The sequence below is a fragment of the Passer domesticus genome, chromosome 5 (genome assembly GCF_036417665.1).
Source record: "Passer domesticus isolate bPasDom1 chromosome 5, bPasDom1.hap1, whole genome shotgun sequence".
Lineage (NCBI taxonomy): Eukaryota > Metazoa > Chordata > Aves > Passeriformes > Passeridae > Passer > Passer domesticus.
In genome coordinates, this window is record NC_087478.1 from 31,427,691 (window position 1) to 31,988,009 (window position 560,319).

The 560,319-nt window shown below is 40.5% G+C and overlaps 10 protein-coding genes, 3 long non-coding RNA genes and 1 other non-coding gene across 34 annotated transcripts; 8 read left to right on the forward strand and 6 right to left on the reverse strand.

The window, feature by feature from the left end:
• The first annotated feature begins 2,930 nt into the window (after positions 1-2,930).
• On the forward strand, positions 2,931-141,465 carry SRGAP1 (SLIT-ROBO Rho GTPase activating protein 1). Of its 3 annotated transcripts, none has more exons than XM_064419370.1 (22): positions 2,931-3,619; positions 69,479-69,674; positions 72,076-72,238; positions 80,260-80,322; positions 90,304-90,486; positions 90,877-91,005; positions 97,907-98,128; positions 98,910-99,011; positions 100,688-100,885; positions 101,005-101,089; positions 104,872-104,899; positions 107,230-107,332; positions 110,950-111,010; positions 111,173-111,250; positions 112,747-112,881; positions 122,827-122,932; positions 126,158-126,382; positions 127,447-127,526; positions 135,303-135,483; positions 136,043-136,177; positions 136,304-136,649; positions 138,375-141,465. In XM_064419370.1, the coding sequence occupies exons 1-22, from the start codon at positions 3,553-3,555 to the stop codon at positions 138,750-138,752; spliced, it is 3,264 nt and encodes a 1,087-aa protein (XP_064275440.1). In that variant the 5' UTR covers positions 2,931-3,552; the 3' UTR covers positions 138,753-141,465. The 3 variants fall into 3 exon arrangements, 2 of the variants coding, with proteins under 2 accessions (XP_064275440.1, XP_064275441.1); XM_064419371.1 differs by lacking the exon at positions 107,230-107,332 and adding an exon at positions 107,841-107,874 and having other exon boundaries at positions 2,932-3,619; XR_010362067.1 differs by lacking the exons at positions 107,230-107,332; positions 122,827-122,932; positions 126,158-126,382; ... (3 more) ...; positions 136,304-136,649; positions 138,375-141,465 and having other exon boundaries at positions 112,747-112,807.
• LOC135300181 (uncharacterized) lies at positions 100,017-100,762 on the reverse strand. Its single transcript, XR_010362068.1, has 2 exons — positions 100,575-100,762; positions 100,017-100,298 (listed from the first exon to the last, which is right to left on the reverse strand). It is a non-coding gene; the product is annotated as an uncharacterized LOC135300181 (long non-coding RNA).
• A 19,960-nt stretch (positions 141,466-161,425) lies between the features above and the next one.
• On the reverse strand, positions 161,426-170,932 carry KICS2 (KICSTOR subunit 2). 3 transcript variants are annotated; one of them, XM_064419379.1, is made up of 4 exons: positions 170,636-170,932; positions 168,708-168,781; positions 168,493-168,611; positions 161,426-164,153 (listed from the first exon to the last, which is right to left on the reverse strand). In XM_064419379.1, the coding sequence occupies exons 1-4, from the start codon at positions 170,868-170,870 to the stop codon at positions 163,337-163,339; spliced, it is 1,245 nt and encodes a 414-aa protein (XP_064275449.1). In that variant the 5' UTR covers positions 170,871-170,932; the 3' UTR covers positions 161,426-163,336. The 3 variants fall into 3 exon arrangements, with proteins under 3 accessions (XP_064275449.1, XP_064275448.1, XP_064275447.1); XM_064419378.1 differs by having other exon boundaries at positions 168,493-168,629; XM_064419377.1 differs by having other exon boundaries at positions 168,493-168,781.
• A 1,333-nt stretch (positions 170,933-172,265) lies between these two features.
• RPL18A (ribosomal protein L18a) lies at positions 172,266-175,838 on the reverse strand. The gene is made up of 5 exons (XM_064419380.1): positions 175,708-175,838; positions 175,154-175,333; positions 174,449-174,578; positions 172,815-172,924; positions 172,266-172,415 (listed from the first exon to the last, which is right to left on the reverse strand). Exons 1-5 carry the CDS (start codon positions 175,723-175,725, stop codon positions 172,323-172,325), a joined length of 531 nt encoding a protein of 176 aa, XP_064275450.1. The 5' UTR covers positions 175,726-175,838; the 3' UTR covers positions 172,266-172,322.
• LOC135301959 (small nucleolar RNA SNORA68) lies at positions 173,705-173,836 on the reverse strand. The gene has a single exon (XR_010363694.1). It is a non-coding gene; the product is annotated as a small nucleolar RNA SNORA68 (small nucleolar RNA).
• A 1,407-nt stretch (positions 175,839-177,245) lies between the features above and the next one.
• XPOT (exportin for tRNA) lies at positions 177,246-203,566 on the forward strand. Of its 3 annotated transcripts, XM_064419372.1 has the most exons (26): positions 177,251-177,402; positions 179,751-179,859; positions 180,794-180,927; positions 182,724-182,806; positions 183,880-183,936; positions 185,390-185,459; positions 186,609-186,827; positions 187,415-187,599; positions 188,068-188,236; positions 189,519-189,755; positions 190,064-190,102; positions 192,664-192,726; positions 193,643-193,767; positions 194,655-194,799; positions 194,952-195,071; positions 195,252-195,346; positions 196,122-196,191; positions 196,490-196,728; positions 197,125-197,410; positions 198,612-198,801; positions 200,010-200,126; positions 200,211-200,326; positions 200,821-200,868; positions 201,782-201,853; positions 202,390-202,446; positions 202,931-203,566. In XM_064419372.1, exons 3-26 carry the CDS (start codon positions 180,868-180,870, stop codon positions 202,955-202,957), a joined length of 2,889 nt encoding a protein of 962 aa, XP_064275442.1. In that variant the 5' UTR covers positions 177,251-177,402; positions 179,751-179,859; positions 180,794-180,867; the 3' UTR covers positions 202,958-203,566. The 3 variants fall into 3 exon arrangements, with proteins under 3 accessions (XP_064275443.1, XP_064275442.1, XP_064275444.1); XM_064419373.1 differs by lacking the exon at positions 179,751-179,859 and having other exon boundaries at positions 177,246-177,402; XM_064419374.1 differs by lacking the exons at positions 200,010-200,126; positions 200,211-200,326; positions 200,821-200,868; ... (1 more) ...; positions 202,390-202,446; positions 202,931-203,566 and adding an exon at positions 199,853-199,959.
• Positions 203,567-206,891: 3,325 nt separating this feature from the next.
• On the forward strand, positions 206,892-234,564 carry TBK1 (TANK binding kinase 1). The gene is made up of 21 exons (XM_064419376.1): positions 206,892-207,065; positions 210,856-210,974; positions 212,759-212,899; positions 213,727-213,856; positions 214,411-214,592; positions 215,389-215,549; positions 217,413-217,523; positions 219,241-219,420; positions 220,733-220,929; positions 222,115-222,173; positions 223,298-223,389; positions 223,822-223,923; positions 225,934-226,012; positions 226,873-226,994; positions 227,120-227,196; positions 227,538-227,577; positions 229,859-229,960; positions 230,050-230,146; positions 230,746-230,852; positions 231,158-231,229; positions 232,069-234,564. Exons 2-21 carry the CDS (start codon positions 210,888-210,890, stop codon positions 232,118-232,120), a joined length of 2,190 nt encoding a protein of 729 aa, XP_064275446.1. The 5' UTR covers positions 206,892-207,065; positions 210,856-210,887; the 3' UTR covers positions 232,121-234,564.
• Positions 234,565-235,874: 1,310 nt separating this feature from the next.
• On the forward strand, positions 235,875-340,735 carry RASSF3 (Ras association domain family member 3). Of its 5 annotated transcripts, none has more exons than XM_064419381.1 (6): positions 235,875-236,160; positions 262,832-262,956; positions 334,435-334,542; positions 336,055-336,322; positions 337,378-337,493; positions 337,865-340,735. In XM_064419381.1, exons 1-6 carry the CDS (start codon positions 235,890-235,892, stop codon positions 338,012-338,014), a joined length of 1,038 nt encoding a protein of 345 aa, XP_064275451.1. In that variant the 5' UTR covers positions 235,875-235,889; the 3' UTR covers positions 338,015-340,735. The 5 variants fall into 5 exon arrangements, with proteins under 5 accessions (XP_064275451.1, XP_064275452.1, XP_064275455.1 ...); XM_064419382.1 differs by lacking the exon at positions 235,875-236,160 and adding an exon at positions 247,930-248,224; XM_064419385.1 differs by lacking the exon at positions 235,875-236,160 and adding an exon at positions 255,055-255,117.
• Positions 340,736-345,855: 5,120 nt separating this feature from the next.
• Positions 345,856-366,511, reverse strand: GNS (glucosamine (N-acetyl)-6-sulfatase). 3 transcript variants are annotated; one of them, XM_064419396.1, is made up of 14 exons: positions 366,476-366,511; positions 365,310-365,369; positions 364,451-364,657; positions 363,276-363,341; positions 362,767-362,865; positions 360,259-360,426; positions 356,890-356,972; positions 355,447-355,565; positions 354,692-354,795; positions 354,222-354,323; positions 352,908-353,015; positions 352,170-352,280; positions 350,164-350,324; positions 345,856-349,395 (listed from the first exon to the last, which is right to left on the reverse strand). In XM_064419396.1, the coding sequence occupies exons 1-14, from the start codon at positions 366,494-366,496 to the stop codon at positions 349,320-349,322; spliced, it is 1,485 nt and encodes a 494-aa protein (XP_064275466.1). In that variant the 5' UTR covers positions 366,497-366,511; the 3' UTR covers positions 345,856-349,319. The 3 variants fall into 3 exon arrangements, with proteins under 3 accessions (XP_064275466.1, XP_064275465.1, XP_064275463.1); XM_064419395.1 differs by lacking the exon at positions 366,476-366,511 and adding an exon at positions 365,841-366,075 and having other exon boundaries at positions 345,856-349,389; XM_064419393.1 differs by lacking the exon at positions 366,476-366,511 and adding an exon at positions 365,841-366,074.
• Positions 366,512-366,653: 142 nt separating this feature from the next.
• On the forward strand, positions 366,654-419,763 carry TBC1D30 (TBC1 domain family member 30). Of its 6 annotated transcripts, none has more exons than XM_064419387.1 (14): positions 366,654-367,228; positions 369,499-369,663; positions 395,421-395,482; positions 395,879-395,944; positions 398,986-399,111; positions 399,999-400,184; positions 403,584-403,752; positions 405,093-405,261; positions 408,024-408,129; positions 413,368-413,480; positions 413,637-413,776; positions 415,351-415,557; positions 415,778-415,834; positions 417,148-419,763. In XM_064419387.1, exons 1-14 carry the CDS (start codon positions 366,976-366,978, stop codon positions 417,927-417,929), a joined length of 2,601 nt encoding a protein of 866 aa, XP_064275457.1. In that variant the 5' UTR covers positions 366,654-366,975; the 3' UTR covers positions 417,930-419,763. The 6 variants fall into 6 exon arrangements, with proteins under 6 accessions (XP_064275457.1, XP_064275458.1, XP_064275459.1 ...); XM_064419388.1 differs by having other exon boundaries at positions 413,640-413,776; XM_064419389.1 differs by lacking the exon at positions 415,778-415,834.
• Positions 419,764-421,263: 1,500 nt separating this feature from the next.
• LOC135300189 (uncharacterized) lies at positions 421,264-440,570 on the forward strand. The gene is made up of 6 exons (XR_010362069.1): positions 421,264-421,876; positions 424,824-424,902; positions 426,487-426,731; positions 429,177-429,331; positions 436,577-436,676; positions 439,250-440,570. It is a non-coding gene; the product is annotated as an uncharacterized LOC135300189 (long non-coding RNA).
• Positions 440,571-440,713: 143 nt separating this feature from the next.
• Positions 440,714-452,668, forward strand: LOC135300190 (uncharacterized). Of its 3 annotated transcripts, XR_010362071.1 has the most exons (5): positions 440,714-442,064; positions 443,337-444,530; positions 444,718-445,063; positions 446,073-446,175; positions 452,395-452,668. It is a non-coding gene; the product is annotated as an uncharacterized LOC135300190 (long non-coding RNA). The 3 variants fall into 3 exon arrangements; XR_010362070.1 differs by having other exon boundaries at positions 443,337-445,063; XR_010362072.1 differs by having other exon boundaries at positions 443,337-444,975.
• An 8,874-nt stretch (positions 452,669-461,542) lies between these two features.
• Positions 461,543-498,207, reverse strand: WIF1 (WNT inhibitory factor 1). Its single transcript, XM_064419397.1, has 10 exons — positions 497,638-498,207; positions 497,411-497,550; positions 480,245-480,353; positions 475,479-475,619; positions 472,332-472,427; positions 470,648-470,743; positions 469,156-469,251; positions 465,247-465,342; positions 464,552-464,647; positions 461,543-462,371 (listed from the first exon to the last, which is right to left on the reverse strand). The coding sequence occupies exons 1-10, from the start codon at positions 497,771-497,773 to the stop codon at positions 462,250-462,252; spliced, it is 1,128 nt and encodes a 375-aa protein (XP_064275467.1). The 5' UTR covers positions 497,774-498,207; the 3' UTR covers positions 461,543-462,249.
• A 19,408-nt stretch (positions 498,208-517,615) lies between these two features.
• On the forward strand, positions 517,616-559,768 carry LEMD3 (LEM domain containing 3). 2 transcript variants are annotated; one of them, XR_010362073.1, is made up of 14 exons: positions 517,616-519,768; positions 533,650-533,687; positions 536,072-536,138; positions 543,283-543,350; positions 545,210-545,289; positions 545,370-545,518; positions 546,149-546,250; positions 547,263-547,365; positions 547,600-547,778; positions 552,570-552,694; positions 554,317-554,398; positions 557,088-557,193; positions 557,284-557,362; positions 557,588-559,768. XR_010362073.1 is itself a non-coding variant. In XM_064419398.1 (13 exons), exons 1-13 carry the CDS (start codon positions 518,256-518,258, stop codon positions 557,749-557,751), a joined length of 2,730 nt encoding a protein of 909 aa, XP_064275468.1. In that variant the 5' UTR covers positions 517,619-518,255; the 3' UTR covers positions 557,752-559,768. The 2 variants fall into 2 exon arrangements, 1 of the variants encoding a protein (XP_064275468.1); XM_064419398.1 differs by lacking the exon at positions 552,570-552,694 and having other exon boundaries at positions 517,619-519,768.
• Positions 559,769-560,319: the final 551 nt, after the last annotated feature.

Below are 560,319 nucleotides of genomic sequence, written 5' to 3' on the forward strand. Positions count from 1 at the left end.
GACGGGGGCTTGGTAAGCAGGGGGAGAACAGGGACAGGGGGCCGGAATCAGATTTCTCAGCCAGCTCAATCCTGGTTATCCTGGAGTCCAACCCTAACTCAGGGATCCAGAATCTGTGCAGCTCTAAGTCTGGCACACTCAAGCCTGCCGAGTCGCTGGCCCATCCTTCCTCAGTGGTCTTGCTACGGACACACAGCCCTGAGCTGAGTGGCTGAATACAGGGAGGTCAGTCTCCAGAGCCCAAAGGTGGTTTCTTCATCTTCTCAAGCAGTAACATAATCTGTCTGCAGCTTCTGTTTTGGCTCTGTGGAGCCAGGCTGATCCTCTGGATGTAGGATCTAGTGCAGAGGGAATGGATGGTGTTGGCATGGGCATTCAGCCTATCTCTGCACCATTCTCCTCAGTCTTTCCAGCACAGGCTCAGTGGGGGCTGCATCCTTCAGGACTCAGGAGAGGACACACAGAACGTTTCTACACCTTCAACCACAGCTGGGCATGGTTTGTATGACCAAGTCCTAGGTAAGGGAGAAAGGGACTGGCCTGGCAGGAGGTGCCAGCCTGCAAAACCTCGCAAAGGATACAAGGGGACTTGGGCACTGTTCCCTGTCCTGTTTGCAAAAACACAGTGCTCTGAAAGACCAGACAAGACTTACAGCTAATCTCCAGCTAGTGCCTCATGTTCCCAGGGAACACGGCCCACTGTCTTGTAAATCAGCCAGTCCCCAGCCAAACAGATGGACTACAACAGCCAGGAAGAAAGATGCTGGCATCAAAGGTTGAGATGAAAATCAAAGTGGTTGGGATTACAGAGATGACTGCTCTTTTGAGGCTGGGCTTCTTATTCAAGGGATGTAATTTGACTATCCAACCTAAATTTTTTAATTGGTTTTAGACAATAACCTCCTGTGCTAAGACAGTGTTAGGTGATCTGGATTGGGATCAGAGTGAAAAAAGATTGCACTGGGAGGGCAAGATGAAGACATGTAATAAAATTACAGAGAACAAAACATGAAGATGGAAAAGGGAACAGGAATCCTGTTACCCTGATCCTCTAGCAGGAAGAATATGGTACTTAATGAAAGATGAACTGCAAAGGACAGATGTACACTTACTGCTGAAATGCAGAGGTGTGGAAGTGAGCAACTATAACATCAAGGCAACCTGCTTATAAGAATATAAATGCAAGCAAGAATGTCTGCATGAGTACAGTTAACTGTGCCATTGCTCTCTGAGCACCAGGTGCCCCCAGCACTCAAGCTCAAATCCCTTGAACTTTTCCAATTGTAGATCATCCCACAATTCACTTGTTTGTCCCAAAGAGTCAGGTCCTGGCAGAATCAGAGCTAGCTGTCCAGGACAGGATCGCTGGGAACTTCCACCACAAAAATTATACAGCCACTATCTTTGGAAATTTGTAAATAGTGTGCATCTTTGCTTAATCACTCCTGGACATACCAGGCATCAATGGAGCCCTCTGTCTGGAGCCCTCTGTCTCCAGAATGTCCTCTGCCTGTTTTTAACCTCCTCAGAGCTGACCTCCCTGCAGCTCAAAGTCTGAAGCTGTGCCCTGGTTTGACTTTCAGCTTTGACCCACGAATGACAGCCACATTCTCTGTACATCACAAGGCAGCAGTGTCCATCACTTTGCTTTTTCAATGTGTTGTTTTTTGGTGGTTTTTTTGTGGTTTTTTGTTTTTTTTTGTTTTTTTTTTTTTTTGTGTTTTTTTTTTTTTCCCAGAAAGCTCTTCTCTGGCTAAAGTAAAGTTTCAGAGCACCTGGGGTAAAAAAAAAAAAAATGTGTTGTACAACCTGAGTCACACCTGAGCCCTTCTGCATCTCCAACCTTGCAGCCAGGGACCTTAGAGAAGTGTGGCTACCAGCTCTGTGAACCACTGTGCTTGACTCCTGCCAGGCATGGTCTCACTGCACCTGCACAGCTGGCAGCCAGCTCTCACCCTCCACAGTCTCCAAGGGCTGAACCACGTTCCAGCTCTTCAGGCAGAGGAGGCTGTCCCCACCGCAGCTGGAGGCACCCTGGACCAAGGGTATGCCAGGGTCACTTATGCCCTTTTGACAACGTGTCCCATGCTCCAAATTTCAGCTATTCCTGCCCTTCTGGATGATCTTCTTCCCATTTTCCCAGCCCCAGCTTTTTGCGGAGGGCCATGCACCACTGCTTGCTGGGCTGGAATCCATCCTTCCAAGGCTGACATTGAACGTGACGGTCAGACATCAGGGCCAGCCCCGATGTGTGCCCTGCACAGCAGCTCAAGGCAGCAGCATTTTGAGTGGCCTCCCGCCCAGCTTTGCTTGTTTCCCGCAGGAGATGTGGGGAATGTCCCACACAGGCGCTCCTGCCCTCGAGAACAGGCTGCATCCCCAGGGGATGCGGACAAGGGCAGTGGAAGGAAGACCTGCTGTGCTGAAGGTGCAGCTCTTCCCTTGGGTGTGCCAAGCTCTGGCCCCCTGGGTCCGAGCCCCTACGCACACCGGTGCAGCCGTGCCCTGTCTTCCGAGACACTGGGGAGGCACATGGTGTCCCCAAGGGCTACTTGTCCCCTCCGGGCTCCCCCTCCCCGGGCGGCTTGGCGCTGACGGCAGCACGGGGCTTTAACTTTCCCCGCCGGATCAAAGGCCTTCTGTAACCGTACCGCGGCCTCACACCCCCGTCGCCCGAGAGCATCCGGCCACCATGCTCGATGGGGGCGGCGGGGCGGGGGTCTCCTCCTCCCACCCGAGCCCCCAGGCCCGCTGGGCCTCCGGCTGCGGGCCGGCCGGGCAAGCGGGCGCTGCACCCACGGCTCCGGCCCCGGGCGGTGAGCGGCTGCCGGCGGGGCCACGGGGAGCCGGAGGGGGCGGACAAGGCGGGCGAGGACCGGAGGCGGGAGGGCAGGCAGGAAGGGAGGAGACAGCGGCGGGAGGGCGGGGAGAAGTTTATTCCCGGAGACACCTCTTCAGGGCGCGGCGGGGGAGCCGCCCCGAGCCGGCGACTGCTCGCCCCGCGAGGTTGGGACATGCGCCGCGGCGCTGCCGCCCGGGGTTAGTCACGGCGGGGCGCCGGCCCCGAGTTCTCAGCCAGGCGAGCGCGGCGGCAGCAGTAACCAGTGTCTCTGGCGTACGGGCCGAGCACGGCCGCCTGCCTCCCGCCCACCGCTCTCTCCCTGCTTCCCTTCCCCTCTCCCGGGTGCGTGCGGACAGATAACAATGGTGGGGCGCAGCCGCCGAGCCCCCGCCCTCGCCTAGTGGAAGCGAGTGCCCCGCGGCCGCTGCTCCGCCGCCCCGCCCTGCGGCGGCCCCGAGCCGCGGACCGCGTTGCTGCCGGCGGCGGTGCCGGGAGGCGATGGTGCCTGCGCCGGGGTTAGTCTGATCGCCGCTCCCCGCCTCGCCGCCTCCGGTGCCGGCGGCGCTCCCGCGGGGCCAGCGCCCGCCGCCTCCCCGGCTCGCTCGGGCTTGCGGCCGCCTGACACAACTTGGGAGCTCCTCCAGATAAACAAGAATAATTAGTGATAATAATTTAGAACAAGGCGGAGAAGCAGAAGAAGCGAGTGGATAATGTCAACCCCGAGCAGATTCAAAAAGGACAAAGAGATTATAGCGGAGTATGAAAGTCAAGTGAAAGGTAAGAGCGGGGAGGCAGCGGGAAAGCCGCCGCGGGGGCCGGGTGTGCTGCCGGCCCCTTTCCCCGGCTGCCGGCCGAGCCGCCACCGCCGGCGGGGCGGCCGGTCCCAGTTGCCCGAACTTCGGGGCGGGAGGGAGCGGCGAGAGGGCGGCAGAGGCTTTCCCCCCCTCAGCGCTCCGAGCGGCGCCGGTGGGTCCGAGGGGCCGGGCCGGACGGCAGCTGCGGCGGCTCTGCCACAGCCCGGCCCCGGCCGGGCACCTTCCCTTCCTCCACCGGCTTCGGTAACGCCCGGGGCGGGAGGGAAGGGGAAAGGGAGGACAAAAAAAAAAAAAAAAAGATTGTCAATTACTGGGGCGGGAGACAATGCTAAGCCATACCCCTTTCTTGAGGCACATGGCTGGTGTCTCCCACCCTCCCCTCAGGGCTGTAGTTTCTGTGCTGGGCTGTAGAAGATGGCTAATAAAGAATTACCCTTGACTACTGAATGAGCCCATTCAGCCATCCCAGGAAGTATTTCAGCCTCGCATCGCCCGGTTGTATCGCATCCAACTATTGTGCCAAGGACAGAGCCGGCAGATCCTGGCTGGAGCCACCGGCGCTTCCAGACCCTCGAGTTTCCTCGCCTAGCGATTTCCTTCTGGCAGTGTCTTGGGTGGAACAGAGATTGGGAAAGTAGCGACATGGCAGTGGGGTGTGGGTCTCTTGGTGCGCATCCTTCTGGGTGCTGTCGGGGAAAATATTGCATAATATATAAATTGCAATAAATCCAGGGATGGATGCGAACGTGAAACACGGCATTTATAAAGCTATGCAACATCTGAAATCTGCTTTTTAAAATTATGCTGTTGTGCTCTTCACATAGGTAGGGTGTTCCCTTCTTGATGCTGCCCAGAGTCTGCGATGTGCACAGATGGAGCATGTCCTCATGCAGGTCCGTGGGCTTCAGGAACAGCCTTCCTGCTCCATGCAGGCATGGGCTGGGGACCTTCTGTATGAGGCATGTGGAACAGGGTGGGAGGGACCACTCCTCAGCTGTTGAAAGATTTATTGACTTTGTGTACTTGCACAATATATTTGCCTCTCACTTCTATGATTCTATGACATCAATTTTTCAAGGCAATGCTTGTAGTTTTGTTGGGGTTTTTCCTCTTAAAAGTCAAGAGGTAGTTTTTGAGTTTTTTTCTTCTTAAGCTTAACTTTTTGTGAAAATACCTGTTACTATTGAAAGTCTTTTTGTGTCCAGAAAAGGATCTATGCTTAAAATAAGAGATCTGCCGAATGGGTGGGTAGTGAGGGGTCTGAGCTGGCAGGTGGGCCACGCTTCAGGTGTCTGTCTGACATGGGCAGGGCCAAGACAGTTCTCACATAGCTGGTGTTTTCGCTGCCATTGAGCCCTTGAAGGGCTGGCGCTTTTTCCTCTCTGTGGACAGGGTGCAGATTTGTCTTGGTCACCAAGCATAAAAAATGTTTGAGATCTTAAGCTCATTGCACAGTGTGCAGACTGTTCTTTGCCTCCTCCTAACTTGATTGTTAAAGGCTTAGCCTTTATTATCTGCAGCCAGTTGCTATATATGCCAGTCTTTTCTTTTGAATAATGAAGAAAAAATGCCATGCCCTTCAGCTACATCTATTGTATTGTTTCAAAAGACAATAAAGATGAAGGCATGAAGTTCTCTTGATAACCTAGCTCTCCTTTGGTGTCATGGTCCTCCACCATAATTGCAGAAGGAGCTGGCATTTGTAAATATAGCTTAATAGGAATTTTAACTTGCTTTGCTTCTTTGTCGTGGTCTGGGGTGTGTGCAGTCTGGTCCCACCCAATTGTCTTGCTGGAATTATTGATCAGCAGCTGTCTGAAAAGGTATGCTGGGCTAGATGCTTTTTCTTTAACCAGCAACATTACAATTGTATTGCAGATGGCAAGACTTGTCTATGCTAAGATATAATTCTTCTTGACACCAACTGTGATAGTATAAAAAAAGCAGTGATACCACTGTGTGATACCTTGAAAATCTTTTTGATATTGAGGGTTAAAGGCCTAAGAAATCAGCCCCAATTAGCCAGCAAGATGGCTTTAAGGGAATGTAAATTCAGGAAAGTCAGATCCCTATATACTGCTTGGAATTTCTTATATTAGATTAGGAGAAAGGGTGTGGCCAAATTGCTTTTGCTGCCTGTGATTTCTGGTGTTTGCAATGGCTAGCTGATTTCTCCCTGCCGATGTGTTTAGTTGCTGAAGGGTGTGGACAGCTGGGAGCAGACTGGCCCTTTGGGGTCCTCTAGACAGATGTGTGCACAGGAGTGCAGCAGCACGTCCCTCCCATACCTTGTCGTGAGATTGCACTGAGCACCAGCGTTAGTGCTTCAGAAACCGCGCCGCTGATGTGTGCAGTTGGAAACCCTGCCCTAAGATGTCTGAATACTGAAGGAAGAGTCATGTAGGGTATGCCCTGTATACATGCCCAGTAGGGTATGGATGTGGTGCCATATTTGGAATTGAGGATTTGGTAGTGCCATTCTTCACATAGCTTTTCTACTCTTAGCTCCTCAAATAGGAAGCAGTAACAGATGTTAATTGTAGTGTCTAGTTCCTGGGTGGTGTAAACTGACATCTTCTCCTTGGATTTTTAGCAGTATCACTAGATTGTCTATTGCTTTAGTAGAGGTCATGCAGGAACAGCACAAAGTCTGTAAATGCTACCTGTTTGTCAAGCTGAAGTAAACAAAGTACTTCTGACTTGTTGGGCAGAGCATTTTATTGCACATTTTTTTGCAACATCCTTGTTCTTCAGTCTACCTTCTGTCAAGAACTGTCCCAGTTGAATCACTAAGGTAAGTGCGCTTACTTCCCTGCACATTGTATAGAAAGCAGAAGAATATTTCTTAAGGATGTTTTAATACTGAAGTTAGATCTGTCTAGCTGGATACCTGTACATGTTGTTTTGGGGGATGTAAGAATATTATGATCACATAGGTACCTTACTTTGTAGACATAAAGGCACCTGGAAAGTAACATAACTAATAAAATATTCCTGGTCATCCACAGTATAACTTGTATCTTTCTTTTTCTGAAGAATGTGGTAATTTTATTTGCACTCTGAAGTCACTAGAGGTAGTTTTACCAACCTTGCAGCTGGGGTGGGGGATACAACTAGAGCTAGAAAGTGGAAGGAATACTTTTTAGATGAGCAACAGAGTAGTGGTATAGTTATGAGCCAAGTATTAACTTTCTGCTGTATGACCCTATTAGATTTATAGACAGCATGGCTTAACTCAAGGCTCAGTTGACTATAGTAGCCTGTCTTACTTTTTGTATGCCAAGGATCAGCTCTCCTTGGTACAGCTGATAATGTCAAGCAATGTCTATTGATAAAGTTACTGAGCGATTCATACTAGTGAAGAAATACTAGAGCATCCTCTGATGTCTGTGGGTGGGTGTCTTGTGTATGGTAAAGGGTGAGCTGGTGAGATCGTGAATACCTGACTCCCTTTGGAAATTTATCCTTCTGAAAAATAAGTGTCTTGTAGGAGCAAGAGGATTAGGGATATACTGCTCCAGAGCTTTTCAATCATAAACGTTACACTGGCATGTTTGCCTTCTTAGGGCTTGTTACTGGCCTTCCATGGACAGGAGAAAGGTGCTTTGACTAGGTGAGCATTTTACCGACTAATTATCAGGCCTGTTTCTTCAGAGAGATCCTCTCTGTGGTGTGAACTGTTGAGAATCATTGCAGGTTAAGTCTCAGCCTTCTTACGCAGCTGCATCTCCGACTGAAGTGGCTGAGGGAAGAGCTGCTTAGATCCTTCCTTTTTTCCACCTTAATTTTTCAGTTGGAATTGACCTAGAGGAAATGCAAGCCCAAAAGCAGTTTGCAGAGGAAGAGACTTCCCCAAGATCAATATTTGCATGGCCTTCTTCAGAACAAAATACTCCTATTTTTCATCAGAAAGAACTTGGTAGCAGGCTGTATTACATTGCCTAATTTTTATGGAAAATGAAAATTCTGAATTGTGGAGCTGAATTTCAACTTCATGTTAAAACAACAGCAGAAGCCTCTCTGAGAAAAGACTTGAGTTCTGAAGTACAAATTCGGCTGTTGTTTTAGTAAACTGATAGCTATTTTGAATAAAGTCTTTGTAATGAAACATTTGGTACCTTGGATCATGCCAGAATTCTTGAGGTTTGTTTTAAAAAAAGCTGATGAATAGATGCCAGTTTTCAAAGTTCAAGTTTATCAAGTGTGGTTTAGTAGAAATTTTTCTGGTCAAAGAACTTGACCACACACAGGACTTTGTCTGATACAGAAAGGATATTGTTCTCCGTGCTATTTTCCAGTTGGAGTTATGCTGTCTAATGAAGTTCCTTATCTTTTCCCCCACCATTTTCTCCCAGCTCTCTGATCCTTACTTTCAGAGTACAAACTCCAGTTGTCCAGGTAAATGTTAATGAGTTTGTCCAGGTAAATGTTGATGAGTTTATAGTTGACTATGCAGCTGAAAGGGGTATCTGCAAATTAAGACAGTTCAGTCATAAACTGAACAGTTTTTTGGTTGGTTTTGGGTTTGGTTGGTTTTGTCATGTTCTGGTTTTTTGGTTGTTTTTTTTTTTTTTTGTTAACCAGCATATTCAGTACTCTTACTCTTCCACAGCATTCTTGGAATGAAAACTAAGGAACTTGGTTTATTACTATGCTGTGTACCAAAGTATTTGTGTTATGGGGGAGCCCTACAAAATGCCTGCTTCCCAAAGGTCATGACTCAGGAACTTCAGAGGTTTTGGCTTCTTAGTCTTTTTATGTAATTAAAGAAAAAAAACCCCACCTTTTCTTCATGTCTTTTTGAAAATATGACAAGAGTCAGGAAAGTACACTTTTTTTTTCTTGGTTTGACTAGACACTGTAGCTGCTGTGTTCCTGCAGCACAGTGAAACTACATTATTTTACTTGAATTTAAAGGTGAATGAAGTCTTGACTACTATAGCACACATGAAGAGATAGGTAGTGAATGGATTGTCTGAACAGTATCTCTTTCTGGCAGTATGGCACTCGTAATGCATATTTAATGCATGTGTTTTGTAGATACACATTTTTGTTAGTCTCTAGCATGAAGTTTTAACTTGCCTCTGACTCTGAAGCAATTTGGAAACTTTATGATCACTTCTTTGAGGCTTTTTTTTTTCTTTGCCAAGCATACTTTCTGTGCAGTTTTGCTGTTGCAGAGCAATGCTCTAAATCATGCTAAGGTCACTTAATTTCCTGCAATTATCTTTTATTGGTCACTTTTTTATGAACAGGAGTTCTAGTTGCTAGTAAAATTAAACATAGCTTTGAAGTGGCTGCAGTAAGACAGAGTGGGATCCAAATTTCTTTCCATTTTCTGCTTCAGACTTTGCTTGTGTTAGGTTTTCCCTTTTGTTAAAACTGGACTCCTTGTCAGTCAGAGGTGATAGATGATAGTGCTGGAAGAAAGTGGGTCAGTGCTGTTGAGATTGGATAAAGAAATCCGCTCCTGACCATTACACAGCCTGTTAGAAATCACTGACCATGACTTGACAGTGCAGCCTGTCTCATCTCTGCTTTGGACAGGGATGGACACGAGGGAGAGCAAAAATAGAGCCAGGCAGGTGTCAACACAAGCTCCTGTGTTACTTGTTCTTCCCTTTACCTTTTCTTTTCCCAATGCTTCCTACATCTACCTGTCATGCTATCCCACGTCTAACCTTTCTGGTCTCCCTAGTGGAAATCACTGCTACCTTAACTTGTATTAATCCCTATTAGAGTCTAATCTACTCTTACTGCTTGGCTTTCACAGGGCAAAGTAGGCTTTGGAGTGTGGGGGTTTGTTTGTGTGTGAGTGATTAGGCTAAATGTGTAGCAGAGCTGCCTGTGCTTGGGGTGCTGCCGCCTCTGCTTCCTGCAGGGTTTAGTCTTAGGCAGCATTTCCTCTGTGGGTGCTTCTCCCAGCTTGCCATGTGGGGACCCGACCCTTCCAGGGCTGTGCCCCGAACTGTGCTGTGAGCTGTGTGGGCCGATGTGATCGAGTGCTGGCCATGTCTGAGGCAAGGCTGGCTGACCTTGCGCTGTGCTGCTCGGTCTGGGAGCTGCGAGTCATGAATGGCCTCTTGTTCCTGAAGTTACTTCGTCTTTTCTTTTCCCACTTTTTGTCTCTTGGGTGCTGTGCCACGCACCCTGAGGTTCAAGAGATTGTGGGAGTGTGTGTGTAGGTGCGTACATAGGGATGTGGAAGAAGAGCAACAGCTGAAAATTGGAGGCAGTGGTTGAAGTGCAATGGCTGGCATTGCTGCTTGTGTACCAGTAACAGAGATGAGGCTGGTGGGCTCTGCAGTAGCAGATACTTGGGATGAAGCACAGAAGGCCATTGCTGAGAGCATGGGTCCATGTCTTGGGTAAGAGACAGAGCTGTCTGCACAGGAAGACTGCTTGCTGTGTATCTTTTACATTACGAGAGCTATATCTGGCACCAAAAGTAAAGAAGTTGGTTATCACTGCTTTTTCCTTTGTTTCCAAGACTTAAACAACTGCAGGCTGTTCTGGCAGTTTGTGTGGTGGCTTGGTCCTGTGGGAGTGCTCTAAGACAAACAATTCACTTTGATCTGTTGTAATGGAGCCATAATCCTGAGGCACCACTTCCTCCGGAATCTGCTGTTTTCTGCAGCTTCTGGAAGTCATCTTCTCATAGACGTTGAAATGTGTCACAAGTGAGTTACAGCCACCTGGTAAGCTAAAGGTGTGTTACCTATGCTCTGCCCACTATTCCATCTTGGGCAGGCAAAGCACTCATATTCTCAAGCCATTTTCAATTAATCTCAGTTTTATAGCTAATCAAGAAAGATCTCTTTAAGAACTCCTTCCCTCTCATTTTTTCTCTTCTGTCACTATTTCTCAGGCATATACCTGTATGAATTTCAAGATGCAATATTCAGTCTTGCATTGTACAACCTGCTGGAAACCTGAATTTTACCTGAAGGTGACTGATAAGTCCTGAGATTGAGATGTAATGTCATTATGAAAAGTGAAGAGCATTCTGGAAATAACCCCAAGCAAATCTGATGTCCTATTTCCAAGAACTGTCTTGTATGTGGGCATGGCCATGACTTCATGTTATTCTCCTGTCTTCTCTGGAAGGTGTAAATGCTTGCTTTTGTTCATACTTGGCACAATAAAATAATCCCAGCTTTAGGTGCATCTTAATGACGTAGGTGTTGCAGGTAGGAAGGGAAAACCCACTAAATAAGAAAATGTTGTGGAGAAAATGTATACTTTATGATTTGACTCTTTAATAATCATATCTGTGAAATAAATTAAAGATGGTCTGTGTTATTTACTCTAAACTCTATCCAGTGCAAGACAGTGCTATTGATCTGTCTTTAATGAAGTCTCTCCTAAGGTATATGGGTTCTTTATCTGTGTTTACCTTGATCACAGCATCTGGGGAGGTTGCTTTTAATTAAGGTAGTGAGAAGAAAAAATACTTTCTCTTTGTCTATTTTTCTCAAAAAAGATTCAGTAAAACTTGCTTAGAAGTGTGATCATGGATTCACCAGTTAGACTATTTCTGTTAACTTTGTTATGTTATCTATTATTGACCAATAAAACATGCCTTAGTTTCAGTTGCAACCTCCTGAGATTTTCCTTTATAGATGCAGAATTGCTGACAAGCAGGCAAGGGAGTTGTATTAGCATATTAACCAAAACATTCTCAAAATATACTAGACCTAAGTGGGTTTTTTATTGTAAAATAGAAGTTACAAAAAGTATAATTAGAACACTTATGGTGCAGTATTTCTTGTTAGCTATATTGGGAATAAAAAGCAAGTGCAGCTGGCTAACTGGATGATGACTTCCAGGAAGTAATGATTGTAACCCTTTACATAATTAGCTGTTGTGGGAAACAAAACTGACTAGAGATTCATGTAAACTATCCAGACTCCTTAACTGACTCAGTGCTTACTCATCGGAATTACTCTGCATGTGAAATCTTCTAGCAGTTAGTTGGTGCTGTCTTTTGTGGGGAGTCTTTGAGTTGCTGCATGTTTCTTCCAGCGTGTCACAGAGTGGTGCGCACTTTGGATTTGTTCAGTGTGTAAAACTAAATAAGGAGACAGGCTGATCCCCTTTCACTTTGCAGTGTACGTTCTTTCATATGGGAAAAGAAAGCAGTCTCTGCTGTTTTAGCCAGTTCCAGAGTATCTGCTTCCTGAAAATCAGAGGAATCTGTTCATGTTTACAAAGTACAGAGTACACCAGAAGTCTAATAAGATTCAGTGATAGCTCTTGTATGACTCTGTTCTTTCGACAACGTGTCTTTTTTCAAACCTTGCTGTTCTCTGCTTTTCACCTCTGATTCTTTTTTAAGCAGAGAGAGGATAAACAATCTAAAGCATCAGGTCAGAGGCAAGATGAAATTAGTGTTCATTTTGTACCAAGATGAGCAGTATCTGAAACTTTTTAACTCGACAGTTAAGTTACTGTTTTACACAATAATGGACAAATTGAAACAATTGCAAGTTACTTAATTGAATTTTTAAAATGTAGATCAGGATGATCTGTTATTCTGCTTGTGCTGCTAAAACCAAGGAAAACCACTCCAAAAAAGGGGTGGTGGCTTTTGTCATACGCTTCAATACTGGTCTCTGTGACTAGTTGCTGTGACTAAGTTGCTAGGCATAAAGTTACTTTTATTTCTTTGAAAGTATTTCTGCAGGCATTCAAAAAGCATACTAAAAAGAAAAAGTTCTTAACCCTTATCATAGGATTCTTACTACAGCAAGGTTGCTATAGGTGGTTAGACAGTACAGCAAGCTCTACCTCTTGCAAATCACTGATTTGCCAATGAGTAGAAGTGAAAGTGTATAAGCTCTTGTCCATAGGTGCCTTGTGTATTTTGCAAATTGGTGTCTGCATTCTTGGCTTAAATAATACTAGTTTCCTGAGGAACCAGCTGTGTAGCAGAAAGCTAGCTTTTGTGTGTGTTGGCATATGGATAACTGGTATATTTAAGAACTTGACAGCTATGCTGTGCTTGCTGCCTAGCAGACTACTTGAGATAAGACCAATGTAATAGGGTTCTTTATACTGTGTACCTTTTTGGGGGGCTGTCTTTATTTTGCCTTTGTAATTTCTAAGTAACAGCACATAAAAGTAGTGAGATTCTTAATGTAATGACAGAAAATAGAATCCAAGTGTTAATCTGCTCAGGTACTTCAGCATTAAAATCACAACCATGTGCAGAGTGGGAGAAGGTTCCCCTGTGCAGAAGAGAGGAGGGAGCCGAGTGCAGGTAGCAAGTCCCCACCTGCTTAGGTGCTCCTCTCTTCCCAGAGTGACACGGAGGATCCTGGTGGCAGCGTGCACTGTTGTGCATCACTTCTTCCTGGCAGCCTGCGATGAGCAGTCTATGTGCAACTGCAGCCAAGCTCATCGGATTATTGTGGGCTGCACTGTAATCCTATAATTGCCAGCCACTTCTGATGCCATGGTATTGTAGTTGTGGGTCAAATTCTGTGCTTTGTAAGCAATAATCCCACTTTACCTGTGGGATGGTGCAACAGACTATGCCTTTTGAACTTGATGGTGTGGCTTTAATGAGAAAAAAAGCCTCATCACTCTTACAGTAAAGATTTTCTTCCTTATATCTAATCTAAAGCTACTTTCAGTTCAAAGCTGTTACCTGTTCTTCTATGACTATATGCCTTTGTAAAAATTCTCTATCCAGCTCTCATGTTCCCTCCCTTTAGGTACTGGCAGGCTGCTCTGACATCTCCCCTGAGCCTTCTCTTCTTCAGACCGACCAGAACAGCACCAACTCTCTCAGCCTGTCCTCATAGGAAAGGTGCTCCAGACTCCTGATCACATTCATAGCCCTGCTCTGGACTTGCTCCAGCAGGTCCCCATCCTTCTTATGTTGATGGCCCCAGAGCAGGATGCAGCCCTCCAAGTGAGGTCTCACCGGAGCAGAATAGAGGGGAAGCATCATCTTCCTGGGCACACTGGTCATGCTCCTTTTCACGCAGCCCAGGATGCGTTTGGTGTTCTGAGCTGCAAACACACTTTGCCAGATCATGTTGAGCTTCTTGTCAACCAGCGTGCCCAAGTCCTTCTCAGGGTTGCTCTCAGTCCATTTTCTGCTCAATCTGTATTTGTCTTTAGGATTATCCTGACCTACATGCAGGACCTTACATTTGGCCTTGTTGAACTGCATGAGGTTTGCAGGAGCCCACCTTTCAGGCCAATCTAGGTGGCTCTAGATGCCATCACTTCCTTCCACACATCAAGCACACCACACAGCTTGGTGTCATTTGCAAACTTGCTGAGTGCCTTCAATCCCATTTTCCGTGTCACCAGTAAAGATGTCAAAAAGCCCTGGTCCCAATACAAACCCCTGAGGAGCACCACTCAGCACCTCTGGTTTCCATCTGGATGTCGTGCTGTTGACCACAGCTCTTTGAGTGAGACTATCCAGCCAATTCCTTATTGACCAAGTGGTCCATATGTCATATCCATGTGGCTCCAGGTTAGAGACAAGCATCAAGTGGGATAGCATAAAGTGCTTTACACAAGCCAAGGTACATGACATATTGCACTTCCCTTATCCTCTAATGCATTACAGAAGACCACCAATTGATCTACTGCATGCTCTGGCTGCGCACTGAGGAGAGACTCACATCTCTGGGAAACCTTTCTGGACAATCGTAATGTTGAGGAAGAACCCTCTTTTGCATATCAAAAGGGAAAAAGTGGAAATAAGAACCAAAGTGTAATTCCTCCAATATATATTCCCTGACAAGCCAACTAGTGGGTTGCTGGTGAGAGGGTGTGGGTGTTAAGAGGGACTGTTCAATGAGATTGCAAGCACGTGTTTTGATAGTGGCCTGCTTGGCAGTTCAGTATAGCTCTGTGTTGTTCCCTGCTGGTTCCAAGATGGCCTCTGTAATTGTGGGTGGAGGGCTACTGGGGTCTCTGCTCAGGCCTAAGAGGGCAGACTTTCAGGCTACAGTAGCAGTTTTCAGTCTTCCATGGGAGCTCAAAGAGGCCTAGGGTGTAAAATATCCCATGGGATGAAATTCATAAAAGAGCTCTAGCTTGTGTTTGCCTTTCAGATGCCACATTTAGTTTGGTTGCTGCCTCGCTTCTGAGGCGTTGGTATGTTTGTGTGACTGCACATAGTGGCCTATATGTTTATTCTGTAGTATAGTTTGAAATGCAGCATCTCTAATATTTATAGACCAGAAACTGCGCTGCCTGCAGCTGGCAGAGACAAAGTGCCAGCCTCATCCATGCTGATGTCATCTGAGTTGCCACCAGAGTAGACCTAAAAATGTTGCTTTTTCTGCTGAGCTATGTGAGAATATATATGAAATTGCGGCATCAGGAATCTGATCAGTGCATGCTTCCTAGGGATCACAGCATTTGCATGAGGAGTTCAGTTCCATATTTTGCTACCTTTATCTTACTGAAAATTGAGTCTTGAGTACAGATCTCCCACCTTGCAAATGATTGCTCTGAGAACCAAGGAACTGAGTATTCTTGGACAAGTCTCCCTGGTTTCTTGTTTGTTGAAGCTCTCAAGCTCTTCCCAGACTTAATGAATATTTAATTATTTACAGGGTGATTATGAATCCATTGCCTGGTAGTTAGAGCAGGCACCAGAGAGATAGGGTTCTCTATGAATTCCAGTGAGAGTGTGTTCCTGCTCTGCTTTTTTAAAGAAATGGAAAAGGAGGAGGACTGTAGGATTGAGATAATTGTGACCATTCTAGATTAAGAATACTTACTTTATTAATCTGGAGGGGGAAGTGTTCAGAGGCTACCTTGTTTATTTATCAGAGTATACAGAAAAAAACCACAGCTCTTTCCTTTGTAATGATTTCTGATCTTAAAGCCCTTACAGGATTTTTACCAATTTTTGGTAGTTTGTCTCTAGTTTTGCAGATAATCTGTGAAAGAACTGTTTGCTCAGAGTTATTTTAAAGGTTCACAGATGAATGTCTGTTTGCCTGAACCTTTGCTTTCTGCAGCACTCCCTCCATACTTCAGTCAGTCCTCTGTCCCATGGCAATTCTGGACCCCAGGTGCCTGAGTTGCAGATTCACAAACAGCCTTTTTTTTTTTTTTTTTTTGCAGCCATCAGAAATTTGCTCAGCAAATAATCCTGATTTATTTCATATCTGTGAAGAGTAGGGTTTGGGATTTTTGTTTTGTGTGGGGTTTTGGGGTTTTTTTTGCGGGCAGAAAAATTACTTCAATTGATGTTTAAGGAGGAAAGAAGGGCAGTTGGTCTGCAAATATTACCAAGGCAAACCTGCAGGTTTTAGTCAAATAACAGTGAATGTTTTGGGGTTTAGTGACTAGAGATGAATGACTATTGTACATTAATATATCTGTAAGGAGGAAAAATGAAGAACTTTTTATCAGTCATGACAGCTGATCGGGTTATTTCCTTTGCAGAGCTGTTTTGTAAGGCAGCAGACAGTCCTTCAAGAAGCCAATCTACTTGTTATTGATTTGGGGCTTTACTTTGGTGTATCAACGGGGTTTTTCTTTATTTCTACTGCTGCAGCTATGTATGGTGAGGTCAGGTTGTTCAAACAGCTGTATGCAAAGTGCCATAGCTGAGAATTAGGCAAGAAGATGGAAATGTCTGATTTCTTTTTCCATTTAATTTAAAAGTGGATTTAAGACAACCCTTCAGGTACGCTTCTGAACTTGTGCACTGGCGTGTTTTGCGTTGGAAAGGTCACTTTGTTCTTAGTTCTGTTCTGCACTTCAGTTATCTGATAATTTATGTAACTATTCATGTGATGATAATTTTTTTTTAAATTGTAATTGACTGTTGAGTTACGTGAATAGCTATTGCATCATGAATTAGTAGCACTTCCTACTGAATAAGAGTATGTTTATAAGTGTATTGAAGATACTGTAAATAAGGAGATTGCATATATGTGAAGGCTTAATATAAATTTTAGTTCCCTAACTATTTACAGGTAATCTGTTGGTTTTTTAGTTGTAATATCTGACTTGGAAAGCACGTGCTGTTTACATTATGTGGCTTTGGTTTTGCTTAACATTGTGTTTAGATATTTGGAAATAGATTTAATTTAGTTGCCTTTTTTACTTCCGTCTCTGGAATTACTTTTTTTCTCAGTTTGTTAACTATCAGTAGTGTTAGGGAGATCATGGGATTAGCTATGATCACTGAAAACTCCATCTTACATGTAGGTCTGTAGCAAGATGCTCTGGAAAAGAGCTTCATTCTTAGGTTACAACTTAAATCGTGTGTAGTGCAGCGGGAATTCAGACCTGTTACTAGGATCATACAGGCCATTATTCCTATTACAGTGTGTTTATAACCTTGGAATTACCCCTTTGAATCTCATCAGAAGAGTCTGTGATTTTGGGAAGACATACCTCTTGTATAGTTGTTGTGCAAACAAACAACCTGACTTAGTGAAAAAAGCAAAAGCTTTCAGCCTCTCCTATGTCAAGGTTAAGACTCTGCTGTAACTTAAGGAAGAGGATTTAATTTAAAGTTAGAAGATAGCTTAATTTCAGGTGACTGAACAGACTGACAAGGGTCTCCTTAAGTGTAGTGAAGGTAGCTGTACTTGAACCAAAAACTGAGTACCAGGTTCCTTGTTCACAACATTAAATTAGTATTGATGAAACAAACTGGTGTTCTTCTTCAGGAATTTATTTTTCCCGTAATGGGTAATATTTTTGCCCAGGTCTGGTGTTTAGGTGGTTTCCTAAGCAATGAAGTGTGCTTTGCTGAAGCAGTGCTGCATGTGGATGGTGTGGAGCTGGCACTGGTAGGTGCTGAGGAAACTTCTCGGTTATGTAAAGACACATCAGTGCTTTCTAGTGTGTCTTGGCTACAGGAAGAGCTCGAGACCCACTGCAGTAAAATTTCAGTCAGTTAATGGAATAGGCTTTGAACGCATTCAGTGCACTGAATAGTTGCTAACTACGGCAGGGTTGGAGGGATGAATGAAGTGGTACTGCTTTTACAAGCAGAATAGTCGCTCTGTGTCCTGTTAGGACAGCCTTCCTTACTTCACACACATCAATTTGTTGATCTGACTGGAGCTCTTAACCTTCCTAGGGCTATTAATCTCCATAATGTCTGAAGAATTTGGCTTAATTTTGGCATGGGAATCTGCCAAATGAATCCAACTATGAGTCATCATTTTTGTAGTAGGGCATTCAGACCTAGTTGCACAGTCAATGTGTCTGGCTGATACTTGCCTGAGAACTTGTAGGATCTGATCCATGCTGTTGGAATCCTGACTTCTTAAGTAGGAGAGATTGTTCTGAAACAAAGGTAATGCAGAATATACTGAAGCAAAGCAATGACTGTCACTTGAATCAGATGCAATTCATAAAATAAAATTAGTGTAGGTTGTAGCTGGGATTATACATTACAGAATGTTTCAGTAGTACTCAAGATGCCTTGTGAAAATAGTAGTAGTGATATTTTCAAGTTACTGATGTTTACTTCCTTTTTTGCAAATGGCTAAACTAAAGCATGGCACAATAAAATAAAGTCACTTCTAAAATTTATTGGAGGCACTGAATTGTGGAGGTAATGGAGAATGATGTGAATGTCACTTTCATGTCTGCACTATAAAATGCAAAAGCACAAACATAGTAACCACAAGGCTCTTTTTGATGTTTTAATCTTTTAAACCTTTGAAATGGTGGTGTGCTTGAAAGGGCTTCTAAATCCATTGGTTAGGCTGTGCTGTCTTGTATTGTGTTCAAAATCATAGCAGATAAAGGAAGAGTGATCAGAAAGCTTAATGCAGTCAGAGCGTCACGACCTGTTATGTAAAGCAACATTTGGCAGGGCCTTCCCAGCTGCTGTAAATGAATGTTAACAGCATTTTATCATCTGCTTTCACTGTCTTTATTACATAATCTGAATATTTATGACCCTATTAATATGTTTAGCCTTGAAATTGCAATATTGAAGGAATGAATGTTCCATAGAATATTGGACAGCAAGAATGATTTTATTTTTGCCTCATGAACAAAAGTTGTGTTAATATTAAAAAGCTTTGAGTTCATATTTCAGATAAGTTTACTGAGTTTCTTTACAGGTATATATTATTTATTCCCTAAATTACATATTTCTCTGAACATTGTCATAAGAAAAGTATAAAGTATCTTGGTGATAGAATTGCATTGCTGACCATGATGGGTCTATGTGTATATGAAATACAGAGCACTAATGAGAAAGTGATGATTTTTGTTACCTGTAATGCAGGTCCTTGAATGCATTGTGATGATACTCTGTACCTGTAGCCTTGAGCAAACATAGCCAAGCTAGACCAGATCCAGGCTATCAGAATGATTTCTGCCAAGAGAGCTGCTCCAGGTGGGATTCTGGGGCAAGCTATGGGCCTAGTTATCATTACAAGGGTTTTTGTGGGTGGAGTTTTCTTTGTTGGTTGATTGGGGTTTTTTTATAACCCAAATCTTACTTTCTACTGCACTTTCTCACAAACATGCATGCCCTCCCTCTGTTGTGACTAGCTATTCTGTTGTCTTCTGACCTGAAATGCATATCACATAATTAGGGGGTGTGTGTACCACATTGCATGACTGGGGACTGGTTGCAGATGTTGTCCCACTACTGAATGCACACTTGCTTGTATCGTGATTGTACTTGAAATTACGAGTAGGAGTAGGATGGTAATATGTTTGGTAAGAAGATGAATGAGGAGCTGTAAATCATTTCCCTTGGGAGTCTCTTGGGTTATATTATGTCCCCAAACAGAACTGAACATCAGCATTTCAACAGTCATCTGCAAATTTCTAACAAGATGGTGTGTTCAGCAAGTGGCTCTCACTGATGGAGTTTACAAATGACATTAGTATTGTGATTCTTTACCATCCTGCAGGCTAAATAGCTCAGTTAGCTGCAGGCTCATATTTGCAGATTGTCTACAGCCATCCAAAATGGAAAACGAAATTTTGTGTCTGAGTGAAATTAAGTTCTTGGTCACTTTTATCTTTAAGTGCAAAATCTATAGCCTATGTGAAAGCTGCTGTCCTAAATGTCTTCTACTGAGTGCTAGGGCTAGAGTTGGAGAGATGCAGATGTTTGTGGAGGTAGGTCCCTTTTGTTTCTAAAGGTCTCATGAGTGTAGTGCAAATCCTGTGGTGTGTTGTGACACTATATCTAACTCTGAGTAACTTTAACTCGTAAAAAAGGTCTGTACTTCCACCCTCTCCACAGTCAAACCTCATGAACTGGTACAGGAGGCATCTGCACATGACTGTAAGTGTACAAATTCTTAAAAATGTAAAGATAAGTGGTTACAGGGTACGGAGTGTTAGAATCAGGAAGTAAGTTTAGATTAACACATATTTTTTAACAGTATTTCATCCCCAAGCAAGGTTGTTATAGTTACTGCAGAACTCCAAATGGGCTCTCTTCCCTTGTGGGGATTAGAGATTTAAATATGTGTTGTTCTTCTGGGCAATAGTATTGAGCAGTCAAGTAAGGTTCATAATAGAACAAGGAAGCCTTTAATTAGGACAGGAGTTTCAATTGCATTCTTTTTTGCTTTGTGTAAGAAAAACTTGCATTAAATCAGATAAATAAAACAATGTAGGGGTGAAGGAAGTTTGGAAGAAGCACATCTATTTACAAAGTCAAGTGCCGAGTTTACAATAAACCAGTAGTTTTTATTTGGGAAACTCTTAAAATATGATTTGCCTTCTCCCAATCCCTAAGCATCTGAGTCAAGATATTTTAAGGAGATGTTTTTCAGGTTATTCAGTGGTTTGGGGATTTCTTGCTGTCTTTAGTTTTTTTTTATCCAGGAGTGGGCATTGCAATGTAAATTTAATAGCAATGTTTACATGGTTCTAATATGCTGGGTTAGGTTGGTACATGCATTGTAATTGCATTCTTCCCTTACCCAACTTTGTACTTGCTTTGTGTGACCTAAATACAATGCAGTATTTCCTTTAAGCATTAGGAATGATAATTAATCTTTTGCATAAAATATCATAATTATTTTTTTCTGGTAGGTTCTGGGGTGTACATTGCTTTGTATTGTTGAGGTCTTGAAGTCAGTAACCTTCTCTACAGCCTCAACAAGTTGCCAGTGTGCAATAAATTATAACTGGCAATTTTAAGGAATAATATCTAGTAGCTCCAAGGGTTCCTTAATTTGTTTCTGAAATTACCTCTGGCAAAAAAACCCAAAAACTAGTCTCCTCTGTCCATCAGACACCGGTAAGAGGAAGCCTAGCAGGTTTGAGGCTGTCTTTCCTTTGCACTGGCTTATCTAATGTTTACTGGCTTATTATGTGTGATGAGGCAATGGAATAATCTGTCTTAAGTGAGTTTTTTAAAGGAAAAGCTCAAAAAGATGGTGGTGGTGAATTTGGTCATCTGTCTATGCCTGTCCTCTGCAGTTTAAATGCCAAATCCAACAATGACAAAAGACTGCCGTTGTCTGGGAAACGATTGATTCTACTCCTTGTTTGGATAGAAGACCTCTCAGGCATGGCTCAAGGTAGTATATTTCCCTAATTACCTATCACTTTGGGTATTTTACAGCCTTCTGCTCAGTCCTATCAGGAGAACACTTTTCAGAGCAAAATTCATGTCCTTTTAAAGAACCTAACCAAATTGCTAAATTTTGAAGAAAGCAGCTGTTGACTTCATTGGGCTTTGGGAAAGAAAGGGCAGAGCCCTTTATGTGATCTTCTTTGCTCAAAATCACTGATGTGATCTTCTTTGCTCAAAATTTTATTTTGTGGAATGCTCTAAAAAAAGCTCCAGTTTTACTGTGTGAGTGGTAAACTCCACTTTAAGTGCAGAACAGCATCTCAGTTGTGGAGGTGCAAAGAATATTTCATAGTACCAGTATACTTGAAACTCACTGAAATCTCCTGCCCTTACCCTCATTTTGCATCCCCTTGAGTGCATCCCATATGAGTAATTTATTTGCCAAGTGAAGGTATTGTACTCCCTCCCCTTGGAACAACCTCAGCTGTCATTTGGGATTCTTTACCAGGAAGGAGGGATAGGGACATTGTGTTGCATTTATAGAATGTGCTACTAAATGGCTCTTCCTGTTGCCTGACTTGATCATGACTGGTTCTTGTTTGTCACAAGGATCAGTACAGTAAATTTATGCGAGGGAGGTATTAGTAATCTGAGAGTGGAAATTCAAAAAGGTCTTTTTTTTTCCCGCTGAATATCAAATAGTGTCTTTTACCTCTTGTTCTTTCAGTGGGCATTGCTGAGAAGAGTCTGGCTCCATCTTCTCTCCTCCTTTCCCCTGTTCTCCATTGTTAAGATCCACCTTGAATCTTTTCTTCTTCAGGATGAAAATTGCTCTAGTGCTTTAATAATTTTTGTGGTTCTTTGCTGAAGTCACTCAAGTGCTCCTATTGGACTGGACAGCCCAGAACTGGACACAGCAGTGCAGATGAGATCTTAAGTCGAGACCGAAAATCTTCCTCTACCTGCTGGCAATGCCTTCCTAGTGCAACCTAGGAGGCTGCTGGCTTTCTTTGCCACAAGGACACGTTGTGGGCTCATGTTTAACTTGGTGTTCATTAAGACTTTTTTGAGCTGTTTGCAGCCTGTACTGTGTGCTGGTGCCTGCAGGTGCAGAACTTTGAACTTCCCTTTGGTAAATGTTATGGGGTTCACATCTGTCCATTTCTTCAGCCGATTGAGGTCCTTTTGAATGGAAGTTGATTCAACCATATGCTGTATCAACTTGCTCTTCTCAGTTTTGTATTATTTGTAGGCTTGCTGAGGGTGTCCTCTGACCAATCATCTAAGTCATTAATGTTGATGTTAAAAGAGTAGTGGCCCCAGTATCAGCCCTTGGGGTATGCCAGTAATGACTGGCTGCCAGCTGGACTTTGTTTTGCTGATTGTAAATCTTTGGGATTGACAGTTCAGTCAACTTTCAGTCCACCCCAATGTTTGTTCCTCTAGCTTATACTTATATCAGTTTTTCCATGAGGATGTTGTAGGGGAACAGTGCTGAAAGCCTTACTGAAATCAAGATAGACAATATTCTGTGTTCTTCTCTCCTCTGCAAGGGGAATCATCTAACTGTAGAAGGTTATCAGGTTAGTCAATCCCGATTTTCTTTAATTGCATACTGACTATTTGAAATCACCTTCTTGTCCTTAACATGTTTGGAAAGTATTTCCAGAATTACTTTCACCTTCCCTGGGGCCCTGGTGAAATTGGCTGAACGTTAGTTCCTGGATCTTTTTTCTTTTCTCTCTTGAGTATAAGAGTTGCCTTTACTTTTCTCTTGTCCTGAGGAACCTTTCCCAGTAGTTATGACCTTGTGAAGATATTCCAGAATTGCCTTGTAATGGCATTAACCAGCTCTCAGCATTCATGGATATATATGTTCCATCAGTTCTAGTGGACTTAAGTATCTCCAATTTGTATGTTTGCTAGACTAATTCACTTGTACCAAAGACAAGTTATGCTTGCTCCTGACTTTCAGGAGGTTTCAGGAACCTGAGAATGTCAAAGCCAAATCTTTGCCACTCACGTCCAAAGCGAAGGTGCCGTTGAACATCTCTGCATTTTCTCTGTCCTTAGTCATCGTGTTCCCTGCTCTGTTCAGCAGTGGTCCCACATTTTTCCCTCATCTTCCTTTTGTTGCTGATATACTTGCAGAAGCCCTTCTTGTTGTCCTTTGTGTCCCTAGCCAGATGCAATATCAGATAGGCTTTAGCTTTCCTAATTTTCTCCTTGCATTCTTGGATGGTGTCTTCCTGGACTACCTATCCCTGGTGCTTCCTCTCATATGCCTCCTTCTTATGTTTGAGTTTTGTCAAGAGCTCCTTGTTCATCTATTTAGCCTTCTTGCCACTCTTGCTTGATGTTCTGCTCACCAGGGTAGACCATTCTTGAACTTGTAGGAGGTGATCCTTGAGAACCAACCAGTTGTCCTGTTGATAGCAAGTGCCTGAACAGACCAGAGTCTGCTCTCCTGAGGTCCAGGGCTGTTGTCCTGCTATTTGTTTCATTCCTTCCTTATACCATCCTGAATTCCATCATCTCACGGTCATTGCAGCCATGGCTGCTCCAGCCTTCACATTCCTGGCCATTTTTTTCTGATTTGTAAGTATGAGATCGAACAGAGCATCCTCCTGTATTGTTTCCTTAATCACCCATGTCAGGAGGCTGTTATCAGGGTACTCCAGAGACCTCCTGGATTGCTTGTGCTTGCCCTTTCAGCAAGAGTGTTGTTTATGAAATTTCCTGTGACTACTCTTCAAGTAAAGGGTGCAGCTTAGCTTTTGTTTATTTGGCTGTTTTTCCCTAGCTCCAATATAAATCAGTTTCTCACCTTGATCCAAATGGTACAGATCACATGATGAAGTTGTACCAGCAGTGAATGTGTACTTACGATGGATGAATTTCTGGAGCTTATTAACAGAATTTCATACAACTTAGATTACATAATTAAATCAACAAGGAAAATATGAGTATATAGCTATTAAAGCTATATACTGCACTGATACTACGGGTCTTTGTGAATTATCTTTTTGGTTAAGCATTAACTTTATAAACTTTTTAAACCAGTCTTGCACTGAGTAATTTTAGAATAAATTCTGTAGGATGGATTTAGTTCAAGAATGTCCTAAGTTAGTGACGCATGCTGGCTATAGTATTTGCAAGAATATTTTCTGTGGACAACCGGAAGAAAAAAAAAGAGGTGCATCTTCCATCTTAATTGAACCCTTGAAATTTGTGCCTACAAATCAAATGAAAATTGAAACTAGATGTCTTATCAGCAAATTGCAAGCTATCAGTCACAGTTATAGATGAAAGCTAGCACGACCTACATCTGTCGTGTTGATACAATGGTGCTGGCATTACAGTTTCATTGTTTAGGTTCAGGGTCAAGCCTGTTGAGACCTCTTTTTATTCAGCTTTGAATGTATCCATTTTCATGAAGTTTTTCAAAGCTGTATGAAAGACTCAGCAGGGCAAGATGTGGCGATGCTGAACCTACGTTAGTCTTGCAGCTATCGAACTGTCTCATAGTCACAGATGGTCACTGTGATTGTCCACACCACTCTACTGCCAGAGCAGCTATTGAAAGGGCACAAAACTGATGGTACAAAGGGACGCCTTTTCTCCCGCCAGTAAATGAAGCTAGTGTTGCTGTGAGCTGGCATTGTTGGAGGTTTTGTGCAGGAGAAGAATGGTTGTTGACAAACCAGTTTCCATGCTGAAAAATGCTACTCTAATTTCTAAACTTAGAGATCTTTCCTTGGTTGAGCAACTGCTAATAGCAGAGTGGCATTTTGCAACTATTTTCATTGATTCTTTGGTTGATGGTTGTATTGGGAAGTCTAATACTGACAGCAGTAAATATGGGCTTCCTAAGGTAGACATGCTTCTGTTTTATAACTCCATTAGAAGAAAATCTCTTTGACAGTACACTGTTAAAAACATTGGAGGCCTTAATTGCTGCATTTCTGTGTTGAATCCTCCAATGTTAGTGTCCTTAAATAAATTGAAGGAGCTTGGACAGCTCTCTCTTTGAATTAGGTAACTTGGTTAACTGAGTACCGAGTACCAAGTACCTTGCTTCTCATGCTATCAAAATTGTGAGTTTTGGAGTTTGTAAATAAATCTTCTAATCTTCCAATCTTCCATTGGCAGTGTGAATGTGCTTCATTTTGTTTGTCTTTAAACACAACTGCTTTTCCCCTTTTTGTGCTACCATTTTCCAAGTACCTTTTCTTCCTTTCAGGGTGGGATGAAAGCCTCTGTACAATGACCTGCCTGTTTGTTAACTGAAGAAAGTTTTGGTGAGATTAAAACAGTTCTTGCCTGAAAGAACAATAAAAAGCAATAAAGCTGATTTCTGTTGTATGGGATCCTTTGTGCCCTCTGATAGATCCTTTTACTAGAGGTGAAGGAACCTTTAAAATTCAAGTGACCACAGCGATTAATGGATGCTTCCTGGAGGAGGAATATCAAGCTTCTGTGGAGACCAGTTGAATGATTCACCCCATAACAAAGTACAAAGTAATAACCAAGTACAGTTTAGAAATTGTACTTTAATTATTTTAGTATGGGGATTTTGGGGTGGTTTATTTCACTGAAGCTGTCCATTGGTCAGCCTCCTGTGCTACAGTGGAGTTTTTTAACCTGCTAAAGCCCTGAGTAATTTGAGTTGCCTTTTGCCCTTGGAATTTCATAGCTCTCTGAGTACATTAATGTTTGTTTGTTTGTTTTGTTTCTTCATCTGGCCCGTCAGTCTATAGCTATATGAAAGGTCTTAGACAGGTGTAAGTTACAGAAGAGTACATTTCTACATGTGAGGGGTAGGGAAGCTGGTAATGTACTTAAATTTGCAGTCACGAGAATGAAATACTTCTGTGTCAAAGATAGAACTGGAAAAAAAAAAGAGTATTTTCCCCATAAAACGAAAATCACTTGCAGAGGGATGGATTTGACTGTCACAGAAGGAAACTTCCAACTTCCTTCTGGCTTGGTAATTCTAAAGGGAATCTAAAGAATGAGACTTTCTGCCAGGAAAGTGATGAATATTGATGAATTTCAGATTTTGCAAGAACTGAAATGAATTTGACACTAACCTAAAGCTGAGTCACTTGTGTAACTAGTGCTTCTAATGACTTCAGTCAATGTGTGCTTCTGAGATCATGCTTTCTGCTGCCTTGCTTGGTCTCAGGTCTTGCATTATTTTCCCATTTCTGCCATACAGTATACTACATGAAAATAAGTTCTTAAACAAACATGGTGTAAATTATTAGAATTTCTCAATAGCGCTTTCCTGGAAGCTGTGTCCTGTTTGAGGGGTGGTTTCAAGGCTTGTGGTTTCCTTTCTCATAGGTAAGTCTGTGTTTGTTATGATGTCAGTGTAACTGATGCTGTGTATCTTCCAGGCAGAAGTCTTCCCCTCTTCTTTCTGATGTATCAGGTGCTTGGTAGAATAAGCAATAAATGTGCTTGAGCCAAGCAGTACAGGTTTCACAAATTGAAAGCCTTCTGCAAAAACAGCTGCCTTCTCCAGCCCACGGACTGTGGAGCTCTGAGGAATGGGAGCCTGGAGTGGTGGGGGTGACACTTGGATTATGTGATCCCATAGCCTGGCCCTTCCAGTGCAAGGTGCAGCCAGCCACAGCTGCTTCAGCAGCCTCTGTGCCAGCCAGTCCTGGCACCTCCTGCACCTGCATGACATGCAGAAGGGCTTTTCTGACTGTGGTTAGTTCTGGGACCCTACCAACTATGGACAAACAATTTGTCATTTAATTGGTCAGGTTTAATCAATTACTGGTTTGAGTAATACTGATAAAGGATAGTTTTGGATTTTCCATAGTCACTGTCAGAACAGAAATAACACTTCATCCTCCATTTTCAGCTTCAGTTTAACTTCACATCCAGAAAAATAAAGATCTTGTCCTGTCAAATGCAAGTAGTCTTGACTCTGGAGTCAAGCAGAGGATCTTAAAAACAGGTCCATGAGTTGTGCCAACACAAGTCCTTGCCATGCTTCGTTTCAAGACATTTTCTGGCTTTGCACAGAGTCAGATTTCTAAGAATAAAGGTAGAGGGAAAAAATTTTGAAGTGCAGTGTGCTCTGCTGAGGGAGTAGTTCATTGCAATTGAAGGAAAATCTATCCTATTAGTTATCCCACAGGTGTTAAGGTATTAAATAAATTGTACTGGCTTTATAAGTTATGTTGAGGTTTAAGATAACAGCAATATCCTGAAAAAAAAAAGGAGAAAATTAAGGTTTGGATGCTTGAAGAAAATTCTTCCTCCTTTGTGAGGAATTACTACTCTGCATTTCAGGGAAAAGCCAATGTTTACACTGCAAAATTCAACACATTTACATTGTCCCAGTGTCATAGAAATATTATACCAATTATATACTTAAATGCTCAAAACCACTCACTTTGTACTTCCTTACTAGTGGTTTAGAATGTTAATTTCTTATCTGATGCCATTTATTTTAGATGCTTGTAGAATCAAGTAAGCGATTCCACACGTAGCAGACTCTACTGTAACTATTTTGTAGATTGTAAAATTGCTTCTAGATGTTCATGAACCCCAGAACAGTACAGGATTTTTTACCTTACCTGATGATAGGGCTGAAAGCACCTGCATGACCTTTAGAGAGGTATTAAGTTATATGACAAAATTAAAACATCTGGCAAGTGTTCTATATGCTGGTTATTACAATTGCCATTTCCTTCAAGACACCAATTTCCAAAAACCTATCCTGCATTATGGCTTTTCTTAAGAAGAGAGGTTCTACCCCAGGTAATTGTAATCACCCAGACCATATTCATACTGCCTACAAGCCTGAGGGATGTTTTAGCATTCCAGCCTAGCCAGGAGCATACAAGATCCTAGACTTATTCAGCTCGGGGCAGTAGTTACATGAGAGCTTTCAGTGTGAGGACACTTGGGAACTCTGCAGCCAGAAAACTAGGGAGACAAACCTGTACATAACAGGTTTATATTATTGTTTAGGTCTCTCTTCTGGAAAATACTTGCAGAGTTGCTCAGCTCAAATGGGGTTGAAACGCAGTGCAGCCAGGGTACTGCGGGTCACTGTATGCCTCAGCCTACAATTTATTTTAACTGCTAGGACCATTTTTCACTGGTCTGTAATGCTTCCCTTCTTTTATGTTCTCCCCTCTTGCATTCTGTGTCTCAAAGGTGGCGGTTGCTACCCTTTTGCCTGAGGAATGTTGGCAGTCTCACCTCTGAACTCTTCCACCTAAATTCTTAATCAAAGAGTCTGCAGTGTGAGAATAACTGTATTGCCTCTGCATCTCCTCTGCCAAAAGCACTGAATTGATATCTGTGTCTTTCTGTGGTGGATGAACCTTGCCCACTGGCCACAGAGGGGTTAAGTGTCTCAGTTTTAAATGCCTTCCTGTGGTTTTGGGGTGTCTGCTATTTGGGGTAACTGGTGTTACCACCACTTAGACAAATTGCTGCTACTTTCAAAGCTCCTTTCCCTCCATCCCCTTAACTTCCTTTCAAAAATATGCAAAAAATAAATGCAAATATTTTGTGAACTGCTGTTGTTATCAATGCAAACCTTTCAAGACATTATCTTGAGGGAAATTAGCAGCACCTTATTCATCAGTGTACTTAACAGTAGTCTCACTGGTATGGGGAGGGGGAAACTGTTTGCATGTTTTGTAAGTTTGCATGTTTATATCAGGAAAAACTGGAATTTGCTTTGACTCTTTAAGCTTATAATTCCTGTATAAATTGCTTATTTAGTTAATTTTTTAATTACAGCTGGAGCTTTGTATAAAACTGAGGAGTTGCAGGGAGTAAAATACTTGAAATAATACCTTGAAGTAGTACATTGCACCTTGAAAGAGGTACATTGCAGAGGGAGCTGGAATTGGGCCCCTTCCTGAAGAGTCAGCCAAAACTGTGCTTTAATTTTGTCGGCCTTGCTGTGTGGTGCTGTCTGTTTAAAAGTAGTTGAAGTTTGATTTTTTTTTTAAGGTGGTTCTAACCTTACAGTTGCTCAGTACATTTAAAAAAATATTTTTTGAAAGTATGTGATATAAAAACCTCAAAATAAAAAAAGCACAAGGGAACTTTTAACTGCTTGAGCTGCATATGCTTAAAGTTTATGAAAAGAAGTATTCAGGGACAGGGTGCAGCGTTGTGTCTCGCATCCTCCACGCAGCTGCTTAGCAGTGATAAGGAAGCAATGCTCTATTCATGCTGACCTTGTTTCCAAAGAAGCCTTGTCCTGAGAACTACTGAAAATAAGGAAGAATTTCCTGTGACATGCTGCTCATGTTGGCTTTTTAAAGGGGGGTAGAATGAAATCTCTGAGCGCGACACATACTGTATCTAACCACACAGGATTTCCTGTGCTGGAATGGAAGCTTGGTGGAAGCCACGTTTTTCACTTCCTCTTAATTCATTCAGAAAAACAGAGGTCAGCGTCATGAATTATATGGCTATAGTCACTGTTAAGAGCTAAAATCAGCAGTTGCTAATGGATGCATTGTGATGCCAAGAGGACTGCAAAGCAATTTTTTTTTTTCCCTTTGTATCAATAAGGCCTGTACATATCCTGATTACACTTTTAAACTCTCATGAAAGAAGAGTTGTGCACTTAAAAATTCCATTTCAGTGAAGGTGAAAAAAATAATGCATGTCTTGCCTTAGACTTTTTGCTCTTTCACAATTAATTAAGCAATTGATGAATTGGGAAAGACACAGAACAACAGTTGGATTTTTCTCCGAAAACAGAGAAAATGTTTATTTTCCCTTAAATTAAACTTCATTTTATACTACTATAGTTAAATAAATTTCTGTGCTTTTCCTGTCTGTTGCTCATTTGCAGCATTATCTTCCTGGGAGGGTCTCACTGGGTTTGACTTGTAAAATCAGAGCTTTCTGCTACAACCACAGGGAAAGCTGGAGTTATGCAATGGGTTTTGATAGGATAGAGTGCATATATTTTTAATCCTATTTAAAATATAATCACCCTTTTGCAGTAGATCTTCAGAGAATGAGTTAACAAGCCTGTGCATAATGCCAAGTCATCTAAATGTGCTCACACATCGTGGCTCACTTTGCTCCAGAGCCAAGCTGACCAAGCTGCCTCCTAATTATCCTGTGTTAATGGTGAACCCAGAGCTTTCCTGGTACTTCTTGGCTTGGGTTCAGTGCTTTCAGGTTGCTCATATATTTTTATTCTTCCTTTAGTCCAAATAGTGGTCTGCTGCCATCATGGAGTGTGGGTAAGAGTGACTCAGTAATAGGTTTTACTTGGGCTGTAGGATAACACCTAGTGCATTTATACTGTATTTTCTGAACCTTTCTGTTTTACTAAAACTTAGCTGTGCTAAGAAGACATTAGTAGCCCATGTTTCAATTCATGGCGTCTTGACTCCTGTTTTGAAATTCTGTGAGCAATGCCAGGTACAACTTGGCATACTCTCATTTGAATTAGTTTGGCCTTAGTGTAAAGTTTTGTGACTCTGTACTAAGAAAGTGTGATAATTATCCTCTGTACCTGCCTTTAAGGAAGTAAAAGTAGCTTTGAAGTGATAATTTGCTATTAGCGGCAAATAATTGATAAAATGTAAAGGGAGATATCTGAAATTACACAGTGTGTGTAAACCAGTGTGTGTTGTACCAGCTTACAGGGAGATTTTGCTGCATATTACTTACCACATGCACTTAATGTATGCAGAATATCAGTCCTTATTACTCTGGTCAGTGGTCTTCCTTTCAGTGAATGAATGAGTTGTGAAGAGTGTCTTTGCATCTGCATATTGTGAATGAAACATTGGATTGGATATTACTATGGTGGCCTTCCTGTGTGGCATCTGGTTGCTCAGTGACACCATCCACAATTCCCTTTGATACTTAATTTAAATATGTGCATTCCTTTGTGTGTGGTATCAAATAGATAGATAGATGAGATTTGTAGTATGAGTGTGGTATTTTGAACATACCGTCATCTTTTATTATGTTTGTGGTAATCCAGAAAACCAGTTAAAAAAATAATCTAGTGCACTTGAGATTGATTTGGCAAGCCTGCTGTGTCAGCATTTTCTTAACATTATTTGTGTGCCTGCTGAGGACGTATGCCTGAAGGCTGTGAAGGGGAAGGTGGGACATGTGCTGACCTTTCTTGGTATCAGACAGACTGTTACTGAGTGAATATGATTAATGCTTGCTGTGAAGATACTGAAGGGCAGGTCTGAACTGAATATTATTCCAGCTCACCCTTATTTGTGTTTTTCTCCACTTGTTTGAGGACAAAATAAATTTTGGTTGAAGCCCAAGACACCAATCTGATAGTTGCTTGTCTTCTTGCTTGCTGAATAGTTTATCACTGTTGCCCATCTGGGAAAGGTACACTAGCACAGTTATCTGCACGGGAAAGAAACACTTATCAATGCTATGGAATAGACACAGAGGAAAGAAGACAGGAAATATTTTAAATTTAATTTTAAGCCTTTTCAGTTTGAAAATAAAAGAAAATCATTGCTTTTACTTTGTAGTAGCAGTGGTTGTTTCATGATGCTTGTAAACAGAAAGATTCAACAATAAGCATGTCAGTCTACTAGCAACTTCATCTGTGCAGCTACTTAGAGATGATTAATGGAAGACAGTAGCATATAGGGATTAGTAAGGACATATTGCCGAAATTAAAACTGGAGAATATTCTTTTGAATAATAGATGAAACGAGGAAACAGGAATCTCTTTGTATACCTACTGTGATGTATGTATTGTGCCCATGCAGAATAACAAAAATTCTGTTACTGAACAGGGAATCTTTGACGGAGGGGTGTTTGATAAAGATTTAATTACTTCTTTGAGCTAATACTTTATTGTATTTTCCTTGCATTTTTACTGAGTTGTTATTGGTGCTGTCAGTGAAAACAATTTCTAATCTGTCTATAGAGTCAATAATTTTGATTTGTTAAAATAGACCAGGATCACCATCTTATATGTGTTTCCATTTTCACCACTGGATGCCCCCATAAATTCTGCAAGGTCCTACACACACTTTGATAAATAACAAATGGCAGGTGCAGCTGGTCACAAATGTTACCAGATTTGGCTGTCTGGTCAGATTGATGATGTTATGTTGAAGCCATGACATGAAATGAAGTGTTCCTGCGCATCTTCTGGGAGCTGGTGCCTGTGAGGTGCCAAAACCTCTTTGGCAAGCTGGAGTCACAAAGTGCAGGTGGACTCACTGGAGAAGAGAAAATTTTAATTGCATTCAGGGAGGACAGCACCTTCTGGTAGATTGCTTATTTAAGAGATACAAAACTTCCTTCTAGAAATGCTCTGGTTTAGGAGTAGTTGTTTGACCAAAGCAATTCTCAGAGTCCACAGCCTGTGCCTTTCACCTTCTCTTTTGGACCAGGTAGGAGGGTAGGATGCAGACCACAATGAGTCATCACCAATTATGCTGTGGTTCCTTTTGTCCCAGAGGACTTGCTCCCCCTTGGCTGCCACCAGAATGCTGAAGCCCTCACATCATGCTGCACACGTCTTTCCACACAGGCAGATACATGTGCGAGACACCTGCATGTGCAGATGGTAATCACAGACAACTTCAGTTGTGTGCCCAGCTGTGCCTCCTGCCATGGCTGCTGCCTGTCTGGATGCAGGAATGTCTACAAGCTATGGAACTTAACACTTGTTTCTCCAGAATGTTTTCTCTACTGGCAGAGTGTCTAGATTATAGTATCTAGTATCTACAGTATCCGCTGTAGGCAGAAAGTTGGAGGTATCCTGGAAACATGTCAGAAAGAGCATGACCAGCAAGGGCTAGGGCAGTGATTGTCCCTCTCTACTTGGCACTGGTGATACTGCACCTTGAATCCTGTGTTTAGTTCTGGGCTCTTTGCTACAAGAAGGACATTTTGGTGTTGGAGCAAGTCCAGAGAAGGCCACAGAGGTGGTGAAGGGTCTGGAGCACAAGTTTTGTGAAGAGCAGCTGAGGGAGCTGGGGCTGTTTAGCCTGGAGAAAAGGATGTTCAGGGATACTGCTCTCTACAGCTACCCAAAAGGAGAATGTAGCAAAGTCAGGGTCAGTCTATTCTCTCAAGTTACAAGAAATAAGGACAAGAACAAACTGCTTCAAGTTGAACCAGGGGAGGTTTAAATTGGTTATCAGGAAAAAATTCTCCACATTTCTTCACCAAAAGGGTTTTTCAAGCATTGGAGCAGGCTTCCCAGGGAAGTGGTGAAATTTCCATCCTTGGAAGTGTTCCAACAAAAAATGTGTAGATGTGGCACTTGAGGACATGGTTTAGTTGTGAAGATGGCAATGCTGTGTTAATGGTTGGACTTGATGATATTGAGGTCTTTTCCAACCTTAATAGTGCTATGAAAAATAAATTGTTACTCGACTGTTTGTTTTCTTTCATTATACATTATTTTGAGCTACATCAATTTTTAGGAAACTGAAGAGCAGAAGTCACAATAGCTATTTCAATATCACTTTGAAATTTCATATATTTATATACTAATTTATATATATGCCATATATTGACCAATAGCTGGCTCTTAATGTCTTCTAGCCTTGAATTCTTTTATCTGTCATTTAGACTCTTGTCTAGTTTCTCATCTTTAAAATTATTAAGGTACCAATTACAATCTCTGGAGGAAACATAATCAGGATTAAGAGGGGGGGTGGAACTCAAAACAAGATAGCAGGTAGGTACTTCAACAGATCACAAAGATGAAGAGGATCTACTGAACTTTGAATTTTACCTGAATTCATGATAAGAAAATACCATTGCATACTATTGTATTTAACTTGTTAAAAATAGGGTGTGAACTGTGCTCTCTTTTTTGATGAGGACTAAAACCATAAAGACATTGTTCAAAATATCTGGGTTTGTTTTGTGAATCAGGTCATGGGATATCAATCCATGTTCTTTGCACTTGAGAAGGAACTTCTCTTTAGTATATTATTTTATTAGTTCTGTGTATTACCAGAGTTCATGAAAGTTCTCCAAGTTTTCTGGTTTGGTGGTTTTTTGTTGTTTGGTTTTTGGTTTTTGTTTTTTTTTTTTTTAGTTCTCAAGTGCAATAAGTGTTTAATTATGCATGTAGCAGATCTGTGCATAGTTACTGTTGCCTCCTGCTGAAGAGACACAGTCTCATATTGCCTTACCTGATGAGAATGTCCTCATCATCAGACAAAAGCCTGTTGGGGTGAGAGCTTCCTCTTTTCCTTCCTTCTGGCAGCATTTAGTTTTCCATGGATTCCTCATAATTGTTAGAGAGTCTGAGCTAAAGGGAGAACAGCTTCTTTTTAGTGATGGAAACTATCACTAATCATGGGAATTTTTTTACAAGCCCCTGAGTGATAAAGAGTGACCCTACCCGTGCATTTTTTTTGCTAAAGGCTAGGTGTGACCATCAGACTGTGATCATGGTGGGGCTTTTTCTCCTGATCTCTTGCGACAATGAATCTCTGAACTCAGGCAGCGTGAAGCGAGGCTTCTCAGTGCAAGTTGTGGGACAGACTATCTCAGTCCTCTTAGGTGGAAGAATTTGATACAGCCTAGGCTGTATGATACTTGGTGAATAGACTTCCCAACAGGCTTTTTAAATACTGTCTTGTTTTGTCTGCCTCTGTCAAGGAGGGGTTCAAAGTTTGAATCCTCTCTCAAAGAGAACACCTGCCCTGTTGTGTATCTCAATGCAGGGAGCTGTTTCAACGCCTCACATACAGCCTGCCAAGTACCTTGGTGGGCTACCATCCTACTGCAGTGCAAGGCAAAAATCTTCAGTCAGGAGTCTGGAAGAACCATATATGCATTTGCATGATACTGTGTTGGTACAAGTAACTCTTGCTTCTCTACCCAGTCTTCTCTTAACCGAAAGACTTGGAAACCTAAATGAATGCAAACATGGATGTTGTCTCTTCCATGGTAGAAAATGTCAAAAATTGTCTGGAAAGAACAGAAGTATTATCAGGTTTTATCAAGAAACAAGCTGACAGCCTTATTTAAACAGAGCACATAAAACCAGATAATCAAACCAACACACAGTCTGCAAGGACTTCTATACAGATGTCAAACCCCTACAAGCTAGCACAAATGGATTGGAGTGTCTGATTTTTTGTTAGAATACCTTAACAATGAATATTCCAGAGTTGAATATTGGTTTATATGTTAGAATAGCAGCAGGTTACACCTTTGGAATAATGGCTTTGTGCTTTAAGGATAGTGAAACTGGATAGCATTAATAAATCAAATGTATAAACAGGTTCCTCAGTCCACGTGGATAGAAAATGAGTGAATATATAGCCATTATCTTGGAAATATACCAGCAGTTATAGCACAGAATGGTGATAATGATGCAGAATATGGAGGAAAATGAGAATTGCTGTGATGTCAGAAAACAGTAATGTCTAAAAAACTTAGTTACTTCTCCATATGCAAGGGAGAAGTTGCAAAAGGTATGATGTAGAAATAATGGTCAAGAACAAATGAGTTTGTTGAAGCACCCACAAAAAAAATGCTGATTTTGTACTGGGTCTTCATTTATAAGTTATATGCTGAGGATTTGTAATCTATGATGTATTTTAATTCAGTTTTCTTATTAAATGAAAAGGCCTACCAAACCCCCCTTGCTTCCCATTATAATATTTCAGAAAGGAAGTAGATAAAAATGAGGAAACAATTCAAGGCATATTAAAAGGAGCAGCATAAAGGGTAAAATACATAATAGACTTTGGATTAAACCATGGATTAAGCTATTAAACTATGGCTCCAGTTTAATGTATTCTTTGTAAGTGTACTAGGTTAATAGTATGCTACTTATCAGAAAGAGTTTGCTATGTAAAACCATGGTGCAGAATTTATTAAACACTGTATATAATTACAGTCTCTCTATCTAATAACAAAGGTGACATACTTAAAAATGTACAGGATACATGGAACCACTTGGGTGCAGAGGGGATTCCAGATGATCTGGGAACAAATGGCTGGGGAGGGACATGGGAAATTAGGTGTTGCTGAAGGCAAAAAAATAATTAAGATAATGGAAAAGATGACTAGGAATGACTGAAGTGGCAGCACTCTGGAACACATTCTTCCTGGAGCATGCATAGGACGGGGAGGGAATTAGACAGTTATTAGCCTTTGTTAGAAGTGTCCAGTGTGAGAGGGCAGTGATCTTTAACCTGGAAAGCACCTGCCAACCTGAAAGATTTTTGGCTGCTAGTTGAAAAAAATGTGTGTGCCCAATGAATATAATTCTGACTTGCTGTGTTTAATTCCTTACTAAGAAGAGAATATTCAATTCAAGGATGAAACAAGTACTTAAGGCTGGAAAGCTTGTGAAAAATGTCACCTATTCAAAAGCTTTCTTCTTTTTTGAGAAAAGCATGTTTTCTCAGTCCTTCTGTAAGGTCACTTGCTGGACATGTTTCTTAAATTGACTCTTCTTGGTAGTTGTTAGCATTTCACCAAATTGCCTGCTTTATGATAGAGATGGAAAGGAGCTGCTTCTGGTCCTGTTTAGGACAGATCTTCAGGAAACAGCTGGGATTTCCTTTTAACATTTTTTTTCCTTAAACTGGCCTCCATTCAGTAATTTTGCTGCTATTGCAGTATATTGGTTGCATTTTTGAATAGTAAATTTTAGAACACAATTTTACTTATAAAAACAAATACATTCATATTTTTATTCCTGAAGAATTTTCTTCCTAAAGTCTGAAATTGTCTTACATTCCTGCACAGATATTTTTCTGGAACAGAGGTAAAGATTTTTACCCTGAGTATTGTTAGGCTGGTCTGATGATGCTTATGTTTTTGGATGACACCTCTTCCTAAAGGTAATGCACACAGCAGCATGAGTCCATGGCTGTGGACCTTGTCATATTAAAAATGTTTGAAAGAGCTTTTAATCTACCCCAGTGCACATCAAATAAGCATAGTTAACTATCACTGCCTTTAAAGAACTCTTTGTATTCTTTCAGGACATCTAGATGGCTTCCTGATACAGGGAAATTGTGTGCACGACAGCACTCAGTATTTTTATTTGGAGAATTATTTCTCTTATTTCCAAATGAGTTTAGTATATTATTCAATTGAAAAAAATCCTTTGTTTAGGGAACTGTCTACAGTCCAGGGAAGAGTTATCTGACTTTTCTTTAGCTGTACTTTTGAAGTAAAGTTATTTATTGAGAAGTAGGTGTATGTGAAGAAGCTGTATATTCACTTTGCTCATGAATGTGCATTTTATCTTTTCAGTCTCTGTATACAATCATGGTATAATTTAGGTTGGGAGGCATGTTTGGAGGCAGTCAGTCCAGCCTGTTCTGAGCAGCCCCTTAGATAAGGTTGCTCAAGGGTTTTTGCACTTGAGCTTTCCATACATCCAAGAATGGAGATTTCACTAACTCTCTCTAGGCAACCTGTTCCCTAGTTTGACTGCCATCACAGAGAAGGTCTTTTCCTTGCAGCTAATCAGAATTTTCTGTCATGCAGTTTGTGTCTACTGGTTCTCCTGCCATTGCTCTGCACCTCTGGGAATACCATGATCTGCTTCCTGTGTGTATGCCTTCCCATTAGGCAGCTGAGAACAGCACTGGTGTCTTCCCATATGTTTCAGTCCACAGTTAAAAGTGAAAAAACATTCAGGTTGCCATTTTGTTTTCCTGTGGGAATTGTAACATGAAAGTATTTTGCCTCAAAATACCTCTGTCAGCTGAATATTCTAATTATACTAAGCTCTTCCTCCCCTTTTTAAGGAAGTGTAGGCCAGTTGAAGTCAATTAGACAGTAGTGGAAAGTATAAAGCACTTGAATTACAACTCTCTGAGAATTACAGTTCCATTTTGAATCCAGATATTTTCAGCTCAAAGTGTGAGGATGTTTTTCAGGCTCTCTTCCAACAACATGTCAGAATCTCATGTGTCTAAAGCAGCCTCTTACAGGAAAAACTTGAGCTTTGCCATTCAATATAAAATTGGGTTTTTACTTAAGTTTGCCAGAGAGCTTTTAAGCAGATGTTTAATGCATCTTAATATAGCTGAATGTGTTTCTGCTGCTGCCAAAGGAATTGTACCGTAGTGTTTTTTGGAAATTACTGTCTTAACCATGGGTTCCCAAGCCTTCTGAAAGTCTATTTGTGTATTCTAAGTTGTGTCAGTTTTTGATGTTCCAACTAATTTTGATTAGGTTTCAGTTGTTGACTCTTTTTAATAACCAGATATTTTTTCTTTACTACTGCACCAGAAAGTATACATGAGTGTAGTTTTCCTGTGCTTTTCAAGTATTAAACTTGAACTTTCTTTGGAATATCCAGAAGATAAAGCAAAACAAAAAGGCAGGAGAAATTGTTTTATTGAACTGCAGTGTTTGGTTCTGTCAAATCAATTCAAACAGGTTTAACTGCTCAAAACTTACCATGCCTATGTACACACACTGCAGCACTTTCAACAACAGGACCTTACTGCCTTGGTGTTACAGAGCAAACTTTGCTCAAGATGGGTTTATCTTCAAAGGCTTATAAAGAAGCATTTTTTTTGTTGGTTGAAGGATTATGTGATTTAAAACATACAGAATGCTGGTATTTACAACTGAGTGGGAAGGAAAAAGAAATACAGTTTATTGTACCCTCTCAAACAGTGAAACTCAACTTGTTCATATTCATGAAATAAAATGAGATTCTTAGGGCCCAGTGTTTGAGGCTGATGAACATGACTCCATGGCTATAATTTACTTTCCATCATACCTAGATGTGTTTTACCTGAGCCTTTTAAAAGGACAAGACACCTTCATCTTCTCAAGTTCATTCCCTGGAGGGCAAGTTTAGAAAAAAAATCTTTTCATCTTGAAAGGTTTCAAAGTGGCGCATTGTGGTAGGAGGAGGCAAACCCTGCCCAGTGCTTGGATTCCCCGCAAGGAATGAAAAGAAAAATTAGATGAATTTTTGACTTATTTTTTTATTGGCAACAACACTGATAAAAGTTAATACAGCTAAGGTTAAAAGGACTGTGCGAAAGCAGTGAAAATTTATTTTCGAGTATTTCTCATGACACATACTGAAAGTGCTCATAGCAACTATCACCACGGAGACCAGTGAAATCCTGAAAAGCCCTAGGGTCAGATGTGAGCACCAGGAGACATTCCATTTTGATTAACTGGGCTTTGAAGCAAACAATCCCTTTCCCCCCATTTCAGTGGTTTTTAAAATAGTTGAAGAACACCATGCTTTAGAATAAAGTAATTCTCCATTGCTGAAAAACGTTGCACGGATACAGACAGTAATATATAAGGCAAGCATAGGGCTGGCATTATAATGATGGCAACCTCAGAGTAAGCTGTCAGGATACCAAATGGCTGTAAAAATTAGCTGTAATGGACATAGTTAATGCATATTAGGCTTGAGTCCACAGTCTAACAGCTTGAGGCTTCCTTACTTCTGTAATGTGTAATGACCACCTCCTGGAGGCACTGATTTTTTTTTTTTTAACTTAATGGAAATTTTAAGGTAATGTTGGCAAATTTCTGATTTGGGTACTATGAGCTGTTAAAAGCAAAGCCTGGAGATATGCCAAAGAATGTGTTGTTTGTGTTTGTTTTATTCTTAGCTTACAAATTGGGAGGAGGTATTTCACAATACTTTCATGAATATTAAGTAAAAAAATATATTAGAAATTCAAAATGTGTAATTGGTTAATCCTGGCACAGTTTTTCCAACGGATGATATTCTCAGGGGTAGTTGGGTATTTTATGTTTGGTTTTATTTTCTTTTGGTGCTTGCATGAGAGACAGTGCCTTTGCATCTACTTATACATATCTCTTAGCTGCCTTCTTTTTTTCCAAGTTCATGTTCCTTTGTCCAGGGCTTCATTCTATTTCATTGCAATAAGTCTTAATGTATATTGCTGGCTTGAGGTTTATCTGTAATTTCTGCCAGTTTTTTACTGGGTTCTGGGAAATGCGTAATGATGGACGTGACGCCCTGGCTCACTCTCCAGCCAGTCACTATGCTCCACTCATCTGACACATTTTCTGTTTTGTGGCCTTTTTATTGCTGCTTTTTAAACTGAGAGCATTAAATAGGCCAACTGGCATAAAAAGTGGGGATAGCTGTTTTCTGCTATTGATTAACTTACGCATGACCACACTTTTTAATTTGTGTGGATAAACAAAAGCAAAGCAGCCGGTCCAGCAGCTCATTTCTTACGTAACCTTGCCAAATGAGTCTCTTTGGGCTGCAGCCTGGATCAGTCGGTCTGGCGTGTATTGATGAAACTTAGCAGTAGTGGAAAGACGTGGCAGCTGTTAGTGCTGTCACTGGCTTCCCTTGTCTGTGGCCTGATGAGCTCTGTGTGAAACAAATGGGTAGAGAAATCACTGGGGTTTGTTCTGTGATGGGGGTATCCTTTACTTTCAGGAAGAAATCAGATCTCACTCTAGTGACTGCTGTATTTAAGTTTCTGCTAAGATAATCTTCAAGATTGCTTATGCCAATGTTGACAAGAAGTTGCAGATCATGCTGTTTGAATGTTTCATGCTGATGCTCTTCTGCTGCCGCAGTCTTCCTGATGTCCCCATAAATGGCCCATCAAGCTGACAGGACTTTACAGTTTCTGGGGAGCATTTACTAAGTGGCTCTGCTGGCTGCAGCCTTACTGAAGCCATGGCAGAGACTGAACATGAGGTTCTAGTGGGGACACGGTGCTTTGTACAGGGCTCATCTGTCCAGGTGAGGCCAGCCCAAGGCAGGAGCAGCACTGAGGTTGGCAAGAGAATATCAGAGGGGGTGAAGGTCTGTATATGAACAGGTGACAGCTAGTGCTATGTTCCTAGAGTGCTGGGATACATCTGCTTTATTTGGGATGGTGGTTGTAAGAAGAAAACAATGTAGGAAAGCAGAATGCATTCTTACAGAATGGACCGAGTCAAATGTCTGAATCTTGTATCAGTTCCCCAGTGTCAGGATGAGGTGTTGTGCTAGACACACTTTTATGCCCATGGTTGCAGGGTTAATACCAAAGAATTTATTTAGTTTTCCACTAGGTTTTTTTTTTTTTTATCACTTTATCTGAATTATGTAATTACGGTATATTAAAAAATCAGTGTAGTTCAGAGCCATTAATGTCTACAAGGAATGTCTTAGTTTTAAATTAGCAAACTATCCCTAATATTTTAAATTTTGCCTTAAAACATGTAATTAGGTTCCTTTCAAATGCTGCTGGCACCATCATATTTGTGTTGTATGATATCCCTAGCTGGCTTTGTGTTGATCTTGGTTTCAGCTTAGAACAAGGCTAAAACTTCTCACTGAAGTTAACTATGCTCTTAAATCTACACCCCCTTTATTTAAGCCTAATAAATTATTGGAAAATTTTCAAGGAAAGTATTTATTTTGTTCCAGAAATCTACGTGTTTTTAATGCTGATTGTCCGTGGTATGTGAAAGAACAAACTGATTTGACCTTAATTTTTAATTTATGTAAAACTGAAAAAAAAAGGTCAGAATTTTCCATACCTTCTATGTCATTTTAAGAACTTTGGGATTTGGCTGATAGGAATAGATTGTTTGGTTTGCCCTGGGCATTCATAGTACAACTGCAAAACACAAGAGTAGGAAATAGCTATTCATGAGACTTCTGTAAGTGCTTCTAATATGCCTTTAGTCTCAAGGAATTGCCAGTCTAAGCAAATAAATAGCAGGACATTCACTGAGAAATACATCTTGTAACATTTAATATTTTAGTTTTATAACAAAATGCTCATTAAAAGAATGCAGAGTTGCATAAGAATATGTTGTTTGCTCTCAATAATGGGAGGAAATGCTTGTGACTTAATAGACATATTTTATTTCAGCAGTAGTAATGATGGAAGTATGTTCTGTGAGATGACAGTCTTTTCATCCAACAGAAAAAAATAAATAATTCATTTCACAAACTTGCTTGTAGGACATCAATTTACTTGGCAGGGTTATAAGATTCAGGGAGTCTCAAGATGAAGAGAACTGGGTTGGATGGTTAACTCTGCCTTTTAAGTATTGGATTATTTTCTGCCTTGTTTCTTAATGAGGAGAACATGGTAATTCTGCAATTAAAAAGTACTGGGCTGTCAGTGTCACCTTATTGATTAATTTGTAAACATTAAAAATTACTTTACTGAATTAATTGCATAGATTATATGTTCCAGTTCTGATGGCAACAGGGGTAGTTTTGACTTTGGAAGATTGCTTTTGTTTGAATTTACAAGCTGTAGCTCAAGCATTCATCTTCACATTGGTTTACAGTGAAGTCTTGCTAGTGTAGTTTACCTCCACACTTATTTATAGCAGACTCATTCTGTCTGTATGCTCATTTTTCTGGATTCAAATGGTGCTGTTATGGTTCAGCGACTGCCACAAAATGCACATCCTGAAAAATCTTGATTGCTGGGTGGGCAGCAGCCTGCCTGTGCCTTCCTGGCATCTGCAGTTATGCTCTGTCTGAGCAGGAGATCTTGAATCCTCTCCATCTCCGGAAGGAAGCTTGAAACTCTCCCGCTCTTAGGTGGGACTCCGAGTTTGTCTTCCAATGATAGGTTGTGGTTTCCTCACCAAGCCTAATTTATTCCCTAGACAGTGTAATTTTGGTCTTTTTGGAGCAAAAACACTCTGGATTTAGAACAAAACCTGTACTATGTAAGCTTTGGCTTTGAAAACAGTAAAATTGTTTAAATGCAGTGCATGTTTACTAAAGGTTTAGCCAGCACTGGATGATCTCAGATCCCTCTTTGGAACTTCCCTCTTTGCTGCGTTTCTTGGAGTGCTGACAATTGGGAACCTCTGGCAGCTCCTCCACTCTCTGTAGCAATGCCCTGCTTATCCTGTCAGGTAAGCCTTTGGTCTGCTTGTGCCAGCTTGTGTAAGGCAACATTGCAGCCAATTGGAGATAGAGAAAATGAATTCCTTGAGACCAACAGCTTGGCCCATTGTGTTTCCATGTTTGCTCTTCCCACGGCCCCTCTGCATTTCAGCTTTAAGGCATACAATAACTGCTCTATTAGACCATGCAGAGTTAGGGAGTCTCAACAGCTGGCTTAGGTGCAATGCCTTGCCTATTTTTTTGCATAGCAGCCTTCTTATTATTCATAGCTTTATTGTGTATAATTTCTGTTTCACAGCTTTTATTATCCATCTTTTGAATTATGACTGATATATTAATGTTTGTTACTCCAGGGACAGAATACAATCCTATTATGGCATTTCTATTACCTGTGCTGGACTCAAACTATACAGTGTGGTTTTCTCTATAACTACTTTGCAAATTTGTGATACTTCTGTCTTTGTAGAAACAAAGAGTGATCTCTGCATCTACTGGAATTTTTTGAGACCTATGTCTGCTGATAAACTGCTTCCATCATCTCCAATAAAAGGGGCATTAATAACCATTGAAAGGAGCCACTCATAACAAAAGCTTAAACACTTGCAGTTAGAACAGAACGTGACAAAATCACAGTGAAATGTATGATATGCTAATGTTAAGTAGGGAAGAATTTAATGAGGCACTTGACTACTTTGGATTAAAGTGTTGATGATTCCAAAATGACAAATGGCTCATAAGTGAGCTACAATTAAAAAAATTTTAAGAGGAGAATGAAAGTGGGTTGGCAAGCTGACTACACAAGGGGAAAAGAGGCTAAGGAGATCATACCTTGCCAGAGTTAGTAGAGCACTCACTGAGGTAAGACTCAGTTTCATCCTGCCATGGCTGGCAGTTGTAGTTAAATCTGGTCTCTGCAGATATGGATTTCTTTCTGAGCTCAGCTGCACGGTTTGAACAGTGTAAAGTAGGGATGGTACTTTCTTTGTGATTCTGCTGAAGGTAAACTGGAGAATGTTGTGTGTTACTCTGTATTTGCACATCATTTAAAACAGTGGGGTTTCTTCTCAGTTGGGGTTTCTGGGAGCTTTTATGCTTAAGGAATAAAATATTTTTATACTAAATCTTGCACATCTTCAAAAAAATGAAGATGTCTGCTGTGTTTTCTTGTGCTGTGGAAATAAACTTCATGCACTTAGCTTTTGTATTTAAATATACACTTGGTACTGAAGAACATTGGCCTTGAATGGAAACATCCCACCAAATCTTTTACACTCAAAACCTGCTTTGATAGAAAAAGGATTTTTAGTCCTCTAATGTGGAAAGAGTTAGACTATTAAATTATATTAATTAATCTCATTGAAAAAATAACATCAAGTTTCTGTCAGTATCGGTGCACTCCCAGAGTATTCACATCAAAAATTTCTTTGCAGGGGGCACTGTCTAATCAGGTGTGCTATAGTTTTTGCAATTCACAGAGCTAGGCAAAACCTTCTAATTAGAGAGTGCAGTAGAAATTTTCCAGGGGATTTGAGTGAAATCAAGCTTCTCTTGTAAATATCAACATTCTCTAGAGAAAGTCTCTTGCTGATTTGCATCAAGAAACCCCAATTCTTCCTCTCTATAATAAGAGGATATCAAGCTGGTGTGTTGTACAATACAGCAGAGGTCATGTATCTCCTTTATGAGATCACTGTGGTGATCTCTACCTACTGTGGTGTTCCCTTCTATGTATTTTTCCAAAGTCATACTGGGAGCATAGTGCAGGTTAGATTAGCTGCTCTGATGAAAGCAATCAGCTCGTCTCCATCATGTTACAGAAATAAAGACAGTCCTTGTGAATAATTGCCATTTATAGAATCACAGAATATGCTGAATTGGAAGAGACCCTCTATTCCACACAGGGCAACCTAAAAGTTAAACCATATGTTATCCTAAGGGCATTGTCCAAATGCTTCTTGACTCTGACCAAATTGCATCCATGACCATTTCCTTAGAGAGTTTTTTACAGTGCTTGACCACCCTCTGAGTGCAGAACTTGTTCCTGATGCCCAACCTGAACATCCTCTAATGTCCTGATGGTACAGAAAGGAAAGAAGCCATGCCTCAGGAAAGAAGGTGAAGAGGAACACATTTCCTTGAAAACTGCTCATAACTGCGTAACTGCAGGACACTCAGGAAAAATAGTCACTGGGAGGCAGCTACACAAATTAACTGCCCTTTAACTCCCGTGCTCACAGGGAATGACCAAAAAGGATGCATGGTCCTTTGTGGACACATGAATGACCAAGTTGCCTGTACAGTGGAGACCACCAGTTCCCCTCTTTCCCTCTATTAAAGGCTGTGTGGCCTATCACAACGTTAGAATTGGGAACTACTGTGCTATTACCTAACACAGTACTTGGAGCTTCTGTGATGGGCTTCATGATTCTCCAATTATAGCTGAACCCTTTGAAATAGTGTGTTTCCTGTAGGAAATAATCTCCTAGCTGGTAAAAATCATCAAGAGATGTAGAAGCTATTTGAGTCTCTTTCTTCTTCGACTTTTAATGTCTGATTGTATTCAGCAGTTGTCCCTGAAGTGCCTGTGGCTGTTCTGCTTCCTCTGTTACTCATGTGGGAAATACATGTCTCTTCACGGGGTTGTGGCTGCATAAGAAATTTTTATATTGTGTGTGGAAGTTTTTGTTGGGGTAACTGAGAGTGGGATTTGATGGCACCACTGCTATGAGCATCAAAAATAAATTATGGTTTTGAAAGTGGGCATCACTTTCGTGTTGAAGTTCATGCTTGCTTTTCTGACTTCCTGAATATAGTGGAATTCTACAAACACAGTTATGCTACATAGTAAGAAGCTATCTTAAAATTTGAAGTTCTTAAATATACAAAGCTACCCATCAGCATTCCAGTTTGCCTTTCTTCAACCCACTTCCCATTTTCCTCCCAAAAGCTTCAGATGATGATTTGCTTTTTCTCAGGATAAAAGGAACTTCCATGTTTGTATTCCTTTATGCTTCAGATTTTTATCCTGTTTTCCCAAGTAAAGATGTACCACAGGATCCTGCTGTGTCCGTCTGTTCGACTGCCTGCCCTCCTCTCTCGAGCACCTTTTCAGCTGGAGGGCAGATCTCAGCCACACAGGTCAGGGGGTCAGCAGTCTGAGAGACAGGATGCCCCTGAGAGCCTTTGCAGTGTTCATAGTCTGTAGAAAGGAGGGTTTATTCCTGTTTCAGCTGAGGGGTGTGCTAATTAGCTCATCTTTCATTAGCTATCAGGAGACAGAAGCAAACAGGTTACATCACTTCTGCTTTTATTTTTCCCTTTCCTCTGCCCTTGCCTATACTTGTTGCCATTTGTTTCCCCTCTCTGAACAATGCCACTCTCTTGGGAGATCCTGTTGTTTGTCATCCTGTTATTTTGACCAATACTCTGTCTTTGCTCCACAGCTGCTTATCTTTTGAACTTTGCTGGTCTAAAAATTATTGAAGATGCTGCAGGGAAACCAGCTGGGAGTCAGAAAAGTCATTGAAGCTGTGAGGTCTGTCAGGAAACAGGAAACCCAGGTTGTATACTGTGGGGGTTCTCTCCTGCAAGGCTGCAACCAGTGGAAAGTCTAATCCTGCCATCCTATACTCAAGTAACTAATCCTAGTTTATATGCTCAGGCTCTCAGAAGCCAGTAGAAGCTGTGTTTGTGAAGATTGCTGGACCAAGTCCTTATTTTGAGAGAAAGATAAATTGTTTCTTGCCTTTGAAATTGCTGCCAGCAGAAGCAGACTGCATGCACTGAGAAAAAAGTTGTACTTTGGGGAACTAATCGCTTGAATGTTCAACACATGGCTAAGTGGTAAACTTTAAGCAGATTATGTTTCACTGAATTGTTTTCCATGTTTAGTTGTTTTGGTTTTTTCTTAAATGTCAAATATATCACAATGTAATTTATGAAGACATGCCTTCGAGTAGAACCACAAACACTTATATGGACACATGCTTCAGACAACATATGGCAAATCCTATGAATTATGCACAGCCAACATACGGAGAATGGAGACAGCCTAAGGAAATCATTAGACCTGTTACTGTAGCAGTGACTATACATTATTTTCACTTGACTGGGAAAAATGGAGTTTTATTCTAGGTTGGGGCTGAGATTGTTACTGCCAGGTGCAATATATTAACGTGCATATTAATATTTAATGGTTTCTAGGAAATGTGGTAGCTTAGTTCTCTTCTGTGCTAAACCATGTTTCTGATGTAGTTGCTACAGTCATGTTGCAAGAGTAGCAGCATAAAAATAGATCTCAATTTTTTAAAGTGTATTATTGTAAAATATATGTTACACACCAGCAAATATTCCACGCCAGATGGGTGGCCTTCAACAAGTTTGCATTTACCAATTCTTCTTTTCTTGTTCTGAAGAGTAGATTATGTTTTTACACTCAGGTTAATTGCATTGTTCCACCAACAGAATTTGTTCATCCTCCAGTGGAAATGCTATTAGTAAAATGCTGATAATGCGGAGTTTGGACTCTTCTGGAGTGGAAGACCCAAAGATTTTTAATTTAAATCCTGGCTCTGCTTCTGAGGGTTGTCAGATGTCTTCTGTAGCATCTACTTCCTGAAAAAAAAATACCTAAAACTGGCTTGTTGCACAACAACCTAGCCCACAGCACTGCACTGAAACTCTGAAAGTGCCCATGGGTGACTAGGCACCCAGGACATTTGGCTCAGCTGTAGAAGTCAGTAAAAGGTGGCCTTGCTGCTCCCAAAATTTCTAGTACAGTTAAAAAGAAATCTGGAGGTGACATTTTAATTTTCAATGGTTCCAGTTTGCATTACGGAAGTGAACACCCTCTGAAGTTTCATCTGTGTGATTGAAGGATTTCAAAACAAAAGAAACAGAATTCATAGAAAAAAATTACCTTCTTTTGCACCTCAGGGTTTCCAGCCAGACCTGCTGTACTCTGGGAAGGTGACAGAAGTTTAAGCACCAGACTACTTCTCTCAAGCCTATCCGGAAGGCACTTGGGCCATCCATTATCACATCTTTTCTGAAAGTGTTAGCCATTTAATTCTTCCCAGACGACTGATACTTATTTATGTTTTCTTCAGGCTCTTAGTTAGATACCTTTCTATCCTGCTTTCTCCTAGCTGGCCTCCTAGGAAGTGCTGTGTGATGATAATGAGCTAAATCAGAATCCTTACTCCGTGTTAACAGTCTTACCTCTTTCAGCACTCTTTGTAGTATTATATGAACATATATTGGCTAAAGATAATAAAGCATCTAGTTTTTTACTCTGTAAATCCATAAAACTCATATGATTCCATATCAAATGTTGATAATGCTTTCTGGCTTTAGTTTTTCTGAAGATATGTGTCAGAGCACAATATCTTTCACTATGGAGAATTCATTAGTGCTTCACAACATGTGTAAGCAAAAATTTACAGAAAAGCTTTTACCTCTTCTGTGGAGGAAGAGGAGTAAAGGGTAAGAAATGCCTCAGTCAAATGATGAACAACATTATTAGTTTCAGAAGGGGAAATTTATAGGTAAATCTTCGTAGCCTTGTGTCTAGGCCATATGGTATTTATCTGATTGTTTATCCTTCTGAAAATTCAGGTCAACTTCCTTTATGAGGAGTTGGAGTGAACATGTCTCTTCTCTATTTGAGGCTATCAAGATCTGGAGCAGCGCTGCCTTTCTCTGTCTAGGTTTATATTAAGGCATTTGTGCCCATAATGATGTGCAAGACTAATAGATTTGCACATGTCGCAATAGATTGCACATGCACTAATGTCACATCCAGCTGTAGGTGATGTAAGTCTTAAAAGATGTTGAATTTATTTAGCATGATGCCTCTAAGAATTGAGATCCTGGTTTTCCTACAAGTCTGGATGTTTTCAGAGTTTTATTACAAATCTGGAATCTGGATCTTAGATGGTTTTGCTTTCTTGTTCATCATATCAGCATCTGTATGAAATGAATATCCAGACTACAGGAAGATCAGGCAGCTCTGCCTTTTAGTGTATTGAACGAAATCCACATACAGTCAAAAGTCAGCATAACATTTGAAAGATCTAAAATCGGAATAGAATATCTTGATAATGTCTTTCAAAAAGCTCTGACTGAATCAGTCTTCCCCTGTGTTATATTTAGTGAGATCAAGATTTTCTAAGAGAAAATTTATTTCAATGTCTTTTCAACGACCTTCACTTTTGCTCTGCTGCTCCTACTGAGCTTTGACTAGCCTTAGTTCTGGATATCTTGAAATAGATAGGAGTTTCTAAAATGGAATTCTGCTTTTAATGATAATATTTAATATTAAATACCCTGATTATTTTAAAATATACATACCTCTTTTAGGATATAAAGATGCAGTGGACTTGGAACAGAAGTGAACAGAAAGCTTGTTTGTACGATGGCACAATGACCTGTGAGCTAACCCTGCAGCTCTGCTGACTGCTACAGTGCGAGTCACCAGACAGGCTTGTAATCACAAAAATGGCCTTTTACTTTTGAAGGCAATATGTTCTTCCTCTATGGGAGGCAATGAGAGTAGCACCCTATATTTTAAAGCACTTTTTAGTTGAGAGTCACAGCTTTATTTCTGAGGATTTTAACTTCAGTGTAGGGATTTTCCACAATGCTTTCTCCACTGTGAAAAATGCAATCACCTTGTTGAGTTTCTTCAGACAAGTTGAAAAGTTGAACTTCGACAATAAACTGCCAGTGACCAATGCAGATGTTTGGTTTGCACACTAAAGGCAGCATTGCACAGAATTTCCTCTCTTCATCCTACAGATATCTGCATATTTGAATTGTAGAAATGGGCTTCAGAACTAAACAGTTTGCTTAAGGAGCGGGAGGAAGTTATTAGTATGCAGACTCACAGCAGAGCTTTTAAATGAGATGTTTCAAAAGTACTACTAGTATGCAGGTAAACATGTCTCCATGTTTCTCAATAATCAAATTGTTCACTCCTCCTGGATTTCTTTTGCCATCAAAGCTGGGCATTGTCTGTTAGCATGCTATGGAGTCAAGCCTATACCTTGCAGGAGGAGCTGGTTTGGGTGTCAGAATCCCTCTGACAGCTCCTCATTCTGCTACTCAATCATTTCTTAAGTGCTGTGCTCTTGATTCCTCTGGTGGGACCTCAGACAAGTCCTCCTCCCCATGCCTGCCTTTGTTTCCCCAGGCACTGCACCAGCATACCAGCAGCTGCCTCACTTCATACAGTCTAGAAGTTCATTGTGGTAATAACTGTATGTGTTTTAATAAGAGCAGCCTCTGTGAGTCCCAGCAGACAGGCAGGAAGAGATGAGATGTGATGTATAACCCTTCTCCTCAGCTCTCACCATGTCCAGTGAGAAAGGCCAAGGAGGAAAAAATGAAAGGGAGGGTAAGGGATTGAAAAGTGAGATTCCAAGATAGACAGCCATGTGTCTTTGTAGCACAAAAAGGAGAGGACATGAGGGATAGGAAGAATAACACTGAGATAGGATTGGCAGTGTGACACCGCCTGGCACTTGGCTCTTTGGAATATGGTAGATCTGAGCTGTGGGTCCATCCCATGCTCCACTTTGATGACCAGCAGCCAGTGTGAGGCCATGACAATCACCTGGAAACAGCAGCAGTTGAGGAATACACTTTCAGGAATACACTTAGCTCAAAAGATTAGAGAAAAGATTGAGTTTCTTGGCTTTTGATCCCTGTGCATTTAATTCCTAGTTAGTTTTCTATTTTTGTTTACAGCATTGATTCCCCTGGAGTTTTTCATCTTTTGATGGGGAGTATGTTTTTAACATGTTAATAAAACCCTCTAAAACCCATAAAGTTCAAGTCGTATGGTGATTCCCTCTGATGGCTTGGAGATTGACTGAGTTGAAGTTGGTGGTGTTTCTTTAAGATTGAAAATGATAGGGGAAATCAAGCCAGGCCAACTGAGCTCTGTGGAGAGGCAATTCTGGGAAGATTATCACCCCATTAGAGCTTCTCATTCTGCCATAGTTATGGGCTTGTCATTACTGTGGTTTTCTAGCTATCATCTTACACCTGGAAGGCATTAACGCAGGATTCAGTTCATTGTAGAATCCCTTCAAATGCATTTGTTTGTGGAAGTAAGTTATCTATTGCATTTGATGTGACATAATAATTATAATTCCTTTCTCCTGAGACAACTCCTTGTTTTGTTCTTATGAATGCTTTTTTTGCCACAGCATTTCCTTTCTATATATTTGTTTTCTAGTTTTAAGTCCCTTTGAACTAAGGGAATATTTGGTTTTGTTCCTTATTTAATTGCCATATTTACAGTCTTTCCTGACTAGTATGTTTGTAGGCATTTATAACTTCTTTTGTGTCAGCATTCCAACATCTGCACTTGGCATTCCAGCATTGGCTAAGTGCCTCTGATCCATAGTAAGTGCTGGCTATCATCTGCTGTGGAGCTCTTAAGTAGTTGCCTTAGAACGTCAAATATATTGCATTCTATCCCCAACAGAATTTTAAAAACAGTTGGAAAGACCAGTAGCAATAAAAGAAGTGTTGCTGTAGTCAAAAAAGCTATCCTATTGGTACAGGAGAGGTTGTCTGAAGTCAGTCTGATTTGGTGCACAGCAAGGAGGCATGTTTCTGCTTCTTCAGAAAACAGCAGTATGTGTCCCTGTCTAGCATATCTGTAGTAGCCAGCTGGTGACCTGGCCAAGCTCCTGCTTGACAGATCCATCCATTTCACACATTGATGCATGGGCTAATGTTGTATCCAACCTTTCACTAGAGGGAGAAGCCCCGAGCAAGGCCATGGATCGATGTCCTACCTCCCTGGAACTAGCTGTTTCAGCTCATGTCATGGGAGTCTTTTCTCCCTCTCCAATAAAAATAGCCAGACCTACAGGATAAGGCATTTCCTTTTCCTCACACTGAATAACATCCTGACACCTCCATGCCTCAGGCTCAATGCACACATGAAGCAGCAATTATATGATCGTTTCCTCCCCAGCTTTCTCCATTATTCAGTTGCTTCACATTCTCATGTCACTGGCTGATCTGTCCCTTGTCACAGGTGTCCCAGGTCCCTCAGGACTGGCAACCTGCACAAAGATGGTGGACGAGATATTCACTCTGGGAGTTGTAGCTGCTCTGAGTTCCCTGCAGGAGGATTCATTTTGTGGCATGAGGAGTATTGGGTTCCTGAACTAGGTACTCTTAGTTACTTAGCATGGGTGCTTACCTTCCAGAGGCATAGAACCCTGTGGATTGCTCCTCTATACCACTGCAAATCCAATAGTGAGGTGGAACATGTTACATGGTGGTCCAATCCGCAAAACCAAAAGGAAATTCTTCCACAGGAAATATGGTGAAATGTGTGGTTGTTCTACTTCAGGCTTTAGGCAAGAGAGTCATTTATCAAGGAGGAGGCTGTATCACCCTTCTTGTTAATGCTTTACACATGCATTTTTGCTCAAGTGCTTGACACTATCCACTGTACTTTATGGCTGACAGTATTAGAAATTGCCCCTGTGCTGTAGGATTTGGACTGAAAGACACCAAACCCTTGGCATTAGTGCCATTACTCTTGCCAAGGCATCAGTGTCACTTCTAGGGACATGTATCTTTGCAAGTATTTCACCAGGGTGTCTAATGCAGAGCTGACAGATAAGACAGTGCTTGTGCCTGGTACTGTGAGAAATGGCTCAGCACATAATCAGATGACAGTGTATCATGCAGAGCAAACAGGACTTTTCCTACTCTTTTCCCATCCGTGTGTGACCGCATATCTGACTAACTTAGATGAATTTTTGTTTATATGCCATTGCACCTGAGTGCAGTTGTTCCTTCTGCCTCTCCCTGATTCCTGGTATGGGGGCTGCAGGTTCCTTTGTGAGGTGCTAGAGAGCTGTGTTGCAGTGTGAAAAATAGATTATACGGAAACTAATGGTTTGGAGTCATCACACCCTTTTGGCAAGGGAGTGGTTTCCTTGTTTCCCTCTGTCAGCAATGGAGAGTAGCAGCTCTCCCAGGGAGCAGACCAGAGTGCGGGGTACTTGGCTGCTGCTCTGAAGCAGTGGCTGAAAGAGAAACAGGGTGGAAGATGAACTCTCTTAGGCCAGAGTGATAATGTATCCCTACTACAAGGGAACCTGCATGGATGAAAAACAATCCTTACCCGCAATTCCTCACCTGATTTTTTTTTCTGGTTGGATTCAGACCTTGGTCTGATAGATCATGCAGCGTGCAGCCTCGTGTATCTTATCTGAGGAGGGGATGAGCAACCAGGGAGAGGAGGGGAGGTGGGCCCATTATTTCCTTAACAGCCCACAGTTTAATCAGCTAAGAGAGATCAGCCAAAGCTTCAGTCTTTCTGCTCTTCAGGTCCCATGACTATTCTGGTGTGCAAGTAGCCTTCTTATCCCCCATCATATGTTGCTTTCCCACTCTCATAGAGTGGCAGCAGTGTAGTTGCAGTGAGAGCTGATATGAGGGATAATCTTTTTTACCTTGTTAATTTTTAGTGAGATCAACACCCTAAGCATGCATAACACATGTTAGCACAGATGTGCTGCTCTCAATCCAGCTTAGGTCAGCTTAAGTTGCACCTCTGCAGGGTGCAAAGGGCAGTAAGATGGAAACTGTTTAACAGCAATTGCAGAGATAGACAGTAAGGTTTCTGCTCTCTTGTGATACCAAATTTGCTATAATATTAATAACAATTCTAATTTTTAACAGTTCCTGGAGTAAATAGGATGCCTGTTTGGTATTTGTTCTGCTGGATTTCCTTTTTCCTCAGAGAACCATGTAGATCTTGCTTCCAGAACACGAAGGTGCACTCATCCTCTCCCTTCTTTGCTTTATCTGAATGTCAGAGCTTGGGTTTGCCTCCCTGCTGTTGTCTGAGGTCAGCTGGGTTTTAGGCAGTGAGAAGTGGCCCATGATAGAGAAACCGCAGCCAAATACAGTCCTGTCAAACTGGAAGGTTCTGCTTTTATTCTCAGCAACCACTCTTAGACAGCTTCATATTGAGCTCTTCATTTAAAAGTGCTTTCTAAAAAAAGTACTTTAGGTCCTTGTAACAATCAAACTTACTGGAGTATCACTTACTAAAACACACCAAGCAACCCACTTCTTTGCTCTTCTTCTCTTCTAAGAAAGTTTAAAAAAATTATGGTACGAAAACATTTTGGGTGCATAAGGTACGGGGCCTTATTGCACTCCGTCACAGAAGAAAGCAAAACATCTTCTCAGATCACACAAGAATCTAGCAAAAACTGAGAATAAAATCTCTATTTCCCAGGTGTTACATTAGTACTGTCTTCATCCTCACCCAGGCAGCTCCTGTCTTTCTGTGTTAGTTATGGCATGGGATACTTAATGCCACACAGAACCCACATTGTTCCTGTGTGTGCAGCATTTGTCAGACAGAGGTTTGAGGTTTATGTGGACGTTTGATAGAAAGGTCCCCATTCTGTGCTGCACAACAATGAGCATGACTGCACATCCATTCATTTGATCAATACTGCTGCTGTTGGGAGCTGTAAATGGCTTTCTAGACCAGACCTTAACAATGGATGTCTCGTATTGAAGACCGTGCAATATTCTGTATTTTATGCAGAAAAGGTACAGTTTTCTGAGCTGACGTGGCCTTTATTATATTTCTTCTGAAGCAGCACACCTGTATTATGATGTTTGTCTACAGTCTTTAATAAGGAATGTCATTAATGTCACAAAATCTTATTCTGTGTTTCTACAAAAGAGTTTTTCAGACTTTCAATTCAAAATCTCATTCATTCATCAAAGCATATTCTTCTGTCCTCTGATGCTCATCCAAATGTTTGCCATGTAAGCTGCCTGCAATGGAGCAAATGATTCTGCTCCTCCAGTTTTGTTTTTTTTTTTTTTTTTTTTTAAACCCCAAAAACATATGGGGAATACAGAGGGAGCATATGCCTGCAAAGTAAAACATCCTGGTAAATAGAGAGGAACATAGGAACATCCTCAAAGCAGTGTGTTGTACATGGCTATCTGCTGCCTGTCTAAAAAGATACTGGAAGTGTTTTGTTTTACCCTCAAACAATTAAGGTTCTTGCTATCCTTCCCTCCCTGCATTCAGAGAACATCAGCTGAGGTTCTTGAGCTACAGCAGCATTTATCAGGATGTCCATATGGGGCAGTAGGAATGCAGTGAAGGCATCCAAAAACCCATTTTTGAAAGGAGACCTGAAACTTTAACCAAGGTAATTTTGGATTCATTTGCATGGGGGCACCATCCTGAAGTAACCCATGCACAGATGAATCCATAGGAAGGGTGCAGGTGGTGGTGAATCCAGCCCAGATCAGAGACAGGTTTATTTGGCATTATAGGAGCAGTGACTGGCCAGACAGTGTGTTCTCTTGCACAGCTAATGAATGCAGGTTTCCAGTGAGACTGTGTCTTGAGACGTGTCTGTGTGCTGAGCAGATGGAGTTTGCACTTGTGTGGCAACACAAGGAACAAGGACAGCACTTTTTCTTATTATATCTCACTGACCAAATGCATAGGTCTGAAGGTGCAAATTGGAAGAAGTCTGGTGCTCAGAAAATGCTGACAGTCTTGTCAAGTATTCCCCTGCCAGATGCAGTCTCTGCAAGGCTGCTTATTCTCCTGGATACACTATTGTTACGTCACTGAAAGCTTTTATTTCTTGCCTTAAATTTCCTTTGGCAGCAGTTGTTTAGATCCTTTTGCTTGGAGTTTAAATGATAAAATTTCTGTCTAAATCAAACCGACTAATGACATATTAAAAAAAGAATCAGAATTTCCTTAGTGCAGGAAATTGCAAGGTTTGGAACTTTCGTTTACATCTTAATTACAAGTTTTTTATAAATTAAAAGACTGAAACTTTGCAGAGGAAGGAAGTTTTAAATTAAAATCATTAGGTGTTTTAGAATTGGAATATGTGTATTCTCCTTTGTTAAATCAGAGTGCTTAAGGGCTTTCCTGATTTGTTTTGATTTTTTTTTTTATTTTAAATCACCTCTGCCTTCACAGTGCTTGCATCCTTGCAGGTAAAGATATGCTGTGAAACTATCTTTCCTTTTCCTGCAAAATGTGGGTGGATCTGCAGCGCTGGCAATGGTACTTCCTGCACGAAGTTTTGCCCAAAGTGCTCGGGAGAGGCAGGCTCTCCAGCTTGGTGTTCCCAGCAAAACACCTGAGGGACAGAGGCAGGTCAAGCTGAGTGACACCCTTGATACAGGACGGCACTGAGGAGGTGCTTTGAGAGGAAGGGTCTTTTCCGAAAGTTCTAAGTGTCCTACTCTGAAATGGAACTCTGGTGCAGTTTTATCAGAGTGCCGTTTTTATGTCTAGCCTTAGTGATGATTCAAGAAACAACTAATTATTCAGCAGAGTTAAAATGTTGCAGATGTGCTTCTCACTGAAAGGAGATGAGGTAGGTCTTCAGTTACCATCTAATCACGTTGCTTCCGTCAGACACTACACTAATTCTGGGTGGCTTTTCCGCCCACTCTGAGGAGCTCAAGCAGCTTGTTTGGCTTCAGTGTGAACTGCTTGTAGGTCTGCTGAAAACTTTTTCCAAGGAAGCTGGCTTACAACCAGTTTTTTCTGTTCAGGCTATTGGCTTTTCTGGTCTGAATCTTTCCTTACAGAATGCCATATACCTGTGTGGCTAGAGACCTCTCTCTATGGAAATGAGGAAAAGCTTGCTTGGCTCTTTGGGAGAAGGAGTCTGAGCTCAGCAGCCTGGCTGGGTACCATGTGCAGTGGTCTTCCAGACCAAGGGAGGCTTTTGCCTATTCCTGTACCTAAAGCAATTTTGTAAATAGAGCTCTAGAGGAGAAAAGTAAGTCTAGTTGTAACACCGTGGTAGATTTCTACATTTGCAAATAATTTCCACATGATTGACACAGTTTTGAGCAGGATTGTTTGCTCTCCAAGCAAATTCATTTTGTTTGGAAGTTGGAAGAGGGGGTTCCTGCTGAGGTTAGCTGGATTCATCTGGGTCTTGCAGTTCTATTGAGTCTTCTGACAAGCCTTTCTTCATGCCTGAAGTTCTTTATTTTCTCAATTTTTGACCTCATTGGTTAAAGCCAAGGCTAGTTTGCAATGAAACTGGGTTTTACAGACAGGGGAAGAACCATTACCTGGAACAGTGCATCAGAAAGGCTTAACTTGCAGAATGCTTAAATACTGAGCACTTAGTGTCTTAGCTTTCTGCTCTAGCTAAAGAGTTCTGGTTTTTCTCCTTCAAAGTAGACAGAAGTAAATGTTGCTCAAACCCCTTTCATAGCTGCTATCTTATTCTTGTTGAATATCTTATTCTTGTTCTTCATAATCTGAAAGTTTGTGTAAACAAGTAAAAATACATCTCCAGGTTTTGATGACACACTTTTTTAAAATTTGTAACTTGCCTTTGGACTCCCGTTAATTGGACCTTGCTGTTTGTACTAAGGGTGTGTTTAGAAATACAGTGTGGGGCACCAGGATCATACAGTTTGCAGCCCTGTGCGAAGGTGGAATGAAATTTATAGTAATAGTGTTGTACCTTTCTGAGCAGTATTTCTGAATATACCCACAAACAGGCCATGGCAGCTGTAGAGTGGGCAGTGAGCCACAGGCTGCCGTGGTTTCACCACTGGCGTTTGATGTGTCACTGCAGTCTCGCCTGAGCTTGGCACTGTGTTCAGCACGGAGCAGGTGTGTGGGGAGTTGGATGCTGGAGCTGGGCTATGTGTGACTGTCCTGAGGAGGGTGCATCTAGTTGTGAAATGATTGTTGTTCTGTAGAGAAGCCACAGATGGGGTCTTTTAGATAATGCCCAGCTTGGACATGAGTGATCTACAGTTTTAGACTGAGTCAACTGGGACAACTTGAATTTCATGCAAAGGTAGTCTTCTTTTCTTTGTGATTTTTACATGTCAAGGTTATGACAGATTATCACCAAAGTGACAAAACAGTAGATTAGCACTAAGATGTCTATCCAGGCAGAGAGGACAGGACTGATGCTTCAATAAGCACTGTCACTGTACTCGACAGATGAGGTCCAGAAAGGAGGTTGCAGTGAAAATGCACGTTTTGCAGAAACTGGAAAAAATAAATGCTTTTCAACTGGTTTATCTGTATTTTTGTGTTCTTTAAGGGTTTTTGATAGATTTAAAATGGAACAGGAATAGAATAATTTGAGGCAAAGGACTGCAGGTAACTTGAGGCGAAGGATTGCAGGTAACTTGAAACTGAAGGTCAGCTGGGTTTAAGTTATCCACTATCTGTTGATAAGCTTAGGTAACTCCAGTGGCTTGCTACCATAGTTTTCTTTTCCAGGAACTGACCTGGTTTCTCCTTATCTCTCTACCTGTCTTTGTTCTATAAATATTTCTGATGTGAACTTCAGTAACTTAGGCAGAAGTAGCAATTTGCTTGCCTAGAACACACTGGCATCTGTCTCTGCTCCCCCTGCCCATTCCTGGAGATGCTCTCAAGCCCTTTGGTCACAGCAGCCACTTTCAGGCAAAGGGGACAGATTCTTGTCAGCAGTTTGGCCATTGCAGTCCTGGGTTCATCTGGCCTACTAGGTGTGCACTGCCACAATTTATGACTTTTTGGTCTTTACTTTACCCTTCTGTTCTAATTATTTTCCCAGTGCTCCTGACTGACTCAAACTCATCTTTGGTTTAAAAAAAAAAAGTGGCCCTAAAGTAAACATTTGGAAATATAGCACCGTTGTAAAATCAGTATCTGGAGTATTCAGAGTATTCCAGATTAAGGAAACTTAACAAAGGATAAAGCCTCCTTTGGCAAATTGTCAGAAGTGTGTGAGATTCATATTGCTTGCTGGCATGTCTGGTTTGTCCTTCCCACTACCCTTGCTTTTTCCCCCAGTTGGTATCTGTGTTTATTGCATTTATTATTTCAAAAAAGTTCCCTAGTATTTTGCTAATGGTCAGATGATGATCTTCTTACAGGATGGAGATTTCTCCATTGCACATGTCACATCTTTAATTTCTTCACTAAGTCATGCACAGCCTTCTGTGAATTACCAAACAATGTTTTTTCCCAGAATAAAGAATAACTATTTTCACAGATTACCACTTTGCCATCCAGGTGCTATGGCTGCTGATCTGCTTCTCAGAGCTGGAACTTTATGCTTACAAAACATCAAAATTCAATTTCAGTTTAGCCAGGGAAAGGGCCTAGGAACTACTGCTACTGCCCTGCCCATTGCTGTTCTCCTTTACTCACTCCAGTGCAGCTTTTGCTACCAGAATGTCTATTTCCAAATGGAGATATGCTAAAAACATAGGTAATAATAGGGGTTTTATAGCCCTTTTTTATAAAGGAATTCTGAACTAAGCATGTGAGGCGTTAATCCCTTGGCCATTCGGTGAAGGTGCCCTAAGTGGCACATCTGTTTCCTACAGCTGTTTTTGGTGTCTTTGCTTCCATTCAGCAATCATCAAAGCCCTGCTGGAAACCCTAATCACCCATATATCTGTTGAAGAGAAACATTTGCAGAATACACAAAACAGTGAATTAATGCAGATACTGGGTTCTACAAATGATGAGCTTTAAGTTTTGTTCATTCTGATATTTCCTCTCATTAAAAAAATGGGACTGATATTTTTCTTTTCTTTTTTTTTAAACTTCTGACAGATTGAAGACTGTTTCCAGGGGACCTGGAAATATGCAAATTATTTTAGCCCAGAGTTCATTTACTAGCAGATACTATTCTTCATTTTACTGTTGAGTGAGTAAGCAACAGTTACCTACAGTCCCACAGGATATTTTTTTTCTATTCCCATTTGCAGGAAACTCTGGGGGGGGGGGGGGGGGGCGCCTTTCTTTTCCTGCTACTGTAACAACTGAAGATACATTTAATTAAATGTGGTGCACAATCCAATTTGTTCTTCCCTGTAGCAGAAAGAATCTGCTCTGTGACACTGAAGGATTTGTTTTTTCCCAGCTGCTGTTAGTGGACTTTGAGGCTCTGAGTAATTGGGTTCAAAACCATCCTTTGAGGTAGGCATTTTATTTTCTCACTTAGGTATTACACCTTCTACCAAATCAGAACAGTACATAGACAAATGTATTTGAAGTGTGGCAGAATTTGTATCTAGTCTTGTTAGGTGGCACATAAAAATACCTGTCTGTTACTTCTACTTGTATAATAGATATAATTATATAAACAGCATGGTGATTATCTGATTATCTATTTTACATTTATTAGTACTCCCGCCAACAGAATAATTCCATCATGATTGGGGTTATTCTTTTGTTTAATTAGTAAAAATACAAATTTTCTGTTCAGAGTTTGTTAAACAGAATTATTTTTTTCTCCAAAACATGATGCCCTGTGTTTTACATTCTCTACCGAGTTAAATTCATTATTATTTGCTATGTGAAAATGAGACAAGACACTGAAATTTACTTCTGGATAATATGATAGTCATGCTCAGAAGACCAGTAATCCCTCACCGGGGCTTTGGTTTTGCAGACTTAGACCAAGTCTCTACTAAAAAATGATGCAGATCAAGGTCCATCTGGTCTGACAGACATACTCCTGAGCCAGACTTGCACTTTTACAGTTAAATCTGCCCAAGAAGCATGAAGCAGGGTGATAGAATTTCATTCAAAGTTTGGCTGGGTGGTAGATGCCATCCTTCACTCAGCACTTGGGTGGGTAGTGAGGAGCTCTGATCCACCCCTGCTGCCTTTCTGGTGCAGGGCTGTCCCTGCTCTGTGCTGCTGTGAGCACAGTGCTCGTGGGCAGGGGCTGATGCTCTGCCCACAAGTGTGCCAGCATCCAAAGCAGGCTCTGCAGCTCTGGCATGTTGCCCAAGACAGTTTCTTTCCCCACTTGGTGGGCTGGGGTGCACAGGGCCCTAAGAACTACAGGGATGAACTCAGGTGAGTAATTAGTATGGAATATGTAAAAAAAGTTTTAAAACCGGTGTTGGAGGCATCTCAGTGGTGTAGCTGTTTGTCTCACTTAAGAAGAGGAGCATCATGGATCTGTTGCAGAAAAAAATACATATTCATTTTAGAAGAAAAATACAAAGGTGCTCAATGTATTAAGTTGGGGGGTTGGAGTTAAATGTATCAAAGCTAAATGAGCAATAGTGAAAGTATTTTACTGCATGTTAGGTTGGACTGAAAAGTGATGTGGGTAAAATGCTGGCACGCAGCACAGATTACTGTTTCCTTTTTGTGCTTAACTGCACTGTTACTTCACCTTGGGACTTAAAGAGCTGTCACTGAAAGTCATGGCTGGGTCAAATGCATGCTCTTATTTATGACATGCAGCAGGGTGTGTGTCATCCTAAAAATGTTTTATTGACCTCCTAAAAATGTGCCATACATGGAGAGTCATTTTCACAGGATGTAGGGAGGGAGTTTTCTCTAGTTATTAATTTCTGAGTCTTATCACATTGATAGTTACCAGTGTACAGGAGATGCTGTATCTCATTGATGTGCAGATTTCATGCTTTCTTGCTTATCCTGCTGCTCAGGAGTTCCTGGCCTGCACTTCTACCAGCGTAACTCTCATCTTAAGAGCTATGTCACCTGCCAGAGGTTCAGATTAATTAATTTTTTTGTTAAGAAAAGGCACCTCTCTCAACATCTCATTTCTAGAAGAAGCCTTGAGATGTTTTCACTTGTCAACTCTCCATCCAAGTTATTAAGAAGGAAGGAATTAAGGTTTTTATTGTGACAAATAAGTAGAACTTAACAAAGTGAAATGCTGCTGGTCTGGATGCAATCTGTACTCACATCTGTATGGTCAGGAGGTTTATGCTTCTCTGGAGGTAAAGGATATGTGCCCATACTAAGACTGGAGTCATTTGGGGGTAGTGTTGGTGGATAAGTGATGCAGTGTTTTTTGCAGAGTGGATACTGCTGCACTATTCAGAGGCAGCTCCATCCTTAGCCTTGCAGCAGCTGAAGCAGGAATTCTATCTGATTTCACCCAGTTTACAAGTAAGGAAGCTAATGAAGAGTATTAGGTTTTCATTACTGCTTGGATTGTGACAGTCTGGGTTTTCTTTCCTACCGGACCCCCTGGTTTGTGTGGATTTTTTGTCTCATGGAGTGCTAACGCCAATCAGGCCTCCCAGACATTGTGGAATGTTTCCGAGAAGACCCATGAGTCACTTTTCTGTTCTATTGGCAGATACGTCATTGGTGAGAAGATAAGAAAGATTTGGGCATACTGATTTCTTTTTAAATTTCTCATGTGCCCGAAACTTAAGACTGCAAGGAAGAGATCATGGTATCTTAAAGAAGCATAAAAAAAAGGATGATCGAAGCTCTTAAGAAGCATCAGAAAAATGCTTCCCTTAGTTTTAGCTTGACAGTTTTAACTTGACAGTTTAGATGTTCTAAATGGGTTTTTAGACATCTACTTTATGATCACCGTGTCTGCTTGGCAGACAGTTGCATGGACTCTTTTCTTCCTCTCTCTCTCTCATTCTCTCTGTCTTTCTGCAGAACTGATTTGCTCATCTGGGGGTGGGGCAGCTGCATTTTGGGAGAGTATCTGCTCCCACCACGGGAGATAAGAGCTGGTCACTCTGGGGAAAGACCTTGAATCAGACTGTTGACGCAGAGGAGGCATCTTGCCCTTTGTTCTCTGCTCTTCTGGTTGGCAGTGTTTTGAGATGAGCTGAGCTTTTACTGTTGAGCAAAATGAAGTTCCTTCTCCTCTGAGGGACAGAATTTTTTGTCCTCAGTCCCAGCTCCTGTGACTACAAGGACAGAGTATGCCAGACTCAAGGTTTGGTAGGACATAGTGCCAGCACTTAGTTATGCGTGCGAAGAAGCAGTTGCCACAAAAGCAGTGGCACTCAAAACGCGGTGCAGGCAGACTGCCTGCTTAAATTCATGGTCACTTGGCAGCAGCACTGTGGCAAAAGTGTCCTGCCAAGTCATGAGTTGGCATACTGCCCTCCATTTAGACTCAGACTGTAGGCAGCCAAGTGACCAGCAGCTGTGGCTGTGAATAGCAGGAGGGCGTTAGTCCAAGAACAACAAGAAGAAAAGCTTCTTCTTCTACATCTAGAGATTTTCTTGGCTCTTCCCGACGTGTCTTCTCATTTCAAAAGGATCTGGAAGGTGCCCTAATACAGCTGCCCTTTTTGAATTCTGTCCACTGGGATCCCCCAGTTACAGGTTTCTGCTTAGGCACATGTTGTTGCCCAGTCTGTGATTACAGTAGACAGAAGTGTGTTTGCTTGAATGTATAGAAATTAAATTTGCAGCTTCAAGGAGAGGATTCATTGTTTCTTTGTTCCCTTTGTTTGAGCAGGACAACTGAAGTGATCCATAAAAATATGTTTGCATCCTGCAAATGGCTTCTGCACCAGCTTTCCTCCTAATGGCTGCACGAGGATTGGTTTTTATCTTTAAGGATGCCAAAGTGCTTGAATGAATGCGGTTTACAGTTTTTAAAGAGGTTGACAGATGTCAACAGGGGCTTCAGATTGCTGACTCTTTGTACAGCCCTTCAGATAGCAGAAGTGATTCTCTCTCCCCATCCAATTCTATGCTACAGCCTGAAGACGTGATCTGTCACAGGCAACTTCAAGCACATCCCCCAGAATCCCCAAACAAACAAAAAATCTGAAGTGCTCTGGAAAATAGCACAAAGTCAAACTAAGTTTAATGCTGGGGTGTGCACAGCAGAGGTCATACTTGAAGTGGTGACGTGTATAAAGCTGTATGCTCAATATATTAAGTGAAATTGATGGGGGATCAGGGCAGAACAAAGTCCACAAAAGCCCTGCCTATGGAAGCTCAAAGGCAACGCTGTCTCTGCAGCCACACTTCTTATGTGCTGAACACAGGGAAGTGATCTCCCCTAGTCTGTCATAGAAGGTTAATGTTGTGGTACAGGCTCATGATCTATTTATAGGCATTTCTGCATCAGCCTCCAAGATCTTTACCCCAGCATCTCTCATTAGCTGTCAGTCTGGTGGAATTTCCTGGCTTTTGAAGTGGATTTTCCTGCTTGTGGTCAAAGAAAATGGCAACAAGGACTTGGGAGAGAGTGTGAGCCAGACTCCCTGCTGACCACAGAGCTTCCCTTGCCATTTGTCATAGAAATACTCAAATAGCTTTCTAGCCAAGTCTCTGAGAAATAAAAACTTTACAGCACTAGCGTCTTTAGGCTGTATATCTCAGAGACAAGTATTGGCAGCTGGGTCTGAGCACCCACCATGGATGTGATACCTCTCACTGTCTTTACCTTCTTGTCTGTTGAGAGGAACAATAATGTCCCTGGGAAGTATGGGAGCCCTGATGGCACATGGCGTTAAGGAACACTAGATGTGCACAGGGACACCTCCAGGCCCCTCTCAGTGATTCCTGCTGCAATTTCTCTGCTGGCAGCATCCTCAGTGGGCTGGAGATAAGCACTTTGCTCAAACAAAACCTAAACTGCAGATGTTGACCAGCTGCATGCAGCTGAATCAAAGCTCTACTCATCTTGACAAGCCAAAACCAAGTCCTTACAAAGGCAGAAGTTTGAATGAAACTGAAATAATCGGTCCCCTCATGCAGCACCCCAGCTTCTAGCAGCAGGGGTAGACATGAGCAATTTTTCATGCTAAATAACTAGGGCACAATGAGAGGCATATAAGACTCAAGTGTCTTCAAGGAGGAACTGCAAGATGATTAATGCTGCAATAGCTGCTTAATTACAAATGCATGTTGGTCGCCAGATGATATCTAGGCTGAATTTAAGGTCTGAATCTTTTCCTGTGAAGTATGATCTGGATATCATTGGCATGACAATGAAGGATACGTGTGTTGATAGCTCACTGGGGTAAAAAAAATGACTAAGCGTAATGGTTTAGAAATGCAAAGTCTAAGATACCATGTATAGGTTTTAGTGCATTTGATGAGACATTTTTGAAACATTTAAAATTAGCTGGTTTTGTGAAGGAGACATGGAGAAAAATGGGAGGTGATGCGGCTTTGTCTGGTTACCCAAGAGATAAAACCTGCAAACATAACTCTGTCTTGTGAGAGCCTCTGTACTCTCAGAGTTCTGTTGAGTTACTTGTTTTTGTGATCTTTTGAAGGGTGAGGCCTCAAGACTGTTGGTATGATTATCCAGTAATACCCCTGGATTAATGTCTGCATAGTTTGTGTATGGTAATCATGACTTAAATATAGCTCCTTGCCAGGCGGGTGAGGCAGCGGGTGGGAGGCTTGTGAGCCAAGGGGGGTGACTGGGGAGGCATGTCCTGCTCTGTGGCATTTTCCAGAGCTTTCAGCAAACACCAAAGCCCATGTCAGGGCTGCTCTGCAAGCGCAAAAGTTAAATGGGAGCTAAGAGTGGCAGGCTGCATCAGCTTTTGGAGTGGCTCAGGCAGGAAGCATCTTGAGGCAGGTGTGTTGGTAGCACCATGAAGCATTCTTCAGAGTTACTTTGCTTGAGTGTTGCTAAGAGTGTTTGTGATGGTCTGAAAGGTCTCCAAGGTGTGAAAGGCTAGGCATAGCCTAGTGCAGCATGGCTGGAGCACTGCAGTACTGCAGGGCAGGGATGGGGTGGGGAGTGCAGTAGCAGGGCTGTAGCAGGGCAGCACTGCTGCTCTGCCCATGGGTTAATCTGGTTAACCCCATGTGTTTACAAGCTGTGAGCTACTGAGGTCAGGAGGGGGTTTCCTTTGAGTTTTTGGGGATGTTTGGTGGAGCCTGGTGCTTTGTGTGCGGAAGCAAAGGTGAAGAACTTAGTTCCATGCTGGTGTGTGGCCAGGATTATGATTGTGTCACATTGTAGTGTATCTTCACAGGTTCCTTCATGGGGGACACTGGCCTGTCACTAGTTCCATCTGTGTTCCTCAGGGTAGTACAGGGTATTACAGCAGTGCTACGTAAGTCACTCTTTGTAATAATGTACTGTGTGCAAAGAGTTAGCCTTGATGAGTTATTTCTGATTATGATTTGGGTGATATCAGCAGTTTGGCTTCATCTACTCTGACTTTCAAAGTTAACTTTCAAAGCAACTATAATCTTGTCTCTTTTTACTTTTCATGTTGCACAGATCTAACCACTTGTCAAGGAAATAAAAATTTGTTGAAAGGTTGGAGTTATGTTTTCAAAACTGGCATAAACAAAATCTAATTTTATACTTAATGCAGTAATTCTAGTGGAGAGTGTTTGTGAGGGCATAGCATAAAAATCTTTAGAAATAAAACTTTATTCAGTTTATTGATTTAATTGCCATCTCATTAACTATTTCCTCACTTTGATTGTGTGTCCAGATATTGGACAAAGTGTAGGGTGGATTTATTTTTTTTTCCAGTTGATGTGATCTCAGTCTGTTCAAGCTGCAGTATAAATGGATGGGATTCTTTTTGAGCCTGCCCCTGGCCAGAAAACCAGTGAGCATTGACTCAAAGCTGCCAGGAGAAAGAAGGAGAAGGTGTTAACTCATCCAGTGTTTAAACAGGTCTTTTCCTGGCACAAAATAGCCTGGCAATTTGACATCAGCCACTCAGCAGTGCAGAATAGGACAATATCATTGCCCATTACAACTGGTACCAATTCAACTTTGAATTTAAATGTGCCAGCAAATAAGAGTAAAGACAGGCACCCTTCTCTTACTTGCTGCACCTGTTTCTGTATCTATGGAGTTTGGACTATACTGATTTTATTTCTTTGAATACAGTGCAGCAATTTTCCATGCCACTCTTTCTTGCCCTAGGGAAATCACACATGAAAACTGGCTAAAGAAAATAGCATTGCCTTGGTGCATTTTTCTGTAGCAGTAGGTAATGGGTAGTCTATTATAGTTAATAGTACCTGGACAGTTGTGATTTTGTCACACACAGCTGCTCAGGCTGCCTACCTGTTTTGCCAGTACTTGTTCTGGGGGTTTGTTGTTGTTTTATTGTTGTTTGTTTGTTTGGTTGCTCTTTTTTTTATCCACTGCTCTTGTCAGAAAATGGAAATCACAATATTTTCTGATCTGATTTCTTATTCATTGCCATCTCCTCAGCCTGCCAGTAGGGCATTACACATGTTATTAGTAAAAGTTTAAAAATGGAGGAGTGGAATGACATGAAAGTCTAGAAGGAGAACTGCTGTTGAAGTCGCTTCTGTACTGACTGTGGTCAGCTAGCACGAGTGGGATGTACATCTCCCCTTTTTCTCCTCCAGCAGGAGGCCACAGACTTAGCCTTTTGGAATCAACATGTTCTTTCCCTTTGCTGTGATTCAAATAACCAGAAATTAGAAATCTTCCCTTCATAAAGCTGCAGCCCCCTGAGCCCCTAATTTTACCAGCCTTACTCAGAGCTTGTATATCTCCATCAGCTTTCATAGATCATGCTTCAATTTTGTTCTCTAAAATACAAGTTTGAAGGAAGCCACTATTGTCCACTGAAAATCCAGACAGCATCAAAACGCTAAGGCAGTTTCTCATATTTTATCTGTTGTCTGTTGTTCATTGTTTCTTGCATTTCTATTCATATATTCCTGTTTCTAAAATTTCTCATTCTTGTTGCTATGGTAAAAGCCTGCCTAAAAATGAAGAATTATAGCAGCAAGGTACACTGACCTACAAAATAATCAGAACATAGTTGCTCTGTACAAAACGCTGCTTTCAAAGTAACTGCTAGAAAATCTTGAGTGGAAAAGGGAGACAGCTGAAGTATAGTGACCATGTACATGGATATGGATTTAGTGAAAACTCCAGCTTACAGACAGAATTGCTGCTTCTGACCAGTGGATCTCTACAGCTGGTTCCCCATACACAGGATTTTTCCATGACTGCAATATTAACCATAGTAGACACCTGAAAAAGTGGTCTTGAGTGTCTGTTTCTGTTGTTAACCTTCCAGCTCCAATGTGATTTTCTCCTCTGTGTACATGAATGTCATTGATACAGTGTTGTATTACAGTGGCTCATCCTTGCTGGAGGCATGGTTTCTTTTCCAACAAACTGATTTGAAATGAAGTGAAAACCAAACCATGAATTTTTTGGTTCACCTCCCAGACTATAAAAATGAATGGTCTCATTAATGATTAACACAGCAGCTGGTAGCTCACAGGAGATCTGGAAGAAAATACTGCAGTATCTCCGTCTCCAGCAAATATATTGGTTTAACAGTTTTCTGTGCTCGTACTACCTTATTTCAGTACACACATTTGAATCCCAGCAGAGTGGATCTCTGCCTTCATACCTGCTCTAAGATCAGTAAGGGTGCATTAGATCCTAGTTGCATCAGATAATTTTTTGCAATGTTATTACTGCTTAGTGCTTTACAGTTCCATGTGATGTTAGTATGACTTTTAGAATGCTCTTCTGTTTCAAACTATGCTGTGGGCTTTGAAGATTTCCAGGATCTTTTTGCCCACAGCATGGTTATGTCATTAAGAATCAAGTAAAATTTCACAACAATTTTGCATTTACATGAACATCACTTCTGGGTGTTTTGCTGTTGATAAATCCTTATTATAGCATTAAACTGTGTAATAAATATACACATATATTTTTGTCAGGAAGTGATACTCCTCATTTTACTCCACAGTATTGGAGTGCCTGGGCAGCTGACAAAAGTGAAATGAACTCTAAAGAACCAGAGGGATCTTTTTAGACTAAATGTTCTCAGAATGTATTTAAATGGTTAGCACTCAGGAAACAAAATTGCTAAAAAATTGCCAATCAAAATAAAAGAAAATCAAAAACCTCAGAAATCTCTAAAATACAAACCCTATTACATAGTAATTTTGCACATGGCAAGAAGTGGTGGGATATCTAGATGCTTTTCCTTTTTACTCTAGAAGAGAACTGTGAGCATATATTCTTTTCTAAACTGAGATTCTTCTAAAATTATATTTTTAAATACTAAAAAATATACTATAGTCTCTGGAACCTTGTACAAATTTTTGAATAGTTGTCTCTAAGTATAGGTACATGTTTTCCTCTATATTTGCAGTAAAACATTATTGGATGCATGTGTAGTACACCAGTTCCCTTCCTGGCAGAGATAGGGCAGACATGGGAGCTCACCTGTGCACAGTTACAATGGATAATGCCTCCAGGGTTTATCACAAGGTTGTTTCCATGGTGTACATGAAGATAGAGCACCTGACAGTCAGCAGGCTGATCCTGGCCCAAAGGGTGCTTGTTTATCCAGCCGTTCTTCAGGGCAGCACCACCTTCTGCAAGGAGATCACTCCAATGTTGTGCTAGTGCCAGAGGCCAAAATAGGGATGGGAGAGGAAGGTAGAGACTCACCTGAGCCCCTGTCACAGCTGTTTGTGAGACAGACAGCAGGTGGGAGGATGCTGGGCGTTAAGCGTGTGGTGGCAGAAGTGAGAGCTGCCACTGCTGTGTCCCACCACAGGACCTCAAATCCAGCTCCAGCTGGTGTAGCTGTGAGGATGAAGTACACTGGAGTGTTTGTAACTTTGTTGGTAAGACTCAATTAGTTTGCTCTCACTGACCTCAATGGATATTTGTTTCTCTCATTAGAGATCCGAGCTCAACTCGTTGAGCAGCAGAAATGCCTGGAGCAGCAGACTGAAATGAGAGTGCAGCTTCTTCAGGATCTGCAGGATTTCTTCCGCAAGAAGTCGGAAATAGAGATGGAGTATTCCCGAAACCTGGAAAAACTGGCAGAGAGGTTCATGGCAAAAACAAGGAGTACAAAGGATCATCAGCAGTACAAGTAAGAGAAACCTGCTTGCCCATCGCCCCCATGTTGTACCTGTTGCTGGTTCAAAGGCCTATTTTAAATTTCCACCCCTGCTTAGCAGCATAGCAGTTCTCATTGCAGTTCAAGGTAGATGTGTGCCTAAATACTAGTGTTGATGTGGCTCTATGCAGTTACTCATGTCAGCTTCTGACAAGTAGTTTCAGTTTCTTAAAAGGGAAATTGCACAAATGTTATCCCTAACCTACCATATGGACCCAAAATACAGCCAGTGTCTAGAAGAGATGCAGAGCTCCAAAAGCTTGAAAATCTGTGTGCTCATTTTTAGTGAAGTTGATAGGATTTTGAAGCATCTGCATGAAGGTCAGTCAACATTACAGCAACAACAAAAAAGACAATTTTGGCCAAGAGTGACATTAAGAAATAAAACTCTTGATTTGTAGTTGCATGTGAACTTTGCTGCATCTTCACCTCTCTGATTCCTGTGAATAAAGATGATGGGAACATTATGCATTGTTTACAATTTAATGTGTCCTTTTAATGCCATAGTTTTGTAACATGTACGGTATGTTTTCTGAAATGCTTCATGTGCATCACTTGCTAACATAGTCTCATGTGGTTGTTTTCCTGACTTGAGCTGATTAATGAATGCATGTGTCTGGCCCTGTTATGCTTAGGGATTTAGAAGAGTATCTTGCATTTGTAAAACTAAAAAATAATTTTCCCACTGTTCACTCAGTGCTGTGCTAGAGATACACAGATAAAACTGTTGTTTCAGTTCAAAAGTCTTTTCCAAATACATCTGGCAAAGGAAAGGTTAATCAAATACGGCTTGAACAGTTCAAAGAGCATTAATATATATTTCTTAAAATTTGTTTTAGTGACTCAATGATTCTCTGAAATAACCAACTTGTGCATATGTCATCACTTCACAGAGAGCCCTGGCTTTTGTTCTGCTTTTGGCAAAATCTTTTTTCCTTGTGTGTACAAACATCTTTCCTTGTTCTTGAACATGTTAAATCCAGACTGACAGTTGTTCATGGGTGTTATGACTTGAGTTCTACCTTTGGCTTTGTTCTTGCAGTTCTCTGCTTTGAGAACAGGTTACAGCAAAAGTGGCTTTAGTTGTTGGTCCCCTGAGCTGTTCCCACCATTGCTCCCAGAACAATCAGGAAGGTCTGTTGAATTGGTTTTGGGACATGCAGAAGCAGTGAAGACCAAGTAGTATCCGGCCCTTCAGGAGTGCTCATGTTGTCTGACCTGGCTGGTAAAACCCCTTGCTGTGAAGTAACACTGTCAAGATGTCTATCTGAAACAAATGGAGGAAGTTTTTTTAACTCCTGATTCATAGCAAAGCAAAGCACTGATTAAGAAAATCCTTTTGTCTGTTATCATTCCTTGTTGCTTTGTTTGTGAGGGTGAGATCTAAAAGTAGACAATTAGATGGGAATTATAGGCCATATTTCTAACAATGAGAATAGCTAATTATTAGAAGAGCTTACCAAGAATTGCAGGAGTTTCTCCCTGAATTCATCACCACTTCTGCCTGTTTTATCCTTATGTGCTTTATCCTTTTAACTAAAGGAGAATCCCTATAAAAGAGAAAAAAAAAGCAGCAAGTTTCTGGAGCAGTTAGTTGAAAGGCAAACTTTATACTAAAATGTCAATAAAATCATAAAACAAATTTTATAAATCTTTTGTTGTCTCTGAAATAGTTGCTGAACTACATGTATTTTTATTTTGCCTTGTGTAAAAGAAATGAGAAGTCATCTTTGATTTCACTTTTTGCTACATTAAAGCTGGGAGTGGGCCTGCATTGCAAAAAGTCTGTCATGGGAATTCAGAATGGGATCACTGGAAGAAGTCCAGTCCTGCTCTTTGTCTTGTAATTGACACATCTAGGACTAGCAGTAGCAGTGTATTTATGAATGCTGTGAATTTATGAGCATTGCTCACAGAATATGGATGCTTGAGACATTTTCTTCTACTTCATCAGTTATACAAATCCAATGCAGTGAAACAGCTAAATCTGCAGTTTTGCTTATGAAGAATTTGGGTTGTGCTTCCAGTACTTGTTTATTTCTGATGTCAAAAATTAATTACTGTTACTCTTCTAGGAGTGACCTTTACTGATTTTGAACATTTACATGTAGTCCATCTCTAAGTTTTGTGGCAGGATATTTTATATTTTATACTTTTAGGTGATTTGCAGAGTGTCCCTACCTCATGGGACTTGAATGTGTCTTAAAAGTCATCTGAGGCTTGCCTAACCTGAGTTATCCCAAGAATGGATAGACTGTTCAGAAGTGGCTATTTTTATGTAACATTATGACTGTAAATGTCAGTGAGATGTTTCAGTTAATAACATAACCTTTTCATTTCTATACATTATACGTGTATGTATCTCCTTCCTCAGGAAAGACCAGAACCTCTTGTCACCAGTGAATTGCTGGTACTTACTCCTGAACCAAGTGAGAAGAGAAAGCAAAGACCATGCAACACTGAGTGAGATCTACCTGAACAATGTGATCATGCGATTCATGCAGATAAGTGAAGACTCCACCAGAATGTTCAAGAAGGTAATGCCTCTCCTGCAGCCCTCTATCCAGGCTTATAAGATGCATAAGGGAGGCAAAAGTGTCCTAATAGATAGCATGTGAGGAGAAGATTCAGCATACACAGCATAAAATCTGTTTTAGCATACATATAAATTCTTCATGACTGGTCTCTTGAAGGAGATGCTTAGTGCTGAAATGCCTGCAATCCTGCTGTATATGCTGGTGACCTTAAGAGCTGAATCACAAATATCCAAAAAGCAGGGGAAAAAGCCTGTCCTTCTCTAAAAAGCACTCTTGTCTGCCGATGCAGAAAGGAAACTGTTTTCTCTTATGACTCCCAAAATAGTAACGCTGTATTAATTAATTATTTTAAAAAAGAATTTCATTGTGAATGAAACAGATTGAAGACAAAGCAAGAGTTTGCTTTTTAGTCTCTTCACATAAAGTTGGTAGCATATGCTGCAGTTCTCCTAAAAGTGTTTCCTTTTCTTCCTAATACTTATATGAACATAACACTTTTGAGAATATTTCTATTTGTTCCTTTAATGTTGTCTCTGTACATGTTTGTCCTTGTCCATGACTGTTACGTATTTTCATAACACATGCATGGTGTGTGACTCCCTCATGTACTAAGCAAGCACTCCAGGTAACCTTAGCTCAAGATCTACATAATGTGTTTGCAGTCATTGTTGTTAAAATGTTTCAAAAGAAAAATAAATTATAAATGCATATTTATTATTCACAATGAGATGCTGGTAGACAATCGGCATACAAAAGAGTTCAAGAACAGTAAAGGTTAAAAGATGTAAATCGTGTGATGAAATGATAACCGTGGTACCCAAGTTAATGTTTTCAAAATAGGGAACTGGTTTCACATATACCTGACCAGAATTCCAGATAGCACTGGCGTGGGGAGAGGAATCATTTAGGGAGCACATAGATTGTACTTGGAGGAAATAAAAGTAAAAACTTAAATCAAACTTCCTGGTATGCATTAAAATCTGTAGCAGGGACAGAGTGGAAGTTTATAGTTTCTCAATCAGTAATAGGTGCTTCATATAATATGTCTGATATGTAAAACTGTAATTTACTGACAACTCAATTTAATAAAATGGAAGATAGTTATAGAAATTGATCCACTAATGAGAAAAGTGATTTGAATGGGCTGCAGTACAGTCTATGTGCAGATATCTCAGAGTTGCAAACCAGGAGAATTTTTGTTTTTTAATCTGGAATAAGGTTTCCCTTTGTTTATGTCTCAGAAGTATCTTCTTCAATAGGTGTGCATTATTAGACAAACCTGTTTGCTTTCAGCATAGTTCAGTTTTTTGGCACCTCCTCTCTCAAAAGGAGGAAAATACATGGATATTTTCAGTATGTTAACAGGAGGCATATTGTCCCATCTCCCTGATAAACTTTTCTCTCATGTCCTGCATGTTGTTCCCATGCAGATGCAACATTTCAAATTGTCTCTTTCTAGCATAGGTTCTTGAAGGAGAGCAAGCAGCTGCTCTTGCTTTTATATGCCTAACTTGGATGTTCTAAAAGAGAAAGAAGAGCAGGGAGATAGACATGGTCCTGCCATGCACAACCTGCAGCTGACACTAGTAGAGCCCAGATCCTCAGCAGCTCTTTGCTACCTTTCATCAGGGTTTGCCAGCTGACATCAGCGTGAGAGCGTCGTGTCCAGCAGCTGTTAGCTGAGGTGAAGTGTGGGCAGAGCAAGCTAAGCAAAGGCTGTGTGCAGGGATCTGAGCCAGTCCCATAACATTAGGGCAAGGAAGACATGCAGCACCTCAGTATGGTATAAGTGAGCTTCATGGGCACGTGGGCTGAATGTGGCAGTGCTTGTTCACCAGTATCAATTCAGGGCACCCATTTTTAAGAGGTTTGGTCAGACTCAGTACTTGTTGCAGAAGGTTGGTATTTCCACTGAGCCCCAGTGTGCACAGTACTTGCTGTGGTGCTTGCTGCGCTGGTGATTTATTTGCTGTTAGTTCCCAGGTGCAGAACTGATGAGGAAGCTCTTTCAGCCCAAACCCTTCCATGATCCTGTGATAATTTGTGTGAGATGTGAATGAGCAGTCTAACTTAAGGTACTCACAGAACTGCATAATGGATGTTTACTGGGCAACAAAAAGATCAGATGCAAAACACGCTCTGCTACAATTCTCTTTCAGGAAAGAGGTCACAGGGGCAAAGAGAAGGTGCACTTGGAGTGAGAAAAGTGGCAGTCAACAGTGTCCTCCATCAAAATTATATTTTCCCTGAAGAAAATGGCATTGATTTTGTTGGAGATTTTCTAATCAAATAGCATATTTAAGCAATTGCTGTCAATTTCTATGATTCTGCAGATTACTTTCAAAAAAATAAGTATTTAGAATAAAATAGTGTCAGAGAAAAGTATAATCAGTCTCAATAGGTGTCATATCCCTGTGAAAGCATATGGAATTTGTTCACTGTTCACAGATTTTGGATTAAAGTAGAGATAAACCATGTCCTGCAGATACTTCTACTCTGGAATCTGATCATACTCTCTAATAAATATAAATAACAAGCAGGAATATGAAGATTTAAAAATAGACTAATAAGTGCATGCTTAGTGTCTTACTGCAGTCCATGGTCAAGAGCAGGAAATATCTGTACTTTGTTGGCTCTCCCAGTATGGCACACAAGAGCATGTAATATCTACAGTTCTGTGATTCTATAATTTACAAATACCAGTTAGTCAAGCTTCTCTGTATTCAATGCTTAGATTTTTCAGTTGTAAGATTACAGCTTATTAATCTAATGTGTTACACATCACTACTTTTACCTTGTTTTAGTTCTCCATCAGTCTTGTAGCAGCAAGGTGCTTTACTCCATTTCCAAGTGTGTAGAGTAAGTACATACACCAAGCCCATGATCAGAGCAGATCTTCATTGTGCTGCTCTGAAACCTGTCTTCCTGCTGCAGAAAGGAAAAGTGTCTCAGGGTGGATTGCCCCATTGCCCACAGGCAAGATAAGGAGAAACAATAGCAAAGTTGTAATCACCCTGAACATCTTGGCTCTTTCTATTCCCTCTTTTTTTCTCCCCCTTTCTCCTTCCAAGAGTATGGGACTTCCCATTCTGCTTCTCAATGGTAAACATTACTGACTTTTTCCATCTTGCTGGTGGGTGTGTTGGTTCTCAGGTGAAACTTTTCCATGAAGTGAGTCCAACATTTTCTAGAAGAGTGTGGCTTGAATTTGTATCTTAAGATTTACTCCAGCTTGAATTGTAGTAAAGATCCAGTAATTTCCTCTTTTCTCAGCCGTGCTTTCCACTGGAGTATGGTTTTGTTACCCCTCCTATGTGCAACATCACACAAGCCATAAGTTTGTAGCAGCCCCTTTCTCTACTTGTTCTGTATAAGGTGTGTGCAAAGCCAATGATGATCTGGTAAAATGTAGTGATGAGGATGTCCTCATTCCTTAGGCTTTGTACCTTGTCCTTGGCTCAGTCTCTGTTCTTCATCATTCTGCTTTTCCTTTTGTGTGCTTCTGTCTGGATATTTGGATTGTTGTAGGGAAATTATGCCCATTGACTCTATCTTACGTGGTCTGATGGGACTGGATGTGCTGTATTCAAGTACCTGATTTTTATATGGCTTTGCTGTCTAGTCTGGTCCTTAATGTGTTGATCTTAATTAATTTTGTTCTCCCATGAGCTATTTGTCATTCTTTTTTTTTCCAGGGGTCAGTAACTGGCATCTGTTTAAATGTTCTAAATGCAAGACAAAGATAGGATCTAGTAAAGAGATTTTGTAGCATTTGTTGGAAGACATTATGTCAGGCCTCATACTTTCAGATAGGCACCTAATATCTTCTTTTTAGTGGCTGGCATATAAAAGCAGTAAGATTGCTGTTGATGCTTGCCCTTCATGCTGCACATAAAATTACAAAAATAAAGTAGCGGAGTTCAAACCTTGTATGCTTGCCTGTTTCCTCAGGCAGATGGGGTAGCTGGCCTCATGGGGACAATTAAAGAATAAAGTAATAAGGAGAAATGTCAAGCAGAAGGGAAAAGTATTATGCAGAATATTTCATGCAGTGATTCTGGTTACCCCAGCAGTAATAATCAACTGTATAAACACATACTCACTAAATCCTTAAGCAGATTTGTATATTTATAATTTATAAACATGTATTTTCCTTGGACAGAAATCTACATAAGCCAAGATGAACATATCTTCCAATGTTTACAGTAAAAGATGCTGTAGATACCAAGCACAATAAATATTTTAGTTCCTTAATCTGGCTATTAACAAGAAATATGACCACCTACCGAATCTGTTTGGTGTTATACAGATTGTGGCATATAAATTTTTTGCATCATTTTCTTAAACATTTAAATGTTTAAAAGGATAGCAAAGCTGTTTGTTGCTATAGACTGGCAAATCTGGGACAAAATTTTACTGAGTTGGCTATGTTAGTGTCACGCAGCTCATGAAACTCCCATAAAGGAAGGGTTTGCACTTCACTTCCCATAGGGACCAGCAGCAAACTTATTTAAATGCAATAGGCACAGAATATTTTCCTTAAATGATGTTAATTGAGTAGTGTTGTGTAGGCTAAATACAGACACCAAAGAGTTCCAGGAAGAACTGGACCGACCCTTAAATTTCAGTTAACATAAACAAGAGTAAAGCTGGAGTGCCAAATTATGCTTTAACTGAAATGTATGGAAACAATTTTAACATACTTCAATGAAAAGATATTAATGTGGAATAAAATTTTAAGTTTCTCAGACTTTTATCCAGAAATACAAATCTTGATGACATCAGTAGGAGCACTGAGGTGTTGAAAGTTGAGCACATACTGAAAGGAGGGTTTAGGTACATTTGCTTGTCTGTTGCATGTGCAGGATCTATGCTGCTAGCAGGTGAAAAAAATACACTACTATCTCTTAATGTCTTGAACCAGATTAGTAAGATATATAATATTTTTAGCAGGAATTTCCATGTGCTCTAACATTTTTATTACATTCTTTGTTCCTTTGGTTAAAAGGTCCTAGTGCGTTTCTCAGGGGCACAGTGAATAAATAAGCACCTTCAGTGATTGTTTGTCAGGTTTTAATAGCCTGATTAGAGCTATCAACTCAGCTCTGGGAAAATGTGTGCTGCATCTTCTGTTGTTTGGGTATCCTGTGGACAGGCTCCTAGAGGGGCACACCATTCACACACGGCGAACCCTACTGCAGGGAATAGTAGCATAAACAACAAATAGGATAGCAATTAACCACTGAAAATAAATTCACTTCTTAACTGGTGCTCTAACATGCCATATATTACACAATAAAAGCCATATTGCTTGTCACTCAAGTCAGTGTTTCTTGATCCTAAATGGTAAAGAAAAATGTGTCAGTTCTTGAAAATTAAAACCCTTTTATACTGCTAAGTTTAACCAAATTTCTTGATTTTTTTGACAATTCCTACAAAATCTTTCATCAGAATTGAAATAATTTGAAATGTTATCCATCACTGCAGGCATCTTCTGCTAGTTGGAGTCCACAGATGAAGTGGTGGAGGGATGACTCTTTTGTGATTGTGTGGCATTGCTTGGTTGTCACTTCCCAATTTTCACTCTTTATGCTGATCACCTCCCTCCTTCTCTTTTTGCTTTCCATTTTAAAGCTTATTGTCCTTCTATAAAAGCATCTTTCTCTATTGTGATCTCTTCTATTCATTTTCAAATTTTCCACTGATCACTGTGTTGCCCTGGAAAAGACCATGTATGCATGGTAGCCAGTAAATCATGAGGGCTGGACTGCTTGTATTTCAGTGCTGGACAGAGCTTGAAAGGAGCAAAGGGAAAAAATGTCCTAGTAAATAGTGAACATTCACCAAATCCTCAGCTTATCTGGTGTCTACTTACATAGTAGACAAGGTGGGGCTGCATTAAGAGGAGAAAAGAAGGGTCCATCCTTCAATAAACTCTGTGTGCTTTGCTTACAGCGAAATCTCAAGTGGTAAAGAGAAAATCGATTTGGGCTTTTCTGTCTCACCTTCTCAAACAAACTTCTGCACTACCAGGTTAAGGCATCCTGCCTTAGAATTGCTGTTGCTGTATTTAGGGCTTGACTTCTCATCAGCCTCAAGATGGCTGTGAGCAGCAGTTGAAAGGGATAAATTACTTAAAGCTGGAATTCATCTAGAGTTTCCTCCCACATGGGTATGCTCTCATCTTAATGTCAAATATCTTATTTGTATGTTTTGCCCTTCTTTCTGCTAAAGTAATTTAAAAAACACACACATTCAGCACTATAGAAGCAGCTATCCAAGAATAAACAGGTGGCCTCTGCTTGGAGCCTTGAGGAGATGTGTAAGCTGTGTTAGAGCTGTACTGCTGACTTTTAAAGGCAGGGTGCCAATGTGAAGCAATGAAAATCAACTCAGAATTTTTGCTAAAGATTTTATGGCATTTCCCTACAGCAGCTTGCAAATCTGCAGTCCTTTTCAATTCTTCATAAACACTCTACTGTTACATATATGAAATGTTGTCCTTATTAGATGAAAATAATCTGATATTTGCAAAGAAATCGAAGTAGTAAGCCTTGTGTTCTACATACTTTGGAACTAATGCATACCTCATGAAAATACGTCTTTTAAAGTATGAGCAATAAGGAAAGTTTCACAGTAATTCTGGGTACCTCAGCTTCAGAGCAGCTGTCTTACTGTGCCTTAGCTACTACAGCTAATGCCCTTGGGAATACAAGAATTTCACTGAAGTGTGTTTTTAAATTATATTCCTAGCTTCTTGTCAGTGTAAAACCATCTTACTTATATTAATTGGAGTGAATACTGATAAGTGATATGATGGATGTTTTAAAATACTGCCCAGAGTTAAAGCAGGATAGTAGGAGCAGGATAAAAAAACACCCAACATTTTCTGTTTGAGCTACTGTATGTATCTGATTCATCCTCCTGGAAGACACAGTGGGTGGGATGTGTGATGTGGTTTCCCCTCATATGTGGACATTGTCATTCAGAAACCCATTATTCCTTCAGGTGTTTTAGTGATGGCCAAGCATGCACTAGCAGCTTTGGAGATGAGCTGTCCCTAAGGATTTTCCTTTGGCTTCCATACAAATACAAAGTGCTTCTCATAGCTAAGGCCATTATCTATCATGCTGTTGAAGTTTTTAGAAGCCAGACTAATTTTCAATTTATTCACAGGAAAAAAATCTCACGCTTCCAGCATGGATGTTAGAATGCTGAGCATCACAGCAGAAGTGTAGCCAGGCTGTGCCAAGTCCCGTAGCTCTATTCTGTAGCTGTTTTCCAAAGGCTGTGATACAAATGCCTTCAACTCTTGCACAGTTGCCACCATTTTCATCAGATTGAGCTGCTGTGGAAAACTAACAAAGGAATATATTTCAATGAGACTCCAATTAAATACTCGTGTTTTGACATATTTGCTTTGATAGTAACTGCTGCTAAGCATTTCTTTTTTTTTTCTGGGTCAGAATGAAAGTAAAGTCACAGTCCAGAAAAGCTACACAAAGCTGGTTCAGCAGCCCACTCTGTGGAATATTATGCAGTTGGGTATCTGTTTCAAAGAGGAGCCACAATTATTTCTTGCATAAATATTTAGATAGTTGTATGTGCTGAGAAACAAAGACTAGATGCAAAATTGGGCAGGATGTCCCTCTAGAATATCACATTCAGCATGGTTTAGTTTTTGTATATATCATAGCAATTACAAAACGGTACACAGTTTGTTCTATTAAAAACATTAATCTTGAACTTTCCCCTTTCTGTTGGCACCTAATTTCCTGATGCTTTATGGGAAAAATACCTTAAAATTACTTCTGGGTTTCTTTTTAGGAGTCTTCTGTCCACATGTTATCTGTCTGCCTCTACATCCCTGAATCACTCTTTTTAATGCACTGTAATTCAGAATGGTTTTGGGAGCAACATTGCATTCACTGTCTAGGATGAGCAATGAGTATAAATAACAAGAAACTAATGTATGATGCAGTTTTTACATGCCCTTTTCTAATGATTCTTTTTAATTACAGAGTAAAGAGATTTCATTTCAGCTTCATGAAGACTTAATGAAAGTACTTAACGAGCTTTACACAGTAAGTACAGTTACTTACTTAGCTTATCTTATACGAATTCCATATCAGACTGCTGCTGTAAGCTTTTTGTGGACTTTCATCAACTAAGTTATTCCCAGTGGAGTTACTTATTTTTATGTTATACACAAGCCTAACCTGTATTTTGAAAAGACTGCTCACTTGTTTAAAATACATATGCTAATGCTTTCAGGATTGCTCTTTACTTTCAACACTTTTTTTCCCCCAGACTCTGGTAAGCCAGTTTATTAGACGTTTTGTTGTTTATTAATGAGACATTTCTACTCAGAGCTTACCAGAGCAAACTTCTTTCTTTTCTGCTTTGTTTTTGTCCATGCCGCCATCTGCTTAGTTTGACTTGTGGACTACACTCCATAAACATCATCGGTGTTTGCAGATCCAGTGCTGTGCTGTCTAAATGTTACTTATGTGCCCTTCCCCATCCCTGACTGGGATAAGTAAATAACGAAAAGGAAAACAGAGGGTTTTATAGACTTCCCATACCATTTAGAGAGATCAAGAAAAAAAACACTGTGAACATTCTGGCAGGCTCCTGCTATTCCATAGGAAAATCTGAGAGAATTTAGGTCTGAATTTCTATTTTCTTGTTTGAAACCCAGTTATGCAACTTGGTACTGCAAAACAATGTCTCATCTACCTGATTACTATTTCCCCAGCTATTTTCTGAGGGTGTATGTTGTGAAAAAGAAAAGAAGCAATAATTACCCTTTTTTTGAAACACAGACGTAGAATTAAGATTGCATCTCTTATAAAAGCCTGTTGATTTCTGCTCATTCAAGAAGTTGTACATTTAAATTCTCTTTTTTTTTGTCTGGAAGACCTGAAACATATATGCTCCAGTACCCTGCATAACAATCTCTAGGTACCTCTGTTCCCCATCCTCAAGATTTGGAAGACCATAAAAAAACCTTACGGTATTGATATCAAGAAACATTTGTGAAGTTTAGGAAGTTTAGGAAGCTATCAGTGATCACTTCTCCACAGGCAGAGCCCAAACATTAGTTTTGTGCATCTTGGTAATTTTTCTTTTGACCTAGGGGAAACTCTGCAGCCATCAGTGGATGTGCTGAAAAGCATTTCAACTCAAGAACAACTTAGGTGGCAAAAAGGAGATCCAAAGAAAATTAGTCTTGTCTTTTTGCTTGGAGTGCTTTTTAATTGTTACGGACACAGATTCCCAAAGCCTTCCTCAACCACCACTTTTTTGTTTGGAATTTTCTTTGGGGTTTTTTTCATCTGAAACCACCAGGATTTTGTAGGGTGCTATACTGCAAAGCCTTCTTGGCTGAGGCGTGTAGTCAGTGAAGTGTTCTGGGATCAGCTTCTGCAAAGTAGTGATAGACACAGCCAGTTCACACAGCTGCAGGGATCAGCTGCTGCAGGAGCCGTGGCACAAGTGGGACTTCAGTTCTGGATAAGCCCTGAAGATACAGCCTTGTTTCAATTAAACAGTTGCATAACTCCAGTGTCTGGCGAGGCTTGGGATTAGTGCCAGTGCTCCCATGGTAGGGAAACAGTGAAGCATGTGCTGAAATACTTTTCTGAAGTACCACTGAAAATCTGCAGGACTGGACTTTGGTATTTTCATTCTTTTTCTTCACCGTAGTGCTATATACACACAGATAACCATCAGATGTAATCAGGTGTTAACTTCCATATTATGCCTTCCAGTGCATGCTAATTCGTTTCTCGGAATTTAAGATTTATTTTTTAAATGGGAATATTTTTTATGTTATAAAAATTCTGAATTTGTCCACAATTTGAGTCAAGCTACTGCTGCAAGGTGGTTTTTTTGGATGGAATTTACTTTACCTGATTTTCAGACATCTGCAGTGTAGATACAAATATCTTTGCATGCTATCTGTGTTCCACCTAAAGTCCCTGGAAATCTAATATGGGCAGATGAGATCCCTTTAATCAGATGCAAGAATCTGCTTCAGATTAAGTGATCTGTACTGTTAACTTCACTGTCCAGCTTTTCATTGATTGCAAAAGGCTTGGTCAGCTGTACATGTCCACATTTAGCTAAATAAAGCCCACACATAATAAAGTGACAATATGGTGCAGAGTAGTATATGTTTCACTGCTTAAATGTTTAGAATGGTCATCATCATATCTGTGTATTATATCTGCTCATGTACATAAAGATAGAACAGTATCTAGACAGATGGAAACATCATGCACAGGTTTTTAATTCTTTATGACATTTACTGTGTACAGAATAAGATCATAGTGGCCTTATTGGAACAAGTATCAACAGTTTTAATCTCCAGCAGTGACATTTCTCAGTCACAAAAAGGAGATGTCATCTACTTGTTTGCCCCATGATTTATAGAGGGGGAAAAAGTTTAAAAAAAAATCAGTCTTGCTATTGTGAGATAAATCATTGTGTCCAAAAAAAGCAAATTGATATGAAATCTGTGAGTAATGTACTAATACTGAAGTCTCTCCCTACTACTTAGTTCTGTTTGTTTGAAAGGAAAGGTACTTTCATGAAGAGTAACTTAGAATGTGATGTCATGTTGGAATTTGAATACCTCTACAGCTGTTGAGTAAGGGGCAAGTATCAGAGCTTTTAGTATCTATAAAGAAGGTTTAATAATCTGGTTATTTCTTATCATCATGCCTTATCTTACAGCAAAGATCTGTAAATTAAAGCCTTTAGCTTGTGCTGTCCTCATTAAAACTACACATCATGTACAGGATTGTTAAAAAAATAAGAATAGAAGCAGGTGAACCACAACTTCAGATGTTCTCTGAAGAACAGAACAAAGCAGGCTTATTTTGCTGGAATAATCAGAATTTTGTAAGGGAAACTTATTTTCTAATTTTCCATCTCTTCTATGTAAAGGTTTTTTTAAATGTTACATTATATAGGTTTTCAAAATGTTTTACAACTAATAAAAATGCATTTTATAACTGTATTTTCAATTTTCAGTATTTTATGTATACATTTTTAAATTATGACTGAAAACATCATTCTAAAACCAACTAAGTAGCTAAGCTTCATTTGTATTTTTGCGAGTTCAGTAAATAATGACTGACAAATATTTAAAACTGTGCCTGGTTTCTCTCTGGCTGTGCCAGACAGTATTTTCAGGTCCGCAGCATCCCAGCAGCTTATTCCTCTTATTCCTCTCCTTACCAAACTTTCAGCCAGTGCAGGCCAGGAATCAGTCCCATGTTTCAGATAAGAATATAAGCTATAGAAACTATAAGGAGATGTACCTTTTGTGTGAGAGGAGACAGGGAAAGGGGAGCTCAGTTAGTTGTGTGGGGTCACAAATAGGAGTTTTTCCTGACATTTGCAGGAAGAAAAATTGGTCAAACTGAAAGCTGGAAGATGTTTGGTTTATTCTTTTGTAAACTGATTGATTTAGAAATCCTCTTACACATTGACTTAAAGAGGCAAGATTATTGACTTGGCAATAAATCATCTTTGCAACATAGAAAAGTCCCCAGTCAAATTCTTCTTCTGTTTCTCTGGGAATCTAAAATACCTTGCTTTGTCAGATCAAGTGCTGGTATATAGCAATAGTATCTGAATGATGGGGAATGACAGGAAACACAAGCTAGGCAGACACTTTCCTTGTGTTGGAGAGAGGTCTTCGCTGGACTTATTTAGGGGTCAGGACATATTCATAAATGTCCTCTAAAGACGTCAGGAAGGTCAGAGGTTTGCTAAAAATACAGAGCTGTTCCAGTAATAAGGCTGAGGCAAATGGTGGAGAAAAGTGATGCACATCATAAAAGTGTATTTTCATGTCTCCCACTTGGCCTTCCAGATTAATCCTACTGATATCACACATTTCACAAGCAATGCAAATGTAAAGGACTCAGAAAAAAGAAAAAGTGAGGACAGTCCAAAGCAACTTGGATGTTAAAAAAGACAGGGCTGCCATGCCACTTGCATTTTCCATTGATTTATCTTGAAAAATCTTGGCTGTTTAATTTTTTAAGGTAGTTGCTGCCAGATTTTCTTTTTTTCTGTTGCTGAAATAACACAGAATCTGATTCCTCTTTAAAAAGTTAAGTTCAATTTACTGTGGCACATCAGAGATCTGAGAAGGTGAGATCAGTAATCCTGTATTGATAGTAAATACATAAGTGACAGTTCCTAAAACCACAGCAGAATTCAGCTTAGAATGAGCGAACAGGATGTTGACAACAGCTCATACTGAGCCTGCTTAACTGCTAAAGGCCACTGGTGTGGTAAAACTGGCATAAGATTTTACTTATTTCTTGTGCAGAGCACTAACTAACCCAATTTAATGAAACCCTTGTGACTCCACCTTCTGAGAAGAACTCACAGCTTAGCAGAGGCCATTCTAAAACAATTCAAACATGATAAATACACCAGGGATGAGCTAGGAAATTACTATTTCCTGAGAAACATGGTGAAAAGGCTCTTAATTATGCAGTTTTATTATAAAAATAAAGTACACATTAACACAGTTATTTCCATCTATTTTAACTCTGTAGCTTTCAGTCTTGCCTTGGTTTGAGTTTTCTAGAAAAGAAGGATGTGTGTAGAGAAGGAAAGCTAGTCCCCTGCTATGGGAACATTCTTCACTTATGGCCCATAGAAGTATAGCACTAATTACTGTCCTGTTGATGGATTTGCCTAGATAACAACTGTGGGGTTAAATAAAATAATTATCTAAGGATGTACTCTAGTGTGCCCTTCCTTATGATAAATTCTATCTTCTGCCTTAAGCCTATTTGCTGAGCTCTTACGAATGATGCTGAAACTTTGGCAGACAAATTGAGATGTTTATGCTACCAAGTGAACAGTCTGTCACCTACAAATGTGAGAGTACATAGTTAGGGTAGGATAATCTTTTTCGTCTGCTTGTAGTCTGACACAGTTGTCTGACATATATATTTTACATCACTGGATCAGCAGAATAAACCTGCTAAATTAATAGGAGATAAACTCAGTATTTAATTTTAGGAAGGTACTAATGCATTTAACAATGCTGGTTCACTGCAGTGGAGAAATATCATGATGACAGTTCAGCATCTGCAAAATTACAGCCTTGCTCTCTATATTTAGTGCATACTTGATGGCTCAGTAGTAAGCATTTTGGAGACTAAGTAAAGTCAGTTCAGTGATGGATATGCTTACAGGATGGACTGTTGTAACCACAGTTTGGTGGACATTTGAAAAGCATTGTTACTTCTTTCATAGTTTGAATAACAGATCTGTGAATCTGTTGCATGTTCACAGATCAGAGGCCTACAAATCTCAGAAATTTTCATACAATCATGACAATTATTGTACGAAATAGTGTTTAGGAAAGCCTGTTACTGTGTTTAACAATATCTAACAGTCTTAAAAACTCCAAGACAAAAAGATGACATAATGTTAAGGGAAAGAATCATATATGCAATTTAGCCAGCAAATTCTAAGCCAATTTGTTGAGGAAGTATGCACTGAAATATTTGGAAGCCAACTCCCTAGCTTGTTCCCATTTATTTTTCTGTACATGTCTCTCTAATGCTTTCTCAAATTAAGTTCAGCTGCTGCAATATCAGCTCTTTAAAAAGCATTGACACATCATGAAAAAGGCTGAGAAATCATTAAGACATTTTCCCCCAAGGCTTGCAAAATAATGATGTCACTAGTGCATGAGATAAGCATGCTATCAATATAGCAAACTGGACAGGAGTCACGTGCCCAGGCTGATCACTGCTCTTTACAGAGTCTATATTGATTCCTGAGTCACTGAGGCTTGGGTAGGACTGACTCTGATGTCCAGCCCTGTGAATCCAGAGAGAGGACTTCTTTTTGAATTTTAGTTATTTAGGAAACCATTTGTACCAAGAACTTGTGCAGAGTTTGTTGTGAGAACATGGATTTCAAGTAGACGTCTTGGTTCCCCATAAAGCTATGAGTTCCATGTAGTTCTCCCACAAATCTTGCCTATCAGTCAGTGTGGAATGAAACACTCTGGATTTGGTAGCATGTGCTGTAAGCAAGCAGTGAGAGGAAGAAGTACTCCTCGGTGATGTGAAGCTAGTGGAGTCAGTGTGGAGATACTGGTGAGAACAGAGATACACTTGTACTCCTTCAAGGAGTTCTTCTTTCAACAAGGAGGCAAGCTCAAGTGTCAGCCACTGCAGAAGGACATTTATGCCTAATCTGCTAGTTTAGGAACTCCAATGTTTGCTGCTTTTGACAAGCAGAACAAATCCACTTAGGTGCTTTGAGATGCAGATAGAAAACTTTGAGATATATTTGATGCAAAATGACAGAATATTCTGAGTTGGAATGGACCCTCAAGGATCAGAGAATCCAGCTCCTGGCTCTGCGTAACACCATCCCCAAGAGTGATGTCATGTGTCCAAGAGTGTTATCCAGACACTTCCTGAACTCAGGTATAGCTTGGTGCTGGACCACTTCCCTAGGGACTCTGCTGCAGTGCCCAGCCACCCTCAGGGTGAAGAACTTTTTTCTAATATTCAAATTAAACTTCCCATGACAATTTCAGGCCATTCCCTTGGGACCTGTCACTGGTCACCACGAGAAGAAATCAATGTCTGCCCCTCATGAGGAAGTTGCAGATGGCAATGAGCTCTCCCCTCAGTCTCCTGTTCTCTGGGTTGAAGAGACCAAATGACCTCAGCCAGTCCTCATACAGCTTCCCCTCAAGGTGCTTCACCATCTTTGTTGTCCTCCTATGGGCACTCTCCAATAACTTTATATCCCTCTTCTATTGTGGCTCCCAAAACTGAACACAGTACTTAAGGTGAGGCATCCCCTCCTTTGCCTAGCTGGCAGTGCTGTTCCTGATGCTTCCCAGGACATGGGTGACCCTCCTGGTGGCCAGGGCACTGCTGACCCATATCCAACTTTCCCTTGACCAGGACCCCATGGTCCCTTTCCATGGCACTGCCCTCCAGCCTTTCATTCCCCAGTCTGTCCATTCATCAGGGTTGCCCCATCTCAGGTGCAGAGTCCCAGCACCTTTCCTTTGATGGACTTCCTGATGTTGGTGATTGCCCAGTTCTCTTAATTTGTCATGGTCTCTCTGCAGGGCCTCCCTGCTTTGGAGGGGTTCTGCAGCTTCTCCCAGTTTTGTATCAGCTGTGAATATGTTTAGTATCCCTTCTAGTCATGCATCCAAGTCAGTAATGAAGATGTTGAAGAGCACAGGACCTAAGACAGCCCTGCAGAACCCCACTAGTGACAGGTCACCAGTCTGATGTCACCCCATTCACTATAACTCTGCCCAAACAGTGGGCCAGTTGCTCACCTATTGCATGAGGTGTTTATCCAGCAGTGTGCTGGACATTTTATCCAGAAGGATACTCTGAGAGACAGTATTGAAAGATCTCCTGAAATCCAAGATTACATCAACTGGCTTCCCTTGATGGGAGCTAGGTGGGTTACCTTGCCAAAAAAGGAAATCAAGTTTGATCAACAGGACTTCCCTCTCATGAAGCTGGGCTGGCTGTGACCAGTGACTGCATTGTCTTTCAGGTGTTTTTCAATACATCCTGGAATAATCTCCTTCATAGCTTTGCCAGGCACTGAAGTAAGATTGACAGACTTGCAGTTTCCAGGGAGGACCCTTCTTACCCTTCTTGAAAACTGGGGCAACACTTGCCAGCTTCCAGTCAGCCTGGACTTTGCCAATTCCCAAGACTGCTCAAAAACTGAGAGAGAGGTTTTGTGGTGCCATCAGCCAGCTCTTGAAGAATTCTTGGGTTAATTCTATCAGGACCCATAGTTCCCTCCACAGGCAGAGTACAAAAGAAAGTAACTTTTCTAGGTGGTAAGACACATGAGTTAGTTTTGTCCCACCAACTAAAAAGTCTCTAGAGATGACACAGAACAAAAGACAAAAAATAAAAGCAAACACCTCTAGCCTTATGCAAAGAAACACTTAAAAGATTTAATAAAAAGGTCAAAAGAAAAGGGCACAACCTTGCTTTTAATTTCCTTTCCCCATCATTTTTGATAAGAGCCATATCACTTTCTGTGCTTCTCTGTTTTGTTATATAAACCATTTCTTTAAAAAGTCCTTTTCTTCTCTTGGCAGTAATTCATTTGTTTCCATGTAGCTGTATGAGTTAAGCTCCCTGGGTACTGATCATCAACAACTGTAAGGGGGCCTTTGGAGCAGTGCATGATACAGGACACTGAACATGCTTTTTGGTTAACTGGGAACCTTGCAGACCTCACCCCTGTGGGCTTGCCTTCTCTTCCTAACCCAGCTTTGTCCGTCTCTGCAAGTTTTTTCTGCCTCATCCGTGCAGATGTGAACTGGTGGGGCAGCAGCTGTTCCCAGCAGCTGTAGGCAGTGTTTGGGCAGGGAGCTCTGCCCTCTGCTCAGGCCTTGGAGCACAGTGTGCTATAGAGGAGCAGCAGCAATAACACCAAGTCCTGCTCCAGGCAGTTTGGTTTTTTTCACCACAGCTGTAAGCATATGTTTCTTAAAATAAAAACAGGGCCACTTTTAGTGCTTGTCACCAACTGTTTTACCTTACTACAGGAAGCTGGTGAAGAGTTGTCCGTTTCATTTTTAGTATCAGTGGCATGAGTCTTAAGTTGTGGCATATACAGTTATGGTGTGTAACACACATTGTTATGCAAAGCTGCATTCCTCTGGAAGTGTGTTCTTCTGTTGCGCAAGACTTGGAATAAGCACCAGTTCAGCCACCCACTGGCATGGCGTGCAGTTGGTTTGTGTCAATCTGTGCTAAGATGTACTGTGGTGAATTGCAATATCTGGCTGTAGTGTTCCCTGTTTTGTCACTCTGTGGATACTCCTTAGGCTGGCCTAAATACTCAGTAACAAAAAATACACTCTCCCAAGGGAATATTTCAAGGCAGCTTCCCAAAACTGTCTCTTGCATGGGTCACACAAGTAGCTGGTTTGATTCCTCCCTGCCTGTGTGTCCTTTGATATGTGAATGGTCTGCATGGCCTCCACCCGAAGATATCTGCTGGTGAGAGCTCTGGCACCTGTCAGAAGAGAGGAGGCCTCTGGCTGCCTGAGGATGCCTTCCTGCTTTGTTCAGTGCTCTAAACTTAAGACAACAAAGAAGCAAACAACAGCAGCAAAAGACTGGGGAAGGCAGAAAGATGCTTCCTTTGGTGGAAGTGGGCAGAGTCAGCCCTACCCAGCAGAGGTGTGGTTTGTGACTGACTGCTGTCCACTATGCAGGACTCAGTCAGTCAGGAAAAACCTCAGGCTGAGGTTTTTCTTGCTTGAAGAAGAAAGGGAGGACTGGGGTAACCCAATCCCTTTTCCTCTTTGTGGCCTGTGCAAGCATGTATTTGCACACTGGCAACCCAAGCTCTCTCATCTGCAGACCCAGCAGGTGTGTAGAGGAAAGATGCCTTTGGGTCTATGGGGAAAACATTTCCACAACTTACATATCAGGCAGCTCCTTCTTCAGTTCTCATCTGGTTTTACATCAGGCCCAGTCTGCAGGCTGTGCTATGGGCAGACACTTCTTTCCAGCCACGGACAGCCATCCAGCTATCTGAGGATCTGCTTCCAGACCAAAGCTTCCCATTCCCTCTTCTTCCTTCCCCTTTTCTCAGTGTTGCAGGGATCCTTCTACTTTCAAACATTCAGTGTCCACAGCCAAGCTTTACTTAGCCCAGAAGATAGTTATAGATCAGATAGATTTGGTACTGACACAGATTTAATTTTATTGTTCATTATTTTAGATTTTCACTTGAAGATAAGAATACTGGCATTTATTAAGAATGGCTTTTGCTCTTTCCTATCAGAGAAATTAAAGAAAAAATCCCTATTTGGAATACTGTTAAATAAATCAAAATAGAAAAATGCAACCAAAAGTTCTCAGTCTCCACTGGCAAAGAAACCTTCACAAGATCTATGTTTATAAGTCAACATTTTGCTCAAAGACCCTGTGATTTTTCTGTATATACCTTTATATTTTCATTTTCTCCCATTCTCCTTTGACTCTTGCCTTTTGCAGGTCATGAAAACATACCACATGTATCATGCAGAGAGCATCAGTGCAGAAAGCAAACTGAAGGAGGCAGAGAAGCAAGAAGAAAAACAGATTGGGAGGTCAGGAGACCCTGTTTTTCATATTCGACTAGAAGAAAGGCACCAGAGACGGAGCTCTGTGAAAAAGATTGAAAAGATGAAGGAAAAAGTAAATAGTCCTTTTATTTAGTTTCACTTGAAATAAATTCAATGCATTTCTGACATTCTTTGGCATGATATTAGACAGAGAAATCCAGCTGGGAAATGAAATTAAGCCAGGTACACATAATAAACTAACAGTGGGTTATAGATAAATTGACAATCATTTCAGTTCAGAGAGGGGGATACTTCATTCCCAATATAATTCTTACTGTAAGGTTTGTCACATTTGGAACAAAATATTAAGTTTTCACTTTGTATTCCATCTGTTGTATGTATAACAGGCTGGAAATTAAGATTCTTTCTTGTTACTAGGAATGCCTGCTTGAATTGTTACCATTTCTGCCTCATACCAAAAGTGAAGTAATTAAAATACATTAATATGAAATGTCTTTCCTAGCGTCAAGCAAAATATTCTGAAAACAAGCTGAAATCTATTAAGGCCCGTAATGAATACCTGCTCACCCTGGAAGCAACAAATGCTTCTGTTTTCAAGTATTATATCCACGACCTTTCGGATTTAATCGATGTAAGTATTGGCATGTTGGTATTTATGTTTATTCTCTTCAGGAATAATACTTCTTTCAGTTTACAAGGGAATATATTAGTTGTATGGATTGCCTACAGTACGCTTGCTGTTTATATTATTGTATGATACAATCAGAAGTTTTTCCCTTATTTCCACAAAATAAAGTGCCAGTAAGATGCTGAACCCATTCCTTTAAAGTTTGAACCTTGTGTTTGCACACCATGTGTCAATAGAAAATATGACCTTCCCATTGTGTACAATCTCTTGGACCTAAATATTTTTTACAAGGTAAACTTCTTAAGTGGTCATCTAATGATATTTAATTAAAAAGAAACAATTTATTCCATGTTTTCAAAATTCTGTAGTTTCATTAATTTGGTCATTGAATCATACATACAGTGGCTTCTTACTCTGACTTCATGCAGTGTGAAGAACAGACACAATCAATCCTGTGCTCTACACTGTCAGCATACCTGTTACTTATTTTCAGTAAGTTGTTTTTATGAGAACATCCCAGAAGAATGAGGTTATACACTACTTACTGTTGGCTTGTGCCAGCATTTAGTCTCCTGTATTACTGACATTTTTACATGATGCAGGGAGAGCATCCTGCACCCTTATCACATTCCACCCTCTTAGTAAGCTGACTTCATATGTGATGGAGAAAATACAGAGACAGCAAACAAAAGCTCCAGAACATTCATTCACTAGCATTGTAGGGTTAAATGGCTTAGTGGATCCACCTCTGAAAAAGTGGCCCATTTGAAATTCTAGATATTTGAATATGCTTGCTACTGTAACAGTAACATATGGTGCTTTCAATAGTAAACAACATTGATACACGGCTCTGGTTTCTAATATAGAATAAATTAATACAGAATTTGACAAGAAGTCTCATTTCTACTGACTGGAGAAGCAAAGCTTCACAGAGAAAGGGAAAAATGGCTTCTTAAGATTAATGGACTAAAATAGCTCCATATATGTGTTTATTGTGTGTCATCTAAATACTGATAGTTTTCTTTATAATTTCTAGTTTTTTTATAATTTATAAAATCTTGTCTGATTTTGTTACAACTTTTCCCTTTCAAATGGTTTTGCTTCATTTCTTTCTTGCTTTCTTGTAAAAGACGGCAGTTAATATTTTTTGTGTTTTCAGTCTTTTTTTCTGTCTCTATTTCAACATATCTTTTATTCCTTTCCTAGTTGTTACTGCATATTTGGTCCTGATTTCTTCTGGTTTGTTGTGTGTCCTGTCCTTTTCTAATCTGTATCCATTGGCTTGCACAACCTGATCCACCCATCTAGGTTGCCCAGGCAATGAAAGCATTTACCAGGAGCTATAGGTGGAAGATCAGGGCAGAAAACAAAGGACAAGCTGTGTAGCTGCTGGGGTATCCCCCATGTGAGAAGTTGAGTCTACCTAGCGGATGATTTTCCTGCTACTGCTTAAAGGATGGCAGAGTTTTGGTCAGTAATTAGTGCGTGTCTCATAGATGTGAACTTCATAAATTCTTCATGGATTCTGGAAGGAAGGAAAGTCCTTTTCTTTTTGTTTCCAGCACCCTCACCCCTTCAGAAGCTGAATAGATGCTCATGAGGTCACTTCTCCTGCCTTCCCTTTCAGAGTTCAGATTTCTCAGAGAATGTCTCCAGTGTGTGTTTCTAAAACTTTATCAGGTTGGAAGATGCATGTGATTTTTATCCACTTCAGTGATATCTACAGAGGTTTCTGTAGCAGTGAAAACTGAGTGGAGGAACCACAAGCCAGGAGCTTTACAAAGAATTGTGAGGGGAGGAGAAGTGAAGCTTTCTGTCCATACACACACAGAGCTGACACTGGAAGTAGTGTGTATGGAAGGGTATTTACACAACCATGAAGACTAGGGCTTCCCAACTGCTAGTCTTTAATAAAAATATACATTCTATAATATTTAGTAGCACAGAAAAATTGTATCTGCTCTGCCTGTCTTTTTCAAAGCCATGGACCAATGTACACAATAACATTCTTTTGGCAAAAAGGCTTGAGAAATTACTCTTCCCTAAGGAATTTAAATGGAAAGTCTAGCTGCCCTTTGCATCACTGTTTTGTAAGAGGAGGCTGTAAACATGTGCAACCAGAATTTGCTTCAGAGCTAATTTAATCCAATTGTGAGCTTGTTTAAATGAAGTGTCTTTCAGACATTTGTATTTAATCAGAATATGCTGTGAAAGCACTGGTATTTAGACAGAGTATTTGCCACTTGACAAAGGAAACTCTTTTTGTCAATGCAAAAATCTTGGCAAGGGTTTGAGTTATATCGTTGGAATGTGAGACATGCTTCCCAGTGGCCATATGTTGCAACAGTCCAGACTACCTCATTCTGTAAATCTCTTAATGTCATGGTACAATTTGGAGTTTTCAGAGCAGTGGTGGCAATTTCATTCTTTGTCTTCTCTATTTTGTCCTGCTCTGCTAGCCTGACTTCCTGTGCTTCCCTGAGCTCTCTCTCATTGCCTGTACAGAAAGGGATTACCTCTGCTCTGTGTCTGAATTCCAGTTAACATGGAAGAATTTAGATCCCCAAGCTGTTGGTGTTGCCCATAAATGAAATGGAATGTCTTCCTATGTTAGTGAAAAATACGTCTAATGAAAATGGGATAAGTACATGCAATAATGTAGTAGAGTTCCATAATTTTTTTTTTCTAACAAGGTTGGGGAGGATAGTGGGGAAAAAAAAAACAAAAAAAACCAACCTATTTTTCATTTGGATTCCACTGCATTTTCCATATGTGAGGCTTATATGGAAAATCCGAAATTACTGTTCCCCACCTGAACTCAGTCTGAACTGTTCAACTCTGTCATTTCATTAACAGAGCTCAGCACTTCTGACTTAAAATTATGATGTGTTGCTCATTTTAAGCTCTTGTGATAAAAGCAATATAAAAATATTGCTGGAGTCTTAGCTGGATGATTTAATGCATTTAGTGAGCTGAGAGATGAGGCCAACATTTGCAAAGAAGCAGAGAGGTAAACAGGATTTGATATGCACAGTGTATTTCTGTCCTCTGCATATTGTACTAGAGGAATTTGAATTTTCTGTTAAATATTTCTTATCTGCTGTCTAGAGTGGGATCCAGTTCAAGTGCAGGACAGAATTAGTTATTTTCTTTATTTGTACCTATAAAAACCAGTAAAGATTAGCTGAATTAAAAAAGCTTTACCTAGTATGTAGAAATTTTTAAAAGATTCTGAGTTTCAGAGGAACAACAAACTATACACTGCTGCTAATCTGGCTGTTAGTGCCAGCATCTGTCCATATGGTACATACTTTTACTCATTTACATTCATTAAATTGGTCTAAGAGGAAGGTAAGGACCTTTTTTCAGACTTACCATGCATTTTTATGATCTGAAGATAAATACTAGGAAATAGTGAAAAAAACCAACTTTACTGTAGTTCTGCTGCTGAAATAAATAAAATATCAATGTGTTGGTCTTTCTTAAAATGTAGTTTCTGAATCTCTAATTGCAGTATGCATGTTTTGGACACTTAAGAAGTTAAGGAACATTTAGCTATTGTGTATTTAATTTATTCTGTAAAGGTTTTTTATTAATAATTCATAAAAACAAGTTTAAAACTAGGGTAAAGTGTGTGCAGCTCACAATCTTTATTACGTAAGTCCTCATAAATATGGTATGTACCCTTAGATCCCTTTTATTTGAATGTGGATGTCTGTATAACAAAATACTTAGAAAGTGTCTTATTCAGAGATTAAGGCTTTTTTTATTAATTCCTCTCTCCATTGACATTAACATTTTATTACTATTCTTGAAACAAAATTAAATTAAATAAGAGCAGCTTGGTTTGGTTGAAGCTGTGTGCTAAGCACTGCAGTTTGTTTTGTTCAAGCCTAAATATACTCTGGGGTACAATAAAGGCAGTAAATGCTCTTGAGATTGCTTCAGACTTAATTTCAAATAAGAATAAAATGCAAATTACAAAATTATTTTTTTCACACATGTCCCAAATGCATCCCTCCCTTCATTTTGCCCAACCAAAAGTCTTTAGGAATCCAGAAATGCAAACAAACCCGTAGTCTCTGACTTCATTCTGTTATTTTTCATCTTCATGTCTTGCTGCACCAAGTGACATCTCACCTGTAGCTCAGAGATGGGCAGCAGATCCGTAGCACCCTGGCTGTACCCTCGGTGAGCCTCTGACACTCGTATTTATTTTGGCTAGCAGTGTGGTTGCTCACTTGAACTGTAGAAGTCTTTCCACAAATCTGCAGATTTTTCCTGAAAATCATATAAATACACGTGCATATGTGTGTGTGTGTGTAGACAACTCTCTTTTGTAAACCATCTTTCCAGCAGATTAAAACAGAACATTTCTTTCTGTATAACCAAGATACTATGACAGTGCTGTTACCCTGTGTGTCCAGGTTTTGGGGAAAGTGGGCTATGGTCTGGCAGGAGTAAGCTTTATGATGTCTGAGTGTTTAGTTTTGCTTTTGAAAAATAACTTCCCTCATACAAATTCTATTTTTACATGAGTAATTTAAGCAAAATTTCAAATTCAGATGTTTTTAATTCCATTCAATGAGACACTTGTGATAAAGCATTAGTTCAGGATCTGAATTTAATTTTTGTTTTCTCTGCTGGAATTGGCATTGGAAGAAAATGCCTTAGCCTGGCAAGATACTCTGCTTCACTTGAAAATCCTCTTCTTGTCTGATTTGTTGCCTTGTTCAGCTGTCATCACTTGCCAAAGATGATCGTGGTCATAGTGACTGAGTAGATTAAGGGTTAAACAATGAAGTTGTGTTAGAGCATAAATGCTGCAGTTTTATATTCCAGCTTGCAAAAAAACTGCATCAGAAACCCACACAGCTCTAATTGTAAATCAATAAGCTTTCTAGTAATACTCGGATTAATCCACCAAAGCCAAAATTCAGGCTGTAGTTTTATAACACATGGGTAGTCGGCAATGCTAAACCTGGCACTGCCCTCTATTTCTAATTCCTTTTCAGCTTAATCTTCTATGAGGTCTTTCTGAAACTAATGCACATGAAATAAAACAGCTGTCCCAATTCACTTTCTTATCAGCACTTTTAGTCTGTCTTTTTCATCCAATATAGTGAATTAAATATGAGATCTGATTTGACATAGAACAAGAGAAAAACACCAAGAGACTTTTCCTTTTAGAAACAGTATTTTTGAGGCTGGTGTTCTTTGAAATATGGATGCACTTCAGTATAAAGGTTGAGTGGCTGTTTTAGTAAGTGTAACAAAAATTTCCATTTTATAAATGCAAAAGAGAGGTTAACGTATGTGTGTGTGATTGAACATGACATCTTTTTCATTTTGTTTGAATGGTTCAGCATCTGGTTTTTCAGAGAGTCGCTGTCCCAGCTGCAGTCACTCCCTGGAGTACTTGCTAGGAGTGAAAACTTAATCTTTCTGGAAGCTTTGTTGTGAATTAAACAGCTCTCTGTTAGATTTCAGAGAGCAGCTTCATCACTAGTCATTACCCTGCCTAGGTCAAGGTGTGAAGTATTTAATTCCCTTCTATTCATCAGTGAAGTGTTTAATCCCCTTCTAAAAGCAGGTTTTGGTATGGTAAATAGGTTGAAAGCTCTTTCCTTCTGTCTCACTCTGTTTCTCTCCTTTTTCAAATAAGTTAAGAGGAAAAGGAGGGGAATGGGATTCCATGAGTCCTGTGGGATTTGTAATAGCTGCGAGGGAGTAACTCATACAAACAGTGCATATATGTATATAAGGTACAGTGGACTGAATTCAAATTGCTTCTTTCCCCAGCTCCATAGGTGCCTTGGGAGTCCTGCAGGGATGGGGGACTTCAGGCTGTGGTGGGCATGAGGAGGAGTGGCTGGGGCTGAGGGATGCCCTGAAGCAGAGTGCTCTGACTGCGCTGGCCAGGCATTGGGGGCACATCTGGTTGGGGCACATCTCACCCGTTTGAATAAGGAGCACTGCTTTGTATGCAACTGTTAGCAAAGTGATGTGCCACTATTGAGGTGACATCGTCCCCCCTACCTGGCGGCTCACTGAGCAGAAACTCAGGGTATTTACTGTACAATGTAGGGAAAAAATCAGCTGATATGCTACTGCTGTGACATTTTAAAAATATATTCAGCTGTTTTCTAAAATATTAATGAAACATGAATAATGCAAATTGAGGATGTTTAAAATTCAAGAACAAACACAACTTTATGTTTTACCAATTAGGTTTCAATTACATTCCATTTCATAGGAAAAAATACATAAATGATGACTTTCTGCATTTAGTAGCATGATGTGTATTTCTGGCTCTGTATGAGCATGGGAAATAAGGTGTTTACATTAAATACATTTTCATGATCAGGGAAAAGATGTTAAACCTTTCCTGTTGTATGAAAAAGCATTTTAGATGGATTGCTTATGCTGAAAGTATTTGTGGAGGTTTTGGTTTGGGCACAGGCATGGAAGCAGGAATTGCTTCAAGTTCAATTTGCTGCTGTTATTAACTTAGATGATAGTTATGTTAGGGTGTGTTTAAATGGGTGATTCAGGGCTTACAGATGCTGTTGATGCTGAAAAGCCCGCTTGTGTGTGGAGTCCCAGATTTTGTTGATATACAGTGCCTGCACTTCTGTATCTGATAAGCAAACTGTCACATATGTACACTTGATCTCTTTTCTAAAACTGTCCATTAATCTTTGCAACAGATTGGGGATACAAAATACTTACTGTCTTGATCCCAGTAGTGTATTTCAATTTGGAAGATATAAAGATATAAAGATGCTTCAAAGATAGAAAAACTTCAGGACAGAAAATTTTAGTGACCGTTTCAGGATTGTGATATTGTAATGGCGTTTCTCCTTTTAAATTTGTTGTCTTCTTCCCTTTATTGTTTTTTTAGTGTTGTGATCTTGGATACCATGCTAGTCTGAACAGAGCCCTAAGAACATACCTTTCTGCAGAGTATAATCTTGAAACTTCCAGGCATGAGGGATTAGACATCATTGAAAATGCAGTTGACTGCTTGGAGCCTCGCAGTGACAAGCAAAGATTCATGGAAATGTACCCTACTGCTTTTTGTCCACCAATGAAATTTGAGTTCCAGTCTCATATGGGTGATGAGGTCTGTACACTGACAAGTATCCCCAAGTGACTGTTTCTGTACACCAGGACAGAGAATTTATTTGCCAAACACTTTTACAAAGAGTTTGGTAAAAGCTACCCGAAAGTCAGTGGATCAGCAAGAATATTTTGCAAAACTTGCAGCACTGTCTGCTGCTTCAAAGTTCTCATGTAAAATCTGTTAAGTGTTATTATATTCTGTATCATTTATAATGACATTACTATAAATTTGCTGGCCAACCTGTGCTCAGCCCAGCACTATTGTAAGCAGTGACTTTGCCTGTACTACCATCACTCAGAGTTTAAGGGTGCTATTGAGAGCAGCTACAGAGTCACTCCAAATTATTCATGCTGCAATGCAGCCTTTCCCCTTATTCTTCCCCCATTTTTTCATCTGGAGATTTCAAGCATACTGGGTACCCCAGCTGTGCCCTGTTCTGCTACACCAAAGTCCAGTAGCAAAGCAGAATTCAAAATTACCCATGTACCTATTTTTTTCTGAAGGTAACTCCAGGGTTTGCATTTCTGTGTGATACAAAAGTCACAAAAAGCACACATACAAAAATGCTGTGCTCTTTATTCATAAGCTGTAGTACATACTTCCACACCTTACAGCACATAAGTACTTTAAATTTAAATGGGCACGTTTTATTGTCTGGTTTAGTAGGTTTTAGCTTTAATAGCTTTGGTAGCTATTCACTTAGTTTTAAGAAAAACAACAGGACTATTGACTGGTTATTTTAATTACTTGCATCTTACAGCTCTTTTTGATTCTTTGTTAGGTTTGCCAGGTCTCTGCCCAGCAACCTGTGCAAGCAGAGCTTATGCTTAGGTATCAACAACTGCAGTCACGATTGGCTACACTCAAAATTGAAAATGAGGAGGTAAGACCTATGTCTACAAGGGCTGAGCATTGAACATGATTTTCAGGAAGGTGCAGTGTTTTCTACCTTGCCAAAAGCATGTAAATGACCCTGAGGTGGCTCCAATCTGTATAAGTGGTTTTAATTTTAAAAAACACATACTGGCACATATGCTAAGGTAGATCCTCACCTGCTTTACAGAGGTTTGGAGACATTGTCTTTTACCTGTCCATACATTCACATTACTGAGTTCTATGTTTTGCAGATGCTTCAGTGTAAACTTGTTAGAGCATATGTTTTTAAATTCTTGTGACAGAAAGCCACTGAGAACAGTTATTTCTCCTGTGACCATCCTCTTCCAGTCCTCAACTTGCTACTTCTGTAGTACAAAGGAATTTGAACTGTCTTTTGTGGTAGCTGAGTCAAGATCTCTTATGCTCTCAGCTACAGCTATTTATAAACATGACTAATGAATGCCTGTGATGGGAACAGCTCACCTAGCAAAATAAAATGCTTTTTTTTGGTAAAATATGGAAAAACTATGCTGTTCTCTTTCCCCTGCTCTGGCAGTGGAAATAAAATGCACTTTTATCACAGTTGAGGCAATATTGAAGTCCTTCAGTTTGCATGAGAATCTATTCCTAAAAGAAAATGTAAACATAATTTAATTTCTTCATAAGAAGATATTAGGTTTTCAGGATGCCAGTTTTTCTCATTCTAGTTTGTATGTTGAATGTCTAGAACAAACTATTAATGTCTATGAGACATGTACAGTAGCTGTAAAAAAAAACCAAAAAAAAACCCAAAACACTTGCATTCAGAAAGTCTCTCAAGGTAACAAAGATGAAAGAAGAAAGATAATTTCTTTCAGTGAAATGAAGTGCAAGAGCATAAAGGGAGAAATCATGTTTGACAGGCATGGAAGGGATATCTGACTACATTGGAGTTGTCTGTAGGCATGTCCATGATTTGGTTGACCCTTCTAGAGACTCCATCTGAAGCAAAACTGGGAAGTAAATCCCATCCTTGTGAATCTTACCAGTTACTTTATTGAACTGTGGAAACTGCATCCCTTGTCCTGTCCACAGCATCCATGCCCAGGTTTCCACTATGGGCAGTGGTGCTCTGTAGGTCATAGGAGGGCTGGGAGTCTGGTGTAAATTGTTCTTTCTCGAGCCCTCTCTGTCAACAATGTATTCCATTTCTGCAATCTGAACATCACTGTGCTCCTCACCACAGCACTGCACAGTACAGGGTCACAGATTTTTTTCCTTGGAAGATCATGTTGTTCTGGCTAGATCCAGATCCCTAGATGTAGATATTTGATATAACACACTGACCACATTCAGGAGAGCTGACCCTTCAGAGTGCTGTATCATCTCTATTGCCTCCCAGATAAGGGAACTTAATCAAATCATGTCACATTTTAATTCTAATTTCAAACAAATGCGTGAGTGCACTACAGAGCCAACACAAGGGTACATCTGTGTTTGTGGGTTAGACCATGGTAAAGCAGAGAACTAGACAGGATATCTGTTACATAGATATCTGTTATAGCACACCTGACTTTTCACATTTACACACCTGTTTGTTTGGGGGCGTGTGCCAGGGAGTTACTGTGAGTAATGAGCTTCCCTCCTAAGCTGTTCCTGTATATATTTATCTGCCATTTGGCAAACTCTGCTTTTTAATACCAGGTTAAGAAAACAACAGAGGCTACCCTGCAGACAATACAAGATATGGTCACCATTGAAGATTATGATGTGTCAGAGTGTTTCCAGCACAGTCGCTCAACAGAGTCTGTGAAGTCAACAGTCTCTGAGACATACCTGAGTAAGCCTAGCATTGCAAAAAGAAGAGCTAACCAGCAGGAAACAGAGCAGTTCTATTTCATGGTATGTTGGTTGCTTCCTCATTCATGTGATGCAGATCAAACACCTAAAGTAAACATTATCCAGAAGTTCCTGGGATTTATGTGTTATGCATAGTAATAGATTCATCTGCATCTCTACAGAAATTCAGAGAATATCTGGAAGGTAGCAATCTCATCACAAAACTTCAAGCAAAACATGACTTGCTGCAGAGGACACTCGGAGAAGGTAAATATCCCACAATAAACTGAAAAGTGCTTCCAAACTATACAGTGAACCTCCTGAAATGCCAAAGATATGCAGGAAAAAAAATACAAAACTTAAAACTTAATTGTCCAGTAAACATAGATTTGATTTTTACCAGTCACAGGTTTGATGCAGTGGTAAGAGTATACATAATAAATTGATTTTATTTCCTCAACACATACTTATTTCCACTGCACAGATGTTTAGATAAATGACTCTATTTGGCAACAGAACTACTGAATGAAAAATCTCATGCCTGAAAGGAGTAACACAGTCAGTGCAGGTTTATTTAAGAGCTGTGACAAATGTAGTATTTCTACATCCTAACAATTTCTGTTGACTTGAGGTTTTTAATGAATCACACACTATGCACAGCTCCAGCCTCTTACCAGGCCTCCCAACAGACACTTCCTCATGCACTGAAGGGAAAAGGGGAATTGCAGTACAAACCTTGAGGACTAGACACACAGAGTGGAACAGACTTGAGAGGAAGTGAGGCTACACCACAAAGAATAAAATATTCTCCTGGAAGTTAAAGACTGTGATTTAAAGTTTAGACTCAAGAAAGGAAAGCTGTTTGTTAAAAGAATTACTCTAAAAGATGTGTCAGCTTATTTTCTTTTTACTGCCAAGTATATGTTGTTAATCACATCTCTTCTTACTTTTAATACAAAAGCCCAGAACAGCTATTAGCAGTTCAGTGGTTATAACCCAAACAAAGCCCCTATCCAGGGAGTGACTGAGGTTGGGGGTAGGATATAAGCAGCATTTTCTTTCAAAATTGAACTGTAGAAGATGGTAGCTGTTTTTAGACAGCTACCTATGTTATCTTCTTTCTCGTGGAAGTTTTCATTTAATAGATTTTTATTTTGAATGTGTGTGATGAATGTTTTATTCACACAAAACAGTGTGCAGCTGACTGTAGGCCAAAAAAAGGATGTTTTTCTTCTGGAAGCTCATTGAAAATGTCTTTGGAAAAATACAGTGAAAGGGAGGGAGATAAAAGGCAACAGAATCTGCTGCATAAACCATGTTAGGAAAAAAGTAAGGAAAGAATTGTTTGAAAGGAAACATAAAGAAAAACTTCTCAGCAGGGTGACCCAAGTGATAAATTGCCATTAGGCTCTGGGCCAGTCTGCCATGCTGAGGCATGCTTGGACTATTTTGTTTGAAGAGTTCCCTTCTACACACCATCTGTAAGCCCCATGTAGTTAATCTGTGTTGCCCACAGTGGTTTTGCACATATTTGCTGTCCCAACACCACAGCATGGCACATACAAATAGTACCTCAAACATACACATTTACATTCAAAACTGATATTTGGAGCCATCATTTTTACAGGTTAAGAAGTTCTAGTACCTCCTTCAGTTGAGGCATGAACTGCATTAAAATGCCCATGCCTTGGATGGAGGACCTGGATTCTGAAAGTTTCTTGAATGGGGAGGATTGAAAGGATCTAATTACAGTGGTATTATGAATGTTATTGCTGTAGCTAATAAAGAAATGAATTTGTAGGACATGAACTGTTCCCCTGCTCCCCTCAAACTGCCTTTTCTGGAAACTTTAATATCAGCAAGACTGCAGACAAATAACACAATGTGCTGTGTTAAGTAAAGTGGGAGAAGGAAAGGATTGTCTCAACTGCAGGTTTTTCTTTGGCACCCTTTTTTGCTTTCATTCAAAACTATACAGTGTAAGGATGTAGGCTGAATAGATCCAGGTTCCCATCTGCTGCCCACAATGTTAATAGCATTTGGCTTCTATTCTGGTTCATCACCTGCCTACTACAGTCTTACTGTTTATGAACACAGCAGATACATATTCATGATCTGCACAGGGAAGATAGATGAAGTGCTCTGTGCTGAATCTGCTGCTACAGACTTGGAAAGTAAATAAGAAACGCTGAAATGAAATTGATACTAAACATAGGAAGCACACTGATGCTCACATTAGTGCTGATCCAAAGGCTCATCTATTGACAGAAGAAATCAACAAAGCAAAGGGAAATGCAGGAAAGAAAACAAGGAGTTGTAGAAGAAATTCCCTGAAGGCCCAGACACCTTTTACCCTAAACTGTTAAATAACAAAGATGTGTTTAACCCCCCCCCCCCCCCCCCCCAGGTACAGCATTTGTAACATCTTTTGTTTTACTAACATTTATTACTGGAATTCTTAGTCTCAGTGAGTTTCCTGTAGTAACCTGAGTAGGGAGAAGGCCCTGGCTTACTCTTTTTCTTTCATAGGTTATTTTGCATACTCTTCTTTGATCTCTCTCTTTTTCACCTATCTAACATCGATGCCAGCAAGATTCACGTGTCTTACTGTCAGGGTTGTTCCCAGAGCTTTTTCTTTGTGCCACTTTGAGGGGATCCACACACTTGTAGTATTGCAAAATATGTTTTCAGTGTAGGGTCTTCAGTACTGTGCAGTACTTTGCATGCATCTGAACACTGGCACATAGTAGCATGTTTTTCATATCACTGTTATTCATTCTTCCTGGCGTCTGAAAAGCTGGTTTGGTGTCACTTTCAAATTTGGACCTAGCCCAAGTGAAGCTCAGAATAATTTTCAGAGATCATATCCATGGATCTGTTCACTGGCATAGGTGTTTAATTCTTCACTAGTACCTTACTTGAACCTGTTAATAGTGAATTTTGTTTGCAGTGTGTGTCACTTAACCCCTTTAAAGGGCTTCACAGTTTTGTCATGATTTGATACAAAAGTATTTCAGTCATCTGCATAGTGCTCTGCCTCCTTAGCTGCTGTGATCTTGCAAGATATTAATAAATGCCTTCTGGATTGCATAAATGGTCCTAATAGGAAGGTTTGAGTAAATGGCTGTTACATTTTTTGCCATGATGAAAAAAAACCATTATAAGTCCACTGAGTTTCCTTTTCTTCACTAGTTTTTGATCAGTGAGAATATTTTGCCACTCTATCTGTGGCTGATTAGTTTCTTTTGTCACCTCCTGTGAAAAAAGTTATCAGTGGCCTTTGAAAGCTTAAGTAAATTAATTGAACTGATTCTTCATTATCCATTATTTTACTGACATTTTCAAAGATTTTTAATAAATTAATAGGGCACAATCTCCCTTTGGCAATGTTAGGCTCATTGGAACTTACCATACCATGATCTTTGTCCTGTTTCATTATTTTGCTTTTCATTATGATGAGTCAGTCATGCCTGATTTACTGGTCTGTTGATCTGCCAAGGAGCCTTTCTGGAGTATGATATTTGCTTCTTTACAGTTCCCTGCAGTTCTCTGTGGTGTTTCTCAGTGATAGTGTTACACTTTTTTCCTGTAATACGCAGAGAAAAGAGAGTAGGCAGTCTTTTAATAACTACTCATGTCTAGAGCCCCACATTTTCAGCACTGAACAGGTTTTGGCACAAGGCACAGGGGGAGGTGTAATCTAATCTTGGCACGGCTCTATTTCCATACTGATTTAGCCACTGAAACATATGAGCACCAACAATAGACATTGTTTGGAATTTTACTTGAAATTATTTACAGTATCAAGTGACTCTAAATCTTTGGGCAGGCTTCTTAAAAGTTGTTCTATAACATGGGTTGTATTTGTATTTTAAGTGGAACTGTGGAGATAGTAGGTAACTACTGTGCCCTGTTTGTTGTACAGTTGTGTATCTTTTGCTGGTAGTATGAAAGTTAGGGCTAAAAATAATTTGCTAAGTATCATTTAGATACAAAAATTTCAACCTAAAACCTATAAATCATTGTTTCCTGTTTATTTAACTTTCTAGGTCACAGGGCTGAATACATGACAACAAGGTAAGATATTGTTATCTGACTTGATTTAGAGTTAAAAAATAGGCAAAATCTTAGAATTAACAAATTTTAGAACAACTTTGAAAGGCTTGTTGCTGTTGTTACATAAATTATGTACAGACCCTGTGTGTTTTAACATTCAGTATTTCTGTTTCAGCATGCTGATGAGTAAAGTATCAGACCATTCATCTTCCTCATTTTTGTGAACTGCTTTGGCCAGTGTCAAAAGTATTTGTGAATCACATATCAAATTTGGAAGTTGCAGGGGGGACTTAAGTGCTCAAAAAGAAATATTTTTCAGTTGTCAGAAATACCTTGCCTCTCATCATTTGTAATTCAATTGGTCAGGATACACACTTTAAAAGAAGCTGGTAGGAAGATCAATTTGGGCAATGGGCTGTATCTTTGATAACCTAGCTTTGAACACAAAAACCTGCCTCCCCCAGCATCCATATGTTCCATACTGAAACGGCTCTATAGATGCGCAGAGGAGAAGGGATTCAGTGTTAGATCTCCCAGCTTTGTGCTGCATGTACTTTTTCAGTTGTGTAATGCACAGCTTTGAAGCTGCCTCCAGATATAAACCTGGATAAGCTCTGCAGCCCCCGGAGTCTAGGAGGGGGCAATGGCAACTGCTTGAATTTGCAGCTGCCACTTGTATGTATCACTGCTACAGGCAGTGTGCCCTGCTAAAGCAGGAACATCCAGCCCAGCTTGCTTGGTCTCACTCTTCCCTTCCCTTTCCATGCAATACATCCTTGCCCAATGCCTTCAAGAACTGTATTTCCTGGTCCTGATGTTTCCAGGACATTTCTACAGACTTTACACTGGATTTTCTCCCACCACTCCATGTTCTTTATTAGCTCTGTAAAGTTGGACTTACTCAACTTCTTTGCTTACATGACTTCAGTTGACCTCAGTTGAAAAGTGGTTACAAATCAGAGCATTCTTCCCAATTGCTGACATTAATTCTGACAACTGTACCTTTAACTCTGCCTCCAGGTGCTACCATTCCAGGAATGCATGGAAATCAACAAGTTTATGTCTAATGAGAAAATTCTTCTTTCTTGACTCCAGTGCAGGCGACTCATCAGGCTCACATCATCCTAAGTTCCCCGCTGTGTAAACAGCTGAAAGGAGATGGTGGATTTAGGCAATGATTTTACCTTAGCAAAGTGGGGGAGCAGTGAAGCCATCTTACCTCATATCTTGTTACAGCTGGTCACTTGAGAAAAATACTCGGAGGAGCAGGGCCTGCCTATCTGTTCCTCAGCAGCAGCTCCTGGGCTTTGGCTGGGCCCTGCCTGTTGCCCCAAAGTTCATTTATGCTTTTGGACTGTGAGACAATGTTCTTTAAGGTCAAAGTTAAATTGTAGAAGGGAAGAAGATATCTTTAAAGATGAGTTTAAAATAGCAGATAGTACTCAAACAAACTGAAGTCCCACTGCTGAATGTTCTATGCCTTATTATTTCTCACTGATCCCCCAAAAACATTTAATTTTTTGCTAAGTCCAAAAAAACCTCTAGAAACTGCTGGTGCATGGGAACTAAGGAAGCTGTTGGCATTTAACTGTTGGCGTGACATTCACAAAGTAGTTTGTGATCTAGAGCACAGTATTTATTTTCTGTAATCTCTTTCAGTCATGGTCACCACGTGAAACACACTAGGTAAAATTTTGCAGACCAAAGTTTTGTGTATTCTTCCTTTACTTCTTTATGTGTTATACTGGTTTTATTTATTTGTTCAAGTTGATATACTTTTAATTCCATTAGCCAATTAGCAAGATGTTTCTTTTCATGTGTGAAATTGTTGATGTGCAAGGCTAAAGCTGTTTAACCTTCTTGGCTGTAGTTGAAAATGCAGACAGTTTGGTTTTGAAGCATCTTAGGAGTGTGCTGAGCAGCTTTAATTTGCATTTGAATTTTCTCCAGCATGAAGCAACTTTTCTGCTTGATAAGAGGTGCTTCGAGTGGTCTGTGTTCTGCCATGGCTGGCAGGATGAATTCCAGTGGTTGCTGCACATTTTATGTATGACCACAACAAAAAAAGCCATTCCGATTGTGCAGTGTTTGGAATAAATTTATATGATAAAACTGCAAAACAGAGATTCATAAAGAATGTCATTATTTATCCATAAGTAATTTTTAATGGGGGGAGTTCTCCACTCTTTAATGTGGTACATTTAAATTTGATGGAAAGTCTTTATTTTATAAGTATTGTGTTTATTGCTCCCTTTACAATGTTCTGTTGTTTTGCCATGAGCTTGCAGACATTTCATTTTATTGCGTGACTTAATTCTATCTTGCTCAGTAATCATATTCCCTTCCCTTAGGCCTCCAAATCTTCCCCCTAAGCCCCAGAAACACAGGAAGCCCAGACCCCGATCACAGTATAGTGCTAAGTTGTTTAATGGTGATTTGGAGTCGTTCATCAAGGTACTGGCACCAGCCACCCCAGTGGCTGATCTCAACACTTCTTACTATAATGGTCACCACCTCACGAAAGCTGAGGCAGATCATTATGTTTAAGTCTGTCCTGGGGCTCTTCTTTCCCAGTTGATCAATATAATACTTCCTGAAGTCAAAGGGAAAGAGAGGGATTCATTTCTCACATTAGCCTCCCTACAGTTGAGTTAATCAAGTAAGAATACTATTGTCAGCCTGCTTTTAGTAGGAAACTTCGCTACGTGTAGTAGGTAGGATATAGTGGTACATCCCACAACTTAGCACAATTTCCTGCTTGCTATTTTCCTAACATCCAGTGTTCAAAGTCTGCGGAGAAGCAGCATTTCCCAGGGTTTGATATCCAGATTTTGATTTCCTATGACTTTAGGAATTTATTATATTGTGTGAAATTGTGATCAACGCTATTCTGGATCTTGTATCTTTGCTGTATTTACTATCTTCTTCTTTCTCATACTTTTATTTCTAATAATGCTTCTAGCCGAGGCCGAAGGAACTCTCACACGAGACATCAGGTATAGTTCTGGTGACAAGAGAACCAGCTCTGCCTCGCTCTCGGGTTGCATTCCTGCCTGGCTCAAAATGAGTTCTTTCAAAGACCTGGAGGGAGAAGTTTGCATTAAGAAATGAGTGTACAAATATAGCAGGCAAAACTAAACCAGAGCAGAACTCTAGAGGGATTGTAGTCTTAAATGATGGATATTCTCTTACTCATTTTCAAGGACTCAGCCACATAACAGTTTGTGCCTCTGGACACTAGCTGACACAGCTACAGGAAAGAAATCTTTTTAAAATTGTAGAAATACATTTATAAATGAAATTAATTAAATTCTTGACTGCAAGCTCTGTGAATTGGGTTTGCATATTACAGGTATAGCTAGTGGCAAACACTTTTCCGAGCAAATTCTGTGCTTGGTGGCACTGTACTGATTTAGCTGTCTTGGAATCAAACTTTCGGTCATCCTCAATACAGCTAAAGGGGAAATTATTATTATTTTTATTTTTATTGTTACACAGGAGGTGCTATGAAATGTAAAGACTTTGAGAAATCATTACATGAGAAATAGATGAGTATCACGAGCAGTTTCTTGCTTAAGGGCGAAAGTAAGCAAGGAAGCAGAAATTATCACAATGAAAGCCCCTAGACTAGAGAAGACAAAGCAAATCAGAGAAATGGTCCCCCATCATATTCCCTCACGAGGGAACATGGCAGTGTGGCTGACAGGGCATACTTGCAAGTGGGGAGCCCTAGATAACTAGTCTTTCAAAAGGAAAGGTCAAAAAAGCCAGTACCCTTATGACAGATATGCCAGTGTGGGAGCTATGTTAGGACAGCATCTCTGCCCAAAGACCATGTCATTCCTGGTAGGGATGAGTCATTTTGACAAGCACAGCTAGTAAAATACAGTATCATGCCAAACTGCTTTTTGTTTGAGTTTTACATCATAAGAAATTCTAAATAATCAGAAATATCCATTCACTGACTACACACATCAGATTAAATTCACAGTAGCAGTAGGGTCACTGTTCTTGACACTCACCAACATAGATTGTTACTTCAGATTATTTGCCTTTGATTAGATCCAAAAGGCAAAGCTGTTAGTTTAGATTATTTCAGGGTATTACTTAAGTACAAAGTACAGTGTGGTTCTGAACAGATTTGCCAAAAACAGGTATGAAAGTGATTTGGGTTTTGGGTTTTTTTAGAATTTCTTACTGCAAACACTACCTTTTCCTAGGCTGTACATTCTTTGCATGAACCATGAACTACTAACAAGAGATGTGGGTGCATGTTGTGCATTTTTGCTGATATTCTGCTTTTTGGGAGAGCCAGGCTGCTCAGTGTTGGTGAAGATTATGGTGTTCCTGGGTTTAACAGCTGACCTCATCCAAGGGGTTTTTTATTTAGCTCTTACTGGATCATGACACAAGTCAAAGAGGAAATGCTAATCGAGCCATTACTGGTTCTTGGCTAGCCAGTCTTTGCTAGGTTTTAAATTGAAAGACAAACAAGCCACTATTTAAATAGAATAGTTAGTGATAATAGTCTTTTTTAAGCCCCACTAAAACAGCACAGGGTACACGTAAGATTTGGGAGGGTAGGTTACCTCAGGAAGTGCAATTGCTTCACTGTGTGTTATTTTCCAAACTTTTTTAGTTGTATTTTCTACTTGAGCTTAAGTCATTAACTTCTCATTAGTGTAGTTTAGCATGAAAACAAAGTACTAATTTGTAAGAGGAAATGTGTATTCTGAGTTACAAGGTGCTTTTGAATTAATGATTTTATAATTCAGACTGATTTTATACTAAACTTCCAAATGAATTAGTCAATTCTCTGAGCACTTACATATTGGAAATTCATTTGGAAAGAAAAATTACAGCTTCCAAGACAAGAAATTCTAACATTATTTATGAAACAGTAATTTCTGCAGCATAAGCACCAACTTTTCCAAATAATTTTTCAATCATATCATTTATGTCTTTAATCTGTATTTGATAACTTCTGGTCACTAGTGTGCTTGGGCTAAAATATCCATGTTTTAAAGTGCCAAAACGAAAGGTTTCCAATGGTTATTTTGGAAAATAAGCAGTTTTTTTAAAAAAGACAAGTCACTAATATAATTAATGTATAGTCATCTTCTCCGCCTGCCATCACAAATGCTTCTTATCCTGTTTTAAAACACTTTTGTGTAACTGAAAAGGTAGCTACAGACCAACTGCTGTGTTATTGCTGGGATGAGGAGCTGTGATTCCTGAGCTCTGCTGGTGGGGAGGTTCAGGCTGTGACCTCCCTTTCCCAGTGACCTTGTGCACAGAGACAAAGCAGCTGAACCATATGCTCAACTCAGGGTAGCTGCAGTTCACCACCTGAGGACTGTCAGCCATTTAGAGCAGCCAGAAACAACATGCCAGCCCATCATCTGCCCCATGGCAGGGCACACAAACCAGCAGAGCCACAGCAGTGCCCTCAGTCAGCAGGGAGTCATCGTGGTACCCCGTGCAATGTCACTTGGTGGCTCTGCTCCAAGAATGTTTCTCATTGTCCAGCAAATCCACAAAAGCCTTGTAAATGATTTGTGATAAACTTCTAAGAAAAAGAAAACCCCACATTGAGGAATTGGGTCCTGTGTAAGTATGTCCATGTAGGATTTTCTTCACCAGGAAAAGAAAGGTCAGTTAAATAGGTACAGAGGAATCATTTCCATCGTTAATTATTATTCCTAATAATAATCTTTTAAAAGGCAGATTTACTGCTTTAACTCATTTTGCTTCAAAAATCTAAAATGCATGCATGAGCTTAGATGTCACATACAGTGTTAGCCAGATACGGCGACAGAGGTAGAGAAATGAATTTCCTGAATAAATTATTTTAAGAACCATAATCCTTTTCTTTACCTGTTCCTTTTCCTCCCTCCCTAAATGGGAAGAGACCTCTGTTTAAAGTGGTATTTTTATCTTGGGTGGTTTTTTTGCCAGCACTGTATGTCCATCTAGATTTTCCAAGAAAGTGCATTTTCACATTGAGGCCATAGCAGGGAGGTCTCCTCTTTCTGATCTGCAGCTCACTCATTCTGCTCTTGTTTTTGCAGGATTCAGGGCAAGTCATTCCTCTTATTGTGGAAAGCTGTATCAGATTTATAAATTTATATGGTAAGCTCTGAAAAAAAGATGTAATTTTATTATTGTTCTGACTTTTTTTGTGTATCTTTTACATTACTCATTTAGCAGCACACCATTGTTTTTAAAATACAGTTTTTGAGTATCTTAAAAAAGAAATTACTTTTTCGGCACTGTCTTCCATCTTTTCTGCAGGTCTTCAGCATCAGGGGATTTTTAGAGTGTCTGGTTCCCAGGTGGAAGTCAATGATATTAAAAATTCATTTGAGAGAGGTAATTGGATTTTCATTTATCTGAGCACTTTACTATCTGACAGTTAAAAATCTTTTAAATTCTAATCATTTTCTGTGTGTACTTCACCTAAAACTTTCCACCATCACATGCTTAAACATGAAGTATAATGATGACATGTGCATGTTTTCCCTCCATTATGTCCTAGAAGCTTGAGGGTTTTTCTCATTTTCTTTACATAAGGCATATGACTCTTCAATCAACTGTGAACGTTAGTTTTTTTGTTAACGGTAAACTGCAAATGATAGTTTTTGTGTATTTTATTCTAAAGATCCGCAGAAAATAAAGGTATTGACCTTAATTTGACTCAAGAAACTACTTAATAAAATTTGAAAGTCCTCTTGCTTGATCTCCTGGAATACAAGTGCTCAACTTTCTGGCCCCTCTGCCAAAGTTGCATCATGATCCAGGAAAATAGGGAGTAAAAAAAAGGGTCATTCCATTTTTCATTCCCAAAGGAAACTTCAGCCCCCAGAGGAGGAATTACCTGAAAAATGCCAGGAAGTACAGCCAGCTTTTTTAATATCAGTGGCTTGCAACACCCAGCCTTTGATTGCTCTGCTAGGGAAACCAGGATCCAGCCATCCTCCGTGTTAAAGCAATACTTGTTACAATCTTTTTTAAAATACTACATTCCTTTTTTCTAAAGCATTAAAAGCTGGGTTGTTTTAATTTCTAGGGAAAAATAAAATTTCTGCAGATCATCTGCAAATGACAAAAACCTTGAACCAATAAGTCTTGTGACTAAAAGCATAAAAAATATGCACAGTAATTTGCCCCCTAGTATTAGTTATATATATCTTGTTAAACCTGATCTTTTCTTTGACAAGATACATAAAGCAGCTGTTTTCACTTGCTAAGTGAAGCCACATCCCTCCATTCTGCAGCTTTTAAATCTGCTTATTCTTAACTCCTCCTCCTAGGTAGTGTTATCTTTGAAGCTCCATACATTTTAAAGTGTTTCAAAATAAAGATTATTTATGTAATCTAAAATGACATAAATAAAACGGTGCAGTCATGGCTGAGGTTTCAGTTAGATTTTCAACAAAGTGGTTGCACATATTCCTGATATTTTAACTTCTTGGAATGAAGACACATATTCAATTCAATGAGTGGTCTAACTCCATTTGTTTTATATAGGGCTCCAAAGAAAAGTCTGCAAAACTCTATTCAATTAAACTTTTTTGTTTTGCTAAGTGTAAATCACAACATGTCCATAAATACCTAGCTAGAAGTTCAGGACCTAAGAGATCACTAGGTTATGTAATTTTAAGGAAGCTTTATTTAGGCTGCCTTTTTTTAGTTTAATCATAGCCTGGGATTTCTAAATCAGTGTTTATTATCTTACTTGAATGCTTGCATTGCCACCTCCCACATACTAAAAACAAAAAACACCCAAAATGTCACTCACTCATAAAAATGTTCCATGCAAGAATGCTCCTGCATGTGTGTTTCATTCACTTTATTTACTTTTTAAGGTGAAAATCCTTTGGCAGATGACCAAAGTAACCATGACATTAACTCAGTTGCTGGAGTACTGAAGCTCTATTTCCGAGGGCTGGAAAATCCTGTCTTTCCTAAGGAAAGATTTAATGATCTTATTTCTTGTATCAGTAAGTATAATTTTCTGTTTTTTCTCAATAGAATTTTACTTTCAGATACACAGTAGCAGCCTCAAAAAACAGCTAACTTCACAGATTTTCGTGAGATTGTTTGCTGTGTGTAGCAGTCTGGCTCAGTTGTTAGTCATACTCACAGCTGGGGTTGTTCCCTTTTTCCATTGGGATTAATGTACAGTACAATTCTTTGTTTAACAGAGCAGGAAGAATATCTTTTGGTATACAAGGGATAGTTAAATTTAAACACATTATGATTTTCCTCTGTGCACTGAGGCAGACAGAAGTGAATGAAGTTGTGAACATGCAAACAGATTGTGTTACTTTCCAAGGTTTTCATGCCCCACAGCTTGGGGTCAGCACTGGTGAATAAGTAACTAACTGCTCAACACTGTGTGATTCTGGATCTTTATTGTGTTCTGCTGAAAACCACCAATCTAATCCAGAAATCTCTTGGGTCCAGGGGTGGAGGGGAACAGCTGAGTGTTGTCTGCAGGAGGGCCTGGTCTGCCTTCCCACCCACGAGTTGCAGTGGGATGCCTTGGAGGAGCATCGCATGATCTGTGCCCTGCTGGTGCTCGTGACCAGACATGGAGAGGTTGTAGTAATTTGGAAAGTTGTCAGCTTTGAGAAAGAATTTCCTTTATAAGTTGCCTCTTTCAATGAAATGGAGAAAGAGGCAGTTCCCCAGGTAATGAGAGCCAGTCCTTTGGGATATTAATTAGGTCAGGCTCTCCAAACTGTTATTTTGGCAGAGATGTCAGCTCAGCAAGCATGGCCACCAGTTGATGGGTGCACGGTGTTCCAGGCTGGCAGTAAGGTGTGGTTTTTGGCTCCCTACTTGGGGGACACAGTGTGTGTGGTTTGCTTCCCACACAGGGAGGATTGTGGTAACTCCTCCTGGGAGGTTAGATACGTGCATCACTGTGATCATGTCTATGTGCAGTAGTTTGTGTTTCATTGTTTTTGCAGGGTTTTGTGCAGCTGTTGCTGCTTACAGACTTGGTGGCACTGAGGAGTCCTAAAGACCTGAAAACCACAGTTTAGCAGTCTGATCCCTGATGCTGAGGGGGACAGGGTCTTTTTAGGAAGCATAATCCTGGTTCTGCTTCAGTTCAGCTTTAACTGACTGTGGTGGCACAGCCCAGAAAATATCTGCAAGTCATAGAAATGGAAATGTAAAAAAGGATCATTTTGGCTGAGTGATTTTCTGCATGACAGGGATGATAGAACTTTGCCTAATAATCCTGTGCTAGTTTCCATAACTTCTGAGTGAACTAAAGTGTATCTGCTGGAAAAATGTGTTGATATAGTGGCTTTGATTGATAGAAAATCTACCACATTCTTGGCTAAGCTGTTCAAATGAATAATCACTTTCATCATTAAACATTTGTACTAGGTTTTTTTCTCAAAGTTTCTCCTGTCAGATTCTGGCCATTTGATTGTTTTTATGTCTTCATTATTTTGACTAAGCATTAAGAGAAATATAAATGGTGGTTCTTACACATGAAGATGTTACCACAGTCTGCTGTGTTGAAGAGATTTAAATACAATTGTAAACTAAATTTTAAAATACCTTGAATGAGTGTTCAGTTTACAGAAATTATACAAGTGAATACTCAGAAAATGCAAAGATACTTGCCCAGGACAGCCTTATAAATGTGTTCCAAGAAGAGGAACCTGGATGATTTCAGAGTTCTCATTCACCATTGAAGGTGCTGAAGAAGGAATGGGGTATTTGGAAAGAGGGGTAGAAGTTCAATGGACTGAGCAGATAGATCTGTGTGGCACCTGCACAGGCAGGAGAGATTCACCAACCTTCCAAAGCATCACTGTCTGAGAGAGTTCCAGTTCAGTGACCCTGAAAAAAGTATTTCTTTTGTTGTTAAGAACTTCAAGAAAAATGGCTGTGAATACTAGATCCCTCATGCTAGATCTTGTTTTCCATAGAGAATGTCCAACTATTGCATGCTCCTAGTAGGCAATTAATTATTTTCTTGCAAAAGAGTTGACAACCTTTTATTTCAATAATAGTATCGTCCAGCAGAACTGAAATCAGTGACAACAATAGCCTGGAACAAAGTCACTGGTTTTCACAACAACATTTAAAAATGTTTGCTGAGAAAGAGGTGTTGCCATCTGATCCTGGTTTAGACTGAGTGTTCTCTGAGGATGTCATAAATCTGGATTGTCATCTCTATGACAGTTTGTCAAAACAAGGTGTAATGACTGAGTAGTTTTGCTAGCTTTGACTTCTGCTATTGCTGTTGTACAAGGAAGCAGGATAATAATATGCTGTAAGAGTCTGAGATCTGTTTTCTTACAGGTTTTGGGAGAAGCATGGGGGATGATTTTGTTGTTTGGTTTGATTTTCACGAGATTATCATTAGGGGCACGCTGAAATGGCATATCAATGCCTTCAGCACAGGGAGTAGACCAAGGTGAGACAAAGGGGGCTTTCTCTGTGAGCACACCGGGGTTAGTTTGTTTTGTGTTGACACAGTGGGGGAGTTTGAATGAAGTATGAGGACAAGAACAGCTCTTGTGCCTTGAACCCAGACCCAGCCCCAGAGCCATATGCTGAGAACAAGGGGCTGTGTGGCTGCATCCTCTGGTTAACTGAGAAGCCTGAGGTGGAGTATTTTTACAGCTGTGTACTATTCTATGTGCTTTGTTGAATGGTGCGCCACTTCTAAGGAATCAGAATGCTTTGTTGGGAAAAAACAAAACCAAAAACAAACAAAAAAAACCCCCAGCATTTTGAAATACTCTGTGTAGCACCTACATTGTACATACTGTCATAAACTGTGGGTCTAAAACACCATTTCTATTGCTATATTTTAACCTCAACACTGGATATCTTGCAAAAAGGAAAACTGTCTAGGCAAGATTTCTCCTTCGTTTCAGACTTTGAATCAGTCATAGTTGTATTAGGTTTTTTTCTGTGCTTATGTGGCCTCACATATTATGTATCTTGGTCTTCCTGCTAATGGGAGCAAGGCCAGACTCCCTTTTTCTCTGGGAACTTAGGTTAATGTAACTTCTTGAGATCACAGTTGATACATAAAATCCACAAAACTTTCACATGTTTTAATTATGCATTTTTAGATACTCTTAATTCATATTGCATTCATGATCTGAAAAACAGTCAGGAAAGGAATAAACATTCTTTTCAAATAGTTTTTCAAGACAAATGTCATGTGGCTTCTTAATTGTTGGCAGAAATTGTTATAGAAGGGTAGAGAGAGAAAGGAAATTTGTAAAGTTAATGTTCACATAAAACCGTAAAAGGGCAGAATGTCACACATTTTATATGGAAATGTAATGTTGCCAGTGAAAAAACCCTTGAAACTGAAGTACTTAGTTATGGATGTCAGGCATAATTGAGGCTACAGCTGCAAAATGAACCTTTCCTCAGTACAGCCACTGAGAAATTCCTTTACATTTATGCATATATTTCCAAATGAAATAGAGCATTGTGAGTTAATGCTTTCCATTTTATAAATACAGTGGAAACAATGTGAAATTACTGTGATTTTTATGGCAATTTGTATCAATTGCACTCATGAGAACAATGTTATTCTGTTTGGGTTTATGATCTAATTTAGATAAAATTTGGGCCAAGTTGTATGCGCTGGGCCAGAGCAAGCATGAAAGGTAGAACAGAACATAAAGAATCCATCTGATTATGGGCCATAATGGTTTCTTCTCATCTTAAGGAGTGGCTACTCTTGGTCCCAGCAGCATTCTGTTATCCAAAGGACAATCCAAGGTTTGGGTGGGAAGGTGGAGTGTCCCAGTGCACTTCTTTCTGCCCCTTTGTAGGAACAGATTGGGCCAAAGACAAGTATTTGTAACAGGAGCTACCTGGAGGCAGAAGGTGCAGAAGCTGAGCTCAGTGGGGCTGGCTGTAATTCACTTCACTGCTGGGGGACTGCAGTTTCTGCCCTGGTGTGAGCTCTTGCACACATGGCTTACTGAAGTCCCCATTTACCTAGATAGCTGTGCCCTGCAGCAGCAGACACACTTCAGCTATTCAGACTGCGTAACATCTGCACAGAGCATTGCAGTTCTTCATGGTTTCATCTCCCTTGCCTTAAATTTCATAGACAGAAAGGGCAAGATGAATGAAAACTTACATCTTTTTTTCTTCTGATTTTTTTGATTTTAGTCCCTTGCCACCAGAAGCGCCTGTTTACCTAATGACATAAATGTTATGAAAGAAAATTATTTTACTTCTTTTCCAGACTATTGCCCATTACTTAAAGAGTAAAAAACTACTCTGAATCATCAACTCTCCATGAAAAAGTTTCAACAAAATAGGAAGTGTTTTCTTCCCTAAGTGATGGTGGAGTCTGTTTGGTTTGTCCTGCTGTAATGCCTTCTTAAATAGATCTGAAACAGCTGTAAGTGGCATTGCTGAATTAATGTATATCCACCTTTGAGCTGGATTGGACTCATCGACCAGAATGAAAAGAGGCACAAATTTTTAACTTCAGCACTAATACATATTCATGTAGATAACTTGTCAGCTGCAAATTGACCATAAAAATTACATCTGCAAGTGTAACTCAGTCCCATTTGGCATTCACAGGGTGTGTAAAATATGCATTAGGCATTCACAGTGTTACTAGCAGGCACCACACGAAGTGGAAATAGCAAGTAACCCCCACAAAGAGATACTACATTGGATTTTATCCTTCAAAGCTGTGGTCCTAAAGTAGAGAGACTTACATTACAATTGTTTGCTTCCTGCTTTGTGCTACCATTGCTTGTGAAATATGCTTACCTTGCACAGCACTGGATGTTAATTGTAACACAATTCATTAGTTGCTGACACCAGGTTTCTCCTTCCATATGTTTTGATCAACAATATCTTCCCTTTGCCAAATGTTTGCAGTTCTGTTGTTCATACTGAGATTGGCCCATGGAGGCTGGCTGTTAAGAGAGGCTGGTTGAACATTCACAGTCCAGAACTGATGTTTCAGATGTTTCCAGATGTTTCTGAGCTCTGCCTGCTTTCAGGCTGAACCTTCTCAGTTGGATAACCATGAATTGCCTCCAGTGCAAGAGAGGCCGTGTGTACGACCAAGTACAGTGCTTCCTGTGCTTCTTTAAATTAAAAAAATAGAGTAGTATGCAGCTGTCCTGTTGGCCCAAAATACTTTGAAACCACCAGTAATTGCTCTCGTGCATCGCTGTATCGATATATTTGCATATATTGCCTTTTACATGCTCCACCACCTCAGGATTATTGTTTAATTAAAACTTAATTTACTTTTTCTTAATGTTATTTGGGATTAATATTTTCATTTCTAATTTAGTTTTTATTTATTTGTGTTTGGGGGCTTCCGTTAGTAACAGTGTTTTCTCCCCTCTCAGCTTTCCTTTACTCTTCTGTGGTAGATTGTTCACTTCTGATCTGTTTCACTTTAGTTACCTTTCAAAAACCTCATCATGAGTGACTAGGTGGTTAAAACTGTTATTTCTCAGGAAAGAGAAAAGTAGAAATTCATTGTTTCTGTGTGTCTCTAAAGTGAGTAAAGGTGACAGTGCCTCTACAGAAGAGGTTCCAGTGTTCTTGGAGACTGAAGATCACATTTTTCAAGGCTTGAGTGCCTAGGATTTATGTCTATCTCATGTGATTGAGAACCAGTCCTTAGTGTGTGGCTGACAGGGAGGCAGCTAGCTGATAAATATATGCAATGACATTAATTTCATCTGGATTCATTCATTCAGACATGGAACGTTTGAAGAGTAAGTCCCTGTGAGATCAGGAGATAAAGTCTTTTCCAAGAGCAATGCAGGATTGCACCTCAACAGATTTTCTTGTGGAGATTGTGATCTGCCTTTTTGGGGGAAAATATGAACATGTTGAACAGAAATCTCTCAGAGGGGATTAAAGTGAAGTCAGAGGCTAAGACTGTAGACTTAAATGACCTCTGAGCTCTCAGTTTTTCATTTTTTGTAGTAACTGGTGGAGGCTTCTTAGATCCAAAACACCTCAGAAACTTAGATGCCTAGATAATGTTATGGATAGACAGAAAATCAAATTCCTTATATTACTAGGATACTTTGTTCCACTCTTGTCTGATGAAAATACATTAGTAGTTCTGGGCTCAGGTGCCTGGCTCTTCCACAAAATGCTATAGTCATGAAACTCCAGAAGCTAGCTCCTTCCCTCTGATAACCACATATTCTCTGAACAGAGAGAGACATAGTTCTCCCAGGATTTTCCTAGGAACTGTGAGAAGCTGTAGGAAACTTAGAGAGAAGAATTCAAGCAATTATTATCTCTCTTTCTGTAACCATTGTTTATAGATACAGTTCTCCAGAGTGTGCTATTCATAGTTCACCAATAGTGTGAGAGGTTTTCACTTTGAGACCGATCAGGTCTCAGCTTAGCCAGTCAGACTAAAAGTCACACCTTTTTCTAATAAACGGTTCTATTTCGCCTTCTGATGACTGGAGTCTCTCATTCTATCCCTGACTCAACAGCGTTACTTCCCCTGCTCTTGTTTCACCCTACAAGCTTTGACAGAAGCACAGTGTTCCCACAAACAAACAGCTTCTCATTTTGCTGACAAGAAACTCTCCTGCTTGTGGGTTTGACCCCCATGGCAGTGATGGGTCTGGAAGGCAGATGTGTCAGACCAGAGATCCAAAAGTTTTGCTTTGCTCTGAGAATTGGGAAAATAATATAGAAAATAATAACCATTTCACTATGTGATATTTACTTGACATTAGTCTTGATTTGTAGTTGATATTCCTGTGTCCTTCATAGAGATCTCTCTTCCCTGTCTCTCTCCACAGTCAGAAAAAATACATTAATTCTCAGTGTGTTTGGCCTTGCCAGAGGCTTGTCCTCTTGCTTGTCTTTGGGAATATGAGTCTCATCATATCATTAGAGTAATGAACCAGTTTTCAAATCCCTTGATTTCTCTTTCAGCTCAGCAATTAAATTGCCTTACTAGGACAAATCATGTAATAGCAGGCACTTCTGTTTCCTTAGCTGAGATATGGGTAATATCTAGTTAGGCACTCAGGTAAAAAAAATCAGACTAATGAAAAGAGTGTCTCCAGCAGAAGTACTGTGAGAGGGGAGGCGTGTCCAGCTCTCTCCAGCACTGAGCTTGCCAGTATTTCCTTGCAGCAACCAGGTTATAGGTTGGATGGCCCTTCTGCCCTGAGGCTCTCTTTAGCAAAGCCATTGGAGGCAAAGCAATGTTTTAGCTTTCCTCTTCCTGGGAAGGAGCAGAGCTGCAAATTCTTTCTGCCTGCATGTAAAAAGATTGTTCTGTATTCATTCCGTCTTTCCTAAGTACCCAAACACTCATGTGCTGCATACACTCAAGCAATGAGGAAATTCAGCTCCACATTTAAAAGCAGGATGCAAATACATTGCATCATTACCTAGCTCCTTAAAACCAAATCAGTGCTGGGAAATAAAAGCCTCTTGAAATAATGAGGAAAGCACATAAACTTACTACTTGACAGTAGTTTGTATTTTCAGTAAAGGACTTCCATGGAAACTGAGTCCAGTGTTACCAGGAAAGTACTGGAAACACACACATCTCCTTTAAGCATGTATGGCTTGTAACTGCTTTGGTATGGAGTGCAGGTCACTTCTAATACTTAATACTGATCATGCTCCTGGTAGAACAGCTGGAATAGTTCAACACACTACACAGCCAGAATCTCAGTACCTACTCCACCATCTCTGTGCTGCCTGCTGGGACTGGTTCCTGACTCATGCAACTTGTCTAGGAATTGCTTGGAAGAATTGTAGTCAGCAGGGACCACAAGCACACCAGAGAGTGTGGTAACTACTGAGTAGTAATTGCCTGCCAGTGTGCCCCATCCTGGTTTAGCTCAGTAGTTTAGACAGAGCTATTGCAGCTATACAGGCAACACTCTGCTAGAAGGGGCTGCTGAACCCACCTTGTGTCCCAGCCCAGTGCATTTCTCAGGTCTGATTTTAATTCAGCAATGACTGAACCTGGCCCAGGGCCAGTCTCCAGAATTGTCTGGAGGAGGCAGGACTCTGGCACAAGGCATTAGCCAGGAAAGGCTGTAATGCAGAAGGCAAGTCCTGGTGTTGCATCAAAACTCCCCTCCAGCTTCCCACATGCAGCACACAGTGCTGCTGAAGCAGGAGTGTTGAAAGATGCATGGGAATGGGAAAGGAGAACTGTAGTTGCTCTCTGGATCTTCACTATGCAATCAGCTCCCAGACTTGGCATGTTCCTGCCATGGACACCAGTTCTTAACCAGGAATCAGAAATATTTCTTGACTCATGCAGTCCATGTTTACAAGAAACATAAAAATAAATTTTAGGTCCCATGCTCCACTTCAGATGGCTTGAACTGATTTCCAGCTAGTGTTTGGGTTCAGAGTGACTCATTAGGTTGTAAATTACACAGCTTGTCAGCAGTCCTTTTTCCTACCAGCTCTGCAGCAGCTCAGCAGGGACACTGTCCAGCCTTCAGGGTCTCTGCTGGGGAATACATTTTTACTTCCTGCCAGAGTTTTGCTATTCTGCCTCTGCAGTAGATACCATAAACCAAATGGACTTCCTTCACACAAGCAGTAGTAGGCTGTTGTGCTTCTACAGAAACTCTGATGGGGTCCAGTTTGATCCCATCCCAGAATCTTTTGTTCCAGCACTCCAGTGGTGCTGAGCCAGTGGAATCTCCTGTGAGTGCTGATGTGGGAGCAGATCTCACACCCTTTTGCTGCACTGGCATTTCTCAGTGAACTATAACACTTCTAGGTGGCAAACAAAAGTCCTGCTGCCAACATGCTCTTCTAATGCTTAGTTTCTAATACCAAAATAGCAACTACTAGATACCAGTTTTCTTCTAAGAAATGTAAGTCAACACACATTTTGCATCTACAAATAAATACTGAAATAGCCATACCAAAGAGAACATAAGTAATACACGCCAGTAATTCTGTTTACACTTACCACATTTTTACATAAGTAATTATTTTAATTGTGTGCTCCTAAATATCATATTTTGTGATACAATCTGCTTTTCAGCTATTGGAATCAGCTCCTGTTTCTGATTTCCAAATTCCTGAATGTCCACTTTAGAGCCACTGGACAGGATTTCTCATCTTAGTCTGCTAAGATTTTCCCTAGGTGGTGTTAATTGCAACATGCTTTCTTGGCTCTCATAAAAAGCATTACTGAAATCTGAGGTTGTTCTCACAGTGTCATTTACTGTGGACTCAGAAAACACACTGAGTTAAAAACTGAGATACTGCTTTTTCTGAAAAACAGTTCAAGCTTTTATCCCATCATTGCCCAATTTGCAGCCACATAGTCTTTCTGACCAGCAAAGAAGATAGTGCATCCTTGTTACAAGACATTAGGAACTAATGCTTTTATCAGATGATTTTTCCCACTTCAGAAGAATTTCCATGGACTGCCATAAAATCATTTGAGAAAAATGCAATCTTTGTGTTTCTTGGCCCCATACCAAAAAAAAAAAGGCCTTTCTCCTATTTTGCCACTAAGAGTCCAGTTATAGCTGAACATTTGATTAAGAAAATTTGCTAGAGAAGCTTGGTGATTGGATTATATATCTGATAGGAAAATTCTAATAAAGAGAATGTATCTGTATTTGAAAGGAATGGCCAGCATCTTTCCTTGGTTCCTTCAGGTTATTTATGTACTGATTTTGCAGTTTTGTGAGCTGACAAGCTCAGCAAGTGTCCAGCATTTGACTTAGACAGATTTGTATCTTTAAAAATTGTTACTTTTAAGCTGTGTGGTTTTAATGAGAGGGAGAAGAACTTCTAGATCTCATTTTTCTAATAGGCCAGAATTAAAGGCATGTGATGATAAAAAGTCAAAGTAAATTGAGTAAATTGACTGAATGCTCTTTTTGACAATCATATACAAGGGAACATAAAATACTTTCTTCTGTTTGCAGGAATAGACAATCTCTATGAGAGGGCTCTTCACATCCGCAAACTCGTCCTCACCTTGCCCAGGTCGGTCCTTATAGTGATGAGATACCTCTTCGCCTTCCTCAATCAGTAAGTACTTACCCCAGGGACTGCAGCTTTCTCTGCCTTCCTTTGCAGAAGGGAGCTGGAGTTCTTTGGGTTTACTCGTACTCTATGTAGAATTCACATTTGAGCTCCATTTAACGCAAAAGATGATCTTCTAATTGGCAGTGGAAATAGAATGAAAATGCTGGATTCCGTTCAAATTAAAATTCCATTTGTCCAGAATTGAACAAGACAGATTAAAGTGTTGTCTGAAATGGGGAGTGCAGTCTACAGCATTAAAGCTGGCAAGAAAATAAGCCGGTAAGAAAAATAACAAATACAAACTGTAGCTACATTAAAACTAGTTTATGCAATTTAAAAATGCATTTCTTTTTCCTTATCTCAAGCTGATTCCTCCTGATGGGAAAAAACCCCTGTATATTCAAGCAGCACAGGCACTACAAGCTACCTGTTTGATGCTAGGCACTGTCAGGGTGAGATTTTGTCTTGCTGCTTCTGTTTTCTGATAACAGGAGTATGAGCATAGAGAGCACACATCCCCTGTGTATGCTTTGATGTAGAGAAGCTTGTTTCTCACATTACAAAACACAGGCTGGAAGGAGGGTTGTGTGAGAGGGGAAAGTGGTGTTCATGTCTTCATCATCCCAGAAAAAAACTTCTTTCTGTAAGATAAAATAAAAGACAGGTTGGGCAATTGAACTGTGTTTCTTCTTCCTTCATGGCCCTCTCTGGTTTTGCTGACCCCAGTGGTTTCACAGAAAATTTTGCTTATGTGCACTTTGCCCTGATTCTAACTTTTCTCTTTCTACTGTCAGTTTGTCTGTTTCCTGTTCTATCTGTTTTCATATCACCTTTTTCCTCTTTTTTCCTAAATTTGCCCTTTGCTGATTCATTCTGTCTTTGTGACCTTCCCTATTTCATGCAGCCTGTCTGTTCCTATAGAAACAGGGTCTTTTGCAGCCAGGTTATTTGTTCATGCCTGTAGTCACAGCTGTTCCTGTTTCCTTTCTTCTAGCAATTTCTGAACCACTTTGAAGCAGTATGTAAGAGAGAGACGGAGATCTAAAGTTTTATGAAAATAACCATTCCTTTGAAACTGAATCCATCCCCCAAAAATTATACCATGTAAATGTCTTTAAAGCTTACATCACAGCTACTCCTCTGCAGAGACATACAGATCGACCAGAGCTGTATAGGGTTGTACTCGTTATGTGATCATGTTAGCTACATCTGTGCTCTCCACAGGAATGCAGTTTGGAAAGCAGATTAAATACCTTACTGCCTCCAAATTGCTCCTGGTGCATCCACAGGAATATTTGACTTCCTGCAAATCCCATTCTGCATTTTGCATATGCAGTTATGCCTGCTTGGCTGCATGATGTCATCAGGTCTCATGGCAGACCTAACCTGGCATAGCCTCTGACACAAAGCTCCAAAGTTAGATCAAGTTGCTCAAGGCTTTGGCCAGTCAGGAAACTCAAACAGCAGCAGCTCCACAGCCTCTCCAGGCAGTCAGTCCCAGTACTAGGTCACTCTTATAGTAAAGAATTGTTTTCCTGCTTTCATTGGAATATCCCTTGCTGTGTCTATTGCCTCTCATCTCTTTGCACCTATGTCTGTCTTGCTCTTGTTAATAATCGTACATATAGTAGGAGATTGCAGCTAAATTCTCCAGTAACCTTCTCTTCTAAAGGCTGAACAAATCCAGTTCTCTCTGCTTTAGATTATAATTCATCTGCTTCAGCTTTCCAGCCATCTCCGTAGTAGTCCTTTCCTGGGCTTGTACCAGTTTGTCAGTCTCTCAAAACTAGCCACAGAACCTCATGTGCAACTTCACAGTTGGAAAAGGAATAATTCACTCCCTTAACCTGCTGCCTTTTCTCTTCCTAGTATAGCCACAAATGCTGTGGAATGACTTCCCATGGGCAGGACTTTGCATTCATCCTTGTTGAATTTCATTGAATTCCCATTTCTCCATTCCTCCATCTTTTCAAGGTCCTTCTAAATGGTAGCCCTGTGTCTGACCTTTGGCATATTTACTGCTCCCTTCCCAGTGTGGCATCACCTGTAAGTTGGCTGAGCATGCCTTCCATCCCCTTGTGTAGGTCGTTCATGGAGATGCTAAACAGTACCTGCCTTGCTATTGAGCCCTGAGGAGCACTGCTTATTAACAGCCATCAGGAGAACTTCACATTTCATGATGATAGTTACAATCTTTTTTTACAGTGTTGCATGTATAAAGTCTGAACCACCTTCTGAATCAGAAGAACAAGATGTCTCCAATTAACACACAGGGGACAGGATAGTAAATCATGGCATAAGAAAGGGGTGAACATGATTAAGTTTAAAAGCTAGTTATGAGGATAGTCATGTAGTGATGTAGAAGGTTTGCCTCATGCATATGTATTGTTTAAACATGGAAAACACTCTCTAAAATTCCCTTTCTAGAGGGAACATGGTGTTGTATTTTAACCCAACCAGACATCAGAATTCATATGCTGCTTCAGAGTGCAGGACAACATGGTATAGGGCATCCCAGCACTTCAGATTCTACTTGATTGGCCCCACATAGAACAATACAAAAGCCAGCTTTTCCAGTTAAAATGCTTTTAAGGAAGAGAATAGATAGTAACTTCTCCTTCAAAATTGAAAATTAGTAGCATTGCATTTTCTGGAAGAAAGGAGAGCTGACAAAAGTTGATTAATAACAATGAAGGCTTTTCCTTTGGACACTTCCATAATGAAACTGTTGTGGGAGATTGTGGGCAGAAGACAAGGTGCTTAGGAATTTTAGTCTGTATGGTAAAAACAGAAACCAAAAGTCACAAGAGTCCTGGCAAGATCCAGGAACTTAGTTGCCTGCAGAAGAGAATTCTTTGTGCCTAAGCTGTGTAGCCAGCTGTTGAAAGATGCACCCAGGTCCAATGAGAAATGTATACCCACTTTACATGCAGTTCACTTGGAGCACTGCTGAGATAAAAGCAGCAGCAGGTGATATTAGCCCATTAAGTTGGCATACATTCAACATGGTAGCCTGGGAACACACACATATATATGTGGTATAAACTCACTTCATGGTGTATGTAACCTGTTGAAGAATTCCTGAGGTTTTTCCCATTTCTTTATGTAGGATGTCAATGACAACAGGAAATCTCCTAAGTTGTGATTTTAAAAAGTTTTCTACAGTTTTCAGAATAAGGTTAGTCACAGTGGAAAAGTCAATTTTTCTTGATTTTTCTGTTATAACAGCCTTTCACAGTACAGTGATGAAAACATGATGGATCCATACAACTTGGCCATTTGTTTTGGGCCAACCCTGATGCCTGTTCCAGACATACAAGACCAGGTGTCTTGTCAGGCACATGTGAACGAGATAATCAAAACTATCATCATCCATCATGAGGCTATTTTTCCAGATGTGAAAGAACTTGATGGACCAGTGTATGAAAAATGCATGGCTGGAGATGACTATTGGTAAGTCAGAATATTATCCTTCTGTCTCCTAAACAAAGTCATTAGGCTGGTTAGAAGTATGAAGATAAATGAGAAGAGCATTTAGGTCTACACAGTAAAGTGTTAAGTATGAAAAAGTGAAACAAAGGTAATTATGATGATGTTTCCTACAACATTTGGTGGAGGAAGCTGCTTTGTGTTCAGCCAGAGATAGAATTCCGGGTGTACAGAGCACATAGGCAGGTAGGAAATTGTTTCTTTGGCTGTTTCTTCAACCTTACAAAATTTCAGCTTATGATGCCTGCTCCTTTTCTTTGTTGTGCTTTAACAGGGCAGGTAGCTAAATACCACACAGGCTCTCACTCACTCTCCCCACAGTGAGATGGGGGACAGAATTGGGAAAAAAAAATTATAATTCATGTGTTAAAATGAAGACAGTTTAATAGGGCAGAAAAGAAAGGGCAAATAACAACAATAATTAGAATATGCAAAACAAGCGAAGCACAATGCAGTTGTTGATGCACAATAAACCCAATCACTGATGGGTGCCCAGCCAGTGCCTGAGCAGCAGCCCCTGACCAGCTTTGTCCCAAGTTTACATGCTGAGCATGACACCACATGGTCTGGAATATCCATTTGGTTGTTTGGGGTCAGATGTACTCGCTGTGTCTCCTTCCAGCTTCTTGTGCCTTCAAGTCCACTTGCAGGTGTGGTGGGGTGTTCAGTGTGAACACTGCTCAGGAGCAACTAAAACATCAGTGTGTTGTCAATATTATTCTGTTCCTAAATACAAAACACATCACTGTACCAGCTACGTGGAAGAAAATTATCCCAGCCAAAACCAGGACACTCCCTTGGCAGCAAACACACACTTTATATTTATGAAGGAATCAAATGTTCTGAGGGCTTCTTAATGTTGGAATTTTGTTTCAAGGAAATGCATATTGGCTTCTTCATTAGTTATGTATTCATAGCACACATAACACACTAGTTGCACATAACTTTGTAGCATTATAAGAATACTTTTAAATAATCTCATGCAAGTGGCATATTTTTGATGTATGTGGTTCCTCTCTTGCCTCCAGTGACAGCCCATACAGTGAGCATGGTACCTTGGAGGAGGGGGACCAGGATGCCAGTACAGAGCCCCACACCAGTGAAGATGGTGAGTTTGTTACTTTACTGTGCCTTTGATGGGGGTAAGTCCTACAGGTGTTCCAGGCAGGAGACCGTCTTCCTTTCCTAACTGTGTCTTATTTGAAAGAAGGAAATTTCAGTCCTGGTGTTCTGTAGCAGATCTTTAATCTCTATTTGTGTGCTTTTGCACTCTTGATTCATGTGTGTTTGACCAGCTGTTTCCTTGTTCTCTCCTGATTTGCCCAGTCACAGGAAGGGCAAGAGAGAAACTATTTCAGTCAGCACATATTATTTTCTGACATAATGTTACATTTTTAGTGACTCTTTTGTCTACAAAAACTAAACTTGTCAAAAGTGTGCCCTTAAATATTGCAGCTAGAGGATATTTGCCATTGAAGCTCTATTTTTATATTAATTAAAAGCTGCTCTCTCTAAAGTATTTATAACAACTTAAAAACATGTGTGTACCCCCCACAGTGAAACTTTTGAACAGTAATAATTTTTTTGTAAATATCAGTCACATATACTTCTGGGTATGAGAGGTATCAATGAAAAAATTGATGCAACTCTATTATATTAATTGTTTTTATCCGGGTCATAAATGTGTATTCAACTGTGACAGTTTGACCATCCTTCAGATGTCCCTCACAGCAACTTCTACCAAGTTTCAAGCAAATTTAAGAGCTAGAAAAGGATTCTCAAAGTTATATTGTTATATAACTACTATTTTTGTGAGAATTGGTAGCTCATGAGAGGTGAAGGATTCAGAATGACACTCGATGTAGAGAAGGGCAGCAGTGTGAGCTCTCTGCCTGTCTGGCCAGCAGGCAACCCAGACAGAGCAACCAGCACACGTGCACTTAGCAGCAGTAGAAACAAAAGCTTCCCCTTGTCCCTTGCAGAGGATGTGTGGAGGAAGGAAGAGGAAAAGACAGAGCAGAGGAGAGGGGAGGAAAAGAGCTACAGCAGAAAATGATTTTTTTTTTTTAAATAATGTCATAAGGGATACTGTTTGGAGCTGGGACAATGGCTGTAGGGAAGGGAAACCGGAAGGTGTATGTATAGGAAACCTGGCTACACTGGTCCCATTGCACACAGAGCAAAGTAAACAATAGTTCCACTCTGGCTGTACCCGTCTGCTTTGTCACGTACGCAGGCTGTCAGTGACAGATTGTCTGTCTCTTCCCCTTTGCCAAGGTGAGGAGGGGCAGGCAGAGTCTGTCAGAGCAGCTGTTTGGAGAGGAGGGACATTTGGGTGGGCAGACATTACAGAAATGGGGAAAACTGAGAGTAGGAGAGAAATCTTGGTCTTCTGCCTGGGTGTACAGCCATGCCTGTGCAGCAGGGAGTACCAACAGTTCTACAAGACAGGCTGTGCATGGGCTCCTCTTGACCAGCTCTGTACAACTAAACCCACCATCTTTCTACAACACATCTCTTCTGAGCAGTGTGAACAAACTCAAAAGTCACACCTTATTTTTCCAAGACAATATAGCTGTACTTTAGAAGAACTTCTTCCATTGGAGGTATGAAGCAAGAGTGGAAGCTGAGGGAGTTTGCCTGTCTCTCATTTAGAGCACGAGTAAAGTGTAGATGACACACCAGTTCAATGTACTGGGGCCAACTTCAGGGTCCCATGACCAAACTGACGGACAAAGGCACGAGTGGACATGGAGAAGAAGTACAGCTTTTCAGCAGCCATCAAAGCAGTTACTTCAAAGCCATGCCTGGGAAAGATGAAAACATCAGCAGGATACGGAGGAGCAGGACTGTGGCATTGCATGATGCATCATTTGTGCCTCAGTCATCACGGGCTATACCCCACCACTCTGTTGTTATACCAGTTTTACATTCCTGTCATAGTATTACTTGTGTTGTGTTGTGACAGTGTCACCGGGGAAGACAAACCCTGAAGAGAATACCTGTCAACAGGAAAAAATTCTGTTAAAAGATTTAGCTGCTCAAGACATGGGTTTTTGTTCACCAGATCACCCAGCAGTTTAATTCTAGTTGCCTCATCACACCTTTTTAATTAATGCAGTGCCAAAAGGAGCGGACATCTGTGTTTACAGAGAAATAATTGTTAGCACAAAAATATTTGTAAGCTCGATAAATACTGCTGCAAAGCTGAAGATTAACAAGCCTGGATCACGCACAGAAACTGTTCATTTTTATTCCAACCTGCAAGCTCTAACCCATTTTTTTCCATTAATATGGCTTTCTGTTGAAATAGCACATTTTTCTAATGTAGGTTACAGACTTTAAATTAAATGCACTCACTCTCTTTCTGTGCATACATTCATGTGTTTGTGCTCTGACAATTCCTTTTAAAAAGTATTATTTACACCAGATATGAGAATAGGTGAAAATTTTTCAGTTTGCTTACTGAACTTCATGAGAGTCACTGATAGACACGTGGCGGATAACAAAAGCCCTTCTACTAAAGGGTCTGGAGTATTTTGAAGGTTTAATGTGCTTGATTCATTGATTATAAGCTGGATGCATCACTGCCAGCTGAATGTGGAGAGAGAGAAAGGGAGGTGCCACATTGCTGCTGTATTGATCAGACACATGGTACTTAGCTGGCTCCCTCTGTGAGGACATGGAAGAATCAGATTCTATAAATGCTGAGGGGGTTTTTTTCATGTTGAAAATCTGATTAGTTTTATGCTAAAATGTTATATACATACGTAAGACCAAGCTGCCTACCCCACAGGAATTACAGGGTCATTGAAACATAATCCAGTGGTTACAATCAAAACCAAAAGGCTTTCTTTTACTTACTCTTGCTATAAAGTTAAACTGCAAGTGGCTCTGTCTCTCTCGCTCAAGTGCCTACTAGAAAAAACCATCTGTAGGGGCTGTGTCAGTAGTGCTAGAAATGTTCATTACAATTTAGAAAACACCAAGACTTTAAAAATTAAAAATTAAGTTATGTCTACAGAGGTAAAATGCAATAGGATTGGGAAAAAATATTAGCACATATAAATGAGCATAAAAATATTTCATAACTTCTTTATTTTAAGCATATAAATTGTTGTGGGTTTTTTCCCTAAGTTTACAGGTGTTCATGTATTTCAGTTGATTACTTGAAAGGGAAGCAGGAAAGAAAAGGAGCTGCATTTTTCTGTGGTGTTTTCAGGTTTTTTTAGATATACAGAAAGGATTCTGATAAGGGAAACATAGTAGTTTTTTCTTTCTTCTAAAACTGGAAATGAAATTAATTTCTGAAGTTCAGAACATTTGTACTCAAGCTGAAACACACACAAAAAAATCTACCTGTAATTTTGCTGCAGACAACCTTTACCTGAAAATGTCCCTGCAGTAAAGATTCAAAGGACATTGTTCATGTTTTACTGAAACAGCTGTTGGCATATTTCCTTTACCTACAAATTGATGGAGATTTTTTTATTCTTGTTGGAGTCATATGGTAAAGAGTGACTAGATCTGTTTGCAAAGGAAGTAAACATTTCCTGAGGAAGTTAGACAGATGGAGTTCTCCTAGGAAAACATACATAAAATTAATACTATGCTCTCCATAGATTTCTCATAAACTTAGGATAAAACTTTAGATGGTATTTCTGCTGAAAACAAAACTTACAGGGACATGTCAGGCTGTACATTGTTGTTCCCAGTGCATAGTAATTTTCTTGCTCTTTGCTGGTGCATGCTGTAATCGAGACTTAGCCAAATTCTGTTCTGTCGACACCTTGCAACAGTGCTTTGCTTTTGCTCTTCCCAGTCAGAGAGCTGCTGTCCTGAGGACATTTTGAAATTACAGAACCACTCTATTCTCTGATGGGATGCAGAAGATAAAGAAATAGGGAGATAGCACCTTCCTGAGGAGTTTGAGGACATACTTTATTCCCAACAGACAGGGTACACCTGGGAAAACTGAGGAAGTACAGAACAGAGCAACAGCAACTTCCCTAGAAAAAGTGCAGGGGATGGTGTCCCCTCCTTTCCTTAGCTCCTTGTGCCCTGAGGCATAGGGGGCAGCCCAGGTCCAATTCACTGCCATCACCTCTGTAGGGAGGTTAGGTCTACATCTGGCACTCCGGTCTCAAAACTAAAACTAGCATGTTTATTCTGCCCTTTCTGCTCTCCCAAGCAGCATGAGTTTTTCCCACAGTTCTTCAGTTTGTCCTGATTTCTCCTTTCCATAGCATTTCCTGATTCACTAGAGATGATAGCTGGTGAGATCCTGTATGCCATCAAAAACTTCTTGGTATTTTAGCTGAATGCCCACAGGTACAGACAGAGCAGTGCAATTACACTTCCCTCTGAGCTGTCAATTTTACTGTTAGACATTAGTACCAGACAGAATTTGAATTACAGATCCCAAATTTAGCTTTCATTGCCTTAGCTTTTTGGAAATACTCATCTGTCATTCAGTAACCTTGATATTAAATGGCTTAACTTTCCAAAATGCATTTATGTCTAGGAGTAACTGTCATGGTGCTTTGGTTTTCACTATTAAAGCTTGACCTGTAACAAGGTGAATTACTGTTTAAGTGCAGTCTCAGTACTGTTTGCTGTAGGAAAATTATCTCTGTGTATAAAGAAACAAAACCAGCCCTTTCACAATAGGAAAACCTGTCTGAACTCATTTTTCACAAAATCTGTATGAAATCTACGGGCACTCCTCCCTGAGGAGGTGGGATTTGTTACCCAGGCAATCTGATGTACATGTCTCAAAAGTCACATCCATTATGGGTACATTAACAATTCATACAGCTGGTTCCAGTGGGACAACATCATTCAGACCTCTGAGAAAGTATGTGAGTCTTGCAGGTGGTAGAAGGTTACAATAAACAGGATTCTCATTGCGCAGCACATTTATATGAGCATAATTCCACTGAGAAAGACAGAACTGTTTCTAGTTTAGTCCACTAATTTGTAAATAAAAAGACCTGTATACTCAGTTGTGGGGTACTGTATGGTTTGTTGATGTTAGCAGAGAAACAGGACATTCCATAGGCAATCAGTGTAGGGCTTTGTCCATCAATCCAGTTCTTGTGAGCATTACCAGTTAGCTGTGGAGAATGTCTAAGGAAAATATGTGCAGGAAATTTGGGATTTTATGACTTACTGCAAAACTTTTTTGTTTGGTTGACTTAATTTTTTTCTTTACATTTTAAAGCATTGCCTATTAGTGAGTGACTGGCTCTCCAAAGCCTGGGAGGTTTTATTTCTGAATTCTTGACCAGCTCTACCATAACCCATAAATTAGCTGTAATCTGAAAACAGAGTGCTCATACAAATGTCTGTTCCTTTTCAATCTTACCTGATTCCAGTATTTCCTTCTTATAATAAATTCCATGGGCAATACACGTGGTAGGAGAAGAACTGTGTTCTTTTGTCAGTGTTAAATTGTTGCCATTTCATATTGCCCTCTTAAAGACAATGCAAGATAAACAGGCATGTTTAGTTTTACCTCGTTTCATTTTCTGAGCCTTACAGTTGCTTTGTGGCATCTGCATTTTCTGTTAGGGAGAGACTGTAGGAATGACAACAGGGTAGCATATCATAATATCACACCACCATTAGAGGTCTCCTAGTTTTCCAGAATGTTTCTTTCTGTGTCAGCATTATAGTTTCTTTGCTTAAAAGCATAAACCAAGAAACCCTTCAGCCCCACCCACCAGGGAATGCCAGTGAGTGAGACATTCATAGGGGCCGTGATGTTTGTTACAAATTCTCATCAGGCTGAACAAAGACATTGGACACATACCAAGAATCTCCTAGGTTTTATTGTACAGTCACCATAACTTTGGCCACCAGCCCAATATTTAGAGTCAAAAGGTATTGGCTAACACACCCTTAAATTTCTTACAACACACTTCCACAAGAGTGGAGGTGAACGAGCCCTTAATTTTGTACAGTACACTTCAGTAAGTTCACAGCTCCCACAACACACAACCAAAGGTGCTGACTCACAAGTCACAGTACATTTGATATTCAGAGGTGCTGGCTCACAAGCTCTTCCTTCCCACAACAAACTTCACAGCAGAGCATGGGGCAGAATATGATAGTTGTGCTTTACCCATGCAAGGCAAGGGAAGAAAACAAAAAATAAAACCAGTGATTAGATTCTGCATTGTTGCTGCTGTGTCTGTGGTCCAGAGCAGAGGTTGTGAGACAAAGAAAGCAAAAGAGAGAGAGGAAAAAGACAAAGAACAAAAAAGATAATATAGTCCTCTACAGCCATCCAGTAGGAATGCATTTTCAGGAATGTATACTGTTATTGCTAGGTTCTTAATTGTATTTGTATAATTGAAATAATTTCTGCCACCGTACATTACTTTTGTGTTTGTAACAGTGAATTCCCCATATCACTGTATTCCATCTGTGTAAAGTTTCTGAGTTAGTAACTTCTAAACAGACTGCAGTTTGTCACTGACAGGAATGCTTAAAGTGACTGCAGAAGCAGCAAAGCACAAGACAGTCTTCTGCAGGCTGGGCAAGTTATTAAAAAAAATGAGCTGCAAAATATAACCTCAATAAAGGTGCTGTCATTATGTTTTCGCACTGTAGAACGAAGTTAATTTTAAAAATACATTCCTGTGCAAAATGTTGTCATAAAGGGACAGTGGCTTTCATTACCAGCCTGGTTCTTTAGGGAATTACAACCTCAGCAATTTTAATTCGCACCAGACAGAAAGTTGCTATGCTAGTCATTAGCCCAGATGTTAATTTCCATCTAAATATTGCTCTAATTATGTAAAGAAATTAGTCATTTCAGGGACTCTTGAGTTACTGGAATCATCAGAGTATGTGATTTTTAGACCTGTATTTTGCAGTTTTTTCTTTATGTTTTGAGACTTTGATGACAAAATTTAATCAGTTAGAGCTCAGGTGCTTTTGGTTTTATGCAAACAAAATGAGAGCTTGTTAAAATCACAGCTTTTTGCTGGATGCCTGGGCACAGCTCTGGCCATAGCTGCAGGGCCCCTTTGCTGACATCAGTAGGTCTCCATCCCAGCACAGGTTATGGGATGGAGCCCATTTCCAGCCTAAGGCTGAATTTACCCGCATTCTGACAAAGATTTAGCCAGGACTGCTGTAGCCAATGTTTGGCTTCAGAAAACACCAGCAGCCTCCCCTGCAGAAACCAGGGCAGCTCAAGATTTTGGAGCAGTCAGAGCTGCTTTAAGCAACTTGAGGCCACACAGGGACTGTCCCTGTGGTCTGGAGCTGCCTTGTCTCACTCCAAAAGGGCATTAAGGAAGTGAATTAAAGCATGAGGCTTTGGTGCTGTATAAAACACTAGGTTTCAGTAGGTCTGCATGCTCATCACGTAAAAGACAGGAATTCCATGGCCCAGTTCGGCAGGGTATCCCTGCTCATGCACAGGCTAATCTTGTCTTCCTTCCCTTGCCACTGCACATGGTAAAAGCACTCCTATTTACTTTTCCCTTATCACGCTGGTTCCTTGGGCCTTTGGTTATTCATCTGAGTTGGTTCTTTTTGTTTTCAGAAGTCTTTATTGCCTGGCCTCCATCCCAGTCTCCAGCACGCAGGAGCCCTTCCAGCAGGAGGCAGAGGCCTCTCTTTCAAAGGCAGTTGCAACATTTGAGTATGCTGTTGTTTTCTGCAGCTCCCAAAGCAGCCCAGATGTTTCACACCTGGAACACAGATTGATTATGTTTCTTTGTAAGGAGCACATTGTAACCATTGCCTGAAGTCTGCCTTCCTTCATATGATCTCTGTCAGAATGAGCACTGAGAAAATGCAAAAAATGGGGCTGATATTGCCCAAAAGAGCGATATGTAATCTGGTATTTGTTGTTCTTCCCACCCAGAGTGTGAGCCCATAGAAGCTATTGCCAAGTTTGACTATGTTGGAAGATCTGCACGAGAACTCTCTTTCAAGAAAGGAGCTTCCCTTCTGCTCTATCACCGAGCATCTGAGGACTGGTGGGAAGGAAGGCACAATGGAATTGATGGCCTTGTTCCTCACCAGTACATAGTGGTGCAGGATATGTAAGCAGTGTCTGGTGTGACTGGGTTCTTGGGGGGTGTAAAGTCTGCAGTGCTTAGCAGTATTTGCCAAATGGGTCAGCAGTTTGAAGGGTCAGATATGTTAAACATTTGCCTTCTTTGCAGGATACCTGTCTTTACACCCCCAAATTGAAAGCTCCATCAAAAACTACTACTAGGCAAAGCTACTTCTATGGATATGGTCATAGTACATTAAGAGACAGGTGCTGCTGCACTTATTTTAATTTGACTATCTCTGTGTAGCAGTTGCTGACTTTTAGCTTCAGAATAGCAAGAGCTGGGGAAATGCAGCCCTGACCTCTTGTTTTGCAGTATTAGGCGTGTGCTTTGCCAAGGATGACAAAGTTCTTTACAGAAAGGTTACATACACTCAAAGTGTAAAGAGCTCAGTAAACAGAGAGATTATAAACAATTCTGGGAGATGTGCAAGGACTGCAATGCATTTATAACACGCCTGCTTTTCTTATGGGAATTAAAATCTGAGCGTGCCAAGTTGCTCTCACTCACTGACTTCTCATCTCACCACCTGTGTTCTGTTCAGGGATGATACTTTCTCAGACACACTGAGCCAAAAAGCAGACAGTGAGGCCAGCAGCGGACCCATAACTGAGGATAAGTCATCATCAAAGGATATGAACTCTCCTACTGACCGTCACTCAGATGTGTATTCAGGAAGGTAAGCCTCAGCATAACATGTTTTCAGTAGTCCTGCTCACAGCTCAGCTAACACAGCAATTACTCCTCCACGCGCTTATGTTGGGTCACTACAGTTTGTTCTACCACCACTTCTCCACTGGTGCAGGCAAAGAAAGAGATCAGAACCTCCACCTCCCCTAAGACGCCCAGGCAGGAGCAGTGACGGCCACTGCCCGGTACACCCACCTCACCCTCTGTCCAACTCGGCCTTGGAGCTGGGCTCCCCCAGCCTGGCACCTCACTGCAGTCCCAGAGCCCTCCTGCAGAGCCGCAACCTCAACGCCGACAGCCCCGAGCGGCGGCGCCGGCCGGGCCACGGCAGCCTCACCAACATCAGCAGGCACGACTCGCTGAAGAAGATCGATAGCCCTCCCATCAGAAGGTCCACGTCCTCTGGGCAGTACACAGGCTTCAATGACCATAAACCACTGGACCCAGAGTCAATAGCTCAGGTTTGTGTCTTTTTTATTTATGGCACTGTGATTTTCTGGGCAGCAAATCCCATTGAATAGCACAGCACGGAGCACATGCACTAGTGGGAAGGTGTGTGCAGAGGAATATCCCACTTGGCTTTCCAAACAAAGTGTGTGTGAAAGAAGATGCATTAAACAATCCTGAATAGAAGAAGGACAAAGGGGAGTAAACATTGCAGAAGCAATAAAAAGAAATTATTTCCCATTACACTGTAATGGAATTGCCTCTGCCATACAGAACACTAGGACAGTGTTACAACAGATACATAGATCGCTGTGCTCTGTTGAAGGCTGGCCTATTCTGACTTGCATGTAATTAGTGTTCAATTATGTCTCAGTATTGTGGTAAGCAGAAAAGTTCTCTGATTGGCTAGTAGCAGCCATTACCATTCAAAGCAGAGGTTTGGCAGTCCAGGGTCTTGTGGATTTTATAGTTTTCATGCAGTTCATACTGTGTGTTGATTTAATGTGTGTAATAGAACCTGATGTGCAAGATGTTGCAGCTGCATAAATTGTGGGCCATCTTACTGTGTGAACAGTCACCAGTCTCATTCCTGGCAGTGAAGAGGTGAAGAGAGTTGAGTAGAAAGCACCCTGATCATCAAATTGGTCTGTGTACTGAGCTGGTAACAGCTCTTGAGTAAATAGATACCTCTGTCTTCAGAACTCACATTTTGTCTAGGAGGGATAATGTGATTACTAGGAGCACCTTGAGGGTGTTTTATGATTGCAAACACATTTTACAATAACGCTGGCACTCGTGTTTTAAAATTTAATGTACTGATAATGCTTGCTTTGAAACTCTGCTTCCAGTGAGGAGTAGAAGGTACTGGCATGCTTAGGTCAGAACCCATGTATTAGGGGTAGAAAGTGCAAGTGTTTTTACTGTTTTATTTTATTCTGAGCTATTACTTTACTTTCCTGGAACAGCACTGTTTGGCTTAAGATATCTCTTTTTTATGCCTAGACTAGAACCCAAACTTTGATTAAACTATGTGAAAGTCAGTGTAAGCAGGCAGGGAAACAAGATGTTTTAAGCTTAGTTGTATCTCAGTACCACTGAGAAGCAGTAAACTAATATCTTGGTGCATTCTTTAAGCCTTCAGGCCTGAAATCCTGATGAAGAAAATAGTTTTTCTTAGGTGTGCATACTGACCAATATCTTACAGATTTTTCTGTTTAAGATTTAACTTGATTAAACAAGAGGAGAGAAGAGCTGATAGGCACACAAACTTTATTTCCTTAGAAAACTAGGTTTTGTAATCCATGGGAGGGAATACAGACTCTGAACACCTGAGGCTTTAGATGAGCTGAGCAGTTAGCTAAGAGTGAGCAAATGGACTAAAATCTTTACAGTTGTCAGTACCCAAGAGATGACAGAAATCTTCAGCACTAAAACATTGCTAAGCAAACATCAGTTGTCGTGACAATCACTTCATAAATGGCTTGCAGATTTTGGTGTAACACTTTTCTTTGATTCTGTTATATGAAAAAGGTTAAATGTTTGTAGTGTCCACTCAAACCTGCCATGTTGTCAGTTGTAATGTCTTTCAAATAAATCTGGTGGAAATTGATTTTAGCACTATCATAACTGTTAGAGGATGGTTGGTGAATGAATTAATGTGTGTGCTTACCCCTCCCCTTGCTCCTCTGGCATTCAGTAGCAAGAGAAATGACATGCTGCTCTCTTGTGCTCTGTCCCAGGACATCGAGGAGACAATGAACACAGCACTGAATGAGCTCCGTGAGCTGGAGCGGCAGAGCTCGGCCAAGCACGCCCCTGATGTCGTGCTGGACACCTTGGAGCAAATGAAGAACACCCCCACCCCTGCCACCTCGACAGAGTCACTCAGCCCTCTGCACAGCGTTGTTCTAAGGAGCTCCGAGCCTCAGATCCGCCGTAGCACCAGTTCTTCCAGTGACACCATGAGTACTTTCAAGCCCATGGTGGCCCCTAGGATGGGAGTGCAGCTGAAACCTCCTGCTCTTAGGCCAAAACCTATTGTTCTTCCAAAAACAAATCCTAGCATAGGGCCTTCTCCTCCTTCCCAGGGTCCAGCCGACAAATCTTGCACAATGTAGGCAGCTCAGCCACCCACAGCGCCCAGCTGGAGTGTGCTAGGGAAAGAGATGGATTAACAATAGAAGTCAGGGCTCCGTAACATCATTTGTTCATGTTTGTAACTGGAGAGGCTTTGTTTTTCAGTGTTTTTGAATGTATTGTCTGAAAGTAGCTACATTAACATGGGCATTTGTATTTTGTATGGTTTCGATTAAACAAAAAACTGGACAATTGTGCATAGTTTTAAAAAACAAACATAGACTTACTTGAAAACTTGATGCTGCACCATTTGTAATAAAACCAACACAGATCACAAACAGCTTGCCACGTTGTACCATACTTCACAGTCTTACTGTAGCTATATAATAACAGATCCTGCACAAAACTAAGGGGCGGGAGGGGGTTCAGGGGACATGGAGCCTCTCATTTCTGGGTCACCAAACCAAATCTCAAGCAGGTTAGTAGGAACTGAAGTTTAGCATGTGAGGATTACGTGTCTGTGTGGAATGTCTAAGTCATCTCAGGCCACATTTCTTATTTAAGACACAAGAAAAAAAATCACCAAACCCTCACAAACTCATAATTGGCACCGAGTTTTAGCTTTCTTGTTGGCAGTCTCACTAGAGGCAAGCACTGGATGGAGCTGGAAATCACACTGCTCTCACTGACACAAAGCAGCATTCCAGGACATAGCTAAAGCACATCTCCAGGATAGTATCTAGAAACTCCTTTTGCTGCCTTCTGTAATAGTGTACCTTCTCCCATGAAGTTAGACCTTCATTCCCTGATACCACATTTCTTACAGAAGCTGAATTTGTTTGAAGTTCACAGAAGCCAGGCTCTGGGGAGTGTGTGAACCTGTTGGTCCATTAGGGAGGATGAGGGGCTATTAAAGGGATCAACTACACAGTAATTCAGAAAAGTATCCCATTGACTTTATTGCTCAGAGTCCAATTAAGGACGTGATTTGGGTTGCAATAGCCCGAGTTTCGAGCTGACCCAGCCGTGCTGACTGCCTTGCACAGCAAATGCTCTGCTGTGCTGACAGCAGCAAGACAGGGACTCTGAAGGGGGACTGCCCCCTGCCAGTGGTGCAGGGGTCACTCACAGGACAGGCAGCTGAGTTTCTACTACCTAGATGCAAGCTGACTAAAGTTTTCCGTAACCCTTTTCCCCTCCACTTTCCTTTTTTTTTTAATGACAGAAATCAGTACCTTTCTTATATCTGTGCGAGTGGCGACTGTCAACTTTGCTTAGTGCTCTGTTGTTAAACTTTGTTAGGCATGAGCTAAACCTACAGCTGTTTTGCACATTGCAACAGTAAGCCATAATACTTTTTCTGTGAACGTATTTTCAAGCATCCAATCCATAAAAGAAGTTTCAATGAATAAAATGGGGGAAAAAGTCACTTGTGGTCCACCTACAGAAGTATGACTGGCTGTAATTAAGATCTGTTTTTCCACATATTCTGTAAGATCTCACTTTTGGAAAGCTTGAAATTGTACAGCTCAGTATACATAAACAATTGAGTTTGGGAGGAGAAGAATAGGGACAAAATTTGATAGACATAATTTCTGAGGTGACAGGAGTAATTTCCTGTTGTTATTTAGGAGTAATTCATTCATGCTCTGGTTTACACCTTCTAGACAGGTGGTGCAATGTGAAGCTCCAAGTGTGAGAAGTACCCCATGAACTGCCTCTGAGCCCCAAACTATTGCTGGCATTTGCAAACACTTTTCAATCCAGTCAGAGACTTCACACGCATCTAGGTTAGAGACAAAGTCTTAATCCATCACAGTGGGCTGTGCAGCATGGGTCAGCAAACCTCCATCCTTGTCAACTCTACTGCCTGGCCCTAATGCCAGGGCCAGAGCCTAAGCCAGACCAGCCCCAGCTGCAGACCAGTGCTGGTCTGCTCTCTTGTTTGGGACCAGAGGTATTTTCAAGTAGTTCCCCAGTTTATTAGACTCAATGGAACAAAACTGGAATTTCAGCTTTCATTTACATACAGTTTTTGTCTAGCGTTTTTAAATTAACCCACCTGGCACAATTGAGATGGATACCTGTATCTTTAAATTGCATAGGGAATTTTGTATGTTTAAATAACTGTACTGGACTCCATAATGCTTTTATTAGAAATTGTTTAGCAAAAGAAAATATTAGAAACAGTGCATTTAGTGAATGCATCCACTTAGTGCATTCACACAGTTAATGTGTAGTTTGATGGTTATTATAGATACTTTAAAGCATAGTAAGTGGATATGTAACAGGAAAGACTGCTACATCTACAGGCGTACTTAAGGGTAACTCCTGCACACCTAATCCAATCAGTATTGTCCTTTACTGTCAAGTTTGATGAATTGCAGTACTGGTAGCTTCCTGCTTGTTGACTGTTACCTACTTGTGTCAATGTACATCTGTAGTATGTACATGTGAAAGTGCCTTTAAATTTTAGAGGAGCTTTAGCTTTGCTCTTGTACTGTTGCATTTCCATTGCATCCTTTCCTGTTTCGTGTATGGCTGCATTCCCATTGCATTCCTTCCACTCTTGAAGATCAAATAAAAACATGGAAAACCCACAGTTCTGGAAGAGAAATGTACTGTTAATCTGTTGTGACAATGCACTTTTATGTATAGTACTGTACATTTTTGGCATGTACCATTACAAGCTTCAGTATACATTCAAGTTTGTTCCTCATAGTGTATCTTTATAATAAAGAAGATAGTTCTGTCTGTGTGTGTAGTTTTGCTGGGGGAAGCACTGTATCTTCCAACATGGATTGACTATCTACTTCCCACATAAGGGAGCATCCAGCACACCAGCCTCCCCCAGCTGCCCGCACCCCACACTGCATCAAGAGCTATCACCCCTTGGCCTGAAGAAGCACTTGTTCTGGAAAGTTCCCTGCCTAACTTAAAAGTCCCTCTTTACCTGAAGACCCCTCACCAAGAGCCACCAACTTCACGTAGTTCTGCCTGAGGACCCATCAAGAGTAGTCAGTCGTGCTCACACTGGCTGAGGAAACCCCTCGCTGCCCACTTGGCCAAACACCCTGCCACCCCCACTCCTGCTCCCCACGGGAAAAATGGGGTGAGGAAAACACTCCAGCTTACATATTTTAAAAATAGAGTGAAAAGAATTTTAAAAGGGACATTTATTAAAATGGGGATATTTCTTGGAACAAAAGAAGAGAGAGATGCTGTCAGGCTGGGAGGGGATGGGGGGAGTGCCACAGTTAAAGGTCATCTTCAGTGACCTTATGTCAGAAATGGTGACAATGCACACCCTCCCAGCTGGCCCCAGGAGCCAGGGGGTCTGATTGTCAGGCTGGTAGCTGCAGAGAGATGTTCTGCCATACATGGATCAGATGCTGTCAAGGACAATTCCTGAGCTAGGACTACAGCTGCCCAAATAGGCTTGCCATGTTTCCCACCGTAGATGTTTAGAGGCAGAAGAGCTATTTGGAAATGCATTCTCAGTCCTTGCTAAGAAACCCAAACCAGTCATCCCTGGTTGTTGTTGAGGACCACTGTGTGCCTGAGGAAGACAAATGCCCCATTCCTGCAAGTGTTCCAGGCCAGGCTGGATGGAGCTTTAAGCAACCTGGTAAGGTGGAAGGTGTGCCTGCCTGTGGCAGGGGGAAGGAGCTGGATGATCTCTCAGGTGCCTTCCAGCCCAAACCATGCTATGATTCTGTCAGGCAGTGTGGGGTGGAGTGGGGGAAGGGCACAGCAGCCACCCTGGCTCAGAGCAGGGCTGTCACTGCTCTCACTGAGAAAGCTGTGGCTGCTCATCCTTCAGCCCAGGGCAGCAGCCTTTGCACCACAGTGTCCAGCGACCCACTTCAGGCATTTCTTCTTGTCCCCTACTGCACAAAAGCTGACTAAGACACACAGGAGGGGACAGCAAAGGTCATTCCTCATTCAAGGTCCTACACAGCCCAGAGGATGCATAACCCAATTTCCACAGTCAGATCATTCCACAGTCAGATCAGGGAGGGGCTTATGTGGTGGCTTTAAATCTGTTTTAAAATGAGTAAGAAAACACAAGAAGAAGAGTCTTCTCCTGTTTTATAATATGAAGTTTCAGTGTTGCACAGTGCTGACTTCCTAACTTCCTTCCAGTTTTTGTAGTGGAAAGAAGCCCATCTCTCACTGAGACAGCCAAAGCTTTTGGCAGGTGGTGGAGGAACTGCTGACTCTACTGATGCTCAAAAAGCAAAAGGGTGATGAGATGTTTTGCTGAGAAAAGTGTATTGGCTAAACAGAAAAAGAGTAGCAGTGGCAGCAGAGTGTTTAGCTCTCAGGCCACTGCTGCAAATCATTGTTCCAAGCCACATGCAGCTCCAGGATGTGGCACTGCCCCAGCTGGCACGAACAGCTCCTCAGACAGCATAAGGAAACCACAGAGGATCCACCCAGGTTTTAAGTTCTCCTTGGCAGAGAGGCACAGTTTGTTTCTTACTATGTGGCTCACATGGACTTACCCTGACCAGAAGGATCCATATTTGCTCTGTTCATTCACTGCTACCCTGTGGAACAAGCCTTGACATCAGTCTGGATGGAACTGATACATGGGGAGCAACTGAAACGGGAAATGTATTAATGGGAGATGGTACAAGATGAAGGTACCATTCTTGTACATAGGAATATTGCTTTTTCCATAAACTTGCCTCTTGAGGGGAAAAAACTCCCACTATAATGTATGAAATCTTAAACAGATCAGCAATTTAGCATCCTAAAACCCAGTTAGGTGAACCAGATCAGTTATTGTTTAAAAAGCAAACCAACCAACTGCTCATTCAGACATGCCACTGTACCTGCAGCTACTCCCTGTCTCTGCGTTTTGCACAAGGGCATTTGCAGATCACACAGCTGGCAGCACCAGTCTCTGCCAGCACTCTGGCTCCAGCAGACCCAGGCAGAGCAGTTTTTCCTGCCAGGGAGCCCTTATGGCTCAGAGGTGTCACTCACTCTGCGCCGCAGTGCTGCAGCTTACCTGGACTGCAGCAGCCTTGGCCCCAGCCCCAGGTCCTGCCTCCCCTCAGCCTTTGCTGGCAGTCAGGAAAGGACACCCAGCTCCTTCTGGCCCTAGCAGGGCTGTAGCCCTGGCATAGTGTTTTTGTTACTCTCACCCAGCCATCCCACTGACCAGCAAGACTAAAAGCAGTGGAAAGGAAAACAGAGGATGGGAGCAGCCTGCCTGATGCACCAGGTGTGAGAGCAGAACTCGTGCAGTGGCACTGAGCTGGAATCCAGGGAGAAGGGCTCTGTGTTCTCTTTCCTTCTCACACAGCAGGTACACTGAGAGCTGGCAGGCCCAGGGCTGGAAGGAGACATGCACAATTTGATGCTGGCTAAGGGATTAAATAGAGTTAAATGACATGATCTGGGTCTTTCCTCTTACCTTTCTCAATATCTATGTGCAAATGAAAAATGCAGGAATATACTTTTTCCTGTAATTCTACAGTCAGCTGAGCCTCTGCCCCACAAGTAGTGTGCCCCATGTCTGTCTCTTCTCCCGAGTAAGGAGAGATAAGCCATGAGGAAATGGTGAATCACAGGAGGTTTAGATTAGATGTTAGAAAAATTTCTTCACTGAAAATGTTGTGAAGCACGGGAACAGGCTGCCCAGGGAAGTGGCTGAGTCACCATCCCTGGAGGTATTTAAAAGCCATGGAGATGTGGCACTTGGAGACATGGTTTGGGGGTGGACGTGGCAGTGCTGGACTGGCAATTGGACTCAATGATGTCAAAGGTCTTTTCCAACTTAAATGGTTCTGTGCTTCTGCGATCCCCAGTTGTGTCACTGCCACCTCCCAACAGGTCAGGCCACACTGGTCACCACAAACACACGAGAGCAGCCTAATGATTCAGGGCTGGAGGTTGAGGAATTCCCCTTTTTTAATTAACAAGCTACATTGATTTACTTTTCAAGTAGCATACTAATGGAATATGAACATGAAGTATAAGGCAAAAAAAAAATTCAGCTGTGAAATATAGACAAGTTGTGCTGTACAAAGGAGGTCAAACACTTGTGGGATCAAAATCAATAACAGCTGCACTGACTGCAGCACTGTGGATAAACCAAAACCAACCCTTGCCTGTTCTGATCTCTGTGAAGCACATTGATTCCTCCCTTAATATCTGCCTTTTCAGTAGTGTACACTGACATCTATAAACCCTGACCAAACAACATAAAATAGTGATTTACATTTATTTTAATGAATTATGCTCCAGGAGGGACAAATCACTGAGCCCAGCACGCCTCTGGAGGTGAATGAGACACTCGTTGAAATGGTCAGGCTTCTGGCAGTGAGTTTTTGATTGCAAATAAATGGCATTAATATGGATGTTGGTACCAGAGTCATGAATAGAGAATTTAAATGTGTTAAAGGTGGAAAATGCCTAAAATACTTCATTACTTCAACCTAGAACTGCTGAGTACCTTAAAATATAATTTAATTGGGTTTTTACCTGTCTACAATCTTTTCTGAGACAGACATTACAGTAGCACTCCAGCACCCCAGCAAACAGCATCAAGGTGAATACAACAGGGTTGTCCACCAATACTCACAGGTTTAAGCTGAATTTCACCTGGACAGTTTTCTCAGCTATTTAATTTTTTTCCTGAAAGCTACTACAAGAATATGTCAAAAATTAATTTCAGACGTAGTGTGAAGATAATTTTTGAATTTGTAATACACGTCACAAGGCTTACTTTATGATTAGGTCAAAGATATTCTGAACAAATCAGTTTATACACAATGTTACAATCAGAGATAGAAATGTGGCTAATCTGGGACTGCTAAATCATATAGCAATTCTGAACTCTTCTCTGTACTTGTTCCAAAATTACAAACTAAAACCAAATAAATATATATGTATGCATATATCATTTCTTGAAAACATTGGACCAGGTACATTGCAAAATTCCTGCTGCATGTTTTTTTTCTGGTTAAGAAAGCACAGAAATGGGGTCTGTTTTGGAGGGGGAAAGTCCTGCATCCCTGTGCAGCATGTGGGGAACACCAGGAACCCTGACTGGAGGGCCCCCATTTTCACAGCCCCACAGGACCCCCCCTTCTCCTGCACCCCAGGCCCAGCTTTCTCCAGCCAGACCTCATGCTGTCACTACACCTCAGGCCTTCAGAATTCTCCCAGAGTTAAAAATTAACTTTGTCAAACCCTAGACATTCAGAACTAATATAATTTCTTACATACTGTAGGCCTAAATGCCATTTGTATCCATGTAAATCCTTGAGTTGTGCACATGAAAATGTGCACGTTCAGTGAAGCAGCAGCTGATTTACAAGCTTTTATGTAAAAACTGCAGTTTCTTCTGTACCTGTGTGGTAATATTGGGTCTCTGGTTTGGCCTCTATAGAAATAACTTGGTATTCTGTTTACCTGCCATCAGTTTGTGTGTTTTCCATTTCATTAAATTTTCCTGCTATATAGGCATACCAGCAGGCTCCAGCATCTCAATGCCATTTGTGTGTGCACTACAGTTCCATCTCCAGTACCAGGTGCATTTATTATTACCTCGAAGCAAATTCAATTTTTTTAGAGATCTATTAGTAACACTAGTCACAGAATAATTCAGTTATGCTTAATGTGCTTTTCATTCTTAGTTAATAAAATCAATGGGGAGGCAGTTCCTGAAGATAATTTAACTTTTCTCAATGTTTCCTTTTCCTGGTGAAAAAAAAAAAAAAGTTTTGCTCAGACTTACAAATTTAGCATCATCTGCCCCAGATATCAGCTGTGGAAGGGCCCCATTGGAATATGCCCATGCAGGGTGGCAGCACTACCCTGGTCCCTGCTCTGTGACCTCCAGGACTCACCCCTGGTCACCATGACATTAGTGGGACATTTTCCCCTCTGCTAACCTGAACGAGACTAAGTGTGAGAGCATTCAAGGCTGTCCAACTCCTCTAACACACTCTGAATCCCATGTGCCATGGTCAAAGTAAAGCAGCACTCAAATGTGGTAGGAGACAGTCCCCACTGTGCTCTCCTGGAGGAGGACTGGAGGTAAATGTGTCACCTGTGCCACCCCTACAAGGCCACTGAGTGTCACACATCATTCCTGAGGCTCCTCACCCTCTTTGCTAACGCCAACACAAACATCTCCAGTGCCTGCAGTGGCTCAGTGTGGGAGCTCAGTACATCACTCCGGATGTCCAGAGCTACCGAGACAACCCTTGGGGGGCTCGGAGGCCCTGGAATGTTGCCAAAAGTACCTGGTGGCTTGACTTTGATCCTTTTAAAGAAATGACACCTGAAGGTGAGGAGATGAGAGAATTTCAGGTCTGAATGGTGAGGGGATGTTATTCACTTGTTAGAACTTAAGTTAGAATGCACTGTACAGGGGGGTTTTGTGTGTTGTACAGGGGGGTCTGGAATTCTGTGCATGGATCAGGAGTCCCAAGATGGAGGAATTTGGGCGTGCCCTGTCCTTCTTCTTTCTTCTCCTTGGCATCCATGTTCAGGATGATGTTGGCATGTGTGGATTGGTTCATAGAAAGAGTACACTTGCCAACAAGGGCAGAAAGTATTGGGAATTAAAGGTAAATATCTAATACGTAGTTTTCATTATAAAAGAGACAACCGCCTCGTGGACGGGGGAGAGTGCCCTTGGCTGTCTTGCTGATCAGACCTCGGCTGGACAGACAGAAAATCTTTGTAGATAAGAAATAATAAACTCGACTGAAGACCTAAAAGCAAGAGTCCAGACTCCTTCTTCAAGAGCACGGCCTACCCAGAACCACCTTTTCCCGTGCTGGGGCAGAGACAAGCAACAGCCGACCCCGGCAGCTCAGTTTCCCCACTGCTTCCACTTCTCAAAGCACTGGCAGTAGTCATGTCTCATCTGACTAAAGGAAGGATTCCAGTATCCAATAAAACACACCAAGCGGGGAAAAGCCCCATTCATATGTGGCAGAACTGCTTGTAGAATTTGGTGCTGCAATTCTGCAAAAGGAAATACAAATCACTTTGAGGTTATGCTTACGTTCAGGAATGTTTTCCAGTGCTGCTTGCAGTAGTCTGAGTAAATAATCAGGTCTGTTCCTAACTTCTGTCGAGATAGCGCTGAAGTGGGAGCAGTGTTTTCTCTCCAGGGCTTTTGTAACTCACTCCTGTCTCTGGGAAATGCTGCCCAGCACCTCTGGTGTCCCACTCCAGCAGGGACAGACTTTGACAGGGGAAGGACCTGAGTGGGAGATGCTCTTAAACTGGGCAGAAGATGACTCTGTGTTAGAGTGCCAAAAATATGGGACAAAAGATTCAGCCAAAGAGGCAACGAGCTGGGTCCAACCTGCTCTCCCGTACCCTGCACTGCAGGGTGTCCTCACGCTGGGTCAGGGTGGGCAGGGAAAGGAAGCAGCAGGGCCTGGGGGAAGTTGCAGATGTTTCAACACTTAGAAAACCGGGGAGGAAAAGCAAAGGTCACTGTAATTCAGGTGAAAAGTGGCGCTTGAATTCCTGTCAAGCTTCCTACACACCACAGTGATTTTTTGTTCCCTGCCATAGTGCTGAGGGCAGGAGTGGCAGCTTGAGCTGGCCACCGAGCTGTGCAAGGAGCCTGCAGCATGCAGGAGCTGAGACATCAGACACGGACAGGCACCACCACATTCTGTGCCCACACACAGCTCTGGTACAATTCTGTCTCCAGAATGATTGTTTGTAAAACTGTCCTGTTCAACCCAGAGCAGAGTCTCCTTTGGAAACTTCATTTCCTTCATTTATTTTTGCATGCACTACTCAGAGTATGAAATATAAAACAATTTATTTTAAGCTCTAACTTGTACCGCAGGGTAACTGAATATTAAAAATTCATGGTTCAGTTCATAACAATTTCTCATAATTTGTGTGGGTTTTCCATGGGGTTTTCCATTCAGGGGAGCTGAATGCACATTTCATGGTGGGAGCACTGGCATTTGGCCTCGAGCAAAATCCCAGTCCCCAGCAAGTTCACCTATACAGGAACATAAGACTTACTCTATTGGCTTGTACTACAAAATATACTGTTTGAATTTTTTAAAGAAAAAATGCTCCAAAAGGCCTAAACCAAACTGTCCAACAGCCTCTGTTTAAATCTGACTATTTTACAAGTGACATGCTCTCTTCCAGATTCAATCACCAAACCAGAGAGTCCTGCCATCTTTTAAGAGACTCAAGAGTTAAATTCAACCGCATCTCTCATTCCATACATAGGATATTAACTCTGCATTGCATCTTTGTGAAGTATTGTATACCTAAGTTATAAATTACAAAAGCTTGGACTGTGAAGATATCATACAGCAAATAAGTTTAAGTAAACAAAAAGTCAACCACAAACTGGGAAAAACATTATTCCTAGCACAGCTGAACACCTCGTTAATACAAGACATAAACCAAAGCAAAGCAACACAGAGAGAAAACAAAGCTGGCTTTTATAGGATTTCCCCTTTCACAGCAAATTCTGCAAGCTTAAATATATTTTCCATAATAAAAATGGACAAAAGAACCTCTGTAACTTGTTCCTAAAGAAATATTTTATTAAAATGCTTTGCTGCATTTTTCATGCTTATAGGATAAATGCATTTCATTGTAAAATCTTATAAAACTCTGCTTTAACATAAGAAAAATGCCTTTTTGTTTGTTTGTTTTGCTCTTTCTAGAATGAAACATTGCTGTGAAGTATGTCTTTAGGAAACATCCTGAGCTACACAAAGTGGCATTTCCTGATGGCACAATGACTTACTGGAAAATTACAGGTCAGTTCTGGCAAACAGCTTTGGGATGTCTCAGCTCCCTCAGCAGAGAAAGCCCCAAGGGCACACAGAGAAAACCCAAAGTACAAGTCAGGGCACCGGAGACCAAATATTGCTATTAAAATAGTAATGCTTAAGAATGCAAAGGAAAAGCTGTCAGACTAAGAACTTCTATTTGAGAGAGACAGATGAAAAATTTAGCAGCCTTGTGTTTTATTTAAGGAGTTCAGCTCTGCAATCTGAGGACACTGCTCTTCCTCCCTCCAGCAGCGCGCTGCCCATGGCTTGGCAGGACCCCAAGGAGGAGTTCAGCTGTATTTTTAAGTCATATAATCTGAGGTTTTCCTAACACTCTTATAAGTGGCAAGTCTTTCCCCATACTCACAATTCTCAGCCCCTACCTACCTGAAGATCCTTCCTGTGCATTTCCTTCAGTTGTGAGCACCACAGGAAGGGATGGAAACTCGGTGCCTTTTAAACTCCATTTGTTAATCATTCATAGTTTGCAAATGTCCTGCAGCCACTGACCTTTCAGAAACATTATCACTTTGAGACTTCTTCCTTTTAAATGTATCTGATAACATCAAGTGTCCCTTGGTGAGACTTTAGAGTGTTTTATAGAAAAATAATCTCCTTTTTTTTTTTTTTATAAGCCACTTGATTATACTGCTACAGCATCATTTTTCATTTCTCCCATTTATTGTGCAACCAAATACTTCTGGGTCTCTGCAAGGACATCAATATCTCTTGGTTTCTGGTTCCAGTCTCCATTACACACACGTATGAACACATGCAAACAGGTTTCACACCCCTACCCCAAATCTTGAGGACAGGCGTTTCCCCTCCCAAGGCTCTTGCAAATATCCCTAACATCTTTCCTAAGCAAACAGACCCACCAAACAGAGATAACATTCCTCAAGTGTGTTATGAATATACATATATTTTCATATTTAGGAAGACTAAAGGGGACGATATCCAATGCTGAAATCATCTTTGATGCAGTGTGCGTTTTCCACCATCAAAATCCATTCATGATCCCTGTTTCCTTCATATGGATACCAACTTCTCCTCCCTCCTGGTCTTTGCATTTTGACAAGCAGAGTTCTGCAGTTCATTAATGGTAGAGCATTGAGAGTCTGTCATCTCTTGCTTGACTGTTCACAGATGGAAAAAGGGTGGGCTGATTTTTGTTTGGGCCAATTTTTTTGGTAGTTCCTTGTAGCATGCTGCAACAACTCATTAACACTCCTTGCCATGTAAAGAAGTAGTTGATGTGCATATCAGAGGAGTTTCACTTCTGTTTAAAAGTGTCTCTATGAACTTACTAACTGCAATAGTTTGTTGGACATCTTGGAAAAATCTCTAGGACAAACATTCCCTCATCAAAACTTCCTATCAAATTAATTTGCAGCAATATTCCTTCTAACAAGAAAACAAAATTCTGAACCAATGTTGTCCCTATAAATAAACACTTTCCCCAAAGACAAGGGGTTTAACAGTATCTAGTAGAGTTAGTTTAACATCACTGAAAACTTTCCTCAGAGGTCATAAACACTGAATTTACTCATTAGTGGACCTGCACATCCTCTAATCTTGCGAGCAGTCTCTGCTGTCAGAAGTTAGTTGTGTGACTTCCAACAGTATCTTTCATCTCATCAAGCTTCAAAGTTTTTCAGCAGCTGAACACAGTTAAATCCACCTCTCTCAAATACAGTGACAGAAACTCTCTTTTGCTTAGGAAGAAGAGTGGTGGGAGCACTCAACAAGTCTGGGCATAAATCTTCTTGTCTGTACCAAAGTACAGGGTACAGAGCAAGTGACAGTGATTATTTCAAAAGCCAGTTTTCTTTTATCATCACAAAGACTGATAAAGTAGAAAAAAAATCACCTTGGTATGAGATTTCTTGAGGTCATTTGCCAAAAATCATATACATAATATTATACCTGCAGAACAATAGCAGTTTACAGATCTTTATGCACTGGCGTCATCCGATCTGGGACACAGCTGCACTGACATCACAGTTTATGCCTGACTAGATAGCCAAATAAAGACCCTATGAAGTCTTTCATACTTCATTTATTTGTAATTGCCCCATGACCACAGACTTGCATTAACCCAAACAAAAGTAAACTGAGCAGATCCTAGCAGAGAGCAGTGACTCTCTGAAGTGGCTTTGAAAGGCTTCCAGGGCTGATGCAACATCAGAAGAATAAGATGGGCACTGCATAAGCCCCCCACTTTTTGATTGTTTTTTAGTGTCAATGAGACAACACAATGACACGCTGGATTTAAGTCCAGTACTTGAAAGATTCAAGTGAACAAAAGCTTGGAATATTCTGTATGAAAAGAAAACAAATGGTAGTACAATGAGATGATACAACAGAGCACACTTGCCAGATCTTTAATGAGATGGAACAACATTTTCCCAACATTTTACACAGCTCCTGGTAAAAGCCTAAGAAGTCAATCAAGGACGGCTGCACCAGGTTTGAGCACAGGTCCATGTAGCTCTGTACCTAATCACCAGCAGGGACTCTTACATATATCCAGGGCATTTTGGAAAACCAGAACCAGCATGCAGTGGTAGTTCAGTAATCTGTACCATAGAGTGTACCTCACCCAGATGCCTCACTTTCTTTCTTTTTTTTTTTCCCTTAAATTAGTACACGGAAACCACACAGCTCAGTGAATTTCGGAAAACTTAGTTCTTTGGGTTAAGGATTTATATCATTTAGTGGAGTAATTATAAAGCTCCAAACAAGAGGGAAAAAAAAACAAAAAAACCAACTGGCTTCTGTAGATGTCAACAGTGGTGCTGTAAGAGCTGGACTTGAGGAGCTAGAACAGGACTCCAGGACTAGTGCCAGTGGTGCTCCTCATGTCAGTAGAATGCTGAAGCACACAGTAATCAGAGCTTTTTAAAGAAAAAAGGACTTAAAACAGATCTGTGATTACTTTCCTAAATCCAAAGTGACGCAGCCTCTAGCATAGCCTAGATTCCTCTCCAGCACTACACAGGTCCAAATCCCAAGATGCTTCTGAGCCAATATTGCTCCTGTGCTCCCTGGCAGTCAATACAGTTCTGCTGGCATACCCAAAACTTACCTGCAAAAAAGCACAGGACAAAATGAAAGTAGAGACATTTAGGAAATATTGCTGCTATAGGCTGTACCCCAAATTCAGATTTTCCATTTCCTAGACTTTCTGGTGCCTGTAAATCAGTGTTTATGAAAGCAACATGTAAGCCCTGATGTGAAACACCACTACTGCCATTTATGAGGCTTCATTTTGAAGTGTATGGCTCAGCACAGAAACTAACACGTGGTGAAGGGTCTAGGGATTTTTAAAAGTAGCCGATGAACAAAATATTATGCTCTTTTAAAATAGCCATCACCCTGCATCAAGTTAAAGGGATATTTAACCTTACAAAACCAAATTGCTGGATGTGCTCTGCAGTCTAGGAGGTTGTTTTCTTGCACAACTACAGAAACATGGCTGATAAGTATGCTCTTGGTTCCTACAGGGGTAAAATAGGCATTGCACCTGGTCTCCTAAAGAACCATTGAAAGCAATATAATTTACATACAGAACCCTGGTCCTGTGGATCACCTATAAGAAAAAGGCCCTGACAAGGAGGAAATCGTGCCTAGCTCATGAGTAAGGGGGAAAGACAGTGTATTGTTCTTAAAGCCCAAGGAATAAGAGAAAGCAAAGGCAATTTAAACAAAACCGCAAAAAATATGCATTTCCAAGGCAGAAAATACTTTTTTTTCCTGTATTAAGTGGGAGCATTTGAAGCAAATCAGCTTAAAATTACTTTTTTCTAATGGGTACCTAATGTCCCATTGAGTTGTGTCATTGGCAGATACAGAGGTGAAGAGCACACACAAAGTGTTTGGGAACAGCCCCAGTGCCAGAATTACGTGGTTTTTTTTAACACACCTCATATGATAATAGTGCACATAATTAGGTTTGGCTTAGAAATTTATGGCCGATCAGTGTTCTTAATTTTATAAATGTGAAAGAAAAATTTAGCATGAGTACATGGAAAACCAGGTAATGACACTGGAAGGGCATGTTCACTGAGTGCAGCAGGTGCAAGTGTTTCTGTACATAGGAGGCAAATGGTTCAGAGCCTCCCAGAACAGCATCCATCACCCTCCTGAAGGAACGTGATGAAAAATTCTGCTCCATCACCATGACAACTCGTGCCACACCATTGCTATAGTAACTGGCTGAACATTATTAGTTTTTAACCACACACTCAATGGCCAGCGTGCAAATGAGGAGGAGCCACTTTGCTCTGCCCTGCTGCTGCTCCCACCCCAACGTGGTTTTTTGCAGCATAATCCAACTTCCTTCCATGTTCCCCCAGCCCCACACTGCCAGCCAAGCTCCCCACCACTGCCAGCTCTCCAATCCAAGTCTGTCTCATCATCAGAGCACTAATTGCACATATTTTGCTGCTGGATTTGTCGTTCCCCTCCCTTCAAGTGATTTATCAGGCTAAGATTAAATGCAAGGAGAAAATTTCATCGTGCCCATGATTCATTGAAAATCTGCTCTATTAATCCAGTGCACCACAGGGTGGCTTTGCATGCTGCATTTGCATCCTACGCACGCAGTCACAGCATCAGTTCAAAGGCACCGTCCTGTCCCCTGAAGAGCCAGGATTTCAACCTTGTCATGGTGCAGGAATGCATTTACTGCACCCCAGACCCCATGCGACCATCATTTTAACACTGCAGCTCAGGCTGCAACGCTGCCCCCCGGCAGTGTAGTTGTTGTGTGCAGTGATGTAAAACAGCAGCAGGAAGCACACACTAATGCTTCTCAGATCACATCAAACCCCAAAAGGCTGTGACTAGATAATGCCTTACATCCACCTACCTTCCAACACCAAAGAAGGGAAAATAAATACAATTATTACGGGGGTTTGACCCAGGCTGGGGGCAGAGGGGGAAGCACAAGCTTGGCTGTCATCATGAAAGGTTGCAACAGGCTGGGAGGAGTTTGTCACTGTCTGGGGACACCATCCCCCCCTGACTCCTGGGCACAGCAAGCCCACACTCCAGGTCCTGCAGGTTCATCAACCATGCTGGAAGTGCCATGAAATTGTCTTGCTCTCCTCTTGGAGGAGATGGGAAGAGAGAAGGTCCTCCTGACTCCTCCTTTGACTCATGTGTTCCTGCCACTTTCCTTCCTCCTCTGCCTCCTGCAGGTTCTCTCTGGGGCTGGTGCAGGCTGTAGGATTGCCAAAACCCCCCCATCTCTGTGCCAAGGGCAGCAGTAGGGTGGCACAGGCACCTGCCTGCAGCCCTCGTGCCCAAGCACGAAGCCAGCAGCATCTTGTGGGGCTTTTGAAAGGTCTCTCCCCGTGGAACGGGGCTGAACCAGATGATCTTTAATGTCCCTCCCAGCCCAAAACCCCAAACCATTCTGTGATTGTACCAGCACCCAGGGCAGCACAAGGACATCAGCCCCAGGCCCTGAGCCCCCCAGCCCCTGCACTGCCCTGTCCCCTCCCTGCCCTCAGCCCCACTGCCCAGTGCTCTGGCGGTGCTTTGTACAGTACAACCATTTATCAGAGGCACGTGGTTATGCCATACATGTACATATGATGGTACACACTCCATACACACACATATGCACACACTGTTATGCTAGATATATTTATTCTTATATACCACAGTAGCTCTTCCCACAGAAGACTTTCAAAATCCTATTATTACTTTGCATCACGCTTAAACCCTAGCCTCATGTTCCCTGTGAGGCCCTTAACAGGTCATACTGCACAGCCTTGGTAAACAATATTTTTTTCATTTTCTCACTGTTTAAGAAGAAAAAAAAAAGGAAAGAAAAAACTCACTCCATCTTTTCTAAACTGGAATGCAAGTTTAAGTGAATGGGTAGTTTTCAAGAGAAAAAAAATTCATAAAAGCTCTTTAAAAGATTTTTTTGGCAATCAATAAAAAAGTGTCTTGCAGAGAAGATGAAACAACATAATTTTAGTATTCATATATACATTAAGGTATGAAACTAGATACCTGCTATTGCTGTTTGCAGCTAAAACAGAACTACAAATCACCCTGTGGGGAAAAAAGCCAGCAAGACTCAAACAAATCTGACTAGAGCAGTAAAATCTATCCCATGTTTATAAATGTGTAGGAGAGTGTACATTGTTTTATTCTGGAAAGAGATTCCTAATTACTTTCTTCTTTTTGTAATAATACCACCCTCTAGTGGCACTTTTCCTGCCTTACTGAAGCAAAAATGTGGTTTAACATATCTATCGCATGCATTAAGAAATGGTACAAAAATTGCAAATAGGAATCTGTTGACCTGCACTGAATTTCAAGCCCACATTCTGCAGTCTCTGAATCTCTGCAGCTTTGGAAAAAGCTGTATCTGGCTGAATTCAAACATAACTTATACAAATAAATGCTCAAGAAAATGCTACCATGAAAAGCATAAAATATTACAGTCCCTTTAATGTACATTTGCAGAATAACATTCCAGATAGATTAATTCCTCAGTGTTTGGTGAGTAAATTACACTCTGAAGTATGAACCTTATACTTTCAATTTATTATCATCTTAGCCCCCTGAAGAAATTTTCCTTGACAGCTTTAAAGGTAAATGTAGCAAGAGCTTGTGGCTGCTCCATCTCTCGACTTGCACTTTCTTTTTGAACATACTAAAAATTCATCAGTAAGGTGGTGGGGGGGGTTTAACTGTTCTCTGACAATTTCAGACAGAAACAACTAGAACGAGCCTTTCCTAACTTACAAGCCATTATTTCAACAAATCAGTCATAAGCAGAGGCGAGCTTGAGGCACTCACAGCATATTTAGATATTGAGAGCCTTACATTTTCTGGGATAAGGATTTGGGATATAATTTCAGTCTACAGGGATAGCAAGAAAAATTAGATAGTGCCACAGATCCCACTAGGTTGGAGCAAGACTTATACCCATTTCTTTTTATACTTGAAAGAGAGTAACACAGAACTTCAGAAATTTGCCTCCTGCTTTTGTCGCTCCAAGGTACAGTCAGGTCAGCCAGCTTGAGGCAACTCCTATGCTGGGAAAATTCAGCCTACAAAACTTTGAAGTCCTCCAAGCAAAGCCAGCCTGGGCATACAGTGTAAGTTCATTGTGGAGATGGCTGATGGGCTACATCCAATTCTATTGAATTTGCAGGCAAAACTGTAGATAAATTGTGTAGGAGGGTGAGGTGGAGACTTGATTCATTGCACTCATTCCCTGCTTCTGTAACAATAAATGAGGATCAGGTTTTTCCCAAAAAGCTATTATCCAATGACACTTGAAAGTAACTTGCTCTTGCTTTTTCCAGACAGGAATGCATGATGAGAAAGGAAAGGCAGCTTTTATTTGGCTTACACATCTTGCTTTCAGCAGAGCTCCAGGCACTTTACTCAGAGACGAGCTCTACATCTAGAATGGGACTTAATCTGTCAATTTTTCAAAATGGTTTGGGCAGATTTGCATCATAGGATTAAAAGCAGAAAGCCAAACCTGCTAGTACTCCCAATCCCTCACCTCATCCCCCTGACAAATGCTGGCATCCCTCAGACTGAGGACAGGAGCCAGCTGTACTGCTGCAGGCAAAAGCACTTTCCCACTGCAAGTCTAAAGCAGAGCCCTCACATGAATGGTATTATAACCCAAGTTTTCACTCTTTAAGTGTTGTCTTCCTAGAGTTTTACCTCTAGGTGATATGGAGGTCTCAGGCAGTCATAGGCAGTCCTTGGTGGAGGAGCATCACTCCCAGCCCCTGAAGAAGCAGACCCAGCAACTGCACTGGGAGAACCTGTAGCTCCGGCTGCAGCAGCCACCATGGGTCCTGCTGAAAGCAGGGTGGGCCTTTGGCCACTGCTCACTGTGATGGCTGAGAGCCAGTTCAGGGCTGCACCCACCCAGAAAGCAGATGAGCTTCTCCTCTTCAGACAATTGAGCCTCTCCTCCCTTATTTGCCAAGAGAATTATCCAGGGGCAGGGAGAGGAAGCTCATACCTCACCTGAGAAAGCAGAACATCTGCTGAACATCTGCATAACCACATGGAAGAGGGAGAGGTTGACTTGGATTCCCCCAATCAAAGCCAACGTTGATATTTGGCATGACATTTTATTAAACAAATGTTTAAGAGACCATCAGGCTATTCCATGCTGCAGGAGGCAATTCCCTCTGCCTGGGTTTCCTGAGAGAACTACCTCCAAGACAAAATCAAAGGATGGGAATTCACTTTAATAGAGACACCCCCAACCTGAACTCAGCATCTCTCACTGGCCGTCATTTTGCCAGAGATCACATCATCCTTCCCACAGGAACCTGACAATTCAAGGTTGTGCATCCCAGTACAGGACCATAGTGACATTGGCTCCTCATGGCTCTGATCCGAGGAATTCAACTTGCACACACTAAAAAGCCTCTCAATACCTTTACAGCAAATGATGCATACATCAGAACCAAAAACTTAGTGCCACTAAATATTTTATCTTATCAGCAGTGAGCTGCACAAATGAAGCACAGCATTTCACTGCTCTGAAGCTTCAGATGTTAGCTTGTAGCATTGTAGCAGCGTATTTCAGCTAGTAACAGGATACCACAAAGCTTGTCTTAATCATCTGACCAAAACCAGGTGCTTTGCCAAGACTGCTGATACCTGAAGATGGAACACCACCCTAATAGAAAGAGTATAGTTATTTTAAAGTAGTCACATAAAACAAGCAGCTGCAACTACAGGTGGGGTCCAGCACGGCTTTTTCAGCACATAAAATTTGTATAGATTCCTGTGAAATTAGGCCAGTGATGCAGAGAGGCCAACAAAAATCTGCTGCTCACAGTCCCTCTGCAATGCAGCCCTACTGCACCTCTTTCCTCCCTGTCTTTCCCAGAGCTGCCATCTGCCCAAGCCCATCTTGTAGTGACTTGTCTCCCCTTCTCCTGCATTTTGCCCTTCTTGCCACTGCCCTGTGCAGGTGGGGCACAGCCAGGTCCCAGCTCCAAGTGGAGAACTCTGTTACTCTACCACAAACCCAGTGGCTGCAACACCAGGTTGAAAGTTAAGAGAGAACCGCACTGAAACAGGCAAATTCCCCCAGAAAGCTCCATAGCATCGATCAAAATAAAGTCGGCCATACGTTGAGTGCATGCATGAACCTGAGAGGAAAAGAAGCATTTCCTGGAGAAAATCATTGAGTACTTAAAGCAATTTCAGTACAAAAACCTGTTACCTCTATCCTCCAAAGGAGACTTCATGTTTAAATCAGTCCTTTGCTAACAAGAAAGCAGAGTCCAGTTCCATCTTGCAGTTGACCAGTATATTGCTTTTGCCAGGTTTGCAAAGCTTTGTTAGTATTCTCATTTCTAGAGCCTCTTCTGCTTTTCCCAATAAACAGCTCCCACCTTTGCACAGCTGCAAAGGCCATCCCTGCTGGGCCACTCAGTTGCTGTTCCCATGGGCACAACACCGACCTACTGCTCTTGAGGCTCAGGCAGAGCCCAAGAAAATACGCAGTGCTTGGCCTCTGCTGCATCCACCCAGGCATGGCTGGCTTACATCTCTGGGAGCTGAAAACAGGATTTCTGGAGCAAACAGGGCAGAAACACCAAACTTTTCAGCCAACTAAGTCACCTTAGTGTCAGCACTTCTGGGAGCAGCCACAGAGCTCACCAGGAGCCCAGGACCAGCCATGCTGTGTGATGTCCTGCTTTCTGCAAGATGAGCGGTTGTAGACAGAGGGCCAAAAAACAGGACTTGAGGAATGAGGTAGGCACACTGCTGATTTTCTCCAGAACAGCTTGGTTATGAGAAGCTTGGGACCCAGTGCAAAGGCAGCAGCAGGCTGAAGCACATACAGAAAGAAGCCTCAGAAAAATGCTGTGAAAGAACCACCACTAGAACAAATGTCTCAAAAGGATCACAGAAGAAGACAAGTGGACCAGAGCAGTGATTAACTGTGTGAGTGCCATAAAATTACTATCTGCTATAGTGCAATTTTTCTTTTTCAAGTAGATTAGATGAACACTAGGTGTTAGCATTCAAACAGATACCAGGAGCTTCCGTTGCTTTTAGATCATTAAAAGCCTGAATATTATATGCATAATGCATATGTTGCAGTCCTTCACAGCACAATAGAAAGTATATTAGTTTACATTCACTGCAAAGGGAGGAGAAATAAATGATGTCTTATTCAAGAAAAAAACCTGAACACCACGTGCAAAAGAAAACAGCTTACAAGACATAAATATAAAATATATCAGACTTCTTAGAATACATTTGCTGTCAAAACCACACTGCAGGCAAAGGATATTAAATTAAATATTCTTCCAATATCCTCATGGACTCAAGCAAGTGATGAGGTACATGAAATTTGCTACAAGATAAGCTTCAACACTGCTATTCTAAGCAATCTGAATGACACTAGGAATATCAAATCTCAGTACCTGTTCTAAAAAAAATATTTAAATATGTCTGAAAGTAATGGCTTTCAGTACGCTATCATAAGTATCTTTACATCTTGCATTTACAGCAGTCATTTATAAACGATTTTCAAAGTACATTAGCACATTTAATCTTAGCTAAATTGGTGCAGAGGAAAAGCTAGCAGAGGGGTATCACCCGGTTCAGCAAAAGTCTATTTGTTTTCCAGTTCTTATAGTAAAGACACTGATCAATCTTTCCAGTATTGGAGTTTGTAATGAATGCATTTTTTCCAGTTACTGAATTTCTGGTCATCTTTACTTACTCCACAGATATGTTCCTTCCCTTGCTTAATTATGCAGGTTTTCATTTCTGGCCTAGCCAGTTTTACATCACAGATACACAATCACAGAATGGTTGGGGCTGACAGGGATCTTAAAGACCATCTGCATTCAAGGCCCTGCCATGGCTGGAGACACATTCCACCAGACCAGGTTGCTCCAAGCCCCATCCAACCTGGCCAGGGATGGGGCAACCAGAGCTTCTCTGGATAGTCTGTTCCAATGTCTCACCATGCTCATAGCAAAGAATTTCTTCCACGTATCTCATCTTCCAGTTTGAACCTAATGCAGTCTCCCCTTTGCCTCATTAGTAATTTAAAACATAAACTCCATAAAGCATCAAATAAGAAACTGTACCAGGAGTGTTCACAGATCTGACAAATCCATAAATATTCATTCATTCCACATACTCACTCTCCCCACACTTTGTTTTTGGTCACAGCACACCTCAACTCTGCAACACTGTTTCATATTGATTGTATGTCACCTCTCTTCAGCATCACCCATCTTCATCCAAGCCACTTCCTATGGCCTGAGTTTTCTGCTTCCCATGTTATATTAATTTAAGGCTGAAATCTTGCAAGGAGAGCCACAGGGACAAGACTCAGAGACAGCCCCATAAGTTTCTCCAGAACCCAATTCTTTCTACCCTTTTCCTGCAAATCTCTCCCATTCCCTCCCTTCACACACCACAAGAGTAATGGTTACGGTTCCCTTTGGTTTTCCATCAACTGAAGTATTCAGAAACTTTTACCCACAAATCACAAGGCTCCTGTGATTGCTTCCCCAAAATCCTCTGAAGAAAAAAACTGCAGCAAACCACCTCCTCCTGCACAAAAACATCACCCAGCATACCCTGCCTTCTGACACACCCTTTGCCAAGAACAATGACAGGAGTGTGATGTGAGCTACCAAGTCTGCTGAACAGACACCTGCTTTTCCTCTCCCCATAAAAACCACTGGGAACAGCCTCTAGACATTTCAGAAACTGGTAAAAGCTGCTAGTCTGCTTCAAAGGGCAGCAGATTTCCCTTCCACCTCTTCCAACTCAGAAATGCACGTGTCTGTACCACGCAGTTTCTTCCTCCAGTTTTCTCTCCCCTTTCCCACAGATACTATGACAGGGAAGTACTGTACAGGCAGACAGATTTTGAACAATGCTTTATTCACACTGCTGAAGACTGGGAATCAGTTCTGGTGACAGTTTATTTTGTGTTACTCAGGCTGAGGAAGTCAAAACTACACATTATTACAAGGTCACTGTCCCACAGAGGGAAGCACACAAACTCTCCGAGTACTGTCATTTGCAACTTTGTCCTGTTAAAATGTAACTCAAGCTGCAAAGGGTAACACTCTTACAAAAAACAGGTGCCCTCCAACTGCTGGTATATTTGCAACCCATGTTATTTTTTAGTGGCAAAGATTAGGGCTTTTTCAAGTGGTGCTGCAGTCAGACCAAGCCTTCAGGTAAAGGGCAGTACCACAGATATTCAAAACAGGCTACACACAGTTAGAGCAAAGCACGGAAGGTTCCACTGGGCACAGAGTGGAAAATCAGAGCTTGTATTTCAAGAGCAGAACTTGCTTATGTGATTGTAAAATGTCAGCATTTGCAGAGAGGCAAGAAGTTACCTTCTGTGGGAGAGAAAGGGAATCATCAAAAGACACATTTGCAAAAGTATCTTTTATAGTTCAACCTTAACAGAAACCAACATTTTGAATTAAGCTCCCTTTTAAAACCAACCTGATGATGCTATTATACATTACACAGTGTCAAGTAATGACCTTACTTTACTACACTTATATACATCAGTTCCCCTGAACCCCTGTCAAAGTGCTTCCACAACTGCATAGCTAACAGTCAGAAGAATCCTGCAATGTAAGGCTAGAGGCACAGCCAAACTGACCCCTTTATTGTATTTGGAAACCCTCATTTCCAAATTAAAGCACTTTCAGGGTAACTAGAAAACATACTTATTCCAACCCTGCAGTCTAGAAGTGGTGAAAGAATGAGGTAAACATACTGCATAGGCTATATATTTAAATCCAAATCCCCAAAGTGTTTTGGCTTAATTATATAATTATTTAAAATTTGAACAGAGAGAAAAAATAGTTATAAAAATCTGAAAACAAATCTAGGTTGATACTAACAGCATTAGACAATAAATGATTTAGAAAGGGCATTTTCTATTGCCTTTTTTTTCTTTTCTTAAATTAGCCAGACAAAAAGCACAAATTGAAAAGCGCCTTGGTGCTTTTCCCATGGAGCTGCTCCTTCTAGAACACCTGCTCAAATTCAGCTTGTCTGCTTCAGTTAGCCTGAGCCAAGACTGAGCCCACACTGTCCCAGCACTCCAGGGAATAACAGCCGTCCAGGCCATGCTGCAGCTTTTCTTGCCCCAAGTCCTGGAGCAGTGACCAAGCTCTACGGCACAGGGCCTTCAGAGCAGATTACCAGTGCTTAACAGTGTCAGAGACCTCAATTACCATTTTAAACAATTTGGAAACTAAATTATAATTAACAATAGTGACTTTCTGATTCTCATCTTTTTATTTAAAATGTGTCTTTGCAGGTTCACTTTTCTTAATATTCCCTTGCATCAGTATTTAGTTCCCAGAAATTATTCCTGTCAGGCAATGCAGTTTTCTGAAAAGATAGTATCTTCCATCCTCACCACATTTTCAATAAACTCTGTAGAAGACAGTCAATGATCAGAGTACGATAAAGTGCATATATTCCTTTCTGATACAGGCAACAAAACTGTGGACTAAAAAAATAAATCATACTGGGAATTGAAAACCACACCAAAAAAACCCCACAGTGGCCCTTTACCACCCCACAATTAAGTTGCCCCACTGAGTACTGCCCAAAAATACTTTTCTTCAAGTGTCTGTTAGCTTAAAAAAAACAAACAAACAAACAAAAAAAAACTTATTTAAAAAATGGTTCCTTTTCAATTAGACTCTGAGAATCACAGATTTATTTATCTAACTTTGAAAGCTACAGCTTCCTCAAGGCTAGCATAGTGCCTTGACAACATTTAAGTAGTTTGTACTTCACCCTTTGGATCCAGGTTTCAAGCTTGCAAAAGCTTTGGAGTTCTTAAGGGAATGTGAAATTTCATTGAGAAAAGAAATAAAATGATAGTCCCTTTCTGACTTCTTGGACTCAAAAATAACTACAATGGTAAAGTGAGGTTCGGGGCGAGTCAGAAAGTAGGTGCTTTGGACTTTGTCATCGTAGAAGTGAACAACCTTCTCCAAACTGTTGAGGTCAGAGGTTCTGTCAGTCATAATCATGATCACATTGGGCCAGTGCATAACAGGCCTGTCACTGGGCAGAGACACCACTGCAGGATACTGATCCACTCCCTTGGGGGCTTCCCTGTACGAATGGGGATGATGATAACCATGTCCCTGAAAACTCTCTGATCCACGATTGTCAAAAATTAAGGAAACATTGACAGCATCATACTTCCGGATGAAGCTGGAAATTTTCCCAAAGTAATCAGGATTTGTTTTAGCAGTCAAAGTTTTCATTTCAGATGCTGTTGTCTGTCGACTAAGGGCCTCATGAAAGTAAAAGCTAAACTTGGCAAGGAGAATGTTTTTGAGCTTCATCAGCCAGAGGAAGAGGTGTGGAGGTTGCACAGCCTTCTGAGACTGCCCTCCAAACAGGTGCTTCTTGGTCTCCCGCTGTTTCTCAAAAATTTGGCCCCAAGTCTGTAGCTTTGTGTGAGCACTGTGCAAGTTGACCAGGGATGGAAGGAACTTCCACTCTGAGATCTGAGCCTGAGCCTTTAGGAGGTGTGCAAGCACATCTACCTCCAGCTGGAAACTGCTTTCAAGAGGACTGAGGATGGGATGATGAAATCTAGAAAACATAACATTAGTCAAGACATGAGAACTGCTGTACACAATGGTGAAATAATCAGACAGCATCTGCCAGTTAACAGACAAAAGATCAAACATCAAAGCAGAGCAAAGTGTGATTCAAAAAATAATATTCTTAATTTAAAGAACAGTTCTTTTTACATAATTAGGGTAAATATTTCCACAAACAAACAGCACTTTACATCTGACAAAAAAAAACACCTGTCAGACTTTTCTTTACCAAAGTAAGGGAGTTATATTTCATCAGTTCAACAATCACAGTTTATCTTAATCTGTGAACTACTATAACACCATTTATTTTTAAATTCAGATGATCTTGTTCCAATTTAAAATCTCTTCTAGCAGTAATACATGTCTTGATGGTTCTGGAGCAGCAGTAAGACATTAAGTTAAATCTAAGGAATTATGTTATAGATCTGTTCACATAGGGGAGCTGTGAGGAAGCCAAGCTGAGTTTGGTTTTGCTTTTTGGAACCATAATTAAGTCCTTCTCTTCTCACTTTTTTCCCTGACATTTAGAAAAAATACAGATACAGTCTACCCCTCTTCCCATGATACTCAAATTATTTGCAATTTATAACATCAGTAATAACATACTTAATTGAAACAATTAAAAACTGTAATGTAAAATATATAATTTTATAAACAAATGGCCTTTTTAGTACATGTGTTCTCTCACTGGCATTTAGGATTCAAAAAGGTCTCTAATAAAGAACAATGAACAGTTCAAAGACAAGACTTGATGAGGTTTCCATTTAAGTAAAGACAGATTTATCTTCTCACTTCAGAAAAATATCTCAGATCTTGTTACTGGTTTAAAACAATAAAGTTTATACAGAATTTTTCCAACTTTTAAAACTAAAACAATGTCATTCTTGTCAGCTTCTAGTACACAAAAAATACAACCTCTTTTGGAAATAGCTGGTTCAAGACCAAAACACTTCATTTTGTTGTAGACCAGAAGACAGAATAAGAATGTCAGGCTTTTCATCCCCTCACCACTACTTTTCCTTTGGTTTGTGGGAAACGTCGGACTATTTTATTACTGATCTATAAGCATCTCTTTTTTTGGAAGCCAAAATTTGTATATTGCAAGGATTTGTTATTAAGATGCAAGTTTAAATTGATCTGAAGAAAATGAAATTAAGAGTATCATAAACCAGCTGATGCACCACCTTGGGCAAGCCAGCCTGGCTGGGTGATCAGGCACGTTCTGCACACAGCACATGTCAGCAACCCTCAGGCTGACCTGCTGGAGCAGGGATCCAGTGTTTACTGGCCACTTTGGTGGGCTGAGAAGCCCAGAGCATATTTACATTTCTTTGTACAAACAAGAGCTTAAAGAAGAGTCAACAAAAAATAATTTCTAACAGTCAACATTAAATCTCTCTAATGGTTTTGGTATTCACCAGAAAAACAGTTGTGTTGCTGTGTATTTTAAGATGGTACAAAAAGCATTATGCAACATTATTTGTTGCAGTCCCATCAAATGACACACACCACAGTGATTTAAATACATTTGCAGTCAGATCAAGAAAGTTTTCTTCCATCTTAAAATCAATTTTAAAATCCTTGTTAAGGCAGCACTGCCAAAGTCTCCTGGATTAACATGCTGATGTACAGCTTCCCACTTCTACTTTGCTTCACAGCTTTCCTAATGTTGCACTGTCCAACAGGATTTGCTAAACTGTTTTAATCAAAAAATACACACCTCAGCCACAGCTGAGAAGCTTGATATTGCTACAGAGAAAACAGATGAGTTATGCACTAAGTATAACTGCTGTAATTGAGTTTTATAACGTAGAAGCATCCAACTGAGCTCAGTATCATGTGAAACAGACAAGGTTTTTCCAATATTTCATACACCAGACTGTCAAAAACTTAAGAACACACTGAAAATTTTACTTTGATCCTCCTAATCATTCCTGAAAGCAGAGGGATGATAGTTTTGTTTTGCAGACTGTGAAGAAGCCACATTTTCTTTCTATTTCCTTCCAGAGATCACACATTCATGTACATATTACACAATGCTGACTAGATGAAAAACATTAAACATTAAAAAATTATGACATCAGAATAGGTGCTATAGTTACTTATTAATTTTACACTAAGCTTTTAAAGGATCTTGCTTCCAATGCTGCTTTAATAATTTAAGATCCCACCTAAACCAATAGTCAAAAACTTCAGGAAAAGTTACTTCTCCAGATGTATTCTACAGAAAAATGGAAAGGAAAATGTCGAGTACTGGCCATGCCCAAATCAGCAATAAGTAGTGAAAAAATAGTAACAAAATAGCTTTAAACTGTTCAAGAATTAATGATATTTCAGATACAAGCAATATGTCTTGTTAACTATCAATTCTTTTGTTCCTTTACCAGCTGCCAGTTATTTCCTCTGCGTTATCTGCCCAGCTATTTTCACAAGTAAAGGAAAGAAACCAAGGCCAGAACCTATCTAAAATAAATGTCCTGCCTGGCCTTAGCACAGCTGGCTGAAATAATGGCACACATCCTCAACTACAAGTGGGGATACATTGACAGAGGGAAGAGGCTGGGTAAGGATGAATTTATTTGATCATTCACCTGTAAAGTAGAGATGCCTATCAGCCATTACATATCAACATAACACACCCCAGAAACTGATTTGAGAAACAAAGACACTAAAAGGAAGGCCTAAAGGAATATATCACTATACCCACTTTTTTCAGAAACATTCTGCATGTCACTGGGGAGGAGCACACTGCAGCTACTGAATTAGCTCTGACAGCATCTTAGATTGTCTCCATCTCAAAGACTGCTTGCTAACCCAAAGCAAGATCATCAGTATTTTTTCCAGGGAGACATTACTATTTTTTAAAGATGTTATGATATATATATAGTTATATAATACATATTATATAAACATATTATATAACAGATAATGCCTCAGAAGTACAAATGTACCTGTGAAATTTATTTAAATAGCATAGTAAAACATGTCATATGCAGGTATAGTCTTGCAGGTATAGTCACTCACTTCATCAAAGTAAGAATTTCGATTCTCAGATTTTTACACAGTGCTGTTGATTCAGCACATGCTCAGAACAGATGGCAGTTGTTAGTGTGCAAGAGAAATCAATTTTTCAAAAAAAAATCCCAAACAAAAAAAAAAAAGTCAACAACAAAAACACCCAAACCCCTAAACTTACTTCCCTTTACTCCTTAAAGTTTATCACACCAAGGAAAATACATTTAAGTTTCAGGTTTTTACTGGACTAATAGTCCTGATATTTTAAGTGATCACAAGCCAAGAATTGAAAAACATCACTACTAAGATCATATAGACCAGTTTTGATTTTCAAATTGCAAAACTACATAGCAATTTGCCAAATGTATCCCTAAAAAAATAAGGCAATCAGCTGCAGTGCTTCAATCTGGAATATCAGAAAGCAGCACTGAATTATTTTCTTTTTTCCTATGTGAACAGTATAAAAATCCTAACTGAAAAAAAGTAAGACCTATGTACTTCACTAACAATGACTTAAAGAAATTCAACCACATCTGACAGTTAACTTCCTACAATGGCTATCTTTTCTGGTTTAAAATGAAGAGGCAGAATTTCAGTGTGTTGCCAAGCATTCAAAAATTCTCTTTTAAATTGCCATCACTTTCAAGGCACCTAAGTTAGATGTGAAATACCCAACCGACCCTCATTTAAAACATCCCAGTATTTTTGTAACAGGAACTATTAAATCTTAACTTCAAGAAACCATACTGCCAAGGACCAAAGTCTCAGAGGTGCTCCTCCTAGTGGCTCCAAGACCTCTGAGAAAAGTGGTAACAGAGCACCAGAAAGCCCTGCCAGCTAGGCCAGACAGTTGTGGTGTAGCTTTTAGATCTAAGCAAACATATATTCTTAAAAAGTAAGATTGTCACAAAAGTATTTGCTTTATTTATATCACCCTTTACTGAAGCCCATATGAAATTAAGGCTCTTTCCTTTCCCCTACCAAAGAAAAAAGTTCAAGAAGCCTTGCACCTTATAAAAGGAAAATCACTCTTCATCTCTCCTGAAAATGAACATGCTGAGCATTAATTAAGGCACAGGGAGGAAGGCTCCTAGTACACCATGAGCAGACTCCCTTTGTAATTTCTCTTCTTTGGAAGAAACTTCATGCACCTGATGCTGCTGGCCAACACAGACTTCACACATGAATTTGTGAAGGGACTATGCTGTTCAGCAGTCAAAGGCCAGCAAAGTCTTTAGGTTTGCTTTGAACTTCAACATCAGGTATTACAGATCACATGTCTGAGTACATACTGCCAGCAAAGAAGCACTGACCTTGAACTGTATTTCTTTAAGATGGATTCCAAAATGTTTACCAGTTCCTCAGAGTTAATGAACTTTTGGGTGCTGAGCGTGTACATTTTTTCATAGAAGTCAGCAATTTCCATCCGAGCCTGAACAAAAAAACAGAGCTGTTCAGACAGGTGAGAAAGCAGCTCTTCCAAGTGAGGAGCTGTTCCTCCTAGTGCATTGTGACCCGTCGCCACCACCTTCTTCAGCTCATTATGCAGAGATGTGTAGATGGTTCGGATGGAGTCCTTTCGGCTGAAGAATGACTGACCACCTGTTCAGATAAATATGGAGGTATTACCAAATTCCAGGGACAGCAAAGACAGACAGCAACACTGGAAAATTCTTGTCATTACATATCTAGTTGTTTGCAAGTATTGTTTAATAACAGTACTTCTTTTAACAAAGCAAAAAATTCGGTATTTAATTCTGCAGGCAACTGAATTAGAGAGCATATGCTCAGAAGCGCTTTATGTAATTTCACACAAGCCACACTTGTCCCACTTCATGTCTCAGCAGTCAATGGCAGCTGCAAAACAGCAACTCCTTCACAGCTGCCTCGGTTACTACAGGACTTTTAAGAAACCCAGGGTTCAGTTAAATTTGCTACTATGATACATAATCTGGAAATACTGTTATCTGTGGAAGTCAGAAGAATTAAGTCATCATCACTTGACTGATCAAATTTTAATAGACTCCACTCCTGTTAATAACTCCAGATGTTTTCCAGAAAATTCCCTTAACAATCCCTCTTCAATCATGAAGCACTCAAATTCACAAAGCAACTTTTAAATGGGAATCATGCGACATCTGTGTGTACAAATCAAATGTTTCTAGTCCCTAAACAATCTAAATATAAATCAGAATTCAAAAGGAAAATAATCACACTTTATCCCAGTGAGACCACAGTGCAGGTTAATCCAAAACTAAAACTTGGAGGGCAGGAGGGAGAACAAGAAGTCATCTGTGCTTCTTTCTACCTGCTCAACACTACGAGGAATTTTAAAAAGAAAAGAAAGACAAGTAAAGGGTCAAAGTAAAAGATATTTAACTTTGACATTACAAAAAGACTGTACAAATGTACTAGCCTTATTTCACAGTTTCTATTTACAGAAGACCTAATGTGCTATTCTGACAGTCAACAGATGCAGCAGAGCAAAGACCACAGACTGAGTCTGAATATTTAAAGATTCCAAATTTAGCTGCCGCTTTGAAACAGCTTATAAATTTTGTAATGCTGTATAGCTTTTTCCACATTCCTTTTACACATATATAATGTTCAAAGGTGACCCTTGACATTTGAGGTAGAAAGGCAGAGAACTGGCTGTGATAGTGAAACAGCTCCCATTGTAACACAGGAGCAGCCCCCCAGCCACGGGCAGGAGGAAGAATCATCTATTGCAGTTGTTCATGAAGCAAATAAATAAACAAAACTTTGTCTCTTCTGCTGTCACCTTTATCCTTTCTGCAAGCACAAAATTCACTCTTTAAAATCAGCCTTAGAGTTTTGGCTGAAAAGATCTTATAAAAGTTCTAAGTCATCACTTAAATAACAAAGCTGAATTTTCTTGATGGTTTAATGTGCTATACATCAGACTCATATCCTTTGATCCATTTTCCATGCCCACCTGCACTTCAAAAAGAAAATAAGCAGCTTTGCCCAGAGGGCAGCATCATGAAAGCTCATCCTGTGCCAGTTTGGAATTTTTCTATTCATACTGATAAAAAATGAAGCAGCTTCTACCATGGCCAAAGCTTCCTGAGATCCTGCGGTATCTGCATGGGTAACAACTCCTAGGATGCTATCTCCAGCCCCGAGTACTTACACATACACGCCTCTAATACAAGGTGAGAAAGCTTTAACGCTTTGGTCACCACAGTAAGGTCATCCTTGGCTATATCTCAGCCAGAGCATCTCAGCACAGAACCACCTCTGGCTGGTTCTTGGGAAGGGCGGGTAGGCACGCTGCCGGCCAGCGAAGAGCTGCCTCGAGCGGCACACAGCCGCCTGCGCTGCACCCGGGCTCCCGTCCGTCCCTTAAGGGCAGCGCCCGCCTGCAGGGCCCGCAGCCCGGGCCGCTCGGCCGCCCGGGCCGGGAGAGCCGTCCCTCCCTCCCCGGAGCGGTACCTAGCTTCTGGCCCAGGAAGGTCATGCTGTGGTAGGCCTTCTCGGCCGCCGCCAGGTGCGCCAGCCCGGCCAGCAGCGCCAGCCAGCTGGACCCCGCGCTCTTGTTGGCCTCCCGCTCCTTCTCCACATTGTCCTTGGCCTTGTCGTAGGAGAAGATGCCCAGGTGGGAGAAGAAGGTCTCCAGCACGGCCTGCTCCACCGGCACCGGCGCTCCCAGCGGGATCGACTCCCCCATCCCGCCCGGCGCCTCCGCTCGGCCGCCACTTCCGGGTCCGGCGCGCGCCCGCCCGCGCGGGGGAACACGTGACCGGCGGGGCGGGGAGCGGCCGGCTCGGGGTCACGTGACGGGCCGGGCTGGCGGGCGGGGCAGCGGGAGCGCGCGGGAGCGCCGGGTGCGCGTGCCCGCGCGCGGGCTCCTGCCGGCCGCGCGCCCCGCGCGTCACGCTGTGCGCGGAACCGAAACCACGCTCCTGCCGAACTGCGCTGTCAGCCAAAAACGTTCCACACCTCGAGCTCCTTCTGACACCCCTATTGCCACCTCTTACTCCCAGAGGACCCTCCCGCTACTTCCGGTTTAGTTTCTCCCTCCCTTGCGAGCGGGGAGATTGCGATTGCCCACATTAATCCCAATTTCTACAGCTCATGTTTCAGACAGACGAGCTGCCCGAATTCATTCTCCATGCAGGCGATGAGGAGCACAAGGCTGAGCCACGGGCCAGGCCACAGAAGGGAGCTCTGTGGCCACACGGAGCAGTCCCAGTTCTACAGAAGTGCCCACCCTTGCAGTGGCGGGCAGCACCTCTCCAGACTGAGTGACGGCTCTCCAGTCAACCCAGGAAGGACACATTCCCGGTTTCCTTTCTGCACAGCACCTGCAGCTGTTTTTAAGCTGACATCAGGACAAAACACAGCATCAGTTCTTTAACACCGGTATGACCCATGTACTAATTTAAGTAGCTGCCTCTTGTCCAGGAAACACCATCACTAAAAATGGGCATCAGAAGCAAGCACCACCTCTAATTATGAAGCAGCCTTTTAAATATCAACTACAGTGTCTGCAAGCTGTGAACAAAGTAGCCTAAGGATTCAGGTTTGGATATAGAAATTGTCATCATTTTCATTCATTGGTCTAATAGAAAAGGGTAAGTTTGCCAAGCCCTTCATCACTTTTCTTTTCTAGGCACCTCCATACCCATCCTTGAGCTTATTCAGAGTGGTGTGTAACATCCCTGAAAAGGTTCTGGTTAGAACTAGAATTCTGGCTTCAAATGCTTAAAATTTGAAGCAGCTTAACCGAAGTTATGAGGTCTTTATTCTTACAGCTAAGTCTGAGCTCTGCACGCACCAGAAGCTGCCTTCCTCCTGAACCCAACTGTTCACTTAGTGTGCCAAAGGGACAAAATGGATTTTACAGCTGCTCAACAACAGATCTGTCTGATCTGGAAAGCTGGTTATTAAAATTTAATTTATTGATGGGCTAGTTCAGTAATTTAAGTCAGCACCTGAAACACTCACCTGTTCAAGGCAATCACAGCTGTGAATAGTAGGCTGCCAATGGTTTAGAGAAAATAAGAGTAGGAATGGGGACTCCTAGATAACCAGGACACAGTCTCCAAAAGACAACTGGGAGTGAAAGGTTCCAATAAGACCTTTATTGCAACACAAAGTTGACAACATGTTTTTGTATTTAATAGAAAGTATTTGGTCTCTTGGTGGTGAAACGTGGTTTGTGCTGGCGACGCAGAACTCTGTGTGGCAGCGGGAACTTGATTTTAGAATCCTGCAAGAAAAATGTTTCTATGTTAATTGAGGCATCAGATGAACAGAAAATAGTCTGGAATAAGCAGCCAAGCTGTATTCAGTGACTACCTTATGCTTAGAGAAAAAATCCATCCACAACTTAAAGATATACTTCACAGGACTTAAATTAATTAATTCTGCATTCTTTTTTTCAAAAGTAATGCCAGTCAGAGGCATGTTTTCTGTACCATAGCATGTATTCGCTTTATCGCGACTTTCTTCCAAATACTTGTAGCAGGAGAAGTCTTGATCATAACATACCATAATCATGAACATATGCACCCAAGTTTGGCTCCTGCCCTATTTCTGGCTGCAAAGCAAACCTGTACCACACAAGAGAGATCCCCTCTTCCAATGCAGCCAGTGCTGGCTCACTTACATGGAACTGCTTGACTGCTGGTCTGCGGCACTTGCTGGCAGCAATTTCCTCAACCTTCATGATCTGGATAGAGTGAGCACGGGCACGATGACGGGCTCCCATATCACGGTCTAGAACAACAGAACTCGTTAAAAATAAATTTTATGACCTTTTCAGTTCAAGAATTGTACAGCTCTTTGTTCAAAAATGTTCACAGTGCCATCTACAGCTTTTAAAATTTCTAATCAGCTGTAATTAAAATCACTGTTTCTATTATGTGAAGTGATGGCACAAGTATCACAAAAACAACAAACAGCAGCAATTCTTCCCATAAGTTCTAAGTAAGAACCATCTTCTAAGGAAGAACCATCTTATCTTCTTGTCCAATTTCAAGAAAGTACACATGTACACAAGTAACATACATAGAACTACTTACTCTCTTGCAAGAGGAAAAAAGTCCTGTGATTTAGAATCAACACTGAAATATTACTGGAAACTGGAAACATGAACTTCAAAACAGTTTCTGTTCCAAAAGGAAGGTGCAAGTAAAAGTAGGACCTGAGGATATCTTTACTTTTATTGAAATGGACCAGCAATAGAACCATGAATTGATGTTCATCCCACATAATCAGGTTTTTTGAATAGGAGGAAGCATCTGTACTTAGGCTACCTGAAAATTCCTCTATTCAGCAGTGCAAATCACTGGCCTCAAATCACATCCATAGCTAGTTCCACAAAGTAAGCCTGTTGAAACACTGCTGTGTTTCCCATGAAGATCTAACACACCTATGAAAAACTTACCTGTCATAACTACTCTTGAACATAAAAGTACCAGTCAATGTATCATGAAAAGTTTTCTGGGTCTCTTTAGCAATCCTTCAGTATGTTCATTAACAGAGATTATTGTACATTAATGTAGAACCTTCAATTTCACTTTCAACAGCACTTCAGCTTTTGAAAGGCGACAAGATACATTTAATATTTGCACACATGACAAGAATATCATTATTAAGAACAATATTCTTTGGGTTTTTATGTGCAATCTGTAGTGCTCATAACACTTTGGAGTCAAGTTTCAACAGCATCAGCCATACAAATGGTCTATCCCTCAAGTACTTCACAAAACAGTCTGAAATCAGGACAACCATTACTTCTCCATGAAATGAGGTGATGAGATCTTGGTGTAACAATAGGGGATTTTTCCCTGTTTTTTTTTTCCCTACTTGCTCAATAAAGTACAGATTCTAGTATATTCCCCGTGATCTCTGAGATTTTCTTTTCACAAGACTTGGGAAGATATATTCAGTTATCTTAAAACAGCACAGTGCAGGAAACACAGCACCTGAGAAGTCATTAAATTCTCCGTTTCTATGAGCAACACTCATTACCAGAATTGTAGAAAGACACACCAAAAAGAAGTGGGAGTATTTTCCAGTCAGAGAAACTGCATAAAAAGAGGTAACAAGTCACCTACCACATGTGTAATAGGTAAATATCTATGGAATAGATGGCAAGCCCCTCCTTTAACTTTTCTCAGTGTTTCAGTTATTTTACCATGGGTTAAGTCAGCATGCTTTATGCCCAATTTGAGATTTAATCTTCTGCTTGTAGACTGCTCCCACCATTTCACACCTCCAACAGTGACATATACTTACAGCACTGAGTGACAGCACCCGCAGTGGTCAGATCTCTGTACTCCCTGTACATGTTGTGGGTTCCACTACGAGAATCATAGCGCAACCAAATACCAAAATTTTTTACCCTCAGAGGGGACTTCTCATACACCTGGAATTACACAAGAACGTGGAAGTGGTTAGACATGATGTACTATCACCATTTTACAATTTTAAGAATAAATATTTCAGAGCTCTAGCGAAACCCCTGTTTAAAGTCTTACTGTCACAAAACAACTCTTTGCTCTCTTTCCCCTTACCAAGATAAGTGAATATGTCTTGGTTATTCAGAGTACAAAGATTTAGTAATTCAAAGAAAAATACAAAATTTCAGCTCTAAAGAGTGCTCTTGAAGTATCAAGGTAAAGGAGTGCAAGCACACAAACATCCACTTTCCCAGGGCTATGAATGTCCAAATGCCTCTTAAAACGTATATTGTACAATGAACCCAAGTCTAAGGTTCAACACACAGCTCACCATTTTTAACCAGTAAGTAAATTTCTATTTTGTTTACAAGACATTTACCACTACTTTCAAAAACCAAACTTGTCACTCCTTTTCACAGCAACTGAAAGACACGGATTTCAACCTCACACCCCGTAACTGCAATTCCTGTAAAATCCCTCCACATACACCAGCTAGAGCTCCGTAAGAACCTCCCACACTTTTAGGTTTTTAATCCTTCACCTGTCCACAGTACACAATCTCTCCGGAAGACTTCTTCATCTTCTTCAGCTGAGAGACGAAGTACCAGAATCGGGACTTGGCGACGACATGGTTCGGAGCGAAGATCCGCATGCGGTACAGAGGAGGGGTCGTGCATTTCGGCGTGGGCAGGCAGCGCCCGACCACCTTGTACTCCCGCAGCTGGAGGGACACGAAACACAGGCGGACGGCAGTGAGCGAGCCGCGCAGCCACCGCCCCGCACCCTTTGAGGCGGCTCCTCAAAGGAATACCGCGACGAAAGAAGCTCAATCCGTCAGGGGAGAGAGCGCCTTAGGCCGGGCGGGCCGATGTCGCCGCCGATGTCCCCGCGGCCCGCACGCCGAGCTGGGTCCGCACCTGGCGGGAGCGGCGCCGCCGCCATGTTGGCCGCTCGCCGCCCCACGGGCCCGGCGGCGCCGTTCGGGTACGCACGGGCCACTCTCGAGCCACAACCCGCCACCGCCGCCCTCCCGACGGCCACCCCGGCCGCACTCCCGGTTCCGGCCGCGCCCGCCGGGCCCCGATCCGTACTCACGGTGCCCGACGCCTTCATGGCGCTCCACCGCCGTCGCTCTCAGGAAAGGAAAGGGATGGGCACCGCGCGCCGCCGCCTGACGTCATCACGCAGCCCCGCCCCCGGCGGCCCGCGCGGCGATTGGCTGCGGGCGGAGCGCGATTGGATCCCGCGGCTGTCAGTCTCCGCGCGCGGGCCTGGCTTCCGGGCCGGCCGCACCGCGTGGCCCGGCCCGGCTCGCGCCCCCGCCGTGGCTGGAGCCCTCGGGGCGGGCGGCGCGGCCCGGCCGCAGCGCGCTGCTCCCGCCGCCGTGCGGGCCTGCAGGGCCCCGCGGAACACAGACCGGGCGTGCGCCTCTGCGTCTCAGCCCGCCCTGCCGGCGCTAGCGTGACGGACGTGGCAGGGAGGCCCCAGGCGGAGGCACCGAAATCCCCTCGGGGCGGTAGCCGGGAGCGAAGGGGTATCGGGGGAACCTTTCTCACTCGTCCTCCTCCGGGATAGCGGGTCACTGGCTACCGTGAGGTTGCCCCCGAAGCTCGCCCCCACGCACTCAGCTCCAAGGGATGCGTGTTGCGGCTCGTTCCCCGCGCCCTGTGAGCGGGCAGCGGCTCTGCAGGCACAACGAGCAAGTTTCTCTGCAGCTTGGGGCGCCTCACGCCTTTTGAGCGCTGCGCTGCCGCGGGACGGGAGTGGGGTTTGCCGCGGCAGATACTGTAACAGCAGCGCCGTGGCACGGGTTTGGAGCGCGTTTGGGCCGGCTTTCAGCCTGGCCACGGCAAAGCCCCGACCACGGCGCTGCGGAGCCCGGTGCCACATGTGCAGACACAGCTGTGTGAGAAACGACGCTCACTTTTAAAATGTCAAAGGTTTATTAAACCTTAACAAAATACAAGGCGTGACTGAATAAGGAAAAATTGCAGCGCTCAGGGCACGCCCCCAAACGGCCATGTGCTCGGCTACAAAATGGATACTCTGTTTTTTTATATCCTCGCCCCCTCCCAAAGCCTTGACAGTCAACTTCTCTGCCGTCTATTGGTGGAGATCACTTTCTTACAGCTTGATTGTTGCCATGCCGCGCCTCCTCGTAACAAGCCTGCCCTCCCCTAAATGCAATGACTAGTGAATACCGGGGGGACAGGGAAGAGGACTGTGCGGAGAACATAACAAAGTAACGTAACTATACATCTATAAAACTTCTCTTAACATACACATAATGCTCGTCTCTTAATTGTGAGAGCCAACCACCGCATTACGTATCTACAGCAGCTGGATCCCTCCTCACGGACGAGCCCGGGCCCTGCCCTGTGCGCGTCCCCAAGCAGGTCGCTCCAGCCGCCACTGCGGAACTCGCACCGGCGGCCCAGCCCCGCCCCGCCGCCGCTGACACAGCACGATTTCCAGGCACTGCAGGCAGTTCGGGGGCGGCCCGGGACAGCCCTGGTTTATTCTGCCGGCGCGGTCGGTTTTACAGCGGTGCTGGCTGCGCTGAGGCGGGGCTTGGGACTACGACTCCCAGGCTGCCCCGCGGCCGGGGCACATCCCGGCGTGCCTGGCGGCCGGCCGGCTCGGTGGAGAGGGGCGGTGCTGCTTCGCCTCCTCCTCCTCCTCCCGCCGCCAGCCGAGGCGGCGCGGCCCGGCCCGCTCCCTGTGCTCGTGGCGGCTGCGGAGCTGTGGGGGTGGGCGGGAGCCGGCGGCGATGGAGCACTGACCGGGAAGGTACCGGTGGGGGGGCGCGGGCAGGACGCGGCACGCGGAGCGGGTGACTCAGCCCGGGGGGAAGGGGCAGTGCGGGCTGAGCTGGCGGCGCCTGCGGGCTCCCGCGAGTCCCCCGGCCGGTTTCCTCGGCCCGGGGCCGCCTCCCAGCAGCCGAGAGGCTCCGGGAAAGCGGGGGGAGGAGGCACCGCCGCGTCCGCCTGGCCCCGCTGCTGGGAACAGCGGGGGCTGCAGCCGACCGGGCCCCGCCGGTCCCGCCCTGCGGGTGCCACGAAAAATATCTGTGGTTTTTTCTGCTAATACTCGCTGTAGTCTGTGGTGCGGTTCTGTTCGCGGGAGCTGCCGCCTCCGTGGCTGTCCATCCGCTATGGTTCTGGTGGGGGAAGGAAGAAATCGTAGGACGGCAGCGTGAGGGAGGGAGGGACCTGCCCGCAGTTCCAGATCCCGCTGGCCGCGGCGTGCTCGGAGCGGTGGTTCCCCGGGGCTGGGGCGCTCCCGGCGGCCCGCGACGGCGCTGGGGAGCTTTAAGGACAAGCCGAGGGCCGTGCCGCCGAGCCGAGCTGAGCGCGGCGGGCTCTGCACTGCTGAGCGCGGCGGAGCCGTGCTGGCTCTCCCCAGCCGCGGGAGAGCGGGCTCTGGCCGAGTCGGGGCGGGGGCAAGGAGGCCTTGCTCCTTACCGGGATTCCTGCTGGTAAAACTGTGCCCGAAACTAAGACCTAATGTCACTTCCAGAAAGAAAAAACTTTTCTAGTCCCGTTGAAAAGTTGTCGAAGTAGCAGTAGTTACACAGTTGTTGGCTTTAACCGCCTGTTAGGTCGGTGTAAAGCTCTAGAGCCCAAAGAGGCTGTGTAAATATGTCCGAGGTTTGCAGCAAGCGAAACCGCAAAAAAGGTGAATTTTAATGTCTTTGTTTTATTAGAGAGAAAACTTGAGGAAATTCAAATGAGGCACACCACTGGCTCCCCCTGTGTTACCACATCTTGTAAATACTTAAAGTGACTGCTGAGCATGAAGCTTTCTATAATTGCTCATTGTTGCCGTGGTTAGCATCTGTAGTTAAAATGCTTTGAATGCTTTCATGGTTGGGGTATATCTGGATCGAAGTTACACGCTTTGGCCACGTCTGTGTTGTTCATTGGGTAGTCTTGCCCAGTTGTAGTGGGTTAAATTTTTTTTTCCTACCTCTTTTACACTAGGAAACCAGTCTTTACTGTCAAAGGTACTTTTAAGTATTTAGTAGGGGAAAAGGAGTAAGTTATTTTGATGCAACATACCTGTATGACTTTGCTGGTAAGGAACTGCAGCCTTTAATTACTGTAAGATGAGTTTGCCACCTGATGTGATGTACTGCTTAACAAAAAATAATCTCGGAGTAAGAAAGACAATACTTTCTGCACAGCTATATATTAACTATTAATGTTATCTATTGTTTTTTATAAATAAAACTTGCTTTAATTGCATACTTGATGTTATAGCTAAGTGCATTTTGCAGTGGATTTTGTGAATCATTAGTACTATTAAAATCACTGTTCAGATTTGCTTTAGAAGTGTAACTGGCTGGTTAAGTAGATACGTGGCAGAAAAGATACCTGCTTAAGTAAAACCATGAGGCAAGAAAAGCTATTTTATTAGTTTTCTCAAGAGGCTCATTCAAATATTTTATCTCATTAATTGCCTTTTAGAGCTGGCTAGTCAAGATGAAACCTAGAAAAGGCTATATGATAGAAGTTGAAATTTTAAATATGCTCACGAGGCATTTAGAAAGTTAGTAGAACAGATTGGCATTGCTGCTAGCAATAACAAGGGAAGAGAATGCATGTTGGAGTCACGTTATTTTTATTAGCAAAATTTGTCACACAGGTATAAATCATCTGACCAAAAGATAAAAATGTACTGATACTAGCAGGTTAATATGCAAAAAAAAATAAATTCTCAATATATTAAGTAGTTGTGTAACTCTGGCCAGACTCTAATCAAAGGATGCAATTAAAAAAAACTTCCCTAGAGCATTTTACCTTTTTTTAGTCTGGCTCTTCTGGATGTTGATTATGGGGAAAACAGATTGGGGGCTGGGGACACAGAGGGAGAAGACTCAGCACAGCAGTTTAGTCCCTAAGGATTCTGCCCCTGAGGGGGATCACTGTGACTAAGGCAGTCTGTGAGGCTTCCTTTGCCAGGAGTCATCACTTTGTTCCAGACTTTCTGGTTTCTGTACTGCCAAAACCTGCAAATTTTTTTTGTATGAACTCAATTTTACTTATTAAATTGCTTTTCATTATGCATAGTGTATTCTGTCTTGACTTTTCTATAGAAGTCTGTTACCACGTTAAATTTTGGGCTCTCCTTTTCAGTTCTGCTTGCTGTTGCTTGTCACTGTGCCACCTTTCTTCCCGTGGGGGAGGGCAAACAGTAGAGCGTGCACGAGACACGATACTAAGAAATTAGAAGTTCTACCTATGGGTATGTAGGCAGCTTCAAACCACAGCTCCTTTGTATTTCATCTCTTCCTCTTGTCTCTTCCTTTCCCCTACCTCCTACATACTTACATAACAAGGCCTGATTTCAGGCCTAATTAACTATGTTACCATGGGGGGGGAGGTGGGGCAGAGAACTGAAGGATAGATGGATTTTTGTCCCCTCTTGTTATTTAACAGCATCCTAGTATATGACAGAGAAATTTTATTTTTTTTTTAAATTCTCTGTGTTTTAGTAGAGCATTGCAGAACAGCCTATAGTGGCAAGCCATCTTTAGAACATTTGTCTAGCTCACTTGTTAATTTTACACTGAATTTTCTAACTAAAAATCATTGCTAGTGAATCAGCACCCATTGGTAGGAACAGAAAACTTTTTTTAACAACTTAGTGTGGTGTATTTTGTGGTTAATTTCTAAGACACTTGTATGTGCTTGCTTTAGAAGAAAGACTTCCTAATGACTTTGCCCCCACCACGGGAAATACTTCTTAAGTGGGTGTATGAAGCATCTTATCTATACTGGAGTTAAGTAGAGATCTTTTTTTTTTTTTTCTAGTTAGGTTTGTGGTGGGGAAAAAGCCAACATCCTTTCATTTAAGGAGTGTATTGTTGTATCTTGCTGAGACTTCTGCATGCTTGAAATTTGAATTTAAGCCTTTCACCTGAATACTATACATAATGCCATTTTTCTGTTAACTGAGTTCTCTTTTCAAGAGAACTGAAATATATGGAGACTTTAAAGTTTCCTTATTCAGTAGAAAATACAGTACTGTGAAAAGTTGATTAAAGAATTCAGAATTCCGGTATTTGTACTGGAGCATTCATGTTTAGTTGGAGTATATTTTTTGAGGTTTGTGGGCCACCTTGTGTCATTGTTACTGTCCTGGTTCTGCTGAGCAAATAAAATTTCTCTATTTGCAGATGATCATATTTTGCCCTCTAGAAGCAGTGGGCAAAGCAGTTAGGAGCAAGAAACAACGAATATAGCAATAGACATGGATGAACAAGCCCTTTTAGGGCTCAACCCAAATGCTGATGCAGATTTCCGACAACGAGTATGTAATTAATTTCCTCTTCTCTCTAATAACTGGGGGTAGTATTGCAGTGCAAAAAAATCTAATGTTTTCATGAGCTGGGTGGGAGTTTCTTGAGTTTGTGTTGTAAGCCAAATGCGTAGGGTTTGCGGTGGCAAGTACAAAGCAAAGTCATGTTGCAAACATGTAAGCTGAGGGGATATGTAGTATCAGTTCTGTTACATTTCAGTTTGATTGCAGTTAACATGCATAGAATTTATTTTTCTGGACTCTTAACTGTTTAAGTTTTTTCAGTTCTTTGTACTTGTTGCTCAACTCCTTACATTGTTTTCTGTGGCTGATTTTCATTCGATGAGAATCTTTTTGCTTGAAATTAGCCTGTTGATTCTTAGGATGTTTTTAACTATAATTTTCATGGATTATATAGGTTTAGTGTATTTTTAATGAAATGTGTGGGTTTAATTGTAGTGAAGCTTGTGTTATTGTAAAGTAATCATGATATGTGGGTAACATTTACTGCATAAGAGATGATCCTATGAAAAGACATTATTTATATAATATTTATTGAGTAATTATCTCTGCTAACTGATTATCGTGTTGATTTAACTGTCTACAAGATAACTTCTAGTAAAATCTTCCAGGAATGAGGATGTTAATACCATGGTTTTGTGTTCGTAAAACAAATCCTAGAATGTTTAAAGCAGTTACAAATTTGGTTTGATTTGCTAAGTAGCCTGTTAAATATGTTGTTCTGGGTATTTGTCCTTATTAAAAGGATGGATATAGCTAATCTTTAGTGTCAATAAAATATCACTAAAATTGGAAGCTTTTAGATTTGACCTTTTAACTATGCAGTCTGCTGAGTTTTGAAATATTTCATAGCAGAAGGGGACCTACCTTTTCCACAATCATGTGAGGTGTAACATAAGGGAAGTATCAAACAATTTCTAGTAAAATAATACATTAAGAAAATCATCAGTACTAATTACAGGAAGTTAATTCTTATTTTAGGACTTAGTTTTGAATAATTACTTTGGGAGATGACTTTGGTGTAAATGGAAACCTTTATGAACTAATGCAAAAAGCAGCCCCTAAAATATCCAACAGCCAAACCTCCTCCTTGAAATACTTGCATTCATAGAATTGAAATAATGTTGTTAATCTAATTTCTGCTTCAAAACTTGCTTTACTGTTCTGTATTACAGACCACACTGAGCCTTAAAGCAATTAAGTCAAATTAACTGTTGTCAAAAGCTGTTGGAGTCCTGATAAGGATAATGTGATTATTTAAAATTTGGTAGAGGTTTTCTTGATTTCTGTAGAAGATTCATTTACTGACAGTTGTCCAGGTGATTAGTGTTTGAATGTTTTTTGATTTTGGGGTGTTGAATACAAGCAAAGTGGTGCAACAAAGTAGTGAATTGTTTTCAGTGAAAAATCTAAACTACCACTTCTTTACAATGTGTGGAAGGAATTGTAACTTGGATGTGAGCTTCCTCCCCAGTGGGAAGGCCCTGAGCAAGCTGCTCTAGTCTAACTGTGTTTCCAGAGGTTCCATCTAACCTCAACACTACTGATTCTATGACTTCCATATTCAAGTAACAAAAATCTTTGTATTGAATATGAAGTGGAAATGGGTACCTAAGATATTAGCATTTGGAAAGAAGCCTGCTCCGTGTTAATGTGATTAGGGAGTCACTGGAATGTATCCACATAGTGTTTTGAAGGAGAGCTGTTTAAATACAAGGGAAAGTGTGAATGAGGTGTTACTATGTGTTTTGTTCTTTTAAAAGTGAAACTTACTTTGATTTTTGCAGGCATTAGCCTACTTTGAGCAGCTCAAGATATCTCAGGATGCTTGGCAAGTCTGTGCAGAAGCATTAGCTCAGAGTATATACAGGTAATGTAACTAATAATTTCTTATTAGTAATATGTGTGGGTCTCATTTAGCTGTGCAGCATAACAGGCAAACTAAATTGTTGAAAGTTAATATAGTCTTTTTACTATTTTTAGTATCATAGTTGATCTGTGGCCTCTGTATAGTGCCTTTCAAGGAAGAACAATGTATAAATTAAACTCCATATTAATTTAGGAGCCTATAGACTGCTGGGTTTTGAAATTCTGGGGAAAGAAGTGCTGAGAATTGCTCCCTGTGAGACTATAAACTTTATATGTATAAAGTCTCATAAGTAGTTCCTTGCCCCAGTTCTATGGAGTAGGCCATCCCAATTTTCAAGATGCAAAGAGTGTGTAATCACCACTATTTTTGCACATAGTTGTGTTTTTACATCAAAAATACTAGGTTGTCACTGTTTTATGGAATAATTCCATTTAGAAGGAAATTGAGGGGTGCGTATCTCCTGAATACTAGCAGTAGTTTATAGTGAATGCTTTTTTGTAAGTGATTTATCAGAACTACTGGCTCCGTCAGAATGTGCAGTAATTATAACTATGTAAAATTAGAAATTACAATCTTTAAAATATACATTATGGTTGTTGCAAGTTTTAGATAATAAGATGAAAAAGCAGTGTGGATAACAGAGCGTGTGGAATGTCTGTGCTTAATCTACACCCCAGTTTGTCTTTACCTTTGATTTTTAAGATGCAGAGTACAACTTGCACTTAGTGTAGTAGTGGGCCTCAAACATACTATTGAAGCCTGCTAGATTTTTGTAAGGGCAGGATACAGTAGGTATTGTAGTTTTGTTTGTTCAATACTGAAATCAAACCATAACAAACAAGTGGCTATAGAAAAAAAGACTAGTATCAAACATAAATATTAGTTTAACAGTTGCTCATTTGTACCAGATTGACTGCTCCACTATTTGTCATTTTTGCTTTGAAGTAACAGTAGCAGCAGGTTTGGTTTTTTTCTAGTGCCAAAGGGGCAATCTGATTGTAATATTTGAGGATTTTTTTTCTTCACAGAAATGTATACCATATTGCTTCCAGTAACAGAATTTTCTTTTCTAGTGATGATCACATAAAGTTCTTCTGCTTTCAAGTTCTGGAACATCAAGTTAAGTTCAAGTGAGTAATTTTACTTGACACCATCCATATACATCCATTTAATTTTCCCTTTTTATTCTGCTTGAAGAATGAAATAGTATCTGTTTCCTAGTTGTGGCTGTTGAGGTGTCTATAGTCTGGTGCAGAGATTATATTTCTTTACCTTGGAGAGGTTTTGAGCAGCATGCTCTGCTTTCAGCTAGTCTAACACATCTATGGCCCAACGCAGACCCAGTTAGCAAGGACTGCTTAAAACTTGGCTATTCCTGTCTGGAGATTCAGGCCTTACTCTGTGCTCTCACTGATTTTTGCAGCTGTGCTCTGTACTGAGTCCTGGACTTCAGACAGAGCCCTATTCATTCAATAGCCATGGCAGAGATGTTGAGAAAGTAGTCTTTTCACTGAGTGGTGGTTTCACAGAACCATAATTCTAGGGAAAAATACTTTTTAATAATATGAGTGTCATTGCACAGAACTATATTTTTTTCTCACTTTGGGCTCCCTTGGTCTGGAATTGAGCATCATGGAATCTTTGAATATCATTGTGACTGCTTGTAATACACTGAACGGGTCAGGAATTTAGATAGGAATAAGATGTATTTTGTGACTGATTTTTACAGTTTGATATGAGTGCAAATGTTAAACACTTTTTTATTTACCCAATTTTACCTCGCTGTCCATTTTTCTCTGCTTGTTTCATTCCTGTCACTTGCTTCCTGCAGTATGTTTTCTCTTTTTTCCTGGTGCTTATTTTCTTTAAACATTTTTGGTGGGGTGTTTTTTTCTTTTTAATGAATAGTTGGCTGTGACAGGAACACTGGAGTTCCATTCAGCAGTCATTCCTATTAAGGACTTTACAAGTCTTTAGCTAACTCTCTTTGCAGTAAGTATTCTCAGCTTCACTAGTCCTTGCAGAGGTATGGCTGGTATTTGAGGTGGGCTGCATATAGTGTCACAATTTGCCAGGACTGTATGTACAACATGGAGTAGAATTGCTTCATTGGGTTTTTTGACATAAATCTGATAGTAAATGTAGTATAGATCAGATCAGTGAAGGACTTCTTGTACTCAATAGTAATAGTCTTCACTGTGTAGTGAACAAGTTCAGGCATATACAGATGTCTCTTCCTTCTCCCCTTGGTCTATGGTGAAATGTTTATTTTTATCAGGGTCATAAGTCCTGTCCCTGATAGAGCAGCCTTCCTGTAAAATTTCAAGCTTCTACTCCAATATAGGAGGCAGAAATACCTCAAAATGTGATCCATTACTATGGGTAAAATGTTTTTTAGTATCTTTGCCTTTGAGTCAGAATTTTAACATGCAAATAGCCTTGTAAATTGCTGTCCTAGAAACTTTTCATTTACGTTAATGTGGAGCATTACATACCACATAAAAGAGTTTTTGCTTTGCTGAGTGTTGGTGCTTGCCATGAAGCACAGTTGTATTTTGACCTCAATATTTTTTTGTGTTTCAGATACTCTGAACTTACTGAAGTCCAGCAGCAGCTAATTAGGGAAACACTCATAACATGGCTGCAAGCACAGGTATGTATGTTCTTCACTGCACTCTTACATGTTAGGCTTCAAGGCTAATATAGGGCGTTTAGTGTGGACTAAATGTTTAATCTGTTGTTTGAGTTTAAAGATGGTTTTCTGAAGATATTTGGTATCTTATTTTTAAGATTTGTGAGAAATTTTTTAAATCAAGTGTTGTAAGAAGTCCATGCCTGAACTTAGTATTAAATATATAACTCTTGACTCATGACTATGGTTTAATCAATTATGTATGAAATAAGGTGTATTAAACATTCCCCTTTAGAGAGGCATAATACAGATTCCTGATGTTCCTGAGTGTCTGGAGGAGGAGCAGGCCTGCTAGTTATTTTTCTAAGATCCTACTGAGTGAACTCTTGTCTACTTAAAGTGCTGGCAGATGTGTATCACTCCTCTGTGATAAACCATGTTAGTACCATGAGGCAGAGTATGAACTATTCTTTCTTGTGGATCAGTTACTGTAGCCAAACTTGTAGTATCAGCCCCACCCAGGAGTTTGCAGTCAGCAGAAGTATCCAGTGGTTTGCCCTTACCCGCCATTGTGTAGCTGTCATTCCACTTCTGCACTGAAGATACATAGTTGCCTGGAGAAAACTTAGCAGTAGGAAATGGAGTGTAATACAACTCAAAAGAACAGATCATTATGAAGTGGATTAAATTGCTCTTCTCTTTGCTGCAAACTGTTTTGTTTAGGAGTTTCTAAAAGGAAAAGGAGAGGAGATTAGTGGTGGGGTTTTTTTCCCCCGTTAGATTTAGGAACTTCCCTTACTATTCATAGCACTAAGATCTAACACAGGCACAAGCTAGCTACAGGAGGATTGTAACTTTGACCAAACTGACCTTCTAGTCTTTGAGTAGTTGTGGTGGTTGTGCATGGGAGGCATTTATGGAAGACACTTAATGTCTTGGTACTGAATGAATGAAAGGCTTAGGACTGTATCACCCGTAGAAAACATTTTCCCTGTTGCAGGAGACTTTAGCCATTTTTCCTTCAAATTCCTTGGAAATCTAAGGGTTTATTTGTTGATCTCAGCCAGGAAGAGAGGTATTACATTAACTGCTACAGAGAGATCAACAAACCCATATGATTCTTTTCTAATTTATTGAGAATATACAGATGAAATGTCTTGTTTCTACCAGATGCTGAATCCCCAGCCTGAGAAGACTTTTATTCGCAACAAAGCAGCACAAGTCTTTGCACTGCTTTTTGTTACTGAGTATCTCACAAAATGGCCCAAGTTTTTTTTTGACATTCTGTCAGTTGTTGACCTTAATCCACGAGGTGTGGATATGTACCTCAGAATCCTGATGGCTGTCGATGCTGAGCTGGTGGACCGGGATGTTGTTCATACATCAGAGGCAAGTTATTATTTTGCATTAACACTTGTTTTAAAATTTTAAGTTCTCTTACTTTAATTTGAGCAGAAGGTTTTTAGATATGCTTTTTTTCTTGTGGCAGCTCTGCCTTAGACACATCAGGTGGTTTAAATTCAAAATATTATGTTTAGCTTTTTTGTATAATGTGCTTTTTATGATTTCATACTTTTCAGATAATTTTTTTTTTGCTTGAAAGCTTGCAAACAAAAATTAATCAACTGAGTTTGCCAGTGTAATGCTAGATTGACTAATTTTAAAATGTTAATGTTTTCTAGTGCATATTTCAAGGGGTCCTAACCCCTTAAAAAAGTCTATTTAATGATTTAGAGAACTGCTCTTATTTTTTTGCCTTTTCTTTCAGTGTTTGGACACTGTGGATAATAAAAGGGAAAACTTAGGATATTTTGGTTTTATTTGTTGGAAAGGAAAAAACCATTCTCTTTGGGTTTCTGATTTGAGTTACTTTGTTATGACACATGATGTCTGGCATCTGGATACAAAAATGCTACTAATTTGACGAGATGCTAATCTGTGACAAGACTGATTTTATCCTTTTTCTGTATTGATAGGAGGCTCGTAGGAACACCTTATTAAAAGATACTATGAGGGAACAGTGCATTCCAAGTTTGGTGGAGTCGTGGTACCAAATCTTACAAAATTATCAATATAATAACTCAGAGTTGACATGCCAGTGCCTTGAAGTAGTTGGAGCTTATGTATCCTGGATAGATTTGAGCCTGATAGCCAATGAAAGGTAAGAAGGTTTTGATGGAAAGGGTTTGCAAAAATCACCTTGGCAGTGTGCTGACTGTAATTCTATATATTAAATATATTTATATAGTCTATATATAGATATATTTATTATATAAATATTAAAAGTCCTTCATAATATAACATATAGTTGTTTATGTTGTACATGTAAAATATATAAATATTTAAAATATATATAGAAGTCCTTCAAAGATGACTTTTAATTCTATCTTTGGAGTTTTGGGAATTTTAGGAGAGTGATTGTTTTTGCAAGCCAAGCTGATATAATGGCCAAACTAAACACTACTCAGTTTGCTGTGTTCTCTTTAAAACGCATAAAATGTTGAGTTTTGTCAGTACAATAGAAAAAGAATTGTAAAAAGAGTTCATTGTAAATATTCACACAAATAATATAAAGCTTCTGTACAATGTCACTTTGTATATATAAAACTGAACTATTTTTTCTCTGAAGGTTTATAAATATGCTGCTAGGTCACATGTCTGTGGAAGTTCTCCGGGAAGAAGCCTGTGATTGTTTGTTTGAAATTGTAAATAAGGGAATGGACCCAATTGATAAAACAAAACTGGTTGAGTCTTTATGTCAAGTATTGCAGTCTGCTGGCCTCTTCAGTATTGATCAGGTTTGTGTATTGATTTTTAACAATAGAAATGAGTCATAGGTTTCTGACAGTTCTTAAATAAGTTGAGGCACAGAAAATTATAAAACAGTCCATAAGTTAGAGGGAAGTACTTGTGCTTCTGCATTAAAGCTGAACGCTTCTTACAATTTTCTCATACTTCAATTTAAGAGCTTGTTATTAATGTTCATTATTAGTTTGAACACACAGGGTTTCATTCTAGAAGCAAGGTATTATGTAACTCCCCTGTTCCTCTCCTAAAGCATGTTGTGCTTGCTGTTAATTTGGCTTCTGTGTTTCCTTGTCTTCCCTGAATCTTCCTTCCTGAATGATTCTGAATCTTCCCTCTTGAATGATTCTGTAATAGGTATTGTAGGCAATATAGCTGATCTAATGTCTCACCCTAAAAAAGTCTGTGCATGATTAGGTAGGGCAAAGAGCTTTCTTAAGGACACGTATGCTGTTTTGCACGTGTGCACCATCAAACGTGAGGCTTGAAATGCTTATCTGTAAACTGGAAAAGTATATCTACTAACTAAATACCAATTTTCTGGCAGTTGCCTTGTTTAAGGAACAGCTGTTCACTCCTGCTGTGGAGAAAGAGCAACCACTCCTTATGAAGCTGAAGTTCTTAGATTGCAAGGCTTTTACTTCTTACTTTTGAAACCTTTGTCAAATTTTTATTCCTACTAATAAAAATCTTGCTTCAGTCTTTCTTAGGTAGACTTGTTATTCTTTTACTTTTGTGTAGTTGTGGCAGAGACCAAAACATCTTTTTGACGTGGCTGCTTTAGGGGTATTTCTGGATTCTGATCAATGTATTTGTGCAAAGCAAGCCAGAAATATTTAATATTAACTCACTCTAACAGGCAGTACTGAAAGGTACTTGTTAATCAGTATTTCTGAAGTGAGCTGCAGTTGGTAATTCTTTGAAGTTTTTCCATAGAAAGATTTTCCACTTATACAGCCTAGAATTTATGGTAGGCATGTGCTGCTGCTTTTATTTTGAACCTTATTGCTGTAAAGAGAGAAACAAATGAATCTGAAGAGGTGAAGCAAGCTACTGTTGTGTAATGGAGGACAGACAAATCTGGCATTGCTTTCACTTTTTTCTCTCTCCATTCCCAGGGGAAAAAGAACCAATTGTAGGCAATTGGTAGTTTCCAGCTAGGAGACAAGTGTTGGTTTAATTCTACATACTAGATGTGGGTAGTACAGTCTGTAGTCTCATATTATTTAAATATAAGCTCTGTTAGTATTTTTTATCAGGTGTCTTTTCTTGCAGGAAGATGATGTGGATTTTCTGGCCAGATTTTCTAAGCTGGTCAATGGGATGGGGCAAGCATTAATAGCTAGTTGGACTAAACTGATAAAAAATGGTGATATGAAGAGTGCTCAAGACACTCTACAAGCTATTGAAGCAAAAGTGGCCCTGATGTTGCAACTTCTAGTTCATGAAGATGACGACATCTCTTCGAACATCATTGGCTTTTGTTACGACTACCTTCACATCCTGAAACAAGTAAATACATCTGGCTTCAATTTAACACCAATTCTGGCATGGTTTCATTTGATTTTTGTGTGAATATCTCATACTTCGTGCAAACTGACTTGCAAAATAGGTTTTTTTACTAATTAGCATTCTGTTTCTCTAATGCCTGTGGTCATGCTGTTTCTGTAGTGTTGTTTAGAGATCTGAAGGAGTTGAGTTAAATCTTTTGTTAAAGGGGGAAAGGCAGATCACATGGCTGTTAAAAAGCAATTCTTTCACTTAGACAGTAATGAAGGAGTAAGAATACAAAAAAATAACACTTGAATTTTATTTTCCAGCTTTCTGCACTTTCAGACCAACAAAAAGCTAATGTAGAGGTAGGTATTTTTTACTACAGTTCTATACTTCAAGGACATATTAGATCAGAATACTTCATTTTTCTGGAATAAATCATATTTCATTTTTGTCTCAATGTGTATGTGACAGTAATTAAAAGTAAGGACAGTGTGTTCCATCTTTTGCTAAGTAACTACAGTTGTTTCTTTAAATAGTAAGCCTATATTGAATTGTGTATGAAGATGAAAGCTATTTTAGAGCTGGTCTTCCCAAACAAGCAAGCTCCTCTGCAGGCTGTACTGTTCAAAGAATATTCTTAAATCAGCTTGGAGGAGTTGTTTCTTGAAGTTTTTATTTTTATTAAAACCTGCCCTAATTCCAAAGGATTGGAATAAGTCAAGAAAGGATTGTCATAAATGTAACTCTTAATAATATAATTTAAACTTAAGAAAAGCAACAATTGAGAAATAACAATTGTAATTATGAGCAGTTATATTTTAAACATTACATCAAATATACATTAAGCTCAAGTAGATAATCTTAAGTTTTATATAAAACATGAAGTCCATGTCCAGTTTTGGAAGCAGTAAACTGATATGGATTTTTCAGTCTAGTCTGCACCAGTGTGATGTACTGACTTAGATGTTGAACTGGTTAGATTGGTGCAGTTATTTCATAAGTTCATGCAGCTAACAGGTTTGATTCCTTTTCCTTTACAAAGAAAACTGAATTCTGTACCTGTTCTAACATGCAAGTTGAATTTGGATAACTATGGTGTAGAGTATTTTGATTTCCTTTTGTCTAATGTCTGTTTAATCTGGATTAGGTAACACAAAAAGAGAACTTTGATAAGAACACTGAATCTTTTTATTTTTGTGATTCTTTTGCTGTTACAGCTAGATCAAATAATGTTACTACTGCAGTTTACTTAAGACACTAAAAGCTCGAATATGTTACTGCCCTGAAATATTTTGGTTTAGGTTGCTTTCATACTGGAGACTTTCATGTTGCAAATATCTCTTAATTTTACTGAGCACTTCTTGAGCATTTGTGTTAAACGGAGAAACAATCGTAACAAATTTTTTCTTTGATCCACCTTATAATAAGAAAGTAATGGGCAATAGTCTAAATCTTATTGTTGTTTGCCTTAAGCTTTAAATTTTGTGCTTAGCAGCATTCCTTTAAGGTTTTGCGTTTTAAAGTATACACTTTCAACTCTTTCATGATTTAAACAGGAAAAAAAAGGGAGCTTGTTTTTTCTGCCTCTGAAGTTCCAAAGTTTTTTCTCATCAGCAGCACCACATTTTTAGTTCTTAGAATGACAGGTCTTTCTAAACATTTTTGGCTACAAGTGTATTGCATTAATGTTTTGCAATTATTTTAATTCTTAAGTATCACTTCTTACAGAGAAGCAGATGCTTCTCACGGGTCATGGTGACACTTGGTATCAAAGTATCTATTTCTGCAAGTCAACCAAGAATTTCACCTTGGTAATCTAATCTAGGTTTAATCCATTGGTCCATTTTGGTGTTGATGAATTTCAGGTTTTGCAGTTAAAACGAAAAATAGTAATCATGGTTTATTTGTCAGAAGGTTTTTTGCTTCATTATGTTTCATTCAGATTTAAGTAGAGCTATGGTCAAGCCTTTATAGCTGCTTTAGAGTGTACTAACAGTCCCTACTAATGTTATATTGCACTTCATTGCTCTAATTGGTCTGACAACTTGCTGCTGCAAGTTATGGGCAAAGTGTAGAGAGACCTTCCCATTGAGTGACAAGGTGCAGAAGGGGCCCCCTTGCTTTCTAAACTCCTCTAGAGAGAAGTCTAGGTGCAGCTGGATCCAGTCTATCTCCCAGACTTAGTCAATGGTTTATGAATAAGGATTGTGTAGGTGAAGCTTTTTGCAACTTTGTTCCGCAGGATTAAGGATGGCAAACCAGATCTATAAATGATTCATTTTATTGATGTTGATGATAATGATCAGACTAAAAGACTCGAATCAGAAGTATTTACCATATGCAATGGAGAGTAGTTAGAGGTACTACAGTATAGTGCACTGTTTCTTGAAGCAGTGTTGAAACAGCAGTATTAAAAGATGGCAAAACAATTATTGAATAGAGATGAATTAATAGAGATGAATAACAATTATTGAATAGAGATGAATAACACACACCAATTACTATGAACTGTTAGAGAAGTTGATGTCATAGGTAAGCTGACTTATCCCTTTAAAATAGTGTCTTGGACGACCTGTTTAGTTTCCTCTGCCTAGTTCAATCATCTTGATTGTTTTCCTTGTGAACTGAACAGCACAAATTACAAGCAGGAACTAAAGCTAGATAATACTGTCAGACACTGAGAGCTTCAAAATGTCTATGCTGTCTGTCTGGAATAGCATCTGTGTATTGTTTGGATATAATCCATCTGTTTTGATTTGGACTGTTAACTTCTGCTAAACCTCTGAAAATAATAGTTTAAAAGGGATTAAAATATTTGTAATCACATAGCACTAGCTTCAATATTTTCTTTCCTGTAGTATTTATCATGGCTGTTTCTTATAACTTGTCTGCTTCTATGCTTATTGTTCTGTTTTTATCTTAGGCAATCATGTTGGCTGTCATGAAGAAGTTGACATATGATGAAGAATATAATTTTGAAAATGAGGTATTGTGTTGTAGGAATAAACAGACACATGCAACTTAATTATATGTAGCAAAACTTGCTCACACTTAAGATACATATTTTTCATAGACTAAAGATTTAAAGGTAGGAAGCAAGGGTCCATAGGCTGGGGTTTTTTCCTATATGGAAAGCTTCTAGGCATGTCTGCATAGGACAAAACAACATAGTAAAGGTATACAAGCCGACTGAGTTTACAGTGTTTGTGGCCGTGTTTGTGCAGAGCTATTCCAAGGCAAATAGAGCTGTGCTGATAAATAAACATAGCAGTTGAGGTGGCTTGTTCAGTGCAAATTTGCACGTTTCTGCATGTCACTTCTGTCTTGCAAAAATACTTGAGAAATACTGTGTAATGAAACTCTCAAAAGAAGTGCAGCTTGTGCTACTGGAGATGGTCATACCTCTGCAAAAATGAGCTAAGGGTGGGGTAAGGTCTTTGATTTCATTTTCCTTGCATGCTTAACATCTCTATCAGCCAGCAGTAATGTGAGAGAGCAATAGTCTTAAAAGGGTTAACTTAAACTGTATCCTGTCCATCATAAGTGTGTCAGTCCAATTTTAAAACTAAGTCTTTGAGGAGTGAGTCAGTTTTTAAAAATTGGGTCAATAAGGCTTTGCCAAGAGCATTTTCTTTCTTGTACTTTTGGCTGGTTTTCTTTTTGGAAAGCCTTTTTAGTATGTTTCTGGACTGAATGCAGTGGATCTCAACATGCTATATCCAACCATAAAAGGAGCCTGCTGTTATGTTGCAAGAGCACTGGATGAGCATTATTGAATTCTCAGTGTGCTGTACTGGTTTTGTATGTACATGTTTTTTCTTTAGGTGTAATTGTCTAAAATGGTTGTGGATGAATTTAAACATGAAAATAAGGACTTTACTGATGTGAATTTTTTTTGGTAGGGTGAAGATGAAGCCATGTTTGTAGAGTACAGAAAACAATTGAAACTGTTGCTGGACAGACTTGCTCAGGTTTCACCAGAATTACTGTTGGCATCTGTCCGCAGAGTTTTTAACACTACACTTCAGTAAGTTGGGGTTTATAACTTGATTTGTATAATGCCTTTTTGGGATTTGTTTTTTATTTTCCTTTTGTAAACCATCAGTCTGTAGAGAAATGTGTGATGCAGCAAGGTGAAGTCAGTTGACAGAATGAGCTCATTACAACTTAATGATAAATACAGCTTCGTGTCACCTGTCACTCAGCTCCTTAGAAGGAAAAAGCTTTCTTTTTATAACCTTAAATGGCAGCTTTTCTTTCCTAGAGATGTTTCTTGATCTTTGTCAGTTACCTACACAGCACCAGCTGTTTGGAGAGGTATTCACTTCACCACATCTCATGAGAGTGTCCTTGAGGTGTAAACATTATGTATTATTTTTATCAGAGAAACAAGGTTGGATGGGGGTGAAAAATCTAAGTGAAGTATTTTTGTAAAAAAAAAATCTCATCCTGGAAGCTGCACACAAGTAAAGAAACATTACTAGTTCCTTGGCTAGGAGGAAAGTTTTGTGTATACAAATAGATATCCAGTATTGTTTGTGGCTACCTTGTACCTTAACTGAGTCTCTTCTTATGTGAAGCTGAATGGCTTGTCCTCGTGTCATAGTAGGTATGTTTGTATCTAAATAAGCACAATAGAAATCTGTAGTTTTCAAGTGGAAACTGGCAAAAGAAAGAGGCCAGTTCTTTTGCCAGTTCCCACTAGAAAGCTAGTGATGAGAAGGTGGTATTTTACAGGATAAAGTCTCTCAGAAGCATCTTGAATAACCACCTGAGCCTTCCAGTGCTTTCTTTAGTTCTTTTTTCTTTTTATGCTGTGCATCTGAAGAAGGCTCAAAAAATATTAACATGGTATAATTGTGATTATTTCATGAAGTACTAAAGACTAACATGATGTTCATATTCTTTCTCCAGGAACTGGCAGACTACACGATTTATGGAAGTAGAAGTGGCAATAAGGCTGCTGTATATGTTGGCTGAGGCTCTTCCTGTATCTCATGGTGCTCATTTCTCTGGTGATGTTACTAAAGCTACAGCTTTACAAGACATGATGAGAACGGTAAGCATGTCTTGAGAGCTTTTAAAAAGTGCCACTAAAGCCTAGAATGTTTCAGTTAAAATGGCTCCTTGTAATGACCAGCATGTCACTTAGGCTTCAGTTAGGTTTTATAAACAGCTAAAATACTAACTTTCTAATGCTTTTATTTGTAGCTGGTGACTTCTGGTGTTAGTGCCTATCAACACACATCAGTGACCCTGGAATTTTTTGAAACAGTGGTTCGATATGAAAAATTCTTTGCTGTTGAACCTCAGCACATTCCAACTGTACTAGTAAGTTTCATCTCATTTATATTTTTGACTAGGTGAGACTAGTTAAGTTCTTTAGACTTAAGAAATTTTCCTATTCTCTGAAGTCCCTAAGGAAGCTGGGTTTTTTAACTTGTTGGATGATTAGATTTCCCCCCCTGCTTGTTTAGACACTCTAAGACTGAGATGCTTTATTGATTGCAGATGGCATTCTTAGATCACCGTGGTCTTCGTCATACAAGTCCCAAAGTACGGAGTCGAACAGCTTATCTCTTTTCCAGATTTGTCAAGTCTCTTAAGTGAGTAAAGAAATGTATCCAAATGGCGCTGAATTTACTACATACAACACTTCTGTATGTCCCAGTTGTCATTGGGACAGGCTGGGCTTCAGATGGACTGCAGTGAAGTAAAATACCAAAGCAGTGCTCTAGCAGTGTTGTTCTCCTGTGTAATACTAAGGTAGCAGTGGAAATATTTGTCACAGAACAAGAAGTGGAATACATATGCCTAGTTTATTTTGATCAGATGTTAAAGCTGATCAACAACATAAATGCCTTTTCTACTTTTTCTCAGTAAGCAGAGCTGAGTGTGAGTGGATCTAGAGACTTTCAAGAGTAACTAGTCCCTGTCCCTAACTAAATTTTGAATTATTTTGGAATTCGTACTGATGAAGTTTACTCAGTGTATGAGTCCTTTGAACAGTCCTGTCCTTTTGGTCTTATTTCAGGCATGCATTTCATTTAGAGGCAGAAGAAGCTCAGAGATGGTTCAGATTTCAGCATGCTTTTATTTTTCAACTGTTCAAAATACTTAACTTAAATGATGCATATTTTAAAAAAAATGAGGGAAAGAAAGAAATGCCTATTTCCTACTATGCCATGCATTTATTTGGCCTACCAGTAGCATCATACCCATAAGCCGGATTTTTCTGCAGCAGTGCTTTGATATTTAAAGGGGATTCCTATATGGAGAAGGCAATTTAGCATCTAACTTCACAGCTTACATGAAATATCTTGAAACCTGTAAAAATGAATGTGCTTCTAAGTAGTGTTATGTACTTGTATTTTACTTCAGTAAGCAAATGAATCCCTTTATTGAAGATGTTCTGAACAGAATACAAGACCTGATGGAACTCTCTCCTCCTGTGAGTATTTGCAGTAGGTTTTTGTAATGAGTGAGGCTTGCACTTATCTGTGTGCCTGAGTACTTGCTGAATTGTAAGCTTAGCATGCAGACATTTAAGCACAAATAATTATCCTGCTTTTTTTGGTGTGAGATCATTTGCACATCTTACTTTTGTACCTAATTGTAATAATCTTGCTTATGTGGGTTTCTGGGAGTACAGGGTAGAGATGGGTGTATCTATAGAAGGCTAGAAACTTTGAGAAGACAGCCTTGACAGAGGACACTTAGTGAATTATGCCTGTTATCTTCCATTTTAGGAAAATGGCTACCAGGCGCTGTTAAGCAGTGATGATCAACTTTTCATTTATGAAACAGCTGGAGTGTTAATAGTTAACAGTGAATACTCTGCAGAAAGAAAACAGGTTCTGATGAGGAATTTGTTGACTCCGCTGATGGAGAAGTTCAAAGTATTGTTAGAAAAACTGATGATGGCACAAGATGAGGACAGACAGATGGCCCTGGCTGACTGCCTCAATCATGCTGTTGGGTTTGCTAGGTAGGTACAGCACAGCAACACTATATGTTTCTGGTTTGAGTAAAAGGGAAATGCAAAGGATTTAGTGGGAAGAGGGACGGAGTTTTCTATTTTATTGATCTAGAAAATCAGCAGTGGTTGTGGAATTTCTTGTGATCTTTGCTCAAATAATCGTATGGAGCTAATCTAATCATATGTTGTTGGTAAATTGTTAGAATTTAATTCTCAGAAACTGCCAAAATGATGCTACTTCATATGAAAATATTCTGTTCATTACTTCCACTGTCTGGGTCCCAGTTCATGAAATGGAGTACTGTAGTTTAGTGCCTGGGTTGGAAAGCATTTGTTCTCAGTGTTACTGCTTCTTCATTGTACTGGAATGTGAGCTTATGTAAACCTTGATGTGTGTTTTTACAGCCGAACCAGCAAGGCTTTCAGCAATAAGCAAACTGTAAAGCAATGTGGATGCTCAGAGGTTTATCTGGACTGCTTACAAACATTTCTGCCAGCTCTCAGTTGTCCATTACAAAAGGAAGTTCTGAGAAGTGGTGTCCGCACTTTCCTTCACCGCATGATTATTTGCCTAGAGGAGGAAGTTCTTCCATTCATTCCTTCTGCCTCTGAACACATGCTTAAAGATTGTGAAGCAAAAGATCTTCAAGAATTCATTCCTCTTATAAACCAAATAACAGCTAAGTTTAAGGTATGATAGGCCATTAGCTTTTCAGGGTCAAAGTGTTGCTGAGAGATCTTGTTTCTATTTCCGGAACAGCAGTGTCAGAGCCCTCCTTAAAAATCAGTAAGTGTATTTTGAAGGCTGCTATTGGGAACAATGTTTTTGATCACAGTCATGTGTTCCTGGACTCACAGTGATTAAATGACTGATTTTTTTCTTTGATTAGTCTTAAATGCTTATATTGTGTTAATTTTTTTTATTTGATATTTTAAAATACTACTTGCATCACAAATTTTTCTTATTGACACAATTAACTTCATGCTCTCTACTGAAGTTTTAAGCTAATGTTAAAAATTAGTTTACAGATACACAAGGTTTGAAGTGAATTCTTATCTTTTATAATGAGATTTCCAGAAGATAGAGAAATATCGAATATGTGTATAAGGAGGAATATAGATTTATATTGGGGATAGCAGTAGATAATTAAAAATAGTCCATGAAAGATGAGGAAGGTAAAAGAAAAAAGTCACAGGAGCAAGGTGGGACAAATACTATGTTCAGGTGTAATGTTTTAAGTTTGTATGATACAGTACTATTCTTATTATAATAGGTGAAATAAAGATCCTACCTTCTATGGTCTCACCTTGAATACTTTAAAGGCATACTATAAAGAGAGGAAAAAAGATAAAATCTTGCTTAAGCATTAAGAAATTAACATATTGCTTCTTTGTGGAATTCTGATGTGACTGAATAGCACGCCTTCAGTTTTTCAATTCATAATTAATTTAGTGCCCTTACATATATTTTGCACTAAAAGTGTTGTGACAAGTTTATTCTGTAATGTTAGTAGGAAAACTTCAGTAATAGTAAAGTTCTATAAAAGCTGGCTGTTGCCAGTTTTAACATCTTAGAGATGGTATTTCAGGAAATTTGAAATTGTCTGTCTGAACAGAAGGATGAAAAATCCTGAAAAACCTTTTCCTACACAAAATGAGGCTAGACAGGACTAGTTACTTTTGTGCAAAAAGCTTAAAATAGGTGGTGTGTGAGTCAAGGTGCAGTAATGTTCATGGTGACCCTGATGCAACTTGCTGTGTTGTAAGTAATTGTATGAAATTACTAACATTGAAAGTGGATCCATGTTGAGAATTCTAACAAGCCTTTAAGTTTTAACTTCTTGATGTTCAATTTCTCTTTTTGAGCTGACACCCTTTTCTGATCTTCACAGACGCAGGTTTCACCTTTTCTGCAACAGATGTTCATGCCACTACTTCGTGCTATTTTTGAGGTGTTGCTCCTTCCAGCGGAAGAAAATGACCAGTCTGCTGCTTTAGAAAAACAAATGTTACGGAGGAGTTACTTTGCTTTTCTGCAGACAGTAACTGGCAGTGGAATGAGTGAAGTCATAGCTAATCAAGGTAAGGGATCCAGTTTCTCAAAGGATAGTGCTATGGTTATTCTCACCTACATTTTTGCTAACTAAATTATTAGTCCAGTTTCTGGCAAGTACTGTTAACTATCTTACAATAGAATAGATTAATGGAAATACTGTGTTTAGCTTGCCTGATTCAAATTACCTGTTGTACAGGAATTTGGGGTTGTGAGGTCCAGATATAATAGGCATATTCTTTCTATTGATCTTTCCAGCTTCATGTGATCACTCTGCCTGTTAGGACAAAAACAGTGTATCCAGTCTTCATGTATCATTGTACTTGTCTGGTGAATTGGAGATCATACAATACATACCAATGTATAGCAGTGCTCACACTGCTGGGCAAGACCACTCATAGCTGCCACTATTCATTGTGTCTGTTTTTGGAAGGACACATCAGTAAATCCTGTAAACTTCTATTACTGTTGCCTGATCTTGTTATCTATGGTAGAAGGCATCATGTGACTAAGTATATATGTAGTTACCAGGTTTTCCTCACCTTTACTGGTCAGATGCAAATTAGTTATTTTTCATGGTGGGAATTTGAAGTCAGACATCTAATTGCTTGATACCTTAAGTGATTCTTTCTGTTTAAATTCCATCAAAATGGATAGGGACTTCAGAAAGTTTAAAGTGACTTATCTGGTAAGTGAAGCTCAGAATTTCTTTCCCCTATCTTAAAATGGTGGTAATACTGCTGAGACAGGAAAAGGTAGTGAGAGCTTTCTTGAAAGAGGCACTTGGTAGTTGTGATGGGCCAAGAAATTTTTAAAGAGATCAAAAAAATCCGCATTGATGCAGCACAGAAATTTATATGTCTGAAAAATATCTCATCATATGCTGCAAGATAAGCTAACTGCTTCAGTGCTGCTGAGTTTTAATTAACACTTTCAAGTGTTAGAGAGGACAGAATTTTTATTTGTAAACAGGTCAAAGTACTGCCCTCACCTTTGTGTGTGTTAAAGGCCAGAAGAGCAATTTAAATCTCCAAACTTAAAAAAAAAATTAACCTAAATAAGAGTTGTCTTGCATCGTAGGGGAAACTTCCCAAAAATATTTGAGATTTGTGCAAAAAAGAGCTATTTTGACGTTGAAGCATATCTTCCAGGTCAGTATTTATATAAAATAGTGTATGAATACCAAAGCATTTTGGGCTGTGGTTTGAAGTGACAAGTTCATTTTAATGTGTTTAAGGTGCAGAGAACGTGGAACGTGTGTTGTTCACTGTCATTCAAGGAGCAGTGGATTACCCAGATCCTATTGCACAGAAGACTTGTTTTATTATTCTTTCTAAGCTGGTGGAGCTCTGGGGTAAGAATGTCTTTCTGGAATTCCTTTCCATCTGCTACTAGTCGTGAAGCAATAATAGGACTTGAATTTTCTTTTTCTTTTTAGGAGGTAAAGATGGACCAGTAGGTTTTGCAGACTTTGTCTACAAGCACATTGTTCCTGCATGTTTCTTAGCACCTTTGAAGCAAACGTTTGACTTAGCAGATGCCCAGACAGTACTGGTGTGTATTATGGATGGTTTTTTTTGCATTAAATCCTGTGAGGCAGATTGAAGCTAACAAACCTGCAATAGCCATGGGGTATTAAAGATTGTCATCTCAGAAATAAAATCCCTTAGGTTTTGCAGTATTTTTTAACATTTAGGTATCTGTAGGATTAATTATTGAATATTGTGGTAGTGTATCCTGTAGTTTTCCTAGGCTCAAAATCAATTGGAGCTCTAAGTATTTAACATTGACCTGCATTACCTATTAACTAATGCTCAGTGAAAGCAAATACACAAAGTTGGCTGTTCTCTAGTTCATTTTGGATTCAGCTATGCAGAAGTTTTTCTGATTTTCTGACCTGGAAGGTCAAGACTTGGCATTATGTGAGGGGAAAATGAAGGGATAATGACATGAGCTAGCCCTTGTTTTGGGTCTCATTAAGTTCTTTAGCTGTGAATAGTGAACCAATAGACCAGTGCAACAGTCTAATGTTCTGTATTACATTTCAGGCTTTATCAGAATGTGCAGTGACATTAAAAACAATTCATCTCAAAAGGGTAAGCTTCATCATACTTCATAGGGAAAAACTGTCACAGGTTTCTTTCTAGTGGCTTTATCAATTTCCAAAAGTTAGATACTTACTAGGATGAATTCCTACTATACTGTTATAAAATAATAGGATAATCATAATGCTGTGCATGGATACAGGGTCCAGTATGATAAATTGATAAATTAATGCAAAATACTGACTCTTCATTAAGGAGAAAAATCTGCTCACTTTGTTGTTGTTGTAGTTCCAGGGTAACTTATGTGAATTATGTTGATTCACTTTCTCTTGGTCGATCTATTGGATTATGTTTGTATTCTGCCAGTTTAGCAGTAATCCCTCCTTTGCTGAAACTTATCTGGTAAATATAGGTAAAGAAAACAAAAACTGAAGTGTTAATCAAAATGTTTGTTTCGCTCAAAGGTTTGAACTTTCCATTTTATTACTGCTTAGTTCACTGCAGATTACATAGTCAATGTTACAGGAGAAGTACTGTGTTCATCTTCTCTTGGCTACTGAATTTTGCAATGGGAGCAGTATGGTAAAGCAGTAGGCAGATGCTAACATCCAATTATTTTATTTATTCCAAATGTCAGATAGTTAATTATGGAGGCAACACTAATTTCACTATCTCTTACAGTTGACATGTAACAAACTGTTTGGCTGTATTGTAATTCTTACTTCAGTGTAATTTTTAGTGCATTTTTCTTCTGTGTAACAAAAGATACCAAATTGTAGTAGAACCTTTAAGGCCAAGGTTGAGAAATCTTTTTATTTGCTAACAGCTGAGAATAACTTAAACATTTGGAAAGCATTCATTTTCTGTGAAATGGTGATATAGATCACCATACAGTATAGGGCTATGGTTTTTCCATCTGTGAAAAAAAAAATGCATGAAAAAATTGTGTACTGCTTTTCTTTAGGGTCCTGAGTGCATTCAGTATCTTCAGCAAGAGTATTTGCCTTCTTTGCAAGTAGCTCCTGAGATAATCCAGGTAGGAGTTCCTAAAAGAATATTTGGAAAACTCTTTAACAATCATAAGTATAAAATGGGGAGAAATGGATATTTACCAAGTTAACTCCTTTAATCTCACAGTAAAATTTATTCAGTTATTGCATTTGAGACTAGGATTAATTTATCATAAGGAGTAAAGATACTGTGAGGATACCTTGCAAAAAAAAAAATTCCAGTGCATGTTACTGTCTAAAAATCTTCCTACTTTAATTCAAAGTTTAACTTGAAGATATCCTTGTAGATAGTCCTATTTCTGTCTCCTCAGCTAAAAGTGAATGAGATCCTGTAACTGGAAAAAAAAACCCACCAAAGAAATAGTTTTCCACCCTAGAATGCATTTTGACTGTCATAGTATTTTACAAGTTTTTATCCATGACATGCTTTTTTTCAATTGTACATTAGGGAAAATACAAATGAATATCAATGGCTTTAGTATGAATGTATCTCAGGTTGTTTTGTTGCTTCTTTTAGTTACTTCTTTATTTCTTTTAGTTATTTCTTTGCTCTCTCTTACAGGAATTCTGTCAAGCACTTCAGCAGCCTGATGCTAAAGTTTTTAAAAATTACTTAAAGGTATAAAGATATTTTTCTTTCAGTAGCTTTTAGTTCCATTTCAACTTTATCATACCGTTCAGTCATAGTAAGAACTTGAAGTAAAACCTAAATACTGAATTATTTAATAGTTTTTAGCTATTGGGAATCTCCAAGTAGCAAAGCAGTTAATTGGAAAGACAGAGCAAACAACAACAAACCTGCATCTATAAAATTGTCACTCATTCTTAGCACCTTGCCATCTCAGTAGTTTGATATTCTTGGGGCTTTTGTTTAATAGCTGAAAAAGCAATACTGTGATGCTATAATTGTAGAGAGTGTCAGAACAGGTAATTTTTGAGGCTTTGAGCATAAACAAATAGCACAAGTCACACCCTTACACTTAATGTGTTAACCAGTATGTTAAACACAAAAATGAGCTCTGTCAAACAAATCCTCTTATACCTCAAGCATTCCATGTCTTATGTTTCCTTTGTTTTAATTTTTTAAAAATAATTTTTCACAGGTTTTTTTCCAGCGAGCCAAGCCCTAAGGAAAGTACTGGAATCTCATGTACCTGTTTCCATAATGCAGAACTCTGGTTGTTAATTTATGAAAATGCTAACTCTTGTGCCATTCAAACTGGTTTTCTTTTTAAGAAATGTTGCTTTGTGCTCACATCAGTGCGTACTTTAACCTTCTGCAAAAAAGAAATGCAAATTCCCCACCTGTGTCTCAGACATGAAGGTATGTGACAACATGAAAAATTATCTGTATACACAAACTTTTATTATGTATAGGATGAGTTAAGCTTACATTGTAACACATACAGCAAGGAAATTACACTTATTTTTTAAATTAAATGAATAAAATGTAAAAATACCTTCAGACCATAGCAATGGTTATTAAAATGTGTACATTTTTGATACGGAGTAAAATGTTTTAATAAGACATAAAATTCATTTGTTCATGTATGGTGACATGAAAATAAAACAATCAAAGTCCTTCTTGTAGATAGTCATTTTATTGAAGTTGTCTTAATGATAAAATATATATATACCTCCTATAAAACAGATTGGTGTAATAAATGATTTCACTTAAAAGTAGCATCTGGTTCTATCTTTTTTTTATAAAACCAATAAAATTTGATGCAGTGAAATGACTTAAGTCTCTCTGAATCATTTCAGTGGAATTTTTAGAAGCTACAGCATTCTTTAATCTTCTGGCTGTTATATCTAAGTAGAACCTGGCAATTTTTCTGGTGCTTAGGTAATAAATTATATTGCTCCCTTGCATGTGGATGATGCTGGCAGAAGGAATTGCATTCACTGCAGAATTTCAGTAGCATCAATGGTCTATACAGTGATTTTTAGTAGAATGCTACTACTTTTATTTTTTTAATTCTCTAACATGACAGGTTTTTATAACTGTCTCATAGGGGCAGGGGAAAGTTTGAGTCTTGCCATGCATGGGATTTATAATACTTTCCTCATGAACTAATGTCCATAGTAAAAAGCTGACTTACTTCTAGTGTAATCAGATGAATTTTTAGACTCTGTGGTGCCATGTTCTTCTTTCACTTTAATTGAAAAATAGATGGGAAGGTGGGCCAGAAGCAGCATCCAGGATTAGAGTGTGGTGATGTTTTGAGCATACTGCCATTTTCATTTTTCACTGAGGGAAGAAAAGTACCTCAACTACCTTCAGTAGGACAGTATTACTTTTGTAACATTTTGTTCCTGATTTAAATGTGTTTAATCAAAAGTTTCTTGTTACTTGATTTGTTGTATCACAGAATGAGTGCTTGTTGTGCTTTTCATATTTCCTAGTTTCACATGTTTCCCTCCTATTGCTGCCATACCAATGCTCCGTTTCATCTTCTCCCATAGCACTAGAAGCCTTCCCTCTCTGGCTTGGTGCTTTCCAGGTGCTGCCGTTCTCCTGCACCTCCCCAGCATGAAGGCTGTCCCTGTGACACTGCAGCTATGGCTGGGGATTTGCTGTCAGTCTTCTGTGTCTGTCCTGGCCTCCTCCCCCACAGTTATGGAAGCTTTACCACACAGAGAGGAGAGCTTTCGGTAGGCAGATTATGAAGTGAACAATAAAGCGTTTTGGTTTGAGTCACTATTAGTTTTTATATGTGAATTAGGGTTTTGCTTCTCGAGTAAGAGCAGTGCTGCTAAGAGGATGCTTTAGCTGTTATCAAATTAGACCCTCAGAGGAAAGTCTTTAAGCTGGCATCTGCCAAGAGAGACTCTTTTCCTTCCTCAACCCCACCATCCTTCACTACTGCTGTAGGTCCCTTTGAGCTCCAAATCTGGAGCTCATCTGTGCCCATAATCAGCTCTCCAGGAAGCTGAAGCAGCAGAAACACTTCCCCCTCACAGTGTGTTGCCTGCTCTGGTGGTGGCAGGTGAGAATGGATAGAAAGCAGAGCGCACCAAGTGTAGGATAGAGCTGCATGTGACACCCATTATGTGGGTGTGCCTCTGTTATAAACTTGTAGCCTGCTCTCCCATCCATCACTGAGTATCCTGTAGGATGAGTAGTCTGGATCTTCAGGGAATGTAAGTTGGTTCAGTTTGAAGAATTAAAAAAGGATTGTTTACTTTGCTATGCTTTAACTGTTCAATCAGCATACTGTCCTATCAGGGCTTATGCAACATGAGGTGTAAAGCAGCACTGTGGGCTAGTTTTGTATCTTTAGCCTAACATGTAATTACTGATTCTGGCTACAAGCAGGTTATTTTCAAGAGTGTGAACTAGATTCTTCAGGCAGTGTTTGGATACTTTGAACATAATATGAAAACTACTCAAGCACATGGTGACTCTCAGGGATGGTCTTGTGCAGAGCCAGAAGCTGTAACTGAAGAATCCTTGGTAGGCCCCTTCCAACTCAGCACATTCTATGACTCTGTGATATTTCTTGTGGGGTAGAAGGGGAATAAGAGATAAATGAGAGCACTCCATGGAGAGATTAGGTTGACAATCACAATTTATCCTTTTCCAGACAAACATTAATCTCTTTTAAAGGCTGTACCAAACACAACCAGCTGCAGCTTTCCTGTATGACTTAACATTGTTGTGGTCAAAATGGCCCTATATCTAGACTGAAGGTGTTTAAAATCATCATCATGGTGGTAACTCCTCTAGTGTATAAGGCAAATTTCCTCTTGTAAGGAGTGTTTAAATGAGAAACACAACTGCAAGTCATAATTAAAGATGAGGCACCTTTTCTAGAGAGATGGTACCTTTTATTTACAAGCTGGTCTAATGGCTAAAGACTGATAAGCTTTCAGGCCTATGTAGGTACAGACTGCTGAATTTGTGAACATGAATGAGAATCCGCATACAAGAGAGGTGAGGAATACTAAAAGTTTTACTCATATGCTCAAAAGAAATGGAAGCAAGCAAATAAAAAAAAATCTAGAATGAAACTGCACTGGCAGTTTCTTTTTTTGTGTCTGTTTTCTCCTATTCTTAAATTGGGCATAATGTTTTGAAAGATGCAAGGACACAACACAAATGTAGTAGGGAACCATCGCCTCTACAATATAGCATTATAAAGTAAAGTTCAGATGCCAACAAATGGGGAACATTAATTTAGCATTTATATTAAGACCATAAATGCACCAATGTATCCATTTCACTATGGAAAACTTGGGAAAAACCTTAGTGCCTTGCAACCAATTTTTCAGTTTCACTACGGAGAACTTTGAAAATACTTTAGTGCTCTGTAACAAGTGAAGCAGAGAAAGTCTGAACTTTTGATAAAACTAATGAAAGGTAAGATAGCAACAACAAAGAAAGCCTGGGAGCAAGAGGCTGCTGTCAGTTCCCCAAGAGAACAGGCTTCCAAGATTTGGGAAGATTGCAACTCCAAACAGGAAATACAGAGCATCAAAAGAGGGATCGTCTCGGAAGAGGAAAAAAAATATTTTCACTATTTTCCCCACTATAATTATGATCAGATTACATTACGCATAAATTGTATCACTATTTCATTCTACAGATAATTTACTGGAACAGCAACATTACCGAACAGACAAAAAATACACAGCAAGGGATAAATCAGCCAAGAACTCTGGTTTAAAACATACCAGCAACAACTGAGCGGTAGCAGTGATGTGAAAACTGCCACGATTTCGTGAGGTTTTAACGAGGTGGAACAGAGAAATTACACGGGGCAGGCAGACGTTTCTGCCGGCTCTCCCTGGAGCCGCCTGGGGCGGCGGGGGTCCCACAGCCCCGGCTCGGCGCTCGGAGCGGGGCAGGGGCAGCTCTGTCAGGGAGCCGGAGGCGACACCTCCGCCGGACCGATTACGCAGCAAAAAAATCACGGCGGCACCCTCCCCGGAAACGCTCCGAGCCCGTTGGGAACGCCGCGCCAGCGAAAACACCCGCAGTGACCACTTTTACCCAACACCCCACGCCCACTTTCCCATGTTTCCCAGATATTTTCCTGTCTCGCGGTGCACGGCCTCGGGGCCGGGCGGCGCGGCCTCGGCCCCACCGCGCGGGGTCCCCGCACAGGCCCCGCCGGGCGCGGGGGGCGCGGCGGCCGCGCCGCCCGGGCGGTGCCTGGCCCGCTCCGCCTCCCCGCGCCGCGGCAGGAAGCCGGAAGCGGCCGGGGCGCTGGGCAGGCCGGCGGGAGGCGGCTGGTGCGTGGGGCTGCGGGGCTGGGCAGGGCGGGCTCGGGGGTGGCCGCGGAGGGCCGGGCCGAACCGCGGTGGGCTGCGCCGGCCGGGTGCTCTCGCCGCCACCGCGCTGGTGCCGAGGGGAGGCTGGTGGTTTCAGCTTGCCGGGGCGGCGGCGGGGCCTTCGCGGGAGCTGCCGGGTCGCGGGCGGCGGCGGCGCGCCCCGAGGCGCGGCCGGCCCGTGGCCTCTGCGGCGTGCCCGGGGCCCGGCCCTTGCCCCGGTCTCGGTGACTTCTGTCCCCGTGAATGTGACTCAGGAAGCGCTGTCGCCTTCGTGGCTGTAGGAGTTGTTAAAGTTTCTCGTCCTGCTGTGGGGATGAGCCCCGGCGCTGTGCCTGCCCCCTCCCCGCCGAGAGGAGGACGTGGCCCTCCGCTGGTTTCCAGGAGCTGCAGTCCCGGACAGGCCGGGTCCTCTACCTGCATTACGGATTGACAACCGTAGAGCAGGGGTGATGAGCAGCACTGGAGCCAGGCTTGCCATTTGGTTTGTGTGCCTGTGGAAGAATGTTAGGGTTCAAGCAGCACCTGGTGTGGCCAAGGGCAGGGTATTTCCATGATTGAGATGCCAGCTGTTGCACTGGAAACCCCCTAAGGAGGTTATAGCTGAAGAAAGCAGGGGTAGGAAGCAGGAGCTTCAGGTGGAGAAGCTTATTTTCTAAGCCTTGAGAGAGGGCATACAGGGAAGTATAAAACGTTAATAGTTAACAGACTGTGAATAACATTTATTTGGAACCTGAGCACCTTGTCTGTTGGCTTTGGTGGCATATAGGATCCTGTAAACAGAAAGAGCCATCACTTCATCATGTGTCCCTGCTTGCCTGGTGAAGTTGTGTATTGCAGCTGTGAACAGGGGAGCCATACCTGCTTTGTGTGCTTATCCCGTGTGCCTGAGGTAGCAGAAAATTCCTTCCTGTTAGTTAGGAACAGTCAGTACTTCTGCTTCAAAGCATTGGGAGTTAAAAAAAAACTAAATTAGTAATGCAGTCTTTTTTTATTACGATCCCCTCTGCTGATAGATTAAAAGAGTAGCAGCATGACCAGAAGCAGAAAAATCTTCAATAAAAAGCAGCCCCCAAGCCCCTGAAATGCTAATGAGTCATAGGGGATAATAAATCAAACTGCTAGCTGGAGAGATTTCTTTAGGTGTATGTGAGGAGCTTTTGAGTCATTAATACCAGACTTAGTGACCATAAGTGAGATGTGAAGAAATAGCAAGTTCAGCATTAAGCCTAGTGACAAGGTCAATCATACAGTTAGAGCCTTTTTAATTTTTTTAAAATTATTATTATTATTTTAATAGGAAACCCTTAGTAACTTGATTTAGAAATATAGTGGGAGAAATGAAAATTTGAGATGCTGAGTATTTAACAAAGATCACTTATGACTGTCAGAGAACACAAAGTATTAAAGGAGGCCTAACATGTTATTCGATCTAATTATTATCATTTGAAGGTTAAAACTGAATGAGACTTTATACCTTAAAATTGAAGACTGCCAAAAAGAGTGTACTCTTTTAGCAAAAAAAGGATAATAGTGCAATACTGACTTTGTTTTGCCACGTGATATGTTCCCTGGGATTAATATTGGTATATTTATATCTATATTTTGTTTTAAGAGTGAAAAAGCCCCAGACCTTGAGAATCCATTAAATGACTTTCTGGTCTGGGGTTATTCTTAATATCCACTGAATGATACTGAAGATCATCTGTTGCAGTTATGTTTTTTGTTTTTTCATCCATTGACCTTTATGCATATTTAATTATAGATTAATACTGTAAAGAAAAAGAGCTGATCTTATACATAAGCTATCTCATCTTTATTATTTTGGGAAGTGTAATAATTCAGTCTATTAATGGGCTGCTAAATTTTGTTTTTATTTGAATAGATTTCGGTGAAGAATTTCTGTGCACTTTCTGTCTGATTAGGAAGGATTTGTTATGTTTCTGTGTCTTGCTATGTGTCCATGAATGTTGTTTTGAAGTAAATCACAAAATACATGTTTGCTGGTAATGTTCCAGCTGGCCTGTTAGAAGCAGGAGTTTAATTATGAGAGGAATGTTTTAACTTGAAGATTTTACAGATGGTTTACAGAGCAGGCTGTGTGTTATTTCTTTGCATCCTCTCTTCCATACCTTCTGTCTGCATTGTAGATATCTCATTGGCATCTACAGTAATTGCCCGATGGCAGAAGTCAGCTTCTGCTACTATTGCAAATTGTCTTGTCAGAGTTAACCAAGAATTGTCAGGGTCGGGAATGTGGTGTTAGGGGTTTTTTTGTTGTCTAGATTTGACATAAAACCTTTTGTCCCTTCCAGAGGCATTAAGAACTCCATCAAATTTTGCAGATGGCATTGCTGCGTGACTCTCAATTAACTGTGGAGCAATGTCAGGTCTTTGCTTTGCGTCTTTGCATTCTGAACGCTACATGCCATTGCTTGGGTGATTTGGGACAGCTTTGCAAGAAGCTTCCCATGTCACATGAGCGAACAGCTAGAGGAAAGTGTGGGATCTGCAGTCACTGCAGGCAGAGCAGCGCTCAGAGCCCTGAGGAGGTGTGCGTGTGTGCAGCGTGGCTCGGCGCGCTCGAGGCTCCTGTGTCACCTGTGCTCCAGGGAGCTCTCAGAAAGTGCCTCCCGCCTTCTGGTAACAGATACAGGAAATCCTGTCATACCTCTTTTTCATCATTTACGGGAAAGGCTTCTTTCTTTGCGTATCAGTCAGCAGTTTCCTGTCAGGTGTCACATGCACTAACATGCATGTGACAAGCTGAGCAAAGACCTCTGCTGTAGGAGCTTCCCTGGTCCAGTTGCCATTTTGCTCTTGAGATTCTTTAGGTTTGGGGAGCTTAATTTTTGATTTTAGAGCCTTTTTCTAGGTTTAATGGCAAAATCAGTGTGTTAATTAAACCAAGAAGTTAAGGGTTTTCACGTGCTATTTTGGCAAACAGGAAAATCTGGCAGTTCTAATGTTCTGTTTTGTGTTAATAATTTTAATTTAATCAAACCTTTTCCGCTTTCTTTTGAATCTGTGAAGGCCTGAGTATTTGGCAATTCATATTTCAGGAGGGGTGGGGAAATTCTGTATATATGACATACTCGATATGAAATTTCAGAAATGAGAGAAACGTCCCTTAATTTCTTTCAGTAGTAATTGCTGGTTCTAGCTAGTGGATGGAAATGCTTGCATCCATTGTGGCTTTTTTCAAGCTCATGTAAAAGTAGTTTTTTATGTGTTGTTAGTCCAGCTCCTTTACAGTCCGACTGAAATGCAACTTCCAGAGCCAGAGTGATGTAAAATATCTGTATGCATATCTGACATCTTCTCTAATGTTTGTTCTTTGGCATATGTACAGAATAATGGAATTCAGTTACAGGTCTTGCTTATCTTAGAAGATCTTGTGCACGTGTTTTTGCCTCTTTTCTATATATTTTGTTACTTGATCATTTCAACACCATGTACAACAGTAAAAAGATTATAAGATTTTCACCTTTCCAGTTGGTCTTTCAAACAAAGTTTGGGGAATACAGACCTTAAATTCAGCAAGCTGTTGTGTCAGTGGCATTACTTTTGATTATTTGGCTTATTTTTGTTTCCATGTTTCACCTCTTATTTCTCTACTTGGTTGTTCTTCATTCTCCATGTTTTTGGAGTTAGAGTTGGGGTTTGGACATTTATATTTCCTTCTAATTTAAATTAGTCCCTTTCATGTATTTACTAAATTATAATTCAGTGTATTGAACCTTCTGTTTTTAAGGTGAAAAAGAAAACTCTGATCAAAGAGCAAAGATGCAGAGCACTTCGAATTACCTCTGGCTGTTGTCTGACATTCTGGGACAAGGAGCAACTGCAAATGTTTTCCGGGGGAGACAGAAGGTTTGTGAGGAATTTGCATATGCAAGTAGCATCATGAAATCAACAAAAAAAGTTCAAGATTTAGGCCTAAAGGAAATGCGTCTGTGTAATTATTCATGCTTAGTTTTTAATTTTTAATATTTGCCCCTTGAACTAGAGTTCTGTAGTTAGATTTCTAAGGATTTGTTCTTAATACTGTATTATTTTTCCTTGTAAAATATTAACTGTTAGTAATTCTTCATTCCTTTTTCTTCATTTTTTATGGGAAAAAAAAGATACCTTATTCAATAATTTGAATAGAAACAAATGACCTACCAGTTTCTATTACGTGATCCTATTATATATATCTTTGTTAAACTGTCCTTTCATTGGTTTTTATCGGTTCTTTTAAAACCTGTTTTGGCGATTTTTATGATAATTTTATGTGAAAGATTGTTATTGTAGTGGATGAAGCTGTTGTTAGTTGTTGTCTGTAAGTCAATGTTTTTTAAATGCCTTCTTGGTGACATGCGTTGAGTAATCAGTGCAAAATAGTAATTTTGAAATAGTAATTTTGAATATCATAGTGAAAATGATCCACTGAAGTGTATGTTGCAACCTGAGTGAGGGGCTAAGAGGACCTTACTTGTGTAGTCATTTGTTCCTATGAATTTCACAGTAAGTGAAATTTCACACAGACTATCATTACTCTATGGCAAATTTTTCAACTATACTTATATTTGCTTGTGAGCAGAGATCACAAATCAAAGATAAGTTGTGAAAGTTGCCTTACAGTAATGGTGGTCATTGTGAAATCAGTACAAAGTGATTTGTAAGATACAGTGTTTCTGTGTTCCACATTTAAGTGTGAACCAGCATTAAGCAATAGTTTGGCAGTTAATGTGCTTTTCTGGTAAGTGAATTTCAGCACAGAATTATTCCTCTGTAAACCATGACTGAACCTGTCATCACCCTCACTACTCTGAGCCTGTGATCTGCAGCTCATTGTCAACGGGACAAAGCTTTTACCTGGGCACCAGCAGTGCATGTGAGTGTGCTGCAAAGCACACCTGGTCTAAGCACAGGAAGGCTGTGTCCTTAGAAAAAATATGTTGCACAAACTGCTAGTGCAAGATTATTCCTAGAGTGGGCTCAGGAAGATGCTTTCCTCTGAAGAGGGCAAAGAGTTGCACTTCCAGCTGGTGCTGTTGTTGCCTATGTTGGGGCTTAGTCCCTCTGGAGAACTTAAGTCTGATTAACCTCATGATTGTGCTCCTGACACTTATTATGTGGGTTTGAACTGCTTCAGGATTTTACAGGACTGGCATGTAGCGCTCAAAACTGCCTTTGAAAAAGACAAAATACTGGTTTATCAGTATAAACAGAACAATAAAGAAAGAGAGAGCAACATTCAGCTACCAGAAATTGTCTTTTAACTTAAGCAATCCAAGTATGTGCCTGCCTGTCATTGATTAGTGCAAGTAACTTTTGCTGAAAAAATATTTTTCAGCTAAGTTTAGGATTAATTTTTAAATGTGTAGCCTTTGTTATACTAACAGTTCTCCTTTTTTAAGAACTCCTAGGTTTTGTGACCTAATGAGTTTCCATTCAGCTAGTCTGCTTCTAGTCTATATTAAACTAATGCAATTTTATTTCTTTAGCAGAATCTTTATTTCCACCTTAGCACAAAGTAGTATTTTGAAATACTTCTAGTCTGGTTATACTCACATGTACAATAGGAAATCCGAAAATGCTTAGATAATGTCCATGTGTACATTTACAATTTTTTGCTTCTGTTTGATGAGTGGTCTGTTTGTTTTCAACAGAAAACTGGGGATTTATATGCTGTCAAAGTATTTAACAGTATAAGTTTCCTTCGTCCTGTGGATGTTCAGATGCGAGAGTTTGAAGTATTGAAGAAACTAAATCATAAGAACATTGTCAAATTGTTTGCCATTGAGGAAGAGGTAATGAATTGTGTTTGTGATCTGAGAAGCATGGAAGTAACTGCAGTAACTGTTGTTTTGTCTTATCCACAACTATAATGTGTATAGTTACATTTTGGAAGAATGGTAACATACATGATGATACAAATACTCCCATCCAACCACCACCATATTTTGGTTTTCTTTCTTCTTTGTTGTTGCTGTAAGAAAGAATATGCTTGCTTTCAGTAGGTAAAACACCTTCAGTGTGTAGGCTCAGGTAATGAATCTTATCTCGAGAAGCCACTGTCCTAAGTTTTATCTTGAATCAGATTTTTAAGGTATCTACATGTATTAATATTTAATAGTTGAATAATGGAACTGTTTGTAGTTGAAGGTGTTTTGGTAATGCTGACAATTTTTCCTTTGCAACCAACTAAAATGATGACATAGGATACTATTATACAGTAGTATAATGGTATAAATTGGAGCATCTGAGCTGAAACTGAAACTGAAGAGTTGAAATGACCCAGATGATGAGATGAGTAAAGAGTAAAGAAGGACAGTTGGTATTCTCAGCACTAGTGGTGTATAGTTTCTCACTTGTCCACCTGTCAATAATGCTGTCAACCTGCTAGTGTGTAGAATTTGAGGCTTTCTTAGTTATTTTCCCCTCTCCAAGTTGGAATACTTGAAACAATACAAAAATCCACCTGCACTTCTTTTGTAGATCACCAGAATGGAAATTCTGATATAACTATAGATTTTACTTTTCTTTTTTGAAAGTAAGATCTTGTAGTTATAGGTACTTTCTGGCATTGCTGTCACAATAGTCAGATTCTTAATCTCTTTTTGATTTTTTTTTTCAGACAACTACTAGACACAAAGTACTAGTTATGGAATTTTGTCCCTGTGGGAGTTTGTACACAGTTTTAGAGGAGCCGTCTAATGCCTTTGGTTTGCCAGAGTCTGAGTTCTTAATTGTTTTGAGAGATGTGGGTATGTAGACTTAGCTCTTTGGTCTAATTTGTTGACTGAAACAATCTCGTACTTGTTTTGTTTATCTTGAAACAGCAAGAGACAAATTTAAATGACTGTTAACTAATTGAACAAATTAATATGGTCATATGGAATCATATATTTATATCTATGTTGGTATAGGTATCTGCATTAAGAAGCCATTTCTGTGTAAAGCATTTATGTATTTTTTTTCTTTATTTCAAGATTACTTTTCACATGTTGAACAGACTTCCAGTGATAATTTCAGAAGAGTTAATTAGAAAAATAATATGGTTTACCTGTGTTTACCTGCTATAAAGTTTACTTTATGGGAAAGATGTTATTGAGAGCAAGAAATGCTGTAATTTAGCTGTTTGGAAAGAAAAAAAAAGCAATCTGTGGTCATGGTCTTTCTGTTAATTATGTGTCCCTTCTCATTCCCATTTCCCAATGAGAACATAAGCGTGTTTTCCTAGTATCAGTTACAATTCAGTGTTTGCACAGTGTGTGTCACAATGTGTACATGAATTCTGTATTTATTTTTTGAATTGAAGTGGCTGGGATGAATCATCTCCGTGAGAATGGAATAGTGCACCGTGACATCAAGCCAGGCAATATAATGCGTGTTATAGGTGAAGATGGGCAGTCTGTTTACAAACTTACAGATTTTGGTGCAGCAAGAGAACTTGAAGATGATGAACAATTTGTTTCTCTCTATGGCACAGAAGAGTATTTAGTAAGCCCATATGATTTAATTTTCTGTTGAAGAAATGTTTGAAGATTGAGGCCATTTATGATTGTAGTTGAATAGGTCAAGGTCAGGTTGTTGGGAATTAGTATATAAACCTTTGTATTACAGTTGTTTTTATAACTTTCCACTGGACTTCTTCACCATGGATCATCTTCTGCTGATGTAAATACATCAGCCTTGAAATAATTTTCAGGTCCAGCTTTAACTGTTGCCTTATGTGAAAGGAGGAACAACGATATTTTAGTTACTAATATATTTGCCTTTAACTCTGTAGATGTGTTTGTGTTTGAGCTACTTGGATGACATTAGGTGTAGTTAAAATTCACATGAAACCTTGGCTAACCAAAGACAGGCAGGTAGAGAAGTATCAAGACAAGCACCTTAGTATGATTTTCCTCCTGCCATGTTTTCCCACGTGTGAATCACAGCCGATACTCTCCTCTGCTGTGGATCTTTTTGCCATTTGGTTTCTGTTGTTTCAAAATCACCAGGAGGAATACTGAATTTCTTCTCTTTTTTAGTGGTTTTTTATACTAATACTCACTCTTGAGCTGAATTCTAAAATATTTTTTGCAAACTTTTTAATAAAAGCAACAGTCATACCTAGAAACATAGTGATGTTTGTCAGAATAGCTTCAGCAACTTCTATGATACAAGCAAGCTTTTCTTTTTTAAAGAACTGAAAGTTTAGACTGACAAATTACCTTACTGTGAAAGGATAGATTGGGTTTTTTCTTTATAAAGCTTCATAAAGCAATTGTAACTTTTTTTTTCTCTTTAGCATCCTGATATGTATGAGCGAGCAGTTTTGAGAAAAGAACATCAGAAGAAGTATGGAGCAACAGTTGATCTGTGGAGCATAGGGGTGACCTTTTACCATGCTGCAACAGGGAGTTTGCCTTTCCGACCTTTTGAAGGACCTCGGAGAAACAAGGAAGTGATGTAGGTAATTTAGAAGGAGAATTTTATCTGTTGGTTAATTCAATCAGCCCTTGAAATGCTTTTTGCCAAGGAATCCTACACACATATAGAAAAACTTTAAAACAGTGAAAATATTAAGGGAAAGACACTTTCTTGTTGTGGTATAGCCCCAGCAGGCAGCTGAACATTACACAGCTCTTCACTCCTCTGTAGTGGGATCAAGGAGAGAATCGTAAGGGTGAAAGTGCAAAAACTCATAGGTTGAGTTAAAGACAGTTTAATAAGTAAAAAAAACCTCCACAGAAAACAGCAGCCCTTGCCTCTTAAACCCAAAGGGAAACAAAACCAAGGAACACAAGTAATGCAGAAAAATCCCCAGTTGCTCACAAGCAGCCAACTGATGTGCAGTCAGTCCCTGACCAAATGCCACCCTGGCAAATTCTTCCACACCTCAGCTTCTGTTGCTGAGCAATATGGTGTGGAATATCCCTTGGGTCAGCTCTCCTCCTGTAACCCCTTCAAACTTCTTGCCTGCCCCCAGCCTACTTGCTGTTAGGGCAGTAGAAAAGTAGAAGAGGCCATGATGCTGTGTAAGTGCTGCTCAGCAATGGCTAAACATGCCTGTGTTATTGACACTGTTTTGGTCACAAATCTAAAACATGGTAACATACATTACCATGAAGGAACTTAACTCTATCCCAGCTAAAATCAGTAGAAACGTTCTGCTTCAACAAGGATTTTACTGTGTGGCACCTTAAGATCTGAATTAAGCATTTAAATTGAGAAAGACCTGAATTGAGCTCCCCCAAAATATTGGTGTTTTTCCACACATCTTTCTTTCAGCATGGCACTAGGCTGGTCTGTTGCAGTGTCATTTATGTAACTTGGATACTCAGGAAAAATTATGGTATTCTGAAACAGGATTTTAGTGCTGCAAATTTTTGTTTTCATTTAAATGGTCTTACTCAGCAATCTTGAAATGAGTGCACCACCAATGCAGTGACGTTTGAGTAGTATAGTTGTGGACTGCAGCTGCAGATAAAAGGGATGACTCCTGAATGGAAAACAGAAGATATGCCTATGATGTCATGATTGTATTTGATTCCTGTTTCATCTTAGTCTCGTTCTATTTTATTTTTCCATGTGTTGCATTTTAAGAATAAAGCATGGTGGTACTTGGAACCTCTAACACATCAATACCATCTCTGTTCTGATCCTCTGTGTAAAACTGACTCCAGTTTTCTTAGTTGAAGAAATTTTCCATTTTGTGATGTTTTTCACATAAGAATTCTTGTTGTAGCTGCTTGAGAGATGTTTTGTATACATCTTGTCTTCCAGAAAAAGAAAGCACAACTGAAATATTCTGTTGCAAAAAGTCTATTGATACTCATTTTTTTCATGAAAAATTTGAGAAATACTTGCCTGTACAATACAAAGTTAAACAATGCCAAATTGTGTCCAGATTTCTGAATGTTCCTTCTCTATGCCCAAGCCACTTAGTGGTGGCTAAATGTTGTCTATTGCTGTGGAACATGCTTGAAGTTAGCATGTTAATGTGTAAATTGAACTAAATTGACTTTGATTAATTAACTCTTGTGAAAACCTTTGGTTTCCTTCAGTATGCTGGAAATATCTCCAGAAGTTTTCCCCAAGGCTGAGGTAGACAAAGTTTCTTCTCCAGCACAGCTTTTTGTTCTTTACTCTTTTAGCACAGCTCTGTCAGCTTGTGAGTGAAGCTTCCTAATTTTTGCACCATCTACAAATTTAGGCTAACCTGTCATTTAAATTTGCATTTTTGCTGCCCCTTGGAGGATTAATTACTTGACCTGTGTATGTATAAGAGGTAGTAGTTGAAGTTTCCATTGTTTTTGTAATGTATTGCAGGTATAAAATAATCACTGGAAAGCCTTCTGGTGCTATTTCTGGAATACAGAAAGCAGAAAATGGACCTATTGAGTGGAGTTGGGAGATGCCTGTTTCTTGTAGCCTTTCAAAGTAAGTTTGAACTTACAGATGTTCACAAAATGTTTCAATACCACTTGATTGGGCTTTTCCAGTTATTTTCTGGGATTTTGTCTTTGGAGCAGAGATCTGTCACAGTTTTTTTCTTTGAACTCTTCAGTATATCAATACAATCTGATATTTGGTTATCGAGTGGTTTTTTTCCTTCCCATCTGTCCAGATAGTTTTATGATTGCTAGTTTACAAATGAGAACGTCTGATGTGGTTTGAGAAGAAATACTATTACTGCATTTTGATGGCTCTCATTTCTTGCCAGAATGTGACTTGAAACATGACAAAGTTTAGGCAGTAGCAAGGAAATGATAAGCAAAGACAATTCGGGGGCTTACTTTTTGCTAGGAAAAAGGTCACATCAGTGCATTTTAACACATACTTGTATCTTTTCAATTTTATCATCATATTTTTGCTTCATATGTCAGTAATATTCAGTAGGAAGAGCCATGGAAGATCTGATTTTGATATGACTTTGAAAACACCTCCCATAACCCATTTACCCATTTTTCTTCCTGAGACTTCTTCCGTACTTTAAAGTTACTAATCTTTTGTGGTAAAGGAGGAAATAAATTGTTCTATGAACAGACTGTAGAAACGAACTTTTTTGAAAGCCTAATATGTACATCCTTAAGGGGTATAGAGTCAAAGTCTGGTTTATATGAATTCATTAGTTTAGAATGTGCAGAATTTACAATATCATGATACTGCTCATTTGTTCCTCTGTTTATTCTGTACAATTTAACTACTTGAAATTACAAAGGAAGCAGATTTTTTCTCATTAAATGTCTGCTCATAGTAATCCTTTTAAGTAGTATTCAAGCAGTATTCAGTGTTAAAAGTTTAGTACTGAAATGAGTTTGAGCACAGCATCCACTGACCTCTAATGCAGTCAGCAGTGTGCTTGCAAGCCACTGCAGTTTGCTCTAGAGTGTTACCAGTTCTACTGCTGGATTCAGGCTTGATGTGTACATAATGTTAAAATTTTGGAGAAGTTGTTTGTGGTCACACACAAGTGGGATCCATAAAGTTCCTTACCATTCAGATGCTCAATACAGAAATGCAAGAAATTTAAGCTGACCTTTCTCTTAGAATAGTAAGAACTGTAGGGCAATGGGTAGCACAGGGGTTTTTTTGCAGCATTGAAGCTGCATGTGCAGAGTACTTATTTAGCTCCATCTCGCTCAGGGTGAATTCTTAGTGTTGACAGTTTAAATTACAAGTCTTTGCTAATCCAGCTGATTTTGATTGAAAGCAACATAGTGTGCTCACACAAGCATCACCACCAGCAAATCCTAAATGGCAGTAGCTTCTTTCAAAGTGATACACTGTGGTGTGTGGGGTGAGCTGGGTAAAATGCTACTGGGGTGGTAGGAAGTGGCCTCAGCTCTACAATGTAGACTTAGTAAATTTTACGTGATTTTTGCAATGTGAGTGAAATTTCTCAAATACCAAAAAAAAAATACTTGATAGTTAAGCCTGAAAAGGAAAGGTTTAAAGTACATGTATTAATGAAAAACAATGGACATTGCCCTTGAACATTTTGTTGCTCAGTGTAGGAACAAAGGCACTGACATATTCTTTACGGGATAATAGATGTGTATACATGAGACAAGTCAAATGAATTATTGCAATTCGTTGCAAGATAAAACATTCCAAGTAGAACCAAGTTGTCTCATCTCTTCCTGGTGTCCTCTAGGGGTCTGCAAGTACTGCTCACACCTGTCCTTGCGAATATTCTTGAAGCAGACCAGGAAAAATGCTGGGGATTTGACCAGTTTTTTGCAGAGACGAGTGACATACTGCACCGAATAATAATCCACATCTTTTCATTACAGCAGATGACCTTGCACAAAGTTTATATTCACAACTATAATACGTAAGTGTTCTCTCTCTCTATTTGCATTACTTTACTCCTGTTCAGGCTAACAGTACCGTGACCAGATCACCAGTTACAAATTCAGTAACCTGTGACCTCATATCACCAGTGTTACAAATTCAGCAACCTCTCCTTGGCAGTTTATCTGAGGAAGTAAAAGGGCGCAGTTCTCCTGCATAGTCATACTGCGTATGTTGACCAAAAACAAAAATAATGTCCTCAAGCATACAAAATGAACGCATTCTCTCTGGTGGCACACAAAACTCTCACAGGGGTTCTGAAGTAGTAATTGGTACAGTTTAAGATCCTGATTTGCATGGGGTTCACTTTATGACCATGAAGTACTGATGTTAAAAGCTGTAAGACATACAAACATAAATGCCTTTTCTCTGCTGCGTTACAGGTAATACAGAGCACGTGTTAATTTCTAATACTTGGATACATACTGTTATTTCATCAAATGTGTAAATACAGTTCTGCCCACTTCAATTTTTCTTTTCTGTTCCATCACTTTTATTTTGAGAGAGCCCAAATACTGTTTTTGCAGAGAAATCTTGCTTCTAATATCTATTATTGTTTGCATGTGTGATTATTTATAAACTAGCTGTAGTATTAAGAAGCAATAATGTACTAGTGCTGCACAGGAGGCAAACTGGTCCTTCCTGTTAGTGTACTGAAGGCTTTTCTTCTTCGTGGGTGGTTTTGCTTGCTGTTACGGTGGTAGGTTTTGTGGTGGGGTTTTTTTGTGGGGGGAGAGGTATGGTGGTATTATGGGTTCTTATCCTTGTATCCATTGATTGCTCTAAATAAAATTCCAAAGTGTCTTTGCTCTTCCTTATCACTGCCATTTTAGAAAATAATCTGGCTACCTGTTAGCTTACTGGCTCAATTTAATTTTTTGACATGTAAAACACCAGACTTTGCTTTTGGAGAGACCATCCATCTCCTTTCAAGAAAAGGATATCCCTTAGAAAACTTAAGTAGGCTTCCTTCCCCTCATGTGGTGTTGCCTGTTTTTACTGACCTTCAGACCAGAGCAGTTTTGTTTAGACAGACGTGCTTTGGCGGATAATCAGAGGTAGAAAGGAAGTTTGATATTTTGCAGGAAATAGCTTTTATTTTTGTAACACAGCAACCTGGTGTCTTAGGCACCATGCTGATTTTTTTACTTAAAAGGCAAGTGCTTTATGTGTAAACCCAGCTCTTAATTAATCAGAAATAAAAGCAATTTTTATTTAAATAATACAAAACTTGAATTGCTGAACTATTGTGGCGAGTCTAACTGCTACCGATTATATTGTTTGTATTATAGAGCTGCTATATTTCATGAGTTGGTCTACAAACAGACAAAAATACCATCTCAAAATCAAGAACTGATATATGAAGGTCGGCGCTTAGTACTAGAGCCTGGCAGATTGGCACAGCACTTCCCCAGAACAACAGAGGAGAATCCCATCTTTGTAGTAAGCAGGGAGGCTGTGAACATTGTTGGATTAATCTATGAAGAAGGTATATGAAAGTAATTTCCCTTTTCTTATGGCTATCTTTTGTAAATAGTTTGGGTTACTTAATGTAATTGTTTTATGTCTGTTATGTCTTAAAAATAGTGTTGGAAATTTTCTTTTGTTGATATCTGAAGTTCTAAGTATGCAGTCCAATGTTTTTCAAAACTGCTGAGTATCCGTAACATTATTACAAAAACAGTAGGTACTTGTAGTGTTCCAAGTCCTTTGAACCTGAACATTTGTGTGCTGAGATGTAGTGGTGCTTATGGAGTTATGAACCTTTTTGAAGCATGACACTTTAAACAAGTAGAAAGAAACATTATAGAAAGTAACTCAACACTGGTTCTTTTGTTCCATAATTCACTAAGTGGAAAGTCAAGTTTTACCTTTTTTTTTTTTAATTTGTCGTGAATGTGGTTAGCCTGTCAATTAACAGAAGAGATCTTTACAATGTACATTTGCTCAGAAGATAAAGTAATACCATAACAGGGGGAGAAAAAAAATAAATTAAGGTTTTGAATTTCCATTTATCATTGTGAGGCTTTTAGAGGAGCCTATGCCAGAGCCCTTTTTTAATAAATGATGAGCAGGAGGAGGAGTAGGACATGGCTGCAGTTGAGAGGTCAGTGTTGCTTTTGTCAGTATGTCCTAAATACTGACTGCTGTGGCCAGCTGGCACTCAAACAGAGGTGCTGAAGAGTTTGAGTAGGTGAGCTGTTTGTGCAAGGATCAACAAGGCCTTTATATTGTGTCACAGGGCTTTCTGAAGTAGCCAGTGAGCATGAGAACAAAGGAGATTCAGGAGGTTGGTGAAGTGCTGCCCTTAAGAGCCTCAATGAAAATAAGCAGTCGTGTGATGAAAAGGGAATGATCTCCTATGTGGGTAAACATGGCACTGAAGAACAGAGAGAAGCAGTTGGCTCTCTCAGTGGAGAGACATTGCAAGTGGAGACCTGCATGAATTCTGTGCTGTGCAGGATATTCAGAAGTGAGTCTGGAAAAGGAAGGACAATTTGCTGAAGATACCAAGTTATTTAAAACAGTTAAGACAAAGGCTGGTTTTAAAGGAGTGCATGAGACCACATGATATTAAAAGGCATAAAAGCAGTGTACAGGGTGGGGAGGGATAACAATCTGAACTTTTGAAGTCTCTTCTCAAAAATAATAAAATACATGTTTTGTGTTTCAGTTTTACTTCCTAAAGTACATCAACGTTACGATTTGGATGGGGATGCCAGTATGGCTAAAGTGAGTAATTATCATTTGAGATTATTTACCTGTCTTGGATAATGATACTGAAATGAAAGCTCTCTTAATTTTCAAATAAATAATGTTAATAAAACTATTTTAGAATGCTAATGAGGATTCTGACTGATAGAAATATATTTATTAACAAAGGATCTAAAAGTATATTAAAGCTGTACTTTTGTATGCAAAATATAGTTTGGGTTTTTTTAAAACCAAAGCCAAAGTCCAGTCTTCTAAATTCAAAATGCTCTGTTACTGTATAATTCAGTGCTGGTGGGAAAAGGAGCCTGACACTGCATAGTCCTGAGGTTAGAAGCTTTATAACTTCTAATGGTGCAAAATTTAACATTAGAAAAATAACTCTTGCTTGATAGAGAGGAGTCTCTAGGACTCTGCAGAAGGGTGGAATTTCTGTTGCCTCTTAAAAACTTTCAGAATCTGTGGGAGACAAGTAAAGGATGTTGCATTCTTTTGGTTGTTTTTCTAAATCTACTGAATGTATGCGCAGCCATGTTTGGCATTGTGATGACCACTTATACATGTGAAATACTCACTGCTGAGGAGCCTTTTATTCAGACATGGTAGTCCTGAAAATGTATGCCTCTTTAAATACCAGTAATCTTGAAAATTAAGAAACAGAAAGCATCAGTTTATACTAAATATTTAAAATATTGTAAATTACAATATCTGAAACTTCGTTCTCAGTTCTAAATAATACAGCAATCTTGTGAGTGGAGTTGGGTAAATTAAGAGAGTCTCTAGCCTTAGAATTAAAAAAGGGTCAATTCTTACAAGTTCCTTTTAATGTATGTGCTTAATTCCTAAAATATTGAAGAAATGTACTTGTAACTTTGACAGAAATAGTAAGTTGCGTCATTTTTGTTTGTGAGATTTGTTTTCATCCCTAACAGGTGCTTCAGCATAACTGGAAAACCCATGTTTAGCTCTGCCTGCATAATGGCTGTTTGGTTGTTGCCTGACTAAAAGCTTAGGCCAAGTTGCACATTTATCATCCTCATGTTGCTTTCTTTTATTAATCTGTGTTGCTTTGTTGTGATGTATTGTCTGGAAGCAATTGTTAAGAGAATGCCAGATTACTTACGCTGGTTTTTTTTTTCCTCCAGGCAGTGACAGGTATTGTATGTTATGCCTGTAGAGTTGCCAGTTCTTTGCTACTTTACCAGGAGCTGATGCGAAAAGGAATTCGATGGCTAATGTAAGCAGTTGACTGCATTTCTTTATGCTTTTTTTTTTAAATTGAGATATGCCTTGATTATCAATACATAATTCTGTAATTTCTTGATATCTTGGGAGGTTTTGTTTGTAAGGATAGGCAGAATTTCTCCCTTTTCCCTATCATTAGGGAAACAAACCTTTTTTTTAATAATTAAAGTTAAGGTGTTTGCAAATTTACTTTCTTCTGCGTATAATTTAAGTCTGACTTCTGGTAACATGCAGATGGAATTGAACAGCTTGCACAAGGTATTTTTATATGAGGATTATGTAAAAGCATCTCTAACTGAAAACAATTCCTCTTGGCAATTATTGCTGCAGATATATTACTGTATTACTGATTGCTGGTAGGATGGCAGTTGAATACTTTTATTCATTACTTTATACATTATAGACTAATGCTTCACTTTTTTAGTGAAATAATCAAGGATGATTACAATGAAATGGTTCATAAAAAGGCAGAGATTGTCATCAGGCTGGATTTCTGCAGCAGAAACATTGAGAAGGCTGAGAAAATGTGAGTAGAAGCACTACACCATACACATCGATTCTTCATTATCATTTTTAGTGACAACAGTATTATAAGTTATGATTATTTGCAGTGTTTTTGCATATAAAAATTAAATTTGAGTCAGCATAGATTTTCTGATAGCAGCGACTTAAGCAGATTTAGTCATGTATGTTCCTTTAGTTAGAGTATTAATTTTGCTGCTTAACCTAATAAGAACAAGTAATTACTAATTAGTGGTAACTGTGTGTGTTCTTTTTCTCCTTCTCTGACTCAGCTCATTTGCTCTTACTGACTCTAGAAGCTATAGTAAAGCTTGGACAAAGAATCACATAGCTTTGCTTTCATTAGTGCTTTTGCTGCTGCGTTTGGTTGCATATGACTTCAAATACTGCCCCTTACACAGTTTTAAGGCTGTAGCATTTTCTGTGTGTTAGGAATTTTCATGTTGAAATACAACACAGAGCAGCTGCAAAAAAAAACCACAAACAATCAGGCCCAGACCCCCTTGGTCCCTTCTCAGGAAGGTGTTAGACTTTGGCCATGTGATAAGAACTTTAAATAGCACTCTTCTTAGCATTCTCCTATGGGTGGTAATTTTCCTGTTCAACCTACTGCCAGTCTTCCCCAAATGCTCTCTTAGTCATGGGATTTTCTGAACTTCTCATGAAGCTGCTCTGAAAATGCAGGTACCCACAAGGTGATTAACACACACATGTAGAACCACTGGGTTTGCAGAGTAGACTTAAAAGAATTAGACTTAAACCTGTTGGAGTTGCTTTGCCTGTGTGCAAATTGAACACCTTGTTTGTAGTAATTGTGGATGCTCAAGGGTTTGACAGATTTGCTCTGTGTATGCCAAACCTACCTTAAAACCCAGGTGTGTCTTTTTGTATTGGCTTCAAAAACACCACAAAACCACAACAGTGAAATAGTGAAGTTGGTAACTTGCAAGATAACACCTGTGCAGCCTAGATACAAATCATCAGGGCAAGAACCCAAACTCCTCTTCAATCCCATTTGTGCTAGTTGGCAGGACTAGGTCTTGTTCAGTCTGTGTCTGGTTCAGATAGTTTCTTCCTGCATTCTGCCAGAAGAAAGCCACTCAGAAGAAGCCACTGTCAGTTCTGTTTTGTGACTCTGTTGTGCTCAAGAGTACCTCAGCAGTAGTTTAAAAAAAATTACATTCATTTACTAACTGGAGTAGTTCTGACGTGAACAGAAATTTTCTATGTGTTGGCATATGGTCTTTTGGCCTCTTACAAAGGGGCAGGATTTTCAGTTTGTTTGACTGTGCTAACTCCATAAAAGTCTTCTAAAGGACATGTCCTCAGTTTGTCCTTCCTTTTCAAGGCTGTGCTTCAAAGCATGACAATACAAAGTCTTTATTTGAAAAGGTAAATAAAGCATCGAACTTGAGTGAAGCATGTATTTTTTGAAAGCAGTTGAGCTGTTTGTGATGGTGTTTTTAAAACTAAAATGTACATGAGACTCAAGAGAAAAAATATTGTCCTGAATAATTTATTTGGCACTTGAGCTATGATCATATGGAAAGTATCAGTATGAACAGATGATCCTACTATCCCAGACTTTAAACATTTAACCCAGTAAGTTTTCTCAGAAAGCATTTTGGTACATTGAAATATTAGTGTGTTAATGACTACTTTAAGTACCTTTAGTTTGATAAAATTTAAAAAATTACTTGATGAAAGGAAATAGTCTTCCACTGCCTGTTAAGTACAAGTAATAAAACTAGAATAAAGAATTCAGGAATAGAAATTTCAACTTTATTTTAACAGTTCCAACGTAGGAAAAAATCAAGGTAATGGTTTTTTTTAATCTAAAATGTTTCCATTGTTAATGGCCACATAAATTCGTCAGTTTCATGGTTGTTGCTTGACAGAGACTATTTCATATACAAGAAGAGGCAGTCACTGTTATGAGCTGGATTCAAGAAATACTTTGAGTGTATTGACTGCTTGTTTTTTTTTTTTTTAACTGACTTTTTTTGCTGGACAGTTACGAAAATTTGATGCAGATCAACTTGGAAGCATCAGAAGTAGATGAAATTTCAGAGATACACACAAAACTCTTGCGCGTAAGTGTCAGACAAAGTTACCCTGTCATTCTGGAAATGGTGTTGCTACAGAAAAAGCCAAATACATGATAACACAGCCTTCTGTGAATAACAACTCTGAAATTTCAATGTAGTTTGTAGATTGCCAGTTGTTAAAATGTCCATACTAATGTGAATATCTTTCTGAAAACAGAACAGATCCTTTTATATTAGCTCAGTGGAGTGAAAATGAGTTCCTGAAAATACATTCCTATTTTCTAAAATACTCAAGAATTATAACCCTGAAACATATTTTGCTTTGCTATTTTTTCTTTTCCATTTCTTCCTTTCCTTAAAGAATTATTGACTACTTGTTGGCTTTCTAAAATGCTACATTAAGAAACACACTTCAAAGTGATCTGCTTTGAAATGTGCATCATGTTTCCAGACATGAAAGGAAAAATTGAAAATAACTTAATGTTCTCTATTCTGAAAGCAAAAGATGATTAGTGCATTTTTATTTTGAAGGTTATATGAACTGCAAAGAAAGGAAGGTGTGAATCATGGATAGTTATTATATGAATTCTTAATAAACCAGAAGAATGAGGGTAGAAGTAAATAAGGGATTTATGAAAAGGTGAAAGTTACTGTTGAAAGAAATTAAATTTTAACTAACAGAAATTCCAGCATCAAATACTATTCTTTTTTTTAATAATACCTTGCTTTATCTGCTTCTAGCTAAGCCTAGGCAGATAATTGGACATATTTGTTTAATGGAGAACAGTGAAACAAACAGGTTTGTAGTATTAATGTGCTCAAGTAGTTATCAAGTAATGAGCTCAAGTAATAAGTAATAATAAATATACCTAGTGATAAGATTGAACCTTCTTGCTGTTATGTAGCTCTCCAGCTCTCAGGGCACCATAGAAACTAGTCTGCAAGATATCAAAACCAAACTTTCTCCTGGTGGTTTACTGGCTGACACCTGGGCAAATCAGGAAGGCATGCATCCAAGAGACAGAAAGTGAGTAACTACTTACTGTTCTAATATGTATTGAATTCTGCATTGAGTTGGAGTTCACAAAGCTCATTAATAGGTACTTGAGTTTATGTATAAAACATTTGATTTTCTTCCTTTTGTCACTCTAGTCCAGAAAGGCTGCAGGCACTGCTGTCTTCCATCACAGACATCTACTATCAGTTCAAAAAAGACAAAGCAGAACGAAGTAAGTAATTTATTTGATTCACTTTTAACATAAAATGTAATGCAAAGAACCAGTCAGTCTTAGTTTGACTAGGGTATTAGTGGTAGGTATGGACAGTTAGCCACTGTGCATATGTCTGTAGGTCCTTAGTGTGATACCATGCTGAAGCCCTTATGATTGAAACACCACTATTCATACCATAAATTTGAGTTGCAAGACTAGAGAGGAGAAAAAAAGTGTATGACCCTTTGACCTGTAAAAAGAAGGAAACTGTGTAGGAAATGGGTAAACTTAGTAGAGTTTTGCATAAATACAGCTAGCAGAGTTAGATTGGTAATGTTTGTCATCTGCTCTGATCCTAGGGCTTCCTTATAATGAAGAACAAATACACAAGTTTGACAAGTAAGTTTTGAAGTTACCTTTGGGAACTACCATGATTGCTTTCAGGTCCTCCAGATGCTCTTTCCAATAACCCATTCTATTAATTTTATTGTAAATCATAACCTTTTTAGGATTGCTTTGCAAAAAATATCTTTTAAATTTCTTAAATACGTAGCAATACTAGCATATGATAATGAGGTTGCTTTCTGGCTGTAGAGTGTTTTCACTGATAGGCCTTTTAAAAGGAAAATACCTGATTATTATCTGGGCATAACTGTTTTGTAGGAAGTTCATCTCTTCCCTGTTTTTTTCAGGCAGGAAAAAGCCCTGAGTAAGATCAAAATGACTTTGTAGCTAAGGTGGAGATAACTTTCTACAGATGAGTAAAATATGGACTAACTGAATGAAATTCTAGAATGATTTAATCTTACAGGAAATATAGCACACAAAATTAATTTTAATGCCATTCTCCATGCTTGTTTAAGATTGTCACTCATGCAAGGTGTTCACATTAAGTATCTGTGTGTCACTTAGGTCTCTGAACTCCCATAGTCTCCACTGATTTTATACTGCTGTACTTGTCTCAGGATTTATTCACTTCCCCATATGCAAATGGCTAATGCCATTTAAGTTGCCCTAAAATATTTGTGACATGCTCTGAGACTGGGAGGTAGGTCAAAGTCAAATGGGAAACCTGTCAAATGGACTGGTGGTCAGAAGCAGGGCAGGATATCTTTGCTGGAGAAGAGAAGGTTGCATGGAGTCCTCCTAGTGGCCATGCAGTAGCTAACAGGGGGGCTACAGGGAAGCCAGAGAGTGACTCTTCATCAGGAGCTGCAGTGATAGGATGAGGAGTAATGGCTTCAGGCTGAAAGAGGGGAAGTGTAGGTTTGATAGATTGAAGAAGTTCTTCTCTGTGAAGGAGATGAGACACTTGAACAGATTGCCCAGAGAAGTTGCAGCTGCCCCATCCCTGGCAGTGCTCTGTGACAGGGGGGTTGGAACTAGGTGATTTTTATGGTCCCTTCCAACCCAAACCATTATAAGATTCTGTCTCAAATGATGCTAGATGCTTATGCTTAAGTAAATAAATTATTCTCCTAGTAGCTGGTCAGTTGCATGGTTCCCTAGACTTTGCTAAATGTTGCATGAATTTAGACACCACTTACATAATTTTCTAAAAAATCTTGCTCTTCCTATCTGAATGTGGCTTCACTGACAATTACAGATAGAAAGCTGTCATGCAAAGGGTGCAACTTTGCCACTTGATTTTCTCAATGAAAGCTAAATTAGATAACTGCCAAGCAGAGGAGAGGGTTTTCTACTACTAAAACCATGTCCTTGCCTTAGTGTATGATAAACTTCAAATAAGTATGCTTCATTTTCATGGTTTGAATACTGATCTGCTTTCTACCACAGATGTCTCCCTGGGACTGTACAGGTTTCAGACCCTAAGTCCATCTTTTTTATACTTGATTCACCCCACAAGGAAATGGCAGTGGCTTTTGTTAAAGACTGTGTGCTATTATCAGCAGAGGCTGGCCTTTGTAATATTTATCTCTAGGCAGATAAGGGAGCAGCACTCAATTTGAATTTTATTTTTCTGGTTGAATGATAGGATGCATTCCTGATGACAGTCCAGCTACACTCTAGCTACAATTTAATTAACAGTATTTATTATGCAAGACTTAATGAAATACCTGAACTAGGTGTTGATCTGTAGTGTTCTAGTATCCCTTACACTTAACTGTAATGCATAGCATGGCGAGGCAATTACACTGGGACTACTGTCTGCCACACTAACAAGAATTGGGTTTTGTTTTCCTTTATCTTCCTTTTCTGCTTGTTTCTTTCTCCTCTTGTCATAAAATTAGGCTCACACAAAACTCCTTTTTCTTGCATGTATGTTACTCAATGCAAAGGATTATTCATATATGCTAGAAGTTCCAAGTATCTGCAGTAGGCAAATATGAAATAATTAGGACTTTTGTCCTTTCAGTTTAGAATTCTGAATATACCAGCTGACTCAAATATGACATTTGACCATTTATTCATATACAAATATGAATACAAATACAAACTAAGTGCTTCATATAATTTTCTTCCTCCCTGCTAGGGTATATTTTTGAAACATAAATTGTCCGTTCCTGTAGAATGTTGAGTTCTTACACATTACAATGGTCTGAATAAAGGTGACTGCACAGATTTTAAGTCCACAAACCTTTCTCCAAATTTCAGAAAGTTAAGAGGAATGGGGTTTTTAAAACAGTATGACACTGGTTTGGTTGTTTCTGTGTTGCAGGCAGAAGCTGTATTTGCATGCTACAAAAGCCATAGCTCTTTTCAAAGATGAATGTGTCAGCAAGTATGAGACATTTTTGGACAAAGCTGAGGACTGGACAAGGCAAGCTATTTTTTTCTTTAATATTTGGTAATATTCATCACAGCAGTTTTATATAAGCAGCTCTTAAAAGAAAACTTTTTCTCTTTTAGGAAAATGCTTCACACAAGGAAGCAATTACTGGCTCTCACCAACCAGTGTTTTGGTATTGAAGAAGAGGTGTCCAAATACCAGGATTATATAAATGAGGTAGAATGCTTCAAAATTATGGGCAGCATTTGCATAGTTAAAAGACTTGCTGCTTCCATAGTCAAGATGATGGGATGCATACTTAAGGACGTTAAACTAATGATCTGGACAGTAACTCTGCAGGATGCAAACTTACCAGAATTACCTCAAAATTGAGAGAATCAGACCATTTCCATGTAGTAAAATTATTATTTTTTAGAAAGAAAAGATAAATGAACAAAAAACCTTTGCTAATTGTAAAATCAGTTTAGGAATGATGGACAGAAGCATTTTACTTGTTATTTGTATTTTAGTTGCGCCACCAATCCATTGATTAGGACATAACAGACATAACAAATAGATATTTCTTCCTTTCCAAAGTTTATTATGAAAGTATTAGATAAGAAGATAAGAAGTGGAACAAACCAGGGAATTATTGGTCATGTCAATAAAAACTTGCTGTAATGATCTCATCTTGGAGCATATCAGCCTCCTTAGTACTGTAATGAGTTTATGAGATATCACAGCAACAGAGAATTTAAAAAAGGATTTTAAGGTGGGCATCAAAATATACATGACAACTTCTGTTGTAACTTAAATGTCCTTTTTATCTCTTACAGTTACAAGATGCCCTGCCACAGAAAATGTTTGCAGCTTCCAGTGGGATGAAACATACGATGAACACAGTCTATCCAAGCTCAAACACATTAGTAGAAATGACTCTTGGGTGAGAATTTTGTAATGGGATTAATGTAATACTGTATGCTTGCTACACAGGGAAATTGAAAAAAGAAATTAAATTACTTAGTATATAAAGATGAAGAATTCTATGTTGCTGTAGTGGTGGCACACATTGGGAAGTGAGTGGGGGACAGCACTGATGTATCATCTGTCTCTTTGTAAATAAACAACTTACCTGTCCCTTATTTTGTATGTAATGGCAAGTTGCTGAAAACTGTGGTGGTGAATGATCAGAGGAGGTGTCTATCCCAATAAAAACTTTAATCTTTCTTTTGCTTCTGGTTACTACAGGATGAAGAAACTAAAGGAGGAAATGGAAGGTGTTGTTAAAGAGCTGGCTGAAAACAATCACATTTTGGAAAGGCAAGCAATTGTTTTCCCTTTTGGGCCTGAAACTAGGGGCAGGCTTAATTTGGTACATTTTACAGATCCAGAATATAAACTAAGGGAACAATTCTTTAATGTCTTTAACTGTAAATATATTTAGAGCTGGGCAAGTGAGGCATATAAAAAAATGATTACTTAAAACCTTGGAACATGGCGATGTCAGAATGATCTTACAGCAATTTTTGTGGCATTTTTGTTTCAGGTTACTTTGGTTTAGATATAAATATTAAAATTTAATAAAATAATAGAAAAATAAAAATAATATACTATAATATACTATAATATATAAATATAATAAAAATTCCTGTCACACAGACAAATCAATTCTGAATTTACAAACAATACTGTTGCAGCAATACAGTGGTGTCTTTTAATTCCTCCCTTTTAGATGTTATTTTTGACAGCTGTGGAATTACACCAATCTGAATTAATGATTTTGCAGTTTTCAGATTGCTTAAGTAAAGTGAAGAGGCCAACATGTTTCTTACAATCCTGAGATGGTATTGTCATTATCACATACAGACTGATTTTAATTTTTTTTTCCTATGAAGATGAGATAAAATCTAAAAATAAGTATCTCCTGAAAGTTCCAGGGTAAATTGCTGGTAGAGTGGAGTTTAGCTTCATGCTGAATTGGTTTTGTTTTGTTCCCCACTCCCAGTCCCATACTTGCAGCAAAGCTTCCCGTCTTCCATCTTCGCAGATATAAAAGTTAGGTAAAAATGCCTCTGTTGGCATGTAGCAAGGGAAATAAACAAAGATTGATTTTATAGTCTAGTCAACCACCTAAAAATAATACTGTTTTTATGGTTTAGATTTGGTGCCTTGACTATGGATGGTGGCCTGCGGAACGTAGACTGTATCTAGCTTCCAAAGGACCCGAAGAGGACTTGTAAATTTTTTGAAAGGGAAAAAAAAATACTGTTGGGACAGTTGAAAGCAGATTATAAACCTGTATCCAGGATTTTTTTTTCTTCAGCAACTGTAATATTAAAGAAAATGTAAATATGTATAATATGTAAATACAAAAGAAATATATATCTTTTCTTGGTCACTTTTAGGAAAGAATAACTTCTGGCAGGGAATTGAGCCCCTTGGAGGATTTCTGAGGAGTCCTAAAGGGAAAAGTATTGTTGATGAAACTGACATTTGTCTGCTTTGAATATTGTCCTTTTTTTTCAGAATGCAATTTAGTCTTCATTGCAAGAGGACTTGCAGTACTCCAAAAGACTGTTGTATAAATGGTATTTTGGATTTTCTTCAACAACCACTGTTATGTAGGAGTCTAGCTGGATGACTTTGATCATCACACAACATGGTGAATGTTTTAAATGAGATGTTTTTAAATGAGTGTCAATAGGGACTAAGAGTGCACATAGGACAGAACAGAAATGCATTTCTCCTTCCTTCACATTCAAACTGTTAGTTCTCTTCTACTTGAGAAAGCAAGTTCACGATATTTTTTTAAGTTCTCTAATATTTGGTGCCATATTGTCTGTAATCATTTGACTGCTTAGTATATGGAAGTTTTGCACTCCAGCTTGTCAGAATGAATGTAAAAATTCATTTTTTGGAGTACAGTATTTTCAGACTTTCCCTGAAATCTTGTTGCTCACCACAACAGTGGGTACTTAAAACATCTTCTTCTTAATCTTACTTGCAGGTATAATTTTTTAAAAAGGTTAGAAATTTGGTATGAGAACAGTTTATGGAAAGTCAGTAGACTGGATAATATCATATCTCAGTAGTAACTGAATAGTGGAAAATAATATACCAGTCTAGATTTGAAAAGGGACCACTCCCACTGCTGCCTTACAACTTAGGTACCAAACTTTGATGGAAAATTTAGTAAGACTGTATATTTATTTTCCAGCATCAATGGTTACTACTTTCAGTAGTACTTTCAGTGCTACATGATTGGGATGCAGAGATGCAAAGTGAAACATTCTGCTCCAAAGTACATAGGAGGAACAAAAACAAAGAAATTCTGGAAACATCCCTTTGTTTGGATACTACAGATATATGTACTTGTTTCAGCTATTACAGAACTCATTCCTTCCTTGTGGAAACCTGGCCATGGATGTTCAGTGGTGTCCAATAACATTTCTCATTACTGCATTACACCTGTAAGAGCTGGACCAACTATATTTAGAATTTTCCATAATTACTGGTGGAACATTTAGTTGTAAACTAAACAACATCGACCAGTGATAGCATCTGGTAGTTTTGTGATGCTTATTCCCTGCTTATCTGTCCAGGTCAGAACACAAAACATTTTAATTTCCTTTTTAGAAAGTATTTGGAGAGAAACTTAAGAAATTTATAAATGAGTGTTTCATTTTAAAATAAAAGGAAATTCGCTTGCCTTGATGTCCAAGACCTGCATTCCAATGTTCTTGGTGAGAATCAAAAAAGGGAATTCAAACATTTTTACACTCATGTGTGCAGCTTCTGTCTTTGTCACCCAAAAAATCTAGCTATGCAAAAGGAGTGCAACAGTTTGTCACACATTTTTCTTTGGCATTCTTAACAGTTTTAAAATACTGGAATGATGTCTAACTGGATGTTTTAATGCCTGCTTGTACATTTGTTCATTCTCATCCACAGTTTCACTGAGTATCAGTAAAACGTATGAATAAATGTTAAAATAATTGAGCTCCCTAGAAGTGCATAAACTGTATTTTGTTTCCAACATTATAACACTTCGTTGTTTCAGAGTTCTTGATCTTGAAGAAATCAAATGCTAGGTGGAATATATAATTTTCAACTTCCTTATACTGAAGCAGTCTGAAAAAGAAAGTTAATTGTAGTAAAAGTATAGTCTGTATGTTGAAATATGTGCAGCATTGTTTTACATGTTTGAAAATTTTTGGTTATATTTTATGTTCATTTTAAACATTGCTGGCTTTAGTCTTCCTGAATACATCAGTAATCTTAATCATGTTAAAATTTCTTTTTCTAAAGCAATTTTAACAAAGCTGTAGCTAAGGAACTTGAAGTAATCAGTTCATAAGCTTCTGATTACATTATTATGAAGCAAATAATTTTTCAAGTTAAAACATAGTGTTGGTACCATCAACTTTTTGCTCAAACTAAGTGTCCTGATGCTATGAATCTTGCTATTTGTTTGCCAAAATAAGTAATAGAAAATAATATATGGTTCTTCTTCCTGAAGCTGGTTTACTGGTTTGGGGGGTTTAGCTGAATATATTAGTTATCTGTTACTTGAACAAACCTGTCTTCATATGAATTGTGAAAATGCATGAGTGAACAGCTTAATGACATAAATACATCATCAACCACTTATTGTACAGTGTGTACTTCTGCCTTTTCATAATTTAATTTTCTGTTAATTTCAGGATTTCCCTACGAGATTTATTTTCTTGTAATCACAATAGAGAGCCTGAAACATGAAGTTGCAAATTGCAGCTCAGTTTGCATTATCCAGCTGTTCACAAAATGTACCGTGCACAACAGAATCACTAGCATGGTAGAACCAGTAATTCTTTTAATTTTTTTCAACTACTTGATTGACATGTGTTCTGAACTATGTTAATTCTTTTAATGGTGGTAAAATTCCTAGTCTCTGCTCACTGGTAGAACTCAATCAGTTCTGATGTAGTCAGTCACTGTAGAAGTGGTACAGTTGTAGAGCAGTTCTGGGTAGTCGTGAGCAGAACTGGGAAAAAGGGGAGTTGTTGGCTGAAAGAAGGGAGAACTAGAAGAAGGGGGAAGTAAAAGTCTGGTGATCTACAGGCTGTTCCAGAAGATCAGCATTCGCTGTGTCTGTGGTGAAAGGGTTATAGATTATCAATATAAACTGTAGTTGAAACAAAAAAAAAACAGCCTACAACTTTGGAGAAACCTTTCTAATAGTAGAGGCAAGTGCCAGAACACGTTGTTCTGGGAACAGCAATACTGTTTGAAGGCTTATAGGAACAGGTTAACTGATGGGAGATCTGGTGACTGATTCTGCCATTGGCAAGACTTGACAGCCTTCTATTTTTCTGTGCCCTAAATAGCTTTATTTTTTCATCAGTCACCAAAAAAATGTGGTAGGGGTAGTATCCCTCGGTGGAGTTTGCTGTTTTGTCACTGGTACTGGCTCAGGCAGCAGTAGTTGTAGGTGCACATCTTTCGGAGAGCTTTGCTGCCTGTGGGCAATGAGGCGGGCAGCGGCCGGCTGTGCTGCAGGCGGGCACGGCGCGGTGCTTCAGCCTTGTGCTCCTGGAGCTCGCACAAGTGCAGCAGCTCTGACTGCCCCGGCCGCCACAGCCTCCCCATCCAGGTGTGGCTTCTGGCAGCTCTGCCCAGCCCTGGGAAGTATTTCCCCCAGTAGCTGCTTTAGGGAACTGAGGCAGCTCGTTTTAACGGGAGCCTATTGAAGCGCATCACCAGCCCTTGTCAGCTCCCCGGTGCCAGGGGCTGCCGCAGCGCCCGGGGCGCGTTTGTGCCGAATGCTGCGGAGTTTGTGCCTGCCGGGCGCGGGCGGCGGACGGGCGGCGGGGCTCGGGCGGTCGGGGGGAGGCCGCGGAGCGGTGCGGCGCCTCCTCGGCCCCCGCCGCCTCCCGCTCCCCTCGCCCGCGGCTGCCGTGCGCGTGGGGCGGGCAGAGGCGGCGGGCGCGCCCCGCTCCCCATGGCGGCGGCCGCCCGGGACCGGCGGGAGAAGCCTCGGCGGGGCCGGGCCGGGCCCCCGCAGCCGCCGCTGCCGCAGCCGGACGCGCCCGGAGCCCGCCCGGGCCCCGCGCTCTGCGGCCGCCGCCGCCCGGCGCCGCCGCGGCCCCGCCACGTCCGCAGCATCTTCGAGGCGCCGCCGGAGCCCCCGCACCGCTTCGGGCCGGCGGCGGCGGGAGCGTGGTGCGACCTGTGCTGCCGCTTCGTGCTCTCGCAGGGCCTGCGCTGCGCGGGTGAGTGGCTCCGGCGGGGAGCGGGGAGCGGGGCCGGGAGCGGCGGGGCCGGGGCCGCGGGAGACCCTGACAAAACCGAGGGGCCAGGGGAGGCGGCTCCCGATCCGCGCCCGGGAACGCGCTCCTCGCCCAGCCCCGACGGGAGCCGGGGTTTCGCCATGTGCAGCGTTGGAGCGCGACGGCTGCCGAGCGGGAGCTGAATTGCCGGGACACCGGCCTGGCATTGGGGTGGTGCGGGTGATCCAGGTAAAAGTGCTCCGTCCCCAGCCGGCAGGACGGTAACGCGTGTCGCAGGGTGTGCGGAGCGCTGCCTGAGGGCTGGTGTGTGCTGCCAGCCCTGCCCAGAGCCAGGCGCTCTGCTCCCCGGCTGGCCGGGTCAAGCCCAAGGCAAAGCTGTGTTCGTGTGTCGCATGTCCCACGTACACAGGATGTATACACGTCCTTTCGCTCTCTGGGCTCTGGTTCTTAGTCGGCAAAGATGCGTTTTCCTGCATAGAAAGCAACTTTCCTCCTTTGCACCCCTTTTATTACCAATGCCACACTCTAATATACAGCTATTTCATTCACATTCTAGCTCCTGTCCTTTACAGTAGGGCAACATACATAATCTAGTGCTGGTGAAAAGTCCTCTTTTGCTATCCCTTGGTTGATTGAAAAGGCTTTGGCCACGTTGTTGGGCTGCACTGTAACCTCAAGGGTGGTTTCAGCACAGATCTCCATGGGTGCATTCACTTGGCTGGCTGTTCCTCACCCACAGCTGCAGTGCTGTGGCTTTCTAGGACAATCCAGTGCTATCCCTAGTGGTGTGACATGTTCAGGTGTGTGGTTCGCTTTTGATGGACATCTCTGAGCCTTTGTTTAACAGCTGGTATTTGAAACACAGGGTGGAAAAGACAGGTCAGTCTTCTCCTTTTTTCTTTTTTTTTTCTGTTTTAAGGGGATGTAATAACCCCATACTGTCCTCTGCTGATAAATATAATTCATATTATGACACACTGTTCTCACGGTTACACTCACCTTCAGTAGCTCTATTTTTACAGTTATTCTTGGAATGGAAATACTTTGGCTGTGAAAATACTTTTTATTTGTCATTTGCATTAGTGCACTATTTGTTCTGACAGGATGTGTAGTGCACTGATGTGAAAATAGACCTTGGAAATAATAATTTTTTTTATGATCAAACGCTCCGTGACAAGAACTTCAAGTGTCACATAGGATTATGTATCTTGCAGCAACATTTTCTCAGAACAATTACAGCTTACAATGTTTTTCCTTCTCCTCTGTGACAAGCTCAATTTTTACAAGGCATAGTAGTTCAAGCTGCTCTCTTAAATTACTGTTTAAGTAGCAGAGGAAACATTCAACTTTTATGATCTAGCATGAATATAATATTTAGAAGCTGTAAAGTGCTATGGAGGTGAAAGGAAGCACCAGCTAAAGAGTACAAGGGCTGCTGTTAGAACCTCTGTTCTTACCCCCTTGGCAGGCACAGCCAGTGGGCCAGACTGGTGAGCAGATCTGGCTGATAAAGTGGCTGAGGGCAACAGAAATAGGGACTGGGTCAGGACAGCTCAGAAGACCTGAAGGAATGTGACTGGCTGCCTTCCTGGCTCAGAGTCACTAAATCCACTCTGGCCAGATGTCAGTCCACACCCAGAGTCACAGGCTCTCCTGTGAGCCGGTGGATATCGGAGAGGATGTCCCCTGCTTTGGGAAGGCAGCGGGCACGGCTGTGCTCAGCAGCTGAAGTGTGTCTAGAGTGGCCCTGAGAGCTGAATCGGATGCACCCAGGACTATAGCCAAATCTGTGGTGGCCTCTGTGAAAATGCCATGGTCTCCTTTGGGTATCCTTTAAAAAGCAGAGATTACAGCAGAGGTTAGAAGTACCTTTCAAAGATTTTAATCTGCCTGGTAAGGTGTGACAGTGCTCAAAGTTTCCCGAACAAACCTATGTTTTCCAGAAGCCACTTAATGTCCTTCAAAAAGCCAAATAAAACAGCATCTTCCGGATGGGCATCTGGTAATAAAGAGAGATCTATCTTCTAAATTCTTATGATTCTGAATCACAAAGACATAAATACTGTATTTATTTAAATTACCCTCTCTCAGTATTGGTTGAAGTCAGATCAGACTCACCAGATCATTGCCATTAGACATGATCTAAGTCAGACATGGTGAGTGAAGTGACAAGGATAAAAAGGCATGAGAAATTTCCTCTGGGGTAGGGAAGCAGTCAAAAGGCACATCAAAGGAGTAATTTTAAAATATTTAGACACACACTTTTTTCTGAAAGAAAAGCCTTTGAGTTCTCTATGGGAATGGTGATTTCTTTGAGTATCTCTATCCTTCCTTCCCCACAGTGTATATAAAAATTTCCTGAGCTGATTTTCAGTAGAGGTTAGGCTTTACTCTTACCATTTTTCAGTGGGTCTGTGATTGTCTTAGGGTTTTTGTACACTCCTTGGTGTACCTCATAAAGTGGGTACACCTCCCTGAACTACCAAGAAAATATATTTCTGCCTTTTGTAAGATTTTTGTTTGGAATTCACAAGTTTTCACGCTTCTGATAAAAAGTTTAAAAATTAGTTTCATGCTATTCAGGGAAGAGAGATCAGAAGAGAAAAAAAAAGTCAAGATTAAGGATTGTCTATTTCAATGCAGTGCACAAGGTGCACATTATGAAAGCAATTTATTTTTTGAAAAGAAGTAAGGCAGTGCTGATATTCCTGGACCCCAGCCCAGGAAGAAAGCCAAGTGTAATGAAATCCCTCTGGAAAGGATACTTTGTAGCATCCAACTTCTTGCTGTTGTTTTGGATTCCTTTTCAAGAGAGGCTTAATTGGTTTAGCAGCCCAGGTTTGCTCTGCTATTCACCTTTTCACCTCTGTTATTTGGGGTAAAATCCTGGTGCAGATGCAGAATTCCACTGCCTGGCCTGACTTCTCTACATGAAGTTGTTTGAAATAGAAGCAGTCGGGATTATTCCAGTTTACATAATGGAATGGTCTACAGCAAAAAGTGGGTTTTGTTTGCTAGCATTCAATTTTTCTCTCAATCTGAAGGTAGTCTGGAGTGAAAATTCTCCATTTCTTATATCTTATTGCTGGTGTGTAGCATTATGTAGTGTAAGAGATTGTTGCATTATATCAATGTGTCATTTGCCATTTGAAAAATGAGGCATTTCTCATGGCTTTGGATGGAAGCCTCTACTGCCAGGCTATGAAATACATTTTCTAAGCAGTTTTACTGGAGAATAGACTGGTGATGGGAGTGTGAAAGGAATTACTTTGTGGACCACTTGCTCTGGACTTCCTAGTTAATTTCTGTAACTTTTCTTTGTCCTTGCATTTTACACTTTTCCACTGAGCCAGACGAAACCAAATTAAACCTTTTCAAAAGTTTTACTCTTCACTTAAGAGAATATAGAGAAATTACAGGTCCTACAAGACTTTCATTTCAAACTTTCTAAGGATATTTAAACAGATGCTTTGGAGGTACCATGAAAACGAAGTGGCTCCTTTCCTGCATTTAGTGATGGACACAGTCTCTTCTCTACATCTTTTTTTTTTTTTACCAAATTTTCAGTCTTTGTTTTTTGAGCAAGCATTCCCTGGGAAGTGTATAGCACAGTGTCAAGGCCTGTTGGGGCTTTCTCTTTGTTTTTTTCTCTGCTGAGAAATGGGTATTTTGGTGGGGGCCTTGTTCAATTTCTAACATGTTTTTATGTTGGTTCTGAATATTCAGTAGCTGACTCCTGCTTTAGTGCAGTTGAAGAACAGAGGTGTTATGTTTTAATATGTAGTATAGCTCTCCTACTACAAGGATTTTTAAATATCTGTAAAAACAAACAACGGCACAAAAACCTTGGGAAAAAAAGGCTATATTATCTAGATGCCTACTAATTGTCAGGAGTAGCAAAGAAATAGATGCCCCTGTAGAGAGTGAAATATGGAGAAAAGGAACAATCAGAGAGGTTAGTGTGTTTTTTTCCTTCAGAAAGTACTTTTTTGACCACCAAATTTGTGTAACATACATTTTATTGTTTTTAAGTAAGAGAGTAGACATTGTCCATTATCTCTGCAGTAGGACTACATTCATGTTTAATTGAATGTAATGAGGGGGTTAAGTTGCTGAAACTACAAGACTTACTACTTGAATTACCAAAGCTGTTCAGAGTTGAAGGAGCCTCTGAAAGCTTTATCTGTGGAGTGAGCACTAGGCATCAGATTAGAAATAGCGGTGGTGAAAGTCTGCTTCCCTTTCCCATTCTTTCTCCAGAGAGGTTTTTAATGATGCACAGTTTCCCCAGTGCTTTATATTTTCTTTTAAATGCAAAATTACCACATTTTCTCAGAATCCTTAGAGGCTGGAGCAGCAGGAGGTGACAGGGTTTGGGTTTGCTGGTGGAGCTCAGCTCAGAGAGAGCCCTATTTTCCTCCCTGTTGCATTTGAAGCAGTGTGGGTGGTTTGCTGTCCCCAGTGGAGTGCTTCCTGGAGCTTGCAGGGCTGGTAGAGCTGGAGAAAAATCCCTGTGCAGTGCTGTGCCCTGCACTGGCAGAGGACTGTGCCTGACGCAGGGTGAAAGGCAGAGGTGTGGAGATGGAAAGAGCAAGCAGCTTTGGTGGAGCTTGCTCCTCAAGAGTAATGCTTGCTGTCTTCCCCAGTGCCTCTCTGCCTCCTGGGGCATGTCTGTGGTCTCTGTAGCCACAGCAAGGTTCTCACTGCTCAAAGCTGAGTTCTTTCCCCTGCTGTTTGCAGGGAGTGGTAACTCCTCACTGAGGTTATGGTGGATCCTCTTTTCTTAGGCTCTGACATTTATTTTACAGTGTGAGTCCCATCTTCCACTCCTAAGCCATGCACTGTCCCATGCAGAAACTCTCACCTGTTTCTGAGCACTTTTCTTTGTTGTTGTTCCCACCCTCATGAATAAATGGTTGATTATTAATTACGGTGTTCTTCAGAGTCTGGGTGTCTCAGATGCAAACTTAAGAGACTACAGAGAATACAAGCAGTTGTTTAGAGGCTGCATAGCAGTGTAGAGAAAAAATTTCTAGATCATCCTCTTACATTCTTGTGCCATCACTGAAAAGAAAGGCTCTGAAAATGCTCTGTGGTTTTCCCACTTGTCTTCCTTACATGCTTTGGAGCCGCTCTGGGAGCTCCTGCAGAGGATTTTTTCAGTGGGCAGGAGTCTCCTCTGCCCAGGGCAGCTTGATGTGAGATACCCTGTGTTTTGTTTCACACACAGGGGCAAGAACCACAGATGCCATAGGGCTTGGTTTCAAACACACCAGTATTTGAGAGATGATACAGGAGCAGAAAGGGGTCTGCTAATAGAGATGTGATCAAGCAGGTGTTTCTGTAGGCAGTGCTCCTAACCCTGGATGTATTCAAGATGTGTAATAAAACATCAAAGCAATGATGTGCTTAGAAAAGCAAAGATCTTAGTAACAAAAATATTGGCATTTCTTGCCAGTGTGAAAACTCCTGATTGGAGAAAGTCCTGGGGAACGAAGGAAGAACTTGATGTTGTCATGGGTAAGCTTTGAAGAGCTTCCTGTGACTTGATGCTGGTTTTATACAGTTATCCCATGCTCAAAGTTCAACAGATTAGCACTGCTTGGATGGGAGTTTGGATTATTGTGGGATGTAATGATCCAGGTGCCTTTTAAATTATGCTGTGCCTGCATGCTAGATACATATTGCGAATATCTGTGGTTTTAACACACTGGAGGCAAAGGCAAAACTAAAGGTTTTACTGCATAATATGTCTTTTTGTAAATGAATAGCGTGGTTTGGGGTTTTTTTGCATTTAGGGCTAGCAGGAGGAGGGCAGTGTAAGTCCATAATAGAGAGTATGCTTGGACAGGGAGAAGCAGTCCCCGCTTTGAATGGCTAAGAGCCAAGCAGACAGAGATGGAAGCAGGAATATATTAAGTAATGTTTTACCTGTGAGGTCACTGGTCAAGCCAGCATTAGAGATCAGCTCTTGAACAGAGACTGTGGTCAGATCTTCCTTCTGTTGTTAAGTGGTGTTGACCAGAAATCTCCAGCCTTCTTGGAAGGATCTCTTTTCCCAGACAGTGAAATGCAGGTCAGCAGTGTGCTGGCGGGGTGGCTTTAGGAGCTGCTAGACATGCCTGTTTTTTCCACACTGTACTGAGCATTGAGGAATGCCTTTTTTATTTTGCTCAGGAAAGGAAGGATGCATTGTGTGCAGAAGCTTGGGTGCCTTAGCCTGACAGTGAGTATAGGAGCTTGGAAGAAAGTATGAAGAGCTACAGTGCAAGTCCTCTTGTATTGTAGTTTTCTCTTATACTCCTGTTCTAAACATTCACTTATTATCTAGTAGCTGCCATGGCTAAAGTAAGAAATATTTACTCTTCTAAGAGAGGAGAAATGTACAAGGTGCACCCTTGTTCATCTCAAGTGCAAACAGCATGTAATCACTCCTACTGAAATGCAGATATCTAAAGAAGGGGGGTCACAGCTTGCTTGCACCCTAAAAAAATGGTCAGGTTTTAAGCAGACCAGATTAGGATGAACAAACGTACTGTTTTAGCAAAGTTTAACACATTTCTTTGTGCCTCAATCAGTTTTCTCTTAGCGATAGTTCCCTGTGAGCTCTCACTGAGAAGTCTACTAATTTTGGCACAAAGTCACCCGAAGCCCACAGGCAAGTTGGTCTGTCACGCACTGAGTCAAATCCTATGTGTCAAACTCTGTTACAAGGCAACTCAGTATCTTCTCTCCAGTTTTAGCCTTGAGTTTTAGTTTTCCTCTGCTATACAGTGTAGCTGCTTACATACAAAAGTGGTTTTCCTAAAGACTGTTCAATAGTTTCCCTGAATTTGCTGCAATTAATATAATATCTATTGCAAACCTAAGATTAACATGAATCTGTTATTTTCACATTACACAATTGTTCTCCATCTGTCTTTATAATCTTATATTCAGCTTTGGTTTTGAAGCACAAACCTGCAGACATGCAGTAAAGCTGTAACCAAACCACATTAAAAAGGAGCAAGTGCAGCACATTGTAGCAGCAGCAGTCTCCAGGATATAGTGCATTGCATTCCCATGCTCAGCTGCACAGCAACGCCCTCCCCACACACTGCCATCACAGTGCTCTGCACTCCTGCCTGCCTCTGCACATTCCCAGCATCTGGAAAACAACATAAAGCACATGACAACAAATCTTACTGATTAAAGTATTTGAGATAAAACAGTACAGTACAATGGATGATAGCGAAAAGAATCAAGAAGAAATATACTTCTTGAAATGTGCTGAAGTACACAAAGAGACATTCTTTCCCATGTAACAATTCAGGAAGTCATTTATTTACAGTGTAATATATTGTAGAGTTAAACAAGAACTAATCAGATGTGAATTAACATGTTTTGGAACAGTGATTTTCCTCCTCAAAATCCAGGATATGTTTCATTGAAGCATTGAAGCTTCCTACTCCTTGCATCTTAAGGGGAGAAATCAAATTAATCTCCAAAAAGAATCATTAATATATCATTAAATCTGATAACAGAGGTATTTTACATCAGTTTGAATGCTACAGTTCTTCAATTACTACCTTTCAAAAGAAGGCAAGGTTTTGAAAATTGCAGATTGCCAATCACTGCTTAATTTTTAGTCCTTTCTTTTTGTGTACATGCAGCTGCTGAGAATCCAAAGTTTTTTTAGAAAGCTCACAAATATAGCCGCTTATTTGGATTAGGGAGGGATGAGCAGCTGAGCTGGAAATTGGAAGTATTGTGCTAGTTTTGCTGATTCAAAGTCAAATACAGCGGGTTTTTGTTTCTTTTTTGTTTTTGTTTCTTTTCTGTCATTAGCTGCCTTCTTTATTAACTTCCTAGCAACAGCATAGTCTTGTCACACATCATGATGTTATAAATTATGTTTTGATATGAAATCAGTGATGCTGTGTCTTGACAGTGTCATGGTAATGCAATAGTGCTGAATCCCAGGGACTAGTTAGGCAGGGCCCTTTTTTTAATAGTTGAATAAAATTTATTCTGGCATACAGCTGAACAGAATTTAAGGAAGGTTGCAGCTTTTGTTTACAATTTCTAGGTAAAATGCACACATTCCATTGTTTCAGTGCATGGGTACAGTGTTTCTCTGCATAACCCAGTTCTGGATTGCAAAACTTTTGAAGTCCATTTCAGATCTCTGTCAAGAAGGGAAAAAAAAGGTGAGAGAAACAGTTTGTGGAGCTCTGGAAGTCTCTCCTTTCTTTTCTGGAAATTCAAGGTCCATCAATATGGAAAATATCCTTGTTGTGAATACTTCTCGTACTGAACTGTGCCTGTATGTGTGGCATATAGCATAGTGACATACATCCACATTGGTTGGAAAGACACCACCTTGTTTTCCAAATATATTACTGCCTGCAAAGAAAGCAAAAACTCATTTTGTGCCTAGTTAATTGGGACATTTGCCAATGTAGACAAGCAGATACTACTTAATACACTCAGCTTTTTCTGCACACAGTTCTTACTGTGAACAGGTGTGTGGGGATCTTTGCTCCTGAAACCAGACTGAATGAAGAAGTTACAGTTGAAGTCAAAGCAAATTAAATCCTTTACTCATCTCAGCCATTTTCTGCCTAAGAGCTGGGGGAAGTGAAAATGGCAGTAAGTCCTCACTGAGGAAAAATGCTCTTCTGTTCCAGAGCAGAGTTCTGCATCTGCCCCACATCTGGCACCACTGTGTGTGCTCTTCCTGATTATTAGACTTCATTTTTATGTATCTCAGCACTGCTGTGTTCCCCTAAAAAATGCTTGTTAGCAGAGAATTTGCTTTTAAAATATATGAACTCCGCACACCCCAAGAGAATATTTCCAGTCAAGCACTGCTGGTTGTTTACAGTTCATTTAGGAGAATTTTATTGTAGCAATAAGCTTAGTTTGGGGTATTTTTTGTTCTTTCAGCACTGTCAGTGGGCATGGGAGGGCTGCAGTAGGCAGCCACTGGGTCACTGTGTACCCCCTGTGCTCAGAGCTGGTCTGTCGAGCTCGGTAGGTCAGGGTGGACAGGCACATGTCTGAGCTGCTGGGTGCTTCATGGGCACCCTTTGCTTTCCAGCTGGTGCGCACAGGTTGCCATGCAGAAAGTGGGTTGGGAGGCAGATGTAGAGCAGTGTGGGGGACCCAGCTCTCCTGACAAGGTGGTGACTTGTCACACATCCAGGGCACCACACACGTGGAGGCTCTGTGGGCATTTCTGCCCTGCACAGGGGCCCGCTGAGCTCTGACCTCTGCACTCTTGCAGGGACGTGGGAGGTCAGAGGCTGCCTGCATAGCACAGGGGACAGCTGCTCACCTCCCTTGCCAGGCAGGTGGGACAGCAATGAAGGCAGCAGTCATTCCCTCCCCTCCTCCAGACACCGCTTGGATGAGCAGCGTATGACCTGGGGGTTGAAGTCTGTTGCAGGAAAAAGCCTTACATGGCTTTTTTCCCTAAAGGGAGGCAGGGATCAAGAGTGTGAGTCTGCTCACATTTCAGGTCCTTTTGTCCTCCTTGGAAAGTATCTCTGTGCTGTCTCTCTGTCAGAGTAGATTGAAAGGTGCATATGCAGCTCTGTGTAGTACCTTTCTAATACAGCGAATTCTCAACTTTAATAATACATCAGTGTAATGTGAGGAATCAGAGTTGTCTTAGGAGGAACTCCGTGGACTTTCCTGAGTCCAGCTGAGAGCAGCGCATTCCTGTGCAGAGCACAGTGGCTCATACTCTAAAGCTAGCAGTTCAGGTTGAGGGAACTCCCTGTCATCATCACACACCCTGATCCCTGAGCTGTGGGGGGCAGGCTGTTGTTCATTGGCTTTACATTTTGGCCTGACAATGGCCAAAAAAAGTGAAGTGATGGAGAAGTTGTGAAATTATTGTATTCTAACTACCATTGCTGTTCACTTTAGCTCGAATTCAGGTCTGTGTTCTCATCTGTATTACCTGGTTTGTTGCATAGTGTAATTGTCAGATTCATCCCAGTGTTTTTTGTATAGAGTAAGTTCTGTTTGCTTTAAGGTAATACACAGCGTTTTGTGCTCTTGCCTATTTTTGTTTCACTAAACATTGTAAGGTATAAACATCCACAGGTTTGTTATTGTCATCACCAAAGTCAGTTTTTCCCCTTATTTCCATTATGTTGTTCCAACAGGATATGTTTTACTGAATATTTTTTTAAGCCTCATAAAATACCAATATAAAGATACTGTATCAGCATTTTCTGTTAAGTGAAAAAAAATATTCCTGTGCCTTTCAGATCTTGCTAAAGGATATATATATATATGTGTGTGTATATATATAAAGAATCCATATATATATATATATATATATATGAATTCTTTATATATATATATGGATTCTTTGACAAATCGCAGCACTGGTCAATTTATGACATATTTACTTAGGGTGAAATTGTACAGGGTATTTTATGCCACTTTGATTTTCATTAAATTTTATATGCATAAAATTCAGAAAAAAAAGAAGTCATTGTTTGATCTTGTATTTGGCAGGTGCCAATACAGAGTCAGACCCCTGCTATTTCCCGAGAGAAGCAAGTTGCTGTTGGGCCTTTAACTCTGCTCCTTGCCTGTTCTGAATTGGGTGACAGACCTCCTGCTTGTGCTAAAACTGTCACTTTGCTACTAAATTCCTTCTGGGATGAAAGGGTGGAGCTCAAACAAAACAAAATACAGTGGTCTGTGTCCTGCCTTCTGTTTGTTTCATTGACACTGGCTAAAGAATTGTGACAGGTACTGTATAAATGGAAATGTTTATTTGTTTTTAGAGACACACTGACAACAGGAAATGCAATCAGAAACCAGTAGCTCAGTCCCGACAAGCAGCACTATGTTTAAAAAGTCAGATGTATAAAATGGGGTTAAATACTTCACATATTTTAGTGTAGAAAATACATTGTGAATTCCGGAAGATTTATTAACTGTATGCTGTAAACATAGCTGGTGTAACAAAGCCCTTACTTTCTGTCGTTTAAAGGTTGATACAAAAGGACCTTTGTTTTGTAATGACATTAGTCTTGATTTTCCAGGGATTTCTGCCATTCAGATCTAGCAGAAGCAAAAAAATCAAATCAAGTGTGAGAAGCTGGACACATAGTCAAGGAAATCATACCATCCTTGGGAAATGGTTACATAGTCTTGCTGTTTAAAAATACATACTAGAAGTCATGATAAATGTTGCAGGGGGCATTGCAGTAAATAGAATCCATGGATTAACAATTTCATATATACAATGATTGGAGCAGGTGTAGGCTATGTACTGAGATACTGTTAATTTCTTTGAATAGTGTTATGTTGATAGATGCTTAATTCTTAAGTAAATTGTGGAAGTGAATGATTTGGCTCTTACATTTGCCTTAAAATCCATTAAGAGGAAAGTCGCATTTTGAACAATGTGCGTATCCATAGAAATCTCTGTTAAATTTGCTGCTCAGAACCTTCAGAAGAAAGTCTTTAAAGACACTCTTTCCAGAGAAGTTCTGTTGATTTACATTAAGGGATTTTGAAAGAGGATTTGTCCCTATCAGTTTTGGTGTTTATTTGTTTTCAGCCTGGAGAAGGTAGCTAGAGATGAACAAAGGAGCCCTTCAAAGCCTTTCCTGCAGAAAATATGTCTCAACATCACTGGAAACACAGTAACAGGTTAAGACCGCAGAGCACTGGTCTTTCTTTAGCTGAAGCATCTATTAAAATAGCTGCTTCTTGTAATAAAGAGGGAGGTCTGGAGGGCTCTGAGCGGAGTGACGGAGAGGGAGGGGATTTAGGACTAACAGGTGGTCCTGAGACGCGCTGGCTGCGCTGAGCTCAGAGCCAGGCACTCGCTCTGGGTGTTCGTGGGCTCTCCCCTCTCCTCGGGATACATGTGCCTCTTGTTCCTGCTGTAGCTGAGGAGCCCTTTCAGCCATGGCAGTGAGAAATGATCTGAACAAAACCATCAGGAGGATAGCACGGTTTTTTTACTGGTTTCCTAAATCATTGAGCAGCTCGAGGAGAAGGACGGTAAAACTTCTCTGGAAATCTCCTGGTAAGTCTGCTGCTATTTTCCCCTTTTTTTTTTTCTGCTAAATGAAACAAAACAAAAACAAAAATTAAAAAAAGGAAAAAAAGGAAAAAAAAAAAAATCTGTTTCCATTGAACTGGTTAACTTTTCCACTCCAGAATTGTTTGCATTTTTTCATTCTTGGAGGCTCATTAGGCAAAACTGTCAAAATATTCTGGAAATGCAACAGAAGGTTCATCAGGCATGTTCTGACAAAGAGTTCCCTTACAACTGCATAATTTATTCACATCACTGATATTTGGTATCTTGTTTTTGCTGTGTTTCTCCCTTAGGTATGTATCTAAGAGCTCTAATATGACTCAAATAATTGCCTGAAAATTATTTGAAATTGCCTTGAGCTGTTAATTGATCTAGAAGGCTGTGCAAAGACTGAGCTGACTAATGACTTTAACTCATTTTACCAGTGTTCACACAAAGTGATGGGCAGCTTAGAGGGGCTTGTGTTCAGCAGTGATGCACTTGCCTTCCCTTCCATTTCATCAGCTGAAATGCGGTACAGCTCAGCTCACCAGTTAGTAAAAGGCATTGTTCCTCACAGCAACTCAGTGCTCTTTGTCCGGGCCTGGCAGAAAACTGTTTGCATCTCTCAGATTAACATTCTCACAAACACCCTTAAAGCCCAAACACGGTTTTGTCCCTCTAGCATGGTCTGTGAAGGCTGGGGCTGAGATGTGTTCTCAGGGCTCTGGAAGAACGTGCACTGCCAGAGTGGGGGAAGCAAAGTTCTTCCTGCTCTTCTTAAGGGACTAGTGGTACAAGGTCAGCTTCCTTTTGGTTGGGACTCTTTAGAACAGGATGGTGAACTTGCCAATTCTGCAACATTAATAACAAGTTTGTATTTGCATGGGGTAGATTTTGGGTCAGTTCCACAGCTGAGCGGTTTAATGTTGTACTTCAGACAACAGATCTGTGACTCTTGAAAGGAGATGTGCCATATGAAATCTCTCACAGAAAGGTTTTTAGGCCCCATGTCTAAATGACACATGACTTCTTCCCAAAGGAGTCCACAGATTTCAAATATTCAGAAGAAAATCCCAGGACACCGAAGTCTGTATGAAACTTTCCTTGGTGAATCTAGCGTTTTGAACCTCCCTTGGAATGCTGGTAATCTCAGGTCCTTCTAATACATGAAATCATCCTGAGTCCTTATAACACATCAGAGCATTCCTGCATCGCTTTTACTACTGTAAAAACTATCAATAAATGTTATTGAGAGCTTTAATTGCTAGCTGGGTTGCACATATATGAAAATGTTTGCATGCCAGTTATCTTTTCCCCCAGTATTGCAAAAAAATAAGTGCATCCATGACTTGTAACAGAAACGAGGTGAACTCTGAGTGCTTTAGAAGTAATACTTTTTGTGGGTTAATTTCCTTCTCCCTCTACATCTAGTGGTGTGAATAAGATTTACCTTTATACTATCATTACAGTGTATGTTTTATCATCTCTTTTGAACTGATTTTGTAAATAGTGTCTGAAGTGCCCTAAAAGTTCTTTGCTACCTGTGCACTGAGATATTTGTCACAAAATTGTGGGTTTGATGGAAATGTGTCATTTCAGCAGAAGGTTGAGTCCAAGCAGAAAAAAATCTGAGTGAGAAAATTCAACTCAAATTTCTTGTAAGTTTACAGAAACCAATCTCATAAACTGGAAGTTGAAGTCCTGATGCTCCTCTCACAGGGGAGAAGACACAGCTCCTGATTGCTCTTTAGTCTTTACAAAGACAGCAAGTTACACCTGCTAGTTAAACCTTAGCTACCCTGAAGTCCATGAACATTTCTGCCTTCTTCTTCAGTGTCCAGAATTTTCCTTTAGTTTTTGGTGAATTACAGAATTATCCACTTCCTCAACTTCCTCGACTCTGAAACACCACATTTGGTAATTCTTTGCCAAGGTGCCCTTCTGTCCTTCTGAGAGAGCTGTTCAATACAAAATCCTACCCTAAGCAGTATTGACCACCTACCCCGAGCAGAATTGGCTACCATCCCCTGGTACACAAAGATTTACCCTTGCTTCCAGCATACTAGAATTCAACTTTTTGCTGTCTTTCTGGTGGGTTTTACTCCAGAACAGGCACTAACAGAATTTCTTATTCAGGATGACCCAGCAGTACAATTCTGTGTCACTAGGCTTGCCCCATAGATGAATAACCCAGCTGGCAATTAAAGCTTCCAGTAATACTTACTGATAATTTTTAGCCACTTGTGCTTTAATAGATAAATTAACATTTTAACAACAACAAAAGAGAAAATTTCATTATTTGGACATGTTAGGAAGATCAAAGATTATGTTCTCTGTTATGCTTTGTCATAGATTTTGGGTGATTTCAATCATGATGTGAACCAAGAGATTGGCACTGTGCCTCTGCATAGTACCCTCAGACTTGTTCTTGTTCTGCTCCTATCACTCCATGTCTCAGGATGCCTTGTCCTCTGTGCTTGACCCAGAAACAAAATCTGCCAAAGCACAAAATTAGTTTTTAAAGTGTAACAATGAATTTAGTATTGTTGTAGGTCACTGTGTTCAGAAAGGTGCATTTGACACAATTTTAGAAAGAGCTATCAAAGCATAATTAGGTTGCTGTTCCTAAAATTCTTGGCTTTTCAGCCTGTCCTTGGATGGATACTTTGGGATGGTTCACCACAGACTTTGGCCTGCAGCTGATGTGCTCCTTGCAAAGCTCTAAAAGAAGGAAGAAAATTTGTGGGTGCTCTTCAGCAGCTGATTTTGATTAAGTTACTTACTGAAGGATTAAAAAAATGTCTTTGACATGATTCAGAATGTACTAAATATAGCTGATAATCTTTTAACTGCATTTTATACATAAATTTTATAAGAGGCTTAAACTAAGGGATGTAGATTTTAGCCGTCATTTCTTTGAATTATGTTTGAATTTTTCCTACAGCATCTTAGGAGAATTTATGTTGGCACATCATGTGACTAGAAATTTTATCATGATAAAGTACATATGTACAGGGAGAGATATTGAAAGACAAAAAAATAAGAAACAATATCATGAAGGGCCATGATAAGACTATAGAATGATGCAAAAATTCAAAACATAGAAGTAACTCCTGTTTTCTCTGTCTCATAGCAGAGGAATAAGGTGAGGGGTGACAAATATAAAGCAGATAAAAGAATTTTTCAAAATTATTTTTAATTCAGCATGTAATTAAATTGTAGAACTCATTACCAGAGGATGCTGATGAGGTCAGGAATGTAACAAGATTTAAAGAGGGTCTGGAAAAATAAGAATATTCAATATTATGATAATTGAAGCTACAATAAAAGCTTTGAAAGGCAAATAAATCTTCTTGCTAAAGGGTTTAAGATAATTTTTAACAATTAAGGATTAGTCTGAGATAATTTTGTGGCTCAGATCTCACAACTGTTACTGTTTCATCCAGTTTCTCCTTAAGCAACTAATGCACTCCCCTGGAAGAGATAATTTTATGATCTGCATTGATTTAAACCTTTATGACATTGTTTAGGCTTATATAGAAAAAACCCAGATTTTAGACATGCTCAGAAGAGAATCCCATATTATCCTGAGCAAAACATAAAAAGCACAATGTTTGTTGACTTATTTTTTATTTTAAACTTTGCAAAACTGCCACAGGGGCAAACCCTGCTTGTTCTGCAGCCATTGCAATAAATAACTAACTACAGAAATCAAGTCTGTCTGAGGTGAGTGATTTTATGTCATGTTTCTTGCCAAATTCTGCTGGCTCATGAAGACCTTTATTCTCAGCTCTCATCTGGTGAGAGTTTTCATAATTTTGAGCTACTGTTTTTACTAGGTACTTTGGAAGGTTCTTTCAGATGGCAGAAAGTGAGAATTTATTGACAGAATCTTAAACTGACTGTATTTCAGGCATCTGGAATTTGCTTTTTACCCTTTGCTGTTGGTTGACATTTTTTGCAATTTTTCTGCTCTATTGAGTTACTCCTTTAGTCCTACTCTAATGTTAAAGTTAGAATATTTTTATTGATTTCAAAAGACCTTTGGTCAGAATGGCTGAGCATCCAATATAAAATTACATTTATGTAAGAATATGTATTATGGAAAACAAGTGGAAATCTTTACATGGGTATGATGATATGCTTTAAACCTGCTACCTCCTCAAAGAATTAACATATAAAGCTTTAATTGATCATGAAGTACAAAAACTCAACCTTTCATCTGTCTCTTCAAAATATATCCAACTGACAAAAGAGATCTATAACACATATGGGATGGGAGGACAATGTTAGCTCAGTATGTCAACTTAGATTGTCTTAGATTAAAATATTTGTAAATTAATTTTTTTGTTTTCACATTTGGCCAACTAACATATGATGGCTTATGCTGTAAGTGCCCATGTCCTTCTGTGACCCCTTTAATTGGATTATTCTGGCAATAGCTTGGGTATGTAGAGGCAGCGTACCTTCATTTGGGAGACTAGGTAGGTGGGAAATGAATGAACAGACAGTGTCACTGCACTTCAGTGTTCTTGTCAATGGTGAAAGCCATTGCTTCCCTGTCTCCCTGAGGCCAGGGGCGTGTGACACCTATGCAGTCCCTATGGTCAGGCCTGGGTCTCTCTCAGCTTTCCAGTGAGTACCTGTAAGTCTGCTGTGCTTTTAGCTGAGAAAAGTTCTCCTGGTCACCCCCACAGTTCACTGGAGCCCTTGCAGAATCTGGGGTCAGAGTGGCCCTTGCAGGCTGAACATGCAGAGCTTGAAGGGGGTACTGAGAAGGAGAGTGCCCACCTCTGGGAGTGATGGAGAGGGTTTTGTCCTAACACAGATAGATAGAGTGTAGGGGCATTTGGGAACTGTAGCTCTGAAGCTCTACATCTCTTGTTGATGCTACATTTCTTGTTTCTTTTGCCAATGTCGAGCAAAAGCAGCTGGAAGATGCTGTTTCTCTCCACTGCACCTCTTGCTGCCCTCAGCACTAGCAGAAGGATGAGTGGAAGATGATGACCAACTGTTGTGCATTTAGCTAAGCACCTCTCCAGTACAGCTGCTTCAAGATTCACTATCAGGCTGGCATGGTGACCCATAACACCTGAAATAAAAGCTGTGAATTGGTCATTTATGAAGAGTAACATTAATGAATTAGTAGTGTGGAATTACCTGTTTCAAAGAGATAATGTAACATTAGAGCTTGAGATGTAAACATAGACCAAGCTTGGATGCAGCATGCAAAAGCAGGATCACCAGCATGAGGGGTGATCTGCACAAGTGCAACTATTTCTGTATTAAACTTCATTTAATTTGGTGGATTTGAGTCACTTTTTTCTCATCTCACATTTAAAGAGAAGAGACTGCAGGTTTTGTTTGGCAGAGAATCCAAGCTTTTAAATTTCATGTGTTCTGTCAGTTAAAGGTCTGGCTTCCATCCTGGTAGGATATAACTGCTGTTTCACTTCTCTAATGGAGTGATTATTGATCCTGCAGCAGCTATTCAGAATTAACTCCCAATCCAGTGTTGTGCCCAGGTAAATCAGGGAGATCTTCTGAGCTCTCAGGACTGTTTTTCTATGTTTCATGTCCTCTGTGAACTTGAAACCCTTGTTTGTTACTAATTCCATCAAGAAGAGGGAGTTTGTTAACTCAGGTCGGGTCAGGAACTCACAGTTCTGGGAGTGCACACACAGAGAGACCTAAACTATACTTTTCTTTCCTGTTGTGTTTTCATTGTGTTTCTCCTAAAAGGAAAACAAAAAGAAGTGCTGCTTTGCGAGTATCCATAATGCCGGCTATTTCGAGGAATTAGCAATAGAGGGCACTAGAGTAAATGCTTTCAAAAAGCAGTATTTTTATTGGATTTTCATACAAAAGTGAAAGCTCACTTCTGTTTTTTTATGTGGAAGGGATATTGTACCCATTTTTTTAGGTTTTTAGTGTTGGAAAGAGGATAACAGTCAAAGCAATTGGAAGTTCCAAGATATGACATGACATATAGTGGAACTGCATAAATACTTTGGACTGATTTTTGACTTTCTAAAAAGAAATTTTGCTATTTCTTTCCATCACATTTGCAGTGCAAAAGTGTATGCAGCAATGTATTCCCGAGCCAGGTGTTTATTGAATGTAATATCTGATGCCTTTGATTCTGTCAAAGGTGGATTTCAAATGCATTTTACGAAGCCATCACAAAGGGAAAACCAGGTGTGAGAATGTGTGTAGACCCACATCCCCATTCTTGTTCAGGCTCTGCTCACTCAGAAGTTGGGAATCCAGCATATGCTCTGGGCTGCTGCATTTTATGGTCTCCATATGAAAACTTAATTTAATTTAAAGATAACCTGCGCTGCTTTTAGAATATTGGTAGAATTTACTGGGTAGCTGGGATTCAAATGCCTGTGGACAGGTTTGTGAGAGGAAAGGGGCCATAGCTGCCATTTTACAATCCTAGCCACTCTGCTGCCACATTGCTGCTTCAAGCATTGCTCAGTGCACTGCCAAGACACCCCTCTGGATGCCTGGCCTTATGTAGCAGGTAGCAAAAGGTGGAACTCCTTGGGTGGCTGCTGGTATCTGTCCCTCCAGCCTGACTCTGGGGGCTGCTTGTGGCACAGCACAGGGCTGTGAGCTGGATGCTGGCCAGGGGCTCAGCTGTGGTTAGATAAAAGGTAGGAGAATAGAGACAGTGGTGAAGGTAATCTGGCCCCTAAGGAGTTACAGCTGTGCTAATTATCAGGCATTAAGAACAAGCCTGCTCTTAATAGGCCACAGCTGGATCCAGTTAAGAGGGGTATTATAAAAGAGCAGGTTGGCTGGTTGAGAGAGGAGATAGAGTTTGTTGGCTGTGCAGAGAAGAGGGCGTCAGTGCTGTGAGAAGCTGCCCCTGAGAAATCTCCAAGAAGGTATGAGACCTTTGCAACAAGATGGCAACACTCAGCCCTCTGCTTTTTGCCCATGCTGCTTCTTGATGGGTAGAGATACCTAACAGCTGCTGCAGGCTTGCACAAGTAAGCTTAAAATCAATAGTTCTGTAGGAAATCAAATGTAAATGAATTACTGTAAGCTGATTTCTAGGGCAGGTCAACTCAAGGATTTTACCTATGGGGCACTTTTTTTTTTTATGTGACATAACTTCAGTTCAGAAATGGAGATTTTCTGATCCAGAAATGCAATCTCTTTGCTCTTGAGCTGAAGAAGAAATACAGTTCCTATGTGGTACCCTGGTTTTGTCACTGGTACCTGTGGTACCACATGACCCTGGTACATGTGGTTAGTAAAGGCTGGCCCTATCCAGATCCATCAGATTTTCTGGAGCCTATGGGCCTGTGTCAGAGGGGTGTGTGGCTCACTGGCTCAAGTGTACAAAAAGCACTCTCTGAAGCTTGTCATGAAGGGACATGGTGATATGTCAAGGTATCTGCCAAGTTTCCTCTCTAATTCATTGTCTGGAGTTACTGCACAGAGGAACTTGGCCTTCCCACCCTTATCTGGCATGGAGAAGTAGGAGTCTCAACGCTCAGAGCAAAAGCAATGTAATCAGCCCAAGGAAGTTGTTTCTTAGGCTGTAACCTGGAAGTTTAAAAAACAAAAGAATACCACAGATGTCTGAATATGAAGAGGACTAAAGGAGACACGAGGCTTCTCCTTTCCCTCACACTCCGGCATTATTTTGTGGTGTTCCTGTGCCCCAGGTACCTGCAGGGGAGCCCTTACAGGAAGGAAGCATTTCAGGCTTCCTCGGGAGGGAGAGCTCAGCCATGCACCTCTCAGTCTGCCTCCCAGAAACTGGCATACTAAGAGCTCCCAAAACCATGATAGCTATGGTATAGCCAGAGGCAGGGATGTGGTCCAGTTCCCCAGCCAGGTATGGTGCTGAAACAGATAAAGAAGATTGTGAGAAGTAAATGTAACCTAAACTTGATTTTTATTGTCTTGGGCTTTCATTTTTAAAATATTTCTACTATTGCAACTCTCTGTTTTAACCCATACCTCTGTTGAATGAAGTGAATACTCTCAGCCTCGTTTGCAAACAGATTTTGTGATTATTTCAGGGTGGTCTGGCAAACACTGGGTGTTCTATTTCTGTGGGGGTGGTGACTGTAAACAGGACTGAGTGCAGAGCAGTATCTGGCCAAAAGAAGTGTAATAGATTTCAGGAGCAGAAACCTGTTTATAGGCTGGTTATGTAGGATCCCATGTTTGTGCAAGAGTCTCCTGTGACAAGTTTTCACTGGATAATGCTGGCAAATGCTGGAAGGAGGGAGAAGGCTTGAGGTTTTTCACACTGATAAAAATACAAACAAGCTTTATCAACCAATTAGATTGATTTTAATTCTTTAATACGCCAGAGTAAATCAATGGGATTTATGTTCCTATGTCACTTAGGTGCTCAGAGATGTTTAAGCATCTGAGAACCAGGGTAGATTTCAGTAGCTGAATCATTGCCCCTTCTCGTGGCACTGGCACCAAGAGTGGGGAATCCTCCCTCAGTCAGGAACCTTATCCGTGGCAGCTGCCAGCAACCTTCCCTGGCTAACAGTGGTCTCTTAGAGATGATTTGTCCATGCTAACACCTACACCCCAGTTTTCCAACACGCAGCTAGATGGCAATGTCACCTTCCACTTCTCGGAAAGGCTGGTGAGCTGCTCTGAGATGCTATTCCTGGCCAGCATGCCTGATCACTTCCCCCTGGCCAAGGATGACCATGACACAGAACACGTGTCCTGGTGTTTACCAGTTATCTGGCAAACCATCTGGCACAAACCATGCTCATACAAAAAAAAAAGGCATTTAAAGGCTCTAAGATAGATGACAGAATTTTGGAGGCTTATACAGGTACCAGCAGCAGAATCTGAAAAAAAAAAATTCAGTTCAGGCTGTTTACTGTAAAATACCTGTCATTCTTTCCTGTTTTGCAGATGGGAGGCTGAATTTAGGTATTAACCAATTATTTTCTATCTGGTGCATGAAATCACAAATAGGGTCCCTGAGTTCCCAGGCAGCAAGGACATCAAACAGTCCCAGGTTCATGCAGGCTGCTGATCTTTATACCTCCTTTTCTGCTCTGGGCTTCCCTTGGAGTTCTCAGTTGTGATTCACTCAGGGAAGTGTTTTCTTCTTACCAAAAGGCTGATCACTCCCTCCTGTTTTGCAAATGTGATGTCCTTTGCATGTGGCACAGTTGAGTTGTTGCCTGCTAGATGACAGATAAACTGCTATCTAAAAACTTTGAATCTGAAACTGGTGAGTAATATGGCAAATTTTTTTGCACAGTACCCAAACTCCAGCTCTGTCAGACACTTGGCAAACAAAAACAGCACAGGCATTTGTGTTGGAACCTGGACAGTTTGATTAAAGCACTTGTCTTCTGCTGAGGTCCAAATATATGCTCTTAATAGAGCATTAACTGTCTCTTAATAGAGACTGTTTCAGGAGCTTATCCTGTTTGCAGGGCAGGGTTCCTGACCCTGAATTGGGCTGTGACACTTACAGATAGGGCTGCAGTTCAAGTGCTTCTTGGACAATTTCCCTGGACAGCAAGTTAAGCCAGTTCTATGGTCCTTCTGTTCTTGGGAAAATGACTGAGGATCCTCTCTGTAGGAAGTGTGTATCCCAAAAAGGGCCTCAGGACCTGTGGCTGTGAATGGCCATTGTACCTATTGAGAGCAGAGCCTAAAGAGACACAGCAGAAGACCTTAAGTGGTACTTGTAGATAGTCACAGCTTTACAGGAATTTGGAAGATGTGGGCTTTGCTGGACTTCACTCTGATCTAAGCCTTGTGTAGCTTCTCAGTGGGGAAGGAGCACAAAATACACACAAAGATTCCTCAGGGGAAAGGATGGCCATAAGGACCTCAGAAATCCTATCTTATCTGTAATAATAGTGATCCCTTAAAAATCACAAATTGGGAAATACAGTGAGAACTTTATTTTAATCTCAGACTGGTGTTAAGCGTGACTAACAGATAAACAAGCAGAAATAAAGAGTATGTCATAGAGATAAAACTGGTGTTACAGAAGATCTCCACTCCCTAGTAGCTGTGCTTAGAGCTTTCTGAAGGCTGTTTATTTCAAATAGGTTTCTCATTCCATTACTGAGAACTGAGTGAAACTGTTAAAAATTATATTTGTAGCAACTTTAGCATCAAACTACAATGTAGACATTTGAGAACCAGCAAAAAAGACCAACACAACATATATTAAGCATTAACTGAAATGCGACATGCTGATACCAATGTATTGTAGAAATAACACAGTTCAATTCTGTCTTGCAGGAGAAATATAGCTGAACTTCATTCTCCTTCCTTTTGATACCTGCTGGCTTAAAATGGATTAAAAATTAAAGCACTAAACACCTCACATAGTTTGAATAATTTTTCCAAGAAGCTTTACAAGCATACTTAGAGCAAGTGCAGCAGTAAAACTCTCTTCTGATTTCTGGGAACCAAGCCACAGGTTCTCATGTAAAGATGATTTTACTTCCTAACTTCCCAACGCAGTAGCAGGACCAAGTAGTGTATCCTCCTCACACTTTATTAGAAAGACTTTTTACTGTGGTTGATAAATAATGCAAAGGTAATTCAAATTTGGCTTTGAACTTTCCATGTACTTCAGTTGTTTCGGCACAACATACATTTTGCATGTCCATTTGGAAGTCAAATTTGTCTGGGCCATCACAGAAATGAAATGACACATTTCCAAGGCAGGGGAGACCACAGCAGGATAGAGAGACTTTGCTATTGAGCTTCTGCCTGATTTAGTAATACTTAGTTACTAGGTCCTGATTTTGGAGGATTTAGGAGCCTGTTCCTTTTCGTCCTTTCTGCTGCACTGCCCTGAAGCAACTGGTTATGGGAACAGCTATTTACAAGCCATCAGGCAAAGTCACGTTTTGGGTGAAGAAAACCCAAACATCAGGTAGGGTCCATTCATGTAAAAAGAACATGCTGAAGCCTTACAGTTCACCCCCACAAGGGCAGGATAGGAATGGTGTTGATTTCTAGCAATAATATAAGTTATTTTTTTTCTGTGACTCTAGTAAAGCCATTGTTACAATAGAATAATAAATCAAAAGGAGCTTATTATGTCTTAGTAGTTGACAATGGAACTTTCAAAGCATAATATTTATATGCTTAATAAATACTTTGCATTTCTAAATAATTCAGGACAATTTTCATAATTAATATGCATTGATGCATCATTTTTGTACATGAATTCAGTGTACATGACAGTCTGAGCATCAGTAAAATAAAACTATTAGCTTTCCTAATTGTCAGTGAATGCTTTTATCAAATGTGCTAAGTCCCCAGAGTTCTGATTTCAAAGAACAGGATTAATATCAGACCACATCAGGAAAGAGGACCTGATTCTGATTGCTTTCTAAGCAGAAATGATATAGCAATCCATGATCTAATGACCATAACAGTCTTTGCAGAATTATAGCTACTTTTTGAAATCACGGAAATTTTGGGTGTGCTCCAGTAAAGGTTTATCAGAAGAAGGCATTTTTTAAGTTTGATGCTGTCTAAAATTTTGTGGAACATTGTATGCCACAATTGGAATGAAATAATATATTTAAAGCTAAAACACATATGAAAAAAGGTCATGCATAGATCCACTGTTTTAGGGAAAAAAACATTCTTTTTCTAATCTTGCTTATTAAACTTCTAAACAGTATGTTAAAATCTAGCTTAAAATTGAAATACTTTTAGAGGCGAAGCTTTTTTAGAGATGAAGCTTTCACATTTTTTGTCGTTATGCCTATAATAGCCAGGTTGAAATTATGAGCTTGTCTTGCAAATGACATTATGGACTCACAAATTAAAATGAATATAAATGGCAAAAAAAATAGCATTGAGAGCTAATGTTTCCTAACTGAATAAGTAATCCTGTTTCAGAACACTGTTTAGCTAACAGATTTTCTCCTAATATTATTTGTGAATTCGTGCATGCTCAGTACATACAATTGTGCAGCCACAGGAAGTTGGGGAATTAGTGAACCTTGGTGTCCTACAGATTTGTAGGACATTCTCCATAACCTCCTCACCACACAGGTGATGTGCAGTAGCTGCTTCTCCGGATGTGGCTGGACAATGGCATAATAGCTGAATTTTGCCAGCTTTGCCCTGAGTGTGGGTGTTAGTTTGGGACTCCCTCCTTTAGCCTGGAGATAATTTTCATAAAACTTAATTAGCTTTTAGGGCATTTGTGGTTGAAATAATCAGCTCTGTCAGAACTACAGGGGAGAATTGAAAGGTGGGCATACTGTGCAATCTTATAATATTTTTTTCTAAAGAAGGTAACTGAACTTGCAAAGTAAAAAACACAGAAATTAAGGAAAAAAGAAGAAATGAAAATACTACTTTCATTTGATCTTCTTTTGCTTATGCATTGTAATGTAATTTTTATTTAAGTGCTCCCATCCTGGCTTTCTCGTGGAGATGCCCTGTTCCCTTACCTGATGAACAATGGCTCCAAATTTTTTTTATTCCTCTTGGCTTTTCCACTGTGTCTTATGGGGTCCCTTCCCAAAGACAAAATCCTTCTCTTTTCAAGGCACCCATGAAAATGAGTGTTCTATCTCCTCCAGAATTTCATGAAGTGCATGAGTCAGTTGAAAAATAATCCCAGCTTCATAAGCATAAAACAGAGCCCTGGGAAAACCTCATTTGGGTCAAAAGCACAGTTCTTGCTGACTTCAGCTGCAGTTGGGAATACTCTATGTTTACTAAAAGTTGGATAAAGGAACTCAAACGTGGAACCCAGGAGAAATTAGGCAGCAACGTGGCTTGCTAGCATCACACAAGGATGTAGAGACAACTAAAATTCTTCTGGGCACATAAGCTGCCTAACCATTCTTTTTATTTGTCTCTGTAGTCTTCTGTATTGCTTCACCTTTTTCAAATCCTGCATTAAATACAGTGACTGTTTTAGAGAGTGTGAGTCTTTTTCACTGCTTTGATTTATACTGCAACAGGGTCCTTTGTAACCCATAATTAGCTGGAAGCTATTTGCTGACATCTCAAGGGGAGTGTGACTTGAGACACAGTGATGTTATTGTGATGTAGTTGCTATGATGAAGTCAGTCTGTTTTAAGATCAGAAACATCCCAGTTATCTGCCTTGCAGTGCTGATCCAGGATGGAGTCACTATGCCGGGTTGCTGTGTTGAAAAAGTTTTGACAGGCTGACTTTGTGCCAAATAAATACAATTAATCTTTCCTTAATGCAAGTGTAACATAAATTCTGTATCAGGTGCAGGAATGTGATTGCAGGTTTACACTTTATCCACATTATAATTTTTGCTTTTGAATGGTCAGGTGGTACAGGGGTATTACATTAAAGATCCAGTTCCTAGCCAAGAGTAACATCATTTCAGGGAACACTCTGTGTCTTGCCCTATAACACCATGGTGAGTATGGATTGGAAATGGGAAGGTTCAAGAATTTATTTTTTGCAATGGGAATCTATTTAAACATAAGAGAAACTGACATTTTTGAGAAGCTGATAAGGGCTGAAAAGAGCCCATCCAGAAATTAATATTTTTATATAAATCTTGAAAGTGTAAAGTTTTGTAACGACAATAGAAAAAAAAAAAGTAAGCATAGCTTAGAGAAAATTAAAGCATTTCCTCCAAAAGTCATTCTTGGAAATGGCTAAATTGTTTTAGCCAAAATGTTCTAAAACAAACAGCATGATGTTCCCCAGCATGGAAACTTGAAGTACAAGTGGCTGCTCTTTGGCAAAATTATAAGCAATTTAAAACCTAAAAATAGAAAGTGACATTCAGTCCTAGACAAAGATGGCATGGTGAAGTCTGCCCAGCTTACACAGAAAACCAGCAAACATAACAAGGCTTCAAAGCAAATACAAGCTGGTTTTACAAATACTCTTAAAGTGATTCTTTCTTTAAGATTAGAAGGAGTATGAATCATCTATTTCTTACTAGAGATAAGGCCATCTGCCTGTTATAATGAATTTACATTTTTAATAGCCATCTTAGTTGACTTGGATAGCTAGCAAGTGAAATTTCTGAATTGTTACGGAAGGCAACTATTTGATTTACCAGCATCATTAAGCTTCAGATAAGCCCCTTATTCTGCTTTCAATACTCATGTGCATATTCTTATGAGTACCTAGAGTTTAAAACATGAAAAACTGTATAGCAATAATTCTGTGTAGGTAGAATTTTTAGTCTGTAAGTCACAAATGTTATGTCTTTTCTGGGAACTGCCCCTTTCATGCTTACATTGCAACAGCAAATACCTAGTTTGTGGCATGGACATTTTGCAAGACCATCCCAGTGAGGCAGCCGTGATCTAACTAAAGACCTGCTCACTGCAGGCCTGTCAGTGTGACACTGGGAGGTGTGCTGCACTGTCACCTTCGCTCCGGTGAATTTACATCTCCAGCCCTCTGTAGCTATTATTATCTTTGATAGGGGTGGGGAAATTCGCTTGAGAGGTGGTTATTTCTCTGAGGTCACGTAGCAAATGAGGATGTGTCTCACTCCTATGTTCTGCCTGCAGAAACCTAATTTCTAAATACGATTTTAATTTGGTTTTTTGTTTGTTTCTTTTTTTTTTTTTCCCTGGTGTCTGTCTGTGGGTTTTTAAGATTGCAGGTACACCTGCCATGCTCACTGCCGAGACCTGGTGCACCTGGGCTGCCGGCGGAATGGAAAATTAATGGACTGCCTTGCTCCACATGACACCTTAGAGTCATCTTACAGCAGCGGTCAGGTAAGACATCTCCTGCTCATGCAGTTACTGCTTTCTCTTTTCAGCTCTGCCGTGAAGTGTGGTCTGCCTGCCTCATCTGGCTGCTCAGGAAGAATGTCTCACTTAGGCATGGTTTTCCCATCCAGTGCTGTGATTTTGCAGCACAGCTGGATCACTCCTACCCCAGTTAGTTTTCAGCTAAATCAAGTAATCCCACAAAACTGGTTTTCCTGTTGGTTCTGGCCACTGTGGGTCATTTACATCTAATCAGTAGAAACCTCTGAGATGTCACCTGTGATAAGAACACACACTCTCTTGTTTTTATTTTTGGGGGGGGGGGGGGGGGAGGATGAAGAATTGTGGCAAGTTTTGTGTGTAAGTTCCTTTTTTCAAGCCTTTTATTTGAGCATCAAAAAACCCCTTCATTAAAGCACATCTGGGCTAAACTTAGAGTGTTAATGTTTTAACTGAAAAGCGTTATTCAAAATATAATTAGTGAAGACAAATTGGTATATGCACATCCACAGTGGTCAATTTAACCCTTTTACTGTCTTTAGAACTCATATTGAAGAAATGTCCTTACTGGGGGAGAGGGTTAAAACCCAAACAATCCCAGACCCAGCTGTCATTGGTAATGCTCATTTTATTCACTGTAAGAATTGCTGCTGTTCACTGCAAGAATCAAGAGAGATTCATAGAACAGCCTACCCTGAGTTTCATTATCCACAGAATTGCCAAGAACAGGCCGCACCATGCTAAAAGCAGCCAGCTGTGAAATTTGTGCCCACCCAAAATACTTCTGTCTCCAAGAAGTCTCCTCTTCCCTTCCTTCTGCCCCACCATAAGATGCATAAATGCATAAAACTAATGTTCTGACACCCTGTGTCACTTTTCCTACACAAGGAATGTTAGCAGATTTGTGGGATGCATTGTTTGGGTCTGGGTTGGGGTTTTTTTTTTCAATAATGTTGTACAGAATAAATATTTTAAATTTAAGTTAAGCACATCTTAGCAACAGTTATGCTAAGGTCTTAAAAGACAATTTTGTATGGCAAGAAACTAGGATTCTTGTGTATTTTTTCTTGTGGTATTGTCCATAACATATAGAGGAGGCAGTATAACTGCCCTCACAAGCTGCCCAATTATGGACATGAAAGATCACTCCACAAATATATGAACACACTACAGCAGATACCTCTTGTAGACAGCAACTTTTGCTTTAAAATTTTCTTTCCTGAAATCACTCTGGTCTAAGGAATCAAACAGATGCCACTTGTCTTCAAAGTCATTACTATCTTCCTACTGTAATTTACCAATTGTGGGATATGCTGTCACAGGTGATTGTAGCCATAGCCCTATTTAAAGGCAGATACTAAACAACACTAAGGAGGGCAAGGGAATTCTCCTTCAGGATTGCAGAAATTTATTCTGAGTCAGCTCTGCAGCACAGCAATGCAATCATTAAAGATGACCCGCTGCCATTTCGGTGAAATAGTCTGAGGACACAAAAAGCAAAGCAAGCTTAACTTGGTGGGAAAAGCAGCAAGAAATATTAACACACAGTTGAGATAAACCCAGTGCTTACATTCCTCTGTGATGATCACTCACCCACTGGTGAATCAACCAAAGAAGTATTTTCTCAAAGGATTTAAAATTAAAATATAGTGCAGCGCTTTTCCTTTCCAGGTTCCTGTTAAGCAAAATCCTTATAGCATATACAGAAGGCCTAAATCCAGCTGGGAAACATTTGTGATGGACAAAGTTAGACTTTATCCTCAGCCCTTGCCATAGACCTGTCAGACAGATTCCAGGAAGCATTTTTATAATTTTATTTTTTTAGCAGGAAAAAAAATGGAACTTGCTACAGACTTATGTCAAAACCAATTTTTATGAAATGATAATTCTACCAAAAAGTAAAGCAATCCAGATAAGTAAAAACAATGTTTGGTAACACAAAGATGTGCAAAGGCTTCTAATGACTAGACTTCAGGAAAGTTCTGGAACAGGCTTAAAGGGAAAGGTTAAAGTCACCATCTGTGGAAGTGCTCAAGAAATGAGTAGATGTGGCACTTCACAATATGATTTAGTGGCTTGCATTTGGTTGAAGGTTGGACTTGATGATCTTGGAGGACTTTTCCAACCTTAATGATTCCATGATTCTAAAATTTCTGAGCACCCTTATTGAGCTTGGTGGGTGTCCTCCAGGTCAACACTGAATTTTCTCTGCAAGAGCAACATTTTATTTTGTAGAAGCTCCAAGCACCACCCAGCTGTCCAGCCACCTAAACTGTGACTGAGGACATGGTGTCTCTCTGTGAGCTCCGTGTGCCTTGCTGTTGGGAAGACAGAAGGGGAATAACTCAGATGCTGAAAGGCAGAGAGCAGCAGCGACAGAGAGGAGGAAGTACAGGGCAACACGCTTCCACGTTTTGGAAGTGTGGGTGACTGTCAGCAAGAAAACGTGACAGAATCAGAGAGAGAAGGGCATTAAAATAATTTTTACTCAAAAAGACATATACAGCTTTCTTGTGAGAGATCTAAAAAAGAGCAAGTGCTGTCCTGGGTATGAATACTGAGCAAGGAAACTGCTTCTTGCTCTTTGAGCCTTACAGTACTTAGGGGAGCCAAATTTCATGTGCATTTGTTTGTGTGCAACAAGACCGCATCAAAGAAGTACTGTTTTTTCCTACCGATTTCCTTCCTCTTGGAAGAAGCCACACTTTGGCTGCTTGCAGTGGGTGACAGTTATTGCAAATCTCTTTCCTCACTAGCTGTTTGGGTCAGTGTGTGCCTGACAACTGATACACGAGAGATGAGGATTCAAATGCTATTTTCTGCATCCATCATCCACTGGTTTTGAGGCAGCAACTGTTTACATGCAGAAAACCTGGAATATTTCCTGTTGGGTCATTTTCTTTACGCACGGCTGTCCCACATGCACAGAGCAGACGGAGCTGCCACAGGAATCTGCAAGGTTTGAATTTGCTCCTTCCTCTGCTACTGACCTGCTCAGACCACTTTTTCTTTCTAGGACTTGTCTACTTCTCTTGTAGGTAAAAAAGGAATTAGAATTTTAAAAAATAATTTTAACATCTCTGAATGGGACCATTGTTACAAAATCTAGCATTAGGTTACTAGTTAATTAAACACAACTCCCAGCTCAGCTGCCATCTCAAAATTACTATTTTCTTCCATGCTAAAATTTCCTGGACTTTATCAGCCTTAAAAGTGATTTTTAACTTTCTGTTTAACGTTTCAACTTGTATCCCACGTATAAAACTGAACAGGTGTTTAGTATAAGATCATGAAGGGGTCGGGAATGGGAAAAATATGATGGCAAAAAGACTGAACCTATCCTCTTTACAAAATTATTCTTGCATTCTTACTCTGTGGATGGTATCTAGTCCACAGTTCATTTTACTTAGATGCAGGACTGTGCTTTTGAAGCTAATCTTCCAGTTGTCTTTACTTCCCTTGTTTTGGTTGATATCAGGGAGTAGTCATAGGACAAAAATCCATTCCACTTCAGGTGAAAACTAAGCTGCTTCCTGAAGCCTGTGAGAAGAGGCACTCGAGGAGCCAACCTAACACACTCAGCCCACTGGATCAAAGCAGAGATTTTCTTAAGTAAGCATTATGAAGAGTTTATATTGAGAACTTTGGATCCTCAGCACCACTTGCTGTCTTTTACAGAGCTGTGTGTTGCACTACATTATTTGCTAAAATAGGCATTAGATTCTTGGCGCAGAACTTTTCCCAGTGATGCCTGCTTCTGCTTTATCTATACCATGACTTTGAAAATCACATGGCATGCAAAACCAGTTAATTTTACATGAGCTACGCTAGTCAAATGCAGAGTTGCAAAGATCACACACATATTTGGGAATGTCTCACCCATACAGTGAACATAAATTTAAATTGTGAAGGGATTTTGCAGGAGTATTCAAATTTTTTTGTTTTTATGGAGAGAGATGACTTGCTAACAGACCATATTCCTGGGATTTGTGCCTTTTCTTTCTGGAACAACTGTTTTGTTTTGAAGTATTTTTTTTTAAACACTAAAGCACTAGTTTGAAGTCATTATATTGGCACTCTAGTGCTGGTACAGGTTAAAGAGTCGTGGCACCTCTGTATTGGCATATGCTCCTTCAAACATGGAGAATATTACTTTGTGATGATAGTAGGCAATGCTTTGAACTCCAACTCTCTATGACCTAGCACATTTCAGATTGGTCAGGTGAATGTATCTCCTGCTTGATGCAGGTGAGATAAACTGCCCTTCATTCTGCTGCAGTGACCTGGTGGTGCCCTGAGTGCAGCAGAGCTTGGTACCCAGCTGCAGTTCCTGGTCCTGAATGCTTGTTCATGCCCATACACTTTTCCCTGTTCCCCTTGCTCTTCCACTCCCAGCGGCACCAGCACTGCTGGTTTTGGACAATGCTCTTTCAAAACGGGTCAGGAAAATGTTGTAGCTTCTAATCTTTGTCCTTGCAAAGCCCAATCAGCTCTTCAGTTCTCAACACAGCCTGTGAACAGTGCTGTCAGCACAACAGGGGCTGGGTGCTATGATGTGGCTGGAACACCTTAAACTCCAAATAACCTTGAACAAATGTCATGTTGAGACACAGTTTGAGAATCTAGACTTAAGATTTCCCTTATGGGAAAGAGGAATTTCTTACAGGCTCTTAACTGCTGATTTTGCAAAGAGAGTCTACAGATTTTCATTGGATTTCCCTCCTGTGCAATTCTGCCAGCAACTGGAGCACTTGGGTGCACACGAGTGGTCAAAGAGCCTCAGAATCTGGAATGTGGTCACACAGCTTGAGTTTGTTAACAAATCGTTGGAGCTCAAAAGGCCTAATTTTTGAGCTTCTTTCTCTGAGTGTGTATGTATACACACATAAATATTTAATGATAAAAAGGTCAAGGAAATTCCATGATGAAGCTGTTCTTACAGATTGCTAAGGCTGAGGGGTTAAATACTTGAAAATGAAATTCACAATGTCTCACATAATTCAAGTACCAATGGCAGAAATATATGACTCAGGTGAAAATTGTGTGGCCTTAGATATTTCCCTCCTGAACAGACTTCCTATAGAGATTAAAGAGGAAATTATGCATATAGGTTCTCTGTGGTCTTGTACAGAGCACTCAGAAAAAGCTGGGGAAAGAGTTGCCAATTTCTTCCATGAACAAGAAGAATGGGATGAATAAAGCTCCTTTCCAGCAATCCTCTCCTATCCTACAACATTGCCAATTATAGGCACACCACCTCTGACTGACATGCCAAGGCCTTTTCAAAGTCTAAGAAGTATTAAAGCCATTGTGTGGATTTTAAATTTTTCCTGTTTTTCTATCATCCTAGATGAATCAAAAATTGACATTTTTTTATGCATAAGTCACAGATATAATTTATTTCTTCAATAATTTATTTCTTTGACAAGCTTTCCCAAAGAGATCTCAATACACTCAAAATTTTCTCAAAGACAAAGGGCATTCAGAGTTGAAATTGATACAAGACCTGAGGCACTTGATAAAGTATAGAAAGAGATATAGGGTGTGGCAAATGACTTGGATAACAACACTTCCCAGATTGCTTCAAATTGCATGAATGCCATGGAGAAGAATGAGAGCATCTCACAGTGCTAATACAGAAACTTCTGGAAGGGCACTGATGTTGTCACCTAAATGTACCTGAAAATGAAAATGGTTTCAGTTCCTTGCCTTAAAAGATATGGTAGTTGAACATTTCTTCAAAAATAACCCATGGAGAAAAAAACTGACAACACAGAGCAGATGTAGGTGTGTGCAGTTCTTGATTAATAATGAAAACTACCTTTGAGCTATTGATTGCTTTCCTCTACCAACTCTTGGTAATGGTGTGTACTCTGTACAATGGGCATGGGGCTTATGGCTCACATATTTCATATCTATGTTAAACCTGGTTATGCTTGGTAGTAGTTGAAAGGAAAAGAGGAAAAGTGAATTATGTTTGTTTTGGCAGGCAAAATGAGGCAAATTTTAAATTTTGACAGTAACTGCGAAAGCTTTTAAACCAAAACTGAAGCTGATTTCAGTTCTAATTGTGTATATTGCTCAGGTTACTATTAGAGAAACAGAGAAACATATTTGGCAAAAATAAAAGGCTTGATCAATTATATAAACTAGAAATTAGTTCCAAGCTTTCAAAAATAATTTGAGAGTTTCCACAACAGCTCCTGGGGCACAACACTTTGCAACCCTCCCTCAAAGGAATATTATTAAAACGGGCTTTGCACAATGCTGACTTAAGGTCTTTAAACAATAAATTATTTGTAACATTTTATAGAGTTGAATTTATCAGATATTTGGGCTTCTTCAGTATTCTCTGGCACGAGCATCATGGAATAGTCTGTTGGGTTTTCTTGAGCACACTGAACAAACACTTGGGTTGATGGGGACTGAAGCAGTAGTTGAATATTGCAAGTAGGATAAATCCAAAAGACACGTTTAAACAAGAAGAGGGTTTTAGAGCTCCGAGTAGACCTCAAAGCCCAGTAAGTACAGACTGGATGGGACATGTGGTGAGGGGACTTGTATCATGATACCACCAAGCAGAGTTAATACTAGAATTTATATTTTTAACAGAATAAATTTCAGCTTCCTGGTGGAAATTTTTAGTCCACAGAAGCAATCTGAATTGTGTTTGTATGCCATTGTGTTTTTTAAACTTTTTAAAAAAAACTACACATTTTTTATCAGCAAATCTGTCTTTTAATTTTTTTCTTAAGTTGGGCTTGTTGGGGGTTTCTTTCCATTTTAAGTACTTGGTCAATATTCAGTCCCAACCTTTCAAACAGAAAGGTAACAAGCTCACTGCTTAAAGCCTACATTACTGAAACCTAGAGAAGGTCAATTATCAGTTGTTTAGCAACCAGATCAATGTAGTCAAACAGCTCTGATTTTCTAGTTGCATCAAAGACGCAGACAAGGCTTCAAATTAGAGGAAAATGCTCCTATTAGACATGGGGAGCATTTAAAATGTGCTTTTGATTTTTTGTACAGTTAGGTGTTTTCATATTCATGAGGTTTGTATTGTCTTCCTAGAAAATACATTTCTCTAAAATGTAGCCAGTCTTAACCTGTCATTTTGTCAGCTGCCATTGTAAGATCAATGTTCTTTTTCCACTATTTATTTTGAATACATATATTTTTTCACAATCCTTTCCACTGCTGTCAGTGTTGTGCCAGGTGTAGGATGTAATATACCTACTGTATCCTTTTATTGTGCCAATTTTCTTCCTAATTCAAAGTTATTACTATCTTCCCAGTATCTCAGCAGGCTCAGTAGAGCACAGAATGATAACATTGCTAATTTAATACAGGTAATAGTCTTGCAGGTCCTGTACATTCCAGGTGGTTCTCCAGTATTCAAATAGCATTGCTTAATCATGTTGGAGAAAAAGTTCAAGGAGAACTGATCCTCTAAAATGTTGAGTTCTGTGTGCAGCCTGAGGGTTGGGCTTGTGACAGTTTGCAGCAGAGGGATCAGAGAGCATTTTTGTCTTATCTTCAGGGTAGATTTCTCAACGTGCAGAGCAGGACAGCAAACATTAGGACAGCTGGTTTTGATGTGGCATGTGAAGGCAAATGGATGTTGCATCAAAACTTGTGTGCTTGAAGATGTGTATTTTGCTGGTTTATGCTGTAGGTTAGATTGTACGTGGCGGCTGCAGTTGCTGGGTGATAGATCACTGACCATGATAGTGTTCTGAGTGCCTTACTGGACCCTCAAAACATGGAAAGAAAAGGAGCACTGGTAGGGAAATTGTTAAATGGGGTGTAAATGCTGGGGCCTGCAAATCTCTGTCTCAGTGAGTCCTAACACTGATTTTTCTCTGAAGTCCATATGCTGTAGATGACAGATGGAGTACTGAACTTTGCCTTTCAGTTAGAGACAGGTTGGCAAACAGAGTGACAGTGGCTTTCATTCTACCCTTCATGGCCTGATTATGTTTTTCATATTCATTAAACACCTCACTCTAAATAGAATTACCAGCAGCCATGTCAGTTTTGTCCTAACCTATGGATCCACAGGGATAAAGGGGTGACTGATTGTCAAGTATAACAAGGGCCTGAAGAGCTCTTTAATATCAGACACTTTCTACTGCACTTACTCAAGAGGCTGATTTTATTTTGCATTTGAATATTCAGGAAGGTAGCTGGGCTTGTGATATGATGCCGACTGCTTAATTCATCCCACGTAGACCTGCCCTGAACAAATAACGAGATGGCAGTGAGAACTGATTAGAAAAAAAAGTCAGAACTGTTGGGAAACCCACATCTCATATTCTCAAATACTCGTCCAGCTTCACATTATCTGCTTTTTTTTTAACAGAGTTTCAGCCTTTTTGTTTGACTTATGGCATTAGCAGCTGTTGGAAATATACACAGAAGAGATTGCTGTTGCCTTTTGACTCAGTGCAGGAAGGGCATGATGCAAAACCTTCCCTGGTGGGGAAGGAAGGTGGGGAGTGGTTTTTGATTATTTTTAATGATAACATTGCTGGGTGAAGATAGGAAAATATTTGTTCCCAGTCCTTGATCCAAGTAGCATGCCAACCAACAGTAACAAAGACAGCTGTTAGGAAATCAGGTAGACAACAGAGCCCTATGTTGCTCTGTTTGTTTTTCTTACAGAAATGAAAAGTCTTGTTTCCCAGAGCATAGGAATCAAATTACAGCAGGTAGCATTTTTTTCATACTGATTCATGGCTTCCTCTAACTGGTGACACTGCCTAAAAACTGCCCTCCAGACTCTTCCTCAGGGCAGAAGAGGAGCCCGCTTGTTCTCGTGAGCTCAGTTTCTCCCCAGCTATGTGCATGTGCTGCACTCTGCGTTCCCCTTCTCCAAGATATCTCATTCTATTCTTGTATGTGTTGTCTCATATCAGTGTGCTCCACAGGAACTGGGGATAAGACCTTAAACTTTCCCCATTTATTCTGCAAATAGTGTGTATAGGTGTGTAAAAATTCAGTGATGTAGTGTTAATGCTTCAGTGGCTTTACTGGGAAAGGGGAGCCTGTCACCACTTGCATGCCATTTAAATGCACGACAATGAAGTCCTACTAGTTAAACTTCTGGGGAGTAGTCTTCTTGATCCTGCCCAAAGCATGAAGAAGTAGCTGGCTGCCCCAGATCAAAACATGCTGGGTTCTCTTAGCGCTTGCAGGAGATCTCAAGCAATAGCTAGTTTGTCATGTTTCCTCCTCCCTTTTTAGTTCAGCTATGGTAAGCCTCCATCCCTGCAGCATAGGTCCACTGGGGATTCAGCACCTCTGCTTCCTGAGACCTTATGATACTTTACTGCCTAGTGAAAAAAGATGCCTGGATACAAAAGGTTGTTGTATAGTTCTTTCACACTTTACACTATAGTTGTGATATCCCAATTGGGATTTTCAATCCAACAGTAGTTTTGCATCTTGATCACCTTTCATCTGTGACCTTCATATTACTTATGACTTGTGCCTTGATTCCTAATCAAGAGGCCTCTCCTATGGATGAATTTTGCATCAGCTCCTGACCCAGATGATGCTGGAGCCATGATGCTTGGACACTGGATAGTTTCCTGAGAAGATAAACCTGTCTGCCTGCCCTATTTGGATAACTCCTAGAGAAAAATGGAAAAATTATCTTCCCTTTGCATTTGAGAAGAAAACTTTCATCATAGGATCCCAAGAGATCTTCAGACATATCTATTACAATTAGTCTTGTGAACCCATGGAAAGCTGCATGTGCCTGTTTCAGATATTTTCCCTGCTGATATGTTGCAGTAAGATGGGTAACTTAATATGGTTACTTGATTTGCCTAAATCATACCCTATACTTCTCTATCTTTTTTTCTGCTGATGCTTGCAAGTGTGTGCTGTAGCCATGGTAAATGCCCTTGTAAGGCTTTGTCTTTTCTCATAGAGTGTTTGTTTACAGGAAGATAAATACCATCATTGATTATTTTGCTTTACAATCCTAGGTGAGAACAAAGTAGTGATGATGGTTACCATGGGGCAGCAGGATGAGGTCAATACCATGCATCCTGCCTGGGGCTGACCTCACTTAGTTGACTTCAGGATAAAAATTGTATTGTCTTAATTTCACTAGGCTTTTCTATCACAATTTCTTATCAGAAAATTCTGCAACATTATTCTCTGGGGAAGGAAGACCAGTGTATCACAAGGCTGAACATTACTTTTATATTTCCCTGTCCTCCTGAACTTTGTTTTAGAGGAACACTGCTTTCCAGCGTTTTTCTGTTTTCCATTTGCATTGTTCTCTTCCCTTGACCTTCCTTTTGCCATCCTGAGTAACGTTTTCCTTTACAGTTACCTTGAAGAAAGATTTCCTTATCTGCATATATGACTAATCAGTAAGGTCTTATGATTATTATAAAGCAGTATGTTGGAGATGGGAATTAGAGCATGAAACAGGGACCGAGGAAGCCAGATTTGCAGTCCTTGCTCAACTAATGACTGATTAGATATGGCCTTCAGCAAGACAATTTTGCCTTGGTTTTCAGATGCACTGATTTAAGTTTTAGTCTTTTGCCTCTGGCTTTCTTTTCTTCATTGTTTTGGGGAGAAGGAGTTGCCCATAGCATGCAAACTTGCTATTTCATTTTACCTCAAAATATGTCTCAGTTTGGGTAGTCAGAATTAGAAGTTGATTTTAGAAATGGTTGCGAGTAGTGTTCCTTACCTACTGCCACAATGAGGATGAACTCTTTCTTGCAAAATGTTATAGGTGAATGAAGGCACTAGGTGATACACAGTTATGAGTTCTGAGAACTTGATTTTTTTCTTCTTTATGTTTTACCTGTGACTTCTATGAATAACACTGAATTTGTTAAAGAATCCATCATTTGGGGAAGGAAAGCAAGGTTGATTTCTTAAAGCTGAGGATTACAGACAAAGGTAAATTTAGAGTTAACTTAGTATGAGGGAGTGGAAGGAATAAAATCTCTGGCACTTGCATTTGTGAACTATGATTTTACTGAGTTTTTAATACTATTTTCCCCACAATCAGCAGATATAACTAAAGACAGAAACAATATATTGGAGTGAATGAAGAAGAAAAAAGTGTTTTGAAAACACATAGGACCCACACTTTCAGTTGTCATTTGGCAGCTGCTGTCTGTCTGAGAAGTGTCCTCAACACAACCCTTTCTGGGTAGGTCAAGAGTCCTCTTCTTTGGCTGAACCATCTTTCAGAAATCCTATGCTCCATCTCCCAGCAGGAACTTGCCGAGCTGTGCTGGGCTGCACAGCTCCCACAACTTGCCCTGCCTCAACCCACATCCCAGGCTGCTGGGCTTCACCCCTTTGCTGCCAGATCCTTCCATGCAGTGCAGGAGCAGCCTGTCAGATGTGAACATCCCCCATGTGGGGCCGGAGAGAGGACCCTGACAGGGAAAGAGAGAGACAGAAAAGGGACAAGAGGGACTGACATAAGCCATCTGGATTTTTTATTCTTGTATCCCTCTGTGTCCCATCAAGCTGTCTAGACTTCCCAGAGCAGCCCCACTTTTGGTGATTCTTGAGAATCATGGTATTAGGTTAGACAGTGGAAAAGGAGATATAGGGTCTAGCAGAGTCAGTAAAAATAAAGTAAAAGTCAGTAAAAGGGGAGTTTTGCTGCAACAGATCCAGTTTCACTAACACTTTGTAAACATCCATTTTCTTTTTTTCTTTAAAGTATCCTCAACTTGCAGTTTTGAGCCTTCTTTGGACTGAGATTGCCTGATGGGGAGTTGGTACATGTCCCTGAGCCATGGGGCCTCTGATGTGAGGGAAGTATGTGTGCCTCCATCCCACCCACCCTCAGGCTATCTGAATTTTAAGATGAGTTGGCCATAGTCCAACAGCTGGCAGCATTTCATAGACAAATCCTCTAGACTGTGCTAAAGTGCTGTGCATAAGAGTAGTCTTATTTTACACTCTTCTCCACACTTTCATTTCTTATAAGTCACCTGTGTGTTTTGGCATCAGTTAAGAAGGAAAAAAAATCTGGCAGTTCTGCTGTAGTCAGATTTGGCAGTCTCACTAGTTACTTCCAGTAATTATCTCCGTGTCACAGATATGCTCTTGGTGCCAGTTTTAGGAAAACCTTCCACCTTTTTGATGTTAAGGAAGTGGATTCTTTAGGAAATTGTTTTTGTCCGAGAACCACCCTGTCTTTACAAATGCTCTCACTGTGATCTTTCACAAAAGACTGCATTCAAAATTTGAAATATGCTGATGTGCAAATAATTTCAATAGCTGACCTGCAGAATCTGTTGGCAGGGCTGCTAGAGGCAGTTTGCTCTTATTCCAGCTGCCTGCTTAATTTTGGCAGCTGCACTCTTTCTGGCCCAGATGTCTGCTGTCTCTTGTCCAAGTTAGGAGCTAGACAAACCCTATTCACTGTCCTGTAAGTGCGCCTCAGCTTATCATCTACACGAAGAATTAGACCTAAAGCTTGGGCTGCCTTTTGCCTCCCAAAGTCATTTTAAATGGACCCAGGAAAGCTGGATCAAGGATGTACAGTGGTGGATGTGGCCGCCGGAGCCTCGCCGGGGCGGGGGGCGATCCTGCCTTGCCTTGTAAGGGTACCTGCATGGCTGCCGAGCGCTGCCAGCCATCCTGAGCCATCGCAGGAGGCTTTGAAAGCAGCCAAGCACGCAGGGGCAGGTCCTCTGAAAGAGCAGATGCCAAAGCAGATGTTAAGGCCACACCGAGGACCACTGAGTGCAGCGTGGTGGAGCTGTGGCAGGAGATTGCTGCCAGGACACAGATGTGAAATTCTTAGGCATGGCTTGCAGTGTTGGTGTGCCTCCCTGTTTCAAATCCTCACACCTCTGCCACAAAAATATTTTAAAGAGTTCTGCAGTCTTTTTGTAAGTTAATTTAAAAACACGTCTTTGAAACAAAGAGTTTTTAGAAAGAATTTCAGACCCAAAGAAAATTAAGGTAGATACCTTAATGCATACAGCACAGAGCATGAGTTTTTAACATTGTTCTACTAGTATCATAAGTGATGTTTATGACATGTTTTGAGGTGTGCATGCAAGACTGCAAGTTCACTTACCACTTACTGACTTTGAGATCCAGCCCATCTTTCAATTATCCAGTGACTCTGCTAATGTGGTCACATGTCAGAGGAGGGGAGGAGCACCCGCAGTGTTAAGTTACCTGCACATATGGGCATCCATCTGTACATCTGTTGAGCCACATGAACATAACCTCTCTTGGCAATGCGTTGCTACAGTTTGCTCTCCAGGTCTGGCACTCCCGACACTGAGTGCAGGCACGGAGATGCGGTGCTGCCCCGTGCTGATGTGGGGGTCTGGCACTGCTCCTGTGGGACAAGAGGCAGAGGGTGAATGATGGAGACAGCATATGGTTGATGAGGATAAGCACTGACCAGCAGAACTCAAGGACAAGGTGTGAGGAACAAAGAATGTCCTTTTTAAAACAAAAGCCACGCAGTGTTCATGCCAGATCAGTTTTTTCACAATTGGCACTGGTGGCATTGCCCTTTGTAAGGGCAGCTAGCCAGACAGATCTGGGATCCAGCTGGTAAATGGCATAAAAGGAAGTGCTTGTGGCACCAGCAGTCTGGTGCTTTGTGCCCCAGTGTACTTTGTGTTCCTCTCCAAGCTCTGACCAGTGACATCTTACCTTGATATTGCTGTGGTAATCCCCTGCTGCCCCAGTACCCAGCTTGTTTTCCTCTTGGAAAGCTCTGTTTTGCCTGGAGGGATGGCTCAGCTGATGAGGCAGCTGTTCTACTGTGGCAGATTTCAGCCTGGTGCTATTAAGAAAAAGAAAAAAAAAAGAAAAGAAAAAAAATTTGGTTCCAGTTTATCCTAAACATCTAAGCCATAAATTGAGGTGATTCAGCAGCTGCCTCAGGAACAGCTGAGCTGCCTTGCAGAAGGAACATAAGCTTCTCAGAGAGAGGCAGCTCAGATTGATAGTTAAGGGCAGGAGTAACTACCTTTGTCAGGCTCTAGGTGCACAGGTTGTGTGGCACATCTCAGTACAGCGAAGGAAATTGGAGTTGTGGGAGATGTCTTTGTGAGCCTGTAATAGAACATTTCTATGTCAGTGACAGAAAAGAGAACATGATGAAACATGTTCAAATGTTGTAGGAAAAAAGCTATAGTTAGCTGCTCTAAAAATTGCTAAGCATCAGACATGAGGGAAATGGCTCTGGCAACCCACTTTTCCAATTTCACCTGTTGCACCGTTTCTTAAGTCTAGAAATATCTATAAAATAAGTTACATAGCAGTTAAAACTTTCCCAGAAGAGGTGTAAACAAACTAAATTCACTTGCTGAAACAGCTATTACTGAACTATGAATTGACCTTGTGCTGTGTCGATTCTCTGTAATGCAAACCATCTGCATGCTGAAACAATTAAAGCCTTCACATCTCCTAGGAGTTTCCTTCCTCCGATTATAACTTATGTGCTGTGGTAGAAGCACAGAGGTAAACAGCTAGTTAGAGTGGCCCTCTGTGTCTGTGTAATTTTATGGTGCAGCACATACAAAACCATTTTCATTTGAAGTGGCAGCCAGCTTTCAAGTAGAAAATATAGCACATGCTTGGTACCAAATGCTGGAGCCATAGCTTGTAAGACAGTCTGAGTTAGACACATCTGCTCTGCTCCTCTGCTTCCCTTCCCCCAGCCTCTTCTTTGGATGTACCAAATTTTCATGAAGCTCAGGTCATGCTGGAGAGGCAGTGTATAAATACAGCCTGCTCCTGTGTAAGGCCCCTCTGCATGAGCTAAACTGAAACCCCTGCCTTCTGTAAGAGCAGTACCTAAGTGAGCTGAGCCTGGGCTGTGTCTGAAGTGAAAGCCTTGGATAGCAATTACACATGATTTTAGAAAAATTTTATTTAATTTACAACTACTTTACTTGCCAGAAGTTCAAAGTTTACACTCTTTAAAGCCATAAAAAATCAATCTACAGCCATGGCATTAGAGTTTGGATGTTGTTGTGGTGGGAAAATACCAGAGATGTTGCTTCTGTAGGATTGCTGTACAATTTGCTGTGTCCCACAACTGGCAAAGTTTCACATTTAAATCTCTGCACTATAAAGCCTCTTTTTAACACATTCTTCCACCATTTATGTCCATACAGATGACAACAGCACTAAAATCTCAGATCCTCCTCTTCAGATTACAAGAAAGAGTAACCATGCAAGCTCAGTAAAATAAGAAAATAAATTTATTATGTAAGAATAGGGATTTTTTTCCTGGAAAAAAGTTTTAGGCACTCATTTTTAGAAAACATTCATTTGGATTAACATTCTAGACAATGTAAACATAAGACTGTAAAATTAAAATAATTAAATATTTTTCTCTTAAAGTTAAGTCTGAAAAGTAATGAGTAGTTGCAGCACTACTCACTGGTTTCTGAGCCAGCCATGATTATTTGTCTCTGTGGGCAAAGGCTTCCATCCTAGGGAGTGACCTCTGGCGTCTGGCCAGGTCCCATAAAGCACCTCAGGTCCACATTTCTCAGAACAGGCTGTGTCCAACACGCCTGTATGTGTGGACTCTGGATATGGCACGCGTGTTTTATCTGTTCAAAGTGCCTGGAAATGTGAGGGGGGCTGAGTGAGTGACACTGGCTGGGATAGTGTAAGAGAATGGTGAAATGCAGTAAAAGACTGGGGGGCTCCACACTGCCATGATGATGTGATTTCTGGTGCTGACTACCCTTGGAAGAACCTCTGGGGTTTGTTTTGAAGGAAATGTATTGATTTGCTGAAAAAGAGGGTTCACAAATGAAGTAACATGTGAAATAAGATTTTTCAGAACACCAGAGCCTGGAGCTGAGCTGGGGAAAGGTAATTATTTGGCAGTGTGGTTCATGTCCTCTAAATTCTAGGTCATGTACATTTTATGTATAAAAGACTACCTATAGCAAATAGACAAAGTATATGAATTGCTAGATTTATAGTTTCCTCTGTGACCTGAGTACTGACCCGTGTCTGACCTCTGCTGCAGGCTAGAGAAGTAATGAGGGTCGTGGTCATGCCCTGCATGAAGGGTTTGCAGCAATATGTTAAACTTGAGGCAGTCACGAAAGAGGCATTTCCCACCTTACAAGTACATGCCTTTGAGACCCAAATAGATCCCCTTTGTGTTTATTTTTTATAACATCATGGGGGTTTTGTTAATGAAACAGATAAAAATAAGTAATGTCAAATTCCCTGCATCAGCCCAGGGCTCAGGCTGTGACCTCCTCACGCACTGCAGGGCCAGATGTGGCAGTCTATGGGGGCATAAATGGCTTCTTTCCCTCAGGGTGGGAATGGTTCTCCCACTGCATTTAAGTGCATATATTGGTTTTTTCCCCTCTGGTCACCTCTTTTTTTCCCCCCAAAGTGCTATCTGATTGATAAAATGTAGGCAGAGGAGAGCAAGAGCCATACTGAACTAGGATGCTTCTGGCAAGGCTACAGCCCCGTGTGATCTGCAGTTCTGCTTGACTTCTCATGGATGTCAAGCATCCACTTCCTCCCTTTCTCTTCCCTCCATATGTTAAATCTCTTAAACGGAGGATTTGCGATGTTGTGTGCACATCATTCCATAATTTTGAAAGAAAATTAGAAGCACCATATTTTCCTTTTGTTTTCTCTTTCCTAGTTCTCCAGTATCTTCTCAGCCCTGATACATATGCTTTCCTAAGATGCCTTTTCATATACTTTTTTCATTATTTTAATTTCTAATTTTCAGTATGTTTTCTCTCTCAATCTTCCCTCAAAATTAGAAACGTACATCTCAGCTTTCCTAAACCTGTGCTCTTTTTTCACCCAGAAATCTCTATAGACAGTTGTTTTGGAATTTTATGGAATTCCAGGGAGGAAAACTTCTATTCTAAAGTATTACCTTTTGAATTTGGGTTTTACTTTGCTGACTTGCCTATTTCTCACTTCCAACTCTTTCCTCTTCCTGCTCTCCTGTCCCTTCTTCAAACACTGTTACTTTTTTCTCCTCCTGCAGCAGTGCTCTCTCAGTGAGGGAGGAAGAGCATGATAGCAAAGATGGGAATCAGAAAGGTCTTGGGCCAGTGAATGGGACACAGACCAAATATGAAAGGAGTCAGTGAGATTTATCTAAGAGAAAGCTTGATTCAGGGCACAGTTGTCAAAGGTGGTCACATCCTGCTGCAAATGTGAAAAGTGTAGATCTTGTGCAGCGCTGCAGAAGTGCAGATGCCAAAGCCCAGTTTCCTTGCACCGGCAGCTCCTCCCATGGCCCGCCGGGCTTGTGAGCTGGGGAGGGAGCAGCAAGAGGGGCTGCCCTGCTGCAGCCCCCAGCACTTCAGCGCGCTGGGCTGGCCCCACAGGCGCTGGGCACTGCACTTCACAGCAACTTTTTTCAGAGTTTTTAACTGAGGGTGGACTGGATGGATTAGGCAGGCATTTCAGCAAACAAGTTGTCAGACCTGTTGTCCTGTCAAACAGCACTGTTTTTCTGGGACAGTTGTCTTCATGGTCTGCTGTTGAGATGATTTACCAGGAAGTCCTAAACTTGTGTGGGCAGCTTCTAGGGAATTTCTGTGATCTACTGCAGTCAGACTTCTTAAACAGAGCAAAATGTCATCTCATACACAGCATGACAAGACAATTTCTAGTTCTTTGTCTAGGAAATGACAATTGGGATGTGATTCCCAGACCAGAAGGCCCCTTCCCCCACCAATTCACCAGTTTGAGGACAGATGCTGGGAATCAAATTGCAGCTACAGCGCATTAGGGCTCACATTTTCCTGGTATCCACAAAGCATGCTGAGCTTCCACAGTTGTGGTTTCTATACTTAAAACAGAAGGTTCTTGTTAATTTTACTGCCCTGAGTATTTTTATACACTGTTAGCAATTAGGAACTGAATTAAAACTAGGAGAATGTCTGTTTTCTGTACACTTTCTTATAGAATATTTCCTTGAGATTATATTCTCTTGTGTGGTAGTTCTACTGCTTACCCTGGCAAGGCATGGGTGCTTGCAGAGAATTGCAGAGCCAGGCCTCTGAGCTTCCTTTATGCCAACATTTGCTTATACTTATGTCTGACTATCCACATCAATGGGACTGAGTGAATAAGGATGTTTATTTACCTGTTTATTGAGTTGGAGTTTCTGAGCTACATCTGGGTCCTGACAGACTTTATCAGACATTGTTGGGGCTGGCTACAGAATAAGCTAGAAAGGCTATAGCTGCAGGGAATGGATTGCCAAATGGAACATGGCTCTCACCTTTAAATTCTTACTAGTACTCACATATCCCTGATCCAGCCTTGGAAATGAGAGTGAAGGGCAGGGCAATTCTCACTTCAGTACATTTGCACAGCTCTCTTGAGCCCTCTGATTAAACATATTTCAGACATATGAAATATTTTTTCATAATTGATATTATAAAGTATGCCTTTTCAGATCTTTGACAAGAAAGTACCTGTTTAATAATGCACTCTATAATCAACAGGAGAGAAAGAAAGGAAAATTGCTAACAAACCTATTTGTTTTGGAGTGCACTTCTGCCTAACTGGGATGCAAAACAAACTGATAGGAAAATGCACACCAGTACAGCAAAGGACTGCTTTATTAGCTTTATCAAGATCCTTTCAAAGGCAGTAGGAGTCTTTCAGCTGGTCCCAGTGGGATTTGGGGCAGGGCAGGATGTGGGAAGGTGAGTGCTGATACCACATGATGAGGCCAGACTCCATGTCAGTGTCTTCAAACTACAGAAATAGTCCCTTGGGGATGGTTGTACTTATAGTCTTATCCTGGCCAACACTGAGTCATCTTGCTAAGCAGAATTGATGACATATCTGTTTGAGATAAAAGGGTATAGAATATTCTGGAAAGCTGTCAGACTCTAACACAAGGATGTTGGTAATTCCAAAATTGTTAGAAAGGTACAATTTTATCTTTATAGCTTTAGGTAGCAACAAGATAAAGAATCCTCTAAACTATGTGCTTGTTTGAAATTATGGACAGCTGCATTGATTTCAGTCAAACTGTGCATTTAGGTAGGTGGCCACATGTTTGCAGCATCACAAGTATGGAGACAAGCACAATCTTCTTGTTCCATCCACTTTCTCTCCCCCTTCAAACTAATGTAGGTTTGACTGCTCTGAGCACAAAGCTTGGGATGGGAAAGGTGAACTTACTCTGATTTCTGTTATCATCTGACCAGTCCAAGTATGGTAGATGAAGAACAGCGATCTGGTGAGTGACAATGTGCAAATAGGTAAGAAAGTGATTACATGGGTTATTTTTAATTTCCAGCTATCCTGTTCTTTTTGAGGATTTTGGACGAAAAGTTGCACCAAAGGGGCTTAAGGTTTGGGCAGAATCAAGAATCTGAAGAGCCAGAAAAGGATTCCTGACAATGCTGTCTAAGGTTGTGACTGCCATAACAAGTACCTGTCCCCAAGGCATTTCTTCACCAGGAGATGGGGAGAGGCTGTTTACCTGGCTCCTGTTTGTTTTCAGTCTGCACTCATGTGCCTGTGTGGCTGGAATGACCTTGTTTGAATTAACAAGTTGCTGGGGTATGAATCAAAGGATAATTGTCACTGCTGCCAGTGGTACTAAACAGACCTGAGCTATTAATTCAAGACAATTCAAGAGAAATGAGTAAACAGAAAGTTTACTGGTGTAAGGAAACTACAGGCCTGAGTGGATGGTCTGTGTTGGTTGTATTTCAACTTTATTGCTTTCCTTTGATCATTTGAAATTACTACTGTTTTCAGCTGGAATGTAGAAAAAACTAAGCCCACACGATTAATTATTTATTCTGATTTTAAAGGGGCAGTCTGTTACAAGCTGTCTTTCTTTCTCTGCAACTTTTTTTTTATGACATGTTTTTTGTTATATGGGCATAATTTAAATAACTAACATAATGGAATAATTATGTTTCCCAGTTAAATGTGTTACACAGAAGCCAAATCCAATGTGCTATTTGGTAGGAACCCCTCTGGATTTCACTCCTAAGCATATCTTAAGATTTAATATGTCCCATAGGGACTAATCATCAATAAAACTACTGGGGTCAGGGACAGGGTTTGCAAAGACATATAAAGGCAGAAAATGAGAGGGGGAGAGAGACTCACAGCACCCCAGAAATTACCAAAAGAGTTCCTGAAACAGCCAGGGGCTAGGGGCATCTGGCAAATTCATAGCAGCTAGAATGAAATACTGCTAGCGTTGTTAATGAAACTTTTCCTGAAAAGCAATGCTGAAACTGGAGGGTTACTAAAGCAGACTTAGAGGGTGCAAGGAAGTTTAGTCCCTGTGATGACCCTTCCTTCCCACAGCCCATCCTGCCTCCCTTCACTGCTCCCACCCCACAGGAGGCTGCTGCTCACAGCTGTGGGGCCACCACAGGTCCTGCTTGCCAGAGCATGCAAGCACCCTCACAGGATTTCAGCCAGGGGAGACTGAAAAGGGGAGATAGAAAAGGAGGAATTCTTCTCTTGAGATCTCCCCATTACTTTTTAAATTATAATAGAAATGTAGTCTTAAATGCCCCTCTGACCCATGCTGTACCTTTTTCCTTTCCTGTTCCTTTGACCCAATGCCTTTTGATGTAGTCTGGCACAAGCCTGGAGAGAAGACCAAGGCTTGTGTGCCGGAGTGACCATCTTGGTCCCGAACCTCAAAGCAGAATTACTGGCCAAGTGAATGTTGTGCAGCTTTCCCATTTCAATGAGTCCTCCCAGTTTCTCTGTCAGAGAGCTGAGGGGATGTTTTAGAAACATGTAAACATCATGCAGTTGGTAATGGAGTTAATGTAAACTCTATAGGATGTTTTATCAGTTGTCCCTTTGTTTAGTCTGGGAAGCAGAAGAATGGGAGGAACAAAAAGAGTCCTCAAATACCCAAAATTTTCTCTAAAAAACCAGCAATGAACTGTTCTACTTTTGTTTCTTTTGTTAAGAAACAAATGGGCAGGTTTAAGGATTCAAAATGAGATGTTAATAAAAACTTTCTAACTCAATAAATAACTTAAACACTGGAAGGGATGGCCTATAGTGGAGGTGCTACAGCACCATACTGTGTTTTAAGAACAGTTTAGCTAAAGGACTGTTAGGGATGGTGTAAAGTACTTGGTTATTCTTCAGAGCAGGAGATTAACTGGCTGAACTAATAATCCATGTAACCCTGTTCAACCATACTTTTCTGAGGTATTTTTATTACTTCAATAAAGTGATATTTTAATACAAATAAAGCAATGAAGCTGCAGGACATTGTGAAGGAATCCACCTCTGTGCAATTTGATGTCTGGTTCTAAGGGTTATTTCAGTTAGGGTAGTTCAAAGTCCTAATTCTTGCCCGATTCATAAAACTATTCACACCTGTTTTGCCATTTAGGAAGTCAGCTTTCACTTCTGTGGAAGCTATGCTTGGTATTTCATTTCTCTCAGCTGACTCTCCAAAACCACAAAGTGATTTAAAACTGAATTTCATCCTAGAAAGGAACAGTCATTTAAATTGTTCTTTTTCCTCCTACACAACAAATCAATGTATGTCACACAGGTTAACTTTGTCTGTGATTGCTTTTTATTCATATTTTATTAATGAGATTCTTGCTTTGAAATAGAATGCCTATTACTATTTTAGGTTGTGTTACTTGAGCCACCACTTTTAACTGGCTACAGTTTAAAAATACTATGAAATTCTATCTATGTCATCAAGCTTTAATTAAAAAAAGTTCATTCTCCGTTTCTTCACGGGTGCATCTGTAGTACTACTTGCTACTTGAACTTAATGACTCATCTAAAAAAAGCATCTCCCTCTTCTCTTCTTGCTAACTGCCTGTGTGAGCCTATGATAACTGATTGACAGCTTAAATTCTCATGGGATTGGATTATTTCTCAGAAGGACTTATTGAGAGCCTCGTAATGCTCTGTATTTCAGATCTCACTCCTGTGCCATATTCCTTGGCTTTTAAGGTTTTTTTTTTACTTAATCATTAATCCCTAATTCTCCCTAAGAACAAGTATGCTTTCAGAAAGCTTATTACTATCCTGAGACATGGCTATTTTTATTTTTATTGTGAAGTGCTGTTTGTGTTTTCTTTGTTGACTATTTAAGAGGCCTGTCAGAATAAACCAAAAGTAGTGCAAGTGTTGTAGTGTAGACGTTTCAGTGCAGCACAAAGAGCCTTGAATGAATCTTACCTAGGTAAGATTAAAAAATCAATTTGAGAATGTGGAAGAGTACTTGTCAGGGGATAGGAACCTTAAAAATATGGGCAAAAAGTAGCCACGGGACAGAGAAATCCACAGGGGTACCAATTGATCTTTAAGTATCACCCATGAAAAATACTTGGTTTTGGATATGTTACTTTCAAGCACCAAACAAATCAACACTGAAAGGCATCACATTTGTTTGTACCTTGATGTGAATTGTTTGGCTTAGTGCCATGTCTGAGAAAAATTAAAGTGAAAAATCTCTTGTCAAAATTAGTAGGCTTAAAAACTGAGCTATAGTGGAGAAGTGAACTCATACTGGAAGATATATCACAGAAAACTTAGACATGTTTTCTTCATTGTTTTTTGTTGCAGATAAAGAAAATTATAATGTGAATTTGGTGTTATCAATATAAATGATGCTTTACAGATGAGGTGAATGCCATGCCTTGCTGCTAGGGAATATATAAACTTGAGCCCAGGACTTGCAACTGATCTTGCACAGATGAACTTGAGCTCTCTTGCAGCAGCTTATTGTCTCGATGATCCTCTTTGCCAGCCTAAAGTCCCACCCACACACTATCAGGTTTGAGTCTGCAGCCAAACAAATAAGCTATACACACAGTACCTCTTGTTCCTGGGGAGTCCATCAAGTGTGCCCGCAGGTAATATATAAAAGTACCTTTGCAGTTTGAAAACACAAATGCCATATTTAATCACACCTGAGCAATTTTAAATCCTTCACCTTAACTGTGATCATGGACAGGGCTGTTTTTTCCAAAAGTTTTCTAAACTGGAGTCACTGGGTCTTAGGCAGGTTCAGAGGCATGGCCAGCAGATCTCTGGTGTGACTTCCTCTTGGCATGGGTCTGGGCTCAGCGAGCCAGGTAACACAAAACTTGTTTGGCTACAGCAAGCATTTTAATACATTTGAGTTGCATTCAAGTAACTCAGCATTCAACTTAAAGCTGTCTTGCATACCACAGGGCTTTACAGTGCCAACAAGTAGGCTCAAGAGCTGACACATCTGCATCTACACTGATAGACTCAATGATTTGTTTTTAAAAGCTATGATACCTTCTAATCTGCCAGATGCCAAACTCCATATGAAAATCTGGAAGAATCAGAGTTGACAGGAAAGTAAGGATTTTACATCTCCCAACTGACTGACTAGTTTTAGTTCTCAGTGTGAGTTTTTTTGCCAGTTTTGAGGTGACTTTATCAATATGTAAGGCATACCCTGTCCAGGAAGAGCATCTGCTGGCAGAAGCAAACCCAGTCTGTGCTTGGGATAGGAACAGCCACGCACAGCAGATGAGGAGCGTGCAAGGAACCAGCGAAATGGGGATCAGGAAGTGGGAAAGGAGATGTTAGCTAATGGTGTCCCAGATTACATCTGTATCTGAGTGCTGAGACCACGGGAACTGATGTGTAAACGTGAAACTTCAAAGATGTTTAGTCAGAGGTTGTGCTGCTGCTCAAAGGTATCGCCTTTCCGATGCCCATGTCTCAGGGCATCAGCAAGTGGCTGATGTGACTCACTTCCCCCCATGGGACCAGGGCTGTGGCACAGGGACAGCAGGAACACCGGGCTAAGGGCGTGCAGGAAAGGCAAATCTGCTTTTACAGGCAGCTGCACAGCTTTAGGAAGCCCTACCTTAAACCCAGTATCCTGTCGGTGACAGGGACCAGCCTTAGATAAATCAAGGGAAGACATGAGACTCTGAGGCAGGTAATTACGGAGTGGTCTGGCCTTCAGGCATTGTTTGTCATTTCCCTCAGCAGCGATGAGTCTGATGTTTCCCCTGTGTCTTATCAGGACTTTAGTGCTTTAAATGTGTTTTCCAGTTGCAGATCTGGATATTCTTGCTATCTGCACACATATCTAATCCCTGGTGAGTCTTCACAAGCCTCCCTCCTCGCTGCATCCTGGGGCGATGAATTCCATTGATTTAATAGTCCGTGTGCTGGTGCTGGTGCCCCGGCCGGGCACCGCGGCGGCTGCGGAACTGGAGGCTGGGACTGCTCAGCCGGAATTCATGGATTGCTGGAAGAACTGTAAGGGAAAAGCTCTCCCCATTACTTTGCCGTCGGTCCTTTTTTAAATGACTGTTCTTACGGTGCATAGAAGAGTGAAATTGAGTAATTGAATAAAGGTCTGGGAACTTTCTTACTTCAGCAAGGCCCCCCTCAGCTGCCTCGCTGCTGGTAGTGAGGAAGGAGGTGCGGAGGCGCCGGCACGACACGGGGAGGGGGTGAGGGCCCGGGCCGGGAAGGAGCCGCCCGCCGCCCTCACCTGCTGCCCGGGCGGGCGGGGGCGGCGCTGCCCGGGAGCCCGCGCGGCAGGAAGGGAGCGGAGCGAGGGCGGGAGCGGGGCCGCCGGAGCCGCGGCTCCTCCTCCTCCTGCCCGGACCCCGCGGGCTGGGCGAGGAGCGGCAGCGGCGGGGCCCCATGCGGCGGCCGGGACGGCGCTCTCCGCCGCCCGGCCCCAGTACCACCAGCAGCCCCCGCCGCCGCCGATGACCTGGACCAGCAGCATGAGCAGCGGGTACAGCAGCCTGGAGGAGGAAGAGTCCGAGGAGTTCTTCTTCACCGCGCGCACCTCCTTCTTCAGGAGGCCGCCGGGCAAGAGCCGCGCCGCCCCACAAGTAAGTGCCGAGCGCCGGGCCGAGGGCGGCTGCGGCGCGGGGCAGCGGCGGCCGGGCCGGGCCGGGCCGGCTCCCTCCGGCACGGCCTCCACGTGTCCGCCGCCCCCTCCCCCACGGGGAAGGACCCGCGGAGCCGCCCGGGCGGCGGGACGGAGCGGCGAGGAGGCGGCCGGGAAGGGCTTCCCTCGGCAGGCTTCCAGCGGGGCTCCCGTGCCGCTGGAGGGGCCCCGCCGGCCTGTCCCTCTCGGCAGCCGGGCTGAGGGACCCCCACTGCCCGGCGGGCAGAAATCCCTTGTTTGTGCGGTGGGTGACCGCGCTGTCGGCCCCGCTGGCGCGTCTGCCTCCTCGCTCTTTCGGAGCTCGTTCCGAGGTGAATGACAGCCTCTTCAGCTGGTTTGTTGGCAGCGAAAGGCCCTCTGAAGTGTTTAAGTGCCTTGGTTTAAGCATTCAGGCTCAGGCAAGTGGGGCTTTGAGGTGAAGAACTAATTAAATACGAAGCAAAAACTCCGAACCACCCCCTTGTGTGGGCAGCGTTGAAATTCAGTGGAGGACCTGTCCGACCCAGACTAGTCATTAAACCATATAGGGTAAACGTCTCACTTTTTTAGCTAAGCAGTCTATCCCCCCTCATTTCTCTCTTTCCAAAGCACGGGATCTCATTGTAGAGATGGCTGGTGTCTTTGGAAACTATAGGCTAGCGAGCCTGTACTTTATGATCCTTCTTCTTCATCTGCTCCCACCAGCATCGGTGCGTTCTTTCTGTTCAGTGTCTGTTTCTTTCTACAAACTCTTAGTCGTTTTCCCCACTGCATTTCAGTGTTAGTATTACTGCTGCTGTGGGGACCTGGTGGTAAACTTGCTTTTGAAAGCCTGGATATGCCAGCTGCCCTCTGGTCCACCTGTGGCACTTGTCAGAAAACATCATTTGTTGCCCACAGCCATTCCTGTAGGCAGCATTCTGCTATAGAAAGCCAGTCTTGGTTTCTGTTTCTCTCAGGTTATTTGTGATTTGCTTAAACTGAAACCCTCCAGCTGCCCCTCAGGAAACTCCTGCTCCCGTTTGAGGAAGTGCAAGAGCTCTCTTGAACTTCAATTTCCTTTGCAAAGTCTGGCAGGGAGCCTGGGCACACCCTCTTCCTACACCTGAGCTTGGGCACTTGGAGCAAATAGGTTGGGACCAGCTGTCTATCAGGTCATGGCTGCTTCTCCAGGGTACTTCTCTTGACACTTCTTCTCAGAGTTTATTTTTTCGCATCCGTTTTGAGTTTCAGCCTCCCACTAACCTCATGTGTTCTCTGGAAGCACTGTGGAGTGTCCCTGAACTTCATCTGGTACCCTATTTGGCCAGCACTGGCTGCCACCTGGCCCTTAGAGAGGAGGATCCTGGTGTGACAGTACTGTGGGAATAGATAGCTAACTGCTGCCTGCCTCAGTGTAGCTACTGTATCGTGACATGTGAGAGGGTCCATGTCTTCATTCAGATCCTGAAAGCATACACATCTTTCTAAAGCTATTATATGAGTTGTGTTGCTAAATATTAGCTGTATAAGTAGTAAGTTGTGCAAATGCATAAATTGTTGTGTGTGTTGTTAACATTTCCAAGCAAGAAGGACTGGAAAAAAAACAAAAAAAACCCGCATAACTAAAATTTTATATTCTGCTCTAGTAATGCTTCCCAAAAGAATACTGCAGTGAGGTGTTGCAGGATACATATTTAAGTATGTATTTACTAGGCTGGAACAAATTAATCTGTATTGCTGACTCTGCAGCATCAGAAATACTCAGCTAGTATTTCTAGTCATGAAGTTACTACCAGTTGCTCTCAACTGATGATTTATAGAGAGAAGAAAAAAAAGCCCTCCAAACAATGCTGAATGCAGATTTCAACAGTCATGTGGCCAGTAAGAGTGAGTTTCTCCTTCCAGCAATAACAGTTATAATAAGCTTCTTTGTAGGGATGAGGATGTTACTTTTGGTTTGTATTTGAGGTTTAGTTAAAAAATGCATACTATTTCCCCTTGAGCAAAGAGAAAAGAGGGGAGCTGATAGTTATTGTTTCTGTGTCTTTCTCAACTACACAAATATTAAGTTCTCCAGTGTGGGTTTCCCTTCTTGCAGAAGACCTTTAAGTGCTGGCAGTTACATTTATCCTTCTGTGTTTGCTCCCTCTGCCCGCTTTCTTGCAGGGAAGAAATGGTTTAGAGCATTTGGTTTGCAGCTGTGCCTGCAGAAAAACTCAGTACTAGTTTTTTAGCCTTGTTTTGTATGGATTTCCAAAAAGAAGAAAGAGAAAACAAAATTCACTAGCTTAAGTGGTGAATTTTTGTCTTCATTTAATTGGGCAAGGGTGGGTTTAAATACATCACATTCTGCAAATAAGACAGGATTAATGCATTGATTGCACTTCTGGTGTAAAAATTTTCTGATAGTACCTTTGGTCTTTGCTTAGGATGCCTAATCTGTAGAGTGATTAAAGATTTAGACAACTCTTCCCCTTTCCATAGCACTTCTAAAAAGAAAATTGCAGCATAAAACCATTGCAGGGTACAATAGGCAGTATGGTGTTTTGGGGTTCAGCAGTAACCCCCAAGTTATTTCGTAAGCAAGAAATACTTCAGTCTGAATAAAAATGTACATTGCCTTTTGCTGTCTTACTGCTCCTGAAAGTTTAGCTTTATTTAAGGTTTCTTATCAGCTGTGTCTCTTGTAAAATTTGAGTGTCAGAGACTAGATGAAGCTCAGTGTGGCCCTGTTTCATGTTTGCAATGAGTCATTTAATAAATGAGAAAGGCAGAATATTTTTGTCCTGCCAGTGTGACTACTCAGGTGAGGTAAAGTTATCCATGTACATAGGCTTTTGCAAGATCATACCACTGCTTCTGTATGATCAAGCCTTTGGAAATTGTCCATTCCCTGTAGAGAAAATACCAAAATAAGATATTTGGCAAAGTTTTGAAAACTGACCCCTTTCTCTCCCTGTTTCATCCTGCCCACCCCCATCCTTCAGGAAAATTGAAAACAGTCATGCCTGCTGCTCCAAGCCCCACCAGATGCTGGAGGGATGTTCATCTTCCTGTGCATGTTTTCTGCACTTTCCTTCCACATGCCAGTTCCCTGAATTATCCCACTTTGAGCAGGGTTGATGTAAATCCTTGCAATACGTTTCCTTTCTCAGGGGTCTCAATGGACAGTGGCCTTTCAAGCATTGTAGGTGGTTAGTTCCAAGCTGTGCTGAGTTCACATTTTCTATCAGAATGACTGCAAAAACTTGAGGACATCCCTGTACTTCATTCTGCCTGCTCTATGTTTGAGGGCCCCTTCCACTGTAACTGTAAAGGTTTGAAACATGAGAAGAGGCTGTAGTCAAGCTCACTCTCTGCCCTTATGTGTGAGGAATCTGTGAGATGGGACATCACTGTGTTTTGGGAAACCTTGCTTTGGAAGCTGGCAGTGGTATGAAAGTCTTGGATCCCAGCTAGAAGAGGGCCATTCCTGCAGGTTCTATTCAGCATCTGAATTGTGAATACTTTGCACACAAAATGTGACAGAGTTGATATCTCATGCAAAATGGCTTGCATATAAGAAGTTTGACACTTGGATGCTGCTTTGCTCTTTGGAAAAAAACCCCAAAATGCTGCTGTGTGTTCTGTTTTTCTACCATTTCATACAGGGCTCTGTAAAAGTGTTTGCAAGAAAAATGCAGTCTCTTCTGTTGGCAGTTTGCAAAAAAGCACGTGTTCCTTCTGCACCCAAGAATGTCCCCATTGCCTCACTGGCAACACTGGTCCTTCCTGTCTGGGATCTGATTTCTCCCTCTCTCTTCCCCTTACTGGTCTTGGTCTTCACGGCTTCCAGACCTGCTAAGTTCCTTCCCCTGCACCCTCACCCAGTGCACCCTGCCATGGCATTGGCTTTGTGGCTGTCTTTTCTGCATGTCAGTGGGATTTGCAGCTGTGGTAATGGTGGTGGGAAAGGAAATTCATAGAAAAGCTGGAAATGGAAAGCAGATAGATAAGAGCGGAGGAGGTGTAAAGGGGAAGAGCAAAAGGCAGGGGTGACAGTCTCATCTCTAACTAGTCCTAACAAGGTAATCAGTAATCTCTCATTTCACTGTTGAAGAAGGAGGTTTGAAGGGAAAGGTGTATGTAGCAATTTTTTTTTAAATGGGTGAGCTGGTGAAAATGGGAAGAAGTAGGACAAACTTCTGGGCATAGATACCTTTTTTTAGGTTTCTTCCACATGAATTTGCACAGTAGTTTGAGGCTTGTAATTGAGAGGAAGAGAAATAATTAAAAAAACTCATTTGAATTGGGAAGAAAACAGTTTATAGTAGTAAAATGCAGTTTGTAGCTGCTCAAGCCTAGTTAGGATGTCTTTGTGATACCAGTGTCCGTTATTAATGTTTCACATTGTTTGGCTATTGCGACTCTTCCTGGGTTTCCTTTTAGTAACATTCCCTAGGGAAAACAGCTCTCCTGATTACCAGAAAAAATGAGGTTTCTAATTATAGGCTTGCTTTGGAGCCAAAAAGTTTAGGTTTGTGTTTGACATGTAGTCGTGAAACTTATTTTAAAAAAGGCAACTAAAAATATCCAGTAATGTTTTGTTCTTTTTTTTTATCCATTTGGCAGTCAGTGAATATTATGGGATAAACATTGTCACAACTGAAATACTTGAAAGTTAAGGGCCAAAGGAATGAGTAGGGTAGAGATTGTGTCTATTTTAAGCCCACATCACTGTGATGGTAAACTAGTGGTCCTTATTTTGTGTTTTTGCCTCACTCTTCTCTCGGAGGATTTGATGTGGCATGTATGTGTCAGTAACTTGGAGGGGCTTGATGGCCATTTTGTGATGAACTCTTAAGTGCCCTGCTGGTGTCTGACAGCCTCTGGAGGTGAGATGAGATTTATGCTCTGTGCAGAGGATGCTGATTGCCATATGCTGGTTTATCATCACAGTTGGTTCTTGAAATCATCGGTTTAAATTTTGAGGACTTAACTATATGAAATAGTAACTACTAGCACACACAAAAATTTAAGAAACAGGTTTAGGAGAGATGGATTAACATGCTCTCCTAGTCAGAGTTCAAGTCACTAAAACATGTGATGGGTGCTGTTAAATTCAGCAATTTAAATGCCATGAGTGCAGCACCAGCAGCAGGTAGTATTCAGACTAGATGAGTAACTCTTAACCTTTCCACTGTTTTCTTTAGTCTGTTGTATTAATACTATATTAAGTGCATCTCAGGCAGTTACTTATCTATAAGCTTTGGGAGCACAAACAATGTATTATTATCTTTGGTTTGACATTTATTTAAATACCACCAGAGAAACACTGATTATTTATTTTTCCTTTTGTTGGAGAAAAAAAGGCTTTGATTCACTTATCGGAGTCTTGAGGTACAGTAGCTAGGCTTCACATTAGTTAGATCAGGAGCACTTAGTAAGTGTGGGTATTTTGTGAACTCAGTGATGTAATTGAGTTGGGATAATTGTGAAGGTTTGAATGCAAAACAGAAGGGCAGAGCTGCGGAGTTTTGCTGAAGTCAGAAAGTATTGGGCACCTATAACCTTTATGGTCCAAAATGTTTAGACTTAGGCTTCTTCAGACACATGTGAACAGACATGCAGACACAAGGAGTTTTCTTTTAACTGAAGAGTCTGATGAATCCAGGAAAGTGTTCTGCAGAGCAAGAGAGCTCAAGGTCGTTTGAATACACTGAAGAGATTAAAAAAAACAATAAAAAGTTACTTAATAAGAAAATTTGATACCTCCTTTTCATTATCTGTTATTTCAGCTGTAGATCAGTGTGTAAGAATAATATCAGAATGACCATTTTGGAAGAGTGTCCTGCTGATGAACATCTAGCTACAGCAAGAGCAAAATTATGAAGAAAAACTAAAGTTAGAAACTGATGATACAGTTTGTCTCTTCTGTAAAAAGTCAGTAGGACCAGTGCTGAATTAACAGTTGCAAACACTACTGGATCGTGGGTTGGGCCCAAAGGGTCAAAGTGAATCATCACAGACTGCCAGCTGGCCTCTCATGGAGTTCTGCAGGGCTCCATCCTCAGCCCAGAGCTTGTCCACATCTTCACTAATGACTTGGACGCAGGACTGGAAGGAATACAAAATAAATTTGCCAATGACACTAAATTGAGAGGAGCTATTGAGTCCCTCAAAGGCAGAGAGACATTGATAAATTAGAGAGATGGGCAATCACCAGCTGTATGAAGTTTAACAAGGGCAAGTGACATATTCTGCCCTTGGGATGGGGCATCCCTGGATGTATGGACAGACTGGGAATGAGAGGTTGGAGAGCAGCACTGCAGAAAGGGACCTGGGAGTCCTGGTCAGGGGAAAGGTGAATATGAGTCAGCAGTGCCCTGGCAGCCAGGAGGGCCAAGAGTGTCCTGGGGTGCATCAGGCACAGCATCACCAGCTGGGCAAGGCAGCGGGCATTGTCCCACTCTGCCCTGCACTGGAGCAACCTCACCTCGAGTGCCATGGGTAGTCTTGGGCAATGTAGGGAAGATACTGCCCAAAACTGTAAGGAATGGGCACAGTGTAAGGAAGATGTGAAGCTATTGGAGAGTGTCCAAAGTGGGGCAGTGAAGGTGTTGTGGGGTCTTGAGGGGAAGCTGTATGAGAAGTGCCTGAGGTCACTTGGTCTATTCAACCTGAAGAACAGAGACTAAGGGGAGAGCTCATTGCCACCTGCAACTTCCTTGTGAGGGGAAAGGGGAGGGCAGGTAGTGATATCTCCACGCTTGTAACCAGTGACAGAACTCAGGGGCATGGCCTGAAAGTGTATCGGGGGAGGCTCAGGCTATGTATCAGTAAAAGGTTCTTCACCCAGAGGGTGGTCAAGCCCAGGAACAGGCTCCCCAGGGAAGTGGTCATAGCACCAGCCTGACAGAGTTCAAGAAATGTTTGGACAATGCTGTCAGGCACATGGTGTGATTCTTGAAATACCCTATGGAGGGTCAGGAGTTGGACTTTGGTGATCCTTGTGGGTCCCTTTCAACTGAAGATATTCTGTGATTCTAAATAAACTGATTTACAGAGAGCTTTGAATGAAGTGCTCAGTATGTAATGCAGCATTTTGCCTGTGGCACTATACTGGTGAGTCAGGACAAGAAATGTAAGCTTCATGAAGAGAGACATGGGAGTGATGGGTGTCTTGTTCAGCTCTTCTCATGGATAGGCAGATAAGGCCAATGTGCAGGCAGCACATTGGGCCAGGCTATTCAGTATATCCTATACTTCATTCTTAGGTAGAAGTAGTAGGGCTCTTACAGATGCATGCTCACATTTAAAAAAAATACTTAGATGTTAGCTGTATATATATATATATACACACACACAAAATATTTAGATTTATGTATATACACCTGACACACACACACGTATGGATTTGTGCCTTTTGAGACCAACATTCAGGAAAGGTCTTAAAACCAGCAGTCCCACAGTTGGTAGAGGTGTGTCCCTAATGGGACTGAAGCTAGCCCAGCATGCTGTCATGCCCCTAGTTTCAGTGCAGCACTTACCTGAGTACTTCATTGTCAGGCTTCTGTATGGGTTCAGGTGCCTGTATCAAAGCCCGCACGTTTCTGTAGTCAGGTATGAATTGACTTGGGGTGAGTAATTGCTGCTTCCCTTTTGGCATGCTTGCTCTTCTGTGAGGTTGATGAAATACTGCAGACAGTTTTGAGGAGAGTGCTTCCTATGCAGACATGTATTTGGCTATGCTAAGTAGCCACATGTGATTTATGTAGCAATTAAGAATGCTTTCTAGTTACTCATCTGTGTGTGTGCTGGAGAGGAATTTGTGTTCCTGCATGAAGAGGAATCTATGCTGTGCTGAAAATAATTGTAAAAGCAGCAGTGCTTCATCTGTCCCTGAGGATGCATCAAACGTTGATGTTGGGTATGTAGGAGTACTTGGTGTGCTGGTTGTCAGCTTCTCTGTCTCGCTCCTTACCCACTAAGCAATTGTGGAAAATGCTGTTTGCAAGTGTGTTTCTTTTATAAATTATGTAAAATAATATACTAGGGGCAAATTACAAAGGCAGTTGTCTCTAATCTTTTATAGATATCCCTGTTGTCCATAATTAGGACTGCTTTATTGTGATTTGTCTCCTCACTGATCCAAGGTGTGGTCAAGTGCATGGATGCACAGTCTAACCATGCTACAGTCTTCCTCACAGTACACAGTCCTTGTGTCTTCTGTTTGCAATACACAATCAATACAGTCTCTTTAAAGCCTGATTGGTAATAATGAAACCTGCATATCACGTTCTTCTCTTGAGTGAACATGATAGTTTGCCAAATATTTAAGTGCTTAATTTTATTTCTGCTGAAGCAAGGATCCCACGATTTGACTTGTCCCCCTTCAAGTAAAGTTTGTAATAGAACAAATTTGTTAATACTTCGCAAGTAGTTTAACACCTTTATTGATGGTTAATAACCTCTGTTGTAGAGGACTTCCTCTCAGTGACTTCTTATGTGCCTAGGTCACACTAGCCTGTAAACTGGAAAGAGCTTAGTTCAGGTGTTTCATTTAGAGCATTATTTTTCTCTTAGAGGGTTCCTCTCTTCTGAACAATTTGACGCCTCAAGATCAAAGCCTGCTCGTCTTGCTCTTCAGTCCACCAGGAACTTGATTTGGTGTGTTCACTTAGATACATAAGCTGAGATTGCGGAAGTCTTTTTGTTCAGAGCTGTTTATCTAATTGTAAAATATTCTCATAGTTCATATGAGAAGGATCTGGTTAAGCCATATAAACTCCAGCAACTACACTAGGGATTTCAGCATGACCCATTGTGATTGTGTGTATAGAAACTGGCATATTTTTTGGCACTGCCTGAAAGATTAAAAATTTGGTGGTTGTGTATTGCATAATGGGAATGCAATGGGAGAATTGGTCTGCATTGTTTCTTTTCATGTTTTAAATGAGTAAGTTCAAGAACCAGTATTATTGAGATTAGCATAAGAATCAGTGCAAATTTTCAAAATAGATGCAATCTGAACTAGTATATTGCAGTTTTTTTATTATATTATTGATGTGTGGAAAGGTTATGTAATGTAGGCATAGATAGGTGTCTTATGTTACCATTTATGATAAAACGTAAAAAAACGCCAACCCCGTTTTTTGCGTCTTTGATTCGCTTGCAAGTGGTCGAAAAGTTGGTGTGTGGCAAGTGACCTAGGCTGCGCCTAAAATGCACAGCAGGTACATGCTGTGGAACATACAGCTGCAGGAACTGGTCCCCCAGCTTTCCAGACAGGTGACTTAAAGGATGGTCAGCCTCTTTTTTGTTAGCATGCATGTTTGTTTAACTTTGAAAAGCAGTGGAGGACGAGGGTTTCTGCAGAAGCGTTTCTGGATCCGTCAGGCTAGACTGTTGAATCTAAGTGTTGAAGACCTAGGAACAGAAATATGAGCAGGAGGAAAGTTTGTTTTAATCCTGCCATACATACAGGCTCCCCATTTCCATCACCAGGAGTACTTGGATACAGAAATTAGACCCATGTGATGGCTGTGATATAGCCAGGGGTAAATGCTGCTATAAGGGGATGCTCCTGAAAACTGCTAAAATAAATCCCCAACTCTCCATGTGGCATGGACTTGGCAGCTGAAAGCTAGAAATAGGTGTAACTTTTATATCTGATAGTGAAGGATGAGGAGAAGGAAGGAATCTTTGTGTACAAGACTACTCCATCTCTTGAAGTATAATATGAGCACTTAAAAACTGCTGAGAGCAAACTGGAGTAAATTATCCTGCATACATGTAAAAGTCATTTGAGATGGGGAATTGATTTGTGACTCTGTTGTCTTTTAGGAGCTCTGTTGGAAAGAAGGAAGAGAAGTGCAGGCTGAAAAATTTGTTCATATTTTCTGCACATAGGATCGATGTCTTGTGTCCTGTGGAAAAATACACAGCTTAAGCAAAAATTCATGCTTGAGGCAGTTGCTCCATTAGGTACCCACATACAAGTGCTGGCAGTGTAAGAATAGCAGAGTCAGGGGAACATTAGTTGTGCAGGCAACCTGATGCAAGCAGTAATCAGACTCCCATGTAATCTGTGCAAGAGAAATCTGCTTTATTAAGGGGAACTTGATCTTTCATTAAAGAAATGTTCTGGTCATGATAGTCACAGCTTTCATGGAGCCTAATTTAGCACAGTGTTACTTTTCTACTGCACTGTCTACATAAATTTGTAACTCTAAAGTCTGATTTTCTGTATTTAGAAATTTATCCAGATTGGGTTAATTTTGATGTCAAATCTAATATTAGGGAGAGTTTGCAGTTTTTGCATGAGTTAGCAGGTCAGCTTAAGATGAACGGGGAATATTTAACTGGACATTCAGGGGCGCTTTATTTGTTGAATTAATGGAATGCCTTTTTCCTCTTCCAAGAATATAGGATACAGGGTGTTAACTAATATTAGGAGCCTTAATCAATTCTTTCTGTAGTGAAAATAATGTAGCTGCTTTCAGAGAGCCCAATTAGGGGATCTCAGGATCTAAGTAAATGGTTTTACAGTACCTAGTTAGGATGTTAGTTAGTTATGGAGTGGGGCTATTGTAGAGTTCAAAGACTGAAATATCTTTTGTTGTATTTGGTAATATAATTTAGTTATTTAGTTAGGTAATCTATTTTAGTTATTTTAGAAGTGACTCTTAAAATACTGAATTACTTTTAGTTACCTTTCAGTTATCTTTTAGTCACTGTAGTGGTAAGAGACTACTGCATATACATATGGAGGTCAGAGAAGACAGCAAAGCTTCTGGACATCAGTCAGATAAACCTCTGAATCAGATAATCACATTGTTTTATATTTCATTTTTCTATTCTCATTGAATATAAAGTTGAATTATTTTATGTGATTAGTTGCCTTTCCTAAGTTTTTTCTTTGAGCTCTATTACTATGTTAAAAATAGTTCCTGAACAATTTCCTAGACTCCCCCCCCGCTCTCCCTTATTTTTTTCTTCAAGGTCCTAGTCAAGCAAGACCTTGTTTTATTCTTTGCATGCTAATTACTTTCCCTTCTTCTTTAAGTCTGAGACTGACTCACATTGCTGTTGCTTATAACAATTATAACAAGAATTGCTGATAAATCTAAATACTTTCTCTAAAGATTATCTATATCAAATGCACAGTATTGCTTTGGGGTCTGATTTGGGCTTCATGGGAACAAGTTTGTTTTCACAGAAATTGAAAAATGCTATTAGTGTTCAGCTGACCATGTGATCTATTACTCTGAACTTTTGTTGGTCCCTTGCTTGCCTAGGAGGTATTTTTACTGCTTTAAAAATGTTAGCAAAATAAAATTCAGCTTAAGTAAAACCAGCATGTTTTAATTAAAGTATGTTAAAGAAAATGTCTTCTATAAGACTTTTAATTCTGTGCTGTAAATTACTACTTTTTTCTTAAGTGAATATTCAGTAGACTGTGTTGTCGAAGATTATAATAATTGGGAGAATGTTGTTATTGCTAACTCAGACCTGTGAGCAACAGGACTTCATTAAGTAGATTTAACTGTGGGTTTCTGGCTTTTTGTTGCTCTGGTCAGAGTTCTTGTTGTGTAAAATGAAGCAGACAGTTCCTGTGCTTAGTATGGTGAGGTTTTTATATTCTGGATTAGGCTGGGTGAAATTAGCCAGCCACTGTCTACCCTTCACAGTGTAGATGGTTCTTATATTTTAGACCTGATCACAGCCTATGTAACATTATCCCAAATAAATGCCAAGTATTTTGGTAAGGTGGAAAACCAGTGATGCTTTGTAAATCAGAGTGGCTGTGTTGCTAGCAGGGCATGTTCTACCAGGGTTTCTCTTTTGGTTTGCTAAACCATAGGGCACTTGTGATTGCCTTGATACTGTGATTGGAGATTTGTTATAAAATACAGAGGTAATTCCTGATACATGCCTTTCTCAAGTTCTGAATAAGAATGGAACTGTCTCTAAAACAGTAACCCTGAAGAAGTGTTCAGCTATCAGAAGATGAAGTTAGTTGATTTGAAACATGGCATGCTGTGTAATGCAAATTTGTTTCACTTCTTTATGATCACCAAATCATAATGAGATTCCTGGGAGTTTAATTCTGTGTTTTGTCACCAAAATGCTGCTTTGTGCTCACCTGTGCCTGAGATGAATTTCTGAAGGGTGTTTTCAGGCAGCAAAGTTATTGGCAGCCCCCCCTTGGTTTGGCCTACTCCTCTTGGGTGTCCTTGGTTTTCCAGTTGCTGTTATGCTGTCCCCCACTGGCAGCAGTGGGCATGGGGGCTTTTGGGAAGAGTCTTATACCTGCTGAGCTGAATCCTATGGAAGAATGAATTTTTTTCTCTTACAGTGCTCCCCTGGAAGGGGTCATCCCACTTGCAAGGAGAGCTTTAGGTACTCTCACAGTGGAAATCTCTGCTTTGATGGTCACAGCAGTTGGCAATTCGAATATCCAAACTGTTCCGTTGTTCCAATGTTCCTCTGACTGAGGGGTGATAAAATGTGCTTTAGTACAAATCTTGGAGGATTTAAATAACTTACAGGTTATTCCAGTAGAACAAAAGTTACATATTTAGAAATACCTTTCTAAAGACCTTCTGTGTTTGCCCAGTCATGGGCAAGAGTGATTAATAGAGTTATATCACAGGTTTTGTTTTATGGCTGGAGTTTGTGGGTTTGTCTACACTGACAGCTGCTTTTGAATTCACGTGAATGTGTTCACATGGTGGGAAGCTTATCTCAGGATGGGGGAACATGACTGTTTATACTGTGCTAAAAGGTTGATATGTGAAGTGAAACATCAAAGCAGTTTCTAATGCTCTGAAGTTTAAAACTCACAGTTAATTTAATTAAAAATTAATTAAAGGCACATCTTTCCCCACCCCTGAATGCAGACCCCAAATATTCTTCAAAGCATATTTGATTTTAATGATTTGGTGATTTCCTCCCTGAGGCTTTTTTTAACTTGACATTGGCATATAAAGATGTAGCTTTGAGTTGCAATGATAATAGACTATTAGTGCAGTAGGTGTTTGCCTCCTAAGACATTAAAATGACATGTTCTGTGGAAATAGCCTCATATTAAAAAAACAATAATAAATTCCTAAACATAGTGATTTTTCCTCTAGCAGTCTAAGTTCACGATGCACTTCTTTTTTTAGTGATTTATAGCTCAAACTAGCTCCTGAAGCAGCTTGATTAAGTGCATGGTATGGAATGCTAGCATGCCACCCTTGTTTCTTCACTTTTTTCTTTTGTCTTCTCCCCCTTGAATTCTAATGAAGGGTCCTGTTTTAAAATGGGTTTGATTTTAAATCAGCCTTTATGACCAACACTGGAAAAAAGAATGTATTATATAATACAGATTTACTGCACTAAGTAGTGGTAAAGATGTTATGTGGAGGATATAGGATTGGAGCTCCATGCTACCTGTCTAGATTTAACAAGTAGTAACCTGTATGTTTTCATCTTCAAAGATCTATCTGGAAGATAGAGTGGAAAAAAACACCTTTCAGAAGGCATTTAACATTCGGTAGTAATTGTGTCAGAAACAAAAGGCAGCAGAGAGGAGTATTTTTTACTCTAAGGATTATTAAAACTAGCATTGGTATTTCTTTATGTTGTAGGTTTGGGTATTACAGTGCACTAAGGGCAGTGTCTCGGTCTTGTCACCCCAAGACAGGCAATCATTAGAAATGTGGTGCCATTCCCTGGATATGGGAAGGAACTGTGTTTTTTAGGTACTTACAGAGGTCCTTTCTCATTGTGCACACACTCCCAAATAACATGCTCTGGGAGACCTTGCTTGAGTGGGGAGGTTAATTTCCAGTGGTCCCTTCCAACGTTACCCATTCTGTGATTCTTCCCTGTCTCCTTGCTCTGTGTTTCCAAAGGAACCTCAGTACTGCCCTTCCAGAGAAATCCAAACTTTGGTCTGACTATTCCAAACAGACAAGTGAAAAAGTCTGAAATATGGTGGGGATGCCATGCTGAAACTGAGCTGGAATTGGATCCCATTCTCTTTCAGATGTGTAGCACCAGAACATAACTTTCCTGGTCAACGCTTGCTTCCTTCCCTCATTGTTCTCGTGGTTCCTGTGCACTTCCATGGCTGCATGCTCACAAAGGAGATCTTCTAACCTGCAGCAGTAATTGGACTGCTAATCTGCACAGGTTGTCAGTAAATAGGTGATGGGGTTTTCTTGGGTTCATAACTTCATCATACTTCACTTCTGGTGAAGCAGAACATCTTGGTGAAAACACAATTAAAGGTTAAAGGTAAGTTGTTTCAAGATGTAAAAGGTCAAAACACAGGCTTGGTGGAACTCACAGCACTTGGGTTTTTTGAGTGTTTTGTAGAAGCGGGGTGCCAAGTACTGCCAGGTTTCCAGTCTCCTAGACTTATCCTATGAACCACAGGGAATAAGTGATATCTCACAAGGTAGAACACAAATGGATCATCTTGGAGCAGTTAATCCTACCTCTGTTGTTCATGCTTGTCATATCTCAGCCACATGCCTGTAAGGTGGATGCTGCAGGTTTAGGCTGTTTTTTCAATGTGACTGCCATTGCTTGAGCAGAGGGTGTGGTTCCACTGAAGCTTCAGTTTAATTTAAGGTAGGTTTTTTTCAGATGCCTTCCCTCAATCAGATCTCTCTGTGGTTGCAAGAGGAACAGCTCTGGTGCTAGAGCAGATGGAAGAATGTGCAGATGAGGAAACTGACTGAGAGGGTGGGACCACAAGAGGCTGGGCTTAGCTGGTGGAGCTGCTCTTTGGGAGAGAAAGCCCCAGCTGATGGTACAGTGAAGATGTGCCTTAGAGTGTTTGGACAGATTTCTTAACTGGATAGACATGATACAGGTAGGCAGAAGGTGGAGAAGTTTCGGCATTTTGGTTTTGTGTGGTTTTGGTTTGGCTTTTTTTTTTGGTGTTTGTTTTTATTCTTTTAATGAATAATGGTTCTGAAAGGAAGAAAACAGTAGAACTTCTTGAATGGGAAACACGGTTTATGGTTTGGTATCTGACAGAAAGTAGTGCAGCAAATAGGATTGTAATGTAAACCTTGGATTTACTTGCAGGTTCTTGATTTTCAAAATATATGCATTTGTGAATTTCTAGCTCTTTGTATTTTCTGTGGCTTTAGAATCCTCCCTTAATTGTTCCCTGTAACAGGTTTAACAGGCTGGCTCATCCATTTAGAGAATAAAGTGAAGGACACTATTTTAAACATACTGAAATGTATTTCGAATGCTGTGCCATAGCAAAAGGTAGCTGCACTCTTTCCTGTGCCTTGACCAACTTCAGTCTCCAGCTGTTATAACATCTTTCCACTGCAAGTGTGAGCCTGTTGATAGAAACTGGATGTTAGTCTTTTGCTTGTTGCCTTGCTTGCCAGTTTTGAGGGAAGGTTGGAAGGGATTTTTTTAATGTTTGACAAATGTATCATCAGTATCTATTTTCGTGCCTCTTCATAAAAATTTTCACTGCTGAAACTGTCTGCCTGTGGTAATGATTGCTGTAATCAACCTTTTGCCATGATTTTGTTTTGTTGTTTTGGGCTTTAGTGGTTGGTACGAACTGCACTTACTGCTGTTTTCACAACTGTGAAAATATGGGCAGCTTTTTGGATGTAACTACTTGAGAGGAGCAAAGTTTCTTTTGCTGAATGTAGGTGAAGAAGCTACAGCAAGGTAGGAGGCAGCTGCTCTCAGCAGGAGATGTTGCTCTGCTGATGGACCACTGGAAGAAGAAAAGGCAGGCCTGTGTACTCCTTCTGCCTTTCTTTAATCACAGAATAGGGACATTTGAACATCTTGACTTCTGACTGCTTAATAATTTTATTTTCTAGTTTTAAAGAAGGAGAACATTACCTGATTAGCATCTGGGCAAATTGGATGACCACATCATGATTCTTTTTTTCTCTTTTTTTTCTTTTTTTCCTTCTTCCCCACAAGACTGAAAATAACAAATAGGACAGAGCTCAGATGAGTAAGGCACAAGTGTTGTCACGAACATGTAAATAGCAGAGCTGTGTATGCTATTAGTGTAAGGAAAGTATGAAGTTTAAAAAGTACATAAAATCATACCTCATTACATGGCAGATTAGATCTATTTTATTACCTTGGTTGTTTTTATTGTACAAGACACAAGATGTTCCCTCCCTTCCTTGTTCTCTTAGATCTGTCTCTTACGGATGTTTGAATCTGCTTCAGGTACTTTGTTAAAACAAGGAACAAGTATCGACGGCTACCAGGAGACTGGGAGCACCAGCAGGAGGAGAAGGACCAAAACCTGACTGACATTGTCAAGACCTGAAAGCATTTGGTGGTTTTTTGAAGGCTCTCTCATTTTGTAGTAGTTTCTGAACTCAGTACTTAGATGAATACAGTGCACTGGGGCACTGAGAAATCGGTCTAAATACTTAGATTTGTGCATAATCAGTTTTGGTTCTGCCAATTAATAATATTTCTTAGGAAGTAATTGCAAAGTCTGTTTTATTTTACTGAGAGCTGAAAAAGGGAATCATTGGACTCAAAGAGCATGTGTGTGTTTAGCCCTGAGGAGAAATGGAGTGTCCTAGGCCAGGTGACAGTGCATGGCTTCTGTCTCTTCCTTCTTCCCTGGCTCAAAGGTTCCCTGTGTTTAGCACCTGTGTGAAGAATTAGATCTCCTCTGGGCAAAGGGCTGATGTGAGGTGGGGTCTCCACTCCCTATGGGCATTTCCCTCTTGTCAGTGCAGTGTGCAGGCTTTGACAAGGGGTTCCTGCTATGGCCTTGGAGAATAGGCCCTTATGCTCTCCAGAGAGCTCTGCCATGGTCTGGGTACAGGATAAGGCATCTGGGTGACCAAAGTGCCTGGAAGGAAAGGGAGAGCTCTGGGTCAGCTTCTGTGCAGGTGAGGGATGCTGGAGTTGGGGGAAGGCAGTGAGTGCTGTAGTTCGAGTGTTCAGTTCATTCCAGTTAGCAGTGCAGGAAGCTGGAGAGCCAACATGCTGGGCCCCTGATCCCAAGAGAGGAGTCCAGGGAGCTGAACAGCAAGGAGGATGTCTCACGGAGCACCTGCTGGCAACTGGAGCAGAGGTTTGCACACATGCTGGGCGCTGTGGGTGGCCTCAGCAGGGCTGGTGGCCAGGTGGAGGTGCTGGTCTGTGTTGCAGCAGTGCAGCTGCACTGGTTGGTGGAAGCTCTGAAGATGGTGGCCTGATCTGAAAGGAATGATGAGTCTAGTCTGTGCTGTACAAACAGTGATGTTTATGAGAGCAGCTTATGTATTTGGAAAGGTGTGCAGGGTGTTTTTGTCATCTTTTCTTCTAGCGACTGTTTTGTTGTGTGTCAGAACTGGCTGGACTAGCTTTATGCTGATACCATCAACTTTACTTTTCTGTTTTCTTTTAAACCTCTTCCTTGGTGGCTGTGGTGCCTGAAGAGGTCATAAAACAATACCTGGCTGTATGCAAATGATTTTCGGATTATTTTTATCACTACCACTTACCAGACATCTCTTAAGCAAGCCTATTTATAAGCATTGGTATGTTGGGTAATTATTAACTGTAAATCCCTCCTGTTTGCTGCTTGGAGACTTGAGGATAGTTGCTGATGGTAGACAGTTGTTAAACGTCCATGCAGAAGTCCAGAAACCACAGCCTAATACTAGTCCATTGACTTCTTTTGAAGTATTAGGTGGATATCCTTAAGAGTTTAGATGTTGTTTAAAAGTGAAAGTCTTTTGTCAAGAGTGTGACTGTGCTAAAATTGAATGGACTTTCTTCAACAGCCTTCAGGATGCTTTGGCTGTTCTTCAGTTCAAGAGAACTGGTTTGGAAGTAAATGTAGAAAGTACAGGTTTTTTTTTCTCCTGAGTTAACCCAACAGATAAATGAAATATGTAGTAAATATAACAGTATTTAAAATTTGGGTGTTGACAGACAATGAAAGTGTGTGAAAGACTGAAATTTGTAAAGCTGCTGTCCACTAATTGCACTTTTGTATTGCATGTTTGCCAGTAAAAAGAAAAAAGTGTAACATTTAATTTTGGGCTAGACAGGCAAATGCAGACCAGTTGCGTGGAAGTGTTTGCTCTGGCACCCTTCATTGCTTATGAGAGTCTTTGCTTATGACCTGAATTCTGGGAAGGTATCCAAGCCCTATGCAGGCTGAAGTGCTTATCTCTTGAGTGTTTTCTTTTCTTTTGCACAACAGAATACTCAGACCTGCTTAGCAAATGCAGACCTACTTAGCAAATGCCCATGCAATTATAGCTCTGTGTCCCATTTTAAATTCTGCTCCTGCCCTGCCAAGGCTATGCATTTAAAGATCTTCTTCTTCAGTTCCACTTTGTTCTTTTTTCCTTGAACCTTGATAGTGTCTCTTTTATTCTTTTAGTTTGAAAATATTATTATTTAATCTTATGGCTTATTTTCAAGGTGACCTGTCATCTTGCATTCATCTCTGGAGGAAAAATTAATTTTCTGAGCAAAATAAGTTTTCTGTTTTTATTTGAACAGTTGCACAGTTAACATAAGTGCATGAAGAATTTTTGGTTTTGCATCCATGTTACTGATGTAACAGTAGCCTCTTGCAAGAAGCTGCTCTGAGAATGGTGTTTCTGTAACTCTTGAACTCCTTTTCATTGCTGCTAGAGAGTCTACAGTCGTGTTGGCATAAAATATCTGTAGTGTTCATGAAGAGCCCCTGTCTGGTTCCTGGGAGGCTGAAAGCTCTTTGTGCATGGCACAAGTAGAAACACAAGTGGCAGAAGTAGGAGTGGGTTTGTGCTGTGTCTCAATGTAGTGTGCAGCTGTTTCAAAATCAGTTGTTGCTGTGGAGGAGTTATAGCTTAACACAAAACCTTTCCTGACTGCCTGCTTGTGGTAGGATCTCAAAACTGTCCTGGCTATCTATTTTTAGCTGTTTACTGGAGGTGTGACACTTCCATTCCCTCTCCTAAGCTTAGATAATGTGTTGACTAGAACTCACAAAGACCTGGAAACACACAGGTATTGAAGGTTTTACAGATCTTTAGCTAACCTGTAAGAAGGATTTGCAGAGGAGCAAACCCCGCAGGTACTTCAGCCAGAAGGTCGGCGAATGCCATTTGAGACATTGAGGCAACAGCTCAAAAGACAAGCTGTACAATTCGCACAAGGGAGAACAGCTTGAATCACAACTTGCCTCTTCGGAGGCATCCATGTGGAAGTGTCATGTAGCTTAGTTCACAAGTAAGTTGTATGCAAGATCAAGGCAAATGGGGCTTTATTAGATCCTTTGCATTCAAACCACTTAGGGGTTTCTTGTTGCCTTTTCAGAGGCTACTGGAAGAATTTTCAGTATTGAGTGGTGCTGACGCTGTCCCTGACCTTGGGTCATTTGAATCAGAAAATGTTTTTAGAACAGCCTTGCTTTTTTAGAACAAAGGAGGACTGGGAAGTTTTGAAAAGTTGGATAAATAACAATGTGTTTGTATGGGCTGTAGCAGCCTGGACTCTTTATGGCAGGGAGTATAGCAGGAGCTTTGTTCCACATTGCTGTCCTAGCTCTCCTTCTGGCACTCTCCCTCTGTGAGTGCTCAGTATAGGGAAGGGAAATGAGTTGTGTCCACTGCTGCTGTGGCTGTGTTGTCAGTTCTATGTATTAATTTAGAGAAGAGTCAGCATCTTAAGTGTGCTCACTCTCTTACAGGGTGTTTGGCATGGTTCAGTTCATGCCCTAGACAGCCCAGGGGCTGCTTAGTTAGAGAAGGCAATCTGCTTTTGTCTCAAAACAGTGGAGAACTGTGAATGCTCCCAGTGAAGGAGGCTTGGTATTACCTTTTCCCTGCACTTTTGTGTATTTGTTGCACTACAGAGGTTATCCCATTATCCCCTTTCCTTTGGACTTGCGGATACTTCAGCATCCTTCTCATCTCCCAGTTGTGTCTCTCAGTGCTTCCTCTTCTGGAATAAAGTGCTGCAGGACTTCCTTCAAAGGGCTTTTTTAACTGGGAAGCTCCTGAAGTAGCCATGCTCAGCAGCAGGCCTGTGCTGGATTCTGGCAGGATTCTGGCGTGCTTTCCCCTAAGCATTCTTATCATGAGACACAGATGAAAATGGACAGATGCATCTTTAATGCATTTATAAACCTCAAAGGATTTGGCTTTCTTTTAAAGCAGGCGTCTGGCTTTGCATTTCATACTTTGTTTTCCCTTGGTTACTTGAAGATCCCCATGTGGTCCATCCCAACTCTCACCTTTTGAAGATATTTATTGGAGATGATTTCCAATGATGAGTGGGATTTAGGAATGATTTTTAGAAGTGATATGTCTTATTTCTGCAAAACTAATTTTCTGTAATAGCTTAAATCTGTCGTTGGTACTGTAAACAACTCAAGATAGCTTTGTGTGAAAAATCTGCTTCTAAATCCATTCTGTGTTGTAGGGCAGAGACTGAAGGGCTCTTCATCAGTCTAGTTCCCTCCAGATGAAGCAAACACTGGAAAATCTTTTATTAGGAAAACCAGATCAAATATGTCTTCATAGCTGTGTCTTTTAGAATTAAGCAAAGGAAATGGTGTGTTTTGGTCTTCTTTGCAGTTCTGTGACCTGAATAATTTTGTTTGGGTTTTTTTTTTCTTCCCTTAACCAACTGTTGGTATAAGAGTGACAGGGTTGAGAACTTCCTGGTTCCTGAATAAAATACCCTTCCATTGGATACAGTCTTTTGTATTTTGACAGCGAAAAAATGTTTTGATTTGCAGTTCATGTAGGACATAGGATTTAGTCATATATGATAGGTGCTATAAGTCAGAAAAGAGGATGCTGTTTTCTTAATCTCTTTGCTGCTTTTACCATTCCCATCTTTGGAAAATGGGATTCCTTTGGAGTTCCATTATTGTAAGCAGTTGATTACATGTCTTAGCTGGAACACGCAAATCACTCTTTCCCTAGCAGCAAGTTGATTGGAAGCATGTTAAATTCTTACCTTACTCTTAATTGTACTCTGGGATGTCAGGAAACTGATAGGCTGTCAAGGAAAGCTGGAGTATTTGTAGTATCAGTAAAAACACCTCAAAGCAAGAAATTAGTTTTCAATAAAATAACAGAATATTCAAGTTTGTAATCTGGCTAAATTTCAGTATCTTTTGCGTGTCTGCCTTTTATAGAGATGCTTCCTTTCCTACTGAGGAGATCTTGCTTCCTTGCCCCATCTCAGTAACTGCATAACATGACTTTGATACTTTGAAGAAAGATGGTTCATTCTGCAGGGTGGATTATAAGCAAGTGATTTATAAGGAAATAATGAAGCACAGTAGGAAGCATTTTAAACATTAAGACTGATTAGAAATATTAATAAAGGAAACACTTCTTCTAAATATGGAAGCGATACCTAGAGAAGGACAGTGTGACATTTGCAGTTCTGTAATTTTCAGTTTCTGGATAAACTTTGCCCATTATTTGTTTCCAGTAGACATTGTTTTTATTGTTAATAGTCTGCTACTGGACATAAGAGAATCACATTTAAGTTAATTAAATGTACATTTTTCTACATGAGTGTGTGAAAATTCTGGCATGCATGGAACTTTTCTCAATGACCCTGTAATATCATAAAGGGCACATGGTGATTTGCGTCATTTCAAGCAGCATTTTCCCATACTAATTCTCTTCACTGCAGGCCCTAAGTCAAAATTTGAATGGTGCTTTATCTACTAAACCTCACAGCTGTCCCTTGCTTTAGAGCTGACAGTTCATTCAGGGTGCAGAGGAAATGCATCTGACTGAAGAAGTATAACATACAGTATTACAGTCTAGAGTGGGCAAACCCACACAGGCTTGACTCTGCTCTGGCACTGAGGTAACTTGTGAGGTTGTCCATTAGCTCCCAGTGAAAAAATTCAGCTGGGGGTGGGGGGCTTGCCGAGTTTAAAGGCCAATGGTAAATTTCTAAGGCTGGCTGTCACTTGTCTGCTTAGGTGTGCCTGATGACTCTGGCATCAATATTATAAGTTGTTCTACAGTGTTATGCTTATAATTCTGGACAAGGATTGTCCATGCACAGCAACTGTTGCAGTCGATGTACTCTTACATTACTATTTGGACTCTTGGGCTGTTTTCCTGAGGCAAGCATCTACAGTCTCGGTGTCAAACTTTCATACTAGATCTGTTCTTCTAAGGCCTTCAGTCTCTCCAAAATGAAGAATACAATTAGAATAGGAAGGAAAAAATTTGCATGTGTGGTTAATTGGATGTACTTCCTCAAATAGCTTCATTGGTGGTGAAAAAATCTTCCTTCAAAACCCATGTTAGTACTCCTGAAGTCTGGATTTCTTCTAGATCTGATGGGTTGAGAGCCTTAGATTTGAACTTGTACATATTCAGTTTTTGCCTATACTGTTTACTCAGGGAGCATTTTGAACACTTCTCCAGGGGCGAGGGAAGAGTCTTCTAAGGGTGAAACAATGTAAAAGAATTCAGCAAAGACCAGGGCATGTCATCTACAGGTTTGCATGGAAATGCCTTTAATTTCTTGCATTTAAGAAGGAACCAACCCAAGCCGTAGAATACTTGTTAATTTTTCATTTGGCTTGCGTGGTGTGAGTGGGTCAGGAAGTTGTTGACTGAGTGGAGCAGGTTGAAGTTGCTGGAGAAAAGTCTTAAGGTATTCTGTGTACATTAATATGTCAGTTTCATGACATATTAATGAGTTGACTTTCACTCACCAAGGGTCTGATGACATGCTGTGAGCCAGGGAAGGAGCTGGTGAGACCCCATGGATGTAGGGAAGTGAAACACTTCGTTTGTCCTTGACACTTCATTTGTCATTTGTCCCCAGAGAGCAGCAAGTTGCTGGGTTGTGTCACACCTAGGAAAACCTAACATTTGTGTTTGACCAAGTCTAGGTGATAACACTGTGGTGTTTGCTCCCCTAGAGCAAATGAAAGCTGTTAGGACTCTTGTGTGACATGAATTGATGGCTGTGTTGCCCAGTGTGACATTGGTTCCATCTATCCCTTTCTTAAGCTGATACAGCCTTTGGTGGGGCTGTAGTGTGTGAGATCAGGGAACTCCAGTACCATGACTCATCTAGGAAAAAAGGGAGTGGGGCTGTTTGAGTATGTGTGCCATCAAAAAAGAATCTATCTCTGTTTGGAGCTTTAAGCTTGCCAGTTGAGATGCCTGGGATGTGAGAAGGCTGATTGGGGTGTGGAGAGTTTTGCAATGTTAGGACTGGGTCCTGCACTGTAGCTTTTGGCAGCAACATGTGCTGCAGGGGTGCCTTGGTGTTTCAGGAGGAACTGCTTGAAGTTGAACAGCGTTTGTAGGCAGTAGTGTGGTACTAGCCGTGTCAGAACACAGAGAACTTAGTTTGGGGGTTTTCTGCATCATATGTTCACTGCTTGTGCTTGCCTCTCTTCTCGTTATTTCCCCAGCTCCCCACAGTAGATGATTGACTAGACAGTGTTGGGTTTTTTAAATAAATGCCTTTCTTTCATGGTGATGTAAAACACCATGCAGTGCCACCTACTCATAAGTCTTGAGCATTAAGAAGATATGTGGTAGCTACAATTCTAATTTACTTGCTTTTGGGAAATCTAAAATTGGATGCACAGGCAAGTCTGAAGATGTTATCTGTCTTTTGGAGAGATCTAATGAAGAGTGTCTTTTTCCAGAAGTATCTTTCATTGTTTGTCTGAATTGATATTATAGTGCATAATGGGTTCTTTGAAGCATTTTTCATCTGATAAACAACTCTTGTGCTTTCCATCTTTTCTCTTGGTTAGAGGACTCTTCCTTCAGCTTTGTTAAATTGGCAATAGATGACGTGTCAAAAATGCCAGAAAAATTCGTCTCTTATTTTAAAGCAAAAAAATTGAGGTGAAACTACCATGTAATCTTTTTCCATGTATTCATATGTATTTCACTTTTGTTGCTGCAAATGGAAGCTAATTTTTGTTGAAGTCTAACCATTTATTGCTTAGTACTTAGAAAATACTTAGGCAGGTAATCTGCTCTATTCAGAAGTAATTTGTAAACATACTGAATCTGTGCCAAAGGTAGCATAATGCCTTTTGAGAAAGACCAAATATGCAGTAATATCAAGCTTGCAGCAAGTGATGAGTGTTGTTTCGTTTTCTGTGTTATTGCAGGCATACTATGGTATTAAATGTAAAGACAAAACTAAGCATTATGTTTTAAATTCATAGTTCTTTTTAACTTTACTGTGCAAATAAGTTTTGTTGCTACAGGTTTGATATGGAAAGAATGAAAGGATTTTTTCTCCAATGCAACTGACAGCGCTTTTCCCTACACCTTCAGAGTAGTTGATGACAACTTCAAGCACTTGACACCTGTGAAAATCAGACTTCAAACTCTTGAAGTTTGGAAAAGCCTTTCAATCTCCTGACCTGTTAAATATGATATTGAAATGAAAGGTAATTTGGAAAAAAGACTGGGGGTCTGTAAGCCTCAAATTTAGCACTACATTTAGCTTTCTCTTTTATAAACACTTCCTAAAATGGCTTAACTGTTATGACAGGTACTTTTACAGAAAAAAACCCCCTTTTTTTGGCAGCAGTGCTTTCTTTGAAGCTCACTTTGCATGTAACAATAGGAGCACCCTTGCCTTTTGCTTCAGCTTTAATTTGAAGTTAGTCAGTGGCACCCAGCAGCTTCCTTTGAGACATGCAGTGGGTGCAATGATGGCTGCCCCTAGATACATAAGGACATTTAGTGAAATAAAGTGCACCTCTGTAGGAAAAGAGCTGTCTTTCTCTTTCCTTTTTAACATGTATTTTAAATCTCTTTAGCTTTTTTAACTGTTGAAAAGTGAAATGCTGCTTCCTTTTTCCTTGGCTTTCACGGCAAGTAGAAACAGACTGATCTCAGTTATTAGTTAGCAGCAACCAATAGAGCTCCTCTTTTTGGTACCTCTGGATCACCAAACTATACTGCTTTTTCTTATTTACTTTTTTTACTTATTTACCTTGTATGACCAAGGAAGCTGTACTACTTAAGTCACAAGTCTGCTGACTAATTGCAGTTGGCTCTTGATCTTCATTTCCTTTTTTGCTTGCTATGTAGTGTGAGTAATATCTTTAGGGAAAGGAGGAAATTGAAGCGATGTTTGTGCAGGCCAGATTGCTATAGCTTTTCTTCATCTCTGAGACTGGCCCAGGAAAGGCAGGAAGACAGTACCTGCTGCAGGGAGATCAAATCATGTTTGTTGTACTAAGCCAGATGCAGGGTAAATTGTAAACTAAGGCTGAGCCTTCCTGGGCATGGTATTGACTTCTGGAGAGCTGGAAGTCAGAGGTGTAGGGTCTGTTTCCTGGCCTTCTAAAGCAAATCCCTAACTGGAACTGAGGGGAAGTATCTAGTCCTGGACCTTTGAACATTTTTACAGGGATACAATATAAATGGCTTCCCAACTGCTTCTCCAAAGTGTTTCCTCCCTAGGCATGGAGGCTGTGGTGGTGTGACTTTACTAGAAAACAGTTTTGTTTGTCATGGTGAACCATTGCCATGTCCAAAGAGCACCATGGTTCCAAGACATTTGTGGTGCAGGGAAATGTAGGAGCAGTGACTGTGTTTGCCTTCCACTAGTTGCCTGCATCTGTTTTTATTCCTCTTCCCCAACCTTACCATAGCTTTTTTTTGCTCCTTGTGAGGACTTTTGTTTGCACATCTCCTGGGTGCAGCAGGATTCCCTTTTCCACCATGGTTTGAGTACTCATGACCATGTCTTTTCCAACCTGTTACACTGACTCAGCCTGGGTTGGCTGAGTGTCTGCAGCTTGAGCCTTTAATCTCCTCCCTGCACTACTACTTACTTTTCTTTGATCTCTGGTACCTCGTAGAGCCATTTCTTTCTTTTGTCAGATACCACAGCTACTAACCTGCTCTCCATGCAGGTACTTGTAGCCCTCAATATTTACTCTCTGTAGCTGTTTCCTTCCCCAAATGCCAGTGTTTGTTTTGATCCCTGTGGGATAGGTCAGACGATCATCTGCACTTTCTTCCTGACCCACTGTAGTTTGGTACAACCACCTAATTTACATTCATCAAGTCTGTGCCTTTCAGAAGCTCTGTGTAGGAGGCCACTGTGCTTTTTCAGCCAGATGAATCTGCAGGAGCCTGCACCCCCTGTGTCAGTGCAGCCACATCACAGGCTGAGACACCCACCTGGAGCAGGTGGGCGCTAAGCCAGGCGCTCTCTGGGTGGCTGTGAGCTGTCCTGCAGAGGTCTGCTGGTAAAAACAAGATGGGGCATGAGAAGTCCTTCATGCAGGGACGCTGTCAAAGAGGCTTCTACTCCCTTCCTGCCGTGGGAGTGGAGGGGTGTTCTGAATTCCTCATCCTTTTATTTCTGTAGCTGCCCTCACTGGGGTGGTTTCTCAGTTTACCCTGATTCTGGGTGGTATATATTGATCTGCTGGCCAGTCTGCTTCTGATCTGCTGGCAGCTGCTTGCAGCAGCCATATCCTGATGTGTAGCCTGCTCTTCACAAAAAGTTAATGTTCCGTTATCTGTCCCTGCATGCCTCAGCCCAAGGGTTTTCTGAGAGAAGGTTGTAACATCAGGGCAGTAGCAGAATTTACAAAGTTTCTCTCAAAACTCCCTGATAAAGTAGATATTTTAGTTAAAATAGAAGATGCTTGTCTTTATCTTCTAATTCCCTGGGATGTAGCTGTGTGTTGGTGCTGCTCAGGGCAGAATTCTCTGAATTGTTCAGTAGAGGCCAGTGTGAGGAGCAGCCTTGCTTCAGGGGATTGTACGGTTTAAAATACACCCCTGCTATAAATGGCAACAGATGGTGGTGGGATTCTTTGAGGTGGACTTTTATTCAAACATGACTTTCAAACAGCTGTCCCACCCCCCCTCCCATCCCTTCTCAGTGCAAGTTTTTGGAAAAGGTGTGGAAATGAACAAGGGAAGGCAGCTGCAAAGAAAACACTGAAAGACCTTGAGTTTGCTTTTTTCTGTGGTGGCAGACTTAGCTCTTTGGCCTCTATCAGTGCCACTCTGCCTATTACTCAGATTAGGGAAATGTAAACAAGTGTGCAAGTGGAGTTTTATGACGTCTCTCTGTATTTTTAATATATACCATATTTGTTGAAGGGTTGCCTGGCACACTGGGTTTGATCCTCCCAGTACCCAGGAACTCAGAAGTTGTTTTGTTAGTTCCCAGCTGATAATTTTTCATTTGCTAAGGGAGGGCATCCTGTTACATTGGCTTCCACGCTGTATCTGATTACCCCCTGAAATGTGAATGTGGTCTTGAACTCTTGGCCAGATACCCTATCTGCTGACACTTTTCTTTATTATCCTTTTAAGTGGTTTTGTTGTTGTTGGTCAAGGTTTGGGGTTTTTTCTGTGTGTGGGGTTTTTTTTGTGGTTTTTTTTTGTTTGTTTGTTTGATGTTTTTTGTTTTGTTTTTTTGGGGGGTTTTTTTGGGTTTTTTTGTTATTTTAGTTTTATTTAATACCCTTAGCAGCAAGATGGATGGGAGTTTAACTGATCTTTCTTTCAGTTATTCTTTACATGGTATCCCTACTTAGATTAGGCCATCTATATTATGTGCTTCCCATTTCTCCTTATTTCTTTGTCTGCCTATATTCAGGTGCCCTTTTTTGTAGTATTTGTTTGTTTGTTTGCTTGTTTTTAAATGTTGTCCTTCATAGCAGGCTGTTAATGTTTGCTGCAATTGAAAGGCAGATATTACAAAATATAAATCTCTGTTCTCAAAGGAGAGGGGGTAATTCTTGCTTTTTGTTTTGCCCTAGCCAGATAGATTAGCTCTCATGTGCCTTAAGTATGTAGGATTTGCAGATCACTCTTGACCTGTCAAAATGGAAGCCAGCTGTAACAATTCGATACCTGTCTTGTGGGTTGAAACAGGAGCTGTGTTTTCTAAAGCTTGGGCTGCTATTTGGAATGCCAGGCTTTCTTTGAGAGAGTGGAAGTTTCTTTTGCAGTTTTTTTTCCCCTCGGTAGAGACCTTGGAACAGCTACTGTCTGCAGTGTCTCCTGTATGTGTGGTGGGCTGACCATATTTTCAGCAGGAGAAAACTTGTACTACTGCTTTTTCTGTGGCCTTCAAATGGAGCTCTGAAATAAGCTGAGGGTGTTTTTAATACTAAAACTCTGACTTCAGATTCAAGACTGGTGCTTGAAAGCTGTGACTTGAGCAAGTGAGAGAGGAGTGCTGTGGTCTTGCTAAACTTGAGGTAGCTCCCATCTTGTCAGGTGCCTGGACAAGGCACTAACATGGTGCTGAGGTAGAACAGAGGAGAGCATTAGTAACAAGGAGAAAACAATTACTGTCTTTGTCCTTCAATCAGAAGCAGCAATGTAAGCGATAACTTAAAACATCTAAAGCAAGAAAATGTTTCAAAGACTACTTGTACCAAAAAAAAAAAAGAGCTAAATTAATTCTTCCCCCAAGAGAGGATCTCTTGAAAAAAAGTCTTTTTAAGAGTTACCTATGCTGCTGTCTATTTTAATAAGAGAGTGAGAAAACATGATTCCTTTTTTGCAGTGTTTTATCTGTTCCTGAACTTATTTTTCCATTCAAGTTTGACTTCCACATCTTTTAGTTTATCATAAATCATGTAAAAATAAATAGTTGTTTAACAGAATTCTTGAATTCTTGTTGAGGTATGACTGTGTGTGTGTCTATATATATGCATGCCAAGGCTTAATATTGTAAAGTTAACTGCAACTCTTTCATCTGAAAACATCTCACTGTCCTTAAGTGTAAAGTCTTGTCATGCTCTTCAGATAGTTAATGAATCCTAGCTCTGTGGTACTCCGATTTTGTATTGTGCTTTCTAGGTAATAATTATTTTATAAATGACCACATTAAAGTGTTTTTGTGTTTATTTTTAAAAACACTTGATTGCTAAGTTTGGAAAAGCTATCGTTACTATTCCTCCTTGTCTGCTGGGTTAAGTTACAACTTTTAATTACATTATCACTTGCCAGCATCCCTCCCACAGACTCTTTGCCTCATCCAGCACACAGAATATATGCTGCTAATCTTGATGAGTCTTTCCCCTTCTCCTTATTGTAGAGTATGTGGCATAAAGCCATAAATTCCCTGCATGGTACTCAAAGCTTGCTTTAAAAGAAGAATTAATCATTTCAGCAGGGATTTTTTTTCCTATGATATTTCACAAATGTTTGTGAATGTGCCTTCCAATAATAACATATTAACAACAGCTTCTTCCCTTCTGCAAGTACACCACTGCTCATGTTTCTGGCTTTAAGTCAAAGTATGTTTTGTGTTGTGGTTGAATTGGGTGATCCCTAGCTGCTTCACCTCGGGCTCTGTGCATGCCTCATCTGACAGTCATCTTGGTTGGCCAGCCTCACTTTGGGACCTGCTGTTTCTCTCTTGCACATTGCTGATGATATTCCCATTTGTTATGGAAGCTGAAACATAAGAAATGTGTGGATACCCATATGAAGTCAAAAGCCAGATTGTCTTAGAGCAGTGTCTGGCAATTACTAATGATACGTGCTGGGGAAGAGCAAGAGAAACAGGGCAATTGTGCAGTGATGTTCTGACAGAACACTCTTCTAGTCTCTTTGATTTGTGGGCTGGGAGGCTTTTTTTCTGGGAATTATCTGGTTGCTTTTTCACCCATGTAGACTTGCAGCATTCCCAGAGTGCTGTGACATGTAATTCCACAGATCCACTTGCAAAAACCATTCTGTCTTTCTATGTTTTTGAAGTCTGCCTCTTGTGGATGTGACTGGAGTAGGATTTGGCTCTGGCCAGAACGCTCATATGGAGGTGTGTGAATGCAAGTGTCTCACTGATGTTGGCAGCACAGCTAAGAGCCATTCAGCTCACCACCAAGTCAGCCTGTGGGTTGGGACTCAGGACCTCTTAAACCAGAGGTATCTAATGTTGTCTTGGGTACTGCTGAATGTGTGTCCTGCCCAGTCTCCCATTGCCACTTGATGGGTTGCAGGCATCCAGCTAAACCTCTGACATATCTGCCAGCCATGTGCAGGCATCTTGGATGTGCTAGGATTTCTCATGAATGGTACTTGTGTTTATCTGGTGGAATTAGCTCCTCTGTCTTACTGCATCACCTGGCATGGGAATTAAACTGTTCAGGTGTTTTGATCAGATCAGTTTCTTGTGTCCTGTTCTGTCCCCCACTTTGCTCCCTCCTCTATGTAGTAAGAATTGTCCTCTGCTTCTGATCTGGTTAGATCTGCAGCTGTGACAGACCTCTGCATGTATCTCACATTGCAGAGAACTTGTCCAGCTTGTGCTTGCTTTGCTTGCAGATGTGAAGGTTCATGACTCAGCAAATCCAAATAATTCTCAGGTCTCAAGTGAGCTCCCCTAAAAGGAGAGAACCTGCCATTAGCAATCATCTGTGGATATTTTTGTGCTTTAAACTCCTTTTCAGGGGTAGAACCTGTTCCTGCCAAGCCAAATTCACTTGAGAGGTTCCTCTTGCTGTTTCTTCCTTCTTTGCTGGGCTTCTTCCAGTTTCTGCAGCAAGGGATCTTATGGACCCAGCCTCACAGTTACAGCTGCTTGATGAACACCTAAAAAAGCTTGTGTTTGCAAGTGTGTGAGGAAAATAATGCTATGTGTAGTGTGGAGAATAATACACTGATGGTGATTCAGAAATGAATTAGTTTGTTCTATAGTTCTATTGAGCTGTTGATGAGAATAAGTCTAACTGTGCTGCTCATTACATTTATTTAAAGCATTTATTTAAAGAGTAGGTGGAACTTGAATTGACCAACAATTCTGAAACAGAGCTAAAGGCATCTCTTTCAGCACATGGTCCTGACCTACTGTGCCTGTGCTAGCTTTCCCTACTGGTTCCCTGTCATCCTCATGGACTCCACAGCTTTCCTTTGCAGTTGCAGCTGCTCCAGGGACACTCAGAGGAATTTCTGTCATGGACAAACCCATTTCCCTGCAGCTTCCCCTCTGCTCCAGTGGAGCTCTTTTGGCTGGAGTTTTGAGAGAGGGGAAAAATGTCTTCTTGATACGTAATGTTGTGAACCTTGGCTCAACCTTTTTAACATTTGTTGCAGTTGTGATCAACTAAAAAATGGCTATTGCCGTCCATGCCATTTCAGTCAATAGCTTGTTTACCCACAGAGGTAATGGTTTATGTTCTTTTAAAGTAATCTGTTTGCAAATTATTGTTGCAAATTTGACACTTGGGTGTTTGCCATATTTATCTTCTGAAAGTATTTTAGTCCCTTTAGCTAGCTTTATTTTCAGTGAAATATACTTAAACCCATGACTTAGTGGTTGTGTTCAAGTTCATAGTAAAGCTTATAGCCTACACTTGCTCAGTACTTCACTTCCAAAGGACACACAATTAAAAACTCACAGATTAAACCTTATCTTAAAACTACACACGTATTCATGGCAAAATCAGAACTGTCTTGTCATTCTTGGTTTGAGTGCTAGAGTGAAAAATATAGACTTTCCCCATTATCCAGCTGCAGAGACAGTAAATTAGAGGCCTCTTAAGGGGCCAGGTGTCCCTTGGCAGCATTTTGATGTCTCTAGTTTCTAATAAACAAGCTGGATACTGGGAGTTTCTGAGTCAGTCTGGGTAGGGGAGTGTTGTGTTCTGTTATTTATAAATCTACATAAGCATTGCTGTGCTCCTTTGCCTTTCTTCTGTTAATCCTTATTTTTTAATCTTGTTCAACTGGATTTGTTCAGTGCTTTTTTACTTCAAAACTATGTAGTCACTTAAACAGATTGAATCAAGACAGCAAATATCAGCAAGGGCTTGGACAGAAACTAAGATCATGTTCTGCAAACAGCTGTTGTGGTGGAGGGTGGCAGTAGCCCTTTCAGTGGGAGTAGTCTGTGAACTGGAGCAGTCAGATCCAGATTTGTAATGTTAGAAAAGTTAATGTGAGAATCAGTATTCTAGTGCCAGCATTCCTGATAACTTGGTATTTCAAAACATCCCATTAAATAGATGTATGGTACTTGGTGTAAACTGGAACACAAGAGTGCTGAGCTTATGGGTGCAGGGATAATGTTTGCCTATTCTGTGTAATGTTTAGCAAAGTTTTGCTAAGCCTACTGTTTACAACTGATTTGCAGAATATTCCCAGGAATGTACAGTTGCGCTGGCAAATTATCCTCTTAACCAGTAGTAGTTTGCAAAGAGATCCCAGAGGGAGCAGGAGTGTAGTTATTACCAGTCCTAATACACAGGAGCGTGTCTGATGCTCCCAGTTAATGGGCAAGTCACTGCAAAGGGCTGGCATTCCTGTGCCAGCCAGCAGGGAACCTCTCTCCACCCACCAGCTGTGGCAGTCAGTTGGTCAGATACCTAGCATCTATTATTAATTTATAAAATAATGCTTCTGCCGTGAAAATTATTCTGTTACTTGTTTCATTGACAGCACCTGAACTAGCTAAAACAGAGACATGACCCCCTGGTCTTTTGCCAGTTTACATGCACATGAATTCCCTTCAAAGATCAGGTTGGGTACAGGTGTTCTGGTAGGGAGGAAAAACAGATGGTGGTGGCTGGTGGTCTCCTGAGGTGTGCCAAGCAGGAGAGGAGGGGCAGTGAGGTTAGTTCTGTTGGCAAGAGTAGATTATTTCCTACCCAGCTTCATCCTTTATGCCTTGGAGCGTGGAGTTGGGGCTCTGGTGGCAGCAGGAGAACACAGTGCAGAGCCTGCACAGTGTCTGCCCTCCTGTCAGATGCAGAGGGTGCTTTGGAAAGCCTCAGCTCAGAGAAGGCTTTTTGGCTGGCCTCTGTATGCGCTGGGTTACTGCCATATATCTATGTGGGAGGGTGGCTGGAAGCAGGTGTGCTTCATTTCTAACATAATTATGTGGCCTTGTGAAACTGCTTAGGAGTACAAAAAGCGGAGAGCATTTTCTCCTGATGTTACCAGTAACATCAAGATGTTGCTGGTTTTGATCACTCTTTCCTCAGGGTACAACTAGACTTCTCCTGACTCACTGTAAGTGTGGGATTTCCTAATCTGGTTAAACCTATAAGATGTTTGAGAGTCTTGTTAATTTTCCAATAATGTAAATTAGTTAGGTGTATGAGATTGAGAAATTGCAAACAAAATATACCTTCACTGAAGCAAAACTGGAAGGTGTGGTGGCACCTCAAGTTGTATACCCCACAGCTTTATCTTTTCTTAGGATCACATACCTCCTTTGTAGTTTGTTTAGATTGCCTGTGCTCTTTTTCTGAAATGCTGGAAAGCTGTAGCTAGCTTCTTCCCAATTTGCATAATAAAAACAATTTAGTTAAAAGCATGTAGTAAGCTCCCTTTGTTCCTTGTTCCTGGTGTTTCTACACTTTGATGTTGCCATGCCATTTTTTCTGAAAAGTTACCATTCCTGCATATGTGCATATGTTAGCATCAGTGTGTGTCACTTTAGCCTATGTAAGTAACTACTTTGATTTTTGTTAAGTTTTACTAATTAATAAATGAAGAATCCTGCTGGTTTCAATAGGATTTCCTAATGAATGGTCCTAATAATCATTAGGACCATTCATTAGGAAATCCTATTGAAACCAGCTCTGCCATTTTGAGAGAACTGTCTTATACTTGGGGTGCCATGTAGGTTTTGTGTAAAAGTGATGCTTATTACCATGCTGCTGTAACTTTCAACATTCATAATGTGGGACAGAAGTGATTGGATGCTAAGTTAATGCCTCTTGAACACCCTCTGCATTGTCCTCTTGTCTGTAGTTTCCAGTTCTGCTCCTTGTCTTACAATATGGCGGTGCTGCATAGGGGAAACACTCATGTGTTCTTCCCCCCATTCCCTACCCCTTGCAGCCAGGCATTACAGAATAACTTTTTATGTGAATCCACAATGTTTGTTGATTTGAAAAGTTTTTGCTATCACATTATGCAAAGGACATGCTGGTAGAAATTTGGCTGAATTTCAGTGTTCTGGCAAAATTGCCTGTACACGTTTGGAGCAGAAGAAATACCAATACTTTAATTAATTACACAGTTTGATTGAGGTAAAAGCTGGGGCCCTTCACATGTGGCAATTAGAGAGATCCTGTTAGTGGACCTGCATTATATATGCTCAGTGGAAGAGTGGATGTGAACTGACTGGTCTGATTACAGGCTAATGCTTTTGTCTGTGTCAGAGGTTCCAGATATATTCTTAATTTTTCCAGCTCTTGAAAAGACTCCCCTTTACTTTACAGTTTTAAGTGTGCATATGTAGATTTGTAAGTTAAGAATTGCTCCTGTGATCTATAAAATTCTAATAAGAGAAGACAGAGGTATAACTTAGCAGCTTAACAACTGTAAGTTTAAAGACATAGGCAAATGCTGTGTTCCAAGTTTGATGATGGTTTGTTTTTTGGTTTGAGCTTTTTTTTAAAACTTTTATTTTGATCTCCTTTTAAAATGGTGGTGATATTTGGTGGCGTGCTTCATTTTATTGGCTAAAACCATGAGTTGTCAGTATTTTCTGTTAAAGTACATTTCTGTTAACAACATATTTCCGATGCTTTTATTAAAAGGCGGTTGTGATTTTGCGTTGCAGAATTTTTTGTTTATTTGAGGAAATTTTGATTGTACTGGTTTCAGCTTATCTGATGCTTGCCCATAAGGTGACCCATCCTTTTCAGTGTGTTCTGTCTTCTGTTTTCTCAGAGGGTGTGGTGGTACTGATTATCCTTATTACTTCTAACAAGGATTTTTTTTTTTAATAAAAAATTCTGCTAGACTCTTTTGCTTCCACCTGAAATGCCTATCAGCTCTGGCAGATCTCATACCTTCATATGCTTTGTAATTACATTTCCTGAAGCAGAAGTCAGGCTTAAGGAAAGGTGGAGTAGCAGCAGCGCTTCCTTGTGCCTGTAACATCCTGCCCATAAAAGCAGGGAAATAGCTGTTTGGAAAGGAAAAAAGAACAACTTTTTGAACTTTCTGTTATAAAATCAACACATTCTCCCATTTGCTCCTTAAGAACAAAGCATGTAATCATTTTCCTCCTTGTCTGGTTTCCTGGTGGCCATTTTCCAGCATGGCAAAATAACTTGTGTTTGGAGCTGGGCCATAGCATCAGGTTGTAAGCAAGCTGGCCCTGTTCTCCAGTGCAGCCTAATTGCTGTTCTCCTGACCTTTCCTCAGATGGAGAGTTTGTTTATCCAGCTTTTCCTGTGGGATATTCATTAACCATGTTCTGAAGTCTTCCGTTCACACCTCCCTTGAACGCCTACAGGTTGTGGCCTCCTACTCTATTGTCTCTTCACTCTGTCCTGCCAGTATTGATCTAAATAGCACTGCTATCACTCCACTTTTTTGTTGATGTTATTACAAAAAAATGTCTGAGTGTAACAACTGTCCTGTAATTCTAAAGTGATTCACTACTACAGAATGGTCTGCCCAGATGCAGAAACTGTGAGCTGATGAGAAGGGAGCAGCATGCTCACATGAGCAGTGGAGATGTTAGTGGTGTAAACTGTCTGCTGATACATGGCACCAGGCTAGCACAGTGTTTGGGTAAGCTGGGACTTGTGCCATGAGGTGTTTATTGCACTGTAGTTCTCTCCTGCTGCAGACTTGGTTAATGCTTGTTTATATTATCTGTGGGGGTTTTTTTTAGCCTGTGCAAAAATGAAATGAAACCCTGGCTTTTTCTTGCTAGTTCTTCTGTTTTCAGTTTGTTTATTTTGTTCTTTTTCACCTGTAAAAAGAAGAAAACACCTTATTCATCCTATTTAAGGAAGGAGCCTCCTGGATTTGTGGAAGCAATCCACTGGCTGGTAGTGATTCTGTTACTGGATGAGGACTGTGACAGCTAACACTGGTTTCTCAGACAGTGGTATCATCTAGCAGAGAAGCAGGCATATGGCTAAAAGCAGCTGTCTTTTAAATAGTCTCATCATTGGAGGCACCTGAATTAATTTGTAAGAAATTAATGTGTTGTGTGTGTATATTGTGGAAAACAAATTCATACTGAAACTGGGCAACAAGTGTATCTTTGCAAAAAGGGTTGAAACACAATTTGGTGGCAGTTTTCAATTTTTGCAGTGGTAATAGTATGGTTTGTCTTTCTTTTTAGAAAATGCAGAAATTTGTCCCTTTGTCAGTTTCACTGCCGGCAACAGAATTGCTTGGTAGCCTTAAATATGTGTGTGATAGATAAAATCCAGGTGGTAGAAAAACAAGCAGTTGAAACCCCTGAGAAACAGGTTGTCATTACTATGCTGATGAGTTGATTGGTTTCCTCACCATGCAGAGATCTGAGGACCATCTTACCAGTGTGATACTGAGGTCACTAGGACCCGAGCTTTGGTGGGTGGTGGCATGGGGCTGGATGGCTGAGGTCCAGCAGCCAACTGCTTTTAGCAGTTTATTCTCAGCTGGGCCATGAATGCTCTACTGCATCCCTCATCCACAAGATGAGAGGAATAACTTAAAGTGGGAAGTTGCAGCAAAGTCCAAGAGTGGTCAAAGCCTTTTCTTTTCCTTCTTACTGGAACAGCAATCAAATCTAAGCTCCGAAGTCTTGACAAGTTCAAACTGGAATTCCAGTCAAATTGAATGAAGGTGGAGAAAGAAATGAAAAGTGCCTGTTTGCTGCAGCCTTGAGATAATTGCCTAAGGGGTTCTGATTTTTTTCAACATTTAACTTCTTAAGGCTGAGGATACAAAATAGAAATAAAATCCTATCATTAAGGTCAATGTAAGTTTACACGACAGTAGTACATGGTCACCTAGTTAGCCCCATACATTTTTCATTCTTGAATTTTTGCCAGATCAATTCAAACAGTAGTAGGTAAAGCTAATGATTATGGTATGCTGGTTTAAAAATACCTTTTGGATACCATCTGATTTTTAACAAAATATGGTAATGTAGGCTGTAGCAAAGGGTACAGTCATTACAGTTTTAATTGTTAATGAAATGTGCCAAGTGATATACATTTTCTGGAACATGAAAGGAGAAAGTTTTTCATGCAGGCCAGGCTGCAGGCTGTGTCCTTTTGTTTGCACTGTGAAATGTCTAATTTGGATGTCTCTTTGAAGAAAGTGTTTTTTAATATTTCTCTGTAAGCTCTGTAGAGACTTAATTGCACAAATTGCATTTAAGAGGTCATGTTGGTGTAAAAATATTTCCTATGGACTTATTTCATGAAAACCTAACTTGTTTTAAAGTAGAGCCACAGTCAGTGTAGCTGTTAGATTTTGGATAGAGTTAGGTTTCAACTCTGTTTGTTTTGCGTATATGTAAATCACCAGTTAGATAAGTTGACTGTAAATGCATGTGATGGTTTTATTGTGATAATATTCAACATACTAAAGAAGGTACTTCTGCTATTTTGGCTTAGAGGTTGTGTATGTTACTGAAGGTACCAGTGATTGCTTACAAGTTTGAGCATTCTCCAAATCTGCCAAGGTTGTTGTTACAGGCTTTTGAGGCCTTTAAAAAGTAGACTTCATTTGAAAAATAAATAGTTGTACTTCCTTAATTTTGTGGGGCTTTGAGATGCATGTGTGGTAGAGGGGGGCATTTTCCCTTCAGAAAAGTTTCAAATGTGAGATCAGCACCAGGATGATAAAGACAGTAACAGTAACTTTTTGAATTTGAAGAACTCTATGTTCTTCAAAGTACTACATCCTCCCTGTAACCTTGGCATTTCTTTGAGAAGACTGTTCATCGTTCTGAACGTTTTTTCACTGTAGTGTCCATGATAAGGGAAAACTGTCAGGGTTGTTCGAAATCTGAAGAGCCAATGTGTGATATTTCCTAGGTGAGAATTGTTAGTGTACATTTTTGAGGTTTGTGTTTTTTCTTTTAAGTGGAACAAATCCAAACAAAAATTACTTGGATGGTGGAGCTGTTGTGATCATGTGCAGGCTCACCATTTCAGTCTAAAACCAGCCCTAAGGCTTGGCCTGGTTATGAAGGTCTTGTCTTTTCTTTGTTTTAAAAGTAATTTGGTGACACAGTCTTAGAACTACCCTACCAAATCCGGAAAGGGAATGTTGCTCTAAAAAGATAAAATGGTGTTTGACACACTTGGCAAAAGCTGGCACATCACCCAGCTTCTGCTGAAACAAGGCCCACAACTGAGCTTGCTTCAGACTGGAAAGTGCTGGCAGTAAGCACAGGGAGAAGATTATGCCTTGGCCTGGCATGGAGCTTGCTTCCCCAGGAATGGCTGGTTGGTTTCCAATGTCAGCTTTAAAGTAAAATGTAGACAGTTGCATTTGAAGACCTGGGAGGTTGCTGTTTTAAACAACCTCTTCCTACCTTCTGATGGAATGTGTTGGATTGTATTTCATTGTAGAGTTGTATGCAAATACTGTGGTGTAATAACCCAGAGCCCTAATGTTAATTAGTTGTTTGATCTCTACTTGTATTAGTACCCTGGGCTTCAGACCATACTTAACTTTCAAGATACACTAAGTAGTTTTCAATACAATATCCTGTATAAGCTTGTTTCCTAATGGTCTTTTTAAAGCTTGATTTTGTTGTACAGGTCACAGAGGCTAGTAATCCATTTTAGTTCATTAAACACTTCATGTGCTTAAATAGCCAGCAGTTAAAACTCACACTTTCTGAAGAGGAGACCTGAAGGAAATGATTTACTGTCTGTGATACTTCTTACATCTAGTTTTACTGAAATTTGCAAAACTGAAACAGCTGTTAAATGTTACTTAAATCATGTAATATATTTCTTTAAAAACATGACATAGTCTGGAGAGGGAAAAATGTACATATCTGTGTAAAATCTGTTGTGTCTTTAGGGACAAAATCTAATGCTAAGCCTGAGTTGCTATTATTTGTACAGTTGGTTTTCACTTTAAACAGATGACTGCTTTTTTGAAACTGGGTTGCATGCCAGTAGTTAAAGTACAACCATGTAGGGTACGACAAGGCTTGTAACTAGGGGTTTTCAGAGGTGATGTCATGATGAACTTAAATGAAACTTCAGCAACAATGTTAATGTCACCAACAAATATATTCCGCTTTCTAGCTTTCCTTTCACAATGCCTGAATATGAACTGTGTTTATATTGCTTCTGTTTGAAGGAAAATAATTTGTTAAAAGGAATAAAGGAAGTTACAACTTTTGTTTTGTTTCTCTGCTATTTAAAAAACATTCCCGTTATAAACATTTGAGTGTTTACATCAGAGGGGGCAGATGGAGCCATAATGTTTTACTTTGTCATTCATTGCTTTCATTAGCATGCCAAACCACATGGTGATGATACTTGGTAAAAACTGAAAATAGTCAGAAAGTAACAAGTATTTATTAACTGTAATGCCTGTACCTTGTAAAATTATGATAAAATTATAAACTGTGGTGTTGCATGGGGATTTCTGTAACCACTGTGGAAGGGAGACCACATTGCATCACGGATAAAAGTAAAGATTTTTTGTAGACCTGTAGCATACAGATTTATAAACAAAGAGCATCTATGCTTTGGTGCACCTATGTCACAAGTTCTGATACAGGTCTGGTCCCCACATCCCATTTTTTGGTTAGTTACCCTGCTGTAAAATGATTGAGAGGATGGAGCAACTACCTTAGGAAAGATTAAGGAGTTCAAGGAGAGGGGAAAAAAAGGGGGGGTGTCATTGTGGTTTACAAAATCACAAAGGTGATAGAAAAGCTGACGGTTTACCAGGTCTTGCCATATTAGGATTAAAGAGCATTCAATGTTTTTAACAAGTTATCTTCTATCTTAATAGAAGATCAGCTTAAAGCAGATGGCAGTACCTCTTTACACCACAGTCATGAATTTGTGGAAGTTGCTGCCACAGGAGGTGTAGAGACAGGCAGTGTTGGCAGGTTCAACAAGGGCTCATGTGCCTGCATAGGCACCAGGCCCATAAATGGACACCGAACAGACTCGGAAGGGAGGTGCCCTCTGAATTCCTGCTTCCACACTTGTGGATGCCAGCAGAGAGGCTGCAGAAAAGGCTCACGTGCTTGCTCGAAATAGCCTTTGTTTTTGCTGTGCTAAAGGCAGAATATCGGGCTGGATGCCCTGTACACCTGACCTGGGAGGGTGCCACTTCTCTTGCTCTGTCAGGAGGACATGTGGGCTGTTCTTGAACTCTCTCTTAATGTCAGGATAATCGTTCAAACTCATGTCAGCCAAACCTGCTTAGAAAAACAAAATATTTTCCTGAAAAAGAGACTGCTTCCTTGCCCTGTGTGCCACTGTGAGAATTGGATCTCCCTGACTGCAGAAAGCAAAAGGTATTACAGGAAGAGACAGAGATTATTCTGCCTACATCCATCCTGTCAGAAAAATTCCTCTTTCCCTGACCCAGAGAGCAACCTCATCTTGTTCAGGAGGATGCAAACATTTCAAGATTCAGCTATGTGATAAAGTCAATGCTTGGAGATACTTGGATATTAATGTTTCTTCTTGGCCACCCTGCCCCCAGTTGGTCTTCACACCTTTTTGGCTACTGGTGTGTCTGACTGGCTGTGACCAGGGTCCCTGCTTGGTGAGTTCTCAGGGTTTCAGATGAAGGAAGAGCACATATCTGCAGTTCACGCTTGCCCCAAGATAGAAGGAGAAATTACTGTCACTGGGAAAGCTGCTGTGCTCTCAGGAGAGTTAGGATAAAGAAGTACAGTGCTTGTTTCAGAATAGTTTAATTGCAAGGTTTCAGTTTCTTTCCTGTAAGAGTGCTGGCAGGCTGTAGGAAGGAGTATTCTTGCTTGTAGGAGTAACAACTGAGATCAGAATTCCATTTATTTTGTTTCCTGTGTGCTCTGTTGGGCTTTTTTTGTTATATGATAGCACTGCTACTTGAATCCTTTCTTTAATGCAAATGTAAAATTGCACTAGCTGTAATTTTTATGACTAAACAATACTTTTTTTTAACATAGATTAGACTGCATTTCTCATTTTCAAACCTTCAGTGTTTTATTTCAAAAACTATTTCTGGCCACAATTTACAGCAAGATCATGATATCTTCATTCGTCTGACTGAATCGTGGTCACAATATGTGTGGGATTAATGTGAAACATGAGAGCTGAGATAGAGACTGATGTGTCTTAGAAGATTCCTTGAGTTCCCCCAGGTCTTTGGTTCTTCAGATTTCTCATAAAAATGCTTTATGTATGTTCCTGGGATAGGTTTAACTTTTTGCCCATTATATTTTCCTCTGTCTTTCAAGCTGAAATAGTAAGAGGAGCTTGGTTTCTCATTCCTCAAGAGATGCTAATTTCTCGAAGTTTTGTGAAAATAGCAGATTGGATGGAAGAGAGAGACCTTCTTGTATCTCTCCATATATAGAAGGCTGCAGTAGCAGTTTGGGGAAGCCAGGCATTTGACTCAAGGCAGGGATCCTGAGGATGCAGGCTTCATGGTTTTGGAGTTTTTTTTCTTTGTTAAACTTTTTCTCAGCCTCATCCCATAGCAGCCTGTAGCTGTTGAGTTTATTAGTGCTTTATACTGCATGCAGGACTAGGGTTTGGCAGCAACTGTGAGACTTAGGCTTCCATAAAGCCCCTGATGTGATGTGATTCTTCTTTTTTGGGACCACAAGTTGATTTGCAGTTCACTTTAATTGTAATTTGTGCAATTTTAGTTGTGTTTCTTGAGGATTCATGCTGAGCTAGTCTCATCTAGGGCTTTGCACTCAGCATAAATGTTACAAAGAGAGTGCTGCTTCTCTAAACATCTGTGCTACAATAAATGAGATGAGCATGGGGTGTGCAGGCAATAAAGAAAAAACATTTTCTGCTCTTTTTCTTGTGAGGAAGCTCAACTGTGAAGAGGCATTGCATCATGAGCTCTAATGAAAGACTAGCTATTCCCCTTGGGAAAATGAAAGCACTTGCCTCATTTCCCTCTTACTGGCAGCTGTTGCTTAGGAATTCTGCTTGAGAATGACATGCTGCTTTGGTTAACCTGAGAAATGGTCTTAATACAAATGGCTGGCAGTGATGCACTGTAAGTGTTGTGAAAGACAGAAAAAATTTCTTAAAAATTAATAGCTCAGACTAGAAAATTAGTGGTTTAGACCCAAATATGTAATCTGCATGAGTTCTGATGTATTCCATTGTGTTCTTGTGACCAGTTTTTGTCTTTCCCATCTGTGCTGGTCTGAGGAAGTGGCAAGATCACATTAGCATAAGGGAGTGGAAGGAGACCAGGAGCTCTGATGAGGAAAACATTTAATTGGGCTGGGAGGAGAAATGGGTTTTGCTGTAGCAGACTTTAGTGAGAATATAATTTGGTTAAGTTATGGAAGAGAACCTACCTCAGGTTCTATTCTATATATTTTATTTATTTTTTATTAAAAATAGCATGTTTGTGCATTGTTTTATAGAGAAAGTTCATTTTTTGAGCCCTAGTGCCCAGAAGTGGTATTGTTAAGCCTGGCAACATCTAGGTCTTGGCTGAAGGAAGAAGACTCATTGTGAACTGCTCTGCTGGTTTTGCTCATACTTCACTCTGCTGCTGTGACATACACAAGGATCTGTGGTCAGGAAACTCATCACCAGGCCTGACTTCTTAGGAAGGGCAGTTTCCCAATTCCCTGCGCTGTTGTGAGGTGTGTGCTGGGCGTCTTGTAGGGAGTAAGAGATGAATCAGCTGGAGATGAATCATGCTCCCCTTGTGCTTCAGCAGTGCACTGGCTTTGGGAAGCTGTGCCCAGTCTCATCTCCAAAATGCTCTTGCTCCTTTGTTTAAAGCAGCTGCCTTTGGAGCAATTGCTTTCCCTGGGCAGCTGTGGCTTCAACCATTTGGTGGCCATTTCAAAAGCGAGATGTCAGAAGCACATTGTAAAGCATGGTAGAGATGAATGAAGTACTGCTGTTGTATTGGATGACTCAAGGTCTTCAAAGTAATACATTTACCTGCTGAGATAACAAGGTGGAATTTGACCTGTAGACAGAAGCAGAGTTAGCAGGGGACAGCTTTTCTTTTAGTGGGTCCTGTTATGAAGGACCTGCTATTTCCTGTGGGAAATGAGTTTGTCAAGTCTTCCTCAATCCACCTCAGTATGCTGGTCAAAGGAAACTTATTTTAACTTCTAAGGTGGCTAGCAAAGCTGTGTGGCAAAATTTGGGTGCCAATGTATACTGAGAGCAATTCAGCCCCAGGAGAGTTTGGGGGGAAAAGCCAGGAAAAAAACCACATGCATAACATTTTGTTAGCTTCTCTTTGCATGTTGGCTAAGTATAATTAGGAAAATTAAAAGACACAGGTGCCTCAAATCTGTGTATTCTGCTTAATGACACTCAGTGAGAGCAGCTGACCCAGTGAATCATGGTGGGCTGAGGTTTTCTTGTTCATAATAAACCCAGTGAGTTGTTCCTTTGTTGGCTTTCTGTTGGCAGCAGTCATGTGGGATTTACTGTCTCTGCAGTTTGTGTGACAGCAATGTGATTTTCTGTAAGTCCTGGTGTGTAGCTAGTGAGGAGCTTTTGTTTGCTTGGTTGAAGTGGTACCTTGATGAATGAGTAGTTGGAGTGTTCTGAGCTTTTTGTTTGGGTGCAGGATGGTATCACCAGATTAATTCACAAAGATCTTGGTCTTAGGTTTCCAGTGCCATCAAGTTACTTCCTCTCCTGGGACGCATCTTCACTTTTCACTGCCTGTGGTCTTGATAGTGAAAGATGGAGGAGTAGGGGAAAATGATGACTGAAGTAAACAGCATTTCTGCCTATTATGTATTGTATTTTTATTGAATGATTCTGTGTCCATTTGTTCAATTTAATCCCAGTAGTCCTCTTTGTATTCAGTTCAGAGATTTGCTATGAACTACATACTGTTGAAATTAAGGCCCAGGCTTCAGTTGTTTGGAAAATGAGTTAGAGGTAAATTTGTTGGCAGAACACTCATTTTAAAAGGAGATAATCCCCACTTTTGCGTGAACACACAGATGTGTTTTTTGTGGGTTTAATTAAGCTTTGCCAAAATTGACCAGCCTTTAGTGCTAGTGCAAGAAGGCAGAAATTCCTGTGGTATGTTGAAGTATGGAATCATGTCTAACTCATTTGAGGGAATGACAGCTGCCCCAGTGATGCCTTGTGGCCCACAGCTTACTGTAGTGGGGCTGCACCTAGGAAGGCTGACTACGAGAGCATCACCAGGGCAAGTCTGTCCCTTTCACCAGGGAAATCAGCTGGCTTGGGTGCTGGGCTTCGATGCTGTGCTTGGATTTTGCTTGTCATGCCTGCTTCCATGGTAGTCCCCAGGATTAGAGTGATCTTGTGGGGCGGTGTCTTTTCTAACCAGATCAAACTTCTGTCATTTTGGGAGAGCAGCATGAAAACTCTCCTATGTGAAAATTGGAGAAAGTTTCTTGCTGTCTATTCATACCCACCAATTCACCAAGGTTTTTTTCCTCGTCCTTTTTTTTCTTCTTAATAATGCATACAGATAATTTCCTAGATGTCAGCCTTGTGAACTTTACCCTGTGCCGTTGCCATTAAGGGCAATAGGTTCTTTTTGTCATCTACTTTGTTACTAAAAGTCATTTTTGTGGAATTAAATCTTGAGGTGCACAGAAGTTAATGTGGAGTGGTTGTTTGATTGTTTATTCTTTTTTCTTAAACAAAGGTTGATATTTCAACATAGGGAAGGTGAGTTTTTTCCTCTTTCCTAGTTAGTGTTTTTGCTTAATAATAGCAGATGTTGTGGATGACTTCAGTAATCACGGTGACAGTTCCAACAGGGTAGGTACCTACTTGAACAATCAGAAATGAATGAATAATAAGCTGAGGTGTCCAGTATTGGAATTTCAGTATTAATATTGTTAGTAGATTGGAGAGGTATGAATTCCACAATGTGCTTCTCTCTGAGGTGGGGCTTGGCTGGTATCCATGTGAAGGAGTTTGTCTGCACTTACACTGAAGGGGAATGTTGCAAGTTAAAGCTTGGATTCTTGAAATGTGCCATATAGATGTCAGATAGAGGCCTGCAGACTGTTTCCTGTCCCTTTAGGATCCACTTTTTTTCCTTTGTGCCTATTTTGTTTGCCCCCAGATTGAACACTATAAAGCTGAAAGAGCCTTTGGGGAGATGAAGTGGGCAGTTTAAATTAAAATGTCCTTATTATTTGAAGCAGTTTGGGGCAGAGGGAAGATGGAAAACAGAAGGGCAAGAAGGCTTCATTTTCTCTAGGGAGAATAGAGACTTGAATTCTGAAAATGTCCAGTAATTTGGTATTTGTAATGTAGTAGGTGGGGTCTGGCAACTGTGCAAAATGCTACACAATCTTAGAATTGTGCTTAAGGAACTAATGGCAGAGTTGTCTTTCACTGGTGTTCCTTTTTTGCCTCAGTTTCCTGATCTTGAAATAAAGGTATGTTCTCAGTGTTATGCAGGAAATCAGTATCTGAGCCCAGATCAGAATTCAAGGCTTCTGGCTTCAAGTTCTCCATTCAGACCACACCTTTCTTTTTATAGCTATGGGAAAAAAGTCTGCTCCAGCATGTCATTTAGTGAAATGCCATATAGGAAAAGCAAAACTAAGCCTAAAAGAGCTAAAAATATTTGATTTTAAATTAGGGGACAGAAAAAGTTCAGCAGATTCTTTCTGGCAAGTGGAACCTTACAATGCCACAGCAGATGTGCTCATCTTTGGGGTAGTGTCTGGCAAACTGAAGTGCCTGCAAAGATGTGTGCTGAGTGGTGTCCAATAGAGTGGGATACAGAACAGGCCACTGCAGTCAGGGAAGCCCTTTCTCAGGATACACTACACTGGAATGTGTTTGTGAGGACAGATGGAACTGTGGCTTGGATTGTCTGTAGGGTGAATGTGCTCAGGTGTTCTCTGAAAGCATCGGGGTTCTTCAGAGGTTCTTCCTTTTCTAATTAAAGCCTTAAATCATCAAAGCTGAGAGCTGAAACTCTTTCATACTATATATGGCATTTGTGCTAGTGGTAGAAACTGGAGTGTATTTATAACACTGGTTTGCTGCGGGAATACAGATTGGGAACAAATGTTTGTTTGGAAAAAATCCAATTCCAGGGTCTTCTTTTACTGCCGCACGTGAACTCCATAGTAACCTTGTAAAAGCAACAGTTGAAAAATCTTAATAGGGCCTTCCCCATGGAAAAAAACCATGCAATTGGTGGAACATTGTGTATCTGGAGAGTTACTTCTGATGGTTTATGCAGTAGGCAGTGACCCTGTGTGTAGCATCCTGGCTGTCACATTGGAATGCAGGGATGCTGTCGTGTTGTTGGCACACACTGGGATTGTTGGGGTTACTTGCTAGGATGTGTTGCTATTTTCAGATGTACTTCTTTTTTCTTCAGAAATACCTATTTGTGCCCCAAGTAATATTTAACAAAAAATTTAAGTGTTCTTAACAGGATGGCATAGCATTGACATGAGAAAATCCAGCTATAAAATGAGCTGAGCTGTTTTGCATACTGCTGTAAAATATTTGAAGGAAAACAGTTGGCAACAAAAGGGCACAGGTGTCTTTGGGTGTGTTCATTAAAACATCACCCTTCAGTCCCAGTGTTCTGTTTCATTTGCTTAATGTGTTAATCCTTTCTGTTGCTGCACAGCTAATTACTGTTATGTTGAGCCTCTGTGGAATAATTACCATTTGGACTAAGAATGTTTGTATCCAGAATAATACAATAATTTATTTTATTTTGTGTTTTAAAACTGATGTCTTGTTTTTGAAGGATGTTCAGAAGGAGAGAGAACCTCATGTTTATCTCAGTAAAGAAGAAGTTAAAGAGAAGATACAAAGCTATAATTCATCTGTCACTGATAAATTAAAGATGACCTTGGTAAGTTTTGCAGAGACTTCCTGTATTTTTTAATGTTGACTTGTAGCTTTGTAGTGCATTGTGAATTGTTTTATTCTCAGCATCTTACATATGAAACTCTCTGTTTAAATGATTTTCTAAGAGACTTTTCCTTAGATTGGCAAATTAAATCTCATGTCTGAAATGCTTTCTATCCCATAGCTCTTTTACATGGATCAAAAAAAGTGTCGTAAAAACAAAGTGATGTAATTTCAAATTAAGGTAGACTGTCAGCTGACACTAAGGTGTACATTTGTCAGAATTTTCTTACAAATTCTGAAAACACTCAGATGATAAAAATGAAGGTATATTTTTCTTGTTTCTGCAGACAAATTTTTGTCAGATTTCTTTGATAAGGATGCTCAAGCAGTGATAAAATTTAAAACATGCAGTATTTATTATAGGATACTTAACTTTCAAGAGTAGTCATACGGATTTTCAGCATGAAGAGACTTTCTTCCCCCAAGAAACACAGAAATTACAAACTGAAATACATAAGACTTCTCATTTCTAAGGATTGTGAACCAGGTTTAATATTCAGTTCAGTCTACTCAAGACCATACTAACAAAATTCACATCTATCTACTTAGCAAGCTGTTATTCAGTTGTTATGCTGGCCAGATTTTGTAATACGTATTCCTGTGGGTGTATATGGAAATTTTGGAATTTCGTTATATCCTAAACCATGTAAGTGTGACTATGTACTAAAAAGATCTTTGTTATGTGTTTGCATGTGCATCAGGACTTACTGTGCCTAAAACCAGATAGTCAAAATTTCTCTAGCTCAGTAAGGTTTGATTGGCTTTGCTATTTTGTCTTTCTAAAGCAAGTGAAATAAACAATTTCAGATGTTAGTTGGGTTGGCATTTATTCTGGGGTCATGCTTAGGTTTGATTTTTTTAGGGTTTTTTTTTTTGTTGGTTTTTTTGGGGTTTTTTTAGGTTTTTGTTTGGGTTTTTGGAGGGTTTATTTGTTTGGGTTTGTTATTTTGTTTTCTTGTGAGTTTTTTGGTTTTTGGGTTTTGGTTGGTTAGGTTTTTTTTCAATATGACTTGACCATCTAAATGCCGCAGACTAAATTGACAAAGACAGCTAAAAACATAGGAGATAATTTCTATATTTCCACTTTAAATCTGTTGCTAAAGATGGGTGTTAGTGATCTTTTTCACTTCATAGTCCTCTCCTAAAGTGAACACTTACCTCTGGTATGTTGTACCTTTTGCTTGATGAGGTCCTAATATACTTAGAATTCAACAGTTATTAAGAAAAAATAATACTCAGTAGTTATTAATAAGAAAAATTAATATTCAGAAGGTATTCCAGAAAGAATAACTGTCTGAATTACAAAAACAATACCTTTCCGGGGAGATGTCATGTATTGCAGTGGTACTTAAGTAGTGCTCACTGGGAGCATTTTCGTGTGCCTGCTGCCCTGCTGTGTCACAGGTGGCCATTGCTGATGATTGTAACAGTTTGGGCCTTTCCTCTGCTGCAGAACGCCAACGGGGTTTACACTGGCTTCATCAAAGTGCAGATGGAGCTGTGCAGACCCATCACAGTGCAGTCCTCCCAGAGCCAGGGCAGGTATGCTCCCAGCAATCAGGAAACTGCTTTTTACTTGCCGGACGGCTGCGTGAACACCCTCCACATCAGCAGCACCAACACTGTTCGGGAAGTCATCGAGGCCTTGCTCAAGAAGTTCTTTGTGGCTGACAACCCTGCTAAGTTTGCACTTTATAAACGCTGTCACAAGGAGGATCAAGGTATAAGCTGGGCTTGTGCCATTTTGGTAGTGGAAGGGTTTGGGGAGGGAGTTGTGCTATAGTAATACTTGAAGTAAGCAAGGTGGAAGAAGGCAGATAAATGGGGGTAACAGTCTTCCTACCTTGTCTTTTTTTCCTTATGTAAAGTAGCATGGTAAGACAGTAAAAGACTGGGGGTATTTCAGGATAATTCATCCAAGACAAAGTCACCTGCTAAAACATTACACAGATCTCCCGTGCTTTGCAGTCCATTTTATTTTATTTTATGCCCTTATCAGGTCCTAAATTTCGGCTGGCCTGATACACTGCAGAGTTGTGAGATTAAGTGACAGGCCAGGTTTTTTAAAAGATAAGCTGTGGTGTCTGTGATGCATGAGGTACTGGCACTGGCAGACGGCTCTCGAGGTGACGACCATGGGCACACGTGTTGTGCTCACGTGTTTCTGCACGTGGCTGTCCCTGGGCACTGGCTGCTGTTAGGAGTTTGTTGTAAGTTGTGATGGAAATACCAGAAGATGGAAACGGGGTTTTTCAGGGAAAGGTGCATTTTGCCAGTGTTGTGTTTCTGCACTTAAAATCTGCCTTCCTTCCATGGACATTGAGAGCAGTTTCAGTAGTTTAGGTGTTTCTGGCTGTCAGGTAAGCAGAGTTGTCTTTTAGACTCTGTATGTGAAATTTTAAGTGGAGAAGGTATCAGAACAGTGATACACAGCTCTAATGTCATAAATGCTTAGACAGAGCAACAGATCTGTGTGTTGTATTTTTTTCTTGTGAGTTATTTCCCCCCCCAGCCCTGCATGTACTGTGTTGACTGGAGGCCATTTCATTCCTGTGCAAATGCAGGGTTGCACTGTCACCATCAGTCACCTGCTCAGCTCTTCCCTAAAACTCACTGCTCAAAACCAATATGTAGGCTGATAGATAAACATTGTGTCAATTTTGGCTACACGTGCATCTTTCTGAAATTTTTGTAGCATTAGCTAGTGTTAGTCATTCCAGGTGTTTGAATCATTGTTGGTAAAGATGGTAACTCCTGTGGTTTCCTTCTCCTGCAGTTTATACCTGCAAGCTGTCAGACAGAGAACATCCCCTCTACCTGCGCTTGGTGGCAGGCCCCAAAACAGAAATGCTCAGTTTTGTTCTACGTGAGCATGAAACTGGAGAAGTCATGGTATGTCACACCCTCCTGGGGCGGTGTTTGTGTAACCTCATGGATGAGTGGGCTTCTGTTGGAGCTGTGCTGACCGGGCAGATCTTTTTTTGGAAGCAGACTTTTTTCCCCTGTTAATTTCCTTTGTGCCTTTTGTAAACATTTCATTTGTGGTTAGATTGACCTGTTGTTACTTGCAGAAGAAAAAATTTAAACTATTTAAAAGAGTAAAATATTTTCAGATGTCCTAAGATTTGCAAGGAAGATGGCTGATACTGTTTCAGTTGGAAACTGTCTACAGTGTGTGAGGTTTTGTTTGGAAATACTGTATAGAGAAAAGATTTATGAATTTTCTGTTCATCTCATCTATTCTTTGCTCTCATTCTTTCCAGTGGGAAGCTTTTAGCATTCCTGAACTGCAAAACTTCTTGCGCATACTGGACAAAGAGGAAAATGACCAACTGCAGATCTTGAAGAACCGCTATGCAGCTTACAGGGGCAAACTTGAAGAAGCCCTTCGTGGGGTGCTGAAGCCTGGCTAGGGAGGGCCAAAGGACACTCAGGAAAACGCGCGCTACCAAACGTCAATAGAGCATGCCAAAGCCAACGTACAACGAGCAGCAGAGAGTAGTTTTCTTCATTCAGAAGACTGTTTTGTGATGCCAGGGTAGACTTAGTTCCATAAGCCAGGTCACTTAGCATCTTGCACCCACAAGTAAGGGATTCTGCATGTTTGTACATCAGTTTGCAACCCTCTGTGTGCCTAGAGAGTTTCCCAAGTTATCTTGGTGCAAGCTGTGAAACTGTAAGCAATTTCCTAGGATGCTATGAAATAATACCTTTTTATTTCTTCTTTGCTTAATCTTTACAAGTAAGGATGTGCAAATTGATGGGTTAAAAATATTATTAAAGCCATTTGGATGAGAATTAGTTAGAGACTATCTTAGAGATGAAATTGATTTGCACTACCTTTCTGTTTTTGAATAGTTACTGTATAATTTGTGAGAGAACTGTTTTAGGTGGAAAGCTTATGAGATCCTGTGGTTTGTACTGTGAAATGGTGGAAAGCTTTTAAGTGGTCTTTGTGAAGAAAGTAAAGAGAAGGTTGAAAAGAAGGTAAGAGTTGGAGGAGAAGAACTCTAATAGCTGACAGGAGGTTTTAAATGAAAATAGTATTTACACAGAGGAAAGTTGAAATACTAATTCTACAAAGTTAAAGTTTTAGTATGTTTTAATATTTTGAATAAGTTTTATGGTTTTTAACTGTGTAAATCCACACTGGAAAAGAAATAAAGCTAATAGAAATAGTGGGAAGGAACGAGAAGCAAAAGCTAAGTAAGAATGGAAATGGAGCTGCACATACAGGTCCCTTTTGGAGAAGCTGATTCCATAAAGGCATAGTCAGGGTTTGAAAAGTGTGGCAAACCTAAAAAGCTGCTTACTTGAATTCTGAAAAGTGGTCCATGTCTCAGATAACTCTCTGAGAAATACCTGTCTAGCGAGGGTGGAGACATAAGCTATAACTACAGATGCATTTGATTTTTATTGTAAGTCAGGTCTTTCCTCTGGCCCAGTGATCCATTTTTAGGCTGGATAATCTTGAATTACCATATCTGAAAGACAGAAATAGCTTCCTCTGCTTCTTTCTTTGTTAAAAGCTCAGTCCGGCAAAGAAAGTAGAATTTCTTATTCACATTTCCAGCCCAGCAGAACGTTAACATTTATTGTCTGTTTTGGTGACTGAGCTTAGTAACTCTTGCTTTTAATAGTTCAAAAGTTTTTTTCCTTATGGTTTTTAAACTGTTAATTGAAAAACGGATTACCAAATTCTGCGGACTGCTGATTTACTTGATTTAAAAGTAGGGAAAATGTAGCAAGAAAACTTTTTACTTTAGTGTAAATATAGTTGTTGTTCTTTCAGAGTTATTTATCTAAAAAAAAAAAAAAGCATGTTCAAAAGAAACCAAAGAAGTGGGTGTGCAATAGAAGCATGGAAGCATGAGGCAGATTCGAGTGACTGATACTGTAGTCATTATCATGCCAGAAAGGAAATGAGTTATGTACTGGGGGGTGGGGGAGTGGAGGAGTGCTAAGGATTGAAGAGCAGCAGAAGTTGTGGTGGGGTTTTTTCCCCTCTGTTCTTAATGAGTTAGTTTTAAATTCCCAAGGAATTGTTAAAACTTTGGTGACATCTAATGGATACTGTGTGAAACTCCAAGATGCTTCTGTTCTTCCCCTTAATTTTATGTAATTGTGCCTTTGTTTCTTTTACTTAGTAAGATTCTTTGTAAAACTCTTCACAAGGTTTTTAGGTAAAAAGAATTTGCAAGCTTATGAGACAATCATAATGTTTTAAAGAGTTAAGAGAAATTAAGAGTAGGACTAACTATAAAATATATCTAAGGCATATCTTGTTTGTTTTTTAATTTCACATGTAACATTGTAGTGCATGTGTGAGTTAGTAACATTATCCTCAAGTGAGACACTTTATAATGGTTCAGGGAATGCTTTTGTGTTTTGTTACAATTTGTTTTTCTAGGAATGCAGCAGCGTGTTGGTGGGTATTCTGTTAACATCTTAATTTATGTTTCTGCCCATAGCTATGTAATCATTGCATAATCGCTGTCAATATTGAACCATTTGTTGCTCAGATTTAAACACTGTTTGAGTTTTAAAGTTGAGTATAAAAATATGTGAATTTTGGTTTTACTTGAACTAAACTATCACTCTTTTTAAGTAGGCACATCTTCATTTACTTTAGCCAAAAAACCTCAATCAGTGTTGTATGCACTATGAGTCTTGATTTGGGGTGGAGGGGAAGGGGGTGGGGGACCAAAATAAACTTTTATTTTAATTTTGTCTTAGTCCACAGTTAATTATTGTAAGATGTCATGTGTGGAGTTAATTTTCTTCTTTTTTGTTCTACACACTGGCAGTTACAGCAGCTTTAATTTAAAAGAATTGGTCATGCCTGGTCAGTTTTATCTTTTTTTTTAATTTTAGCATCAAATTGAACTGTCAGAGCTTTTGTTGCAAAACTGTTTTCTTGTCATTATATGATGGTACCAGAATGACTAAATGATGAGGGAGGGGGAATGCAGGGAAACATTAAAATATATGTCTTTAAATACAAACATTTAAACTATTTATAATTTTAACAAGCTTAATTTTATTTTTGTAGGGAAGTTTTTATTCCCCTTAAAGTTATTACTGAAATGGCAAAAAAAGTGATGGTTCCATTATTAAAGCTGAAGTTGGCAATACTTGGTTACGTGATGTGTGTTTGTTTTCTCCTTTATCTGGCGATGTGTTGTCGTTTTGAGGCTGAGTGGATTTCCGTGTAAAGCAGCAGTGAGTCCTGGCCTTTAGCATAAGTGAGGTTTATGGGAGAGAGGGAGGGAGCAGAGCTGGGGTTGTGGGGCTCACAGAACTGACCCCTCCCTAGGGGGAGCGCAGTGCTGCTGGGTGGGACAGCCCACGGGTGAGTGGTTTCCTTTCTGTTAAAAAACACCTTGCAGCAACGAGGCCAGTACACCAAAACTGGAGGTGATAGCCCAGCCCTCTCTCCCCAGGAACTGCTTTTCACTCCTTTTTATCTTTAATGGCTTTTTAGTGGTTTTCTTTGGTAACATCCATGTTTTATTTTCCGGTTACTTACTCTGTGTTTCATGGGAGTGGTTTATTCCTCCCTGGTTTAATTGGTAGAAGGGAGCTGCTGAGCTGTTTGCTTTGGTCTCTGTGGCACTTCCCCGGGCACCATGGCCCCGCAGCAGAGGAGATGGCAGTGCCTTGAAGGCTGGTTTATGTGAGACCTCACGGTTTGGAGTGTGCAATAAGCCCATGACAACTGCGTGTGCACTTGGTGAGGCCTGCCAATGGCAAGTACTTCAGCACTCAGCCAGGGTGGGATGGATAAAAGCCGTAAAGATACTGGAGTCAGCAAAGCTGCTGACCATACAAGTCACCAGGCTCTGCCTGTGGCAGTTATCTCTTACTACCAGAAATCCAACTCAGCAAAAGAAATCTCGTGTGTTTTGCCTGGATCGGGGCAGAATCATCCATCTGGAGACTGATGAGTTCAGTGTGGAGGCAGAGCAGGACAGCAGCACCGTCTAGAAGCAGCTGGGCCACTCCTCTCCATGGCAGGGATCAACAGATTGTCAGTCTGCTTTGTCTTCCTGCAGGCTGTATTTGTAGTGCTGAAATTTTTGAACATTTGCAACAAACCCCACCAAACTCCATTCTCTTCCTCCCCTCCTCCTCTATGTGTGTGAGTATAGAGCGGTTTTCTTTCCTTCCCAGGTTCCTTCCCAGTCTCCCATTGATCTAGAACCATTCAGGTACGTTTTCCTCCTTCATTTTAATGTTCAATGGCATGCTTGTGTTTGTTGGGAAGCAACTGTGCTTTCAAAACTTTTCCTACAGTTTTCATCTTGCAGGAGCGTATAAATTACACTATTTGAGTTCATATGCAGGAGAAATAGTTTCTCCTACAAAACTGCAAAATAGAAACACTTTTTTTACTAAGTGAGTTTTGAGCAAAACAATGCTGACTAGAGTGCAGTATTGATACATTCCCAGAGGGAGATTTGTTAGTATACCTCAGACTAAGGATACGGAATAAAACTGTCTAGGATTATGGCAATTTTATGTTTGTATTTGTTTCAGAAAATAAATACTTATAAAAGTTTGTATACTTTTAGCTTGGGCCTGAAAGCTCCACAGAATCCTTAATTTAGTCTGAAGTACCAGTTTTAACAAATTGTTTGAAAAAAAAAAGTTAATACCTTGTTACTAGTATCTCTGGAATAAAGTCCTATTACTTCAACTAACTTTCTAGTCCAATCTTGTCTTGTTTCTTACATCTACTTTATAATTAATTTGGTGCCATTTTGAGACTTCACCTCTTGCCTTAGTTGGATCAAGTGAATAAAAAGCTGCAGATCATCTTTACAGGACAACTGAGAGGTTCAGAGTCTCTTACTCTTGATGATGAAGGCAAGTGGATGACTTCCAAATGGGTCAAGTTGTGCATCTGCTACATCTGCTTGCACAAGAAGCAGGGACTATGTTGAGAATTCAAACCAGGTAAGAGGAGACACACTGTGATCTCCTGTTTAAAACACAGGTTTAGTGCTGTGAACTGAGGACTTACCTGTTCTGGAGGAATTATTTTCCTCTTGAGGTGTCAATGGGTAAAAGAGATTGCTGCAGTAGCCAGTATGGAGAAGGCACAACGCCCAGTTCAGAGTGGTTTGAGCCAAGCACTTCAGACACTGAGCCTGCCTGGCTGCTGGCCCTTGTTTTGTGGTATTTTTCAAGGAAATACTGCAAAGGCCAGACATGTTTGTCTGAAAAGCACCTTCTTGTGTTCCAGAGTGTTCTTGTTTGCCCTTGTGCAAGTTGAAATTAGAAGTGTTTTCATTTGCAGCAGCGTAGGCCTGAAAGGGACCCAGCCCAACACTCAGCACTGAGGCACCCAGTACTAGCAAATGGCTTCTCAAGCTGTTTCCTTCCTGCTGTCCTCAAAGGTGGCTTTTTAAAATTGTGGTTTTTTGCACTTTCTGTTCTCTACCTCTCCCTCTACAACTTTTGGAAAAGGCAGTGTTCACAACTGGAATGTTGAAGGTTTTTTTAAATCCAAGGATTATTCCTGCAATTGCCAAACCTAACTTTTTATGATGCTGTATAAAATACTAACTTGGTGCTGTCTTTCTTGCGTGCATTTTCCATATGAATAAGACAGGATATTACAGATAAGGTAGTTCTGTTTTGCCTTCACTTTACCATGAACACCAATGAGAGAAATAGAGTGCAAAACTCCCTTCACTAAGAATGTAAACCTAAATATAGCATTGTGGCCTTGCACATAGCATGAGAGAAAATAGCATTACAAGTCTAAGATGTCTCTCTTTAAATACAGAATCTGGAATGTGATCAGAAATTTCAGCTGTTTCCAGCATGTCTCAGAATTAGAATGCCAGTATATTTTATGACAGCAAAGTTCAGCCTCTTGGTTTTTTTCCCAGGCAAAGTTGTATTAGAACACTGGCTCTGCAGCTCTCCCTTCAGAGAAACAGGTGCTTTCTGTATGCCAGTAATCCTAGACAGTTCTTTTAATCTAGACTCGTCAGATGATACTTTCAGAATCTGCCCTCTTTGCTCCTAACATTTTTCCATAGATGTGAGTGAGCAGATGTCAGACACTTCTGTATTTTTATCTGCTCTGGTTTGTTGAAGAAGCACTCACGGTCAAAACTTGTGGTTCCTTTAGTTCTTTGTGGAACTTTTAGTAATTCTGGTGCAGTAGAGCAGCATAACTTGTACAGAGTATCTTCTAACACCTGTTAGAAGTGCCAGCACTCCTTTTTGAATGTAAACAAGGCTGAGTGAAAATGCAGGTCACATGGCAAGAACATAGTCTCTACCGTAGTTCAATCTATGTACAGAAAAGATGTATCAGAAGAACATTTCCAGGAAGTTAACAGACTTTACCCTACAGTTGTGTTTTGTTGAACAGTTGGTCTGGGATTGGTGCGTGTGCATAGTGCTGCTTCAGAGCCTGGAGCAGCCCAAGGCAGGACACTCTTTTCTAAAGGTGGGGCTTAATTGCTGCTGGTGTTTTTTCTTTAATACTCTGCAGAGAAGCTTTTGAAGTTACTATACAATTTCAAAAGGCCTGAAATACTTTTGTGAGGTTTTTGCCTTGTTAATCTGAACACTTCAAAAGCAGAGGAGAAAAACCACTAAGCAGATATCTGGTAAAAAACATAGTTAGCTCTGTAGTGTAAGACTTAGGTGCACAGCTAAGCAAAACCACAACACCTTTTTTTTTTTTTGCTTAGGATTTTCATGTTGTAGGAGAAGAGCCATGTTCTTTGGTTTGAATCAGTCATTGTAATGTTTTCCTTTCAACTACTGCCCATTTTAGGTAGCTGATAACATGGCAGAAGCCTCAGGACAAAGGTAGATCACCTGAGCTCTGCTGCTGCTTTCACTGATTTTCATCAATAGCATGAGAATATCGCCATGAATCTTTAGTCTCATCCTTGATGCCTTTGCTGCCAATGCACAGGAATCTACAGTCATTCCCGCCAGGCAAGAGTCACACAACTGGCTTTTCCCCAGAACTTGCACAGGAAAAATGAGGAAGTGGGTGATTGAATTGAGTTCTATGAAGTCCCTCTTATTCCTGTTTTTAGAAAATGGGTGGATTTTGGCAGCTGGAATAAATTCAAACAACTTCAACACCTTGAGAAAGCAGATTACTTGTGAGCAATTACTGGACCACAGCTCTAAACACAGTCCAGTGGATATTATCAAAATAGTGCCAGCTGAATCTGACTAGAGCAGCATATGGAAAGAAACAGATTAGCATTGCTTTTTTTTTCCTAATCATGAAATTCCCCTGCTCCATCCCTTGAATGAAAAATTATGGCTGTGTATTTCTTCTTCTAAAACAGGTGATTCCTTTAGCCTTGTGGCAGCAATTTTCTTCACAAATGTGGCTTATTCTTAGAAATTAATGACAAAGAGATGTGGCAAGCTTCCATGACTCTGATGGTCATGGAAGTCACTTGGGCTGTCAGTGATGGGAATGTCTAAGTAATACAGAGCTGCCCTTTCTCGTTGTGCCTCAGTAAGCTTTATAGTTTTCATAAGCTGGAACATCAAAAGAAAGCAAACAATGTGCAGGCAGCCATTAAATATTTTTGTCTACTTAATGGAATACTGCTACCTCCTTGCTGAAGGAGAAATGAAACGGATACCACATGGTTAAGCAGAAATGCAAATAAAATGCAGAAATACATGTTTTAATAGCTTGTGAAAGCCTCAGACTTTAATAGGTTAAAGGTGTATCAAATCACTACCCTCTATAGTTCAGGAAATATATGTAGTATTTTTAAACAGAATCATCCAAGAAATTAATTTCTGTAACAGGGATTGAGGTGAAGAAGTAGCATGTATCTTATTTTTGGTCACAGTTCCCATTTTGGAAAAAGCCTCACATGGGATTATTATTCTTCCTCTTTTCTGGGGCAGAACATATTACTCTTAATTATGAACAGCAGTTTCTCCATTGTGCTTTCTGTTTTCCAGCTATTCAACTATACAAGTTTCCAAGGAAATGCAAGCAAATACAGGTTGCATTTCACTTTGTTCTCTCACCTCAGGGTTTCTTCATGGTGCAAAGTAGTCAGGTGGTGTCCTGCTGTACACTAAGGTTCCCTGTGGCCATATGAAGTAGGCCTTGTTAGGTATGAGGGCAGTAAAGCAGAGGCTTTTAAAGGCTTATAAAAAAGGAATTCAGCCATTACACACATGACACAGCTTATTCCTGTAGGAAGGTTTAACTCAAGTAACAGGCTCAGTAACAAAGATAGGAAGTTTGATAGGCAGTTTATTTTTTCTTTCTTCAAAAGTGCAGCAGTGAACAGGGTCCTCTGGAAGGGCACTTTCTAAACAGATGTTCAAAACAGCAGAAATATACTCACAACATGCTACAGCAAAGTATGCTCACATACAGAGAGACATACAAAGAAAATTCATTTTAATTGAATCACAATAAATGACAGCTGTTTCATTATGTTCACATACTGTATTCAGCTTGATGAATCAGTCTCAAATTTAACTTGATTGAAAAGGTATTATACCTGCTTTGGGTGTGCATTTCCATGTACATGTCCCTGCTACAGCTTCGTTCCCCAGCTTTCTGGGCCCATGCTGGCTAAGCAGGAACTGGCTGTATTCACTTATGCTGAAGTGATGATGATAATGAATGTTGGTTTGCTTTAGGGTAACACAATGAAATTATTAATTGTATTTCTCCCTGTATAGTATCTACTTTACCAGATCATTTAAAAAAAATCACAGCTCTGCTTTTGATAATAATGATTTTCTTAAAAAAGTAAAAAACATGATCACATTTTATTTAAACTCAACTCTGTACCAGTAAGGCCCTTTATTTAAAACTCTGTACATTTAGCATGAATGCCTTCCTTAACCAGGTGTAGATGCAGCCATGGTCAAATAACACATGAAAGGGAATATCCAGAAAGACCATTTAGTTTTAAAATAACTTAGTTGGGAATTAGATCTGGGTAAGAGTCCAAAATCCTTCACAGTGTTTTTTTTTTAATTATCAAGGATAAGAATTAACACTGTTCATTTGAGGCCATAAAAATACTCAGAATTAACTGCTTTATGGCAACAGACACAAGTGATAAACTGCTCTAAAAGCAATGGAAGGCAGGCAGCTCTTGGTTCCTGTTCTTCCTTGAACTACATGCTTAACAATTTTCAAGTCTTTATCAAAAGTGGCAGCGAATAAAATATTCTCCTAAACCACTAAGTAAGGACTGATTAATTTAACTCTGAATTTCAATTTAATACAACATTTACTACCTATGCCAGGTAGTGTGGTTCTCTGATAGTGAGTGTGTTAAATTACTGAGCCTTGGAATGAAATGCTTTACAGGTTATGTGCAGACAGCAAAAGTATTAATTTGGGTAAAACATCTCATCACTCATACCAAATAATGTGCATCAACTCTGTCAACTTTCATATTACTTATTAGGCAAAAAATAAATAATTCAAAAGAAAGTGTCCTTGTTAGGGCTTAAAATCACTTTAAGAAAAGACTGTATTAAAGTCATATTTCTGTACCCATAACAAAGCTTTTTTTCTAATACGGAGCAACAGAATACACATTACTTGCACTGAAACTTGAGCAGAAACTTGATGTACGACCCAGATTTGATAGGACTGATGAGGGTTTATTGTGCAGCAGTCAATGTCTTCCACACTAGCCTCCACACAGCTACCAAAATGAAGTTTCAACAAAGAACAGGTCTGAATTGCTAGAATTCTCCAAGCAAAACACTACCTACATGAGCTCAGTAAGAAAACCCTTGAGAGCATGAAGACAACTTTGGTTTGGTTTCTAGAGACAAAACAGTGTATAAAGGATACTGATGGCCAATAGTAAAGCTTGAGAAACAAAAAGCAGGATAAAGCTACAGCTGTAGTTGAGGAAAAAAAAGTCCTGAGTTTTTGAAAGCGTGTAAGGAGTTTGTCTATCCAAAACCCTCTGCATTTATACAGATGCCTCAGCTGAAACATTACCTTTCAAGCTATTTTTTTTTCCAAATATTTGGTCACTTACCAGAGATTTGAAGCAAAAGTTCTATAAAAATCTAGCCTGTAGACCACCACAGAAGTTTGCAACTCTAAGCTACATTAAGGACTTCTGTGCCTCAGAACTAAAAGCCAAGAAAACTCAACTTATTTTGATGTAGCATTGCTTGTATCCAGTTGGTGGATCTGCACACTGGGGTATGCATCTTCACAGTTTTGAATCATACTCATTGCCTACTTAATGATTAGCTGAAATAATCATGCTCTCTACTGGGGTAAGAGATGTGAAATAACTGAACACTAAATAGTTTTGCTACAGTTTGACAAGGGAATGATTATCATGTCTGAAAACAGAGTTGATTTGCCCACAAGCAACACAACTTGTCTTGCAGAAGATCCATAATTCAGTGTTTCCAGATGGTGTTTTGCCAGTGAATCTACACAGAAGTTACATGGTAATGCAAGTTTGTGTGTTTTTCAAGATTTAGAAAGATACTCAAGTTTGGGTGCACATGATGGCTGCATTTCAGATAAGCCTAATCAGAAGGCTGAAAAGACATCACCCTTTTGGAGGGAAACCAAGTGACTTCTGACATGCAGACCTTTGATGTGAAGGCCACTTTTTGCAGGTTCCAAGTAGTTAGGTCTCAACCAAAAAGCAACACTCTATGAAGCATTTAAACTGCCTAAAACAGCTCTTAGCCTAATGTCTAGTGAGCAATGATTCTATGATTTATTTTACCTAGTTGCTTTCAAAATAATTTACCTTCAAGAATCTAATCAGCATAAGAAGTTAGACAATTCCAGACATTTGGAGGTTAGAAACAGATCACCTCTACTGTGGTGCCCTGGGTGTTGGATTTTGTTTCTTTTAGTACTACTTCTGTTTGTGTATTAAAACAGACTTAAGAGTTAGCTCAAAGCACAGGCACACTTACTTGAATACTTGTTAGTCTCAACAGTTTTTTAACTCACTAGGAAGTCAGTCTAAAAACCCTAAGAGGTTTTTCAGTAGTACATAGTAACCCAGCCCAGCATTTAAAACCAGGAGGCTGAAATTACTTTCTTGTTTGCAAGCTACCAAAGCTGTCCCACAAAATTCATTGGTCTCATCTCAAAGTGGTCTCATTGGAACAGTCTGTTTAGTAGATGGATTTTAATTCTGCACAAGACACTTGCTAGTCAGATCCTACACTTCTGATTAATGCCCTCCTACTCTCTCTTGGGATAATTTGCTATTGTCCTTAAGAGCCTGGAGCTCAATACAGGAAACCTATAATTAAGCATAGATTTTAAGGTCTGTGACACTGAGGATGGGTGAGCATTACTGTGCAATAGCACCTGCCTATCTAGCCTGACTCAAATACACATTTACTTATTTTTTAGAACAAACTGTTCAGATTCATAGACATTAGGTTCACCTCTGTGCCTGTGATATGAAAAGGTACTTGAAAGACAAAGGTGGTAATCAACGATTTGAGCAAGACAGATTAGCTGTGTCTAACAATTTACAGTTAGAGTTCAGCTGTAAAATATATATATTGCACAAGGCAACCAGCTAAAGACAAGGGGTTTCCTTCCAAACAGGGTTTGAAAAGCCCATTGAAAGTCTTCCAGCTGTAATCAGCGAAAGTTAACAGAGACAGACCTGCTGCAGTCACTGGAGAAACTGGTTGGTAGGAGCCCATTGCAAGAGGCCCTTGAGGGCCTTACAAGAACTGTGCAGAAAACCTCCGAGCCCGCAGGCCGTGATTGCTGAACATGAGCCGTGGGTCAAACCTGTACCTGGAGAGAGGAGCAGAGTCAGTGAGAGCTGCTTGGCTTGCAGTGACCAGCACTTCTAGAGAGAGCTTTGTGCTAGAAGAGCTCTGGCACAAGGCTATGTGAGAGGCTGCTTCCTCTGCAGTACACAGCAGTGACACTTTCTATTACAACAGAAATTAATCCTAGCTACAATGTATAGGCAGCATAGGGGCATGAATAGCATCAAACATTCAGGAGATACATTCTAACAGAAAGCTTTGCTGTCCCAAACAACAAACTTATGTAGCACTTTAAGGATACCATAAGGACATTTTAAATACTGCTTAAAAAAGCTTTGGTGCAAATGATCAGTGACTGGGTTTTGAGGCAGAAAGTGCTATTTACTTCCAACAGATAATACAGACAGCTCAGGTCCTGCAGGAAATATTCTTGCAAACAGCATCTTCAGGAACAATCAGAGCTAATACTTGGAAAATACCTGCCTATAGAAACCAGCAGAACTTTTCCTGGTTTGCAGGCAAACATGAGGTCAGTCTCTTGACTACTCAGAGCAGATAAAGTGTACAGTTGTGCTAAGCCAATGTCTGACAACATTGAAGTGCTAGTATCTAAGAATCTAAGTTAAAATATAGATTAACCATTAAAAATAGCATCAAGAAAACATCTCTATTAAAAAACCAGTATGTATAGCAACAATATATTCCATCATAAATACTCCTCCATAAAAGCCAAATTTAAAAAACCAGTTCTGTTTAGAAGTGTTACAGTAGTGAGGGGATCAGGGTTTACCCGGGATCGAAGACGCCCGGTGTACGGCATGTTGCTCCTGAGCAGGACTGCAGCATCATTAGTCGATAGTTCATCTTCTCTAGAATTTCTTGATCAATTGTTTTAGCAATGTTATTGATCTGGTGTGGATCTGCAGTCAAGTTATACACTTCTACAAACACCTGTAGAAGAAAGTTCCTGCACTGTATTAAGTCCTGGATGCTAATTAACAATCATATTATTTGAGAAGAATGCTTTATGGCAGCACACAGTCTCAGATGTTAGTCTGGACTCCACTGCAGCAGCCCCACACATAAGCTGTGTTCAGCCATGCAGCCATGTGGTCAAAGACAGGACAGTGTACAAGCAAGGCAAAGTTTTGCAGTAGCACAGTTTTGTTGGAAAAGTTTCTACTTTTACCTAAAGTACTCACCTGCCACAGGAGATTTCATCCCAGCACTTATCTTATGACTGTAAGACTACAGTAAGAGGCCTTGCCTCAGCTGGCAGTCTTTTCACTAATGGATCTCAAAATAACTTAATTTCATTACTATCACATCAACATTCTATACTCATTAGATACTTAGAGCTATCATACCAAGACAAGTGTATTAACTTCTTCATGTATAAAACAGCTGAATACAAGAATGCTACAGCCCAAAACAGAAAAGGCTTATTCTGTGTGCATGTACTTTGAGTTTTGTCTGGAGGATTTTAGGGCAATTTGTTTTTTGGTACATTAAATCTCTAGACACTTCTGTGGGACAAATACTGGTCAACAGTATCTCAAGAATTTAGCTGTGGTTTTGTCTGCACTAGAGTAGGAGGCCTGACTGCAGATGATACTGATAAAAACTGGCTGAGTTGTGTCTAACTTTGATAAAGACATAACTGGATAGACTTTGGCCTTTTTCTTACAAGGTTCACTGCAAGGTTATAGAAGCCACATTGTTGCACCTTTCCCATACTGTTGGTTTCATTCCACCTAGCTCAGGTATGCAGTGACCCAAAAACGCCACAGCCATACCTTCTCAGTAGAAAAATCCCTCAGTGACATGAAGAGTATTCTTGAGTCAACTTCGCAGACTACTTTTACAAAGAAATTGACAAGACTTGTTTAACTTGATCATAATTTGTCAGAACAGGGAAAACCAAAGTCCAGGGTCTGCTAATTGATATTTCAGCTTCCTGTACAGCTTTTCACACTGTCTAACTGCAAAAACATCTTGTGGGATTTCCTCCCCTGGCTTAAGTTGCTCGTTGTAGACTACCATACAATATGTTGTGTGGTGCACATTACTGGGCATACCTGCAGTTCATGCTGTGCCTGCACAACTGCTGACAGCAGAGTTTGTTAGACTTGTGACCAACTGCCTGAAACCCCACATCCTTGTTGGAGCAGCTGCTAAAGACTAGCCCCGTGACACACCACTTTTTGTAAGTACAGCACATGCTCCTGTAGTGAGACCTGAGCAGCCTCTGAAGGGGGGACATTATGTCCTTTATACCCAAACTACTCAAGACAAGGTCGGAGTAGTTACAACCTTTCTCACAGTTGTAACTTCACTGCTATTTTTACCAGACAAACAAGCAAATAACAGATGAGAAATTATTAACCTGGAATTTCAGGTATTCCCAAGTAAAAAAAGTTGAACACTGTACCTCTGCTGTGTTTATGGTATCAGGAAATATTTGTTGTTCAAAAGAGACTGCTACATGGAGCTAGGCTAAGAGAGAACTGAAACCAGTGCAGCACAGCTCCCTGTGAGGCTGCTAGGTGATACCAGAAGGTAATAACCATAGTTTAGGCCTCAGTCCCCTCCCACACGCTTTTTTTCCCCTTCTTCCCAGAACCCTGCTACAGTTTTGGTCAAACATTCGCAATAGGCGATAAGTACTTCAGTGTTTATCCTGCAAGCAATGCCAGTCTACCTTTCAGAGTACTTCATGGAAACCTTGAGAGCTGATAAGAGTGCAGACAGACACAGGTTGTGCACAGCTGACATCTGCTAGTCAGACAGACTTACCTCCCGGTCATCAAATTCACAGTACTGCAGATCCCAGGAAGCTGACAGTGTCCTTACACAAGCATACGTGTTGTTATAGGAATCTTCACAGACACAGTCTGGGAAGCAGTGCTGTGAAGCAAGCAGCAAAAAAAAAACTTAAGGGCAGAAGATGAACTTTTCCTGTACCAGCTCATGCTAACTGCAGCTAACAGATGAACACCCAGATCTCAATTTAACACATGCAAATTTCCACTGGGGATTTTAAGCAAAAACTCAGTGTTAAACTCACCATGATTAAGTGCATTTTGTCCGGGAAACAAACGTACGTACACAGAAGAGAACAGCACAATGCACTACTGAAGACAGCACCATTGGGATGCTTTACTTCAGTAAAGCAAAGCAAACCTGCTTTGTTCTAGAGAGTAACTAGTGACTTAAATAAAATCACAAACAAGAATGGTGCAATAAGGTTACTGGAAGTTTAGAAAGAACATTATATCATTTCCACACACTTGACTTAAGCCCACACCTTCCTGCATCAGTCTGCAGCCCTGAGGCTCCATAGATTCCCACTGAAAGGGTTTTTGTGATCTCTCTGGTCATATGGACATGTCAGTTCCACATGGCTGGACATCTCTAGAGCTGGCCCCTACTTACCAACACACTGAGAGCTTACATACAGAACCAGGTTAGCCCACACAAACAGGTTTAATTCAGCAGCTATTTCCTAATATTAACAGATCTTGTCTTACTTACTGTGACTCCAGGTCCTAGGCCAGGACAGGTAGGATCGCTGCCATTGTATCCTTCTCCTTGGTACTCCACCAAGAAGTCTGATCTCCATGTGACATTCTTGTCTCCTCTCTACAAGAGGTTAACACAACTTAGTATCTACTGTACTGTGAAATAGAAAAAATTCTCCGTACTTGGAATAACACTAACACTGTCCACTGCTCACTAGGCAGTATCAGTCTTAAATAATTAGCTTTAGGTTTGAAGGTCTTGTGTAACTGGAAGAAAAGGATTAAACTCCAAAAATATTAGTACACCTTCCTGTGAGGGTTTAAAATACTATCATACTATCTTAAATTTATAAAGATCATGCAGTAATACCAAGGAGGAGCGACACGACCAAGTACTACTGTCCTACAGACAAGATCCCCACGAGAAGACTGTTTCCCTTTGATTTGTTCACATTACCACAACAGATGGAAAAATATATCCTTGGCAAAAAACCAACCAAGCAAAAAAAGAAACAGCTTTAAGAAACAACTAGGTTTTAAGCTGGTCTATTTGTAGCTGCATTTCAGAAGACAGAGGAAGATGAAAGTGTACAGTTAATGTACAGCACCACCACAGGCATATGCAGCAAAACAGTGAGTTTCAAATTTGATTCCACCAGAGTTTAGAACAGGTGCCTTTTACCTGCTTCTGTCTAAAGAACAGCTTAAGGTTTGGATACAAGGTTTAAAGAGCAAAGCACCATTTTAAGTCCGGATGATCTTTCCAAGCTTACTTTCCAAGTAAGCTGCCTTCAATTTATAGACTAAATTTAATTAAAACTAAACAGATCACAAAGCAGCTTTATTTAAATAGGCTTCTGCTCACCTATTAGAAAGGTCAAGTTTACTTTATAAAACCACATACACTCATCTAGAGTTTGGCAGGAAACACCAGTTCTACTGAAAATGGAGTCAAACCAAGGATTTAATAAGAACAGTCTGCTTTTCTCCCATTCCTGTGCTGAGAAATGCTAAGGAAAAGGGGAAGGAGAATGCAAGGTAGAAACAAAATACAGGCTTCAAAACAGGAATCATTACAAATGTGAGAATTATCCAAAGGGTGACAACTTTCTATTATAATATGACCACAAAGTTGCAGTGCTTATGAAAATACATCTGCATTTAAACATACCTACTTTTTTCACTCAGCTATGAGCATCCCACTTGAAAACAACATCAAAGGAAGAATCTGGGTTATGAGTCAACCTAATCTATCAAAGGAAGTACTGCTGACTTCGAAGAATTACCCCTGCAAGAATCATTGGTTACTGTCCCTGTCCCCACTTACCAACAGCGGCAACAGTGACATCCCATCCATCTGGGTCTTATTCAAGTCATATCCCGCAATATCCAGAATAGTGGGACCCAAATCAATATTTGCAACAAGCATCTGCAGGATGAGAAGAACTTAACTTCAGAAGTTCAGAATCTATTTTAAATACTCATATTTGTAGGTGCATCTAAACACTACCTAATTTCATTTTTATGGGCTGATTAACCCCATAACATTGAAAAGTAATGGTAAGGAATTTGGAAAGTGAATTCAAAATTAATTTGCTTTTGTGGCCTGCAATGACTTAATTTGATTCAAGCAGGAACAGACAGCTTTTTTATAAGGAGGCTTTTGCACTTTCTACCACTATGTGTATTTCATTTAATGGATACATATATATACAGGGCAACAAATTAGTAGCTAAAGTGGTAACAGTGAAACAACATTAAAAATAAATCTGTACTGGGACTTCACTTCTTTCTTACCTTGTTTGTCTGATTTGGTTTTATCCCTGGTCCTCGAACTAGCAATGGAACTTTGATATCAAACTCATAGAGCTGCCTTTTGTCTATTGGCAAAGAAAACTGGCCTAAACAACAGAAGACAGAAAAAGTTAAATGTTTACATTATCAGCCTTGTGTTACCATGCAGTGGTTTGCGTTGGAAGGAACCTCACAAAGATCATCTAGTTCCACCCCCTCTGCTACAGGCACGTTATTTGCCACTGGCCCATTTTTAAGAAGAGAGGTTGTTAAAACCTGAACTATATTAAGAAATTGGAGGACAGAAGAGAAAACTTCAAAGTATAAGCCATATCTTACAAAGCTTAACAGCTTGGATGCTGTACTTTTAGTTGTACAACATGATACAGACAGGTTTTTGACAGATTTTTACTGGACAGCCCTCTTATACCAACTCTTCCTACAGAACACAGAGGCCCTTTCCTTTATTTTTGTCCTAATTTTATGCATACCAGGATACACTGGTAGAAATTCATGCTGAAAACCACAACCAAATGAAAAACCCAAAAAATAAATAACAGAACAACAAAAAAATCCACCAAAACCCAATAAAATCACGAACACCCTACACTGCAACTCCAGATTGTTTCGCAATTCATATCAGTACTTCTCACTTCTATAGTTTTCCACAGCTGCTGTTCCCATTTTCTAGAGTGGTCATGAGGGTGAAAGGTTATGCAATTCTTGTGTCTTCTACAAATAAGCAGTAAAAATTTTACCAGTGTGGTAGCCATTGTCTGATGTGTAAAAGATGTATGTGTTGTCTAACTCTCCATTCACTTCCAGTTTCTTCACGAGTTTCTCTACCAGGTCATCTACTGACAGCAGAGTTTGCCACCTATACAGAAACAAAGTACTTCACATATGAGTGTGAAAAATTTGGAATAACCCTAACTGCAAGTAGGGCATTTATACTCTGGTTCCAGTCAGCAGCACATGCACTGTAAGTGAATTATTTTGCTTACAAATTCTGAAAAACTTCATAGACTACTGCACTTTTTTTTTAAGGCTGCAATTAAAGATAGAAATACATTGTTTGTCCTCAGTTCTTGATTTCTGTAGCGTCTGTGAAAGACATCAAAATGCTGATTACTTCTTATCTGGACACAGTGAAGACCAACCTTGAAGCGTCACAGTGACAAAGAGTCAGTTATCTTCTGCAAGGTCACTTGTAACTAGTTCTTTATATGTAGCTTAATATTAAAATGCAAAACAACCATGAATTTAGTTGTCTTCATGGGATCCTTTCTGCCTGAAAACTGTACCAGTTGTTTTGTGTTATTCATGTAATGTTAGGGTCCATTATTTCAGTGTATCTAAAGCCTTTGACAGCTACAAGTTCTTTTCTTTGTCATGGGATTTGCTGCTGAGAAAAGTGATTGCTTCCGCTACCCTCCACAGACTAGTATCATGCTGAATTAACTACAGCTACCAATTCTTGGATTCTGCAGTCTCTCAGCTTGAAATTTTGTGGCATAATTTTTACCTTCATGTTTTATAAAGCAAAAGTCTGGAAACTCTTGGGCTTCCATCTCCAAAGTGACAAGATAATGCCTGGTAACGGCTCAAAATGAAGATCAACACTTTAGGTAATATTTGTTTCAAAACTTTTAAAGAAAGCATCTGTGGTGCAAACAAATACCCTTGCTCTTTATTAAAAAAGGGAACAAGTCATGTCTGCACATGATTCACCACATCCCCTTTATAAAAAGGAATCTAGCACCTCCCCTGGCCAGTCAAGCATTCCCATGTACAGACAGAGACAAGATTAATAAATCAGATTAGCTGGCAGACAGATCAACTACATTTGGTGCACATCATGTAAGAAGCTGGAATTAAGCAAAGCAGAAGGTAAGGCCATTTTTTTAATAAAACCCTGTGGTGCACTGAAAGAATAGAGAGACCAGGTGCGATCAGTCTTTTTTGTAACAAATAATAGCATTTGTGAATATGGTATTTCTGAAGCCAAACTTTATTTGCAAAATGTAAACAAAGTCAGGAGGTCTTCTCAGACAAGTGCCAGAGAACCATTAGGGGTAATCTGATATCAATTGTTATTAGAGGTAATCTGGTATCAATTGTCAGACTCACTATAACTTTTTTAAAAAATCCACACCTTACAAATTCTGATTAGAAACCTTCAGCAACAAAAAAATTCTTACCGCTTTCTGTAAGCATCATCAAGAAACTGTATTGAAGAGTTGCTCATTGGAGTCTTTGCTTGGCGAATTAACCAGTGCTTGTTCTAAAGAAAAAAATCAACAAAGACTAGAGTATTGGAGAAATACCAGGTTCTAAGCCTTTCTTAGAGTAATTACAAAAACAATTCCTGTAAAAAAGTCAGGCAATGCTATCAAACTGACCTGACTTCAGTTTTCCCTGTTGGTTCATGTAAAATCTAAGTTTCAAGAGTAAGATACATTACAGCTCCACTATGCTTAGCCCTTGAAGTGAAGAAAACAGAAGTGGATCTTTTCAAAGCAGTTCAGGGAAGAAAATTGTGAATGGATAGGGAAGGCTCTCTCAGAGGTAAAAGTGTGATAGTGTAAGACAGATCTGAGGAAAATGATGTGAAGCATTGAGTATCATTGTAAGATTGGACTTGGCTGTCAGACAGTGCCACTATCAGATTCTTGGTAGTCTAAGAAATCAGGGCTGGTGACTAATGAATCAAACAGAACATTATTATTTTATTTAGATTTTGACTCCAAAATCTTAATAAAACTTTTGACTTTCTTTAGCTGCAGCATCATGGATTCTTCCAGATGTATTCCCAACTTCCAGAAACAACCCCTTTCTTTCTTTCCTCACCTACACCCCCAAAGTAACAGAGTAATTCATACAAAAAGTGATACTCCCACACTGAAGGACCAGTCTGAGCTAGGTCACCTGCTGAACAAATACATGGGACGGTCTGTTGTGAACAACCTGAAAGTTAGTATTAGTGGGGATCAGAACAAAGAATACAGTCATGTCAGAGCAGCTTTACACTTTTTCATTTAGTAGGTCAGAGATGACCCACTCATCACCCTCAGCTTAAGCCTGTATTTAGGTGATCACTCCTCTGTGTGGAGCCTCTTGTTATACAATTTCCCTCCTGTCACAAGCAAATGACTGAAGGGCTCAGGCTTAGGGACTCACAACAAAGTGACTCATATCTCCTGTAATTACTCAGTTCCCCTGTTTTCTGCTCTTGACTACTGAAGGAAATATTTTTGGCATGGAGACTTAAAGTTATGTCCAGTTTACTTTAATTCTGTTGTATTCAGCTGTTTCTTTTATAGGAGCTGTAAAACAGTTCTCTGGAAAGACACAGTCTATCCCAGGTGGGAGAGGAAAAGGAAAGGAAATACATCACAAATCCTATCTTCAGTCAGCAGAAGTTCTTCAGAGAACAAAGGAGCTGGCAACATCACCAGTGCACCAGCTACCTTTCACAAGGGCTGCTGTGCTTAGGAGAAGAGCTTCATAAGCACAACACTGGGTAGCTCAGGCAGGTAAGCAACCTAGTGCAGCAGAATCCTCCTCTTTGAGTATTTTATTCCTCTTACCTTTCTCTGAAGTTTCAAAAACTTCACACAGCACTCAAACACCTTTGTGGATTTCAGTAAACTTCACATTCACTCAGTTCTCAAATCTGCTTCCCTGTCATGTCTCTTTCAGCACTTATATACAAAGCAGTCTGCCAATCCTGCTGCCTCCCTAAGCTCCATTCTTGGAGAAATTTTAGGAGATCAAGACCATATACAATGTGTTGCAAGAATCAGAACAAGTGAGGTTTGGTGCAGGAAAAACAAGGCATGCAAGTGAGATACCAAACATATACCTTAATCAACCTCTCTTTTAGAACAGCTTAGATAAAACTCATCTGGACTATTATTAATTCTGCTTGGGAATCCAAGCTGCTGATCATTTCATACAATTTCTAGCTGAGGATCCAAAGCAGAAGTTAAACTCAGACTCTGACCAGTGACATATACAAGAGCTTAATTCCTATTTTCCATGCTGAGATTCTGCCTAAATGGTTCCTCTTAGTAGCCCTTGCCCACATCCAGTACAAGGAAGTAAGGCAATATTTCTTTAGGAGTCAAGACTCTCCAGTCCAAGACTGTCAAGCAAGCATTACAACATCAGTGAGGGTCGTATCCTATTTATGTGCTTACTGCTACTGTAGGAATCATGCTTGTCCCAGAGAACAGTGAAGCTCTAGAAAACACTGAAGTTCCAAAAAGACTTTGGCTTCAAGACCACAACACTGCCAGCTGCAGAAACACACATCAGCTGTGTCTAGGAAGGAAGGTAATGCTAGTCTGTTCCTCTAGCAAAGCTGCTGTATCCACAGATATTAATTTCCACAGATATTAATTGCCAAACTTAGGTCCAGCATTTTGTTCTGCATTATACGGAAACAGGCAGAGCTTTTACACCACATAAGGGAACTCCACAGTGTATATTTTGCTAGCTGCTTACTTCATTGGTCAAGTTACTTCTAAATTACTATTTTAAAAGCACTATTACAGTAATGGAGTCTTAAGTCAAAATCTGGAATCTCTTTATGGAAGAAAAAAACCTCAGTCTGGACTAAAACATGTTACTGTCTGCAGCCCTTTTATGTCCTTTCATTCATGTTTTTCTATCATACTGATTAGCACATGGTCATTTTGCAAGTTACAGTCCTCAGCTAAAAACAAGTCTCATTCTGTACTACAGGAGTCACAGTGACCTGAGGTATGCCTGGGCTCCTGATAGGCATTTAGGCAACATTATCTCAGTCTTAAGATTAGAAGCAAATCTTGAAGTGAAATAAATGAACAATGAACAGCAATGTGTTCTATATTTTAAATTACCTGAATCAAAAATACAAAAGTTCTCTAAGTTTTCACCAAATTAACTACTTGTGAAGTTCACATACTGGCAGAGTACATTGCAGCAGATTACTCTGAACTAGACCATATCTGGCCATATTTGCTGGCAGTGGATGTCTGAATTTGTAACAAAGGTTATTTTAGCAAACAAGTTTTCAAAGCACTTACTAACCCCAGGCCCTCTGATTAATCTGACATGCCTTCACCCCGGGGAAGCTTTGCCATGAGCTCAAGGAATGGACTGCTCCCATCCATGAGCAGATCTGTGAAGGAAGACATGGCTCTTGCCATTCTTCACCCAAGCCTTTGAGTAGCACATTACCTCTGCACTCCCCTGAACATACAGAGAGCAATCATAAGAAATTTTTAAGAGATTCAGAAAAGTCTAGAAATGGAACACAGACTTCACTTATTGTCTTCATCAATCATAATTCCATTGTACTACCATATCACTCTTGCCACTCTGAGATATTTGCACGCTAATGTCTTGTAAAAAAAACAACAAAGTCACAAACTTATCTGACCCTGACACAGACCAATTTAACATGACTGAACAACCAGCAGTCATAGTACTCATTTATTCTAATCTAACATGCAAGCCAGAGCCACTGCCTTCTGCTCTCACTAACGAGAATAACCTACACAGGCTCTTGCTAGTTCGCTTACCTTGCCATGAATATTGAAATTGCTGTTTCTTGGTGCACTGACATTCTGAAAGCTCTTTGTATACTGTGGAGCAGGTGTCCAAGGGGAGTGCGGTGCTGGCGTTGCAATCATCATAAAGAAGGGCTCAAAATTAGATTTGTACTCCAAGAAGTCCAATGACATGTTGGCCTGTGAACAGTGTTGTTACAGAAGAGAAGTCATGCCTCAAAGGAAAACAGCAACTATCTGACAGATCCAAACTAGACATTCATGACTTATTTAAAGCTTGGTAATACTGCAAACATTTAAACTATTTCAAAAACTTACTGCTTGCTCATCTACAAATGTCTAGAACAGCAGCTCATGATAAAAATAACCCCAAGTGGCTCATGTTAAACAAATATTTTTTCTCACATCTTCAAACAACTTCCTACTTCAGACCCTTGCATTAATTAGACCTGGAAAGCTCATCAGAAGTTTGGGCCTATTCCAAGTACAACAAAGTCCACCTATACTCTGGTTTAATCAAGTAAAATCAGAGCTTTCTTCAACATAGTCCAAGTATGAGACTAAGACACATCTCCCATCTGACAGATCCCAGTTTAAGAGCTTCAGCTTTCTTCAGAAATAGCAATAGTTCTGAAAAAAAAAAATCATCCCCAGTGTTTATAGCCTATGCTCATTCTACAGCAAGCTGCAAGATTACAAGGGCTGAAAACAGAAGGTCTGGTGAAGACCTTCTGAAATGCATTCACTCATACCACTGCACTTTCATTTTTATTTCAGCCTATACACAATTTCAAGTAGCAGTTTAGAAGAAATTGTGAGTTCCATTTTCACTTCCCCTAGGTCAGCCTTTAAAACTAAAGCTCCAAAGGTATTACTTGTAGGTGAGTTCTTCAGTATTCAATCTTGCAACGTTTTTTTCCTGCCTGATTAGTATACCCCATTTTGGATATCCTTTTCTTTCTCTAGGAAAAAAACAATACACCAGGAATTCCCCCTTGCTTCCTTCTAGATTTGGCATCTAAGCAAGTAGGGCTCAACTTCAGTTATACGTCAGCAGAGTCAAGAAAGGATAAGAACCATTCAGAAACTCATAGCGTAGCCAACTTTGATTTCATTAGGAGCTTAAACTGCAACATGTGAGAAGTGCAGTAAAAAGATTCAGGTGTTTGGATGCTTAATACCAGACTCAAGTACCCAGGTGCCCTTACACAAGAAAGCTTGAGGATCACATCACGCAACACAGGAACTTTCCATAAGCAATTTATTCCTGTGCACTGCCCAGCAAATGAATTGAACACTGTCTCTGAAATGCTGAATACGTGTTTGGTAACTACAGGAAGAATGCAGAAGGCAACACACTGAAAATCATGATACGCAGCTGTATCAATAGGTAACATACCACAAATAAGCAGTTTATGCAACAATGACCTGTTGGACAAAATGCTTACGAGCTGCTGAAGGATCAAAAAAACCCAGTACAATGCCAGTAATAGGATAGTCTCACTTCTGGCTTATCAATTCCAATCTAGCTTTAGACAATGTAAATCTAAATTTAATCAGACAGCTGTTCAGTACCCTAAGAAACATCAATCAGTGCTGTTGCTAGTGAGCAGCTGTCTGTGTTCATGCCCCCAGCAGAATTAACCTCCTCAGGGTCTCAATGGAACAGTATAAGACTGAAGGAGGAGACATTTCCAGAAAAGAGTTTTAGTGAGTGCAACACAGTACTAACTAACTATACACTAACACAGTACTAACCTATACACTGTAGCACAGTACCAACCTATACACTGTAACAGCACATCAAATCATGACTCCAGCTTGGCAGTGGGGGGACAATCCCCCCATCCACAGCCCCTGCTACTTGCCAAACAGGGCCTTAAGAAAGCTAAAGTAACTTTTCCATCCTTCCTTAAAGTATCTGACATCTTTGTTACCTCTCTATTTTATGCTGATAAAGAGGCTAAAACCTCCCTTGATCAGCTACACGTTGCTCTCATATACTATGAAGGACAGATTAGGCTTCAATATTTACAAGTTATCAGACTGAGTTGGAGACTACCAGATACCAACACATCATAATACCTAAGAAACAAAACATGGTGTGAAGTTTATTTTTACATGCTTCCAAATGAAATCCTGACCCAGTTAATCTGTTAAAGAAGTTGCATATTATAATGAAACATATCCTTGTACAAAGTAATTCAAATCTCTGCCTACCTGTTCCTCCTGCAGCAGAGCAGTCAGTATTAGCTCCTCAGTGAGGCTACTGGCTAGCAAATGGCCAGCTGGAACCCCTTTCCTCTCCACAGCTCAAACAAAAACCTGTCACTTCTAAATATTCTCAGTCTTGCTTTGCTGAGAAATGCCCACGCAACCTCACAACAGTACAATTGTCCATTTGTGAACTAACACAGCCTAACAAATTATCTCAGCCTTTCCCAAGTCCCCAGCACGAGGCACTATCTGGTCATAAGCAGTTTCTGTACCACACACTGCAAAATTTGCAAAATTTCTTACCAGTACATCTGTCAGATAATCTACACTGTAGTTCTCACCATGCCTTCGTGCTTTGCCATTTACTGAGAGAGTATAGTTGTAGTATTTTGAATTTTTCTCCTGTGAAAAAGAAAAGTGACACAGATACTTATGCAAAGCAACAGTTACATTGATTACTTGAAATAACCCAAATTAACTGCCCCCGAGCATTTGTCAAACAGATTATGAGCATCTGCCTTAAGGATACTGCAAAAATTCTCAAAAGTGGTCTCCATCACAAAACTGGTTTTAGTGCTATCTCACACTGCTTTGGCTTTACAAACTGCTTTTTTTTCCCTCTGGGCACTCAATAGGAGCACCCATTATAAAAGCCACAGATCTCACATACAATTAAGGAAAAAGGGGATGAAAATTTGCATTACATCATTAGATGATCTTTTTCCTACTCTTTCATGACCAGCAAAGTTAGAACATGAGTTGTATTATAAAGCAACCAAAATTAAACAAAACAAAAAAGAAAAGTCACATACCAAAGCATACCAAAAACTCCATCCAGGAGGGACATGACCTACTCCTCCTGCATCCTCTGCTCCATACTGAAAAAAGAGAGATCATGACTCACAGTTTCAATTAGGATGAATCAAAGCTAGACATTATGTTTTGCATTCATGTGCTTTATTCAACACTGCTCAGAAACCATGACAAGCCAAATTCAATTTCAGAAAGTGGAAAACTACATATACATGCATATAAAAACACATGTAGGGCCTGTTAAAGAAACTAGGGCTCAATAACTAGACACCAACTGAAAGCTTAGCAATCATCAGTAAAATTTAAATATTATGCCCTGCTCCATTCTACATGTGAAAATATGCAGAGATCCTGGAGAATATAGTGTACATATAAAATACTGAGCAGGGATCAACACATCCATGTGACAAGACAGTTGCAGGCTTCGTGATAACAGTTCACAAGATACTAAATAGAATTCCACGCAGACCAACAGCTTCCTTCATCCTCCCCCCAAGAGGGGCAGGAACTTCAAGTAATGCTAGCCTCTTGTCACCTTAGTGCCAAATAATCTACAACAATTAGCCTTTAAGACAGCAAAATAGGGAAAGTAGCTGCTGAGTCAGTGCCAAACTCAAAACAGAGGGTGCCTTAGAGCAACACAACGGGTTTTCTCAGGGCAGCCCTCTCCAATCTACATGGCTCGCCTAGCTGCAGGCATGAGAGACTCTGCTGAGTCAAGGGATGCTCAGAGGATGCCAGCTAAGCTTCCCTTCCCCTTGCTGCCTCAGGAACACCAGCAGACACAAATTTGTGCCTGGCTATGAAGATTCACGTTCCACTGTTTTATTATACCACTGTTTTCCACCATGAGATGCAAAGAAAACATGCTCTTAAGAAACCTGTAGCTCATATAGCTCCTAATCCAATTCCATCACACAAGAGGAACACACAGCCTTACAGCTTTCAGTGCTGAATTTTACAACTTACTGTGCACTACTAGAAACTATATCCTAGTTAAAAAGACAAAAACCTAAAGCACACATATATACAAGTGACTCAATAATAAAGCATTGGGTAACTGCTGTAAAAGAGCTCTGAAAATACCTGTTCTCCCACAAATTTGCCTCAGTGAACTCTTAACTCTAACAACAAACCACAAAAAAAACCCAAAAAAACCCCAAACATCAAATACCTCATTTAAATACTTTCCAGCAAAGAATGTTTGATAACCACACATAGCTTTGAGCAGTGCTGGGAAGGTGTATGGTTCTTGAATCTTCTGCCACAACTTGCTGCTACAGTTCCCTTCCAGAGTGTTATTGACGACGTGATGATTATGTGGATATTTTCCTGTTAAAATGCTAGCTCGACTGGGACAGCAAAGTGCACTGGGAACATACTGGAAAAACAGAATGAGGAGATTTAAGACTGGGATAGTAAAACAATGTTATGCCAAAATTTATAGTTTACAAATATCAGTTAACAGGCTGACTAATATATTAAACAATAAAACCTACTTTTTTCTAGACACCCAGAACTATATCCAAAGTATTTCCACTAGTAAAAAACTGCACATGAAACCAGTTTCAGGCCTCTGCAGAACATGCCCTTCAACTTCTCACTACCAGACCAGACACAGTTTTCAGACGGGGCAAGAACCCACTAAAATACTGTCATCCTTAACTCACTCCATTATTTTAGCCATAGAGGTTAGAATATGAAAAGAGTGAAGTGACTTTTCATTGTGCATGAAGCAAACGAAAGCTTTGAGCAACTTCTTCTAATATTCAGACAACGCAGTTTTACTTTACAGATTAAGGAAGTGAGCACAAGTGCTTTTAGAAAGTGAAACTACAGATTTTGAACATCACCTTAAGTTATATTCATTTTGAGGCCTAAAAGTAGGCAGCAATTGAATTTTAAAAACCCTACATCCATATCTACAGGTTTCATAAAACTGATACTATTTTTTGAGACCGCAGATGACTTAAGATACAAAATACACAAACGCACATGCCTCAGAAGTTCACAGCATTGATGCAAACACTTACTGCATTTACAAAGGTTATTCCCATCTGGGCAATAAGAGTGTTAGTCTTCTTTAGGGGGGTCTGAAAAGAAAGTACCAGAAAGGTATCAGCTAAAAATGCAAGGATGCCAGGTAAAGCCAGGGACTCGAAGCAGGCTGCCTGGAAAAAGGCGCAACACCACAGTTTTTAGTAACTACCCCGGCAAGACACTAAGAGTGCCCTTTCCTTCTCGCTAGGGCCTGGCGCGGCCACAGCGATTGCACAAGCGAGCACGAGTGTGGAGTGTTTACGGGGGCAGCGGCTGCTCTAGAGGCCCCAGCCGAGCCCCGGCGGCGGCAGAGCGGCTCGCCGCAGCCGCGGCAGCCCCGCCGTGACGCTCCTTCCGCGGGGCCGCCCGGCCTGAGGCCGCAGCGAGCCCCTGCCGGCTGCGGGCTGGGCCCAGCGCGACCCCCGCCCCACACCGCGCCCGCCGAGCTCGGTCGCGACCGGGGCGGGCGGCGAGCCGCCCTCACCGCGCTGCCGCCGGCCCCGCGCCCCCCGCCGCAGGGTTACCATGCCGCCCAGGCAGACGTCCTGGTCGTCGGTGAGGATCAGCACCACGTTGGGCCTCCGCGCCTGCCGGAGTGCCCGCGCCGGGCCGAGCAGCAGCAGCGCGGCCAGCGGCAGCGCCCGGAGCAGCGCGGCGGGGGACGCGGCGGGGGACATGGCGGGGCCGGCGGGTCGGGGCCGCCTCGGGCGCGGAGCGGCCGCGGAGCCGGAGCAGCAGCGCGCGGGCCCGCCCCGCCCCCGGCATATGACCCGGGCGCGCGGGGGGGCGGAGTCACGTGCCCCGGGCGGCCGCCGCGGCCCCGCCCCCGGCCCCGCTGCTGAGGGGCGGTGAACACGCGCGGGAGGCGCGCCCCAGGGACACGGCCAGCGCCTCTGGGCACAGCCGCGGTCAGCCCTGCCAGCCGTAGCGCCAGAGACTCAGCCAAGCAATAGGCAGAGGCTGATGCACAGGAAGTTCCACCTGAACATGAGGAAGAACTTCTTGACCGTGCTGGTGACTGTGCACTGGAGCAGGTTGGCCAGAGGGGTTGTGGAGTCTCCCTCGCTGCAGATATTCAAGAACGGGCTGGAGGCAGTCCCGTGCAATGTGCTCTGGGATGACCCTGCCTGAGCAGGGAGGCTGGAGCACTCAGCCTCACCCATTCTGTGATTCTGTCCATTCCTGACAGTCAGTCGCGGCTGTTACGCGTGTGGCCGGCTCTCCCTGCACCGCCATCGGTGCCGCGGCCACAGCCCGGCTCTGGCGGCCGTGCGGGCCCCGCCATCCGCTCCGGCTTGCAGGCGGTGTCACGGGGACCGCCCACAGCACAGGTACTGAACTGCTGGCAAAACCTGGCCGCCCCTCCAGCGGGGGAGCAGGAGCAGAGGTCGGCAGGACGGCGGTGACCGCCGTGGCAGCCGCACAGCGCCCGGGTACCGCGCCCGGTGCCGCCGCCCCGAGGCGGAGCGAGGTCCCGCCCCCGGCAGGTGCAGCGCCCCCGCCCCGGCCTCTACCACGGTGCGCGGGGAGGGAGCGCAGCCGGGCGGGCGCTCCTGCCTGGCCTCTCCGGCCTCTTCCCCTTCCCCTGCCCGCCCCTCCCCGGCGGGGGACCGTGGGCCGCGCCGAGCCCGGAACCCGGCGGCGGCGGCGGCGCGGAAGATGGATGCGGTGGAGGCCGGCGCGGGCGGCAGGGCGGGCAGCAGCGCCGACAGCCTGGCCGAGGAGGAGGAGGACGAGGACGAGGCGGGTCCCGGCAGCGGCCGGTCCAGCCGCACCTCGTCGCTGGTGAGCGGGCTGCTCACCGAGCTGTACAGCGCCGCCGAGGCGGCCGGCCCCTCGGGCAGCGCCCGCTCCCGCGCCCTCCGGGAGCTGCAGCAGCGGCCGAGCCAGGTCAAGTACCTGCGGCTGAAAGGTACAGCCCGCCCCGCCCCTGCCGCCTCGCTTTTGCTCTGTGCCTGCGGGGCAGTCCGGCCCGAAGGTGCCCCGTGCCTGCGCGCACGTGTCTGTGTGTGTATACACGTCCATTTCCAGGCTTTCTGCATGGCCCTGGCTTCCAGAAGCTTCCCACGTGCTGTTTGCTGAGAGCTCCTTTGGATTAGGGCCTCCTGTGCTATTCGCACGTCTTTTGTTTCAGGTGCCCTAGGAGCCGAATTAGGACCGTCTGCTACTAGTTTCTGTGACAGACTGCCTAAGCTTTTGTGTTTCTGCGAGTTTGGTGCTTTTCTCCACTTACAGTAATGAATAAATATCCAGTTTCTTTATTTTCTTTCTTTATCCTTTCTTTCCTCCTTTTTTTTTCACCCAGTCCTTATTTTCTGAATCTACTAGATATGCTACACATACAGTATCATAAGAGTTCTTTTCAGAGCCTTTTAGTTCTACTGGACATAAACTAAACTAGACAACCATAAAGCTTATTTGGAGGTCGGCATGTCTTCCAAAAAAAAAAAAAAGGAATGTAATTAATGAGAAATGTAAATGCTGGAGTCAGTGAGAATCTAAATGAAATTTTCAAAGAATTCTTATGAAAGTTAGGTAGCCTCAACAGTGCATGTTTGTGAACGACTGAGACGTGCAACTCCAAGTTGATCCAATGAAGAGGAAAAGAGAACAAAGGCCTCTTGTCTCCTGATGTTTAATCACTTTTGCTTTTGATGAGGAAAAAACCCAAGAGGTGACTAAATATGCCTGGTTTCCAGAGCTGTACAAACAGCTATCTGCTTCCGTGTTTGGCTTCCTAATGAGATGACACGCCTTCTGATGTTACTAGGATGTAGCTCAAGTTCTTCTGTGTGTCCTTTGGCAACCTGTGACAACAGGAAATTTTCTTGTTCAGAAATATATTTTGTGGTGCTTCAACTCATGAGTTTTGCTGCCAAGTTACTGGTTTTTTTACTGGCACAGCAAAGTGGCACATGTGGAAAAGAGTAAAACTCACCAGACAACTCCAGTGGTATAAATTAGTACAAATGCAACTTTTTTTTTTCTTTCAAATCCATAGATCTAGTTTTAAATTACCTTGCCTGGTACAGGTGGCTGGGAATTGCATCTGAGCAGCAGGTGCTGAAACAGTGCAGTGGCTGTAAAATACAGAATTGTTTTTTCAGCGGCTCCCCTGTCCTTGCAATCATATTTGTCACTAGCCCATGGTTGATGGTCATTTCAGTTTAATTTGTCCTTTTCTTTAAGCTCTCCAGAATTGTTGAAAAAGCTTTGCCCCATGAGCTGAGCTGTTTACCATCCCACTGATAGCTGCTTTTCCTGGATGCCTATGTATTTTTCTCATTAGAGCAGGTTACTGAAGAATGGATTTTTTGGACTGATTTTCTTTCCAGCGTCAGGGGACAGGGGTTGCACTGAAAGTGATAGTTTGAAAAGTTAGCTGCAGGGGGCAGGCAGCTGTGTAGATGGTGGTGACAAGCTGTACCAGGCTGTTACAGGGAGGAGCTGAAGAGGTCGGCAAGTGATAGGCAAGACCCAGGATTTCACTGGTGGGGGGAGCATCTGAGAACAGAGCACAGGACTCAGAAAAATTAATGGACTTTAGACATCTCCCCAACAACTCCCTTTTCTGGTCCTGAAACTCACCTCATGGGGGGACAACAGGAATATTAGAACTAAACTGAGACATTTTGGTGAACTGAAGGGGTCTTGTGGCACTATAATTGGCCAGTAAAGATAACCGAGGCCATAACTGTAGTCATCTAGTTGCATCTTAGTGGAAAGAATTTCCCACTTAGAGCTTATTCTGAAGTTGCATTTGTAGCTTTGAAGGCAGCTGCTTGAACATGTTCCCTTGTCTGTTACAAATGTATATCTTGTCCAGGCAGCTTCTGGAAGATACTGTATTTAAAAAAGATACTGTATCCCCTGGTTGCACTATTATCAATAAATTCTGTCTATATCTGTCACGTTCCTAGGAGTTTAAAACAGCACAGTTGTTAAGATTGATACTCTGTGTAATATATCAAAATACTTTTGTTTAAAAGAAAATTAAAGACTTTGGCTCAGATTCTGAAAGTGCTTATAAATGGGAATTGCCCCAGTCAATAGAACTTGTCATTTATAGAAAGCTTGTATTTGTAAATGTCTGTGGGGCAAGTGCCTTTGCGTGTCAACTACAATAAGCTGTTTGTGAATCTTTTGGCATGTACTGAAGTTGTTTTCTCTGCTTGTTGGCAGATGTTGATGAATTAACAACTATAAAACGAGAACTGACTTACAGAATTTCGGTTCAATCAGCAAAGTTGCTCCGTCTTCTGAAGCAGAAAGACAGGCTTGTACAAAAAGTGCAGAAGAACTGCGACATTGTCACAGCTTGTTTACAGGCAGTTTCCCAGAAACGTTGTAAGTACTTTCTGTGTACTAGTGTAAATAGTTTATTTCATTAATGTGGGCAGTGTTTCATTTAAACCCTCACACTCAATTTAAAGTCAAGAGGCCAGGCTATGCTATTCCTTAGTTATGACTGGCTCCTAATGATGTCAGTAGTACCTGGAAGCAGGCAAAGTTCAACCAGCTCAGCTGGGTAAACTGCTGTAGCCTCAGCTGTTAATTCTGTGTAACTCCTTTCTACCAAGTTGATCCAAGGTGAAGAGTATTAGTAAAAGCAAACCTACTTCCCTCAAAGCCCTTTATCAGCATCAGTGTTTTGGGGGTTTCTGAGAGATTGCGTGGGAAAGAGAAGAAATGTTGTTCTTTAATTGTTTAGCCTTTTTTTGCCTGCACAGTAAAACCTTTTTATTTGACTTGGCAAGGTTGTCATCTTAAGAGAGACTGAAGTGCTTTTTGGTAGTTCTTCTGAAGTAAAACTTCATGTAACATCATATATAAATAAATAGAAATTATGCCTTTGGAAAGGACATGTGAAAATAACCTAATGTTCCATCTTATTTTTTCATTAACATGCAGCGTGACAGGTACAGAAATGTTCAGGTACAGTAAATAAAGCATGGTCTTTTCATAAAAATGTCTGTAGGAGCTTTGAGGTGCATGTAAAGATTATAATAAAATAATTTTACTGTAGTGGCATGTGCTAATGTAGTCAAGATAAGAGCTTGTGTATTAATGTGAAACTTAATTTTTAAGCATTTAAAAATGTTCCTTTGTTTTACTTAAACCTGGCATGAAAGTTCTTGGCTGTCATCTACTGTGTAGGCACATTTCTTCTCAAAAACTCCTTCCTTAACATCAGCTTGATAACCAAGGCCTCCGTGCCACCAGTATGGAAATGTATACTATAGCCTCCTTTTAAATGAGACTACTTGCATCCTCTACATATTTAGGAGATTTGACTGTAAATTCTGAATGTTTTTTTCCCCACATAGTGGAATCTCTGTGTAGAGGTAGAACTGTTCACATTCACATAACTGTTCACAGAACCTCAAGTTCACATTCAGCTGTTTGAATCCTACCATTAAGCAATTTATACAGACCAATTGCAAACAAATACTGTTTCATGAAAAGATGGAAATTCCAGCTGACCCTTTTTGATTACTGCTTGACAAATTAACTCCTAGTGGTAATTTCAGTTAGTTCAGAAATTACAGGGCTGATAAATTTGATCTCTTGTTTTCTGACATAATTTTTATGATGATTCAACAGATAGAAAAAAACTGTTTAAAAACTCTATGCTCAAAACTGTGTTCATTGTCTGAAAGTTGAGGATCTGTGAGTTTTGCAGGGAGCCATGGGCAAAATCAGGGAGCCATTGACTCCCCAGTCTTAGACCTGTGCTGGCTTCATAACTTACTGTGTTTCTCATTGTGTTGCCAACCCTTGTCCTTAGCAGGTGGTGCTTGTTTTGCATTCAAAAAGGTATAACCATAGAAAATAATATTCACTGCAGAGTGAAATGTGTTTTGGTTGGACACATGAATGTTCACGACTGTTAAAGGAATGATAAATTCCTCTGTAAAAAACATGATAAAATCAGTACACCATGCAGTACTTCTGGTTTGTAAGATTATATGAATGAAGAGTTTCATTTTAATAATGCTTTTTTAACCCAAATTTAAGTAAATTCTCCAATGAAGAAAATTAGTAAGAAAGAAATCACAGTGATGGCCTCATGGCAGACATGGTACTTGTTTCTCTTACTCTTGTGATTTTGACTTATTTGGGATAAGAAAAGATATATGTTTGTCTGGAAGCATTATGAAATATTTCAAGTTGATATAAGAAACAAACAAAGTGCTTTATGCACTTAATTACATCATTTGAGGAAAGCAGAATTCAGTAAAAAACAATGAGGTTTTGCAGCTGTCATCTAAAGAGTACATGAAAGACATCTCTTGTATTTTATATAGTGACAGCTTGCTTTCATTACTAAATATATCTTGACTGGTCAAATTACAAACCAGAAGTTCCTTCAATCACAAATTGTGATTGGTTTTAATTAAAGCAAACCCAAAAGTCAACCAACAAACAACCCAAACCAAAACCATGTATTATCTATAATTTATTTAGAAGCAAAAACATCCAGCTTAATTGCAAGTCAGTCTGGCTGGAAGCACGCAGGAATGCTTAAATCTGATTCAAAATAAGCTGAAGTTACAGAAAAGAAAGTTCATTCATATTCTCTTGTATTTTTAATGAAGAGATAATTTTAGTAGAAAATTTCCCAGCTATATAAATAATTTCTCTGTCATAGCTGTGGTAGTGCTATGTACCTGTAATAACTTTAAATGGGTCTCATGCTGTGTTCAGAAAGATCCTTAGTATTCTCTCTTGTGATACTTGTTTAGAAGCTATGGCTAACGTATTAATCTTATGTTATTTGAGCATTGCTTCTGTATGGAATTTTCTAAGATAACAATAAACATTTACTTTCTAGTTTTTCTTTTTCTGGTTTGATTTAATGCAGAGCCAGTAGAGGGAGACAGAATATTTTATTTTGTGCAGAACTAGAGGTGTATCCCTGGTTCTGATAAGGATGATAAGCTATCAACCATCCTTAAACATGAAGGGAAATGCTTTACAAATGTGGTCAGACAAGAACTGGATGAAAAGGTTTAGAATCAGATTGTCAAATAAATGTTACTCGCAAAGGAAATATTAGTTTCCTTATGTGAAATAGATGGAAAACAGTGACAAATGGCTTTTGATTATAACTGAGGTCATAAATTCCCACATGGTTGTCAAAGCTATTCAGAAGCTCCTGACTAAATGAACTGAACGTTTTGGAATCCAACTACAGAAATTCAGAGGGTTATGCCTCAGAGTGCTAACTGGACAGAAAGGCAGAATGAACTGGCATCATCTGGGCACAGATTTGTCCCCTATATGTCCCCTGAGCATGAACAGTTTCCTGCTAGAAGGCTGAGTTGTAAGTCTACTCAATTTCTGAGAATGAGTTACTGTCTCTATAGCATCAACTTTTCTCACAGGGAATGGAACTCAGAAGAAACTGGGAAAGCATTGCCTAATGTTATTTGCACGATGCATGATTAGGAGAGAACTGAGCAAGATCCCATTACCATGTGTAGCTGGAAAAGTGCAACTTAGACATGCAAAAGTAGTCATACATCTAGATTAAATTTCTGGGGTTTGTCTCCTCATTCCCTTCTCTCAGTCCTACTGCAGCTCTGTGTCCTGTCCCATCTTATTTTTTTTTCCCTGCCAAATGCCTTATTAGCTTTTCTTACATGAACCAATCTTTAAATATTGAATTTTTCAGCTCTCTTCCATTTTCCCCATCTGTGCATATTGTCTATCTTGCAGTGTCTACCCAGGCCATTCCCTGTCCTTGAGTTTTCTTCACAGTATTCCTTGGTCTCCTTCAGCTGTTCTTCCTTGTCTTTTTCCTGCATTGCCGCTTCTCTTTCCCTGGCTAGCTGATGATAAGAGGGGGAGGGCGGCAGGTTCCCCCTGGAGCTCCGTTGAATCCCAGTTGTCAATTGTTTCAGCGCAATATAAAACACAGGCAGTGCACACAGGTCCCAGGGAAACTTTATTTGATGGTAAACTTCCCCTTTTCCTCTCCCGGGACCCCGATCAAGGGGCAAACAAAGACTTATAAGTGTGGGCAGGTCTCAGGGGTAGGCACAACTTTCAACAAATCAGAAGAGTTGGGAGTAAAAATCTAGGCAGAGATAATGGCAGTGAACCAATATAATTCCAAGGGAGGAAAAGCGATTTCAATAAACAGCTAAAATTTGGAGAAATAGAAACTAGAAACTGGCTGATGAAATAACTGGGAAAAGGTGGAGACAAAAGGAAAACAGCACCAAGAAAAACCACCAAATCACAAATCAAACCATAAACCTACTAATAAAACAAAAAGCCCAATACAACACTGCATGTACTAAATATCTACTTGCCCATTTTCTCTATCCCTCCTCTTCCCTCAAAATGGTTACAAAACCAAGCCAGAAATTCACAATTTTTAGTTCATAGGATAAAAGTTTGGTTAAAGATGTAAGAACAATTTTAACACAATATAGTGTGGACACAGCTAATATTGATTTGATTGAACTTCAACTTGATAAGGTTCCTGAAGGAGAGGAAAATTTTTCATAATAAAAACAATCAGCCACTGAATAATCTCCCCAGGAAAGTGGTGGATTCCTCCATGTTGGATGCTTTTAAGATTTGGCTGGACAGGATGCTGGGCCATTTTGTCTAGACCATGCTTTTGTTGAGAAAAGCTGATGATCCTTGAGGTCCCTTGGACCCGAGGTATCCCAACCTGGTATTCTGTGATTTGGTGATTGACTTCATTCTGGTTCAGGTATCTTGCAACATTGGGCAAGTACTTATGTACATATGTAATAATGCATGCATATCAAATTTTGCCTGTGACTCATCTGTCTCTTCCCACTGACATCTCTGTACTGTTTGATGAGCTGTTGCAGTTGTATAAATATGCTTTAACCTGGAACACCCCAATTGCTCTGGTTTGATTTTTTTATTTCTTATGAAGACTTGAATAGCTCAGTGAATATTGCTGCTATGGCAGTTTAGTGGAGGTGGGCTGGGTACTGGTTAGTGAGGATTTTCTGATCCGTTCTGTGCTGGTTTGCCAAGAGTGAGGTAAATGGAGCAGTTAGAAAAGGAGATAATCTGTATTTAGTGATGCTAGACCTTGGCTCAGTGGGGATGGTAGCTGTGTGCTTGGTCCATCAGCTGCACTGGGCCACTGGGCAGGAGTTCTTTTGATCTGGATGGTGAATTTCACCTGCTGGTCCCTTGGGATGGGCATGCACAAGGTAAAATGGCTTTAGATCTAAGTGTGCTCCGAACTGACTTGTTCACTGTTACCCAGAATTATTAATAAATTGTGTAATTTCGGAAAATATTACAGAAGAGCCCTTCAAAAGAGCCACCTATAGTGATTAATATAATATTAAATGCCATTTGACTAACGTACTTTTTTCAGCTTCAGCCAGCAAAGATTCTGGAAAATCTGAAAGCTTGTTCAATTGCAATTGGAGCCTGGGCTGAGAAGAATTACTTTTCTTTTAACATTAAGCTTGGAGGAGAAGAACTGCAAACCTTCTGCAACCTTCATTGATGTGCATCAGGGCATTAGGAAATGTTTCAATAAGTAGGTGTGTGTCATGTTTAGTATTTGCTGATATAAATTAGATTGTGTATTTAGAGTATATGTTAGACTAGGAAAGAGTTTGAGTGTTGTCAAACATAATAACAGCTGTGTGGAGCACAGACTGACAACTAATCACTAACAGAACAATCCCAAGGAGTTTTTAGGCAGTGAATTCCATGGTTACTTTCTTTGGATGAGAATATCATCTTGGAACTGGTCTTTGAGCAGCACAGCCAGGATGCTGGTTCTTGGGGAGTACTTTAACAGAGCAGCAAGTCAGTGAAGTTCTGGTGTAGCGCTGTGTCCCATCCCTCTCACAGGATATTCTTCTAGAGAACTATCAAGGTAGTACCCAGATTTCAAGTGTAATTGTGCTGCTGATGGGATGTGAACACAGAGTATGATCTTGCAAATAATGAATTTTGACCTCTTTGATCACTTGACATTCAGTAGTGTTGGTAAGCCCTGGGGGAGAGGCCACCCCAGGGCACTGTCTCCAGTCACCTCCTCAGGATGATCTGTGCTAGCCCCAGAATGCTGGCTGGTGTGTGAGTCAACAGAAGCCCTTGTCAGGATAAGTAAAAATATTTAAATTGACTGCTATCTTCTCTTGCTGTAAAAACAAAGCTGTAATATCAATTCTAAACTGGCAAACTGTGCAGTCAGTTTCCTTACAAACCTGGTAAATTGTGTGATTGTGCAGATTTGATGCCTCTCAAAGGCCACTTTGAGGCTAATTTCAGTTTCTTAACTCCTAAGGTGAAGTAAAGTTTCTTTACTTTTCTGGTGTTGAAAAGATAATGTTTTTCTTTCCATTTTCCATGAAAGAAAGAGGCTGGATTTGCTGTCTAATTTGGTCATATATCAGCCGAGAAGTTCTTGTGGTCTGTGTCACCGCAGAATATCAGATTCAAAAGGTGCCAAGAACTGAGTGCTTGGGGTGTTATATTAGAACATGGAATCCTCACTTTTGAGGGAAATTCTGCTTTAAGGATACAGTAACTAAAATATCTTGTTCCAGCATGAAATAAAACACCCACTCACAAAAGTCAATTGCTTATGAAGCAAAAATCTGAAAGTTTGCATTTCAAACTAAAATGCTTTGTTCAGATGCCTTTTTAATTTCATATTATGTAACGAGCTATTTTCAAGTAAGATGATAAAATGTTTAATCCTAAAAATCATGCTTTTAGCATTTGGGAATCTATTTTTGTCAAAGATGACATTTTGCTGTGAAGGACTTTGCTTTCCATAAACTGATATTTTATGTCAGACCTTTCCATTAAAGTGTTTTCAACCAACTATATTGCAGAGATCCTCCTGGGAACATTCAGCAAGCCGTCTCTGCAGCTCACTCCCAAGCTGTTTAGCCTGGGATTGCCAGGCTGGTTAGGGAGCTGAGGAGCCCACATGCATTTCAAACCATATGTTTTCCTTCTGAGTCTGTAGGGTAACGTTATATGAATACTTACTTTCCTGTGTCATGTACTTTCCTAACTACTGTGTCCCGAACTCTCACCACTGAAGTGTCTTATGTCTACTAAAAGGACTTCCCAACTTCCTCAGAACAAATACCATGTCATAATTGGCTAAAATTTGAACAGTTCTTGCAAATGGCTTTTATCATGGGCTCCTTCAGCTATATTCTTCAGGATTTAACTAAGCAAACTCTTGGTGGCTGCTTTGACTAGAGTCAGGAGACAGAGACAAGATAGCCTTTATTAAAAGCCCTGGGAGTCTGTTTCAAGTGACTCTGGGCTGTGCTCAGTATTAGCACAGGGGATAAGACTGCACCTGACTGGCACTTTTTTCTTTTAAGTGTCATGCTACTGTTTTTAGGGAATTGGCTGCACTCAGAGCTGGGGTCTCTGCTGCTGGTCAGTTCCTGGGGACAGTGTGGAGCCTGCTGACTAAGAGATCATTGTGTCCTTGAGGAGAGTGCTGCCTTCTGGCTCACTGCTGCCAGTCACTTTCCAGTTCAGTGAGCTGCTGTGTCTGGAGGGGTGAGATTTTCCATAGAAAGGGAAATGCTGGGGGTTCAGGGCTAGGTGGAAGCTGAGCAGGATGAGCAGCTGACCTCAGGGCACTTGTCTCTGAGAAGAGAGAGCCTTCAGCTGCCTGTTCACTTCTGCCTGTTGAGCATCAAACTTGGCCCCAGATGTGCTTCACACAGAAACAGGTGGCTGCTCTGAGACATATGCTTCACCCACAGCAGTGTGCTGAGACCTGGGAGACCCTGGTCATCCAGCTGTGGTGTCCCACTTCTGAATAAGCTGTGGCCCTGTGAAATGAATAGCCATGCTCCTGCAGCCTTCCATTTCACCCCACTTTGAATGCTTGCCCTGGGAGATGGCAGACATCTGGGGTGAAGGTGTAGTGGCTAAATTGGCCTGTCTGAAGTATGTTTTGTAGGTGTGTCCTGTAGTTGCCTCAGCCTCTAAAATAAAAGGTGCACCCTGCAATGGCCACCTGAGATGGTGAGAGAATCAGCCACTGACTATCTAACTATAAAAGTTCTCTTTCTTTCCTCCCTTCCTTTCTCTCTTCCTCCCTAATAAATAGTTCAGCAGTATTTTTTTAATGATGTAGAAACTTGATCGGATAGTAACAGCTGGATGTGGTTACAACATAGAATAATATTTTGCAGAATAACGATTTCATTGTTTATCATGGAACTGAACAGTAAATTCATTAAATAATTCTGTAAGCAATGATCTGGCTGCTTAATCTAGGCCCAGTTTGCAACAGAAAATGCAGATTGTTTGGTATAGGGATGTACAGATCACAGAGTCACGATCAAATTCTTGTCCTGCAGCATTTGGTGTAGGATGTTGTAACTATCCTTTGTCAGCGTGCTAGCAGCTGTGACAACAATGAAATTGCTTGAGTTAGTGCTATGCTCGAGATTGTGTTTATTTTGGGTACGCATACAACTTGGAGGCTGACTGCTTTGCTGCTTCTTCATATTTTTCTGCATAACAGTAATCCTGTTGCTGTTGCAAAGTCACAGTTAACCTCACAGGATTAGCTTTGTAATGCATGTAGAATTTTGACTCCACTGAATTAAACTTTTCATAACAGCTGTGCCATGAGAAGTTGATGTATTAGAGAGTGCTTGTTATATAAAATACTTCCTTACTATTAGAAATCGGGATTAATGCAACAGATTGTGTGTGGAGCTTTTTGGATTGCTTATCAAGCAATACTTGTAGTATTTCTATACTAATTTCCCTGCAAAAAGTCATTCTCAAACCAGTGATCTCTTATTTCTCTGGTACTGCAGTGGCTTTGGAAGGTGGGATTTGATTAGCGCAAATTAAGGAGGCATACTGGGGGAAGGATGCTGCTGTTTGGAGACAACCAAGTCAGAACAGCCTGTTCTCTGTCTGCAGTCCCTGTCAGTCAGTCATGACAGTAGAAATAACTGGCAGGCAGTGCTGTTCCCTCTGCTTATTTGCAGCTATTCAGATGAATACCTGATCAACAGTAAAGTTTTTTTGTCTAATTGTTCCCTGAAAAACTGGAGAAGCTTTTATTCAGTCACCCAGGCATTGTTGTGATTAAATTTACCGAGATGAAAAGCCAATTACCACATAGGTTCAGGAAGAGTGTGAAGCAGCTCATCCTGCTGCAGCCCAGCAGCTGCATGTCTGCCCTGGGGCAGGCAAGTGTTGCCCATGGGGGCAGGAATGGGGTACGGGGCCCAGCTGAGCAAAGGGCTCAGCCTGCATGTCTGTGTGCTAAACTGTTCCTGTGCTTTGCTGTGAGGTGTTGTGAGCACCCAGGCTATAACCTAGGAGTTCATTGCACCAACTGGCAATTTGTAAGGAAGCTGGCTCCACAACCAGTGGTACCAAAGGCCACATGGGAAGCAGTGATGTGTGAGAAATGAGCCTGAGTACATTCATATTTGACAAATCTTTACAGTTCTGAACTGATGGTAGATCTGCTGCAATACCTGCCGGTAGTGAGAGCCACAGCATCTGTGGCAAATGTTGGACAATCAAGATGTAAGGGTTTGTGCGTATAAGCTCACAGCAGGGGTGGCTGTGTGAGCTGCATAACTGTAATATCATATCATTTCAGTCTTTAATCTTTTTCTGACAAGCTTTTGGATGTGGAAGCAGCCTGAGAGAAAAAGTTCTCTTAGATTTTATGCATAGTCTTTCACACTTGTCTAGCTGAGCACTGCTTTTCTTTTATTCTGCTGGGGGTTACAGTTCTGTACAAGAAACGATGCTGTTCTTTTTCCTACTGAAATGCTCTCTTCCAAAAAAAAAAAAAAAAAAAGAACCCAACAAAAAACCAACACCAAACATTGTGAACTTATAGGAGGGTTAATGGGGCTTCAGTGAAAATAACCAACAGAGTCTATTGCCTTTAAGTAACACAGATGCATTTTATCTCCAAATGGTACACGCTAAACATTCTTTGGTCGCATTAGCCTTTGAAGAAAAGATTTCCTGGATACTGAAGATCAAATGGAGGATAACAGCTGCTTGGGATAATTAGTGCTAGGAATAGACTGATTTATGGAGCATCAGGCACTGCCAGCAGCTATGTTTCTGCAGCTTTGAGATAGCTTGGTGTTTAAAAACAAGATGCTAGAAAAGTGGGCTGTGGAACTTAGTCTGTGGATCAATAGTCTTGCTTATAATTCTGCACTGGAGCAGCTCTGAAGGAAGAGTTAAATGTGAATCTCAGATTTTTAAAATATTTTTTGCCTTGAAGCTGTTAATAGCCTGAATCTGATTTACTGAGCAGTAAATGAGTGTTCCTCACGTACCCATGAAATTTGCCAGAGAAGTCAAGGCTGTGTTCCATCTCCACCTTAGATCATCTTACTTACAAGCCTATCATTTATCTTTTTCTTAGTAAAATTTGGAACCTTCTTGCTATGTTTTGTCAGCAGGGAAACATCTTCTAAATTTAGTTCCCTATAAATTATTGGTAACTTCCTAAAATCACAGAACCTGATCAGCTTGTTTTCCTTCCCATCCCAATACATATGGCCAAATACTGACCATGAACAGTTTTTGGTTCTTGGGCTGGATTAGGCATCATTAATAGCTAACATTCTATTTTTGTGTGTGTGTTTGCGTGGTTTTTGTTGTTTGTTTGGGTTTCGTTTTTTTTTCCCAACATGTTATTGTTAATTTCTAGTCGTATCCAATGCTCATTGGCAGAAATAGCTATTGGAACTTAGATCCTGAAGGAAAAATAATTATACAGTGAAAATAAATAGGAAGTCAGAGTGGGGAGGTAATCAATGTACAGATTTTTTTTAATGTATATTAATCTGAAGAGCTGAATATTACTGATATTTATAGTAATATCTAGAGAGGTCTACAAGTCAGGTACCTATTGAGCTGGACAAACTACATATCACTGGACAAATAGATGGTATGAGACTCTGAAAAACAAACTTAATGAGACAAGACTACTTGAAGGCTGGCAGAAGAAGCACATGTTTAAAGAAATTATATGAGTTGTCCTGAGCTATGCAATAGTAAGTAAATAGTCAGAGCTTTGCTGTTAGCCAAAAACTCGTGCTTGTGTGGTGGTGAACATGCTCAAAATCAATTTTAATGGCTCTAGGCTTCAGTACTAAATGAGCCTTTGATTAATCCTAAACACATCCAATTCAATAAACTTCCCTGTAAGCATAAGTTATGAACTGAAGTTTTGTCATTTAGCTGTTGAGTCTAAAATCTTTGAGTAGTAATGCTGTTGGAACTGATAACTACTTTCTCCTCTTCATCTCACAAACTTCATTTAAAAAACTCTATGTCAAACTTGCTTAAATGGCTATGAGTATTTTTTGGAAAGTGGAGGTGGTGGTTTGAGGTTCCTTTGCTCTGCTAGCTGCTTCTGTTTCCAGAACTTGGAGAGTATGCTCTGTGAAGCTACAGCCCACTTGGGAGATGAAGGGAATTAGCTGGTCTGGAGGACTTGGGGTTGCAATAGCTTCATGTACATGCAAAACTTTCTTTATGGAACCAGTGGCATCTACAAATGGGAACCAATGCATACATGATCAAAAGCCTGGAGTGGTGGTGCAGGCCTTGCTATTGACTGATCAAGGTTTGTGGTTCCAAGAGCTCTATGGTGCTTTAATGAGCTTCTCCAGGAGCCAGCAGCATTCCCCGGTCCAGAAAGGGTCATGTTCTGTGGAGGCCATGTGTGCTGGGAGAGAAGATCCGTGCTGGAACCTGGACTCTTATCCTTGGGCAGTGCAGGACAGCCTGGCTCTTTGCTACATGTCTAATGAAGCCTTCCATGGGCTGAACCTAGTCTTTGCTGCATGTCCTTAGCATTACTGCAAATAACTATGAATCAATGTATAAAAATTTCTATGTATAAATGTGGTCCATTTCCATAATAATTCCTGGCCCAAAGCAAAGAGATTTTGTCATTAATACTTTTTTTAAACTTTGGCAATTAATTTTTAATCTAAAATCTTTCCAAGTGTTCTATTTGTGGATAAATCTTGTCTTGGGGATATAGGATCATTCTGCTTTTTTTCTTTATGCTGGGCAGATAAAAATCCTGCTGTTTCTGAAATAGCAGTTCAGATCAATGAAGCTGGTGATTCACACTATAAAATTCAATTTGTATGCTAGGTGCTAAGCAAATAATCAGATTCTAATAAAGAAAGAGAAGTTCAATTTTAGATCTGGGACCTGCTGTGACCTCCATTTTTCTGCAATATCATCTTAAGCATAACTACAAATCATACCTGTCAGAATTCTTTTTTTCATGCATTGCATTCATTTTTCTGCTGAGTTGATGACTTATTTTTTTTAAATTACCATGTAGCATTTAAGCAGGATTCTGGAGTGTGAGTACTGGCCAAGATATGCATTTACTTCATATTGTTTATCAAGGTTAGGAAACATTTCTTAACTTCTATAATCATGCTTTTCAGCAATATTTTATTACATAGGCCTCTTCAACAATTTCTCATCTTAATATATGCCTTACCTAAATAATGTTTTGAATTTCTTTTGTAGATACAAATAATTTCTGACAAAAAGAAGGTAATTTGCTCTCCTAAGCCTCACTTCCATTCATTACTTCATATTTAATTTAAAAGGTGTTGTCTCTATATTTTACAGGCCATGTAAGCATTGCTGTGACTTTTATTCCAGTTGTTATCTTTGGACTTTATGTTGCTGGTTACTGCAGCAGTTAAAATATATTGTTACTTTAACTGTGCTTGCATGACACATCTTTTAGCTTGCTCACAAGATGCAACTATCTACTATAGCTTTACTGCTGCTGTTGGCATGTGAAGGCAATAAGTAATGTAGATTGATTCTCCCCCTCCTTTTATTTTCTTCATCACTGTTCCTCAAGTGACAATTATAGCTTCAGAGTTTACTTATGCATTTGAACAAAATTTTAAAAAAATATAATAAGAAATGTAGATGCTGTTGTTGAATTACAGACACACAGCCAATTTTACAACATGGAAATACCTATCCACTTATCGATCATTTTTCTCTGATTAAGAGCTTGTTAGAAGCACGTGGAACATAGCAATCTGGAAGCTTCTGTAAGCTTATTTTTTGCTGGGTGTGCTTTTCTCCTTTTGGAAGACAACATATATATAAACAAAGAATTAAACATAAAGTGGACTTCAGCATTGGATTAATCATCTGTTTCAGTGTTTGTACATATGTTTTCATGAATGCAAGTGTGTGTACTTTCCTCATGGTCATTGTAGATCTAGTCTGTCTTCCTCTTGTTGCTTTCATATCCAAAACTCTTCACAACCTACTTTTTTCTCTGTTGTCCCATCCTTATAATTTCTTGCTTAGTATACAAGCTTGGTTTCTGCCTCCTACCTCCATCCCACATGTGTTTTAAAACAAGTACATTTTCCATTTCCCCTCATGCTGACTTTTTTAATAGATGTTTCACCATATTGAGCATGTTGATGATTAAAACCTCATCTCTTAGCAGTCTCATTGACCTTGTGCATTCATGGTGTGTCCCTTGGAGCTCATCTCTGCCATGAAGGCAATGGAAACAGTAGCAGCTCTTATGTTAAGAGCTATGTCCACTATTGCTTTTCAATATCATCTGGCTGTTGACCTGTACTTCTCTGTCTGGTAATGTGTTTTGTCTTCTTTCTTTCTTTTTTTTTTTTTTGAAGCAGGCAGTCTGAGGTTTTGCTGTACTTGTGCAGTTCCTGTAGCAACAGTGCTGAAGCCCAGAGTCAGGATTTACAGACGCTGCAGTGAATACAGATAGCTTTAATAGTATATCAGGCATACTCAGTTGTGTAAGTTTGTTGTCCTCTATTATTGGCATAATAAAGTGAACTGCTGTCTTGTGATCAAGCAAAATTAGTCTAAGCTCCTTTTTGTTTCCCCCACAGACAGTTCTGAGTTAAATCTCTGCCTTGTTCTTTCAGCGTAGCTATTGAACCATATGTTAAAAGTTTCCACATCACATCCGTTTTGTAATGTCAGTAAGGTTTTTGATTTTTTTCTGAAATATTTGAGGTGTCTGTGATCTGTTCTGCATGATGTTTAAAAAACATGAGTCAGTTCCTACTTTTTTGGAATTCTTTTAATTCTCTCATTTTAAGCTCTGGGAAGAGTCCATTCCCAGTGATGGGCCTGGAGTGAAATAAGACACCCTTTGCACCTAGCCCATTGGCATTAGTTGCTGTCACTTGTGTGCTCAGCGTTGCTGTATTATCAGCAAATTAAATTCTTCTATTCTCAAAACTAGTTTGACCTAGGAACTCCAGACACTACAGAATACAAGTTTATTAATGGTGTGGTGGTGAGTGATGGTGACATAGTTAATAATTTGTGAAGTAAAGCATTTGAATATTAATATATTCAGTGTTAGCTTGATGTCATTATGTTGTAGACAGGTTTAAGAAAATCTTCTGGCTTACTGCTGAGAGGTTTTTTGAAGAACTCAGGGAAAACAGGAGCTTTTTGCTCTCCTGGATCAAGTACAGATCTGGGAGATATTCTGCTGTTGCTGCCTGTAGCTCTGGTACTATATAGATGTTATATAGTATATATAATTTCTGCATGTTCCTCATTCATTTGCACAGTTATGTATCTACAAGTGGAAAGAGGTTATGAGTAGGTTCAGAGGGATTACAGGCACATCTGTATGTCTGTTTTAGCAACCTGCAATGCTCTTGAAGGCTTTCATATACTCACCTATGTGATCCAATTGCATAAGCATCTTGTGCCACTCTATGAACATCCAAGGGATTGATGGACTGCAGTCAGCCTTACCTGCACTGAGTCACTGCCTAGGAATGCGGTGCCTCCCTAGATGGGAAACTGGTCATTGCAGCTCCATGCCATTGTGCTCTAAACTGCTTTCACAATTGATTTCCAGATGTATTATATTTTCAACTGCTTTCACTAATGCCGGAAAACTCTGGCATACTTCTCAGAGTGTATCTGCCAGAAATTTCAGGAAGCAATATGACTATTATTCAGCTTGAAAGTACACTTACTAGATGTAACTGTCATTCCCAAAGAATAAATTATAACCTACACTTGAGGGCAGGGGATGCTAGCTCTATTGAGGGGACCTTCGGCTCTCATCAGTCCTGTCCTAGTGTATGCAAGTGTGTAGTACAGGGAGGAGTGGATAATGTGTGTGGGAGGAAAAGGAAGAATTAGGTAAAAAATCCCATAACTAAAGGTCCTAACAAAGAATCTTCAGTCTGAAGTTCTCATGGCTGAATCCTGATTGTGATGGCTGAAGGATCATGTAGTACATGTGCAGTTGTGAGAATCTTACATGAGTTACAGACTTGTAGATTCATTTCCTGTTGAAAGATATATACCATACTAAGCAGTACTATTTAAATTATTGTCTCTAGATTAGGCCTCAGTAGATATGGCTAAAAAACATGCAAGCAATATTATTTTTCAGATAACTTACCTATAAACAAGAGAATTCCCTAGCTCCTCTGTCATAAGCTCAGCAAGAACATGTGTGCTGTTTTAGTGCTTCCTTTAAAAAAAGGCTGTATTAAAGTGTAATTGCCATGCTCTCAGTTTTGGAAGGGGGAAATAAGTAATAAGGTTATGTGGCTGAAGTCTAAAGGAAGAGGAAACATTTTACTGGCTGCATGCTTCCTTAGATTAAATCATATAAATTTTGTTCTCTGTTCCTGGAAATCATAGCTGTTATTTCCTGTCCATTGTGTAGTTTATATTTGTAGAGAATACCTTTGTAGACAAGGATTGGCTCTGCAGCTTTTGTCTGTGATATCTAATATAGCCAGCTCTTGACCTCCTTTGTGACATTTGTGTACAGAGTCATACAAATGATGACTAATGCAATGAAAAAGTTTGAAATATTACAGCTGTGTTGATGCGACTGTGATGTGTGAACACACTGCACCATTTTCCTGAGCCGTTTTTCCTGCTTTCAACAAGTGTGTAGAACTAACCTTCTCTAGGCACAAATACAGTAGCAAAAATTTGGTTTTGTATTTTTTTCTGGAACCATCCTTTGTGCAGTAAAGACAACCCTAGATTGTTTGTCTGGCAACAGAAACCAGCTTGATGGCAGAACTGAATCTGTTAGTCCATAATCATGTTTCTCCTTCTGCATAACACAAATCTCTCCACAGGCTCCCTTGTTAGGTGCTCCTGCAGCAGTGCTGCAAACAGATACACAGCACAGTGCCTCAGGCTCTGTGCCTGGTGGTCCACACGGTAGGTGCAGGTAGCTGGTGGATCACAGTGTGCACTCCCTGCACTCTGAGGCAGCACATCAGTCCCAGGGGCTGTGGGCAGAGCAGGGTGGGTGCTGCAGGGGGGATGCTCCCCTTGCAGGCTCAGGTGGGAGGAGTGCTGGGCTGTGCCACCTTACAGGCTTTTGTGGTCAAGGGAACTTTTATGTTCATGCTGTAGCACTGCTGTAACACCTGTGCCCCTGTGGTGTCAAGGACCCAAAAAGCCAGAGGCCTCTTTTCAAGCTGTCAGAGGTGGCTCCATCTTGTGCGTTGGAGGAGTGTGAAGCTCCAGGTGGGCTGTGCTTCTTTTTAGGCTTTTAGGATCAAACAGAAGGAAGCAAGGCTGTTTTTTCAGAGGGGATGTTTAATAATAGAACATGCATAGAACTGGGTAGGATAGGAATTTTGTGCCCCAGTGGTGGAGATGGTTTAATGGGCTAAATGTATTTAAAATAGTTTTGCCTTCTGGGAGAATCTCAGACTGGTTTACCTTTTCTTGTCTCTAATGTGGACATATTTAATTCCATTTGTTTTCTCTTGTATACCGTCATTTGAAAGTGGAATATTTTTTTTCTTTTGAGCCTCATGGTGAACTACAATACATGTCAAAACATATGTTGGTTTATTTGCTAACTTCTGTAGAGCTATTTGAAACCCTGTGGTAATAGGGTTACGTTTTCTGGATACGTTTTTTGGGCTCTTTAAAGTAGTATATTGAGCTGTGGGGCTTAGCAGGCAGTGATGATTTGGTCAATATAATAGGCTTTCCCTTGTGGTTGCAATACATTTTTCCCCTTTATCCTATTGATATATATTTCTTTCTGATATTTGCTGTATCCTCAGCTGATGTAGTGCTGATGTTTAAGTGTAATTTCAAAAATCGTCCTGGACGAATCATATTACAGTATTACCATACAATATATTTACTATATTTTTTCATGGGTACTTGTCATTTCAAGTATTTTTGCTGACATTGGTGTTGAGAATTGTGGCAAATAAACTTTCTTCTCAGACTTTGACTGTTTTACTGGGATGATGTGATGCAAATCAGAATTAAGAGAGGTCTCTGCAATTTTCTGTGAAATAAAGGGTAGGATGTGGAGTTCATGAGCTACAGTGACCCAGCTGAAGATATCTTACCATTTTTAATCTTTTAATTACATTCAGTCTTCTTAGCACACATCAGAAGTGGTGAATTGTGTCTTCTAGTGATCATGGGCTTGGGCAGTTAAAGCTCCATGCAAACACATAGATTCTTTAAAAGTAGATTGCTCTGTGGCCCCATTTCTGCTGCCTGTCCTTCTGTTCCTGTTGCTGCCCCATCTGTTTGTACTCATTGTCCCTTTCTGGCAGCCTGTGTTTTACCTCATTGTCCCAGTGCAGACACAAGTGGACTAAGGAATGGAGAGGTTTAAGATAAATAAATTGGTCAAAACCTGGCGCTGATCTTGGGACTGACCATCCCAACTTTGATTGCAACAAAGGAACAAGAATACACATAGTATTCTTAATTCTGGCCTTAAAATGGCATGTGTGGCAGATGGTGGTAAGATTGTAAAAAGGTACCAGATGAGGAGGTAAGGTTTTTCAGTAAGTGACTCTGTTGTGTTGAGTTCATGTATTCCTACAGTGGGAGGAAAAAAAGCAAAGTCTTATGTTGGTTATTGCAAAATACTGGAGATGAAATATCTTGCCTAGCCAAATGTTTTGATTTTTTTTCCCCCTCAAAATCCTTTCTGAATGTCATCTGATGTGTCAGTAAATGCAGGTGAGGGCTTGTGGACATGACCAGACTTCCATGCACTGGTGGATCAAACTAGATGCATGATGGTCGACATGTCCTGCCACAAGCAGATTAGAGGCTTTGCCTCATCAGTGATTAAAACCCAGTGCCATCCACTTTTCTAGAAGCTGGGTTCCAGCCCTGAAGATATGTACATTTATGCTTAATGGGAAGCTTATCCCTGCATCTAAAATCCACTTAATACTAATGATCCAGTGAGTCATCAAACCTATTAGTATGGTTTGGCTTCTTCATTTAGTCTCTTGAAGTTCGATTTTTGCACTTTTTCCTGCAGAATAACATTGTGTTAATTGGCTGGCGTGCGGGAAAGCTCGTTAATGGTATGCTTGGAAGTATCTGTGTGCCCAGTCACAGTATGATTGTCCTGATTGTTTCCAGTTTTCTTGTAGAAACAAGATGACAAGCAGGAGAAATAGCAATGATGGGAATACTGAATTCTCATTTTGAGAGCTGGTTATCTTCATCAGCTAAATATTGACATCTTTCTTAGACCTGGTTTCTAATTGTTTAAGAATTGGAGAATCAGTTTAGTGTGATGTCTGATTCTCACTGTCTGGATAATGAGTGGTTTCTGAAACTTCGGTTATGGCTTCTGAGACTTTGGGCAACAGCGTGTGGTGTTGAATTAGTCAGTCTTGAAATGATCCAAGAACGATGTGGTGCTATTTGCAAAAGGTGCTCAAGCAAGAGGAGAATAATATTACAGAGATAATATGGCTATTTCTGTATTTAAATGTTGCTGTTATAGTCCCATTGGTACAATCTGTACACCTAGGGAGACTAATTGATTTCAAATTTGATGCTTTAACCACTAAATCATCATCTCCAGCTGGCACTGAAATAAAGTGATTTGCATCATCTACATCAGCAGGGAAGTGTCACCTTTGTTAAAAAAAGAACCACCGACACACAGACTTAATTATCTATTCAGAGTGCAAGCTAACAGCTCAAATGTAGTGACTTTTCTCCAAAGCCCAAGCAGATATTTAAAGAGGCATGATCAAAATCACACTTCTCTGAAAGCTTAACAGTGATTTCTAAAAATAGTTATAACTGATTTTAAAAAGAGGCTTGATTCTGTGTTTTATACTATGTGTCTTTTATATAATTAGCTTTACTGCTTATCCGTTGCCAGTTTTCTCTTTTCATAATGTGACTGATCTTTTTAATAAAGGAGCAAAATGTTTCAAAGCTGCAGTTGTTGGCAGGTAGACTGAGACTTCTGGTAGTTTGGCCTTTGAGGCTGACTAATGTGGTGTGATAAATCTGCTCTCCTTCCACAAAAATGCTGAGTGGTTTAGGTTATAAAAGTTATCATTATTTCAAATGCTTTTCCTTCTTGTCAATCAAACCACTAGTCTGAGAATCTCTGAAACCCTTTTAAGATGCTCTTAAGCCAAATAGCACTGGAAAATGCATCTAATAAAGTGCTTTTGAATAGCTTATTTTAACTACTTGGTGCATGGCATATTACTTGTAAGTGCAGTTGCAATGTAGATTCACAGAAAAGCTGTTATTTTAGCTGAGGATTGTTGCGGTTCATGCAGAGGATGTTCAGGGTCTCACTGCTGGAGAGTGAAAAACAGAAACCGTGCAGCATGCTTGCTTGTGCTGCTGCTGGGGCTGTCGCTGAGCAGGACCCCAGGCTGCCCTGGCACTGACATGCTGTCAAACTCTTTGCTCTCCTTCTGCTCCATGGTCTCATAGTGCTAGTCAGACTCCTTCCCAGGACAGCTTTTTGAAAAAAAACAGCAGGATTATCTATATATGTCCAGCTGTAGGCCCGAGTACCACATGAGAAGAAGACTCTCTGTGGATATTTAGCTCGTTTCATTCTCGGGAGAACATCAGTACTGCCGCCTGTTAACAGGCGTCAGGCGCGCCGTGTCCGCGTTGCCCGTGTCGGGTGCTCTCCGTGCAGCCCGGGGCTCCTGCAGCTGTCCTGAAGCCCTTGGGCACAGCTGAGCCCCACCGCTGCCGCCGGGGCTCCCTTTATTTCTAAGCAGAGCTGCTGGTCCCCTCGCCCTCTGCATTCCAGGTGGTGCTGGAGCAGGAGGAGGAGAGGCTTCTGGTTTATTCAGCCAGTGATGCTACGATTGTGGGCGGGAACAGCTTTTTTTTTTTTTTTTTTTTCCCTTTTTGTCTTTCTCCTCTCCTTGTCCTCCCTCTTCTCTCCGGCACTCGGACTTCGCTGTCTGCAGTGCGGGTCCCCGCACGCCATGCCCCCCAGCCCGCCGCCCTAGGGCGAGCCCCGAGCACCATGCGGCAGGACAGGCTCACGGGCTCGCTGCGGCGCGGGGGGCGATGCCTGAAGCGGCAGAGCTCGGGCGGCGGCGTGGGCACCATCCTCAGCAATGTGCTCAAGAAGCGCAGCTGCATCTCCCGGACCGCGCCGCGCCTGCTGTGCACCTTGGAGCCAGGTACCCGCTCCGGCCGGGCGAGGCTGCGGCTGCGGCTGCCGCCCCGTAAGCGGCTTAGCGGGGCGGGGGGAGCTGCCGGGGCCTCGGGGTCGGCTCGGAGAGGAGGAGGCGGCCGGCGGGCGATGAGGGCCGCGGGTAGGCGCGGGGGCAGCGCCCGGCGGCGGCCCCGGCCCGAGGCAGATGCGCCTCTCCGGCCGCCGCTGCGGCAGCCCCGGCGGGGCCCGGGCGCCGCGGTCGCGGCCTGGGGCCGGCGGCGTGTCCGGAGCGCGGGGCTCCCGCCCGGGCTGCGCCGGCCTGCAGCGGGGAGCGGGGCCTGCGAGCCGGCCCCGGGCTGGGGAGCGGCCGAGGCACCGCGGGGGACTCCTCCTGCGAGGCTGCCCGGCGGGGAGCGGGGCTGGGCCGCGGCGGGAGGCCGGGGGCGGCCGGGCCCTGCGGGGAGGCAGCGCTGTCTCTGCTCCGGGGGACTCCTCCTGCTCGTGTCCCGCCCGGCCCGCGGATCCCCGCTCCGCTCTCCACATCTCCTGGTCCTTTCCGTGCTCCTCCCGCCCGGCGTCGCCTCGCAGCGCTTTTGTGTCGTCTGTCCCTAGTGCCTTTCTCCCTCCGTCTCCTCTCCCCCGGGCTCGGCGACTCAGCTTTCTGCCAGTCCCTCCCCGAAGTCCCCTCGCAGCCTTCCCAAACCTTTCCTGATAAACCTGCTACCTCTTGACCTGCCGGAGACCCCTCCTCCCGCCCAGCCTTTGTCTGCGGTAGGGTGTTGTCTAAATTTGCAACCGTGCCTATTCCAATGGGAAGGTATCAGCTCTGCAGCTATGTTTTCTAGATCCTGCTTCAGTATCAAAATCTTTTAAGAACTGATCAACTGTGGTCCGTAAACAACGTGTGTTTACTCCGGGGAGGGGGCTCTCAACAGAAGCACCGATGGGTAATCGTGACTGAATTGCTAGATTCTAGTTGTCTGCTGTCAAAATTTTGGATTTTTAAAAAAATGAAATATCAAGAAATTTAAATTCCATTTACCCTGATAGAACTGTCACTTGTAGCTAAAACGTCGATCTGTTGCCTAATTTTAGGCATTTACAAAGCATGCAAGCCAGAGATCTACTGAAACCTAGAGCAATGCATGGAAATAAATAAAGATCAGTTTCCCATTGTACTAGCTGTGTGTGCATCAAGCACACAATGCTCACTGCCTCTGTGCTTGAGATGAGTTTCAGAAGCTGTTATTAATAAGGTCTCAGATACTTTTTGGTAGATTTATGGGGTTGCTGTTTTCAAGGAGATTTCCTGACTTGTAATTCTCAAAGACCCCTGCTCAATAGCAATAGCCTGCTATTATCCCAGGTAATGACGTTATCTGGATAATGACATTCATGTATTACACTCACACAAAGACCTGGGGATGTGATTGGGGTGTAACTATGAATGCCACAGTCCTAAAAATCCCCCTGGTTTGGGGTTTCCATATTGATCATATGTAGGTAAAGACAATAACCCTGTTCAGGATACATGTTTTCATAGAGTGATGGAGATGGGACAGGTAATGAACCCTTAAAAAATATGCTGGATAAAATATTCCTCAGATTTACTTAGTGTCTGTATTAGCTATCTGTATTGTAAAGTTTGTCTAGGCTGGAGATTTTAGATGTGCTTTGATAGATCCCAGTAAGCTCTGGCTCCTGATAGAAGTGGTTTCACACAGAGTTACTCAGAATATTACTTTTAGAGATAAGTTGCAAGGCTGAGAATCTTCCTGAAACAGCAAGCAGCATGAGGTGATAGTTCATGTTGACACTTCTCTTTCCTCCAGCATGGGCTCCTGCTGCACACAAATCTGCTTTAGGCCTTTTTCCTTGTTTATTTTTGATAAAATATTTATTTGCATTCTGTGGGAGAGGTTTCAACAGCTGTGAAGTACAGCTGAGAAGCTATAGTGCTACTTCACAAGTTTAAAGCTACGTCTTTATAGCTCACAAACGTGCATCAAAACACATCATCTTCATATGCTTTCTTGTGGCTTGATATTTCTGAAAAAATCCCAGATTTTGCCCTATCCTTTTGTTTAACATTGCTGAGGGTGCGCTGGGAGTTTGATTCCATCACCCAGGTACTTGGCTGCCAGTATTTTTCTCCCCTCTTGTGGCTCTTTGTCTGGTTCTGTGCTACATTTTGGTTATGCAGTGGAAGACTGCTAGGGTTTGGGAATCCTAGGGATATAATCTTCCCTCTTACAGCCTTTTCTTGTCAGGAGTTACTGTGTATTTTACACAGGAAAGGACTGTGGTTGTGGGGGGGTGTTATATTTTCCTCATTTTAAATTCTTTTATTTTTTATATAACTTTTCTGTAGTGGTTTCTGCTGACAGGCTTGGAAGGGCATTGAACAGAGCTTATTTTGGCATTCCCTACCTTTCAGAAATTTGTTGTCAAGCATTGTACATTTGTGTGTCCTTGTATTCGTGGAGCTAATAATTCCAGAGCGTTCCCAGCATATTCCTGCTGTTATGAGTTAATATACTTCTCAGAAATGAATAAAAAGTTGAATGTGTATGAACTGGAGGTGATATTTAATATGTCAAATGACACTATAGCCTGGCTGATTTGATGTGAAAGGGCTGACTTGTACTGACAACACTTAAAGTAGCAACTACTGCTCTATGTGTGTGCACCTATGCCAGGCTGTCCCTGCCAAGGAGCTGGGAAGAAAAGTTCTCTTAAGGCCTGAAGGGGTCTTTTTTTGCAAAAAGCATGTGTTTATGTAATGGAGAGGAATGTGACCCAAAGATGGAGGATTGTTAGAAATGGGAAAATCCAGTGAAAATAGGTGCAGACATGCAGTAGGGTTGTATGGGTGTGGGGTACTGAGGAGGGGAGAAACTTTGGGGAATCTGAATTAGTTTATGGAGAAAAGACAATAAAGACAATTAAAAAAAGGGAAATGATGGAGAAAGGAAGGATTAGGAAACCAAGAAAGGTTGAGTTAGGGATAGGCATTAGTTTTCTTGAAGCTCTGAAGCTCAGGGACAAATTCCTTGAGCAGAGTGCAGAAACTGCATGTAGCAAGATGATTCTTGTGCCAGAAATAAGTAACAGGCAATGAGATTTTGCTGGTAACCTTCCTTGCTCTCTCAGTATGGTTGCAGCTTTTTTTTACATGCTTACTTGCTGTATTTTTTATTGAGCAATGTTGTAATTTTTTTATTTTAAAAAAATCAAATTAGGAAATCTTTAAAATGGATGGGAATGAGGAACAATTTGTATATGCTCTGGGATTTATTCCCTATGGTTCTTCCCCTCCCCTCCCACAAAACTGTCGCATAAATTGATTTGGAAAATACTTCTAATGGAGAACAAATAAAGGGACACAGATTCCATGGCTTTTACAAGAGGTTGTCATGTGTGGCTTTACCAAGCAGCTCCCCACCATGCTGAAGAGAGTGTGCTGTGTAGACTGGTGTTACCATGTGATGTAATTCTCATCTACAGTAATTTTCACACCTGTCTTAATTGTTTGCTGTGATTTAATTAACTTTTGTAGTTGGATGATCTCGTTTCAGTCTCATTTAATCAAGGGTCTCATTTGAAGGGTCTCATTTCATTCTCAGGAGGGACATGTACGTTGACTGTAGTGTGAGCTCCCTGGTCATGATGTTCATGTAACTATAGATAGATTTTTCCTTGCTCTGAGCTTTTATCTTGCTGTACTTGACCTTTTGAAGACCTGGAAATATCTGCTTGTGTCTTTCTTAGGAAGATTCTAAGACAGAGAGAAAAGTTGTTACTGGGATCTTTTAAGTCTTAGAAAACTGTGAAGTAATTAATATTTGGCTGCTGGGTTGGAAATGAATATGCGGTTATTTTGGAAGGCTGTTGGTTCTTTGCTGCAAGGTAGTGTTAGATAATGTGTCAGCATCTATTACTTTAACAAAAGGAGTTCTCAGTCATGATGTATTTTTGTATGTATTAGGGTTTTACAGTACTTACCTTTTTTTGCTTGAGAATGAAGTTCACGTTTTCCAATTTCAGCAAATGTGATACAATTTAATCTTAGGTTACTGCCATTGTTACATTGCTTTGAATTATTATGAAAAGATTTATCTATTAGGAGCCCCTACGGAGTGCCGTTGCGCCATGGGAAGGAATACTAATAAACAGTTACTTCCAGGAATAGCTATTAATCCTCCAATGTTTTTTCAAGACATATCTATTATGGTTTGAAGTCTTTATTTTTCTAGGTCTGACAAGCATGTCTTCTAGATCTGAAGCAGGGAAACGAAAGCACTAATCCCCAGGTCTCAGTGATGCAATTCTAAAACGCTAAAATTCTAAACAGTGCTGGAGTTTGTGTGATTTTTTTCCTTTGTTTCTAGTCACTCACCCCCCAACAAAGAAAAAAAAAGCCATGTAGAAAAAGGTTTTGTCTTTAAGTATGTAATTATCAGGTAGTAAGGCTTTAAAATTGCTTACTACCACTTCAGTATGCAAATGCTCAAAGGCATTTTACATTCCATAAATAGCAAATGCCACTACAGTTGGGTTTTCTGTCACACTTGTGGGTTTAGACCTCTAAAGAAATGGGTATTACTGGTGAGTTGATTAACATGGATTTTACATGCTTAAAACCTTGCAGGATTATAATCTGTTTGGGTTTTCTGTATGTGTGTATATATATGTGTGTGTGTATATATATATATTTCTATATTAAAACTGTTTGGCTTTGTATTCTGGAAAGATGAGAAGCTATGCATAACATAATTGTAAATATGGAACAATAGCATTGTATTGAATTGTACAGGGAAAATAAAAGAGGGCTTCATTCTTTGTGCCAGCCGACGGGAAGGAGGGGATGTGATCTGATGCTGTGTTCAGCACCTGAGTTGTGGACAGCGGCATTTGAAGGACCAAGGAATTGTACATTCAAACTGGGGGATGGAAAGAAAATTAAACATTTTACTGTTGATCATGTTCTGGCATACTCCAGTGCCATGTTGGGATCCACTTGAGATTCTGGTATTTTATGTAATATTGTATGAGCAATTACTAGGCCTGCTTCATAACAGTAAAACAGTTTGCTCATATGGCCAAAATAAAATCTAAGCTTAAATAACAGTACTACCAAATGTGTGTTATGGGCTGAGGAATTAGGAAAAAAAATATTTTGAACAGTAAAATAATTTTCACACACCAAACTTATAAATTAGTTTTGATTGACGTAATGTCAAGAAGCTGGCATAGATTAAAAGAAACTGTGCACGTGTATTTTTCTGTGGATGCATATGATAGTTTTCAGTGTACTAGTATAGTTTGTAGGCCAGTGAACTATATGAATATTAGTGAAATGAGTTGTGCCAAACTACATAATTAAAGAGCACATTACTGCATTTTAAAAACGTTTTGTCCATGTACTTCTTAACATGTTCCTTGAAATCCACTGTGAAGACAAAATTCACCAAAACAGGTTGAAATGTATTTATTAAAATAGGGAGATAAAATTTTGTGTTCTTGTTTCAACTGTGGGCTTTTCATGTTTGGGGTTTTTTGGCTTCTTTTTGTCTTCTGAGGTAAATGAAATAATGAGGTTTGTTTTTTTTTTTCTTTCTAGGGGTTGATACAAAATTGAAATTCACTCTTGAGCCATCTTTAGGTCAAAATGGTTTTCAGCAGGTAATTTGATTTATTTTTTTTCTTGAGTCTATGAAGGAGTAGGTTCTCTGCAATCAAGGTGCTTGCCCTAGTTCAGAAGTGCACTTGTCATCATAATATCAGCATATTATCTGCAATTGCATCAAGAGCTGTTTCATTTGTATTCAGAAAATGAAATAGGCTTTCATTGTTTACTCAGATATTTTCTAAATCCTTGTGTCCTAGAATATTATACTTTAGTCAAATTGTCAAGTAATTAATCTGTATCTTCCCTGTGAGTGGATTAAGCAGTTAAACTCTGACATGTGTGCATTAAAATGAAATGAATGTGGATGTCTGCAAGGTAGCAAATGTTGCTATGCTGTAGCTTTAAACTAATGATGGATATTTTACATTTTTGGATGCTTTTGCTTTTAGTGGCATGATGCCCTCAAAGCAGTGGCCAGACTGCCGACAGGCATCCCAAAGGAATGGAGGAGAAAGGTAGGTAGACCTCCATGCCTTGTGGGCCATATTGCCTGTAGTTTTCTCAGGAGAGGTGAATTACATCAATATTATCTGTTAGTGGGTTTTATAACAAATATTTGGACCTTTTAAGTTGTACTGGGGATTTTTCTTTGTTCACATGATTCAGTGGCAACCTCACAGGGCAGATGGAAAGGCTGAGGAGACAGGTAAAGATGGTGTTTTCAATAGTTGGGTTCTTTCTGCTTGAGGCTTAGGTAACTTATTCTGGTGCAGATGTTTTTGCCTCATACTGTCAGTCTCAAGAAATTGCACTGATGAAATTGCCCCCACAGCTGAAGATAAATGAATGGAGAACATATCTGCAGTGTAGGCTGTCACACTTACAAAGGTGAAGTTGATAGATGCTTAATGCTGACAGGAATGCTTATAGAAACAGTTGTTGGGGAAAAGGCAGATTACCAAAATTAGGGAAGTTCAGAGTCAGGAGTGATGTAGAATGGCAGAGTGCAGCACTAATGGGAAATTGCACTGAGTTAGTGTTGTAGAAAAGGGTCCATTGGGATTTTGCCAGACTTACTTTTTTGCATTCTTCAACATTTGAAGTCCCCTAGTATAAAAAGAGGCATGTCTATTAATTTTTTCTTAAAAACTGAGTCACACAATCTCAGCATAAAAACCACAGTTTTAATAAAAAATAATATTTTTGAATATTTATTAAATATATAGTTTCATGTATAATATATAATATATAACTATAGAAATTAGAAATTACAAATATAATTATTTAATTATAAATTATAATTTTATATATGATATAAAATATATATTATATATAGATAATATAGTTCTACATATTTCTGATGTATCAGCTTAATTTATTTTTCCTGTTATTGCTGTCTCTCCAAACTGAACTGTACCTCTTTACAAATCAGGGGAGAAGGAAGAGAAGACTTTGTGGCATTGTTTTCCTCACACCACAATGAATTTGTTTTTAATCTACAACTTCAATGAATCCTTATACCCATCTAACAGCCTTTTTTCTGTTCTGAAATATTCTTTTCCCACACTGCAGAAACTCTCAGACACCTTTCTGTGGTACATGAGTGGCAGAGGTCACAGAATCTCAGAAGGGCTGAGTTTGGACAGGAACTCTGGAGGTCATCTGGTACAACCCCTTTGCCCAAGCAGGGTCACCTACAGCTGGTTGCCAAGGACTGTGTCCTGGTGACTTCTGAATATCTCCAAGGATTGAGGTTCCACAATCTCTCTAGGAAACCTGTGTCAGTGCTCAGTCACCTTCACAGTGAAAATGTGTTTCTTGATGCTTGAGGAGAGCCTCCTGTGTTTCCATTTGTGCCATTATCTCCAGTCCAGTCACTGGCACAGATGACAGGAGCCTGACTTCATCCTCCTTGCACCCTCCTTTCAGGTGTTTATACACACTGGTAGGATTTCCCCAAGGCTGTTTTTTGTCCATTCTGAATGGTGCTGGCTCTCTCAGCCTTCCTGCATAGCAGAGATACTTTGCAACTGGGTGTTCCCAGCATATATTGGTGCTTGGAATTGTTTCTCCCCAGAGGCAGGATTTTGCTCTTCTCCTTGTTGAACTTCATGAGGTTCTTGTCAGATCATTTTCCCATCCTGTCAAAGTGTCCTTGGGCTTATCAGCCACTCCTCCAAGTTCTGTGTAATCAGCAGACTTGCGTGTGCTCTGCCACATCATCCAGCTCAGATCTGTCTTTCCTTTTCACTCTGCTCATCTCTGTGTTTGCTCACATGTGACCACATGATGCTAACCAAAGAAGTAGTGGTAAGAAAAGAGATGCTGTCTTTTTACTGCCATTCTATGGGTTCACAATGATTTTAAGGTAGATACCAAAGTAGAGGAAGTATTTTGTGGTGGCAGCATGCTGATTGCCTCCTTTATTGTCAACAAAAGGAGCAGGTTGACATCTGCATTACTGTTGTGGCATATGACATTTGGTTTCTGGGGCTGGCAGAGATGAAGAATCCAGTCAAAAAACATCAGTAGGATGTCAGCAGTGCTGAGGCTGTTGGGAGGCAGAATAGTGGCATTCCTCCACATGGGTGGCTTCACAAAAGTGTGGGAAGGGACATTTAAATGAAATGAAGAAAACATGAGATTCTGGGAGCTGTCTATAAATTCCTTCATTATGCAGCTATCTCAGTGTTTAAATCTGTGGGAAGTGTCTAAATTGCTTTTCTCACTTGAGTGAATTAATGGCTGTTATAAAATTTGAACAGTTTGCTTTCATGATTTCTTTTAGTTTCCTGAAAAAAAGGTCCTTTATTGTTACTTGTCATTGTATGATCTGTCATGTGCCTTTCATGGTTCAGGAAGTTTTCAAATCTTTGATAAAGGTCCTGCCTTTGTCTTGGATACACATGCATAAATCTGTTCTGGCAATTATTAGACTTTAAAAGTAGTGAAAATGTTTGTTTCAGAACTCCGTGTAGCATCAGCAGTTTAGGAAGCCCTCTTGTAAGAGTAAGTTGTTTTGATCCAAGTCATGCTTTCAGATGAATCCCAAATGGTGAATACTAGATGCTATTTGTTCTGCAAAGTCATCAGAAGAGACTTCTGATAAAGAGAAGCACCAACACTGCTAGATTTCTTTTGGGAGTTTCCAGGAGGCGTATCCATGGTTGAGTTTGAGTAAAGCCAGCAGCAGTGTTATCCTTTTATCAAACTCTTTGTTGGTTGTAAGTATAGAAGGTCTGAACTGACAGAGGGTCCTTGCCTTGTGTTTCCATTTTGGAGGGCTCCTGTGAATTCACTGACAGCTGACTTGCATCTTTGTAAGCTGTCCACAGATCTGGATGCTTAATGCTGACCATTTCCTTCCTTTCTGTTTTAGAGAACAATTAATTTTTGTATTAATTGTGCAAAAATTGTTGTGGCTAAAATCCTCTTCTGCATATTTCAAGTCTAACAAATCACATGTGGGTGAAGCTGATAAAGTTCATCTGATAACATATGTTGACACTTAATATTTTACCAGAGAAATAATTAATTTTGCCATATGTATTCCTAGGTTTGGTTGACCCTGGCTGATCAGTACTTACACAGTATAGCCATTGACTGGGACAAAACCATGCGTTTCACATTCAATGAAAGAAGTAATCCTGATGATGACTCTATGGGCATCCAGATAGTAAAGGTAGCCAGCTAATTTGTTATGTCTTTTCTAATTTTTAAATGAAAAGTTGGCATTTGAATTTGGATTTATTTTCATCTCTGCAACTGCTTTGGCAAAAAATGTATCTTAATTCCTTTTGGCCCACCAAGGTTTTTTTTTTGGCTGCTTTGTTCCTTTTGCACTAGTCTGGTTAGTGGTAGCTGGGAAAAAGATGCTATTTCTGGGGGTTTTCCTTTGATTTTTACTTTCTTTTGATTTTGAAAAAGTGCTACAGTTAATGAAGACAAATGAATGTAAGTGGGTTTTTTCCTTCTCTGTAAATAAACATAAATGTTTTCTGGGAATAAAAGCATATTTTAGAATACAGCAAATGAGCATTTTTCAGTTGTTTTACAGGAGTGAAACACATTTGCCTATTTGTATTTCTCAGCTGATTAATGTTTAATATTTAAAGCAGTCAGCCATTTTGTACACTTTGCCTTTCACTTATAAATCACTTAAATTTCAAGAACACAGTTTCTGGCTTGTATGTTTGGAAAAGTCAGTTATCTACTAGTTCTTTTATACTTTGATAAAAGCAGGTGCTCTTTTTTGTTGAACTAAGCAGCTGTAGTGCCTTGCATGTTTGAAACCCAGAGATCTGTTAACATCTTCTGTGGTAATGCCTTATGAATATCTTTTAGGGCACTTGTTTACTTAAGAGTTTGCTGAAACTATTTTGTTTAGGTAAGGTAAAGGTTTAGCAGATCTAAAAAGAAATGTTTTTATCAACTTTGGGAGTATGTACTGGGAGGGTGTAGGTGGAAGGAAAACTGGGAGAGACAGGAGAACTAATGGGGAATGGAAAATACACATATTTTCTCTGCTTGTCTTGTCATTTTTATTTTTATTTCCTTTTTCCTTTAAAGGACCTTCACCGAACTGGCTGCAGTTCTTACTGTGGCCAGGAGGCAGAGCAAGATCGAGTGGTATTAAAACGTGTTTTGCTGGCTTATGCCAGGTGGAATAAATCTGTTGGCTATTGTCAAGGATTTAACATACTAGCTGCACTTATTCTGGAAGTAATGGAGGGCAATGAAGGGGATGCCCTGAAAGTGAGTACATTTTTTTTTTCAGTGTTGAAGATTGCTTTTAGTAAGCGAACTTTAGAATAAACCAATGTGTGAATTTTGGAGACAGACTAAAAGAGGACAACTCAAAATAATTAGCTGATTTATATTGGTGAATTTTTTATTTTGTTATCTCATCTGAGCTAAAATGAGTAGTTTAAATGTTATCACTATTAAATTTTTTTACCAAAAAAAAAAAAAAATGGGACCACTGCTACTTACTATAGGATATCTTATCTCATAATCCCAAATCTGCTTGCAAACAAAATAGGTAGCTAAAATATTAAAATCTTGTTATCAGCTTCTCATGTGGCAGTTGATAAATTGACTACACGTCAAAGCAAATCCTAGAGAAACACCAAATATTCAAGATGAAACTAAGTCACTTTGAAGCTAATTTCTGGTCTAGGTTAGTCTTACATAGTTTTGTTTTCTTAGATGGGTTTTACTGTAAATAAAATAAAGCTTCATGAAATTTATAATATGTCAGAAAATGGAAATACAGTTTACTGCAGGACATGGTTTAAGATTTGGCAAGATCATGTGCAATTTCCTTAAATAAATTTGCTCATATGTGTGAGTTGGGGTCAAAATAATAAAAGATGACTGTGACTCTTCAGATACTGAGCTGTTTGTTTGCCTTAGACAATGATTTAAATATGGTAAATACTTAAATTCACTCAGACCTCCTAAAATATAAAGCTTGTGGCAGTGGAGTCCAGCTAGCTGGTATTTAATCCTTCATTCTAGACAACTGCCTGTAATAGGAAGAAAATACCATAATATACCAACTTTATATCATAAAATAAAATTACTTTTCAATAATTCTTGCTTAAGATTTTCTCAATATTTTAACTGTAAATTTATCACGTTATCCTATAGGAAATAGGATTGTCCAAGGTTTATGAAGTCCAAGTTGACTGTAAGAACTGTGTTCATCCTTTTCTTGTCTGTTATTGTGAGTTGTGTCAGGCTCCCTGTAAATTTATCACGTTATCCTATAGGAAATAGGATTGTCCAAGGTTTATGAAGTCCAAGTTGACTGTAAGAACTGTGTTCATCCTTTTCTTGTCTGTTATTGTGAGTTGTGTCAGGCTCCCTGTGTGGAGGAGACAATGAATGGAGCAAGACTGCCCCAGGGAGGTAAAGCACTGAAGGCTGCACCAAAACTGGTCTTATCTGCAAAAATAAGAATGGAAAATAAAGTGATTTTTTTTCCAAGCTTAGCATGTGGGCTTTGCAGAGTTGGAATTTTCCTAGAAGACAAAGGAAAGAGGGGAAGGGCAAGGAAAGGAGCAGGGTGGGTGGCAGGAAATAAGAATTTAGTATTAGCATGTGATGGTTTTGTTGTAGTCACTGTCACCTAAAGCAAGTAGTGGGTGAACAGCTACAAAGGCCTGTAAAGGTGCCCTCAGGATTGTAGCTATGGAGTCGCTGTGCTTGGGTTATTGTAGAATCTGGGAATTAAGGGAGCAAGGGCATTCTTAGGTCTTGCCTGTCAGGTCCCATTTCTGGGGAGGACATTATAAACAAAAGCTCTGTGTCTGGGAAGCATCTCCCAGGGGCTAGGAAACAGCAGGTATTACTGATGCCAAGGGGCTTTAACAGCACAGCACCCAGCATGGTAGATTCGGTGAAAGCCCAGCCAGTGATACTTGAGTGTTAACTAGTTAAGGTAAGCAGGAAGTTAAATCCCTGGAGTTGCCTCAAAGTTAGCCTACAGAAATTATGCTAAGCAAGAAAATCCCATCTTGCATGAGTAGAAACTATAAAAGTCTCATAGATACTGAAACTCAAAAACAAAAATTCTTGCATGTTATTGCGTGGAAATGCTACAGAATCAAATAATAAAAATAAGTATGTAGAGATGTGTTACAAAGAAAGTACCTATTGCAAACTGGTAAGTACATGAAGTGCTTTTTTAAAAATAATGTCTTCTCAAAGCAATTTACATGTTAGTGAAATAGAATGAACTTCAGTGTTGAAAAAGATTTCTGTTCTTCTCTGTGCTCTCATATATCAGAGATCAATGAAGTAATATGATTCACTGGGAAGGGAGATTTATAGCTTATGTCATAAGGAATTAATCAAAACACAAGGGGCATAATTGTAAGTTAATGTTGCTCTATTAAGTTACTTTTGGTTAAAATATATCTGAACAAAATTAAGCATATTTTTACAAGACTGTGAGGTAACCTGCTATTCAGCCAAGGCTGGGTAATGCATCTGGCAAAATATGAGGCTGTCATGTAGAAGCTGTTGATTTGCCTGTGTTGACTGCTGTTCCACATGCTTTAAAACATGGAACATAAGACTGCTATTGCTGGAGAAATCTTGCAAGGACAAGTATGTGCAATGCAATATGTGGTCACAGGCAGCTGGGAAAGAAAAGAAAGCAGTAATACTATGTGGGGTGGTGCTCTTGGTAGTCCTGTGTCTGAGAAGCTGTTTCTGTGAGCATCTTATGAAAAGAGAGGGATTGGAAGGAGGACTGTCTCCTGGATGTGAAGATGCAATGCTTCTCTCGAGAATTAAGGTCTTTATGAAACATGGTAAGAATGCTCATATGAGACAAATGTAGATGAGATGCAGATGGGATGACTGCAGGCTCCCTGGATGTGGTTAGTAGAGTGGCCATAGAGATTGTAAAAGATCCTGAAGTGAAAGGTCAGTGGCTTCTGTTAGGCTGATGGTAAACATCAGCTTCTGCATATTTTCTGTTGTGTTTGTTCATTCTCAAAAGTTTGACAGTATCCATTTAATCCCTTACCATCCATGTAGTTGAGCTACCTCACTTGAAACAGATGTCTGCTTAAAATGTCTCACACTGCTTAATTTAGCACCTTTTAAAGTGACAAGATGGAGTGCAGCATATGGTAACAAATCACAGTAAAATATATGGAGGATTTCTTTTTAAAGAACAGTAGCTTGCATTTTGGAGAAGGAAAATAGGGGATTTGCAAAATCAGTCTTCTAGATGTGGCATTAACCAGAGAAGGGATAGTGAGACTCTCCAGCAGTGGAGAATCTCATAAACAGTTCCAACATCAGAAGTGTCAAAAGTTGCTTTTCGGCTTTTGGTGTGGGTAATGTTGCCAGCTTGGGCATAGCGTACTGTGACATTGATTTCAGTCATTTCATGGTTCATAAATTCTGGACAGTTTCAAGCGGCCTTTTTATCTTGAATGTTTGTGGATACCTAGGGTACCTGAGGATGCTCGAAATGACAATATTTTCTCCCCATCTAAGTGGAGGTGCCATAAGCATGTGTTGCCACTGGCTCCAATTCATTCTTTAGTGAACAGAGAAATTTAATTTTTCTGTTATTCCTAGAAAATAACTGCTCTGTAAGTCCTACATGATAACCTTTTATTCTGCCCACAGATCATGATTTATCTAATTGATAAGGTGCTTCCTGATAGCTACTTTGTCAATAATCTCCGTGCTCTCTCTGTGGATATGGCTGTTTTCCGAGATCTTTTACGAATGAAGCTTCCTGAACTGTCCCAGCACTTAGACACCCTGCAAAGAGCTGCTAACAGAGAAAGTGGAGGTATGTTCAACAGAAAACACTATTCAACTCTGTCTTGCTGTTGTTTCATCTGAGCACTGATTTAAAAATACAGTATTTTAAGTGTTTGCATGAGTTAATTGCTTAGAATATGTATTTTAAATTGTTAAGATGAAATATGATGATTGATTATTGATAATCTGATCATAAATAGGTGTACTTCCAGGAAAAAACAAAGGGAAATAATTTGGTCCCACCGCTAGCTGCAAACAGAATTTTTTTGACAAGAATGTTGCTTGGTACATGTAGCTTGGTACAAGGGCGACCTTGGAAAGGTAGTTTCTTGCCTTAGCTCAGGATAGGTGTCCTACTGCTCTGTGTAGTTGCTGGCTCATATAGCTATTGTGGGAAGAGTTACAATGTGAGAGCCAGTGGGGGCTGGTTATATTTCTTCACCTGGATCCTTACCAATACACAGGTACAAAACTCAGAAGTACATCTTGGGTTGCTACCTGAAAACTGGCTTTGCACTGTGATTTTTTTTTTTCTGGCATAGCATTCTGTTCCAGACTTACAGCTCTTTTGTTTGGGAATGTTCTGGGAGCGTAAGAGTTTTTTTGTTAGTTGATTTGGTTTCTTTTTCAGTTGGGAAGATAAGTGCACCCTGCATTCCACTTTAGAAAAGATCTGCTGCTATGTTCCATGTGTCTCTGCCCAAACTGTGTAAAAAACAAACGAATGGTATCAAGAAAATATTTACTGTTTGAAAGTGTTTTCACAGGCTGGCCTTCAGTACCTAAGTTGATACTGGGATGCACAAAGTGTTCTCTGAGCATAATGAAAAAGTAAAACTTTAGTTTCATCCTGAAATACTACATTTTGTTTGAAACTTAACAAGTACACCAGGATATTAAAATAATAGATATGACTTTACAGAGACAGTCACCTTCACCTTATCACCATGTAGATAAAGACTTATGCCACCAGTTGGTGAAAAAATGTAGCATTTTGTGAGGAAGTTGGTGGGTTTGGGGTTTTTTTTTTGATAGAAGCTTTTATTTCATATGGCTTTGGGGAAGGAGAAACAGTCTTTTTGAAATAAGGGGGAAAAGTGTGGTGGTGTATTCCAGGGTTTGTATTTCAAAGCCAATGATGCTGCTTTTTTATAATGCAGGAGAATGGAAGGTGACTGTAAATTTTCAATTTTTCTTCTCAGCTTATCTTTGGACAGCTTTGCAGGCTAAGTAAGTTTTGAGCAGTAACAGAGGTCCTAGAATGTCTGGTGGATTTTATGATGCAGTTTATACTCCTTATAAAATGATAGTAAAATTGCAGTTACTTCAAGTAACCCATTTTTTGCTTGTTTATTTTTTTAACTTCAGGAGGCTATGAACCCCCACTTACAAATGTCTTCACAATGCAGTGGTTTCTGACACTCTTTGCCACCTGTCTGCCTAACCATACAGTTCTGAAGATCTGGGATTCAGTATTCTTTGAAGGCTCTGAAATTATACTGAGAGTAGCTTTGGCTATCTGGGCAAAGCTGGGAGAGTAAGTGGTCATTTTTATCTGATTTTTCTTTTGATGTTTAACTTTTGTTTTCCTTAAGGTGTTCTCAATTCTAAACAAGATACAATCTTTCAGGAGAATGATTGTTTTGAAAAAGCTGCAAAAAGGACCTTTATGGTTTCTTAAAAACTTGTGATTCTGACATCATGTCAGAATAGGCACGATAATTAATTGACCCTTTTTGCAGAAAATGTCTCCAGTTGTTGGAGTTGTCTGTGTATATTGTCTTTGTGCTGTGTTAAAAGGTTGGACTTTCCTGAACATAAACTTCTGAAGGAACTGGTAAATATTGTATGTAAAGACACACAAAGAGATTTGAGGTGACCAACTAATTTAGTTGGGTACCTGAAAGTGGAGATGTTAAATCCCTTAGTTTCACTTAAGGAGACTTAAGGATTTCAGCCCTTTGGCTTTGCCCAGTACAAGAGTTCAATGTTACTAAGGGAATGACCCTGTGGTATGTGAGTCTTTTCTGTTAAGGCCTGAAAATTAATTTTCCTGAAATTCTCAGCTTTTAAGCACATTCCAGCCAAATTTCTATTGTAGTCCTTTGTGGCCTTGGAAACTCACCACATGGCCAGAACTCAAGAGATGGTTAGCTCTTCAAACTCCTCTGTTGTCAAAGCAAATACTTGTTTTCCAAAGAGTTTACAGTGCTCCCAGAGAAATAAGTTTTGTCACTGGCTTCAGTGGGAGGTGTGAGCTCTGACAGGTCATGCAGATGTTAGTTCAGCTGGAAACATTTTTCAGTTGGTATCAGCAGCTGCATTGATTTTTTTTTTGTGATGCATATTAAAACTCGTCTTCCTTTTTTCTCTGAAATTGAACCACTGGGATTTATGTTCTGTTCTGCCCTTGGAGGTTTCATTTCCTTTTTCTTTCTGAATAAATTAGCTGCAGGCCAGTTGCATTGTAAGAGGATTTTTTTAGTACATTTAACTTTTAATCTGAAGAATAATAATTAGAATAATAATTTATTGAAAGCTTTTTTTTATATTCAGTTCATGAATGAAACTTGCATAAATCATTTGCATTGGGATTAAGCTATATGTAGTCACATAGTGTTTTAGATAAAAAGTTCTTCCAGTAGATCTCTGTACACTTAAAGGTTATAATTGTGAATGCTACAACTTATAACATGATAAAAAAGAAGTTACTACTTTGAAGATTTTACCATAAAATTTAAAGAAAAAATTAAACATGTTGTAAGAAATTGAAAGGAACAGAATCAAGAAATATGTAAGAATGTGTGTAAGAGAAATAAGCTGATCACAGTGCACATCTTGTAACTGTTGTTTGTGGGGAATGGGAGAAGGTCTGGTAAAAGACTGGGCACTGAGAAGATTGTGATATTTTTATTTCTCTTTGTCCACCATTAGAACTAGAACGGGGGATTCAAAGAGGTGGGGCCAGAAATAGTGTTTTAGTCTCATGATCTTCATACTTCTCAAGATTCATTCTCAAAATGAAAATAGGGTGAGAAGTGCATTTTTGAAATGTAGGTGGCTTGATCGTACTTCTGTTTTGAGGGAGGCTGAAGGAATGGGGAGGTTAAATATAGGTGCAGTAGAGAAAGCAGTATGTGAAGGTCATGAGAGACTGAAGGTGTCAGGGCAGGTAAGCCATAAGTTTGTGATAACTGGCTACATGCCCACTGTTTATACTACTTTTTAATTTTTTTTAGCTATGTAATCAGTACTTTACCCAAACTGTGTTAAGATTTCAGGAGTTTCATAGCTCAGTGGTTGTTATGTACAGATGCTGAAGATCAAGGGAAGTTGCTTCTTCTATTGCTTAAGAAAAAAGACAGTGTATTTTTTTTTCATCATTCCAGCATCCAGGGTTTTAGAGGAGAGGCTACAATATGTAGCCATCAAAGCACTTCCTTGGGATATAAGAAAAACAAATTTTTCTCTTGACAGGAGAGATGTTTAGCAGCTGACCCTAATGTGTGTAGAACACCAACTCACGAAAGCATATTACTCATATTTCTCTTCCTCTAGATGACACTCAGTGTGTTTAGAATGATTCTGTGCTTTTAGAAATGTAAAGAAAAGTGCAGAAAAAGTATCCAGTTGAACCCCCTTCCCAAAACAAGGCAAACAAAAGCATCCTACCAAAGCAAACAAATAACCAAAGCAACACAGTTCCCATCCCTAGTTTAGAAATAGTATTCACAAATATGATGAGTGAATTTTCCTTCATTGTGCTTTATGTTAATTATTTTTAACACAATGACATGTATGAATGTGCCTATACTTAATTTATTCTGCAGGAATGGTTTCTGGCCAGTGAATATCTTCCTGTCTGACAAAGTTCAGACAGTGAATTTGGCCATTTGGTGCATGGTGAAGAATGGGTGATGAGGTAGTCAAGAAATCTTTATGCTCCCTTTTTGAGCTGATAAGAGAACCCCCTGGTGCTAGTAGGAGGAAAAATGTATCGATTCTTGTGCTGTAGAAGTGAAAGGGGCAGAGGGAATAGCCTGTCTGGAGATACATTAATCTGTTATCATGAGGAGTCAGGACGGTAAGCTGTTGTCAGTGCATCTTCTTACTGCTGCAGCTTTGCCAGTGTTGTGTGCATAGTTTTATTACTTGGAAGTCTAGGCAGAACTGCAAATAAACTTAAAAGTTAAGCTGTCTAACAGAAATGCATATTTTATCCAAGAAAATCAGTTTTGTTTTGAGCATGTAGAATCATATGTAAAAGTCAAATAAAAACCAATATGTATTTTGATGTAGGCAAATTGAGTGTTGTGAAACTGCAGATGAGTTTTACAGTACTATGGGCAAGCTGACCCAGGAGATGCTTGAAGACAGTCTGATTGACAGCAATGAACTTATGCAGGTGAGTAATTGTGACATAATTAATTTTTGTGTTTTCTGTGCTGATTTATTCAGGTCTTGATTTCTAACAAATTACATTTTTCTTCAAATACTGCAGAAATCTAAATTCTCCCAATAATAAAAGTTTCAGATAACAGGGTTGAGTTAGCATGTCAATGAAACAAGTAGGTCACCTGCAGTCCTGCAGTTAGAGCTAGAATCTTATTTTTATATGAAATGTAGAGAACCACTAGGTGTCATTTAATAAAAATTGGTGCTATGTTGACAGCTAGTCTTTTGGGATATAATGCTCAATTTCATTTACAGAAGATGTAGAATCTTTAGTAGTCACCATTTTTAGGGGGTTCTTTTGCCTTATTTTTATGTTTTGGTGAGGTTTTTATTACACTGTGTCCTTTCCATTCTGCAGACACTGTGGGAAATAAGAGTTTATAAAGTGAGAAGTGTATAAAAAGTCCTTCATGATTTAAAAAAAACCCAAAACATGAACAGTCAGTAGTGTACTGTAAACAAAGACATTTGTAGATAATTGCAGTGCCTGAATTATTGAAGCATATGCTATTGTATGAGAGCAAAGACCCACTTTGTTCTGGGAAAGGAAAGGGCCTTTAGCATAGCAGATAATTTTATTTATTTATTTACAGTTACACTTATTCTTGTGATATTTTTAAGGTGTTGTTTACTCAGATGCTTTATAAGGACTTCATGCTACAGTTCTGGAACTTTCCTTTTGATAAGTTAGAGCATAGTGATCAAATGAGAGCAAGTAGAGAGAATATAATTCACCTGAAACTTTGTGCCTGACTTAAGGGAAGGAAAAAAATCAGTCGGTGGAGCTACAAAAGTTTAATAACAGTTATTAGCTTAGTTGACTTCTATTACCTATTGTTGAAAGACTATGTTAAAATACACTATTTTCAGCTTTATTATTGTGGTCATTGTTATTTTGTCCGATGAGGAAGCTCTAGGAATGGGAGAAGTGAGTGTTGTGGCTTTGTTTTGCTTCAAAAATTGAAATGCAGCTGGTCACAAGCTTTTTAAAAAAGTGTTGAAGTTCTTCACAAGACAGTTCAGATAGTGAGGATGTGTAAGGAGGGCAGCACAAGTTGACATCTTCTCATTGTCTTTCAGTTCCTGGTCTCCAGTGTGGTACAAAATCAAGATGTGGCATTTGTGAATAAGAATGATTTTGGGGAAGCTGGGGTGGTCTTTTGTGACTCTGTGGATTTCTTTCTTTGCCGCTGTGTATAATAGAAGATAAGGCATGGGTAATTTACTCATTGGAGGGATTTTTTTTTTAACTCTTGCAAGTAGAGATACCAGCAAATTAGCAATCTTTTTGTGCTTGAGCAAAAAATGAGTATTTGGCACAACACATACACGTGTATGTTCATAGTCTATGTGTGTATTTTATGGCACTGACAGGAGTATTAAGGTAGGATGGCATTGCCACTGATATGGAGAATGTGGCAGGTTTAAGTTCTGTGTGTGGAGGAGCAGTGTATCTGGTTTATGTGTGTCCTCTCAGTTGAAGAATCCACAATAGAGGTCTCATAGCTTTCTCCAGGTGAAAGAAGGCACTGGCAGTGTAGCCATCTCTGAAGTCTCCACTCTTTACCCTAAGTGGAAAGAATAAGGAACTACAAGAGTTTACCATCAGGGCATATACGTGCTACCATGTATCTGGTTGGAGAAAAAAATTAAGAAATATGAACCATTGCATTAATGAAAAGATCCAGGCTGCTTGACCATGCTGTTTTATAAAATTACTTTAAGCTTTTTCAGAGGAGTCATCCAAAGATGCTTTGTTTTCATTTTTTTGCTTTTCCCCTAATAAAAATCAGAATTATTTATTTCCATCTAATATTTTTTACAAGATGGCTTAAGGACTAGAATCCTACTGTAGAGAAAGGATTATAATATCCCACTCTGCCTTTCCCTACACATTTCAGAAGAGCTCGCTGGTGGCAATCATCTCACTTCTTTTAGACTTGCATAACACTTATATTTGCATCTGAACTACTTGTCCAGGCTCACTTCAGCCAGTGTAACAGGCACTTCTCAACCACTGGAAAATGAATTGTGCTCTAAGAGCCTTGTTTCTTTTAGGAGTTAGAGGAGGGAGGCACAGCTGATCCTTCAAGGGAAGTGTTGGCAGAGTAGATGTCTTAAGTAGCACAGGGGACTCGTCCTCATTCTTTCCACCAGCATGTATAGTTGCTGCAGTTTGGTCATTCCCATGCAGACAGTACCTATAGCTAGGATGGGAACCTTAAAGCTTTTGCAGACTTGGCCCTTGTGTAACAAAAGTTCTTAACGTTTACTGAGGAGAGCGTGAAGGCATTGGAGGAGCAAGCCAGTCTACAGTTCCCTCCTTTTTCAGATTGAACAGTTTGGGTGAATAAAGGGTAAGTGCTGTACACATCAGATTCTAGGCTAGGTATGTATTGGTTCCAATGTGGAGGCAGAAAGCTGTACATCCAGTGTCTGCAGATATTCTAAACAGAGTGTGCTAGACTGAGTCTGTGCTTCCATGCCTTGTCAGAAAGTGAGCATTTTTATAACCAGCTAAACTGATTCAGTTTGTACACCCAGGAACATTGCAGCACAGAGGAGATGAGAAGCCAGCTGGAGGAGAGGCATCCCTTTGTATTTACTAGAATGGAGGGCAAAAGGGATTTATCCTTCTGTGGTACTCTAGCATTTTGGACTATCTGCCTAGGCAGTTGCCCTGATTTCATGGTATTCACTGTTAACTTTCTACTTGAGTAGCACTTTGTCTGTTTTCTTTTGGGTTTGTTTTTGCTTGTGCTTTTTGTTTTGTTTTCTTAATCAAACTGAAAAGAAAGAAGATCCTTAAACCAGTGAGGGGCAGCTATGGAGAGAAGTATGTTTGATGAGTTGTCTGCAAAATGGCTTACCCTGTTTGGAAGCCACTGCCCATCACCTCCCGTATGGTGTTCAGCTGAGGGTATAGAGAGCTTTGCATTTTTAGAGTAAGGCAAAGGATTGTCAGATGATTTAAGGTGAGAGTAGAGGGGTTTTGTCTTTTTTCGTTCTCAGGATCTGTCCCTTATGTAAATAAGATGCTAAGTTTGGCTGCATCATGCTTTTGTGTGTAGGCTATTTTTCTCTGGCACAGTTCCCCAGAATTAACCAAATGGCACCCGAGGCTGTGTAATGACAAGAAAAATAATGCTTTGACTCTGAATTGTCACTGGGAAGATATCAGAGCTGTTGGCTGGCAATATTTTTTTAAATTTCCAGTGGAACTGGCACTGGCATAAAATTTGTTTTGTGGATCTTTAGCCAGGTGGTAAAGCAAGGCCTGCAGTTATAACCTGATAACAATAGTTAAACTAAAAATATGTATGCTAAATGAAAGAACTTGTAGAAGATGTGGAAGAGACACACATTGGAGACTCGCAAAAGCTAAAAGCATAATCTGAAACAGTAGGTGCAAGGAGCAAATGGAAGAATTGGAGTCCACTGTTTCACTTAAAGGGTAACTAGCATATGGAACAAGTTACCTGAGAAGGACATTGACATAAGGAGTAGAAATAAATTCCAGACAAACCTCTGGAGAGAGTTGAAACATATGGAAAAAAATAAAACCTAACAGGAAAGTCTGGTGGAGATCAAACAAGCAGGCATACATGTTGGGTTGGAGGTAGGTCTTTCTCCAGGTCATAAAATCCCTTTGTCTGGTAGAGCAATGGGAAATCACTGTTCAGGCCCTAGGGAATATTCATCTTTCACAGTAGCATTGTAGTTTAATGGAGTGGCAAAACTTCAGTTCGTGCTATGGATTTTTGAAGGCATCTTCCTTTCCTTTTGAAGACATCTTCCTTTCCTTAGAGGCTGTGCATGGCTTGAACTGTAAAAGCATTCTCACACAGAAGCCTGTTGAGGGGCATTGTTGCCCTGTCTCTGATTCAGAGGGGACTGCCCTTCCTGCTCCTCAGTGCTTAGATCATTGCCATTAATGAAACTTTTTTCCCTCCTTATGTCAGGAAATGTCTAGTACTGAATTCATGTTTGCAATTTTCCTTAGTGTACTTAGCAAAGACAAGGCATGGTTCAAGAATGGATTATGTAGAAACTGTTCAGAATTTCCTTTCATCTTAATTGAGGTCATTTGCCTTCAGATGAAAACGTCACTGACTTAAAAGCACAGGAAAAAAATATATAAGTGAAGATTTACTGTCATAGCTAATGAGAAAATTTTATGTTGCTGTCTTTCAAAAGATATTTAATTTTCAGGATGTGGAAAAGCTTTAATATTTCAGAGCAACTATGGGAAATTATAGATATATTTTTTCTTCTGACGCTGAGACTCGAAATGAATTATTTGGCAGTTATTTGTAAGTTCTGAATAGTAAAAAAAAGCCGGGGGAAAAGGCAACTAAAGTACGTAGGAACAAATCGGCAATGATATTGTATTGAATGTGATGTATCTTTATGCCAGGTTGGCTGGTGACTTACAGTAAAAATAATGCTGAAAGGAAATGCATTTACAACTCTGTATCTTTTAAAACTCTGAGTATTGATGTAAAGAAAATGTATTAGCATTTTGATGACCTTGTTTTAGAAAAACTACTACCTTTACCCCACCAAATCCCACCTTTAGCCTCAAAACCAACCAGCAATCAAAACTAGAAACTGAGGGAAGAAAACTTGGATATGTTGGATCCTTCCTCTTTAGTGATGATTTTTGTGCTGGTGTGATTTCCTTCACACAAGCTCTTGAGCTTCTCAGGTAAAATAATGAACCAGCTAACAGTCCATATCAATGAGGATCTGCCCCTTCCTATCTTGCTAGTGCTATTACTTTGTTGAATACTTTCTCCTGGAAAGATTGCCAAATCCTAAATGATGCATTCATGTAAGTGAAATCATAATTGGAGGAGGGTTTCTGGTGTACTGGCAAGAAGGGATTGACAATAATTATTAAATGAGTATAGGAGTTGTAAAGGATCCTACAGCTCATGTTATCAGTTCCTTTATTTTTTTTTTAACAGAACTGTGTATCTTTCTAGTGAGTCAGTCTTTTTTTTTTTCTTACAGGAAATACTGACTGAATCATTAAGCTAGACCATTTTCTTACAGCATGTGAATATGCAAAAATGTGCAGCCTTTAATCCTGCAAGACTGTGGAAGTCTGTTAATGGAAAAATGTTTTTGAGACTGTTAATTAAAGCAAAAAGTTTTTAAAGTTGCCCTTTTTTTCACCCCCCAGACTGTTTACACCATGGCTCAGTTTCCTTTCCCACAACTGGCAGAATTGAGGGAGAAATACACATACAATATTACTCCTTTCCCTGCAGCAGTAAAATCAACTTCATTTTCAGGGTAAGTTTGAAATGCACAGCTTATAGTGTATGGAGTTATTGTTTACCCTTTGCAGGTAGATTCTCCCTACATGCTTCTAAAAAAGATAAAAATGCTTAGTAATGTTCACATTTAAGAATGTATCTTCCTTACTTCTCTTATGTTCTCTTTTGACAGCAGGTTAGGCAGAACCAGAGACAGCGATGAAGAGAATGACTTAGATGATGAAGACTCAATTGCTAATGCAATTGGCTGTCTTGGACCATTAAGTGGGTTTTTGGCACCAGAGCTCCAAAAATACCAAAAGCAGATGAAAGGTAGAAGTGACTTCTTTAATTTTGGAAAACACAGTTAAATCTATATGACCTGGCAGAAATCATCTGCAGTTCTGTCTGTGAAGGCTGCTATACAAAATGTGTTTTCTATGCACACAGAGGTTACAGCAGGTACCAAATGACTTACTCTGTGCTCCATGAAGATGTTGCCAAAGCCAGGTTAGAAGGCTGTAGGTGTACAGTACATGATGGCGTGAGTTAAGGATTTGGCTACAGTAATGGTAACAAAACAACCCCATAGTGTTGCCCACACACACAAAAAAGAAGCCTATGTGGAGAAAATTCCACCCTAAATCAATGCATATTTCTGAGACAGCTGTTGAGTAGTCAGCATTTTCTGAAGGGTGTTCCTTTAATAAATGATCTTTATTAACATATGCATTGCTAACACTGCAGCCAATCAGCAGTGAGTGAACTCTGCAGGTGATTTCACTGCCCTTATGGCCAGACCTTCATATTGTTGTATGTTTTGGATATATTCAATATGTCACCATTTTTCAAATCCTTTTGCACAGAAATAAAATTTCTTGACAGAATTGTATGAAGACCAGTGCAAATTCTCTATAAGCTGTACAAAATGCTGATCCATACAAGAAAAGCAGTAGTCTTTATGAAATGGTACTGGATCAACAGTCATTTCACAGTATCCTGGGAGAGGCCATTTTTATTTATCCCCACCTTACCCTCAAAAAACCCCAGACTGATGTAACAAGTTGCTGTTCACACTTCATCATTCTTGTGGCTTGGTTTTGCTGAGACCTGTAAGCTGCAATTCTCCTCGATTGCGGTGGTGTTTTGTTTTTCCCTTCCTGGGGGACTCTCTACCTGCTGCTTCAAGCTAGCACTTAGTCAGAACATCAAACTGCTGTTGCAAACTATGCCAAAGACAAATAAACATTCCTTGAAAAAGAATTATCCTCCTGACCCTGTAGTGCCAGGTTGGTGCATCAGAAGCAGCTGTGAAAATAAACTGCTCTGCTGCTAATGCTCTGCAGCTGTTGGTCAGAGATGCTCTCAAGTTGTCTGATCCTCAGCTGCTCTGTGCCTATTCTTTTTGTTGCTACTATCAGCTTTCTCCCTGTGGTATTCTGTTTCTTGATGCTTCTTGCTGGTGGCACTAGGTTGGTTGTTTAATCTCATGCCTGCTTGACTGTAACATATTTTATAACTTGCATTTCTGGCCTCTACGACAACCAAGTATCTTTTATAATCTGTTACTGAATTACTTCAGTGGTGGCTTGATGTACTTTTGGATATTTGAAAAGCTGTGCTTACAACTTTGCACTGCCATGTTAATTGACTTTTATACTCTTTAACCTCCCCTCAAACCCCTGCTATTCTTAAGCAGTGCTGCCATTTATAATACTTCTTATTGTAAATAACACAGCTTAGTTAAATATACATATTATAATAAATTTCTAATTGAAGACTACAGTTAAATAAGATGGTAGGAATGAGACACAGACTTCCCTTGGAAATAATCTACAAAAGTACAGATACATCTCTTGAGTATGCCAATTTACTGCTCACCTCCACTTTATTCCCTCCTTCTACAGATCAGAATGAAGAACAAAGTCTTGGTTCTAGTAACATTGCAGAGTTAAGTCCAGGAGCAATAGATTCTTGCAGAAGTGACTATCAGACTGCTTTTAACAGCATGATGATGGAACGTATGACCACTGATATTAATGCACTGAAAAAGCAATATTCCAGGATAAAGAAGAAGCAACAGCAGCAGGTTCATCATGTGTACATCAGAGCAGGTAACACATCAAAACGTGCTTCATTTCCTGATTTACTGCAAACTAACTTCGTCAGGCAAATGACATTCTTTTACATTTAACCAAAAAGGCAAAATAAGAAAGACTGATGAAATAACATTAAAGTAAATGCTGACATTAATGATCTAACATTAGTAGTAAAGTGAGTACCGCTTCATGGAGACAGAAAACAAGAAGGTGATATTTTTTCTTCTTTTGTCAGGATCTGAAGATGATGACCCTGGGGTTTTCTTAGGTCCCAGGGACCAACTAAACAATGGTATTTAAAAGTGGCTTTGCTATCTGGGTGCATTGTGGTGATCTCTCTGATTAAAAAACTTTAAGTCTTTGGCATTCTTGGAATTGACATATTGATGCACTGAAAAAATTGAATGCAGAGATGAGGGTGCTTGAGATCATGTGGCAGGTAGATTCCTAGCTGGTCTGTATTATCGAAACTCCTCTGAATTCATCTGGGCATGTCAAATTATGCAGCTGAAGGAACTAGCTTACATGTTCCATTGTGGCTGGCAGTTTCACTAGCCATAGTGATACTGTTGTGAGGACTGAGCTGGACATCAGTCCCTTAGTTAACAACCCATGTTATGGAGTCTGTCTCCTTAACTGACAGACTCAGCAGTGCAAGGGTTGGCATGAAATGCATAGCTGAAGGTTTTACTGGGTGTACAAGCTGAACACAGCTCACCCCACTCATTCCTCCCTGCTTAAGTGTCATCTTTGTAAGTTCACTATTGAACCATGCAAGTGGGTCACTCTGGAGAATTGTTTCTCTTCCAGATTGTCTAAACCTGTGCTAGCAGGAGCATTGCTACATGCAACTGCAATTTTTTATGTACATGGTTTAGAAGGATTTTTTAAAAAATATTAGTGAAGTGTTTGCTTTGAACAGAGGCTGTAGCCAGCAGAAACAGTGCGAACAGTAAAATGTTGATTCCCAAAGATGCCAACCGCTACCTTCCACGCACAAATCTTTCTAATCTTACTAATCACGATACAGGGCTGGGTTTGTCATTTAATCAAACTGTAATCTAATCACTAATTCTGAGTCTACTCCTCTGGCTTAATAAGACGTGGTTTTATGCATTAAAAGTACTTCTGTTTGTTTTCCATTTACCACTCACACAAGCCTCATGGAGAGACTTGTGTGACTGACCTCATATGGAGACTGAATTGCCTCTTGCTGTTGGAAGAGAAATGAAGGAGAGGGGAAATATCAGAAGCCAATATTAATGTTAAATTATCAGTTTTAGTGCAATTCCAAAAATCAAGAAGCTATTTTTAAAAATTATTTATTTTCATGGTATTCCTGGCTTGGGGCTTCCCCATAGGTGCAAAGCAGTGAGGGAGGGCAGAAAATCCTTATATAGAAGGTGCTGCTTTGTGTTCAACTCTAAGACATAAGTGAAATTCAGTGATGATTTTTAAATTTGGGTTGTTTTTTTAAAAATACATTCTGTCCTACAAACCTTTGCCGTATCTCAAGAAAGTATCAAATTTGGTGGTAGATCCTTAGAACATTAATTTGTTTTGTTCTTTAATAATACTGTGTTTCTTTTAAATGCTTTCTTTCAGACAAGGGGCCAGTTACCAGCCTCCTCCCTTCTCAGGTAAACCATTCCCCAGTGATAAACCACCTCCTTTTAGGAAAGAAGATGAAATTGAATAACAAGTCTCTCAAAAATGCTGTTATTCACATCCCAAGCCATGCTACAGGGAAGATGTCTCCCATTCCCCAAGAAGATCTTAAAACAAAACTGAACTCTCCATGGCGCACTCACATACGAGTTCATCGGAAGAACATTGCTAGGGCCAAAGGCCAGCTGGGCTATGGAGATACTGTAGGACTGATAGATGAGCAGAGTGAGAGCTGTAAAACAAACAGTCTTGGTGCAAAGGAGGAGACTTCCAAACATGCTGACATTGGAGAAAGAGAAGAAGGTGATTTGGATGACAGGACTACTCGGAAAGCTGACCAGCAGTCATCTGAGGCAGACTCTACAGACAGCGGTACAAACATGTCCATGGTTCAGCTAAAACTGGAAGCACTGGAACTCACCTCAGATACCCAAACCGATGTGGAGCCAACATCCCATCGATCCAGCCAGCCACGTTTATCAGAGTCTTCCACTTCCTCCAGAGACAGTGGAAACCTGGCTAAATCGCCCCAGCCTGGGAACCCAAAGCCACAAGTCTTCAATCCTTTTCCCAGTGTCAAGCCTCTTCGAAAGTCAGCCACAGCCAGGAATTTAGGGCTATATGGCCCCACTGAAAGAACACCAACTGTACACTTCCCACAAATGAGCAGAAGTTTCAATAAATCTGCCAGTGGCAGCAGTGGGACAAGGAAACGATGATATGCTGCTACTTATTATTTCTGACAGCAACAAAATAATTTGTATTGCCTTTTTTTTAACGTGTGCATGTGTACGTGCGTCCCAAAGCGTTTCTAATTGCTAGTTAAGTAACAGGGACAAAAGTGGTTAGCAGATATATAAATAGGTGTCTTTGAAAATTGTACTTCCATGTTGTTATGGGATAGATTAGTGAAGATGCACTCTAGCATACTTTTGTTAATTCTGATGGTCCTCTGTAAAATAAACATTAATTTGCAATGTGAAGCATACTCTTTCTTAAAGTCTAACTCAGACATTAAATCACCAGCTGCCTTTAACCCCTCAGCCCCCCCAGCTGCCTCCTGTCTAGCTGAGCTCAAAGGACCAATTGTCCAGTGCAGCAGACAGGTGTAACAGTTTTTGTGACTGTTAAGCAGCATCCCCATCCGACCTCATCATCATACTCTGGGAGTAGCTGGAGAAGCCACAACAAACAGAAGCACAAGCAGCCCTAGCAATCAAAAGTGTCCCTTTGTGACATCTGTATTCAGATATTCTTGAGCAGCATTTTGTGCTTCTCTTCCCACAGCAATTCTCTGCTGATGCTATTTTTAATATAAACCTAAACACTGAGCATGAGAACAGCAGACATAAGTCCATCCACAAGACAGGTTTGCTCTTTGTTACAGGTGTACATACATACATTTATGTTACTTACTGCTGGAGAGTTGCAGCACTATAAAATTAGGAATTAGCTACAACTATTTGTATAGTTGTATGATTATTATTCTGATGCATCTTGGCTTCAATGGATTTAAAAGCTATTATCTAGATTAGACTTGTAGTTAAATAATATTTGCCAGCTTAGCACTAGGTAAAATATATGAATGTTCCAAAGTAGTTTAGGGGTTTAAATTCTATAAATAGAGTGATTAGATACTTAGAGTGCCACTTCCCATTAAAAGCCAACACATCAGCCACTATGTTAGTGGGATGTGCCCTCGGGCTTCCATGTCTTGGTTCCTCTTTGGTGTGAAAGAAAGTGATAAACTGAGTATTTATTTCCAAATCAAAAAGCAGAGCTGATAAATACTGTAAGACAAGTATTTATGTGTGTATAACAGAGCCAGACCGGAAAAATAAACCTAGATAATTCAATGTCAGAACTGCAAAATCAAGTAATCAAACTCCAAGAAATTCAGGTTGTTCTTAAATCATTGCAGCTCTGTCAGATGGTGTGTACTGACTGTGATTCATTACCTTGATTTCAAGTTTCCTGTGGCATGAAAGGGCCAATATTTTAAACTGCAGTAATGATGAATCAACACCATTGTATGTAATATCTTACTTGCTTAAAAAAATTCTTTGTTAAATTTGCAAATTAATATATATCATTGTCTATGAATGTATTCCATAACCTATAGTATGTGACACCAGTTTTACTGTATACCATAACTTATAAGCTGTACAGTATACTTTGTTCATTGTTGTGGGAACAGTTTTATTTTGCTGTTGTTTCATATAAGTGTATGCATATAAAGTAATATACAACTATGAACACTATAATTATAAAACAGGTGTAGGTCAGATCTTGGCCCTGCCTTATTTCCAGGCGATAGTAGTATTGTCACTAATGATTACTTACAGCACTCAGTAAATTTAAAATAATGTAGAATTTAGTCTCTGATTATTGATTGTATGTGAATTGTTTTTGCACTAAATTAGAAGAAATGGACTTCTCAAAACTTTTCCTGTGAATCATCCTCCCCAGTTTTTCTTAGCTTCAGTGTATCACACGGCTGTATGCTGAACCCATACAAATAAAAGGACTGTCAGTCTGTAAAACCTGCTAAAATGGTCCAAGTATGTGCATGAATTTTCAACATTTTATGAAATAAGCAGTGGGAAATCAGTGAATTATGCATGGATAAGGGTCTGGGGAAAGAGTAACACATTCCAATGTTTCAGAACAAATAGTAATTTACAAGTGTGCATTCACGTCTTGGACTGTTAGGATTGAGGTACCACAGCTGCACAGTGCATTAGTTTGATGGTGCCTGCTGCAGGAAATTTTCTTAAAGAACTACTTGATGAGAAAATAGAATGTTGTGTTAGCTACCTCAAAGGTACATTTCTATACCTCAAAGGATACTCACTCTCTACCTGAAATACTGTTGGAATATACAGCAAAAACAACTTCATTGCTCAGTACTGAGACAGAACATTAAGATGAGGTCCAGAGAACCAGTGAACTCCAGAGAAGTTTTCAGAGAAATTTCCCATTATTTTTCCTTAAAGAATCCCTTGAGCAAATGAGCTCTAGTGATGAAGCAAGTTGTGCTTGGAAGAATGACATCGCAGCACTGAGGATGCTGGGAAGTATGATGGTGGGAATCTGCTCCGTAAACATTTTGTTCTCCTTGAGCCTACTTGTTCTAATGCTCTATTCCATGTGATCAGATGACACTTCTGTTTGTTGGGGTTTTTTAAAATTCCTAGAGTTTGGGGTTTTGGGATATTTTTGGTGTTTTGTGGGGTTTTTTGTTTGTTTGTTTGTTTTTTTTGGTTTTGTTTTTGTTTGGTTTGGTTTTGGTTTTGTTTTTTTAAGGATTTTAAAAGGATCCTGTTGACTTTTACTTCTGAGCATGTGTTTCACCATGATCATGATCAAATGAAAGCTCTCAAAGGACAGGCATTTGAGTCAATTTTGCAGAACTTACAGGTTTGCAAGTGGAAACAGGTCCACAGCTCTTCAGAGATTATTAAAAATTGTCTATGCTTTGGGGGTAAAAATAGCAGATAGAAGGGAAAAGTTTTTCAGAATTGCTGTCAGCAAAAATTGGTTTCATCCACAACTGCAGCTATAGTGCAAATTCAATTTTGTGTAACTCACAAAAATCTTACCTCCCTTCAAAACAAGCTAAGTGGTTACTAGAAAGGCAGCAAAATATTATTTCTTGCAAAATACCCTTTACATAGGTATTTCCAACTGAGGTAGAAGCTCATTTTCAAAATTCAAGACTTAAAATCTGTATCAAACTTTCACAACATCTATTTTAAACTGTGTGAAATATTTCATGTAGAAATAAGGTGAGTTGTTTCACTGTACTGCAGTTTTCCTTGACCTTCCTTGCAGAGTTATCTTGTGCCCATCCATGGGCAGTAGTAGCATCTGGCTGAGTGGCAGGGAGCCAGTATCACCTGACAGCAGCTCCACTGAAGTATGAAGAGATAGAAAACTCATCCAAATGCATCCCTATCCTAGTCAATGCTTTGTTTGCTCCAGTTTTGCTTGATTTTTATTGGTGAAAGATTCATTCAAGGTAGGGGGTTGTCGTAGAGGCTTGCCCGTGATTTGAGATGTGCAGTCATGCCAGGCGAGCACCCTCAGGCTGTGTGCCATCAGCCAGCAGGGACTGGTGAGGTGACTGATTTCTCAGGCAGCCAGAAGCTGCTGGGACACCTTTGAGCACCTGTGTGTTAACAGCACCCTTGGGAAGGCGGGCTCCTTTGTGGGAGGAGGGAATCCAGCACACTGCAGGAAAATGCACGTGTGGAGGGTCTCTTCTGCACACCCTTTCCCACTGAGGAGCCCTCAGGGCTTGCACCTGCTGGCAAGCTGATACAAGACATTTGACACAATTTAGGACATAGAAGTGGTTTGCAGTGTCAGACCATGCTCAGGCCCAGCCTCCCTCAGCCTGCAGGATGCCATTTCAGCTGCGCTTTGACCTACAAGCAGCACACAGCACTTACTGGCTCACCACAGGTTTAAAAAGAACCACAAATGCTTCCAAGCCTTTTTCTGATAAAACTGTAACAAATCACACTGGTTTACCACAAATAAGCAGGCAGGAGTGGTGGTGGCACCGGAGGCAATGCGTGTGGATGGAGAGGCCCTCAGGCCCTCGGAAGTTCAGACATGGAGAGCTTGGGAGGAGGGAAGGATCAACTCATCCAAGCAAAAGGTACAAGAAGCTTTGAGGGAAAGCAACGTCCTTGGTGCCTGTGTGGCTTTTTAGGTTTTTTAGTTCTGAACAACAAATCCATGCTGCTTCCTGCTCATCTTTGTTGTGTTCAAAGTGGTCATGGACTTGCCTGATGCCAGCAAGGTGCACATCCCGCAGTGGTGCTGTCCACCCACTTGGTAGCCCAGTGGTTGTTCCTGCCCTGGCAGGAGGGAGATGCCAGTGGAGAACCCTCTGATGAGGTTCACCATGGCTCTCTTCACACTGAGCTGTTTAAAAAGGCCTCCTCTCATGGATGTGTATGGTTTTTTGTTCTCACTTGTTGGTTTTCTGATGTTTTATATTTGTTGGTGTCATGCGGAAATTTTTTGATCCTCTCCTCATTTTTTGAATACTGCATCAGGAAAGACAAATACTTTCTGCATCTCAGGACCCAATAGTTTTGCAACTGTTCCTCTCTGTTTGGCTTTTATTTTGCCTTTGTGAACTCCCAACCCTTGCTGGTATTCATTGTCTGTGTGTTTGATGAGAGTTTTCAGGATGATAAGGACAACCATGCTGGTGGCTTAGCCCAGTGTCTTTTCTCTCACTAGTGATTTGAAACAGCCAAGAATGGAGTCCTGCAGGAACACAGCACATCCAGAGACAGCCTTCCCTTGGGACAGTCATCCAGTTTTGTCTGGGTTGAGTACATCACACAGAGATGAGCTGGATGTTGGGCCAGCAGCTCACCCACAGCGGCGTGCTGATCTGGGCAGCTGCGTGCACAGCAGGGACCACAAACAGAGGTTCATAAGCAGAATTTCCTCCTTCACTTGGAAAGAATAATAATAATAATAATGGAGACATGGCCAAGAATGAGAAGAATAATAAACACTACAAAATGTGAGCCTGTAGCAGCAGCTGTCGTGGTGGTTCCTGCTGGGTGCTGGACTGCCTCTGTGGGCTCCACTGGAGCTTCCTCCTTTTCCAGGCTGACTGGCCTCCCCTTGCAGGGGAGATGACAAGGGATACTTAGCTGCAGGGATACTCCAAAGGGGCAGGAGGTGGGAATGGACTGGAAGGCCTCACAGGCCCTCAGAGGTTCAGACATGGCTGAAAACCCCAGATCCAGCACATCACACAGCCTGTTCAGTGATGAGGGACTCATGGGCAGTAGCTCCCAGCCAGTTTTTCAGCCCCTTTTGGGCACAAACAGTGGCGTTGCTCTGCTCCTGCTGCTCACTGTCCATGATGGCTCCCCCACCTTGCTTTCCTCTCCTAACACTTCCAGTGGCTGCTGTAGATGGCACATGGGTACAAACCCAGAGTGAAGGGCAGGTGGCAGTCTGTGCAGACCCACCACAAGGACACTCAGGAAGGAAGGTGTTCAGCCAGCAAGAAGGAAGTAACTTTATTCTTAGGAAAAGTAGGAAAGGTCACTAGCAACCACCCAGCATAGGTATAAAAGTCCTATGTTAAGACTTTGAGAGGCCGAAGATTTACAACTCGCCAGCAACCAGTCACAGGTGCCCAGGGAGAGCTGAGTGGAACCTTACAACGTATGAACCTGTAGTTCCAGGTACCAAAAAGAGTGTCAGAGATGGTACAATTTTTTTCACCAAACTTCAACTTATAACTGCAGCTTCTCTTACTCTTCTAATGACATCTCTTAATGAAACTGGGTTTCTTTTTTTATTTTCTTTTTCTTTTTTCTTTTAATAAATGTAAGTCTATTGTTCCATTTTATCTGCACCAATGTACAGACCTGATCATCTTCTGCTTGTTCCCACACTACTAGTCACTTACATCAGGCATACACAATGCCCTTTTGAACTCCAAATTACTGTGTGTGATAATTTTTATACTGTTTCCCCTGCAGTAATAAACTTTTCACCCAGTTACAACAATACTGTTCAGTGTCTGGCCTCCAGTGCTCTTGGAGAAGAGGCCTTTCTCCAGAGGGAACAAAAGGACTATTGTCTGCTTGGCAGAGGGCCAGGTGATTCGGTGTTGCTGGACACGTTCTCTATCCCAGTGCTGAGTCACTGATTTCTGTCCAGACTGGAAAATGTTTGTTCCATGAAGTGTTTGTTCCTGAAGAGGTGCTTCTTCTGCCATCATGGGAGAGGCAAGTTGTGCCACACTGCTGCTGAACCTCCAGGCCAGTGTGACAGAGCTGGGGAGGATTTCACTACTGCAGCTGGCAAGACACGATAGCATCTTCTGCAAAGGTGCTACAGCTTCTGGCCACAGAGATGCAGCACTGCTGCTAGAGGTTGGACCAGGTTTGCAGCCATCACCACCAGCAGGTCAGTGAGGTGTGCTCTGGCCCAGTCTGCACTGTGGTTTTCTGTGTTCACACCCATTCGAGGTGATCTTCTAGGTATGGTCACTAGGTGCCACTGGTGCTCCATGCAAACACAGCTGCTGCAATTCCTGAGAAAGGAAATACAGCCATAGCTTAGTGCTTTCAATTTTTATTCATTTTCGATCAGATGTGAAGCAGTTTTTAGTCTGTTTGCCTTTGACTTCACATTGCAACCCCTCTGCTCTATTTGGCTCCTCTTAGTAAGCTTGCTAACCTTGCACAGTGACCCCAAAGCACAGAGACATCCTTACAGTGTCTCTTTGGAAACAGTGCCCACACTATAAAATGCTCTAAGGGCTCTTTCTCAGTCAGAGGTATAATAAACTTTCTCTTTGGTGAATGAGCCATCAAACAGAATTCCAGTTGCAGGCAGATGAAGGAAGCTTGTTGGATTCACTGAGTTGAAACTTATTTTATGAGTGCATCAGCAACCAGTTCCTGCTAGTCACAAATCAACTGAGGTATTTTATTATAAATACTGGAGTTAATTTGTTCCAAAGGCTGAAAGAAACCCCCCACCTTTTGGTCAAACTTCTGCAAAAAATAACCCAAACAAAATATAGCTGTACTAATAAACTCTTCTCTGATACTTACCAGCTTGCTGCTGTGCCCTGGAGAGCTTACTGCTCAACCCATGAATGTTTTAAACTTCTGGAGCTTGACAAACCACATTCAGGTATCCAAATGTGGATTTCATGCCTTGCTTGCCTTAGCTGAGAACTGGAATTTGAAGTTCACGTGCCAGTCATCAGCAATCAGTACTGACTCCACGTGGGCCCATGGGAATCTCAGGGGGTTTCACAAGACCAAGTGCAAGGTGCTGCCTCTGGGTTGGGGCAAACCCTGGAATCAGCACGGGCTGGGGATGAACAGATGGAGAGCAGCCCTGCTGAGAAAGGACTCGGGGGAGCTGGGGGGGAGAGGCTGGGCATGACCCAGCCATGGGCACTCCCAGCACAGGGAGCCAAACGTGTCCTGGGCTGCATCCAGAGCAGCGTGGGCAGCAGGGCCAGGGAGGGGATTCTGCCCCTCTGCTCTGCTCTGCTCTGGTGACACCCCACCTGCAGGGCTGCATCCACCTCTGGGTCACGAGGAAAGATGAGGAGCTGTTGGAACAAGTCCAGGGCAGGGCCCCAAAGGTGGATTGGAGCACCCTCCTGTAAAGACAGCCTGAGAGACTTGGGATTGTTCAGCCTGGAGAAGGATGTGGGGAGGCCTTATAGAAGTCTCCTAGTGCCTAAAGGGGCATTATAAGAAAAATGGTGACAAAATTTTTAGCAGACCCTGTTGTGACAGGACAAGGGGGCTGGTTTTAAACTAGCAGAGGATCGTACAACACTGGCACAGGTTGCCCAGAAAGGTGTGGATGGCCTGGAAACACTCAAGATTGGGCTGGATGGGGCCCTGAGCAACCTAGTCTATTTGAAGCTGTCCCTGCTCATTGCAGGGGGTTGGACCAAATGGCCTTTAAAAGTTCCTTCCAAACCAAACCACTGTATGATTACATGGTGGCTTCTCAGGTAGATCATGAGCTAAATACACTCACTGTCAGCATCCAGCAAAATGATATGAGCCTTAGATTTGTTACTCAATTTTTCAGCAGCTTGTTCTGCAAATTGTTGTGACCAGATACAGGCAGCAACACACAGGCTTGACACAGCCCCACTGAATGTGCACCAGACAGTTTACTGGCAGGAAAAAGCATCAGCTTAATGCAGGTCCCTTGAAAAACAAGCATCCTACATCCATTTAAGGACTTAGGTTCTTAAAGCAGGAGCAAGATGTTATTAAGATGCTTAAAAAGAAATGCAGCCCTTGCCTAGCCCTTGCAAGTCCTTGCACAGCAGCAGTGGCCTTTGGTGCCCTGTGAAATTTCCCTGTTTGGCTTCAGCATTTCCTGTGCACCTAGAATTCTGCCTCTGTGTCCCTTGGGTAAATCACATGACAGCAATCCAACGAAGCTGAAAAATGGACTCTGATTAAATCTGAGATTGATCTGGTACATCTAGAGCTCCTCCTTTCCTTTTAATAATGAAATTCAACAGAGGGCAGATCTTGATGTGTCTGGGCAGAGTCAGAAACAGACTGATTTGGGGCATTAAATCAGGATGTGCCTAAAGAGATTGTGCTCATTTCTAGATCAGAACAAATGTGATTAGTTCAGCAATGTCTGGAGAAGTTCACAGCAATTAGTTGCTTTTAATTGCCATTTCAAAAAAGGTGTTACTTTTATCTCAGAATTTGTTTGTCTCTTGTACAGCCAGTGATGTCCATGAGCATAATCCTTGAGGCCTGACAGTTCCAACCAGTGGTTCCCCTCGTGATGAACAAGTGTCTTTGCTGTTGAGTACACCCTGTTTTAGAGGACAAGGAGGAATGGTCTGCAGCTCCTGTTGAGGTGGCAGCACCATGCACATAAAGTTGAGTTCCAGATGCAAGAACATGGCTCTGTGCCATCTACACAGGATGCATGGGTTCAGTACTGTGGGCTGTGGCTTGACAAAGGTAAGAGGGGAGGAAGATATTGATCTTTATAAAGTTGCAGACAACAGCCTGGTTTAAAAAATAGCTGTAGATGGGTCTGTGCATCCACTAGAAAGGCTTCAAAACATGAAATGTATAAAAGCTCTGTCCTAGAGTTCTGACCTCTCATGTGAATGAGGGAGACCTGGACCCCACCACCTGTGTGTGGTTAGATTTTTCATTATACACTAATTATGTAAAAAGAGGATGGAGCCCTGTGCAGGGAATTGTCTCAACCTGAGGCTTATTTCTTTAGATTAATAAAATCAAATTAATAAAAAAGATGAAAGACACCAATTTTGTAATTTAAATATAAAATCTATATTAGAGGTAACCCATAATAAATCACCTGTGTCAACTATCAACTTGCTTTCAAGCTTCTTTTTGAGAGTACAGAAATGAGACCTGAGCATCTTTGGCTCAGATAGCATCTGTACTTTGAGCTGGAGTGGACATTTTGAACATAAAAATTTTTGGTGTGTTAGAGGGGCCAGAGCACTACAAAAACATGCAAGGTTGGTGTTTGCTGGAGTTCAGTGTCAGGAAAAAGTGAGCTGGAAGCGTTCTCACTGTAATGAAGCTGCAACTGCACAGCTCATGCAGGCAGGCAGTTTTTACCATGTTCACCTGCCAGCAGGGTGCCCTGCAGTGCCACTGGTGCTGACACTTGCTATGGATCCCAAAAGCTGTTGCTGCTCTCCAGGAAAGGATTTATGTCATAAACAAATGTTCTGGGTTTGCTTATGCCTTCCTGCATCTCCATGGCTCAGGCTGGTGCCACCACTGTCAAAGATGGCAGAGTGAAGAATTTCTATTCCTTCCTTCCTTCCTTCCTTCCTTCCTTCCTTCCTTCCTTCCTTCCTTCCTTCCTTCCTTCCTTCCTTCCTTCCTTCCTTCCTTCCTTCCTTCCTTCCTTCCTTCCTTCCTTCCTTCCTTCCTTCCTTCCTTCCTTCCTTCCTTCCTTCCTTCCTTCCTTCCTTCCTTCCTTCCTTCCTTCCTTCCTTCCTTCCTTCCTTCCTTCCTTCCTTCCTTCCTTCCTTCCTTCCTTCCTTCCTTCCTTCCTTCCTTCCTTCCTTCCTTCCTTCCTTCCTTCCTTCCTTCCTTCCTTCCTTCCTTCCTTCCTTCCTTCCTTCCTTCCTTCCTTCCTTCCTTCCTTCCTTCCTTCCTTCCTTCCTTCCTTCCTTCCTTCCTTCCTTCCTTCCTTCCTTCCTTCCTTTTTCCATCCTTCTTTCATCCTTGAAAAGATCAAAAGCATTTTCTAGAGTTGATTTTTAAAAAAAAGCAGAAAAAACCCACAATGGTACCTGACCTGTATATAATATTTCATTTATCCAGCTTTCCATTTCACATTTATTTCTTCTTACACAAGATCTGTGATGTGTCTCTGGACTTTCGGGAGAAGAGAACTGAATGATTTATCTCTGTTTGAGTACATTGCAAGGACCTAAGTGCAGTATCTGGTGATCAACAAGGACATTTTTGACAAGTGCACTTCTATTATGAGCCAGCCACAAGTTTCTTTTTTTTTTTTTACGTCTACTTTTCTCCTCATGAAGCTTTGTAGGGTGGTTTTTGTTCTTGTTGTTGTGGGGGTTTTTTTGTTTGACTTGCTTTGGTTTATTTTTTATTGTCTTTCCTCTCTGTTACAAGCCCTGTCCATTAGATATCAACACTATGGAGTTTTTCTCCATTGGTTAATTTTTTTTTTTTTTGAACCTTAGCTGCTAGCATCAGACTATACCAACAAAAACACCCCAAACCCCAAACCAGAAGAGGACATTCCAAACCCCAGACCAGAAGAGGACATTTTTTCTAGCTCTCTTATATTTGAGAAAGTTTTTGCTGAAAGTTTGAACATTAGAAGGAAAAAAGTTCTCCCAAAGCTGTTACTCTTATATTGATTCTGGGTCATTTTGGAGGTCCAATGTGTAATTTCTTAGCATTCTCACATAAAAAAAAAATTGCTGTCCTTTAAAATAGTAGTTGTTATTCAGGTTGACAGCAGCAAATGAATGACCTGCCTCTTGAAGGCAATCATTCTCAGAGTGAAAGATGAATGAGAAACGGCAGAGGCTTGAAGGAAAGTGAGAGCAATGCTCCACCCTGGACAGGATTGGGAAGGGCATGGCTTTCCTCTTCCCTTCCTTTCCGGTGCAGTGACTTGTGCTCTGGTTCCCTTTCTTAGAAAACAGCTAAAATATGTATCTGAGACTATATTTCGGCCTTGCTGGAATGGCTCCAGTAAAATACGAGCCTTAGAAGGGAATTACTACACAGCTGACACTGCTACAGAGCTAGCTGCAGGTTAAAATTTCTCACTGTTTTCATATTTCACTGATGCTCAGAGAATCTGGAAGCACTGGGAATTTGCTGCAGACAAAACTGACTGTGAATGATGAGTGAAATACAATTATTTTTTTCTCTCAGAGGTGTGTTCCACTCTGAGGTATGGAAAGCTTTGATGAACATTCTTTGATGACAATGAAAAGAGCCATGAGTTACATGCAGAAAACAAAAAGGAACTCCTGGTTTTATCTTCTCCTTTTCCCACACAATGGACTGACTAATTGGAAAAAGGATTGGTAAGTTGCATCTTGATTGTTCACCAGTTTTGAACTCTATCCAGAGCAAAGAATAAGTCCTGCTTGCTTTTCTGCCAGGCAGAACGTGCCCACATGATTTTCAAGCTCTGCCATTCACATATGCAGATGGTTACAGATGAAATGTATTTTTCATGATGTTTTGCTCACTACTCTCATGCAGAGAAGGGCTGGGGTGGAGAATGCCTCATATGCACTAACCCTGAAGTTATTGCTCTCAGAGTAAGTGTTGTAATATAACTCTGTTGTCTGGGTGGTGTAGCCAGGCTCTCTTTTTGCCTCTTGTAATGTTGCCGTTATGCAGATTTTTAGTTTGCTTGCACCATGGGCTCTTGGTTGAAGTTAAGGCAGCTCAGGATGAGAGGAGGGTGTCAGTTTAGGTCCTTACTTGCCTTCAAGTGGTGGTCTCAGCTGAGCAAGGATGGACTCCTCTTCCCTTGGTGTTTGTAAGGTCCTTGGGCCTATCGAAAGAAGCACAGATATGCCAGTAAGGTGTCCCTTGCCCATCCTCCCTGGGCACAGTGTCCCTCTAAATCCAGCTAAGTTTCCAGCCTCAGCTGCAGGTTCTGTGCAGCTCTTCACCTACATCAACTGGTCTGTGGAATGCTTCCATCTACACTGGTGCTGTTTTCTTTGGAGGAAATGAGGAGCTGCTTTTGAGGCTGGTAATGCTGCCCTTGCAGGTGAGCACCTCCTTTCCCTGCATTTTCTGTATATTCTCACAAGGGAGTATGATTTTGAGGCTGAACTACAGGAAATCTGCCTCCCTGGCTTCAGCCTCACAACATCCTGCAGTGGTTTAGCCCCATCATCTAGACAGCACAGCAGTGCTGTAAGAGGTTGAACAGGACTACAGGGAAAGCAAGAGGTTTTCTGGGGAAGGAGCATCCCATTGGCATCTGCCCAGCCAGGAACTGCCACCATCAATAATAAAGCCCGTGGAGAGTGGGTGGCCAAACCAGCCCCAGCCCCTGTGGCAGCTACCTTGGGGCCACTCTGATTTACCATGTCAGGCTTTAGTCTGAGACCAGAGAGCTGAACAGCAGAAAGTCCAGAAGTGGAGGCACACAGTTTGTGGTGGGGCTGGGGCCAAGCCTCATCCCCAGTGGGTGCAGCTGTGAGCAGCAGGTGAGCAGCACTGACAGCAATGCCCAGGGGTGCCCAGGGGCACTGACCAACCACCAAAGGGAACAGAGGGCACATGGGTGCAATGTATCAACATGAGAGGTATGAAAGGTTGGGCTGAAGAATGAGAAGGGCAGATATCTGAAGTGGAGTGATGTTCCTCTGTATGGGTTGGATCTTTCTGAAATTGTATGGTGATACTCTGGGTATTGCGGCGGTCTCAACTGTGACATATGCTGTGGCATAGAAGTTGGTTCTATGGTTTGCTGTTGTTCAGAGAGAAAAGGAAAGCTAGAACCAAGCTGGTGAGCAAAAATCCCTTTACCTGGAAGTCACAGAACTCTCTGTAGGGAAGCTGTGCTGAGGGGAAGGTCTCTGTAGGGCTGCACAGAGCTTTAATACTTGCAAAAAGAAGGGCAGCTGGCAGCATGATTTAGAGCACTGCCTACTGCTGCATTAATCAGTAACAGAGTATGTGTGCATAAAAGTGTAACCCTGAGGGAAACAAGGCTGATTTGGTCCCACAGAGTGGAGTATAGAGCTGAGATGAAAAGTGTACTTATATTTTGTAAGAAATGGGGTTGAAACATTCTAGGTAGATTTTCCTAGATCTATTTAAAGTAAAATAAAGCAAAAAGAGAGTCTCACAGTGTTGCCAATACTTCATATTCACATTTGAAATGAAGCATTGTGATTTCCAGTTTCTGTTTTTGCAATGTTTGTATTACGAGATCTAACTCAAATTGTGTGTTCTGTATCATTGAAAAAGCCCTCCTCAATTGGCTTGGAACACCTCCAATCCTCTGGCATTTTACTTTTGAGAGAAGAGTGGGAGTGGTTTTTTTCACCCTGAACTAGACTCTTAGGGGAGGGCAGTTTGTCCTTCCCTTCTTTTGGCACACAGTGTGTATTTGTCTGAGCACCAAGCTGCCCACGGATCAGGCAGGCTCCTGGCATTTGCTGATTGCATGAAAAGGGCTCAATGCAACAAAAACTTGAGTTGCTTGTCAAATTGCTACTCAGATTCACCTGAAACCTAAGGCAGATATTGGTCTTTCTAGAAAATACCAGTGCTTTTCTAGTGTTTGCTGGTTTTCTGACAAAGAATTGCTATGATCTCCCAGGTTAGAATTCTCTGAGAAGTGTGAAATGAGAATACTATGCACAGGTTAAGTAAATAAGACAGATATTAAGGGAAAAAGAAGGCCTGAAGAGATGGAGGAGTGGCTTGTTTGAGAAGAACAGGGATATACTTCTTATTTAGCATTAGATTTTACCCCTCCTTTCTGCAGTAATCCCTAGCTCAATTAACAGTTTGCTGTGACTGGAGCAGAAACCAATGTCTCCTTTTTCTTTTTTTTTTTTTTGTTTGGTCACTCACAGGCATTTCGGGTTCAACAGAAAGCTTTCTGACTTTGATCCAACTATTTGCTCAGAAGTTTCTGATGCTATTCAGTATTTCACAATGGCACCAACATGGAATTTGTCAGCACAGGGTTTTTACTGAATTAACAGGCTGTTATGAACACCTCTGGGATGGGAGAGGAGAAAGGCCACTGCAAGGCTTGGCTGGGATGGGAGTAGGGGAGGTGAGGAAAGATTGCTGCAACATGGCAGTAGAAGAAATGGAAAGGAAAGAAAATAAAACTGAATACTAATAGAAAAAAAGCAAGACCAAAATAAAATTATTCCATTTTTTCAACACATTTGTTTTGTTTGCCTATCGAGCCCTGTCAGGCACCTTGCCCTAGAGATGGCTAAACCAGTGTCTTGCCTCAGCTACTCCAAAGGTAAACAGTAGCAACACCACCAACAAAATTAACTGGTCATTTTCTTTGTTTGTTTTGTGAAAGAATGAATTGGACAGATGGAGAGTCTACAGCCCTCTGTATACCATAATTGCTATCCTTACTGCTATTTCTTTAGGTACAAGTAGTATGGCATGAAGAAGGGTAAAAAGGGGGACATTTCATTGTGGCCACCCTGATACTGATTACAAATGACAACCAAATGATTTGCAGTATGGTCTGAAGTTTGCACAGATAGAAGCTAATGATGATTATCGTTTAAAAGACACTGGCAGAGTAAAAATAAATAATTTACTTAGTACAACACAGTGAGCCAAAGCCAACAAAAACTTGAATCCCTTTACTGTCATCTCCACACTCAAATAAAACCTTAAAAATTGCTTCTTTTCTTCAAAAACAACTAATTCAAAACAAAAAGAAGATTCCTCTTGGGTTACAAGTTAGTAACCTCTAGTGTCCATAAATGACACTGTCTTTAAAATACTTCTACAATTCTGTAATAACTGTGGGATTTTGTTCCTTACAATATCTGGGTAACTACACATTTTGTTGCTTGGGTACTAAAGCTGAAACTACCAATTTTATGTATATTTATTTACTTTTGAGAAACCCATAGTTTTTGTTTTGGATTTGGTTGTTTTTGTTTTTTTGGTGTGTGGGGTTTTTTTTTTGGTTGTTTTTTTTTTTAATATGTGCTGTATTTCAGAGTTCTGCATTCAGTCATGTTTCTGGCATGTTGGTAATAATCTTCCCCTGTTTCACAGTATCTGCATGTTCCCATATCTTATGTGAAGAAGCTTATCCTGGGCATATCCCTGCACTAATCTGCTGTTCAAACCCCTGCCCTTTGACATCTACATTTTGTGGAATGGCCTAAAAATTGAATGTTTCAGTTTTGTGTATTTTCTAGCTTTAATTAATTTCTCTCACCTTAGTCAGTTTCTCATCCCCATAGTGCTTTTCCTTGTAGTCTTTCTCCTTTTTCTTTAAAATTCAGTTTAAAGTTTTTCTTTGGAAGAAATGAAGATCCTTCCTTGTCATAAAACTGTTGTAGACATAGTAAGCCACAGTATTTGAGGACTTAAGGGCAAAATTATCTCTGGTGAATTATCCACCAAAGGATATTGGTGGATATTCTGGCTTGTGATTTTTACAGTGCCTTTTATGAGGTAGGTATTCCCTGTTGATTTCAAGGGGAGTTGCAGGCACAGTAGAAAAGGAGGGTGCTTGAGTAGGCATCATCATAAGGCATTAATAAGAGAATTTTGCTTCATGCTTTCAGTGCCCTTGTGAGTATAGTAATTATGCCAATGGCATGAAGTATTCTTTACTCTCTATTAAATGTTAATGAACATTGGGGCTGTTATGTAGTCATGACATTTCTACATTAGTAATTCCATCTGTCACTGAGAAGGGAGAAGTTAGGCTTAGTTATGTGGTTTATTGACCACTTTCTGTTACACACCATCCCTGAGGTTTTAAAAAACACAATTTTTTTCATTTCAGAGGAGAGCAAGCTTCTGCTGGAGTGAACAATGGCTGTGAAGGTGCCAAAAGTGTGGGATGCCATCAAAAACCATTCTCCCCCACCAAAAAACCCCTAGTGACTGTCAGTCCAAAAACACCCTTTTCAAAGAGGGGTCTTTACTGGGACCCTGCTACATGTCAGCAGGGTTTATGTAGTCCATGCATTTCTGGGGTGGTACCTACCATCCTCTGAGACTTTGCCACTCCATTCTCAGCACAGCTGATTTGGACTTCACCCATGGGCTGTGTTTTTGTGAGTTTAAAGCAATATTCCTTTTGGGTGTTTAATTCAGATTAATTGCTTTGAATATCTTTGCTGAGATGAAAGTGCTAAAAATTGGCTAGTTTTTATAGTTCTCTTTTCCTTCTTCCCTCCAAAATTTCAGAAATGCTTTCTTTATCATGTGGTGATTTATAAGTCCAATGTAGACAATTGAAAAGGAGACAGCCAGCTGTGTTATTTACCTTCTTTGGCACCCTGAGCCTCCAGCTAGGTAATCTGTTGAAGTTGTCCAATATTTCTGGCAAGACTCCTCAGTTTTCTCTTTGGTTTAGTCCAAACACAAGGGTATTTTTTCTTTTATCTTCTTATTCCAAATTTCAAAGCCTTAATAAAGAAATGCATTGTCCTTGGAACAACAAGTGAAGAAGCCAGAGAGAGAGGATGGAAGGGAGCTTGCCTGGAAAAGCTGGAAATAACTGGGGATATTTCTGAGTGTAAACCAGGTAGGATCCTGCAAACCTAAAAATCTACAAAATGTTAAAAAACTGGTGGGGAAGTTACTTGAGTGAAAGGTACCACTAGGTGAATTTCTTGTTTTCCTCCACCATGTGTGATAAGACTAGAATAGACCACTGTGAGGCTCTTGTGTTCTCTGTTTAACATCCTTACAAGGCCTCCTACCACTGCAGAACACAGGGGGAGATAAACCTGAACCTGTTCTTCTGCACAGCCTGGTTTCCAGGCATGGTCAATCCCTTCAGATGGTGTCTGTCATGTCACAATCTATAGGGTTGTGGGCCTTGTTTTCTGAATTTATTTAAATGGCAATTCCTAACAGTATCTCCGAGAAGAAACACATTCCAATAGCATATGTGCCTAGGTAGGTTTGCACATAAAATTTCAGCTATCTCTGCCTTAATTTAACTGCAAATAGCTTTAGTTATTCTCACAACTCATCTCTGAATCTCCACATTTTAGTCCTGTCCAGAAAAGTAATTAATTTAAGCAAATAGAAACTGTTTCCGCAGGAGAGCCTGAGAGTCTTATGCAGTGCAAGGATCTCTACTCAAACCTCTGCTTTCTGCCAAAGGAGCATGGAAAAGCCTGTGGCTGGCCTCTGTGTGAGGTCCAGCCCTGTAAATGTGTGCTGGGGAGGTCCTGTCTCATCAGCCAAATAGATTTTACCCCCTTCCTCTGCTCTGTGAACTGTGCTGTGCCACAGGAATTAGAAACTTGGTGTTTAGGAGATTTGGAATGTTCCTACAGGATTCTGTGGGAAGGAGCAGTACCCACAACACCGAGTCACAGAGGAGATAACATCCAGCTACTGCCCATGGGACTCAGATGGTGCCCCTTGGGCAGTGTGGTGACTGAGGCTGTCTCCCATTTTCTTTCTTTTGGTCATCACTGAAAAACTTCAGCTTAGAGCAGGGTTGCATACAGGACCTTGCAGTACTGGACAGACACTTGAGAGTGGTTTCCGCCTTCATTTCTACCTACTTTATCCAGTTTGCTGTTCATTTATACACTTCCATGTTCTCTTGGCACTGGTATGACACCTTAACCAACTGTTAGTAATACAAGAGCAACATTGTGATCTTTCAGCCTTGGGATCTAAAAACTGGTGTCAGGATCTGTTTTCTGCTAGCCTGTCTGGCTAGAGTCAGTTCCAGTACCTTCTCCAAAGCAAAGTCTGCAAGCTGGGGTACACACCCTCGGGGAAATCACAAATGGATCTGTGGAGCTCTAGTGGCTCTGGGGGCACAAGTTGAAGTTGAGCAAGAAATGGTGTTAGCAGACACTTGCCAATGTTAGTTTTCTATCAAGAGTGCTGGTTGAACTCAGATGAGCCTCCCAAAGGCAGGAAAGTTATATGGAGGCTGCATGAATAAAGCAAGGAGTTAGCCTTGTGTTGGGCTTTCCTGTCAGCAACCTACGACATGAGACTGAGGTAGAAAGTGGAAAAGTACCAAGCATTACACTTAAGTGAAGAAAGGGAAAAAAGAGACAAAAAAAGATACAGGAAGATTGAAGTCTATATATGGGAGGATTTAAGTCTTAAAGCTCAAGTGTTTGTGAAAGGGTTGGGAAAAAATTGCTCTCCATGGGCTGTCTTCCCAAATAAATCGCTGTCCTCTGTGACAGCAGCAGCACCACCACTTCCCTTCAGTAATAAACCAGCACTAAATCATCAGGTTTCTTTGTTTTGGTCAATTAAAGAAATTCCTTTTTTTTTTTGTTTTTTTTTTTTGTTTTTTTTTGTTTTTGCACATGCCACCCATACAATTCTAGCTTTGTTTCTCTTATTAGCTTTTTATTTCTAAGCTGTACTAATTGTTATAAATTCATCCTTTCATTTATGTCTTATTTCCTTCTCTTTCTTCATAATGTTTTTAGCTTATTTTGTGCTCTTACTAAGCGAAGTTATTTTGTGACCATCACAGCCTTCTTTTCCAATTGTGGTATTGTGGCTTTCTTAGCATCTAGTGAAATATTCTTAAATATCTCCTAATTAAGATTTTTCTTTTTCGAGTCATCTCCCAGCTGACTTCAGTCAATCGTTTTCAGCTTGGCTGAAGGCTGGCCTTTTCAAGCCTCACGGATGTGCATAGCTTGGACTCTGTTCTACTTACACAGAACAAAGGTAATGAAATCATGATTGCTGGCTCCTATGCTATCACTACCTTCTGCTTCTGCTAATGATCTTTGTGTAAACAGGAGGGCTAAATTTAAATCCTCCCATGCTGGATGTAATGCTTGAACTCAGATATTGCCTATGATTCTTGAAAACGAAGGAAAATCTCCTATGTGAAGTTTGAGATCCTTGAAATTGTGATTTTTCTCCTTCCTGAACACTGCAGATTAGTCTGCTGGGACTCAGTCATCAGCAGGTTACTGCTCTGCTGGCACGAGCAGCCTGTGCTTCACTTACTAGACTTTTTTTCTCCACCCATGAGTCTTCTTGTCTTCCTCTGGTTTTTCTCCCCATCCCTTGGGAAAGGAGAGTGAGCAAGTGGCTATGTGGGTATTTGGCTACTGGCTGGAGTCAGTCCAGCCCAAAGAAGACAAGGCTACCAGGGGCTCACAGCACATATCTAAATAGACGTAGAAAGGACCCTTTACCTGGAGGTGAAATCTGAACTGCAACCAGTGGACCTCCTCCTCTCATGGCAAAATGTAGAGCCTGAAAAATTTATAGCCCTCTTAACATTAAACACTGAAGTTAAAAACACTGAAGTCCCAAAAAGAAAGAACTGCTACATCTCAGTGAGCAAGAGAGTGCTGAAGGATTGATGTGTGACTGGTGCCAGTGTTTGGGTTTCACCTACAGCATTCCCCTCAGCCATGCTCAAGAGCATCTTGCCTGTTACAGGTTCCATGCAGGTATGGAATTGCTGATTGCTGCTGCTGCAAGCACCCCACTGCTTCACAGATCCTGGCTTATTAACACAGGCACTGTTTATTCCCCCCCTTAATTCTGAATTTTTGTTATTTTTTCTGTTACAGAACATCAAAGGATGTGGTCCCTTCTTTTTATTATCCATATTTCTAGTAGTGGGAACTAGAGGACTTGCTGAAGGACTTGCTCTTCTGGAAATTTCTTTGTTTTCAGCAAGACAATTTCTGAACAGTCGAATGCCACTGATGCATATAGATTTTCTATTTTAAAGCAGAAAGAATCCTGCAGTATTGGAGGCACTTAAAAGCAGCAAGAGTTTTTTGGTTTTTTTAATTCACTCTGCTGCTGAAGCATGTTTGGGATGTCTGTGAAAGTCTAAGTGGATTTACAGCATGATTTCTGAAGAGGAAGGCATCTATTTTCTAGGATTGTGTGGGGTTGATACTGTCTGTGTGGCTTGCTGAAATAATTTCTTCCTAGGCTATGAAACAGCACACACAGGTTATTGTGGGCTCCAGTTATGATAGAAATACATGTACTTTAGCTTCTCCTGGAAACATGAAAGAACTTTTTTTACTTTGCTTTATGAACTCTTTCAAAATGTGCTTTCCACTTCAAGACCCTGTTACAATAAAATATTCACTAATATCCCATGCAAATATCAGCTTATATATCCGGAGGCCAAAGTAAATACAGACTAAAGACTGCATTTACACTCTCCACAGGAGCAGGCTGGAGGCCTATATTTTGGGACCTGTTCTGCTGCCCACACTGTCATGATACTTCTGTGTTCTGTGGTGCTTGTTGGAGCACAGTTTTGGATTCAGCATCAGCCATGTACCCCCATCAGCAGGCACTGTGGTAGATCTTGTAGGCACAGGCTGAGCACATACAGACCCTGCTGCACCATTTTTGGCCATAATCTAAGGATATGCCCACCTGGCTTATCTCTAAAAATGCATGTTGTGGGTCAGGGGGGTGTGTCTCACATCCAGGCAGTATGAAATCCCTATTTTAGGGATTTTAGGCCAAATGTAGGTGTATCCACATTAGTGAAAATTAAGTATCAAAGTACCTAAGGTCTCTCTTAGATTGGGGTTGTCTCAGCAGGTAGATGAAGAGACAAACACATTTGAAAATCTTTTTGCCATCCTTTGGCAGTCCATCAGGAACAGCCCACTCGCCTCTTCTACCCAAGACTTCTGTGAACTGCCCTGCTCATTATCCAAAACAAAAAATGCCCCCCTGGAATACATTCTGTTTTCAAGGGGAATAGCCCTGGTCCCAAGGGGTGCAGTGTTCCAAGGTACAATTTGAGATCCTCAGTTCACCTGAAGTTTAAAGCAGAAGCCACTTCAGAGTTCTGTTGAATATGTCCTGTATTAAAAGCTGGGGGAAGGAGGAGCACAGGATTCCTTCATGATATGCAAATTTTGTTGGCTGTTTCTTTGAAGTACCTGGCTCCCTGTAATTGTAGTTTTTTACTTTAGATTTTTAATCCTGTTCATTCTGTCATGGATTTACACATATTATTCCAATCATGGCAGGGCAATCCATAGCTTGCTTGCTTACTATGCAGCCAGACAAGTTTCTCTGAAATCAAAGTCCTGGGACTTATTTTGTTTATTTTGCTTCTTTTAAATAGAGAGACTTTCCAAACAAAGAGCCAAACAAATTTTCCTGTGGGCTTCCTAGATTTGTTCTGCTTCATTTAAAGAAAGATGTAGGACAAGTCAAAGTGTATTATGGAACAATGGAAAAAACAGAGATTAATACACTGCTTTTTCTTTTTTTCTTTATTTTTTTCTGTGTCGAAGAGCTCCCTAAACAAAAGCAGCAACGTTTCAGAGTCCAAATCTGGGTGTCCTTGAAACATGCGTCTGATCTCACCTCTCTGAACAATGAGCCTCCTTACAAAGAAAGTGCCAACTGTTCTCCCAGAGTTCATTTGAACTTCCTCCAGATTCAGAAGAAAGAGAAGCAAGAAATTCCACTTAGGATGCCAGCAGGTCTCGTTTGTGTAGCTGGCAGCTCTGAGGGATTCCAGATGGCTTCAGCCCTTCTTTTGAACATATCTTTTGATCTCATTTAAGTTTCCTCCTGATTTCACCTGCTCTGTGTTTACTGACTGAAGGATACGCAGGTGGACATATTAACTTCACCATAGGACACAAATGGATTTCATTTTGACTTTGTGTGCAGGAGGGAGGTTGTGTAGTACAGCTAATGCAGCTCCAGTTCCACTCCATGATTTATGATTCAGAAACCACAGTATAATTTTAACAGACAGAACAAACAAATGGAAACCCTTGTCTGTCCCCAGTGTGTGTTTTCTAAATGCTACGACGTGTACTCTTCAATCTAGTGGTCACCTAGGAAGTCAAGAAAGAAATGTGTTTAGAATTCATTTCTGTGAGCACATATTTTTTCCCATTCTTTGTTTACATATTTATAGATCTCTTTATTCACAAACAAGTTGTTTGTCAACCTTTTAAGCTATGTTTAGCTATTGGACATTTCCATAAAAAGTGGCAAAAAATAATTCATTTCAGCAAAGACAGCAACCTAATTACAATTAACATGGTAGCTGAATCTGCATGTTGTGGAAACAGGGAGAGCAGTCAGGATCACACACTGGTTGACTGCTGACAGAAGAAGACATCAGAATGCAGCAGAAAAGTGAGATTGATGAGCTGGATTCTCATCAAGGAGGACAGGAAACGGGTCAGTCTGCAGAGACGCAGGACTTTGCTGGTTGGATTAGCATGTGCCTTCATCTGAGAAGGGATCTTCCTAGCCCATTTAAACTGCTGAGTGTAGAGCACTTCTTAACTTCAGTTTTGGTAGATACCCTTTCTGCCTGTTGGCTGTGTCATGATGAGACTCAGGTGTAAAATTTTCTCCATAGCGTGGTCTCTGTGGGGTGCACAAGGTAGAAGAAATCAGTTTCACATTTTACCAGGTGTGCTGCTTCTGTGAGAAGCTGCCAGAAGCACACAGCCAATGCCAGCCAGCTCCAAGACAGACCTGCCACTGGCCAAGGCTGTACACATCAGTGACAGTGGAAGAGTCTCTGGGGTAACAGGAAGAGGGAAAAGTCTCTCTTCGGGAGACAGAGAAGAGCAGAGTGAGAACATGCAAGAGCCACAGCTCTGCAGGCACCAAGGTCAGTGAGCAGGCAGGGGGAGGAGGTGCTGCAGGTGCTAGAGCTGAGCTTCTCCTGCAGCCCATGGTGAGACAGGCTCCCACTGCAGCCCATGGAAGTGCACAGTGGAGAGCAGGGCTCTTACAGTACCTGTGGACCTGTAGAGACAGGAGTCCACACTGGAACAGGCTTCCTGGCAGGAATTGTGACCCTGCAGAGGACCTATGCTGGAATAGCCTGCTCTTGCAGGACTGCAGTCTGTGGAAGGGATGCATGCTGTAGCAATTTGCAGAGAGCTGCAGCCCATAGGAAGGGCTCATGTTAGAGGAGCTCATGGAGGAATGCCTCATGTGGGAGGGACCCCACACTGGAGCAGGGGAAGAATGTGAGGAGTTTTGGCCCTGAGATGGATGGAGTGGCAGGGACAGCATGTAATGAATGGACTGCAGTCCCCCATTCCCCATCTCCCTGTGCTGCCTGGGAGGAGGTGGAAAACTGGGGAAGGAAGCTAAGGCCAGGAAGAAGAAAAGTATAGGGGGAAGGTGATTTTAGCTTTGGTTTTATTTCTCATTATGCTACTCTGATCTGGTTGGTAATGAAGTGAACTGATTTCCCCCAAATTGAGCCTGTGTTGCCTCTGACAGTAACAGGTGAGTGATCTTTCCGTGTCCTTGTCTTGACCCACCACTTTTCCTTATATTTTCTCTCCCTTGCCCAGCTGAGCAAGGGGAGTTATAGAGCAGCTCTGGGGGGCAGCTGGCACCCAGCCAGCATCAGCCCACCAGACTCCATTAGAAATGGCATTGTCAGGGTGAATGACATGACATGCACTACTGATGATGCAGACCGGAGAATAAACATTGTTTAGTGACTCTTCTGTTAAGTAAAATGCAAACCATGTTGTTTCTCAGAAACATTTAAGCTCTCCCCAACCCCATGATTCATACCTGCTGGAAAGATCTATTAGGTTCCTAGCCAAGTCACCCAAATGCTCTCAGCTTGCCTTTCCTGACCATTTGCTTCAAAAGGATTTAATCTGAGCAGTGCAGGTGCTTGTAGCTGGCAGAATGTTCTAGTTACTATCTCTAACTAAAGGAGAGAAACAGGCACTTCCAGAGCTTGGCTCTCCCCATCCTAAACAAACAGAAAAACAGCAACCAAAGCGAGCAGTCTCTCCAGCTGCGGGCTCCACTGATGAGAGAGGGAACATGTGGCAGCCAGCATAAATTTAACTCAATGTCCAACAAGTGAGATGCGACCTACTATCTCCTGATGTCAGCCACTCTTGTTCCTTTCCTTTCCCCAGGGAAAAGTCAATAGGGATGCAGCTAATTTCTTGGTACAGTGAGGTGCCAAGACCAACCTGGAACAGGCGACCGAGCTGTGGAGGGCCCTGCCCACAGCCATTCCTGCGGCTGGAGGCTGGAAGGGCCTCCCTTCCCTGTGGCATCTACTCATCCATTCAGGTGGCTTTTGAGTAACATGAGGTACCTCCTCCTCTCTCAATGACTAAACATGTTGCTTTTCCCCATTCACAGCTCTCGCATCTGCTGATGGCCTGCTGCAGGTTTTCTTTTCTGCACAGCACAGTGTCCTAATTATTATATCCCAGTTATTGTATTAATCCTAATGTAGCCTGAATGCATCCCACTGAAATCAGGAATGGTCAATGAAGGGGTTGAGTAAAATTTGCAAAGGGCAATTTCCCGACGGTATGTTTGTATTTTGTTTGCTTGATTGATTTTAATTTAAAGGTAGCACAATTATACCCACTGGATAGGTAGCTCCAGGTTCTTGACCTAATTATGGGAAAGAAGAGCTGTACTTGGGCTTTGCTCTCTTTTCCAGGTTTCAGTGGAGCTTGTCAGCTTAATTATAGTTTTGAAGCTACCATCACCATCATAGAAGGTGATGTGAGCATTTGCTAATAGGGACATTTAAACCTTTGATCTTCAGATATGCAACTCAGTGACAATCCGTCCTGTACACATCCTGGCTGGTCACTTGCTGGCAATCAATGTTGGTTTTCAGCCTAGAGAGACAGGTTTAGAAGCAAATGTTTCTCATAATTTTTCTAGACAATATTCCAAAGGTTACAGACAACTTGGAATAGCTTGAAGAAAAGACTTTTGAAACACAGACATGAAAATGAAGCTCTGTTTACCTATGCTGTGTGGCAGACATCTCTCTCATCTCTGGTGTAGATTGTTGGTAGTAAAACCACATGAATTTTCATGCAATGTCCCTGGAAAATACTCACACATCGACTTCATGTGCATGTAGATTGAACACGGCATGGAGACACTTTTGTTCCCCAGTATTCAAAGCATTTTGTTAGAAGAGAAGTGGGAAAATAAATGTCTGGGAGGAATAAGCAGATGTTTGCTGTTAAAGATCAGCATGTTATACAACTGAGTTTACAATAACTGCTTTTAAATATAAACTAACTTCTGACCAATGTTTTTCAATGTACTGTGAAATCTACATGTCATTCCTTTTGTCATTTGCAAGTAAACACCCACTGGAGTGTTTTATAGTTTGTAAAATATGAAAAGGGCTTTGTTCATAAGAGCCTCCTTTGATTTACTGGAAGATGAAAACCTATGTGCCAGAAGTTTTTGGTTCTCTTAATCAGAACTGAGCAAACTTTTCTTCGTCTTGACCGCTCTGATCTCATTGCCTAAACATACCAGCAAATAGCTAACAATTGTGGTGGCTTTTTTTCCTCTTTTAACATAGTTTTCCTTCCCTCTGGACAGGGCAGATGTTGGAGACTGGCTTCAGCAGTCAGGAAAGGCATCTTTATCTCCTGACAGGCCTACAGAGCTTGAACCCACAAAAACAACAATAATGAGGAAGCTTTCAAAAATAAACAGACCAAATGGGTGCATCTTCCTTTTCCCAGGGCCTCTGTGCCAGATACTAATGCTTAGCTACTGAGCTGAATCAACAGTTGCAGCTATAAACAGCTATGTTAGGTTTGCTAAGGTGGACAATCCCCCCTCACAACTGTTGTTAAAAAGGCCAAACAAGTGTGAAGGACGGGTGTCCTTTCAAGGAAGAATTCATATATTCCCGAAGCAAATGGTCCAACATTGAGGGAGCTATCCAGTATCTGAGGGAATTAACCATGCTGAAGGTGATCTATAATAACCTGCATGACAACCAGCACCCAAAGACCAGATGAGCTGTGGGGCAGGTGGCCTGCATGGTGGAAGTTGTACAAAATGCACCAGTGTCATCACCCGCACTCTGGTGATAACATCTGGACAGACATGGTGGCACCAACTACAGATGAACTGGCCAGACACCTTTGAGAGTATGAAGATTATCTCACTTTCCACGTAGGGCTGTGGACAGACTGACCAAAAAAACCATCTGAGCAAGCTGAGGAACATGGGTCATCCTCTCACACTCCTGCCAAGGCCTCAGCCGTGAAGAGTCAGCATCGGTCTGTTCATGAGAAGGGTGCCAGTGTTGCACACAAAGTACAATCCTGTGGTTCTTCTTGTGTGACCGTGAGGAAGTGGGATGGTAAACCTACCTGGAGACCAGAAAGTTAGATCCAGGAATTGAAAGGAAAATGACAGTCCAAAAGCATCCATCCAGGAAAATTACTGCTCGAGTGTGTTGAGTGGAGTAAAAGAGCTCATTATACCTTTGACCCCGACAAAGAGGCTTTGTCTGTTTTGCAGTTACAAATATTGAGTAATGAAGACTTCAACCAGGAATCAACTTGGCCCTGCCTTTGGCCAGGTGGAGGAAAGGGACAACTGGGTTTTCTGGACTGTGGGGTTCACATGGCCTGCCTCATCAGCCCCACAGGAGGATAAATCCCTAGTAGACATCTGCACACAGTGTTCCCTAGTGCCATCAGACAATAAGGGGCAGAATCCACCTGCAGTTCTTGAGTGACAGAAAGATCCCAAAAATTGCCTGGGTTGTAGGCTGAGGTAAGTTTAACTGGGAATGACTGGTAAAAGCATCCTACTCTGACTGGTCTGTAGTCTCTGTGCATCATTGGCATAGACTCTTTCAGAGGAGAGTACTTCAAAGCCCCAAGTGGGTACCAGTGGGTGCACAGAGAAGATTAAACAGCTGTCTAGCTGTCTAAACACCAGACCTTACCTGGTCTTGCAGATGATCTGTCTGCGGTTTGGTTGTTGTGTTTAAAGAGGAGCAGATTCCTATTGCTACCATGACAATGCATGGGTGACAATACTGCACCCGTTGAGATTCCCTGGTTTCCATCCTCACACTGATCTGGTGACTGGACAGCCCAGGAATGATCAGCAGGACCTGCTCACCCCTTGGCCTCCTCACCATAAGCCAGTGCAGAAGTTTAAGAGAGCGGAGACTAACAGTGGACAATGGTGGCCTGAAAGGAGTCACACTGTGGTGAGTGCTGCTGAACCAGACAAGCTGGAAATCCAAAAGAAGCTGGAGTCAAAGGCTGCCAAATGACACACAACCATTTATATTGCCAGTGAGTTCCTCTTGATCCCTCTGGCAGCAGAGTGCAGTTTCCTTTCAGTTGTAGGGGTATGGAGCACACCTGGAATCAACAGCCCCAGGGTGGAAACAGCCCTGCCATTTGTAACTGGGTCTGTTCCAGGGTGAAGCAGTCACAAACAATTTGCATCAAGCTGCAGGAGCTCCTCTGGTTGGTTATTAGCTGTGCATTAGCCACAGCTGGGCCAGGTGGCCCTTTGCAAGGCAGTGGTCAGGAAACAGCTGGCAGGGCCCATACTGAGCAGGAGTCAGGGACAATCAAGTAAAAGTTTTAGTATTTTCTGGGGCTGAATAATTGATATAGATTGGAAGGGATAGGGGAGATATGGAATAAGAACACTATGTGCAAATCTTTCTTCTTCACAAAGACAATATTTTCACCCAGTTTTTTAGCAAAGCTGCATTTTGCATGATGTTCTACTGGATTTGAGTTTAAAAAGGGGAGATAAAAATATTTTTCTTTATGTTCTCTGACAAGACCACTGAAAAAGTGATTTAAGAGGATATGATAAACATATGTTTATCATATGTACTTATGAGCAGAGGAGACTTCTCACCCTAGAGGAAGAACTAAATTACAGGAGAAATTCCCAGGGACCTGGAGGAAATTTGGAGCTCCTGCTCTTTTTTAAGCATTATAGTCAAGAGTCTCCAAACAGACACAAAAAGGGGTGGTAAAAGATGAATTATGTGCTGGAAAAATAGCTGGGTTTTAAAAGGAATTTATGTGTGGCTCAGCAGGACTTTGGGTTAGATCATTCCCTGAGAACCTGCTGGGTGTTACAGTCTGGCACCAAGCAGTTCTGGGTGTATGACTACAGCCATGAACAAAGCTAAGCTTTGATCTAAACATCTAAGATGTCCAGCACTCTCAGAAGAAGAGCTACATGTTAGCATGCTGGGTAGCAAACATGAGACTCCTCACTGCTTAGGGTTTGGAGATGTAATTTCATTCTTATAGGGTAAAAAGCCATTTCTTTCAGATGAGATGCCAGATCTGCTTAACCCCGTGGTTTCCAAAGAAATGCTTGCTGCTGTCTTTCCTCAATATTATGAAATGTGATGGTTAGAGATCTGCAAAGAGAGGTAATTTCAGTAATACTAGTAATTTCATGAAACAATGATATAGCAAAAATATGTGTGGGCTTCACTGGGAGGAGACAGTGCCAGGGCTTGTTCACCTTTCCCAATCAAAGTTCCATATTTTATGTGAAATATTAATTGGATAGGAGTCCTCAGGAAAGACACAGGAAAAGGCACCCACAGGTGCCTGTGTTAAGCATTGAGCTGGAGATCAGCTGTCCCACAGAAAGCATGAACACCCAGTGCTGCCTTCTGAATTCTGCAGCTGGGGTGGCTGTAAGCCTCAGAGCTTGCTGCATGCAGGCAAAGTCCATTAAAACTACCCAATAATTTACCTGGGGTTCAGTAAAGCATCTCCCTTCATCTTTCTGATGTCCTGAGGTAATCAGTTTTAGGCTCAGAAGGGAATACATAAAGTTTCATGGATCTCCTGAGTTAGGAATTAGCCAAGCACCTTGTCACTCTTGATTCCCAAGCATCATATTCACCTCATAGATGATGTTATAATTCTGTGATGCATTTAACTTTTAATGCCAAATTTAGGTGCTTGGTGAACTCCCTCCTAAGCAGCTGAAATGGAGAGTCTTGTCCTGTAATCTCTGATCCCAGGACTGTGTGCATGGCACTGAGCAGCCACCAGCACCTGCCCCACGTGCTGCAGCACCCCTGCACTGCCTGGGCACCCACCACCCTCCTCTGCCCCTTTAGACTTGGATCTGAGTGCTCTGTGCAGCTGCAAGGCTGCAGCTGATGACAGGAGCTTGACTGCTTTGCCAGGGCTGATGAGAGGGAATCTGCATGCTCCATGAGACTTACAGGCATAGGAATGAAGTGGCTCACCAATCTGAAGCTGACAATGACTGTGTTTGTGCACTCACTTAAAAAGCCTACCCAAATAATTTGAGAGCTAAAAATGAATGTTTCTGAGCATTTTCATAGCCACAGAACAATTTTAGCATCTTGTTGATTGCATATTTTGCAGAAACATTTGCTTTTGGCTCAGGGAAATGCAACCACAGAATGCAGTGCTCATTATTGCCATTACAGTCCCGCTGTCTTGGGTGCCTTATTTCAGGAGAGAGATGCTTCTCAAAACAGTTTTCAGTCAAACTCTGACCTTCAGCTACCTAGTGTCTTCATGGCTGCACACAGCATGTCACAGTCTTTGAAGATTTGCTCTTTCAAGAACTGAAAGGACAAATCTAAATCAATAGTTACCTACATTTTACAGATGGAGATTTATTAATTTCCTTGCCCAAGCTCACTATCCCAGTTTTCACGACAGCAGAGAGCTCATCCCAGTGCTCTTCAGTTCAGTGCCATGACCACAGACATCCTGTTCTTATAAAAATTTCAGTGTGTGGCAAAGTCAACATGTTTGTGATAATATTGCTTGATTTTGCTCTAATGGACTCAGTTCAGTACATTATTATGGTGAATCTTCCCTTATTTCAGGGAAATGTTAGCTTAAAGTCTATGCTGCCTCTTTTTAGTCGGGTTTTTTAGAACAGCGAGGGAAGGGGAGGAAGTTATATAAGTTAGACCCATCTGGCAAAGTTTGATATACACACCTTCTGTCTGTAAAGGATGCCTTAAAACTAGTTAATAAAAGCACAAACTGTGCTTATAAGGCATCCTATAAGATTATTGCTTAAAGGTAGACATTTCTTTGATCTTGGAAAATCTACATAAGTTTATGTAAGAACACCTCTGACTTCAGGAATTCTGTCATTAAGATATTCACATTATTTCCTGTTTGTTATTATGGTTTGTTTGTGGGGTGGTTTTTTAAACAGTTATAAGAAAAGGATGTTCTGAGTGAGGATTGAAAGAGCTAGAAATCTTCCTTACTCCTCCAAAGCACTCAAAGGAGACAGATTATTGTGTAGTCAGACCTGCTCTGTGAGCTTGACTTGACTGATTTAACTTGAAAACAATAATGCACACAAACAAGAATCTGAACTCCTTCCCTTAGGGTTTCCTGCCCTGGTCTCTTGCTTGAAGAGACAATTCACATTTTTCATCTCTCTTAAAACAAATTAGTCCCACATGCCAGCATGACTTAGTGTTTAGGTACTAATTATCATGGATATTTATGCAAGTTTTCAATAGGTAGGCTTGGGATGAGTCATCAGAAGGATTTTATGCTCCTGTTTTTCCTACCTCCTGCTTAAAAATGTCATTTAGTTGCTACTGAAATTGTTTCTCGGCTCAGCTTGAATTTAATCAAGATTTTTGTGCTATCTCCATTATTTTTCTTACGGCAAATGAGAATTTTAGGTGCCTTTTAATTAATGTTTGACTGACTTATCTATTTGCATGGGTTAAAGATGCATTTTGTTTGACAGTTGCAGACTTTATCTTTGTGTGTGTAAATGTGGGTGTTAAGTCATAGAAATGAGATTTGAATTAAAAGAGAGAGCAAATCAGAGCTGAATAGGAAGGTGCTGCTGCTGCAGCACTCTCCATGCTAAGATATAAAGAATTTATCTCCCTATTTTGCTCACTTCAGTCTTTCAGGCATAGTCACTGTTTATTTTCCTGGTTTTGTTTGTTTTTCTCTTTTTAAGAATCAAGACCACTTTTTCATCTTCTAAATCCAGTTCTGGTGTCTCTTCAAATAAGCAAACTTTTTAAAAGGCTTCAGATCACTTTGTTTTGTTTTTTTTTTTCAATTAAATATCAGTTTTTGTAATCCAGCTCAGCTCTGTTTTGATATATCAACCAAAGTTCTGGGATTACTTACTTTCCGCACTGACAATAAAAAGGAACTTTTTGTTTTGGCTTGTGATTCCCTTGTAACTTTGTAGTGTGTAGAAACGCTTATCTCTGGTTTTGTGCACTGGAGAAGTTACTTTGGTTTTTTTTACCTTTAACAGACTTTGTCCACTACTGACCTGTTAATCACGTGTGTATGTCTGTCTTGCTTGCTGGTGTTGTCACAGGGTACTGCTACATTACTGGCCCTGCATTTCTTTTTTTCTCAGCCCTTTTTCAGTCAGGTTTTCATGGCAGAGCTTACACACAAAGCATCTAAGACTAGATGCCACGTGGCGAGGACTTTCTCCCCTAGCTGTGCTGAGGAGAGTTCTGCCCTTGAATTCATGCCTGTAGCAATTTAATATGAGAAATGAAGATTTCACGTGCTTGACTGCAGCACAAGAAGCCTAAACCGACTTCTTCCAAAAGCTGAAAGTGTGGGGTCCAGCTCTTGCCCTACTGAACTAGTCTGTGGCAAGTTTTCAAGAGAACTATCTTTGGCTAGTCCTTCTATTTTACTTTTTTTTACTCATCTACACTGCTTTCTTTCTCAATTTCCTTCATTTTGTCACATCTGTTTTTTACTTTTCCATGCTTGCTCTCTGTGTCCTCATTCTCCTTTAACCTCTCTTATTTTCTCCTTTTCCCTTGTCCCATTCAATTATATTTTCTCTCCTCTCTCTCATTCTTTCCTTCCTTGCTCCTTGCCACTCCCCCATATTATTCTGGTTTTCATACCTCCACACCTACTCCCTTCAGCCTGCTCTGCTGCTGTAGTTGGCAGCTGATCTCTGTCAGGCAGCCCAGCCAAAACTGAAGTTAAGATGGATTTTTTTGGTTGTGGGGGTTTTTTGTTTGTTTGGGTTTTTTGGGTTTTTTGTTTGTTTGTTTTTTCTTTTTTCTTTTAAACCAGATGGACTAGTAATAATTGCAGCTTGTCACACACTCTCAGTGGGAAATGTTTTGTGAGTAAATCTCGGTCAATCATAATCTGGCACTGTAATAAGGACCTTTTTTAGTCTAGGGGCACTAAATAAATTGGCCTTACATCTTTGCTTTCAAGCTGTATTTGAGCTGTGTTTTGTAATTGCCATTTACATGCCAGAGGGATTGCGTAGGGGTGCTACTCAGATCAAAGTTTCATTCATCTGGGCTTGGAGTATTAGCTGCAATTAGTAATGTAATTTTAGGAGACAATGCCACATTTGTGGGATGAACTGAAACTACAGCAGCACTTTAACAAAAAAAAGCAATGTTGATGCAGTCTGTTTCTCTACCAGTAGCAGAGACTAATTGCAGTGGGAGGTATTTATATTACACACACAAAATCCCCTGACATATTTCCAAACTAGCATGAAATACTAACTGAAACTTTAGGTACTTCAGAGCTGTGCCTCTCACCAGATGGGAAGGAAGCACTGCAAGGAGAGAACATTTGCTTTGTGTGTTACATGCAGGCATAAGAGACAAGTGGCCACGAGTCAGAGAGAGAGGCAGGAGGGGTTGGGTTTTATTTCAGGTTCCTGTCTGTTTTCTCATTAATTAGTTGCTGCTTTTCCCTTTCCAAGGACAGTCCTGCTTGGACATTGTTTTTAATTATGAGGAGAAAAAAAAACCCACCAAGACATCAACCTTTAATGTCACCTACTCTTTAAAAAAAAATTAAATGTTATGCATTTTGGTAGGCAATTGTTTTGGCTCTACTCTGTCATCTCGGTCTTGTCTCTATCCACTGTAGTTGTTTCCTGCTCTGACCCAGGGTACAGCAGGGAAGATGGTAACAGTTTCCCTGGGGAAACTACAGATCTGATGGTTACAGCCTTGGCAAAGTATAGCTGTGCGTGAGGAAGGTCATTAATGAGGCCACTAAAAGTGGGATTATGAGTACTACAGAGTGTGCCAATTGTGCTTTAAACTTGCAGTGCTCTTTATCAATGCAAAGATATCCAACACAACTTGTCTTTTGGATGTGCATATTCAAGGGCCTACATTGTTTCAAATTCTAGACACCCTCATACTCGGCTATGGGAAAAAGCATTTTGGGTTAAGTACTGCGGGTTGTACTTGTTCATCCCAAGAATTGAGCTCAAGTGAGATTTATCTTTAAAAAACCAAAACGGATCCAAGGGAATTGTTCTTGTTGGACTTGTTTGACACAGATGGTTTTTTCAGTTGTCCCAAACTCATCTCCATGTGATATCTGGAACTAGCACATGGGCACTAGGTACCTATCTGTGGTCTTATTACAGATCCCAGACATATGTGTCTGTATGTGGTCTTCAATAAGGGCCATTACAGAATCATAGTTCAGGATGGGAGTCACCTCAGACTACCTGGTCCAAACCTCTGCTCAGAGCAGAGCCAGCTGAGAATTGCATCAGTCTACAGATATTGTGTCTGGGCAAGTGTGAACACCTGCAAGGTTCAAGACTCCATACCCTCCTTCAGCATTTGATACAGAGTTCCACCATACCCATGATAAATCTCTTTTTTCCCCTTCTTACTGTATCTCTTGTTGTAGTTTATGTCTGCTGCTTCTTTTTGTATTGTTGTGCACCTGATGGAAGAGTATGGTCCCTTCTTCTCTATACCTTCCATTTAGGTGCACCCATTGTAATGACAGCAAAGAAGGAAAAACAAAAGCAAGCAAGGAAGGGAAAAATCTGGGTGTCACTTAAACCTGGTAATGGGACACACTGCTAAAGACACCAATGACTGTGGAAAGCCCTACAGAGGAGCTCAGATCACAGATGGATGGCTCCCCTCCTTCTAAAAGAACAGCATGAGATGGCAATGGAAATGCCCAGTTTAAAGAGATATAACTGGGGTTAGATAGGAAGAGGAAAAGGAAAGCTTTGCTCCTCTCTTAAAATTCTTAAAATGGGTGGATTTGGTTAGTGCAAATATAAATAGTGCTTGTGGACTGGACTTCTACTCTCCTTTGAATGCACTAAACATAATATAAAGTTGAAAATGTATTGAACTGGTATTCTTCCCTGTACCTAGAATAAAACATGGAAAGAAGAAGAGGAACTAAGGAAAACTATTGTTACCAAAAATCAAGTTCCCTGAGCAAAAAAAGTTAGAATTTATTGTCTTTTCTACACAGATGCATTACCCTTCCAGTGCTAATTACAGTACTGTTTTAATCTACTTAGTGTTTGGGGATTTATACTTCTAGTTACAGGTTTTTAATTCAAAAATCTGACACTTTGCTTTTGAAAAATCTCTCATGATTGTCAATTACTACTCAATTATGAATCTTTTCCTTCTGTGAAGGTCCATTGGTGGTATTTATGTAAGCCAAGCAATTTGGAACTATCTCAGGGGCTGCATTAAAATGCCTAGCCAAATGGTGTTGATTTGTAAATGGAATTTTCCTTTTTTTTTTTAATATATTTTTAAATGGGTAGATCACAATGGTGGCTGAGAAATCTTTGTTCTTCCCTTTTCTCCCATCAGCAGCAATCATTTCCAGGCTGAATAAATCCTTTAACGGCATTCTTTGCTCAGGATTGTTTGATGTGGTTCCAACAGCTTCAAACACAGGAGGCATCCAAACTGCTGGAAGTTGAAAAGGCTGAAACTCCACCATCGTGGGAGTCCAGAGTGGCAGTGGGGCAGCGCACCAGTACCAAAGATGCACACACACAGAGTCCTTCTGCTCTCCTCCTCTCCAACCCTCTTGGAGCATCTTTCCTAGGGGCTGGGGCTGCTGGAGGGGCCAGCAGGGTGGTGGCAGGGTGCAGTGAGCATTGAGAGCTCAGTGGCACAGGCTATCTGCTTGTTGGAGGGCAGCTGCTGGGAGCAGTGACAGTCAGGAGTGTGCCCTGGCTCTGCTGCCATGAGTGTTTCTGTGTCGCCGTGGTCCCTGCCCGCTGTGCTGTACCAATGAGCCCAGCTGCGAGAAGGTGGAGAAGGAGGAGGTGACAGCCACCACTCAGGGAGCAGGGTCATGCTGTCACTGTTGTGTCCACAAGACTCTTTCCTCAAGCGGTGTCTTGGGGATGTATGGCTTCTGTAGGCTTTGTTGTTGGGAGCTGGTTCCTGATGTCGCTAAGCCCAGTGCTTTGGTAGCCTGGTGGCTGTGGATGGACTCTGCCTGTTCAGAAACTGCAGCCAAGCAATGGATGGACAACTGGAGTGGGAAAGGCTGGAAGAAAGGCAGCCTGGAGATCATGAGCACCTCTTCTGGACAGAAAGTGATACCTCTGCATAGCACAGGTCATTTGTGAGTGCAGCATTAGCCCCTGCAGCAGGAGTTCCTGGGGAGTGCAGCTTGAGGGGCAAACAGATGGCTGCATGCTCCAGCCTCAATCCATCACTGTTTTCCAAGACCTAGGCTGGCTGCGGCGCACTGATATTCCCTCAAACCAAGGCTTTTTCTCTGATGGTTGTGCAAATGAAAAAGTTCATTTTAACAACACAATTCCCAAGTAAGAAACCTCAAATAATTAGAGGAAACCACTCCAGGGGTATACAATATCTGACTAAAGACCTTGCTGAAAACTGAACAGATTATGCTCGTTACATGTGGTTAAACTGGGCCACTAATATTAAGACTGTTCAAAAGACAAAATAAATTTTCTTCCTTCAGAGCTTGTGGTTCAGTGTTCACACATTCTAGGCTCCAGTTAAATGATTTACTGTGCTGTTTAATGCCTTTCAGCTGTCACTTGCACAAAACGATCCCTTGGATGATCTGCCAGCAAATAAAGGCAACACTTGTCCAAGGTGGAGTTGGGCCAGGACTACAAAACCCAATGTGTCAAGATAGACAGGAGCAATCACATTTGCCCCTGTGACCCACACTTGGTACTCAGAAAAGTGAAGGCATCACAGCTGTGACTGTATCTGTGAAAACACATAATTTGAAATACACTGAGACACTCATTCTGCTGTTGGGCTTTCGTGAGTAGCTGCCTCTACGAAGACTTGCATCACAAGCACACTGTAGTTCTGTGTCCTCATGAGCTCTTCTCTGTTCCTGTTCTTTAAATGGTGTGAATTTTTGAAGTGTTTCTCAAAACCCCTTCACAATAGCTTTTTTAATTTCGAATTCTCACATAGCAACAGGCTGAGGAGAAACAGTTGCTGTGGGACAGTGAAAAATACACTTCAGGAGCAAGGAAAGAAATAAAAAAGCCACTACTCTTCTCTAATGATGCACTTTAGGGTTTGACATGGCCTTGAGTTCCTTGCCTTATCCTTGACAAGCTGCAACCATGGGATATGACCAAGTATCAGAGTATGAACAGCACCTTGCTGTGACTTCAGTTATTACTCAGTTTCCTCCACCTCTGGAGTGAAATTGCAGATGCTCTCAGAAATTAAATACCTGCAGTAGGATTTGGCTTCAGTTTGGGGGTTATTCACTACTTTATATGTTTAAGACCAGACCAAGCTATTAGACTAAATCTAAGGTGATTTCCAGTGTGAAAGGAAACAAAACCTTGTCTTGCCATTTCTACATGAAGCCTGTAACTTACCTTTCAGCTACTAGTGTATCTCTTAGAAAGTCCTGCTTTTAAGACCAGGCGATGAAGAATCTTCTGCAGGCCCAGGTAAAACCTTACACTTACTTAATTCACTGTTAATAACATGTACCCTGGTTCCAGTCTGAAAATTCTCTAGATCAAATTTTTATCAGGCCCAGGAGGCATTTTTGTGAAAGGGAGTTGGTTTTGCAAGTAGTTGAAATGGCTGGGATACCTTTTGAAGATCTCATCCCTTCTGCTGATCTACCAGAGAGCTGGTCAAGCTCACTTATTCAGCAGAAAACTTCTTGTTTTTCTGGTGAGGATAGTGTATGAGATGAAGAAAAAACTTCTCTTCTAGCAGAATGGAGTGTTTTGGGCAGCCCAACCAGTCATCCTGAAAGATGTTTGAAGTTTCTCACTGTGTCACACACTTTTCTATGATTCTGAATAGCTCTTGCAACTTTCTTCTGAATTCTCATAAATTTTCTGTGACCTCTTGAAATATGGAAGCAGACTGGTTTTTTTTTTCTTGGAACTAATTCTACATACCTTTAATAAAAAGATCTTTAATTTTGTCACAGAAAATGACATCAGCTTCACTTCCTCTCTTGCCCTTTCCTGTGAGCTATGATTCAGTACTGTTTGAAAAGGAAGACAGCCACTGTCATCTTCTGATTGTTGCTCCCCTGTGTACTTTGATGGGTAACTCAGCTGGAAGAGCTCTGCTAAACTGGGAAAAGCAGGCAGGATCAAACTGCTTGAGATGGCTCTGAGTCTGGGACTGTCTCCAGGGCTTGGCTAACACCACGGGCCCAGAACATCCTGAAAGTCAAATAAACCTCCACACATTCAGCAGAAGTTACTTCTGGGCTCCAATTATATCCTGTAAGAGAGCCAAGCTACGTTTGTGCCATGTAGCTGTGCTTTCTGATCCAAAGCAGTGGGGCAGCAACTTTATATCTGCACTCCAGTTTCACAGCAATATCATTTGTCTCTACTAACTTCACAGATATGAAACAGCAGTGCTGTGTCACTGTCTGCTTATGAGATGAGGAAACCTGAGTGGAGTGTTACACAACAGGTAGGAAGGTGGCAGTAATTATGAAGTTATAATTACTGTTAATTGCTTGCCAGGTTTTTAAAAGTCTCCCCCCATACTCCCACCAATTTCAAAGGGACATTCACTGTCTTGACTTTTTGAGACCTTAATTGTTGTACTGGGTATGACAGAAAAAGCATAGCTCCCAATTAGCCACTTTTTCCATGTAATTATTCCCTCTCTATTTTCCAAAATGCAGAAGGGAACACATACAAAAGGAATATGTTTTGCTAGGAGAGGAAGCAGAGTTAGAAAGAAACACAGGATTCTGCATTCCTCTTTTGATCAAGATGTGTTCAGCAGATCTTTTATCTTAAACTCTTCTAGAACAACCTTTGCTATGGACAATAGAGGATTGCAGTGCAGTCAGAGCTGTTGCATGATGATATACTGAATAATAAACTTAAAAAATGGACAGGAACTTAAATACCTAAATAACCTCACGGCACTTTTTGGGTACTTTCTGCACTTGACAGCTCACTTTTTTTACCGAAGTATTCATGTCACTCATTTGCTCCAGAGAAGACTGCTGTATCTCAAGCAGAATAGACTCATCCGAGTGACCAAAACTTATTTCAGTCAATACTAAACATCATGATATTTTCCTATTGTTCTCTAAAAACCCAAGGAAATATTACATCCAAGGCATTCTTCTGGCCTCATTGTTGCAGCTCCTCTTCCTTGTGGATGGTCCACAAGGTGCTCAAAACATTGTAGTACTATCCTACTTCCAGGGACAAGTGCAGAGTTAAACGTAGTGCCACTGCAATATCAAATTGTTCCTCTAAAAAGACCAGAAGTGGTGTATCCTAAACAAATTAAATTATTGGGGATTTCAGATACTTGGGGTCTATTTAATTATTTGTTTGTTCATTTGTTTATTTGATGTTAGTGTGTTTTAAGACAAAAAAAAAGAAGCATAGTAAAGAGGGAAGACCAAAATAAAATATTTGATTAAAGCCTGGGAAAGCTGTGGTTATTCAGCTTGGAGAAGACTCCAAGAAGACCTTATTACAGCCTTTTCATACATAAAGAGGGCTTATAAGAAAGACAGAAATACTTTTTAACATGTCCTGTAGTGACAGGGACAATGCTTTTTAAATTAAAGAGGGTAGGTTTAGAGTGAACATAAGGAAGAAATTCTTGATTGTGTCGGTGGTCTGCCACTGGAACATCTTGCCCAGAGAAGTTGTAAATGACCCATCCCTGGAAGTGCTCCAGGTCAGGTTGGATGGGCTCTGAACAACCTGGTCTAGTGAAAGGGGGGAGTTGGAACTAGATGACATTTAAGGTCCTTTCCAACCCAAACCATTCTGTGGTTCTACATTACTAAATCCTATATTGTAAAGATGTTCAGGAACAACTACCAAAACCCTCAGTGATCCCTGTTTCAGCTCCCTGGTGGCAATGAAGATGCACTTCCAGGGGGGCACTATGCACACTTCACTGCTGTTGCTGTCCATTTTCAAACACCAGCTAGAGAGGTCCTCTGGTGTTGGGGGAGTTCCTACTCTCACTGATCACAAGGAATAGAAACTCCAACTCACCTCTCCCTAGAAATCCCTTACATCTCATTTTTAAGTGGATTGCTGTAAATTGTGACATGTAAACCACTCAGGACCCCTCAACTGTCAAACTAGGTTAACATTTCAGCTGCATTTCAAATACAGTTGATTCCTTTTAGGAATAAGCCTTGGAGGTGGAACTATCACTGCTGAGTCAGCCTTACATGAGATAAATACAATGAAGCAGTACAGTCAATTCCTTTATTTTTGCTGTAGCTGTAACAGGGGAGAGATCTTTATGCCTTTACAAAAAAGAGTGGTTTAAAAAACACTGAGTGGGTTGTGCTGAACATTCATTTAACTTTTTTAACAGTGACACCGTCTGGGAGAGGTGTATGTTTGGCAGTCACTCTCCAGATAGACCAAGGGAGAGGTGATACCCACAGTGGCCACTGAAGGGTGGAATTGTGCATGCTGAGAACAACCACGGCCATAATTAAATGCTCAGGCTTTCAACTGGATTACCCTAATTTGAAGAAAGCCAGAGTCCAGCATACAAGCAGCTCCCATAGTGGCCAAATTTGTCCAGCAAAGTCTGGAAGTTTGTAGTAGGACTGGGGAATATTCCGGCCCAGGGTCATGGCAGGCTCCATTTGGGCAAGGCTCCTGCAAGCTAGAGATGACGGATAGCACAGAAACTCGATGAACAAGATATAAACACTGTGGGCCATCCTTTCCAAATACTGCCTGCTGGAGAGTTTGTGGAGTCCCACTGGTCCTTGCCTTGAGAGAGGCTCACTAGGATGTCTGGGCAGGAAGGATGCAGTACAAGTGCAGCATGCTTATAATAATTTAGGGTTGTAGAGTCAAACACTCAGAGCAGCCAGAGCCAGTTAGCTCTGTAAGCCTTGTGCAGTGCCCCAGTGCCAGCTCCTCAGCCATTAAATCCCCCAAGCATATGCCAGGAAACAAAGTGTTAGAAAGTACTTGTGGGGATGTCCCTCATAAGCATTGGAACTACTTTTGAGCTGTGGTTTGGCCAGACAGGGTATGTGTGTTAAATCCTCTGAAAAAATTCATATTTCCGTGGAAAGATTCCTGCCAGCGAGGCTGCTCTGTCTTCTGATGGGCTGTGTGTAAAGGGATTAAAATGCAATCTCTGTAACTAATAGAATAATAGAATATGGTATTCTAAGAAAAAATATATGTGGGGGCTTTTTTTCACTTAGAATTGAGAGGTTCATTTAAATTTGACTTTCTAAAGCCACAAATATAAGAAATACACCTTCTCAGATCTGCATGCATGCCTTTTCCAAGCCTTGCTGTTCTCCTAACCCATTTGTTCTGAGCTCAGTTCAGCTTTGCACTGCTGCTGGCTGTGGGTGAGCTTGCCTGGCTGCACTGGGCTGCTGTTCCCAGCCAAGGAGTGTGCAGCCAGCTCTGCCCCTGCAGGAGCTGGGTGCTGGGAGCCACTGAGGAACTGCTCCGTGGCTCAGCAGCCATCCTGCCAGACAGGTGCAAGAAAAAATAAACAGCAACTGGGACACATTTCTCTTGAGGCTTTTTTAACTAGTTGCTTTTCTGTTTAAAGCAATGTGTGAGGAAATCTTGCTCATATTTTAGCATTGGAGAGGCTGTCACTGTTTTAGTCAGGGTTTTAAGGTTTGGCTATGCCCTGGCTAATGGTAGCACCTCGTCACCTCACTGAACACAAAGTTGTATTCACACTGCAAGAATTGTGGGATTTTGCGGGATTTAATCCCTGTAATGGATGAGAGCACTTCTGACTGATGCAGCTCCTCTAGGCTAGAGCTGAGATGACTGCAAGACCTGGAGCTGCCATGAAGCCATGCCTCTGAGTGATGCCTCAACACCCACTCACACATTGCCCCTGCCCCAATGCCATGCTGTGGGCAGTGCAGGCACCGGGGGAATCCTGGCACAACTCCAGGCCCTTTCAGGCAGCTCCCTCTCTGCTGCTGCCAGATCTCCCGTCAGCATCTGCAAGTAGGAATTTTTTCCGCAGTAGGCAATCCCAGTACAACAGGTGATGTAGAGGAGTGAGAGGAAAGGAAAGGTAAATCTGTCCAGCAGAAACAAAGCTGACATTTTTGAATTAATACCAGAAAGTCTGGCCAATGCTTTAAGTCTGGCTTTTGGAGTTTGAATCGTACAGGCAGCGAGTCATCTGGAACAATTCTGAATTTTTTTCTTCATAATTTTTTTTCCTTAATATTGCTTGAAATGCAGCTGAAGCTGAAGAAGAACAACTGGGCCATTCAGTCCCCCCATATGGAGGAAGTGTGCTGAGTCCCAGCAGCCAGTGCTGCCTCCTGGCCAGAAGGGCAGTGAGTAGCACGCAGTGTGTGCAGTGGTGCTGGGCCCTGCTGCCCCTGGCACCTCTGCACACGGGCTGCCAGGTCAAGCACAGCAGGAACAAGAAAAAGCCACAATTCTCTCCAGCTCCCTAACAGTCAGGTGAACATGTGAAGAGGCACAGATATGTTTGAAATCCAATGGCACAGACAGAGCCAGCCTGAAATGCAAATTAAAAAAAAAACCCAAAAAACCCAAACCAACCCCCAAAAGCATGTGCATCAGTTCAGTAATGGCAGCAGTACAAAAAAGGCAGTTTGCCCTTAGGATGTCTGCTTCTGCTTTCTTTGTGTGCCTTGTGTATTTGTCCTTTGAAATGTTGTGCACACCTGGACATAGTAGGATGTCAATATTAGATACCAAATTATTGAGTACCATTATTGAGTACCATTAGAAGCCCTTTGTCAAGCTATCATTTTGTCAGTTGCTCAAATTGAGATTTCTTTGGTAGAGCTATAGTGATTTTAACATTTTATGTCCTTTTACTCATTTTCATCACCTTCCAGCTGCCGCTCACAAGTGCAATGTTTGGCATTTTGCTCTGGCTAGCTACAAACTTTCCAAATATTGAAAAGGCAGTTTCTGTCTGACCTATTGTAGTGGATTGGTATTTTGAATTTATTTTGCTATTTTAAAATAATTTAAATCTCTGGCACATCTTTTTTTCCTCATATGTATGTCCTGTCAGTGACAGAATGTGATAAATTCTGTGGTTTATTTTCAAACGGCAAAATTGCTTCCAACTTCCAACTGGACTTTTTCTGGAAAATTCATTACTTCTTTTAGCATTCTCAGTTATAACTTAAAACTCTGACATCAAGGACTGTCTCTTATACAGGAAACTTTGTGCTCAGACTGGCAAAGCCAGTCAGAGAGATTTTGTGTAGACAACTGATGTTATTTAAGAAACAGAGTTGTGGTACAGTGTGCACTTTGAGGACTATTTTTTCCTTTTGTAACCTTTCTGATGATATTCTTCTCGCGATTAATGATATTTCCAAAAATCAGTGGTGAAACTCTGAAAACAAAGAAGCAGCGTGTCTTTAGGGCAAGTAGCAAAAAATTTACTCTGTATAAAAGAATACACTTGCTATTTTTAAGGAAGAACTTTTTAAGAAATTGACATGAGCAGAAAAAGTTCAGCCAAAATATCTGAGGAATTTTAAGTAAGAATTTTCTGTGTTTTTACTGTATTGTGTGATAAACTATTTAATCTTTGCTACAGAAAGAGCAAAAAGCATGCAAATGTGACATTCATGTTTGTACACAGCTCCTGAGGCATCCCTGGACATACAGAGCAGCTACACGTTTAATCTCAACCTAATATTAATCTCCTCCTTTCAACATTTTCAAGAAAAAGATCATGAACAGCTCCTCCCAGGTTTTCATCATCTAAGTGTTTTCTCCTCTGCATCAGGCTGCCTCTTTTTTTAATGTGAATAGGGTGCTTTTGGGACAGCACTGGCTGTGGGCAGAGGCTGAGCACCTTTCCTGCCCACGTCTCCTCCTTCTGGCCTCAGTGGAGGGAAAAACCCAGCTCTAATATTTCCAACTTTATGTTATTTATTTTTTTAATTTTTTTCTCCCAGATAATAAGATTGTCAGAAATACAAGGGTCAGTAATAATTCATTGGATATTTACTGTTCTTCAGTGCAGACAGAAACCATGTTTCCTGCTTCCAAACCACATCAAATTACAAATCACATAGCCCTTGACTGTTGCATGGAGCAACACCCAAGCCTTCTACAGAGCAATCACAACACAGCACAGGACCATCACCCTTGAGCAGGAAACACAGCCAGGGCTGGACTATCACCTGCTGGGGCAGAAGCTGTAAGAGGGATATTCTGAGCACCTGAGGCTGCACAAACTGGGCACACCAACACGGCTGGCTGGCGGTGCTGGGGGAAAGGAGGACGTGGTTCAAGGGGGACAAGAACAGGGAGTGAAACACACGGCCCTCCATGTCTCCCCTCCATGGCCAAGGCACAAGAGTTTGTTCTTCTGAAATATTTTGAAGAGCTGTGGGGCTAAAGGCAGACAGAGGGACACCAACCCCACAGTGCCACTGTTTTATGAGGGTGCCCTAGAAAAACCATTGTCCCAACCCAGCACTGATGAGACCGCAGGAGGCCACGCAGAGCAGTACTCAAAAAACTAAAGCAGCGTCTTTATTTTATACATAAAAATCAGTATAAAAAGTTTATTACATAAGAGCTGTTCTGTTTACAATATATTATATTGCTTCAAGCTGATGCAGAAACTTCATACATTATAGCTCTACTTTGTTTACAATATATTATGTCGGTTAAATGGTACCACTGCAGTTTCTTTTTAATACACAAAACTGTAAAGCCAAAAATAACACTGAACTGAGTTATTCAGTTTTTAAATTAGGCAACTTATTTATTTATCTGTTTTTCTTAGGGAAAAGTCTAAATACATAATTTGTAAAAATTTGCAAAATGCACCTTTCTTTTGTTTTAGGCAAATTGCATCTGTAGTCATTGAAATAATTCAGGGTTAGCATCTACAGGATTTTCTGCTTGAATATGGTTACTTAATTTTTGGATAATATTTGCTATATAACCAAAAAAAAGAAGTTTAGCTGTAACTGAAGTGTAGTACAAAACACCATCCAAAGCACTGAGAGAAGAAGCCTATATAATCATGCTACAGAAGTATTTACAAAACTTAAAAGGAATAGTAAGTGTCAGCTCAGTGGTTTATAATGAAGCTAATAAAATTCCAGCCGGTAATCTCAACTGTAACGAACAGCATTTTAACATTCAATCCATGAGAGGTTAATGAAGGCTGTGAACTTTGTGTAACACGAACCATTTCAGATGTTGGAGCTCACCAGATATAATTGGATTCGGGTGGGACATGCTTCTCCTCAGCCCTTTTTGGCGAAGGCGTGTGCTGCCTGTGCTTGCTGCCTGCTGGCCTCAGGGCGCTCAGACCGCTGGCTCCGTACCCTGGAAAATTATCCAGTTCAAGAAAAAAGAATCCACAGAAGTGGGCTCGTGATCCACAGCTAATATTTCAAGTGGAAACTGCCTTACCCATGTGAACAAAGGATTTTGCTTTGCCTTACAAAAGGGCTCATGCCTCAGGATGAACGAAGTCCTGCCAGACAGACAGATGCTTGGCCTGCCCAGGGAGCCCAGTACAGGCTGGGGTTCACATCTGTAATCCCCGCACCAGCTGGTTACAGTCATGATGATCTGCCAGCTCTAGAGTGGGGCATAAGCGACCCCCTGGGAGAATCTGCACCAGATACCTGAGCTGGGCTTTGGTTTATAGCTGAATGCAAAGAAAAAGAACACCAGTGACCATAAACACCTGGTGGGAAAAAAAGCCATCTGAAACAGGCTTACTAGAGCTGCTTTGTTGTGGAAAATGAAAGTGAACAATAAAAATGGAATCCAAAGTATTATGCTGTAATTCTTTATAGGTTAATTTACTCATCTCATACTTAAAGCTCATGGAAATGGCTTTGAAAAACTGAGTCCTCAGTTCTATTTTTTAACCACTTCATTTTTAAGAAAACAGCTTTACCAAAGAGCCATTCATTTAATGGAATCTGAAACAAGTCTCTCAAGTTAACTATAAATCTCCTCTCAAGACCCAGTGATGTTTGGTTTTGGTCGAAAAGAGGGAACTGCAGTGCATGCACATTAATGGACACTTAAATGGGGATGAGGTTTGCCCAAATGTCCATTTCACAATTTCTTTGCTGAATACAAAGAGAGCTTTGCAGTACTAAACACAGCAGGACTGTACCCAAACTCCAAGTAATGAAGATGCAAAACCTTGGAGTTTACAATAATGTGAGACTATTGACTTATCACAAGGCAGGTGTGAGCTTTGGTTTTGTTGTACAGGTAATTACTTCTTTGGTGATGGTCACCTAAAGTATGTATTGGTTTTAATTTGCTATCTGAGTTCTTTATAGGAAGAGTATGACAGAAAGAAAAATTTCATACCAAACTTAGGAACTGTAGTTTGTAGTGGTTCATTTCCTTATTACTTTTTTCTAACCATAACTTATGTTAATGGTATTTCTCCTTCAGAGAGTAGCATGAATACTTCAAGACAAATCCACTAGGTAACAGCAGAAAAGCAGACTCCCAATTTTCACAGCAAACCTAGTTTTCACAGCAAAATCCATCTTAGTTGGACAATACTCAGTTTTTAATGAAAATACTGCATTTATTCTAATACATTTTGATGTGACAAAAATCATATGCATCAACAGGTTTTAATAAAAGTAAACATTCAGTTGATGCAGCAATTTAAGGTTCACATTCTTTATGGCTGATTAGTTTTATAGCTGCAAAATTTTTCAACTTTATTGACACATAAAACATGATGTGTATTGGTAGCCAACAGTGATATATGTTAGTATCTTTTGGGAGTATATACAGATCACATATTGAAGATCTGCTGTTACAGTATTTCTGCACATGAAACATAAAATTAAATCTGAAGTTCTTACTGGATATATCCAATTGTATTTCAAATAATTATACAGTACAATTTTAAGTCCAGTGAAATGATCAGTTGCTACAAGAGATGGTTAATAGACCCAAAAGCACAACAGAAATTAATTTCAAGAACGTTAACTTCGCTTTGGGGCAATGTATTTTGTATGCTGTGGAACATGGGTAGGAAGAGAAGAAAAATCTGAAGTTGCTAAGAACAAATCTTGCATAATTCTTCAAGTTTTCCCCAAAACTTCTAAAGGACATTACATTTTTTCTAAGTTTCAATCAGTTTTAAAATGTGTCAGAGTTTTAGTTTTAAAAATACCTATCCAGAATTTCAAAGCTAGCTGATATTACTGAGGAGTATTGAAAGAATTTGATCCCTTCCATGCTGTGGTTGGAAGACATCCTCTGATTGATACCAGATTCTGGAATTTCTAATACAAAAGCAGTCTAGATAAAACACTTTCAAATTATTATAAATTTTTTTAAGTAGGTAAAATTATGAAGTATTGAAAACCTTTGTTTTATTGCTTGGATTAAAGATTAGAGAAAAAGGAGTGTGGTGTCATTAATGATGCTGGAAAGGCTCTTGAGGCAGTCATTTCTGTATAGCACTGGGTGTGTAACACCTCAGATATGACTCTCAGGGTTTGTTCCTCACTTACTTTTATTGCAGTGTCTCCCATGCCAGCCTTCTTTGCACTGGCATTTGTTGGGCTCCACACAGGTGCCATACAGGCCACAGCTGGGTTCACAGACAGCTGTAAAAAAGGGAACACATACACCTGGTCTCTTGACATTTCATCCAGAGACAGTCCACATTTGCTTTCCCTGCTGTTTCACATGATGGGTTGATCCTGGCACAGATGTGGCTCTCAAAGTAAATCCATGCCTTTGCAGTGAGTGCAGTCAGAGCCCTGAAACAATCCACACCCCTCTCTTTACCTGCAAGGTCTGGCTCAGTCCCTGGCAAGGGAATCAGGTTGTACAGCAGAGCTGAGCATCCATCAGAACCAGCCAGAGAAGGAGAGTGGTCCTCATCACCCCCCTCACGAAGTATTCTCATTGTATTTTAACATGGCAAAGCATTGACATTTTATTAAGCATTTCTATATTACTAAAGTGCCAATGCTGGTTTATAGAAATTCAAGAGTACAGAAGAGACTGTGAGGACGCTTCTGTTAAAAAATGTTTCTGGTTTCATAATTTTCTTAAGTCTGGTGTATGATGTACATCCAGAAAGTAAGATAACTTGAACTACTTTGACAACAAACAATTAGCACTGAAGTTATGTAAAAAAGATACTGCGCAGTGAGCTTGATGTTCCCACAAGGACTGCTGGAGCAGCTTTGGTACTCACGCTTTGAACACAGGTCTCCCTGGTAGCCTTTGGAGCACTTGCATTTATTCTTACCAGTACATTTGCCTCCATTTCGACAGGGTTGATGGCATTTACCTGGAAATTGAAAACATAGAAACAATGGTCTTAGCCCCCTGTGCCTACTGGAGACAAGTGTCTGACAAGCTTGCCTTGTACCTGAAAAACTCATGATGTTAGAGTGTGCACTATGGATCCATCAGGAAGACACTGCTGCAAGTCTGTGCTTCCAGTTTATAAGCATTCTTCTCCTTTGAGAATATTACAATAATTTGGCATGACCAAAGCCTGTGTGACCTTGGAGCTTTTGTCTCTGCAGAATCCCCCACATGACTGGTCAGTACTGACTCCTGCTCTCCTCACCCTTAGAGGGAGGCAGCCCTGCCCAGACCATGTGGTTCCAAAGAGCAGGATCCAAACTTGAGGGGCCCCAGCAAAAAAAAAATCTAGTGACATCTGAGAGCAGTAAGATACTCAGGCAATGACAGGTATGGTTGCTACCTGCAGACAGTAAATAGATTGGCTGGGCCCTTCAGCTTGTAGCCCAGGCTGGGAGCACCGTGGTGCTGTGGATGGTGCAATGAGGGACGTTCCACATGGCAGCTCAGAAACTAAGGGCACATTAAAAATACATGCCCTTCTTTCCTGCTTGCAAAGAACAGAGCAACTTTGCTAACAGTAATCGGAACTGGCAGACATTTTTCCAGGCTCTTGGTCTGGAAATTACTTTCCTTCACAAACAGACTTTGCCAAAGGCATAGGCTGGGTCAGGTGTTGTTGTTGTTGTAGGAAGTCTTGTTTGGCCCTGGTCGCCTGGGACTGAGGAGGCCCCCGCTGGAGGAGAACCACATTCAGTTTCTTTCTTTCATGCTGGCCATGACACACCAGGGACCTTCCCCAAACTTAACACCCCATGTCCCACCATCAGACTGCCTATACCTTGTTAGAATTTGTCTGCATTACTGACCTAATTAAATCTTCACTCCTCTCTAGGAAGGGAAGCACAGTGCCCATGAGCTCAGTCACTCCCAGGCTGAGGGAGGCTTACTGTCACTTCCCTGGGCACTCTTGGGCCACCAGGAACTGCACCCTCACTTTCCTGCCACCATGGTGCCCATGTGTATCAGTACAGCTTTTTTCATTGGTCATTTTCATTTTCCAATGGTCCAAAACCATTTTTTATCTGTTCTAATGCCACTAGACTTCCTAGATTCTTCAGAAAAGAGAAAACAAAGGCACTCTCCCTAGATTTAACACTAATATTTGCCTGAATCTGTGAGCAAATAAAAACTGGAACCTGGGGCAGCAAACTGATTTCTTTCCTTTTCCCTTTCCCTTTTTTGCCTTCCCTTATTTTCTTTTTATTTTCTTTTTTTTTAAAGAAAGGTATTAACTGAGACTTGCACATCATAATTTAAGCATCAACACTGTCCTGCCGTGTTAAAAACCTCATTTCATGATCACAGATTCCCCTCTTGGGAGCTCAACATCACAGGCAGCATCTGCTTAGCCCTCAAACCCTGAAGAGCTTTGTGATACACAAGTGTATTGTCAATATAAACACTCATTCCTATTCTACATAAATATTTTAATAACCCTGAAAGAAGTTTCATAAGCAGCTGATGGAACAAACTGTGCTAAGGAGAGTTTCTGCAAAAGCACAATTCCTCTGCAGGAGCCTTTGGGGAGGGAAATTTTAGGCATTCTAATTTGCAAACATTTGCATCCCAAGTAATTAACAATTGGAAAGAGCAATGCTAAAGAAATCAATGCACTTTCCTAGTTCTTTAAGTAAATCTGGAGGATATGGGTCAAGAGACGTGACACCAACTTCCACCAAGGTGCAACAGGCAAGCATTTAGCTCAGCACAGCTCAATTAAGTTTGGGCTAAGATATTGTCACAGAATGAAGGAAAGAGTAATAACTCTCTCTGTTACTGACTAAGAAATGGAAAAAGCAACAAAACAGCTGGTGACAAGTATTGGAGGAATCCAAAGCAAAATAAAACTCTCTGGATTCAAAGTGAAATGCTAATTAGAAAAAAACCTGGAAGACTGTGAATGCCTGTTGGTCTTGTGGACTGGGCTCAGTATACTTCCCAGGAGTCTTACAGAGGGATTCAATTATTACACAAGCACTGAAAGCCTATACCCAATGCTAAAAAAAACCCCAAACAACAAAACCTTGCAATTTTCAGAAGATGGCTTTCTGCCTGTTGAAAGGTTTTTCCTGCTCATTATTTTAAGAATCCCATGATTGAATATAGTTGGCCCTGGATCTAAGAAAATGGACTGAGTTGTGTTTCTGCTCTGGTGTTTCTAAGCCTTGTCTAGATTTCTTGCAATCTTCCACTGCTGTGCTGGTGCAGTGCCCAGGGATGATGACAGCTGTCAATCACAGCCTAACAATTGCAGTCCTGGCTTTACTGCTTTCATTGCTCTCACTGACATTGTCCCAGTTTAGGTCTCAGCATAATGCGATCTGAATTTGCTCTTTTATCTTTTGTACAGAAGCTAGTATACTGCCTGTATTTTAATTAATTTAATCTGAGTTTCACAGGTAAGCCTTTCCAGGAAGTCAAAACAATTGCACTTATCCCAAGCAGCAGTGAACAAATACGAGCTTCAGCTCCTCAGACAGATCAATTAAATGGACTGCCCTTAAATATACTGGCTGCAATAACAGTTCTAAGAATTCTCCTCAAAAAAAACCACCACCAAACTTAAATACATGCTTCTCTCAATTAAACTTTAATCTTCATCTGAACAATGTCAACAATGTTGACTTTTTAGGGACTGAAGAAAGAAATGGTATTATGTCAAATAGTCAAATTTGAGCTTGATGTAAGCAAAGGTAAATCCAGTGAAAACCCACACTGTTGTTCTTGTGGAGTACGATCCGAATTTATACCAATAGGCAATCTTTATTTACTTAAAAACAATAAAGCTTTGCTGCTTCTTTTTCCCTGAATTTTTGATGCTGTAAAAAGGAGTTGCAAAATGCCTTGTAATGCATAGAGACATGGTGAAACACTTACTTACACCTATTGTTAATCTACACATAAAGACTGAGAAAAATGTAGGTCTTATTGTATCTGTGTACTTTCTTTGCATAGTAATTCACTTCTTGTGTATTGGCTGATAGCAAGTTAAGAGTTTATTCCCATGTGTTGCAAAGTGATAAAAATGTCCTAATTGTGTGGAGGACTTACTTCTACTGACGTATATTAAAAAAACAGCATTTATATAACCTAGGTCAAATACTGCTCTCCATGCTCCTGTGAAGGTGCTGGGGAATATTGGTGGGATTGTTTACAACAGGGAAAGCTTTCCTGCACAGTGTCCTGTTAGAAGTTCTAAGTCCAGGAAGAATGAGGTCTGGTTGTACATCCTCAAGTTACCTTGTGAATGCAATTTTACCTGCTACATGAAAGCTTTCAGCTCTTACAGTTCAGTTCTCCTTTTGTCCCAAATATTTTCATCCCCAAATTATAGTAGCCCTTTCAGAGGTGACAGCTCAAACTTAATCTGCTGTGCCCAGGTGTGATTTGCCATAATGTTTGAAAATAGATGCACCCCACAGTCTTGGCCTGGCAACACATCTGTCTGCCACAGGGCGTTGCTTGCATACTCATGGCTTGAGGATTGCTACCAAGCCTGGTTACTAGTGAAAACAGAACAGGCCAGGGGGTGAGATGGTCCAGCAATGAATCAAACTTCTGAGTAGGAGACTCGTTCAGAGGCATGTGGCATCTGACTCTCACGGTCCCAAACTGCTGTGTGAGACCTTTGCTCTGTGCCCAGCAGAGGCAGCTCACATGTTACCATTCATGCATTGACACAGGAAGAAGCTGACATAAATGAAAGCAAGCACACAGAGATGCTACTCACTAATTTCACATTGGTCTCCCTCATAGCCTGAAGGACAAATGCATTTTCCCAGATAGAAACACGTCCCTCCATTGAAACAGGTTGTTGTACAGTTTGCTGAAACAAATAAAAGGAATTAACTAAGTAATTAACATGAACTAGGACTAACTTGGACTTAATGTTGTCTGCTGTTCATCATAAATAAACATTGAGTATGTTGTAAAAGCAGGATTAACCTCTTTTCATCTGGTTTAGAAAGTAAGACTGAAATGCAGTTATTCCTACATAATGCTTTACATGGGCACACACACAAGGCAATCCAGAATGAGACAAGTGAACAACACAGCAGTGAGCTCTCTGAGGACAGACTGTGCTACATCTTTATCAACCCCCACATATAAAGCTCATTGAGGGATTAAGGCACTATTGCTATTGAAACTGCCAGTGTCTGATAAAAGGAGCACAGCCTAGCACTGGAAGCTACTTCTACAAGAGGATACTTCACTACAGTTCTTGAGTAATCCTTTGACTGAAAAGAAATCTCCGCAAGTTTTTCTGTGTGGTGACATAGATGCAAATGCTCTGACTTTCAGCTGCCAAATAACTGACATTGTGTTAGATGTGACTTTTCACCAAACAGCTGGGATTCACATTAATCCTTCAAGACATCAGGAGCATTTAATTAAAGTGCACATTTGAAGCATTTTCTAAATGTGGTGCAAGTCTGTTCAAAGGCTAGATAGAAGACGTGAGGGCATTGACACCAACAGTTTGTGTAAAGTAATAGAAAGGTTCCCACTATTTTGCTGAAAAGGCCTCTAGGAGCTTTTGCATTCAGTATTTACTTCATATAGACCTGCAATGGCAAATGGAGCACGACACTGCCATGAGCAGGTCAGTTACATTTCTGCAGGAAAGTACTTGGTTCTTGCTACATGGTAGCTTAGACTGTTCCCAGTTACTGTTCTGAACAACTGATTGTTGGTTTTTACCCTTCACGAGTCCCAGTGCAGCAACAAAAAATGAATAGCTTTCATATTTCTTCATGTGTCCAGATGCAGCACATTCATGTACTACATAATTAGTAAAATTAATTTTACTACAGGAAAATAAAGATCAAATAGAGGGTTTTTTGTTTTTTTTTTTTGTTTTGTTTTGTTTTTTTGTTTGTTTGTTTGTTTGTTTGTTTGTTTTGTTTTGTTCTGTTTTGTTTTTTTCTTGTCCCAGAAATAGAAGTGATTTTTGTGGTAAGATCCACAATATTTAGTGGATCAGCTGAAGTGATTATCCAAACAACCCTTCACAGAGCTGGGGTGCATGGATACCTGCAAATTCCTATATTCTTCCAGCAGCTGCTGGGCTGTGCTACAGCACTATTTTAAGAACCACAATATTTCTAAAACTTATTTACTTATTGCTTGCCTGACTTTCCAAAAAGCACTCCTGGAGGGAAAGTGCAGAGGTGAGCAAAGAGCGGCTGCTGGCAGCAGAGCCCGGGCTCGGCGGCGTTTACCTTTGTCGCAGTTGATGCCGTAGAAGCCCGGGGGGCAGATGCAGAGGCCGGGGGTGATGCAGAGCCCGCCGTTCATGCAGCGAGGAACACACAGGGCTGAGGGGTGGAAGAGCAGAAAAAGCATCGCTGGTGGCAATGTCCAAATGTCAATACTTTCCTGGTATTTGAATACACGCACATTGACTCCTTAACTACTTTTCCTTCTGATTATTGTTCTAAGTCACCTTTGCAAAGGGCCTCTGTTAGGACGTTAAATCTGTTATATCTTTGGTTTGTATATGGCAATTTCTGTATAGTGCTACTAAAAACTGTAGGCTAATTCAAGTTCAGACCTGGTTCCATATGTAAGCAGAAATTGCCTCTTGTATAGTTTAATATCAGACAGGGGAGAGCAAACATACACCTACACACTCTGGGTATTTAAAATCCCCCTAGACAAGTCCTCTCTACAACTGTAGTCTGGCTCCTCAGCTGTGCAGGCAGGACTATCTCACAGGGGTCAGTAGCTCAGTGGGGTTCCCAGGCAGGCTTTACAATAAACCTTCCCCACTCCTGCATACCTGAGCGTAAGCATGGCTACTTAATTTTGGCTAGGAAATCCTGCTGCACAGCCAGTGTCCTGCATGCTCCCAGTGAATCTTCTCTGGAGCCCCTGTGCTCTTCCAAGACCTCTCTGCCATGTGGCCACCCCAAAAGGCTCTTCAGGGAGGCACGTTAGGGGGCAATGCTTCACTTTGTGGTTGCCCACAATTGGTACATGCAGCGAGGTCGGGTCCATGCTGGTGAGTTAAACAGCACCCAGGCACGGGGCCAAATGGCCTTGTGAAATCATCTTGTGAAACTGTTGGTGGCTCAGCTTTGTCCCAGCTGACCAGCAAATCCTCCTGGCCATGGTCCTGGGACGAGTAGTGACCACGGGCTCCTCCCAGGAGTGAGTTTGTAATGGGTTTGCTGGAAGGAAAGAGTTTATTAAACATATGAATGTAAGCTGTGCCAGTTGCTCTCAAGGCCAGAGAACAGTCCTTGATCCTTTGTATTTAATATTTTTGATGTAGCCAGAGTATCTGGGAGTGAATAATTGCATTGGAGTAGGATGCCCATGGGGATGGGTGTCTCCAGTCGCCTGGGGAGGAACTGCGACTGGGAAAAGGAAGGGAGGGATAGGAAGAAGATCTAGTTTCCTTGCCAAGTCACACCAATTTCCTGGTTCTTCACTCCTGGAAATGTTGGTTTGGGCTATTATCCACTCACGGAAGAGAAAGAGAATCTTCCCTTCATCTTCCCATTTTTGTTTTCAGCCTGCTTACATATCTGATCTTATCTGCAAATAAACAAATGCAGAGCAACTAAAGCACTGTGCTTTGTTTCACAGCTAGTCCTCATTAGCAGAAGAATTTTATTTAATCTTCTTGCCAGATGGATTCCCTGTCATTAAGGATCACTTAACTATTGCATCGGTTTTTGTTAAAAGTAATTTGTGAAAGAGAAAATATTTTTCACGTAAGCAATTCGTATTTCCACTAGACCATGGATGACAATAACAATTCTCTTACATGTATGAACTCAAAATATACAAAATCTTCAGAATAGGCCATTCTTAATTTTTTGAGAGCCTACAGTGCAGCAGATACAGTTTTCTTGAGATTGTGGTAAAGAAGACAGTTGAGATTTTTTATTAAATTACCTTTCTCACAATGAGGCCCGTAAAATCCATCAGGACATTCACAGACATGTCTTTCGTTGCAAACCCCTCCATTTCTGCATCCTCCTGGACATTCCGCTTCAGAAAATATAACAACAATCTTAATTAAAATGTTATATGCTTCAGCTGCCAGCCAGATCTCAGTAGCATTAATATATTTCTTTGACACAAGAGTTAAAATATTTGCTGGCAGACAAACACTGAAGAAATAGAAATTCAGCTAAGATTTCTTCAAGATAAATTGTTTTCTCTTTTAGTAGTCTACAGATAGATGTTCACATGTTCACATGGGTGATGCACTTGTTGGTGCACTCTGCACTTTCATCTCTCTATGTGGATGCCCTGCTCTTCTCAATCCAGTACTTTATTTTTTGTGTGGAAATGAGCAGGCAACTTAGTGCAGAACTTGCATGGCTGGTTAGACCTACCCTTATTGTGTAGGACCAGTTTCGATTTCTGCAGCCTGAAGCAGACATCACTGCAACTTGCATTGCATTAATTACCACATCTGTACCTACTACTGAGGTGACAATGATGGAATCTATGTTCACATGAAAGAGTGAGTATCAAGGCTAAATGGAAGAAGGCCAGAAAGGAAGATGAAAGCACTCCTGCACAACAATTCTGCATCATCATCAGCTCTCATTCATATCTTGGTTATTGATCAAATATGGAAAAGCATTTGGCAACACTGGCAGGATTATACAAGGATGAAAGATACTTCTGGGTGCCACCACTATCCTCAAAACACCAGAGCCCATCAAACAAGAAGGCAAACTAAGTCAAGCCCTATGGAACACCATAAAAAAGGGCTGCTGGGTATAAAAACAATAACTCAAAAATGCCTTCCCAGATCCCTCATGGAGAATAAGGCAGGCAGGAGAGACTGCCTATTCCCATTAGAAAAACTCAGCATCAGTAGGGATCAGTGGTAGGCACCACCTCCTCATCTTGATGCTCTGTTGTGTGGCATTCCAAGTGAGAAAGTTCAAAACCTCTGAGGTAAAATGATATTCCTTAAAAGTAAAGCTGTTTGCAGCTGTAGTAATTGTAGTAAAGGATTTTTGGTCCTACTGTGTTTTAACACTGTATTCTAGGACTTTTTCTGGAAATGCTTCTCTCTTTGTACTCAAAAGCAGAGCTGCTATTCATTACAAAAAAAAAAAAAAAAAGCATGCTTAAATACATACCATTTCAAGCAGAAAAATAGGAAAACATATTTTTTCTTTGTGACCACCTCTTAGACACAACAAATCCTCTCTTATCCACAAAATTGCTCCCTTGCTCCCCTCACTTCCTCGGCTGGGGCCTTTCTGTTTATGGCCAAGAACAACTGCAGTGATCAGGGAGCTCCTGACAGGAGCTCTTCAACATGTATGATATCTTTCAGAGGAAGGAAACTACCACCTACTCTAACACCAGCCACTAAAGACATTCTTATTTGTCTCAGCATCTGTCCTAAAACACTGCTGTTTTCACCTTACAGGACACAGGGCAGGAATGGGAGTTATTCCAGTATGGGCAGGAAGAGATGTGTGAGAAAGCTCCGCCTCTGCATGTCTCTAAAGTTTGGGAAATCTGCCCTGTGTCTCTCAGCTGGCTCCATGAACAAAGGACTGGGACAATAATCAACCCCAGGTTTCTTGAGAGGTCATATGATGCAATACTGCTAAATTGTTAGATATTACAGCTCGTATAAAAATGGTAACAACAAATAATAACACAAAAATGATAACCTGGATGACTGCTATGACTAAACTGAGTTTGGAGCCCTTCCTCTTTAAGCCACTATTTTCCAAAATACAGACCTGCAACTGTAACTCTGCTCTCCCTATTAGAATACCCCAATGCTATTTTCAAAGTTTACTAAGTTCAGTATCTTTGAGCTGAACTGAAAATAAAAAGATAGGAAATGTTTTACGTTGTATGTACACCAGACACACAACTTCATACATCATGAGATCTGATTGGTTTTGTGTACTTAAATCTTCCATTTTTCTTCCTGTTTCTCTGCCCATTTCTTCTCCCCCTCCTCCACTTTCCCTGGGCTAATTGGCAGCAGCAAGGCTTCAAAGGGAACAAGCAGCTTTGCTATTTGGGCATAGTGAGGTTTCAAAGAATAAACAGCTCTTGCTCCCACTACTCACTCTTTGAAGTCACACTACAGCCAATTATGTCAGAGAAAATAGTGCAGAGAAGAAAATGTGGGACTGTGAATGAAGATGTAATAGGGGAAGAAAAAAATCTTGTTCTTTGTACATGAGCCCTGTCATGGGTTAATTTGATACAATTGCACATGATATGGGATAATTATCCTATCTTGGACACTGATTTTTCAATTTCCATAGCCTCAGCTTAAAGTGATAATTATAGTTGTTTGTGGTGTATTGAATTAATTCAGAAAGTCTTGTTACATAGTGCTTATGTTCATAGATCAGTTGATTAAACAATTGCTCTCCTTTCCAAGCAAACACTGCAAAAACTTCACGGCTCTTCTCCTACCAGCGTGTCCCCTGTGTGCTTACTGCTTGAAAACTGCAAGTACTGAACACCAGCTTCCACCATTTTACCTGTATCAGAAGCCAAGAGGCTGCACCTGAGCTACAGCAAAGGTAAAGCCAGGTTTTGCAGAAATGTTCTGAATTAAGATTTTTGTATTCAGTTTGGATGTGCAAGTGTGAGATTTAGGGAACCAAGGACACCAAGCTGGAACTGAGGCACAGACAGCATTAATTGATAGCAGTGTCCTCACTATAGTTCCCCAGATGATGTGCCATTTCTGGAATGTGCTTTCACAGAACTAGCTCTCCTCCAAGCACCTCAAATTTTTTGCTAACAGGGGCTTTTCATATGATACATCTCTATCAATGCCCTTAATGTGATGAGCAGTGAGCAGGAGGAGGGAGAAATGTCTCCAACTCATTCTGCTAAGGGAGTTCTGTAAGAAAAGGCTCAGTAAACATGTAGTAAATGATCAGCAAATGCACACAGAGCCAGAAAGCCCGGAATTCACCATGATTGCTACACATTGTGTGACTGCTTTACTTTCATCCTCTTATCCTAAACGAAACAGAAGACAGTTAGGTGACCTGATCTAACAGCATCCCAGCATGTGTTCTTCAGTGTTACCTTGCTGACAGGTTTTAAAGAAGATGGCGTTCTGAGGGGTCTGGAGGATAATATTGCCTTCTGAATTCATTATGATCACGTTCACTTCAAAGGCAGCGACCCCATCTTGTTTTCCAAGGCAAGGAAATCCAACCTGAACAACTAAAAGGATAATAATACCAATAACACTTACATTTACATGCACATATATACATACATACAAAAGCATACATTGCAATACTAAAAAATAAAGTTATAGATGTATCTAAGCTAAGGAATGCCATTGATGAACCAATGTAACACAGATCCCTTGATTCAGAGGTGGCTCTAGGGTTAGAAGTAAAGCAGGACAGGAGAAGAGCTTGTGCTCATTTGCTGAAATAACCCCAAGAGCCTATAGTGCAGGCAGTGATCTTAACACAACCATACTTTTCTTGCAGATGAGGAAATTACTCATGTGGAGGTATCTAAGGATATATCAAAACAAGCTGGAAGCCTACTTTTGATTTTCTGAGTTGAACTTCTCACTTCTGAGTCTAAATTTTCTGTGCTGTCCTATGACTTCTGTGAAAACATATATTTAGGGAAAAAGTTACTTTAGGTAAGTTTTTCCTCATTTGGATATTGCAATTATTGCCTAAATAAGATACTGATCTAACCAAAACTTACTCCATAAAGGGCTGACAAATTATACACTTGATAAGTATGATCATGGGTGCAGTTTTTAAAAAGAAGACACAGACACCTCATTCTGACAGAACTAATTAAGCTTAGTGACATTTGGACATTGCTTTTCCAGGAATAATATTCAAACACTTTTGAAATACAAAGAGTTTAAGCACCTAATTAAAGCCACTAAATCTGGAGTGGCTTAAAACTACTTCATTTTAATGATGAAGTAAGACCAATACCTCAGAACTGTGGAATTCTCTGTTGTAATTGTCACAAGTGATCTTAAATAATGTTCAGATGAAATGATTTTATCTCTTTTCTTCAAAATTGGCTCTTCTTAGCTGCTTGATAAGTCAAATCCAACTAATAGAAATTGTTTATTCCCTTCTTCTGAAGCTGGTCTGTGATTTCCTAATAAAATACAGAGCTAAAAGCCCTACATTTGGGTTGTTTTAGATTGCTTGTTATAAAAATTTTGCAAGCCATAATTTGTAAAATACAGAATAATTCCTACAAACAGAAAGGTGCCTTGCAGTTCTCATTCTAAAGCAATTACATAGTCAAAGGGCTTTTGCACCAACCTTTGCAAAGACCAAAACCATGTAACCAGGTGGCAAGAAGGAAACACAGTTAATTATTTTAAAAATACATTTTAAATGTTGTAAATTTCTTAAACTCTAGTAACCTTCTTATAGCATAAGTGCAGGAAATCAGAGCTTGGATTAGGATGTGTTTTAGTTGAACAAATTGCAATGGGGAGGAAGGTGTGGCAGACTGTTGATGACAGCACTATAGCTGTATCTAGATTTCATTGAATTGGTAGCAAGCCCTGAACTCCCCTGACATCTGGCTGTGGTTTAAATGCCTAGGGAAAAACCCAGCAATGCATCCCTAGAGAACAAGGCCACAGATCATAAACCTTTTATTCCAGCACTGCCCACTCTGGAATTTTTGGACTTCTCATGTGTCTGCACAGCTAGGCACACAGATATGCAGTAAAGGACCCTCCTGTGAGCAAAAACCACCTGGATCCTGGCTGAACTCTGTGGTGGTTCAGAATTGAAATAAAGCCCCTAAGCTCTTCCTGAATCTTTGCCTTTTTGTGCCTGTTTGAATAAAACTAAGCACCCACCAACAGCACCACAGTCAAACCAAAGCACAGAGAGAAGTCCCTTGCAGCAAAAAACACAGCCATGAGCTCCCATGGCCCACCACAGTGTTGATGAGGGCCACAGTAGGGCAAACCTCAGCATGCAGGCTACATTTGTCCATCACTGGCTAAAAACAGGGAGAGGAAATCACAGATATGGACCTCTTTCTGTTAACCATCCTCCCACCACCAGGCCAGACAACAGCCTCTCCTGCACATATATATTTCTGTATCCTCTGGGCTGCAGAGAATATGGCTCTAAAAGGAACAAGGAAAGTTTAACAAATTTGAAAAGTAACCTAAGGAAACCTAGTGACTTAAACCTAATTTAATTTTAGGTAGTAATTAGAATGCTCTGCTAGGATGCAGGTATAATACGTTTTGTCTGGGAGGTCATGCCTTTTCCCTCTGCTTAGGAAACTGAGGTTCTCTAAATTGTCCTCAGTAGAAGCAGGCTGAGAGTAACTCCTGGATGTCTGCAAACTCTTCAAGTTTGCAAGCAATTGCCTCACCCACTAAGCAAATATGCCAATGCCAACAACAAAAAACACTTTTAGTCTCTTGTGGGACTGCTTAAGGGACATCTCTGAATGACCAATCTCAACAGAAGCAGGCATGAAGGGTCTGGAGAGGAGTGGGAGCCCATACACAGTCCTGCAGCCCACTGTCACTCTCTACCAGCACGGCACACAGAGCAGAGGTGGTGTTGCACTCAGAGAAGACACTGATTTCTGCTGCTGAGCTTGGAGAGATTTCAGCATCTTTGGATGCTCAGCAACTATATTTTAATGTCTCAAGACAAGCAGTGGGCAGGGAGAGAAGGTCTCCTGAGCCTGGCTGGTGGGCTGTGGGGGCTGCATGAGATGCCTGGTCACACCAGCCTGCACCAGCACTGCACTGCCTGGGTCAGACAGGGACACCAGGGGCCACCTCGGGCCACTAAGGGGGCCAGCTCTATCTCAGTCACAGGCCACTACATTGCTTCTGGGCACAGACCTATGGCTGTGTTTACCTCTCTGAGTGTGGTGTTCAAGATGTTAATCACTGCCACAAAAATGACTCACTTTGTTTTGACCTTGCTAACCTCAGACTGAACCACTGGACCTTCACAGGCTTTTCCCTGCAGCCAGAAATGAGCAGCCAGCTGTTTCTCACTGGGCAGGTATCCACACTCCTCCCAAATATCTTCTTTTGCACAAGCTGAGCAGTCTTAGCTCTTTAAGCTCCCACTGGAAAGCATCTCCAGCCTTCTTAACATCTTACCATGTGTTTAGGTGTAACAATATGTTACTCCATGTTGTGAGCACTGAATCAGCTGCCAATTCTGGGACTTGGCAATGGGTTTTTAAATAAGTCTAAGGAACCTATGTGGTTTAAATCTCACTTAAATCCAAGGAGAATTTGGTACCTCATCTCAGGATACACCGAATTAGAGAAAGATAAGAGAAGGACAAGGCTGCATTAGATGAGAAGCAATTGAGTAGGCTGTGACTCTTCAAAGTTTGGCAAAGAGAAAAAAAATCACGGGATACATAATAGATGTGTACAAAATGATGGATATGATGATCAGTACAGATTGACTACTGTCTCTACCAGTGCAAGGACCAGTGCCCATCAGATGAAGCTGTTCAGCCAGACTTGAAACAGGAGAAGGATTTTCATGCAATGGATGGCAGTGAACTCCTTGCCAAGGTGATTGGAGATAACAGAAGGTGATAGGGACTCAAGGACAGCCTAGAGAAGTACTAGAAAGAGACATCTATAACCCATGTGGCGCTTATAAAGTAGACAAATCACTTCAGGCACAGGAAATCCTCCAAGCTGAAGGTAGTAAAAGCTGAGAAGGTAAACAGAAGTGTCACATGTGCTTGTCCTTTTGCTCTTCCTCAGGTCTTCTTATGGCCACCACTGGCTATAAGGCAAATACATGTTACAGGGGCCCTACAGCACTAAAGCCATTATTTGCCTTAGTTGGACACTGAATGGAGAGACCAATCATTCATGCTAAATTCCAGGTGTCATGGCAAAAAGCTGTATTGAAACGCTGCTTCAGTGGCAATCTACTGCAAGCTGAAAATGTAGTATATTATGCACCAACTTTCAGAATTTATCCACTGAAAAAGAGAGAAGGAATAAAGATTCATCAGAGATGAAAACTTGTATATCAGTGCTTCATTTGCAGTCCAATCCTCCTGTTTTATTACTCATTTCTTTCCCACATTTATCCCACAGGTTGGCTAAGGCAATTTAGGAAACGATGACTAAGACACTGCTGTCATCAAGATACACATTTCTGCCTTCCTACCAGAGGCTACCATGTATGAACCCTGAAAGAGATCACATAAACTGTTATTCATCCACTTCAGAGCTAACTGGATTCAATACTCTTTCAGGGAAAGCTTTTTTACTCAAATCCACTCACTACACATCATGGTATTTCTGGAGCATTTGCATTGGCTTGGGCTCAGCCTCTGCTGTGTAGCTGTAAATTCCAGTGAAGGATTAAGAATGCATAACTAAGGGATAAATGATAAATGATCATATCCTAAACTAGAACTTTTGTCTTTGACCTGAATGCCTGATGACTCCAAATGAAAGCAGAACCTCCACAAATTGCAACTTCTGAGAAACAGAATAATTTGATAACTTTTCCAATACTGATTAAAGAATTTGTTTTCCAAAAGTTGTACAACTTAAGTAATAGCATTTGTGAATTTTATGCAAAAATTTTGGACAAGCTTCTGCTGATTTATTCACACGCAAAAGCTTCATGTGTCTTGACTCAGACAAAATATGTTGCTGTACTTAGGCAAGGCAATTACAAACTGTTCGGTGCCAAGCACTGTGGCAAGTATTGCTTTAGGCAATAAACTTCAGAACTACAATTCATAATGAAACATTTAGACTTTACCGGCCGTAGAATATATTTTACAGAAACAAAATTTATAATATCAACAGTACAAACCTGATGCCTTATGAGGAACTGTTCCAAGCAGGGGGATATTTATAGTTGGATCAGCCATTATGCCTTTATCCAAAGAGTGCAAAGACAGGAATTCATAGTAGTACTCGGCCTACGACAAAATAAATGAAAAATCTATATTTATTTTAATTGTATTCATAGAAGCAAACTATTGAGCACATAAACTATAGCAGAACTACTACACTTTTCATGACGACATTCACTGGATTAATTTCTATAATTTCCCTGAGTACTTCTTCATCTAAACATAATTTTCTGATCATTTCCTCTTATTTCACAAATTGCGAGTGACCATACACAGTAATCAGCATGCAGCATATCAGCAAGGAAAATGGCATGCATATAGTGGAGAAATGTTATAGAGAGAAGATGTTTTTTACGACCCACACCATTCATCTGGAAGACAACAGAAATATCTGAACACTAAGCTCATTCTTAAAGCTGGTTTTTGAGCAGAATCCTCCTGGATTGACTGTGAGCCTGGATAACCTGCCTGTACCATGAGTGCACGTACAAGTGTGGCATGGCATGAGATTATCCAGGATTGCTCTTGGCTGATCTGCACAGCGCATTGCCTTGAGCAAACAGTGCCAGGCAGTGAGCAGCCGCGCTGCTGGGGCACCACAACAGGACACGTATCTTGTTTACAGCTTTGACACTGCCTTGTTCAACCCCACTCCATTACATTGTTCCAAGGGTGGAGCTGAGAGCTCTCCTACCAAGCTGGCTTCATGTCACTCATTAACTGCAACATCAATGACCTGTTTGGGGGATCTCTAGAAAGTTTCGGCACAATTTAAAAACTACTTTCCATGACCTTGATCCTACCTCAGATAAGCACCTGCATTGTGGCACAGATTGCAGGCTCTGGTACTTTTGTCCACAGGAGCCTGGCCTCTCTGTTGGGTCATCTGCTCAAGATTTCTTCATATTTGATGCAAAGTGCCATCATGTGTCTGCAGTGTGGCAGTACACACCACATACACCTGAGATGTATGCACTTAGCCAGTCACTAGAGGCTTCCACTACAGTCAGTGGCACAACTGCTGGTGTGCAGAGCAAGTGGAAATGAAACTTTTCTGTTAAATTGTGGCATCTCATTTACCATGAAACATACAAGGGATTACAGGTAATTCTATCTGCTGTCTCAGGTAAGTGCTTGAGACCTTAGTACGGGCACTGGCAAAAATGTGCTTCCATCTGCTCACTGGCGGTAGACAGTACTGTTCTGTCTACCTTTTAGATAAAACAGTGCAGCAAAGAGAGATTAAAGCCAAAATTTGGACTGATAAATTATAGCTAGTTTATGTCTATGAGATGTCTGCCCATGTCCTTAGCTAGAACAAGGTCCTTTTCCTCCTGTAATATCCTGGTTCCCTAGTACAAGAAGGACTGATGACATCAGAAAAGCACCCATGACCTGGGTAGAATGATTGTTATGAAATTCCTGATCAGCCCTGGCAGCATATCCACTTGCTTTGTAAGGACAGTAAGGAGACCCCATAACAGAGAGGAGATGGCATGAGGAGCTACACTCTACATGGATAATTTTCAGAGGGTGTTGTGTAGGCAGAGAGACCTCAGAGAAGGACTTGCAAAACAACAGGGCAGGAAACAATGAAAGGTTTTAAGTAGGGGTTAAACACATGGAGTAAATGTGTGAGGGAGACAGGACATGGAGAGAAACAGTAAAACCAGAGATGAAAAATGAAGTCTGGGGTAGTGTTCAAAATGCTGCATTTAATTAAAGACTTTTTTTTTTTCCAATACAATATACCATGCCAAAATATGAAAAAAAGCCATAAAGTCAGATTGTGAACATTTTTGTTTTCAAATAAAACTTTGGTTCAGAAAAATAATTGTATGTCTCCACACATCTATAGAATAGTGCAGTGAGTGAGTCAAGGCTCCACTGTCTGTTTCTCATTGGTTAGCTTTGATGTTTGGTCGTATCTAAACCAGGTCATAATGAGTTATGACCTGGGATATTAAAACATTATGTTCTTACTATTCTAGTAAACAACAACTGGTAACTAGTCCAAATAGCTCCACTCCTGTATTTCCATTCCAGACACACTGTTGTAGAAGGTCAGCTTGTGAGCCAGATTCCCAATTTGTAGGAAAAGGACTGGAATCTCATTTTCTAGGGCCAAGTTTCTAGTGCCTAAGGACAAAGACAAAAAGAAAGTTCCCTATGGAAAAAGGGACCCATTGCTGCATGAGCCACAATAGTCAGTGCTGCTGAAGGAAGTAATTCCTCTAACCAGGGCAGAGGCGTAGCAGTGGTTAGTGCCTGAGGCAGGAGTATGTTCTCATGGCACGTTCAAAAGATGGGAAGAGACATTGCACAAGCAACAGGCTGCTCAGAAGAAAAGCCACACATTGCACTGTGGACTGTGGAGAGATTACTGCTCTCACCATTTCTCTGCAAAAGTTTGTACATCTGCTGAGTTGACAGGAACTGAACTTCTTGAAGTGATAGTATCTAAGAGCTGAAACACCTCAGGTAGATCCAGCTAGCATAACTTCAAAGTCGTGTGCTGCAGAGTATGTTTGCAAATCATGTGTGCCGGGCTGAGTTTAAATTTTGACATAAAAGTTATACACAAAAATCCCAGTCTACAGAGGTTGCACGGTGAAGCAGAGTAGTTTTACTCCTCAAACCTGTGAATCTAAAACATGATTTGACTGCCATAAATCCTATCTATTTGGAGGAAATCTGTCTTGACACTAACCCTGCATCGAGTCTCCAATGTTGTCCTGCTGTAATTGGAGTTGATTGCCAACTCCAATTGCCAATTAACTTGCATTAATCATCATGACTGAAAAGCAAACAACATGCTCTCAGCAAATATTTACCATGCTCCAAACTACCATGAAATATAGTGATGATGCTTAATTGAAGATATAAGTTTGTGCAATTAAAATATTGTCTAGTGACTACTGTAATTTACGCTGTAAGTGGTCATTGTGATTGACCTGGTAGTGAGAAGAAAATTTGCTTGGATATTGTTGACAGTAAAGGGGAAAAATCCATAATCTGTAATTCTCTTTTCCGTTATAAAGGCACTGTCATGGGGGGGTTTTTTTGGGACTTTTTGGAGTTTTTTTTTTAAGCTGGCCTATGAACCCTCTGGTATGTGAAGATCTAAACTTGGTAGTGAAGCTAAACCTTAGATGAACAGTGTTGTCAAAGGTGGTAAAGAAAATGGGGTTTGCATTAAATTGCTGATCACTGACAGCACAAAGTTGCACACTTTGCAAGGACAAAGGGTTTTGGCTTGACTTCGGGAAGCACCCGAGGAGCAGTATGCTTTACTTCTGTGGAAAATCTTTGTTTGGGATCCTCAGAAACTGAGGCAAGGACCCCTGCAGACCGTGTGTGGACAGTCTGGGGCACTGGTGCTTTCAGGCAGCAGGTAGCCCCAAGCAGCTGCCCTTTAACAGTTCCCCATGTGGGTAGAGCAGAGAGAGGAAATTTCACTTTAGGCAAATAATTCCTTGGTTGGGATTAACTTTTATGGACTTTGAATGGCTGTTTTCTATAAATCAGAGGAATTTAAAAGGTTATAAAAATAATGAAGCCCTCTAACAAGTATTGTAGAAAACATCTGTCGGCAGTTTGGTTTTAAATGATATACAGTTAAAATTCCTACAGATCTCCCTTCCTCGGTTCAAGATCTACTGCATTGAAGTTCTGTGATCATTCAGATGCCATGTTGTTTCTACCTGTTTTTTCTACCTGTTGTTTCTACCTGTGTTTTATCAAAGAATTCACAATAATATGCTTTATGTTTTCTTCATTTTACATGATAGAATTGTAGTACCTAAAGCAAAGCAGAGTAGCTTGAACTGTTGTATCTTATGGTTCAATAGCCTAATGAAATCTGCACCCTTTCTAATTAAGAAGCAAATGTATATTAGCTTTGAAAGTAGATGTAAGAAATCAACTATATTTTCTTCTCATTATTTTAAAGAGATCAGTGCTGAATGTTCTGTTATCAATTAAATGACAAATATATCTTAATGTCAATTTTCTATATTTAAAGCAAGAAACACATCAAAGAAGTTCCTTTTTATCCCAGATCCACGAATATTTCTGGCTATGCACACACTGGAAGATTCTACCCTACATTATCCATAGCAGATGATCACAGCTGCATATGCCATAAATAAAGTCACGAAGTGAGACAATGTATGTGTTTGTTAGGTGTTTACAGCATGGACCATTGCTTCTCCAAGATATTAACAGCATTAGGTCAGAGAAGTTGGTCTGTGTTCCAAGATGAAGCATGAAGCAAAGTGAGATGAATTCCAGCAAAGATTATCTGTACTGAGCATACCAGGCTATCGAGGGAGTCTGGCCAGAGTAGGAATATGTACATATATGTGAGCACTTTGTTACTGCACTGCAGTCTGGACACTGCTGTAATGAACAACATAATGCAGCTTCCTCAGACAAGCAGATAATAAAGTGTCTGCCTACAGACTGCCCATTTTTGTGCCCTAGCACATGGGACAGAACCCATGAATTGGTCCTGTCACAGAGTAGGTAAATCAATTTTGACACTCAGTGTAACACTCAGGAACTTGCTGTCAGTTTCAAGAGGTAGACCTAAAATGGGAGGCATGCTCCCATGCTACCTCTTCCCACAACATGAAGCAATATTGAAACCTGCTCTGAGAAAATGAGTTTACATAGAAGACAGGATAATCTGACTGTCTTCCAGCATCAGCTGCTAAGGGTATGGGAATGGACTGAAGCAGCAGGGTTAAAAAAACAGAGATGCACACAAAAGGAGGAATAGAGATATTTGCTGTTTCAAATAAATAAAAAAAAGAACAAAAACTAGAACTCAGAGAAATGGGCAACCTCAAAGAAAAACACATTAGTAATTAGACAATGCTGTGGTAAATGCTCACAAATCTGTAGAGCCTCTTCTATGCCTGCTTTCTTCACATTAAGGAAATCATGGCAGACTGAAGAAAATCCATGCACAAGAGGGAAGACTTTTTAACAATAGAGTGCATCCCTGCATGAAACTTTCAACAATAACTACTTGTGGTTTTAATGGTTTTAGAAGAATGGTATAAAACTCTTGATTTTGCCAGTGGAAGATGACTAACTGGTGCTTAATGTCTCCTGTGGCATTCAGCTGTGGATGGCAGATTAGATCCTCCAACAGAATGATTTATGAAATTGGGAAAGTGAAATTTATCATTTGCTTTTAAAAGAAGCCTCAGATTTTGAAAGGTGACATTACAGCCTTCCAAAAATGCTTTGCACTGGGGAGATGGTCTGAAATATTTGCAGAATACATCAGCTTTTCCTCCAAATAATGAGAAAATAATTTCTATAAAGATAAGTAAAATGAAAAAATCACTGTCAAGAAGCTTGGTGAGGTCACAACATAATAGATTTATATTATATTTGGCATTGTTTCTGGCAGTTGTCTGCTCTTTGGGAGACATGGGAAACAGGGCTCCTGCTAGTGATTTTCAGCAAATATTTTCTCTCACAAGACCCTGAGCTCTGGAGGCATTCTAGCATTTGAAGCAGTCATTTGAAACCAATCTCAGACTAGAAGCTGAAGGGCTTGCTAGAAACATTGGGGTTTGAGAGGAACAGAGGTAAAAAAAAAAAAAAAACCAAAAAAACAAGTATACCAGCAGAGCATTAACTCTGAAAATCATCATCATGCCTAGAAAGTAGATTCCTGAGATAGAGGGACAAACAACAGCCGGGTACATATCCCTGTCCATCACTGGCCTGCTAATGACAGTATGGTCTTGGTTTAGATCAGAGGCAAGTCCTTGATGCAGGAGGAACCTGCAGTGGGGACAGGGGCTGTTCCACCAGGCTGGAGCCTGGGACAGCAGCACTCGTGCAAACAGAGGCACAGCAACCTCCCGCTTAAGCACAAGCACGTGGAGACAAAGGCATGCAGCGTGCATGATTTTCTCAAAACAGTCACAACAAATTTACAGCTCCTCGGTGATGAAACTCTGGGAATTTCTCATTCCTCTATCCTGCTTTATTTGGAAACAAAGAAAGCAAAATAGCCCAACTTCCCATATTTAGACTTTTTTTGTTTAACACATTTTCTGTAATGCATTTTAGTACAGCTTCACTAGAGTTACTTTTGAAAAAAGAAATTAAGCTGAATGAAGACAAAATCACTAGGTTTTGACAAATATGCACAGTTAATTACGTCTTGAAAATTTCTAGCAAGGAATGATATTTCTCTGCATGAACCAGGCCTGGTGCACAAGCTTTCTTTAAAATGGTTTGTCTTATGTCTTACAGATGAAAATTTGAAAATTGTGCTTTGGGGAAGGGGAGAGAAGCAAACAGTATACTAAAAAGAGAAATATCATTAAGAGTTCAGATTTAAAATAAGTAAAACAAAAGCCTTTGCTATCTTCAAGAAAACATATTGCTCTGGTATCCTGAAAATTAATAAAGGCTATTCTCCTGAAAAGGTAGTTCTTGTTCCAGCATAGCAAGGGCTAATTCATTCTTTGTTCAGCCAGGAAAAGATTAGTGCTCTCTCTGGTGGACATTTAACAATCATGGATGTTCAAATACCCATCCCTCAAAGCTAATAAAAAAGGAGAAAATTATTATTCCTCTTGGAGAAAAAAATACAAAACACTGTCTCATCAGGTTACTTCCTAAGTCTTTGCAGGCCTGCCACTGCCACCTGCAATGCTTCTATGTGGCTCTATCTACATTGAGAAAAACCCACGGGGCTATTTTTTCCCCCTCACAGCTTGAAAAGTAAGTGAAGAGCTTGGTTGGCTGATCCTGGGTGGGCATCTTTAGCTTATAGTCTGTTTACAGTTTCAGACTTTGGATAGATTCATTGATAAATAATATTTACCCGGAAAATTCTTCACAGGGAATGTAAAATAATTTCAATAAAATCTTTAAAATTAGGGAAGTGATGGCACTAACAAGCACTTAGGTTAGTTATGATGGAGATCTGAACAGACACTATATTTAGTTAAGCAGAATAGTTCTAAGAGTGAAAATGTAAACCTTAGAGATGGTGGCTCATCTGATGTGATGAGGGAAAGCTCACAGACGAAGAATAAGTTAATCCACCTCTTGAATGGTGGTAAACATGGATAATGCATACAGATTCATTTTGGCCACGCTTCAAACTTCCAACCCTTTGTTCTTAAGCCTCACAGAATAGCTTTGAAGTTGAGGATAAAGCTCCTCTAGCACACCATTACCAAAGAACAACCTTCTGATTATGATCTCATGAAAGTGTAATCAATTACTTACACAAGTTAAAAGCGTGGCAAACAGCAAAGGTCACATAATTGGCCTTTATTGAATCCATGTGTTTCAATCTTGGCTTTAACTGGCACTCCTGTATAATAAATATAAATATCTCTCTTCAAAATGTAAGCAGTGACCTTTCTCAAAAGTTATGAAATCTCACAACAGCTTCTGTCAAACTGGAATCCTTCAAGGGTTTCAAAGAGGGACACCTCCACTTTTGTGTACCCATGTAACAAAAAGTTTGCAGCACCTCTGACTGAGAGTTTCTTTATTTATTGCTCAGCAGATACTGGTCTTCAGCCTTATTTTACAGGAAGACTAGTGTTTAAAAGTTGAAAAATGAAAAAATTCAACTCCACCCTGACTAGTCATTAGAAAAGACTTTCTTAACACTGCTCTCTTTTAATACCTACTGCATGGATTTTCAAATACTTTTTTTTGGTGAAAATTGAGAGTAGTTTTTTTCTTATTTCACAGGCTGTCATTGATCAAAGCAAATTCTAGGTACTACTGTGAAAGAAGCACTAAATTCACTACTAAGAGTTTTCTAAGTGTATCTGAAAAGGGATTTGTGTGTTTGCTGTTGTACCTGAAATCACACTGATTTTTCTACTGAATGAAGACTCTGCTAAGTGGACATATATTGCTGTCATATTTCCATGTACTATAGAGGCTGCCACACAGCTCTGTCCTCCATAACCATACCCTGAATTACTCAAAGCAAGATGGACTTCTCTTCAGAGATGAGTAAGGAAGAATAATCCTATCCCCAGTTTCTGATGGGAAACTGAACATTCTACAAAGAGCTTTTCTGTCTTCTGGACAGAAAAGGCAGGGTCAGCACAGCTTCATCCCTGGGTTACAGCACCAGCCTCACAGGTCCAGTCTTCTGAGCTAAGGTGCAGTGTATTTCCCAGCATTCAAATGAAGTATCTTGTTTAAAACCAGCTCATCCTTGACTTCCTGTACACTCAAAGGACAGAGACCAGCACTTGCAGAAGAAAGTTCATCCCAGCCAGAATCTGATTTACCTGCTGTCTTGAACCACTTTCTTTCCCTCCCTGGGTGCAGGTGGAGTCTATCTGCAGCATAGGCAACTTCACAAGGTCTAGACTCTGCTGACTTGACAGAGGGTCAAGCTGAGCTTCCAGATGAACCTTTTAAACACACTTGCAGGAATAAGGCTCATTAAGAATGGCAGGAAGTTTGTTTTGGGAAAGCTACATCCTTCTGTTGTGTTTTTTAAATTCTGGATAACGTGACCTATCCTGTGTCAGTCGAAATCCTGTCCGGAAGAGCTGGCAGCTGAAAGTTCCCCAGAAGAATCTTTTGCAGAGACCCTAACCTCATTTTTATTAGAGAAAATGCAAGAGGAACAGCAGCCTCAGAAATGAATGTGTGGACCTCCCCAAGCCCAAATTTACCTGTGATGAAAAAGAAGCAGGAGTCTAATGACAGGAAAAGTCTGCACTCTGCTATAAGACAACTGTCCCATTTGGGATTCAAGAGTTTTGCTAAGACCAGAGATGTAATTTACTCCTCAATGAGTATCTGTGGTAAATCTGGTCTGCTGTTGTAGCCTGGGACCAAATTGTTCTTTCTGCCACTCAATACATTCCAGATATGTTGACAATCCCTAACTTCTGCTGGAGTCATAGGCTGCAGGAGATTCCCCAAATACCCCAAACCAGCCTTTATTGATGAATGAAGTGAGTAGCACTGGGCTGAATGGGGTCCACAATACTTTCAGGAAGAAAAAAAAATGCTGGAGGGGAGCAATGTCCCACACCACAAACCTCGCTGAGCAGTCAGGTGTGCTCTCTGCATCACTGCAGGGCACAGAAACGGCTGAAGAACCTCGCATGATCCATCAACTACTCTAAATCGGGGAGGAGAAAAGACTTCACTGCACTTACTTCAGTCTTTGCAATCAGGGACAGGAACACAAATACAATCCTAGAGACAGAAGTTTCTGTTGGAGTTGTTGGGTTTGGGAAGAGGTGGAAAAGCATGAGATTCTACAAGAATTTGCAGAGATTGCGAGCTTTTTAGCCCCTGGTCACCCTTCCTCCTGCGCAGAAACTCTCAGATACCTTGTCCTTTAAAGTATTTCCTAATTAACATAATTTAATAAATTTATACTCTTTGATTGTATTTACAGGATGAGAAAGCCTTACTTTTGGATGAATAAAGGTGTTACATAAATATGATATGCCTGTCGAAATGTTTTACATCTAATTCTGGTGTCAGGTGATTCATAAAATCATAACATGAAAGTAACAGTAGTTTTTATAGTATCATACTATAAAAATTATGAAGTTTACTGTGAATATTTGGCAAGACAACTAAAAAAGGAATATTAGCTAAGTAGGATATTCACACAGATACAATTCAAATGTGAACACTGTCAGTAGGCAGGATGAGGTGCAGACTTTTCCCATCAAAGGAAAGTTAAAGTTAAATCAAGTAAAAATGTGAAACCCATGGTTCTTTATGTGATGAAGACTTCTAACTTTTGCCCTTAAGGTTCAGTATAAGCTGCTCCACCCTGCACCTAATACCGACACATCACAGCTCTGATCAGAGGGAATCAACATGTTGGGTTACAAGATTTCAGCTACCCTCCCTTGCCAATACAGAAATCAGATCAAGCCTATGCAATATAAATAGAGGTTCCTGTGCAAAACTGGAAGGAAGAAGGTTAAAAAAGCCAGCACAAAACAAAACAAAAATATCAATCAAGGTAACTGCCAACCTGCTTGCTTTGCTGGCAAATTAATCCTCAGCTCTTAATATGTTATGCATATCATCTGTTACTCACGATTACAGAACCAGATAACTCTATTTTGCCTCTTCTTCCCCTCTGAAGTGTGCTCTGCTGTGCAACCTGCCTGTTCTCCCTGACAGTCTCTGCCAGGAATATTGCAGCTACATAACTGTTTGCAGAAACTTTATGTATGTGTGGCTTCACAACAGGAAAATGAATTTGTTTCAACCTGGTTACTCAAATAGAGTCTGTTTCAACAGCTCAATTTATTCCCCAAAACCTCTGCAAGAAAGAGAACTGGCTAATGCTCAAACCTGGCAAAATGAGAGCAGTGTTTGCTGCAGTTTGAAAGCAACAGGTTGAAGTTGGTACTTGTACTCCTTACTGAGGGTGTTCACTAGACTTGATTATTTGCCTAGGAGGTTTTGAGTCTCAGATTGCCATTGGCTGTATCAATTTTCACACACTTGCAAGCTGAGGGCAAGCAGAAAATGTTGCAGGGAGAGCTTAACTTCAGCTCATCAACAAGTTGTGATCTGTCCACATCTTCCACGCATAATCCCAGTACTGAAAGCTCTGTTCTCTGATGGTCAGGATGGTCCAAGAGCCTGCCCTCTGCTTCTCTGGACAGCTGTAATTGCAAAGGCTGCCTCTCTGGCTCTTGCTGCTGGTTTCTGTGCTTCAGTGTTTAGAGGCGGTGACAGATCTTCTCATTAGTGGGCTGCTGTCTGGGAGTTTATTTTGCCTGGTGATGGGCCAAAACCTGAGGCTGGGAGACTGCCAGGTTTGATGTCAGGCATATTTATTTCCTTTAGGATCAGCTGGGTTTAGCTAGCTTTTTATCCAGGCGAAGGGGCAACTTCAGAGGATTTGTGGGACCAGCTCTGAAAGCTGTGCTTGGTCTTCAAGCTATTTATTGAAGTATTTAGCACTGATGACAGCAAGTGCTGAAGCAGCTCAAAGGTAATTTTTCCTTGAATGGCCAAATTTTTCCTTGTATGCCCATTTTTCCTTGTATGGCCAAAAAAAAGATGGACTCCACCAGCTAGTTGGAAAACAAACTTTTATTCTAGATGTAAAAAAAACCCCAGGGGTTTTCTTGTTGTATGGCTGGAAAAAAAAATCCACCCCAAATCTCTGAAAGCATTGCTAAGGTGTTTTATGAACAGAACATACTGTGGTGGAGTGCAGCTATCATAGATGGGTAAAGCCTCCTAGTGCCTCTGTACAACAGTATCAGTGTCTTTGCTTTATGTATGTTACTTTTTTGGAGGCAGATTTTGGGTTGCTGCTTCACTCTGGGTATGAGACCCAGGACTGACCTCTGAGGAGGACCACTAGCAACTGCTCTCCAGCTGGAGCAGTGCACCTTGCTCATCTCAGTGCCACTTCCTCACTTCTTCAGCTGCAGTGTGCTGGGAGGCAGGGCTGAAGGCCTGGCCTGCATCAGGCACAGCCCTGCCAGCCAGTCCAGGTGGGTGTTGCATTTCCACCACGTCTTCACTACAGTTTGATGCAGTGAAGAGCTCGGCCACAAATAAACTGTCAAAAAGCTAACAAAAACCTTCCAGCAGAATGAAAAAATCCAACACGGTAAAAGAGACTAGTACAAGTAAAGTAGAATCTTTTAGACAGTGGAATTTGTACAGACAAAGGCAAATAAAAGAAGAACAAACCCTAACAAGCCAAGTGTAAACTCACAGGAAGGCAAAACAGAAGAGGTTTTGAGATGCAGTTTCTTGAAAGCTTTAAAAATAATAATCAGGAACTCATTGTTCTGAGCTAAGGTATTCAGCTGTTGAAATTCTGTTCAATGTGATGCAAATATCACTACATTTCAGTTTTGAAAACTCTGGGGCACACCATGTTCCTCACATGTCTGCATGCCCTGGGAAGAGTGTGGTTCTTTACATTTGTTTTGTATGTACATAAGCCACTTGGCTAGAATCAAGTCAATACTAATTGTAGCTACCCCAAAAAAGCCTCTTTGGAAAGTGTGAAAGCAAGAGAAGATGTTAAATACATGAAAAATTCTTTCAGTTAGTTCTCATTTTTGTTAGTTCTTTCTCTATAGCATTACTTGTTAATGGCATTAACTTTAGACCACTAAGAACATACCTGTGAAACTGTCTGTAAAAATAGGTGATGTTGCCAGAAAACATTTTCACTTCCACAAATAGGAAAGTGAAACAGAGGAAGGCAACACAAGAGGAAAGCCTGGGTTTTCTATTTCAGAAAAATTGTTAGTAACACAGGGAGTGAGATCTGTACAATTTCACAAAATGCAGTCTTGAAGCTTGGGGTGCCCTTGTTAGTTCCAATGCCTTTCAACAGTTATGTTGTACATTGCAGCTACTGCTGTAAAAGTAGTGAAAATACTTTATGACTAGCTTTTTTTTGTTAAAAATTGATTATTTATAGAAACGATAAACAATGAAAATCTTAAGAACTGTTTACTTAACACAGGTTTACACTGCTGTGTAAAAAGAATAATTGTGTAGTTTACACACATGCCATGTAAATGACTATGGAATCCAGATGCAGCTTACACTACAAGGTGCCTTGTAACTCATCTCTGCTGAGCAATAAATCCCCCCTTTTCTTCTTGGCAAAACTTTGAGAAGCTTTACTGCTGTTTTCTATCAGCAGATAGAACAGATGGCTGGCACATGCCTGCTCTGGTAAGAAAGTGGGATCTCTAGAGTATTACTTTGATCCCTGGTGGCATGTCTACAACACTGAGACGCAAAATACCACAGCTGAGTAGAATCTAAATATTAAAGGTTTTGAGCTGTGCTTTTGATTTGAGAACCCCCTGTCTAAAAATCATGCTCACAGTATGTAAACATCTTCACATTCCACATCAAAATTTTGGTACAGAAGTCAGAAAACAAAGAATTTCCCCAGTTTGGTGACGTGAAAGTGCAGAGAAGGTACCACTGAAAATCACAAGAGTGTGAGTTTACGCAATTACCTTGACCAAACTTCAAGAGCCTTGTTTGACTGGAGAAAAATCTCCTAATTTTTGCATATTAGATGCATTATTTTAGGCTGAAAAACATCACTATAATGACTGGTTACAAATATGATACTTACAAAAAATTCAGTTTCTTTGAAGAAAAGTTTCCTTTGAAGAATTAGGTTTTAAAATTCAATACTTTATGTTTTCTTTCAGTTTATCAGGGAAATAGCCATGTTTGACTGGAGCACCTTACTGCACCACCTAAGGCTTTAAAATTGGTGGTCTGCCAGCTTTCCTCTGAGCAAGGAAACAATTTTTTTCCTGGCATAGCTGGATATTCCATTTTATCTTCATGGTCAGGCTACATCTCAGCAATATAAGACAATTTCAGACAAGTCATCTGAGCTATTCAGGGCTGATGGTCACTTGGCTGAGATCCGAACTAGCCTCCAGGAGCTGTCAACTACACAGCATTCCTGACCTTCACTTTACAATATAGAAATGATGCTAGAAAATGCACTGAAGACATATATTCCCTCTTTCTCAGAGGTGGGCATCTTTTTGATTGATTCAAGGTTATCAATAACTCTTTGAGACTTATTTCAGATGTCATGTCATGCATTCAACCATGCACCAGGAGAGGAGCTATGGTACTCATAACAGTGGGGAGGGGGAAGTGAGCTGCTACAATAATTCATCTGACCACAAATACTTCTCCCATATCTGAAAGGAAGAAAACAGCCTGGGCAGGTTGTGGCCCAGATTGACTCTTTCTCTGGATCAGACCAGAGAATGCTACACAAGAAAAAATTCCAACTTGCTTTTTGGTGTCTTTTTTTCACCTCCTGTCTATTAAATCAACTGGGCTGCTGCTCTGTCACTGAGCACTTGCTGTCTGGGAAATAATCAACTTTTTAATATGGTTCTCCTCCACCAATATTCTCCAGGGTGTAAACTTAATTTTACAGCTGTCAGAATTCCCACTGAAAGTTAAAAATACATTTTGGGTTTTGTTTTTAATTTGGAGATTAAATACTTATCATAAATTTCTAAATGCTGTAGAGATTATTTCAGTTATCACTGAAATCTTTGTTAACTTCCACTAGTGGACACAGTAAAACATGTTGCAGCATTAATCACTGTGATAGGGTCGCAATGGGAAGTTTTTAGCTGAATCTTCCACAGAGGACAAGACCCCTAAAAGCCATTGTATTTTCTTTTGCAAAAAAACACCCAGAATAAGAAGCACACCAGTGAGCTCTAGTGGTTACATGGATGCATACTATATACTACATATTATCACTGATTTTTGCTTTTTTAAACCTTTCAATTCAAAGAAATTTTTAACTATCAATTTATGCAGATTACATTTCTAAAGAAAACACAGCAAATGTAATCTTATTTTCCAATTTATAAGTAGAAGCATAAAGTGCATAAAAACATGACAATCCTGTTTTGCAATACTTTAACATTCTTGTCACCCCTGTCTCATCCTGATTTCACTAGCAAAAAACTTATCTATTCAGCACCCTCAGACCCTGACATTTTGGGTTTCCCCTCATATTTCCTAATAATGAATTAGAAGTAATGGATTAGAAATTAAAAGCAACTAATGCTTCTCTTTGGTTAATGCTTTCTAGTGAAAATTATTTTGTTTGCTTATCAAACAAAATCTTTTCCACATAAAACATATTCAGGACACAAAGGCCACTGCATCAGAAGTGTAACACTTAAATGTAATGAGTTTCAAGCACTTCTGTTTACACAGAACACAAATGCAATCTAATCATTAAAATGTGCCCCTCAACAAGACATTTTTGAGTTAGAATATTCAGCCATGCAGGACTGAGAAGCACTGCCACTCCCTGGGTTGAATTATTACCTCAAACCTGGATCATCATTCATCCCAGGAGCAGGTAGCTGGATCTACCCACTGGATATTTATACCTGCTAAGGTGCCCATTTGGGGATCCCAGGTGTGGTGGGTTGACCTTGTCTGGCTGCCAGACACCCAGCCAGCTGCTCTCTCACTCCCCCATCTTGTTGATATCAGGACTAGGAACTATGTGATGCCATAGACAGGATCTCCTGCTCCTGCTCAGGAGAAGCCTCATATCTGTAGACCCAAAAAGGCTCTAGCTATTCCTAGAGGTGGGGAATGTACTACTGAGAGCCCCCAAACCTTTGAGTCCCAGAGAAACCTCTTCAAATTTCAACTGGGATACAGGGTCAAGAGGTCTATAAGGCACAAAACTCACAGAATTATTTCAGTTTTACTAAACAGGAGGCAACAGTATGCTAGTTAACAGCTATTTTGCAGAAAGCAATCTAGCACTTCAGCATTTCAAATGCCTTTCTTCTTTTAAAAAGTACTAGTTTCCATTTCCTTTCCTTCTTCCTTTCTCTTCTTTTCTTTTCCTTTCCTCCTCCCTTCCACTTCTCATTTTCCCTTCCCTCACTTAGGAAATTCCCAGAAAAGTACAGAATAAAGGTTGCAAGTTGTTAGCACTTCCCTGGATGTGTTTATGGAAACTTCTAAGAACATGTATACTTAAAACCAAAACAGAACACTGGAAAGAAGTAAAAATATACTAATTTCTTCCCCTCATACAATATTGGAAATTCTGGAGAAACACAGAACGTTGTTAATCATTTAGATATTTCACTTACTAATTATGCTTTGTCTGAGAGCAATTTGGTAATTCAGAAAATAGGAGGAGGACTAATGGGTTAAACACCTTTGCAGCTGCTCAGAAAGGATTTTGTCCTGCAAGTGGCATCAAGCAGAACATTTTCCTATACTGTCTTTAAGCCTGTGACTCTTCTCACTGAAATCACTACTGGAACCACCTTTTCCTAATGACCTACCTGTAGGCAGAAAAGGAGGGAGAGCAGAACTCAAGAAGGAAATCCAAGAGGACAGTGCTCAGTCTAACATCTTGATCACCCATTCAAAAAAGAGCTAGTTTTATCATCAACAGCAACTGAAGCTGGCAGAGAAATGGAACACAAAATACAGTCCCAAAAGATAGTAATTTTTTCTAGGTACTTAAATGCCAGCTCTTGGCACACAGAGTTGTTTTCTCTGTAAAGCTTGATGGGAACGCCAAAAACCTAGAGCAAGTCAGCCTTTGTGAGTAAGTTTTGTCTCTCCACATTCACCTTCTTCTCTGGAGGAGGTGGTGAAGCACTTCCTAAACCCAAAGGCTTTGCGAGGACAGCAAAAATTGCAAGGGCATCAGACAACACCTTGAAGCCAAACAAGTGCTGTAGATAGAGTTTGGTTTGGTTTTAAAACAACCAAAACCACAACAAAATTTGCGAGGCTGCAATTAGCTGAATTATACAATCAATGTTCACAATTTAAATGGAAATATTGTTTCATCTCTACCAAGTTCTTTGTTGTATGAAGTCAATATTCAGCACTGTAAAAATGAAATAATTTTATGCGGGATTTTATGCCACCACGTTTTTTCTGTATCCACGATAATGTACACTAACAAGTTTCAGCTTTATGCAAATTCAACATATGTTGTCAGTGTGTCAAATCATACATATGTTTCTTCACAAAATATGTTACAGATTCTTACATTTTCAACAAAAGAATCCAACAGGATTCAATAAACTGCAGATTTATGTGGTTTTGCAATTTAACTTGGTAAAATTAAGTCTACAGAAGAGAATTGTTATTCAGTAGAACTACAAATTAAGCCTGCACATTTAGTACATAGAGATCAGTGAAGAGCCTGGAGCGTATGTCCATAAGCTAAAGAAAGTCGAAAGAAAACTGCATCCGCGGAAGTACCGTCCGGTACAAAATTTTACAGCAATACAGGCGACTGGGGTGTTCCTGGTGAGTTCAGGCTCACGCCTCACCAGCCTGCGGCGTCTCCGGCTCCCGAGCCGCCGGCGCTCCCACGCACCTTACTCCCGCTCCTTCCCGGCCGTCCCGCCGCGCCGGCGGCGATCCCTGCCCCCGAGCCCCGCCGCGCCTCGGGCTCCCGCACCCGGGGCTGCCCCAGCACGCCTCGGAGAGGGTTTCCTCTACTATTCCAAGGCCGAAGCACCTGCCTGGGTTTGCAGAGCCTCCCCCGCCCCTTGCCGCGGCCCCATCTCGGCACCTACCCGTCCCGTTGCCTGCCAAGTGAAGTTCATGGCGTGGATGCCGACGGGGATGGCGGGCATCCTCTGCTGGGCTTTCCTAAAGTCGTGGGTGAACGGGGCCATCTTCCCCTCGGACACGATCAGAATATCCTCCTCGAAGCCTGCGGAAGGCAAAGGGGCGCAGTGGGCGCCAGCCCCGCCGGGCCGGGCCGGGCTCGGCTCGGGGCTCCCGGCCGCCGCTCACTTACCGATGAGCACCCGCGCCTGCTGGGCGTCGATCCACAGGTAGAGGGTGTCGGGCTGGCGCGGCGCGGCCCGCAGGCTGCAGAGGCTGAGGGCGCCGCAGAGCAGCGCGGCACAGCACAGCCGCCCCGCCGGGGCCATGCTCCCGCACCGCCCGCCGGGGCTCGCCGGCTCCGCTGCCGCTCCCTCCCTCCCTCCTTCCCTGCCTCCTGTGCCGCGGGCCGGCCCCGGCGGGGCGGGCACGGCGAGGGCGGCGCCGGGAGCGCGGCGCTCGCACGGTCCTTCCTTCCCCCGCCGAGGGCGGTCAGCGCTCCGCGCCCGGGAGCTCTGCAGGAGCAGAGCCGAGAGCCGGGACCGGGACCCACACCCGTTCTGTCACGGGGACCCGTGACACGGCAGGGTCGCTGCCCTGCCGCGCGTCCCGCCCCCTCCCTGTGTTCGCCCTCCCCGCAGGGCGCCCCGGCGCTGCGGCCCTCAGGGCGGCACCACCACGGTGGCAAATGCGGCGCTGGAGTCACTCGTGTCTGCGCGAAGAAGCGAAGCTGGTGCGTAGCCGCCCCCCTGGCACACGTGGGGCTGGAGTCAGAGGAGGGGGGAGCATCACCCGAGCGGCAGGTGGGTGCGGCGGCGGCTTCAGCGGGGACCCGCGACACCGGACAGGTCAGGCCCTGGAGCGAGCCATCATCCGGGCAGCGGCACAGGGACGCGCTTCCCAGCACCAGAGAACGACGCAGAAAATGAGGCAACGTGCTAAAGGCTTTCAGCTCTTGTCCGAAGGTCTTGAGAACAGTGGAAACTGAAAAACACTGAAATGTTGCCATTTACACAGAAACTGGAACTGGCTCAATATAGAAACTTAGTAGAGCTTGAAAGTATTTTCTATTTAAAAATCATTTAAACAGAATCACCCCTTCTAAAGTAATAAAGAAATATTGTTTCTAAGTTTTCTGGATTTTTCTATTAGAAAAGAAAAAGCCCCCCCCTTTTTTTTTTAAGACCCAAAAAATTCAAAACTTAGCAGGATAGATAAAGTTTGAGTAAAGTCCCCAAGTTTCTGTCTGTAATGTTCTGGAAGGAGTTGGAGGGCATTTGCTCCCTGTGGTTACTGCTTTAGATGCTGCTGGTGCTCTATCTCATCCATTTAGTGTGACTGCTAAAGTTACCTCACTACGACTGCCAGGACTGGAATTCTCTATGTAATGGACAGCAACATGGAGTTGGTCTTTCTTTTCCAGACAGATGTAATGGAGTGGCATTCCCTAGTAACTTGCCCAGACAAAAAATCTTAGACTGCAAAAACTGGAATCAGTGTATGTACTCTAACAGAAATGCCTCACCTCTAGATGCTTGTTAGATAGGGGTGATTATTTGCTATTTTTTGGTTATTTAGTAGTGCGACAAGCAGGTCAAGGGAGGTTGTGAAACCCCACTTGGAGCACTGCATCCAGTTCTGAGGTCCCCAGCAAAGGAAGGATGTAGACCTGTCACATCGAGTCCAGAGCAGGGCCATGAAGATGATGAGATGGCTGGAGCACCTCTCTTCTAAAGACAGGCTGAGAGAGTTGGGGTTGTTCATCCTGGTCAAGGCTCATGGGAGACCTTAAAGCATCTTTCCAGTATCTAGAGGGACTCTAGAAACGAGCCAGAGAGGGAATTTCTACAGGGGCCTGTAGTAACAGGACAAAAATGGCTTCAATCTCAAAGTGGGTAGAGAATGGCTTCAAAATCAAAGTGAGTTAAGTTTAGATGAGAGAGAAATTCTTTACTGTGAGAGTGTTGAGGCCCTGGCACAGGTTACCCAGAGAAGTTGTGGATACCCCGTTCCTGGAAGTGTTAGAGACCAGGATGGATGGGGCTTTGCACAACCTGGTCATAGGTGAGTTGAAACTTGAGATGACCATTGAAGCTTCCTTCCAGCCCAAGCCATTCCGAGCTTCCGCGGTTCTATAATTCTCACGTATTTTGTGTGAAATACGTTTTAAACCCCGCGCACTCGGCCGCGCTCCCCCGTCCGGCCGCGGCTCGCCCTGAGGAGCGGCGCCTCCGGGCCGGGGCCGCCCCCTGCCGGCCGCCGCCGGCGCTGCGGGCCCGGCCGCAGCTCCCCGAGCCCGGCCGCGGCTCCCCGAGCCCGGCCGCGGCTCCCCGAGCCCGGCCGCGGCTCCCCGGGCCCGGCCGCGGCTCCCCGGGCCCGGCCGCGGCTCCCCGGGCCCGGCCGCGGCTCCCCGGGCCCGGCCGCGGCTCCCCGGGCCCGGCCGCGGCTCCCCGAGCCCGGCCGCAGCTCCACGGGCCTGGCCGTGCTCCCCGGGCCTGGCCGCGGCTCCCCGGGCTCGGCCGCGGCTCCCCGAACCCGGCCGCGGCTCCCCGGGCCCGGCCGTGCTCCCTGGGCTCGGCCGTGCTCCCCGGGCTCACCCCGGGACACCCACTGGCAGGGACACCCCGACAACCGGGCAAATCTGATCCGAGAGATTCGCCTGCAAATGTGATTGAGTCGTCTTAGCTTGAAAGTACACAGGAGATTTTAACTGTGCTACAAAAGATAAATATAGTAGCGGAAAAATAATATCTGAAATGAAACTTCTAGGAAAAGGTTAAAACAGGACCTCAAGATAGGCAAGAATATTTAATATCCCAATGCAATGATTTACATTGTTACTTATCATGTAAAGGGGCTTTCTTAAGGTTCAACAAAGGAAGACAATGTAATTGTCAAGTAATAACACTGAAACACAATTTCCAAGACTGTGATGGTACAATATAAACGCTCCTGAGTAAAAAACGCAACAGCAATCAGCTTACTTTCTGCAGAAATTATCTGGTACATAGTGACTGAAGTACAGTTTGATGGGTATGTGCTTGTACCAACAGACTATCCGAGCCCAGAGACACCTCTGTAGGTGTTTTAATCGTGAGTCTCTCCTGCAGCATCTGCCAAGGCTTGAGTGAATCCTGTGTTAGCGCTGAGACTGGCCTGTTGTACTGCAGTGCATGTGCTCTCCAGTCTCTCTCTGCTGTAGTATTGTAGCACAATGAGATTCACTGAGGTCAAGGTCTGCTAAACTCATGCTCATACTGCCTGTTTGCATTTGATGTGGAGGTCTAGGTATAAGCTTGGTATAGTTCTTGATCCCTTTTTAAAATGTCTCTCCTAAATTACATGACATATTTCAGGGAAGAATAGTCTCTTTTAAGAGAGTTGAGAGCGTTATGGAGAGAGGGTTGGAATATACTCAGGAAAACAAATGTTTTGTGGTTCTTTGTTTAATGAAATGGAAAGCATATATGCAAACAGAACTGTGTTGTGAATATGGCTTCAAGTTCCACTAATTTTCATAGGAATGCATATAGAGTGCATTTGTGGTCTGCTCTGACATTCATTGCAATTGACAGCATCCCCCTGATGACAGACTTGGAATGAATAAATGAATGGATGGTTTGAATGATGACATATCCAGGGAAGGATATGGAAGTCAGAGCCTGATGCCCTTTGATCATCAGCTATGAATAATATAAAAAGAGGGAGAAAAAGACATAAGTAATAACAGGACTGGGCATAAATATGGCCAGAGGCAATAATCTTCATTCCAAAGGTTATAAATGCTGCTTCACTGTGGAGGCTGGTGGGCCAACAGGGAGAGATTTCACAATACACCCCTGGAGGGAAAACCCCTCAAGTGACAACCTTTGCTAGAGTGAGGAAAAGGGCTTCTCCCAGCATGCCTTGCTGTGACATGCAGATTTAATGTATCCCATTGGCCCTTCCCTCTCACTCCACCCCCCTGCCCTTATCCCATTGACCCTGGTGTTCTGCCCTGCCCCTCAAAATCAATACATAAACCCCTGCTTTCCCTGCCTGAGTGGCTCTTTGTGCCTGGATCTCTTCAAAAAAGAAACTCAATAAACCTCTCCTTGGAACCCCACATGAAGACCCCGCCTCTCCTTCTGGGTTGCCTGGATCACAACTGAAAACAAGCTGAAATCACTCGGCATGAGCACAGACCTGTGCCTGTTTGGGCACAATTTTCCATTGATTCCCAAATTCCCATTGGAAGTCCCCATTAATTCCCTATTCCCCACTGGAATTGCCCAATGATTCCCAATTCCCATTGGAATTCCCATTGATTCCCAATTCCCCATTGGAATTCCCCATTGATTCGCAATTCCCCATTGATTCACAGTTCCCCATTGGAATTCCCATGGATTCCCAATTTCCAATTGGAATTCCCCATTGATTCCCAATTCGCCATTGGAATTTCCATGGATTCCCAATTTCCAATTGGAATTCCCCATTGATTTGCAATTCCCCATTGATTCCCAATTCCCATTGGAATTCCCCACTGATTCGCAATTCCCCATTCATTTGCAGTTCCCCATTGGAATTTCCATGGATTCCCAATTTCCAATTGGAATTCCCATTGATTCGCAGTTCCCCATTGGAATTCCCCATTGATTCGCAATTCCCCATTGATTCCCAATTCACCACTGGAATTCCCAGTTCCCCATTGGAATTCCCCACTGATTCCCAACGCTGCCTCCTGGTTTCAGCTTCCCCATGCAATGTAGAGATTGACACGCCTGAGAAAGCCTAAACGTAAACCAGACCTGTGCCTGTGCCACTGAGGTGTTTTCTTTCAAGACGCTTCTTTGGGAAGTTCGTGGCACTCTGGACACCGCCCACCACGCCAAGTGGTGCCCAACGTAGGGTCCCTGCAAAGAGGTCCCTGAGGAAGCATCTCCTGCAGCATCAGCTGCAGGATTTAAACTGCTTTTGGGTTTGCCATTTCCCTGGGGAGTACCCCTCACATTTTAGAGGGGGCTACCCGAAGGGTGACCGAAACCCTCAGAAGACTGAAGAGGCCAAAGAAGTGCTGGAGTACTGAGGCCGATCGACAGGCTGACCACCCGCCCAGCAGATTTGGGACCCAATGGGCATAGGCCTGAAGAGCAACTGGAAGTTATATACATATTAGGGTCTTCTGCTTTTCCATTTCCCTTTTTCTGCTGGGTGTGGGAGTGAAGTTTAAGGACGGGCAACAATCCTAGTCACCCTAAGCTGAGCCCTCCTCAGAGAGACTTCTATGTCCAAGTTGTGGGTATCCTTCTAGTGGGAAAATTTAAGTTTTCTAAGGGGAATCTTTAGAGATTTGTAACTTTAACCATGGCTTTGTTCTTTCTAATTTGTTTTGGGAAGTTTTACTCTTTGTTTCGCATTATTGTTAAGTCAATGGAAAAAAAGGGGAATGATTCCGGGAATGAAAGTTTTGGATCCCCAGTTAAAAACCCCTTCCCCTTCTTCCTCTCTCCATGTGCCCAAACCCTCTTCCCCACCAGAGAGGCAATCAGCAGGTGGTCATTACCACTCAGCACAGGGTTCCTATCAATCCCCTGACACCTCCCAATCCCCTCTCTCCCCTCCCAGCCAATGGAATGACATGCAGAAATATGGACTGAAGCTTGCCCAATTGATCTTCATTGAAATCACAAGATTCCATTCCTTTCAGGAAAGGGAATGAAATCTTGAAATCAGAGGACAGAGTTGAACAAACACTCCCAAAAGAAGACATGGTCAATCAAAAATGAAATTGAAAAATCCCAAAAATTTGAAATGGAGTGACTACAACCAATTGTACCCAGATGAAATTTGGTGTAGGGAAATAGACCAAAACTTGCCAAAATTATTCCCTCTGAAATCCCTAAAATCAGGGAAGAAAGGTAAACAAAGGGACTGAACAGAAGCAGAAGAATTGAAATTTCAAAAAGAAAGAAAAAAAAAAGAACCAGATGGGACTGTGGGAAACGGATTTGTAAAGAATTCTCAAAACCTGTCTCACAGCTCACACAGTCTTGTACATCTGTATGCAAATGCTGAGATAAAGTGTACTGACTTAGGAAGGCCATGGAATAGAGATGACATTGTTGAGGGAGAGATTGAACTAGAAACAAGTTTCAAAATATGGCTTTGCAAAAAGACTAGATATTTTAGAGAATCAAAACTGAAAAATACGTATTGTAGCAAGACCATGTAGGGAAAAAAATATAGGTAATATATAGGTAATAATTTAGGTTAGAAGTAATAGCAGCATTGTATGGCACAAGCTAATTGGCTGAAAAACATTTATAAGGTATTGTAATGAAGAAATACGTTAGCTTCTGATAGAATAGCGTTGAGTTTTACATTTCTTGGGTCTCACTATCCATCAAGACTTATAATAGAGTAAAATCTTTTTAAACACCTCTCAGTTACCCCTCTCTGTAAAAACTAAGAAAACCAACCCTTGCCTTCACACTCCCATCCCTTCCTCCCTTCCTCAACTCCTACTTACCTCCAGCCTCTTCCCTAAATCCTTTATCCAGCCCTTCCACAGTCCTGTAGGACCCCAGCTGCTGAAGGGACAAGTCCAACAAATCAAAACAGAAAAAATCACTGACAGAATGAATAAATTCTTTGGACAGTGGGACTCACGGGTTGGGGGCTTGCTGTAGTTAAAAATGTTTTGCAGATTTTTATTGTCATTTCTATTGTCTTGCTCATGTTTTCATGTTTTTTATGTTGTTGTAAAAAAGCTATGGGAGAAGACTTTTTAATAAATAAATAAAAACAAATTAAGAAGCCTTAATAAATAAGGAAGCCTTTCTAATTAATAAAGGGAGTGCAGATGTGCCTGTGCCACTGAGGAGTCTTTTTTAAGACACTTCTTCGGAAGGTCATGGCACTCCGAACACCGCCCACTGCAACACTTCACCTCAGGTGTACAGAAACAGCAAATACATATTTTATTGGTTTGTTTCTATGTGGTGAACACTGGTAGATAATAATTAACACCTGCACAATTTAAATAAACAAGAAGATGCCAAATTGCAGCAGGATTTTCAGAAGTGCTCAACCTTCACTGCATTTATTCACTGAAGTGAATCATAAAATTCCTGCCAATCTCTGCAGACACAAAGCTTATGCACTGGGAATTAGATCCTTTCAAATTCTTCCTGCTTAAGCCAAAACAACTGTCATTAAGAGCTGTCAGAAGAAAATCCCATAGAACTAGTTTTATTAGAAAAAATCAGGTTTTATTGGAAAAAACAGTTTTGCTGAAATTGAAATAGTGAAAACACTTCTGAAATTTCAGATGGGAAATTAAAGACTCCACCTTCAATTATTATGAATATAACATTCCAATTATTTATTTTAGAACATACTCTTTATTGTGGTTTAAAAAACTATAAAACTATGTCAAAGCAATACTGAAGGTTGTAACAACACAAACTACTCTAGAGGCAGAAGTCTTCTATTTTATATCACTTATGATATGGTTCATTATTGCTCTCATTTCTTTTCCTACATCGGTCCTGGGTCATCCACTGGAGACCATGAAGTTAGTCTGGCTTTGAACCCGGCTGAGTACTGAAGAAGACAATTATTTTTACAGCCATTGTCCCATTCTTTACTGAAGCTGAAAATTGTAGCAAATGAAAGCTTGCAGAAATAAAAATTATCAAATTGTTACAGAAGTTAGAGAGAGATATCCTTGTCCTTGCTTCTGTCATATTCTTGAGTGGCAGTAGGAAAAATTATTTCATTCATTTTCCCAGCTGGTCACCAATTTTGCTCTTCATTTCAGCGTGGCTGACATCAGATCTTTGGTCTTGTCTGTAAAATCCCAGAATCTGGTTATGTTATCCCAGAGGTTTTTAAAGTTTTCGAGTAATTGAACTTTCAATGGTTTTGGAGTTTTTTTTAATATAAAACTTGTGTGACATTTCCCTGCTTTTAAAAAAGCAGATCTAACCTTTTAATCTTCACTAGTAAATGCTTGCACTGCTTTAATTTAATTAATTTTATTGTAATTTCCATTACTATAATAGACTGTAGTAAATTCAGACCTCAATGATTTAATTTTTGAAAGGAATAAAATCATTGTCACTGTTTTAAATAAGGGATGGGACCATTGTTGGGCTAAGAATGATTTATTGCTCCAATAAGCGTCAGTCTTAGAGGCTGTGAGCTTTGAGAGGAGCAGGGAGTCGGCCACAGCATAAAGTAGTCCCAAGTTCTTTGTTGCAAGACAATACATAACTTTCTGATGCAATGGACAGTTATTTTTCTTTTCTAACCAATCACCCTTATTCACTTCTACTGCACTGTGGATATTTTCACCCAATGGGCTTCTAACTCATGTGCACACATATGCTTCTATTATAACTTTCAAACTCTTAACTTACTCTATACAATCCTGTTACTATACTATAGACTCTTCACCATCTTACTCAATACAGTTTCTTACTTACTTAAGGCATATTGTTACTTACAACTATAAAAAGTTGTAAGTTTATGATTTTTCTACTTAATGTCTGTGTACTTTATTTTTACATCAATCCAAGCTCCTTCCAAAGCTGCAGATAAAACCCTCTTGAATGCGTGGAAGTTTCTATCTTTCTATTTCCCACAGAACAGTGCACATTATTTTTATTAATTAATCCCCAAACTAATAATTGGTATTATCCTGAAGGCATCAGTTCCCAGCTCTCTCACTGGGTCATTCTCTTTGTCCTGGTGTCAGGACTTCTGACTTTGCTTCAGGTTTCAAGTTCCATTTCTGAAACCGTGTGTATGATTAGAAGATGTGAATACTTGTTTCTAAACTATCAGACTAAAGCAATTTTTAAGAAAGAAAAGTAGTCTTCTTTAGTTTATTGCTTTTCTATAAATAATTTCCGTGCAAGTATATTTTAATTGTTTCCATTCTCTTGAATCTTGATTGCTGAATTTTTCATTGAAAATATATTTGCAATGCAAATTATGTTCTTAAAACACTGAAAAATATACTAAACTAAATACTTACATTAGTATTAACACAATTCATTGTACCTTTCCTATTTATAAGATTTTTTAATTGGATTTAAAAATTAATTTAGTCAAGTTTTCATTGAAGCATTTAGTTGTAAAATAGTCTCAGAAATAATTAAAATGAAATCTTTATATTGAAGTATGTATATACGAAACTATTTCTACCAGTTTTCTTCTATTGTTTGCCTTCATGGAACTTCTTTAGTGCTTTTTAGTGAAAGAAGAGAATACTGCAGACTCACCACGTTATTTTGTCCTGAGTTGTTCGAGTGAAGATGTAGCATCAACCAGAAAAGGCAGCCTTAGGACCCTAAGGCTGTGGGTCCAGCATCCCAGTGGATTGAGAGAAAGAAGATTTTAAAGTAAAAAATAAAATGTGGAAAGAAAAGTGGATGCAATTAAGTTTCTGCCTTAGAAATTACAGAGAACATGAGTAACAGATCTAAGCAATTAATCCTTCACAATGTTTTTTTTTAATATTGTACCAAATGAAGCAATTTTTTTAATCAAATTTACTTACCTGCAGAATCAGCTCCAGTGGGTTTAATGTTGACATCTATTGGAGGAGATAATGGGCAGATTGTGCAAATATTACTCACTGAAAAGGAATGAAATGTATGACAGCAGTATGATTTGTTGCTGAATGTGGCTGCCCACAAAGCCTTTGGTGCTTTTGTCATACACTGGAGATTAAAAGCTCAAATTCTGCGACTATAGGATCATGCAAGCTTCTTTGATAACTGATCTAGTGGTCTGTGACTTGCCTGGCAAGAAAACCTCAGGCACTTCCATAATTGAGGTTAAAACGAAAGATATCATTACAATTTATCACACAAATAACAACAAAAAAGCACTTCAAAATCTCTTATGAACATTCTTGGAAAACCATAGTCAGTGTCCAAAAAGAGTATCAGAGTGACAGTGCCTCAGGAGCAGAAAGACAAAATATATATTGTTCTGTGGTAAGGAAGAATAGACATGGGAGAAATTATATATGTCATACCATAAAATAATGCCTTACATATGGTAAAGAATATGTGAATTGTAAAGTGGAAAAGAATCACTTTGAACCATATGTTCCTCTCTGGCATTAAACTGAATGAGAGAACAAAATAACCCAAAAATAATGTAATTTTTGAAGCACAGCCATTCAGCTATGTTCTCCTTCTGCCTTTGTACACTACCCTAGAGCAGGTATGAGAAGTTATAAAATACTTTGAACTGTGCTAAAGAAAGGGGTTCAAACATTCCCTGTGCTGGAACAGGCAAGGAAACAAAGGAGCAAGGATGGGCATGGCACAGACCCTGATACTCAGTTCATGGTTTTGGCAGAACATGAGTCAAGCAAGCAGGATGCCATCCTAGCCTAAATAAAGGCAGTCACAAAACTACCATTGACCTAACAGGGCCAGAATTTCTGTCTCTAAATTTCTATTTTTATTTATGCATCCTAAAGTCCCCCATCTTCCTGGAACAGCTGTGCAGCTGCTGGTGAAGTGTCACCCTGGGCTGGTAAAGGAATTGAGGAACTGAATGCCAAGGGCTGTAATCCCCAGTGCTCAGGGAAGAAACTTAGGAGAAGAAATGCAGTAACAGATGTAGAAAGATGGGGTGCTGGCAAAGTAAAAAACTATGAAAATATCCAATCAGCAAAGGCACACAACATGTCTGGCATTAAACACAATCACCACAAGCCTTTTTAATTGCAGTAAACATCTTTCATATTTATGTAATGACATGTTTGGAAATAATCTAATTAAAATAGGATATTTTGAGAAAATAAGACTTCTGCATCTCTGCAGGTTGTTGCTGCTTTTTAACTGAAAGCAGGAGGCATTCCAGAGGACTTCTGAGATTGTGTCTGTGGCAAACACTGCTTAGAGAGTTCACCACTGGAATTTATCTTTGTCATATTGATTGCTGGAGATTAGGGTTTTCTCAACAGCCAGGACTAGAAATATTTTCACACAAGTGGTAGATTGGAGAGAACAAGGAAGAGCCTTTTTAGTTCCAAACTGCACAGGCAGCACCTGAAACAGAGTGAGAACAGCCACCTCACAGCATATTTATTAATAGGTTAAAGTACTCCTTCAAACACAGGATGTTCTTGAATTGCATAGTTCATGTAGTGCTGAGTACTCCACAATGAGTACCAAACAGGCAAAGCATAGTGGGTATGCTAATACCAACAAATTCAATACAGAAACCCATGGAAGGAAGAGGTTCAGTGGAGGGAGTGATGGAGTAGCTGAATTTGTGTGCATCCTCAGCAATCCATTCATTATGTAAGTTACAGCACGACAGCATTACCAGTTGTCAAAAAGAGAAGACATAATGTGAAATTATGGGAAAGCTGAAAGTAAAACATGAAATCTGAGAGCAACTTATGGATAATCAGAGTGCTAAAATGTATATATTATCTACAAGATGTATTTAGAAAATTTTCCCGGCGTAAGTTCTTCAGAAAACCCTAATGACAACTGCAGATAGATTTAAAAGAGTCCTGACTTCCACAGTTCACAGAATGAATGAGGGAACTTGTACAGCCAACACAATGTCAAGATGAATGATGTAAAATATAAAAATTGCTGAACTGTGCATAGTAAAATGTTTCCTCAGGGAAGGAACAAGGAGTAATAGGTTCTAAAGCATGGCTTCAGTAAATGATAATTGAAGTAGGAAATGGTCCAAAGAGTTAGTAAAAAAGCCATGGAAAGCAAATAAATGTTATAAAAGAAAGCTAAAATGAAATTACAAGGCAGTGATATAAAATAAATGTCATAGCATCATGCAAAATATACGGAAACAATTTAGGCAGTTAGTGTTTTTATTGAACAATTCAGCTTCATACATATCTTTATATCCTTTCATATGATAGAAACAGGTCCAGACATATCTAGGAATGGACATGATGTCCCAGAGCTCAGGATAAAGGAGCATGAAAAACTTGCCTGGGTAAGAGCATAAACAAGATAGTGTTTTAAGACCTATTGGACATTGGTTTTACTGAGATTGAACAATACTCTTGATGTCAAAGGGTTTAAAATATTTTATAAATAACATCAAAACATAATTTCTATACTACGTACATTCAGTTGCATATGTAAAATTAAAGCATTAATTCAAAGTACCATCTTACCAATGTAAGATACTGCTGGCTTCTTTATATGGTTTATAACAAATGGCAGATGTACATAGGTTGAAAATGTGCAAATGTGTGATATTGAAAACTCCTATTCAAGTAAATAATAATAGCTATTAAACATCTTAGCTGGCAAATTTTCCCTCCTATATTTTTCTAGATGGTTTTCCAATTGATTTCATTTAGATTCATGAACAATTAACTTTTCTAAAAGCTGTTCTTCTCTACAACTCAATTTGGACACTTGGATGATAAGGAATACATTACAAAAGACTCATTTGAAAACTTTGGTTAACCTGTCTTTCCCATTTTACTCCCTGAAGCTTGTTGCAGGGTTAATTCAGTTTCTCTTATGAACTTCTCTTATGTCGTAACTGCTGTATATTTTCCCTTTTTTGCTGTAAATAAGGTTGTTTGCTTTAAAATTATAACTTTTCTTATATGGTCTAACATATTTTCATTCATTTTTGTTATATCTGTGCCTGTTTCAGGACACGTTGAAAGGTCTAATTACTTGGCCACCTTGTTTTTCTTATAGTATGACAAATTTTAAAATTTCTTAGTAACATACTGCTTTTTCCTCCAGACTGAGTACTGAATTGGTGTTTCAGTTTTTTGCTTGGCTGACTCTGCTACACAGATAACTTCCTTTTAGCACATCTTTTGTTTGTTATAGCACATAATAGAAGTCATCCAGCATTTAATTTTGCTTTTGCTAGATAATTTTGCAGCTTTATTATCTCTAAAAAAATACCATTCACAGTAACAAAGACATCACTCTTCAAAAAATCCATCAAGAGGACAAACGATAGCCTGGGGAGTGCACTGGAATGGAATTCCTACTTTGCTTTTCTATAACATTTTCCATCATCATTCTTGAAGTACTTCTATGAAGATGAATCATTATTTCAATTTGCCTATGGGAGAAACTGAGTCACCTGAAGAGGAAATAATTTGCCAGGCAGCAAGTTGGTGGCAGAGCCAAGGGCAAAGAACAGGGTTCCTCATTTCCTGCCTGGTGCCCCCATGACATTAATTCAGTTTACAGCTCTGCCACAGTCTTCTTTGTGACCTTAGGTAAGACCTTTTGGGTGCTTTATTCTCCTAATACTGAAGTGCACACTTAATTTTGCCATTATCACAATTGGATGACAATTCTCCAGTAATACATAAGACATATTACAGATATGGTTCATCCTTTCTCTCAGGTGCTTCAAAAGCAAGATTCTTTTGTTCAGCATACTGTTAAATTAGGTGATGTTTTATTTTTCATGCTGTAGTGTTTTTGCCCAGAAAGTTTTACAAAGACTAATCCTAGCCAGGGGAAACCTGTGTCTGCAGATGATAGAAAATGGTGAGTTAGAGGAGCCTCTGTTCTGTTGATCTAAGGGTACAATACCTGTGGGTATTGTACCCTTAGATATTATGGGCCCCCAGTTCTTCAGATTTGCAAATACTATTTTCTTTTTTCATAGACATCTGGAGAACAACTGTTTGCACTCCTGATGAACTCAGGGTGCAGATGAGAGGAGAATGCACTCCTCCACCTACTGCTCCCTACAGAGTGTGTATGAATGAAAAAAGTCCACTTCTTCCCTTGCCCTACCCATTTGCACATAGAGCTCCTCTGAACATTTCCTCTAGGTTTCCATGTAAAAGTACCTCTTCACTGTCCTACAAAGTCTCATGGGGTACAAAGCAGGCATTTCCTTATTTGGCTTTTAATTTTTTCAGTACTACTACTTTCTCTGTTCCCTCTTATTTCTTCTGTTCCCTTTAACTTTCTTTCTTCTTCCTGATACTCTTTCTGCTGTGTCTACTGTGTCTCTCTGCTTCATTTCTGTTTGGGTTTTTTCCCTTTTTATGCTTCTTTTCCATGAGAAAAGGGAGGTGTTCCACTCTAGGCCAACTCATCATAGAGGCATGGAGAGAACTGGCAGAAATCATTGCTCACGTCTGGCTATGCAGGGAGAGGACAAGGGTTTTGCTGCTGTGAGGATTTCTCGGAAGTGATATTGGAGCTGTTCCAACAGTTTACAGTAAAAGGACTGCAGTTCTAATGCTAGTTCAGCAAGGTGAAGACCATCTTTTTTCCAGGTACAACAACAAATGGTGTCAGACCTGTCTCTATTCTGAGAAATTAAACCTTTGTACAGAATGCTACATGGTACGCTGTGGAGACGAAGGATCCAGCCTTCTTAGGAAGTCTGACATTGAAGAGCAGAGAGAGATTTCTGACCTGTAAGGACCATAAAGAATTAAGCACAGAAGAAAATTGAATGCAATGATAGCATTGACATGTGTTAAGAAAAACAGAGAGTGTGGGGTATGCTAGAGACTCCCATGGTATGTGACACAGAACATTCAGTTCAGACACAGTGAAGCTGCTTTTAGATGGAGATGTTTGTGTAGGCCAAAATTGGTTGTTGCTAATGTTCTCTAAAAGTACTTGATTTTTACAAGAGAAAACAAAGTTCTAGAAATGCAGCATGTACTTTGAGAAAGAAATTTTTGTCTTATGGCTAGTGGTACTTTTTTCCCATTGTTGTGAGTAGTCCTTATGGAAGTTCTTCCTTCCTCTTTGTGAGATATTTTCCATGTGAGTGAAGTTATCAACAGTGGAAATAATGTAGCCTAAGGAAATGTTTAAAATGTGCCAGGATGACACCACTGCTTGCTAACAACAAAAGGATTGATTCAATACTCAATAAGAAGCTGAGAGTAGGAGAGACAGAGAGACTTGTGGCAGTCTGTGCTGCTGAAATGTACAAATGCTTTCTCTAGAAACAGAGAATTTTGTAAGGGCTCTTGGCTTCTTGCTTATGTACCTTGCCTGCATTTCAGGTCAGAGGTAATGGAGGCAAGTGGGTATTCAAAGGGAAGGGAGTATCTTCTCTTGTGTTTGCACAGAGCCAGGTACAAAAGAGTGAGGAAAACGGGTCAGATCTCCAAGTGCTAAAGAGGCATAGACAACACCAATAATTGTTTGCAACACACTGAATTTAGTGATTTGCAGCAGTCTAATGACATGGACAAAAAACAGAATGGTGGCTCTATTCTTTCTTCTTGGATTTGGCTATTTTTGTCAACTCTATGAATTTATATTTTGCTTAGTTATTGAATGAACTGAAATTAGAAATCCTGTGGCACAGGAAAATGCGTCCCTTGTACAAAAATATAAAACATAAACTTAATTTTTTCTTTCTGCACATAATGGCCCTTCTTTTAAGCATTATTAAACGAATTAAATAATCCTAAGTTTTTAAGATATTAATTAGCCTTGGTTCAAAGTCAAGGATGTAATTATAAACAGTGAGCTCTTTATGGTTCCATATATGCTCATCACTTTGGTGCCAAACACTAGTCAAGGTTTCAGGCTACAGTGCCACATTTACAGCCATGTTAAAGATTGTTTAGGTCATGGCAAAAAAAAATCCCATCAGGTGTAGTTAACATGTCTACATCCTGTATGGTGTTAACAGGTATTTCCTTATGTGAGGAAGGTAAAGAATGTAGGGAATCAGGCATCTCCAGATTTTCAGTGTTCTGTGGATTTCAGAAAGGCAGGATCCCTTCCCAATATTCTTCCATGGCTAAGCACACAACTCTAGTTCTTATCATTCCTTAGATCTTGGAAATACTGCAAGGGACACCTAACCATAGGAAAGTAGATGCTCAAAAGTCAGAGTAGTGTATTGCCACAACTTTTGGTCACAACTGTGCTGGAAGGTTGTTATATATGTAGAAGTACTTCTGCCAAATCCACATAGCAAGTATGTCCTTTACCCAGCCAGAGTTTCTGTATGTTAAGAGTAGTGAACCAATAAAAAGTACTCTTCCTGACCACCAAGCACAGCTTCACCTTTTTACTTTCCAAATTTAAACAAAAAGCTCTGTTTGTAACTGTACAATGCTTTAGAGAACAAAACAGAACTGATTTGCCACCTTGTTAGAAATGTTGATTAAAACATGCAGTAGTCTTTAGCAACAATTACTCTGAGACATAAAATAGTAGGGCAAGAAGGTTTTAGGGACCAATGGGTGAGTGAGCATTTTGATGCTGTCCTACTAATGAGATTTTTCTATTCTCTCCAAATAGCTTCAGGATGATCCCCTCAACCATTCATTTGCATTCATGATTTCATCCATCTGCCCCTCTGTAACTACATTTTTGCTTCCTGAAGAGGCTAGAAGGAGAAAATTGACTATCATAATAAGCATCAGCTTTTAGTCCCTATTACTACTTTGGTTTATTCCTAAAGCCCTTGTCTCTCTTGTTGGAATTTTCTTAAAATCTATTATTTCTTTGTCACAATTTGTTATGAAATCTATCATTTTCTGATAGCTGACATTCTTCTTTAAATTCAGTTCTGGAGGAATTGAACAACTCAGATTCAGGTTTTAAAATAAATATACCTACCTCTTCTGGTCTCAGAGAAGAGAACTGAATACAGAAAGTGAATTCAAGTGAAAAGCTCATATGTAAATAAACTATCCTTTCAAAAATAAATACAGTTTTTCAAGCCAGTCTTTAGGATTTAGAGTTCCACTTTGTAGATTATTTCTTTTCAATGTACAGAGTCAGCAGTAATGCCTCCAAGTTTCATCAAAATGGCCAATGCCCAGGAATACAGACATCATAAAGGTGTCAGAATGTCTCATAAAGTGAGCAGAATTATATGACCTGATCAGGGATGGCCACCCAATAGAGGATATGCTATGGATCAGTTTAAGTTATATAAACATTGACATATTAACTGCAGGAGGGAATTCTGTTGCCTTTTTGAAGTCTCAGTCATGAACTAAGATTGTTCACTTTTAGCAGCAAGAACTCCACAGTTTCAGCAGGTCATCACTAACTTTGTGGGAGTGGAACTAGTGTGGGACACTTAGGATAGAACTGTGATCTGTAATGTGGTCACGGCCTCTTTGCAGGAGGAGGGGAATCCAGCACACCGTGTTCATGCTGCTGCAGTATGTGAGTGGTCCAGCACCATGTGGGAAGTGTGGGCAAGAGATACTTTTGAACATTAACAGGATGCCCACAGGAAAGAAAAAATGCATACATAGGCTCACATGCTGAATGGCATGGTCAGTACATAAACAAATAGTACCATTAGTACCATAACACCACTTGTTAACTTTAACAAAGATGGATTTGCTCTCATAAAAAAACTCGTAGGGGAGTTGTAAGGAGGAGAAACAAGAAATTAAAAGAAGGCACGTGAGTCTGTTCATTCAGAAATGTGGCAGCAACACTAATATTTCAGATCAGTTTTCTTGGGAAAAAAGCCCATTCCATTTTAAAAGGAAAAGGTTATTTTATGTTCATCATGTAGTATTTGAAATGACTGGATAAACAAGAGTAAATGAGCTTAAAAATAGGTTAGTACAGTTTGTTTTCATAGTGGAGTGATTTCTTCTGAGGCATACTGTCATAAGAGTAATTCTACTAGTTCCTGGAGGTCTGTGATTTTGTGACTATATTTTTTATTAAAAAAGACAGGAAAGGCACATTCTTACTTTTTACTAACATTCACATTCATTACCATCACATTCCTAAGAGAATGTGATCCCAGCATACCTTAAGGCTCAAAAATCAAAAGGTAAATAGAAATATAAAAGCATTTATAATATTGGGAGTTTACAAGAGGATAACATTTCGTTTAGATGTGACTCATGATTTCTACATGCTTCAGGTATGCAACAGTGATTTGCATAGGGAGTGGGTTGCATTAATTGAAGAGGAAGTTGCAGTGAGAGACTTGCTAATATTTGAAAGGCAGCTGTCATTCACACATTCTAAGAAATTTAAAGAAGCATAAATATCACACAAGTCTGGAATCAGGAAAGAAAAATAAGAGAGGTGTTAAAACACAACTTCAAGTACCAGTCTAATGATGTTAACACAAGTATGGTTGCTAACTTTCAGAACAGCTTTTCCTACCTAATGGAAGAAGTGGCAGTTTCTTTAGAACACCAGTCCTTTAAGGATGAGAGGGAAAATATAACCCAAAACATCTTATTCAAAAAACGACCACATTTTTTTTCCCTGGTGAATAACAATCTCCACACTCCTTGCAGTCAAAAATTAGAAAAGTACTTTAGAAAAGTAACCGCTTTAAGTATTGACTTAAAAATTGACTATGTTGAGATATTGATAAAAATAAGGGATTGATACTAATGTATTCTATGAAAGAAATGTGATTTTGGATTGGTAGTGGAAGTATCCTAACTTCAGTACAATCAGAAGACATATTTTTTAAACATTTCAAAATATTTTGGCACACAGATTTTATATCATGACTTGGACTATGTAGACTTCTCAGTCAGCTGTTCCATGGATCTACATGCAGGAGATGATTCAATATTTGAGGAGATTATTCAAGTTTTGCAGGTGATTATTCAATTGTTAACTATTTATAGTATTTACTGTACTCCTGCTGCTAAGTAAACAATTTTATAAAATAACTCACGCCCTTGCTGTAATAAGCAGAGCGAAGATAGGAATTGCACTGGTAGGATGACAGGATCCTCACTTTCTTGCAGGACAGCATACCTTCTGCTAGTAGAAGGAAGGTGTCCAAACTGGTGCTTTCCAGATTGGTGCCTGGGCTGGGACTGACTGCTGCTTGTTTGGCCAGTGTCACAGGCAGCTGGAGACAGGCACTGAATGTGGCCAGGCATGTTCAAACACGTATCCCAACTAGCTGGTGGAAAGTGTGGGTTGCTTCTCACTGATGAGAAGGAATGGAATGTCAGAAGTATCTCCCATGGCATTTATGATATCAGTTGGCTAGTACAGATTGGGAAATAGGACAGAACAGGTACATTTACATTACTGGTTTAATGTGTGATGGAGGTCATGTTGAGTGTAATCATCCTTACAGCTGGAGTTCCGTGCATTCCTCCAATGCACTATTCTGCTGTATGTGAAACAGCTCCTGTCAGGGAAACTACAGGCTGTTCAGTGGTGCCACATAAAGCACAGCAGTCATAAAGACCCTTGGCTACTCCTCTAGTTCAGTAGACTTGTCTTGATCTTCTCAGATAGCTGCCTTAGAGCTACCAGAACTCCTTTTCTGCAAATGTTCCAAAATTAGCAACTTCAGTTTTGACATTGCAGGGCACATCCACAATATCCTCGCTGCAGCAGACTGTGAGGGAGAACACACAGTTGTTCATGCAGTTGGATCTTGTCCCTGGACCACTTTTGCCAATGGTGGTGGAAGGCCAGTCAGAGCTAGGTCAAAATTGGAGCTCAGCCTCCTGTGTTTTTGATGTGGTATGCAGAAACTGAGCCCAGGGTTTTGTCATTCAGGCTGGATAGGTAGAGACAGGCAGGCGAGGAGATTTTGAAGCCTCCATATGTGGTTCTGTGGCCAAAGGGCCTATCCAGAAGGGTCAGCACACACCACATGCTCTGAGAAATGCCAGGACGACATCTCTTTACATTGCCACCACCATTTGACAAGTACATGTTTCTGTATACGGTTTGACAATTTAAACTGCAATACATATGAAGAGCTGTATTTTCCAAAAGAAGCAAAATACATCCCAGTAATTCCAAAATTAATCGCATGAAAATCACACATAATTTATTAAGCTGGAAAAGACCTCAGACCATCAAGTCCAACCTACGAGTGAATAACGCCATGACAACTAGAACACAGCACTAAGACTGGATGTGGCACTTTGTTTCAACATCTCCAGGTGTGTCTCTGCCACATCCACGGGCAGTCCATTACAAATGTTTAATCACCTGTTCTGTGAAGAAATTCTTCCTAATGTGCCACCTAAACCTCCCCTAGCCCAGCTTAAGACTACGTCCCCTCGTATACAGGAGAGGTTGTGTGTCTCCTCACAGTCCACATGTCCCGATGCTGGAGTTGCAGCAGGGAAAGGTTTGTTCCCACCAGGCACATGGGTGGAAAGGAGCCGCTGCCTGCCACCTCGGGAAGGGCCCGCCTAAGGTGCACGCAGCCTCTTCCCATTTCTCCAGCCACCTTTAGGTAAAATGTGACACCCGGGAATGGCGTTAGTGGAGGTTCAGGGCTCGGTCTGACGCTGCTCACTGCAGCGCATTCCCGAGCCCTCCGACACTCCGAGAGCCGCGGTTCCGTCTGTTCCAGCGTGCCTGCTCCAGCTCCGAGAGCCGCCGCCGTCTGCCACCCCCCCCGGCTCGGCGCTGCCGCCCCGCCGCCGCCGAGAGCGCCTCCCACAGGCCACCCGCGCCGTGCCGGGAGCGCCGGTTCGGCGGGGCCCTCCGTGCTCCCATCCGCCGCCCGCCACGGCGCGACTGCCGCCCGGGACCCTCTCTGCGAGCCCGGGGGGACGGGGTGATCCTCGGCCCCGCCTCTCGCCGGGGCGGCGGGAGCGGCGCCAGTCCCGCGCGACAGCCGCGACCAAGCGGAGGCGGCCGGGAAGGAAGGGCGGCCGGGAAGGGCCGCCGGCGCCGGGCGGCCCCGCCCCGCTCATCCCCCGCTCCCCCGCCCGCGCGGCCGCGTTCCCGGCGGGCGGCGCCGCGGGGTGACGGGCGGGTCTCGGCCACAGCCGAGTGCGGCGCGTCAGTTCCGGCGGGGAGCGCGGCGCGGCGCGTGGGTCGGAAGCGCCGCGGCGGCGGCGGCGGCGGGGAGCGGAAAATGGCGACGGCCGCGCAGCTCACGGACGAGGAGCTCTTCTCGGAGCTGAGGCGCTTCGGCTTCTCCCCGGGGCCGGTCACCGAGAGCACCCGGCCCGTCTACCTGAAGAAGCTGAAGAAGCTGCGCGAGGATGAACGGGCCGGGGCCCGCGGCGGCGGCGCCAACAAGACCCGGAACAGCAACAACAATAACACGGGAGCCGGAGCGGCGCCGGGCGGAGGCGGCGGCCCCGGGCGGGCGGCCCCGGGAGCGCGGCTGGCCGGCGCCGAGCACCCCTTCCTCCTCGGGGCTGCCGCCGGAGGCGGCCGGGGCCGCGCCGCACCCCCGTCCGGGGGCGGCAAAGTGCTGCTGGGCTTCAGCTCGGACGAGTCGGACGTGGAGAGCAGCCCCCGGAGCCAGGCCGGCGGCAGGAGGGAGCGCGCTGCGCCCCTCTTCCGCGGCCTCAGGCCCGCCGCCCCCCACGGCGCCTGCGGCGTGAGCAGCAGCTCCCCCCCGGAGGAGGCGGCCCGGCGGAAGCCCAACGCCTGGTGGGGGGCGGCGGCCAGGAGACCGGCGGCGACTCAGGGTGTGAGGGAGCTCGGCGACGGCGAGGAGGAGGACGACGAAGAGGAGGAGGAAAAGGAGAGCGAGCAGCAGCGGTGGAAGAACCGGACCGTGAACGGGAACCGGCTCCTCTCCTACGAAGGCAGCAGGGACAAGTACTCGGACTCGGAGGAGGAGGAGGCGGCGGGGGCGAGGGCCAAACAGCGGGAGGAGTCTGCAGTTCGCCGGCCCAGACGGAGCCTCAGCAAGTCGCCTGCTCCATTCATAACAAGCAAATGCGCTGCAGCCGGCGCTGGCGTGATGGAGACGGGCCAAGAAAGGGCTGGCGGAGGCTGCGGTGCTGGTGTGCTCGTAACGAATGACAGGGCGGCGGGGGCGGCTGCTGCCGGCAGTCTAGACAGGGGCAGCAGTCAGGAGGAGGAGGAGGAGGCGGCGGCGGCGGTGGGGGGAAGAGGAGGAGGAGGATGTGAAAATCTGGACTCTAGTCCTCCCAGCCCCAGATACCGCATTGGCCTACCCAAGAAATCCCCATCCGTATTGTTGTTGCCACCACCGCTCACGGATGTGGACAGCGGCAAAATCACTGACCCTCCAGGCACCATTAGGAAAGCGACCAATAATCATGTTCTCAGCGGTGCTCCTAGTAGCTGTAATGTTGAATCCAGGATCTATTCATCTACTAATAGCCTTCCCCCGGGTGGAACCACCTCCTCCCTTAGACTCAACCACTCCAATCATACGGGTTCAAATCATACCTACCTGAAAAACACCTACAAGAAGAATCTCTCTGAGCCCGAGGAGGAGCTTCTCCAACAGTTCAAAAGAGAGGAGGTATCCACCACTGGAGGCTTCAGTGCACATTACCTGTCCATGTTCCTCTTAACTGCTGCATGCTTGTTCTTTCTGATACTGGGATTCACATACCTGAGAATGAGAGGTTCTGGAGTAGCTGAGGATGTGGGAGCCAACAGTAAGTATTAGGTGAAGGGTAAGAGCAGTTTCTGCAACTGGATGTAACAAATGTTAATAAGCCTTTGCGTTCCCAGACATCCCTTACTGAGCAGTTCTGGGTTCCACCTTAGTATAATCTCTCCTTAGAGGATGGTGCACCGAGAAATTGTCTTTCCTTGTGTATGTGCTTTGCAAGCTGGTGTAATAAGCTTGCAAGATATTTGAGGATAAACTTAAATCCCAGCATTCCCTGCTGTAATCTGTTGATACCTTATTTTCTAGCAAGTTTTCTTCCCAAAGCAATTCTGTGGGTTTTGTTCAATTTAGCAGCAGTATGGTTAATAGAAAATTGACGAAGTGAGGCTTTATGTTAATCTCGCAGGAGTAAGTGCACACAGTTAGATACCTGGGATTCCTGCAGGGCTAAGATTTGACTGTAGTTGTTTGGTAATAAAGCAGGTTGTTTTCATTCATGTGTGCTGAGGCTTGAAAAGGATCCTGGGTTGAGATAATGTTGCACACTGTGACAGACTTTGTGCAGTGAATACTTGAGCTATTGTTTATTGTTTTCTAATAAACGATTCCTTCTAAATTTAGTTGATAATAACGTTTATACATTAATTGCTGCTGTGCTTTAGTGTGAATTTCAGAGCATTCATTTTTATTTTTTTAAATACTGAACTGTATGGGAACTTCTTTAATATGTGGAAGTAACTTAGAATGGATTTTAAAATGACCGTTTTCTAGTAATGAAGAATACAAAAATGGAAACATCCCACCTAAGGGTGGTGATTCACGCTAATTCCGTTCTTGGCTGTTTTGAAATGGACAGTGGAGATTCTAATATCAGAAAGAAAAATCATGCCATTGCTGTCTTGATTTTTCATTGCTTCTGGTAAGAAATTATGCAAAAACCTGGTTTTGGAATGTAAGAGCGTTAGAAGGTTCTTGGCAACTTGCACTTTTCTTGAGATGATTGTGGATGGTGTGTGTGTGGGGTGTATGCAAGTGTGTACATTTTTTTATAGAGGGTAGAGGATTTATGTACTCATTTGTGGACATGTGTACAGGGCCTTGTAAGGAATGATCTGACTGTTACCTTGGGATCTGCTAGATGTCCCAGGGCAGCAGTGTGGGCTGGCTTCTTTTCTTTTTCTCTTTTTATTCCCTTTCAAACTTTGTTCATTACATTAGGGTAGCAGAATAATTTTAAATTTTGTTTTGTGCTCTTTGTGGGGGGAGGGGGTGAGTAAAACATGTGGTGTTGAGGAAGGACAGTAGCAGCAAGGACTTGGGGATTTGCAGTGGTTTCATTGCAGTGGTCCACGTGGTTTTTAAGTCTTGTTCAGTCTTGTTTTTTGAGCTGGCTGTGAACATACGCAGGTGGGCTATAATTAGATACAGTATAGTGTGACTGTTGGGACTGCTCATACTCTGGTTAGCTTCTGCCATAACTGTTAGAGACAAGCCTACATTTTCTTATATATGGATAAGCTGTATTCTTGTGCTAGCATGTCTTATATGCTTCTTTTAGTGTTGAAATATGATTTTAACTGGAGATGATCTGTCAGTCTACTGGGGTAAACTGCCAAATTCAGTGGTTGAGTTAAAACTGGCTTGTCATCCTGTTTGGTAAAAGCTGAGTGTTTCAGCAATGTAGATAGCAATAATTCTTAAAGTTCAGCGTGGATTATTATTTTTTTTATCGAAAGAAAATTTGTTTTGGAATATGTGAATGTTCCTGTAGAGCATGTGGGATGACTGTTGAGTGTATTGTTCTTAAGAGTTAACCCAGCTGGAACTGTTACACAGGGAAAATTGTGCTCTTGTTAGAGGACCTTGCTTAGGTTGGGCTGCCTAGTCAGTGCTCTGGTAGCCCAGTGTTGCTTGGTGGTTCAAGTAAACCAGTTCTTGGCCTGTTCTTACTTGCTCTCTTTCAGTGGAACTCTCGAAAGTGGATTTCCTGGAGAATTGTCCTGGCAGTGGCACTCGTATTTCATCTGTGCTACTTCCTCACAGCCCCAGGCTTTGCTGCAACATAACAAATGGGAACGGGGAATAGTGTCCTTTGGCAGGAGCAAACAGCACGTTTTGTGGCTAGCTCCTTTGATAGGAAGAGGAGCAGGCCACTTCTTTTAATTAATGTGGGAATGAGCAGGGACTTACCTCGCCCATATGTTTAGCACGTGCTTACTAAATTCCTTTCAAATCAGCATATGGAACAAAAATACGGTGGGTCTGTAGAACAGGCAAGAACAGACAAGACAGGCTAATAAAGATTGATGTTTACTGAAAAGGGGGAGAACCCTGTCTTCTATTATATGCTTCCTAAGCTTAAACATCATCCAAGTGAGTCCTTTGACTCTCATGTTTATATGGGTGTATTGTCTGGGTTTTGTAATAGAAGCAGAAGTGATTCGTACTTTTTAATGAAAAATAGTAGTATATCTCAAAAACAGCCTTATCATTTAGGTGATTGGATATTGAGATTTTTCTGTCTTTTAGGTGGTTGTAGGTTAGACTCTGTTGGATGAGAGTGATTTGATAGTGGAAAAAAATAATCTATTTTAAACTCCAGTCCATGTCATAAAAACTTCTGGGGTTCAGCAGAGTTGCAATATATGCATCTTATTATCATGCTTACTATGATAAAGCAATAAAGACAGTTATTTGTGTATTTGGTGCCTTCTGATTTTAAATTTGCAGGGAATGATGCACAGTGAGCTTAATGTTGATTTTCTTAATAGTTAATTGCCTAAAATTAAATACAATCAGAGTAAGGTGATAGTATGTTTGAGGCGTTGAAAAATACTTATCACAAGGTACACTCAATATCAACACTTAAATATTTGTCAAGCTAAGAAGAGAGGAGATGTGTCTAAAGGAGGAAGCTTAAAACCAGGTGTTGGAGTTGAATTTAGGCCAGATGGAGTAATATAAATGAGAAGGGGTGAGCAGAGTATTTCACAAGAGACTTGTCACACTGTGCATAGTGTTCAAATGATTTCTTATGCAGTGCTCTGAAATATCTATGAAGTGTTTTAGTTTTTTCGCATGTAGCATAAAATGTTCAAAGACAAATCAGAACTGGGCTAATTCTTCTATATCTAAGCTTTAAACTTCATTTGAAGTAAGGTTTTTATGCATTTTCCTGTCTAAAATACAGATGGAGTTTTTCTTAAACCTGCTGAAATGACCTGCTCTTCCATCTCACATAACAGACCCAGCTAATGCTAGTGCCTGTTGTGCTTGCTGTCTTTGACAATGCTGCATTTGAAAAAGATCTGTTTGGGCTTGGTGCTGGTAACCTCATTCATTTTGCTCTGGCTGTAAAGAATGTTTTGTTTTTAACCTGCATTCAAAACACCATGGGATTATATCAACTTCTTGCCAAGCCAGCATAGTATTTTGTCAGGAAAATGGTACACTTTAGGCTACTTCCTAGGTTCTTCAAACCCTGAAGAGGTGTGTCTGCCTATCTCTTCAAACTCCTGTGGTTTTGTGATGTTACTCTGAGCATCTCAAGTGGCTGTTCCTGGAAGTTAATGCTAAAGTTATTTTTAATGAAAAGATGGTAACTGTATCAGATGGGTTGATGTTGCTTTCAGATCTGGTTCACTTTCTTTCTGAAAGATGTGGGCGCTTAGTACAGATGCTGTTGAAGTCTGTAATCTGAAATAGGTTGTATGTAGGTTACTTCTGCCATTTCTGCTCCAGTAGTTTGGGAAGCAGTTGATGTGACAAAAGAAAAAAACAAAACAGAACAAAACCATCACAACAAAAAATGAATCTTGAAAGTTTCACGTAGGCCTTTAATAAAGTCTTATTTTCTTATAAGAAGCTTTTTAAAGTGACATGTCTTGCTAATAATTTTGGTCTTTCTGTGATACTTGTTACAAAACAACTGCTAGGAGGATAATCCTTACTATATTTACTACAACTTGTGTTTTGGAAATGTTAATTCAGGGAGACTTAGCAGTTGTGTATATTGCAAGTGTAAGCTTAAGCAAATCACAATTCTATGAGTTTCATTCAATTCCACTGATGTTCCTTTGTTCTTGACATCTAAATTTCTCAGGTGTTAAAACTTCTTTGGAATTTTATGCAGGGAGTTTAATTGCTAAGAAGTTAGATTTGCTGTATAAAGGACAAGATTATGACTGTTAAGCTCACAGGCCTGCAAAGTACTGTTGAAGTGCTGTGATATTTCACAGATAACTGTTACAAATTTACTTGCCTTCTAAGATCACCTTCTTAGAAGAGTCTGTATTCTTTAGAGTGTTGGCTTTAACAGAATAAATTTAGTTGTGGATAGGAACTATTTGTGGAAGAGGATGTAATGAAGGGAAGGAGAAAAATTAAAATATTTGAAATGTTTCTGTGCTATGTGCCTATTAATGTTGCTTGTACTTTGCAAGGGATACCCTGACTTGTATTTGACAATGTAACAACTTCTATTGAAATATTAGCATATTGCTGTTTCACTTTCTGTATATTGCTTTAAATCCTAGTTAGCAAGTATTTCTCAACTAGGTGATAGAAAAGAAAATCCTGATGTTTTTCTTAAAGACTAGTCTCTAGTCTTTAAGACTACAACTAGACTGTTGTAGCAATCTCAGTTCTATGGTTTGATGAGTTTTGGATCAAGTTCAGTAGATCAAAGAAGAAGAATCCCTAGGTTGTCTTCATAAGGTAAAGTGAGGCAGAATAGTTAGATTTCCTTAGGATTCTTGACAATTCTAAACTCTCATTTTCCTTATGGTATGTGAGAAATTATTCTTTAAAATAAGGAATAATTTGGCCTTTTGTGTAGGAAAGTTGAATAATTATTATGTAGTGACTTTGGTCTAGGAAAGTCTAATTGCTATGTGGTACAAAATAGCTCAGCTGACAGCTTCAAGTCCTTCCTAAAGGGTTATAAACAGTCTGTTTACCTTTGTAATAGATCTGGAGTATAAAGTATAAATAAGAAAATTGCTCAGTAGTGTTTGGAACAAAAATGATGGAAATTCAGTATTCCTATTTTTAGGGAGATAGTGGTAGTTGATACTTAGTTCAGAATATTTATGAGTACTTTGCATTCATGTGCTTAAATGTGCTGCTGTTAGCAGCAGATGTGCACAAAACATTCCTTATGCCATTACTGCAGATTCTTATTATGACATTTTTTCAAAGTTACTGTTGGAAGCTATGAGTTTTTTGAAGTAAGTAATACTTACTTCATAAGTAAGTAAGTATTACTTACTTCATAATATCGGAACTAGAATCGCTTGCCTGGGGAACAGGGATGCAGAAGAGCTCTGACAGGAGTCAGTCTGTTTTCATTAGGTATCAAAAAGTAATCAAAAGTTTGCACTGCATTCTACAGTGCATAGCTTTCTCAAAAGCAAATTTCATTTCTGATGTGAGGTGATCCAGAATCTGAAAGCAGATCTGGTTGCAACTTTTACATTTTAAAAAGCTCTAGAGACTAAAAAAGTGCAAGAAAGCAAAAAGCAGACTTGTTTCATTTGTTAAGAACCTCAGTCAACTCTAATACTGTTCAAGTGCAATGCAGATCTTTCTGCTTAGGACAGATGCAGAAAGTGATAATGGATGCAGTGGAAATATTTTAAAGAAGAGCCCATGATACACAAGGACTTAAATTTTGCATTGTAGGAGCCCTACTGTTCCATAGTCTATAATTATCCCAGTACAGGAGGAGAATCAGACCTGCAGTCCTCCTATCTTTGGGATGCCATTGTGTTTCTAAAAATCATTTACATTTAAATCCTTTTGAGATTTGTGTTTCGTCTGAGAGTAATAGGTTGCAAACTCAGATTCTCTGCTTACCCAGCTAAGCTGGCAGGAGTTGTAGAGTTGTACCAAACTGATCCCTGTCATGCTTCTAGACTTGTGCTTCAGTAACAGTATGAACATTTGAACAGGCCAGAACTGCTGCTTGAGAAAGTTGCTTCACTAAAAATCTTAGGCAAATAAATTAAGCAAGTACAGTGTCTTTTTGTTGGTGAAGGTGCTATTCCAATGTTGTGGAGGATCACGGAGTGTTTTAATCATGAGGCATATATTCCTTTTGCCTATACAGTTCTTGTGAGTGTATTTGCTGCTAAAATTAGTTGTCTGTTGTGATTTGTGTTAGGTTGAGGGTCAGTGACTTGAAATCAGGGTGTATTAAAAAGAAAAGGTTTTTTAAGGGAGAATCCCTTCTTTAGTACTGTCTTGTCTGTCCTTGGCTCCTTCTATTTTTCCTGGTAGATACAGATTTGTGGATGAAGGTAGTAGTGCCTTTGCTGTGATTATAATAAATCAGGACATGGTGTAGCTCAGGTCTTGATCAAAAGTAACCTTGGCAGCTTCTGCCCACTGAGGCGTTCTGATACAGAGAAACTTGTCAAAGGGGCAATGGTACTGATGGAAAGAAGCATACTGATCTGTGCAGGGATAGATTGAAGAACCACTCCACATCTTAAAGCTGAGCTCATGTAGCTTCCTTCTGTGTTAGAAGGTTTGCTAGAGTTTATAATGTTCAACGTTGAGTCCTACTGTGCTGTATACCTCCTACAATGTTATTTAGTGCTGTCTTTCTGTTCTGCCTGTGTTTATATTCTGCCATGCAGTGTGAGAGTAGGTGTATGATAACCGTGAAACAGGCAAATGTGATGCCTGTTGGGCATAACTTGCTGGAGGAGATGTGCTGTTATGGCTGGCATTTTTCAGAGATGAATTCTTTTTGAGGAGGAAAAGATCAAATTTTCTTATTTGTAAGCATGAGAAGTACTTATGCTTTTACGTTTGCTTATGTAAAAGCAGGTGTGGATAAAAGTGTAAGGCACTATGGGAAATAGGGAATTTGAGCTGTGTTAAAGGATGTGTTCATGTTTGGGTACTTTGTCTTTTGCTTATAATAATAAATGCATGTTCATTTTGATATAAACTCAGAAAAAAAAAGAAAAAGGGCGTGTTGAGAACATCTAAGAGCTATACTGCTATACTGTTTGTACAGTGACCTTTGAGCTAGGAGTAGAAATACCAGTCTTTTGAGTGCTTCTGAGAGCTCATTCATTCAGAATGGGCAGGTATGCATGCACAGTTTGATTTGGTGATCCTAGGTGTGTTATGATCAATGCCTGTTAAATTTTACTTCCATCAGAGGTGGTACTCCCTGCAGAGTTTCAGTTGTCTACATTGAGCATGGGTGTGTTGGCATACTTCAGAATTGTGCAGTGTGGTGGCTTTTTATTTACAACTTTAAACACTTTTTTTTTACTTTTGACCTTCAGCTAAAGGTCCTGCTTATTGAACTAACAACAAAAATGTGCAGATTGAGTACAAATGCCCATGAAGTGGCAGGGGAAGAAAAACAGTGAGAAGTTAAATTCACTTGTTTTATTCTGCTGTGTAGGATATGTGATATTAAAGTAATTCCTTTTGAGGGAGAGCAGACTGGAGGGAAATGACATGAAAGTAGCAGCCCTGGGGAAGAGCTGTCCTGGTAATTGAGGACCTAAGGCCAAACAGGGTCTGCCTTTTGCTTCTGTAAGGAAATGAGTTAGCATGTGATTTCCTTTGCCATTCAGAATAAGGGAATGTACCAGGCTGCTTACGCAAGCCTTGGGATCAGACTAACTATATGCCAGCTCCCTTAGGCACGAGATACATGATTTGAGGAAAGAGAGTTAGGATCTTGTTCTGTAAAATTTTTTTTCATAGTTCAAGCACTGAGTTTTATGCTACTATGTAATGACCTAGATACTATAGAGTTCTGATGTGCCAAAGGTGTGGTACAGTTTTATTGCCCCTAGTGTTTGAGATCTTGGTACGACTCACTTGTACTTCCTTTCTGTCTTCTTTTTTTCCTGTTTCTGTATGGCAGGTGAGTTTCTTGCCAAGAAAGGTTCTGTTTTTTCTTGGTTTTTTCCTCCTCTCCAGATCCACCAGGATCAGAAGTGTGCACAGTACTGCTAGAAGATTCATCACCTTAATCCACAAGCTGATTATATAACCTTTTAACTAATAGGCATAACCTATTTAATTAATAAACAATGATGATAACATTAGTTCAAGTTCAGTCTTAGTTCAAGCAGACTCTTAATCCGAGTAAAGAATAATGGTGTGTTAGTCCAGTTGTTCCCTTTGGATAATTTTTATTTGAACCAGGTAGATTAATCAAACACATCACCAAAGAAAAGCAGTTGCTGTGGTAGACAGCCTGGAAGGTTAGCCAGCTCTTCCGTCTTAGTCCAGTGGAATAAAAATGGAAGTAGCTCAATTTTGCTTGGTGTTATGCATGTCCAGTCAAGTGTTATGTTTGTATTACTGTATTACTCATCCTGATTTTGAGCCCTTCAAACTTCTGCAGAATGTGGTGAGCAGTTTCCTTCTTCTCTTAACTAATATGGATACTTGTGTAAACTGACTGCTGCTTCCTCAGTGAAAGCTCATCTTTGTCATGCCAAGAGACCTGCTAGCAACTACCTCTGTATGTCCTGCATAGACCACCTGTTCTCAGAGTTCTGCTGTTGTGTTCAGGCTCTGTAAATATATTGTTCAGCAGTTCTGCTTGCTGTCATAGTGCAGCAAGCACTGATAGACCAATGTGTGCTGAATGAATGAAAGGACAGAGGTGCAACAGAACCCCAGTTGTAAAAGTGAAAAATTCCTGTGATTGGTATCTTGACTTTGTGCTCCTATCAAATGTTACCTTTGGATGCTGTAAACTGTTCATACTATTACTGGTACTTTGTAACTGAAGTCTGTTTGGAAGAAGAGGTTATAATTGTTTTTATTTTGGAAACTCTTCAAGACAGAAGTCCTTACTACTTGTTTGAAATCACAGGATATTTGTATCAAGACTGGGCCTCTTGGCAGAGTGACAGCAGATACAGTATTTAATTGCAGCTTCCCATTGATTCTTAAACCTTCTGTGTTTGAATAACACTTGCTTTATTAGTTTGCTTTCCACTCTGAACTTTGGAGTTTGAGGAAAGCAGAATGCTTCCTAGTTTAACATAAGACATGTTGTGTTGCTATGCTTTAAAGATTGAGTTTCCTCTTTTTTCTAAATTTGTGTTAATTTGTTGAAGTGGTGGGTATTTTTTGACCTTATAAAATGTAAGGAGCTGAAATTATTTGGGAGAGGTGCAAAAGAAGAGCTATTTCAGAAGCCTATTCTGATTCTTTACCCATAGTAAAATGCTAGTATATGTCTGAAGTCTAACACTTCTCCTGGTAATCTTTGGCAGCTGCTCATAAGAGCAGTCTCAGTGTGGTTGGTTTTTTATTTCCTATGTATACACAGTACCTTGTAGTGAATGCTGTGTGTTTTTTTTACAATGCAGAGCAAGTGCACTTTTGGGCCATTTTCCCTAATAGAACAGAGACAGCTGTTTCTTCTATGTTTTGTAATATAATGCAAAAAATCATGTGTGCAGATAATTGTTACTAAAAAATATTTCCTTACATATTCTTAAGAACAGATAACTTTTATAATTTTTTTTATAATTAGGCTTTTTGTTCACTAATAAGAGTACTAGAATGAAACTAATGTTATTATTGTAGTGAAACTGAATAATCTGATGAGAAGCTTTCCCAAAACACTTGTCTCTTCCTAAATATGAATTAAATTGGCATGACTCACAGGAGCACCTTTCAACATCCAGGTCTAACCAGCATTTAAGTAGGCAGGAGTAAATTTGAACCTTTCTAGAAAGGGTGATACAGCTAAGCAAAAGAGATGGTTATTTTGTTGTAATTTGTTGAGCTTTTTGTTTTTTTAAGTAGTGAAAACTCCAAAGAGAAATTCTGGTAGGTCATATCCTTTTACCTAAAATAATGAAGACTCTTATTTTCAGAGCTGATAGAAAATGTGTCTGAAGTGTGTATCACAAATATGATTGTTTTAATTCTTTTGGAGGGGGTCTTTGTCGAAAGAAGGGAACAACATGAAACTGTTGGTTATTTCATCAATTGTTACATCACTTACAAACAGAATTAATTAAAATTATATTGGCTGGAAAAATTATCAATAAAAGAGCTTTAAACTGAGCCAGTTAAAGAAGTGACTAGATGTTAAGGAAAGATTCATCTGTTTGTACATTTCGCTAATCCTTGTGGCACATTACACTGCTCTTGAAAATTGACGCAGCCAAGGAGTATTCAAACTGTAATGGGGTACCCACGTAGAAATACAAAAGCCATTTCCAAAGCACACAAAGATGATCTGTATAGAAGGAATTGCTGTATGATTTGATGTCTTAATATCAAAGCAGAGAGATTTAGACTGCAGGTTCAAAGTGGTTTCTGCCTGAATTAGAGAAATATGGAGCTGGAAGATAATGCAAAACTGCTTGTCTGTTTTGAGCATTGAATTATTGCAGACAGGAAAATAAAGGCAGGATTTTTTTGTTTAAGAAGTTTGAAATATGGAGTTCTGGAATAACACTTTGTGCAATAACTTGTTTGTTTGGTATTTTTCTGGCATTTTGAGGTTTCTGAGAGACAATGTTTGGAATTATTCTTGACACATACATGGTATGTCAGTGGCTGAAGTTAGACCTTGATCCTAGACTTAGAAAAAGTTACAGACCTGTTAGCTGACATTAAGAATTCTTGGGTTGTAAAATTATTGAAAAATTGTTTTCAAGATCATGTTTTCTTATAGCAGTGCTTCTAGTATTGTTTCTTACTCTGGTAGCAGTACGTTAGCTGGATAATGTATTTGCTTGAAGGAGAAAAAAAAAAATCTGATGGAAAGCGTTAGATTATCCTCTTACAGAACACATCTTTGTAATACAGATTTTGGAAAGGTTACTATTTCTGTTTTGGGGTTAGTCTGCTTATGGCTTGGTGGATGAGGAGGAGAAAAGTACTTTGCAGGGAGGAACATTCTTGTTTCTGCAGAAGCTGCTAACTTGGAGTTATATGTTGTAGTGGACAGTCTCTGAATCCTTTGGGTGAATGGTGCTTAATTCCTTGTGTCATCACACTGAGAAACTAACTTGCTTATGGGTTAATTGGGATCATTCTTGTTTCTGCTGCTGCAGCTTTACAGTTTCTTAAAGTTTCATTGGAATTTTGCTTTTTCATCTATAAAATCAAGTTCTCTGTACATTCAGAAATAGATTGTGGCATTACAGTGGTTCTGTTAGAAATGGCACCTTAAAATGTTAAGAAGAACATGGAGCTGCAGAAAGGTTCAGAGGTGGCTTTTATAGCAAGGAGGAACTCCTGCTAAAGGATTCTCAAATGTGTATGAGTGATGAATGAAGGAATGAATGTTATGGAAGATCTGAATAATGTTTATTACTCTCTCTCCCCTCTGTTGCAAGAATACATCTTTTAACTTTGTAACATAAGGAGATGGTAAGTTCTTTGAACTCCATTAGAATGGGAGGTTGATAGACTATTTTCAAGGCTGGCCAATTGTTGCATGGTAGAGGTCTCAAACCTGTTTTGAGGAGGAGACTTGGAAGTATATGTTCAGATAAAAAAATCTTATATTAATGATTGATTCTTAATTTAATGTTTAGTTTTGTACAATAAGAATTTATCACTTTTACAAATATAGTTGTATATTCTAAGAACTGTCAAGAAAGCTTTTGAACCAAGAATGCTGATGTAGTATATTGAAATACCTTAGGCATGTTGGAGTAGGTGAGAACTTTGCATCTGTGACTGAAGCATGTGGGAGGATTTGGTAAGAGATTAGATTCTGGACAAAAGAAAGAAGGGTGTATTCAGAAGAGGAATTACTGAAGAGGTTAAGGAGTGGCCTTATTAACTCAAGTGAATTGAGGTTATGTGGTAAATAAATGCAGATTGATTAACAGTTGTAATTGCATATGCAACTGATAAATTGCTGCAGTTGCATTTTGCATACTTGCCTCTCAAGGCCCCAGTCACTCTAAACTAAATAGTATAATATATAAAATGTACTTCAATTTTTGGTTAACAATAACAATCGCTAACTTCAGATGGATTTGGTGGAGATCCTATAGTGTGAGTTAAAATAAGATGCTAAATATTTGTGATAGGTATTTGAAAAGGAGGTTGGTATTCTTGGTCATTGTAACCACTGTGTATTTGTATATTTCATTTGGCTTGCTTAACAAACTCAAGGTGTAATTTATGTAAATATGAAGTTGCCAAAATGTGAGATTGATTTTACACTGGGATTGTGATGCTGGAAAAGTCTAACCACCACAATAGCCTCCACTTAATAGCTGGACTGCCCTAGCATATCTAGAATTTCAGGTGACAGTTTTCAGTTTGTGTCTTTGCAGGTATGGAAATGTTGCATATGTGTTTGTTTCATGACTTTCATCAGTGCTAAAGTATGTTACTCAGGTATACTGAAATCTACACACTCTTGTGTCTTGTGTTTGCATCTGCCTTCCACTCTAAAAACCACTGCTCAATCAAGATTTCATGTATGTGGAATAGCATCGACCCTGGAGTCTGTAATTATCCTTGTCTGGATAATGAACGATCAAACTGGGTGTTTAATCCTATTTTAGGCTGTTTAGAGTAAATGTTTAGTGTCCTGGGTGTGTTTGATTGAGTTAATGAATGAAATATGTAAAACTTTTTAAAGTTGGTAGCTTGATAATCCAGTAAGCAATGGCTGTGAATTTGGACCCATAGAATGAAGTCATGAAGTGCTGTAGGGCTTGGTAGGCAAGAGTCTTCAACATCTGCTTCGATGAGCTTTAATTATTCTTATATCTGAATAGAGTATTTGGATGTCTGTGAAAACCTGTCCCTGTGTTTGGGTGGTTTTGGTTTGATTTTTTTTTTCCATTTGCTGTATCAGAAGAAGCCAAGGAGCTTATTGGGTTGGTAACATGCTTTATTTTTTTCTGAGCTGAGGCACATGGGCAAACTTGCTTGCAAAGTTGCAAAGAGTCAAGTCTTCTTCATTTAGAGAGTGTTTTCATTGTCCTGCTGTTTTATACATCATTTGTTAGTTGTAACTGTAGCAATGTGGATCTTACCATTGCTATGTGTAGGAGCAGAGAAAGAGAAATAATTTCTACTTCAAACTTCCTTTCAAAACTAAGGTGAAAAACATCAACATTTGTCTGCTGACAAGGCAGCTACTGAAGTTCATGCAGTTAATAAAAATCACATTCTTTTACAATTTTTTTTTTTCTTGGAAAATGATTTTTTTTGTTTCTTATCCATATTCACTTTCACTTGACTGAGGTTGGGACCCCTGTCTTATAAGTTGGTCCTTAGTTTCTTTTGTATTCTCCATTTCTCCTAAATGAGAAAGCTTGCCATGAATTTGATCTAATATGTCAACCTTTGTTTCTCTTATATTTCCTGTTTATAACTAAATTAACTCTAACTGATCAGTTTGAGCATGGTTGTGGATCAGCAATCAAGATATTGCCAATCAATCTACTCTTGGGTGGGCAGCTTTTGATATTTTGTGAATACCTATATGCATGGGAGTGCATTAGCTCGCAGTGTGTCAATCTCACTCTTGTTAAAAGAAAATGCCGAGTTGTAGAGCTTTGTTTTATGTATTAGTGGTGAATAAAAAAGGGGTTTTCCTTTTTAAATTGTCCACTAAAATGTAAAACCATCAAATTATTTCAAAGCAATTGAGTTATTAAATCAAGAGTTCAGCAAGTGGCAAGCACAGGTTTTTTTGTAAAGAAATAGCTGTGAAATTTGTTGATACAAAAATCTGGTTTAACCTAAATGCTGCTATACTGCATTATCAAATGCAGAGTTAGGGCAAAGGTTAATAGATGTCTCTGTTATTTGTCTTATTATGGACCTTGCTTTATCTTAACTATTGCAGTGTTGTCATAAAGCTACAATGTTAGTATACCTTTTTAGTATTTTCAGACCCTAGAGTGAATTAATTTGTATCTTTTTTTTTTTTTGACAGTCAAGGATCCCTTTAGTGAAGAACTCCAAAAAATACAAGTAAGTAAAACCACTTAACATTGAGATTTTAATCTGTCACATGGTTGTATGAAAACAATATAGATCTGTTCAGAAGGATGCAGTTTTAGTGTAATTTCCAGGAAGTAAATGTACTTCTTGTAACCAATGTTTTAATTTTTTTTTTTACCTTGGGCAATATAAGTAGGATTACAAGATTTGGCTGTGGCATGCTGGTTGCTTCATACACAGTGAAACTAGTACATAGTTTGTGTTGTAAAAAGAAAAGAGTGTTGCAAATTTTGAGATTAAATTTAACAGTTTTTCACGTACTGGTACTATTTGGCTTTTCAACCTTGAAAGCACAGCTGGTAAGAGATGATTGACCTGAGGATCTTTAGTGTTATAGAAGAGCAAGAGTTAAAGTCCTTCAAAATGGAATTTAAAATTTGTCTCTTGATTCCATTCTGTTACTTATTCCTATATTTACTTTTTTTGTCTGAAGTATCAGGCTAACATTTTTTAAATGTCACTATCGAAGTTATCTGTATTATTCTTAGTGATGCAGCATGTGTTCAGGTGGTTCTCTCTTCTGACTTGAATTGTAAACATAATGATCTGCTTTTGCTAGGCATATATAAGCAAGTATTGCAAGACAACTGTGGAGGATCTGGGGAGATGTTCTTTTGGTTTACTGTGTGGGATTTGGTTTTTTGTTTGGTGGATTGGTGGGCCTTTGTGTCTGGGATTGAACTCTCCAAAAGTGAGTAATTGCATATTAAGCAGGTGGCCTTGGCTGGTTTCTTAGATAGAAAATGTTTCTGAATCTCTTGAACAAATTAAATTTCTTGAGGCAGATTCTAGGGATTCTTACAAAATGACTTCACTAGTGTGGAGAGAATGCATTTTGTTCACTGAACTTGGCCTGAGAACCTGTTCTATATGTTACTTCTGTTTCTGCTGCACTGTTCCATAGTAATCCCATTGCATGCTTGATTGTTTGTTAGCTACAAAGGTTATACTGTTCAGTTCTTCTTTTATGTGGTCCAGCTGTTAATTAGAAAAAAAAAAGGTCACAGTAATATTTCTCACGTTCATCTCAACGTAGCTATTAGTGAAGTCATGGGTGTACCTACTGGCAATAAATGGAACTTGAAGAACTGCTGTGGTGTGTGTGTGTGCTGGAGGACTGATTTTCCTCTTCTGCCATTCACAGTATTTTCTGGCCAAGAAATGAATTAGTAAGATTGGTTAGTTTCCATTGATGTAGTTGAGGAGTATCAACTTACTCTCAGTGATGGTTTTGTAGTACCAGAATAGGGAGAGGTGACACTGGTAATTGTTGATAGTTCTGTTGGGAAATAATTTGTCTATTGTTTGATCAATGAAAGAAGTATTTTGCTTTTCTGGTAGCAAATTTCTTACAGTAAAAAAAAATTGGACTATTCACATTTTAAAATTATGTCATAGTGCTGGTGCATCAGGGAATTAAGCCTAACATAGCTACTTTTTTTCAAAATTAGTATAACCAGCACATGCACAAACTGGAAAAACACTTTTTGGAGTGTTTTTTTTAAATGAAGGCTCTATTCTTAGCATTTGATAAAACTTTAACATTTCAGAATAGCCTTTAGTGTACATAATTGTGTATGTAATTGCATGCTCTTTCTCTTTTTGTTTTGAATAATTCCTTCTAATATAAAATGGTCCTGGTTATATTTAAATAAAATTACTTGATATCTTGATAAGTTTAACTCCCCTGTAAGTAGCAATAATATGACATCTCATATTCATGCTTATTTTGGGAATTAGGCCTTTTTATATTTTAGTGTATGCAAGAAGTATTAACAAGATAGTTCACAGCTTTCTGGTGTGCTTGTTTTGGCTTTTTGTTTGGTGAGGGTGGTTTATTTGGTTGTTTTTTTATTAAATTACTGTAGTTTGAAGGTAGACAACAAAAATCTTCCTTTGCTCTGCATCTTGTGCTGGATTGTGACCAGATGGTACTTTTGTGTGGCTTGTATAAAATGTCACATCACATTTATAAAGAATAAAATTTTTATTTTTACACAGTAGCTATCAAAAAACCACCCCAAACAAAACAGATTTCTTTTGAGTCATTTCACTACTCTCTTGGTAGTATCAAAATACTACAGGGAGTCTCTTGGTTTTAACTGGCAGATCCATCAGAGTCCAAACTACAGTCTAGTTTAGCTTCAGTCAAGATCTAAAAATTCAGTGTATACTTGGATTCAAAATCTATTGCCTGCATCATATTTGGTGTGTGAGATGTTACAGCTTCCTACCTGTATGTGTAAACCCTGGGTTTTTCCCTCATGGTATATGAAGATTTTGGGGATAAAGGGAAAAAAAGCTATATCTCTGCTACTCCTGTTTTTAACATAAATATGTTTTTCTCATTCTAGGAAGAGGAAATAAGTCTCATGATGAAGAGCTTGTATGCACTTCATGATAAATTGGCACAAGTAGCAGGTAACAGTTAAAAAAGTATTGTGATGTAACATTATGGCAACAGCTACAGAAAAGTCTATGCTCAGACAGTGATTTGTAATAACTGGGTCCCTGATAGCCATATAGATCAGTTTGGGAAAATTGAAATCCTGTTTCTAGTTCGCTTACACTGTCTTTTTCCACCAGTGTTGTGCCTTTTGTTGCAATGTTTGCTGATGAGATAGGCGCTTGAGTATTGTGATCCTGTGTGGTTTTTGACCTGATGCTTTAATACTTTAGTAATCTCATTTTGTTAAGAGGCTGAAATTAAATTTGCTGTATGTGGAGAGGACTATGTGGGTTTCTTAAGGGTTGTTAATTCAAAGTGGTGAAAATAAAATATTTTGTGATAAAACAGTTACTATTAAAGTGAACAGTAGTGGTTGAACAAGATTGCATTGTTAGACAAAATGTCCAGCTTAACCATATGACTTATATAGTAATGAAAAGTGCTGCATATAGTAATGTGTCAGATTTGGTGTTTAGGGATAGTATAATTGAATATTCAAAGTAAAAAATAGGGTGGTTTTATCTAGAGTTGTAAGGAACACAGCTTTAAACTGCCCACTTAGGAAATGGTGAAGTTAAGGCTGTGATTATAACTTTGGCATCTGGTAACTGAGAGTTACAACTGAGTCTGTGTCATGACTATTAAACAATTTTTATCATCCTTGCATGTTTAACCCATCACGTGCTCAGGAGGTCTTACTGGTCTTCGTGCCAGCTATTTGTTTGGCATCAGCAAGTTTTACCTAGAAGGCTTTTCCATTATTATCAGGTGCTACAGACATTTCACAAACATAAAAAATGTGGAAACAGCTCTGTGTCAGATACGAAGCTGACAGTGTAATATGTCAAGGCTATATGGGAAATGTGTGAGAAATTTGAGTAGCTCTGTAATACCCTTTAGATTGCATCAGTAAGCTATGTTCATGCAGAAACATTTTGTTTCCACAGCATTTGCAGCGTCTGCTGTGAATAAAATAGGTGTTTGGACAAACCCCACATATTTTGGTTTGTTTACATCAGAGTATCCCAGAATGGGTCAAGTTGGAAGGAAACACAGTGGGTCATCTGGGGCCAACCTGCTTGCTCAAGCAGGATCATCCCAGAGCACATGGTGTAGGATTGCATCCAAATGGTTCTTGAACATCTCCAGCAAGGAAAGCATTCCACATGCTTTTTGGACAGTCTGTTCCAGTGCTCAGTCACCCACACAGTAAAGAATTCTTCCTCGTGGTCAGGTGGAACTTCCTGTGCATCAGTCTCTGCCTGTTGTCTCTTGTCCTGTTGCTGGGTACCACCAAGAAGAGCCCAGATCCATCCTCTTAACATCCCCCTTCAGATAATTATAGGCATTGATGAGGTCCCCTCTCAGTTGTCTCTTCTCATGGCTGAGCAGGTCCAGTTCCCTCAGTCTTCCTCATAAGAGAGATGCCCCAGTCTCATAATCATCTTTGTCTTCTGAAATAGACTGTATTATGGCTGAGCATTCAAGGTGATTGTTGCTTTTCCTTACTTAGATCACTGTCGTGCTGCTTGCCTCTCTTTTGAAGAGTGTAACAGCTTGCTGTTTTTTCAGTGTGTCATCTGCCCCTCCAGGGGCCATACAATAAACAATGTACTTGCATGGGTAAAAAGGTTTGGCACATAATTTCTACATCCGTGAAAGAAAGGGAGTTTTCTTTATTCGCTGGGGCTTACTTCAGTTGCAAATCTTTACACTGTCTGCTTATGAGGAAGAATTTGTATGCTCCAAGACAGCTGCTTTCTTCACCAGGTCTCAAAGATGTATTTTTCTCTATTGTCTATTTCTGGCCAGAAGGGTCTTCAAATGCTTCCTTTCGAAAAATAGAACTATCCTTTCTGGTTAGGTGGTACTCCAGGCGGGAGCTGTAAGGTGAGATTGCCTGGTTGCTCAGTAGAGTAGCTTTCATACAGTCTGAAGAAGGACCTAATCCAGCTTTACTTGGACAGAAATTCTCCTCAATGCCAAGTTTCTTAAGATGTGAGAGGAAGATGTCTGTCATCCATTTTTGAATACTGTATTGATGTAGACCTGGCACACTATCTGGAAGCAGTTTAAAAGGCATAAAACAGAGAAAGCGGCAGAGGAGATGCAGGATTTAAGAGCGTTGATCTTGTGCACAGTGCACTGCTTCAAAAGAGAAGTTAAAGAACACAGATTTACTCAAAGTGGTGCTTTTCAGGTCTCTCTGTCACATTCTTGGAAAAGTTTCTCTCATTTCATACTTGGCTTTGAATCATTTGTTCATGTTATAACTATTAATATTAAAAAGGCAGGCTGGAAACTTGAAGTAGTCTGTTCTCTTAAGCTTTATTCAACATCTTGACTGCCATAAAGATGGTCCCATCAAAATGTGGTTTCTAGCTCTGTTTAATAAAACAGACTTGTTATTTTTACTGATTTAGTTTCTTACCTTGTCAACTTCAAATGGAGAGCAAGTGATGGGACTTTTATTTTAGAAGATAGAAAATGAAGATTTTTTTTAAGGAAGAAAATGTCAGAGTAACAGTTTGTTAATTTTGATTTAATATACCGTGTTCCAACTGTGGATACCTGTTCTGGACTGTGGTGCTCCAATATGTTGTCAAATTATTTGATTATCCAGTGTAGAAATAGGTTGCCTTTAATGCATCACTGTTCTCAGAATTACTAGGCTGCCAAACCTACAGTGAGTAATTTTTTGCCTCCCAGAAAACTCAGAACTAGATGAGCAGATACTGCTTCTCCCTTGAGTTGAAGTTTGTGTTCCTTATTTTGAATGGTTTAGCCATTCTTCAAGACAGCAACTTTTTATAAACAGTATATATTTCAGTACCCAACACTTTCTTCTAAACCAAAATATCTGCTTTTTTAAAATTAGGGTTACTTCAGCACATTAATTACTGCATATCTTGGTCTTTCTTGGAGAGACTTCAGTAGATCACATAATTTTCAGTCAGACTTGAAAAATGAATAAATCTAACCACTATATTCACAAGAAGCAACCAGCTACCCATGGGTATAACCCTTTCTTGTAGATGAAGGATTTTTTTAGGTAGCCATTTCTTTTGCCTGGCATTCTTCAATGTGACACTCTGTTGAATTTAGACAGTTTCCTTCTTTTCACAGGTCTTTGAAGATGCAGGGGTGAATTAGGCTTTCGTATGTAATAAGGCTTCCTGATAAATCCATGTCTGGTAGAAAAAGCTGGCAAAGCACCTAATGTTATTTAATATTAATTTCAAGTGTCAGCTACTGTATCTGATACCTGTCACAGGCTCTCTGTTCTGTCACTCTCCTTAATCTTTGGTTTTTCAGGTGCGTTGATACTGTGCTGTTTCCAACCAGTGCTTAAACAGCTGTTTAGCCAGTTCTGTGGTCTGCAGTGTTATTGAGCTGTTGAATTTGCCTTTGGAAGATCAGGCATTCTTACTTGCTCTTGGTATGCTTCTGCTTTTCTTGAGCTGCCCACATTAGTGTTCTGCTGCAAGTAGCCTGAAAACATGAGACCTACTGAACAAATGTCTTGTACACTGCTTGCAGTTTGTGTTGGTGGCCATATCACATCTGGCTATAAGCTGGAGATCTGTGCTAAATCCATGTCTTCCTTGAAATATTAGATTTCCACTGTGCTTTGCTACAAAGTGAGAAAATTATTTACAGCGTAAAGGAAATAGTTCAAAATTTTGAATATTTCTGTTGCCTGTATATGCTGCAGCTCATAAGTTAAATGCCTAAATGAAAGTCAATTTTAAATATTCTAGCCTGCATGGAAAAGAAGATCTGACTTGGTTTCTCTATTAGAAGCAGTTGAGACGTAATAAGTATTTCTTTAGAGCTGAAACTTCAGTTGCTTTTTGGTAGTATTTCTAGAAGATTTTGACTTCTTAAGTGGCTTGCCCAAATACACTAACATAAGCTGAAATGTAGTTTTGTGATCCTTGCTGGGATGGGTTGCTTTTTGCCTCCCTTCAAAAGCAAAGGTTCTTTGATTGCTCTTGAAATTGGTGATCAGTACCCAAGGAAAGATTAAGATTAAAGATTAATGCTTTCTAAAGTAAGCTCACAGCAGACATTGTAACAAGGGGTAGTTTTTACAAAGAGCTGAGATGTATCTTGCAGCAGACTTGTGTAAAGTTTTTTTGCCTGTGCTTCAGTTTTATTCCAGAATATAGGGCCTCAAATGGAACAGTGGGAAACATTTTTGGCTCAGACTATGGAAAGTGGGTTTCCAGGCCAAGTGGTTAATGATTGCACCAAAGTTATTCAAAGTAAACCTTCATTTGCAGAACTATTAGCTAACATAGTGACTGAAATGGCATATAGGAATATCCTGCTGTTGCAGTAAAACAGAAGGTTGTCTGGCTTGTGAAATGCCTAACTTTCTGCAAGCTTTCAAATTCATGAGTTTCTCAGAAGAAAGCTGTTAAATGAATCTCAGAAAAAGATGTATTGGAATGAGAAACTGTGTCTCCAATAGCTTTTTGTACAAGACTGAAACTCCATAACTCTGATTAGCTTACGTTTTTGAGAGTAGGAGACAAGATGAAAGTGATTTTTTATTCCTCTTCCCCCTGCTGCTGTATTGCTTGAGGGAAATTTGAACTGATGGGCCTTAGACATTGTCAGAGCCCAGGCAGCAAAGGTTTTGTTAACTCTTAAACTTGTTCAGAGGGAATACAGTTTGAAAAAAATTTCAACAGCAGGATTGAGAGGAAGCTGTCTGCTGATTTCTGAGGATGAGACCAGAAGCTGTTACGTCATTGTGCTGGCTTGGTGCTGCATAAACATAATTCTTGGAAGAAGGCACATAAGACTAACATTTAAAACTACTAAAGTAATTCAGTAATCCCCTACCTAAGGGAGCTTTTGTCCTGTTCTAAAAGGCAATGCTGTGTTCTGAAAAGGTGAAAAATCCAATATGAACCCTGAAACTTCTTTTTAAGAATTCACATTTTTTTCACCATCTGTCTCCTGTTTGTGTGTTTGGTTTGCTTTTCTGTCTGTGTATTAACCTCACCCTTTTTATTCTCTCCCATTTATTTAATAACATAATTTAATTTAATTATCTAGATAATTAAAAAAAAAAAAGAAAAGCTTCTCAGCAGAAGGGTGTCATCCCCCTTCTCTCACAAGCTGTTTTGTTCCAAGTATGACTGACATACATTCTCTGTATTAAAAAGACCCCAGAAAGACTTCAGGTCTTACTAAACAAGAGAGAGGGCTTAAATGTAGGAATACCTGTCAGACTTGCTCATATCATACAACTTAATATCAGGTATAAATTGTATGTATGGCTTTTACAGAGCTATGTTTTGGGTTTCTTGTATTTATTCTATCAGTTCCAGATTAAAAACAATATGTTTACACCAGAGACTGTATGAATATGACATGTAGTTATTCCAAGTCTGCTAATCTTGAAACATGAAATCACTAATGATTACACATGTAAATTTATGTGTGTAAGCTGTACAGTTTAGTCTGTACAAAACCAAAGTTTGCCTAAATTACATATAAGAAAAGTCCATAGCTCCAATTCGGGTGCTGAGTTCTAAAATTAGAGCGGGTTTTTATGAAAGTGACCATTTTCAGCAGTGATCTGTCTAGTTTCGCTTTTACAGTAGACTCAGACACTTTGAAAGTCTTAGATGTTGCATGCTAATTTTCAAGTGAAACAACTTGTAAAGTTTTCTGCTCAGTGCTTGATTGAAAAGACATGCATGCACACAGGCTTAGTTCCAGGAGCACTTCTAGGCCAGTTAGTGTATGAACACTCTTAAAAACACTGTTCATATTTCTGTACGTCCCAACAGTAAGAACATCCCTGTTAGGCTAATATGCCTGCAAAGCCAAATTCTCTTAAATCTGTTTAAGTGTACTGAACAAAACTTTAGCAGTCTGAGAAGGACTTTGGCTTCATAGAAACGTTTATTTCTTTGGAACTCCAAATGAGTGAGACGTGAATGTGCTTCTCCATAACTTACTAGTGTTTCCTAACTTTTGCTGACATTGCCTTGAATGTTCCTGTTTGTGTAGGGAACTAATGCTTGAAATTGCTTTTTTAAAAGTATATTCCCATATAAGTGAAGGTTTACATTTTACAGAAGCACAAGTATCTTAAATTTTCTTAGCCTTGCTAGAGCTTTGGGAATAGTACAACTTGGCATAGATTCAAGAAGGTAAGGCAGGCATAACACTGAACCAGTGAAAGACTGGGTTTGTTGTTTCCTATTTTATTGTTTTGGCACAGTAAGAGCGTAGTTGCAGACGCCAAGATTTAGGGGGTTTTTAAAGAAATATCAGGGGAAAAAAGTGACTTACCACTGCTGAGAGTTCTTCAGAAATAATGGCCTAGTGATAGAAGAAAAACTGGTGTTAGACCTTTTCCTTTTCTGTATGGCTTTGTGCTGATATGACTATCCCTACTTTCACTACTTTTTTTTTCATTGAATGAACCATGTACCTTTAGTTTAGCAGAGAAAACCAGGGAGATGATGGCACATTGCTCTGAGGACTGACTATGCATATAAATACCTTATTTCCTGGCTACTTCTGCACACATTCCAAAACCAATAGAAGATTATAAAAGTGCCCATTTCAAGCTATAAGTGAGATTTTTGTGCATGTTGAGGAAAGCAATGAATTACCAGAATAACTTAGGCCAATCTAAAATGCAGTAACTTCATAGTCCCTGAAATACTATGGATGTATTTCAACTGGAGCTTGGGCTCTATAAAAGGTAATACAGGTTTTGGATTTAAATGTCTGGAAGCTGAGTCAGGGTACAGTAACTTTTGGAGTAATGTCCTTCTGATAGTTCTGCCTATTGTTCTGCTTTTGGTGTAAATACTGAAACACACTTTCTGAGCAATCCATGAGATCTTACTGCTGTGATTTGTACATATTATTAGTTCGGAAAATCATTGGGGTTTTTTAACGTCTTTTGAAGGAGAAATTTGTGCAGAGATTTTTTCCATATTTTTAGTGGAACCTGTGAGAATTACTGTACTGCTATGGCTGCTTGTGTAAATCTTGTTAACCATAAGCTGGTTTTTAGATGATTTTATTTCATATAATGCAGTAGTAAATAGATCAAAATAAAAGTTTTCATTTTACCAGGGGAACATGAATGTGGCAGCTCTACTCAAAGAAACCTTACCGTCCAGGAGGCAGCTGCATATTTAAAAGTAAGCAAATGAGTTATTTTTCATTGATCGTATAGAAGATCTGTATAAGTTACAATTTGTAAGGCCTGTTTCCGTATCTACTGTATTGACTAAAATTTGACTTAGTATTGAATATTATTTGGAAATTATCAGAACTGATGACTTTAGTACATGCTACATATGATTTTTATTTGGGGATGCAGTGAGCATTTGGGGAGAGGGATGGTAAAAGAAACTGACTTAATTGCAATGAAAGTGTAGCTAGTAGTGCTTCAGTGACATGCAGAGCTTTTATCTCTTTCATTAAAACGCCAGGAGATGATTTGGATTGATGGAAATAGTTGACCAACATGAAAATAATAAATTTATAGTACTCAAATATCTAGATTTTTCTCTGGAAATCACTGTATTGGTTTTTGAGACTTAGTAGAAAAGGATACTGTTTCCCTTTTTTTGTGGAGAAAGGTTGATGGGTAGATCTGTGCAAGCAGCCTGACAGGCAGCAGCTGTTTGGAGAGGCTATTCATTGATTCTTTAAATAGAAATGGTCAAAAAAAGGCCTTTTTGTTAATTTGATCACTGTGCAGTATTATGAAATCCCACTCTCTGTTATTCCCCTGCCTCACTCCCCAAATAAAAGATGACTCTTGCCTTGTCTTGACAGCTGTAGGGTTTATTTTAGCCCACATTGGTGTACCCTTCAGTGGAAAACTACTTGAAGCTTTTAAGAGGCAAAGAGTGTACGATTTTTTTGATTGGATGGGGAGGAGTTAAACTGATGTATTTAATATACAAATGTGTAGAAATTTTACATTTTGGCAAATATGTATGTAATAGACAAAAAGGGGCAATGCTTTAGAGCATCCCAAAGAAGCTGCTAACACTGGTTTATGGTTTGGCAATAATAATCTATATCTGTTAAAATCAGTCCATTGTGGAAAAAATTAAGGTGATGCCCTAGAGCTGATTGTCTTGCCTATCTGTTATGCTGAAAGAATGACATAACTGTTCACTGTTACCATAACTGTTTTAGCTCTGCTAGGAAGCTCAAGTTTAATATGAAAAATTATTGCTTTTTAGGAAGTCTTACTTAACCGTAGAGTTGCTTTGCAAAATTTGTGTGTACAGTGGTAAAATTTTGATACTTTAATCTCAAAGATAAAATAAAACCATTACTGTCTTCTCTTAAGTACTTTTGCTTGGATTCTAAGCCAATATGAGTTTCAGAAGAAAGATGAAAATAAAACTTTTTGGGGACTGTAATTTCAAATACAACAGTAACTTCCATTTGCACTTTTCTCTTTCTGCAAAAGAACATGCAGGGTGAGCTGTGGAGAAAGCCTTAGCTCAGATAGCAGTGAAAGTTACTCCTATTAGAATTCATATAAAATAATTTTTTTAAAAGTCAATGTAGTGATGTCAGTTCTTGATCTACAAATACTGGATTTTTTTTCAAAATATCTGTAAAAACTATATTTATTCAAGCTTCTTTAAAAAAAAAAAACAGAGCACGAAACTGCTTTTATAGGAGGCATTTCCAGCGGAGTTTGGATCTCGTTGAAGTTTCACTCTCGGAGTAGATTTCCAGTGATCGCCGCCTAGTGGCTGAATAGATTTTTCTTGCTGTAGGTTAGAGTTGTGAATAGAGTGGTGAATGTGGCTTGGTTTTTCAAATAGTCCTCAGTTTGAGGGATGCTGATAAGTCTGGGAACTGCTTGTAGCACAAATAGATTTACTTTATGCAGTGAACACCTGCTGAAAATCTGAAGTATCAGGAACGAAACAATATCGTTTTGACTATTGATCTGTACAATATATCAGTGGGCCTGATAAGTCCCTGGTTATTTATGAAATTACTGATTAATATTGTATTTTGACAGAATTTAGATCCAGACTATGAAAGTGTACTTAACACATCATTACAATGGATCTTGAATAGTGGAGAAGATGTTGGCATAAAGTAAGTGGTGTTTATTTCTTGATTTAATTTCTTCTAAGAGAATGCATAGTTTTTCATAAGTACTGTATATTTTTGAACAGGTGTCTCAGCAATGACCCTGATGAGATGGATGTCACTAACGTGACAGATGTGAAGTATCTGGAATCCACTAGTCCAAAGATGTCTTTCAGGTGTCGTTTTCGCCGTGCGTTTGTTAATGTAACTCACAGATTATCAATATTGCTTTGGGGTAAGTTAATAAAACAGCCTTTTTTTGTTGTAACTTGTATTTATCTAAGTGCATAGGGAAAAGAAGTTTAGCGAAGTTTTTATTCAGCCATAAAACTTCGAGTTTCTGTTGGTATCTTGATTAAATTTGAGTTTGATATGCATTTCTGTTGCACCACTGTATTTCCGCACTGGTTGTTATAATCTGATTCTTTAGTCAGCTGAACATACTCATTCTTTGGGAAATCTTTTTCCCTGCCAAAGCAATATCTTGTGGCTTTCAAAAGTTCCATGTTGAACTGATCAGAAAAAGGAAACTGTTCAGTAAAAAGATGATAGCCTTAATTTTGAGGATATTTCACTGTTGGCCAGGAAGTTTAAAAAGTAACTGCAGAAAAGATGATCTGGGATACTGAGCTGTTCTTAAAATAATTAAATGCTTTCCTAGAAGTAACTGCTCTTTCAAGTCGAAGAGTTTGTGTTCCTGTGTAAGAGTATAAGATACAGACAGCAAGTACAGTGTATTTCACTAGCTTTGGAATGTACAGTGCTTGTTACGTAGTTCAGTATACTTCTGAAGTATGCCCTGTAAACTCTGTTAAATATCCAATGCTCTAATACTGCTTAAAGTCTATTATGCATGTTAATGCAGGTATAGCAATGGTTTGGGGAGTCTTACACTACATGAAATACCGTTGGGCAAAAGAGGAAGAAGAAACAAAGCAGATGTATGATATGGTGGTGAAAATCATAGGTATGGCATGTTCAGTTGTGTCTGATGTATCTGTATCAGCTTTGTATAAGCTTTCAAAGTACTGTTAATTAATTCAGTTGTGTTTCTTCATGTTTTCTAGTTGTCATGCTGTTAGAGTTCTTGTGTTTAGTGTGATCCGTGTATTTTGTTTCTCTTTAAAAACCAAAAAACAAAACCCCATCCGTTAAACCTAATCATAAACCTAATCAAAGCTTTTGACATAAAGCTTGTAATTTGTAAATTACATCAACATGGCTATAAAGTTGCCATTGACTTGATAGTTTTTTGTCCTACTATTGAATACAAATGTGACATTTGTTTACTGAAGTGTGATGACATGTTGTTTTCTGTATCTGTTTTTTTCAGCTAACTTCAGTTAAAATATCCATTCCAAAAATGTGTGGTAGCTCTCAATACCATCCTTAATGGTTTTTCATAGAAAAAGCAGCTTTTTAGTTAATTACTTTGAGCAGAAGTTATTTTGGCAACATAGTATGCATAATTGAGATCTGAAATCCCCTCTTTCTACTTGAAGCCATGGTGTTAAGCAGTAGGTTCTGTTTGTAGTCTTTCTGTTTGTAGTTTTGTAGCCCTACTTAAGTTGTTGTACTACTTTCATTTATGGTAGTCATGATAAATACAGAGATGGTAGAGGAATCAGAACTGTTCTGTTTTAACTATGTGCCTACCTTTTTTGTCTGCAAATCAAGTTTTGTTGAGGTGGAAGGAAGGTGCTTTATTTTCTTTGCTAACACTTAAAAATTACCAAGCATGAGTAACTTTAAGAACTACCTTCCTTTACTTCAAAGTTATTTGGGATACCTAGATACACTGTTTGGTTAATTTGCCTTAAGAATGGTTTGGAGAAAACAATGTTTCAAAATGCCAGGAAAACCTAACTATTGAAATTGGAGTGTTCAGAGTAGCTGTCAATTTCCAGAAGTGATACATTGCTTAATGTTTGCATGAGCTACATAGTTATCAGTTTGGTTTCTTTTTTTGGTGTCCTCAGATGTTCTAAGAAGCCACAGCGAGGCGTGTTCAGAAAATAAAGAGTTGCAGCCTTACATGCCGATTTTACATGTGCGAGATTCTCTAATACCACCACAGGACAGGTACGTTCTCACTAGAAGTACTGAAAGGGGGGAAAACCAGTAAAAATAAATTGGTCAATTAACTTAATTTCAGATGGAAATAACTTAATTTCCTAATAGATTGCACAGTGTAGTATTTTGGAGTTTCCTATTGCAAAGGTGGAAGGAAAAGCAATGGATTTCTCTTACATGGTGGATATCACCCATGCAGGTTGTTGTTATGCTAACTTTGTAATTCTTGCTTCAATTTTTAAGGAGGAAGATGAATAAAGTCTGGAATAGAGCAGTTGACTTTCTTGCAGCAAATGAATCTAGAGTTCGTACAGAGACACGAAGAGTAGGTGGTGCTGAGTTCTTGGTTTGGAAGTGGATGCAACCTTCTGCAGCGTGTGACAAAATTTTAGTAATACCATCAAAAGTGTGGCAAGGCCAAGGTACTGAAGATATATTTTGCAGATATAATTGTCTTAATTTCTGCATCTAACTTACAAATGGTACCCTGTTACTTGAAAACAAGCATGAAAGGCTTGTTGTCTTTCATGCATTTAAGGATTCTTATAATTTGCCAGTGCTATTTCTCTATTATCTTGTTCTATGGACTTACTTTTGTTGCATTGTGTCTGCCTTGTTTTCAAGGGAAATGAGCTTTTTTATTATAGCTACTGCAGAAATATGCAGTGGGTATTTAGCCAAAGTGAGTTACTTCTTCCTTTTTGTGAAATAAAAAAAATGCTCTTTAATTGGTCAAATTCTGACATGCTTAACACTTACTGTTAGTAATGTCATTGGTTGTATATGACAGCAGGTAAATTGCATGTTGCAGACTTAAGTTTTCTACTGTTAAGTTGCCAGTAAGCTGTCTAAAGACAAAATTAGGAGGAAGAGATAATTCTTTTAAAAGGGAAAGTGCAGGACAAAAGATTCCTTAATTAGGAAAATGTGCATTTGGAGCATCTAATAGTGTTAGATGTTCTACCTCTGTCATAAATGTTTTTCTACACTGCATTTGTTTTTCAGACTCTGTGGTGTAAAGCATTTGCTTTAATAGAGCAGGCAGTTTGTCATACATGGATTTTTCAGTGGTCTGCCACTTTGTAATTTTATCATGAAACCAAATGGCAAGAATCTAGTAGGTTTGCAGTTGGATGTTTGCTGTGGTCATATTTTTGAAAGGTTTGAAAAACCTTTCTTGGTTTTTCTTTCTGCTTTTCTTCAAACCTGCTAAGCTTCAGGTTTTGGTTTGCTCTTTTATTTTGGTCAACGAAAAATTGAAAGTACAGGACTTAAATTCTGGTTTTCAATTTAAAAAAAATGGTCATTTCTATCTCTGTCTGAGTGTGAAAGTAAGTGATATCATTATATACTTCTCAAACTTATACTACTGGTTTTAGCATTACATTTCTCATATTAAATAATTAATTGGAAATGACGGCTGCTTTTTAAAAAATACCATCTGAATGCTACTGCAGGCTTGAGGTTCTGTTTGCAGTAGTAGTAATGTGGCATTCTGCTGTGACTACTGTGTTGCTTGATTTCTCAATTTCTGAAAGTTTTAATTAGTAAGATGTGTATATGAACTTTATTCCAGGAGTTGTGGAACCTTTTCTTTCCAGGACATTGTGCATTAGGGATGTGCAAGTGCTTTAGTTGCAATACAGAAGTTATGGGTTTTGTCATCAGCTGTTTCTGTTCCATCTCTGTAGTACTGCCAGGATTGAATTTCAAGCACTTAAATTGAGCGCAGCTTCTGCAAGCTATATATGTATTATAAATCTGAATCTTCTACATAGTGTATTATTCAATACAGGCTGGGAAACATCATGCTCTAGTTTCAATTTGCTGATCATTTGCTCTCAGTTTTTCTTGTCCTGTTTGATTGCAGTATAAATCACTTCATGACATTCTGTCCTGTATTAGAAATCGGATTGGATTCTCCTCACCTGGAGATGTCTCAGAGTGTGATACAGGTGGTGTTTTGCTACCTGTAATATACATTCAAGTCTGTAAACAGAACAGTGGTCTCCAAAACTTCCTAGAAAGACTGCTCTAGTGGCTACTATTATGTACCATCCCAGTTGAGCATCTGGTACCTACTTCAGCATCTTGCAAATGTGGACAGAATAACTTCATCTCTCAGCTGTGGCTTTTATCTGTATTTTGCTTAGAGTATGTACTACGACTTCCTGTTTTCTATTGCATAGGATGTATCAAAATCCATTCTGTTTCAGTCCTTTTAGTTGCAATTTCTCTAATTTTCTTGTTACACTTGAAGTTTAGTGGAGAACTGAAATTGCGTATTTCGGCTCTAACAGAAGGGTGTGGAAATGGGGTGGCTGAAATGACAGTGGCTTATTTGGGCTTGGGACAGTCAGCAGGCAAAGGCAATTTTCACATGCAACACCTCTTTCTGTTTTGCACTCCTTGTGTTCAAATGACTGTTGAAAATAGTTCTGTTGCGTAAGTCTCATGCTTTTTGCCCAGCTGTTTCTTTCCTGATGTTGGGAATTCTACATGTATGTGTCTCTTTCTTCCTTTCTTGGAAGTATACATGAACTGAGGCTTGAATGTAGAAGTTAATATATTTAGATACTCTTCAAGACTGCTCTGCCCTGAACAAGTTCAGCATATAGAAAATCATAATGAATTCTTTGGTCTAAATCTTGTGAATAAATTTCAAGCTTGCAATTTTTTAGCCATCTGAGATCTGGTAGTGCTCTGTAGCAGAGAGCAATACCTGAGGATGTGCAATTGAAGAAGAAACCCTTTTCAGAAAGAGCTGTCAGCATATACAAGGATATTCTTGAATGATAATGTGCATTTTAACTGTGGGACCTGTAGCTTGCCTGAGATCTAATGCCTGCTGTCTGTTAGCAGCGTGTTAAAGCATCACTGTGACATTTTTCCAGTCCTTCAGGATGCAGCCTGTGTTTTCACAGTTTGGTTTGGTTTTGTTTTTTTCTGGATCAGAATAAATTCTGGTGCCATCCCTTTGAAATATTACCTACTGGATACAGTAGTTGTACTTGTTAGAAAGAAAAGAGTAGGTAAGCTAATTGTAGGATGGACAAATGCAATGTTTTTGAAAACAGTGTACAAGAGAATTAGTCAACTGAGAAGCAATCTTGATCATGTCAAGTGATTTAATTAAATCAGCGGAGAGAACCCCACAATTCTGGTGTGTTCAGTTTGCTTTTGAAAGAACATATACAATTGTCCTATCACACCTTTGATAACTGGAGCTCTGAAGAAAACTAGGTAGGCAGGGCTGCAGTGTAGCTAAGCTAACAGTACAAGCTAAAGTTCCTTGACAGCTCTGGAGATGAGATAAAGAGGTTCTCTAAAGTACCACATCTAGGGTGATATTTCATCCTGCAGCATGGAAGATAACCTGTTACCTTTTGTGAATGACACCCCTCCTCCCTAGCTTGTGAGAACATAATCCTTTCTCTGAACAAAACAAACAAAAAACTCCAAAGCACAATTAGACTCTGAACTATAGCAAGAAAACAGGATTTCATGCTGCTTGTAAAATTCTGTATCCATCCTATGTTTGTCTTCTATAGCTGAATTAACTATGTTAAACCTCAGTTCAACTATACTCTTCTCATTGGTAAGGTATTAATTTCAGTATCTTCTGTGTGTATTAAAGAACCTCATGATGTGTGAAAGGGCATAATTACAATATTTTGAGGTAATTGTTTTCTTTTTTTTTTCCTTGCCTTTGATAAGAAGGGTTAGTACGTAATAAATTGCAGTGATCTGTGGCTTAACATTGAAAAAACCTGATTTAAAAAACATGGCTACCTATATTTGATGCAAGTGTTCAGCCTTACCAGGTTCATCAAATTCACATCTACTGATCTTCTGGGCTGTCTTGTAACCCGTGGTGATGATACTTGGGAATTCCTTTAGCAGTAATATATTAGTAATTTAAGGGGCAAAGAAAGCTGCACTGCAATCTCTTCAGTGTTCATTTTGAAGCCAGTGCAAGAGACACTTCTTCCATCATAGACAGTAATAAAGGGGTTGACAAAAGCCCATGTGTTTTGCTACTGCTCTTCAGATCTGGAATGATACAATGATACTCAGTTTTAGGTAGTAAAACAAAGTACATTATGAATGAAATAAAAAATAGCTTCCTTTTCTTGAAAGTGCTCAGTAATCCCCAAGGGGAATTTATGAAAGTCCTGAATTTTTTCCCAGCAGTGACTTACTGCACAAAGTTGTGCCTCTGCTTTTCTACTTCATCTCTACTTTTTATATCTTTGTCTTGTAAGCATTACTCCTTAGAACTATGTAGAAAAAGGTGTGAGATGCTTAGTTAACCAGTGTGTAGCTTATACTGTTGTCCTGCAAGAATGTTTGCTTATGCCCTTATCAAGAATATTTTGTATGCTCCACACCAGTGTAACTTTTCAAATAATCAGTACTCTGAATCAGTATTCTGAACAGCTTTGTCACTGAAACAACTTCTTTTGGGGGAGGGGGAGAATCAGTTGTTACAGATGTGAAATGAAGTTCAAGAGACATCAATTAACTATGCTATTTTCAGTTTTGCTGTGTAGGTACAGCATTAACTTGCCTGTGTCTTCTCTATACTCTCTTTTTAGTGCCATTTCTGATATACGTATTAAGGGTTATTATTGTTCTAGCATTAATTTCACACTTCACTGATTTCCATAGTAATTTTTTTCCCTTATACATGAAAAGCTCCATCTAAGTTGCAAAAATTACTTTTAATTTGCCATTATTTTGAAAAGCTTTTTTGAGAAAAGACAGAGTTTGTCTTTATTTTCATACGCTGCACTGCCCTGGGCACACTTCTCTACTGGTAGGATGTTACATTAAATTAGAAGCAGTTTAGTTTTGTGTTGATGGTGGCTCTGGCTGAAGTTATCTCAGTAAGCACCTGACATCTTCTAGTCAACAGGACATCAAAGTTATTAGAAACTGGAGCAGGCAAAGCTTGGTTTATATAGGTAACTACACTAAAGGATGAATTCCCCATTTAGTTAGTTTTGGATAGCTCAGTGGTTTAGCTGCTTCCATAAATATCAGTATGGATTCTTTTTAGTTCATAAACAGCTTGCAGAATTTTGATCCTCTTGGTCTCGGATCTCTGCAAATAACCTCACCATTCTTCATCCTTGGATTAAAACCATGTGCTGAATAAATTTAGTTGTAAACAATCAGCACATAATTTCCTCAACCCCACACCTTTTCAGGTCCAGGTCCATGACTAGGCCACCCCAGATCACCTTCTCCAGTATGGTGTGGTGCCCCAGTGTACAATATGCTGGTGACATTTCACCCTACCCTTGATCTACTGGAGCCAACCTCCATAAGTAAGGTAAGTCCATGCATTTTTCAATGTTGCTTAGTTCTGTAAAGTTTTTGTTGTATACCCTGTGTATAATTTTTAATAAGGGGCAAAAAACTTTACAAAACCATGTGCTATTGAAAAAGGACTTGTCCTTAAACTGTAGGCAGCTTAGAGATAGATGCAGTGTCACCAGCATATTTAGAAATCTGTTGCCAAGAGAAAAACATACAGTTGTTACAGGTGTTGGTGACTTGCGCTCTGTGTGCATGTGTATTCTTAAATAAGAACATTTCTAATTATTCGGGGAACTTACAGTAGGTTTGATATTAGAATTGGAGGCTACCTTTTCTAATTTCTAGTTGGTAATTTTATTTTATTTGTCTTGGGAATTTACATCAGAAGAAGGTTTTCTATGCAGTATCTCCAGACAGTGAATTTTCTCTTGGTTAGTGCTTGTCTTTCACAAGCAGTGTCTTCCACATGACTTAATTTTGTCTGTGTGGCACGGTTTTTGTTTGGGTGGCATACAGAAGAGCCAGTGAGCAGTGTTCATGTATTTTGGATGTACTTTCAAGATTTAAAAAGATCAGCAGTAAGAAGCACAGACATCTGCCTGAAACAGACACTTCTGACCCTTGGAATGTAACATCTTGAATATGTCAGATTTTTCTAAAGTAGGATTGCTAAGGAGAAGCATTAGCAGCAGTTTGGAGCATCATTTTTTGCTGTTGAGATTTTAATCTTATGTTTAAACTCTTGACTCTGCTTATCTCAATCTTCAAAGTAAAATTTCCTTCAAGCCTTGAAAGCTGTTTTACTAGGCTATCCCCTTTCATTTCCACTGCTGATTTGTTGGCCATTCTCAAGGCATGGAGCTGCCTTATCTGAATCTGAAGTGCTCCTTGATTCCTTTACTCATGGTACAGTCTTCTCTTGTGACTCTCACAAGTAGAACTTGTGAACTTTAAAGAAGTTAATATTTATTTTAGGATTTCAGAATATATTTCATGGCACTGTTTAGCTTTGAATTATTCTGTTACTTTTGATTTTAATTTTTCTTCTTTTATCTGTTTTATCCTCTGGTATGTTTCATTTCAGATTTTTAGAAGCTTCTGATCATGTGTGATCATTTAGGACTATAAAAGCTCTGTCATTGTAGAGCATTCTTGACGTGTTACTGCACTACAAATGTAATGCAACATCCATCTTAAAGTCTCTTTATTTATTAGCCAGATGGGCAGCAAATTGCCCCAAAAGTGGAAGAAATGAAAATATCATCAGGCAGTGAGAACTGTATGGTTAACTTCCAGTTCCAAAAGTTGTTCCAGGTGTTGTGTACGTCTGTCTTTTCATGGAGATGTAGTGCAGATCCTTTCTTGTCAAGTATGTGGTATTTTTAAAAATATCCCGAATTCCTTCAGGAAGAGAGTGCCTTAAATGTAGAAGTTTGAAGTATAAAAAATCAGCTAAATATGGTATGTTTTCTTCAGTGTGGTAGAAGGCTGTGCGAAACTAATTTGCTCGAATTCTTTCATATATGAAATCTTCTGAGTAAAATTAGAAAAGTATTAATGCATAAAGTTGACATTTCTTACTTCAATGATATTATGCCTGTAAATAATTAGTATTTAATTTATTTTTCTTTCTAGCATTTCATCTAGATAGAAGAAATTCACCACCGAACAGCTTGACACCATGTCTTAAGATTCGCAATATGTTTGATCCAGTTATGTAAGTAAAAACAGTTATCTGTCTGTATTTCTGCATTCTTTTGGAAGAGTCCATTTCTTACCTCTGAGAGGGGTTTGGAAGAAGTGAAGAAACATGAACATGTTGAAAAAAACAGGTTGTAAAAAAAATGTTTCTCTTAACATCTATGAGAAGACATAAAAAAATCTTAACCCTCTGTCCTTCATTGTATTGCTTTATGTCTTTGGCTCACTTCTTGAAGGATGTGGCATATAGTCAAACTATTTGGAGCAATGACTGGTCTTTCTCCATCAATTAATTTTGGAAATGTTCAATTGTATCAACTGGTAGAGGAGACTCATGTAGCCTGACAACAGATTGTAAATGTCTAAAGTACATTTACAATGTACTTTAGATTTACAATGTCCATGTAAATTCTGGAGTATTTGGACAGCTACAAAGCTGCATAGCTTGCATTTAAAATGCTGAATTTAAATAATTTATTACTTTATGGCACTGTGGCTGCCTAATTTTGAAGCAAATGGATTTTTGCAGTGGGAACAAATTAGTGCTGCCTACTGGCTTCTAATGCTCATGTAATTCTCATATTTCTGAAGTATGTACTGTGTATGAATAAGTAACAAGCCTTGTTTCATGTACCAAGAGCTAAGGAAAAATAATTAATTTTTTTTGTAGTCTTTTAAATCTTCATCCCCTCCACTGTTCTGTTATATCCCCTTTGGCTTTGGAGTAGATCATGGAAGGAGTTGGGAACTAACACAGAGGTTTTGCCAGATAATCCTGTATAAGCTTTGAAGTGTCTTTGTCCACTGTAAAAAGATACAGGGACTCCAATAACTTCTCTGGAGTAAATGATTCCTTAATGTGATTATACAAGGGAAAATTACAGATGCTATGTCTTACAAGGGTACGTGTGAGATGCTACCTCAATAATACAAACTATTGATTAGGACAGGAAGTAGGGGAGGACATCAGAGTATGGACACAAGTGATTGCAAAGTTTGGATGTATTTATTCAGCCTTTTTTCTAGCCACACTTAATTTAGTTTAGTTCCTTGCCTTCTTAACTGAAAAGTTGTTGGTTAATTTAGGTGAAGACAGTGTTACCCCTAGCATAGAGAAGTACTTCAAAAACCTTTTCTCAATGTCTTTAAGATTTAATGTCTGGTCAAAGACACCAGCTTCTGTGGCTTCTGTAATAACTTTCAGGTTGCAGTAGAGTGAGCAAGACTGAAATTCCAGGGGTTGTTCTTGAAGCAAATTGATCCTCCTGTAGGAGGATTAAAACATAAGATTTGCAGAGAATTTCAAATGACATCAACATCCTTCTTGTCTTTGCTTCAAAGAAGACTTTGTGAGCTGTATTGGTTAGTCTGAGTGGTACTGAAATATTCACTGTAATATTTATTGGTATGTTTTATTGGCTACTTTCCTGTTTCAGAATGTTAGCAGTTCAAAATGTCTGTTGTTAATGGAACTAATTACTGAGATGTTATTTTTGTCAGAACAGTCTCCCTTTTTAACCTGTATCTTTGCTGTAAGCTTCAGTGCTTTTCAGTACTGACCCAGTCCATGCCCAACAGGTGCATTAAAAAGCCCCCACATTTATAGACTAGGAGTTTTTGTGTTTTGACACTTGTCTTTAGTGCCTATGTCCAGTCAGCTATTTTGAACATTGTGACTTCTAATACACTGACTTTTTGTAGACCTTTTCTTTTGGAAGTTGACCTAGCTCCATTACTGGACTGCTGGATTACATTGGTAGTGGGCTACTTCATGCAATTCTACATTGTACTCCCTAGTGCATTCTTCTTCTGTGAGCTGTCTTTCAGAGGACTGTGGCTTAAGGAAATAGTTCTTATCATACCCTTGGAATTATCTTAAAGAAAACACAAACAGAAATCCAAAGCCCACAGTGCAAGACAAACTGTATTATTAATCTGCTTGTGTCATTAGAGGAAGGAGGCTTATGTTCTTGTTCCAGACCTGTAAGGAATGAATGCTTTCATCCACCTAAAACCACCTAAAACATAGAATGTACCAGTGTCTGTGATTAGATTGTCAAGTATTGTTTTGACGTTTGCTGTGGGTGCAAGGTATGTTTACAAAACTAGTTTTAGCTGCTCTTACAGTGACTGTATACTAACAATAATTACTGAATTCCTTTCAGTGATTACACCAGTAGCTGTTAGAAGCAGCCCTATGAAACAGGTCTTTTTTCTTGACCTGAGAATCATCTGGGAATATACTGGATAACTTGTTTTTATTAATGTTAGCACAGCAAATAATCAGCTCTCTACTGCCAAAAGTCAGGGAGGAATCATATCAAAGGAACAAATTGTCCAACTTGTACATTGTGAACCCTCACATCACAGCATCAGACTTTGTTCTAGACATTTACTATGCAAGGTAGAAGCGTGTTTTTTTAACTATTAGTCTAAGCACCACTTGGATAAGCCCATTTTAGGACAACACCTCACGCCCCAAATAGAGGTTGCTCCGTTTGATTTGTAGGGTTGAATTGTCTAAAGTGGACTGCAGGAGCCAATTTACAGTGTATTCAGTAGGAAAAGTACTTAATCTGTCCCAGAGACATTTACCAGAAAATTATGTAAAGTTACAGAGAAACCAGACTCAGTAGGGAAGTATGAGAATGTTGTGAATGTTTAAAAAAGTACGTAATCCCTTAAATCTTTCATTGTTTGCCTAGGGAAATAGGTGATCACTGGCATCTAGCAATTCAAGAAGCAATCTTGGAGAAGTGCAGTGATAATGATGGAATTGTTCATATCGCTGTAGACAAAAATTCACGTGAGGTGAGTGTCTTTCCAGTAACATCTTAATACTTTGTTCATCCTTTTCAGCTGGACTTGCAAAAAACCCAAATCCCTCTTTCTCTTACTTAGGGCTGTGTATATGTCAAGTGTCTCTCCCCGGAGTATGCTGGAAAGGCTTTCAAGGCATTGCATGGCTCTTGGTTTGATGGTAAGGAATGGGAGTTTTTAACAAAAGTTGGGTAGAAAGATGGGTGCAGCTGGAGTTATTTTAAATGGTGAAATGTTTTGTATCTAAAGTATTGAGCAGTAAAAAAACCCAAAAACCAAAAAACCTAATTTTGATGTAATGACATACTTGTGTTTTACATCCCGGAGCAAAATGCAACAATACTGAACTAGAAGGTTTCTCTTTTCCTGTTTCTTTGCCTCATAGGAAAGCTGGTAACAGTAAAATACCTGCGACTAGATCGGTATCATCATCGTTTTCCCCAGGCTCTTACTTGTAACACTCCACTGAAGCCATCAAACAAACACATGAACTCTATGTCACATCTGCGTCTTCGGACAGGCACAACTAATTCTCAGGGAAGTTCCTGAGAAAACTTTCTACAACTGCTAGGACTGTTACTTGCAACAGGAATGTTCCTGTTTGGCCGCCGTCTTCCTTTTTTAGTGCTTTTTGTATGTAATACTTCAAGAATTAAATAAAAGTTTGAACGTTCCAGAAGTCTTGTTTCCAAAGGGACTTAGCAATGAGGCAGTAATACTGAGCTGACAAAAAAGGAAAAACAAGTTGTTTCATGAAGTTTTCTGGGGCTATAGTAAACCGATGCATTTAAGTTTTGCATGAGGAATACCGATTTCATTATACATTTGCAGATGTGGTGACGTATTTTTGCACCAAGAAGTGTTTTTGCTAATACAAAAGCATGGAGAAAAGAAGACTTCCTGTATTTCCATAGTTTCCTGTGAAATAATCTTGTGGGTATTTTGTAACAAGCAACCTACAGTTCCTGATGGTGAATAAGTTAAAAAAAAATTCAGTCAATATTAGTTTTTGTTGCTATATAAGAATCTTTTTCTGCAGCTGGGGTATGGGGAAAGTGAATTTGGCATTAGTGGTTGCATATCAATGTGAGGGAAGATGAACTGATTGCAGATATACTGGGTTTTGTATATAAATGTAAATGCTGGTGGTGGCAAAAAGGGTTGTGTTCTGTGAGGATGTCTGCATCGAAGCAGCAAATAAGCTTCCTATTTTATTCAAAACCTATTGTTTTATATGGTTTTGGCTGTACCATGACAAGAGGCCAAATACTTAAAAATGTTGGCTACAGGTTAAATATCTTTTATAGGTTTTATATAAAATAGCTGACTGATTTTGTGTGAAAGGTCTGATACCAATTGTAATGAATTCAAATTTGTGAGCAATAAAGAAGCAATTGGCAGATACTGGACAAATATTTTGTGAAAAGCCGTATTTATTATTACAAGTGTCAGGGCTGTGACAAAATACCATTGGATTAAACAACATTCCCAGTATATTATAACATGTTTTAATTATTCATTTATATGTTAAAATTTTAAAATTCCTTCCTTGCAACAATTTTGGCTCATGCAAACTAGTGCAGCTGACAGTAAATCTTGTGATTCCAAGCTTGTAAATTTACTAATGTTTACCTAGCAGTTCAAAATTGTTGCTGAGAAGCTTAGTTGCAAATCTAAGATTATTGGCTTTACTAATCCCCACTCCTACAACCATTTTACCTAGTTATCCAGCTGAACATCCTGTAGGAGGTGAGACTGGGAGCACACCAGTCCCACAAATTTTACTGAAACTCACTTTACTTTGTAGATATGATGGATCTGCAGCATGAACTTGCACAAATAATGCACGTTTTTCTTACAGTTAAGTAAACATGATGCACACTATTCTGCAACAGGAAATCCTATTGTGCCTTACCTTTGTGCTTTTGTGGGCACCATGTTTATTATTGGAGAGTTTGTTAACTGAAAAATTTTAAATCCTCGGTTTTATGTCTCAGATGCTAATGAATGAGTATATATAATATATAATCAGCCATGCAGAATTCTACTTACCAAGGACAAGTACATATTTTTGATGGGTAAGTGGATTGTGCCAGGTCTGGTAGATTTTTGATGAGTTTTATTATATACATATATGTATATGTATAATATACATGTATATGTATTATATATATGTATATAAACTAATTTTGTTGTATTTGATGTGCATCATAGTGATTTGTTAACCTGACCTTAGTGACCCCATCTTGTGACCTGTTGCAAGAGTGAATGTAAAAATAGCTGTGGCATTTTAAAAGGTCTCCTCGATGCAAATGCATCTATCTTGCTTCTAAGATATATTTCTTGTAAACACTGTACATTTTAATTGTAATATGTACTATTATGCAGCTTATTTTACCTTAAACTGTTAAGTTGACCGATATCCCTTCCTGCAAGACAGGGGAATATGTATGATATCTGAACATTTGAGAAAAATCAGATGTTTGTTGTAACTTGTTACCCTATCCTGTAAAAACAAAGAAAAAACCAAACCAGACTCGAATTAAAGGTTTATTAGGGGTTTTTATATGTGTCTCACCTTCTAGATATTTGGGTGTCTCTGACTCAAATGCTTTTCTTACCTGGGGCGGAGGGGGATATTGATTTGTTACAGCCTCGTAACTAATTTTTAGTATTTGTTAGGATGTGAAGGTGCTGCCGTGAGCTGACACAGACAGCTGAGTTCACTTAACTGTCAGCTTGACTTTTGTCCTGATTTTGTACACAGGGAGTGCAGAGACATTACCTTGCCTCCTAAGTCACGGGCATGCCATGTTGTCTCTTCCCTGTTAAAGGACAGGAGTGAAAAGCTTTAACCTTGTGCTTTCAGCCTCTTTCTTGTATTTTGAGGTAGAAAGAGTCATGAAAGAGATTTTGGTAGAGAAGAGGTTGGCTTTTTTTCCTGTCATTATCTTACGCTATTTGAGAATTGTTTTGGTGACAGGTTGAAGGTTTGGGGGGTAGGAGGAACAAAGAGTGTGTAAGTCCGTTATTTATATTCATTTGTCCCGCGTACATGTACGTGTCCCCTGAGGACGGGGAGCAGGAGCAGGAGGAAGTTGGGGTCGTTCAGTTCCC

Bases quoted from the DNA above. Each gene is read 5' to 3' on its own strand.
- SRGAP1 (XM_064419370.1), top strand. From the start codon at position 3,553: ATGTCAACCCCGAGCAGATTCAAAAAGGACAAAGAGATTATAGCGGAG. The intron at 90,487-90,876 runs GTAAATAGTCCT...TGTCTTTCCTAG, and splicing joins TTGAAAAGATGAAGGAAAAA to CGTCAAGCAAAATATTCTGA. The intron at 135,484-136,042 runs GTAAGCAGTGTC...TGTTCTGTTCAG, and splicing joins TACATAGTGGTGCAGGATAT to GGATGATACTTTCTCAGACA.
- KICS2 (XM_064419377.1), bottom strand. From the start codon at position 170,870: ATGGGGGAGTCGATCCCGCTGGGAGCGCCGGTGCCGGTGGAGCAGGCC. The intron at 168,782-170,635 runs GTACCGCTCCGG...TTATCTGAACAG, and splicing joins CTTCCTGGGCCAGAAGCTAG to GTGGTCAGTCATTCTTCAGC. The intron at 164,154-168,492 runs GTCAGTGCTTCT...TATGTTTTCTAG, and splicing joins TTAAAGAAATACAGTTCAAG to ATTTCATCATCCCATCCTCA.
- RPL18A (XM_064419380.1), bottom strand. The intron at 174,579-175,153 runs GTGAAGGATTAA...GTGTAATTCCAG, and splicing joins AGATTGTGTACTGTGGACAG to GTGTATGAGAAGTCCCCTCT. The intron at 172,925-174,448 runs GTAAGTATATGT...CTGTTGTTCTAG, and splicing joins GGGTGCTGTCACTCAGTGCT to ACCGTGATATGGGAGCCCGT.
- XPOT (XM_064419373.1), top strand. From the start codon at position 180,868: ATGGATGAACAAGCCCTTTTAGGGCTCAACCCAAATGCTGATGCAGAT. The intron at 183,937-185,389 runs GTGAGTAATTTT...TTTGTGTTTCAG, and splicing joins GAACATCAAGTTAAGTTCAA to ATACTCTGAACTTACTGAAG. The intron at 187,600-188,067 runs GTAAGAAGGTTT...TTTTCTCTGAAG, and splicing joins AGCCTGATAGCCAATGAAAG to GTTTATAAATATGCTGCTAG.
- TBK1 (XM_064419376.1), top strand. From the start codon at position 210,888: ATGCAGAGCACTTCGAATTACCTCTGGCTGTTGTCTGACATTCTGGGA. The intron at 212,900-213,726 runs GTAATGAATTGT...TTTTTTTTTCAG, and splicing joins TGTTTGCCATTGAGGAAGAG to ACAACTACTAGACACAAAGT. The intron at 214,593-215,388 runs GTAAGCCCATAT...TTTTCTCTTTAG, and splicing joins ATGGCACAGAAGAGTATTTA to CATCCTGATATGTATGAGCG.
- RASSF3 (XM_064419381.1), top strand. From the start codon at position 235,890: ATGGCGGCGGCCGCCCGGGACCGGCGGGAGAAGCCTCGGCGGGGCCGG. The intron at 334,543-336,054 runs GTAAGTTTTGCA...CCTCTGCTGCAG, and splicing joins ATAAATTAAAGATGACCTTG to AACGCCAACGGGGTTTACAC. The intron at 337,494-337,864 runs GTATGTCACACC...CATTCTTTCCAG, and splicing joins ATGAAACTGGAGAAGTCATG to TGGGAAGCTTTTAGCATTCC.
- GNS (XM_064419393.1), bottom strand. From the start codon at position 365,993: ATGTCCCCCGCCGCGTCCCCCGCCGCGCTGCTCCGGGCGCTGCCGCTG. The intron at 360,427-362,766 runs GTAAGAAATTTT...CACTGTTCACAG, and splicing joins ATTATCTGACAGATGTACTG to GCCAACATGTCATTGGACTT. The intron at 354,324-354,691 runs GTAAGAAAGAAG...CTCATCCTGCAG, and splicing joins AACCAAATCAGACAAACAAG to ATGCTTGTTGCAAATATTGA.
- TBC1D30 (XM_064419387.1), top strand. From the start codon at position 366,976: ATGGATGCGGTGGAGGCCGGCGCGGGCGGCAGGGCGGGCAGCAGCGCC. The intron at 367,229-369,498 runs GTACAGCCCGCC...GCTTGTTGGCAG, and splicing joins CAAGTACCTGCGGCTGAAAG to ATGTTGATGAATTAACAACT. The intron at 399,112-399,998 runs GTAGCCAGCTAA...TTTCCTTTAAAG, and splicing joins TGGGCATCCAGATAGTAAAG to GACCTTCACCGAACTGGCTG.
- WIF1 (XM_064419397.1), bottom strand. From the start codon at position 497,773: ATGGCCCCGGCGGGGCGGCTGTGCTGTGCCGCGCTGCTCTGCGGCGCC. The intron at 470,744-472,331 runs GTAATTTAATAA...TCCACCCCTCAG, and splicing joins CGGGCCTCATTGTGAGAAAG to CCCTGTGTGTTCCTCGCTGC. The intron at 469,252-470,647 runs GTAAACGCCGCC...TATTTGTTTCAG, and splicing joins CGGCATCAACTGCGACAAAG to CAAACTGTACAACAACCTGT.
- LEMD3 (XM_064419398.1), top strand. From the start codon at position 518,256: ATGGCGACGGCCGCGCAGCTCACGGACGAGGAGCTCTTCTCGGAGCTG. The intron at 533,688-536,071 runs GTAAGTAAAACC...TTCTCATTCTAG, and splicing joins AAGAACTCCAAAAAATACAA to GAAGAGGAAATAAGTCTCAT. The intron at 557,363-557,587 runs GTAAGGAATGGG...TTTGCCTCATAG, and splicing joins GCATGGCTCTTGGTTTGATG to GAAAGCTGGTAACAGTAAAA.